General features: G+C 51.6%; 143 protein-coding genes and 1 non-coding gene across 144 annotated transcripts; 74 read left to right on the top strand and 70 right to left on the bottom strand.

Moving 5' to 3' along the window:
- Positions 1-6,091: 6,091 nt before the first annotated feature.
- Positions 6,092-9,227, bottom strand: J4E87_002047 (uncharacterized protein; the record flags this gene model as incomplete). Its single annotated transcript, XM_049373686.1, has 6 exons — positions 6,092-6,237; positions 6,290-7,067; positions 7,114-7,458; positions 7,505-8,696; positions 8,773-9,013; positions 9,224-9,227. 6 exons carry the CDS (start codon positions 9,225-9,227, stop codon positions 6,092-6,094), a joined length of 2,706 nt encoding a protein of 901 aa, XP_049237056.1.
- Positions 9,228-9,680: 453 nt separating this feature from the next.
- TRP3 (anthranilate synthase / indole-3-glycerol phosphate synthase) lies at positions 9,681-12,121 on the bottom strand (the record flags this gene model as incomplete). Its single annotated transcript, XM_049373685.1, has 5 exons — positions 9,681-11,463; positions 11,511-11,743; positions 11,804-11,874; positions 11,936-12,023; positions 12,074-12,121. The coding sequence occupies 5 exons, from the start codon at positions 12,119-12,121 to the stop codon at positions 9,681-9,683; spliced, it is 2,223 nt and encodes a 740-aa protein (XP_049237055.1).
- Positions 12,122-20,192: 8,071 nt separating this feature from the next.
- J4E87_002045 (uncharacterized protein) lies at positions 20,193-21,298 on the top strand (the record flags this gene model as incomplete). The annotated part of the gene is made up of 2 exons (XM_049373684.1): positions 20,193-20,754; positions 20,793-21,298. 2 exons carry the CDS (start codon positions 20,193-20,195, stop codon positions 21,296-21,298), a joined length of 1,068 nt encoding a protein of 355 aa, XP_049237054.1.
- Positions 21,299-21,785: 487 nt separating this feature from the next.
- Positions 21,786-23,950, top strand: J4E87_002044 (uncharacterized protein; the record flags this gene model as incomplete). Its single annotated transcript, XM_049373683.1, has 4 exons — positions 21,786-21,926; positions 21,980-22,087; positions 22,139-22,353; positions 22,411-23,950. 4 exons carry the CDS (start codon positions 21,786-21,788, stop codon positions 23,948-23,950), a joined length of 2,004 nt encoding a protein of 667 aa, XP_049237053.1.
- Positions 23,951-24,101: 151 nt separating this feature from the next.
- J4E87_002043 (uncharacterized protein) lies at positions 24,102-24,774 on the bottom strand (the record flags this gene model as incomplete). Its single annotated transcript, XM_049373682.1, has 2 exons — positions 24,102-24,685; positions 24,750-24,774. The coding sequence occupies 2 exons, from the start codon at positions 24,772-24,774 to the stop codon at positions 24,102-24,104; spliced, it is 609 nt and encodes a 202-aa protein (XP_049237052.1).
- A 737-nt stretch (positions 24,775-25,511) lies between these two features.
- On the bottom strand, positions 25,512-28,065 carry J4E87_002042 (uncharacterized protein; the record flags this gene model as incomplete). The annotated part of the gene is made up of 2 exons (XM_049373681.1): positions 25,512-26,785; positions 26,835-28,065. The coding sequence occupies 2 exons, from the start codon at positions 28,063-28,065 to the stop codon at positions 25,512-25,514; spliced, it is 2,505 nt and encodes an 834-aa protein (XP_049237051.1).
- Positions 28,066-29,099: 1,034 nt separating this feature from the next.
- On the bottom strand, positions 29,100-31,169 carry J4E87_002041 (uncharacterized protein; the record flags this gene model as incomplete). Its single annotated transcript, XM_049373680.1, has 3 exons — positions 29,100-29,848; positions 29,902-30,856; positions 30,948-31,169. The coding sequence occupies 3 exons, from the start codon at positions 31,167-31,169 to the stop codon at positions 29,100-29,102; spliced, it is 1,926 nt and encodes a 641-aa protein (XP_049237050.1).
- A 267-nt stretch (positions 31,170-31,436) lies between these two features.
- Positions 31,437-32,576, top strand: J4E87_002040 (uncharacterized protein; the record flags this gene model as incomplete). Its single annotated transcript, XM_049373679.1, has 3 exons — positions 31,437-31,485; positions 31,547-31,794; positions 31,857-32,576. The coding sequence occupies 3 exons, from the start codon at positions 31,437-31,439 to the stop codon at positions 32,574-32,576; spliced, it is 1,017 nt and encodes a 338-aa protein (XP_049237049.1).
- Positions 32,577-33,006: 430 nt separating this feature from the next.
- J4E87_002039 (uncharacterized protein) lies at positions 33,007-35,337 on the bottom strand (the record flags this gene model as incomplete). The annotated part of the gene is made up of 3 exons (XM_049373678.1): positions 33,007-34,857; positions 35,134-35,140; positions 35,333-35,337. 3 exons carry the CDS (start codon positions 35,335-35,337, stop codon positions 33,007-33,009), a joined length of 1,863 nt encoding a protein of 620 aa, XP_049237048.1.
- Positions 35,338-35,604: 267 nt separating this feature from the next.
- J4E87_002038 (uncharacterized protein) lies at positions 35,605-36,806 on the bottom strand (the record flags this gene model as incomplete). The annotated part of the gene is made up of 4 exons (XM_049373677.1): positions 35,605-35,724; positions 35,790-36,194; positions 36,244-36,652; positions 36,757-36,806. The coding sequence occupies 4 exons, from the start codon at positions 36,804-36,806 to the stop codon at positions 35,605-35,607; spliced, it is 984 nt and encodes a 327-aa protein (XP_049237047.1).
- Positions 36,807-37,901: 1,095 nt separating this feature from the next.
- On the top strand, positions 37,902-39,569 carry J4E87_002037 (uncharacterized protein; the record flags this gene model as incomplete). Its single annotated transcript, XM_049373676.1, has 1 exon — positions 37,902-39,569. One exon carries the CDS (start codon positions 37,902-37,904, stop codon positions 39,567-39,569), a length of 1,668 nt encoding a protein of 555 aa, XP_049237046.1.
- A 225-nt stretch (positions 39,570-39,794) lies between these two features.
- On the bottom strand, positions 39,795-42,345 carry J4E87_002036 (uncharacterized protein; the record flags this gene model as incomplete). Its single annotated transcript, XM_049373675.1, has 3 exons — positions 39,795-40,322; positions 40,373-42,180; positions 42,234-42,345. The coding sequence occupies 3 exons, from the start codon at positions 42,343-42,345 to the stop codon at positions 39,795-39,797; spliced, it is 2,448 nt and encodes an 815-aa protein (XP_049237045.1).
- A 2,292-nt stretch (positions 42,346-44,637) lies between these two features.
- J4E87_002035 (uncharacterized protein) lies at positions 44,638-45,540 on the bottom strand (the record flags this gene model as incomplete). The annotated part of the gene is made up of 3 exons (XM_049373674.1): positions 44,638-44,676; positions 44,765-45,438; positions 45,534-45,540. 3 exons carry the CDS (start codon positions 45,538-45,540, stop codon positions 44,638-44,640), a joined length of 720 nt encoding a protein of 239 aa, XP_049237044.1.
- A 199-nt stretch (positions 45,541-45,739) lies between these two features.
- J4E87_002034 (uncharacterized protein) lies at positions 45,740-47,062 on the bottom strand (the record flags this gene model as incomplete). Its single annotated transcript, XM_049373673.1, has 1 exon — positions 45,740-47,062. One exon carries the CDS (start codon positions 47,060-47,062, stop codon positions 45,740-45,742), a length of 1,323 nt encoding a protein of 440 aa, XP_049237043.1.
- An 8,187-nt stretch (positions 47,063-55,249) lies between these two features.
- J4E87_002033 (uncharacterized protein) lies at positions 55,250-56,706 on the top strand (the record flags this gene model as incomplete). The annotated part of the gene is made up of 2 exons (XM_049373672.1): positions 55,250-55,255; positions 55,318-56,706. 2 exons carry the CDS (start codon positions 55,250-55,252, stop codon positions 56,704-56,706), a joined length of 1,395 nt encoding a protein of 464 aa, XP_049237042.1.
- A 624-nt stretch (positions 56,707-57,330) lies between these two features.
- Positions 57,331-58,908, bottom strand: J4E87_002032 (uncharacterized protein; the record flags this gene model as incomplete). The annotated part of the gene is made up of 3 exons (XM_049373671.1): positions 57,331-57,600; positions 57,655-58,519; positions 58,814-58,908. The coding sequence occupies 3 exons, from the start codon at positions 58,906-58,908 to the stop codon at positions 57,331-57,333; spliced, it is 1,230 nt and encodes a 409-aa protein (XP_049237041.1).
- A 334-nt stretch (positions 58,909-59,242) lies between these two features.
- J4E87_002031 (uncharacterized protein) lies at positions 59,243-60,180 on the bottom strand (the record flags this gene model as incomplete). The annotated part of the gene is made up of 2 exons (XM_049373670.1): positions 59,243-60,100; positions 60,151-60,180. 2 exons carry the CDS (start codon positions 60,178-60,180, stop codon positions 59,243-59,245), a joined length of 888 nt encoding a protein of 295 aa, XP_049237040.1.
- A 4,629-nt stretch (positions 60,181-64,809) lies between these two features.
- On the top strand, positions 64,810-65,597 carry J4E87_002030 (uncharacterized protein; the record flags this gene model as incomplete). The annotated part of the gene is made up of 2 exons (XM_049373669.1): positions 64,810-64,815; positions 65,019-65,597. 2 exons carry the CDS (start codon positions 64,810-64,812, stop codon positions 65,595-65,597), a joined length of 585 nt encoding a protein of 194 aa, XP_049237039.1.
- Positions 65,598-68,137: 2,540 nt separating this feature from the next.
- Positions 68,138-68,835, top strand: J4E87_002029 (uncharacterized protein; the record flags this gene model as incomplete). The annotated part of the gene is made up of 2 exons (XM_049373668.1): positions 68,138-68,142; positions 68,193-68,835. 2 exons carry the CDS (start codon positions 68,138-68,140, stop codon positions 68,833-68,835), a joined length of 648 nt encoding a protein of 215 aa, XP_049237038.1.
- A 1,577-nt stretch (positions 68,836-70,412) lies between these two features.
- Positions 70,413-71,134, bottom strand: J4E87_002028 (uncharacterized protein; the record flags this gene model as incomplete). The annotated part of the gene is made up of 3 exons (XM_049373667.1): positions 70,413-70,910; positions 70,967-71,036; positions 71,088-71,134. The coding sequence occupies 3 exons, from the start codon at positions 71,132-71,134 to the stop codon at positions 70,413-70,415; spliced, it is 615 nt and encodes a 204-aa protein (XP_049237037.1).
- Positions 71,135-71,544: 410 nt separating this feature from the next.
- J4E87_002027 (uncharacterized protein) lies at positions 71,545-72,206 on the top strand (the record flags this gene model as incomplete). Its single annotated transcript, XM_049373666.1, has 2 exons — positions 71,545-71,594; positions 71,669-72,206. The coding sequence occupies 2 exons, from the start codon at positions 71,545-71,547 to the stop codon at positions 72,204-72,206; spliced, it is 588 nt and encodes a 195-aa protein (XP_049237036.1).
- A 278-nt stretch (positions 72,207-72,484) lies between these two features.
- J4E87_002026 (uncharacterized protein) lies at positions 72,485-74,327 on the bottom strand (the record flags this gene model as incomplete). The annotated part of the gene is made up of 4 exons (XM_049373665.1): positions 72,485-73,750; positions 73,815-73,929; positions 73,994-74,180; positions 74,240-74,327. 4 exons carry the CDS (start codon positions 74,325-74,327, stop codon positions 72,485-72,487), a joined length of 1,656 nt encoding a protein of 551 aa, XP_049237035.1.
- Positions 74,328-74,821: 494 nt separating this feature from the next.
- Positions 74,822-76,406, bottom strand: J4E87_002025 (uncharacterized protein; the record flags this gene model as incomplete). The annotated part of the gene is made up of 3 exons (XM_049373664.1): positions 74,822-75,595; positions 75,646-75,902; positions 75,971-76,406. The coding sequence occupies 3 exons, from the start codon at positions 76,404-76,406 to the stop codon at positions 74,822-74,824; spliced, it is 1,467 nt and encodes a 488-aa protein (XP_049237034.1).
- Positions 76,407-77,329: 923 nt separating this feature from the next.
- On the top strand, positions 77,330-78,389 carry J4E87_002024 (uncharacterized protein; the record flags this gene model as incomplete). The annotated part of the gene is made up of 3 exons (XM_049373663.1): positions 77,330-77,376; positions 77,558-78,097; positions 78,149-78,389. The coding sequence occupies 3 exons, from the start codon at positions 77,330-77,332 to the stop codon at positions 78,387-78,389; spliced, it is 828 nt and encodes a 275-aa protein (XP_049237033.1).
- A 504-nt stretch (positions 78,390-78,893) lies between these two features.
- J4E87_002023 (uncharacterized protein) lies at positions 78,894-80,873 on the top strand (the record flags this gene model as incomplete). The annotated part of the gene is made up of 3 exons (XM_049373662.1): positions 78,894-79,166; positions 79,215-79,633; positions 79,685-80,873. 3 exons carry the CDS (start codon positions 78,894-78,896, stop codon positions 80,871-80,873), a joined length of 1,881 nt encoding a protein of 626 aa, XP_049237032.1.
- Positions 80,874-82,419: 1,546 nt separating this feature from the next.
- J4E87_002022 (uncharacterized protein) lies at positions 82,420-83,412 on the bottom strand (the record flags this gene model as incomplete). Its single annotated transcript, XM_049373661.1, has 3 exons — positions 82,420-83,198; positions 83,252-83,304; positions 83,372-83,412. The coding sequence occupies 3 exons, from the start codon at positions 83,410-83,412 to the stop codon at positions 82,420-82,422; spliced, it is 873 nt and encodes a 290-aa protein (XP_049237031.1).
- A 364-nt stretch (positions 83,413-83,776) lies between these two features.
- Positions 83,777-84,710, top strand: J4E87_002021 (uncharacterized protein; the record flags this gene model as incomplete). The annotated part of the gene is made up of 2 exons (XM_049373660.1): positions 83,777-83,855; positions 83,908-84,710. The coding sequence occupies 2 exons, from the start codon at positions 83,777-83,779 to the stop codon at positions 84,708-84,710; spliced, it is 882 nt and encodes a 293-aa protein (XP_049237030.1).
- A 444-nt stretch (positions 84,711-85,154) lies between these two features.
- On the bottom strand, positions 85,155-85,805 carry J4E87_002020 (uncharacterized protein; the record flags this gene model as incomplete). Its single annotated transcript, XM_049373659.1, has 3 exons — positions 85,155-85,290; positions 85,419-85,755; positions 85,799-85,805. The coding sequence occupies 3 exons, from the start codon at positions 85,803-85,805 to the stop codon at positions 85,155-85,157; spliced, it is 480 nt and encodes a 159-aa protein (XP_049237029.1).
- A 1,155-nt stretch (positions 85,806-86,960) lies between these two features.
- On the top strand, positions 86,961-87,450 carry RPL43 (60S ribosomal protein L43; the record flags this gene model as incomplete). Its single annotated transcript, XM_049373658.1, has 4 exons — positions 86,961-87,034; positions 87,093-87,108; positions 87,168-87,292; positions 87,387-87,450. 4 exons carry the CDS (start codon positions 86,961-86,963, stop codon positions 87,448-87,450), a joined length of 279 nt encoding a protein of 92 aa, XP_049237028.1.
- Positions 87,451-89,163: 1,713 nt separating this feature from the next.
- Positions 89,164-91,026, top strand: J4E87_002018 (uncharacterized protein; the record flags this gene model as incomplete). The annotated part of the gene is made up of 1 exon (XM_049373657.1): positions 89,164-91,026. One exon carries the CDS (start codon positions 89,164-89,166, stop codon positions 91,024-91,026), a length of 1,863 nt encoding a protein of 620 aa, XP_049237027.1.
- A 2,781-nt stretch (positions 91,027-93,807) lies between these two features.
- J4E87_002017 (uncharacterized protein) lies at positions 93,808-95,879 on the bottom strand (the record flags this gene model as incomplete). The annotated part of the gene is made up of 4 exons (XM_049373656.1): positions 93,808-93,926; positions 94,134-94,223; positions 94,401-95,204; positions 95,507-95,879. 4 exons carry the CDS (start codon positions 95,877-95,879, stop codon positions 93,808-93,810), a joined length of 1,386 nt encoding a protein of 461 aa, XP_049237026.1.
- A 140-nt stretch (positions 95,880-96,019) lies between these two features.
- On the top strand, positions 96,020-97,960 carry J4E87_002016 (uncharacterized protein; the record flags this gene model as incomplete). Its single annotated transcript, XM_049373655.1, has 3 exons — positions 96,020-96,712; positions 96,765-97,393; positions 97,444-97,960. The coding sequence occupies 3 exons, from the start codon at positions 96,020-96,022 to the stop codon at positions 97,958-97,960; spliced, it is 1,839 nt and encodes a 612-aa protein (XP_049237025.1).
- Positions 97,961-98,270: 310 nt separating this feature from the next.
- On the bottom strand, positions 98,271-98,767 carry J4E87_002015 (uncharacterized protein; the record flags this gene model as incomplete). Its single annotated transcript, XM_049373654.1, has 3 exons — positions 98,271-98,383; positions 98,440-98,601; positions 98,659-98,767. 3 exons carry the CDS (start codon positions 98,765-98,767, stop codon positions 98,271-98,273), a joined length of 384 nt encoding a protein of 127 aa, XP_049237024.1.
- A 255-nt stretch (positions 98,768-99,022) lies between these two features.
- Positions 99,023-100,247, bottom strand: J4E87_002014 (uncharacterized protein; the record flags this gene model as incomplete). Its single annotated transcript, XM_049373653.1, has 4 exons — positions 99,023-99,056; positions 99,107-99,430; positions 99,482-100,104; positions 100,161-100,247. 4 exons carry the CDS (start codon positions 100,245-100,247, stop codon positions 99,023-99,025), a joined length of 1,068 nt encoding a protein of 355 aa, XP_049237023.1.
- A 1,451-nt stretch (positions 100,248-101,698) lies between these two features.
- Positions 101,699-102,424, top strand: J4E87_002013 (uncharacterized protein; the record flags this gene model as incomplete). Its single annotated transcript, XM_049373652.1, has 1 exon — positions 101,699-102,424. One exon carries the CDS (start codon positions 101,699-101,701, stop codon positions 102,422-102,424), a length of 726 nt encoding a protein of 241 aa, XP_049237022.1.
- Positions 102,425-102,621: 197 nt separating this feature from the next.
- Positions 102,622-102,695, bottom strand: J4E87_002012. The gene has a single exon. It is a non-coding gene; the product is annotated as a tRNA-Lys (tRNA).
- Positions 102,696-103,111: 416 nt separating this feature from the next.
- On the bottom strand, positions 103,112-105,101 carry J4E87_002011 (uncharacterized protein; the record flags this gene model as incomplete). The annotated part of the gene is made up of 3 exons (XM_049373651.1): positions 103,112-104,500; positions 104,550-104,629; positions 104,678-105,101. The coding sequence occupies 3 exons, from the start codon at positions 105,099-105,101 to the stop codon at positions 103,112-103,114; spliced, it is 1,893 nt and encodes a 630-aa protein (XP_049237021.1).
- A 1,223-nt stretch (positions 105,102-106,324) lies between these two features.
- On the bottom strand, positions 106,325-109,031 carry J4E87_002010 (uncharacterized protein; the record flags this gene model as incomplete). The annotated part of the gene is made up of 5 exons (XM_049373650.1): positions 106,325-108,092; positions 108,141-108,573; positions 108,624-108,664; positions 108,717-108,837; positions 108,995-109,031. 5 exons carry the CDS (start codon positions 109,029-109,031, stop codon positions 106,325-106,327), a joined length of 2,400 nt encoding a protein of 799 aa, XP_049237020.1.
- Positions 109,032-113,902: 4,871 nt separating this feature from the next.
- SUB2 (Suppressor of the cold-sensitive snRNP biogenesis mutant brr1-1) lies at positions 113,903-115,743 on the bottom strand (the record flags this gene model as incomplete). The annotated part of the gene is made up of 4 exons (XM_049373649.1): positions 113,903-114,209; positions 114,262-114,622; positions 114,671-115,087; positions 115,512-115,743. The coding sequence occupies 4 exons, from the start codon at positions 115,741-115,743 to the stop codon at positions 113,903-113,905; spliced, it is 1,317 nt and encodes a 438-aa protein (XP_049237019.1).
- Positions 115,744-117,006: 1,263 nt separating this feature from the next.
- J4E87_002008 (uncharacterized protein) lies at positions 117,007-118,545 on the top strand (the record flags this gene model as incomplete). Its single annotated transcript, XM_049373648.1, has 2 exons — positions 117,007-118,255; positions 118,307-118,545. The coding sequence occupies 2 exons, from the start codon at positions 117,007-117,009 to the stop codon at positions 118,543-118,545; spliced, it is 1,488 nt and encodes a 495-aa protein (XP_049237018.1).
- A 1,643-nt stretch (positions 118,546-120,188) lies between these two features.
- On the top strand, positions 120,189-121,015 carry J4E87_002007 (uncharacterized protein; the record flags this gene model as incomplete). The annotated part of the gene is made up of 3 exons (XM_049373647.1): positions 120,189-120,294; positions 120,523-120,678; positions 120,816-121,015. The coding sequence occupies 3 exons, from the start codon at positions 120,189-120,191 to the stop codon at positions 121,013-121,015; spliced, it is 462 nt and encodes a 153-aa protein (XP_049237017.1).
- A 1,125-nt stretch (positions 121,016-122,140) lies between these two features.
- J4E87_002006 (uncharacterized protein) lies at positions 122,141-124,036 on the bottom strand (the record flags this gene model as incomplete). Its single annotated transcript, XM_049373646.1, has 7 exons — positions 122,141-122,517; positions 122,568-122,842; positions 122,891-123,012; positions 123,063-123,120; positions 123,177-123,308; positions 123,360-123,448; positions 123,500-124,036. 7 exons carry the CDS (start codon positions 124,034-124,036, stop codon positions 122,141-122,143), a joined length of 1,590 nt encoding a protein of 529 aa, XP_049237016.1.
- An 851-nt stretch (positions 124,037-124,887) lies between these two features.
- On the bottom strand, positions 124,888-126,535 carry PDH1 (ATP-binding cassette transporter CGR1; the record flags this gene model as incomplete). The annotated part of the gene is made up of 4 exons (XM_049373645.1): positions 124,888-125,301; positions 125,350-125,534; positions 125,592-126,369; positions 126,422-126,535. 4 exons carry the CDS (start codon positions 126,533-126,535, stop codon positions 124,888-124,890), a joined length of 1,491 nt encoding a protein of 496 aa, XP_049237015.1.
- A 3,011-nt stretch (positions 126,536-129,546) lies between these two features.
- Positions 129,547-131,583, bottom strand: J4E87_002004 (uncharacterized protein; the record flags this gene model as incomplete). Its single annotated transcript, XM_049373644.1, has 3 exons — positions 129,547-129,575; positions 129,626-131,324; positions 131,374-131,583. 3 exons carry the CDS (start codon positions 131,581-131,583, stop codon positions 129,547-129,549), a joined length of 1,938 nt encoding a protein of 645 aa, XP_049237014.1.
- A 1,004-nt stretch (positions 131,584-132,587) lies between these two features.
- On the top strand, positions 132,588-135,227 carry J4E87_002003 (uncharacterized protein; the record flags this gene model as incomplete). Its single annotated transcript, XM_049373643.1, has 7 exons — positions 132,588-132,730; positions 132,787-132,825; positions 132,885-133,095; positions 133,151-133,317; positions 133,444-134,093; positions 134,762-134,887; positions 134,935-135,227. 7 exons carry the CDS (start codon positions 132,588-132,590, stop codon positions 135,225-135,227), a joined length of 1,629 nt encoding a protein of 542 aa, XP_049237013.1.
- A 157-nt stretch (positions 135,228-135,384) lies between these two features.
- Positions 135,385-136,607, bottom strand: J4E87_002002 (uncharacterized protein; the record flags this gene model as incomplete). Its single annotated transcript, XM_049373642.1, has 3 exons — positions 135,385-135,424; positions 135,550-135,987; positions 136,057-136,607. The coding sequence occupies 3 exons, from the start codon at positions 136,605-136,607 to the stop codon at positions 135,385-135,387; spliced, it is 1,029 nt and encodes a 342-aa protein (XP_049237012.1).
- A 1,377-nt stretch (positions 136,608-137,984) lies between these two features.
- J4E87_002001 (uncharacterized protein) lies at positions 137,985-138,474 on the bottom strand (the record flags this gene model as incomplete). The annotated part of the gene is made up of 2 exons (XM_049373641.1): positions 137,985-138,155; positions 138,259-138,474. 2 exons carry the CDS (start codon positions 138,472-138,474, stop codon positions 137,985-137,987), a joined length of 387 nt encoding a protein of 128 aa, XP_049237011.1.
- Positions 138,475-139,745: 1,271 nt separating this feature from the next.
- J4E87_002000 (uncharacterized protein) lies at positions 139,746-142,321 on the bottom strand (the record flags this gene model as incomplete). Its single annotated transcript, XM_049373640.1, has 2 exons — positions 139,746-141,346; positions 141,394-142,321. 2 exons carry the CDS (start codon positions 142,319-142,321, stop codon positions 139,746-139,748), a joined length of 2,529 nt encoding a protein of 842 aa, XP_049237010.1.
- A 2,882-nt stretch (positions 142,322-145,203) lies between these two features.
- J4E87_001999 (uncharacterized protein) lies at positions 145,204-147,003 on the bottom strand (the record flags this gene model as incomplete). Its single annotated transcript, XM_049373639.1, has 3 exons — positions 145,204-146,365; positions 146,413-146,772; positions 146,837-147,003. The coding sequence occupies 3 exons, from the start codon at positions 147,001-147,003 to the stop codon at positions 145,204-145,206; spliced, it is 1,689 nt and encodes a 562-aa protein (XP_049237009.1).
- A 4,717-nt stretch (positions 147,004-151,720) lies between these two features.
- J4E87_001998 (uncharacterized protein) lies at positions 151,721-153,415 on the top strand (the record flags this gene model as incomplete). The annotated part of the gene is made up of 1 exon (XM_049373638.1): positions 151,721-153,415. One exon carries the CDS (start codon positions 151,721-151,723, stop codon positions 153,413-153,415), a length of 1,695 nt encoding a protein of 564 aa, XP_049237008.1.
- A 186-nt stretch (positions 153,416-153,601) lies between these two features.
- Positions 153,602-154,447, bottom strand: J4E87_001997 (uncharacterized protein; the record flags this gene model as incomplete). The annotated part of the gene is made up of 2 exons (XM_049373637.1): positions 153,602-154,184; positions 154,269-154,447. The coding sequence occupies 2 exons, from the start codon at positions 154,445-154,447 to the stop codon at positions 153,602-153,604; spliced, it is 762 nt and encodes a 253-aa protein (XP_049237007.1).
- A 573-nt stretch (positions 154,448-155,020) lies between these two features.
- J4E87_001996 (uncharacterized protein) lies at positions 155,021-155,770 on the bottom strand (the record flags this gene model as incomplete). The annotated part of the gene is made up of 4 exons (XM_049373636.1): positions 155,021-155,067; positions 155,120-155,303; positions 155,351-155,668; positions 155,717-155,770. The coding sequence occupies 4 exons, from the start codon at positions 155,768-155,770 to the stop codon at positions 155,021-155,023; spliced, it is 603 nt and encodes a 200-aa protein (XP_049237006.1).
- A 967-nt stretch (positions 155,771-156,737) lies between these two features.
- J4E87_001995 (uncharacterized protein) lies at positions 156,738-157,643 on the bottom strand (the record flags this gene model as incomplete). Its single annotated transcript, XM_049373635.1, has 1 exon — positions 156,738-157,643. One exon carries the CDS (start codon positions 157,641-157,643, stop codon positions 156,738-156,740), a length of 906 nt encoding a protein of 301 aa, XP_049237005.1.
- A 329-nt stretch (positions 157,644-157,972) lies between these two features.
- Positions 157,973-158,670, top strand: J4E87_001994 (uncharacterized protein; the record flags this gene model as incomplete). Its single annotated transcript, XM_049373634.1, has 3 exons — positions 157,973-158,028; positions 158,118-158,175; positions 158,224-158,670. The coding sequence occupies 3 exons, from the start codon at positions 157,973-157,975 to the stop codon at positions 158,668-158,670; spliced, it is 561 nt and encodes a 186-aa protein (XP_049237004.1).
- A 795-nt stretch (positions 158,671-159,465) lies between these two features.
- On the top strand, positions 159,466-161,939 carry J4E87_001993 (uncharacterized protein; the record flags this gene model as incomplete). The annotated part of the gene is made up of 4 exons (XM_049373633.1): positions 159,466-159,535; positions 159,590-160,772; positions 160,819-161,076; positions 161,129-161,939. The coding sequence occupies 4 exons, from the start codon at positions 159,466-159,468 to the stop codon at positions 161,937-161,939; spliced, it is 2,322 nt and encodes a 773-aa protein (XP_049237003.1).
- Positions 161,940-165,505: 3,566 nt separating this feature from the next.
- Positions 165,506-166,384, top strand: J4E87_001992 (uncharacterized protein; the record flags this gene model as incomplete). The annotated part of the gene is made up of 1 exon (XM_049373632.1): positions 165,506-166,384. One exon carries the CDS (start codon positions 165,506-165,508, stop codon positions 166,382-166,384), a length of 879 nt encoding a protein of 292 aa, XP_049237002.1.
- A 669-nt stretch (positions 166,385-167,053) lies between these two features.
- J4E87_001991 (uncharacterized protein) lies at positions 167,054-168,631 on the bottom strand (the record flags this gene model as incomplete). Its single annotated transcript, XM_049373631.1, has 6 exons — positions 167,054-167,091; positions 167,138-167,166; positions 167,217-167,265; positions 167,329-167,378; positions 167,463-167,848; positions 168,095-168,631. The coding sequence occupies 6 exons, from the start codon at positions 168,629-168,631 to the stop codon at positions 167,054-167,056; spliced, it is 1,089 nt and encodes a 362-aa protein (XP_049237001.1).
- Positions 168,632-169,827: 1,196 nt separating this feature from the next.
- On the bottom strand, positions 169,828-171,003 carry J4E87_001990 (uncharacterized protein; the record flags this gene model as incomplete). The annotated part of the gene is made up of 2 exons (XM_049373630.1): positions 169,828-170,670; positions 170,719-171,003. The coding sequence occupies 2 exons, from the start codon at positions 171,001-171,003 to the stop codon at positions 169,828-169,830; spliced, it is 1,128 nt and encodes a 375-aa protein (XP_049237000.1).
- Positions 171,004-172,655: 1,652 nt separating this feature from the next.
- Positions 172,656-173,696, top strand: J4E87_001989 (uncharacterized protein; the record flags this gene model as incomplete). The annotated part of the gene is made up of 2 exons (XM_049373629.1): positions 172,656-172,815; positions 172,882-173,696. 2 exons carry the CDS (start codon positions 172,656-172,658, stop codon positions 173,694-173,696), a joined length of 975 nt encoding a protein of 324 aa, XP_049236999.1.
- Positions 173,697-175,927: 2,231 nt separating this feature from the next.
- Positions 175,928-177,010, top strand: J4E87_001988 (uncharacterized protein; the record flags this gene model as incomplete). The annotated part of the gene is made up of 1 exon (XM_049373628.1): positions 175,928-177,010. The coding sequence occupies one exon, from the start codon at positions 175,928-175,930 to the stop codon at positions 177,008-177,010; it is 1,083 nt and encodes a 360-aa protein (XP_049236998.1).
- A 3,216-nt stretch (positions 177,011-180,226) lies between these two features.
- J4E87_001987 (uncharacterized protein) lies at positions 180,227-182,320 on the top strand (the record flags this gene model as incomplete). The annotated part of the gene is made up of 2 exons (XM_049373627.1): positions 180,227-180,677; positions 180,735-182,320. 2 exons carry the CDS (start codon positions 180,227-180,229, stop codon positions 182,318-182,320), a joined length of 2,037 nt encoding a protein of 678 aa, XP_049236997.1.
- A 638-nt stretch (positions 182,321-182,958) lies between these two features.
- On the bottom strand, positions 182,959-183,894 carry J4E87_001986 (uncharacterized protein; the record flags this gene model as incomplete). Its single annotated transcript, XM_049373626.1, has 1 exon — positions 182,959-183,894. The coding sequence occupies one exon, from the start codon at positions 183,892-183,894 to the stop codon at positions 182,959-182,961; it is 936 nt and encodes a 311-aa protein (XP_049236996.1).
- Positions 183,895-184,446: 552 nt separating this feature from the next.
- J4E87_001985 (uncharacterized protein) lies at positions 184,447-185,738 on the bottom strand (the record flags this gene model as incomplete). Its single annotated transcript, XM_049373625.1, has 2 exons — positions 184,447-185,251; positions 185,302-185,738. 2 exons carry the CDS (start codon positions 185,736-185,738, stop codon positions 184,447-184,449), a joined length of 1,242 nt encoding a protein of 413 aa, XP_049236995.1.
- Positions 185,739-187,307: 1,569 nt separating this feature from the next.
- On the top strand, positions 187,308-188,703 carry J4E87_001984 (uncharacterized protein; the record flags this gene model as incomplete). Its single annotated transcript, XM_049373624.1, has 2 exons — positions 187,308-187,517; positions 187,591-188,703. 2 exons carry the CDS (start codon positions 187,308-187,310, stop codon positions 188,701-188,703), a joined length of 1,323 nt encoding a protein of 440 aa, XP_049236994.1.
- A 3,404-nt stretch (positions 188,704-192,107) lies between these two features.
- Positions 192,108-193,899, top strand: J4E87_001983 (uncharacterized protein; the record flags this gene model as incomplete). Its single annotated transcript, XM_049373623.1, has 2 exons — positions 192,108-193,677; positions 193,727-193,899. The coding sequence occupies 2 exons, from the start codon at positions 192,108-192,110 to the stop codon at positions 193,897-193,899; spliced, it is 1,743 nt and encodes a 580-aa protein (XP_049236993.1).
- Positions 193,900-194,974: 1,075 nt separating this feature from the next.
- J4E87_001982 (uncharacterized protein) lies at positions 194,975-197,697 on the top strand (the record flags this gene model as incomplete). Its single annotated transcript, XM_049373622.1, has 3 exons — positions 194,975-195,228; positions 195,400-197,427; positions 197,478-197,697. The coding sequence occupies 3 exons, from the start codon at positions 194,975-194,977 to the stop codon at positions 197,695-197,697; spliced, it is 2,502 nt and encodes an 833-aa protein (XP_049236992.1).
- Positions 197,698-197,976: 279 nt separating this feature from the next.
- Positions 197,977-199,188, top strand: J4E87_001981 (uncharacterized protein; the record flags this gene model as incomplete). Its single annotated transcript, XM_049373621.1, has 2 exons — positions 197,977-197,987; positions 198,036-199,188. 2 exons carry the CDS (start codon positions 197,977-197,979, stop codon positions 199,186-199,188), a joined length of 1,164 nt encoding a protein of 387 aa, XP_049236991.1.
- A 4,411-nt stretch (positions 199,189-203,599) lies between these two features.
- Positions 203,600-206,392, top strand: J4E87_001980 (uncharacterized protein; the record flags this gene model as incomplete). The annotated part of the gene is made up of 4 exons (XM_049373620.1): positions 203,600-203,607; positions 203,816-204,339; positions 204,387-205,448; positions 205,497-206,392. 4 exons carry the CDS (start codon positions 203,600-203,602, stop codon positions 206,390-206,392), a joined length of 2,490 nt encoding a protein of 829 aa, XP_049236990.1.
- A 503-nt stretch (positions 206,393-206,895) lies between these two features.
- J4E87_001979 (uncharacterized protein) lies at positions 206,896-207,682 on the top strand (the record flags this gene model as incomplete). The annotated part of the gene is made up of 2 exons (XM_049373619.1): positions 206,896-207,092; positions 207,157-207,682. 2 exons carry the CDS (start codon positions 206,896-206,898, stop codon positions 207,680-207,682), a joined length of 723 nt encoding a protein of 240 aa, XP_049236989.1.
- A 418-nt stretch (positions 207,683-208,100) lies between these two features.
- Positions 208,101-208,609, bottom strand: J4E87_001978 (uncharacterized protein; the record flags this gene model as incomplete). Its single annotated transcript, XM_049373618.1, has 2 exons — positions 208,101-208,384; positions 208,516-208,609. 2 exons carry the CDS (start codon positions 208,607-208,609, stop codon positions 208,101-208,103), a joined length of 378 nt encoding a protein of 125 aa, XP_049236988.1.
- A 1,007-nt stretch (positions 208,610-209,616) lies between these two features.
- J4E87_001977 (uncharacterized protein) lies at positions 209,617-211,413 on the bottom strand (the record flags this gene model as incomplete). The annotated part of the gene is made up of 1 exon (XM_049373617.1): positions 209,617-211,413. The coding sequence occupies one exon, from the start codon at positions 211,411-211,413 to the stop codon at positions 209,617-209,619; it is 1,797 nt and encodes a 598-aa protein (XP_049236987.1).
- A 2,553-nt stretch (positions 211,414-213,966) lies between these two features.
- On the top strand, positions 213,967-215,397 carry J4E87_001976 (uncharacterized protein; the record flags this gene model as incomplete). The annotated part of the gene is made up of 1 exon (XM_049373616.1): positions 213,967-215,397. The coding sequence occupies one exon, from the start codon at positions 213,967-213,969 to the stop codon at positions 215,395-215,397; it is 1,431 nt and encodes a 476-aa protein (XP_049236986.1).
- Positions 215,398-215,820: 423 nt separating this feature from the next.
- J4E87_001975 (uncharacterized protein) lies at positions 215,821-217,011 on the bottom strand (the record flags this gene model as incomplete). The annotated part of the gene is made up of 1 exon (XM_049373615.1): positions 215,821-217,011. The coding sequence occupies one exon, from the start codon at positions 217,009-217,011 to the stop codon at positions 215,821-215,823; it is 1,191 nt and encodes a 396-aa protein (XP_049236985.1).
- Positions 217,012-217,811: 800 nt separating this feature from the next.
- On the top strand, positions 217,812-218,696 carry ATP5 (ATP synthase F0 subcomplex subunit OSCP atp5; the record flags this gene model as incomplete). Its single annotated transcript, XM_049373614.1, has 3 exons — positions 217,812-217,985; positions 218,086-218,403; positions 218,490-218,696. 3 exons carry the CDS (start codon positions 217,812-217,814, stop codon positions 218,694-218,696), a joined length of 699 nt encoding a protein of 232 aa, XP_049236984.1.
- Positions 218,697-219,233: 537 nt separating this feature from the next.
- On the bottom strand, positions 219,234-219,595 carry J4E87_001973 (uncharacterized protein; the record flags this gene model as incomplete). The annotated part of the gene is made up of 2 exons (XM_049373613.1): positions 219,234-219,494; positions 219,590-219,595. 2 exons carry the CDS (start codon positions 219,593-219,595, stop codon positions 219,234-219,236), a joined length of 267 nt encoding a protein of 88 aa, XP_049236983.1.
- A 1,536-nt stretch (positions 219,596-221,131) lies between these two features.
- On the bottom strand, positions 221,132-223,535 carry BTN1 (battenin CLN3 protein; the record flags this gene model as incomplete). The annotated part of the gene is made up of 5 exons (XM_049373612.1): positions 221,132-221,530; positions 221,590-221,817; positions 222,128-222,578; positions 222,627-223,362; positions 223,433-223,535. 5 exons carry the CDS (start codon positions 223,533-223,535, stop codon positions 221,132-221,134), a joined length of 1,917 nt encoding a protein of 638 aa, XP_049236982.1.
- A 1,540-nt stretch (positions 223,536-225,075) lies between these two features.
- On the top strand, positions 225,076-227,890 carry J4E87_001971 (uncharacterized protein; the record flags this gene model as incomplete). Its single annotated transcript, XM_049373611.1, has 3 exons — positions 225,076-225,235; positions 225,295-226,888; positions 226,933-227,890. The coding sequence occupies 3 exons, from the start codon at positions 225,076-225,078 to the stop codon at positions 227,888-227,890; spliced, it is 2,712 nt and encodes a 903-aa protein (XP_049236981.1).
- A 1,392-nt stretch (positions 227,891-229,282) lies between these two features.
- J4E87_001970 (uncharacterized protein) lies at positions 229,283-230,774 on the top strand (the record flags this gene model as incomplete). The annotated part of the gene is made up of 3 exons (XM_049373610.1): positions 229,283-229,466; positions 229,518-230,104; positions 230,151-230,774. The coding sequence occupies 3 exons, from the start codon at positions 229,283-229,285 to the stop codon at positions 230,772-230,774; spliced, it is 1,395 nt and encodes a 464-aa protein (XP_049236980.1).
- A 618-nt stretch (positions 230,775-231,392) lies between these two features.
- J4E87_001969 (uncharacterized protein) lies at positions 231,393-232,174 on the top strand (the record flags this gene model as incomplete). Its single annotated transcript, XM_049373609.1, has 2 exons — positions 231,393-231,884; positions 231,953-232,174. The coding sequence occupies 2 exons, from the start codon at positions 231,393-231,395 to the stop codon at positions 232,172-232,174; spliced, it is 714 nt and encodes a 237-aa protein (XP_049236979.1).
- A 389-nt stretch (positions 232,175-232,563) lies between these two features.
- On the bottom strand, positions 232,564-234,364 carry J4E87_001968 (uncharacterized protein; the record flags this gene model as incomplete). The annotated part of the gene is made up of 5 exons (XM_049373608.1): positions 232,564-232,807; positions 232,946-233,955; positions 234,004-234,200; positions 234,250-234,274; positions 234,323-234,364. 5 exons carry the CDS (start codon positions 234,362-234,364, stop codon positions 232,564-232,566), a joined length of 1,518 nt encoding a protein of 505 aa, XP_049236978.1.
- Positions 234,365-235,476: 1,112 nt separating this feature from the next.
- On the bottom strand, positions 235,477-236,194 carry J4E87_001967 (uncharacterized protein; the record flags this gene model as incomplete). Its single annotated transcript, XM_049373607.1, has 4 exons — positions 235,477-235,596; positions 235,655-235,813; positions 235,884-235,915; positions 236,179-236,194. The coding sequence occupies 4 exons, from the start codon at positions 236,192-236,194 to the stop codon at positions 235,477-235,479; spliced, it is 327 nt and encodes a 108-aa protein (XP_049236977.1).
- Positions 236,195-237,078: 884 nt separating this feature from the next.
- On the top strand, positions 237,079-238,109 carry J4E87_001966 (uncharacterized protein; the record flags this gene model as incomplete). Its single annotated transcript, XM_049373606.1, has 4 exons — positions 237,079-237,321; positions 237,381-237,464; positions 237,517-237,530; positions 237,647-238,109. The coding sequence occupies 4 exons, from the start codon at positions 237,079-237,081 to the stop codon at positions 238,107-238,109; spliced, it is 804 nt and encodes a 267-aa protein (XP_049236976.1).
- Positions 238,110-238,318: 209 nt separating this feature from the next.
- On the bottom strand, positions 238,319-240,644 carry J4E87_001965 (uncharacterized protein; the record flags this gene model as incomplete). The annotated part of the gene is made up of 3 exons (XM_049373605.1): positions 238,319-238,789; positions 239,176-240,547; positions 240,598-240,644. 3 exons carry the CDS (start codon positions 240,642-240,644, stop codon positions 238,319-238,321), a joined length of 1,890 nt encoding a protein of 629 aa, XP_049236975.1.
- A 2,401-nt stretch (positions 240,645-243,045) lies between these two features.
- Positions 243,046-243,807, top strand: RRG9 (Required for respiratory growth protein 9 mitochondrial; the record flags this gene model as incomplete). The annotated part of the gene is made up of 1 exon (XM_049373604.1): positions 243,046-243,807. The coding sequence occupies one exon, from the start codon at positions 243,046-243,048 to the stop codon at positions 243,805-243,807; it is 762 nt and encodes a 253-aa protein (XP_049236974.1).
- Positions 243,808-247,353: 3,546 nt separating this feature from the next.
- Positions 247,354-249,227, bottom strand: J4E87_001963 (uncharacterized protein; the record flags this gene model as incomplete). Its single annotated transcript, XM_049373603.1, has 3 exons — positions 247,354-248,300; positions 248,349-248,451; positions 248,499-249,227. The coding sequence occupies 3 exons, from the start codon at positions 249,225-249,227 to the stop codon at positions 247,354-247,356; spliced, it is 1,779 nt and encodes a 592-aa protein (XP_049236973.1).
- Positions 249,228-251,266: 2,039 nt separating this feature from the next.
- Positions 251,267-254,238, top strand: J4E87_001962 (uncharacterized protein; the record flags this gene model as incomplete). Its single annotated transcript, XM_049373602.1, has 3 exons — positions 251,267-251,463; positions 251,511-251,584; positions 251,630-254,238. 3 exons carry the CDS (start codon positions 251,267-251,269, stop codon positions 254,236-254,238), a joined length of 2,880 nt encoding a protein of 959 aa, XP_049236972.1.
- Positions 254,239-255,467: 1,229 nt separating this feature from the next.
- On the top strand, positions 255,468-256,605 carry J4E87_001961 (uncharacterized protein; the record flags this gene model as incomplete). Its single annotated transcript, XM_049373601.1, has 2 exons — positions 255,468-255,830; positions 255,892-256,605. The coding sequence occupies 2 exons, from the start codon at positions 255,468-255,470 to the stop codon at positions 256,603-256,605; spliced, it is 1,077 nt and encodes a 358-aa protein (XP_049236971.1).
- Positions 256,606-257,058: 453 nt separating this feature from the next.
- Positions 257,059-258,198, bottom strand: J4E87_001960 (uncharacterized protein; the record flags this gene model as incomplete). Its single annotated transcript, XM_049373600.1, has 4 exons — positions 257,059-257,890; positions 257,941-258,024; positions 258,070-258,102; positions 258,152-258,198. The coding sequence occupies 4 exons, from the start codon at positions 258,196-258,198 to the stop codon at positions 257,059-257,061; spliced, it is 996 nt and encodes a 331-aa protein (XP_049236970.1).
- Positions 258,199-260,790: 2,592 nt separating this feature from the next.
- J4E87_001959 (uncharacterized protein) lies at positions 260,791-263,320 on the top strand (the record flags this gene model as incomplete). Its single annotated transcript, XM_049373599.1, has 2 exons — positions 260,791-262,072; positions 262,119-263,320. The coding sequence occupies 2 exons, from the start codon at positions 260,791-260,793 to the stop codon at positions 263,318-263,320; spliced, it is 2,484 nt and encodes an 827-aa protein (XP_049236969.1).
- A 519-nt stretch (positions 263,321-263,839) lies between these two features.
- On the top strand, positions 263,840-264,981 carry J4E87_001958 (uncharacterized protein; the record flags this gene model as incomplete). Its single annotated transcript, XM_049373598.1, has 3 exons — positions 263,840-264,161; positions 264,542-264,849; positions 264,901-264,981. 3 exons carry the CDS (start codon positions 263,840-263,842, stop codon positions 264,979-264,981), a joined length of 711 nt encoding a protein of 236 aa, XP_049236968.1.
- A 157-nt stretch (positions 264,982-265,138) lies between these two features.
- On the bottom strand, positions 265,139-266,201 carry J4E87_001957 (uncharacterized protein; the record flags this gene model as incomplete). Its single annotated transcript, XM_049373597.1, has 3 exons — positions 265,139-265,356; positions 265,411-266,126; positions 266,197-266,201. 3 exons carry the CDS (start codon positions 266,199-266,201, stop codon positions 265,139-265,141), a joined length of 939 nt encoding a protein of 312 aa, XP_049236967.1.
- Positions 266,202-267,205: 1,004 nt separating this feature from the next.
- Positions 267,206-270,261, top strand: J4E87_001956 (uncharacterized protein; the record flags this gene model as incomplete). Its single annotated transcript, XM_049373596.1, has 2 exons — positions 267,206-267,325; positions 267,412-270,261. 2 exons carry the CDS (start codon positions 267,206-267,208, stop codon positions 270,259-270,261), a joined length of 2,970 nt encoding a protein of 989 aa, XP_049236966.1.
- A 3,251-nt stretch (positions 270,262-273,512) lies between these two features.
- On the bottom strand, positions 273,513-274,148 carry J4E87_001955 (uncharacterized protein; the record flags this gene model as incomplete). The annotated part of the gene is made up of 2 exons (XM_049373595.1): positions 273,513-273,837; positions 273,994-274,148. 2 exons carry the CDS (start codon positions 274,146-274,148, stop codon positions 273,513-273,515), a joined length of 480 nt encoding a protein of 159 aa, XP_049236965.1.
- A 292-nt stretch (positions 274,149-274,440) lies between these two features.
- On the top strand, positions 274,441-274,884 carry J4E87_001954 (uncharacterized protein; the record flags this gene model as incomplete). Its single annotated transcript, XM_049373594.1, has 3 exons — positions 274,441-274,523; positions 274,633-274,739; positions 274,793-274,884. The coding sequence occupies 3 exons, from the start codon at positions 274,441-274,443 to the stop codon at positions 274,882-274,884; spliced, it is 282 nt and encodes a 93-aa protein (XP_049236964.1).
- A 323-nt stretch (positions 274,885-275,207) lies between these two features.
- J4E87_001953 (uncharacterized protein) lies at positions 275,208-275,625 on the top strand (the record flags this gene model as incomplete). Its single annotated transcript, XM_049373593.1, has 2 exons — positions 275,208-275,288; positions 275,350-275,625. The coding sequence occupies 2 exons, from the start codon at positions 275,208-275,210 to the stop codon at positions 275,623-275,625; spliced, it is 357 nt and encodes a 118-aa protein (XP_049236963.1).
- Positions 275,626-276,006: 381 nt separating this feature from the next.
- Positions 276,007-276,702, top strand: J4E87_001952 (uncharacterized protein; the record flags this gene model as incomplete). Its single annotated transcript, XM_049373592.1, has 1 exon — positions 276,007-276,702. One exon carries the CDS (start codon positions 276,007-276,009, stop codon positions 276,700-276,702), a length of 696 nt encoding a protein of 231 aa, XP_049236962.1.
- Positions 276,703-278,756: 2,054 nt separating this feature from the next.
- Positions 278,757-279,830, bottom strand: J4E87_001951 (uncharacterized protein; the record flags this gene model as incomplete). The annotated part of the gene is made up of 1 exon (XM_049373591.1): positions 278,757-279,830. The coding sequence occupies one exon, from the start codon at positions 279,828-279,830 to the stop codon at positions 278,757-278,759; it is 1,074 nt and encodes a 357-aa protein (XP_049236961.1).
- A 2,110-nt stretch (positions 279,831-281,940) lies between these two features.
- Positions 281,941-288,115, bottom strand: J4E87_001950 (uncharacterized protein; the record flags this gene model as incomplete). The annotated part of the gene is made up of 3 exons (XM_049373590.1): positions 281,941-282,209; positions 282,273-282,843; positions 283,301-288,115. 3 exons carry the CDS (start codon positions 288,113-288,115, stop codon positions 281,941-281,943), a joined length of 5,655 nt encoding a protein of 1,884 aa, XP_049236960.1.
- A 354-nt stretch (positions 288,116-288,469) lies between these two features.
- On the top strand, positions 288,470-289,076 carry UBC13 (Ubiquitin-conjugating enzyme 13; the record flags this gene model as incomplete). The annotated part of the gene is made up of 4 exons (XM_049373589.1): positions 288,470-288,522; positions 288,580-288,672; positions 288,712-288,851; positions 288,901-289,076. The coding sequence occupies 4 exons, from the start codon at positions 288,470-288,472 to the stop codon at positions 289,074-289,076; spliced, it is 462 nt and encodes a 153-aa protein (XP_049236959.1).
- A 7,266-nt stretch (positions 289,077-296,342) lies between these two features.
- On the bottom strand, positions 296,343-296,633 carry J4E87_001948 (uncharacterized protein; the record flags this gene model as incomplete). The annotated part of the gene is made up of 2 exons (XM_049373588.1): positions 296,343-296,453; positions 296,514-296,633. The coding sequence occupies 2 exons, from the start codon at positions 296,631-296,633 to the stop codon at positions 296,343-296,345; spliced, it is 231 nt and encodes a 76-aa protein (XP_049236958.1).
- Positions 296,634-297,566: 933 nt separating this feature from the next.
- Positions 297,567-299,287, bottom strand: J4E87_001947 (uncharacterized protein; the record flags this gene model as incomplete). Its single annotated transcript, XM_049373587.1, has 2 exons — positions 297,567-299,021; positions 299,075-299,287. The coding sequence occupies 2 exons, from the start codon at positions 299,285-299,287 to the stop codon at positions 297,567-297,569; spliced, it is 1,668 nt and encodes a 555-aa protein (XP_049236957.1).
- A 492-nt stretch (positions 299,288-299,779) lies between these two features.
- On the bottom strand, positions 299,780-301,468 carry J4E87_001946 (uncharacterized protein; the record flags this gene model as incomplete). The annotated part of the gene is made up of 2 exons (XM_049373586.1): positions 299,780-300,502; positions 300,563-301,468. The coding sequence occupies 2 exons, from the start codon at positions 301,466-301,468 to the stop codon at positions 299,780-299,782; spliced, it is 1,629 nt and encodes a 542-aa protein (XP_049236956.1).
- An 813-nt stretch (positions 301,469-302,281) lies between these two features.
- J4E87_001945 (uncharacterized protein) lies at positions 302,282-304,348 on the bottom strand (the record flags this gene model as incomplete). The annotated part of the gene is made up of 5 exons (XM_049373585.1): positions 302,282-302,602; positions 302,770-303,303; positions 303,560-303,929; positions 303,983-304,177; positions 304,236-304,348. 5 exons carry the CDS (start codon positions 304,346-304,348, stop codon positions 302,282-302,284), a joined length of 1,533 nt encoding a protein of 510 aa, XP_049236955.1.
- Positions 304,349-305,200: 852 nt separating this feature from the next.
- On the bottom strand, positions 305,201-308,647 carry J4E87_001944 (uncharacterized protein; the record flags this gene model as incomplete). Its single annotated transcript, XM_049373584.1, has 3 exons — positions 305,201-305,242; positions 305,298-307,928; positions 307,979-308,647. The coding sequence occupies 3 exons, from the start codon at positions 308,645-308,647 to the stop codon at positions 305,201-305,203; spliced, it is 3,342 nt and encodes a 1,113-aa protein (XP_049236954.1).
- Positions 308,648-311,570: 2,923 nt separating this feature from the next.
- On the top strand, positions 311,571-312,931 carry J4E87_001943 (uncharacterized protein; the record flags this gene model as incomplete). Its single annotated transcript, XM_049373583.1, has 3 exons — positions 311,571-311,953; positions 312,013-312,164; positions 312,330-312,931. 3 exons carry the CDS (start codon positions 311,571-311,573, stop codon positions 312,929-312,931), a joined length of 1,137 nt encoding a protein of 378 aa, XP_049236953.1.
- A 9,000-nt stretch (positions 312,932-321,931) lies between these two features.
- Positions 321,932-323,125, top strand: J4E87_001942 (uncharacterized protein; the record flags this gene model as incomplete). Its single annotated transcript, XM_049373582.1, has 2 exons — positions 321,932-322,271; positions 322,323-323,125. 2 exons carry the CDS (start codon positions 321,932-321,934, stop codon positions 323,123-323,125), a joined length of 1,143 nt encoding a protein of 380 aa, XP_049236952.1.
- Positions 323,126-331,758: 8,633 nt separating this feature from the next.
- Positions 331,759-332,520, bottom strand: J4E87_001941 (uncharacterized protein; the record flags this gene model as incomplete). Its single annotated transcript, XM_049373581.1, has 1 exon — positions 331,759-332,520. One exon carries the CDS (start codon positions 332,518-332,520, stop codon positions 331,759-331,761), a length of 762 nt encoding a protein of 253 aa, XP_049236951.1.
- An 828-nt stretch (positions 332,521-333,348) lies between these two features.
- J4E87_001940 (uncharacterized protein) lies at positions 333,349-333,737 on the top strand (the record flags this gene model as incomplete). Its single annotated transcript, XM_049373580.1, has 3 exons — positions 333,349-333,400; positions 333,453-333,460; positions 333,606-333,737. 3 exons carry the CDS (start codon positions 333,349-333,351, stop codon positions 333,735-333,737), a joined length of 192 nt encoding a protein of 63 aa, XP_049236950.1.
- A 770-nt stretch (positions 333,738-334,507) lies between these two features.
- J4E87_001939 (uncharacterized protein) lies at positions 334,508-335,057 on the top strand (the record flags this gene model as incomplete). The annotated part of the gene is made up of 3 exons (XM_049373579.1): positions 334,508-334,531; positions 334,582-334,939; positions 334,987-335,057. 3 exons carry the CDS (start codon positions 334,508-334,510, stop codon positions 335,055-335,057), a joined length of 453 nt encoding a protein of 150 aa, XP_049236949.1.
- Positions 335,058-335,761: 704 nt separating this feature from the next.
- On the top strand, positions 335,762-340,195 carry J4E87_001938 (uncharacterized protein; the record flags this gene model as incomplete). Its single annotated transcript, XM_049373578.1, has 5 exons — positions 335,762-336,066; positions 336,115-337,746; positions 337,793-338,781; positions 338,832-339,166; positions 339,230-340,195. 5 exons carry the CDS (start codon positions 335,762-335,764, stop codon positions 340,193-340,195), a joined length of 4,227 nt encoding a protein of 1,408 aa, XP_049236948.1.
- Positions 340,196-340,802: 607 nt separating this feature from the next.
- On the bottom strand, positions 340,803-347,567 carry J4E87_001937 (uncharacterized protein; the record flags this gene model as incomplete). Its single annotated transcript, XM_049373577.1, has 1 exon — positions 340,803-347,567. One exon carries the CDS (start codon positions 347,565-347,567, stop codon positions 340,803-340,805), a length of 6,765 nt encoding a protein of 2,254 aa, XP_049236947.1.
- A 209-nt stretch (positions 347,568-347,776) lies between these two features.
- On the top strand, positions 347,777-348,190 carry J4E87_001936 (uncharacterized protein; the record flags this gene model as incomplete). The annotated part of the gene is made up of 2 exons (XM_049373576.1): positions 347,777-347,898; positions 347,950-348,190. The coding sequence occupies 2 exons, from the start codon at positions 347,777-347,779 to the stop codon at positions 348,188-348,190; spliced, it is 363 nt and encodes a 120-aa protein (XP_049236946.1).
- An 18-nt stretch (positions 348,191-348,208) lies between these two features.
- J4E87_001935 (uncharacterized protein) lies at positions 348,209-349,392 on the bottom strand (the record flags this gene model as incomplete). The annotated part of the gene is made up of 3 exons (XM_049373575.1): positions 348,209-349,171; positions 349,225-349,335; positions 349,384-349,392. 3 exons carry the CDS (start codon positions 349,390-349,392, stop codon positions 348,209-348,211), a joined length of 1,083 nt encoding a protein of 360 aa, XP_049236945.1.
- Positions 349,393-350,497: 1,105 nt separating this feature from the next.
- Positions 350,498-352,463, top strand: J4E87_001934 (uncharacterized protein; the record flags this gene model as incomplete). The annotated part of the gene is made up of 2 exons (XM_049373574.1): positions 350,498-350,873; positions 351,103-352,463. 2 exons carry the CDS (start codon positions 350,498-350,500, stop codon positions 352,461-352,463), a joined length of 1,737 nt encoding a protein of 578 aa, XP_049236944.1.
- Positions 352,464-352,651: 188 nt separating this feature from the next.
- Positions 352,652-355,063, bottom strand: J4E87_001933 (uncharacterized protein; the record flags this gene model as incomplete). The annotated part of the gene is made up of 1 exon (XM_049373573.1): positions 352,652-355,063. One exon carries the CDS (start codon positions 355,061-355,063, stop codon positions 352,652-352,654), a length of 2,412 nt encoding a protein of 803 aa, XP_049236943.1.
- A 443-nt stretch (positions 355,064-355,506) lies between these two features.
- J4E87_001932 (uncharacterized protein) lies at positions 355,507-356,251 on the top strand (the record flags this gene model as incomplete). Its single annotated transcript, XM_049373572.1, has 2 exons — positions 355,507-355,761; positions 355,817-356,251. 2 exons carry the CDS (start codon positions 355,507-355,509, stop codon positions 356,249-356,251), a joined length of 690 nt encoding a protein of 229 aa, XP_049236942.1.
- Positions 356,252-356,763: 512 nt separating this feature from the next.
- On the bottom strand, positions 356,764-357,879 carry J4E87_001931 (uncharacterized protein; the record flags this gene model as incomplete). Its single annotated transcript, XM_049373571.1, has 3 exons — positions 356,764-357,148; positions 357,209-357,774; positions 357,832-357,879. The coding sequence occupies 3 exons, from the start codon at positions 357,877-357,879 to the stop codon at positions 356,764-356,766; spliced, it is 999 nt and encodes a 332-aa protein (XP_049236941.1).
- A 1,351-nt stretch (positions 357,880-359,230) lies between these two features.
- On the top strand, positions 359,231-360,068 carry J4E87_001930 (uncharacterized protein; the record flags this gene model as incomplete). Its single annotated transcript, XM_049373570.1, has 2 exons — positions 359,231-359,365; positions 359,415-360,068. The coding sequence occupies 2 exons, from the start codon at positions 359,231-359,233 to the stop codon at positions 360,066-360,068; spliced, it is 789 nt and encodes a 262-aa protein (XP_049236940.1).
- Positions 360,069-360,803: 735 nt separating this feature from the next.
- J4E87_001929 (uncharacterized protein) lies at positions 360,804-361,722 on the top strand (the record flags this gene model as incomplete). The annotated part of the gene is made up of 3 exons (XM_049373569.1): positions 360,804-361,259; positions 361,408-361,575; positions 361,627-361,722. The coding sequence occupies 3 exons, from the start codon at positions 360,804-360,806 to the stop codon at positions 361,720-361,722; spliced, it is 720 nt and encodes a 239-aa protein (XP_049236939.1).
- Positions 361,723-363,453: 1,731 nt separating this feature from the next.
- Positions 363,454-364,546, bottom strand: J4E87_001928 (uncharacterized protein; the record flags this gene model as incomplete). The annotated part of the gene is made up of 3 exons (XM_049373568.1): positions 363,454-364,128; positions 364,181-364,282; positions 364,526-364,546. 3 exons carry the CDS (start codon positions 364,544-364,546, stop codon positions 363,454-363,456), a joined length of 798 nt encoding a protein of 265 aa, XP_049236938.1.
- A 621-nt stretch (positions 364,547-365,167) lies between these two features.
- J4E87_001927 (uncharacterized protein) lies at positions 365,168-366,535 on the top strand (the record flags this gene model as incomplete). Its single annotated transcript, XM_049373567.1, has 1 exon — positions 365,168-366,535. One exon carries the CDS (start codon positions 365,168-365,170, stop codon positions 366,533-366,535), a length of 1,368 nt encoding a protein of 455 aa, XP_049236937.1.
- Positions 366,536-372,198: 5,663 nt separating this feature from the next.
- On the top strand, positions 372,199-373,645 carry J4E87_001926 (uncharacterized protein; the record flags this gene model as incomplete). Its single annotated transcript, XM_049373566.1, has 3 exons — positions 372,199-372,232; positions 372,286-373,133; positions 373,184-373,645. 3 exons carry the CDS (start codon positions 372,199-372,201, stop codon positions 373,643-373,645), a joined length of 1,344 nt encoding a protein of 447 aa, XP_049236936.1.
- Positions 373,646-375,082: 1,437 nt separating this feature from the next.
- Positions 375,083-376,584, top strand: J4E87_001925 (uncharacterized protein; the record flags this gene model as incomplete). Its single annotated transcript, XM_049373565.1, has 5 exons — positions 375,083-375,153; positions 375,393-375,484; positions 375,553-375,925; positions 376,106-376,460; positions 376,510-376,584. The coding sequence occupies 5 exons, from the start codon at positions 375,083-375,085 to the stop codon at positions 376,582-376,584; spliced, it is 966 nt and encodes a 321-aa protein (XP_049236935.1).
- A 2,923-nt stretch (positions 376,585-379,507) lies between these two features.
- On the bottom strand, positions 379,508-380,551 carry J4E87_001924 (uncharacterized protein; the record flags this gene model as incomplete). The annotated part of the gene is made up of 1 exon (XM_049373564.1): positions 379,508-380,551. One exon carries the CDS (start codon positions 380,549-380,551, stop codon positions 379,508-379,510), a length of 1,044 nt encoding a protein of 347 aa, XP_049236934.1.
- Positions 380,552-384,661: 4,110 nt separating this feature from the next.
- On the bottom strand, positions 384,662-385,090 carry J4E87_001923 (uncharacterized protein; the record flags this gene model as incomplete). The annotated part of the gene is made up of 2 exons (XM_049373563.1): positions 384,662-384,803; positions 384,858-385,090. The coding sequence occupies 2 exons, from the start codon at positions 385,088-385,090 to the stop codon at positions 384,662-384,664; spliced, it is 375 nt and encodes a 124-aa protein (XP_049236933.1).
- A 1,140-nt stretch (positions 385,091-386,230) lies between these two features.
- Positions 386,231-387,389, bottom strand: J4E87_001922 (uncharacterized protein; the record flags this gene model as incomplete). The annotated part of the gene is made up of 2 exons (XM_049373562.1): positions 386,231-386,942; positions 386,989-387,389. The coding sequence occupies 2 exons, from the start codon at positions 387,387-387,389 to the stop codon at positions 386,231-386,233; spliced, it is 1,113 nt and encodes a 370-aa protein (XP_049236932.1).
- A 345-nt stretch (positions 387,390-387,734) lies between these two features.
- Positions 387,735-389,648, top strand: J4E87_001921 (uncharacterized protein; the record flags this gene model as incomplete). The annotated part of the gene is made up of 4 exons (XM_049373561.1): positions 387,735-387,774; positions 387,831-388,003; positions 388,050-389,573; positions 389,622-389,648. The coding sequence occupies 4 exons, from the start codon at positions 387,735-387,737 to the stop codon at positions 389,646-389,648; spliced, it is 1,764 nt and encodes a 587-aa protein (XP_049236931.1).
- A 556-nt stretch (positions 389,649-390,204) lies between these two features.
- Positions 390,205-392,159, top strand: J4E87_001920 (uncharacterized protein; the record flags this gene model as incomplete). The annotated part of the gene is made up of 3 exons (XM_049373560.1): positions 390,205-390,461; positions 390,533-390,561; positions 390,610-392,159. The coding sequence occupies 3 exons, from the start codon at positions 390,205-390,207 to the stop codon at positions 392,157-392,159; spliced, it is 1,836 nt and encodes a 611-aa protein (XP_049236930.1).
- A 617-nt stretch (positions 392,160-392,776) lies between these two features.
- On the top strand, positions 392,777-395,986 carry J4E87_001919 (uncharacterized protein; the record flags this gene model as incomplete). Its single annotated transcript, XM_049373559.1, has 2 exons — positions 392,777-393,227; positions 394,887-395,986. The coding sequence occupies 2 exons, from the start codon at positions 392,777-392,779 to the stop codon at positions 395,984-395,986; spliced, it is 1,551 nt and encodes a 516-aa protein (XP_049236929.1).
- A 1,831-nt stretch (positions 395,987-397,817) lies between these two features.
- J4E87_001918 (uncharacterized protein) lies at positions 397,818-400,243 on the top strand (the record flags this gene model as incomplete). Its single annotated transcript, XM_049373558.1, has 6 exons — positions 397,818-397,900; positions 398,082-399,276; positions 399,326-399,586; positions 399,639-399,768; positions 399,818-400,092; positions 400,181-400,243. 6 exons carry the CDS (start codon positions 397,818-397,820, stop codon positions 400,241-400,243), a joined length of 2,007 nt encoding a protein of 668 aa, XP_049236928.1.
- A 653-nt stretch (positions 400,244-400,896) lies between these two features.
- Positions 400,897-403,383, top strand: J4E87_001917 (uncharacterized protein; the record flags this gene model as incomplete). The annotated part of the gene is made up of 2 exons (XM_049373557.1): positions 400,897-402,933; positions 402,988-403,383. The coding sequence occupies 2 exons, from the start codon at positions 400,897-400,899 to the stop codon at positions 403,381-403,383; spliced, it is 2,433 nt and encodes an 810-aa protein (XP_049236927.1).
- Positions 403,384-406,763: 3,380 nt separating this feature from the next.
- J4E87_001916 (uncharacterized protein) lies at positions 406,764-407,772 on the top strand (the record flags this gene model as incomplete). The annotated part of the gene is made up of 2 exons (XM_049373556.1): positions 406,764-406,862; positions 406,933-407,772. 2 exons carry the CDS (start codon positions 406,764-406,766, stop codon positions 407,770-407,772), a joined length of 939 nt encoding a protein of 312 aa, XP_049236926.1.
- A 150-nt stretch (positions 407,773-407,922) lies between these two features.
- Positions 407,923-411,662, bottom strand: J4E87_001915 (uncharacterized protein; the record flags this gene model as incomplete). The annotated part of the gene is made up of 2 exons (XM_049373555.1): positions 407,923-409,693; positions 409,741-411,662. The coding sequence occupies 2 exons, from the start codon at positions 411,660-411,662 to the stop codon at positions 407,923-407,925; spliced, it is 3,693 nt and encodes a 1,230-aa protein (XP_049236925.1).
- Positions 411,663-412,700: 1,038 nt separating this feature from the next.
- On the top strand, positions 412,701-414,212 carry J4E87_001914 (uncharacterized protein; the record flags this gene model as incomplete). Its single annotated transcript, XM_049373554.1, has 4 exons — positions 412,701-412,728; positions 412,879-413,151; positions 413,215-413,228; positions 413,280-414,212. 4 exons carry the CDS (start codon positions 412,701-412,703, stop codon positions 414,210-414,212), a joined length of 1,248 nt encoding a protein of 415 aa, XP_049236924.1.
- A 25,246-nt stretch (positions 414,213-439,458) lies between these two features.
- Positions 439,459-442,736, top strand: J4E87_001913 (uncharacterized protein; the record flags this gene model as incomplete). The annotated part of the gene is made up of 2 exons (XM_049373553.1): positions 439,459-440,004; positions 440,052-442,736. The coding sequence occupies 2 exons, from the start codon at positions 439,459-439,461 to the stop codon at positions 442,734-442,736; spliced, it is 3,231 nt and encodes a 1,076-aa protein (XP_049236923.1).
- Positions 442,737-444,758: 2,022 nt separating this feature from the next.
- Positions 444,759-446,447, top strand: J4E87_001912 (uncharacterized protein; the record flags this gene model as incomplete). Its single annotated transcript, XM_049373552.1, has 2 exons — positions 444,759-445,771; positions 445,967-446,447. 2 exons carry the CDS (start codon positions 444,759-444,761, stop codon positions 446,445-446,447), a joined length of 1,494 nt encoding a protein of 497 aa, XP_049236922.1.
- A 3,111-nt stretch (positions 446,448-449,558) lies between these two features.
- J4E87_001911 (uncharacterized protein) lies at positions 449,559-450,540 on the top strand (the record flags this gene model as incomplete). Its single annotated transcript, XM_049373551.1, has 3 exons — positions 449,559-449,564; positions 449,654-449,665; positions 449,782-450,540. 3 exons carry the CDS (start codon positions 449,559-449,561, stop codon positions 450,538-450,540), a joined length of 777 nt encoding a protein of 258 aa, XP_049236921.1.
- Positions 450,541-455,972: 5,432 nt separating this feature from the next.
- Positions 455,973-457,655, top strand: J4E87_001910 (uncharacterized protein; the record flags this gene model as incomplete). The annotated part of the gene is made up of 4 exons (XM_049373550.1): positions 455,973-455,975; positions 456,025-456,129; positions 456,330-456,706; positions 456,758-457,655. The coding sequence occupies 4 exons, from the start codon at positions 455,973-455,975 to the stop codon at positions 457,653-457,655; spliced, it is 1,383 nt and encodes a 460-aa protein (XP_049236920.1).
- Positions 457,656-458,578: 923 nt separating this feature from the next.
- J4E87_001909 (uncharacterized protein) lies at positions 458,579-459,479 on the bottom strand (the record flags this gene model as incomplete). Its single annotated transcript, XM_049373549.1, has 3 exons — positions 458,579-458,666; positions 458,778-459,190; positions 459,300-459,479. The coding sequence occupies 3 exons, from the start codon at positions 459,477-459,479 to the stop codon at positions 458,579-458,581; spliced, it is 681 nt and encodes a 226-aa protein (XP_049236919.1).
- An 815-nt stretch (positions 459,480-460,294) lies between these two features.
- J4E87_001908 (uncharacterized protein) lies at positions 460,295-461,943 on the top strand (the record flags this gene model as incomplete). Its single annotated transcript, XM_049373548.1, has 2 exons — positions 460,295-461,308; positions 461,359-461,943. 2 exons carry the CDS (start codon positions 460,295-460,297, stop codon positions 461,941-461,943), a joined length of 1,599 nt encoding a protein of 532 aa, XP_049236918.1.
- A 102-nt stretch (positions 461,944-462,045) lies between these two features.
- On the bottom strand, positions 462,046-462,645 carry J4E87_001907 (uncharacterized protein; the record flags this gene model as incomplete). The annotated part of the gene is made up of 1 exon (XM_049373547.1): positions 462,046-462,645. The coding sequence occupies one exon, from the start codon at positions 462,643-462,645 to the stop codon at positions 462,046-462,048; it is 600 nt and encodes a 199-aa protein (XP_049236917.1).
- Positions 462,646-464,590: 1,945 nt separating this feature from the next.
- J4E87_001906 (uncharacterized protein) lies at positions 464,591-465,799 on the top strand (the record flags this gene model as incomplete). The annotated part of the gene is made up of 4 exons (XM_049373546.1): positions 464,591-464,935; positions 464,992-465,233; positions 465,283-465,331; positions 465,380-465,799. The coding sequence occupies 4 exons, from the start codon at positions 464,591-464,593 to the stop codon at positions 465,797-465,799; spliced, it is 1,056 nt and encodes a 351-aa protein (XP_049236916.1).
- Positions 465,800-467,042: 1,243 nt separating this feature from the next.
- J4E87_001905 (uncharacterized protein) lies at positions 467,043-467,837 on the bottom strand (the record flags this gene model as incomplete). Its single annotated transcript, XM_049373545.1, has 1 exon — positions 467,043-467,837. The coding sequence occupies one exon, from the start codon at positions 467,835-467,837 to the stop codon at positions 467,043-467,045; it is 795 nt and encodes a 264-aa protein (XP_049236915.1).
- Positions 467,838-471,429: 3,592 nt separating this feature from the next.
- On the top strand, positions 471,430-472,898 carry J4E87_001904 (uncharacterized protein; the record flags this gene model as incomplete). The annotated part of the gene is made up of 3 exons (XM_049373544.1): positions 471,430-471,615; positions 471,674-472,100; positions 472,165-472,898. The coding sequence occupies 3 exons, from the start codon at positions 471,430-471,432 to the stop codon at positions 472,896-472,898; spliced, it is 1,347 nt and encodes a 448-aa protein (XP_049236914.1).
- Positions 472,899-475,002: the final 2,104 nt, after the last annotated feature.

Genomic DNA, 475,002 nt, shown 5'->3' with positions numbered 1-475,002 from the left:
CACCCTTCGAACACAGCTGAAAGGAAGGGTGCCTTGCTAACATCACCGCTCCTCCGTCTGCATTGACATTCTGTCTCCGAGCTAGTCTTACTAGGGAAGTGCAGTTTACCAACATATACCGGAAATACCGCATAACGCCAGCTGTAACATGTCGACGTGCGGAGTGGGAAGCAAACGTCGGCCCTACTCCTCATCGGCGACACAATTTAGAGGCTTGGCGTAACTACACTCCTTGTCCGATTACTCATCTAGTCAACTTCACATATTGACTACTCGTCGTGTAATACCATCGGTTTCGTGTTGAGGTCGGTCCACCGCTCTTTGCGTCAGGGCGTGGATCAGCCTGAACAATGTATCACATCCTTACGCTCATCGGCGCTTCCAGGTTGAACTCACTTTGCCAACCTTGGAACAGTTGCAATTCGCATTGAAAGTGGTAGCTGCATCAGAAAATGCGCTCAATAGTATCGGTAGCATCTATATGTGAAGCGCGTCGATGAATGTGGTGACTGCGGCAAAGGAGATAACATCATGACGTCACGTCCAGCCTCCCTACGTAGGTACCTGCCTCAACGCAACATCGCTCCTTCCATGCCAGACACATTCTACCAATCTCATAACCCTCCCTAAATGTCGACCCAACTCAAACTACTTGCCAACTACGGCGTGACCGGCTTCCTCCTAAGCACCGGCCTCTTCGCCCTCCTCGCACCCACCACCTTCGCCGCTGGCTTTGGCATGCCCGTTGAGCCCGACACTTTCGCATCTGGTTTCGTCCAATGTATGGGCGGTCGCAACTTAACTTTTGGTATCATCGCGGGCATCTTCTTGCAACGGGGGGATGTAAAGGCCGTCGCGTTGATGGCGACAATGTTGGCGGTGGACGGCTTTGTGGATGGGCTGGTCACGATGAAGTATGCTGGGCTGGGGTTCGCGTTGCCGCATTTTGGTGCGGCGGCGGTTATTCCGTTTGTGAGCCGGTGGATGGCGAGCTAGGCGAACGGGTGGGGATTGGGATAGGGGATGTTAATGGGCTGATAATGGGATAGGCATCATCATCGTACAGTAACATGAATGCGAGACACATGGTCGATGTATTTTGTTGTGCGAACGAGATATCCTGGTACTAGACACTTCTATCTCCTCTTCCTCAACGAGACGGTCTCATCCACTGTCCCAAATCCAAATCGTTCGCCTTTTGTCCCCACGGCGTTCTCATTCACCAATTCTCCGTAGCGAATCTCCAAGCTCTTCAACTCATCAGACATGTCGTTTGTCGCAGCTACTCTCCCTTCCATTACGACTCGGCCCATTCGCGTATCCCCCACAGTAGCCGTCATGATTTGGAGGAAACCGCCATCAGCCGCAGGCACGCGGTTGCGCCAGAGCGACCAGATTGCGATGGCCATAAAGACAGTCGTTGCTGCTAGACATATGCTGTATGGAAGAACGAGATTAAGCGGGCTGCTGAGCTTGTATGTGCTGCGGTATCTCGTACTCGTTACTGGTACCATGTCCCACCAGGTGCCGAGTGAGATGGCAGAAATAGTGACATTCGCCATGAATTCGTTGAGCATGGCCTCAGACAGATTAAGCGATCTTCTTGGGTCGAAGACATTGTTGAAAAGACCGGAGTCCGTTTGGGGGCTTTCGAATCGAGCCGTGTGGAAGATGGTGCCATTGAGTAAGTTCCCTTCGACCTTCATTGCTTTGTGTACTTAGTTGATGCAGCAATCTACTTTGTCTTTTTGTGCTTTACTGACCTCATATCCCAACCAGTATCCGCAATCATAGAATATGTTAGCGCCTGATGAACCCTTTCCCTGTATGCACGCTGGTTGACCGTTTGCTCCTTCCGGGGTTTCCGGAGGCGGATAGCCTGATGAGGGCGGCAAAAGTTCGGGTATTGACAACTGTTGGGTACCCGTTCCTTCGATAAGAGTCCCTAATGTATCTAGAATGGCCCATTCATTGGACATGGGAATAGCCGTGGCCAATCGCTGGTACCAACTTTCGAGTGCTTGTGTCCTTGGTGGAAGTTCGATAAGTATTTCAAGATCCGTACCGAGTAAGTCTGTTTGTTTTAAAACGGACTTTACCTCGCTGAGGGAGTAGTTCACTGTTTGAACGCCGCGTGGAAAGGTGATGCTGACGTTATAAAGGGCAGACTTGGCTTCGCATATCTGTTCTATACGTTTACTGTATGCAGTCCAGAGCAGACTGCCATTCAGGTTATGCTGCAAAGTGTAGTTTCCAATCATGTGCTGTCTCAACGAGTACGTTAGGCGCTCTCGATCCCATGCCGATATGAAAACAGGTACCTTGAGGTATTCCCTGGGACTATAATCAAGGCGGAGAGTGATGTTGTACTGTGAAGTGATACATTCGAAATACGGGCCTCTGAACTGCAGGTCGTACGTTGAGTTCTCTCCTGGATGGCCCGGGAGAGTAAACATCTGGTTGTTGAATTTGATCGCATTTGCAATATACATCAACGGCGGCGAAGGCCCACTGCAAAATTAGATTCGAACACATGGTCGAGGACTTGAGCTTACCCATACGAGAAGTACCGAGTGTCAGGGTTCTGAGGTTCCCCCTCGGCAGACGCCTCTCTTCCGTCGCTCAATGCGGCACCACCCAAGGTGGGGAAATTGACATCGCCAGCAAGATCCAAATTTGGCGGAAGGGGCGGGTTCATAACAGACAAATTATGAAGTTCGGTAATTGTTTGAGCGTCGAAGACTACGGTGAGCGCTCCCGCAGGGTAGATCGTTGCAATTCCAAGGCCCCAAGTCAGAAGTGCCATCAGACACAGTAAAGGCGCGCTGTATATCCCTTGTGGCTTTAGTAGTGCAAATATGTTCGTACGAATAATGAAGAGTATCTCGACTGTCGAAAGCGACATCGCCGGCCCGCGTAGGAGGTACCAGAGGTGTTGCGCAAAGCATGTACCCACGCTGGCTGTCAGTGCAGCTTTGAAGATTGTGCTTAACAATATGGAGACTGCTGAAACCTGAGCCTGTGTAAGAAGACTCGTTTCTACCGCCCTCTCGTTTAGCTGCCTCACGAGCACGTAGTGTCCTAGCGCAGCGAAGAGAGCTCGAAAGATGTCAGTTGGGTTATTCGTATGCGGCAAGCGAGACTGACCTGTAAGAAAGAACCCGAGGATTGTGCCCACAGTCTTCCAGAGTGCCGTCGATTTGTTCTCGCTGTTCCGTAAAGAGGGCTGCACATCGTCCAATTTGTACCAGCCGTGTGCTGAGCTGGAGGGCTTGGCAGGACCTGTATTTTCATTCTGCTGATCTGTTTGTGCCACAAACGTGCTTGCAAGATTTGAAGACGTTTCTTCAAATCTGGTGAACATGCGCAGATCCCGGACTGAAGGTCGCCTGTCGGCAGGACTTGCTGCGTCATCGATGTCGCTATGCTGCGATACAGGGCTATTACCCACTGTTGGTGTGCCGGCACTTTCTTCCATAGCGTCTGGTTTGCATCCACGGAGAGCGAAATAAAACGAAAGAGTAAAGAGTTGGAAGGATGCTCTTCAGCATGGTTATGGGTCTGCATCATGGCAGCACAATTGTGGCTTAGACATTGCGACGGTATTGAGGATTTGCTGACTGCATTGATCCGCGAGGCAGGTACCCAATGCCATAGCGGTTCTCCAGTGTCTTGCTTGTCCGTTATCGTTGGATATATATTGCGCTACGGCAACATGGTGAGTCGAGTGGACGAGAACGTGGGTATTGGCCCCACGCGAGATGTTCGTCGAGGCTTGAGTGGCGCTAATGTGAGTAAGCTGACATCAGTGGATCATGATTGGGTAGCCTACCTGTTACGCAAGGCTGCCCATTTCGCGCTTCAACACCAATGGTCACCACCACACTGCAAAACCGAATGTTCGGAGTAAGTATCAATACTCATAATGGTGTTGGCAGAACTGCACCGCTTGTCGCGACAATGGGAATCGAGATGCTCGGCTGTTGCCCATTCCCACGTATGGAGATTTTCTTCCCGTGCCGGGCTGAGGTTCCTGAGCAAGACAATGCGATGAAGGTAAGTCAAAGGGCCCTTGAAGGACAAGAATGAGTCTGTGAACTGTGAGTGTATCTCCGAGATCGATGCGCATGAACGATGTGTTCGCACTAAGAGGGATTAGCGGCTGTTGACGCAGTGTCCGCAGATCCACATGGGCAGTCACGACACTGGTAAATCTGATCCTCTCCAAGCGCTTCACCACATTTATAATACGTCTAAGGAGGTTACTTAGACCACATTCATCGACGGTGCTGAGTCTTGTCTTTTCACTCAAAGCATGAGCCGCTCACGCGTTACGATAAGTCAGACTTGACCACCCTCATGCCCTCGTACGCCACGAGCTTAATCGTCAACTCATCGATATCTCCCATGAGTCCGTCTCCGACATGAAATCGATGAAGATAAGTCACTCCCTCTCCCTATGTCACCCAGAACAGACCCTCTAGCAGTCCCATACCTTAGGAAGTCATGAACCTACTCACATCTACCAAGTCATATTGCGTGACTGGGTACGAGTATAAAGAGCGCTGGGAACGATGGCAGAGAATAGACATCAAAGTACTCAATACACATCCTCTATCTCAAGCTTTCAAATCGTAATACCGAAGAATTCCAAAGTCTTATCCAACACCTGAACTCGAACTCTACTACAACCGCACACCAACCAATAGTCCACACGAGGAAGCAAATCGTAATCGGACACCATGCCGCAATGCTATTACAGGACCGGAGGAATTTGTGTCCAGGCCCCTGGTGTAACGACAGACGCCGGAAGCGTAGTCTGTGCTTATTGCGCAGCGTCTCTCCCTCAAGGATTGTCGCAAAAGTTGCAAGAGAGAGTCACACGAAATAAGGTTAGCAGCCTGACAGCTCCTCAATTGCAAACCGTCATCGATCGACAATGGTGCTCGGACAATCTCGATGCAAATGGCAGGTACGCCTGTGCATCTCGGCAGCTACGATTCAAGGGCGTGAAAATCACGTATGCGGACAGGGAATTCTGCAACGAAATGGCGACGGCGAGGTTCACCATGAATCGGAATTCGGCGATGCCACACTATTTGCCATGCGACACCGTTGGTAACAAGGATAAAGTGTGCTGGACCTGTAGGGAAGCTGCAGAGTATCATTCAAGCGGCAGAATGGTTCTGTTTGTTAACGACGAGAACCCCGACCCCAACTGGGATGAGAGGAGGACCTTGACCGACGTACTTCTCAACAAAGTAAACGGTATCTAGTCGATGTATGAACGAGCACTGGTTTCATTTGGACAACACGGTGGCTGTTGGGGGTCTAAGCCTTCACCTGTTTCCAAATTGAGCGGGCAATTTGGTTCTCTTATTCTTCCAGGACACATCCGTGCGAGGCATGTCCATTTCATTGAGACAGTCATTTCCAAACAGTCATCGACACAACTGTGGGGGCCAGGGATATTTCCTATGTTGTATGTCAATATTACCCGTGCAAAGCACGGTGCAAGGAACAACAACCATATGTACACAATCAATTGACGGAGGATTTAATGGGGATGTTTTGTATATTATATATTCATAGAAACAATCAACCACTATCATTGAACATCTACTAAATCGAAGTGTCCTGCCAAAGTTATTGGCGAAAGAATGCACGAGATTCACCTTGTCAGGGGCGGATATCGAAAGGGCATGGAGATCAGCGCAGCGCAGGCTCGGTGTAACCACACCACCAACAATCATTGAAAGAACAGTCACACAATGCATGCTTGCCGCATCTTCCAACAAGAATCCTAGACAGCAGATCAGTATATCGACAGTCATATAATGAAGCATTGCCCCATGCTGCAACAAGCAGCCAGGACAGTAGATCACTTCATTCGACAGTCATACAATGCCTGGCCCCCAATGCTCCCAACAAGCACCCCGGCTAACAAATCACCACCAACAGTACATCATCGTCAATAAACGCGATACCTTGAATTCGTTGAACCCGCCTCCCTCGCTAAAGATGCGGAAACAGAACTCATACTCAGCAGCAAATACTCTAAAACAATGCGATGCGATGCACTCAACCCAGCTTAAAAACCCACAGCAAGCATCAACCCATACCCAACCGTAATAATAACACAGAAAGTAATAATACTCGCCGGCACACCTCTCGTCAAGAAATGCTTAACAGCAAGATACCTCTGTCCAGTACGTTGATCTTCCATCATAATAGCAGCTACAGTTGGTCAGCATCATATTACACGCCCAAGAAGGAAGGAGGAACTTACTCATATTAGGAAATCCACTAGTCGGCAGCCCCATCGCCCCACTAGCCATCAACACCGCGCCCATAACCAGCAGATTAGGATGCGGTTCCGGCATCTGCTGCCCGACCTGCTGTACAAGCGGGAGCACAATAAGCGCCGCAACGGTATGACTGATGAACGTAGCAACCACACCGATCAGCGCGCAGAAGACGACGAGAACGCCGTACAGACTCATGCCCTCGACGCCGGCAGTGATGGACTCCGCGATCGTATGCAACAACCCCGATGAATTAACCGCTTTACCGAGGGACAAGCCACCAGCGGCGAGGATGATGATGGTCCAGAGGAAATTGTTGAAGTCCTCTTTAGTCAGGATGCCGGTGCCAAAGAAGAGGACGATGGGGATGATGGCCACGACGCCCATGTCGCCGAAGATGGATTCAAGCTGGTGGCTCACGCACCACAGGACGATAGTGACGAGGGTGACGACGCTAATGAACCATTGCACGCCGGTGAACTTGTCTTTCAAGGGGCGGATGGGCACGATGCTGGTGCCGCGGCCGGGTTGGAAGGTGATGAGGAGGAAGACCCAGATTAGCAGGATGGAGATGATGCAGACGGGGAGTGCGACGAAGAACCATACGCCCCAGGAAGGTTCTGGGTGCATGTTTTGCAGCGCGATTAGGTTCTGGGGCGAGGCGATGGGGGATGCGGCGCCGCCGATGTTGGAGGAGAGGGCGATGCCCATGAGCAGCGCTTTGGTCATGTCGGAATCGGCGGGGAGGTTACGGAGGATGGGCTGTGATGTTAGCTTGGTTAGGAGGGCTTGGAAGGTGTTGACGTACCTGGATGATGGAGAAGCAGAGCACAGGTGCGGCAACATTGCTGATCCACATACTGGCGAACATGGCGACGAACATGTTGACTACAAGGACGGTTCTTGGCTTCGTTCCGGCCTTGCTAAGGACAAAGGTAGCCATCATCTTGGCGATGTTGTACTTTGATAGCGCAGCAGCGATTGTGAAACCACCGAGTAGCAGCATGATGACTGGCGTCCACATAGCAGAAAAGACGTAAGATGCGGCTGCCTTGGATTCCAGTCTCCGGTGGGGTTCCACGTCGCTTCGTACTACGTTCAGTGTTACTGCGAGGAAAGGTACCAAAAGCGAGGTGACGAAGAGAGGTATAGCCTGTCGTGGTTAGCATAGGACTGAAGTTTACGGACGTTTCGCATACCTCGGTGGCCCATAGTAAACTGACAAAGATCACCATGGCCAGACAGTTCTGCTGCTCAGGCGCCTCCATAATGGGCACCACGAGCAGCACGACGAAGACCGCTATGCAAGCAAGCAGAATCCAAAAGGTCCTGCTGACGAGCCATTGCGGGCACCGATATCTTCCAATCGGCGTATCCACCTCCTTCATGTCTGATTCGACCTCGTCTCCCTGCCGCCTGATCTTGCCGCCCGTCGTGTCGCGTCCGAGCAGTGTATGGCTAATACCGATATTGGCCGCTTGCGCTTTCCGTTCGATTCCAATCATCTCTCGCCAGACTGTGTTTCTCTCCCACACGACGTGTTCCCGCAGATGCAGTCTCAGCTCGCGCTTCGCCTCTACAATGTCGCCCTTGGTGCCAATCTGCGCGTACGCTTCTTCCATGCGCTCGAGGTTCCGCGTGAGCGTGTCCATGGTACTTTGCTGGAAGGGATATGCCGGGTAGACGTATTTGTTCAGGTATGTCTTTTTGAGTTTGCGGTCCATGATCTTGTCGTACTTCTTCAGCACCTTTTCGAAACCCGTCTTGTTTAGCTGGATGAAAGATCGCAGCTCGCACAGCAAAACGTAAACACTGACGGCCCGCTTCTTAAGCGACACGCCTTCGTCGTACAGCGCTGAGAAAGCCATGTCGTTGTAGTCCTCGAATGCGACGCTCGTCTTCCGTCTTGAGGACACGTGCGAGGCTGCCATGTCTTCGTCGGTGGTCCGTCTGCGTCGCCGTTGACCGTCTGGGCTCTTCTTACGCAGCTGTGCGGTCTCGTCGACGTCTTCGTCCGAATCGTCCTCGTCTCCATCTGCCTCTGCGCCGTGGTCTGTTGACCGTCCGCTGGCACCGCTCATTGCCCGCGGTCGGTTGAAGCCGATGGCCTTGAAGACGCTTCCACTGCGCATCTTCTTCCCTGGCGGCGCATTCTCGTTCTCCTCATTATACTCTTCCTGGTGGTACTCGAACAGCTCCTCGTCCTTGAGCAGGGCCTCCATCTCCTCGAAGATCTCATTCTCCTTGAGCTTGTAGAAGGACGTGACGCGTTCTAGTTCCGTGTCGAGGGTATTCGTGAAGACCTTGTCTGGATCATCGGCATCCCCGTTGAGGAGTGGTGAGGACTCGGCATCGGTATGCGCCTGCTTCTGGTTGAGCTGCGTCTCAAGGCTGTATATTCTGTATATAGTCTGTCAGCCCTGATCTTACTAATACTTCTTGCTTCCTTCTGAGACGCGCCACGTACTGCTTCTTGAGGTTGCTGTAGGCAATGTAGTGGTTGCTCCAGTCCGGCACTGCATTGAACTGCAGGCTGTGGGAGAACTTCATCTCGTCGGCCTCGCGAAGCTGCTCGAGCTTCTCCCGTCGCTTTTGTTCCCTCTTGGTCTCCCGCCGTGTCTCTTTTGGGGTAGGGTCGAGTGGTTGAAGCTCAAAGGCTTGGATGGGCGCAGCGTCACGGTAAGGGCTCAAGGCGTCCAGGGTGGAGGCTTGCGGGTTGTGGAGGGAGTGTTAGGCAGTCTCCAGCGAGAAGACGCTACGGCAGGCAGGCTAGAGGGCGTAGTCGCAGGCGGTCAGGTGGCGTGCAGCACGTGGAAATGCGGCATTGAGATGTGTGGGATTGGCGCGGAACCTTTCTCGGCGCTGGCCTGAAGATGTGGATGCGCTTTCGTCACCGCACACCAGGGCCGCGCCGGAACACATGGGCCGGTCATTGGCCCTCCGCCGCGCTCCCGCACCCACACCTCCCACGCCCATACGCTGTCTCGGGATACGCGACAGGTAGCGTCTTCGTCCATCGTCACGCGCCTAAACCCCACGTCCATGGGAAGCATCATATGTCTCGTCTTCAGTGGAACCTTTGCATGTCTTCGCGATGGCCCGCTCCTGGCCGCGGCTAGTCATTGCCTGCATCCCACCCATGCCGAAACCACTCGACCTGCATCATCGTTGCGCATAGCTCGCCCGCAATCCTCTGCGCCAATCACGCTTCAAAACGTGTGACGTCTGGTAGATCGTTTGTTGAGCCTCACTTTCACGAAGACCATGTAGAAAAGCGTATAGCGAACATTGCTTGAACTTTTATTCACTTTTGGGCTATATACAATCATTTGCGTGAATAACATCATCGTTTAAACTGTAGAATTTTAGCAATGTTCAGTCATCTTGGATACTGTCAGACTTACACCTCAGGTCCCAGCCAATCTTGGGTCCTAGCTTGGGCAGCTCCTCCGCGACACTCTGCACGTCCTTGTCACCACGTCCAGAGACACAGATGACAATGTCCTGGTCCTTGTTCATTGTCTTGGCCAGCTCAATGGCACCAAAGACGGCATGCGAGGTCTCCAGCGCCGGGATGATACCCTCGAGCTGGGACATCAGACGGAAGCCGATGAAGGCCTCGGCATCGGTGCAGGCAATGAACTTGGCACGGTCGCTGTCCTTCCAGCTGGAAAGCTCTGGGCCAACACCGGGGTAGTCGAGACCAGCGGAGACCGAGTGAGTCTCGCTGATCTGTCCGTGCTGGTTCTGGATAACGTAGGTACGCACGCCGTGAAGCACGCCCTTGGTTCCAGCGGAGAGTGTTGCACTGTGGCGGTCTGTGTCGATACCGTCACCACCAGCCTCAATACCGAGAAGCTTAACAGACATGTCCTTCGAGAAGGGGTAGAACATGCCCGCGGCATTGCTGCCACCACCAACGCAGGCGACTACAGCGTCGGGGAGCTTGCCACGCTTGGCTTGCATCTGCTCCTTGGTCTCGTTTCCAATGATCGACTGGAAAGTACGGACGATCGTAGGGAAGGGGTGAGGACCGATGGCGGATCCGATAATGTAGTGGGTTGTGTCGAGGTGGACGACCCAAGCGCGCATGGCCTCGTTGACGGCGTCACGGAGGGTCTGCGCACCAGCCTCAACAGCAACAACCTGAGCACCGAGCAACTTGATGCGGAAGACGTTCAGGGCTTGACGCCTGACATCCTCGGCACCCATGTAGATGGTGCACTTCATATTGAACTTGGCGCAAACGGTGGCTGTCGCAACACCGTGCTGGCCAGCTCCAGTCTCGGCAATAATCTCAGTCTTTCCCAGTCTCCTGGCAATGAGTACCTGTCCGAGGGCGTTGTTGATCTTGTGACTTCCGGTATGGTTCAAATCCTCTCTCTTCAACCAGATGTTAGCACCTCCAGCGTGCTCAGTAAGGCGCTCGGCAAGATGCAAATGTCCTGGTCTGCCCATCCAGTCGTAGTAGGATCGGTACTCTTCCCAGAACTTGGGGTCTTCGATCGCTGTGTTGAAACCTTCCTCGAGCTCAGAGAGACAATCCATGAGAGATTCAGGCACATATTGCCCGCCAAACTCGCCGAATCGTGCGGGGAACTTGTGCTTCTCGTCAAATCCGTTCTGCTGGTTGGTTCCATTTGCGCCGTCCGTCTCGTCAGTGTTCAGCATCTCCAGTTGGTCGGCGAGACCGGGGCCATCTGGTGTGTCGGCATCTGTGATGACCTTGTCGACATGGACGTTGGTGGGCTCCTTGGCCTCGTTCAATGTCTCGATAATGCCGACCTCACGGGTTGTATCGCGGGTGCTCTTGCCGCAGATCTCGTCGCAGTACTTCTCAACTGCCTTTGCGCCCTCGCCTGCTGGAGCCTTGATCAATGTGTTGATGATCTGGGAGCCAATGACGACACCCTCAGCGATCTTGCCTACGCTCAGGTAGTGGTCGCGTGTGCTGACACCGAAACCGACAGCTGCGGGGACATTGCCAGAGTATTTGTGGACGCGCTCGAGGAGCTGGGGAAGGGCAGCGTTCATTGTTCCGCTGGCGCCGGTGACGCCCATACGCGATACGACATAGATGAAGGAATCGGCGATTTTGCAGAGGACGCGCATGCGGTGCTCGGAGGTAGCGGGTGCGATGAGGGGGACGTAGGAGAGACTGTCCGGTTAGTATTCATCCCAAGCTTGTCCGAATGGAGTGCTTACCCGTAGCTGCGGCAGAAGTTCCTGAAGCGCAGAGCCTCCTCCGGTGGCAGGTCGACCATGATGAAGCCGTTGGCTCCGGCCTCTTTCGCATCCTGCAGCATCTTCTCCTCGCCGTAGCTGAGCAGCGGGTTGTAGTATCCCATGAGGAGGACTGGTGCCTTCAGACCCCGCTTCCTCGCGTCGCGGATCATCTGGAGAACATGGCCAATTGTGACGCCGTTCTTGAGGGCTTGCTATAGACACATGGTGTCAGGGAGGTTTTCCAAGGGATTGTGGCGAATGAGTCAACGTACAGTGTTGGCGGTCTGGATTGCTGGGCCGTCGGCAATGGGGTCGGTGAAGGGCATGCCGAGTTCAATGATGTCTGCGCGTGTCAATTGACTGTCGTCGCTTCGTTCGGGGCAGCAATTGCTCGTCCTACGTACCAGCACCTCCGGCCTCCATGGCCATCATGATGTCTGGCGTCTCCTCTGCCGTGGGGAAACCCGCCGTCACATAGGTGACGAGGGCAGACTACACGAATGTCAGCCTAGTCGTCTCTTCCTGCTCGTGCCAGATCATACCCTGCCTTCCTTCTTGCATTGCGCAAACGTCTTCTTAATGCCGTCCATGTTGCTGAATACCAAGTCGAGAAGTTGGAGTGTGTGACAAAAGCGCAAAGCCAGAAGCTGACTTCCTTATAGATGAAACAACTGTGAGTCACAGTATGGGCAGTCGTAAGGGTGCGCGGAGATATCGGGGTCTGGTATGAGTCTTGTGTTCGCAATTTATTGAGGGCCGAAGGCGGCGTAATGCCCCTCCTCTCCGGCATTAGCGGCTCAATGGGGGAAGGCGCGCGAACATCATTCCTTCTAGAAGCAAGTCTTACCAAACTCCACACTTTTTTCAACTCATACACGTCATTGCGAGACTCTTTTGTACATTAGACTACCCAACCCCGTTTTTGAATTGATGGTAACCCGGTACATTAGCTACATGTGTAGATACAGCATATAGCTCGGTCTTTGGCACCTGTCGCCTTGGCCATGACGGTATCCAGAACCGCCTTCATAGATGGCCAAGAGCGATTCCTAAACAGCCGCGTCCTTCAGAACTTTGTCCTCATTCACCGTGTGGTCCCCATTAAAGTAATCCCCAAGGCCGCGTTGGTCCAGGAACCTCAGACAGTTATCACAGAAGGTGTCTTCCTTTGCCGTTCCCCCGCAGGAGATCAGGCCCGGCTTTTCGGGATAAGTCAGACGATTACAACGTTTCCAGCTTTCGACCACCAGTGCCGCCATCTTGGTGCGCGCGTATCGCTCCCGGCGGGTAACGCATGTGTGGGGGTCCTCGTTCATTGCGTCGATCTCTTTGAAGAGATCATTGAACCCCGGGTTCTTGCTTCTCCATAGGAATGTGGTAGCGGGATGGACGTGTTCACAGTTCGCGCATAGCGTTGTGCTGGGGGCGTTGGCGCGACATTTGTCCCATTTCTTATGAAGCGCGCAGGCTCGGATTTCGTTCGTCATGTTTCTTGGGTGTGGGTGGTCTGGCTAGGCTCTGTGATGATTGCGAGATCGCTGACGTGTTCGGTGTCGACTTGCACGAAGCGGATGGGAGAAGGTATGAGGCACTTTGTAATAGAGGTTTTAGTAGAGAGGCTTGTATTTGCTAAAGTTAAGAGTTATGGCTCGACAGAAAGCAAAACCGGGGCGGATTCTGTCACTACAAACATGATGTATGGTATGACTAGGAATTGTGACTACTCAAAGGTTCAGTCATACATCGCGGTGGCATTGCGCCTCGCACAGACATATACGTGCTCCGCCAACATGACTCCCTCTGGCAGCGACCCTCACCAGTATCTGCTTCGTTCACTTCTCACAAGCTCAATGTAAACTCCAGTCATACGCAGCATAGCTGTCTTTGCCATTGCAGGACTATCTATTTTATTGCGTACAGCAGCTTGCCGACCTCATGCTCCCCCTACATACAAAGTCCACCACTATGGCCCAGCGGGTACGCTTCTTGTTACGCGATCTTCGCCAAAGTATTTATCAATGACCTCTTTACCGCTTGGCTTCTTTCGATAGAACTCGTAGTCGCTAGCGCATATCTGATGTTTCCCAAGCACCCGCTGACAACCTTTGGGACCGCAGTGTTTGAATCGTTCTTCCCATAAACCGGCCAAGGCATTTTCTTCTGGTTTCTTCTGCATCCTGCACTCGTAAGTGACCCTTCCTTCCTGGGTAAACACCTTCTTCTGCTGCTTCGATCCCTCTTTCTCAATAAACTCATTGACCTCGTCGTAGCAGTGCATGACTTCAACACATTCACGGCAAAGCGCTAACGGGTCATCTACTGGTTCGCAGATGATGATGTGGGAGAAGCGCAGGCGGTTCTCCTCCTTCTCCCAGTTGTGATGTGTTCTTGCTAAGAGTAGTCTCTCGAACCATGCGTTATTGACGTCGTAGTCACCTTGCTTGAGGTGATGGAGATAACACAACGACCGCCCAGCAGGAGGCCGCGACGCATCTTCCTTGAGCTTTCTGAACTGGTCATCCAGATTTGAATCATGGACGCGATGTTTTAGACCACGTCTCAGATAACGGCGATCCTTTATATTTTCTTCCAGGAGATATGGGTGCTGTCTGACGCAATAGTAGCAAGGCTCGTCTGCTACTCCATCTGCGTCGGCAGCGCATATACCCCGATCAAATTTGAAGAAAGAGCAGCGCATGTCTTCGTCTGGGCCGGCGGCTGGCGTCCCTTCTTGTATGTACAATGACATGCTGAAGAAATCGTTCGCTTGTCGTCGCTTCAAGGTTGAAGTTTGTGCTGAAGGATAGGTAAAAGTTTGGATTAACGGCCAGCTCTATTTTGTGGCGAAGTGCTCAAAAAAGGCTCGAAGCACTTGTGGTGTTGCTAAATAGCTGGACTGAGTCACATTGGTTCCAGTAACACGGATAGTCATTGCAGGAGTCACTGATGGCACGCACCAACTCCAACACTATGACCCCTTCGCAAGACCATCAAGATCCATCGCGATGCCTCCTCCTTTGCCATCGCGCATAGTTAACTCCCCATTTACTAACCGATAAATGGAATGTTTACCACCCCTTCAAAAGACGGTAGCGCAGACTTAAACACGTTCAACACAGAAAGTTTGAACTTCTGGGTAGTCGACAAGCCGACATCAAAGGTCCAGTAGCAGCCCACCAGACAGCCCACCCACCCGCTCTAAGAATAGTCGAACAAAACGTGATTGCTAAAGACCCAAACTCGAAATAACGACTGCTCATAGGACCCGGTGAGCATGCAGTCCAATCAGGACCGCTCGAGAAAACCGTCCGGAGAAAGTCGACTCGCCTGATGAGTCTACCAACCCTTGTCGCGTCAAACTGCCGCTCTAATTCCCGCCGACGCCGTTTTTTCTTCTCTGCAAGATATCTGTGCAAGAGGTAAGTCAGCATCAAGATAGCTTTTGAGTATCGACTAACCTGCGTTTGACACGCATCCAGTCGCGCCATACCATCCATCCGAAGAGGAGCTTCTTTGTGAATTTGCCAAGAGACAATTCGCTAGAAGCAGCTCGTGTGACTTCAATTCTCCCACAGACTACATCTTCTTCTAGTGCATGCTGCTGTCCATGAATCCTGAGTAGGTTCCAAATCAGCGTCGGGAATAGGTCATCCCAAAACATCATCTCGATCTCGGCAAACTCCAGAGGAAGTCTTGTTAACGCCCGCGCGATTTCACCGAGTTCTCCATCAGCAAGGTTTGTATCCAGGAATAGAGCGGAGAGGGTACAGATGCAGGACATTTCTGCACGAGTCAAGGTTGTGGGCATAGTGTGTGCGATGGTGTATCGGCGAACACCTGCGCGAGAATCTTATTGAGAAGAAGAGATAAGTGATGTGTGGGGAAATACGTAGTATTTTTCCTAGCGAAGAAGATAGCTTCGTAGAGGGTCCATGGGTACCGCGGTTCGGGTTGGATTCATACATCCATACGCGAGCGACTCCCAGCGATCCGGCCAATTCCTATATCATTACACTCTCGAATAAAAGACAGCACAAAACTATCACTGTCACGATAAGTACAGCCAGCCAGAACCATACAGGCGTCCTTTCCCTACATTCCGACGTACTTTGTCCATATCGATTAGCAATAGAGTTGGCCTGCAAGCCCCCAGGCCAGATGTATGCACACCGATAGTCGACCAGTTTCTAGTTCACTCATGCGAAAACGGTGATTACCGAAACTCAAAGGAAAAGGCCGTTCAGAAGGGATGCAAGGTATGCTACCGCAAAGCTCGACTCAGCCGCGAGATTTACTACTATGCGCCTGCTTCTTAGCCCGTCTGCCAGCTGAGATAATGTGCCTTTTGGGGTCCATCTTTGCGTTGGTATTTCCCGCGGAGAATTCAACTTCTTTATCTCGATGTGCTTGTTTTGCGAAGCGATCGTAGCATCCAGTAAGCGAAACGGCTTGCGGCTCCCTTGCAATGTGCCGTTTCCTATGTGTCGGTGTTGCTGTTTGGCTTTCCGATGCGGAGGAATGTGCTATAAGCACTAGTCGTGTCGTCGTATCAACCGCACTGTCAATACGATAAAGCTGTAAGGGGCGGCCTGCCTCTGACTCCGTGCCAAAGGTGAGCACCAGAAGCAGTAGCCGTAGGTGTGGTACTGTCGCATTTCCGGAGACCTCATTGTCGTTCGTCGGTGATAAGCTCGTGCGCCGATCCAGGGCTGTGATTGAACCTCATCTGAGGTGTACAGAAAATGTATCGAGGGCACTCGACGAGATGATTGACTCAGATCGGTTCGTCGATAGCGCTGCGATCACACCCCATAGTTTCGGCGCAGTATGCCCCACTCCGTGTCGAAGTACCGCCCAAACCCTCGAATCTCGCACATACGATTGAAACACTTCTGACAAAGCTGATTCCTAAACCTCGTCCTGTCACAGCGTCCATCTCTCCTTGGATCCTTTTCCCAGCTTGGGTCCGCCTCACCCTGCTGATTCCGCGGTCCAATTTTCCAGTTGCTGTCGACGGGTCGTCTTAGTCGTGGGTCCTCGAAGACACACGGGAACCCCACTCGGTCGCCATCGAATTCCGAGAGCCAATGGCAGGCTTGCTCTCGTGCTTTGCGGTAGCATCGTGCACACAGCTGTCCGCGATGCCGAACTGTGCCACAGAGGCGAGAATCTTGGGGGTTGAAATCGTTGCGCCATGCTGAGAAGCGAAATTCTGGGTCTTTGCAGGCGCAGAGATATGTCCAGCCTTTTCTGATGCGTTCGGAGCTGTCGCGCTCAAGCTGGTGCCTGTAGACATCGATGCGGTACCTCAGCAACGGCTTGTCTGGATGTGCTTCGGCCTGCTTGTACAGTGCGTCGAAGCTCATGTTCTTGCACCATGAACATATATCTGTTCCTTGTTCTTGTCCTCCTGGACGTGAGCCACATGCGGTACCGAATGCACAGTGTGGCTTCGGCGGCGGTGCTAGCATGACAAGCAGGTCGTACAGTGGTACACCTTGTCTGTTAGCGTGGCCGACAACCTAGCAGAGCGACTTACCAGGTCAGGTTCTGGTATGGCTTCAACTCGTTATTGTGTTGTAGCCTTCCACGTCATCGTCCGACTCCTCACTGCCCTCCTCCGAACCTGCCGACCTTGTCACCAGTTTGTCTGCTTCTTCATGGCATAGGCCCGTCGGCGTGAAGAACTGGGCGATTCTGATCTTCCGCAAACGCCTTCTCCAACACCTGGTACACGCAGTACCTTTCTTGCGGACAGAAGCGCAGTCTAGGCGAGTGCCGCGGAGGTTCAGGTCATGTAGTCGCCACCTGCAGTGCTGAAAATCTGGATCCTCAAAGGCGCAGAGATAGCGACCACGAGCTTCGATGTTGCGTTTCAGAACGTGCTTGCGCGCAGTTTCTTCGTTGATGAGTTGCAAGGCAATAGTGTTGGCGTCAGCCCAAACTCGCAATTGTTGTGGATCGTGTCGTTGAAAACAGTCCGCGCAAACCCGATTTGGGACGTAGATTTTCTTGCCGATGCCGAGACAATGAGATCTAGAGACGCACTCGACAATCGGTGGGGGTTTGAAAGTGGATTCAGAAGCTGAAGCCATAGACTGGTACCGAACGTCTAGTAGTCAGGGCTCCCACGCTCACTGGTTTGCGGTTAGCTCAACGTCCTTGCATGTCGGCTTCTGTGATAGGGCGCTCCCGGTATGTGCTCCTATGACGTTGAGATTGACATTCTTGCCGGTCGTTGAACATGATGGAAAGACATCGACTAGTTGATGCTTGCAGGTTCTGCAAGTTGCATTGACAGGTAATGGGGACGGTACTGGACGAAAGCGGGCTGTCGCCATCTCCGGTGACATGAGTTGCGACCAATGCAATCGAGTGCATGCTTTACCACACGGACGCTACGGGCTCAGTCATGGAAGCTTTTTGTGGCGTAGAATGTGTCCGATGTGTCGGTTCAACTGTTACTGGGCGGTGTGATGCGCTGATCATACTCGCTAGGCTACCGGCATGGTAACATGCCATGTGCCTGTGCCGATTGGGTACCACTCGTGTCCATCGTGTCAACAGTGGTGTTGCTGCGCTAACATGCAGCTATGATCACCATGAGGTATGAGACCCGACAAACCGGACAGGCCAAAGCGGAAGCTAAGCCACCGGCTAGCCCGTAGATTTGTGTAGCTGAACCGGATCTTGTCTACCACTCGTCGGGAGACGATGGTACTCTTCTAATTCGTCAGCTGTGAAGAAATCGCAGCAGCGTGGAATATACGTTACGTGTATTTTGGACTTCGAACGCTTGAAACCTGTCGTGATTCGATGATGCTGTGATAAAGTTTCGCTTCGAGCATTCTAAACATGAGGAGATCATCGTGCACGGCCATGAGGTCCTTGCTAATGACCCCGATGAAGCCCAAGACGCTGACTCGTTCCGGTTCATCCGCCTCTTGATGCAACATGCTTTGCATCGTGTTCGAGACGCAGTCACTTCAACATCTGCTTTAGTCTTTGCAAACACTGTGTAACCGCGTACTTGCATCGAATCGACCCATAGTAGAACTCTATCGGATATGCAGTTGTGACGCAATCTGGATCGGCAGTTTAGAAAACGACCTGTATCTTCCGCGATCCATCCTCATCTCTGGAGGGTGATATTTGGCCGGTATGAGGTTTTCTGATCCGATACAACGGGTAAATGCGGTGTTTGGATGCCTTGGGCCTGAGGCGTAGGTGTCAGATGACATGTGGTCCTCCTGCTTGTCTGGATTTTGCCAACGCGATGACGAATCTCTCTCAGGCTGCAACCATACCCGTGAGTAGCCATGCGGTGCCAAAAGAACACTAGTCGTATAAAGCTGCCTGCCCTTGCAATGGTAGTATGCGCTGAAAATGTGTGCAACACCGAGTTGAGCTTTCATATGCATAGACAGTCGTTCGACATGGCATCGGATTTGACCGCAACGTACGTTGGCGATTGCGCATTACGCGTGCAGTGGTCCCAGATCGAGTCATCTAGTGTTAATCTTTTGAGCGAAAGGGTGATGCACATCGATTCTTACAGCCGAGACAGGCCACATCTGGCGCACGACCAGCTTCATATGGAGTCAGTGGCTTGGTCACATGTCGTTCGCTCTGGGCGACCCGGGGCACGGGTAGGATATGATAGGGATCGGGACCCTGGCGTGCTCATCCGTTGATTCGTTACTGAAGGCCGTGGTGACTTTGATCAATAAACACCACTTTGCACCTCGCCAGAATCTGTCGTTGTGTTACGTGTAGCTGCGCGGTGTGGGAGGCAAGCACGCAGACATGCACGCTGCAACCTGCTGCACCCGCTCGGCATTCTGTTGTATCAAAGCTTAGTGGCCACGGATATCGCCGTCCATAGAGCTCTGCTCAAACCGCAATGCTGCCAGATGACTGAAGGGTCGAACGGTCATCGAAGTATAATTATTGTGGATATACTACTCCGGAGATTGGGTCGTGCCGCGAATGATCGTGCCAAAGTCGACGTTCGGCATGATTTCGCGGGTTCCCCATGGTTGGAAGCTATGAGGCGCTGTGCTGTAGCATTGTCGTCACATGTCGGCGAGGCTGGATCGCACGAATACACAGGGTGTACAATCCGTCCATCTGGGATCGTACGGGGCGAGCCCTGTTGTGGAAGCATCAGGCGTCGGCTACGACTCGGCGAGGCTGACCTATCCAAGGTTGGCATTGACCCGCATCGCCTCAATCGAAGTGTGGCGGCTGGCGGCACTGCGCGAAAGTAAAATTGGAAGCTTGCTGGGGTAGCTGTCGAAGGGCTGTTCTGTCTTTGTTTGCGCTGAAAAAACGAACATCTGAAACCTCTTCTCACTAGCGTCATTAGCCTCGCGATCACCGACGCGTCTACGGTGCACCGACCTCGGGACGCGTGCACATCATTGCACGCGTAGCCAGCTTGCCACACACTCACACTCCAACCGGAATTACACAATTGGCGACGTCACCTTGGCCACCGCAGGACATCATCATTCGTCTCAGCAAGCGCGAGGCTGGATCATGTGGTCTAGCTTCCTTTCCCGAGCGCGTCCTACCCCTGAGAGAACAACACCTGCAGTGCAGTGCACGGTCGACACGCCGGAAGATGTAGCTGCATCGGTGGAAGACAGACATGTCGATATGTCGGAGTTGCAGCCGACTATTGTTCTCGACGATAGCGGCGACGCCACCCTATTGGTCGGCACCGATTCAGCTGGTCTTCAGCCGGTCCAGGTATCTTCGACAGCAATGACCTTGGCGAGCCCGGTATGGAAAGCAATGTTCGAGCGACACCGGAAAGAAAACGGCGCCATTGAGGTGCCGCTCCGGGACGACGAAGTAGATGCCTTGTACATTGCACTTCGAATCGCTCATCTGCGCTTCCATGAGATACCACGAAAAGACGGCCTTACAATCGATGCCCTACTCGAGCTCGCTGTCGTGTGCGCCAGATACGACATTGTCAAGCTCGTTCGGCCGTTCCTGGATCTCTACGGATGGGCGCAATGCCACTATCCCGATACGGACTCCGGAGAACGATGCGATCCCGGCTGGTTCTATGTTGCCTGGACTTTTGGCTACAAGGACAGCTTTCAGCGTCTTACTCGGTTTACAGTGAAGAAGATCGGGCTAGATGACGACGGGAATGCTATCATGGACGATGGCCAAAAGCTTCCAAAGTATATGCCTCCAGGGCTTCTGGGTATGAGAATCTACAAACCAATCGAAACAATCGTGCAGATATGCTGACCAACCTTCAAGAGCGCATGTTGCAAATCAGGGAAGCTACACTTTCGGCTATGCTGGCTGTCCTCTACGATATTCTAGACGACATCATACACGTGTATGTCTGTCAAGTCGATGAATCATGGGAGCCCAAGTGTCGAGCCATGGTTTTGGGCTCCTTCATCTCCTTCCTCTTGGAGAATGATCTCTACCCAGCACGACGGAGAGCTTCCGAAACTCCCTTCAGCATCCAAAAGCTGTACGATCTCGCGCACTCTGCCCAGATTTTGACTTTCGAATCACATGACTATACAGGTATGGCAGCACATATCCGACGGTCTAGTTGGGATCCTGCAAACGTTACGGCGGAGACCTTCAAAAACAATGGCGGCCTAACTCTGCACAAGAAGTGTTTTGGGGCCTTCCATCTCCGATCGAAGCTGAAGACTATTTACTCAGACATAGGCTCAGCCGTGCTCCAATCTCACATTGAGCACATGGATAAGCAGGCTCTGAAGTAACTTTCTTAGCTCCGACGGCCCGATGAACGAGTAAACGCGGGAAGCCATACTTCGGGTGATGAAACGCGACGGTTCTCACGCGGAAAATGCCGGAAAATGCACTACAGTGTTGATGACCGAATTTACTATTTACGGCTCGTAGTAGAATTGAACAATGACAGGTCGTTGCGGTATTCCGTTGCTACAGCACGATGACGAGGCTCGGCTCGCACTACCGCGCGCAACAACAACACCCCGCTCACGACGAGACTTGGTACTTGGCAACCACCTCTTCCACCTTCCCGATGTAGTCAACCAAAGTTCAACGCTCCCGCTTTGAATGTACCCAAGCCATCGCCAAGACTGTATAGCACAACAATGCCTGATTGCAAAGCCGATAACACGGCTTGCGAGGATGAACACAAGCTTGGAAGCCATTGGCATCGATGGCCTACATAAACCTTGATGGGCTTCGGATTCCTGGAGCCTCAAGATTGACAGCCTCGCAATGCTTCCTACCATTCGTTCCGCAGCCGTCGCGTTGCTGGTTTCCGCCGCGCCCGGCTTGGCTCAGTTCCCAGCGGAGCCCGTGGGTCTCAAAGTTTTAGAATCGCGCTTTGGAGATGGTGTAAAAATCACCTTCAAAGAGGTTCGTGCGATTCAGCAATCAGCAATGCTTCTTATCTAATATGTACATGTTAGAACTCGCTTTGCGAAACCACACCCGGTGTTAAGTCCTACTCCGGCCACGTCTATCTGCCTCCGGGAACCGCGGACTTGGGTCAAGGACAGGATTACCCGATCAACACCGTGAGTGCAGGTCCAAAGCATACATAGCTCTCACTTACCAATGTAAACTAGTTCTTTTGGTTCTTTGAAGCTCGTGAGGATCCGACGAATGCGCCGCTCACCATCTGGCTCAATGGTGGACCGGGTTCTTCATCCATGTATGGTATTCTCGAAGAGAACGGACCATGTTATGCGAACCCAGATTCCAACTCAACGCGTCCGGCGGAATGGAGTTGGAACAGAGCCTCAAACATGCTCTATCTCGACCAGCCGGTGCAAGTTGGCTTGTAAGCACTACATCTGCTCCCTGGCCCAAGAACCTGTTTGTTGACTCCTGCCCGCAGCTCCTATGATACCCTGCAGAACATCACTCGCAACCTTGTTACCGGCGAGGTCACGCTTCTCAACGAGACCTCCACCGTGCCTGAACAGAACACCACTCTTCTCACTGGAACTTTCCCTAGTCGCGAACCAAACAACACCGCGTTTGGCAGTGTCAATGGAGCCGTAGCAGCATGGGAATTTGCGCAAGCTTGGTTCCAAGAATTTCCCCACTACCTTCCAAACGACACTCGCATCAGTCTTGCAGCTCAATCGTATGGCGGACGCTACGGCCCCGCTATGATGTCCTTTTGGGAAGAGCAAAACCAGCGCATTGAGAATGGTACTCTTGGCGAAGAGGGTTACATCATGCACCTTGATACCCTGCTTCTCATCTCCGGATGTGTTGATCGCTACGTGCAGTACCCTTACTACCCTCAGCAAGCATTCCGTCAAAACGGATACGGTATCGAAGCCGTCAACGAGACGACATACAACGCCATGGTTGAAGCAGTGCCAGAATGCCTCGAGCGCATCCAGAACTGTCGCGATGCCGCTAGACAAGACGACCCCGAGAACCTGGGTATCGATACCGGTGTAAACGAAATTTGCGAAGACGCAGAATCGTTCTGTCGCGCGGAAATCGTCAGCCCGTACAACCAGTATGCAGGCCGAGACTACTACGACATCTCCACCCCGTCACCACCTCCATTCCCACCGCCATTCCATGAAGGATACTTGAACCGCGAATGGGTACAAGCTGAACTCGGCGTACCACTCAACTGGACAGGCAACTCACCTGAAGCCTCCTCCGCATACCGCGACATTGGTGACTACCCACGTGACAACTGGCTCGACGACCTTGGTTTCCTGCTCGACAACGGCATCAAAGTCTCGCTCGTTTACGGAGATCTAGACTTTGCCTGCCCCTGGGCTGGCGGTGATGCCGTCGCCAAGGCAATCAACTGGACTGGTTCAGCTGGGTATGCCTCCGCACAATACGCTGAGATCCAGACCAACGACTCCTACGTCGGTGGCCTCGTTCGTCAATACGGTAACTTGAGTTACATCCGCACGTACCAAGCCGGTCACGCTATCCCAGCATACCAGCCCGAAACCGCTTTCAAGATCTTCACTCGTGCGCTGTTCAATCTCGACATTGCTACTGGTACTGAATCAACATCTGGAACGGATGAGAGCAGCACATACATGAGCACTGGTCGCCCAGACCCTGATGTGCAATTCGACGCTTTCACCAGCGAAAGACTGACGTACTGCTACACTTGGGACCTCAGCTCTTGCACCGAGGAGTACGTCGATGCGATTCTGGATGGCTCGGCGGAGATTTGCCAGTACCTTGTTGTCGATGCGAATACTACTGCGCTGTTCCCGGAGGTTATTGCAAAGTGCCGCGCGGAAAGCGGCGGCAATGGTACTATGCCTGCTGGGCATAGTAACAACACGCTGCCTGAGTTCGAAGGTGCTGCTGCGAGCGTAAGAGGAAATGCGTGGACCGTGTGGTCAGCACTCGTCATCATGGGTGTAGTGAGCTCTATGCTCTAAGAGGGCGAGACAGACTCTAGAAATGGTTGGGTGCTGACACTGTCCGACATTGTCTCCACAATACGACGATACATCACGACCACGTGCAAAGAATGCATATAACATGATTTGGTATCCATTACCTCAACTCGGATCTCCTCAATCTTCCAAACTAATTATCAAGGTTAACACCAAACTTCTTAGCCTGCTCCCTCTGCACCTTATCCCCCAAATGCGCTTCCACACCCTCCGCATCACCCTTACCCCCCTTCCCACCTCCACTTCCACTCTTCTCATCCTGCCCGCCCTTCTTCGCCCCACCGCTCTTCCCATCCATACTCCGATCCCCACCCTCCAAACTCGTCGCGCCATGCAACTCCTCCACATCAGCGTGCCCCCCATTCTTCCTCACAACCTCATCCCCCGCGCCCTTACTCTTCCCCACCGCATCAGCCACACGCTGCGCCCTCGCATCCATCTCCTGTCCCTTGTTCGACGACGTCGAGATATCCACTTCGTCTTTATCTAGCTTTGTGAACTTTTGGTCCAGCTGCGAGCGCTCGGGTGAGGTGGCCCCGTGGTGCGGTTCTGTGCGCTTCTTTGACGAGGATGTGTCTTTCTTGGGTGGGAGCGGGTCTTGGGCGGAAGAGTCTTCTTCGTCGTCGAGAGGGTCCTTTTTGGGCTCGTTGACGCCGAATTCTTCGGCGTTGTCGGCGATGGGGGCTGCGGCGCCGCCGGCACCCATTCCGGGGAGGGCTGGGGTGGGGTGTTAGTTATGGGAGATGGACGGGTTTGGGCATGTTTGGGTTTTTTTTCTTACCGTCTCCTGCTTCGACTTCGGGCATAGGGGCTACGTGCTTGGTGTGTTGGAGGGTTTTCTGTTGGTCACGTGTTAGTCGCTGTTCAGTCTTGTGTCCATTGGAAGACGTACATCACCAGAAGCTCCATGAAGAAGCTCTTGACCCTCAATTGGGCCATTGTCGCTAGATCCGTCTCCGTTGCGAGGCATAATGTTCAATTCGTAGATTCGAAAGAAAGGTTAAGTGGTATGGTGGTTAGAAATACTGCAAAGCTGTGTAGCAAGAATAATTCTATACCCCAGCTTCAACACGACACCTTCATATACCAGCTACTAGGTACTTGGAAGTTGGCAACCCCAAGTTCTAGGTCTCCGGTTCAAAGACGTCATAGCTTTTGTTTATTGTTCGTTGCAATGCACTAGGCGGTCCACTAGGCGGGGACCGGAGAGCGTCCGGCAAAGCTGTAGTGGACTTGCTGCTTTTTATGCACAGCAAGCCTCTCAGGCACCGCACCAGATCGAGTGTAGTCCGAATTCCCCCACATTTTGTGTCATTGTACCTGAGGCCTTTTCTGGCTTTGGCGCTCGAGCCCGGGGCGACTTTCCGCGAGTAATATTGGCGGTGTGGGTTGAGAGCGACTGGAACATTGACTGCGGTATGGTACCAGGACGTAAAGTGTACGAATCGAGTATATTATCATGTCAGCTAAGGGTATAATACAAATTAATGGTGTCGCATAAACATCGTCGTCATCCCTCCTTCGTTACAACAAATGAGACTCCCTAATAAACAACCTTGTGATCCCAAAGAGGCGCCTGCCTCACGCTGTTGTCGTCCCACTCGACCTTGCCCTTCTCATTCATGAGTGCGCCCTCGTCTGTGACCTCGACACCATAGCTTCCCAAACTTTCAGTCAGCTCCGCAACCTCATTCTTGCTAACGCCAGCTTGATCTCTCGCGAGCCAGATGACTTCTTCGCGTTGCGCCAAAGCGGGGTGTAGGTAGGCTTCGAGAACGTCTTGCTGGGTGTAGGCTGGTACAGGATGGCGGAAGCGTGTGATCAAAGAGGAGGATATCTCGCTGACGGAGAGTGTATGCGGGGAGAACGCCTTCTTGAGTAGGGATCGCTGTGGTGGGGCGTTCGATGGAGGAGCCATGCCAGCGCCTTGCTCACCGGCGTACTGGCGGCTTTCCTCTCTGTAGCCAGAGACAAGAGCTTGCTCAGATCGCCTGCTGTCCTCGCGCGAGCGTTTGACGTTGTTGTATCCAGGGTGCATACCATTGCCTTCGGAATGTCTTTCAGCGTCGTTGTGCTGTTGGGGATGGTTCGAGTCGTCGAGCAAGTTCATCTGCTTGATCTTGCGCTTCATCATGACGTGGAAGATGATGGTTGCTACGATCAGCACTATCTGGAGCACCGTTGGACCAGCAGATGTGACACTGTTGCCGATGCCGATACCGAAGAGACCCAAGAGACAGAGCTCTCCAAGGTAGACACCTACCATGAGCTGCTCGAGCGCGCGAGCATAGAAGCCACCCTTGGTGTCAACGTGGGTGTCGTGGACGTAGATCATGTTGTAGCGGTAGGCCAGGTAGATGAACCCGATACCGAGTGTCGCAAAGCCCAGAACGAGTGGCGCAATGCAGGCGTATGAGATCGCGATGACGCCCAAGTTGGTCCATTTCGGGTACTCCGCTCCCCAAGATGGCTCCGTGAATGACACATAGCGCATGTACTTCTTTCTCGGTGTTTTGGCGAACTTGCTCAGGATGAACACGCCCACCAGTCCCATCAAGTTGAAAAGGTACCTTGCAGCGTTGGCAAGACCATACAGAATGAAGTACGAGATGTAGAAGTTGGAAGCTTTGGGAAGATTCTTCGACAGTAGTGAGACAGCCGATGCTGGATTGCTGACGATTTGACTGGCGACGGCGGTGGCACTGGAAGTGAAAGTTGTGATGAGGAAGACCTGAATTACTTGGAATGCAAAGTACCAAGTCTGGGTCTGCTGCTCGACTTCGGACAGCGTTACTGCGCCTGCAAGTTTGGCGACGACTAAATTTGTCAGTATGCATTGGGAATAGGGAGCCTAAGGACAACTTACAGCGGCAGATAATAGGTACCAATGCCATCAGTACAGCGAGAAGAATGGTAGGCAAAAGTCCAGTGATTACACCAAGGATGGGTCCAGGAATGGAGTCAATCCATGCCAAGAACGGCACGTTTTCCGTGAGATAGTTGACGTTGCTGATGATACCAACGATCGCGACAGGAATGGCCCAGAACATAATCAGAAGCGCAATGAATATATTCGCAAGGATATGACGGAGTTTTCTGTTCTTGGAGCCCATGCCGAGGTTCTTCCAGATGATCTCATCGGGTAAGACACCCATCTGGCGGGACTCAAAGCTTGCTGGTCTGCGATGTTGGTGTTCGTTGAAAGCGGCTTCGGCGGCGGCCATGGTATCGAATTCGATGAAGACGGCACTGGCAAGCTTCTCCCTGCCAGCGAGATGGGACTGTTGAGCCGATTGGATCTTGGGGAGGAGCTCCTTGATTTGGTTGCGGTAGTAGCCAATGGAGTCGACCTTGTGTCCAATGAGGGGCTTCAGCTTGTGCGTCGGTCGCAATGCCTTGTCGTAGGTTGCGTTCTTCTCGCTACCCTTCTTCTGCTGTTGCTTGGTGACAGCTGACATGAACTTGATCTCGCTGGCCTCCAGCTTGGGTACATTCTCTTCGAGTTCTTCGACATCATCTTCTAGGTCCTTGACGTCAGGTACCAACCAGATCTGCGCGACTTGTGGGAACGCAGTGTGTAAACTCTCGAGCGATAGATCCTTCTCTGGTACGTCGGTGAAGAGAACTGTTCGTTGCGAGATGCGACTAGCATTCCAGGTGGACAACAGGTAGGCCTTTCGGACCTTGACAAGGTATAGCATCTCCCTTCCGATTAGGAACAAGACCCAGCCGAAGAAGACCCAGGCCATGAGCGCATGGGCAAAGTAGCGAACGTCGTTTTCGACATTAGAAAAGCTGATGATATCTAGGCCGGATTCACCACCTCCGCCAGTGGCATTGACAGGGAATAGCACTGGCCAAGTGATGATAGCACCGACAAAAGCCATGAGTGTGAGCACCTTGAGGAAGCGCATGTAGAGGTAGGCATCGAGGGAGTGGTGGTTGAGGACGTAGTCATCACTGATATGCATGAACTTCTTGATCCAGCCGAATTTGCTTGAACCCGCCGATGGAGTCTTCTCACTGTGTTCTTCGTCAGTCTCGATGGAAGATGTGGAGGCAGATATGTGATGAAACGTACTCTTCGAAAAGCGCATCGTGGAAAGTTCGTGGTGCGTATAAACGCCTCTGTTTTGCTCGCAATAGCAAGAAAGCACCCACGAGGATTCCAGAGACCACTATACATGGTACGAGCGTTGAGTACAAAGCAGACACTGACGAAGAGCTGCTGCGGTGGCTGCCCGATCGCGAAGACGCGCTGGGTGAAGACATGGTGCGCGACGTCGAGGATGTGAATGAGGCCACGAAACGAGGGTGTCGTTTTCAGTGTGTGGTTTTAGCAGGTCGAGCTGCCTTTGATGTATCGGCCCTGGTTACACCTTCCATAACGGCGCTTGCATCATAGCACCCAGACTCTGGCGTTTCCCCATAAACATTCAATGTCATAGTACATGGTCGGCACACGCGTTCCGACTAGTCGCATGCTCTACCAAACAAGATGGACCAGGGGCAAGTCGCGCGAGGCCGGAGGCTGGAACGCAGGTTGGTTAGAGGCTGGAGGATGGTCTAGCCTACCGGTTACGTCGATCCAAGACGATAGCGCGCATGCTGTAAAGCTTGGGAGGCGTGAACGTCGAAGGCGCACGCGGGGACGAGCGTCTGTGTCGTCATTTGCCCAACGCGAAACTCGCACAATCTCTGCAAAACAAGGTCATGCATTCAACAAGAGCTGCTGGGCATTGCTCCGTTACACCTAGCCTGCCGTTTTTGCCGTTCAGCGGCAATTTCCGTGCAGCGCTGGCCAACGACATCGTGGTTGACATCGTGTGAGGCTCTTTTCGAATGGAGGTGTGTCGGCGGGCCTTACAGCCAAAATCTGCCGGAATGGTCATGGCGCAGTCACTTAGCCACAGCTAAGCTTCAACGGGACGAAGATCAGGTTTTCTCCAGGCGCCACAATGGGGTGTGTGGGTCACTAGCTACGCATGAAGCTTGACTGGACATGGGTTTGCGTTGGCATTCAACTTGCGAGCAGTGGGTTCTCATGTTGCGATTCCCTCCTCTGGTCAGAAATACATCATTACTAGAATTGATAGACTATAATACAGGGCTCCGGTAATCCGTAGAAAACTTAGCTCATGAGCAGTCTCGTAATGGCACTAACATTAAGTGTCCTTAGATCACTGTAATGTTGCCCGGTACCCAAGAATACCACTGGAATGCCTGTCGCGTGCACCATCGACACCAGTGTACCCACCATATCGCCGACGGTATCGCATTTTGAGATGATAAATCCATCGAGGTTTCTCCCCACGCCAAAAGAAGCGTTGAAGTTGCGTGCCTGTGCAACAGAGTCTGTGCCGACAAGCGCTTCACCCACCATGAGAATCTTGTCTGGGTTGGCTAGCTTGCCGAATTTCTCAAGGGAAGACATGAGACGTTGGTCGTTGTGTCGGCGACCAGCGGTGTCGATGAGCACTACGTTGAAGCTGTTCTTCGAGGCAAAGGTAACGGCATCCGCTGCAATGTTGGCAGCATCTTTGCCATAGCCCTTTTCGAACAAATCGACCTGACCTCCTTCTCTTTGCGATAGCTCCTTCAGTCTATCTACGTGGACGCGTAGTTGCTCCACAGCACCAGAACGAAATGTATCCGCTGCTGCGATGAGCACGCGGTGGTGGTTTTGCAACAGGAAAAAGGCGATCTTGGATAGGTTTGTCGACTTTCCGACGCCGTTTACACCGACAATGGAGATGACGTAGGGGCGGGATGTGGTGGCGTTGGTGTGTTGAATTTCGCGGAGGAGGTCCAGGGAGGACGTGGGAGTAAGCATCTTGGTGAGAGCCTTTTCCATGGAGGATTTGAGTGTTGTCTCGATCGCTGTTGGAATAGTTAGTAGCTGGGTGTGGTGAGGGATAGGCGTGTCAACTGACTGGTAAAGCTGGGAGTCTTCATGCCCACGAGATCGCGCTCGACGCTCTCACATAGTCGCACCGCAGCTTCGAGAGCCACATTCTTGCGAAGGAGGTGCTGTTCCATTCCCTTAAGTGGTTTTGCCAAATCCTCCTTGGTGAGTGTCTTGCCGCCAACCACGTTCCTGAACAGGCCGCCAATTGCACCCAAACTGGACCCTACTAGCCCACCAGAGGCAGCGGGTGCTTCCTTGTCCTTCTTCGCGTTTTGTGCTGCAATTATCTCGTCCATCTCTTCATCAAGATCTTTCAGCACGAACTCGCCCTTCTTTGTCTTGTGGCCCCATGTCTCTGGTCGGATCTCCTCAAGCGCCTCGTTCCCAGAGGCGTCGCCCTGGATGTCTGATTGCGAGTAGTCGAGCACAGAATCGTCCTGTTCTTCGGCCCCGAACTCGCCCCACACTCTGCCCTTCTTGGCTGAGCCCCTGCCCTTCTTCTTGGCTGATGCTTCGTCACCCGATGACACTGGTGCTGAGCTGAATGCCGAGGCCTTCTTCTTGTCCCGCCGTGACATCTTCCCTCCAAACGGTCTTGCCTTTCCAGTCAAAAGCTGACTTTGCGCAGGTGTAGTAGGTCTCGACGTATCTGGCGTGGGTACTGGTGTTGAATCGGCGCTCGTATCGTACAAGGACTGCTGTGGTTTCTGTAATGCCGTTGGCTTAGGCAAGCTTTCGTCGGCGCTGTCGTTGTCGGTACTCGATTCGGGAGTGGTGAGCTTGATACTTGGTGCGCCAGAGTCGCTGGCACCTTCCAGGTCATGCATCTGTCGGTCGAAGTAGGCGCCGAATTTGTCGCAGTTGACCACACTGCTGTGCTCCGTCTTCAGCTGCTCGCCATAGAGGCCGACGAAGAGTGCGCGCACATTATCGAGGAGCTTGTCGACCCACGTCAGGTGTACTAGACTCTGGTATACGGCCTATGGCACGGTCAGCTCTTGCGCATATCTACGTCGCATTGCGCCGTGGCCCTATCTCGATCGATTGGCGAAACGAGGACTGTGTTCATACCACAAAGATGAGGCCAAGATCCTTCGCTGCGGTCCACTTCAGAGTATATCCCTCCTTCTTGTACGTAGGTTTGGCGCCGGCATCTTCGGCGTGAGGTTGCACGCGCTCCTCGATGAAGACATCCCGGATTAAACTGTTGATGACGTTTGCGCCGACCGGGACATATGTGCGCGACCACAGGACTACGCCGGAAGTAGTCAATATCTCGAAGGTATCCAACATGGCGAGGGTGAAAGGCGGCGGGAAGGTTGCGGAAGGGAGACGTGGTGGTGCGGCGGGCACATGTGGGATATGACGACGGGCCGTGCACGCTCTTGCCAGATGGTCGGAATTCGGAGGTGCCAACGACACCGCAGCTCAAGGCAGAAATTCAACCAACATTGACGTCGACGTGTCCAATTGCGCATCACAAAACTCGGGCTCCTTCGTCTTTTTCCATTCTCTTAGACACCGCACTCGCTACACCGACCATCGCCCCGACGCGCAGCCATGCAGCGCCCCAACTACGGCAACCCACCACCGGCGCATTCACCACCCTGTACGTATTAAGACGCGTCTCATCGTGCCTCCTGTAGACGCTGTGTACTGACTCCATCAAGTACACCACCCCGTCCCACAACACGTTTCCACAGTCCCTCAGCTACGGTCACCACCTCCCCCGCAACCCCCTTCACAACCCCAGAGCGGCTATGGCTACGGGTCACAGGCTGGTGGCATGCCGCCTCAACAAGGCGGATATGGCGTGCACCCGTCGTTCGGAGGCTTCATCAACGACCCCACTGCTCAGTTAGGGTTCCAGATGGGAAAGAGCGCCGTGGACGCTGGGCAGCACTATATGGAACAGAACGTATGTCCACAAGGCATAGCGCAGGCCTCCCGTTCATGAACAGACTACTGACAACATTCCAGCTAGGACGCCTTGTCTCAGTATCCGCACTGAAACATTATTTTAACGTCACAAATTCCTACGTCCTCAACAAACTACGCATCATCCTCTTCCCATGGTGGCACCGTCCCTGGTCGCGCCAACGGCAACACACGGCCGACCCATCAGCCTCCGCCGCACTACTATACCAACCTCCGCGAGAAGATGTCAACTCACCAGACATGTACATACCCACCATGGCCCTGGTGACCTACATTCTGCTGTCAACACTATTCGCCGGTCTACGCGGCGCCTTCAACCCCGAACTCCTGGGCAAAACCGCTACCGTAGCCATCGCAGTCACCTTACTCGAGATCCTCATCATCCGAACCGGCACCTTCCTCCTCGCCATCAGCAGCTCCTCGCAACTCCTCGACCTCGTCGCATACAGCGGCTACAAGTTCGTCCACGTCATCGTATCGCTGCTCATCACCAACTTGGCCAATTGGATCGGTTTCAGTAGTTCATGGGTCGGCTGGGTCATATTCCTTTACTGCTTCAGCGCGAACTCGTTCTTTTTGTTGAGGAGCCTGAAATACGTGCTGTTGCCCGACAACAAACCACAAGACGCCTTTGGCGCTCCTGCTCCCGTGGGATATCCTCAGGATATCAAGACTGGTCAGAAGTCGAGGAGGACGCAGTTTTTGTTTGTGTATAGCTATGTGGTGCAATTTGGGTTCATGATCTGGTTGAGCAAGGTATGAGTGGGGTACAATCAGTGGCGTAGTACATCTACGCTGAGGGCGCAGAGGGCAATGTATGTCCCACTCAGCCCTCGGTTGGACTTGAGAATACGCGTAGCTACGCTGTTACTTATTACCATTTAACGATTTGGGCAAGCGAGGAGTCCGCGCGAGTGTAATGGTCGCGTTTGAGAAGTACCATGTATCATGTATCTATTAGCATCTAGCATCCGCATCCGCATACTCAATGCAGAGAGTCTCATGCGTACTGATTGAAATCTACATGTATCTAAATCATGTCGCACAAAACCAACGAAAAGAACGCCTATGCCCGCTGTAATATCCACCAGCCATGGGCGAGTGAATCCTCCAGTAAGCCATACCATACATGCGCCCATACACCACTTTTGAAGAACCCATTCCCCACATCTCTGCGAGAATCCCCGACCATCTAACCCACAACCGGCACAATACGCCCCATAGCACGCATGTGCCCCATACTCTCCTCATTCTCCCTCTGATAATCCAACACCACCTCACCAAACTGCTCAATCTGGTCCTGTGCCCTCGGCGCTCCGATCAGGACAATACCCCTCGGCACCACCACGTCAGCGACCTGGAAGCAACCAAAAGTAACTACCTTTTTGATAGCGGGACAGGACCGGAAGACACCAGCGACGATCTCAGTGTCGACGACGGGACAGAAGGAGAGGTTGATCTCGCGGAGATGAGGATATTCCTTCTTGCCGTCGAAGATTTCTGTGAAGGTAGCATGGGAGATGTGGCGGCAGGAGGATATATCTAGGAATTCGAGGCGCGAGCCGGAATGGGCCATGAGGGCGCGGAAACCGTTGGATGCGAGGCCAAGGGGCTCGTCTTCAGGTCCGTCGGGGTTCGTGTTGTCTAGGTCGCGGGTTGAGTTGACATCGATGTAGTGGAGAGGTGGGTTGGTCCAGTCGGCGAAGAGCTTCACGTAGCCGGCGTCGGTGCATTCGTTGTTCTCTGTGAAGCGGAACTTGCTGAGATAATGACACTTGTTGTGGATGGCTTCGAGGACGTCATCAGTGGGCTCTGTTGTGTTGTCTAGGAAGTGCTCTAGGCACAGGGTGCGAAGATTATCGCCGACTGAATCGACTAGGTGGACGAGCTTCTCGCGGGTGATGGGGTCGTAGAAGCGGAGTGTGAGGTGTTTCAGGTGCTTCAAGTGAGCAATAGCGTCGATGCTGTCCGGGCCGATCTTCTTGCAGCGCTCAATCTTGAGGCGTTGAAGGTTGGGGCAGAAGGTGGAGAGTGCCTCAACTACTTGGTCGTCGAACGCGGCGTCTAACCACTCAACTTTCAGTGACTTGAGATCTTGGCCCCGGGCAATGAAGAGCTCAATCCATTTATCGTTGGAAACGAGGTTAGCTCCTAACAACTGGATTTCCTCCAGTGCCTTGGCCTTCTCGTTCATGTAGTCGATGTTGCTGTCCTTGAACTGACAGCAGTTGCGCAGCGACAGACGCTTGACATTTGGGCAAACGGCAAAGATCTGGTCGTAGTCCTCCGTCTCGAGATATGCTGCCTCATGAATTGCGATTGACTGCATATCTGACTGGAGGAATAGCTTCATCGTGTTGGAGTTCATCGCTCGCTTCTTAGAAAAGATCTCGCTGATTCGGTTCATGATACCCTCTGGCATATCGCCCAGTTCGTCAATGTCCTCCGAATGTTTTGCGAGCTTCTCGATGCATAATTGTTGCAGTGTCTTGGGTCCGCGCTGTGTCATACCATCGAGGCGGTTGCTCTCAATCTTCCTGCGACCCTTTCGCACCACGGGCTTAGCCAGTTTCTTCTCTGCCTTCGCATCTTTGACCATCTCTTTTCCACACGGTGTACACAGGAGACCACCGTCTGGACCAGCTTTGCTGTATGGTGTGACGGTAAATCGCTTGTCGCAAATCTCGCAGTTCTCCAATTGACCAGGGAGTGGCTTTGCCTTCTTGTACATGTCCATGGCGTCTTCAAAGTCGGACTCATCGTCTGATCCCTTCTTCTTGCTCTTCTTCTTTGATGCCTTCTTCGCCGCCTTGCCCTTCTTGATCTTCGCTATGGCCTCGTCTTGGTTGCGTTTACGTTTGCGGGTGCGCTCGGCTGCCATTGCGGAGGATTCGGCTTGTAGGTCCTCCTCGACATCTTCGTCATCTTCACCGGCATTTGAAGGTCCCTCGCCATTATCTCCTGCTTCTGCTGCGTCTCGCTCGGCTTGTTGACGGCGCTGTTCGTACGAATCGCGGATCTCTGCTGCAGAGATGTTGTTCGCCTGAAAATGAGATATTAGCGAGTGTCTCCCTCAAGCCTCGCCGACTGAGGTTTGCGCAGCCGCTATCGAGCAAGAACCCAGCCGCTTCCGATCTTCATGTCGCAAGTCTCGAATGTTGGGCATGCTTGTCCCCAGAACAGATGTCACTCACGGCCAGAAAGTCTGTCAAGGCAGAGTGCGGCCCCCGAATGCCTGCGCCTCTAGGTCGTCGTCCGCTCCTGTCGCCACTCATTAGTCTTGCGCGCTCATCAAGTCGAATAGCGAAACTTGACTTACATGATGTCTGTATCTATTTCCTACTGTAAGAGCGATTGAAACGAAAGTGATTTGAAAAAAAGTGCTGCGGTACAGTCGCGGTGGTGCGACTGCGCTGGGTGTGAGTGGGGTGGGACATGCGCAGGAAGGCGCGTTGGGGTACGGCGCGCAATCACGTGGTGGCAATTAGTCGCTTTTTCCGGATTAGTCTACCCCTGACGGCATTCCTTTCACTATCACCACAGTCGCGCGATAGGGCTATCCATAACGCTATCGATTCAGGAATTCAACTTTTGTAGTCCTATGTACGTCCCTCCGGTGGGACAGCACGTGGTAGACAATTTGCTGTCATGACCACAGCTAAATCAAATAATCCATGTACACATCAAACGCCAGTCCAATCCAAACTACCGCATCCCCTCGCAGAACAGGACCTTGTCCGTTGTGCAAACTTGTCAATCTCTGTCATCTCGATATACCGGGGTCAAGTAACTAGATGACTGTGTCGTCGTCACTGTCATCATTGTCCTCGTCTTCTTCGTCTTCCTCCTCATCCGAGTCCCAAGCATCGACAGTGGACCCTGTCTGTCGGACAGTATCCCCCATAGGCATCTATGAAATAGTCAGTATTGTTTTTGCCAACACTCAAGATTTGAAGGATTCATCGTTGAACATACCATAGGAGGACCTCGAGGAGCAGCACGAATCTTGGCCCATCCATTGGGGCGGATATCCGAAGTGTCAGATCGCTCAGCCACGCTGGAGGTGAAGGTGTGGGACGAGCCGGTGACGGAGGAAGTCGAGCGACGATAGGCGTTGGGGTTGAAGCCTGAGCTCGCACTAGGAGCCGCATTGGACTGGGTGTGCCAGGACTTGGTGCGGACCTCGCTCCAGCTGTCGGTGTTGGCGTTCCCATGGCCAGCCGGGTAGGAGTATTCGGTGTCGATGAGGCTCTCGTCTGCTGAGCCGTTGATGGACATAGCCTTCTGGAATCCAGCCGACAGCGCAATACCTCCGTCTTCAATATCCTTGCGCTCGGTTCGTCGGTTGATGCCGTTAACAGTCTTCCACTCGTCATCTCCCTATACAGGTCAGTATGACGGCCACAGATAGCCCTTATAGAAAACTCACATAAGTAGAAGATGTTTCACTAGTAGCTGCGGACCAGTACTCGGGAAACTGACCCTGGGAGTGGTCGGGTGGAACAAAGGCCCTATCTGGTTCGATATAGCGGTCTTCATCGACGGCCTCATCAGCGAGCTGAGCCTCAACACACTTGAAGCATTTGGCAGTGTCGGGCTTGGCGCGCTGAGACTTTGCGAACTCCTCCAAGCCCTTCGTCTTGCCACACATGGTGCACTCGATCTCGACCTTCTGCTGCCCAGTGCAACTGTGGCAGTTGATGGGTTTGGTGATCTTGCTTGAGGTCTTGATTTGGTGTCGTGCATCGGTCAGCTGCTTGGTGGAGTACTTGACTTGAGGAAGGTTCTTGTGGCACCGGCCGCATTTGATCTTCATGGGAAGTGGGATACCCTGGAGCCTTGGAAGAATAGTTAGCAACGCGTCAAATTGAACAACGACTGGGTTAGTTCAATGGTAGTCACGCTGTCGTTGGCATTTCCGGTCAATGTTATCTGTACGTACCTGTCGATCTCGTCCTGGTTGTAAGCGTGCACATTGCGGCGGCCTCCCATCGTTGGCGACTGGTGTTGTAGAGTAGTATGTCAAGTATGAGAACGAGAGAGTGTGTGGAATGGGGTTGACGAGAGACCCTGAGACCCTGTATGGCGGTGGGATTAAGAGAGGGATGCCTAAGCGAAGCCTAAGGATACACGTTGTTTGTTTGGGCCGAACTCAAGGTGAAGGCAGGAGCCAGTGAGAGAAGCTGCAGCTGCCCAACACATGCGTAGCATGTGATACTGCGATCTCGGCGCTGAGTAGCAATCATCGTCTGGAGTCCTGTACGGACACCTGAGGTTACACACTGAGCACACAGCCTTGAAGCTGTCTAACACTCTGCTACGTCTTCAGCTTCTCCAGCCTCCTCTATCTTCTTCCAATCTCTCTTTAACTACTGCCATAGGTCGTAAGGGACAATCTGGGAAGCCATCAGAGGCCAGAAAGGCTAAAATGCGTGCCCGCGCTGCTGCGTTCCAGCCTCAACAAGCCCAAGCAGCAGCTGACGCTCAAGCTCAAGCTCAAGCTCAAGCGGCTGCAGATGCTCAAGCGCAACAAGCCGCTCAACCCTTACCTCAACTTCAAATGTCGAACAATGCCGAGGCGATGGACCTTACATCAAGCACCGATAAACAGACCAAGGGTGCATTCGGTTCCAACGCCACCTCTACCTCCAGTACGACCCTTGGAAACCCCGAAAGGAAGGATGTCGGCACACAAACATAACTCTCGTGCGGAGGCCACAAGGTGAATGCCACGCTGAGATGCTACCGCTTGCAAAGCCTAATCAAGACAATCTAGATAGCCCCGGCCTGGGGACTTCAACAGATATCAGTGGAGATGGGGTTGAGTTTCACGTGAAGTCAGCAAAACAGAAGTTTAGCGATGGTGAGAGAGGCATGGAGTTTGGGTTGTGCATCACTAGTGTCGCCAAGATTTCGAAGCGGTGAACGCCGGCAGAAATAATTCTAGGATCGGGGCATTCGCGACCAGGAACCTTTTGCGCATACACTCTCAGCGAATACGTGCAGGGAATTCCCCAGTCGCTAGTTTACGAAGCGGATCGAAGTTGCCCCTGTCGCACAAAGGCTGCCAGCCACCGCAACTGCATTATGGCCACCGAACGCGGCTCCAAGCCCAGCACAGCGCAACCGCGGCGCAAGTCGCAAAACGCAGCGCCCATAGACGACGAAGACACCCGCGCGATCGCCGAATTCACCGAATCAGCCACAAAGCAATATGGGCGCGGCGACCGCATACGGCCCAAAACAGTCAAGGATAAGAAGCTGCGGAGAAACATTACATCGCTTGAGACGAAGAACAAGCAGGCGGCGATAGAAGCGAAGAATGTCGAAGTTTTGCTCGAGAATAACCCAGGATTGTTGGAAACCGAGAATGAGCTGGAAAGGACATACAAGGTACGGCAAGACGAGATCAAGCAGGAAGTTGGTCTGGAGACAGCAAAGAAGGGCTTCGAGTTGAAGTTAGACGGTCTGGGTCCTTACGACGTATGCGAGTACAGTCGCAACGGCCGTGATCTGTTGATCGCAGGCAGGAAAGGACATGTCGCGACCTTTGACTGGCGAGACGGAAAGGTCGGCTGCGAACTCCAACTCAACGAGACGGTGCGAGACGCGCGATGGCTGCACACGAGCAACCAGAAGAACTTTGCGGTCGCGCAGAAGAACTGTGTCTACATCTACTCGGGCGACGGCGTGGAGATGCACAAGCTCAAGAACCACTCTGAAGCCACATACCTCGAATACCTCCCCTACCACTTCCTCCTCGCCTCTGTATCGACCGCAGGTATAATACGATACACCGATGTCTCAACCGGACAGTCACTACCACAACTGTACACAAAGCTCGGTCCCGCGACAGCTTTCGCACAAAATCCACACAACGCCATCCTGCACGTCGGCCACCAAAAAGGTCTCGTAACCCTCTGGTCGCCCAACAGCGCCACGCCCCTCGTCAAACTCCTCCCACACCGCGGCCCCGTCCGAAGCATTGCAGTCGACAGATCAGGAACATACATGGTCAGCACATCGCAAGACCGCCGCATGTCCGTCTGGGACGTCCGCATGTTCAAGGAAATGTACCAAACCCACCTCCGCGTGCCGGGCACCACCCTCTCCATCTCCGACCGCAACCTCACAGCCGTCGGCTACGGCACACAGACCTCCATCTACAAAGACGACATCTTCCGGCGTAACGCCGAAGACGCCGCACCGCCCATCATGCCATACATGGGCTGGGGCGGCGAAGGCCTAAACGTCAGCCGCGTGCGCTTCTGCCCCTTCGAAGACGTCCTCGGCATATCGCACGACAAAGGCTTCTCCTCCATCATCGTGCCCGGCGCCGGAGAAGCCAACCCCGACACCCTCGAGCCCGGCACCAACCCCTACGAAACCTCCAAGCAGCGCCGCGAAACAGAAGTGCACGCCCTGCTTGAGAAGATCCAGCCCGAGATGATTGCGCTCGACCCCAATTTCGTCGGTAACCTCGATCTTGCATCTAATGAAGAGCGGCAACGCGAATACCGCGCTGCGAGGGGCGAGAAGGAGCCGGATAAGGTGGATATGTTGAAGAAGAGAGGGAAGGGCAGGAATTCGGCGCTCAGGAGGTATTTGAGGAAGAGTGGGACGAAGAATGTGGTTGATGAGGAGAAGGAGCGCGCGAGGGAGGCGTTGAAGAATATGCAGAAGAGGCAGATTGAGAGGAAGGAGAGATTGAAGAAGGATTATGGTCCGGCGCTTGAGAGGTTTGCGAGAAAGTGAGTCTGGAAAGAATTGGCTTGATGCTGTTTCAGACTTCATGTTGGCGTTGGCGGTGAAAAGTACGCGTCTTTATCAGCATTTCACGGCGTTTACTTCACAGATCTGCTTCACACATAGTTGACTAAGGGACTGACTTCGTAGAGAACGAACAACAAAACTCCATACCCATTTTAGCCTATCTAAAACCCCATGATATCATAAAAGTCATTGACGCGTCGTAAACCTCTAAGCAGCTTGTTCCATCTCAGTTGCCTGCTCCAGTTCACCCCTCCACGCTCTCGCGCCCCTAGGATAAACCCTCTTGTACAAACTAACAGCAACAGCATCCATAGGGCTGATCTTGCCATCGAAAGTAGCCTTGAAGTATCCGTGCGTACCCAAACTCTCCTTGATGAAACCGCTCCGTCCGCGCTTCGTCCACAGCGGTAAGCTCTTGAACCACTTGACGTCGCCGTCGTTGAAGAACATGTAGCGCACTGTGACGACGCGCTTGTTGATCTTGTACGGGTGGCCTGTCAGGATGATGCGCTTGGCGATGATGCGGTTGGTGGAGGGTGGGAGAGATGTTCCGGTCGCGATTAGGCGAAGGGAAGAGGGGTGGTCGGGAGAAGGGGTTGTGCGGGTGAAGTAGAGGAGAGGGACGTTGCCCCAGGTTAGAGGTCCGATGAAAGATGCAATGGCCGATTGGCCAGGGTGGAGGAAGCGAGAGAATTTGTGCACGTTGTTTGGTGTGTTGCCGGCGTGGGAGAAGAGCTAGATGCTGTTAGTATTGAGGGATGGAATAGAAGCTTAAGGTGACTTACAGGGTTGATTACTATCCTCCTTGGTCCGCACTGCACGATCATCTCAGTCTTCGACTTGATCGGTCCCTCATGCTCAGAGCTGAGGAGTATACTGTAGTTGGCGGCTGTGCGCTTGTGCTCGTGTCTCAGGAGTGAGAACATGGCCATCGGCCGTGACTGCATCTCCTGGAATTGTAGCGGGACACCGCGAATGTGAACGCTGACCCGAGTTCCGGGCTTGACACCGCCAGCCCAGGCTTCGCGCATGAATTTGGTCGCTGTGCGCTTGTAGTCGGAGATGTCGAGCAACCGCTGCCACTCTTCTGGCTCGTATGGTCGATCCTCTTCTGTCTCCCATGTGCTGTTTCTCAGACTCTTCAGTCCTCGGTAGCGAATGAGACGCTCTCGCGCATTCACGTTGGGGTGTAGTTCGATCTCGTCAGGGAACTCGAGATCTTCGTCCTCTTCCGTCTTTCTGGATTTCCGGTACTCCTCAATCTGTGCAGCCTCGTCCTCTGGTGATGGGTCTAAAAACATCTCCGATTGGGGGTATTCTGAAGGAGCGCCCTCGGTCATAGCTTTGCCATCGACGTCCATTCCCTCTACACCATCTGCAGGATGCGCGGGCTGGCTCTGGGCGTCTTCGTCAACTTCCATGTCGTCGAAGTCTTCCAGATCCGAGCCCGAGTCGGACATGTCGTCGAGATACCATGCGGACTGGTATTCACTTGTGCCCTTTGGTAACCGCCTCTTTTTGGCGGGCACGACCTCTTCCTCCTCGTCTGAGAAGTAGTGGTGGTCGTCTAGCAAAACACCTTTGCGCTCAGAGGGCGCAATGGAGGTGGCGTAGTTGGTCACGTCGTCCATGATTGTTTCCTCTGGTGCGAGATCTGCTAGGTCGTCCTGGTCTTCTGTGGGACGCTCCAGGATGCCATCGCCTTCTGTGTCAACAGCCATCTCTTCCTCTTTGTGTTTCTTCCTCGTTTCTAGTGGAGCGGCTACGATCTTGTCGACCTGGAAGTCACCCCAGTCTCCCACCTGCACCAGCCTGTCGGCCTTCAGCCCAAGCCCGCGCACGACACCGGTAATGACAACATCACCAGTGCCGTCCGCGTTGACGGCCGACTTGCCTCCAGGCCATGCGATATCCTCAATGAACATGTAGCTCCTCTGGTCCCTCCACCTGACACCCTTTGTGGTAGTTGTGCATAGCGATCGGACGAGGTTTGCGGCTTCTTGTCGGTTGTCGAGAGAGTAGACGCGCTCGGTCGCGGGTAGCCAGTGGGTGATGTACGACTTGAGCGACGAAACGACTGAAGGCCTGGCTTTGGCGGGCTCGACCTTGTCCAATCCTTGCACCACGGTGAAGGTGTTTGAGATACCCTGGCTTTCAACCGACTTCATAATCAACTCGCCCTCTGCGTCGACCTCTTCGTGCGCCGATAGAATGAAGACGACGAAATCGGCGACACGGCAGGCGTCGAGAGCGGCCAGAAGATCTCTTTTGACTATCAGATATTGCACCTTCTGCTTGAACCGGTCGACGTTTGTGCGTGTCCATCCTGCCTCGGGAACCTCCTCTTCAATGTCCAGGCTGGCGTTCAGGCTGCGCACAGCTTCGGCGGTAGAGACGTCCGAACATAGCGGGATGAGGGCGGTGATCCTCGGCGCACCGTCCTTGCCGGCGAATACGTTGGATGACTTTGCGTGCTCGTGGTCCTTGTTGATGCGCATCTGCTTGGCGCGGTTGCGGCGGTCAAACTTGCTCATGACTTGCTGGTGGGGGGTCTTGCGGCTGCCGAATTCGAACGAGAGTGAGTTGACCTTGCCTAAAGAAACAGTCAGCAGAGTTGGACGCGGTGGCGGGGAAGGAGCGACTGACCCTTGCTCTGCTCCTTCAGCGCGCCTTTGGTGGCATGGCGGGACTTGAAGCCCTTCTTGTCCTTCTTGGTCGTGCTCCGGTGGTGGTGCGCTGTCGCAGCCATGGGCGCCATATTGTTGCCGCTGCCACCTGATTTGAATCGGAAAGGAATCGACGCCACCTTGACTACGCGGTGTCAGAAACTCGGCGCTGCACTGTCTGGTGGGTGGTGGAGAGTGGGACGGCGATAATTTTGTTAATCGATAAGCCAACCCGAGTAATTTTGGCTCCTCGGCTGTGGCGTCATGCAGCACACCCCTGCCACCCTGCATTCACCCCTCGCCTTCTGCTTTCACATGCTCGATGCTATCCCACGCCTTCGCACATCACGCTTCAGCAATTCCTCTCCCAAGCCGATGTGATGTCTCACGATGAAGCTGACTTACGCCGCCCGTGTCTTCGAGCTGATCACATGAAGACTTCAGCCTTCTCTACTAATCGATGCTTTGGTAGGGGCAGTCGTCGCATCGGTCTGCTGTGAAGGACACTTACGGTTGAAGCAAGCCGGATAGTACGATCATCATCGACCCTGGATATGTGATTCAGACTTTCTCAACAAATCATCCGCTGAGATGCCAGGTCTCGCACAATACATCGCCGTGGATGGCCAGTCAGACGACCAACGACTCCGCTTTGGACCCCTACAGGCCACAACTTGACGATGGTTACGTTGTTCGATGTAAGGAAGTTCAAAAGGGTCTCAGCGGCACCCTCGTGATTGTGATTCAGCTTTCTCCATTCCTCTTCGTCAAGCCTGCGAACGATCGCACTCGGTATCAGCGTCGTCTTTCTCGCTATCCTCATCAGCATTCATTTCGTCACAGGGCTTCGTAATGCCGGAACTGTCTCAGGAGGGTGTAGGCAACCTGAGCGCAGGGCAACCAAAACGAACGTACAGCGCAAGCCATCGCCCTCCCATCACACCACGTAATTCGATCGAAACCTCCCACCACCCCTTGGAGTCTTATCCCTTCGGTCCAGAGCAAATCCTGGGCCACGATACAAACTTGGAACTTCCTCAAGACAAGCCTGCGGCAGTCGATCTCCTTGTCCGCCTTCTCGTCGACATCCTGGTATACAGCTACGACGTCGACTTTCACGAGCTCCATTATGCGCTCGCTGCATGTTCTCCCAAACTGTCCACTACGAACCTCTCTGCGCGGAATACCAGCCTTTTGACCTATCAAGGAACCCGCGTAGTTCTCGAATACGCTGATGTCATTCACAAAGCATGTGAGACTGTCGTCGACAACACGCAAAGCCTGCTAAAGGATAGCGACCGCGAGTTTATCAGCACCTTCATTATGGAACCAGCACGAACTATTGGAGTCGATATCGCTTACGTCTTCGAGCAGCTGTACGCTTTCCGGATGCACAGGTGTGAAGGTGGAAATCATCACAAGACATTACTCTACACTAAGCCGTCTTTTTGGACGCGGGGACGCGGTCTCCTGCCGGGGAAACTGGGTATAGATAAGAGTCAAAAGCTACTTGCACGCCGGCTTGTCTCGGATGACATGGTCGTTGCGCAGCTTGGGACAAGATCATGCGAAGCGCTTCGGCTAGTGCTCGGCAAGGCAATCAAAGATCACAACCGCAAGCATTGCAAATACGGCATGGCCAAGATCAATCGAGAGGTCTATGCCGAGCCAAAGTTTGTCGCTTTGAAGAAAGAGCTCAAGTGGAGAGATTTCGTCTTCACAAAATACCTCCACGATGAACAGCAGGCTGCAATGGCAAGTGGTCAGTCAAATTTCAGACCGAGCAACCAGGCGGAAACTAGGACGACTAGCCGATTCCTTGATGTACCACGACGAAACAGCGAGCACCTACGCAGACCAAGCTCTCTTCACGATCTACCCAGCATACGCGAACGGCCTGAGAGGCCCCCGAGGCCACTGTCTACCTCCAACATACGCCTAGGTTCACTTCGATCAAGACCGGCGCGGCCGGGACTGTGGACCAACTATTAGTGATCTGTGCCGACACCGAGGCATGTCTACTTATGCGACGCATACCGGGGAAAGTGATGAGTAGCACACCGATAGCAATATCTACACTGGACAATAAAACGACTACTGTAGATAGCTCGTTGTGAAACAAATTCAAAAAGAATTTTTTAGGAGAAAGCCTTGGAATCCAAGGTACCACAAAGATGACATACCCACTCCCCGCCATCACCCCCTCTCATCCAATCCACCACCCTACTCCCAAAAAGCAACAAGCCTCGCCTCAATACTCTCCCTCGCCTCTTCCCCCTCGCTCCCCTCAACCCTAAACGCCGTATGCGGACACCTCCACCCCCTCTCCTCCCTCTTCGAATCCAAGCCCTTGAACACAACCATCTCCCACGGCTGCATCCCACTCATATACCACCACTCATGCCCTTGTCCTTCACACATATCTGTCCCCTTCTTTCCCTCTAACGCCCCACAACTCAAAACATAATTCTCACTCCTATTCCCTGTGCGACTGAACTCCCTCAACCTAACCTGATAATCGGCATCAGGCACCGTATTCGCGTCGCACACGGCCAGCGGGTCTCGACGCACGGTTTTGAGCGGCCGCCAGCAATTGAGGAAGGCGTAGCGGGTGGATGTCTTGAAGAGATCGTTGATGTGGGGTGGGAACGAGAGTTCAGTCAGTGTACCGGCGAGGGCGGATGCGGAGCCCGCGTAGTCGACGTGCGGGTGACCCGAGGGAATGTCTTGCCATCGGCCGAGGGCGTCTTGGATGCCCTTTGCGGAGGGGGAGGTGTGTGCGCGGATTACGTGGTTGAAGACGTGGACGGTTGAGGCACCGGTTCTGGGGGTGTTAGCTCCTGTTCTTCTGTGCTCCTGTATGCTGATGTCTGTTATGGAGGATGTTGGTAGGTATTTATACAGTTTCTTGACTACTTCTTCCAACTCGGGGTAGTATTCTCGTTTTACGTCTTCTTCGCTGCTGTGCCGGTCGACTCTCCGCTTTTGAGGCAGTGTGACGAATGTGAAGCCGTTGGCGTCTAGGTCGAATATCTTCTTCGCTTTTCGTACGTCGCGGATGAGCATGGGGCGAGTGTATTCATCTTTGTCGTCGAGGTATTTGACTTTCCATTCTGATTTGGGGATGGGGATGCCGGTGGCAGGGAAGTAGTTTATATTGGCGATGACGTCGGTGTTGTGTGGATCTGGTTGCATGGTAACTTAATCTGGACAGATGTTCGATCCTAATGATTGTCCTAGAAAGGAGTTGCGATTTAGTTGCAGTAAATCCATATCTAACAAAGCATAGGGCTCATTGCGATGTGAACGCGGATCCGCTGGCTAGATGAAGTGGGGTAAGCACATGCAAACAGCACACGCATGCAACAGCCTTCATCACCACTCGACATCTAAGTGGTGTAGTAATCATTTCTCATCTCTCATAACCTGTGATCACCATGAATTTTGTCTAAACCCGTTTTAGACGTCGCTTTGCAAACCTCTATTCTAGAGTATCGTCTTCAAGATGTCGATCTGCTCCATAACAGCGCTCTTGCTCGTACCACCAGTGGCGTTTTTAAGCTCTACCGCGCGCTCGTAGTCTAAGCACTCAACTACGTCGTCGCCTAACCTGGAGTCGATACCCTTCAGCTGTTCCAGGCTCAGCTTGTCCATGGGCACGTTCTGGTCCTCTGCCAAGGCAACTACGCGACCAGAGATGTGATGACCCTCACGGAAAGGCACGCCCTTTCGGACAAGGTAGTCTGCGAACTCTGTGGCCAGCATCTCCGGGGCCAATGCAGCGTGCATCTTGTCGGCATTGATCTTCAGGGTCGACAGAACACCGGTGGCGATCTGGATGGAGTCGCTGACCGTCTTGATGTGGTCGATGAGAGGCTCAACAGACTCCTGCAGATCCTTGTTGTAGGTTGTAGGAAGACCCTTGATGGTGACATACAAACCCGCCATGTGCCCGAACGCACGACCGCTCTTTCCTCGGATGAGTTCCAGCGAGTCTGCGTTCTTCTTCTGAGGCATGAGGGAGCTTCCAGTAGAGTAGGCGTCGGCCAACCGCACGAAGCCAAACTCCAGACTCGAGTATATGATCAGATCCTCCGCCCAGCGCGACATCTTGAGCATGAAGCTCGACCCCCATTGTAGTGTCTCGAAGACGAAATCGCGGTCTCCGACAGCGTTGAGGGAGTTTGTGAGTAAGCCCTCAAAACCAAGCTCCTTGGCCATGGCGTCGCGGTCGATGTTGAAGGGGTTGCCTGCCAACGCGCCGCAGCCGAGTGGAGAACGGTTAACGCGCTTGATGACTTCGCGGAGGCGCTCGAGCTCGGATGCGAAAGCGGTGGCATGCGATAGGATCCAGTGCGACCACCGGACGGGCTGTGCCTTCTGGAGATGTGTGTAGCCCGGCATGAGCACGTCGATCTCAGCCTCGGCTCGCTGTACCGATGTCTTGATCAGGAGCTTCAGGTAGCCCTCTAGTGTCCTGAGCTGCTCCCTCAGCCATAACCGCATATCGGTCGCGACTTGCTCGTTCCTGCTTCGCCCTGTGTGGAGCTTGCCTCCAATGTCCTTGCCGATGATCTCGCTTAGCCGTCGCTCGTTGGCGGTGTGGATGTCTTCATCGTTCGCCTTGACCTCGAAGGAATTCGTCGCCCACTCCTCCTTGATCTGGGCCATGCCCTTCTCGATGGCTGCGAACTCGTCGGCGGTGAGGATGCCATTGTTCTTGTTTGCGCGAGCGAACGCGATAGAGCCGGCGATATCTTCAGCGTAGAAGAGACGGTCGTAGGGGAGGGATGCATTGTATTGCTCCATGACTGGGTCAAGGCCCTCTGCAACGCGTCTTAGCACCAGTCATCCATCTCAAGTGTTGGTGAACTCAAGAAAGCCAATGGCTGCACAAACCTGTGAAACGACCTCCCCAGAGCATGTTTTCTGCTACTTTCTTTTCGGATGCCATCTTGAGATATATGAGAGAATAATGTGTGAAATTGGGTTGTGACTGTTTGCGCGTTCGAGAAAAAGATATGACGCTCCGCATCGGCGGCAGGGGTGCGATAGCGCTAAAACGTCGCGGGGAACTTTCCCTCGTCTCCACATCGGCTGCCCCTCAGCCACAGGCCCGTCATCATCAGGTACACATCAAGCTTGCAGTGTCAACTCAGAAAAGATTGGATGTGAAGATATTTCATTTATTCATAAGTAGCGTACGTGCTCTCGACACAATTCAAACAGAAGTCCTCCGGGATGCTAAACACGGGCTATCCCATTCACTCCCAAAAGGAATCAAGAACTCTAGAGAACCATCTGGTGGAAAACTTAGCAATACTTCTCATCAGAACTTCTCACGATCGGGGGCTTACAAAAGAAGCGACGCCAGGTGGAATTTCTGCGGGAAGTCTCCTGATTGAACCCAGCTTCTAATAAGCCCGAGTTGGAGAAATGCTCCGGCACATGCTTAGGCGAGTGTGAGGTAGCAAGCAGCTCGTTTGCAGAAGCTTGCTCGTATTGTTCCGAGATGGGCGAATCGCAAGATAATGAAGGTGCCGCGCTGTCTTTCCGCTTTCGTTGGGGTATTTGGTCTGGTTTCGTTTGTGGTTGTGGCCGTTGCTCTTGCTGCGCCTGTGTTTGTTGCTGCGATGCGAAGGCTAGGTCTGGAGAAGCTTGTTTCTCAGCGTTGGCTGCTATTCTTTCTATTTCGATAATGGGCACCGGATGCCGAGGTTGTGGGTGAATCAATTCTTGGTCACAGTATTTGACCATGTGTGTTTGCTCCGGCATTGCTGACATGGTCTCCGGTTGACAGGCTTAGACGGTAGTTGTAAGAAGAAACACCAGAGCTGTTAATAATTTATCGCAGCCACCACACCCCTACTTAGTGCAAGCATGATGGATCTGCGCTCGTGTTCTTAGCACACAATGTTGTTGAGGCGCTTTGTGAGTGTGGGGAATTCTTCCTTTGCTCACTCACCGCCTTTGTAGGTGTCGAAGACGATTTGAGGCTGGGGAAATCTTGCTTTTTACTTTTGGGACTGGACGGATATCTCTGCGGTTCGGATGCGCAACCAAGTCGTTCAATTCATCGTATCGTAGATCTCATCAGTGTTGTCGTTCCACACCGCTACTATAGTCGAGGATTGAAATATGTCATTATTCATTACGTCCAGCGTCAGCGCTAGGAGATGCTAGATAATAGCCTTGGTATAAAACTCGATCAAGCAATTTGCATCTTTCTACGGTCTTGCCGTGTACCGATCTCTTCAATGGAGCTCAGATGCCTCCCACAACTGCACCGATAACACTCAAACCCAGCAGTGTTGAGACCACCCAACTCGCACCTCCACTGATCCTCACACCCGCACTGGCATATCCTCGCTCCTCATCGGCCTTTCTCGCACCGACCGCCTTGTCCGTGTTGAAGCAGCCGAACGTGCCCGTGCCGCTTGCGCCTTCTTTCTCGTATTCCTCCATCTTCTGTGCCAAGCAACTCTGAACGATGTCTGGTGAATCGGTAATGCAGTATTGGAAGCAGCCGTCGTTGTCTTCTGAGTTGACAATGACTGGAGTTGAGGACGCGGATGGTGATGATGTGGTTGAGTCGGGAGCGGAATAAGTCGCGATCGCGTTGATGTGCCCGTTGCAGCATGCATCTAGTATTGAAGAGTTCGAGCCACCGACAGGTACGGCGCACGATGGGAGGTTGGTGGGTGGTTGAGGGACCGAAGTGAATGGTTGGCACGACATCTCTGTGATATTGCTGAGACTTTATCGTGTTGATGTGAATGTTCGGAATTCTTGAAGAGGCTGTCGAGGAGTCTTGCGAGCGTTTCGTAGATGAGTTGCGGTGTAGTCGTAATTCGAGATGACGTTGTAGGCACTAGACACGACTTGCGCGCCGGTCGAAATTTCTCTCGCAACAAGAAAACGGGAAATGACGAAAGACGATGGATAAGAGAACAACTCCGTCGCTATGCTGAGACTTGACTGAAGGGAACAAGCAAGTTATGTCGCGAATGAAACACAGAGTTGTTCACAGAACAGACTCAAAAGGAAAGAACCGAATGAAAACCGACTGAAGGAAAGAAAGATGGTTGAAGTTGGAGAATACTGCACTATCATCGCAAGAGCAGAGCCTCATATGTAAACTTCGTACAGTCTAAGAATATCTCAGGTGGATACGCGGGTGGGTAGTCGGCAGCGCGAGATCTAGCGTTACGCGCCGACCCTCTCGGCTGCGCGACGCGTTGGTTGGCCCGCGACGTTCAATGGGATTACGCGCTAGAACCACGGGCAGATCCGAAACAACACGTTCTGTTGTGGTTGAAACGTTGTTATGCTGATTTTGGGTAACCGTCATGCTCTGTTCTGTCCAATGGGTGTGTCGGGTTTGCTGTGTAGTGAATGTCACGTGCGCGGGATCGAACCATCTGGGTCGCTAAGTTGCCGCTGCCTAGACGGCCGAAGGGCTGAGTAATGAGGAATGCATATTAGTGGCTGATGGAAAGATTGAACGCAAGTAGACCAGGGCTCTCCGATTCGATTGTAATGTGGAGTTCGTCGGGTACAGAAATCCGTTCCACGTTCTTGCCCAGGTATAGAGTTGCGAAGACATTTCTGCTTGACCAGGCACATTGCGGCCATCACCAGCGTACGAGTTGTTGTACAGGCGGTCCATAGTCGAAGCGTATGACAGCCAAATCCTTTGAACTTGGAGCATGAATCTGACGCGCCACCAACGCCTTCCTATAACAGAACAGACTGAGCCCCATACAAGGCGAGACAGCTGTCACAAGCGGTATTGGGTTCAGCTGTTCTCGTTCTCATCTTCATGCGCGGCCGCCCATGGGCTTCTCTTGCGCAATGATACGCCTCTGCTCTCAAGCACGAATGGTATTGGCGCTAGGCAAATGGCGATCGCCATCAGTACTAGACTCGCGTTTCTGGTGCCTACATTCAAGAACAGATGTCTTCCGACGAGTGGGAATCCAGCACCAGCAAGATTTCGAATTAGTCCAATCCCGGCAAGGGCTGATGCTGAGTAAGTCTTGTAGGCGTCTTCGGTGTAAGTAAGGGTCATTAGAACTGCATAGAGTGTCAGTGCGGTACGCTTGGAGTTGTTCGTTTCTGTGACATACTAAGAGTGTAGAATGACCATCCCCAGAAGGCGCTGGCGAGAACGGCAAAGAAAGGGTGTATGTTTGGCGTTGCGGTAAGTGCAAAAGCCAGAAGAGACACTGGTAGAACGATAGCTGCCAGCTTCGCATGATGCACTCGTGCCTCGGGGACGTCGCAATGGCCGGCCTGAGAAACCCGCCTTTGATAGTATCTTTCCTGTAAGACGTTGGTGGCTAGGCCAAATGTGATGCCGACGACAATCCCGAGGAAGCAGATACCGACGCCGATAGTATCAAAACCGTATCCGTTCGGGCCAAAGATCATGTGAAAGGCTCCGTTAAAGAGGAAGCTCAAACCGTATAGAAACCCGTTGTAGAGTGCACCAAACTGCACGATAGCTTCAGAGCCCAAGAATCTGAATGGGCGTGCGAGTGCTCTAGTGAACAGCTGCTTCGGTCCTCGTTGCTTCATTTCGTCCGGCACCTCAATCTCATCGTCGCCTGTTTGCTGTCGTAGGGTCCGTGCTCTCCGCAAGAGGATCACACTATGTCTTGTTTCTCCAAGGCTATAGAGCGCGACGACCATGACCACCCAGAAGGCCAAGCAGATGAAGAACATGATGCGGAACACAGTATGCCACGATCGACCATGCGCGATGAAAGAGAAGAGCACAAAACCAGTCGGGCTACCACCTGTTGCTGCCCAGAGAAACCAAGACATTGCTGGCCCGGTATCATGGTGATGAAAAAGATCCGCGATGGTGCCCCCAAAGTTCGAGATTGTCGTGGATGAGAAATAACCCGAGAACAGACGCAAGACAAGGAATGGTCCAAGGCTTTCTACATACGTCGTCCCCAGGAGCAGCAAGAGAAAGATACCATAAGACACAATATAGACAGGTCTTCTTCCAAAGTATTCCGAAAGAGGAGCCAAAGTCATAGGACCAAAAGCCAACCCAAGGACATACATGCTCAGTCCCAGGACCGCGACGCTCGGCGACACGCCCATGTCTTTCGCAAAGTCGCTCGCGACAGGACTAAAGCCACTCGCACCCCAAGAGACGCTTAGGTCTATCGGGACAATGGCAGCAACCATTAGCCATTTGCGCGCTTTCGACCAGTTCCGGGGGTCGTCTGGATCGTGGGACTCGAAGGCTATGACTTTGGTTGGAGAGCTGTGTAGCAGAGGCTGGCTCTCGGGTTGAGAAGAGCTCATCACTGCGGAAAAAGGCCGCGAAAGCTGAGATGATCCCGGGGTTTCCGATGTTTGGTGTTGATGCTTCGGAAGGCAGGTACACAACGCGGATTCGGTTCCCCCCCAGATGATGACGTCACCGGTCATTCGTCCCGGATTAGCACCGAAACGCCGGAACAGGATATTTTGGATGAGTATAACACTTTTAATTCTTGCGGTGATGCATCTTTAGCATTACTTTTGTGTGAGTTAGTTACAACTTCGACTGACGAAATCTTAACGCGATGATCTAACATAGGTAAACTACCCCGGAAGCTGCTCGATGTGTCCATCCAAAGCTCCACGCCGCCCGGGCCTGCTCATCGAACATGTTCCATAGTTCTTTTGATCGTAAAAGGCCAATGCCTTCCCCCTTCTACTTCTTTGCCGAGTTCCCAACTGACAAGTACATCAAACTGTTGCAAGCCTTTAACTTCCTTCAACGGGGTGAACAAGGCATCCTCGTAGATATGATACGGTTTAGGACGCGTCCTCCATGTCACCAGGTCGACCCTTATGTATCTTAGGGCCTCCATCTTGGATATCGCCTTCCAGGTACGAGTCTAGCATGACAGGTCGTATGGCGGTACACCTTTCGCCATCTCCCACAGCATGCTTAAGTCATGACTTCTCCACTTCAGGTGTAGCGATTGAATTGCTTGAAAGTGATGCGTGGGTACAAGACGATGGAGGCAGAAGAATGCTGTGCTGGTAGGGATATAGAAAGTGTTGAATGCATAGAGATACTGTATGGATTCCGAATACCTAGCGTTAACAAGTTAGTCATATTTTGTACACCAGTGAGACCTCAGGTAGGAGAAGAGACATACGCGATCTTACACGACCGTGGAAAGGCCATAAGCTGCTGAAATTTCGCGCATTTCAAATCGAAGGACGATACCGTCTGGTCGTGATATATCCACAACTCTTTCTCTTCGGGGATGAGCTCCACTTCAAGTTCTTCATTTCCGAGGGCGTATGGATAGATCATTGTCCGCAGCTCTGGAGGCAACTTCGTGAAAAATGAGCATTGTGGCTGAGTGGAGAACCCATCCGTTGCTGCGCTCAATGCCGAGACTTCCATCGTGTCAGAGCGGATAGGTGGTAAAGATGCGTTCCAGTCCGCCCGACGCGTGTTCCGCCATTCCATACTTACTCGTCTTCGCTCTTGAAACCTCTTGGCACTGGTCCTGTGAAGTCTAGGCTCGATCACTGCCTCGCAGAACTTGCTGAGCACACTCCAGGCCATCTCTTTGATCGATCGCATGACCACTGCCACAGAGTCGATGAAGATGTGGTAAAGGGAGAAAAGGGCGATAACGATACTATGGAATCGACGTCCTGACCGTTCAATACTTATCATCAATACAAAGAGGTTCACTCCGAAGTCGAGTGTGGCCCATAAGTGATACGGTAGACTGGCGCCTAATCACCCTGATATGGCAAAGCCATTGCGGCACAGCATCATCCAAGTCGGGGCGTGGCTTATGCAAGGTGCCCCTTGGCTGAGACCGTGACACGCCTAGCTCCTTGCGGGCCCAATAGAGCCCATGGCTGGATAGGCTCTGTTTGGTCGAGTGAAGTTTGACTTCATAGAGTAATTTGTTCAATGAAAAAGACATCATTGCATGGGCAACCAGTCACTCACGCCTATTCCTCGCGTGATTTCGAAGGGCCATGTCTTTCCTCCACTCTCTCGTCGAAGGTTTCCATCTTCGCCCCAACTAGTGTATACCGCAAATCTTTTCAAATCCCTCAGAGTTTCCAGCGGAGTAAAGAGGACATGTTCATATGCAGCGTCCACATATGGCGCCCAGATCACCATGTCGACCTCCATATGCTCTAGTGCTCCCATTTTTGATATTTCCAACCACATTGAAGACCAACATGAAGCATTATACGGTGGATCGCCTTCAAGAAACTTTCGCATCTCGTGGGTCGAAAGATACGCCCATCTCAATTTCATGCAACGAATGCTTTGGAACCAACGCGGAGGAAGAATGCGGTGCAGAGCGAAGAATGCGGTAAGGCTGGGAATTCGAAAGGTGTTGTCGCTATAGACATATTGCGCGGCTTCGACGTAGCTTTGGCATATTCAGTTAGATATTGGATCATGAAGCAGTAACGTTGTTCATCTGACAGGTGTACTTTACTCACGCAGTTTTGCACGACGCTGGGAAACCGAGCAGCCTTTGTGCTTGTACACAACTCAGCTTGAATGGAATCTCGTCGTCGTTGTCCTCACACATCTGGCGCTGAAGCTGTTTATCGTCCTGGCCATGGAGCTCAAGCTGAAGGTCTTCCCCTCCCATGGCGTATGTGTAAATAAGCCTTCGAAGCTCGAGAGGCAGCTTCGCGAAGAACGGCGACTGTTGTTGGGTAGATACGTCTGCGGTTGAGCAAAGGTGAAGGGCGTCCTCAGATTCCTGTCTTACTCGAGGAAGTCGTCTATTCCAAGCAGCACAAGCTTCTGCTCGCAATCTAGCAATGTACTCCTTTCTCTTACGTGCACTTTTCTCTATTCCGCGGTCGTAAGGCGCAACAATCAGTGTTTCGATAAGTTTGTCCTTCAGTGAGCGCATCAATGTTGAAAGAGAGCGCATGATGGTAAAGCCGGAATTACTGGTTTGAGGCTTCCTTTGGAAGAGCTTGCGAAGTCGTCTTCAGCGATGCGTACCCAGCTGCGGCGTCAAAGCTAACATCAACCGTAGAATCCAGAAGAGAACGAGGTCGCAGTACGAAAGTGTATGCACAGGGTGGCGCTGTCTGATGCTCTGCAATCGCCCATGCAAGGAGAGAATACCTGTGCTGAAAGTGGCACGGCATGGGGCGCGGCTTTGGCTAGCGAGGAAAAGACCAGGCAGCAGTTGCGAGGCGCGTACCCCAATTCGCGCAGCCATCAAAACACCTGTATCATCAAAAGAAGGGGAAAAGCGGATAGCAAGACTATCAAGCTACCGTACTTGCTAATCGAGGCATCAGATGCACACGGTGGCACGTGCTCGAGAGTCCATCGCCCACCCAGGCGCACATTGGGGCAGCTTTGAGGAAGGTATCGTCCCAGGTATGCTCTATATTATATCGGTCAATGAGAGTCTGCATGATTTGAGGGTGCGGAGTTGCAAGAACACGCGTGTGTATGATGACGGGTACGCGATGACAAGAAAGCGCGTTCCGTCATAGCTCGCCAGAAGCAGAGCTAGTTGCCAGCCCGGCACCACAGCGACGTCAACGACCTCTGCACACCCTCAGTGCCAATATGGATTTCAACCTGCACCAACAAGTGTGGCCTGTTTACTCATCGCATCTTCGACAGCAACATGTAGGCCGTCCCGCCTTCCAATAGACCCTGTCCTCGGTCGCTTTCACGCCGAAGGGCCGAGTAGCGCGTCTTCCCCGTAGCAGTCACTCCTCTTTTACCCCGGATTACGGCCAGGATCATCGAGCTTAGCTTCAATTAATTTTCCCGTGTACCTGGATACGACTCGTATAAGAATGGGGAGCGAAGTACTTCCTAGGGCATGTAGTGCTCGTTGGCGCCTTCCGTTCACAATATGCGCTTTACCACAGCGACCGCAGCGGCGCTTCTGCTGTCTTCGAAAGCATGGGCTTTTCTAAACGCGAGTCAGAACAACCAAAGTCTGACCATTGCCAATGACCGTCTTGTTGCGTCGGTGAGCAAGACAAGAGGGTATATCAATGTTCTTACTCTTGACGGCCAGAACCTCCTCGGGACGGAAGATGGCAACACTGGAGTCGGTCCATATCTCGACTGTTACTGCACTCCATCTGGCTTCTGGACACCTGGTCGAGGAAGCAATGTTCAGTACCAGCTGTTCAACGGCAAAGATTCTACTAATACTTCGTATGGGGGTATCAGCATGGGCGAGACCTACGCTCCGACCGGTCAGAGGCTAGAGCAGTACTGGTTTCTAAGAGAAGGGGAAACAGGACTGCATACCTTCAGCCGTGTGGTGTACAACAACAAGACCACTCCATTCTTGCGCAACCTGCAAGAGTTCCGCACACTGTTCAGGCCAAACCATGAACCCGCGCTCTTCACGCACTTCATTACCAACGAGAAGTTTGCTGCACCCCGCCCAGATACCGAGGGACAAGTCACTGTTCAAGACGCTACATGGTGGCTGGCCAATAAGGAAGATCCGTACGTGACGGGCGTAGGAGACTACTTCACGAAGTACACCTTCCAAGACACATGGCGCGATCACAAGGCCCATGGTATGTACGCCGACGGTACTGGTAGCGCCAATGGCTCAACCTACGGCGCCTGGCTTGTACACAACACTGTCGAGACTTACTTCAACGGTCCCGTGCATTCTGACCTCGTCGTCGACGGCATCGTGTACAACTACATGGTCTCCAACCACCATGGCGATCAGACACCCAACATCACCGATGGCTTCGACCGTACCTTTGGGCCACAGTACTTCCACTTCAACTCAGGCGGCTCGCTCGAAGAGCTCCGGGAAGATGCAGAACAGTATGGTCTCCGTCCGGAATGGAACGCCGACTTCTACGATTCCATCGCAAAACACGTACCGAACCTCGTCCCCACCTCCGGTCGTGGTACCTTGAACGCAAAGATCAACCTGCCCACCGGAGCCAAGAACCCCATCGCCATTCTCACAGAGAGCGGCCACGACTTCCAAGACAATGTCTTCGACACCAAAGCATACCAATACTGGGAAGACATCTCTCCCGCAGGCGAAGTCACCATCCCACGTGTAAAAGCAGGGAATTACCGTCTCACAATCTACGCCGACGGCATCTTTGGCGACTACATCCAAGACGACGTTCTCGTCTCCGCTGGAGAAGAAACTTCCATAACTACGACATGGACCCCCGAGTCCGCCGGCACAGAACTCTTCCGCATCGGCACCCCCGACAAATCCTCAGGCGAATACCGTCACGGCTACGCCCAGTCCTCCACGCATCCCCTCCTCACAGAAGAATACCGCCTCTACTGGGGTGCCTACGATTTCATCGACGAGTTCCCCGAGGGCGTGACGTACAAAGTCGGTCAGGACGACGCGTCTCAAGCGCTCAACTACGTCCACTGGGCTGTCTATGGCGGGAAAGCGAACTACTAGCGCCCGGAACCTGTACCTGATCATCCGTACAACTGGACTATCCTGTTCGATGCCAAGGCGAATGAACTCAAGAACAGGACTACAGCGACGTTTACGGTGCAGCTTGCGGGTGCGAAGACGGCGGCGGGGAATACGGATAGTTTTAATGCGAGTGAGCCGTATTCGAATCTGCCGTATACGGTTAATGTGAATGGGGTGGATCTTGAGCCTTGGGTTATTCCGTGAGTTTCTCATTCTTTCTCCGTCTTCAAGCATGAAAGTGTACTAACAATCATATCAGGTACAACCAATCCTCATCCTGCGCCGTCCGCTCAGCAGTCATATGCTACAACCTCGCGCACAAATTCCTTTTCCCTTCGTCCATGCTGAAGGAAGGGGAGAACAGCCTGATCCTCAGCTTACCGTATAACGGCACCAACTACGAGAGCGCGCTGTTGCCTGAAGCGGTATATGTTCAGTATGATGCGATGAGATTGGAGGTGAAGTAGATGGAAACGAGAAATAGGATATTTGATCTATCGAAGCTCGATATATGAGAAAAGAACAATCAACGCCGTGATTATGCACCGCTAAATGTACATTTGCTCTTCCCTTTGTCATCAATGAGTGTATCCAATGATAAGGCTAAGCAACTTCCTCAACCATACGTCCACTGAAAGGTTTCTGGGTCCCTTTCTGTGTCTCCCCAGAGAAAACTCTGCCAACAGGGGCTTGGAGCCACTCGTCTGGCACAGCAAGTTGTGTCCCCTTGGCGTTCTGGATGTATCGTACGTAGAGTGGGTTCGCTCGCTCAGGCTCCTGTTCGATCTCCTCGCCGTCTTCGTTGAGCTCGATCATGGACTTACGGCCGCGTTTCGGGGGTTGTTTCTTGAGTAGACGGTTGATGGTGTCGAGCTAGAGTGGAAGGTCAGTAACTGTAAATACAAGAAGATGCTGCGTTGAACAAACCTTCTCCTCTTCATTCCTCTTCTCACTGAGGTTCTTCCTCCGCCTTGCCATTTCTGCCCTTCGCATAGCGTGCTCTTCGGCTGTGAGGTGTTTCTTCTTCTGCGCCTCGTTCGAGAGGGCTAGGAGTGCGCCGTCTTCTTCTTCGTTGATCAGGGCGCGTTGACGCTTCGTCATCTTGCTGACATCGGGGGTCTGGTCGCGGCTGAGGTCTTCGTCGCTGTCCATTTCGTCCATGTCTCCACCTGGTGTGACGCCCATATCGTCGTCTTCCTCGCCCTCAGCATCTTCGTCTTCGCCCTCTGCGTCTTCCTCCTCAAGATCCGAGTCGGGGTCGCTGAGGTCGTCGTCATCGTCGTCGTCCATGGCCATTTCCTTGGCCTCGACTTTGTCTTGGGCCTTTGTGAGCTTTATGGCTGGCGCTGGCTGGACGGGGATTCCTCTGCTCGCGTTTACGGTGATGCGTGGTGCTGGCGTGTCCTCCATGTCGTCGTCTTCATCTCCCTCGGCGTCCATGTCCTCATCCTCGTCTCCTTCAGCGTCTGGCTCGTCGGAGTCGTCATCCACGTCCATGGCATCGACCTCCTCAGCGTCGTCGTCATCTTCGTCTTCTTCGTCCTCGCTGTCGATCTCCCGCACTACGCGACTACTCCTGGATGCGCGTTTGCCCGCGACTATGTTCTGCCTGCTGACGCCTGCCTTTGGTACGACTCCACCGGTGGCCTGTCTGAGCTTATTGGGTGATGACTTGACGGTGAGGTGGATCGACTGGCGCGTCTCTTCGGGCGAGGAGCGCTGTATGACAGCCGCAGCGGGCGACTGGTTGGCAGTGCCGCGGCGAGGGCGGGTCGAGGAGGCGGTCGGGGCACTGGAGGGTGTTAGAGGAGCTGGAGGTGCGCGCGCGCGGAGGCGAGGCATGATTGCAGAGGAGCGAAGAGCGAGGCCGGCAAAAGCGGGAGAAGGCAGTCAGGAAGGATTGCGACGGCGTCAGATAGGCCGTCGGGTCCGTTGGCCTGGCGCAGGGGTGTGCAGGCGGGTGGCACAACGGTGGTGGTGAGAGGGGCGCCTCTGGGGGCAGTGACGGCGTCTTGGGGATGTTGTACTCGCTGCGCTTCCCTTGGCGATGGGTGCAAGCTATTCGCTCGCCTTGTCAGCCACATACCTGGTGCTGTTTCCTCGCTGGTCCCATCCCTCGCCCTCGGATTCGTCATGCTCGGTGCTTATCCGTCGCATGCGTTTCGCCGCGCGATCTGCCATCTTTGCGATTGGTAAGATGATATCCTCTAGATTAAAAGTGGTTCCAATGGCGTGTTGCGACAATTCTACGCGTGTTGGTCATCGGCCATTCCATCAACCTTCAGATGGAGATTCGCCGGGATCTTCCCCAGGTCCTGATTAGGCCGAAAGCGGCTAGCGCATCTTTCCCTTGGATAGAACGATGGCCTTTCTCGCATCACAACATTGAGAAGGGATTACCCTTCTTAGTAACATCCCGACTCGTTCGCATCTGATCTGAGTTTCGATTGTAAAATATGTGGTATATCAGGTTTACATTGGAAGACTACCTAGATCAACCCCGCCTGTCCACTTCTCAGGTAAACACAGCCTTGACAGTCTCTTCAAGATCTTCCTTAGGCACACCCAGCTTGTCGTTCCAAAGCCCCATAGATGAGAAGTCCCCCAATTGCTGCTCCTTGCCAAACGTCGCACCCTGGATCAAGTACATGATGCCGCTGTGATCTCCCGACTGGAGCTTGGCACGTCCTTGCTCGATGTGCTCCTTCACATTGACCTTGTTGACAGTCCACTTCGTGCCAGTGACCTTCTCTGCTGCGGCCAACATCTCCTTTTGCGTTGTCTGAAATCCACTGATGTAGACATATTGGTTCTTAGTCAAATCGGGGTTCTTGAGTGCGTTGACGGTCGCGATACCGATTTGGTTGAGGTTGGTGCTTGAGAAAACAGCTTCACCATCATCAAAGAGGGTTGTGGTCCTTGACTTGCCGTCAAAGCCCAAGAACGCTACCCTGAGGCCCCAGTCGAAGAAGGGGCCAGTGGCAATTCCAGTCCAGCCAATCTCCTTTTCCTTGGTCTTGAGGTATTTGATCGTCTCGAACTTGGGCTCAAATACGGGCACGATCTCGCGAGCGCGCTCGTCATAGACGTTGCTTCCATACTCTGAAGGAAGGAAGCGCTTCACACCCGCTGCGATCGCGGCATCGATCAACTTGTTTTGATCGCCCAGCGCCATGCCGCCGACGAGCGACAAGACAGCATCTTGGCCCTGGAAGGCTTCCTTCAAGCTGTCGTGGGACTCGTAGTTCGCGCGGATGACTTTGACGCCTTCGGGAAAGGTCGAGCTTGAGCCTTGGCGCGAGAGGACAGTTGTGTTGAATGAGGAATCCTTGAGGAAGGCGTTCAAAATGGAGGGACCAAGGTTGCCGCTCGCCTGGTATCGTTAGTCATCGTATCCAGGAGAAGTCCGGCAAGTATACATACACCGACGATGATGACGTTCTTGATAGACATGTTCGAGAAGTGTTGATTGTTGAGTCTGAATAGGTTTGATATCTGTGATGGGTTGTAGAGTGTGTGGTGATTTTGATGCTGTGAGTGTCCTTGATTGTATGGTCTATTTCACCGATGAAGACGCTCTCTTATGTACACCACGACGAAGACGTGATTATGCATAGCTATGATGCAGGTACAGGGCCCCACATCCCCAAATCCGCGCTGCTTGTAAATCTGCGTCGTACAACCATGTTACCTTAGTAATAAAGGCTGAACCAAAGCCGCACATGGCATGCAGTTCAATCATGATGTGGCGCCATTGCTTACGGTACTAGTCTTGGTCGATACCTAGGTGCCTGGGCAGGTGCAAGGTCGGTGTACTTAATCTCTCCGACAACCACTTTCCAGAAGCTTCGCTGCGGAAGTAGTGCATGGCGAGGGCTCTATCGCCGAAGGTTCATCTCGTAATTACGCCGAAATGATCATGCCAATAGATCAGGTTCAAGTCGGTAGAAGGCTGATGTTGGGGTTGCTTAGCACATCTCGCGGAAATGCACCGCCACGCCAAGGCGCTAGCCTGATCCAGATCATGACTGTGGAAGTCGCGCGCACGCGCGGTCGTCACCCGTCTCCTAGAGTTGTTACTTTGCGCTTTCCCACCGTCTTCGTCACATCACCAATGCAAACCGCGCATCTACCTCAGTGCAGTGTTACTCATGTTGCAGCAAGATGAATCTTTACATTCGCACCTCAACCCAGAGCGAACGCGCGTTCAATCTTCATCGCCAAGACTCATTCTGTTCTCGATAATCCCCCATCTCTCAAGCTGCATGAGCAGCTCGAGTGGATCTCCTGCGTTCCAAGCGCTGATTTCCCACTCTGTACGATTTCTCCCGCCTCCTTTGTCGTACACCCAGGGTATCTTCTCAATGGTCCACACAAGTTCTCGTTGTGACGCGTTCAATCGTCGGATGTACTCCCTCGCTTTCATAACCGCGTCTTTAGTCCCCTTCCGCCGAACCTTCATCACCGACGCTACCACATACATTCCTGGACATCTCGTGTTGAGGCGCAGCTTCGTGTGCATTCGGTCGATATCCGTCAAGATCGCGTGGTACGCATGCTTGTTGAGGCCGAGGGCGTCCATTTCAGGTGTATGAGGCGGATAGATGGGATGTCTGAACCCGAAGCGTAGTACTCGGAGTCTGGTTCCTCGCTCTACCGTCTGACGGCATTCCAATCTTCTGTTATGCTCGTAGCTGGTTCTGTTCACGGCACTAGGAAACTGCTCCTTCCACGCCCGATCATCGCTCACCAGCGCGGCAATGATATCTTGCTTCAGTGTGGTATCGGCATACTGCTTCCTCCTATTCACTAGAGGGTTGTCTTCCATCTCAGCCAGATACTTTGCATATGTACTGCGCCGCGTGCTGGCATTGATGCTTGCTCTCATCCAGGCTCGAAAGTAAGGATCGACACCGTACCGATCGATATTGGCACTCAGAACCTCCCGCTTACGAAGCGGGACAGCATTGGGACAAAGAGGATATGGCTTCGAACGATCTCGAATTTGTGCGTGGTGGGGGATGAGGTCATCTGCACACCTGATCGTCTCCGTCGCAGACATTGCTTGACGCCCAAGTGTTGGTCTTGGTCCAGACTCAGCGCATGGAAATACATCGATGAAGGACAGACGCTGACCCATACGCTGACTTGGCTTGGCTGGAGGCGCAGACATCAGTGCCGCTTGCAAGGTTTGGTCGCGGTCGACATGGAGAATCTGGATGTGTGACTCTGAGACACGAGACGGCGCGAAAAGCGAAAACGAATGCACGCAAACCATCACCGAAACGCCCCTGGCTTGAAGGTTCCATGTTATCTCTTCGAGGAGCTGATTGAGCGCGACAGCCTCTTGCTGGTTCTTCTTCAGCTGTTCGGTTGTGTCCCAAAACCTGCCGCATTTGCCTGGCCCGTGCTTCTTTCCGGAAGTCTTGCGTTCACCGGCTTCAGCAGGGGATGCCGCGACCGGTCCTGCACATTTCTTTCTCCTTACTCCCGTCCAGATCTTGTTCAAGAAATCCCTCAGCGCAGTTGTCAAGCGACAATAATCTTCATACGTGAGGCCATGGTCTGCTAGCGCAGTTGTGTACTCTGTAGGTTCGCAGAGCCGAAATGATGTCACAAAATGCGCTTCGGATCGAGTACATTGTTGACGGTCGGCGACCCCAGGGAACAGCATTCCGATGTCGTCAACGAAGCGTTTCTCCGGCTGTTGAGGGGGTAGGCGGAAGTCGCTTGCCTGCACGACGGATTTGCGAATATTCTCCAATGTCGAGTGCCTCATACTAATCGTCGATTTCAAAAGGCTTCTTGCTCTAGCTCCAATGCGCTCGCTAAGGACGCGGTGATCGCCTGAGACGCAGGCATCAGGCCGTGTGGCCGACGAGATTAGGCTGCTCTTTGGGTACGAAGACTCTGACTGCAGTGGCGGATCTGCGATCGTACTCTCCGAGCATCGTTTCCCAGACGACTGCGCATAAAGTGCGCGGTGATGACCCAGCGAGTTCGCCTTTTCAACAAGGTGAGAGTCGCTATTGGATTTGTTGTTTGTTGCGACATCCAGATCTGGCTTCGCGGTTCGAAAAGGTATGGGATCAGTGTGCCTGCGAGATAGCACAGGCCTGGCATGTTCGTGCTCTCCTTCTCTTTCCGCGCATCCCATGTCTCCCCTCTCGCTCCCCAACGTCGTTATACAATCCACCGACAGCCGCTGAGCCATTTTGAAGATCTGAACGTCATGGGTCTCTTTCTCGCGTGTCTTTCCAATTGCCATACAGTAATGACGGTGTCTTCACTCGTCGCGAGTGGATAAACTGGATTCGCAGTTCTCTTGAGGTGTTTGTAACTTGTTGAGGGCGCTGGTAAACATCATCGTGGGCAACAACCCACTAGATATGGACAGAAGCGACTGCCGGCTGCTAAATTTACAATTGTGGAAGCTCGGCAATGTTTCTCTTCCTGCAGCGCGATTGACTTTGGACCAATCCGCACTCAGAAATCTCGGCCGAAACTGAGGGCAGGGGCGTATGCGAAGACAAAGGGCTGCAGCAAGGGGCTGCCCTTTGCGCATGTCTTGGACCACTACTTCAACAAGTTTCGACGCACGATGACATTCGAACACCACAAGCATTAAGTCTTCACCCAAAACGGTCGCGTCCCAGGATCTACTGATTACACGGTCCATGGTGAGTTGCTCCGCGGATCTAACATGCGCTGCGCCCTCCCGTTTAGGTGAAGCTTTCAAGCGCAAAATACGTGGCATTTCAAGTCGGGCTTTGGTCACCGCTGCAATCGATTTAAACTCTGGAGTCCAAGCTCAATGCGATTGTTGTTGGCCCCAAAGGTGAGGGCATCTGGCGGTGGCGCAAAGGATCTCACAGTTCATGCGCCCAAAAACGCCGCAATCTCATGAGCCAGGATTTGCACGCATCTTCGCAGGGTCTCTTCCTCTACCCGATTCAGCCTTCTCAGCCGATATCTGATGAGAAGTAGAACATCGGAGTCATACTGTCGGCGCATTGTCATACACTGGTATGCGTCATACAAGCAATCGTAATGTGTTATAGTATGACAACCCCTTCCCGACAAGCTCTCTCTATCCCGCCACAAGAGCACCTTTCAGTCGTAATCTTGTGCATACCCAAGTACTCACCTGTCTTTTGGACGACTTCAATAGCTGATAGAACAGGCCAACATGCCTTCATATCCGTCGCGCCATTCAGGTCCAACACTACAGAAATTCCAACGACGAGTGCAGCACGATATGACAGTGCTGTTCAAGTCAGTATGTACATGGGAGGCTTTGAGTCTCAAAGCTACTGACTGCGTAGTATCTTGCATTCACTGACGCAGTGTGACTTCTTCGATATGACAGACAAAAGACCCACAGGGTTCGACACTCGAATCATGCAGCGTTTCTTATAAATTCTACATTCCAGTCGGTCACTTGAACTACATTCTCATAGAGTTGCACGAATACACCGACATAATCTCTCGGCTATAGACCATGAGCGACCAGGAATTCAAGACAAATCTAACTAGCTACTTTTACAACGAGTTACGTTACGCAAAATGTTCTCCAAAAAAAGCTTCGATATATGCAGATCACGCCATGAAGATCTATAGCTATTATTGGGGTCTTGGAGACACTCACGAAACGGCCTTAGGTCATGCCCAACACAGTATCGAGAAACATTTCCATCCAGCCGAAGAGTTGGACCTTCCGGGAGGTAGTCTTTACTCAGAAGAAGTGGCGAAACAGCAGAGAACCCAAGAAGCCTTGGTAGATGTCCGCATTCCTACTCGTGGCACATCCTCACACCCTTCGACCTTCCGCTATGCCGCTGCCACTGCTGATGAAGACATTCAAGGTTTGTAACTGCATAAGACAAATCCTGTTCAGCTTCACTAATTTGAGTAAAGATCATGTCAGATGTTCAGCATCCTCGAAAGCAGCTCCCACTAGCGCTTCAAAGCACCGATCCAACGATAGGACTAATCAGGAACACTCAAGTCAAAAGCCTTCCCAAGTTAGACAAAAGGTCATTTATCACGGTGGTGAGAGTCTGCACGCAGACGCTCGACAGAATGTCGGTGCGCGCACACCGATCCATGATCGATCGACACACCAGGTCCATGATCCACCACTGGCGCACCCTCTACATACCGGGGGATCAAGTCGGCATACACAGTCTCGCAAAAGTCGCGGTAAAGACGTCTCAGTACGCGACCAATCCCCAGTACGAGGAGCCGCCAAATACCAATCCAGCGCCTTACATAATACGAGCAAAGAGCAGGACGCGTACTACGTTTCAAAAGACTCCGACATACGAATCAATTACAAGAAACCTCCACCCGTTGGCTCAAGTCGCAGACCACGTAAACAGTCACAAACTGAAGGAACTCATCAAGCGGATTCTCCTTTTGCGTCCGCTGGTGATCATAAGCCAAGCGACCGTTCTCATACTCCAACAAAGTCTACAAAGAACAGTGGTGGGCCAAAGGTCAGCGAGACTGTGTCGGAGCAATCCTCAGACGAGGAATTCGATAGAGCCCCATCTCCAGGACCTCAGCAGTTCAGACCGCCGAGCATATCGAGCGAATCCCCAGACGAAGGTATGGCCCCCGGTCAAAAGCCGCCGGTAGATCTCTACAAGTTTCTAGACATCGCACGGTCGGATGATACAGCGTCGGTCAAGGACGCCTATTTCAAGATGATCAAGAAGTGTCATCCAGACAAATGGAACTCTTTGCCGGACGGTGATGAGGTCAAAGAGGAGAACAAAAGAAAGGCAGCGTACCTTAATGCTACAAAGGATGTACTGCTTGATGCAGATAAGAGGGCCTTTTATGATGAGACTGGGCTTATGTCCTGATCTTGCTTGAACTAGTGTAAGAGCTCTTTTGGTGGCAAGGCAGCAGCACTAGATAGAGCTATAGAATATATCTCAGTGAGCAAGCATTGTTTTGAAAATTTGTCCTAAAAATGAATAGCAGCGTGTTTGATGCGCCACTGCAATTTTGCTCATGGGTCAACGTCGGTTGCCAGCCTCACACCGGAGCGCTTCACCGAATTGCCGACCACCTGCGATTTGCACTCGCTAAGCTTTTCGCATCGCCAGGCACCTCGAAAGGGTCTCTGTCTCGTTTCATGTAGTCTCAGCGGTTGGTCCTTTCCTCACTGTCTGATGACAAGCACATGATCAGAGTGATGCGATTCGTCTACAGTCATAAACCAACATGCGTCAAACGAAGACTCAACATGTGCACATCTTTGGTGCAGCCTCTGTCCACGTCTCTCACAGGCGCCGTCAACGACCATGAGTTTCCTACTCGGACCAGTGACTCGACCACTGTTGAGGACTCATTTGTACGTGGTATAAAATTCCTTGGATTTGGAGAACCTTTACTGAACATCTCCACTCTCATAACTATGTTCACAATCTAAGGGCCATGAACCGCAAAGCATATGAGGCCCATCTACGAGAATGGGAAGAATACCGTAATCCGGGGTCCACGCATGCGGAGGCACCAAGACGGCGCCAACCTGTTGAGCCTCGAACAGGGTCATCGAGAAGGTCTCTTGTTGGCGATGCGCTGCTAGATGATCCAGAACGCGACCGGGTACGTGAGCAGCTCAAAAAACATGATCGTTTGCGAAAAGAGGCACACAAACGAACCTCATCCGAAGAACGGTACCCTGAGACACTCCGTGGTTGTTTTTGGGATGAAGAAGAGGTCGAGAGATACCCTGGCACAAAGCAGGAGAGCATTGGGTCGAAGCGGACATCGATACCCAAACAAGAAAGCCGAGTCTTGAATTCAAGCAATCCTACTACTGACGAAGAGGCGATGAAATGTCATGGAAAAGCTCGAGCTCCTCTCTCAACAGATGGGCATGTTGTTGACAGCGAGCGTCGCCGCAGTAAGCTGCCTGTTCCCTTAGTTTTTATACATATCGCTGACTACGACGGAGTTATTGGCAAGACTATATTTAGACTTTCTCAGAATCAAGGCTACTTATTCCTGACTAGCAGCCGTCATAGCAGAGTAAAAGAGGGATGGGAGAAAGCAAAGATCAAGGCTATCAAGGAAAACCACAAATTTGTACAAAAATGCCGCAAGGAAAAGGCTGCTCGTGATGCAGCTACTCTCGCCTCAGTACAGACACTGGACCCGAGACCAGGCAGTGCACACGACATGAGTAGTGCGCGGAGTGCCGTACGTCATCCTAAAGATCGCAAGCCGAGCGCATCGTCCCGTACGCGTCCTCAAGTCTTGCCAACCAAATCCACCCCAGACGCGCCGAGTGTTCGACCCGCTGGGCCTAAGCACACCAAGAGAGAGCGCAAAACTCCAGACCAACGCCCAATCTTGGTTCAACATACCTGGCTTTCCAACTACATGTCCGAAAACAAGATCACCCCGAGCGTACCTCAACCATCATCGCATAGTGGAAGCAAAAGCCGTCATGAACGCCCATACGCTAGCGTGGCCGACGAGAAGGACTCTTTGCTGTTGGAAGTTGGTCCTGAAACCGAACCACTGTCTTTAAGGAGAGAAGATGCGACGTAGGAGTGCGACTTCTGGATCTAGTTGAAGAGAGATGTCATTCTGTCCGTTGGGAGCTATGTCGCGATGTTTGGCTGCTTCGGTAGCAGTCCAGTATCGATGGACTTCAACTGGCTTCTCTGCCCATGCTGGCGGCTCTTGTTCGAAGAGGCTAGTGATATCTTGAGGTTGTTAGTTCTTTGATGATAATAACAAAGTTGACATCAAGTCGAAAGCGTTTACTTACCCGACTGTGCCGACGGCTGAAGTTTGTGATTTCAAAATATGAGCAAAGCGGTGGCAACGATGCGAGCTGAGGGAAGCAGTTGCGTGGCACCTGTAGCACTAGCTCTATCTCGTCTTCTTTCGTTCCCACCTCCTTCGACCAAATCCTGCGTAGCGTACGTACCCGTTCAGCCCATTGTTCACTACCTTCGGCGTCTCCAAATTCCGGGTAGAAGTCGAAGAGTCCAGCTTCTTTCAAGAGTTTCAGGGAAGTGACGCATGATCGATCAGTAATGCTCACCGCCCCTTGGGAAAGGTACTCGCCGTTGTAATAGTCTTCAAAGTTCAGACGAAAGTCGTCTCATTAAACGGGATCTTGTGTGTCTCAAAGCAGCTCACACATGCTGTCACCTTCCAGTCCATTCACTTGGAACACTTCGATTGCCCAAACCGGAACAGGCAGTCACCGCCAATTTCCGCAGCCCACGTGCAGCCCCACATAAAACACTTTCCATTGTCGGCGTCGCTACCTTCACATTCGTCGTCTTTGCCATATCATAGCGCCAGCTCCTTCCGTTACGACACATCGCGCATGCGCGTCCACAGATCCTCAGATCCACGACCTCACCTAGCGGCCAACATGAAGTAAATATACTGCACTCTGACTGTCTGCTCAGTTCCACTAACCGACGCAGTCCGACGGACGCGATCATCGAGTTGGTGGTACCGGGTTATGTTGGAGAGACGACTCTTCTCAAAGTTCACCGCGGTGTTCTCTGCAAGAGCTCGAAATTCTTCCAAAACGCCGTAAAGCCAGAATGGACCCACCAAGAAGAGAGAGTCATCAACCTCCCGGAAGATTTGGCGGACACAGTGATCAGCTACGTCAAATGGCTTTACTGTGACAAGCTTGCGATCAGTCAAGTCCTACCGCCAGACGCCCTCACGCCCGAGAAGAAGACTGAAGAAAAGGACAAAATCTACGTGTTGCTTGCGCAAGCATACGTCTTCGGAGAGAAGATGATGGATGTGAAGTACAAGAACGCAGTACTGAAGGCCATATACGGGCTCACGAACGCCTTTTCGAAGTCTATGGGATCGAAGAGCGTCTGTATTCTATACGATGGCACTCCTTCCGGATCTCCACTACGACGTTTCATTGCCGAAAACACTGCACACAAGGCCTGGCATGACTCAGAGAAGGGAGTTGGCTGGGGGAACTACTTCGACAAATGTCCAAAAGAAGCTTTGGCAGACGCACTCAGGGCGATGGTCAAGATACGCCCGGCGAAAGTCGACTCACTTCCTGGGCTTCACTCGTACCTAGAGGAACACTAGTAGAATCACTAACGATTTCCCTTTCGGTCATCAAACTGAGTGGCTGGGGTTGCACTAGTCGATGACGTGAGTGCCGGCTTTCTACTGACAAAGCAAGATACTATCGTCATTAGTCACAAGCGTAGCATAATATCAAACTCATCTGATTCTTCTACACCTCACTAGGCAACACCCCCCATCTATCGTAAAACTTCTTCTTAACCTCATCACACAACACATCATTCGCCTGATTAATCTCTGCCATCTTCTCAGTAGCTTTCTTCTTGTCAGGTCCACGACAGCGATCAGGATGCCACTTCAAACTCATAGAACGGTGTGCTTTCTTGATATCAGCAGCTGTGGCGCTTCGGTTAAGACCAAGTACAATGTAAAGATCTATTGCGGGTTTGATGCCTTGCGGAGGTGGCGTGACTGGGCGTTGAGATGATGATGGTGGTACATAAGAGGTCCTAGGTGGAGCGCCGGGGCGAAAAGAGTAAGAAGAGTTGGTCGGGTACGAATCGGACGACGAGTAGAATGTATAGCTGGGTGGTGATGAAGAGTACGAGGGGTGACTCGACTCTGCAGTCCAACGCCGATAGCCTGAAGGTGGCTTCCGGTCTCCATTACTGGGAAACCAGCTGTATGAATTACTACGAGGGCCATAAGAGAATGAACGTTGTGGGCCATGATCTCTAACAGTATATCCATCGGAGTTTTCTCGCGATGGCTGAGCATGGCGCTGATAGTCGTAGACAGAAGGGATGTAATCCGGACGGCGATAGCTCGGCGTACTCCGATCCTCCGCGTGTTGCCATTGCGGCTCCTGAACATTGCCCTGGTAGTGGTAATGGGAGGGCATGTACTGAGGAGCACGATATTCAGGCACACTTGGTATGCTCCAATCTTCTTCAGCTTGCGTTCGCATCTCTGCAAATATGCTGTCATTGTCGTCCAAAAGACTCCACATCATACCGGAGAACCCACTAAAAGCATCGTGTCCACCGCCATCTCTGGCTCTCCGTGAGCTATGCATCGGCGGGTCATCATCATACGAGAGTGGAGACGATGAGTACCTATGGTGCGCTATACTCGCTTGATATAGCTCTTCTAGGTATCTTTTCGAGATGATTGAATCTGCGTTGAGAACACGCTCGACGTATTTGAGGCTGCGCTCAGAGGCTTCGTCGATGGTGTAGCCCCTGTTGCGGCAGTGGATGTAATAGCTTCCCCGAAGCTCTTCTTCTTCTGCATGTCTATCCATGAGGGATGTGTAAGCGAGGAGCTCCTAGATAAGGGTTTACTGTGCAGTCTGAAGTTGAGGGTGGAGAGGCCTGCTCTGTGTAAAATTGATTGACCGTCCAAACTGGCCAGGTACTTATGAAGTTGGTGGCGCACTGTATAGATCGATGCTACTTCACAACGGTAGTGTAGTGAACGGCACAAGTTTTCATTGTAATCGAACCAAAATCGGCTTGAAAATGACTTAGGTAAAGGGTTGTGGTGCTAGGTGAATAGCATTCCTACATCAGCCTTACATTGTAGTCTCGCGTTTCGCACGTATTGTGTACACATATCGTACATAGCCCAATCCCTCCTCACATAGGGACAGGCGTTAGATGGCCATCCTTGTCATACTTCGCCTTGAAGAACGTGTAGCTCAGTGTGACGGTCTCAATACCCTTCATGTTAATATCCTTTGTGAATTCAGGATCGATGTAGAAGAAGACGGGCATGTCCACCGTTTCCCCAGCATTTAGTCTCTGCTCTTCGAAGCAAAAGCATTGGATCTTGCTGAAGTATGGGGCGACCTGTCCTGGTGTGACAGAATATGTAGCTACGCCAATGATATCTTCTGACGATTTGTTGGTTGCAGTGTAGAAAGCGAGGGCGGTCTCGCCGGGGAGGACTCGGACTTCGCGCTGTTGAGGAACAAACTTCCACGGTAGGACGTCGGATACGGAGCCGTTGAATGTGATTCGGATACGTGGGTGGTGTTCGACGGGCTTTAGGCGCTCGGAGGGATCGACGGAAGTATCGCCGCCGTGGGCCGCTGACTTTATAGGCTGGCCTCCCCAACCGGTCTCCTGGCAGATCTGAAGAATACGTCAGATTGGGTTTCTGCCGACAATGTGATGATCTATGACCATACCATCTTGTAAAACGGTACTGAGCCATAACTGAGCGCTGTGAAGCCTATTATCACACTGAAGACATAGTTCCTACGCGATGATCAGCGATTGCACTTTCTGCCAACAGAATCTTGTACATACATGACTGTGCGGTTCTTCATCTTATATTGCGCATGCATCTGGTCCATTCTTGGCACGGTGCCATGCTGCCGCGCGGGATTTGTGCTGTTCATCCATCTTCGTGCGGTCAAGGCGGGATTTCGGGCGCGCGGTATCCTAGTGAGCGAGCGAGAGCATGACAGGCAGGTCCAGGATCCCAGCGACCGTGAGGGAAGTTGTCGTAATGGCAATGCGGCAGACATATCGTATTGTTGTGTTGTAAGAGTCAACGAGCCAATGGAGGAAACCTCGGCGGAGTGATGAGCAATGGAAGTTCGCCGCGGGATTTAGCCCGATTGGGAACGCGTCTTGGAGCGCAAAAGTCGCGAGTGATTTGCGGACGTCATCTTCGATACTACCAGCACAACCATTCTCACGACACACATTTGTCTTCTCCTTCCAAAATTCGAAGTTGCGATCCCTGCCGACAAACAGCACAATGTCAGAAGTCCTCTGCGGCGTCTGCAACGCAGAGCCCAAGAAATACAAGTGCCCGACTTGCGCGCTTCCATAGTTCGTTGCCATTTGTGATCTCTTAAATCTACAATACTGATCGCATACAGCTGTTCATTATCATGCTTCAAATCGCACAAACCAACACATCCCGACACCACGTCAGACGCGCCAAAGCCAGCAGAGCCAGCCCTCCCACAACCACCTCCTCCCGCCCCAGTACCGCGCTACCTAAAGGCGCGCATCGACTTCTCCGTATTAGCAACAAACCCGAAATTCCAAGAGCTACTCAAAACACACCCAACGCTACTTCCGTCACTCCAACGCGTATACGCCAAGACCATCAAACCAGATCCCGAAGCTGAGAGTCGGCGGCGCATGCTCGAACGAAACGCCTCACGGGGAAGAGGCATGAGGGGAAGGGGCCGAGGAGCATGGAGGGGTGGACGCGGAGGTTTCAATGGAGGGCAGGAAAAGAAGGAAGAGTACTGGACCCAGAAGAAGGGAGACAAGGACGCGATGGAGGAGTTGAAGGGTATAAGAGAAGGAGAGGGGAAGGAGGGAGAGAAAGACGCCATGGCCGAGTTCGTTGGGTTGGTCGAAGAGCTCTTTGGGCAGCATGAGAAGGATGCGATGGAAGAAGTTTGATTGGTAGCCTACAACACCATCATTTCACGATGAGATTACGGACGAATCGCGATACCACAGCGACGAAAGCAAATACCTGCTAGAGAACGACAGAAGCCCAGATACCGAGCGTACTAGGAAACCAGGCCTATGGTCCAAGGCCTGAAGTACCCATGATACCGTCTTTGGGAACTATGTCTGGAGTATCGATACGAGCGCCAGGCTGATGAGAAAGTATCATTGTGTGAGGAATCACCGGCGCCGACAGATACTAATAGCCTATCGCTACTATAAGCTAGCTAGCACGTATACTTGATATCCAACTCTACCCTCGGCACTCCCTCGAAATCCTCCGGAACCACATACGAAATGTTGTAAAACAGATGGTTCCTCAGCGCCGTTCCATACGTCACATTCTGCTTCACCAAGCCCTCCGCCTCAACCTCAATCTCCACACACGGCAAATCCTCGAATCCCGTTATGCGTCGCCCAGTACCCAGCGTCCAACTCGGCGGCACATTCGACAGCGCAAATGTAAAGATATCGCTCCCTTCCTGCGTCCGGTTGGGATAGCTAATAGAGAGATGATTTGGCGAGGCGACAGCGTGGATCGACGATGCAGACGGGTAGAGGGCGAAGAAGGTGTTAAGCGGATAAGGCTTATGCTCCTTATCACCCGCCCAATGAACAATAGCAGGAACAAACTGATCCCCTCTGTTCACATCCTCATCCACCTGTTGTCCGCCAATCATCAACTCTTTGCTCAACCAACTCGACGCGATCCTCGGCTCACCTCCCTCGAGCTCATCCCAAACCGTTCGGTTCAGCCACCTTGGCTCTCCAATGAAGTCTCTTGTCGTAAACGCCTTTTCCACATGCGCTGGTAAAAGCGTCTCCACATCTCCAAGGACAAGCGTCATAGCCGCTCCCTGAGCAACATCAAATAGTAAATCCCCCTCCATCTTCTTCGGCTGGCTCGTCCGCTCCCTGCCCCAAAGACCCCACAGTACCAAGGAGAGAACAGACGAATGCTGTGTGATATCTCTCGTATACGCCCTATCATACGGCCCCACCACATTCCCCAAATACCCATTATAATGATCCGCTAAATCACCCATCATCCGCGGCAGGATATACTTCGCCGCCTTCGTCATGCTGGAGTTACCAACACCGTACTTGATCTGCGCACCCATGGCCCAGACATCAATCCCGTAATACGTAGGCGCGTTGTACTCGCTAACCGTCTCCGCACCTTCTCTTTGGAACAACTGTAATATCTTCTTCCCTTGGTCTTCCGCGAAAGACGTGAAAGTGGAGTTGGATCGACGGGTGCCGATGTATTCGCAGAGGAGAGCGCGCATCATGGCTGGGTTCGTGTAGCCGATTGTTAGGTTGTCGTCGATTGTGGGGTAGGTGCCGTTGCGGCGCATACTGCCCACGGCGGCGACTTCGAGCGAATCTTCGATGGAGGTTATGAGCGAAGGGGGGAGGAGAAAGGAGAATTCGGAGAGGATCTGGATTAGTTGGGTGCCGATGAAGTCGCGCCAGTTGGGGTCGTAGGTTGTCTTCGGGGGGGAGTGTATTAGCTTGGGGATTGGAGGGAGTGACGGTAGATGCTGGTCAACGTACGTATATCTTTGGTACGTATAAACCTGAATCAGGCGTTGGATCTGGTTCATCAGGGGATAGCTTGTATGTTCCGTACCATGGAGCGTCGAAATCATCTGTCATCTGACATGCTAGTCTAATGCCGCATTGTCAGTCATTTTCTTCTTAGACTTCACCTGCCCATTCTATACCATACGTACATGTTCCTGATAGAAGCTTCTGCATGCTTCACATCATCTCCCTGGTTCCTGTGCAACAATCCGGCTACATACCACGCTGTGAAGCGAACAGACCATGGTCCTTTGTCGGAGTACTGGATGAAGTTGTAGGATGCATCGTAGCGGTTGTCCTGGATGTGCATGGACCAGTCGAAGAGATCTTGGGCATCTGATTGGGACTGTTAGTGAGAAGACATAGACGTTAATTAGAAAGCTTGATTGACGTACTTGAAGAAAGTACTGTGCTGCTACGTTTCGTTACTGCAGCACTTACACGCGTGGCAAGATACGCTACGACGAAGCTGAATGCCCTCATCTTAGACTATAGACGAACCCAATGCATTCAATAGCTTCATTGTCCTCATCACATTGTCGACTTAAATACCTTCCCAGATTCCTGCACGCCTGAGCCGGATAATTGCACCCGCAATCAAAAACCTCCGCATCGTGAGCGGCGATCTACCCCAGACTTCAAGTATTCGGCGCAGTGCCCGCCGAAGAGTAGCCTTGTGTGTTCTAGTGAAGCTTGGAGTGCTTGGTAGGATCAGGTAGTTGCATGTGTAGTGTCACTTCTCGTTGCCGCTAATGACGCACCGGGAAATTCTCCCGGATATATTCCTCTGGGCGTCAATACTTCCGGTGCTACTAGAAATGAAGTCTTGGAACTGGTATTTGACTCTTGGAAAAGGTATATTGAGGCAGAACAACGCGTATCGCGGATGGGAATGTGGTATCGTAGAATCAACAGTAGGTTACGTTGTGAAATATTCCATCTCTTTCCTCAATCTTACTTTTCTTACGAACAAGAACTTATACCGTCTCGATATACCTTCTGACTTCCCAATCAGTCACGGCTTCATCCCACAGCCTAATCTCATGTTGCCTGGTGCCGCCAAAGTGGTCCACAAACTGATCGCCAAATACCTCTCTCGCGACACTTTCTTTCCTCATAAACCGCTCTGTGGCCTCCTTCAGGCTCTTGGCTAGGCGCTCGCCCTTATCCGCCTCTCCACCAACATCTTCGCCCTTGCCTAGAGGCGGTATGCTAATCTCCATCTTCTTCTCGATACCTCGCCAGCCAAGAGCTAGAATGGCAGCAAGGACGAAGTGTGGGTTTGTGTCTGCGCCTGGCACACGCACTTCGAAGCGTGTTGCCTTACCAGAAGAGGTGGGAGGAGAAATAAGACGGATGGACGCGGCGCGATGTTCAAGACCCCATGATACAGTAACAGGTGCCCAGAAATTCTCTACTAGCCGTTTGTAGCTGTTGACATTGGGTGCGAGAATAGGCATGATGTCGGGGAGACCGTCGATCAAACCCGCGAGGAAATGCCGACCAAGGTCCGAAAGGTACGCGATGTCTGAGTATGGCGCATTCTTGTCCTCTTCGCCTCGGTAGAAGAGGTTCTTGTTTTCTTTGTCCACGATTGAGACGTGCATGTGGCCGCTGTTTCCTGGGAGACCCTCGCGCGGCTTTGCCATGAAGCACGGTGTTATGCCGTACTTGGATCCGAGTGACTTGACGACAAGTTTGAAGAGCGACGCTTTGTCAGCCATTTGCTGGATCTCGCCGAATTCGAGAGCCTATGCTGTGTCAGTCTGCTTTGCCCGTGCCCACGAGTTGATATACCCACCGCTTCAAAGACACCCGGACCGGACTCAGTATGCCATCCTTCGATGCCACAGCCAAACTGGGCGCATGTGTTGAAGATGCCGTAGTAGTACTCCTGGTTGTGGACGGGTCGCGTGATGCTGTATCCAAACATGCCTTCGGTAAGACTGGGGAGCGAGTTGACGGGGTTGTCGCGCAAGAAGGCGGCGGTGCTCGACGTGTTCCTCTCTGAGCCATCGTGGCTCTGGGGCGCGCGGAATTGGTAGAACTCGTACTCGGCTACACGGTAACACATCAGCTTCATTGACGACGCGCAGCACCCGCTCTTCAACTGGCGTTGGACTCACCACCAGCCATAGCGCCATATCCATTCTCCTTCAGCTTGTCGACGGCGCGCTTCAACAGACTCCTTGGGCATGCGCTGAGGGTGCCCTTAGTGTCCGGGTCGTGGAAGCTGATGAGGAAGAAGGGCACGTTGTCCTCCCACGGTATCCTCCGGAAGGACGTCAGGTCGGGTATGGCGAGCAAGTCGCGGTATCCGTTCTCCTTGTTGGAGATGGCCAACTCCTTGAAGTATGTCTGGTCGTGCATGTCCCATCCGAAGATGACAGAGCAGAAACCGAAGCCCTCGTTGGCTATGCTGAGGAACTTTTTCTTGGCCATGAGCTTTCCGCGCAGGACGCCGTCGACATCGATGCCCGCGACCTTGACTGCGAGGTCATTTTTGAGGAGTTCGGGCAGTTGCTCGGCCGTCAGCTTGGAGGCATCGAATTCGGCGGCCATGGTGAGGATGGAGGGGGCTGGAGCGATGTAGCTGTTGAAGCTTATGAGTGAAAGGAGCGTCGTGTCGTTGGAAAGAGATATCGCGTCGCAATCAGGTTTGCGCGGATAGAGAGCTTAAGGGCCCAAGGCGTTTGGGATGCGATAGGCGGGACAGCTGGGGTGGGCCAATGAGGGGTTATCGGGATGCGGGCTGCGATGCATCCAACGACATCATAGCCTGGCCTTGCATGCGCGTACAGGCTATATCTTGCATAGTCACGCGTATGTGTGCTATCTCTCTCCTACGCGACACCTCGACACCCTCCCGAAGCGACAACATGAATCCCTATGCGACAACGTGATGATGCGCCGGCATACAAGAGACGGGCAAGCACGCACGTCATCCATCATGGCGGGGTAGTGGCCATACTTCATCAGCCCTGACGTGTAACGGCGTTTGGCGCATCCATGCCGTAGGACAGTTGTTAATTCGAGGCTGCTATCGTGCCTTCGCCCACCGCTCCTTCGTCGTGTGCCCAAAGATGACAGCCGCCAACGCGATAGCCCGCCCTTATCGTAGTCTATCAATGCAATGGGCCGATTTCGGGACCCTTGATGTTTGAATGACTTGTGAGCTGTCCGAGACTACCCGTTCGTCATCTCCATCTCCTCGCACTCTCCATTCCGACGACGCTCCTCATACGCCAGCCCGCACTGCAAAGTCCGATTCATAGGTGAGTGTGGAGACTGGTACTGTTTGCGCCTTTGGCAAACCTTCCCCATTCACAGGTCCGCGCGCTGTTCTCATGACGCTTCCTCTAGCAAAATATTAGTCATATCTCACAGCTTCCACAAAACTTTGCCTCACCCTTCATATCCATTGACCGCATTGCAGCACCTTCACTACACTTCTATCAGCACAATAACCAGACCAAACATTCAACATGGGTCGTCTTGAAGGCAAGAACTGCATCATCACTGGAGGCGCTGGGTAAGCACCGATCCCGCACGTACCACGACACATTTCCTACCAGCATTTCTTTTGCAATCATCTACCCTTTTGACCATGTTTCATTACTGGCTTCAACGCCGAATTGTTCATTTTTCAACGCGGGGAGCAGCACACACAGGATTTTGTCGCGTACCCGCAACTACCTACTGACAACCGCCAGCGGTATCGGTCTCGAGACTGCCATTCTCTTTGCTCGGGAAGGCGCCAATGTCCTCCTCTCTGATATTTCCGGCCCAGCCCTGGAGAAGGCTTCGGCCAAGCTGAAAGAGATAGTCCCAGAGGCCAAGAAGGTCGAGACTAAGATTACCGATGTTTCCAAGGAGACCGATGTGCAAGCTATGGTTGAGCACGTCGACTCATGGGGTGGTCTGGATGTACTGTTCAACAACGCAGGCATTATGCACTCAGACGACGATGACGCTGTCAACACACCCGAGAAGATCTGGGACCTGACACAAGCCATCAACGTCAAGGGTGTATGGTTCGGCTGCAAGCACGCAGTCAACAGCTTCAGGAAGAACGGCAAGAAGAAGACCAGTGTCATCAACACCGCCAGCGTTGTCGCATTGGTCGGTAGCGCAACGCCCCAGCTCGCATACACCGCCAGCAAGGGTGCCGTACTGGCCATGACACGTGAGTTGGCTATGGTTCACGCACGTGAGGGCTTCAGGTTCAATGCGCTATGCCCAGCACCGCTCAAGTAGGTTTACTCCCAACCAATACGCTACTTGTGAGATACTAACAGTAACAGCACACCACTTCTGCAAGATTGGCTTGGTGACGACCAGGCTAAGCGTCACCGTCGCGAAGTCCACTTCCCCACTGGTCGCTTCGGTGAGGCCATCGAGCAGGCGCAGGGTGTTCTCTTCCTTGCCAGCGATGAGAGCAGCTTCGTCAACGGCACCGATTTCGTCATCGATGGTGGCATGACCAGGTGTTACACCACGCCTGACGGTCCACCTACGGAGGCGCCCAAGAACAACGCAAAGTAAGTGCGGGTTCGAAGGGTTAAGTTGTTGGAGGATCAGAAGAGCACCAAGGCCCACGGACAGGGAACCGTGGCTATGAAGGATGTATGATATATGAGATCAAATCTTATGACGAGCAATACCATCAGTGAACATCTACCTTTGTTGCTGACCGTGGTCTACCTTAGCGCGAGTTGTCCATGATTGCGGATGTCACCACAACAGAAGAGCCTTAGACCTGATGAAGTCAAGAACGTGACTTACGCAGCTGTCACATAGGCTTATGGATGGCAGTTCACAGAAAAGCGCCCTGAGTGGCTACGGGACGTCTTCCACTGCAATCAACACTTCTTCCAAATTGCCTGACAGCGTAAGTAGGAAGCTCTACGCAATTCGCTCGGGAATGTCTGACCGAGCATGAGTATGGGAATTGGAAATGGGGTTGAGGAGTGATTCGTCCGGTGAAGTATGCCCTCGACGCCTGCAGTAGTTTCAGATGACCACGCGTCTTAGCGCATCCGTGTGGGGATGGCGTTTCAGGGTCCAGGCGGCCAGGATCGGACTTTCTTGGACCACGCGCCATCTGGTCAGACCGTCATCGGCAACATGGACCGCATTACCGCACGCGCTGACAACGACTTCAATGTCGCCTTGTATGGCGCACTCTGGATAGCCGCACTCTCTTTCATCTGGATTACTTGTCGTGCTGATCCCGAGGAGCCTGTCAAGTATGAAGTCGACACACCTGAGCAGGCTCGCAAAGGATGGAAGGGCCAGGTGCTTGAGAAGCCGCAGTTGAAGGTGCACATGTACTCCCCAGGTTTCGGTTTCGGTGACTGACTTCAGCAGGTACCGGGCTCTTCCCTGATCCAATGCTACGCTCCCGCGACTGGTGAAGCCCTCGGGCGCATCAACCCCTCCACAGCCGACGGCATCGACCGCGCAATCGCCAAAGCCAAGGCAGCCCAGGTACAATGGGCTCAGACAAGCTTCCTCAGGCGGCGAAAGGTGCTGCGCACTATGCTCAAGTTCATCCTGGAGAACCAAGAAGAAATTGCGCGGGTCGCATGTCTGGACTCAGGCAAGACTATGGTAGACGCGAGTCTGGGCGAGATTCTGGTGACGGTGGAGAAGCTGAGGTGGACGATCAAACACGGCGAAAAGAGTCTCAAGGCTGAGAAGAGGGACACCAACTTCCTCATGATGTACAAGTGGAATGAGGTTGTTTATGAGCCGCTGGGCGTCGTTGCGGCTTGCGTGAGCTGGAAGTAAGTATCAAACGTCACTCGATTAAATTATTGCGGCTAACAATACTACAGCTACCCCTTCCACAATCTCATAAGCCCCGTAATAGCCTCCATCTTCGCCGGTAATGCCATCATCGTCAAAGGCTCGGAAGCGACTGCCTGGTCTTCGTCATACTTCGCTTCAATTGCTACTCGCGCCCTTGAAGCATGCGGTCATTCGCCCGACATCGTTCAGTCTGTCGTCTGCTGGCCTGACGTCGCCGATCATCTTACTTCGCATCCGTCGATATCACACATAACCTTTATTGGATCGCGACCGGTAGCACACCATGTTTGCGCATCGGCGGCGAAGGCACTGACACCAGTGTGCGTAGAATTGGGCGGCAAAGACCCGGCGATAGTACTGGATGACCTATCCAACAGCGACTTCAAGCGCGTTGCCAGTATCCTCATGAGGGGCACGTTCCAGTCTGCAGGCCAGAACTGTATCGGCATCGAGCGCGTAATCGCCCTACCCAAAGTCTACGACCGCTTCATCGAGTACCTCACACCCAAGATCCAGGCACTCCGTCCAGGCTCCATTCTCAACAACACCTCAGACGCACCCATCGACATCGGCGCATCGATATCCGACGCGAGCTACACGAAGCTCGAAGAGCTCATCCAAGATGCCGTCAACAACGGCGCCCGCCTCCTAGCAGGTGGAAAACGCTACACCAACCCCGATCACCCGCAAGGCCACTACTTCACACCCACCTTCATCGCCGACGTAACCCCAACCATGAAGATCGCACAAACCGAACTCTTCGCCCCCGTCTTCCTCCTCATGCGTGCCGAATCCGTCACAGACGCCATCACAATCGCCAACAGCACCACCTACGCCCTCGGCTCCTCTGTCTTCGGCACCTCGACCCGCGACCTCGAACTCGTCGTCCGCTCCCTACAAGCCGGTATGGTTGCCGTCAACGACTTTGCAGTCTACTACATGGTTCAGATGCCATTTGGCGGTACAAAGGGTAGTGGCTATGGGCGCTTTGCGGGTAAAGAGGGACTGAGGAGTTTGTGTAATCAGAAGAGTATTACGAGGGATCGGTGGGCTTGGGCGGGGATTAAGACGGCGATTCCGCCGCCTATGGATATTCCGTTGAGAGGGGAGGGCGCGGGGGAGAAGGCGTGGAAGATGGCGGAGGGGATTGTTTGGTTGGGGTATGGGGATTTGAGGGGGAAGGTTAGGGGGTTGAGGGGTGTGTTGGGGGTGTAGACGTTGAACTAGTGAGATAGGCATGAGCGATGATAGAATATAGGTCATATACCAGTATTGCGTCATATGCACAGTCAAGCATATGCATTGCAGCATGGATTCAAAGCGGTATTGGCATCTACCGGTGATCTGATGTTACGATCCATTTCATCGGACAGGTGCATCGTCATTTTGAAGAGGATGTATCTAGCCCAACATCATAACTGGAAGTCAACCAAGAATCTAACCTGTCCACCTCCTCTCCAGCTCCACTCAGTTGACATCTTCATCTTATCGCTTCCCCGATACCCTCTGATCAGAACCTTGAGCAAACACCATGTACATCGCAGGCAAATCCTCTAGCATGTCTAGCTGCAGCGTCTCCAGCGAACTTGCCTGCAGCCACGAGTGCTGATGCGGAACCAGTCTGACACATGGTTTGCAACTGGCCCAAAGCGGTAAAGCAAAAAGGTGGCCTACAAGAGGGGTAATGACATTCTGCATGTCTATGTCGACAATCTGGAGGTTGCCATAGACTGGATCGTGTGTGACGTTGACTAAGTTGCTGTGCGCACCCTGGATGATAGGATAAAGCTATATGGGGAGATCGTCGGGCGCTATTTCTATGTGCAGAGCGCCTATAATGAACTCTCGCAGGTTGGGTGATCTCGCGACAAGTAATGCGAGCTGAACTTGAGCGGGATCTTTCTTAAGTATTTCCTATACATTCTCTGGCTAATCTTCTTGGGTCGCTAAAGCTGCCTTGAGCTCTTCTTCTGCTAGTCCGTCGTAAAATGACCTTCTATCCTACCTAGCATTGCTTAACACCTCTATTTGCCTGCAATCTGGATATCTACCATGATAACGCTCGGTCTGTGCTCGTTGTGCGAAAGGTCCGATCGGGTGCCGGAATTCCCATACGCATTTCTGACGGAGAATGTCCCTTGCGACTTGAGACAGACCGCGACAGGTGCGCGCTAAGGCGTAGAGTGTTAAGTAGGTGGTTGGAAGGTCGTATTCGCGAACATCATTATCCAGCTCAGCTTGCTGGCGCTGATCGTCGAACAAGTGATCGAAGATAAGAGTGAGGATTTCATTAGGAAGGGCGTGGAGCATAGAATGACTTGCAATGATCTCGGCGCACATGCTGTGGGTTTACGCCCATTGATGGTATGCGTATGGAATATGCGCGTGTAAAGGTTGGAGCGTCGTTTTCAGCAAAAAAATGGGAGATTCATACGTGGATGAGACTCTCGGCGGATGCAGGCATGTTGCCGGGCAACGATGTTCAGTCGTTCAAACCGTGCCTCTCAAAAACGACAGGTACACTCGCTTGCACCGGGCACATATGACGTATGTTATCCTGTTCAATATGGCCCCATCGGCGCATAAGTCTTCATCTTCGGAAGGTGAAATTTGCTATGTTCTGATCATATTCAGACCACATAGCGACCAGTTCCAGAAAGAGATTCAATCACACGGCAAGTGGGCCTATTTGGCACCGTCTCAGTTCTGTCAGACGGCCAGTGTTGACTGTATTGCAGCCGCTCATGGCCATCGCATTTCCCTATTGCGTCTTTTTATCCGGTCCAGCTGTCCCTCTCAGCTTGTTCAGCTTGAACGTCCTGGTGAAGTAAAGATCAAGCGCCGCAGTCGGTAGGTACGTCCACGCGAACCACACGACCCAGCTCATCTTGCCCTCCCATATCCATCTCGTCTTGGAGAGTATGCCGTCTCCAGCTAGCACCTGCCTCACGCAACTGCTTGCGTATTGCTTGGTATCCATGCCCAACTCTTGACTGTGCTTCAACCTTCGCTCGTATTCGGCAGCAAGCGGTTGCATATAGGAGCCCGGTGGCAGAGTTCGGTGTGTTCGCGCAATATTCGATGTGACGCCGCCAGTCACGACGTTGATGACGCGTACGCCTAGCGGAGCGAGTTCGACGCGTAGGGTGTCGGAATAGGCGTGTAGTGCGGCCTTGGAGGCATTGTATGGTGCACCCCACACATAAGGCATGATGCCAGCTAACGACCCTGTCTGTACAATTGTACCCTTCGCTTCGACCACAAGAGGGGTAAAGGTCTTGCACATCTCCATGACGGAGAAGACGTTGACTTGGAAAAGTTCCTGCAGCTCATCCTCGTCGTAGTCCAGCGCTGGTACGACATAGTTGCGTCCGGCATTGTTGTATAGTATGTCGAGTTTTCCGCCCGTGATCTCGGTGACGCGCTGGTGGAGTGCGCGTATGGATTCCTTGTGGGGGAGTTCGAGGGGTAGATATGTGATGTTGGGGTGCGGCGAGGTGTATTTGGACGGATCGCGAACGGTACCCAGGACTTGGAAGCCTATATACGCCGATTAGCAACCAAGAATCGTGAAGACATGGTGTTATGCGGACCTCGTTCGGCGAATTCCAGTGCAAGAAAGTGCCCAATGCCGCCGGGCGTACAGCTGCTCGCGTCAGTTGGAGCTGGAAGGAGCTAAGCCTACGACTGTGGCGACTTGTAGAAGTACTTACCCCGTGACTAAAGCGAATTGCGTTCTCTTTCCTTCGGCCATTGTGTGTTGACAGCTGCCAATGCGTTGATGGTAGCAGACGTCACAGCTCGCGATGCGCGCCTCGGTTGTCCCTGCCACTAGCGCGTCGACGTCACACACGCCCTGTCCGTATCTTGAACCCCCCAACTGACCTATCATGTCATCAGCTACCACAATGCCTGACTAGCATTTGTTCCCGAGCGTTCCATTGGGATATGGAGCCTAGCTGATGATGTTCCTTTTTGGATTCTGGATTCTGCTTCCTTTCCTCCACTTTTGCACTTGTATCTTCATCGATTAATTGCCGTTGCGACCGCGGATCCACTTCCGAAGTACACTATATCGAAAACTTGAGATATACAGGACCTCGGGATTCAAAGATATCATGACAGCATCACAATGGCTGGGCGAGCACATTCCGACGCTTCTTCGTCCGTCCATATTGCTTTTCATAGCAGCATATCGTAAGTAGCATTGCAACTATCGTTCAGGGCACCTAAACTGACTTGTACATAGACTTCGTAATGACCATGTTTGAAGTCGTGTTCTATGACTGGCGCCCTTTTTCGCTCTTCAACATTACCAAACTCCGTTTCAAGGCCTTCGCCCGCCTCTGGAAGAACAACGGCGAAGCAATGTCTGCTGAAATGCCCGGCCCTACATTCTCGCTTTTGTCCCAGTGCAAAGGCGTAGTCCTCGACATCGGCCCTGGATCCGGAGAGATGCTTTCACGTTTCAACCCGGATATCATTTCTGCTGTGTACGGGGCTGAGCCTGCCGAAGACTTGCATCCAGGGTTGCTGAAGAACGCGGAGAAGAGAGGGTTTGGTAGCAAGTTCCATGCCATGGTCTGTGGTGCAGAGCCAGAGAGTCTAATTCCAGCATTGCACAAGAGCGGGATTCTGGATGTCAGTGGAAAAGGCGGGTTGGCATCTGATGGTGTGTTCGATGAGATCTGTTGCACTCGCGTGCTTTGTGGCGTTCCCCACCCAGAGCAGACTATCAAGGGACTCTACAACCTTCTCAAGCCTGGCGGCCGGATGGTGATCTGCGAGCACGTAGTGAATCCCTGGAGGACCGAAGGCAGAGTCGCTGCGCGCTTCATGCAACTGGTGTATACGATTCTTGGGTGGCCATTCTTCATGGGTGGGTGTGAGCTTCAGAGGCATACGCCAGACTTCTTGAAAGATGCAGGTGAATGGGATAAGTTTGATCTAAAGTACTACGGTCCCCAGGATTGTTTACCGTTTATCGTTGGAGAGCTGATCAAGAAGAACGCCTCATTGGACAAGAGTTACGCCGAGGCTGTCAAAGAGTAAACGGAGGATCAAGATGTAACGTGGTAGTTGTATCATGATTGTAGATAGAAGGCGGCCAGACTAAGTACAGAACGGGCCTGCGTGGAAGTTGCAATTATGGCTTCGCTTGGAGGCGATTAGATACTTAAGTTTGTACTGTTGTACATGTGAAATAAAGCAACGCTCAAAAAACGTCGGTGTTCATTTCTTCATGGTATTACCGTCTACACCCTGACTTATGACATGATCATGCTACCAGAGACTAACAACATCGAAGCAATAGCCCATCGAGGCCAATACATCTTTCCCGGGGCAGCATTCGCAGTCTGCTCTGGCGCAGTAGCAGCTGCCGTTGGAGAACCTGTTCCCTCCGCACTAGACAAAACAATTGTTGATACAGTAGCGGGCGGCTCTGCGGCTGACGATGGAGAAACGCCGCTCGATGGGACGACCGAGTTCACTGGCCTACCCGATGCTGCTGAGGTAGGGGTAGGGGTCGCAGCTGAAGAAGCCGAGTCCGCGTCTCCAGGCGCGTTCGCATCGTCCGTGGGTGTAGCGCTCGCAGCCGTATCTGACCCACCAGTAGCAGTAGACACCCTGACTGTCGTGCTACTCGCTGGTCTCGGTGTTGGCAGGCTACTAGGCAACGCTTCTGCACTACCACCTGCACAATCTGCCTGACCACCAAGCTTCACAACCATCCCTACTCCAGCCATCGCGTCCCCTAACCCATTATCATCTTGGAATTTTGTGATATCAAAGGCCTCGTCGTCTCCTGGCAATTGCAGATCCGTGATCTCTTTCCGTCCCGGGTTCGTGTACATCAGGAAACTGTACTGTCGGTCGTCTCCTTTCTCGCCGACGGAGCCAGGAGCAACGTAATCCAGAACAGCAGGTGAATCAGTTTCTATGTTGGTGATGTCGAAGTTGTTTTTGAAGTTCGCCCGAGCGTAGTGGAGTTTTCGAGCATTTGGACATGTGCTATCGACCATGATGATCGTGTACAGGGTGCCGGGGGAGATGCCACTGCTATCGCCAAGAGCGAATGTGGGCTCTTTTGCTACAGCTACACGATGTTAGATTTTATAGCCTAGCTTGAGCTAAAAGACTAACCATCTTTCTCGAACACGGTCCCATCCTTGAAGCCATTAATTGCTTCGCCTGTAAAAGAAACCTGTACTTCGTCTCCGCCTGAACGAAAGCCTGATCTTAAGTCTTCGGGTATGATGGTGTCGTCTTGCGCTGCGACAAATGCTGCGAAAGCAGCAATAAAAGTTGCATGTTTGAGGAAACGAATAGCCATACTGTGTAGATTTGAGAGAATGCTAGGTGGAAGTAATTAGGGTTGAGCGCGCTTAATCGATGGTGTTATACTCCCTCTCAAAGTACAATGCAGCCCCAGGATATATATCCCCTCCACCATGTTTGCATACTCTGTACTCCAACGGCGATGTTCACGCCGCGTAGTCCTCCCCACACAGTCCACTGCGCCCCAAACCCCGGAAGACCGTTGTGTCCGGCAGACGCCGGTGGAAATAGACCTTGGCATCTGAACACTGCTTGATCTCCAGACGATAAGCGCACGATCGCACCATTTTGGGTGGTTTGTTGGCGCCCGGCTGTGCTTGTCAGCTGTTTTGGTTTCATCTCGTTTCGGCAATCAGGCAGCCGGGCGCTTCTGACAAACGATCGGCTTTACTGAGATTCGCGCATCGGCGGTACACCCTTGGTTGCCTCTGGGTTGCGACAAGTAGGCGAGACGGTACTGTGCCTGAGATGTTGTTGCGAAACTCAGGTGTCACTGCCGAGCCTTTCGTTTCCTTGAACCGCGCGTTCCAACTTAGAGACTCCGCGAGAATTACTCTCAGACTGACAGATCTTCATACAATCGCAGCTTTCAGTATAAGAGGATTCAATGCTCATTCTTATTAGAGTAATAATTTGAAAGTGTGCTAGCATCAGCGAGAGGACTCGGCTGTACACGGCGCGACAACGAGACTTGGGTGTAGGTTACATTTGTCGCATCTGTGTGATACAAACCCTCTCAACTGCTTGATCAGAAGCCGGCTACAATTATGCAGTACTTCGAGAATCCAATGGAATGCTGTGTCTCGGTGTCTCAGGCCTCTCGCACCGGAGGCAGGGTTGTTCCGGTGCCGCACCACGCCAAGACCCCGGTTTAGCGATTTTTGGCGCCCCACACCACTTTGAAGGTCATCGAATTCAACACCCAGACGCTTCCACACTCGTCAACTCATCACAACCGCCAAAATGACGAAGCGCACAAAGAAGGTCGGCATCACCGGAAAGTACGGTACCCGTTACGGTGCCTCGCTCCGTAAGCAGTAAGTATTCCCTCGCCGCAATCGCAGAGCCAGGGACAGCTATACTGACAATATCTAGGGTCAAGAAGATGGAGGTGCGCAATCCCACACGACCCGTACAGCCTCAGTAGAACGAGTCACTCACCTGCGATAGATCACACAACACGCCCGCTACGTCTGCCAATTCTGCGGAAAGAACTCTGTCAAGCGTGAGGCCGTCGGTATCTGGAACTGCAGGTCTTGCCGCAAGACCACCGCTGGAGGAGCCTACACCGTCTCGTAAGACTCCCCGCACACCATCGCGCCCTTACGCCGCTGCGCAGAGGCTGGCCGTATCGATGTAGAACAGGACAGTGCTAACCGCTACCCACAGTACTCCCGCTGCCGCCGCCACCAGGTCAACGATCCGTCGTCTCCGAGAGATTGCTGAGGTTTAAGGGAACATTGAGCATTGGGTGGAGTTCTTCGAGGGTTTTCTCTGCATCGGCAGCCATGGTCCGATGAAAGGCTCACTGCAGCATTCGGATGCTGGTCTCATAACGACCAGGGGTTCATCAGGGAATCATACAAAACAATGGCACGATCATGACAAAACAAACACCTCGTTCCTCGCGCTGCGTACAAACTGTGATGATCGCATCGATGATGTGGGGACGCCATCGGATTTGTCCTCTACGAATAGTTCTGTCTAATCACGCCGCGTTCCGTCATCTTAGTGAAGTCGCTAACCTTGGTGGTTCGCCGCATTCCTGGGGTATGCAGCGATACCGTTGCAGTAAGCATGGACACTGCGCCGACTATACAGATCTACATTGGTGTCATCATATTGACAACTGCCACGGACGGTGATCGTCATCGACGAGGAACACGGTTCTGCACCCAGAGTATTGTAGTCACGATACCTTGTTTCGTCGCTCGCAGCACATTTCACCAATGAATGATATACACACCTCAGAGACCGATGTGAGCGACTTTATCTCGATGTATACAATGCCTTGTGAAAGCTTCAATTCTCGGGTTTTCACTGCAGTAGACCGCCAGCGCACTGGTTCAGTCTCCTCTATTGATAAGTGCTTGTGCTGAACAAGTCTTGGGCCGGACTGGAATAGACGCAGCAGCAATAACAAGTCGTGGGTATTCTTCGGCTCGTGGACGTCTAGTCCGTGCAGATGCGAACCCGCCACTCTCCCACGTGCCACCTGGGATCCGAGAAGCAACGCTTCTACCGTCGCTTCGACTTACATGCATCTCGCATTCATCTGTTCAACGCTGCAATCGTCAGATGGCGCTATAGTCGCCAGTGCACATACTCGAGGTCGAAAAGATCTCACACGAGATAGCTCGCGCTGTCATCGGAGAGGTCAGTATTGCCTCAAGGTGGAACAGGCATATTTGAAGTAAGCATGCATTATGCGACAGCCCCGTAAATCTGACAGATTATGCAGGAGTGACTGAGCTAACCGAGCTTTGCTATCGTGTAAAATCGTGAGGCACACGGTGGAGGTCACCCAACGATCATCGATGTGACTGAAGTCATACGCGAGGAACGTCTGGATCAGACCACTTGAACGCCCGTTACACGCGTGCTCGGACATGCACGGCTGCCGAAGATAGGCTACAATCTAGGCCTCTCCGATACCTATGCAAATTTTGGCATAGGCTATCCACGCGCGACGTCATGCCGTGATCCTGCCGACCGGACCGCCCACTAAGTGGAGTCCCGCAGAGCCTCAACACCAAACTCTTCTCACAGTCCTGGAACGCTAGAGCACATAGTGTCCGTACACGTTAGAGATAGCAGATTTTTCTCGTCCGTCCACGCTTCGTAATGGCACTAAGTAAATCTATTGGGCATTTGTGCACCGATACTATGACGTCGAAGACGATGAACCTGGGATACCCCTTTGTAGTGGTCCTTCGTCCTCGAGCCAGCCTGTCGGGTGTTTACGGTCAGGCCATGGACGGGATGAATGTCATCCCACACACCGCCCCTAGTGGCGACGATGCCGTCCCTCGCCGGTATTGACAAGCAGGATATACATATCTACTTTCCGTCTCCCAAATCCCATTCCTCTCTTTGATTACGGTCATCACTCCGCGCCCATTCCTTTGTTTTCCAATAGGAACCTCCACTTTAATCGTCGATCAACATGTCTGGGTACTACGGTCCCTCCTTCAACCACAAGTCATCGCGACCTCCATCTCTTGCAGCGTCAAGAGCAAATTCCTCATACAGAGTTGCTCGCAGTGCACCCGTCACACCTCGCAATGGTTCGATCACCACCCCTCGCAATGGTTCCATTGCCGCCACAATCGCCGGTACGACTGCACAACAAACAGCTGCCAACACAGCTGCCAATACTGGTGCAACGACACCCGCATTGCTCTCGAGAGTGAACAGCAAACTAGAGAATGAAGCCAACGGCAAAGAAGAGGCTCCTTCCATGAACTCCGAAGTATTGCGCAACGAGAAGGGCGAGCTCATTGTTGGAAGAATCGCAGGCGGCAAGCATCTTACCGATGACATCGAGGACATCGATCCCGGTTGTGGCGAGATCAAGAAGGTCGACTGCGACATGCCTCTTACATTGACCGAGATGGTCCACCATGAGGGCAAGGACTACATCGTACTCAGCTTCGCGACTGGTGACAAGGAGAACCCGTTCAACTGGAACCCCTGGTACAAGCGCAGTATCACCACGATGCTGAACTTGATGACACTGTTCATCGGTCTCGCAACAACGGCATACAGTTCGGGCATCAACAGGATGTGCGAGGAGTTCGGTGTCGACACAATCTACGGTCAGCTTGGACTGTTCACCTTCAACATCTCTTGTGCCATCGCACCCATGGTACTGGCTCCTTTCTGTGAGCTTGTCGGACGCAAGATCGTATACGCCAGTGCCTTCCTCTGCTTCTCGCTCATCTTCATCGGTCTCGCACTCGCACAGAACATCTCCACCATCATCGGCCTCCGTCTGTTACTCGGTCTCTTCGGCTGCGTCGGTACCATTCTCGTCGGCGGTACTTTCGACGACATGTACGAACCCCACAAGCGTGGCCGACCGATGGCCATGTTCGCTTTCGTCGCCATCTTCGGTACTGTCGCTGCACCCATCTACGCCGGCTTCATCGATCAAGCGCTCGGATGGCGATGGGTTGAGGGTATTCAGGGCCTCGCCAATATTCCCCTCTTGATCCTCATCTTCGTCGCCTTCCCCGAGACACGCGGTGGTGCCAGACTACACAAGCGAGCCAAGCAACTGCAAAAGGCAACTGGAGATGAGCGATACGTCGCGGAAGACGATATCTACACCCCCGATGTCAAGTCCATGCTGAAGGCTTCGTCCGTCAAGGCTATCCGCATGCTTGTCACAGAACCTGTCGTTTTCGCCTTCGGTCTGTGGATTGCCTTCTGCTGGGCCGTCGTCTTCCTGTTCCTTTCCGTCATTCCCATTACCTTCACCGAGAAGCGTGGCTGGTCTGAAGGTGTCAGCGGTCTGCCTTACATCTCTCTAGCCGTTGGTACTTTCCTCGGCTGGGCTGCCCACCACCTCCAGATGCGCAAGTACAACCAACTCCAAGAAGACCCCAATGTTCGCATCGTTCCTGAGCACCGTCTCTATGGCGCCATGTTCGGCGCTGTCTGGCTGCCCATCGGTCTCTTCATCTACTCCTTCACGCAATACGGATACCTGAGCTGGGTTGGCCCCGTCATCGGTCTGGCGCCTATCGCATTCGGTATCTTCTTCGTCTTCGAGAGCACATATTCCTACACTGCCGATTGTTACGGTGAGACGTCTTCCTCGGCTATCGCTGGTCAGGGATTAATGAGGAACACGCTCGGTGCTGTTACCCCACTTTTCGCGAGCGCTTTCTTCCACAACGTAGGAAGTCAGTATGCGGGTTTGATCCTTGCGATGTTCGGAACTGTGCTGAGTTTGATCCCGTTCGTTATGTTCAAGTATGGACATCTGCTCCGCGCGAGGAGTAAGTTGGCGAAGGAGTACTAGTGGAGGAGAGAGTTGTTCAGTCGTTCATAGCGCATTAGCGTCGCATATTAATCAATTACATTATTGCAATGCCACGTAGGTGGCATCCTGCAGGTGTGATCTTCAGCCGTAAGCGAAACAACAGGCAACAGTGATGCCGCCTTCTACTCCACGGAAGATTCCACACAAACCTACAGTTCTGCAACATGCACTCATCATGATCGCATTTTCCTGATCGTTTTTCTCTTAGCTACAGAAGCGGCTTCCTCTCAGAGAAGAGCGAGATTGTCGCAGATAGCGCTCGGTCCATACTCTACAAACGCTGGCAGGTCGCAACCCATGCTTTTCCGAGAACACATCATATCTTACCTTCAAAATACACCACAAAGACGAAGTCTTCCAGTTACGACAATGATGCTCGTCAATCCGAGTTCGTTTTGCAAGAACTGCCGAAAACTTGATATTGAGCGTCTGTTTGGCGTTGCCGACGCAAAGAATACTAGAATTCCTGATCACAACGGAAGATACTATGCTTACATAAAACCGGGAGGATGTGGGCTATGCGATTTCTTCATGGAACGTTTACCGGAACGATGCAAAGTACGCGGCGCGGATGGCACATGGTCCATCGATATGAACTCTGCATCTTCCCCTGACGCGAGAAATCCTGCACATTTATATGTCGAATGCTACTCGCCTAAGCAAGAAGAGGGAAGCTTAGGAGGTCTACGGATGACCGTCTTTTGTGACAAGCTCGAATCGGGGACCGAACGTGTTGAAGTCTCACCATTTGTGTGTGTGTCTATTGGAGAGTCACAAACTCACAAGCTCCAAGTACCGACCCCAAGCCTGGATCTAGCACCGATATCTCATTGGTTAGACAAAGAAAGATGCACGCAACAAGCTCGGTGGTACAGCAGAAAGGATGACGCGAGCTTAGCTCTCACCGTTATCGACTGTGCTACGCGCACGCTTGTGCCCTTACCCAAAGAAGAGCTTTATGCAACCTTGAGCTACGTCTGGGGACGTGCTGTTCAGCCTACATTAGATGACACCAACGGTGACCCGTTGCCCCTGCATCTTCCAGATACGATCCAAGACAGCATCGATGTTTGCAACGCGCTGAGTATCCGTTATCTATGGGTTGACAGATATTGTATATCAACTGAAAGTAGCCATCTTCGAAGTCTGCAGATCAGTAGGATGGACGAAGTATACCAAAACTCGTTCCTCACGATTGTGGCATGTGCAGGGAACGATGCCAACTATGGTTTGCCGGGCATTTCGAGACGACGAAATCCGAATCCTTCTATCGAACTTGCTGGACTTGGCTGTATAGGAGCGCTATCACAGTCTATCGAGATTCATTCTAGCATCTGGGCGACACGTGCGTGGACGTATCAAGAAGCCCTCCTCTCGCAACGACAAATCTACTTCACGGATAAGGAGACATTCTTCGGGTCAGCTGAAGGCGTTCAAGGGGAGATAGGGGTAATTGCCAAAGCGAGTCTGGAGCAGTTTCTGCCCGAGTCTTTGCGTACTGGATATCCAGTTCCGGAAACTGTGCGGACTGCGCGGGACAAGAATCTCAGGAAATACTCACTCGGAAAACTGCATGAATGGGAGTGCATCTCCAACTACTCCACACGGACCCTGACGTATCAGGGCGATATTCTCAACGCTTTACTGGGTATCTTGGCATACTATCAGCGGGAACATCGTATCTCTCATCTGTGGGGCGTTCCGTTCTCTACCTCCTTCCCAGCGTCAGCGCCTTCCACCTTTTTCAGGTTCGATTTTAATCTGCGCTGGATCATTACTGGTCCCAGTTCTCGCCGGGAAGGATTCCCAAGCTGGTCCTGGACTGGTTGCAACGCTTATGTACAACATTTTAACATGCACCGGGAGACTGTGTATCGTGTACCTATGACTAAAGAGGAGGCCATTCATATCGAGGTAGAACTTGCATCTGGTCGGCTCTTGAAGTGGTCCCATTATCAGGCCGACTATGCAAACCTGCAAGACTACACTCAAGTTCGATCATCGAATGAAAACGCTGATCGGCTGAGTCGGTTCATCCACCTCGATGCGTTGACATCTCGGATCGTTGGAAAGCAGCGGGACGACGCGGGTGTTCATTACTTCCGTATCGACGCATCAACGGTATTTCACGATGAGCATAAGTACTTCGGTGCAGTGGAAATCTCAAGCTACACAGAGTCTAATGTAGAAACCGAGGAGAGTATCCCCGTCGGCTCACTTCTGGCATTACATTTCCCCGAACTCGATGACTCGAGCGTGAGAGGAGGTGTCAAAATGGCGTCGTTCTATTCGTTCCCCGGTGATGGATGCGCATTGCTCATCCGAAATGTTGGAGACCATTGGGAGCGAGTCTGCCTGTTGGCGAGTTGTCACGACTTGAAACGAGAGGAGGTTCATAAAGTCCGCAGGAAGATCCGGTTGGGATAAGCACGTGACTAGGGGTAGCTACAATAGGGTTCGCATTTTCTAAAGAATGTATCAGGGCAGGAGTCTATATCACCTCATGGTCTGTGAATTTATTGAGTTACAGTAGCATGTATACTGTAAGCTGTGGCCCGAATTTCACAGAGACGAATTTTTATTTTAGCTAAAACCGAGTAATTCTAAACTGCCATAGTGAAGATTGGGAATAGAGAGCATGTAGCTTTTTGGAAAGACTCGATGTAAGATGAAAAGAAATGTTCAACCCGGAGATAGTCAGGGAGGGCAAAAGAATAGAAACGAATGGCATCAGGTCAGATGTATTGCTTCTACCCATCATTAGTTGGAGATCTTAGTCAAAGTATAACGCATACATACGGCCTTCCATCCGGCCCAGAGATCCTGGTGGGCGTAGCGCTTGATGATCTCGCGAGCTTCCTTCAGGATACCGTAGTCTCCTACGCAATTGAGTTTTGCGGCCCGGCAGCGGGGTGGTAGGAGACCATCATAGTCGGTTCCGGTGTTATTCAAAAAGGCCCAGTATGCCAAGACACTGAAATCCATCGACGAATCGTTTTCAGGAAGTGGATAAAGTTTTGCAGCATCCAATGCTTTAGTTGCCAAGCCAAATTGGGTCAATGGACAAAGTTTTAATCCACATTTACCGACGTCCTTGGTGAAAGTATTATGCAAGGCGGTTTTGCACGTCTGCAGGAGCTCTTGAAGTACGGCAGTACGAATTTGACCAGCTTGAGCTATATCCAGGGTTAGCATCTATGAGATGGCAAAAGTAGGGCATCGTGCAAAGGAGAAAACTGAACAGGCCTGTAGCCTACATCAAGATGAAAACATGCAAAGTAGATGATCCAACGTCAACGTAGGCTCCAGGGTGTTCAATGTTTTTCGTGACTGATCTCGGCCTGTGTGCTCACCTTGGATACGGGCCGGGAAGTCAGGTCGGACATGCACCAACTTATCATCGTGTATCACGCAGTAACGCTTGTCTTTGTCGACGCAGATCTCCATGGCCAGCTTATTGACCAGGTATTCGTAGTCAGCCATGAGCCCGAACGCGGCCGTAATCATCGTAAAGTCTTGAAGATCGATGTCGGAAGGCCAAGACACGCCGCCGTCTTTGTGTTGTTGGATCCAGTTCTTCAACTCGGCTGCAGCATGTAGGAGACGCTCGAGGTCGTACTTGTCGGACAAGACTGCAATCTGTACCAGCTCCTGCTGCGACAGCGTTTCAGGTAGCTCTTGAAGTTGCCAGTGAGCAATTCGGAGGACGATGTGGAAGGCGTAGGCTGAATCCTCAGGAAAGGCGATTTCGGACATGTCGCTCTCAGCCCGATTGCCGCTCATCATGGCGTCCCAGGCTTTGCTAGCATGTCGAAAGACGCCTTTGTTGACTTGATAGGCCTTTTGACCATCAGCATGCTCCGGTGACCCTACTATAAGAGTAAGGTCGTACTGGCTGTCGATCGTGATAACTTCGAGGTTAAGATCGGTAATTTTTCTCTTGTTCTGGAGGTCAACTGCCTCATCATGAAACTCAAGTGACTCTCCATTGCAATACCCACTACCGAAGATGGAGTCGTCATTCGTAGCTGCAAGGGTGAATTGAACATCTGATGTATCCTGTAGGCTATCGCCAGGGCTGCCAGCACTTGATGGTGTGGTCATGATGTAGATGGCCTGGATACTCGTGATGGTTTTTGAGGGATGCTTCGTCGACGCTGTATACTCGAAAGTATAGGGTAGAGTTGATGGTAGAGTCCTGAAACAGATCACGTAGGCGGTAGGTATGTATATTACCGGTCGGACGATCAGCTAGCAGTGGCCGAAGCTGTCAGACAGGTGAGAGAAGCTTGAACGATACCATCTTCCCCGGAGTCGTCTGTTCGCCACCGGATCTGAGGTAATAACTTCATGTATAGTGGAAGTACCTTTACCGACTCCTTCGGGGATTGCAAGGCCACGTATGCCTATTGACCTGGTATTGCGGTACATTTCAAGACCTAGAAGCTTGAGTCGTCACCCACGTATCCCATGCCCTTCCTCCACCAATTCCAAACACCCATCTTCTGCATACTAACTCCGAAGTCTTTCACGCTCTCCACTTCTTCTAATTTCCCATATGCGGCATTTTCTCCCGCCTCTTTCCCTTCGACCTCCTTTCCGGCAGGCTTCCTGACAAGCTGGAAATCCTTGTAACGCAGTCTCTGAACACTTGCTACCCATTCTTTTACACCTACTTCGGAGCCTTGGCAATACATGATGCCTGGACAGCCACCATAGCGTAGTAGAGCGTAGATGTGACAGTTGGATGCAGCAGCTTTCAACTTGGCCACTTTCTTGCGGGAAGTTATGTGATGGGTCCGTATCAGCGCGTTATAGATCGGATGAGACATGCCATCGATAGGGGTAGACCCAAAGCAGAAAATGGACGTTGTGTTCGCAATGTCATGGTTTGCGAAAGATGCACGGGGATGAACGCGGCCGCACGTGACGTCACTAGCGCAAAATGATTTTCCAAGATCGCCGAACGCCAATGACGTGCGGGCGAGACGTGAGCGGTATTCTCGAACGACTTCAACAACGACCGTATGGATCGCTGCCGTATACGGAACTCTACGTATGGAAAGTTATGAAGCCTACTTTGCTTCATAGAGTCGCCGCCCCATCACCGTCGGTTCTGAGCTTCCTGAGGGCCCAAGTCACCAATGCATTCGAGCGACCGCTGGCGCAATGCGCACAAGTAACCCAGCAACGACGTGGATATGGGACGAATCCTGGGACGAGCTGGGCTTCTGGAGATGCGACATGCAGGATAAAGACATCAAGTTGCAAGAGGAGAGAGGGCAGTAGGGCATTCGCAACTTCGCAATGTCTCCCGGCCAGGAGGGTTTCGCAACCAGTCCTCGAGACTTCGCTCGCTATTCCACAGGCTACGGCTCTTTCAGTTAGAGACATCGACCCTCAGGGTCACCGCAGTTTCTCTACAACGCCTTCGAACAATGGGTGGAATATCTTCAACTCAGCAAAGATGCGAAAACTGGCCCAACTGCAAGCACCGCAGCCGCCACCGGATGAACCGTCGTCAGGTTCAACGGGGTTCGGAAGCAGTCTGGGACGTATAATGCGACCTACGAACGAGCTCAAGATGCGGTGTACCGAACTTGACGAACACGGCAATGTCACACTTGTTAGCGGAGAGTTCAAGAAGAGCGAGCTGATCGCCAAGGTACGCATGGCAACGAATCTATCCAGATCATACAACTGATACTTGAGAATAGTACGGTCTGCTTCCTCGCGATCTCCGCAAAATCGATTCCTCGCTCCTCCCACATATTCTCGTCCGGCCGTCTGCGATCCTGATAAACCTCCTCAACCTTCGTGTCCTCCTCAAGCACAACCGCGTACTTGTCTTTGATGCATACGGTACCACCGACTCGAAATCGCAGTCTGTCTTCATGTACGATCTTGATCTCAAACTCCGCCAGAAAGAATCCACCGTCAACGGCACCCTCGCGTACGAATTTCGAGCACTTGAAGCTGTCCTCATAAGCGTAACACTGAGTCTGGAGAAGGAGTTCGAAGGTGTCAGTGAGCCAGTGGTGAGAGTTCTGAGGGAGCTCGAGGAAGACATCGATAGGGACAAGCTACGGTACCTGCTCATCTACAGTAAGAAGCTGGGTAGTTTCGAACAAAAGGCACGACTAGTCAGGAATGCGCTCGAAGAATTGCTGGAAGCGGACGATGATCTCAGCGCCATGTACTTGACTGAGAAGGCTGAGGGCAAGACGCGCGAAGACGACGATCACACGGAAGTCGAGATGCTCCTGGAATCTTATCACAAGGTCGCCGACGAAATCGTTCAAGCAGCTGAGAACTTGGTGTCGAGCATCAGGAACACCGAGGAGATGTATGTGTTCTATTCTTCTTGTACAATCTCCTGTCACTAACTCTCCACAGTGTCAAAGCCATCCTCGATGCCAACCGCAACTCCCTCATGCTTCTCGACCTCAAGTTCTCGATCCTTACTCTCGCGATCACAGCCGGAACCTTCGTCGCCGCTCTATACGGTATGAACTTAAAGAACTTCATTGAAGAATCCGATCTTGGTTTCTTCGGTATAAGCGCCTGGTGTTCAGTCTTTGGCTTCTTTGTCGCTGTATACGGTCTGTCAAGGCTTCGAAAGGTACAACGGGTCAGCATGTATGGCCACGGACCTGGTGCGCTCGTTAGCAGGGAGCCAACCAGGCCGACTGTAGCTCCAGGCGGAGGATGGGGCCTTGGTGCGTGGGGTGGTGGCAGTAGAAACGGTGTCAGTCGAGGAGACATGGGCAGTACGATGCCGACCGGAGCACCGGATCTGGGTGGAATAACGAAGAGAGGTGACACACTAGCCAGTGTCATGGAAAGAGAAAGAGCGTTGGCGAGGAAGTTGGCCAAGGTCGAGCAGAGGGCTGACGATGCTACGAGACGTTGAGGTTGGCTTCATTTGCCTTTGTGGAAGGTTCTTGCATTTCTTCGCTCTGGTTTTGATCTCTGCTCAGATATCCCACCTCTTTCTTAGACGCTTTTTGTATGAATAACGCACGGGTTTGGCTGCATAGCGATGGCGTTTGGGACTAATGATAAGATGGGCACTCTTAGACGGGGTACTCATTTTGTATCATCAATGTATAGTAGTGTATAAGTTCATAACCTGCTCAGACCTGTCCGATTTTCCAAGCAATCATAGTTGGGTTGCATCCATCCCTCATGTTCTTCATTCCGTGAAGCCTAGCCTGTTGCCACTATGCGCCGATAGTCCTGTCCATGTCCTTGTCTCCACCATATCCTTGTTCTCTCCTCTGCTTCGCCGCATTCTCGTCATCGTCCTTCAACGCCTCAGTACCACCGAATCCACCTGCTCATGATTAGCCTACCATCCTTGATTACAACACTTGTTTGCCGTTGACGTACCTTCCGCGTTCGCTTGGCCCGTTGAACTTGTTGTCTTGCCACCCATACCGCCTTCTTGGATACTTTGTCCGTATCGAATCTTGTCTGCGGGGGTAATGCCTTGGGTGTTGGGCGCGCCGGGGTCGGAGGTCTTCTTGTTGACTGAGGTGCCTGTTGAGGGATCTGCGGAAGCCATTGGTTAGCACTTGCACCTTGACAGGGAGAGAGAGGAAGTCATACCGCCTAGTTGACCGGCTTCCTTCGCGTGAGGCTCAACAAATGTGTGAACGCCTTCGTACTGGTTCTGGCGCTCGCCGCCGGGCTCGGTGTCCATGAGCTTGTCTGACATGTTTGCACGTACGGAGATTGTTTATTGTGGGTGTGAGAAGGTATGTGCGAGGAGAACGTGTAGAAGTAATTGGATTGTGTGAGATGGTAGTGGTATTGAAGCTCAGAAACTCGAGGTATGGGGAAAGCTCCATGCTATGACGTAACCACCAAACGCCGAACGCGAGACGCGCTTTGCAGCGCCAGAACACCCTGGTATGATGACACATTAACTACCTTTCCTCCACGGCTCAACGGTATGCGTGTAAATGTGCGGCTATGACGAATCGAAATCGATGCCCATGGCGTAGCTGCGACAGTTGTTAGTATAGGCATGACTTTCTGGAAGTCCATTACACACCTTTCGTACAATCTCATGTACTTTGCGACGAAAGCCTCCAGATGGAAGATCTGTTTGGCGCCCATCTTGCACCTGTGCTCGTAAAACGCCGCCCACTTGATAACCTCTGGCTTCAGCGCATCTTCGGTCATTGGTATGAGTTTCCAGGTGAGTGTTTTTATGATGGTTGTAGAGTCGATGCAATGCGATAGCAGATCGTAGAGTGACGCGCGGACTTGCAGGAGGCGTTGAGGAGATCGCTCTTCGACGATTTGGCGGGCGATTTGCTGGATGAGTGCCTCCCAGTCAGGCGGTGGGATGTGCGTCTGGTCGGTGATTTTCTCGCTGTTGATATATTAGCTGAGGTTGAGGGTCTAAAAAGAGACGAAGCCATACTTCTGAGCGTGCACTGCTTCGAACATCAACAGCGCTTTCCTCAGGTTTCGCCCGCTGTCCTTCGCTATCCTCTGGTTCAGACTCTCGACATCCTTCCATCCTTCCTTCTTGCCCACTTTGCTCAACACGCTGCAGATCTCGGTCTCTGTAGGCGCTGAAACCCTCACAAGAAGCGTTCGACTCCTGATGGGCGCGATGATGTTGCTCGTGGAGTTGGCGAGCAAGATCAATCGCAAGTTGGGACTGTACTTCTCCATGGTACGTCTCAGCGCCGCCTGCGCATCTCTTGTCAGATGATCTGCCTCATTGATCACTACGACCTTGAAGCGCTGCTTTGCGCCCAAGTCGACCTGTTGTGTCTGTGCAACTTCCTTGAGCAGGTCTTGGACGACCACTCTGTCGTAGTTTCCGACATCTGAAGGTGTGATTTCGAGGTGGTATACGGAAGCGACGATGTTGAATTCGAGTTTGCGGTTCGTGGTAGTCTGGAAGACGCGCGCGTCGATCTTGATCTTTTCGACACCGGGGCCGTAAAGCTCTTTGAGTGTGGCGACTATGCGCGTCTTCTTTCCTGCGCCGGAAGGACCGTATACGAGCAGATGTGGGAAGTCGCCGCTTTGTGCCTACACATTGTTGCGTTAGTTGCCGCAATCGATGGAGGATGTCAATGTTTCCTTACAAGAGCTCGGAGACGATCTGAAAGCTCGGGATGGTAACTGAGCGCCTCAAGATTGCGTGGTCTATGCTTGTCTACTAAGAGCGCCATCGTTTGGGTAAGTCGTGGTGTTGTTCGTGAATTTGCGGCTATCGGTGGATGGTGAGTTGGACGCGTCCGGGCGACGCGTAAAGTGGTGGGCTAGCTTGGCAGCCCACACGTCGACGCCTGATCGCGCTCTTCATCACGCTGCATCCTAAAGCAAAGATTTGAGCATCTCCAGCACAGCGACTGGGCTTATTCAAACGAACGAGTCATTTCGCATTCTACCAACTGAATCAAGCCCGTTCACTGGTTGAGCCTCAAATCCATCACCGAGACATCTGTTTCCCAGGAACCGAAGTGAACTATCTGGCCGGCAACGCCTTTGACAGGACACACTTCAACTGACGAGATTTCTGCCACCATCACCCTCTGTTCCTTAGTCCATGTCCTTATTCTCTCTGATTCGACCAACAATGGTCGACGAGACGACCACCACACGCCCATTCGGTGACCGCCCAACCTCCTTGTCGACGTACTCGAGACATCCAGAGCGTACCGGTGTACAAATTCTGACTGAAGGAGTCGCAAGTTCTCTATCCGTGGGATCAGGATTGTTGTGCAAGCCGATATAAGTGTCGCCGATCCGCATTATACCGATATTGCGGCTGTTATCCAATGTCACCTGTCCTAGATCTGTGGGTGGAACAGAAACTTCAGCGACTAAAAATGTTCATCTTTTTCTGGGATTGCTTACCCCGAAGGCCGTATTCTTTGGATATGCGCGTTTGCGATGAACGACCCTTGTGGATGACTCTGGTTATTGAGGCGTCGAGGTGCAAGTATAGGATGTACAGAGCGAGTGCTGCGATTAAGAGGAGAAGCCAAAACTCGGTTCGAGGCATGTTAGACGCTTTGGTGTTGGTATAGATGGCTGACATGTCGTGCAAGTGGAAGAAAGTGGAGTAGGTGTCGATGTTCAGAAAAGTACGATCCGGGTTAACCTAGTCTGGAAGTGAAGGTGAAAGAGCAAGGCCGATCACGTAAGGGGGCAAACCAACATGGCACGCAAACGCGGACATCACCAGTAAGGATGTGCAGGATCATAACCTGCAGACTTGCCTGCATCCATGGATCAACTCAACGACCTCATACCGCTAGACCTCTAGCCATGAGCGCCGAACTCTTGCGTTAAGTGAGATGTCTCAGAAGCTAGATACCTACATTGTAGAACCAGGCGAGAGAAATGGCAAAGCCACGTTCAGTTGATATGGGTGGTGAAACAGTCGGGGCACAAGTACCTGTCGCTATCACAGAGTTCTATCACGCCGCGGAATCACCTGGATCATACAGTGCTTATCATCATGTTCTTCCTCCTTCATAATGAATCAGAAACACGTTCCAGTCACTTCATCGCAACTGCACACTTTCAACTGCCAGGTCTCAGGTGCGACTCAGAAGGACATCTACCAAACGGCAGCAAACATCCCGTTAGCTTCACTTCCAACTTCCAAAACGATATGGCGGTCTTCCATGGACCATCCACCACGCCTTCAAGCGAGCTGAACTCCTCAGAATCTGGTAAACTGAAGCGGAGAGTATCGAACGAATCAAACAACTGGGATGGTGAGTCCTCCGGCACAGAGCAATCGTTTCGTACAGCATACGCCGATATGCCTCCAAAGCCTAGGCAGACACGCTTCATCGAGCGATTTGAGAGCGTGAAGCAGCTGACGGAGAGTAACCTCGCTGTGTTACAGGCTGGGTATACGGGCGCACCACCACAGCCTAGATCGCCTTTCGACGGCGAGTTGCACCTCAGACCGTCTCCACGCGCAACAGCATTTCTCGTAAAACGCAAGCCGCTCCCAGATACAGCGCAAAAGGCACTCATAGAAATGAACGACGAGGCAGATATACAGTCACATGCAAAGAGCGCAGACGAAGCTTCCTATCAAAACCACACACTTGGACATGCAAGTCACGGCCGCAGACCATCTTTCCACCGCACAAATACCGTGTTCACGGATTTCTTGCCGTACGATCAAGTGCGAACTTGGCAGCAGGTTGATAATGAGGAGTATCAGGACCGACGTAGGCATTCTCTCTCAGCTATTGCGCTGGAGGGGATGAAAAAGCTCAATCTAGACCGCGATGCACTATCGGCTCATAGCAAGAAGACTGCGAATCAATTGAAGAAAGTGATCAAACAGCACATACTTGACAAGGAGAAGTCAACTTCGTAGATTTTGGACGTACAACAAGTTGTCGCGCGACGCATGTTAGATTGGGAGTCGTAAAAGTTGTGCTTGGTAGTAAAGATGTTCCTACGACTGCGTCTGCAAACTTGACATTATATGCAAACCTTATCCGCAAAAAAAGTGTTTCGTTCTCAGATTTCGTCCTCTGCGTACCAGCGACATCGCATGAGCAAAAAGAACGTCGCCCGACCAGGGACTCGAACCCTGAGCCTTGAGATTAAAAGTCTCACGCGCTAACCAATTGTGCCAGCCGGGCTATGATTTGTTGATGAGCAAATTCCACGCAACATAATACTAGTACTTATTATATCTACGGCGCATCTGCAAAGTCGAAGTTTGCCAAAGGAAGTTTGACACAAAGTATGCTAACCGGTTCCATGGGGCCACGCTGCGAACGATTTACCTAATGGTTGGTAGCAGTGGTGGGGTGGGTCCACGCATTATGCGTCATCGATTTCCTCCATCAAAGGGACCATACAGGCAGCATAAACAAAGAATGTAGTCATGTGCATACCTCACAGCTAAAGCGTCAAGCGAAACACAGAGAACAAGTTAATCTGTTGCTAGATGTAATTACACATCTCCCAGATCCATTTACAGAAGAAGGCACTTTTGTGCTATATATCCAACATGCTTAAGTCGTCATATCATAGATGCCCCAGGCAACAACACTTACTGTGGCGCGTTGACCTTTCCAGCAACAAGCGCAATGAGCGCGGCACCAACACCGGATCCATCCTTCGCGATACCGATCCTGACTCTCTTCTCGCCCTTTGCACCGATTTCGGGCACCGCACGTAGCGCCTCACGGATGTACTTCTCAAAGTTGGGGTAAAATTCAACGAGCGAGCCATCGACACCGACATCGATCTCGTCACCTTCGGTGGCTTCGACATCCCCACGTGCAGGCTCAATGCCTGACTTTTGCTCTGTGGTAGCTGATCCCGAGGACTTGTCCAGACGACCTGTGTTGATGACAATACCGGCGATGGCGACGGCAGCAAGACGCGCCGCGCGGCGACCGATCGCTCCAGCGATTTCGCGGACTGCTTCTGCGTCCTCACGGCTGACGGCGGAGATTTTATACTTATCAAGTTCCTGTCGGAGCATCTGGTTGCCAGGCTTGTCATCGCCAGCGCACACGCTGAGCAAGCTAGTGTCGAGACCCCACTGCTTCCATATCGGGCTATCGTCGTGAATTTGAGTGGTGCTGTGGACATCGTTTGAAGACGAGTTGTCGTCAGTGAAAAGCGGAACATTGGGGTCCTTGATGAGCTTGAGCAGGGCAAGACGTAGAAGCTCTCCCAAGAACATGCCCGACACGCGCTTTTCGAACATTTGGATTCCAGGGTTCACAGAGTCCTTGTCAAGCTGAACGTCGTAGGGGCTGTTGGGCAGAGTGCGGAGAGAATTGTCAAACGAGCCCCACTCAGTGTTGACGATCATCTCCCCGGTTGACTTGTCGTATGCGCCATCGCTGGTGTCCTTTGACATCTTCTTGACCTTGTCCAGCTTCTCAACGTAGGCTCCGTTGGTACCAGTTCCAAAGATGGCACCCAGTAATGTGCCAGTCTTGCCGGGCGAAGTGTATGAGCGCGCCATGAGGGTTCCGACAGTGTCGTTTACCAACGCAGCCACCTTGACAGGGAGGTGGAGCTCGTCAATCTCTTGCTGAAGCAGAGCGCATACATCCTTGCCAACCGCATCTTGAATGTCGAAGCCCTTTGTCCAGCGCATCAGCATACCCTTGTTGATTCCGATCTGGTGTACAGGGAATGAGAAGGTAAAGCCCAGGTTGAATATCTCCTCATCCTCTGGCTCACCTGGCTTCCCCTCTCTGCGCCTGAGTGTCCCAGCGTAGTGTTCTTCGTGGTGCAGTTTGAGGAAGGCTTCGATCTGTTTCGCGAGGAAGGAGAAGAGCTCTTTTGATGTCTTCGCGACCATCAGCTCGCGCGGGATGGCTACCTTGCTTTGGGTGAGGGAGAAGGTAGTGTTGCCGTGGAGCTCGATAGAGCAGACGCGGAAGTTCGTACCGCCGAGATCGACGGCCATGTAGAGGCCCTGTACAGCATTAGATGACGGTGAAGACCGGCGCATATAGGACCCATACCTTTTCCGTGCCATTGGGGACGGCAGTGACGTATGTCGGGATCTGGCTCATCTCAGTGCCTTCCTTCTCTAGACCCTCGTCTGCGCGTCGTCAGTGACCAATTGCCCACTCCATATTCTCGTGCGTACCCATCTCCCGAATAAACTCCTTGACGGCCTTGTTGACGGCATTGTCGTCGAAGTCGAACTCCGCGGCGACGCGCTTCGCCTGGTCTTTGAGTGTCATGCTGCGCTTGTGTGGGGTGTTGAAGGTACCGACGAACTCGACCTGCTGCTCAGGCTTCGGGCAAATACTCGGTTCCTGGAGGACGATTGGATTCCGGATTGTGAAGGAGGGAACTTGTTTGTTGATAACAGTGCGTAAGACGGCGTTGGAGAAGTGGGGTGCGAAGAAACCGGTACCCAGCGCTAGCAGCAGAACAAGGACGGTGACTACCGTGTGGGTCGCGAAGGGACTTCTTGTAGGTCTTGGGCGATCGGGTCGCGCGCTCTGTGTCGGGCTCTGAAGCGGGCGCGTGGCTTTATTGGGGCGTGACAGCGAGCTGATGCTCATTCTGCCCCGCGTTGTCCAGCTATGACGGAGAACGAGGGGTAGGCAAGCTTGGGCGTGCAATTACCATGCATGAACACCATCACTTGCATGCCAACGCCTTGGGATACGAGTCAAATTCACTCCCGGGGCGTGCAATTGGTTTAAAGGCGGGACGAGAGCATTGCCTCTCTGTCGGAACTCTTTGCACGGCACGCTGCGCTAGCGAAAGTAACCAGCGACCTAGCCGTCGGCATCGTGAAAGTGAGGAGCTTGAGCACGTGCACAATTTCCCGTGATCTACGTAGGCGGCTGATTCCGGAACAACGGCACTACGCAAAACCACAGAGCCCAGAACTTGGCAACAGCTTGATATCCTCTGTTAATCTCCTGCCTCCCCCGACAAGAAATCAGCTCGGGCAGACATCTCGCTAGTTAAGAACAGAACATGGGGGAAAATAGTCTGGAGAAAGGAACGTCTTGCTTGCTTTTGTGCTCGTCGGCCTACATATGCTCAACTACGAAAATGCTTCTCCATCCAGCCTTCAAAATGGTACGCGCTACGGTTGGTGTAGCTATGGTAGATATACACAGCACTTGGGAATAGGATAAGCCCATGGGGGCAAACAAAGGAAAAAATGAATGACAAGGTACAAGCAAGCAAAATCCATATGCATGTATCAAACTCCGTAGTATAGCAAACAAGTGGTAAAGGGAAATAACCCAACCTCCTCTGAGCATAAAACCCATGCAGACAAGGAAAACATGATTAGCGGGCTGCCACAGTCTGTGTGTGAAGGAGAAAAAGGGAGGCTGTTGCCGCCGCCGTAAGAGCGTTCTACAAGTATGTACGATATAGACAAAAGAGAAAACCCGAAAGCAAAGGCTTCAGTCGTGCGAGGCCGGTTTGTGTACGTCAAATGTGTCCCTTGCCGGCCCAATTCTATTCGTCATTAGGACATCCACCATCTGGACGAGCCTCTGGCTGTCCATGAAGCCTCCCGGACCGCCATGGAGAGTCTTGTCGGCCGGATGGTGATGCTTCGGTGCGTATACGTGTTTGTGGAAAAAGGTGTCGAAAGAGACGTCTAGACTGCTTCGCTAGCTGTCTTAGACGAGAAAGGATGTGTGTCGAGTGCGGACCAGTAGATGATTTCGCCAATGTCGTCGAGGTTGAAACAGTGTCCATGCCAGATGCCAACATTCAAAACGGATGGCCGCCAAATCTAAGTCGAACATTATCCCAATTACCGAACGCCAACCGGGGGACGGGGTCCAAGGCTGCTTTGGCTGCTGTGCGCAGAGTTTTCTGTGGAATCTACTGCTTTTGCGCTAGCGGAACTATTTGATGCGCTTCCAGTCAGACTGCGAACTTGGGGACGAGACTTGGGCGGGTAGAGATTGCTCACCCCAGCGTGTTGTTCAACTTGTTGTGGTGCCACCTCGTTTCCAGGGTTTCGTGGCATGGGCTGCCTCATGCCAGGAGGCGATGGCCGCCCGTTAGGAATCATTCCATTTGGGGGCATGCCGTTAGGAGCCATGCCATTGGGAGCCATGCCGTTTGGTGGCATGCCGTTGAAGCCGTTTGGCGGCGATGGTCGGCCCATGGGACGCGGGCCCGGACTGAGCGGGTTGCCAGGTGACTGGCTCATGCGACGGGCGTTTGGTGCAGGGTAAGCACCGTAGCCTGCGCCCCCTGAAAGCTCATCTAGACGAGCCGATGTCAGTGAGTTGGTTCTGGATTGCGCGCCCATAGCACCGCGATCGACGTGTCCGTAGCGGTCGGAGGAGTAGCCCATGAGGGGGTTGTTCATGATAGAGTCGTGGAGACCAGGAACATCTGCCATCAACCGAGCACTACTCCGATTCTTGTTCATCCCCGGACGTCCAAATGGGCCCCTGCCGCCCCTGTTTGGTCCAGGCGCGAAGCCTGCGCCCTCAGGGTTTTGACGAATCTGCTTGGCGCTGGGTGCTGAGCGGTTGCGACGCGACGTGACGCTCATCATGTCGAAGTTGTCGGGGTCGATGATTGGGCCTCCACGACCGCCCATGGGATCGAAGAAGTCATCGCCATCGTCATCATCGTCATCAAATCCGCCCATTGATGGGGGTGGCGGAGGACGTCCCCGACCACGACCCATCGGACCCATGGGAGGCCCCATGGGAGGTCCCATAGGACCGGGACCCATTGGACCACCACGTCCGCCTCGCATGTTCATCTCCTGCTCTCTGATCTGGAGTTCTCTCTGCCTAAGCATCAGTTCTCTCTCGCGAAGTGCCAGGTTGTTGGAAGAGCCTCCGGCGCTCTCATAGGGACCGCCATTGACAGCACCGTCTGGAACCATGTCGTCGTAGAGCATGAGGTGGGAAAACTCCTCAAGGTTGCCGGGGTCCTCGAAGGAGGGACGCCTGTTGGGACCTCCGTTCATCCTAGGAGGGTAACCGTTGGGGCCCGGGGGCGGACCACGACGCATCATTGGAGGACCTCCGTTGATTGAAGGAGCACGGCTTCCCGGGCGAGGGCCGCCCTTCATACCGTTACCGTTCATCATGGGCCCTTGGGGAGGGGGCCCACGAGGCATCGGCGCCGAAGACTGTCTGGGAGGAGGTTGCATGCCATTTTGAGGAGATTGTGTGGCGGGAGCTGGAGCAGCTGGGCGTGTTCGGTTGACGATGTTGAGGTGATGGAGTGTGGCATACAACGTCTCGATCCGAGGCACGGCGACACCAGTTTCTTGTGCAATCTTGAGAGGGGACCCGAGATACGTCTCGATTTCCATCGGGCGCTTGGCCTCAAAGTCCATCCACATGGTGCTGTTGTTGTCCTGTGGACGGGTCATCTCTTGAAGCGTTGTCTCGCGGAAATCGTCGGGGAATGTGCAGTTGGAAGCATTTGCAAGCGCGATCATCTCGTCGAGCACTCCGGTGATGAGAGCACGCACGCCGACCTTGTCCATGAGTTCAGCGTGGTTGGGTGTCTCGAATACTACACTGGCAGGGTGGAAAGCGATTGGACTGTGGAACGTTAGTTGATGATGTGCGACCATGGCACAAATGACATACCCTATCATTCGCTCGAACTGCTGCTGTCGTATGTTGGACGAGACCTTGCAGTCGACCTGTCCGGAGCTCAATGTCATGGCCAGGGCCTCGGCCATGTCTGACTGGATCTGCGCAGGAATGTTGGCATTTTTGTTGGCAGGACCAACCCAGATGTCGGTCGCGCCTTTGTGCTCGAATTCGCTAGCTCCGAGCTGCGAAATTTCTGCTCCCGATACCAATGAAAGCACGACGTTTGTGGGAAAACGCTGCTCGAGATAGGATTCAACGCCAAGGCTGTGTGTAGTGTTCATAAGGATGCACGTATGCTGAGGGGAGACGACCGACTCGATGATGTTGGCGATATCGTATACATCGGGCAGGGCTTTTACGCAAAGGAGAACGTAATCAAAAGGCTGCTTGGAAGAATGGGCGGCATCTTCGGGTGTGCGGACGACTGAGGATGTTAGCTGTACGTCAAGGATAACCGTGAGCTCGTTGCCTTACCAGCATGGGGCTTGAATCGCTCGTTGCCGTACAGGGCGGATCTGTGGGCGGTTAGTGAGTGGCCAGAGCAGGTGCGGTGGCGGGAGGGCGTACTTGAATGATATGCCGTACTGGGCAACGCTCTCGTATCCCGACTTCCATACGAGGGTGACGTCGCAGGCATTGGTTGCTTGCAGTCGCCATGATAAGAAGGCCGAGACGGCATTACCGCCCACTGGAGAGAGTCAGCAGTTGTTCGGGCGCTGTGATGACGCGGCCCAACGCCCACGATGCAAGAGCAGGCGTGGGCGGCGTATCTGGTACAAGCAGAGCGTGTGCGAGGGCAGCGGAGCCGTCGGCTGCCGTGCGACGCTCGCGGGGAGATGACGCACCTGACAGAATGCGTAATCGGGGGACTGCTGGAGCCATGTTGGGAGCGCCTTAGGGTGGGCCGCGAGGTGACAGGCGACAGCGGCGGCGTGGTGAGGGTGAGGAGAGCCAAAAAGTTGGCGTTGGGAGCGCGCTTCGATGTAGCGCAATTGGCGGGCAACAACGGACAGCGGCAGGTGAATTATCGATTAAGATAGTAGCGGAAACGAGTGTGCGGCGGCCTGGGAGATGAATCACTGGGGCGACTCGTAGCAGAACATTAAGAGAGAGGCGCGGGTGAGGAGGCAGGACGGGACAAGACCAGACGGACTGGGTCGTGACGGGCGCAGACGGCGGAGGGTCAGGAAGCTACCACGACTGCTGGCGTCGGGTCAGCGTGAGAAGGAGCGCACGGCGGGACGCGGGTTCCACGGCAGAGTCTCTACAAAGCGAGCGGACGCAGGCAGCAAAGATGCAGTGCAGGGCAGAGGACAGAGGATGGGTGAGGATGCTGGGTGTCGAGGCAGCGGTAGCGGTAGCGGTAGCAGACAAGCAAGCAAGTGCAAGCAAGGTTGATGCGCTGCCACGCAGACTGGCTTGATATCCCGCTGACTGCCTGCTGGTGCCCACTAGAATGCTTTGGGCACAGGCCCTGCACTTATCGCTGTCGACGCCAAATCCATCGCTGATTTATTATGGGCGGGGCCGTGCCCGTCGTCATTGTTTTTTTGCTTCATAAAAAGGCATATGCGCGGCGTGGCGTGCACATTGCGCTGACGGTGCTCATGATTGCGACAGCGCGAACGCAGATCACGCATAGGCTGCCATTGCCTCTGCGACGCGCTGCAAACTGAGCGTTTTGTTAAGCGTCTTGCTGAGCAGACGTGGAAACACGCTGGAAACAAATCCACCTCGCAAGCCCTGGCTGCTGGATGCGTGCGCGGCATCATCCCGGCGAGCCATGGAGATCCGCTTCGCCCACATGCACTCGACGATCTGAAGCCCTCGCCTATCACGAAAACCTGCTGCACCTCGCGCTTGGTGTCGAGCGCGCCGGCCATGGCTAGCTTTATGTCGCCCTTCCTACACGGCGCTGGCACGCTGCCTCAACCACCTGCGCGCGTCTGGTTCACAACTCACCACCGTCAGCGCCAGCCCGCAACCGTGCTAGGCCCAATCAAACTCGCGTGCTAGTCGTCACTGCAGCTCCGCGCGTCTGACGTCGACGTTCGCTACGTCTGGGCCAAGACCAGACCGTCCCAACGCCTATTCCACCGTCGAACTGGGGGCCGTGCGACCGCTGTCAAGTCCCATCCTTGGTCCATCTCTCAACGGGCAGCCTGAAAATCCTCTAAAAGGGGCTGCCACTGTCCGAGATACAGCCCCGCCCAGATAGGGCTATGGCTAATTTCCACCTGGGCCGTTTGCACTGCTCGGAGCTTCATTACGCCCGCTGCTGCTCCGTCGAGTTTAGTCCTCGCGCAGCCTTGCTCAGTAGAATAACCAGTGGGCCTAGCTGTACCTTGGACTCGGTCTTTTCACCACCTCGCCGCGAGCGGCAGTGCCGCCCGGAGCCACTACCGTACCATTTCCTGCGACTAAACCCACCGACTGGAAATGCACGGCTCGACTTGCTTCCCGCACCCGAGCCGCGTGCGAGCTTACAAAATCAGACCAGAACTGGAGCGCCCAACATAGCCCGGGTACATGTGCCAGCAGCCAACACGACAGCAGCAATACACAGCGCTCGCTGTGTCTGAGGTTGAGCAACCCATCAATCTGCACTCCAATAATTAGCTGTCGCTCTTGCCACATTCTAATACGCCACCGGCTGCGTCGACCACTGCCAGCAGCCTGTGATATCGCCGCATGCAGCAGATCCGCGACTTGCTCCTGGATAGGACATCTCGCCAAGACATGCGCGAATCAATGTCCATGATCACTGCTTCCTTCGCCTACTCCGCGTACTCCTACCCGCACAACTGAGCTTCAACAGCTTCACATAATCAAACTGTGCGAGTTTATCTGGAACCGAAGCCATCGCTCTCGCGCTGTCGACTCCCGACCCACTGCGATCGAGATCTCGCTTCAGACGCGACCGCTCCTTCCTCGCCCATCTCATCTCTGCCTTGGCCGCAGGCGACTCTAACACAGCTAGTTGCACTCGCTCGGTGGTCGCTCCTTCTACTTCCGTTACGTAGCACATCAACGCTAGCCTTCACTCACTTAGCCCATTATTTGGACTCGCCCACGGTCTCCTTTCACACCGTGGTACGTCTTACATACAGAAGTTGCCGCGCGATGCCGGTGACTCTGACAGCGGGCGCCAGAAGGCGGGAATTACAACCACTCCATTTCGTCCGTCAACGTTGAAAAGCTTAACGCCTTAACCTAGCTAAGCAATCGCGCCTTTGATGTTCCTTGCGCGCGGGGCAGGGGATCCCGTATTCGTATCCTCCCGCTGCGTTGGAAGCAGTCGAACTACTAGCAGACGGCGGACGTGGAAAACGCGTTCAGCTAGGATGCACGCGTTCCGGCCAACGGTCGCTCAGCATGTTCCATAACATGCGTCGTATACACGGGGAGCGGGACAGCCTAGATGTTTCAACCGCTAACACAGCAATCATACGCGCTAACACTACAGTTGAGACGCCACATGAATGCGATCGAATATGTATGGGAAATGACGATTGCGATTTGCAAGCCTGCCTATAATGCAAAACCCTATCATATGTGGTGAGGCAACCGCTTTCGGAACGTCATCTCAAAATAGATCCCTTCCCCTCTGCCCATCACTTTACACGCTCCCTGAAGCTCATCTGCAAAGGGGCGACACGGCTCGCCGCATTATCAGCAAATCGATTTGACAGACGTCTCGCGATAGTCACTGCATTATTGAAACACGACTCTGCATCTCGTTACCTCTTATCGAATCACAAACTATGTGGCTTTAGCCTTCTGACATTTCGCTACCCATGTCTCATTTCAACCTCACTAACCGCTTCCGAGATCCTCGCTCTTGCTCCTGAGCGCCGCCCCGCCACCCGAGTCACTCTGCTCTTGTTCCTGACATGTGGCGCCACTGCGGCCCGGCAATGTGCGCGGCTGCCGAACAAGGGACTGGGTCGCCGCTGTCGATCTTCACACCACGAATTTCCGCAATAGAAATATCGAAATAGCAACGCGGTGATCATCGCCTTATGCTGAGCCCGACCTTATGGATGGTGGTCGCGATACGCGGCAGGCCCCTCCAAACCTTTGTCTCCCGCACACACCGCCTACCAACTTTACCAACTTCTGTCTGTCGGCTAAAGAGAGACCAATAGTCCCTGATGTTGACAAAATACCGATGATCTTCAACTCACCAATCGTCTCGTTTAGGGGCACCCGCGGCTCTGATCGCTTGCTCGGAACCTGTCGCAGCCGTGCTCTATGCTCCGCAACCATATTTTGACGTCTATCAAATCTTATTGATATGATATGCAAGTACGGACACGCCGTTGATGCTCGAACGGGAGTTGCAGAAGCGAGATGAGCTTTGGTAGCAGCCCTTGCCCGTGAGAGCGTTCAGCATATGGAACCCGCAGGCATCCCGCCAACTTTTCTCCGCTGACCTGCCGCACCAACAACTGTGCTCATATCGGATATGAGTAATCTATGCGATACCCATAGTATAGCCAGACGTAGTATATACCAAGTGGAGAGCGGATCTTATGTCATGTTCTGGTAATGTATCGGCTCGTAGATCGGTACATGTTCCCCGTGAACATATAGACTGGGGGCTTGCTTATAGCTGATATGCGGCTCGGGGCCCGCGATCTAGAGAAGAGAAGCTGTTTCCTGGTCTACATTCGTAAAGCACAGTCTCTGTTGCAGCGACTCTGTCATCCTCGCTACAAGATTGGTCGACTGTCCTACAAGTTCTTCAAGAGAATTACATGAGTCTAGTAGGCACAACACGAAATACCGAAGCCTTCAAGCTCATGGTAGGATCATGTCGTTTCCGAAACCAAGCCATTGCTAGAATTTGTAGTCGCGTTTGCTGTATGGTGTTCTGGCTGGTCGGTTCCAGATGGAATATTGACACGCAACTTCATAGCTTTTCGACACTGCTCAGAGGAGGCTGAACGTCTGTCGCATAGTGAAACCGCTTATAAATTCCCCGCCAGACCGGGAGAGCAAACAAATGTGTATCCAGCAGCCCTTCCCTACACAAGCACGTCTCAGCCTCGGTAACACCAGGGAAGAACACCTCAAGCACACCCGACTCCCATCCCACGCGTTCGGTAACCCATCCACAAGCCATCTGTACTTTTCTCTACCAAAATGCACATATACCCTTTCCAGACAACTGATCTACAGACCCTGAAGCGACGATGGTCGCTTACTGCGGCAGTGGCCGTGGTTGAGGAAGAAGCAAATGGGAAAAGCCCTCTTCTAGCCTCCACGCTCGAGCACTAAGGAGCCTATAATTAGGAATACGCTGAGAGAGACAGAGCTTCGGACTCCGATGTCCTTTCCATTTCTTCTTTGGCACGCGGCACTCTTCGGAAGCAGGGCGTGTTGGGCCTGCTTTTGCGATTGCCCGAGCCGAGAAGATGTCGTGCTCAGCCAAAGCAATGCGGGTAAGCGGAAAAAGAAACAAGGCACAGTGTCATGCTCGTGCTTGATGTCTAGAGCGTCGGAACGTTGAGATCACATTTGCGCAAAAGAAGTCATTGTGGACAGAAGATTCGCATATCAATTTCTTTGGTTCCTCTCATAGTGAGATAATAACTCTTGAAGACTGGAATTCAGAACAGCCTTCACCAACTTAAGAACCACCTTGCGCCGTTGCTTACGTGTTCATTGCACCGAAGGTCAATCGTGACTTTTGTCCAAAAGAAAGAACCCTCTCCTGCACCTTTTCCGTCACTCCGTCCGGGCGGATTTTAGTTGTCCATGTAGGTGGACGAGTTGATACCATCCTCGGGGAACTCAGGGAGCTCGACCTGGAAGCGCTCCTCGATCGACTTGAGGACAGCCTCGTCGTCTGGGCTGCTCACAAACGAGATACTGAGACCCTTGGTTCCGAAACGACCGGCACGACCGACGCGGTGGAGGTAGGCATCGGCCTTGTCGGGCATGTCGTAGTTGATGGCCACGTTGATGCGCTCGACGTCGATACCACGACCGAAGATGTCAGTGGAGACACAGATACGGGTCTGGAACTCCTTGAACTCCTTGTAGCGCTTGATACTAGAAAAATATTAGTTTTGAGCTAGCAAGTGGGGTACATTTGAGTACATACCGCTCTTCTTGGCTGATGCCAGAGTGGACAGCAGTGCTGGGGAAGTTGCACTCGCGGAGAAGCTTGTCGAGCTCAGAGCAGCGCAGAGTCGAGCGAACGAAGATGATGACCTGGTTGAACTCCAAGCTGTCGAGAAGGTCGTTAAGCTTCCGGTTCTTCTCCTTCTCGTCAAGCTTCATGTAGTACTGCTGGAGACCGTGAAGCGTCAACTTCTTCTCGTCATCGACGTAGATCTCGAGCGGGTTCTGCATGAACTTCTTGCAGACAACGCGCACCTCCTTGTTGAGGGTGGCGGAGAACATCATCACCTGCTTGTGCTGGGGTGTAGCGCGAAAGATGGCTTGAACGTCGTTGCGCATGTCTGTCAACTGTTAGCGGAAGTCGGTCAAGACAGACGGTTTGTACTAACCGGGCTGGTCCAACATCTTGTCACACTCATCGAGGACGAAGTGCTTCAGGTTGGCAAGGCGGAGATGCCTATCGCGGACGAGGGCGTTGATACGACCGGGAGTACCGACGATGATGTGAGGGTGGGTATCCTTGTTGCTAAGGAGCTCGATGTCCTTCTGAACGGGAGTTCCTCCGTAGAAGACACCAACCTTGACGTCAGGCAAGAACTTGGCGAAGCGGTTGTACTCGTTGCGAATCTGGTAGGCCAACTCGCGAGTGTGGCACATGACCAGGATAGTGGCGGTACCGGGTTCGGGCTTCTCGTCCATCTGCTGGAGGGTTGCGAGAACGAAGACGGCAGTCTTTCCGAGACCGGACTTGGCCTGGCAGAGGACATCGTTTCCTAGGATGGCCTGTGGAATGGTAACTTGCTGGACTGTAGGGCACACGTTATGTCAGAATGGTCTTTAAAACGGTCGAAAAGAAGCGTGGGAAGCGAAGCGTCCGTCCATCTTGTGTAGCCGAGGTTTTCCATCTAGCGCGCGTGCCAGTCTGTCTATCCTCCCCATACGCTCAATGGTGTACCTCCTCCTATACACCCGCAACATGCACTCCTCCTCTGAAACCAGTCCTTCGGGACCACGGTAGTGAGCCAATAGGCACCACTGGCTTCTCGATGCATATACCGGTGCGCCTGCGAAATGCAGTGCGCGTCGACGCTCGTGGGTAGCGGAAGGCACTCGGTCCCTCGCCACTTTGCTCGAATATAGACAGACCAGGCCGCATTACAGATAGTGCTCGTTTCGTAGATGGACAGACGCTTGTAGGTGGATAAGGCTGAGGGGAATTATTAGACTAACCCTCGGAAGGATGTTCGAAGCCACAGTCCGTGATTGCTCGTACGAGCTCGTCCTTGAGCAAGAAGTCGCGGAAACCGGTCGAGTGGATGCCGACGTAGCTGCCCTTCTTGTCGCCTGCAGCATCACCGGCGGTGACGCCGCCCTTGGTTGCAGCTGCGCTGCCGTTGGCGGGCGCATCAGTCGTCTGGATCTCCTCGTCGGAGTAGTCGATGAGATCTTCCTCGTGAGACATGATGGATTATGTGTCCGTGTAAGAGTGTGTGTGGTGTGTAGAGTCGGTGATTGCGCGTGTCGCAAGCAAGGCTGCCAAACAAAGTGGAGTCGCGACGGTACCGAGGCGAGGTATTATACTAAGAGCTACGAGTAGAAGAGATCAGCAGTTGTTTCGCGATTTCACGTAACGCGAATTCGACGAGGTTGCTGTGGCTTGAGAGGTTCGTGGTGGGCGGTGGACAAGAGCGGTCGCCGCGCTGATGTCGAGGTAAAAAGCTCGGGGCGCCTTGCTGGGCGCGCGCTAGGCCGCAAGCGGACTGCTCTGAATCACGACCCACCACTGCAAATCCTCTGACCTTCTATCATCTATCTGTGAAACCGTAATTTACGTAGCAGGCCAGACGACAATACAGCGGCGCATCATGAGCAAGGTCAAAGCACCAAAGACGAAGGGCATTCCGAACAAGCATCTGCACGCCCGCTCGACTTTTCTCTACCAAGCAGCCACATATCTGACGCTGCAAACGGCTACGCAAGAGGACGTCGCAGCTTGTGTCGCACGAGACAAAGATGATCGATCGATCGAGACCCAGCGACCTTCGCCGTTGGCACTCGAACTCGGATCCGATCTTCAACAGGTATCACGGAAAGGCCAGCTACGGCTGGCTGTCGACTTGAAGCGCTCCATGTGCAAAAGTTGTAACACAGTCCTTGTTCCTGGACGCACTCTTACTCAAAATATTGAAAATCCCAGCAAAGGCGGTAAGAAGCCTTGGGCAGATGTACTCGTCATCACTTGTCTCATTTGTGGCGGAAAGAAGCGGTTTCCAGTGGGCGCAACGAAACAACTCAAGAAGGCCAAGAGGATCACAACGCATACAAGTTTGTTGTCAAAAACTGCTTCGGAAGATGGCCAATGCTCAGAAACTACCTTTGCGACGGGTATTGACTGACTTGACGTCACGTTGTGGTTTATTCCACTCATTTGCTACGTGCCACGCCGGAATCGCTCAATCGAGGAACCCATGAAGGCCTCCGGAACTCTCGAATCGATTCACCAGGGGAAATCCGAAAGCTGCTATGGCTCAGACTGCTCAGATCAAAGTGAAATACACAGGAGCATTTGCCGCCTCTCAACTATGCTCGCTCCACGCACGTCCATTTACGCCACGAGAGGATCTAAAGTTTCGCCTGGACAACTTCTCCAGTCAAAAAGCCGAGCGAAAACATCGCATGAGAACAACTTGATCTTCACCAACCGTTCTCCTCAACGTAAACGGTCATGGATAGTCAAGCTCCCAAGGAAAGCATCTCGCCTCTCCAGTCTCTGCCACAAGAGATCCTGTCAAGCGTCTGCAGTTACCTACCGCAAGGGGCTCTCTACCAACTAACCCTCGTCAACAAAAATATCGGTCAGCGCGTAGTACCAGCCCTGTACAGTTCCTTCAGCCAAAATGGAGGCGACAGCATGCAAGTTCGACAGTACTTCAGAACCGCGGTGCGGGAGCCTGAGTTGGCTGAGCATCTTCGCGAGGTTACTATTCAGGGCTCTATCGAGATAACCCACAAGCAAATGCGGAAATGCCTCCAGAAATTGGACAAAGATACCTGGGCTCGTCGGCTTCACGAACAACACCCCCGTCTCGCTTACGATTACTTTTCGTATGGACCGGACTTGGCCATTGCTCTGTTACTGAGCTTGGAACCCAAGATACACTCTATTCGTGCTCTGCATCCTCCGAACCCCATAAAGAAAGGGAACTCATTTAAACTCCCCATCTATCTCGAACCCATTCGAGGCATTCTAGCAGCAGGCTCTCCACTGCCGCAATGGACCAATTATTTATCCACGTTAGAGATCACCCTTCGGACCACATCATGGCAGTGTATTGCCCCGCTGTTCCAGCTACCGGTACTCAAGACGCTGATTCTAAGTGGTGGAGGTGGATTCCACATGGCTACTGAGAATATGGAAGCTGCGATTCATTCATCACCGATCGAAGTACTTGACTTTGAAAAGTGCGCGGTCCCATTGACGACCATTGCACAAGCTGTATCTGCTTGCAAGTCACTGCGTGTCCTACGACATAGCGACTGCGACCATTGGGCAGCACCTCATCATTTGCATTTACTCCAGCAGTTACATGAGCATGCGAGCACTCTGCGCACCCTCAAGACGTGCTGCTGGCATGCCCCCAAGAGCACTTCGACTGACAATGGGATCTTGGCCAGCTTCATTGCTCTGATCGAGCTCGAAGTGCACTACTCTCATGCCGCGGATGATCTCCTGCCACCAAACCTCTGTCGGCTCGTCATATGCGCAACTACCCGCGACCGAGTATGCATCATGGAAGACATGGAAACACTAGCGCAAAAGCTCAGCAAGCGATCAAACATCGACGTAACACTGAAGTATCGGCACTACAGGAAGCCAAACTACGAGCTTCCAAAACTACGCGAACTGCCATCCGTGTTCGCCAAGTCTGATCTTAACCTGTCGCTTTACGTGTATCCTGTTGTCGGCTCATCATGTAAGTTGCCCGCAGTAACGTTCCTTTAGAACGAGCTAACAGTCAGAATAGGGTACTTGATCGCCAAGTTCGATCACCGCGCTGCATGGTTGTCGCAGAGACCTAGCGAAACAGGCGCAAAAGAGTTGAGAGCTTGGTCGAAGCGATTAGATTCGACGTACGATTACCGGGAGATTGTGCTCGCGGAGATCAAAAATATGGTCGGAAAGCACGAGAACCATTGGAAGAGCAAGGACTACGATCTCGACTTCATGCTACCGTATCTGTTTAGAAATCTGTACAAGGTCTGAGGAGAGTAGTCAGTTGACACGAAGATGCGAGAGGAAGGATGTATCTGTCACGAATGGGAAGGTGGATTGGAAGAGTAACGAACGGTAGCTCTTTCTCCAAAATGGACCTCGCTTCAAACACATCACCGGCGCTATCTCTACGGTCATCCTCCTGGTTACCTCCACCACCTGCTACTCACCAATTATTCCCAACTGCTCGTGAAAATTCTAATACCGACTCACAAAACCCGCATCGCCTTGACCTACCAACCTTCCACCCCCAAACCCAGGTTTTATACATCTCGACCACAGCACTCTCTCATACCGAAGACCATGGCATCGAACAACTCCTGTAACGGCGACGACGTCAACCCCCCAGCTTACTCCAGACTTCACGAGGACCATCACACCGACGGAAGCGCCCGCAAGAACAGCAAAATGAAGAGTGCGATCGAGCTCTGCATCCTCATTCCCGTCTTAGCCATCGTAGTTCCACCCGCGATAGTGCTCAACGTGGGACGATTAGTCGTAGGTGAGTAAACGACCATATTGCACCTTTTGTTACGACCCTGTTGCTGACTTAGTACCTAGAATCGCTTGTAGAAGTTAAGTGGTCAGTCAAAGACCGGAACTATACGCAAAGGGAGCAAATGGCTCGAAGGACGCTAAGGATGGATGCTCGGCAAGCGACAAGATGAAGCTGGTACTTGAGTGAGCAGAGGAGAGGAGGTGAACGGGTTGTGCTCTTGATTCAGCTTCCTCTGGTAATGCTGTGTCAGATTAGTCTTCCTCGATACGGCGATACATTTCTTTGACGGAACGAGCCCTGAGACCCGTATGAAGATAAACATCGGTATTGCTTTGTACCTAGACTGCAATCAAGACGCTTAATTGTGCAAGTAAAGTCTATTCTACAATTATCGCAAGAGCATTGTGCTGTATTCTCCATTCGGTTCCCCTTCACCACTCACCACTCATATCTCACTGATCGCAAGTACTCCAGCACTGTATCACAAATCGCCCATCGTCTTACCCTACCAACTTCCCGTCACAAACGCAAAGACTTCGCAGTCCATCTAAAACACCTTCCCAAAACACCAACTTTGGTCTTCGACAAATCCTGGCATGACCACAACTTCTCATCCTCAACTGACTTCCACTCCCACGAGAAACAGTACACCAACAAGAACTTCCGCAGAGCTATCAGCACGATGGTTGCGTTCAATATGTGCACACTCCTTCTGTGCCCGGTGGGATTCTGTGTGGAAGGCGTGACTAAAGGTGAGTTAGATACCGTCGGGCCTATTAACTCGCCCTCTCCTGCTGACATTCCATCCAGGTTCCCTTGCAGCAGCATGGCAGTCGACGATAGGAAACGTGCTTGTAGGAAATGTTTTCTCTTTCCTCCAGAGCGCTGGAGCCGGTGGACAGCAAGTCTTCAAATAGTTCGTCTGAACGCCATGACGGATCCATACAAGCTGGCCGAAGAAAATATAAAATGGCCAGTTCAGAAGCGGTCTTCGTCGGTCTCGACGCTCATACTCTATGATGTCGACATCCCATCTACTTGGATGAAGCTCATGATCACTTCCTGCAAACAGCTATCAAGATTTGAGTATGCTGGTCCGAAGTATCACGGGTCGGCATATATTTTACCGAACATCATGTCTGATCTTGAGCAGCAGCAAGATTCGCTGCGGGTTCTACACCTTGCTCCAAAAGACGATGACTGTCGGGATGAGCCTGATCTGACCCACGCTCGCATCGATGGTTTCCACCGATTACATGCCCTGGAAAACCTCTCTACATCATTTCGAGTATTGCTTGGTACACCACCAATGAACTATACCGGCGAAGGAGATTGGAAATACCCTCGGATGCGGGATATACTTCCCCATAGGCTACAAGAGTTATCTCTGTCTACAACGGCTACGATGGTATCCCACAACTACCATGATGGATATTACGATCTCTTCAAAAGCGCTCTTCCCATACAAGCAAATGGTCTATACTTGAAGAAGATCCGCATAGCATACTCAGACATGATCCAAGGCGATCATTCGTTGCCCTTCAATCTCTGGGACATCAAGAACTTATACGTTGCACACGGAGTGGAGTTTGACTACTCTATATCCATCAGCGCAGATCGAGACGGTACGTGAGCCTTCAACCCAGCCCTTTCCATTCATCCATTTACCGCAAATGCTAATAGCAAGCGTTCGGGTCTCGGCATTACCTTGTGTCAACGTTTGTCACTTCCTTGACTACATATCACTAACGCTTTTACATAGAGCCGGGACTATCTCTTACAGATGCGCACATTAACGATATGGTTTCCATGCTCAAGAGTTACGGGCCGAAGGCAGTCGAAATGGCTCATCACTTCACTTGTTTCGGAAGCCAAATAGTGCAGAAAGTACTGTCTGAACTAGGCTATTCCGAAGACTGGATAAGCAGCGAGGAAGGCCGGAAGTATATGTTCGTATCGTGAGCTATTTATAAGCTTAGCATCACTAGCAAGACCCTGGTTCTTCGATTTCCTTCATCCTGCTGAGTAAGACCGATGCTTGTTGGGGTAGACAAAAAGCTTAAGTTTTGCTTACTGAACGGGACCATCGCACCGAGCCGGTGTCATCCATTCTGTAACGTAGCATCGTATGCCTGAAGATCTCCCGTGTCAGACGTATTCTTGGGTGAAGCAACGCCCTATATCCCCGTTCCTACCTTCCAATACACCAGCACTCAAACTATGACGTCGCAACTACTACATCCACACTTCGTCTCACTAACGGAATCCCGCTCCGAAAAACACAATCCCATCTGCAAGCGAAAACCCTCATCGCAGCCCAACCCCACGCAGCGCCACAATGCCCTCAGGTACATGACACCTGTACCTCCCTCCACCACCAGAACCCACAATCTCGTTCTTTTTTCGCATCGACGATGAAAGGGCGCATCGCATGTGATGTATATACAATGTTCTAGTGTGTTTCCACGCACAGCCCACCCCAATTAAATACATATTGCGAGCATACACCAATAGCGCCGTTTTCGCGGATCAGGTACCTATATCAGCCGGTTGTTATTACCACGTGAGGGAATGCGCACCTTGGCGATCGGACGGTATGGACTATGTGGGGCCAAGACTACCGTGCGCCGTGTATGTGGTAGTGTGTGTGGGATGTAGTGGGTAGGTAGTACTTGCGAGGATGGTGGGTGCGATGGTGGGATCTGGACCTTGGGGGGCGGCTGGTGAGCCGGCTGTGTGGTAGGTGGTCGGTATCGTTATCTGAGACTTGTATTACCACCGAGATATGGGATTTCGTTTTGCTGACTGTGTTATTGGATTACGTTGATGTCACATGCAAAATTGGTCCAAGGTTGAGGTTGATGTGATGATGCTGTTTTATTTTTTACTATTTTGCTTCCATTGCAACTAACTTGAAATTGAATCAAGAAATGCCCTTCGTCTACCCAATGCACATCTAAGAGAAAGCCCAAAACTCCATCCGCAAGATGCGCAATGCCGCTATATTCCCTAACATCCTGTAGCACATATTTCTGTACTGTGTTGAGCCGACCCGTCTCCGTCTAAGATTGAGTTCACGCCGAAACTCTAAAAGTCCCAAAGTGTACCGAAAGCGTGCATACCTTCCTTGGCACACCCCTGCATCATCTCATCGTTGCCCTGGCTGTTGCTCGTAATGAAGATGACCTCAGCGCCGAATCTCTTCCACGTATCTCTCAACAACTCCATTGTGTCCGGGCGGCCACCCCGCTTCTTGCTGTCCCAGAGGATCATGCGCTCGGGCTCGATGTGCTTGTGGATGAGACCTGTGACGGTGGGGCCGAATGTGCGCTCTTGGTCGGAGCCGATCCAGATGAGGAACCAGTTGGGAGATTGGATGCAGGTTGAAAGGGCGGCGCCGATGCCAGTACCGGTGCAGATACGGATGCCGCGTTTGAACATTGCAGAGGCGTGGCCGACGCCGGCTGTCACTGTGTTAGCAATGGAGATGCAAGTGGAGTCATGCAAGACATACCGAACTTGAGCTGTCTTGTCCATACAGTCTTCGGTGGGTTGGCGACGAGGTTCTTGGTGAAGTCTCCTTGAACACCACAGATCATATAGTGATTGGTAGCATTGCGGCCCTCGCTGATGATACCAAAAGCGTGGTACTCCATGATGGACGTGCGACTGATTCGTCCTAGAAGACCTTGCTGCATGCCGCGCTCGAACTTGAGGACCGCGACTTTTGGTGAGGGGATCTCGACTTCGACTGGCACCTCTCTGAGGGTGACCCATGGGATGAGGATGCTACGACTAGTCAGTAGGAGAAGTTGATAGAAGTATGGGCGCTCTTACAATACTGTCATGAAGACAGCGAACCATAGCTCTTGTGCACTGAGTAAGCTGTGGGCGTCGGTCCTCCACTCGCCACGCTTGATGTCGTAGGTGTTGCCCAGGACCACGAAAACCCATGTCATCTAGCGAGCGTTAGTATGAGTCTTCGGAAGAACGCAATCGGGATGCATACTGCGAGGCCTAGCCATCCAACAAATCGGTGATGCTTCTCGAAAACGTTGTGATAGGTGCTGACCAGGGCGTAAGCATTGTGTCACAGAGTTACACGTCCGTTGGAACTACTCACTTGCGAACCCAAGGGAAGGCGCTCAGGACCGAGATGATGATGAAGACGTTGGTGATGATACCGCTAGCGATCACAGCAGGGTGCTGTACGGCACGATATTTGATGATGTCGACGCACTTGTAGATGAGCCAACTGGGCTTTCTGTTAGTACTATTTGCAATGGATGTATGCAGGTCTACTTACGCAGCCCCAGACAATGCGCATCCAGAATGTATTCCCCCGACGTGCTGCAAGACAGATGTTGCAGCTAGCTTTACGCATACTGGTGCCCACTACAATGACTCGTCAGAAAGACTCGTGATAGAGACAGGGGAAGTACATACCCCTAGTCCGTATATGGCGACCATGTATAAGAAGCGCATCCATAACTCGTTTCTGAACAAGATGGCGGAGAGTAGGTTTCCCAGTACCAAAGCACCGAGGTGGTCCTCGCCATATTTGAAGCGACCACATGCTGTCAAGACGATCCCCGTGAGGTTGAGTGAGACGACGAATACGAAAAACTTCCTGTATGTATTGAACCAGAGGTCAAAAAGGATCCACCGGCTGATCTTTGGCTTTTGAGGTTTGGCTCCTGCCGGTTTCTTCACGGTAGTGTCCAGTGCAGCAGCATCGGTAGGTCTCCGTCCCTTTGGCAGTGAGAGTGAGAGCTCCGGTACGCTTGTGCATGGTGTTATGCCTTGGTGAACAGGGGAAGCGGGAAGCAATGACGAAACAGTATATGTCGACCTCTTCGGCTCCATATACACAAAGCCAGGTGCGGTCAACTCCAGTGTACTATCGTACATGCCCTTTTCTGCATCATCGAGCGAATCATCGCTACGATGGCTAGTAAGAGGGCTCTTCGGTGTGAGTGACATATTGCTGGTACGCGGGAACGAGACCAGGGTCCGAGGAGATAGGCGGGAGGACGGTAACCTTGGAAGGCAAGGGCAACTGACAGGTGACGTTGGCCAAATTGGTAACAACGCAGGAGCGTTCGAGTGAACAAAGATTGGTAATGAGCACAGGCTAGACTGGGTGCTCTCAAGAAGTACTTATTGGGGAAGCAGCCATGAGGCGCACTGTCGTGTCATCTGGATCATCAAACCTTGCGGCGACACCATCCACAATTCATCTCTGGAGTATACGGTACCAATGTCCGTAAGCATCACAGTCAGACGAGCCCGATGATGGCACATTGTCCCAGACCAGCTTCCGTCGATCCCGGATAGATAGCTACCCAGCTGAACCAGTTGGCGGTCGGCGCCTCCACTCCGTGCTCAGCTCGTGAGGGATTCCCCGTGGGGAGGGCAAGGAAACCCGGGACGGCCTATGTCGGTAGTTTCTGCTCAACGTTGGGTTAGGAAGACAACCCCACAGCCTCGATATCGATCCGGAGACTTCTCTCGGCCGTGACGACGTCGTCATAACGCATCCGATATTACAGTCGTACAGATATGTCGGCAGGCTAGGATCACGCGACGAAGGTGGAATATTGCAAGAATATACTAGGGGGTCAATGCGGTGGCTTCGGTGTGACGGCTGGAAGTAACTTTTGGTGAAAAAGACAGGGATATAGAAAGCAGTAATAAGGCGGAAGCGCACGTTCCCGATTTCGGGAGGTCGTTCAACCGCGTCTAGTTGCATTAGCGACGACGCGATAACGCGATAGTCAGCCATGCCGAGGCGCGCCCATCGCGAAGTCACTCAATCTAGCTAATCTTGATTTCTAGTTCTTCACGTACAGATCGACGTACTCGTCGATGTCCATGCTATCGAGCGACTTGGGATCCTGCGCTAACGCGACGAGCTTGTCAACGTGTTGCGACGGGTAGTGCGGGCCGAGATGCCTCTTGAACTTGGCAAGAATCTCGGGCTTTGCTTCCTCACGACGCAACCGATGGCCAAGCGGAGCCTCGACAACCTCTTCCTCCAGCACGGTTCCGTCCTTGAGCGTTACGGTCAAGGCGTTGGAGATGGTGCGCTTCGCAGGGTCGTGGTAATCCTTGGTGAATTGCGGGTCCTCTACACAGCTAATGCGCTGGCGGAGAGACTCGACGAGTTCCGATGTAGCAGCTTCGCTGTCATCTGGGTAGTCAGTGGCTTCAAGGCGGTTGAAGACAAACATGGTGGAGACCATGTACTACCATGATGTCAGCATAGGCGGCGAACCACGAAGGGTGAGACTTACTTGAACGCAGTGATCACGGTCAGCAAAGTTCTCCATAGGCTTGAACTGCTTATCGATGATACGAATGCAGGCCTCATGAGTCCGGTTCACTACACCCTCAATGTCTTTGGCGCTCTTACCCATCGCTGCAAGCTTCTTGTTCAGGCGCTGCGCCGCTTCGACCGCAGTCTGTGAGTGGAACTCAGCTGGATAAAATTAGTAAATGGCTCAAGAGTAGCATTGACCTGAAGGAGTCGTCTTACCCGGATAAGAGACCTTGAAGAGAACGTTCTCCATGACGTAGCTGCCATAGCCTCTCTGGAACTGGAAGGGCTTGCCGCCAAAGTTGACGTCGTAGAAGCCCCAGGTAGGAGCTGAGAGAACAGTAGGCAGACCCTGCTCGCCCTTCATGACCTTCAGCACGAGGTTGACGGCGGTCTGGCAAGCATCACCAGCGGCCCAGGATTTGCGCGACATGGTGTTGGGCGAGTGCCTGTAAGTACGCATAGACTGGCCATCGACAAACGCTTGCGAGATGGCATCCCGAGTCTGAGCCTCGCTGAGACCCATCATCTTGGAGACGACAGCTGTGGAGGCCAACTTGACCAGAATGACGTGGTCCAGGCCGACCTTGTTGAAGGAGTTCTCCAGGGCCATGCAGCCCTGGATTTCGTGTGCCCTGATCATGGCCTCGAGGACATCTCTGACCTTGAAGATCTTGCCATTGCCGAGATTGCCTCCAGCCTTGTTTGTTCGTGTAATCCAGTCGGCAGTTGCGAGGATCGCTCCCAGGTTGTCGGAGGGGTGGCCCCACTCGGCAGCTAGCCAGCAGTCGTTGAAGTCGAGCCATCGGATCATGGCACCAATGTTGAAGGCGCCGTTTATGGGGTCGAGCTGGTAGTTGGTACCGGGCACCTTGCAGCCGTTGGGGACAGTCGTGCCTTCCACAGTGGGACCCAGGATCTTCCTGCACTGCTCGAACTGCAGCCCCTCAAGACCGCAACCGAGCGTGTCAACGAAGACCCAGCGCGCGGTGTCGAACTATATGAAGCTTGATTAGCCGCGATACTCGCTGAGAGCGCAATTAGCTTACCGCAAGCTCGGAGTCGATGGGGGTGTTGTGGATGTAGTTTGCCATGTCCTTGATCTCAGGATCATACTCGCGCTTGCTCAGCGTCTGAGGCATGGAGCTCTTGAGGGCCGTCATGGTGGAGAAGGATGATGCGGTTGCTGTGCGCGAAGTGATTGGGGTGGAAGGAGCAGTTCGCAGGGCAATTGGCCTTATGGCTCTCGATACGACGCTGGACCGTGATCGGAGGTTTCGTGAAGCGGTGCTGCACAGGTTGCGACTGAAGGCCGACATGTTGATTAGCGTCTGTCGTGCCGGACGACGTCAATGCAGCTTTGAAGAAAAGGGACAGTCGTACTTCGCGCTTTTGAGGGAACTGTAGGTCTTTGAGGAAGTTCAGGACATGACATCGCTCGGCTCGCAGAATTCGGGAGGATGGATAGACCGCCGTCAACCGAGGCAGTACATATCCGCCATCCGCACGGAAATGTCTTGCAGCGCCAGCGTGACAGGCTTCACGATGATATTCTCTCACTGCAGATGTCTTTGATGATAACACTACGCTTACATGGCTGCCGTCGCGACTTCATTTTGTGTGCGACTGTCTGCCCGCAATCTACTTGACTTGCTACCCCGCATCATCCCGCACATGTGCGCGGCAGGTACGCTTCGGCTACGGTGGCTGGGTCCCGCTTCCACATGCCTGCAAAGCCGCAGAGCCTCCGAAAACTAGACATTGAATCGTCTTTCTAGATCCTCGAACTCATCATCGACTTCCCGGTCAAGCGCTTCTCCCGCCGCTCTTATACTTTCCAATTCCTCTTCTGTCCTGGCAAAATCTTCAACTTGCAGCACCTGCTCCCCGACAGGAAAGCGGCATACATCAATCGCACCAACAAGCGCTCTATCAGGACGCTTTACAGCATGTTCTCTATAGCCAACCAGCATGCCCAATCTGCCCAGCCTCAGCATCCATCGCCTGACTTCTGCGAGTTGATATCCAATAGCCAATAACAAGGAGACTTCGAAAAGAATATCCTTCTCCCTTGGGAATGCACCATCCTCATCGACACCATTGATGAACGCATGGCTTCCAACGTACCAGAGAGTGAAGATGTAGTTCCAGCAACAACGCGACGCGGAAGCAACGGCGCAAAGCCTTCCGTACAGCAACTGCTCGTTCTGCGTGCTGTAGTCGGCCGAGAAATGCTGGGCGACAAGGACGCAGTTCTTCAGACGGTATGCCATGAGATGTGCTGTGCCGTCTGTAGAGTAAAGCTGCGTTTCGCGATACAACGCCGATGCGAGAATAGCATCGCGCAGGGAACTATCCAATCTTGATTGCTTCTGTATGTCATATATAATGAATGAACGGTACGGCAGCTGAGATAGAGTCAGGCGCTGGTGCAACACTCGCTGTATTTCCTTATCAAAGGCATCTAGCCTGAAAGTCAGTTCATGGCCGTTGCAGTCAATGTATTCTTGTACTCACGACACACGAGCCGAAGTTCTAGCACTTTCCGCATGTCATAACATTGCCGCTCTTTGTGCTGCAAGTATGGGTCCACGAGATAATGAATGATCTCACTCCACAGCTCCACCGGCAAAGCTTCTATACCATTGAGACATGATGGCGGAATCTGTCTCAACCTCTCTTTCGCCTCTTGCGCAAGTCTCGCTTTTTCTCGCGCTCTCTCAATCATGCGAATGGTGTATACGGCAGGAGAGCCGATGGCGCAAAGACTACCCATGAACCCATTGAAGATTAAGATCGGGATCTCGGGGGTGATATAATACCGTTCTTGCAGAAAGATATACAAGGTCCTAGAACCCAAAGTTTTGCCATCAGGATACATTGCGGTAAGAGAGCATGCTGGGCCCACCAACTCGTGGGTGCGATGTACAGAGTTAACGAATCCTGGTGCCTATTTCCCAGCCATCGAACACGCGTCCGTGCTTGGCTGCCCGTCGCTCCTTCCACAACTTCAGAATAAGTAGACGGCGGCTCTTCGGTTAACTTGCGAAAATATTTTCAAGAATATCTATCATGAACACTATGCTCATCTTGAAATCGCTCGTTCGAAAGCCACTAAATATCTTGAAGCATGAAACCCCATCTACCCCAATACCTACATCACAACTCGCAGACATTGTCGCCCTCCCTACGGAACTATGGAGTATCATCATCGATTACACAGTTCTCCAACTCATAAACGACGACACACCTCCACTTGACGACCTCACAAAAGCCCTTTATCTACGACTTGTATGCCGTGAGTCTCTACTCTGCACGCAGACACTAACGCAGTCGGGCCAACTAATTCCTATTCCAGGGATATTCAACAAAGAAGTCCTACACGCCTTAAACACAAACATAACACTCGCACACTTCCCTCGTACATCAACCGCCTACTTACTCCTTTGGTGGTCTCATAACCAACGCAAATCTGGCCTGCATACCACCCTCTTTACCTCTGCGATCCTGAACACAGCTCATACAATGAACCTCCCTATCGTCTCTCATAAGCTAGCTGCGCGTCTCCTGAATTGTCTCACAGTAGCCGAGAGTCTAGCCAGGTTACATCACGCGCCGTTTCATGAATACATCGGAAGCCTGGAAGAACCTCCGTTCTGGGATTTCTATGCGGTGGATAAGCTGCACCGATTATGTCGCGCAGCAGCACTATCGACCTGCTGTCAAGAGTACATGTACCGACCTGAACAGTTTTACGCTAGATATGGGGAAGAGGGGAGGCTAAAGGCAGATGTGTGTCTAGAGGTTGCGCTGTTGGCGGCTTGTGGATATGAAGTCAAGAGAATTAAGAATGTGATGATTCGGCTTGCGAAGGCAGGGGCGCTAATAGGGCACGAGACCGTAGTCAAGAGGTGAAGACGATGGTTTTGAAGACGAAGAATATACTTTATCATTCTTGGTATCAACTAACACTCTCACACCGTTCAGCCAAGTGGCTCTTCTCTTGATATTGATTTTGGCGCTCCTGCCACTATGGATCACCCAGATACACGTTCTCATAACTCTTTCCACATCCTCATATCGTCTGACTGGGTGTCGCAGGTGCCTCGGCGTTGGGATGAGGTCGTGGTTGACTTGGCTTGTCGATTTGTCGCTACTTCTGAATTCTGCACGTTTACCAATCATCTTTGTCGGACTCATCGTCTGTAAACACGTCAAAATACTGCTAATCCAGCAAGAATGATTGTACTTACCACTGTGACTAACTTTTGACTTCCTTGCCGCAAGAGCACTAGCCAGTGCTCCAGCCAAGCCAGCATCTCCAGGTTGAGCTGCGCCACTGGCTCCTCCAGAAGCTCCGCCAGCAGGTTCTGCACCAGGAACTGCCGCTGCACTGCGGTCCTTTTTCTCTGTATCTGAAACCTTCTTCAATCTCGCTCCTCCTCGAATATCCGCTAACAAGCCGTCTCGCCCTGGCGCTGGTTTGGGCAGAGGCGCGCCACCGCTCGGTGGGGGCGGTGGGCCAGGTGGAGGTGGTGCCACAGCGCTTCGTGAAGGCATTGGCGGCGGCGGCGGAGGCACAGAGCCAGGAGGCATTGGCGGTGGGGGCGGTGCGCCTGTGCTTGGCATAGGGGGTGGAGGTGGTGCTGAGCTGTTGGGCATCGGTGGAGGAGGAGGAATCGATCGTCCGGGCATGGGCGGCGGCGGAGGTGGTGGTGTCGGTGCTACATTGCTTGTTGGGGGTAGAGGTGGTGGAACTGGTGCCGCGCTCGAAGGAGGTGCTGGTGTAGGTCGAGATGAAGATGGCGGTAGCGGAGGAGGCGGTGGTATGTTGTGGACAAGCGGTGGTGTCGGGGCTGCCGATGACTTGGGTGGGAGTGGAGGAGGCGCGGATGGCGTGTCTCTCGCAGGAGGCGGTGGAGGAACTGGCCCTCGGCTTGGGGGTGGTGGAGGTGGGCCGGAGGGTACGCGGTTGCCTGTGAAGGGCGGAGGTACACCGAACTTGCCTCCCACTGGCCTCTCTTCGTCGGGTACGGGTGTCTTGGGCGGGCGCGGCGGCGGTGGAGGACCTGGGTTGGCTGCGTTGGATGAGGCTCGCGACCTGCCTGGTGGTGCAGGAGGTAGATTGGCGAACTTTCCTGCTTCCGCAAGTGGTGGAGGCGCCCTGAAGACTGGTTTGGGCGGTCCTGGAGACGGCGAAGCTTCGCGCGGTGGTGATGGCGGCGCAGGACTTCCTGAAGAGTTGCGATTAAGGGCTGCGTCTGTCCTCGTTCTTCGCGCTGGCGGAGGTGCGGGCGGAGGCCCTCGCTTGGAGCCGCCTGTGTTCTGAGGGCTGAGAGATGCGGCCATGGGAGGCGCACTCGGTGGTGGAGGCGGGGGCGCTCTGGACTTGCGCTGGTTGTTCTCGTCCTTGAGCTTCTCCTCTTGCTTCCGCTGCTCAATGTATAGCTTGATGAAATCGGCGTTTTCTTCGATCTGGTCCTCGGTGATGCCCATGGCCAGCAGTTCCTTCAACAGCGGCTGCCATGATGGGTCGGTAGTGTCGATGGCGGAGTTGCGAGCGCTTGTGGCGTTGGAGTGGGTGCTTTGCACAGGCGATGTGACGCTGACGGGTGGAATAATGGACGCTGGCGGCGGGCCAGGTGAGGAAGAATGGCGGTCACGTCCGGTGAGCCTTCCCAGCAGGCCGTGGCCATGGCCTCCGCTCTTTCCGTTGGCTGAGGGCGCGCTGGTGCCGGCGGATGCGCTGAAGGGTTTGTTCTTGGTGTTCTTGTGGGCGTTCTTTTCGCGGTCGTCGAGCTTCTTCTTGAAGGTCTTGGCCTCCTTCTCGTCGGCAAAGGACAGGCCGGCGAGGCAGTCCTCGAGCTCGAAGGTGTGGAAGAAGACGCGGTCCTGGTTGTACGAGAAGGTGTCGTAGATCTCCTGGTCCCAGATGACACCGCGACTTTGGGGCTGCATCCGTCAGTCGTGCATTCTGTGCTGCGGCGTCCCTCGCACCTACCGATATGTCCACCATCTTGAGCCAGAAGGTGTTGCCGACCAGGTCGTTGGCCAGCACGACGGCGCCCTGCAGGCCCGTGTAGGTCCATCGGTGCCGGTCCGGGTAGGCGATGTACAACTTGGCGACGGCGACGGTGTGGATCTTGTTGGCCGACTTGGGCACGGTGCGCTTGACCGTCTGCTTGTCCTCGTCGGAGAGAATCGAAGGCATTGCGGCGTGCTTCGCGACCTCGAGCGCGGAATTGGAGGAGGTTTGGGCGTGCTCGAGTGCTCAGCCGTTGGTTGGGCTTGGGCGTGGCTGGTGGGGCGTGCTCCTCACTCCACTATTAGGCAGCACATGGGAAGAGTCGCAGTCGCTTGGTAAGCCAGTCGAGGCTGCGTGCGGATGGCGAGGTGAATGCTGAGGCGCCGCGTGGAGATTGCCACGGTGTTGGTAAGAAGAATGGCGGTGCTGGTGAAGGGGAGACGTCACTTGCGGCTAACCACCCGACTGGGCGGACAAGGGAGAAACCCATCCAACGCTTTCTGCCCCGTCACGTTTGCCGACCCACAGCAACCTCATCCGTAGTCTATGGATCCATACAGCGACTTCAAATCATCACGAGATTCCACTTTCACTCTGCTCTTGGAAAATGCAACATTGACCCAAGATTCCCGCCATTGCACTCGCTGAAGGCATTGCGACTCTCTCACGCGACATTGCGTCCTCGAAGCAAATGCGGGACCAGTACCCTGTCAAGATGACGACGTCTCAAGCTCCTTTATGCCTCCGCTTCATGCATACATTTGTATGAGAAGACATGCACGCACCCAGAGTTCATGGCCTCTAGCGTCAATTGTCTTTGTAATGCTCGGATCCAGCGCCGCTGACGCCGACGTTCCGACTACAAGGCCTCCAGCGAACGATGACACCTTGACGGCTTGGCATCATCCCAGTCGATTCAGGCAACACCACCGGTGACATGGAATAATGTAGATTGCAGCATCACATCTATTTCTTTACTCGGCACACTTGCAGTCATGGACGATTTGTTTGATGGCTACATTGTGTTGGACGGCATAGGCGACTTCCTTGGGAGCAGCGTTCCTGCCAACGATCCCAAAGCACCTGACGATGTTCCGCAAACGATACACCATGCAGGAGTATCGAAGCAACCCATACGACCAAAAGAAAACAATGTGAATGGATCTGACCAATCGTACGCTTCTCACGCGATGCACAAAACTATACCTAACTCACATCTAGCAGCACCACCGCCTCTAGCGGCGACACACCCGCACCGGCAGGGTTACGACAGCGACGCGGGCACACTAAAAGTCGTCTGGGCTGCATCCCGTGCAAGCGACGTAAGATCAAGGTACCGCATCCACTTGCCAGTGCCTCATCATATCACTAAACTGTGTTAGTGTCCAGAGACATGGCCTTCATGCGCGAACTGCGACAAGCGCGGACGTAAGTGTGGTGTTGCGAACTAAGATCAATATCTCACCAACTATTCTAGTGGTTTGCAGATACCCCGATGTATTCAAGCACGCACGGCGTGACTACATCGAGTCGGCAGTGTCAAGTCCTCGTCAAGTTGTTAAGCTTTCCGACACACCTACTATCTACAGCTCAGAAGATATGCAGCTGTTTCATCACTATCTCGTCTCAGCACATCCTTGGATCCCGCACGACTGGGAAGAGCTTTGGGTCACCGATGTTCCGGCAGCGTGCCATAAAGTGAGTGCAACCTCTGGCTCACCGTGCAAGAGACCTAACATCACTGACTACGCAGTACCCATATCTCATGGATGCTATGCTAGCTCTTGCTGGATCTCATCTTGCCGTTCAAGTTGAAAATCCACAGACTGCTCTGGCGGTCCAACATCGACAAAAAGCCATCGTTGGCCTCGAGGACGCCTTCGCTAATTGGCCCCCGACGGCTGAGGAATCGTATATCATGTTAGCAACTTCTTACCTACTGTGCTTCCAGTCAAGCTACATAGGTGACGGTTTTCTCGAACACTTCTTATCTTTGCGGGGATGCTCATTCCTCTCTCAGCTTATCATAGGCGAAGGCTTTCGCAGCCCTTTCTCTACACAGAAAGGCCTGGACACTATAGCTATGGACACCGCATTTACCAAGTTCCCTGAAGTCGACCAGGAACTTTTGCACGAGGCTCTACTGTCTTTGAAACTCCTTTCCAGCATAATGGATGGAACTGGTATACATTCCATCGAGAAGGCCATTGTTGGCCAGCTCACCGAAACACTTCGACTCCTGCTGCACTCAGACCTGGAAATCGAAACTGACGAACTCCCAATACCTCGTGACTCGCCGTTGGGTCTCTTTCCGTTCGCTAACCCGATCTTACCACAAGACTTCGGGCTCGCGTTTGACAACATCGACTGGGAGAATGTTACGGATCCACTTCCTGGCGCTCCATACCCCATCCGGTCTTTTGCAGCTATGATGGTCATCCTCACGATCTTCTCAACCTGGCCACACGAAGCACTCATGCGCATGTTTGACCGCACAAATCAGCTCGGCAACGTCATCATGGCCCACTTTTGCGCGGTACGATTCATTCTATCGTCGATAGCTGCTCCAAAAATGGCTTTGAAAACTCCTACAAGGGCGACTGTTCAATGGAACGCTCTGATCATGGCAGCTATAGATGATGATGAAAGTGGAGAATGGACGAAATATGTGGAATGGCCAAGAAAGATATTACGATGTATGGAGGCTTGTTGTGAGAGACACAAAGGCTTTACCATGGATGACGTGCGCAGTATGCTGCTGAATGATCCTGGGGCGTTCAAAGAAGGAAGAGCACGGAGATACTGATCGTCTAAAACAACACGGCTTGACACATCTGGTCGTCTAATCGCTCTCCACTCTGGCTGTATACACTAGGAAGGATTTACCCACTTCTTGTTTCTAGATACGTATTCACCCAAGTTCATCAGTGAAACTTTCGATCCGTGCAGTACCGCGCATGTGCCCGTACAATACGCCAGCTTTACACCTGCGTACTAGCAATATGGTTATTACGAAAGAATCGCACCAGAACGTTTGCTCAAGTGAATAAAAAAACCATACAGTCGGAGCTCGTTGGCTAGTCCCCGCTATCGCTCTCACCTTCTTCGACCGCGACCAAGAAGTACTCCAACTCTCATTCTCCCGCGCAAAACGAAAGAACCCAACGGCTACCGGAAATAACAACAACCACCATCTTCGCCATGCTAGAAGCTCTTGTGATGGCCATCCTGAGGTTTCTGGCTCGCATCCTACTGCTATGCATCAACTTCTGGACTTTCATCACCAATCTACCTGCGAGATGTACACGCCTTGTGTTAGCCCTCCTTAATTTCGAACCAATCGCCTGGCTCGGTTCGGCTATAGCGCTTGCCCTATTCATGATGGTTCGCACAGGTTACCGGACGATTCTGGAAACCGCGAAGCTACTCGCCCTCAGAGAGGAGCTTGAGGCTGAGCTCGAGCGTCATGTCGCGCTCAGAACAATCAGATGTGCGTATCTTTTCACTTATATTGGACAAGTAACTGACGTTACACAGTCAATCGGGTGCGCGCGGGTACTTACGACGAGGGAACTGTCGTGCAGGGTATCCACATCATTGCAGCGGACAAGTGGGACATGGTTATCTGCGGAATGGAGATTGCGGGTGGACGGCGAGATGGGCATTATTGGGCTCGCATACGTGGAGCTGATGAGTGGATCAAGTTCGGAAGTCAGCTCGTCATCAACGGCAATGATGTTACCGAGGAGGTGGTGAAGTCAGGCGGGCACGTGGATCTCCAATGGGCAGAGACAGAGACACCACCAGAGTACAGACATCCCATAGAGTAGAAACGGGACGTAACGTGGTAGCCAAGTACACAGGACACTTGACGACTACCCAGTCGTCAGCCCAATTCTATTCAAGCATACCGGTTCTACAATCCTAGCCTTATCATCGCATTTACATCTGCACCCCAGCTCTTTCCTCCCATCCCCATCACTATCCTCATACCTCGGTATCTTGATCCCCTTCGCCTTCTCCTGTTCTGTACTCGCAAAAGTACAAACCTGCAAATCATCATGTATATACCCCCAATCACTAAAATGATGCAATTCCTGCGGCTGCAACAACATAGCTGCAGCCAGCGAATGTACAGGTGCATCACCCCACCTCTCGTAGTAGAACCCGCCGTCACGGTCTAGATAATCGAACACGGCTCGATACGCATCCCCACGGAAAAAATCCATATCCGCAATCTCGAAATTCGACCAAAAGTGACACATATTCCACAAATCACCCCGCTCATCCCTATTGCGCAGCGCAGCCAGCATGCGACGAAAGGGCCACGGCATCCAGCTTGCGTCGATCATGGCAGTCCAGAGCGTGGAGGTGGGGAGGCGGTATTCGTTCTTGTAGAGGGAGAGTTTGCGGAAGAGGGAGGGGACGGTCTGGCCGCGCTCCCAGAGGGCGGTTGTGTAGCCGTAGCGTTTCTTGTGGCGGGCCATTTCGACAAAGGGGTCGTAGGTTATGGCGCAGGTGAAGGAGATGCTGGGCTCGACGCGCCAGTAGTATTTGTAGGGGAGGAGGGCGGGGTGGTCGTAGAAGAAGCTGTGGGGTTGTTGTCAGTGTTGTGCGCTGGGTATGGGGCAGAGGCTTGAGGTAGACGTTGCGACGTACCCAGATTGGAAGCGACACATGTGGTGGTAGCTCTCTAGTCCTCCGTATTGTATACCCCGGTTCTTCATATCCTGCATGCTCTTCTTTGCGCGGGCTTGGTCGATCCATTCGGGATACCCCCACATCTCCTTGGGAATGACTTCGAACTTGACGTCTGCGCCTTCTCCGACTGCCTTGCCCACCTTCCGCTTGAAGTCCTCAGTCCACTCCTCGTCATTTAGGAAAACCCAGGGATACCCAAAGTTGTCGTTGAACTGCTCCTGCACGCTTCGCACGCTCGAGACTGCACCCTTGACCTCCGAGTTGCGTGCGAGCATCATGAACACGGCAGATTCGCGTGCGGTCGTATTCAGGACGGGGTCCTGACATCCTGTGTAGAAGGGCGCATCGAGGGGCGGCGACGGGCGAGGGACATCGTATTTGTGTACGTGGACGTACGCTTCAACGAGCAACAAAGAAGCGATAGCCAAGATCAACTTCCAGTGTGACTGCGCTGTGCGCGATAGTGAGCGTAGCGGATGGCTCCCTGGTCGCGTAAGAAGTTTGGGCATAGCGACGAACCCATAATGTTTGACAGGAAGTCGAGAGAGGACACCGTGCGAAAACGCGATGGGACTGCCCAGCCCATTCCTTCTTCACGGGTGGCTGCAGGATAGCCATCATAGTTGCTGCGCCCGTCCCCTAAGGCCAGATACGGCTTAATTGTCCGCCTGAACAGGGCCGTTCTAGCCGTTTGATTGATGCATCCCCGGACCCCATGGGCGTTAGCAATTGACGGTCAGAGGAACAAACACACGCTTGGATCTGCCCTTTTACTAGGGCGGGACGAGCATGATAGGGGCATATGGATATCAATGAATGATGTAAATTAGATGTCTGGCACAAAGTCCAGGTGCTGCTCAGTGTGGTACGGTGATGGCAGTACCAACTTAACAGCCAAGGGACCTCGGAAGTAGATGCATGGCTGCCTAGCCATGTCAGGTTAGCCCAGGGCTGTCAGGGAGCCTAAACTCGAAAGAGACATGCATGTGTTTATGTGCAAACGGCGATTGAGACAGCTTTCTTGAATATGTGTGATTGATTACGATGCTCTAGAATGGTATGGGGATAGTGCGGCCTTCTGGGCTTGCGAAGTGCTGTAGCTGCTTGCGACTATGCTTTGCCTTGTGCGACCACATCTATAGGAACATGTCGGAGATCAATGTCTACGGCAACACGGACATTGAGCTGTAGAATGGATGCATTGAAGGTTCGTTTGGTCACTGCATTCGTAAAGCAACATCTTTGTGCCCTCTGAAAGAACGTAAACTACCTAGGTACCTAGGTAGTAGGCAATTCGACACGCAATGGAAACGGGCAACGCGAGTTCAAGAGCGGAGGCTCATCAACATCACCCAGCAAGAAGAGCTTGATAGTTCACCGATCGGTGCGATATTCGTTTTAATCACCAAGAAAAGAAGAATACGAAGCAGGTGTTGCAAATTACTCAAAGGGGCAAAGCATACATACGGAAGCTGAACAGGGTATCGGGTCGTGCAACAGCGATCCACAATGACGTACAACAGGCGGTGGTTCGCAGCAATACGCAACAATCCAAAAGAAGCAATCCAGAGTATCACAAACGACACGAGAAGGGTACGGCATCCGAAGCAAACTGAGACATGCGCAAAACGAGACGTGGGTATTCCCAAAAGCAAAGGGTCCTGCAAAACGCAACCAAAACGCCATGAGCCGTGGGGCTTTTCAATCTCTCAGGTATCCCCCAGTGTTTTCCATGCCGCGAGGCTTTCCAGTCTTAGTAGGTATAGTGTGGGTATCCGTGGGGACGAGGTATGTCTGTTCGTAGCGGTAAAGGAGTGTAGGTAGGTTGGTGGGTGTAAGGTAGCTTGTGGTACTGGGAGGTGCCGGTCCAGCGTACTGGAATGCGTTCATATCCGGCGGTCTAGACGGTCGACGCGCGACTTGAAGCCCTTGACAATCTCTCCAATGCGACGGACTTTGTCGAATTCTACTTGGAGCTCGTCGATTTCGCGGAGGATGGCGCGGAAGCGGGCGATTTCAGCGTCGGCCATTTGCATGGCGTTGCCGGCGCGGTCGTACTGTATTTGGGTTGCTGTTTGTGTCTGCTGGGTGAGCTGGCCATTGTCAGTACTACACCACTAACAATCGACACCGTGTGAAGCTATGAACATGACAACTCACATACTGCCAGCGCTGCTGGATGGAGTACATCAGACGGTCAAAGTGGGCGCTGAGCGCCTGCAAACTAGAAGGATCCAGGAGGAGACGGCCTTGGCTGGAGGCGTGAGAGGCAGCGCGCGAGGAATTGGAGCCTTGCTGCGAGGCGGCAATTTGCTGCTGGAGATATCTGCTCTCGCTCGAGTTGAGGCCCAGGTCAGACACTGGGATGGCGGACATGTGCACATAATTATCTTAAGAACATGGTCGATCGGGAAGTCTGCGCCCTGGCTTCCGCGTGTGTGACGGCTGGAGAGGATGCGGGCGGAGCAATTGTTACTAGTGGGCTACGACTGCTGGGAAACGTTACAGCAGGCCTGCGTGGAGGAGGAAGGGGAAATATGCACGCTGATGTGGTTTGGGATCAAAGGGCGAGTGAGATGCGCCAAGCGGCCAGTCCGGCTCTCAAACCCTCTCACCAAAAAGCAAAGGCCTGCGAACGCCCATCTATCCCACACCCTCATCTCCTCTTAGCCGGCTGCAGCCCTATGTACTGCCGTCCCCATGCGCCCGTACGCAGCCGCCCTGAGCTGTCGCCCAAGCTGCACATGCTAACATCCGCGACGCAGCGCGTATCGCACCGGGCGAGCAGGCGGTCAGCGATTTCACCCACTGCGACATGCTGCTGAACCACGACTGCTTGCTTTTGCGCCCGTACGACCATAGCGCTGTGCCGCACTCGAGCTTGTCACGCCCATTAAAGCGCGGGATAGTGTCTCCGCACCCACACCCTCTCCACAATCAGCGACAAGGATGCATTGATTGTGCCGCGAGGTTCATGGGTGAATGTTGACCCCACCAGCTCGCATCAGGAGGGGTAGGGTACTCCTGGCAGGCAGTGGGCGAACCAGATGCAGAAGGTGACAATGGTATGAGAGCGTGACGACCATGTGCCGCTGGAGGAGCACTCCAAGTATCAAGCCTCCATGTTCCTACTGCCCGTGGTATGGCACGCGGTGCTTCGCCATGGCGTTGGTGGATGTTGTCTTGCCGAGGCTGAATGCATGCCAGGCAATGCTAGCACAATGTCTCCTGAACGCGTACATTCTGTGTCAGCTTTTATGCAAACTCTATGGAGTCAACGAAGCAAAGTTAATTCTTCGTTGAGACAGAGTAAGCTGAACCTTGAATAATTCTAGACTCAATCTTAACATATGCACTGTAAAAGAACTCTTTGTATCATCTGATACAGATAGTTGTAGCAGTCGAAGAAACTACGTAACATACAACACAGCCCTTTCGTGGCTGCATTGCCTGTTAGGAGGATTCTTCGACTGCTACAACCACTAATCAAGATGTTATTCGATAGTCTCTAGCTGCGACAGATACTAACGTTGTCGATCATCGTACAGATACAGAGGTATAAAAAGAAAAGAAAAGAAAGGGGGTATATACATCAAGCCATCCAAACGCTATGCACAAATGAAGGTAAAGAAAAGTACACCCACGCCTTACAAGGCGTAGTTCTCGGCGTGGAGGAAAATCTCATCGCGCCCACTGTCACTCCAGACACTCCTCTGCAGTTGCGCAATCGTCTCACTCACACTAACGCGCATGGTGGGGGGTCCGCAAACGAACACACACGTTCTGCGCCCAAAGTTCTTGCTCAGTCCCTTGAGCAGATATGGTATATCCGGGCGTCCGTACTCGGTGCTCCAGCCATCCTTCTTCTTGACGGCTGCAGGTAGAAATGCGAAGCGCATGAGGTTCTTTTGGAACTCAGTAGGTGTGGACGGGAAACCGAAGTCGAAACCCTGCCCGCCTTCGGTAGGGTTGTGGGAGATGTCCGGATTAATCGCGCCGGAACCCGAAGAGACGGCTTGACTGATGTCGAGGGACAGGTTGCGTTCTTGACGTCGGGCAGCAAGTCCGCGTGGCGCAGGCGCTATAAGATCGGGGTTCGAGCTATGTGCTGATTCGGCAGAGTTTCGCCCGCTATTGTAACTTGGACGTGGTGGTGCGAGGTGGCCCCGATTGATGGGGACCATGTGCGCTTGTGGAAGCGCTGTGATGCTGTCTTCGTTCTCGCGACGCAGTTCAGACTCCTTCTCTGGGTCTCCCTGTGCTTCGTCGCGGATAAGCGCCGAGTGTCGTTTTGAGGAAATACCGGAAACACCGGAAAGGCGGTGGTCGGCGATGTTCTGGAAAGCATCGTTGACCTTGTCGTGAAAGAACATCGACACAGGACGGGTAGGCGTCTTTGCGCTGACAAGTCCGCCGTGTGGGTTGCGCTTCGCAGCGGTAATGTAGAATTGGCACTCGACCGTCTCGGGAGGCGCATACTCGCGGCAGATGCGCAGTTCTTCTTTGAACCACTCCATGGTTTCGGGACGCTTGAGGGCCCAGATCACATGGATCTTTCTGGTAACAGCCTTGCCATCGCGCATGTTCTTGATAAGAGACAGCAACTGCGAGACGATGGCAGTGATACCGCTGCCTCCAGCAATGAGTACGACGTCATCAAATGCCTCAATACGCCTCTGCATGCCTCCATACGGGCCATCGACAAAGGCACGGTATGTGTGCCATGGGCCGTGATCGAGAGCGTTGTTGAGGACCTTCCTCGTGAAGCCGCCGAATGGGCGGAAGACGAGGACCATGTCTCGGTAGCCCTCACCGTACTCTGAAGGGAAGTCCTCGCTGCATAGCGAAGCGATCGTGAAAGGGTGGTTTTCGAAGACCGAGATTCCAGGCATGCGGAGATAGACATACTGTCCGGGTCTCCACCGCATCTTGGTCGGGATAGTGATCTTGATGGCGTTCTCCGGCATGAGCGTGACGGCGGCCTCATCGCCAATGAGCCAGGATAGCTGGCCTGGGCGAGTCCAGTTCAGATAGAATAGGCGCATGAAGTAGGAGAGGAGCCAGATTCCCAGAGTAGACAGTAAGTAGTGCCATGACGTTAGGTAATTGTTGCAATGCCAGAACATCATTCCGAGGAAGACAATGGCAACGGGTACGTGCAGAGCCACGAAAAGTTCGTACATTCGGTGGCGGAGAGGCGCAATAGAATGCGTACATAGGAAGCACAGTGGCACGAGTGCTGCAATACCTGAAAACTGTCAGTACTTGATCCGTCATTGGGGAGGGTAGTCGTACCAGTTCCGTAAATGTACATCCCGCTCTGTTGCTGAAGTAGCTGCTGGAACGCTTGCTGCGCGCCCTTCTCCCAGACGGGTGTAACGTAGAAGGGGACAGTGTGCAAGATGCTCAGCAACAGGCAGATGTACGCCGCCCATCTGTGCAACACATTCAATCGCTCATGGCTAATGCCGGTGATCATCGAGATGAGATTTGCCTTGGTTGCGAGCGCAACGATCCATGGCATCAGTGCCACGGCCATCATGCCTGAGCGAACTGCCAATGGAGGCGAACCATAAGCGATACTATCCCAGAACAGCGGCTGCGGAAGGGTGCAGTACAGAACTCCAAGGATCAGAGCTAAGAACACTATCACGACGATAGCCAAAGATGGGAACACGATTGGCCTCCATCCCTTCTTGACCCTGATCTGTGGGATTGGCCGGTAGAAGATGAACCGGAAGAACGCCACCAGGTTGTTGATCGGCCCGACAGAAGAAACGCTGGATTGTTGTTTTGGCGCGCTGGGTAGCGGGCCTTCGCGAGGAAAGAACTTCATGGTGGACTTGTCAGTATCAAGTACCGACATTTCGTAATCTGTGTCGGGAGAGGATGTCGTCGAGGACTGTAATACCTCTTCTTGATGTAGAGCTGTCCGGATCTTGTCCGTGAATAGATGATAGTATCGCATCAAGGCTGCGATGACAAGCAGAGGTATGCAAAAGTAGACATATGCGAGCGCATATTTACCACTTTTGTTCCATGGGTCCACGGTGTTGGCTTCTATGAGACCAGCTGGGCTTGTGCTGTTGAAAGGTATGTTCACACGTCGAAGCAATGCCGAGACGGACTCGACAATCTCTCTTTCTGTGTGCGACACTGCCACGCCCAGCTGCTCCATGGCCACACCCGTCCGCTCCACGAGAGCTTCCCGAAGGACCGGCATATTCGCGTCGTTGGGTTTGTTTTCGCAACAATTGGCGTGGTGGTCGTGAAACACTTCTGCCAGCAGAAGCCGGAATACTGCGGGAATGCGTCCTAGGCCAACGGATATTGATTTGGGGTAGCAGAGGCTTAATGAACATCCGGGGGTCCGTTCCTACATGGGTACCGAGATGTAGGATTTGCTGTGACAATGCGTGCAAGGTGCAGCGGAACCTGGATCCGGGGGTGTGTCCTACGGTGGCGCAGAGGTTCCCGTGTAGCAACGACTTATCCACCGCTTAATCCGACATACAATGCGATAAAGGCGATTAAAGATGTTCGGTATAGTCGCAAACGGGTACGAACAAACAAAAAAAGACGTAACAGCGAAATGCTTATGTTCAGATACCGTGCGCGAGCAGCAGTCCGGTTCCTTAAGTTCCATGCGCAAGTGGAGTGCGGGTGACTCGCAAGGGTAAGAACCGTCGTATCGTGGCAGCAAATGGTAAATGATATTCAACCGCTCACCAGAACCCGCGCTATTGGGCCAAGGTGTGATAGCAAGTCAAACAGGGGTCCCTAAAAGAGAAATGACGGATCCAAAGCGCCGTCACATTCGCGGGCTGCAGCAATACACATTAAATTATCGGAGGGCTGCTATCGCCTCGCTGCGCACTGCGCATCATGCAGGATCAGCGCTGTGACTGGCGAGTGGCGGTCCGTCATGGAAGCGGACCGGCCTTGGTCATCCTTTTCGGGCGGGAGGCGCTCTCGGTTGCAGCGGACATCGCCATTCGATCTGTGCCCGTTTCTTACATGCTGTTCATCTCCAGAACGTCCTGGAGGTGTTGCACTGCATCAACGTCCCAACCCCCTCTTTACCGAGTTTCCATCTGATGTGAGACAACTCGTCATCGTAGGGCCATAGCATAACCCGCTCAACAACCTAGTGTCATAGCGTGATAGTATAGGTGCCAAGACGCACCTCGCAACCGTATCACAGACTTCAGGGTTCCCGCCCCTCGGTAGCTCAGTTCCATCTGGTGGACCTGAATGGGCTGGCCTTTCGTTCGCATGACCACAGATTGGGCGAATTGGGCGACTGAAGCCCCGAGGCCAGCAGCCCTGCTGGAGAGACTTGCAGCGAATGCATGGGAAAAAGCAGGCCGGTGGAGCGGGGTGCATTGGTGATGCGAAGCTTTGACTGGGTATCGATCGAGGTTTTAAGCGCTGACGATCCGAATCTAGATTAGCGTGAAGTTAAGCTTTTGATAGGGAAGCCGCGCTCGGTCCTCGTTGGTTGGAACAATTCATCCGACACTACACACCACGAAGGACACTACAGCACGAGCGTTGAAGCTCGGTAGATCGCTGGAAAAGCTCATGAAAAGAGTCGGTCAAGTCGGTCAAGGGTCTGATCGCACGGCGTGGGTCGGTCCACCCTTCTTCCCGTTCCTTGCTGGGCAGGAGTGGGTCCTCTCTATCGCGAAGTTCTGCCACGACTCGGTTCTGATCTCAGATTCGCCAAACGACAAGATGCGGTCACAGCCCGGCATGAGTAAGGTCCACCCTTCCTTGAAAAGAGATTGTCACCGTGATACAGTCATACCCTCATACTCAGACTCTTTCCCCTGCATGACCTTCACAGCGCTCAAGCGGACCAGAGCAGACCAGTCGCATATCTCTGCTTGGAAACATACAAACACAGACTCCAGCATCTTGCAGCCTTTAGGCGCCCAAAGACCACCTTGCCGGCCGCCCCGCATGTTGACGTACATGGACGATGCGTAGCCGCCAGCCCTACAACCCTCAGCTTACCCAATGCGATCAGATTAGTGTGAGAACCGATAATCCAAATTGCCGGATCTTCAGGTACCGCTATGCTTCCAGATTGTCTACGCGCTCAACTACGTGCGGTAGGGTTGGTGGCTGCAACTCTAATCGAACGTGTCAAGTTGCCACGATGTAGCAAGCCCGACGTCTTGGGTGGCGTGCAGTCTGAGCGCTTGGTTGATGTCGTGGGCGTCTCGATGGGCCTGTTGGCGCTTCAAGCGTCTTCGAGAAGTGTGGCGATGTAGATCTTGCTCGGTATATGTTAACGTGCAGCAGACAATGTGGGCTCAACCGAACCGAGCGCGCGTATCTTCAGTTGAGTACAGTGTTATCTTGTCGAAGCGCCCCAGTAAGATGATGTCAGTTAAACTCATGGAAAGGTATTGAACTGCCAACATCCGGTAATGTCGGACGCTGTCGCACTGAGTGTCCCGTAAGACTACACTGGAACGTGCTGCAGGTTTCAACTTTGCCTCCCTTACGCAACTCTAGCGCTTCCCGAGCTGAGCATCATTGACTGTTCTGATTTAGAACTTGCGCCCCGCGTGCACATCGGTGTCGCTTGAGCGCGGCAATTTATCCTATCTTACATGCAGGACATGTTTCGAAACATCCGCCCAATCGCAAAGCTGCATCGGAGCGAGCGAACGTGGTCTAACGGCGCTGTGCATGCATACTCATATATTTCCACTCGCCTGGGTTCCTATCACGTATCACCATCTTCAGACGCTGCTCGTGGATTCTCGACGGGTTTTTTTCGCCTGTTCAGGCCACGTCGTGCTGTGTCACGACCATCATAGCGATCTAATTATGGCCAACGTCTTTTCTCAATGTTATCCCTGGAACAGGAGCATATGATTAGGGTACTTCAAGGAGCCGAGTATGCTCCTCAGCTTTGGAGCAAGGGTTGGTGATGTGTCCTGTTCTGCATGTCTGGATGCGGCTGGGATTTTCAATACGGCACAGCGAAGCCGACATTTGGGATGAATATGGAACGCAGTATGATCATTGTCGATAAGCTGACACTGACATGAACTCTGAACTTATCTTGAGCTCTACAACTCGCTACAGTTACATCTCCGCATGTGTCGCAATGCCCCACTTCTCCAGCAGATTGTGCCTATGCCAGTAGCTGCGGTACTGCTTGCCCCAGAAGAAGAATACAGGTGTCGTGATAATCATGGCTCCAGCCAGACCTGCAAAGGTATAAAACACAACCGCTGGCCCGTCGCTGGCCGCCCAGTCATTGACAAAGTATGAGAAGGCGTAGAACAAAAAGTTCTTGAACACCATGTTCATGATGAAGACTTCTGAGCTAATGTCGCGGAAGGAGTCCAAGACGTATGAAGACGCCGCGATGGCGGCTATGACGATGCCGAAAAGGTCCATACCGTGGAAGAAGGCTGTAAGATAGTATGATTTGCCTTCCTCTGCGAAAAATCCAAAGAGGCATAAGCCGATCACGATTGTTACGGACGGAATCATACCGAGTAGGCGATATTCCGGCTCGTACACACCCTTATTCTTCTTCGCGCACCACTTGATAAGTGGGTCGAGCGTCGCACCAAGGAGAAGGGATCCCAGAAGACCACCAAGGAATGGACCCAACGAAAGGTAACCCACGCCAGCTGCGCTGAGCAAGTATGGAGGAGCCATGAAGATCTGGGCCATGACGTACGATTGCGCGACAAAGAAAGCAGTGAGCCCTCCAGTCACTATGACCATCCAAAGCACAGCCAAGTTTGTACAGACAGCAAAGGGGGCGATGACAAGTTGTAGAAGGTTATCGTTCGAGTAGGTTCCAGTGAAGATGGCCAGTTCCTGTACGAAGGTCTTCTTCGGGCGCATGGCAGGCGGTGAGCTAGTTGCTGTCTCGATCTGTACCATGTCGTCGCTTCCGGCTTTCTCATCGTTCCCAGCATGTCTTTTCTCGACTGCAGCGAGATCGGCAAGGTTGTCGTTGGATAGCTCGTCGATATCGTATCGATGGTCGCGGTTGTAGTTGGTCTCCGGAACGAAAAAGAAGAGCAAGACAACTTCAAGGGCCGTGAACGGAATGAGCATGTGGAATAGATACCGCCAACCGAGATTTGTTGCGATAGGCCCGACGATAATGGCAGAGAAGTTCGATGCGGCGCCCAAGATGAACTGGATGAGTGTCATGAATCCACCGCGTTGGTGGACAAAGAAGAGGTCACCGATCATAGCGACAACAAGAGACTCGAAAGCCGAACTATTAAGTCAGCATGTGGTAATCGATGAGAACTGTCATGTACATACATGGAACCTCCTTGAATGATACGTCCAGCCAAGAGGCCCTCGTAGCTATATGCAGCACTGCCTATGACAGTTCCAAGCAGACCAAAGAGCGACGCTACCAGGAGCTGAGGGCGCTTTCCGTACTTCCTGGACAAAGCACTGACGATGGGCCCAACACCTCCTGTCACTAGTAGCATGTATCCTGAGATTACTGTGATGTCGCCGACGCTTTTTCCGAAGTCTGCCGCGATGACTACGAGTGCGGGCGACAGAAGAGGAGCCAGAACAGCAGCGTATAGCACAGAGCCATATGCGACGATGACCATGATGGTCATCTTCTTCGTGTACGACCAGTTCAAGGGATCATTGGGGTCTTCGGAGCTACGTGGTGTCAACTATGTTACGGCTGGAATGCGCCGAACAATTCTCCTGTGGGCACACATACGGTTGAGGTATCAAGATGACGTCTGCATCTCTACCAGTGCCACGCTTCAACGTCGCAGCTGCCACTGTTCCTTCGGCCACAGGGAGAGTGTTTTGTTCCTCGCTGAGGACGACAGTCGCCGGCACATGGGCAAGGTGCTTGTCCTCGACGATACCGAGGAAACCCATCGCGACGGCTGTACCCGCACTGGGCTATTGAAAATTTCCGAAAAAGTAAAAGAAGGATGAAGCGAAAAGCAATGGAAGGATTCCGAGGAACAATTCCAGGATGCAGCTGTCAACAACGTGGGACGGCGCGCGTTATGAACGATCGGCATCCCCAAGTTTCGTCGACCTCCACGACCAGGGGTAGCGTGCGCCTTCTGGGGTTCAGTGTTCAAGATGTGGTCTCTGCGACCCCCGCACAACTCTCTCTCATCTGAAGCCCCACAGGGGCCGGCATTTCATAGGCTTTTGCTTGCCAATATTGGGGAATGCCTTGTCGACGAACGCACGTCTAGGCTGGCCTTGCATCTTATCTGGTCTATAGGACGCAGGGCCGAAAACGGTGCATGCACATGCATCTCAGATGCGTTTAGCCTGATTGTGTCGTCATACAGAAGTATTGGATATCATCAAAAGTGGGCGTCGGAGGGTAATGAAGACGCGAAACTGCACAAGAGGTGCGCATTCTACAGGAAACTTTGGCCGTCGCGTCCTGCGAGGACGGGACGCAGCTGCCAATTTTGCGGAGAGCACGCTAGCTACCCCGCAGAGCCCCACAGCTGAGACTTAGCGCGTGAATTGCCTAGCCGTGCGTGTCCGAGCAGCGCCTCGCGAGTTTCGCAGTCTTGGTGGCGTCTTCTCCAACTCCTTTCTTCACTTATCGATATATCGCAGTCGTCACGCTAATCTCGAGTTCCGCCGTTCCCACGGGGCGAATGTGGTCGACTGTACTTGGTGTTACGGCCGACACCCGCTGCGATGTTGTCCCGGCAGACTTTACACGTTTGGACGCCGAACCACGTCAGCGAGGTCCACCAAACCCACATGGGCATGTTGGTTTGTCCTCGACATCTGTTGCCTGGCTCGGTTGCTTTCCCGCGAACAAGAACACAGTAACAAGCGTTCGCAAAGAACAGTCGATCCCCAACAAAGGTCCGTATCATGTCGCAAATCGGGCCATCATCTTCTTCCTTGAACGCTCTACTTGACTGCATGGCCATTGGGGCAGGATTCTTGAGACACATGTCCAACACGTGGTATGCGAGGCGACATGGAGGGTACAGATCGGAGCCGTGGTGCTAACAACACAGACGTACTGCAAGTGCTTTGCTACTCGTCCGCGTCGCGAAGAATGGTATATCCAATCGCGTGCGCGACAAATCTCATAGTAGCCGAATAGTATGCCAGCAACAACACTTTCGCTGACTCAGAGTGGCATGTACCATGGATCACTCTCGGCAAGGTCAAAATACAGGTACAAATGCTGAGCGTTTGAGTATTTCTGCAAGACATTGTTCTTACCTCCTTGTCTCTCTCTCATACTCATATCCTGCCCAACTCACTCGGACACTATGGACTCACTACTCCACACTCCCGGCTCCGCAGCAGAGGCTGCACCAGACAATATATGGAAAGCCCAACGCCTATACCAGTTCCTCCTCGAGAACATAGCTTTTGCGTATGGAGTAAGCCAGGAAGCACTTCTCGAGGCACTTGCTTCAGAACATCGGCTGTATCTACCACTCAACGGGAAAGTGAGGCCTGTCATAATATCTCCGACAACGGAACAAGAGCGCAAGGAGTACCTGCCTCTCTGCAAACTCATACGGGCCTCCCGAAGACACGTTCGACTCGGCCAGTACAGCTTAAATACAGACTCGGACTATCACATCCTATACCAACAACTCGTCCTTCCCTGCCAGGCATTGGAACTGTGTCCATCGTACGTCGGCTCATGGATTGCAGACTACAACGACCATCAATTCAACCCTACGAAACGTCTCGCAACTTACCTTTACGATGACTGCGCGCGTATACGAGTATTCGGCCATACATTGCCATTTCCGGTCGTGTGGTACTCTGCAATTTTGCAGACGAAGCTCACTGCTGACGACGTCTTCGTCGAAGACTTCCCGCCGAATGAAAGGACTCAGTTGCTTCTGGGTTCCGCCATAGCACGCTTTGGAGGCAAGCACTTTCGCTTTCGAAGACTTCGACCTCAGAGGAGGATATTACATTCTAAGCTGGGAATGGAAGAACTTCTCAGACTTGTCCTGAGGTACGACGATGCGAGGCATGAGGTGGGTTGGTTGAGATAACATCACGAGCGACGTGGTGGCTCAGCCAGAGAGTCAGACAATGTGCTTGTACCCAATGTTGCGCAATTAACAAGGATGGTCTGCGCAATCATGCGGAACAAACCAGAAGAATAGCGATGGTATAAGCAGCCTTTCGTCTACCCGAGGGGAGGCACTGGCTTAGCTCGATTCTGACCCAATGTCTCGAATGTGGCGGACCCCTACTCCTAGCCCCGTAAGGTCTTCTACGCCACCAAACACTACGACTCCAACACCAGTCTCGATACTACCTCCAATACAACATACATATGTCCTTCTCCGCCTCTCAACACAAGAATACGCCGGCTGTCACGGCAGTCAAAACATCATAGCCTCAGAACCGGAAGCACTCCACGTAACACCATCCTATCACGTAGCTTGTCAACTTCTCCAGCTACATAAAAGGAATACGACGGATTTTCGCAATGACTATGCATATTGTCGAATTTCCTACATGTACTCTCCCCCACCCTCTTCCGAAGTCGAAGGTTGCGACATCACCCTTGTGAGCCGGTTCACGGATGCGCCAAAAACGATTGTACGCTTTCGAATCCAAAGGGTAGAAGTAGTGCGTGAAGTGGACGCCTTTGGGCGCAGAGTATAGCGAAGACACTCGGAATCCCACACGAAAGAAGCGCACGAGCTTCGTATAGGCTCTTTCGGGCGAGCGATGTTGCCAAGGAAGTTAGTAGATGGTCTGCTGACGGTGGTGCGTGAGGGAAGTGGCTGTGCGTAGATAGTGCAAGCATGTATGTGTCAATATCAGTTGTATGATTGCGTTAGAGTTGCCAGACGCCTACAAAGACGCTGTTCAGTGCGTTTCAACATCCAAACCGACGTGTGTATTCCAGGGCTGACTTTGCGCGTGGAATCCTGAACATGATTTGACTATCTAGATCACAAATGGATGTGGTAGCAACTCCTCTCGGACGATGTGCTCATTGACCTCATAGCCCCGAATAAGGCTACCCGAGACATCATCGGTAAGGCGTTGACGGAGGTGCGCGTCAGAACAGAGTTCAGACAGCTGGGGCGAGTTACAAGCGTCAAGCATTTTTCCACGTCGTACATATCAGTGCATCCAAGGGTACTTTTCGCTGCGCCGTCGTCGACTATACTTTCATGGAAAGTGCAAGAGATGTCACATACGCGCCAAGAGAACACGGCCAAGATCTCTAGCAAAAAGGACCTGGCAATATGAACCTGGAAGAATTGTGATTTGGACTTCTGTGATGGTCAGTTTGAAAGGAAGCATTTGCAGAAGAGATGGGCGTACCTTGGGTACAAGATGGACTATGCTACCACATATCAAGGTACCGGGCTATAGGCTCGCGTTTCTCGTTGCTTCTAGATCTCTGAACCGCTATCGAGTCACTCTACGAGGAAGCTCGTGTTTCGTTAGGAGGGCGCCTGACATAGGATGCCCTAGAGGTACTCGGTGTGTTGTATGTTAGCAGATGTTAATATTGGCTACATCGAATACCTTCCGGGTGAGTCGTGTCGCTACATAACACTAGTACGCAAATTCAGAATTCTGGTAATCATCGCTCATAAAGGCAGTAATACGCTGCCAAATTCTGTGCGTCCCAAGCACGGAGAGTTCTTCAGCTGATGCGGCTCATCTATCGCGTTGACTGCGTTCGTGCGAGGGTATGGCTGAGAGTGGCATCTTCTCCCAAGAAGGCATCACAAGAATATGGTAGCATACTCACGAAGGCTGATGCTGGGCTTTACGGCCTTCTGTACTAGCTCGATCATCAAGCTCGCCAAGTATTCCGAAGACATCCAGGCTCACTTTATACCTAGGTAGCTCAATCTTTCCGAGTGCACTCACGAGATCAAGTCGGGCCGTTGGATAGGTAGAGTAGCGTTTTCATTGTTCCTGATGCTAGTTTGTCATCATGTCAATGGTCTATACTCTAATCAGTGTCGCGAAGGACGACAGGCTCATGTATCAATTCAGTATCCTCATTCGCGATGACCCTGTAGTCGGCAAGCCCACCTGTAATCTGATATTTTCTTGTGTGCTTTCGGAAATATCTCACTGCTAACTATGAAGATGAAGGATGAGCAGTGAATGGCAGAAGCTTCCGGCGATGCACGTGATATCGCGCCCGCCCACAGTCCGTGCCCGTCGCGCCTTCCTCGCAATATTGACCCCACAAACAAAGCCTGATCTGCCAAATTACCTCACAGAACGAAGACGGTGACTGCCAGTCGCTATCTCACCAGTGATGGCGCGCGGAAGACGCGCTAAGGCCGCCGCCTATCACTGTGCGATATGTGAGCAGTCCTTCTCCAGCAAAGCTGAGCTCAACCACCACACTGCCAATCACGACGACACCAGCACTGCGAAGCTGGTGTGCGCCACCTGCGGCTGGTATTTCGACGATTCGCACGCCCTCGAGCTCCATCAGATACAGAGCAGTCACGTACCTCCCCAACCAGCATCTACGAACTTGACAACGGCGCTTACCCCGTCGATCGACGAAATGGCGGTTCACTGCGATCGTTGCCAGAAGCAGTTCGTTACTCAGAAGCAATTCAGTAATCATCGCAGCAACATGGCGAGTGCGTGCGCCGACTGGAAGCACCCCACAACAAGGCCGCAGCCACCGACACCCGCTGTAGTTGCCCCGGGGTACGTTGACCTCGACAGACCCAACGACGAGCCATCTGTAGTCCCCAACTACGATGATGGCGCATCATCATCATCTGACTCCGTCGATAGCGATGTCGGCATCAAGTGCAACGACTGCAAGCGCACCTTCCGCTCCCTGGGCCACTACAACAACCACATGCTAGGTTGCACTCCTGTATCGACGACCACACAAGTCCGCGAGGTGCTCCCGGTTACCGGGTTGGGTAGCTCTCCAGTCACCATAAACCAGATGAGGGCTGCAAACGCACCTGTACTGGCACCCCGAGCCCCGATTTCGTCTAATGTATCCTCCACGCATACCAGCAATCCGGCCGCTTTTGCATGCGATACCCGTGGTTGTGATCGTTCCTTCAGGTCCGAAGCCGGCCTCAAACAGCACAAGCAGGACGCTCACGGTGTCGGAGGTCAGGCATTGAACTTGGCCGGCCGCGACTCATGGATGCTCAGCAATCGCGAGCGAGAACGAATGCGGCAAGAAGGTTTGCTTCAACAAACTCCTTCCTCTCGAGGTCGTGGCGGCCAAGCAGGTCGTCCAGCCCCTCGTGGAGCACCTCCCCGTACTTGGGGGGCTCTCTCTTCAACCAGACCATCCGTGCAGCAACAGCAATCTGCCTTCGCTCGTCCAATGCCGCAGCAACCTCGCTTGCCAGTCCAACAACCTCCTCCTGCCCCCAACAGCATCAACATGGGCGGCATTGCGGAGCTTGACCAGGCCAAATCTATTCAGGCGAAGACACAACGCTTGCTCATCCAATCAGATGTCTTCATTCTACACGATGGAAAGGTCAACGCCTGCGATATTATGTGGACTCGGATCGGTGCCGCTAAACAGTACGACGTGGTTACGATGCTCGACGGCCTGTGCCATCTCCCAAAAATGCTACAAGGCGAATACATACCTCCTCCAAAGGCATTGAAAGAAGATTACAAGGCCACGTATCTGTCAAGCGACTTCAAAGCCTCCCCCGAACGCAACATGGCCAAACCAGGCCTTGGCGCAGTCGCCATCTCATGCAGCAAAATCCTGCTAGCAAACGGCTGCCCCGAGGTTGTCAAGATAGCAGCTGTTGATCTGATCACCTGCCGAATCCTTATGAACCACCTTGTCTGTACTGATCCGCACGCAAAAGTCAAAGATTGGTACTCCCCGGTCACCGGATTGTTTAGTTGGGACGACATGGAGGGAGCTCGAAAAGCCGGGTACAAGATCTTCAAGGGCTGGGCGGCAGCACGGGACGCGCTACACAGGTTCGTCGACAAGGAGACCATCATCGTTGGCTGCAACCTGCGTTCGGATCTAGACGCTCTCCGTATGATCCATGGACGCGCCGTCGATATCGCCAAGGTCGTTGAGAAGGCTGCTCAGGGTCCGCTCAGCAAGGCGCAGCTAGCACTGGATGGCTTGTGTCGCGATTTTCCTGAGATCAAGCTCAAGAGCGACCCCGAGTATGGCCGGGACAGTCTGATGAACGCTTTTGCGGTACGTGAGTTCGGCTTGTGGGCGCTTAAGAACGCCGATAAGCTCGGCATGTTGGCGAAAAAGAGGAGTCGAGAGTATCAGAACGCTATGCCAAAAGTTGCTGTTGCAGGAGCTTGATGAGATACGCAGAGTTTGAGACAGACAGAACAGATGGGACTACGACAACGAATGCAAAGAACTGAACCCACTTACTGGTGATTGCTGTGATGTAACATGTGCACTGCAGACAACATCAGTACAAACAATGACATCTAATAAGACCCCAAGGCGATGTAGACTCTTGGGTGATTTGCACGAAGATACCTACGACTTCTCGTTCTTCTCCTCCTGTTCCTTCTCCACAACATCCACCACAAACGCACCACCCAGCAAAATCGCCGGCTCATCAATACTATGATGCTCATAGCTCAACGTCCCCACACCACCCGCCTCCAGAATCAAGCTAGGATTCTCCTCCAACCTCTTCCCCACCCACCTCGCCGCAAAGCTCCTCAAGATATGCCCATGCGCCACAATAAGCACATCATTCGGCTTCCCGTCCTTCCCAAACTTGCCCTGGTGATACTTCTCCCTCAGCTCCTTGATCAGCTTATCCAGTCTCTCCGTCACATCCTCTGGACTCTCGCCGCCTTCGCACCCATCTTTCCATATGTCCCAGTCAGACCCCAATCCGCGTTTCTCGCGGTCGGCTTTTATTTCAGAGGTCACGCGGCCTTCGTAGTCGCCGTAGTCCCATTCTCGGACGGCTTCTGTTACTTCGATTGTGGCGTGTGTGCGGATGTCTGGCGTGTGCGGTTTTGAGGTGGAGTGCCAGGGGTAGCGTTCTTTGCAGCCGAGGTTTAGGAGTTCGAGGGTGCGTTGGGAGCGCGTGCGGGGGGAGACGTAGCTGTGTGGGTGGGGTTAGTGGCTGAGAGTTTTGGGGTTGATTGGGTTGTTGTCTGGGAGTTTCAGAAGGGGGGTTTGGACGTACATGTGTGCTAGGTTGCTTGGTACGATTAATCTGTCGTCGCCGACGAGCGCTTTGCCAGTGGCCTTTACACGCTTCTCGCCGTTTTCGGTAAGCGGAATGTCTGAGACTCCTGTATGGCGGCCGTTGAGCGACCATTCTGTTTCGCCATGGCGGATTATGAAGACTCGTGGGTCGGGCATTGCGTCTATGCGTAGACCTGCTGTTGTGGCTGCTGGAAGACGAAGATCGTAGTGACGAGACGCGACGCGCAGGGAATGGGTCAATTGGAAAGTTCAGCGTTGAAAGCGCGTGCAGAAGATAAGGTCGTAAGGAACGGTACGAAGCTAAAGTCTAAGGAAAGCGTGAAATGAAGTATGCAACCATCACGGCAGCTGCCGGAGCTCAGTCCGTAGGTATGACGTTGGTATGGGGAATTATTTGGCATGGTGGGGCGTGCCAGGGACGTGTTGGAGCTACCCCACCATATCCGCTACACGCGCCTTGTCATGCTTCGACGCGCGTAGTAAGCCTTGGTCATCGCCTTGTTGAGAAATATGAATTTAAGATGGCTTCGGGTATATGCTGAGCTCATTCACTTCTGCAAAAGGAAAGAGCAAGTGGCGCGAAGGTGAAAGACAAGCGTGAGGTATCTTAGCTGATATTTGGTACAGAGACGGAACTGATCTCCTTTCTGAAGATGCCTGGGCAGATATAGACGCGAAGGCACCTGCTTTACCATCTATCTAGACGCGTGTGAAAGCCGACCCATCTCATCACTCCGCTACAATGGCATCATTTGGCACGCACTGGAAATACCATTCTAACAAAAATTAGTTTCGTAGCAGAAGAACGACGCATTAGTCTCCACATACCATTCTGTTCCACGCATGTTGAGCCCTTTTCGCAAACCGTGCAGCCGTCCCAAGGCTTAGTGTAATCCCAGCCTCCGCACTTGTAGTAAGCAGGTACAGGGCATCTCGTGCTGCTTGGGCCAGTCTCCTCAGTGGTGGTCTTTGTGGGCTTCTCGGTAGTCTTTGTAGTCGTCTTGATAGTAGTCTAAGGAGGTTAGTATGTATTCACGATGAGAGACTACAATGACTCACCTTTGTCGGGGTAGGCTCTGGCTTCTTGCTAGTCGTGGGCGGTTCAGGCTTCTTGGTCGTGGTGGTCGACGTTGGTGCTGGCTTCGTACTTGATTTGGGGGGTTCCGGCTTCTTCGAAGTGGTTGTAGGTGTTGGCTCGGGCTTCTTGCTTGATGTGGTCGGCTCTGGCTTCTTGGTCGTTGTCGTTGTAACTTTGCTTGTCGTCGGCTGCGGGACACCCGATGTAGGCCGGCTGATGTTGTCGGTGCAACGGCCTCCAATGCATGTAATTATGTACGTCTGGCGAGGCACGATGTCAACATGATTGTTTGCTGGCGCCTATTTCGAGTCAGTATGAGCCACCATTGCGAGTATCGAGCTACTTACCGCAAAGCATACTGCCGAAAGGCTTGTCAAAAGCGCAAGCGTGGTGAGCTGCATGGTGATTTGATAGTCGGATAGGAATGTATTCGTGAAAAAGATGCTGATCCAGCTGAGGGGTCTGAATTGATGGGACAGCGACAGCATCTTATACCCACGATCTCATGCTACTAGTCGGCTCAAGTCTAGGAAGTCAATGACAGGCTCAATGATGGCTTTGTGGCTCCTGTTCTGAACACCCGCGGCTCCATTGTAGACATGCAGTCTGGCCAGGGCCAAGCTCAGATACGAGGCCATCCCAATCTGCTCTTGCATTCGCCTATATTGTGGCTAGCGAGTTTGTGTGCCATTGTGACGGTACAGGCAATGTCAAGCATGGCGAAATCTCGTGCAGTCAGCTAAATACGACAAAGCACTCAAAAAACGCATTTGGAAGCCTTGAACAGATAGAATGCGCTGCGATCTATGGAGATATCCGCGTTTGTTGCTGTGTATTGCAGAGCGTTTCTTAGACGAGTTACCCACGACACAAAGCTACAAGCCTTGCACGAAAGGTCCTTGCCTAAAGGCAAATCGAAGCTCGCCTGCGTTCCGAAATGCTTCGCGACTGTCCTTGATGCTATTCTTATCCATGGCCACGCTTATAGACTGGGGTACGTTTTAGCCGCAAATTGATACCCAGTTGACCCATGTCCCAACACCAGACTCGCACTCACCCCAGAGCGATCGTGATTCGTTTCCCTTCTCCATATGTCGAGAGGATAAATTGTTCGATACAAGCAGTGAGACTGGTAGTCGGAACACTTGACGGAAAACCCGCGCGACGCTTGAGACGATCGCAGGATTGTACCGTAATCCGGGGGCGGATAATTGAGATGCAGAAGAGTGGGCTTATTGCATGCTGAGCCAGATTTTGGGGTTGACACTGCTCGAGAAGGCTCCAGGCGAGTAGTGGCAATAGTGCGTTGAGAGGCACATGGATAAAATGAACGGTAGTTACTGTCCGTGACCGGATGGCAGTCCCTGTTCATTCACCGCCTGCTCCATTCTCTTGCTGAGTACCATTCCCGAGAAGGTCTCCAACACCAATCCACTTCCTCACAAGGAAGGCGCCCTGTGGCCTCAGCTTCCTGTAGTATCCCTCTTCTCTCTCGAGTATCTCAAAGTTCCGCTTCTTGTACCATTCCATGCCTTCCTCGTTGGCCTCCCACACATGTGCTGTGACACAGCGTACACCATGAAGCTCGACGGCCTTCTTGACTATCGTCTGTAGAAGATGCATAGCGATGCCGTGGGAGCGGTAGGGAGCCAGGACGCCAATGGTGGAGATGTATAGGTTCGAGGAAGGCAGTATGCGACATCGGACGGCACCGACGAGATGTGGTTTCTCTGTGGATGATGCTGAGTTGGCATTCGTAGGCGACGAGTGCCACACGGCTACGAGGGTAATGCCGTGGTGTGGCTCGGTCATTGTTTCCTTGTAGAAGGTCTCTGGGTAGGATATGGGGAGAGTGAGGGTATTCAGGCGCTTGAATGCTGGCAACAAGTCTTCGGTGAGGGGCACGAGTTGGACGTTCGGCGGTAGAGGGCGTAGGTCGAAGAGCTTCGGGATGGCTGGCTGTTGGGTAGAGAGGGAGATGGGTGAAGGTATGCGCGAGATAGCAGGCGTGACTGTTCGAGAGGGACGAGGGCTCTTCTTTGATCGCGGTTTTGAGGGTGCTTGGAGGAAGTCGTCGGGTATGTCGTTCCAGTTCTCCATGTTGGAAGGCATAGGGGTCGGGTTAGAGGGAACGCGCGTCGGCGCAGAGACAGACTTTGGGGGAGGCGGTGGCCGGTTTGTCTTTGATGATGCCATTGGAGGAGCGTTTGAGGGCGGTGCGGGTTGTTTATCGAGGCTTGGCTTCTTGAGCCAGTTGTTTAAGGAGGACTGCATCGCGGGCAGAGAGGGGCTGGGTTGGCTGTGATGATGTCGTCGAAGGTCGTGGTTTGGGTACCTAGGTAATGATAGCCAATGGATGGTCACGTGGACAACAGCGAGTTGCTAAAGTTGTATTCTCGCGATGGGTTGTGAATTGTCAAGTAATGGAAGCGCAACCCACAAACACAAACATGAGGGGAGACTTCTGGTGTTTCCCTGACGCGCCTTCGGATCGTTTGCAGGGATGTTTCCTAGCGTGCTTTCGTCGGCCAAGCCGTCAGCTCCGACTTCTTGCAGGAACAGCATCATCGCCCTAGAAATCCCCAGGAGCCACCACCGCAACCATGGGCGCCGAGAACTCGAAACCCTCGTCAGAGGTCAAGCAGCATGTCTTCTCCTCGTACGTCGCATCTCCCACATCCAATGGCTCCAGCCCCTCATAAGAGATGAATCAGCCAGTGACGTCGTGTGCTGATAATTTGCGCGCAGAGATCACCCCTACAGCTTCTCCAATGAACTCGTCGGATCGCTGCAGAAGAACACTTTCGTACGTCCAATGGCTGGAATGGGCGAGTTGGGGCTAATTCACGTGCAGACAGACTCGGCGCGATCAAGACAGCAGGAACTCCAGTATCAGGAACGCCTAACCGCCGAGCTCGAGAAGCTGCGCGAGCAAGAAACCCAGAACTTCTCCAAGTTCAGCGAAACCCTCTCCACCGAGACCCCACAGTCCGATGAACCCTCCCTAGTCGAGAAGATCCAGGATGCGACATCCAGCAGCTCCACCCTCGCCGAGAAGCAAAGACAAAAGGACATGAGCAGGGACAGTGTCACCAAGGAGATCGAGCAGCTCAAGGCGAAGCTCGAGCAGAGGAAGAAGTTGGAGCAGGCCGATGCCGATGTCACCAAGGCCAAGGAGGCTGTCGTCTCATGTCTGCGGACACACGACCGCCGGCCGCTGGATTGCTGGAAAGAAGTCGAGACCTTCAAGCAGGAGGTCGGACGCCTGGAGAAGGAGTTTGTACAAAAGACCATCCGATGAGCCATGACGCGAGATCGTGACAATGAGGTTTGGTATAGGCGCCTTTGTATAGTTGGGTTAGGTGGGATAGCATCCTCGAGGGCATTTCTTATCTCCAAATACCTACACTACTTGTTACTTGCCTCTTGCTCAACACACCGCTACTGCACTACATATGTGGAATTACGCGGGGTACCCTCACTGCAATATTGTTATGACTATGGGTTTCATCTCTTTCCACTGTCGGTTCCTTCAGTCACCACAACTATCTTCTATTTCTTGCACATTTTGAGAGATTGATCTCATATTTTACGTGTGTTTGTCCATGACTTCGGCTACCAGTGGACCAGGATCACCTTTGCTCGTAATCTCTGTCATCACAACTCGCCTTCAACGCGCGTCAGAACGCGTGAGCTCTGTAGGTTGCCTACGCCATCTGCAACAAAACTGGCCTGCAGCTCACCTTCCTTCCCTTTCGGGCGTCTACCAGACTCACCTTCACCGTCGATGCCTTAGCGCTTTGGCCTCTTTGTTAGAATAACAGCACAGTGTCTCTCGCAGTTTCGACTGCTAACTACCACGCAAGCAGCTTTAATCAACGGCGACAGCAACACTGTGCCTTCGTTTTCGGTGCCTTCCGCAACTCGAAAGTCGCGATAAATCTCCAGCCATCGTTGCTAGCGCGCGCATTGCAGCAATCGCCTAGTCACTACTCCGTACAAAAGGCAACTGCCAGGTATGTCGCGTGAATCATCGCGCCTTCCACTCTAAATTTCATAGTCGTGTCGCTAACATCAAGCAGCAGCAGCGGACAACATGTCGTCAACACGACCCTACATGGTACTCGACGAAGATGATGAGAGCGATATCGAGTTGCTTGACTATGGTGAGCCGCTACTTCCAAGTTGGACAAAGCTCATCAATTGACATTCGTCTTTAGACTCCGAGTCCGATCTTGACATCATCGCGACTAATTCTCGTGAGGCGTCTGCTACACCAACCACTCCGAGCTCGAACGAGGGAAAGACCCGCACGCGCAAACCTCCGCCAAGCAACGACATATCTCTACCGGATGTTGCAATCCAGACATACAAAGTCGGCACAGGTTTCGTCATCAAACCGGGCGACACAGTGGAATTGAAAGATCACTCAAACCAAAATGAGGGCGCTATGCATTCGGGAGACTTTCTACGCATCAAGAACATACTCATGAACATGGAGACGGATGAAGTGCGACTCCGAGGTTGGCGCATGAGGCGTACAAAGTACCTCGGTCAGGTCTTCGACTGTGAGTACGACCGAAAGACAGACTTGAGGACATGTACTGACTTCTCTCAAGGGAAGATGAACGAGTTGGGCATGGTCCTACGTCTTGATGAAGATGACCCTACATCACCTTTTGTCGCTGGAATGGAAGACGTCGAAATCGAAGATGTCCTACGAGCACGCGACTGTACGCTGACCAACAAACCCTACCCGTTCCTCAGCTTCCGATCCGACGGTTGTGCTGCATGGCCGAATGGTATGACTAAGGACGCTGTCAAGCGACAGATCTTCCACGGAGGTAGGCTCATTTGCCGTGTCGTCAACATTCTCTACATAAGTGGCACAAGGACAAAGCCATACGGAGGCATCGTTCGTCATCTATATACCCACGAGGCGGATGCGACTGCGACACCAGCTCAAACTTCAGATCCCGGTGATTCTCGCCAGACTTCAATATCGGTAGAGGAAACTGAAGAGGACGGAGACGTTGTCGTGAACCAGGCGCCTTCTGCAAAAAAGCGGCGTGCACGCGACGACTCTCCTGACTTCGAGATCTTGGAACAAGAACCACCAAAGCGAAAGACTCAGCATCCATTGAAGCAGGGCCGTCTAGTGTTCGGAGACGTGTTCTGTGGAGCTGGGGGTGCTAGTCAAGGCGCTGCCCAAGCTGGCTACTATGTGCAATGGGGTCTCGACAATGACGAACGTGCGCTTGATGCATACCGGCTCAACCATCCTGGTGCATACGCATGGAAAATGAATGCGCATGATTTCCCGCCAAAGGGTATCAGCAAAGAGAGCTGGAAAGTCGACGTACTACACCTCTCGCCCCCTTGTTGTTACTGGAGTCCCGCACAGTAAGAGAACACTTTCATTATGAGATCATTCACTAACATCTGTCAGTACTCACGATGGACCCAAAGACCAAGAGAACTATGAAGCCATCTACACCGTTGGTCCGATTCTCAAGGAGGTCAAACCGCGTGTCGCAACACTTGAGCAAACCTTTGGCCTCGCGACTCACGAGCAACACAAGAGGAACTTCCTTATGCTCTTGAACGATATTGGCCAAGCCGGTTACGATGTGCGCTACAAGATTCAGGACTTAAGCCAATTCGGTCTCGTACAGAAGCGCAAGCGTTTGCTGATCATCGCTGCAAGGTTCGTGGTTTGCGATCCACATGCCAATGATATACATACTGACATGTTTCAGACGGGGTACACCTCTACCTCCCTTCCCAAAGCCCACGCATGGCGCTTCAGGAAGTGGTCTAAAGCCCTTCGTGTACATCGACGATGCCCTCACGCACATTACCCGCCAAGGCAGGCGAGCTATGAACGACCCCTACCATCAACCCAAGTGGTTTCCCATCCCCAGACCAGCCTATAGTCCGCGAACATTCCTCCGAGGCTGCATCACCACCGGCGGCACAACAGCTTGCCATCCCTCCGGCAAACGACATTTCACACCTCGCGAACTCTCTTTGTGCCAGAGCTTCCCATACGTGTATCAATTCACCGGTGCCCAGGGCGAGGCCAAGAAGCAAATTGGAAATGCATTCCCACCAGTTATGGCACAGGCAATGTACCAGGTAATTGCACAGACTCTAGAAGCCTTTGAAAAGGGCCTTATCGGAGCTGAAGATGATCTCTCTGACCTGGATGCCATTCTGAGACCTAGCGGTGAGAGCGTTCCTCAACAGCGACGTCTCGATAGCTTCACCGGAAGCGCCAACATACCTTTCAGGCCTTCTCGAACCGTCAGCCCTAGGATGGCGAGAGCTACCGAGTCACGCACTGCATCGCCCTCTACGCGCAAACACGGGTCCGATTCGATGCAATCGCGCCGCAGGAATGAGAAGAGCTTCGCGTCTATGAATCTCCTTGATGGTGGGCTGAGTGGCATCAACAACTTTGCCAACAGAAGCACCGCTTCAGTCGGCAGGACAACCGAGCGACGTCGCAAGCCTAGTATTCCAGGCGACGATGACGAAGTCATCCATATCCCCAGCGACAGCGAATGAGCTTCTGAGATTCTATCTGAAGAGGAGGGAATCGTTACTGCGCGAATTGATCTCATGTATCTTCGGAAGCTGCGCCGCCTCAATTTACTTGGGCAGGAGCAACCTCTGAAACATTGAGTCATGTGCATTGAAGCAGTCGATTATCGTGACAAGCTACACGCCATCTGTGTGAATACAGTTCGTTTCACATCTAGGTTGCAAGGATAGTCTGTGAGAAACTTGTACAGCGAAGTACGTGCATACTACGTTTTCCTAGCTCCTAGTTACAGTCAACTTGTATATAGAATACACAGGATGTTTCCACTTCTTGACCTAGGTGTATGCGTGACAAGATGTGTTACACGCGATGTTGGCTGCTTTCCTTGCTATCCATCGATCTCGAGAGGGTGCGACAATGCTCGATCTTGATAACGCGCCTCACTAGCTCCATCGCGTCATAGCACACCATGTATCCGTAGAATGTCTAGGAGAACACTCCGTACACTCCAAACTGAGGCCTTAATGCGCAAAGCCTCCTACTGGTGGACATAATCGGAATATTCTGCGGGATACTAATCGGGCCTGACCACAAGATAGACAAGAGTAGAGCACAAGGCTACCGAAAGAGGTAATTTGAGAGACGTACGCTATTGTCCGACCCCCAAGCCAAGCGCTCCCCAGACTGCATGTGTGAAGCACAAGGCCGTCATACCGTGTGCGATACCGACTCCCAGAGCCCAGGAACAACATCCGGACCGGCCAATTCCAGGTGCACGCCGCTTACCCAAAAGCTTAATTGCGACCCAAGCCCGAGCAAATCCAGGTTTGACGTGCTGTCACCCCCATCTACAGGATCATCTTGCGAACCTGGGCTACAGTAACGAAACCGCGTAATGAGTATACGCCGTACGCCCATCCCCCAAGCACCGACGTCCGCCCGTCTTATGGTAAACATCTTACGATTCTGACCTCATTGCGTCCAGGGTGCCAAACTTTGCAACACCGACGCTCTGTCCTCCCTCTCCCGCACCAATGGTCTCACCGGCAACTTGCAGAAACACGACACAACCAGCATGACCCATGTTGAGAATTTCACCTTCCTTCCAAAATCTTACATGGACGTGGTAGATGCGTTTACCCTGCGTCCGCCAAAGTACACGTGCTTACCTACATTGGCATTTCTGACGACCGCCCATGCTCATGTTGTGATGGTGATGGACATGTGCTAGCCTCGCTTCTTCTCGTGATAAGGGAAGCGAAAAAAAGAAAACAAAGAGGAGAAATTAAAAAGAGGGCAGCGAATCACGTCTTTTCGGTACGCCTTCCGGATGTAGCGCGAGAGGGCAGGAAAAAATCCAAGATAGATTGCTTGCTCCTGTCGAGGCTCTCGGCCAAGTTGATGGATTTAGATTGCGAAGTTACATGCACGACAAATGCATCCAAAGGCGGTTTTTCTCGCTTTTCCTTTCTGCTTGGAGAGCGGGACCTGCGATCGGACCGTTTGTGATGGTAAGCGCCCCTCCCCGCCTCGTCACGAGAGATGATGTGGGCTATGCAGGTTGATTGAGGAGGTGCCTGCGGAGTTGGATCCGGTTACACACCGCTATCTATTGCTTGGTTCAAAGCGTCTTTTTTTGTTGCCCTTCCCATTGGGCTTTTGGTGCGGTTTGCTGGCAGGAAGTGTCGACGTTGCTGCCCGGGCGGTCTTGGTACGTCGTCATATGAGGGAGGGTCGGGGGTGCAATGGGAGCGGAGCGGAGACAGAAGCCGGACGGAGGGGTATATCGACGATGCGCATGCAAGTTAGGTGGGATGATGGACGTTCAGGGTCCGATTGTCGTTCGGAGAGACCCAACGATACGCCCATGCCAATGCCAATGCCATGACACGGGGAAGTCTCTTCGGTGGCTTGCCGCATGTCAGATTTGTTTCCATGGTTCGCTCGTATACTGGATGGTTTGTTTCGACACGGCTCGTAGCTTGGGATCGTCTTTGTTCGACAAGCGCGCCAGGTGTGCGATGAGTAGCGGTAAAGAGGAGACCACATTCAGGCCCAAAGTCAGGTCAGGCGATGGCTCGTCGGTGCATGACATTGCATGAGTGAGGCACAACGCCCTTTCCGGTTCAATGGAACTAGAGACGAGTGTGGAGCCGACTTGAGCGTCTCCCTCGTTTATCATTCGCGTGGAACTGTTCTTCCCGACCCTCTAGTGCTGATCTTGCTAGCGTGCCATGTGCGTTCCCGCTTCTGTTTCTTGTATCTTACCTGCTGTGGCTTTGTTGTGATGCCGAGCGTTTGAGCCTTGCGCGGCATGGTAGATGCACGCCGCGCCGTCGAATCGCATGTGAATATCTAGTGCTGCAGCTAGAGTATCTACTACAGCGGAATTTCGCTAGTTAGTCGATACAGCGGGCTGTGCTTCAGGTCTTGAGGCTGTTTGGAAGGTCAACGAGGGTGGACCTCGGGCGTGCGTCGAACAAAGGACAGCAAAACGGCGCTGTTTTACGGGGTGTGTGCCGGAGTCTTCGGCCGACAGGTACTGAGTTGTTCGGAACAGCAGGAAACGAGTGCAAGTCTGCCCGACTGGAGTTAAGATAGCCCGGCTTGGTTACCCAGGACAAAGGAACATGCCGATTCGGCAATCAAGCGGGAAAAAAAACAAGGGATCAACTTTGACATCAACTCTCCACTTGCACACGATGCCGCATATTCGCCGTGTGGGCCGTTTGGGGCATCACCAACGCTCTTCTTGAGACTTGTATCAGACAGGCGCGGACTAACTCTTCCGCGCTCGCCCGTGGAAACACTCTAGAACAAGACTTGGAACCTAGCGCATCCGACATGCGAGACTACGCTTCTTGGACGTCTGTTCTCAATCGAATAAACCTTCTTTTCAATGTTTCTAGAAACACACCATGGCCGCGCTACCGGACTTTCTCCCTGACATATCGGGGCGTCTGCTTCGTGCCTGCTAGCCAGCCGCTCGACATGCCCTCCGGAGCCTTGCCGAACCGCCTTGAGCACCTACCATAGTTTCATCACCTTCTACACCGGTACATTGGGCGCAAGGATGTCTGCAGCCGAACGCCTCAGTCCTTCCACATGATCCTTGCGAACATCGATGATCTGCACGTCAATCGCGTCTTTGGACGGCAGAGCTAGGAGTATTTGGAAGTCTGCATCGTGAGCGCATGGACGTTTTTCTTGCTAAGGGTCTCCTAAGGCCGTTGCCAGTGAAGGGGTTCCTGGCTACACGGCTTCCTAGATAGCTAGGTGGAGCGAGTCAAGTGTAATGAATTCATGGGCTTGCAACAGGATGACGATTACGGAATGGGTCACTTGATGCCGTCTTCGAGAATAAAGACCGGGGGTGTGCGCTGCTGTGGCTGATGTTGATGTTGTGGAAAGCTGCTCACTCTACTATTCCGACTCTCTCTTGATCCATAGGGCTGGCCTTGCTAAGGATCTGAGCCTCATTTCTCGATACGACATATCGGCCCATATCCTTCCTGTCGCCAACTAATCAGTCGAGTCGAGGTACTATAAGTTGACGGATAAAGTCAATTCCTTGAAGACGTCAACCATCATGGCGAAAACAACACGCTCACCGTTCCTGGATATCCTTCCTCCAGAGCTCCGTCTACACATCTACACACACCTTCTCGTCGCCCCATCATCCATCAAAGGTTCCGTCGCCCGTCAAGACACAAAATACGACCTCCACACAGCCATCCTCCGAACAAACAAACAAATACACCACGAAGCCCGCTCCGTATTCTTCGGCAAAAACACCTTCTACATCACATCCATACCACCCACTCCCTCCAGCAAAGATGCCATCGACGACCAACAACAAGAAGAAGAAGGATCCGGCGCCTTTGAACCCCCTCTTCAACTCACCGATCTCCCCTTAGTCCGCCATCTCGAAGTCGACCTCCTCTACTACCCCACCTCCATGACCACATCTCTAGACTCGCGCGACGGAATCTGGAAACCCGTTTGCACTGGCGCAGACCGCTACACCACCAGCTTATCCTACCTCCTCAGCACCGTCTCGCCCAGTCTGCTCAGTCTGAAGATATGCGCAGACACGCGCCGCTACGTAGGAAGTACCACGGGCCAGGATGCTCATGCTCTCAGCGACAAGTTCAAAGCCGATACCGAGAGATTGCAGGTTCAGAAACTGCTTACGGGGTTTTACATGGCGGATAGTAACACGCTGTTTAAGAAGGCGATGAAAGATTTGCTCGTCAGGGACATTACTTTGCACTTTGATTTTCCGGAGAGCTACTTTGATTTCGTGGTGGGGAGGGAGAGGCTGTGCGGACAGAGCTTGGTCGAATTGGCGGGACAGGTACTGGCGGCTAGGACGGAGATTAGGTTCAAAGCTGCGTTGCAGGAGGTGGGTGTGGGGAGTGAGGTTGCCGAGGCGGGAGTCGTGAATTTGATTCCGTTTCCGTGCTGAGTGACGGCTGTGTTTACGAAGGTTGGGTGAATTGGAGGGATCGTTTGGGACAAGCATTTTGGCATGATACCATGATTTGAGAGCACATTGAGCATTTGAGGGCGTTTTTGGTTTACAACATTTAGATCGGTGGTTGGCTTTAGGGGGTACAGGCAGCATTTCAAAGCATCACATTCACATCTCTCTACATCTGTCCATCGAAGTAACGACTGGTTGATGTAAACAAACAAGCTACCAAGGTTGACGCGTATGACTCGCGATGTAAACAAACGAAAGCTCATCGTCCCTGACCATCCCTGATCTTTGTCGTATCCTTCGTCAGTGTCGTAAATCGTAAGTGTCGTCTCGTTTCCATACATGATCCAAAATCGCAGTCATAACCAAACACAGATGGAACGCAAGAAGCTCGGAAAGTAGAAGAAATATAATAATACACTCGTAGGGATGTCTACGCTTACCAACGGTCCTCGTCTAGACTCTAATAGTCCCTCCTGCGATGGCGCCTCGTTTTCACGGGGCTGCCATCACCCTCAGAATCGCTGCTGAAGTAGTCGTAATCATCGCGACCATAGTCGTATCCATGATCTGGACGGCGATCGCGGTCGCGTCTGTCATCCTTTCGTGCGTCGCGGTCATCGTGTCCGCGCGACTTGGAACGGAGGCGGTCTATTACGCTGCGGCTTCTAGCACGTAGGCTGGGACCTTTGCTGCGTTCGCGGTCATGCGCACGCGTTCGTGATCGGGAGCGCGAACGGGATTTGGAGTGGCGATCGCTTCCGCTTCTGTGATGGAATTAGAACGAAGACCAGTCAAGTGTGTGCGCGGTACTCACCTCGAGCGTGTGGCCATCTGCCTGGCACCCAACGCACCCGCAGCTGCTCCTGCCAGTGTGGTCAGCCTACTTTTACCCAAGGACCTGCCCGCGAGTCCTCCCGCCAACGCACCTCCCACCGAAGCCGCCAAACTCTTTTCGCGCAGATCCATGCCGTCAAATCTATCACGCATTTTAGTCATGCGTGAATCATCGCGACGGGAATCTTTGCTAGAGCGGGACTGATGGGAGTGAGAGTCAACGGACCTAGCCCTGTGGCGATGTTCGCGACGAGGCTTGGTACTCTCACGGCGGGAGGAACGAGTGTCGGTGTATGCGGCCATCGACTGTTCAGCAGATGGGGGCACGTAGGTCGGGTAGACTGCGCTGGGCACAGGCGCGAAAGTAGGCTGAGAGTTGGAGCGCTGACGGTTGAAGGGCGGGGGAGATGGCTGGTAGCCAGCGCCGCTCGCAGGGAACTCGGTGTGGTGGTAAGGGTTCATAGGGGAGTTTGATCCCACTGGCGGAGGAGGGATAGGCGCATCTACGGCGGGCGAGGGAGCGTAGCCGGGGCCGGGAGCGTATCTAGAGCTTCGGGGCGCATCGTACTGGCCATAATCCAACGATACATTGCGCGGCTCTGTAGGTGGTGGCTTCGGAGTGTTAGTGAGTGGGCGCTGGAGCAAGGCCGCGAGAGGCGGCTCGTATGACGGAGTGAAAGCAGCAGAAACGGGAGAACCACGAGAAAGCGTGCGAAGTAAATGAGGCTGAAAGGAAAAAGGGCTGGAAGTCGCTGACGTGGTCCGGCTTCGCAACATGGGCGGACAAGAGTTCGCCGGTGTTGGATGCTCGGGCATGGTCGCAAGTGTCGCGCGTCGAAAAGTGGAAAAATTATTTACCTGAGGAGAGTATCCGTAGGCTGGAGTGACAGAAGGGCGGCGGTCCTGCACGGGGCTCGGTGCATATTCCTGCGGATTATAGGGCTTGTATTCGGAAGTGGGCGGAGGAGGGAAGTAAGGCTGTCCCTGCTGAGGTGAGGCCATGTCTCGTGAATCGCTGTGCTGCCCGTCCAGGTCGCTGCTGTGTCGTCCGTGGCGTCCGCGACTCAGACTTCTACTAGCAGTGGTTCCCGTGCTCTTTGCGCGTCGTCGCTCCCTCTTTCGGCGCTCGCGCTCGCGCTCGTAGTCGGTGTCGTCGGTGTAGTCAGAGTACTCGGTCGGCGGGCTGCGCTCTTGCCGGGAGCTGCGCTTACTGGATCGGTCTTCGCTCCGGTGCCGTTGTCTTGCGTCTCGTTCGTTGCGGTTCAAGTGCTTGCCTCTCTTCTTGCCCTCTTTCGAGTCTGGGGGTGCAAAGTAGCCGCCGGGTAGCTTGTGGAAGAAGCTGTCGGGAATCTGCTCTGCGCCGTAGCTGATGGCCTTGAAGGCTAGGGCCGCCATGCTTCAGATGGGGGCCGCGAAAGCCGGATGTCGTGATGTGACGTAGGACTGTCTTGCGAGCAGCGCTGTGATTGGAGCGCAGTCGACCGGTCCCAGCGATTCGACGAGGGGGCCTAGTTCCAAAGGTTGGGAGGATAGTCTGCAGCAAGGCCGGATAGCGATAGGCCGGACTACTCAGCGCGCGTTCTGGTGTGTATATCTGTAAGCGATGTAGATGGTACCTGGAGAGGGTGAGGTGGGTTGGCAGAGAATTTGTCTTGAAGAAAGTGCGCGGGGGTGTAGGCGAGGTAAAGGATTATAGGATGCGCCGCGGCAAGTGACCTCGACGGATGGCGGCAAGAAGCAATTACATATGGCAATTGAGTAGCTGCGCTTAAAGACGATGATATAGCTGATTCGGCGCATACGTGCGACGCCGTGGCAGCCGCCTCCTACAGACTGCCAAAATGACGTCGTACGTCATCCGCCTGGCTCGTGCGCCGCTGTCATTGGAGCCGCAACCTGGAGATCGTCGCTCCCTCAGCCTCTCTGGTAGATGAATCCTACGATGCAAAAAGCACCTCGATCAACGGTGATCTTGCAGTCATTCATGCACATGTCCATGTCATCAATGCGCCTTTTTCTGCTCTTCACTCTTCCCATCGACGCAGCAGCAACAGCACGAAGAACATCTACTGTGGCCTTCGGAGATCATGTTCAATGCAAGGGACGCACGGCCGGCATTACACCTACTCTCCGCGTGTAATCCTACACAGGGTCTGGCCTCCTATGGGGCGGTGGGCCAAGAGCACTCGGAATACACATTCCAATCCCCTTGCCCAAAACCGGGTTGCAATTCCTTACAACGCAGGGTATCTACTAGGAATGACCAGGGTGCAGCCTATCGTGACATTGCTGTGCGTTGGCAAGGCTCGTCGGCTTCGTGACATCGACCACTCGGAGGGTTGGGGCTATGTGCGATGACGCCACGTTTGGACTTTTGTGCTTCACCGCCATCATGACATGGGTTACACAACCATGGCTTTCTACGCGCACTCGTACGGATTTCATCGAGGAATGTGATTAGAATTTGAGCGTCCAACTGCATGTGCATGGACCGGGTATCTTATGCATCCTACTACTCCGGAGTAACCCAACGCCAGACCGACAACGAAGAGAATGAGATGAAGATCATTCAGTCATCATGAGCCGCTCGACTACACTTGGTCAGCAGCTACCGATGCAAGGCTGCGTATCTCCCCTGCTGGTCTGCCAGCGCTGTCTGGTACCTCGACCATGTCCTCCACCATTCCCAGGAATCTTTGTCTATATTCATCGCTCGTCGTCGTAATGCTCATCGGGCCATGGTCTTTTCCAAACTTTAACGTGTTGAAGAGTTTGACAAGTCCCGTCATCGTCTGGGCCTGGAGTGCGTCTTTCGCCCAGAAGAAGTCGAGTACGATGGCCCGGTAAACCCACTTGCCGTCGCGCGATACGACACCTGTGCGCCATGTAGATCCTCGACCAGGGGGCGGCGGCACATCACCAGAGTTCAGGTCGGCGGGATAGCGGACGAGGAATAGCGAGTAGTCAACCGCATTATTGCCTTGTAAGATCTTAGAATCCCTGGATAGCTGCGCAACAAGCTCCTCTTTCTGATCGATAGTCACTCGGATCTTGTCTTCGAATTCATCAATGAGGCGCTCCTTGACGCTCTCGGGGGCCAGGCGCCCGTTAGCCACGTCACGTTCTGGGTAGAAGTAGTCATTGGGCTTGAGGTCATATGTCTCCCATCGCTTCTGTTGGGCCTTGCTGCAGCTCGACTTCCCGTACAGAATGTTCTCCATTATTATATGATGGCTCGGCGCGGTGCCTACAGCGGCTCCGACGGTAGCTGTAGGACAGTAGAGGAGGTCGGTTATGCGGACGAGGAGGGAGTCCTCATTCAGCTCCATATGTTCGACATAGGGCTCGAGGAGGCGATCACGGAAGAAGGATTGCTCAAACTTGCGCGGCAGGGACTTGATCAGGTACTTAGAATTAGGTGTCGTGAAGAATGTCTGATGCGCATTAGCCTGTCGTCCTCATATGCGAGGTTCCGCGCGTACCGAGCCTGAGTAACCCAGGTCCCCAATGGCGATCAGATCGGTCCGTTTGCTCTTGCTTGGGCGGAAGCTCTCGATGTACCCTTCCTCTTCAATCTCCCACGTGTCATTCCTCAGTTTCTTGAACAGAGATGCGCGATAACGAGCGAGAGTCAGACTGAAGACAGCGAAGAAGGCATAGATGCGCGCAAATAGACCCAAGCGCGCGCTTTCATCCTTACGAGGCGAATCTGATCTGAAGATGGCGCGTAATATAGACGCGCTGATGAGACGGTCTCGACGTCCCATGTTGAACTTCAATCTTGTCGCGGTTGTTGTTGGTAGAGTACACAGAAGGCAGCGTTGCGGAAGCGTGAAACGCTACAGTCTCGAGGCCCGTGAATGTCAGGATGATGTCATTGCGCTAACCACGAGCCTCCTCAAGGCCTGTATTGTCTGCGCCTCGTATCTTCACCAGCGCGCCAAACTTCCATCAACGTAAATGTTGAGCAGCTTGCACGAAGAATCGGAGTTCCCCCCATGTGGATGAGCAATCTCGAGGATCGGCTAGATCTGATGAGACGGCTCGCGGGCTTCTCTCTCGCTGCAGCTAACGTTTAGCACCCAGCATAACCGCCACAAAAGCGCCACAGTTCGATTTCATCCGCCGCGTTCGAGGGCGTCCAGGATGGCTTCTGCCGATACGCTCTCAACCATCTTGTCTGACACGAGAGAAACTCGGTGTACCTCGTGCTCGTGTTACAGGTAGTTATGCCCGGTATCTGGTACCTTCAACGACACCTTAATCGGTGTCTTGGAGCCGTCACCAGCAACCTTGCAAGAGGCACTACAATAAGAAGATCGGCTCTGTACCAAAGTTTGCAATCATCCTGAGACGCAACAAGCCGTACGGAGCACTACTAGCCTGACCTCGGGATCTCCGCGTGTTCGGCCTACTCAACTGTCAGGGACTTTGCTGGTTGTACATGGCTAGTGGATGGAGCCCGAATAACGCTGCGAAATTTACTCATGGCATTTACCCAAGTCTAGATTTGATGCTCCTTCACGACAACACGGTTGCTTCAACCTCTCCACCTTGGCCGCCTTTCCTGCTTGGCAATATTTCTGCATCTCGGAACCAGAGTCTCGAACGTGGATCTGGAGAACTTCAAACAAGCGAGCTATATATTGCCTCCTCGGAGTTGCGCCCCAAGCGATCTCCCGCTCGGCACGTCTTCCGCTGTTTCACCCTGGGCCCTTATGTGATCGCGCTAAGCGTGCCGCTACAGCGCTGCAACGGCGAGGAGCAGCGCGATGGCAAATGCGATATTGCGACCTCAAAGAGAAGCAAATACAGCGTACAGGAATGCAGTCAGAGCCTCGAGATGGAGCCTCCGCTATGTAACAGTCTCACAAAGCTAACAGCTTGTGCAACCTGAGTTCTGATGAATATAACGGGAATTCCGACATGGTACAACCTGACCATGTATGCATCTAGGCGTACTCGTCTAACGGACTAGACCCTTAGGTCCAGGCAATTCTTGCCCCGTCTCGTCCCGGCTATCAGTTTGACGGCTGGCACCCCACATCACTTTGCCTCTCCAGTCTGCTTCACGGTGGGAAAGTTCGCCCAGGCGCTTCAGCATCCCCTTGCGGAGGTTTCTACCCTTCCCGCCCGCAAACTACTGGATAGAGGCTGTGTATCACAGCTGCAGGGTCATCAAGCCATTGTTGACTGGCGTCGACTGGTGTGGGTATTACCCTGCTTACTGACTACACCCAACATATAAAGCATGAGTGTCTTTCCTCGGTTTGACAGCATATTTGTACCACTTCAAAACTCATAACACTTTGCCACATCAGGTTGATACCAGGCATAGTCGCTCGTCCTCAGTACTAGTCTTCCCAAATCTGTACATTCTTTTCATCCAAGTTACTCCATCACATATTCACCGTCCACAATGGCGAGCGCAGACGTTCAGCAACCACCTGCGCAGGAAGCTGCACCCGCACTACCTGACTACCTCACAAACCCTGATGCTGTTCTGGGGGACAATGATGCCAAGTGGCGATACGGCAGAGCGCCTGATTACTCAAAAACCAGAAAGGTGTTCGCTGAGAGTAAGTTACCAGATGCGGCAATGAGCCTGCATGTCAGACACAATACAGTTTACTAATCATGCACAGCAAAGCAAATGACACACGAAGCCGGTTCTCTTCCTGAGCTCGTACAGAATCTCGTCAAGAACTGGGAAGTCGAAGCCTCCTTCAAGCCCAACATCGACGACTGGCGTACGATCGATCGGGAAAACTACTCATTCGCCATCAATGGCGGCAAGGCTGAAGGAGCAGAGGCTATGCTCAAGGTCGGCACATACAATGCTATCATTGCGCCGAACGAGTACTACTCGCCCGACTACTCCGACTTTGCCTCGTCACACAAGACGTTCAAGCGCATGATGCCTACCTTCGCATGGGAGGTACTAGAAGTCTACAGCGGCCCACCAACAGTCAGCTTCCGATGGCGCCACTGGGGCCAAATGAAGAACGACTACGTTGGCTTCAACAACAAGGGCGAGAAGGTCACAGCCAAAGCACACGGAGGCTCAATCGACATCCAAGGTGTCACGGTCGCGACGGTCAACGACAAGGTGCAGCTACAGTCCGTTCGCACCTGGTTCGACCCGATGGACATGTTCAGGCAGATCGCGCCTGACGGCGTCGTGAAGAAGGAGGAGAAGCCCAAGAACATGTCACCAGCAGACGCCCTCGATGAAGCTCAGGCCGGCATCAAGGCGCCCGAGGAGCAGGAGCTACCGGATGAGTTCATCCAGAGCAAAGAGGAGGTCAAGGAGACGATCGAACGTCTTGATAATATGACGACCGAAGAGAAGATGTCGACCACTCAGGGCTTGCCTGCTGACCACCCTGCTGTGTCATCGTCTTCTAACACTGAGGCTGAGGGCGGAAGGTGTCCTTTCATGCCCGGAGGCTTCAACTGAGGCGTATGTATGTGTGTGAAATTAGGGATATAGCACATTCGAATTCGATTGAATCACAGGGAGTTATGAGCGGGTACTTAATAAGCATGGAAGCAGATCAGATAATTCGCGTTTAAATTTTATTACTATATACCATATTGTTACAATCAAACATCTTCGCCAAGTCGCGCTTTCCAATCATCTCTGAGCACCACTTTCGATTGAAGTAACATTCCCTTTTGCCATGCACAGTGTGTTTTCGTGGAATACCACCGATTCAAGCACACGCACTAACACCAGCCATCTATGCAGATACGATGATCGTACCCCTGCACTTCACAACAACTCAAATAACATGTCGGCGAAGACAATGCTGCGTATCGGGATGATCTTCCGAGCAAGTTAAAGCCGTTTGGTACGATGCTCGCTAGTCAAGTCTGACGCCATAGCGGCTGCTAGTGAACCGAGATACTGTCAACCTCCTCAGCCGCGACTACACTCACAGCTAACTAACACCGACACCGACAACCGACACTGCCCTGACACGCTGACGATCTCCAGCCCTTGCTTTCGGGACGCGAATTCTCCGCATAGCGCTCGTTGTATACGTCCAGGTGCCTGATTATTCATCACCCGCCGTCCGCGCCTCCTTCGTAGCTTCCCCGCTGCTTCTTGCCCAGTATCTAGTGAGGCTCGTGCGAACGCAGATTCGACACGCGATGGGGGAGTTGACCGAATTTACCTAGCGTGATTAGATACCCGCTATCCGCCCATTGCAATCGTAACATTTGGCTCGCGCTTTACTTGACGGATATATACAGCCTTCAATGACCGTGGGCAGTCACGGAGAGCTGTAGGCTCCAGTCTGCGGCAGAGAAGTGTATCCTTGCACTGTCGACAAGTGATGTGAGGTTTCGTCGGTTTTCCAGCTATCGTCTGAGCCTGGTGGGGCTGTCTCTCTATTCAAAATGTACTGGAACCGGTGACTGAGTGCCTTTCTAGCTTCCGCCAAAACATGAAGACCGGCAGGTTTGGGGATCCAGGGCGGCAGAGCAGTCGCAAACCATACAGCGTGGTTACCGGCATACATGAGATTACACTTGTGATATGTTACCAGATATCGCACCAAGGCATGGCACGCTGGACAAAAACGCTTGGATACTGGCAACACATCCATTGCTTTCCGCATGGTATCAGTTGTACTCTTGGGAGGTAAGCGTAGGTAATGGTGAAGGTTCTCGGGTAAATCAGCATCGGCATCCTTGTCCACGAAGTAGTCGCGTTTGCGACCGAGCAAGTAGAGGCAAATCAGCATTGTCTCGCAATGGTATGTGCCTGAGAACTTCTTCATCTCGAGCGTTGGAGTCTCGAGTTTGGAAGTGGCACCAGAACCAAAGCCATAGCCGTCGGTTAGCAACCACTGTCGGATGGTCTGGACTTCAGCATTTGTGAGAAGTTCGCCCGGAGCTTTCTCGAACTCTTTCATATATTTGGTGAAGAACAGCCGTTTGTTCATTTGGCTCGTGGATGCTTCGAGATATCGGAAGTCGGCAGCGAACAGGTATGATTCATACTTCTTGTTGCGTTGCGGTCCGAAGCTGTTACCGCAACAACCTCGAGGTGACGGACGAGTAAATCTGCTAGATTGGCGGTGAACCTGTACAGTGGTGCGTGTCGCGAGGCTCGATTATTGACTTTGGTGTGGCCAGTGGAAGTTTCAATGTTGTTTGTCCAGGATAAGACTGTGGTGAGAAAGCGGAACTCATAAAGTTGATGCTCCGACAAGAATTTGTCTTCGCGTCCGATGTCTGATCGCGGTGATGCCATCCTGACTCAGATGGGACGAAGAAAGTGTGTGGTGCGAGGACTTAAGTGGAAGAATGTACCCCTTTATGCATCCCAAGCATTAAGATGAATATATAAGCAAGTGGGTATCATCAAAAAGGTGTCCAAGTCTGGTATAGCCCTCTAACAGTATCAAAAACGTCGTAAAATAAGAGTATTTGACATCCCAAGCATTGATTGCAAATATGGACCCTCTTGAATGGAAGCCGTGTTGGATGTGGTAAATTCTATCATGATCCGCGGTTCGATTTCATCGACCATATAGATGCAGAGGAAAAGCTGACTGGGTATGAAAGTCTGGTACCACCCAAACTCGCGAGCCTTCCCAGGATCGAACCTTGACATCAGAGCATCTGTTCATCCCTCGTCGAAGTCAAACAACCCGGCAAACTCTAACCCCTCATATTATGCAACTCGCGATCAACACAGTCAACCCGCTCAAACTCGTAGCGAAGATGCATGAGCACGAATCCTGTGAAGTCGCGGCTGCCGAGGAGAAGACGGCGCATACATTCCCCGGAGCGGTTCATATTCAAGATGCCGCCGTGGCCAAAGACTTCGCGCTCAATACCTACATCCAGCCTAGCTATCCTCGCACACTAGTCGTATGGGCCGATGGCAATGGAGGTGAACGCCTCGACGACGGCCCATGCACAGCAGCCATAGGCTACCACGACCCCTTATCTGGAGAATGGGAAGTACACATCACGGTGAGCCATCACCCTTCTTGGACTGAAGCTAGCCTCATCGCTATTCAGGAAGCTTTCCGTGCCGCTGCGGCGATGGCTGACCACATCGACCACTTGATCGTGTTTTCAAATGCAAAAGAAGTGCTTGCGAACCTTGGAAAGAGCAGCGATATCTCGTGGGGACGAGGTGAAGCTCTCGTAGAAAGGGTACAGCAGGCTGCAAAGAAGCTCATGGGAAAAGATGTGCAGGTAGATCTGCGTTTTGTACCAAACCGCACGAAAATTGAAGGTCATAGGCGGGTGCAGAAACTCTCCCGAAAGTACAAGAAGAAGGTCTTAACGGTGGCGCCGAAAGCACTCCTGGAGTACGACATTGATCTTCCTCCGATCAGACTGAAGCATCAGCAGCACAAGGATGCAAAAGAAGAGCTGGAGGTGTTGCTGCGCAGCTGCTTAGAAGATGCGAAGGCGGCAGGCAAAGTCGGACCTCGCAGCTCGTTGAAGCACGAGTGGAGATTCGAGGCACGTCGTCTACGAAGGGAAGCAAAGAGGGAGTATAGGAAGATGAGAGAGCGAGAAGGAAAGCCGCTGAAGCCGACAGATTCGGAAATTGCGATATTGCGGGCGCAAAAAGGACGTCCTAGGAAAGCGTCTGGAGAGCTGAAGGAGGAAGAAGATATTACCATCGACGCAGAGGAGAAGATTCTGGAATGGAAGGATATATACCAAGAACTCGCAGGTAGCTCGTGGGAAGATAGACGGCCACTAAAGAAGCGAAGCAATAGTTTCGTTGGAGTTTAGCAGAGTATGAGCGACTGTACATTCTTCGATTTCGATCTTCTTCGCAAGTACGTTTGGCTGCGTGAACCATGGGGGCTACATGCACGGCGAAAACGACTGTGGGTACAACTTGAACCGATGTCTTCTCCAGCCGGCTAGCAAGATTCGATAGTTCGTACGCGTACAGTGGGTAACACTAATCATCAAGCTCAACATGTATCTGGGTATACTCCGGTTGTACTATACACCCGTGCTTTCCAGCATGTCATTATTCACCGAAATTGGATATTGTAGACCCCGAGCGTACCCTTCCTGAACTACTGCTATCTTATCGGGAGATATGTGTCTTCATGTTTGAAGATCCGGAAGTCGATATCGGAGTGGCATAACGGTCCCGCCACAGCCTTCCTGCCGCCCACGGTTGCCTGCCCAACCCTCTTGGGCTGGCCTCTGTTTAGGATGATTTCCGCAGGCAGCAGTGAGTCATACTTCCCTTTATCATCATCAATAAGACGTGTGATCATGCTTTCATGCTAGTCGGTGGCTACGCGCCAGGCTACTCGACGCGACTGGTGAAGACACGGTGTCAGGTGCCTTGTACCTCGTACAAGAAACTTGGAAGTTGGTCACACAGGATGGCGCAAATCTGCGCCGTTGGGTGAGGCTATGGATCTAGTCTGTGGCACGCTAGGACGAGTGTCTCTTCTGCCTGCGCGGAGATGGTGAGAGGGCTCTCGTTGGTGTGTCGAGGTGACTCAGCCCTGGACCAAGGCGGATCATCTCGGCAGCCGAGGTGCGCTAATGGGGGGCGGGCAACACCGATGAGTCGTCAGCTCGTCGGGCGCTTGGCGCTTCTGGAAGGGGCGACGATGAACATGCAGCTGCAAACTCTGCTGTGAGCGTGGGAGGCGCGAACCATGGTCATCGCGCGCCCGCGAGACACCGTCGAATGGTCGCGGATGTAGAGAGCCGAGGCCAGAGGCGGATGCACGCGTTTGGCATCGCTTTGGGACAGAGGCCCGGCGTCATCAGCCACTGCGGTGAAGGGAGTGGAGCTGGGCCGTCGCAGCGCAAGGCGGCGATGTGTTGGCAGCAGTTCATTGCTGCTTGCGCCGTTTGCGTCATCGCGACGGGTTTGTGTGCCATGGCGATTGCGCTGAGGCATTTCCTGCCGTGTTTGCATCGCTGCTGCATCACGGCACCGCGACGACCGGCTAGGCTGCAAATGAGGGCGTCGCGTGCTGAGCAGCTGAGATTACGAGCGTCGCAGCAGCCGTCGAGGGGGTCGGCCGCAAATATAGCCACGAAAAGCACGGTGAAGGCACAAAATAACCCTTCCTGGCATGGCGTCGCCTCCACGTCCAATGGCGCGGCAGGCAATGGGAAGACGCGTCCTTGGCTCCCAGTCGGCCGGTCCCTTCATCTCAACATAGCTGGGAGGCAGAATGAGGGGGTGTAGCAGGCAGTCTGCGACTCTGGCGCTACCAGCGTACCATGGCACGGAGCGTTCGAGAGCAAACGCGCCTAGTGTGAAAGAAAAGGAGACGCCGTGTGTCGCAGCAGCTGGTCGCGTCGCAATCAGCGTGAACAGCCTCAGCGCGCGCAGGGAGTGGGCGGGTTACAGAGGGCCATTTACCGCTGCGCCAGGCATGGCGGCAGGCCGTGTTGGCATGCCTGTAGCCTTGGAGCCATGCGTGATGATGGAGCGTCTCACGCCTCACGAGGTGAGGGTAGAGCACCCGCAACTGCTTCACACAACTGCAGTGTGGTGGGGGCAAGAAAGCGACGTCGCTGCCCAAGCAACGCAGCTGCAAATCACGCACTGCCATGTCTGGCTGATGGCAAATAAAAAAAAGCCAGCGCGATGAGTCTTCCAAGGTTGGGTTGTGTGGCAAAGAGGCAAGCTGGCCAGTGCGCCCGGGTGCGATGACTGGACTGGGGGCGCTGTAGGTACGGGGTTCCTATTAGTATCGCCAGCGCCGCCCAGCCCGTCACCCTCATCAAGACAGCAGCAATGGACTTCACGAACATCTACAGCGCCCCCTGCGGCCTAATCTAGGACGCCAACCGCGAATAGTGTCGTCTGTTCTCTGTCGCCTACCCGTCTACCTACCCAAACCGACCCATTCCATCTTTGTCCAGGTAGCAGTCTCCGCATCGACCTTTGTCGCCGCCACACTGCCGCCTACCGCATAGACTCATCTCGCGCTTCCAGTCATCGTCGAGACGAGAGAGCCTGTCCTTTTATACCTCCTCGTCCCGTACCTGCGTCGCGATCCGACGCCCTCTAGTCGCGCCTTCCCACCTTTACCGACTTCCCGACCGCCACTTCCTCACACGTCAGACCTACACCTCCCAACTCCACCACCAACAGCTCTTATGTACACCAACCCCCAATAATAATAAAACAAACACCTGCAACAAACAAACACTCAAACACCCCATCGCACTCCCCGCGAACACGCGAAGTCGCTCAGCTTGGTGATCCCGTCAAGGTAGTCACCATCCTCGAACGCTTCCCACGTCGCACTTCATCACCACAATGTGCCATTCGGCCTACACTACTTCAGTCACTCGTCGCTCAGAATTCACCACCATTTCCGAAACCAAAGCCTTCGCCCAAGGCTTCGCTTGCTAGACCCCCGCATCCCCTCAGACATCCAGCTCTTGCGACAGCGCCCGCTGTTCAGTAGCTGTATCATCAGAGTGCTTCGCGGACGGTCTTCTACCACGGTCTTGTTTCGGTGATTCTGCAGTTGACAGTGACTGGAGCCCGCTCTAGTCTGCACCTGGCAGCTTTTCGACCACTTGACACTGCTCGAATCCTACTTCCACTTGCGACTCGTCAAACCCTACCAACCTCCTACGTATACGTTCCGCCTTCGAAACCTACCCTCTCCCAGCTCTTCAGACCGTTAGACCGCTTCCGTCACACCACGATCACACACGATCAGGCCACTTGACGGACGAGATTTCGCGATCGAGGAAAAGATCCCAACAAGGGAACAGCGTCTCGAATTATACGTCAGAGGTCACAGGGTTGTCCTCTACGGTTTGTCCCATCGGTTAAGTTCTCGGTCACCCCACGACCACCCGATCACGCTCTGCGCCACCCCTCCAGGTCTACCTAACGGTCAGCACTTCGAGACGTAACGACAAAGCCTAGTCCCATCTCCGCTCACTCCTTATTGTCTACCTTTCCTTACCAGGCCCCGTCCTGTATACCCCTCCTTCACCATGAGTCTTGCCATTCCTCTCCCTAGCCACGGCTACATGGCTGAGACCCACCCTTATGCCGCTCCTCTTTCTTCTTCCGCTTCCTCTTCCACCTCCTCAGTATTCTCAGACGCTGCGTCACAAGCGTCAAGCGCAAGCTCCACATCGTCTCACTCAAACTGGGACTCAGAAGAATGGAGTCGCAACCAAGTGGCACCGCCGACAATTGTCGACCCTGTGAGCTTGTCAGCTTTCCAGCCCATCAGCCGAGTTAGCACATATCCTCAGTACCAGTCTACGGTGTGCCGAGAGCCTGTACAGGAGAGATTACCTTCCCTGCGCACTGAGCTGTTGGCACCTCTGGAGCAGCGACAGAATCCTCGCCGATCGTCGACCACTGTCAACCAGAAGCCCCCACCTCAATTGGTACGGCAATCCGACCGAAAGGTCAACTTCGTCGATTGCCTCGTCGGTTAGTACACGTTTTATCCCTGGACCATGGTTCCCCCGCTGATTATTCCTCCTTAAGATTCCGCTACTCAGATGGTCGAGGTCATCTGGCAACTTTCAGAGCCCAAGAGCCGTTGTGAGAATGCTTCTGGACGTGGAGTGCTTCCTCTCCGCATGTTCATCCAGGAGACCCTCCGTCGCTCTCGCACCAGCTACTCTACTCTCCAAGTTGCCTTGTACTACTTGATCTTGATCAAGCCTCACCTGCCCAAGCACGACTTCACCATGTCCCAGCCTGAAGACGCATCTCTTCGTGCGCTGCAATGTGGTCGTCGCATGTTCCTTGCTGCGCTTATCCTCGCATCCAAGTACTTACAGGACCGCAACTACTCGGCTCGCGCATGGAGCAAGATCTCTGGTCTCAAGGTTTGCGAAATCAACACCAACGAGATGGCTTTCCTCGAAGCTGTCAACTGGAAACTGCACATCGTTGATTCGGTATGGGAGAAGTGGCAAGAAGTCGTCCTGCGACACACGCCTACCCTTCCTCCGCCATCACCTGGCGCTAGCATCCCCAACACTTGGAAAGATGTCATTCCTATTTTGACACCTGAGTTGGATATCGTCCAGTTGGCTCCCAAGAAGTCAGCAAACGCTCCCGTACGTCCTCCTCTCAGGCCTCAGTTGAACGCGTCGCCCTACCGCTGCCCATCGATGGATGGCTACGGATCGCAAGAGAGCACACCAACTCCATCTCGCTATCAAGTGCCTCGCTTCCTGGAGCCGAAGCCTGATCTTCCCCACACTCCGTCACTGCCATCCCTGGCTCGCTTGGGTCCACTACCAACCCCATCCTTGACCCCGCAATCCATCACCAGCAACACTCCTGCAGCGAGTGCCATGGCTTTCGGATCGCGCCGCCCATCGATGTGCACGGCAATGCAACAGGCACAGTGCTCCTCACTGGCACGCACCTGTGTAGACCAGTTCAACCCAAGCATCAGGAACGGACTGGAAGCTTACCACTTCCCAAGCCGACGACCTTCCCTGGCTCCTTCCAACTCATCTCTATCGTCCTCTCCAGAGTCAATGATCTCGGACAACTCGCGCACTTCTCGTGCTTCATCAATCTCGTCGGTCTCGTCTGCCGGCTGGGCGCCAAACCAAAGCCAGGCCAGCTTGGCTCGGTTGGCGACCTGCCGCAGCGCGAAGCTCCCGTACCCGGTTTTGTCGAAGTGCAAGGAGCAGTACGAGTATGCTCCAAGTGAGCCCATGTCCTCACCCGATCTGGACAGCTTCCATATTGATGATTCGGATTCGTCGCCAGGCAAGGTCGACAGCCCTGCGTGCGTAACTCCCGCAAGCCGCAAGCGTGGAAGGTCTTCAGTTGATCTCCAGCAGAATGTGCGACACTTGCTTCACAGCACTCGCTCCGCATTCGACCTTCGTGGTCAGAAGCCTGTGCTTCCTGATAGATCGGTGTCGCAATCATTCGCCCTCTCGCGCAGTGAACCAAAGGGGCTGCAGTCCCCTAAGAACACTGTTCCTTATTGCTCGCGTCTTCCTATCCAGAAGGACTTTGGCAAGAAAAGGTCGTGCTGCAGCACCGAGGTCGCGCAAGCCTACCGCCCACAAGGCCCAGGCATGTGGGCTGGCATCCTCTAAACATGACAACATCGCCATCACAGTATTGAAAGCCCAAAGAAGGCTAAAGAACAAAGAAAGAGAAGGAAGTATCAACGCAACTATTCACTGTTCTTATTTCACACACACACACAGTCACACTCTACATTACCGTGTATATTTTCCTTCACCACCTCCGAACCTACCACGTGTGTATTCTCCTTTGGGCGTCACAACAGATCTCATTTACTACTTAGCTCCGGTATACCTATTTGGGTTACTTTTGGCGTTTTCAACCTTACTACCAACTGGCGTTTATATCTTTTCAAGGACAGCTCGGTTTGAGCGAAAGGTTGGGGAAATACCTTGATCACAGGCAGGTGCATTAGCATGGGTTCAACAGGATCAGGCGTAGTTTGTGTTCGCACGCACATGCGCCCCTTTAGTCGGGATGGATGTACGTTTACGCTACGGCGACGGTTGACGTGCTGTGGTATGGTTTATATCCAGTGAGTAGGTAGTGAGTAGTAAGCAGATGTTGATGATTCTAAACCTTGTCTCGCTGTTTGTGTGTATGTGATGTGGCGGTGTGGTTTGCTTTCTCACGCTTTGAGTGTCTATGCTGACTGTACTGTAGGCCTTTGTATCATATGTCTCAACTCGAAATCGGATGACCCTCACTAGATCTTCCTAGTATCATTAACGTGCACCTCCTCCCCACCCTTCTCCCCAGCTTTCCCCATAGCCCTAGCAACCGTAACGCTTTCCCTCAACGCCTTCCCCAACACACCCCTCACTCCACCTTCCTCCAGCACCATAACCCCCGCAATCGTACACCCCTCCGGACTCGTTCCCATATCCCTCAACTCGCCCGGCTGTATCCCACTCTGAAGCATCTCTGCACTGCCCCTCATACTCTGGTAAATCTGTTCCTGCGCCACCTTGCGGGGTAACCCAACTGCGACGGCAGCATCGATGAGGCTGTCGACGATGATGGCCCAGAATGCGGGTGTGGAGCCTGAGACGGCTGTTGTGGCGGGCATGAGCGCGGGTGGTATGGACATGGGTTTGCCGATTTGCGTGAAGATGGCTGTTGCTATATCTTTGAAATGAGGTGGGAAGGTGGGTGAAGGATGATCTTCAATAGCAGTCAAAGACTGCGAGACAAGCGCCGCCACATTCGGTAGTGTACGTAGAACCCAAGCTCCTCTCGTATCTTGATCCCGAATACCCTCCCAAACCTCCCACTCCGCATCAATGAGTCTTTCAATCGCATCGCGCGTCCAGCCTGCTACTATGCTGATGAGCAGTTTCCCCCGTAATGCCTCTATAATCGCGATATCGCTTAATGTGGCTTCTATTTGGGACGGATCGACGCCCAGGATGATCACATGCGAGCTCTTGATGGCGGAAACGTTGTCGTCTCGCGTGATTTGCACGTTTTCGTACCGCGAGAAGACGAATTTGAGGCGTCTTTCGGAGGATTCGCTTGACACGCAGGCGATGAATTGGGTGATGCCGCAGAAGGAGTCCGGAGGCGCGTTTAGGAGGCTTTGGAGGATCGAGGTGCCGAGATTGCCTAATCGATGGTGGTTCAGAGGTCTTGTTCGAGACATGTCATTGTTCTTCGTGGGGGGGCACTTACCGCATCCCAGCATGCATAGTGTTTTGTCTAACATTGTCGCTTGCGAAAGTGTTGTTGCCTGCGGCTTGGGAAACGTCGTTTGTCGTAACTCTGATGTACGACTCCGGATTTTAATACCCTGGCCTTTTCAAAAGAGCTTCAAACTCTCCAGCGTACTTGACTAGTGATATCTCTACTCTGCGCATTGGATCTGATGGCTTCGTTTGATGGTTTCGGGAAGGAAGCCGGCCCCCACTCTTTTCCGCGCAGTTGTCAGCGGGGAAAGCCACTACGGAGACCCACATGCGTGCCTACATCTCTTCTGCATCCCAATGAACCCTTGACAAAAATAATAAGCAGACACCGACAGTAGTCACTTATTTACAACAAAGCAGTCGTCATATTTGACTATGACTATGACTACGACACCTAAAACATGACGGATAATTCATGCGCATCCTACGATCATGCATCGTACAAGCCCCGCTACTCTCATACAACTTGACCACTCTTAACTTCCTACGCGTAGTTTCGCAACCCTCTATCACGCCCAGAAGAACCTCCTCCTAACTTCTTTCTTCAATGCGGTAAACTCATCCTTAGTCCTCAACACGGCATCGCGATTCTCCACAGCCCTCCGAAGTAGATACCCCACACATTCGCCCATACTACCCCAAGTGGTGCATTTCAACACCTCAGGCTTCTTGCCACCTGCCCCCTTCTCCGCTAACAAGGAAAAGCTGACTTCATCTGACATGCCGTGAAGCTGTCCGTAAGCGACGGGAACAGTAGGTAGACCGGCTTCCGAGCGCTGTCGGTGGAGCTTGTGGGCCGAGAGCACGCTTTCGCGGTTGTGAGAAGCGAGGAAGAGGTTTACAGAAGGAAACCGGCGGGCAGATGATCCAGATGCCCCGAAGCTGCCTATTTGCTGACGAAGCGCACCCTGTGCTATCGTATTGTAGGCGTTATCTGTGTCTTCTTTGGTGTCATGAATCAAGGAGCGGTTGTCGGAGAGGATGTATGCACCACGCACGAGCTTGAGACCAAGTGTAAACCCGTCTCTTTCCGCCTCAGCCATATGATGTGCGAGGACTGTGGGAGTGTCTTTGAGGTAGGCTTGGTATGTGTTGTAGATGACAGCTTTACCATTGCGGTTGAACTTGCGCATTAGTTCGAGTGTCGTGCGAGCGATGCCTGCTTGCCAGTGCTGAGACTCAGCGTCAATGATGATCTGGACATTGCGTGCTTTACATTGTGTCGCTATCTCATCTAGGGCGTCGAGCATTTGCTGGGGTGGAAGCTCGCCTTTGCTGAATGCTGATGAGACGGTTGGACCACCGCCTGTCGTTCTAGAACATGTCAGTGATACGTTAATCTAAGTCATCGTCATTGTACCTACTTCAGAGCTAAGATGTCTCCCTCGGAGATGAGATCAAGCGTTCCTAGTGTGCCTACCCTCCAGGCTTCGATGTCTGTATCGTGCGCCGCAACAGTCTTTTCATCAACGAAGTTATCCGAGGTATGATGGTTTGCAGACTTGGTCTTGTGATCGAACACCATCTCCTTCGCATATGTCAAGATGACCCCCTTGAACCCCAGATCTTTCAGTTGCTTTACACAAGCTCGTGTCTCTTGTTGTGTTACTCCGGCGCAGAATTGATTATATAGCGTTCTCTTCAAAATAACCTTCAATACAGGGTTTCGATCTATATTGAACAGCAGGCTTCGATTCGGTTTCGAGAAGAAAGAGAGCAGGTTGAGTGATGGTATCAGAAGGAACTTGTTAGACGATATTGTGGCGACGAAGAGCGAACGGAGCAACATGTGCGTCGGCATTGCTAATAGCGGGTATTGTGTGGGTGACGGGTTTGATATTTGTGTAGCCGAAGCCTTCGTCCGTGGCAGTGCAGTTGTAGAGCTGAGACGTGTCTCGAACGTGTTGAAGCCATTGATGAGACATTTCCTGCTCGCTACTGCTCGCAGTGTTGATCTAGTAAGCCGTTGATGAAGCATCATGAATCCAATGTGAGGTGGCGAGACTAAGGAAGCCAGCCAAAGATAGAAGAGTGTTTCAAGATAGATGATTGAAGCTGATATGTAGAGTGCTCCTACAACTCTACCTCTTCATCGCCTTCCTTATCTCAAACCGTATCTCTACCATATGATGCACGACCCCGCTCCACGTCTCGAACGTGGGGCATCGCCATGCTCGTGACTATCGCGTCCAGGTCCATAGCTCGGACGTGCAGCCGAATCGCGTGGAAAGTCCGGATGTGGTCGGCACTACCAATAGTATAATGCAAGAGGCGAATTGATAAGCAGAACGAGACCAATGGTGATTATGACCGAACGCGACATCCCTCTGGAAGTAGGCCAATGCGGGGTTGATTGTCGATGCGGCTTGGATCGGGTTATGCATGACGATGTCGGCGTAATATAAGAGCGAAGCTACCTTTTGAGTATTACGTTTGTGAACACTCGTATACTCCGCCCGTATAGCGCAAGGAGGTATGAAATGTCTCGATACATGATCTCGTTGCAGCGTTGAGAAAACATGTCGGAACAAAGCGAATGTCTTCCACCTAGTTGGGAAAGTACGTTGGCGAAGCGTCTTGACAGAAGAGGAACGAGGCTGGCAAGTGCTCGATCATACTATGCATCCATGTAGCAACTTTCTTATCAAGCTTATCGTTGGCCGTATATGGTGTGCATAGAGCTTCCATATGTAGGACACAGCTTCGTTGCGATGAACAGCGGTCGCTCTCGAAATGAGTTCAAGAACTATGTCCCAGACGTATATAGCAAGAAAATCCTGTCTAAGAGTGCTCTTTTGACTACATTCCTGGCATGCGGTTAGAAGATAATATCCAATGTACGAAGAAGGACTTGCTGGAGGCTGTCAATCTGGGATCTGTCGCTGATCTCGCGACTTCGGTCACAGGAATCACGGCTGTGCTCGGTCATCGTAATGCCAGCAATTCGACATACCATCCATGCCAGAAGAGGGCATGAAATACGGTTGGGCGATACAAGTCTCGCTTTCGAAGTGTCGGGAGGCCATCCGACCTTGCAGGAAGGGGGAAGACACGGACCAAACAGCGTCAGACATTCTGTGGAGACGACCTTATCGATAACACTAGCGTGCACTGGGCAAGTCAGGAGCAAGCATCACAACACGACGATAACGCTTGCAACATCTGCGGGGGCTGACAATACATGCGACAGCGGATATGATCCCGTATCGACAGTCTGGCGAGACTCTGGTCGATGGCTTCGTGTCATGTATGGACTGGACACTCACGTCGCACGACTGCACCTGTCCTTCCAGGGTCTCGTGACATACTGTGACGCTGCAAGGTGTTTATCGTTGCACTCGTACTTCGCATCTTTCCTGGCTTTATCACCATGAGCGTTTCTAAAAGCGACGCTATAGCTATCATCGGGGGAGGCGCTTTCGGTCTCTCCACGGCTCTTGAGCTCTCAAGGAAAGGCTACACCAACATCACGGTCTTCGAGAAAGATGAAGAGATTCCATCCCGATGGTCTGCTGGCAACGACCTGAACAAGATCATGCGGGCGGAATATGAAGACGATTTCTATACAGATCTGGCCGTGGTATGTAGCTGTCTGCACGCCGACAAATGCTAGGAGGAACTGATCCTTCGAGCAATGACTGACATACCAAAAGGAAGCCACCCATGCCTGGCAAACGCCCCTCTACGCGCCTTACTTCCACCGGGTCGGCTATCTTAATGTTGTTTCTGGTGCTGCATCCCAAAAAGTAGTGGGAACGCTGCACCGGTTCCAGGCGGCTGCCGAGAAGCACCCGGAGATGAAGCCTTTCTTTCACCACATCTCGGGCCCTCAAGACGTACGTGATATAGCTGGAGCTTGGCAGTTTACTGGTGACATGCCCGGCTGGAAGGGCTACTTGTCCAAGTATGACGGCTATGTGCACTCAGCTAATGCGCTGAGAGGTATTTATCGCGAGGCCAGGAAGAATGGCATTAGATTCTTCTTGGGTGAGAAAGTCGGTGCGATAGAGAAGATCGTATATGAGGGATCGGGCAAGAGCAGAAAGAGCATCGGTGTTCGAACGAAGGCCGCGCAATTCCATGCTGCTAAGTTAGTCATCGTCGCTGTTGGTGCCGCAGCCCACGAGATTGTTCCTGAGATCGGTGCCGAAGTGTCCGCGAAATCCTGGTCAGTTGCACACGTCCGCCTTACCGACGACGAGACGGCAGCACTTCGCGGCATCCCAGTAACATACGCCCGCGACCTCGGTTTCTTTTTCGAGCCAGACCCAACGACGAATCTCCTCAAGATTTGCCCGATGGGAGGTGGTTACATCAACACTAACCCAGGCACCGGGATTTCTGAAGCACCGCAAGAGCTCATGCGCTTCGTACCGAAAGACGACGAAGAACAGATGCGCGAACTTCTCCGCCAAACACTGCCCTACCTCGCCGATCGACCCCTAGTCGAGAAGTTCATATGCTGGTTCGCAGACACAGCAGACTCGGACTTCATCGTCGACTACGTGCCGAACACTTCCTCTTCTGTCATAATACTGTCGGGTGACTCCGGTCATGGTTTCAAGATGTTCCCGATCGTCGGAAGGTGGGTGGATAACTTGCTGAACGCACCCGACGGAAAGCAGAGTATTCTGAGGTGGCGTTGGAGAGTGCCCAAGCAGCAGGCTAAGGGAGAGACCTTCGACCATGATGTGAGCTGGCGGACAGGAACTGTAAGAGAGATTCGCGACGTGCAAGAACAGGAAGCGATGAAGCCGAAGATGTGAAGATTTCGGCTTATGTGCGCCTTCCGTGAAGCTCGTCCTAGTCATTGCGCGTGGTCCGTATGGTGGTGATAGTAGTCATTAGATGCTCGGATCAATGATCTGGTAGTCGTCAAACGTTGCAAAAGAAAGCCAATCGGTCCCTTCCATGTCCATAGACTCTGCTACAGCCAGTATCTGCTCGGCGGTCAAATCATCACCAAAACCACTCCCTTCATCACTGATTCCTGTATAAGATGAAGGGCGCACCGTGTCTTGCGAATTCGGCAAACTGGCCACAGATTGATAGCCTGGAGGGAATGACAGTGGACGTTGCATGTTTGGTTCGAGGCTGATAGTGTCAGGTGACGTTAATGGTCGCCCCCTGTTCTCGGAGTACTCCGCCAACATCTCATCAAGTTTGCGGAGCTCCACGTGGCGAAACCCTGCGATGCGATTGCCGCTAGACACAATGGTCTTGAAGAAGCTGTAAGCTTTGTCCAGATATGGTTCTTGGCCGTCCATTAGACTATGATCGATAAAACGCGTCAAAATCAAGACCACAGTTGATACGAAGAGCGCATCAAGATCCCAGGGGAGGAAAGTCTCTGTGTCATAGTCAATCCACGGCATGGCGGAATGGCTGAGCACTATACCTAGTAGTCCTTGATCGTGTAGAATCTCTAGAATATCGATGATCTTCTGAGAAGATTCAAGTGACATGCACAGTAGATGGCGTATCTTGCGTGAGGAGATCAGCGGTTGCACCTCTCTTGGTGACTCAAAGACCTTCTTCATACAACAGAAGAGCAACGGTCTCGTCACAACAACGATTGTCTAGTAGTCCGTCAGAATTGTTAGGTATCGCGAGAGATGTGGATCATACTTGATAGTAGAGTAGATGTAGATAAGCCGGCATCCTCGAGATTCCGCCAAAGCGCTCGTCCGCATGCAGCGGGAATGAACGTCGGAGTTCTTCCGCCAAGGATGTAAGATCGTCTAAGACGGCCTTGATGCATAAGACAAACTTCTTGCGTAGCCGACCTTTAGAACCATAAACAGCTACATGGTTGGTCAGCAACGGCGTATATGAGATGGGAGTCGACGGACATACTCCTAGCTATTTCCGCATATATACGTGCAAGCTTAATCTGCATGTCGATGGCTGTCACTCTTTGAGCTGAGCCCCCGAAATCTGGAAGCTGACAAGTTATATCCTCATCTCGGATCGATTGAGGTAGTCCCATCAAAGATGTCATTTGCCGGTCGAGGATATATACCGTCCACCAGATCATACGGCATCGCTGAACAAGAGGCTGGCCTAGTTTTTCCACCGGCATATCGGTATGCATTCCTTCAATCATTGATATGCGCATGGCTTGACCAATCTAGCAATGTTAGTCAATATTGACAAGATATAATTGACGCCGTACTGTTACATGTGCTGCATTTCTTGAGTCCAAGGCTTGCAGAAATAGGGCTATGCAGCAAAGTATTTCGACTGCCATTAAAGGTTCGCGACAAAGACGACTGGTATCAGGCAAAAGTTGAACAGCGTGGGTAAAGAAGTCGGCGCCTGGCGGCCGTGGCGTCTGACTCTTCCCTTGGATGAAGGTTTTTCCAAAAGCTAGAATGAGAAGAAAGTGTATGTACCACAAGCTGTCTTCCCATGTATCTCTCTCATTGTTCGAGTAGAAGGCATGCAAGTTTGCCATAAACTCGTCTTCGTCAAAGAGATGGACAAGCTGGGCGCAGTGAAACTTCACAGCGTTGAACAGAAAGATGGCGTAGTCGATACTGGGTATAATCGGAGAGTTGGAGTTTGCACGGCTACGTGTGCCATCCCAAAGATGTTCGTATGCCGAGCCATCAAATAGCAGTTCGCCGCTAGGTAACGGTGATTTTCGGATGTGCTCATGCACCAAATTGAGGATTTGTCCGTGGAAAGACCAGTTCGAAGACGTGCCTAGATAAACTACGAAAGCTCTTAGTTGTGATTCATTAAGCGTATACCAAGAGCTTACATGGCCGTCCAGAGGATGAAGACATGAACTTGGAGGACTCAATAAGCGGGTTCATCAGATTTGCTTCATCTGGGTCGGGTCTAGGTATGGGTGAATTGTCCCTCGTCCCCTCAAAGCTCGATGGGTTCGTCGGTGGTCGATTGTCATCCACTGCTGGTGAGCTTCTATCCCTGGCCTGAGCCGTCCTATTGTTAGCCGTCATTCGTGCTTGTGATGCACCCGACTCGTATGTTGGATTCTGCTCCAACCGGGCTATCTTTGCCTGGAGATCGGAGAGATATCTGAGCACCATTAGAGTTTGCTCATCCAGATAGTAGTGCTCGTAAGCTACCCTTGAGTCACTAGGATCTTGTTCTCTCTATCATCGAAGATGCAAGTAAGGCTTCGTCTGCCACAATTGGAGCACGGCTGCTGACCCGAGCATTTGATCTTCTGCCTCCTGCATCGCGAACAACTGCCCGTAGTTGTCAATAGTGCACCACATCGGCACCACGCAAGCTGCGTACGCGTTTGATGATCGTTTAGTCACTCTTCGGTGGTCGTTGGAGGATGCCATCGTGCTTGCCGAGGCTATTCACAAATCGGATGGACACCTGGGCAGTTTAACGAGGTTGTCGGTAACGACGCGGAAGTAACGCTTGTAAGCTCGCATGCAGAAGCTCTGCAGTCATGAGCCAGAGACATCGACGGCCGATTCCGGCTAGATACCACCTGGGCACTAATGCGGGGACTGATAGGGAGCTGATGTCATCGCTTGGCACCTGCCATCGTGTGTGTGAGTGGGCATCTCTGGTCCTCACCAAAGTTGAGTTTTCTCACGCATACCTTCCGCAATCGCAACGTAGTCTGTGATGTGGCCGCGACTCTGAAATGACGCGTCGACGTAACGACGCCCTACGCGTTCCCCTGGATGATCAATCTAAGCGGCTGGGTTAGCGCCTCGCACACTGAGCCGTGCGTCGGGTGCGCTTCCGTCCCTCACACACAAGCGTTCATCATCGAGCGTCCCAACCACCGCTTTACAGATTGACCCATCGGAGCTCTTAGCACCGTTGGGAAAGGATTTATGGTTGAGAATGGAGAGGCGATGTTATCTGGGTATGAAGGTCTTGTCCGGTTCAGTGCCCTGGCCGTAATGCCACTTACGCGACCATATGTCGGGAGGCCTCCCGATCAATTTGCGCAGCGATGGCATGGCATTGTGAGCTTATCAGCCAACCACAAGTCGCCGTGCTGTTTGTCGCAAACGGGTATTCGCGGGCATGAGAGTCACAGCGATATCGCTAGGCATAGTGTGTGTCGTCGGAATGCATTGCCGTTGCGAACTATCGTGGAGAGGCAACCTTGGAAATATAGAAGGTAGATCCACGACAGAGTGCTCATCATACCTCTCTCTGCCCCACCATGTTGACCACCCGAAGCCTCGCACGACTCTCTGAGAACACAAGGCGGCCTCTGACAAATGTATCGGGATTCTGCCTCCCCCAATGCCAGCTACGTACAAAAGCCACAGTACCATTCCGGCTACCTGATGCACGCAACGAGCCAAATCCGACTTACGAGAGAGGCTCTCCGGAGCGCACCCAGCTGGAGGTGACCCTAAAGCGCATGAAGTCGCAGATTCCCCTTCAAAGCGAGATTCACTTCAATGGCAAATCGCAACAAGTTTCTAGATCTTGGGATCAGCCATTGCCCGCGGACCACCAGACTACCTTCACCAATTACCCACTCGCAAGCAAAGAGCAGGTCTCAATAGCCATCGAGTCGGCCCTCAAAGCTAAGAAGTCATGGGAGAATACGGCTTTTGTTGATCGAGCGGCAATCTTTCTCAAAGCCGCGGAGCTAGTAGCGACCAAGTACCGGTATGAGCTCATTGCGGCAACCATGCTTGGCCAAGGGAAGAACATTTGGCAAGGCGAAGTAGATGCCGCTGCTGAGCTGGCGGACTTCTTCCGGCTGAACTGTAACTACGCGGCGGAGATCCTGGGAAAACAACCTGAGCGAGGTACAGACGGGATGTGGTCCCGCATGGACTATCGCCCAGTGGAAGGGTTCGTCTACGCTGTCTCGCCGTTCAACTTCACAGCTATCGGCGGTAACCTGATCTCGGGCCCTGCCATCATGGGAAATGTGGTACTCTGGAAGCCGTCGCCTTCAAATATCTACGCGAGTACCCTCGTGTACAAAATTTTGCTTGAGGCTGGTCTGCCACCTGATGTCATTCAGTTCGTGCCCGGAGAGCCCGAAGAGATCAACGATGTCGTGCTTAACCACCGAGACTTCGCTGGGCTTAACTTTGTAGGTTCCTCAGACGTCTTTAGGTCTCTCTGTGCTCGTATTGGTCAGGGTATTGGGAACGACACGTATCGCGAATTTCCACGAATGGTAGGAGAGACAAGTGGCAAGAACTTCACTCTCCTTCATCCAACGGCGGATGTCCAATCTGCGGTGAAGCATGTCGTTCGCGCTTCGTTCGAGTACCAGGGTCAAAAATGTTCGGCAACGTCTCGCCTGTACCTTCCAGAGTCTCGATCGAAGGAGTTCATCGACACGTTGGTCGATGATGTGAAGGGTATTACTCAGGGCAATCCGCACGAAGATCTCGCCGCCTTCATGGGCCCAGTCATCCACCGTCGTTCATTCGAAAAGATCAAGGCTGTCATCGACGAAAGTAATCAGGATTCTTCACTCAAACTCCTAGCCGGTGGTATCTACGATGACTCTGAAGGCTTCTACATCAAGCCAACCGTGTACCTCGCAGACTCGCCAGACCACAAGCTTTTCAACTATGAGATCTTCGGTCCTGTACTCGCAATATACGTCTACCCTGATGCTGAGTGGACCCAGATCCTAGAGAAGATCGATCAGGCTGGTGGTAATTTCGCGCTCACAGGCGCTGTTTTCGCCAACTCCCGTATCGCCATACGTGAGGCGGAAGACGCGCTACGCTACTCTGCTGGCAACTTCTACATCAGTGAGTCTCACCGGAATGGCGCCCAGCGCGAAAGCTAACGAGCCATCAGACTGCAAGACCACCGCCGCGCTCATCGGCCAGCAGAGCTTCGGCGGAAGTCGCGCAAGTGGTACCAACGATAAGGCAGGCTCTTCGAACCCCATGTTCCGCTTCGTTTCTCCACGGCAGATCAAGGAGGAGTTTTTCCCGGTCGTTGACTACCGTTATCCTTCAAACAATTGAATTGCATGCCGCTGGTGTCAGGAACTGTGATAGGCGTTTGCAGGCGGAGACCTTCCATTGCCGGAAAGCATGCTTCAATTAGGGATTTTAGCAGTTCAGGCGTGCGATTTTGAATGCGCTTTCTCCCATCGCGGGGTGATCTTTTTATAGCAAGAACATCCGTACCTTCCTTTAGTGTCTTACAGTGCGGTGATGCTTCGACGCTGCGACGCGTGCGCCTGCCCAGGTCGCGGCTGCGGGCTGAAGGCGCGTGATGACTAAGTAGACCCACTTTGTGCCCTCGCGTCGGGCGCGTCCCAGTCACAGCCGCGCTGTGGCCAGGCTAGCTCACTCAAACCTCAGCTTCAAGACAGTTCAGCGACCGCCCATCTAATGCCGTTAAACAACAAACATACCACTACGCGTCAAGCATCAATGAGAGTTGGTCAGAGGAGGTCATGGCGAGACCGCGCGATTCGATCGTCGTCTCTAGAAGACGTTGCTTCTCATACACCTCCAGCATTCGCGACGCAATACGTCCTTTCTCAATCATCTCTCCACTCTGGGGATTAGGTTCCTCATTTTGGCTTGCATCACCGAGGAGTCGGGTTACTTTGGTACAATACAGTATGTGTGAAGGAGGGATATGCACGTCCACTTACAATTGTTACCGCGGAGATATTCTTAGCGTTTCTAGTGGGTACCATCTTCCCTGAATCAGGTTCTACTAATACCTGAGCTACTGACATAGATCTCACATGTGGCGAGATCTGAGAGAGCTATGGTATTGCCCATGAGGTCTTGATCAAAGCCTCAATTGTCTTGGCTCGTGATATGGGCTTGTCTCAGGTGGCTTGTCCACGAGAGATATGTCTCTCAGAAGCAAGCCTTGATAAAAAGAGTGCACTATTCAATGTACGACCTCTTACAGGGCAGAGGTTTGACTTTACCAATCTAGAAAGATCCAGCTTTGTCTACCGAAGATAAATAGCGCTTTGACGCTCGCCCCTACAACTCCCAACCTTATCACCGATACCACTTGAACCCCTGGGCTACTCCACTCGCATACAGCAGGTCTACTCATTCAGACGCGAAAATGCTTCCTGATCACCTTAACGGATCCTTCAGGCGATACAAGAAGGATACAGACTACTTCGTTACATGGCTGGCTGTGACTGCGGGAAGCTCTGGTTTTCATCTTCAAGAGAACCCCGATACGTCCGACTCTCCTCAACGAGCCGCTCGTCAAGGCCCACGGCTGAAGGGAAAGGCTAGAAAAGAAGCCCGTGAACGGGAGAAATCGGAACCCCACAGATCTTCACAGAAGCTCACCACGCACCAGCTCATGGAGTGCGCGAAGCATATTGCATCTACGAAGTCATCGCCATCCCATGTACCCCGTTCTGTGTATGACGCGTTATCGAATGCCCTGGTTGCTCGCGTGGAGTGCTCTACCTGGTTCAAACTGCAAGAAAAGTGTTCGGGTAATGCAGACCTCCAAAGAAGCAACGATACGCATAGCCACTTCAACACGACGTTAGAAACTGTACGTAAGCTGCTTCAGCCGTTTGTACAGCGTCCACCCAAGTCACAAAGCGCCACAAAGTCTGTATCAGCTGCTGCGCCGGTGTCTACGAATACCTTTGGGGTGCTCGAACGGACGGGTGTGTCGGACAAGGACGAGGACGATCAAGAAGAGGTCCCAGCAGCACCCAAACCAACGTCAAATTCCAAGAACCTTCCCGAGGAGACTTTGTATCAACTCGACTCAAAGGGTGATACCTTGATGGCCATCCATTGCTTGCTGGAAGACTTCTTTGAGCTCCGTCTCACTGTTCGACATCACTGGAAAATCTTCATGGACAGGAAAGGAGCCTTCGCCGACCTGATGTCCACTGCCGCGATGACACAATGTGCAAACGAAATTGCTTGTACACTTGCACGTGATTTCACGGAGAAATTTCTAGACATCAAATCCATGGATGAGATTTTGATGTTGCTAGTTGAGCCAGAAGTGAAAGTAGGCCTGCAAATCCCTACTGAGCCTACGACAAGACCGGAGGATGAACACGCAAGCTCAACAGCCGACACATCAGCGCCACAACAGACTGAGCATCACAAGTTGGCCGCGGACATACTCCAGCACACCTACCTCAAGACGTTCCAGTTTGCGGGGGATTCAAGCGCGCTTGAGGGAATAGAGAACTGTCCGCGTATCAACCTTGCCGAGGCCTCAGACGAGTTTAAAGAGTATAAGCGTCGGGGTGATGAGGCCACAACTCCTCTCGACAGGCTTGAAGGATGTTTGCGCACTCTCAAGAGCATACAATCAAAGGCACATGTCAGTCGACAGACGCTACTCCCTGACGCTGATAGCTTTACCCGCATGTGGTATGACGCTCTCACCCCAGCATCTGGTGCTATGAAGCCTGGTGTTGAGCAAGTCATGGTAACACAGATGTTCCTGGACGTTCTGATAGCAACGCATCTTCAGGATGGTGGCTCATGGTTGGGTAGCCGACTTGATGAAGTGTTCGAATTGATCTTCGATACGGACATGGCTCTTCTCGACTTACACAAAGAGCCTCGTCCTAAGGATGCGACAGCGGATGCCCTTACTCTTAGCGCGTGGCCACACATCCCAGGTAAAGTTGCTGCAAATCTTGGAGACGCCACTGATTTCATGAACGTATATCTCGGGCTCAACCCCGTCTGGGCTGGTCTTCGACTACTCTACCGCTTTATTGGGGTCAAGCTGCAAGAGACTGACCAAGTAATTGTGCAGGGGCCAATCTCTTCAGCTGCACATCTCCAAAATGCGCTCTTGCAGCTCCGCCATTCCAATGATCCGGCTAAAGCAATCCTTGAGAAAGGATGGGAGATGCTCGATACAGCGATGGCACATTTTGGAAAGAAGAAGATCTTTTGTGCATCAGACGTACCAAAGACTGTGAAAGACTGCTCCGCACGAGCTCGGCTAGCAATGGGTGCCAAGGCTCATGACTTTGCGAGGAACAGGCGCCGTCTGGACAGAGATACACGACCCTTGAAGCCGCGTTCCATTGATCTTTCAATCTCCATGCTACGCGCCATCATGTACAATTACCAGCACCAGGAAACCATGGGCGGGTCGATAATCAATGCCTACGGAAGTCGCATCATACAAGCAATGGATGGTACATTATCCACAATCGAGCACATGCAAGTTGACTTCAGAAGATCGAATCCAGAGAACTACCTGGGAATATTCCGCATGCTTCTGTCGCTCGATCTAGCTAACTGTTTGTTCAATTACGCCAAGTCAGCGAGATTGTGCTCGCAGATGCTTGGGGAAGCATCGAATGTACTACAAGGAGAGCGCAGCAATCGGCATCCGTGCCTTCTCCCGGTCGACTTACTGGAAGCAGAAAAGGCTGCACTACACGCCGCCAATAAAGATATCGACACTAGCCTGGCAGTTTCGAAACACATGGAGCGTATAGCAGAGGTCTTCGTCAAGTACAAGGATCAGTATGGGGGCTTCGCAGAGGAGCTGGAAGAACGGCGTCGGTAAGTAATTCGTTTCTCTGCTAAACGCAGTTTGGTTAACGTGAGTACAGCAAACTCCATCTCCCACATCCCAGCGCTATCTCGCCGCCCGAAATCAGTCGCTCTATACACCGTGACGAGATTCATCGGCAGATGAGGACCGACCGCATGTCTACCTCTCACCTCCTCTCTTTACGGGAGAGTGGTGAGCCGGAGAATGGCCCTCCGGAGCTTGAGGAGTGGATGCTGAAGAAGAATGAGACACAAGGAGAGGACAAAGATAACACGTGAAGGTATTGTAGTGGAAGTAGAAGGGAATGGACATGTACATGATGGGGCCAATCGATATCAGCCGCTTCAGTGAATGGACTGAGTTGTACTTACAATGCGCTGAGTGCATTGAGCCACTCGTGACACAGTCGTTTGCTTTGCACAGCCTCGTTTTGCCCATAGCCCAGAAGCACCTCTTTCCAGTCTCCCTCCTTCCATAAAGCTCCAGAAACTCACTGCGGTTTCCATTCTCCATCTCACTCACACTCGTATTTGCTCAACCCGCTGGAGCAAACAAAAATGGATACACTGTACGTATAAATCCCTCTGGCGCTCGAAATATATACTCACTACTGCAGTACCGCATCTACCGTCGCCCTCTTTACCGCCGCCGTCCCACTTCTCATCTCGCGTCTCATCATGAGGTCACCAGTCAACATCAAGAACTGGAGTCCCTTCAAGATCGATGCGCTCGGTATCGTAACGCTTCTGGGCGCCGACGCGGTCCGCAAGTCCCTTGGCCGCCTCGTCTACTCACCTTTCGAATATCTTCCTCTCCTCGCTGGTCACATCTTCGCCGATAACTCAGTCATGGAACCGATTCCAGGCTTTGAACTATACAACATCACCGAAGGCATTAAGGCAACCGATCTAAGCGCTTGGTTTACACGCTGGCTATCGTGTCAGAAGCTGTCGTACAACTCTACGCGGCTTGAGATTCAATCTGATCATCGTGTTCCTAGACCTCAGACTGCGCAGTTGTTTGGATTTTGGTTAGCTTTCTTAGTGAACGCTTTCTTGGTCATCTGGCCGATGCTGATACAAGACTGGTATGGTCTCGCTGCTTCACTCAGTCTTGTCGCTCTGGTTTATGTTCGAGCCTGCATTCTCGTCGACTTCCGCGATAGCATCGACGAGGCTGTCAAGCAGTTGGACAATCAGGCGACAAAAAAGAAAGAAGTCAAGCTCTTCATCACCGTGCCAAACGGTAAGCGTCTGACTGTCATTACCACGACTGGCATCGCGCAAGATGTTCTGCTCACCGAAGCTCGCCCAGCCTCCGAGAAACTCCACCTGGTCAGCCGTGCTATCTGCTGGCTAGCTTTCGGTGTCCACGCTGTCACGCTAGGCATGGCCTGCCTTGCCGTCCAACTCCTGATCATCACAATCACACTGGTCTCGTCTGTCGCGATGATACAGGGCTGGTTCTCAGACGGATCGAACAGTGATGAAACCTGCATTGGTAACCGTCTGTCCATTACCCAGAGCCACGACGGGAGCGCTGGTAGCAACGCTAGCCAGTATGTATGTCTTGAGATGACCGAAGCGGAGGAGCAGAACATGGTCGCGTGGTCTTTCTTCCCGACGCAGCACAACAAGCTTTGGCTACCGACGTATGAGAAGTTCAAGGAGGACTTCAAGGCGACACGTGATCCCGAGATATTGGGATCATGGAAGAAGCGTATGCAACTAGCGCATGCGAACGCCAATGCTGAGCAGCAAACACAGTAAGAGGCACGTTTACCGCTTTCTCTGAGCTGTACGGTACGAGATGCGAAGGTGCATCCGATTTCGTGGTTGTTGTAGATAGAAGCGTTAAGCATGACAGGCGCGACTGGCTTCGTGCGTCCCGTTGCACCTGCCTCATGAGACGATCTACCCTAATGTTTCTAGAACTACAATACCAACACCAATGCTCATATACATGTTTTGATATGTGATTGAAATGTGATTGATATGTGATAGCGTCTTTGTGCCTTTGCGCACAGTTAGAAACGAGCCGCAGCGGCTAACAAGGTCGACGACTGCTTGCATGTTGCCGAACTGATCTCTAGGAAGGCCTGCAACTGCGGCGAGCTCTTTCAGCTGCAGTGGCAGGAAGGCAAGCGTGATCGACCGAAGAATCTTTTCGCAGTACCCCGTAGTCTCGGTATCTTGAGCCGCTATCTGCAGCATCATTCGCTCGTAAAGCGGGTTGAGTTCTGACAGCAGTGTCCGCAGCACCTTCTTATCTTCTCTATATTGCGGCGTAGTTCAGCACTGCGCATTCCTGAGATTGTTGTACTGCAGTTGGGTTAAGCTTGACCTATTTGAGCTTCTGGATCCTGAACTCATGAAGTCAATTAAAACTCTTGTGGGCATCTCTGGTGACGACCAACACAGCTACCCTACCTGTGTGACGGAAATCCTAGTAGGCCGGAAAGACCTGATATAAGATACAGCATCTCGCGGGAATGCTTGCTGACCTTGCTCTCTCATTGGCTAGTTCCGGCCAACCGGGTTTTCCGCTACACGGGGAGGGGTGTTAGCTTCTATCCAAGGGAGCAAATGGTCGGTGTTTTGTGCCGCAACATCTCTGCTTGAGAAGCATGCTTCAAACATAAAAGGAGCCTGTTGGTCCTCTCGTTAGTGTAGCCTTCATTCCGTGCTTGTGGTCTGCAGCTCCTCATTCGTCCGGCCATAGTGTAGGCAACAGCATGCTCCTCCCCAACCTAACTGCCTTAGCAACTCTTCTCACAATCATCACTGCCACGCCTACCCTTCCAGAGAAGAAGAGTGCGGATAACGGAACCTTTGAAGCGCTTGTCAAATACGAAGTCACTTGCCGCAGCGGAGGTAACACCCTACCACGCTGCTACGAAGGAGGCTCGGCTGGCTGTCACTGCACTAGCAAAAGAGTGTACGACTGCCAGAATGCAGAGTGTAGAGAATACTGCAGGTGCACCGAGTATGCGCTCCCAATCCTCCACACGTCCACTGCTACTACCCATCAGAGCCACTCGTTGTCTTATCTTTTCGACCTCTGTAAAGATAACTCTAACAGTGATTACAGAGTCTACTACCCCTAATGCCCCCACTGTCCCTAGGTTAGAATCGCCTCCGCCAGATACCACTCCGCATGAGGACTTCGACGTCGATATCATCTGGGAGAACATGGATATTCGTAGCGATTTTAGATCGATGCGTAAGAGTTCGCGGGGACCGATTGGGCGCATTCTGGTCGACTTTGGAAAAGTGCTGGAGAGTGGGATGTTTGAGGTGATTAGTGTGAATGCGAGTAAGCATATGTTCTGTGCGGTGGTGGCCTGTCAGAAGAATAGAGATGAGGGAGTCGATGATCTATTGTGGACTGTGCTCTAGGGGCTGTTTGCGTGTTCGGTTGTTGTGGCTCACTCGCTCGTAGTCACAAATATGATCTGTTTACATGACATATCTCTGATGTATACGTGCTCGTCCTGACAACCACTACTTACGATATTCCTAGCGCACGCCCGAAGGCGCCTACTATCAAGCGCAATATGCGCCAACTACGCATCAGTCTTGCGTACCGCTGCATCTTTTCGCAGCGCAAGCTTTGTGTATTTCCTTTGTTCGTTGTGATGGTGTCGCTATCAGGTGTCTGTGCGCATCTCGTGCAGGTGCTATCAAGCTGCTTGCTCAATGTCAGCCAAACAAGGTAGCAGTGTATATCATGCTGCACGTTCAATTCCGTCTGAAGGGCAACCGCAACGGCGAGTTACCAACGACATTATGCAGCACATACCCTTACCCCAGAACCCGACGATTGGCTACATCGAAGTGCCCTGCCTGACCGATCAAGAGTACGATGGAGGGGATTTCGAAACGTTTCCCGCGCGAAAAGGGTACGGTGATAGGACTGCTCTGGAATGGAAGAAGCTTTTCGACAATCCTTCTCCGGAGTTTGTTGCTTTCTTGCAGCTCTGGCAATACTTTGGATCACTATCTTCGGTCTTCGGGTTCGCGGCTGTGAAAATGTTTACCAAAGTTCGTGACGACGGAAGTAGGGTGGTTGACACTTCCAATCTAATCGCGATGATCGACGACTACGTAGAAGGTACCCCCGTAGGCTACAAGCTCCAGGAGGAAGATTTCCGTCATCGCATCATTCGATCTGTCAGGCTGCTGGGCTATCTCACAGTGGCAAGAATACCAGTAACAACCACGATAAACGCAAACGGACGCCTGGGCTCGGACGTAATATCACTGTACCAGTTTATGACCACATTTGAATATCGCGATCCCTTTCCAGCTGAGATTTCGGAGTCGATCAGGTTACTCCAAGACCTCTTGGAAGTCGTTAGTGTTAACTTTCCGTCTCCCTTCACACTTCAGCAATGGCGACAGCCAGATATCGACGCTTCCTGGGACCAAGGTCTGTTCGTGGCTGCCAGTCGTCAGGTCGGAGTCTACAAGCGACGGATGCTAGACCAAGGTTGGTGTCCATCCCGTATACGAGAATGTTTGATGAAGTTCAGGTTCACTGATCTGGTTCATGTCACAAACCTCCCCAACCATGAGCCTCTCAGTCATGAAGCTTGCACTGATGTAGCCTGCTGTCAAGCCTGTGTCGATGAATCTAACTATCACACCCGGCATGTTATTGGTTGCGGCGGTTGCTCTTCTGTTGCTGCAGACATCGAGAAAATGAGCATCGTGTTGGGGGAAGGCTCTTATCCTGTTGTTGACTTATTTGGTCCAATCACGGCTGAAGCGAAGCTTTGCTTGAGTTCTGTCAAAAATCCAACGCGGGCCGCCCGTTCTTCTCATTCGCCCATTCCATACGTGGCCATATCACACGTTTGGTCGGATGGACTAGGCAACCCTCGCGAAAACTCCATTCCGTTTTGCCAGCTGAGTGACTTGCGGCGACTCGTCCGCAACGTTCCTCACCCACCAGAGTTGGGGGCATATTCATCTTTCTGGCTGGACACGATCTGCTGTCCGGTCGAAGATGGATCAGACATACAAACCATGGCAATAGCTAAAATGAAGACTACATATGAGAATGCCTCAGCTGTCCTAGTGTTGGATCACTCGCTGAGGACACACTCAGCACTTAACCTCAGTGACGTGGAGATATTCTGGCGGATTGTATGCAGCAAGTGGACGAGCCGGTTGTGGACTCTTCAAGAAGGCGCCCTAGCCCGGAGGATTTTCTTCCAATTCGCGGATGGTCCGTATGACTTCCAGTCAGGGCTTTCCAGGATTGTGGCAAGTGCCGACCCAAGTATACGATTGGTCGCGCGACAGTCGATTCTATACCATATCGAGCAGCTTCGAATTCCACTAAAGTACTCCGATCAGGCGAGTGCCTTGCAAACCTTAGCCAACGCCGTACGCTTTCGATCGACAAGTGTACGTTCGGATGAACCTCTGTGTTTGGCAAATTTACTTCGCATTGACAATTCCACCATTGCCCAGGTTCCAGCATCAGATCCAATAAGTAGAATGGCGGCTTTTTGGAAACTAGTATTGTGCATACCTTTGTCGCTCATCTTCGACAAGCGTGAGAGGTTATCCCAGCCAGGCTTTCAGTGGGCCCCCGCATCTTTACTTCAAGATGAAGGCGCAACTCTTGGAGACATCAGAAGTTTCGAGTCGATGTTAAGCATAACCGCAAACAGGACAGAAAGTGGTCTGTTGTTTCAAGCACCAGGTATCGTTGTGAGTTCCACTAGTACGAGTGAGCTACCTGCGATGTGCTTCCTCGGAACCGCAAATGGCGGCTTGATTTCTGTTGAAACCTATGACGAGCTCCCTGTTCGCTGCAATACTTCGGGACCGTTAATGATTATCTGCCTGATTGGCTTTATCAAGGGCTACGTGGATCAAACCCCTGGACTGGTGGTCGAAGAGCTCGGTGGTAGTTCCCACAACCAATTTCATGTACGTGTTATCGAACGTGTGAGGGTGCGGATGTTGTGGGAGGGACAGGAGGATATATTGATGGAGAGTGGGGCCGACGCGACCGTGGTGAGCGAGGAGGTGGTAACACTCTCTGAATGGACGGAGTGGTATATCAACTAGTGACAATGGCGTCCAAATCATGTATGATTTTCGTCCGTGTGTGACATGTGGGTAGTAAGGGATGCTGTGTCGTAGTTGGCTGAACAAAGACGCGATGGACAGGTACAAGCAAGAAGCACAGGCCGCCTAGACCGTGGACATCCCTGTCATGACGGCGCAGCTGTCAGTCGAGGTCCGCCATCGTCACCAACCCTCAACTGGAGTTTGCTGCTATTTCAGCTGTCTTGGGGGCCAATTACTAGCAGTCGCCATGCCGATTGACCGCCGTACCCGATGAGCTGCCTACGAACCCGCAGCCCGCGCCGCCCAGCCTCCCTACCATGTCCGCGTCGAACATCCGGGTATTCGTACAATGGAAGGACTCTACCGTGTTCGCCGGCGAAGACATAGAATGCACCATTACCTTCAAGAATGTCGCCCCGCCTGAGGGACGCGACCGCTCCCCGGTCCGAAGGCAGAACGGCTTCGCGACGGGCGGGGAGAGACAGCGCAAACTACCGCCCGTCCACTCGTCGACGCGCCCCTCGGTATCCCGCAATTCGTCCTTTGCCTCGCAGCTGCCGCCGTCACAGCTTCGCGGACATCGCCCTGCCTTATCGCTGCATACGCCATCGACAGCTGGAGACCGCCGATCGTCTGTTGCGCCGAGCATCATCCATGCCAACAACACGGGGACACACAAGCATGGAAGATCCGTGTCAATTGTGTCTCTAGGGGCAGATGCGGGAACTGAAGCCAGTCACGAGAGAGGCATACCCATCAGACGCCCGGCAAGAGGGCACGGAAGATCAGCCAGTCTGCAGGTCGTGCCCGGCAGGCCAAACTCATATCCAAGTACGGACGACATATACAATATACGTCATTGGCTGACATGATAGCAGTTGCTTCACCAGGCCACAGATCAGCTACTCATCCATCTCCACTATCTGGTGAAGCGTCATCCCCACTCGCCCGCGACACCAACGACTTTGCCTTTCCCGCGCGTCAGAACAGGAGACGGCCTGGTGTCACGACCACCCCGAGTACCCCAGCTCTTCCGACTACAGGGCGAAAACCGTCCAATTCCTTCTCCCAGAACTTCAAGTTCCCTGCCGCACCTCCGCCCGACGATGCCACCCATCCGCAGCCTGGTAGCAGTCCTACAAAGCAACCCATACACGTCCGGCGCAACTCCCCACAACCGCCACATGACTACCTACGGTCATCTGGAAGCCACAATCTCGAGGTGCTTTCACCTGTTGCGCGGATAATATCTGGGTCGAGCATGAATGACACCCCGCGTAGTAGTGGAGAATTCTACTCGATGAGCAACAACTCCAACGAGACACTGGCTTCGGAATATGCGGCTCATCCCTCAGCGCGTCTACTACAGCGACCGATGCATCATCGGCGACCGTCACATTTGGCACCACCCAATAGACAAGCTCTGCCAGAGTCGATAATGATGGGCTATGCGCAAATCATGGGGTCCTTCACGCTGGACGGATCCTTGATCAACCAAGCACCTTTCGAGGAGGTAAAGAGGAAGGGAGTAGTGGGCGGCCAGGGTGGAGGTGGTGTAGTGGGTGTAGAGAAGACGAAGCGCGAAAGTGGGCTCTTTGGCGCGCTCGGTTGGGGTAACATAGGAGAGTCACTGGGTGGGCTACTGGGCGCTTCCGAGCCCTCTAGTATCCGAGAGATGCGAGGCGTTGCCAGCTCCAAGACTGTCCCGCTCATCACTACACCCCAGTCCATTCTGTTCGTCGATTTACGGCTTGCGCCTGGCGAAAGCCGCAGCTACACGTACAGCTTTACAATACCCCGAGGTCTGCCACCTTCGCATAAGGGGCGGTCGATGAAGGTAGCATACAATCTCATCATTGGCACACAACGCGCGGGATCGACCAAAGAACAACAAGTGAAGCATGTGGACGTTCCGTTTCGGGTGTTTGGCAGTGTGAACAGTATGTCAAGTCTGAGGATACAGGTGTCGATATGCTAATCCCTTACAGGCCGTGGCGAGATTCTCGGACATGATCTCATGTCTCCGTACATCATATTGCGCGATCAAGCTCGAACAGCCAGCATAGACCCTTCTTCAAGCGCGAAACTTTCCCCAACAAAGAAGGGCGTTTCTTCGGGCAAGTCGGAAGAGAACACTTTCAGCGACTTCCTAGAGTATGTCGACAATCTTCTCGATCGACCTAGGCACAATTCTAGCATGGGCTTGCTTTCACCTACGGGCACCATGCCCGGGCGCTCAACGATTGCCGAGGGGCCTCAGACCATGAAGGAGGCTATTGATACAGCCATCTTGCGCAGCAACTTGACGGGTGCCGCCAATCAGAGCGCCAATCGCTTTGAGATTGCTCGCAGCGGCCGCCGTGTCGCGGTCATCATGTTGGCGCGGCCTTCTTACCGGTTAGGCGAAACAATGTCTGCCGTAATCGACTTTACTGATTCACGCATTCCCTGTTACTCAATACAGATCTCACTGGAGACTTCAGAGAAGGTCGATCCGGCGATAGCGCTTCGTTCGAATGCGTCGATATACCGCGTCACAAAGAAAGTGCATGCATCATTTTCAGAGAATGCGCTGTTTGCGCAAAAGCTCGCCTTCTCACCTACAATACCACCCAATGCGACACCAGAGTTCATTACGAGCGGCGTCAGTCTGGAGTGGAAGCTCAGAATCGAGTTCATCACGCCGCGACTAACGCATGAGGAAGGTGAGGAGACATCGTGGGATGATCTCTTGGAGGAGATATCCAGCGACGACCGAGGTGTCATATTAGCAGCGGCGCAACGATTACCCGCCGAGAGCTTTGAAGTTCAGGTGCCAATACGGGTATACGGGGCTGTGAGCGGGGCGCCCGAAGCACCTGATGAACAGGGTCTTCCTGTGTGAAGTTGGCCATACAAATGGCATCCATTACCACCAGCTCCACGCTGAACCACAACGCAACAACTGGGACAGAGCACTGGTCCTCCGCATCTCGCTACCCAGCTTCTCGTCAGCCGCTTACCCTTATGGGCCATTAGAACCTTTTGTACATGACTAGGGATATATGGCATACATATTGGATATTGGGAAGGAAAAAGGGAGCGTGTTGGAAAGCACTTGTAGTATACCAGCTCGTCACTTGAGCAAGTCAGGGTTCTAGGACACAGAGTCCATGGTCGGCAGTAATTTCATCTATCCATGTTCATTTACGTCCCTTTGTTGTGCTATTCGGTTCAGGTGACACCCTGTAGGTGAAACCAAATACCCTCGCCCACGGCAGAACCATGTTTGACGCAACGAAAAATACCTTCTGCTTCCCCTTCCATCACTTTAAATATTTAAACTGTCCTCGCTTTTGTTTATTTGTTACAAACTTCGAAGAAACACCAATACTTGCCTTACTCAAAATGACTTCCCTTTACAATACGGTCGGTTGGAAGACATCTTCCATGCAAGATCTAAAAGACCAAACCAAGAAACTACAGCGTGAAAGCGATTTGAGGAAACTGCAAAACACAATAAGAGATAGCATAAGCGAAGGCATTAGGGCTCAAACTCTCAAAGAGGGCGTCAGTCTCAAGATCGAGAACGAAGACGGTCAAGTGTACGTTCCCCTTGCTCCCTCACCTACCAATTAGAACATCACTAACACATATATGCTATGCTAGTTTCTTCCGCCCAAACGGCACTTTAAAGTGCAATTCAGCACTGAACATCGAGCTGAAGAACAAAGGATTCAATGGCAAGATCTACGTGGAACCGGGCGCCTCACGCTGGTTCACAGGTGGATGGGCCAAAGCGCTCGTTCTGGCAGGAACGGTATACCTGTACCGCAACGAACTCCGCATCATCGGCCGAGGCGTGCTAGCTGGAGCCAATCTAGCTATCGAGCGATGGGAACAACATCAGCGTCAGCAAGATGGTGATGTGAAAGGGAAAGAAGTCAAAGAGGAGAAAGAGCAAGGAAAGGAGGAGGAGAAGACGTCTGTCACGCCGAGTGAAGAGAAAGGCATCAACCAAAATGCCTCCATATACCCTCCTCACCCACCACCCGTACAGCCACCCCAAGCCGTGTACGTATTTTCATGTGTGCGGTGTTCTAACCCAGAATCACCTTCACACCCAGCCCCATACGACAGCAGTGGATTCGACGCAGACATGGACACGCCAACCTCACCCCAGAGCCGACGTTGACGTTGGGTCACTTGCTTTGCAGGTTTTTGCTTTGATGTGGTCTGCAGACCTGTTCAATCTTTTTGCTTGTATGAGGTGGGAATCAGTGGTCTGTGTTGGAACGCGCGTAAGTGGCCATTGGCCATCATAGACGACTTTAGAGACTTATGGAGGAAGCAAGACTGAATATATATCACACAGCGTAATTCACCACTCAACCCTTAAAACACAACTCAGCTCATAACCATATCATTGAAGTCATCATGTCTCGAAAAGTGTATGTAGATGTAATCGCAGTCCATCGCCAAGAAAGCCTTCTTCACAATCGAATCGAATCAGGCAGAAAGTGTGTCCACGAAGCCGATCATACTCGCCCGGGACCTTTATGCTGGTCGCTCACAATCCACCAATCATGCTCCCTTTGTTTCCTTCGTGTCGCTTACAATCCACCGGGTCCGGCAGCTGAGTGCGCGCTGGCTCCAGCACCGGGGCCCAGGGACGCATGTGTTGCTTCGCGGTGGGCTGCTTCGCGGGCCTCGCGCTCCTTGGTCTCGGAGGCGATTTGGTCTTCGGTCTTCTTGTTGCCTCGGGCGATGAGCTTCTCGAGGAGCCCGCCCTTCTTGGGCGTGTCGTGCTTGTCTGAGTCTTCGAATTCTTTTAGATAGGCGACGCGCTCTGAGGGGGGCATCGAGGCGAGTTCAGAGTCGATTGAGTCGCGGTTCTCTGGTGGGGTGGGTTAGTTGTGGGTTGGGGTAAGGCTGAGGTTGAGAAGTCGAGGAAGGCGCGATGTTGGATTGGTGATTCGCGAGGGATAGGTGTGGATTAGATTATCGAGAACTCGAAGTTTGACTTACCCTCGATGGTGCCGACATTGCCAGCGCGGACATCGTCCTCAGCCGTCTTGTTCTTGCTGCTGCCAAGGTGGAGCTTCTCCTTGATCTTGTCCATTTTCAATTGCTTGTTTTAGGTTGTGGGTTGGGGTATCGGGGTACGTGTGTACTGTTGACGTGGAGGAATAGCAGAGGCAGGAGTTAGGTGTTTGGTGTGTTGTCTAGGTCGGAGGAGGCGCGCGGGGATGAGGGGTGATGGTAGCTTCAGCCATGCGTGTCACCTACGTCATAGCTTCAACATAGTCCAGCTGCCAGCTGCCCTGTTGGAGGTGGATCACGTCAAGCGCGATCCATGCACTTCATTTCCAGGTTATGCAGCGAACGCCTTGTAGTGGCTTGGGATTTGGTCGTTCTTCTCCTTGTGCTTGGGCTGCATCTGCCTGCGTGGTGTCTGACATCAGCCTCACGAGCGGAACGCGTTGCGGGCACCCTGGGAAGCTGCAGGTGGTAATTATGGCTCTAGCATTGTTGTCCCTGCGTCTCGTATTCTACTTTCGAGAATTAGCTCTTAGAATGGCCAGGAGCCATCTACAAGATCATGATTGCGATACTCCAGTGGTACACACTTCCACAGAAGTCCTTGCATGAAAAACGAAGCAGGTACGCAGCTGGGACCACATACATCAAATTCATCATGGTCGACGTCTCCACTTCCCGGATGGAGCTCGTCAGTAGCCCACAGTTCCAACTTTGTGTTACTACCCTTGTCATGACAATGCATGTCCTTCAGCCCTACGAGCCGATCACCCGGTAATTCTTGGCAAGTGATTTCAGTCTGTAGAAACCAGCATCAATCTGCTTGTGCACTCTCAGACCCCTTGCAAGCTTCTCCGAGTATCAAACGGCAACGGCATCGTTTGTTGAAGAAATTCAGATGTCGTAGTTGGCGCGTGCAATGTTATCGGTGGCTGAATCGTATGCCTTTGAGAAAGATTATTATTATATTCGGTTTCGTGTGCTCGTAACCAAAGTCCCGCCCATTCCCAGTCCACGAGTGGTATCTCTAGATGTACGCCAAATCCAAACGCCTTGGTACGACTGCCGCCCAGTATTCAATGCTGACCATTAATATTTATGTTGTGGGAATTGGGGTGTCATTGGTGATACGCCAGAGCGTACTCCAAACTCGCCTGTCGCGTATCCGTCGTCGCTAGCTATGCCGCTCACACTGCGCCCTGTGCTACTCTCGGCATCCGCTTCGCGTGGGCCAGGGTATTGCGGCAGCTGTACCTCTCGCCATCTAGGTGTGACTGGCATCATCGACTCGCCGTGCAGCTCTTGTGGTTCATCTGCCATGCTGATGACTGTCTTCTGATCCTGCGGATATGCATGGCCGACGAACTGGTCGTTGACAGGGGAGGCGAGCTCAGTCAACGGTGTCCCGTGGAGTTCCTGCGGGCCCACAGCTTTGTGTGGCTGGCTGCCAGCGAGAATGTCGGTGCCTGAACCAACTTCCGATATGTGCTTGCTTGCGAGTTCGTATCGTTGCTCTTTTTGCTGCTTGCCGCGACGCTTCCGGAAGAAAAATATACCAATTGCGATCAGGGCGAGAGCAGCGATTGCACCGATTACTATGCCGACGATGGCACCTACGCCAAGACCTGAGGATGAAGACGAAGCTGGCGTGGCAGTAGTATCGCTCGGAGATTTGATGGTCATGACGTCTGACGCGGGCAGAGGGTCAGGAAAGACTGCTTGCGCAACCGTAAAGTTTGCGCGCTCATAGTCTACTATGAGGTATGCCTCCTGTAAAAGTGTCCTGCCCAGTGCATATTGTGTATCGTTCGCGGCGCGGCGAATCGGGAAGTAGTTCGTTGCGTTTGTGTAGTACGGGTACGAGGCTTGGAGGTCGAATGCCGCATACGGCAGCTCTATATTGGTGTAGTTCGTAGTCGTGTCTTCGAGCGAGTCGACGAGCTTGAACGTGAGGGTCGGATTCTTGGATAGGAGTTCTTCGTGGATCGTGTCGTTGACAAGGTACAAATCTGTTTGAGAATCATAAGTCAGGCCAAAGGCTGTCTCGAACTCAGCACACACGTCCGCGGGTAGCCACAGATGCGGGACGGTAGAATCAATGACAGAGAAGTGTGCTCCAGAAGTCAGGGAATAGGTGCCCTGCAGCGTGTTTGTAGCCATGATCGAGTCCACCCCAACAGTTAGGAGCCGGGAGGGGTCTTGTGAAAAGGTGAACGAGAAATCGTTCGCGCCAGTCTCGAACCGCGTCGCATCGTAGCCGCCCAATATCAGACTACCGAAAACAGACTTCAGCCTGTACTTCGCGCCTGCCGTATACGCATATGCAAAACTGGGAATCTTCTTGCTTTCGCGTAGCAGGTAGAGGAACGAGTCGACCGGCTGGCTGCCACTGTTAAAGCTGGACTTTGCTTGACCTAGGCCCAGAACTCCCAGATAATAGTCCGGGTCAGCAACGGCAGCGACGACCTGGCGCGTTAGCGACACAGAAGAGCTACTGTCCGCGGCTGCTCCTAGAGTGACAGTATCCAGGCCAAACAATCCTCTCCCTGTGTAATTGAGCGCATCCTCCAAATCAACGTCGTATTGCCCAATCGCCGACCATGTTGTCGACGCGTCGACCTGGAAGCCGGTGCTTTGCGTGCTCTGGAAGACCTCTATTCCTCGTAGTTGTGGGCAATCTGTAGGGTCGACTCCCTCCAAACAACCTTCTGGCGCAATGACGTACGTGACACCTCCCTTTGTGCTGGGCAGTACACGAAAGTCTTGTCCTGGCGTTCCAACGCTTATCTTGAAGGTGCTCCAGCTCCCATCGGCACCGTCGAACTTATTCGAAGGTGGCACAACATACGGCTCCGGGGCCTCGGTAGCGCGCGGTGTGAGGCGCATGGTGTAGCGAGCGAATGGTAGTGAGGGTTGTGAGACGTCCCTACATGGACCTGGCAGCGATCGGTCGACGACTTAGAGGGTGTGAAGCGTGCAACACATAGCGGAGTTGTCTTTCGGAGGACTTGGTATGCCGGTTTGAGTCAGCTCAGCTACCGGGAATGCGGTTCCAGGGCCATCGGAAGCTTTCAAGGCCAGAGCGGTTCATGGGCGTTTTGCTCCAAGAACCCACTCCAACAACTGCGGGCGCCGCGTGACGATCGCCCACCCTAATTATTAGATTGGCATGGCAGTGCAGCCTGATTCGGTGACAGCAGCAGGGAAGTCCGGCTAGCCTCCAAGGTCAATCGAGCTGGATACGAGGGTATCATGGGAGAGGCGTATCCGTTGACATACTAAGGGGTAGCGCGACGTTAGTCATCATCCTGCCCAATGACGGAGCCCTGGAACGACTTCCCGCTGATCCTCTCAGCCTCCTTTCGACACCATCTCGGCCCAAGCGGCCACGCCTTGAGCACCTTCGTCATGCGGTTCCAAGTTCCCTTTGAATGGCGCTCGACAAATGCATGCCAAAATTCAACGGTGACCTCTCAGCCGGTGTTGTCGCATGTATCATCGGCTAAGGCACGCTGACATGTCACGTATCTCGCACTATCTCGCCTGACATGGTCGTGTTGTTCTTGCCGAGAACCTGAGACGTAGCCCAGCAATCTCTTCACTTGGCCCTAAAGGGCAAACCCAGTAGTTCGTCGCTCCAACCTCCAGGAGATCGGTTCAAGGCTGGATCGTTCTTGCGGGGCAGATCTCCTAGATGATATAGGGTATGCCGATTGACACCAGGAAATCGAGACAAGCGTTGCATATGGCGCTACTGATAGCTAAGTTGTAGACCTGCCACGGTCGCTGTTGAAGACAATTAATTGCAAGTCATGTCAGCATTAAGCTTGGTTCTAGGCGGACCTACGAGAGCATGCAAATCCAACTGATCAGCACGGCAGACGAGGGTCCACCGTCCAACGATGCCCTGGCGGTCATACGCGTCAACGGTATGTGCCTCGTGTTTCCGCTAAGCATGGCTATCGCTAGGGCCGTGCATGGATCGCAACCTGATCATGCGTCCGAATAGCCTTCATCGAATGGTTCGAATTCGCACTGTTTAGGGCAGAAACTGGCTGTTTTCGCTCTTGCGGTACTCTCTTACGTCCGCAACGTCTTGCTTGACCTTCACACTATCACTCGCTTGGTGTAGAAGGCTCACAGCAAGATGCGGAGATTTATCAGTCTTGTCGGGCCTGCACTGGTTGCGGCTGGCTCAGACGCCAATGGGTACAACAGGAGAGGTACGTCATTTTCCCCATCGAGATCATCTAGCTAACATACCCCAGATGGTATGTAGCGAGATTCGAATTGAAGGCATCGTACTAAACGTTTCTAGGCGAGGAGTTTGCAGTCACGACACTTTCGACCAACACTCAATCACATGATTCGACTGCGCCGCAAGCTTCATCTCTTTCTCCCGTCACCAGTCTAGATTGGGTTCATGAGGTGCACCCCTGGGACACACCCACACCATTTTCCCTCGTTCCTCCAGAGATACTTACCTCTCCTCCGGCTCCGGGTTCTACGAATAGCAGCAGTACCTTGGTTTCACCAATGACACCGGCAGTCGTCACATCTATTGCCTATGGACAATCGCCGCCATTCCCGAACATCACGTCAGTCGATAGCAACTCTCCGATACCTACTGGTGTGTGTACCGGATGTATCATTGCAGCATATGGTCCCATTACCACGTCTTACAATCCTGGGGAGTTCTACAACCCATGGACCAGTATAGTGGTAACCGAGACAATTGTTACGGAGTATTCTACTTACTTGCACAACAATACTGTCGATACTGTCGTCACCGAGGAGCGCACTGTCAACCAGACGAAAACTCTTACCCTCGATCAGGGTCAAATAATTACACGTTCGACACCGACATTCACCATACAGCCAACGCCAGGTGTATTCTTCCACCTTGATGCAGGCCCAACTTACGTCATCTACAACCGGCTGTCTGGTGGAGTAGATGAATATCACGAGGTATTCTTGCCACAGTATAATATGACAGCAGCAGAATGCTCGTCAAACGTCGCACCTTTAACGAGTTGGGCCCCTGCAAGAACGGCATCCGCAGACTGGAGTTACTTCATCGCAACCCACACTGGAAAACTTCCTCCAAGTCCAGGAAGGGATGAGCCCGTGCCTTTACCATCCAAACTAATTCAGTATCTAAAAAATGACACAGATATCCAGAGACAATTTCACGGCGCGGACATCGCTACGTGTAGTTACAGTAGACCGCCTCAATCGAATTTACGTCCATTGCCCTCGGGAATCGCCGCACCGGCCGCACCACCTCTATCATCGCTTCCTATCTTCCTGTCGCCCTTGACAGGCACGTATCTTGCGACCAGTTTTGAGTCCACCTCAGTTCACGTCACGGTCCGGGGATGTTTAAGATGTGAAGATACATCGATAAAGGATGCTGTGGACCCTACGGTGTCAGCCAAAATGGCAGATCCTACTCCCACAAACCACGGCGACGACGATAGGCATGATGACAACTCTCCATCACCCAGCCATCCCGATACACCAGCCGATAATACTGCCAAGCCGACCCAGGGTGGTGGGAAGACTTCACCGAGCATTCCGGTCGCGACCGCGACTAAGGATGTAACGATTGGAGGAGTGATCCTCCCCATCAACACTCCCAAACCGACTCAGGCAAGGCCCGATAGCCCGAACGACGATAATCACGATCAGATTCCTCCAGCGATCATCATTGGAACCGTGACAATTACACGAGGGCAAACGAAGACCATCAATGGCGTGCCCGTGGTCGTACCTACAAATGGCGGAGGAACACAGATCGTTGTAGATGGCAGCACGGTTGCTCTCAATCCAGCTCCGACTCAAGCTCTCAATCCGGCTCCGACGCAAGGATTACCTGTGCTCATTGTTGGTGGGGGGATCGTCACGCCAGATTCGAATGGAAATTATATTCTGGGATCCGAGACGTTGAAGCCGGGCGGCCCTCCGATCACTATTAACGGGAACACCGTCAGCATGGCACCGGAGGGCGTGGCTATCGTCAATGGTGCCACACAGACTATCGCAAACCTTCCGGCGCTTACCGGAGCCCCCGCTTTGACGGTCGGCAGTCAAGCCGTCTCAGCAACCGTAGTGGGAGGCTCAACAGTCTTTGTTGTCGCGCCTGGTCAGACGCTTAGTGCAGGAAGCACACTTGTCGTCGATGGCACGACCTACAGCATGCCGGCAGAGGGTCATGGGTCAACCCTTGTCGTCAACGGCCAGACTTCGATGTTGAATGCTGGACAATCAGCCATTACTCTCGACAGTGGGAGATCCGTCACTGCGCAAGTCATCAGCGGCACGACAGCCTATGTTCTTGCTCCTGACCAAACTCTCACACCTGGTGGCGTCCTCACGATCTCCGGGACCACATACTCCATGCCCACGAGTGCGTCTGGTTCTGTCATCGTCGTCAACGGCGTTACATCCACTTTGGCTGCCGGTGCCGAGATCACCGCTGCACCAGCCTTGACCATCAATGGCGTGACCTATGCACGAACTGTCCGAGACGGAACAACTGAGTATGTTCTGAACGACGGGACAACCCTCGCACTCGGATCTTCTATAGAAATCGACGGAACTACCTACTCTCTAGACGAACAAGGTACAGCCCTAATCATCAACGGGCAAACCAGCACCATTCCGAAACTTCCAAAGAGCAACAGCGCGAGTACAACACATTCAGACTCCGCTTCTACAACGAGAAGTCGCGACGCTGGAGATTTGATAGCGAGCGGCATAGGCGAGACAAGTAAGGGAGTCGGACCATCTACACACGCCGGCGGTTTGGACAAGTGGATTGAGAGTCTGGTTATTGGCGCGGCGGGATGGCTTACGCTGCTACTGTGAGGAGCTCGACCGCTGCAGGACTTGGGGAAAATTGGGTGGTAACGATTTGATGCATTATCATATAGCGCGGCGCTTGGTATTTTGGATGGGAAATAGGGATACATAACGACTCGGGCATATACTGGAGGACTATAGTCGGCATTTGGGTGGAGCTGGGACTTTTTCTTGGTAGATATTGGTATAATGCGTAATGCTATTAATCTATATACTTGGGAAATCAACTAGAAGATGTATGTGGCGGCACAGGCGCGATGGTACGCTAATCCACGCCGTGATGATTAGGATATCCTTCAAACTCGTCCGAGACCTCCGCAAGTCCAAGAAGGATCTCCAAGATGGCGTACTAGTACACAAGATCCGTTTGTGATACTAGACGATGGTAAAGACGCAAGTCTGGTCAACTCAGCCGTGACTGCCTCAAACCTACTTCCCACCCTTCTTGAATAACTCCCATGCCTCGACCAAGCCTTGCCTAGTCTCATCCTGCTTCGCTCGCTGCCCATCACCAGGATCGCCAACAGCAGCCACACTGCCGTCGTATGCCTCGCCCGAGAACAGAACGCGCAAGTTCATCCAGACCGGAACGACCTTCGTATCCGGACCCTTGACCTTCATCTTCTTGAACAGCTCTTTCGCCATCTCACCTCGCAGGCGCTGGACATAGTTGGCCCACTCCTCTTCAGCACCATTCCTAGTCCACGTCTTCCCGAAGCCCTTGCTAGTCGAGTCCATTTCCAGAACAAGGGTGAGGGAAACGAGACCGCGGTAGTAGTTCTTCATGACGTTGTACCCGCCGCTCAGCAACCAGTGCAGATCGTAGAAAGAACGGATCTTGATGTTGAGCTTGGTGACAAGACGCTGACATCCAGTGGGAAACAGTCTCACGCTGTAGTCCGGTGGAGGGCATAGTTCGTTGGTTGGTCTAACGACCTCGAACATGTTCTTTCCGTAAAGCACAGCCTTGGCCTCGGCGAAGATTTCTTTGTTCGCACGGAGGATGTTGATGTTGGTGCGGCCAACGAGCGAGAAGCGGGTTTTGTGGCCGTCGACATGGAGGTGGACGAGTGCGTATGCGATACCTGGGAGGAACTCGCGGCGCTCGGCGTGGAGGAACGCTTTCTTCTCGTCGTGGAATACGGTGTGCTTTTGGCGGACGCAGATCAGGCCGGGAACCACTAGGAGGTGCGAGTAGATGATGTCGCGGACGGAAATGGGGAGGTTCATGAATGGAAATGGTTCCTTGTTGGCGATGGGGCTATCGATGGCGAGAGCAAGGGAGGCGAATGGGTCATGTTTTTCCAGAGCTGTAGGTTTGGCAGTGTACGAGTCTGCTGGAACTGGAGAAGGGAGGTCCAAGTTGCTTGCGGTTGAGGTACTGCCCTCGTCGTCGCTCTTCTCGCGGATCTCGGAGTCGAAGGTCTCCTCTGGCTCGTGGAAGAAGACGTCGGGTGACTCTCCCTCGTTGAAGTTGATTTCGCGTCCTGTCTTGTTGGAGTTGGCATCAAGGTACTCGACGTTGCTGAAACGAACGCGTTTGGCCATACCGCCGGTCGAAGGTGGTGTCATGAGGTACGATAGCGGAGGCGTCTGTGGTCGCTCGACTGACGGCTCCATATTGAATGCGGATCGCGATGAGTACCTGGGTATGAGAAGGATATATGGTGGTTGATAGAAGAGTGAGGTAGGCAAGACGTTAATAGATGGGCGAAGGGAGGATATGTGAAGGTGAGAGAGAGCCATAGCGGACTCCAGGCGGGGCGTCTCCACAATATGAAAGCTATGATGAGGTGAAGGTGAACGGTGATGGACGGCCGCCGCTATCTTCGTGAGAGACGACGATCATGTCGGAACAGGAACACATGAGGGATTGTGTGATCGGTTTCGTGAGATTACAGATTTTGTGGCAATGAGTTGAGCTGATCGCTGGACTACACTATCAAGATAGCGAGCAGTGTGGAGGGGTAGGGATGACTTGAAAGAGAGCCTCGCCCGCGGCGCATCCAATTGACTTGGAAACCCCGCATCTCAACGGGCCGCCATATAGTCGCCGTCACATAATTACAGTACGGATCTAGGTACTTGCGGCTCTATCAAGCTCCAAGATGTTGTTGAAGGTGGGATGATGACCTCCACACACCAGCTCTCAGAATTGTGCGGCGTAACTCGGCAGCAGAAGCAGCAATCAGCTATTCAGATAGAGAGGAGAAAGGAAAAGTAGGTACCAAAGAGCCGATGAAGATGAAGATGTTGATGGGGTTGCGCCGTGGTTGGGTGACATTCCAGGTCCCGCGACCCAATCGGTGCTAGTCGCAGCCAGTGCCGAGCCGGGCTCAGAAACCTCATCGCAGCATCCTCAACTGCACCCGCGCCCCGAACGCAGCCCCATCCCGCAATCCATCTCCCCTCTACCCACCATGTCTGCCGCTCGTGCCTTCAGCACCGCTTTCCGGGCGGGTGCGCCCCGCGCCCCAATGGCCGCCCGCTACGCTGCCACCCGAAGCTACGCTGCCGCCGCCGCCCCGACTGGCTCTGCCAACAAGCCCCCGGTTGCCCTCTTTGGCGTCGACGGAACCTACGCGAGCGCTCTGGTACGCTTTCCACGACTCCAATTGGCACTCTGGCGATGATACGAGGATGGAAAACGGGCCAATGGCTGGGGAACAAGAGCTTGGCTAACAATTGTGGCAGTACACCGCGGCCTCCAAGACCAACGCCCTCGACCCCACCGCAAAGTCTCTCCAGGCTCTCCAGGGCGTTTTCCAGAAGGACGCCAAGCTTACCCAGATCCTCCACGCCCCCTCGCTCTCCGTCTCGGACAAGCAGCAGATTGTCCAGGAGCTCCAGAAGCACATTGGCGGCGCCGACAAGGACGGCATTGTCAAGAACTTCCTCGCCACACTCGCTGAGAACAACCGATTGGGCGTACTACAGGGTGTCGTAGAGAAGTTTGGTGTGCTCATGGGTGCGCACCGTGGTGAGGTCGAGCTGACCGTCACCAGCGCTGCGGTACGTTGATTCCGAGATGAGATGGAAGGACAGACCCCAAGAATAGAGGAGGAAGTTGCAGGGACCTAAGAACTGACAAAATGTAGCCCCTCGACAACAAGACCATCAGCCGCCTCGAGAACGCCATCAAGAACTCGCAATACGTCGCCAACGGCCAGACCCTCAAGGTCGTCCCCAAGGTCAACCCTGAGATCCGCGGTGGACTCATCGTCGAGATCGCCGACCGCACCATCGACAAGTCCGTCGCCGCAAAGATGGCCAAGATGAACAAGCTCCTCAAGGATACTTTGTAAATATAGAGCGAGAGCGCATGGCGATGGATGTGAGGGGTAGGCATGTGTATTCTAGATGAGTCTTGGAAAAGAGCAATTTACTACCGTCTACCACCTGGCGACGCGCCATGACCGACTGATGACTTGAGCTTGGATTTATGAAGAAATACATTGGGGCAGCTGATGTTTTACAGAAGACAGTCAATTATCGCGCTCGTGGCCCTCTAACATGTGTAGGGATGAGCGTGCTCTACCAGCTCACCGGATACCGTCTCAACATTCCTAGAACCGACGAATGCCAGCTACCTACCGCGCTACAATACGCTATCGCATTGGCACAGCCCCCATGTCAACCTAGAGAAAGGGTGAACAGCCTGGGGTCTACGTCGATGTTAACACACCCACTTTGCGTGTACTCATCTTAATGTAGTCTGCAGACCCATCCAGTCTTTCCCTTGTATGAGATGGCCCCCACCTACCACGCGAATCCCCAAGTCATTTACAGACGTATCATCCTATTCATGCCTTGTTTTCCGGGTTGAAGTAACCAACTTTCTTCTAGTCGTCGAAGAATCCTGGAAAACGCACGCGTATGCTCGGTAGCACACACGGCTCATCTCCATTGGCCGCAGCCCACGCAGCAGCATCGTATGGCTTCGGAACCAGCCATTTGTCCCATCCACGCTTCTCATACAAAGCTTTGGCCTCCAAAGTTTTGACTAGGAAGGCATAATACTTTTCTAATAGCTCTTTGAGGCGTTCTAGGGTATGTACCTCTTCGGTGGTTTCCTTTCCGGGACCTTCGTACTCGGGTTCGATCTGCGGGGAAGTTAGTATGCTTCAAAAGTTGTTGCAACCTCAAATACTGTTTTTGAAGAGGTTGGATGAGATACGCAAGGTCATGGTGTACTTACAATCATCAGAGGGAATTTCATAAGGGAAATAGGTGTCTGTTCGATCTCGCGGATGTAGAGGGTTCGTTGGTAAGGAAACCCCTCAAGTGTGGACGCTGACGTTGCAGTCGTATTTGGCGACATTGTAGTGTGCTTGGTTAATCGTGAATGCGTGCGGTAAATCTTATTGTTCTGGGAATGAAGAGAAAGTATGCAGGATTCGTCATGGCTCATATACGATGTTCGCGGTGAATATTTGTCTCGATTCTGGCCATACGTGGTTAAGGATATCTGAACTATGGTTCACCAGCACAGCGCCGTGTAGCCACTTGGGAAGACAGCAGCAAAGCACTTCTAACCAAGGACCTCAATAGGTACACCATTCCATTTTCGACGAAAAAGACTAATTTGTTTGGGTATAATATCGCACTGCTCAAAAACAACGAATAGCAAGAAAAAGATATCAAACTGTACCAAAAAACAGCAACCTCCTCCTCAGCCTGGACACAGCCTTCTTCACCCGACTGTTCCTCCTCCACCTCCTCGCACCCAGTTTCACTGTGAAAGACCGCCCATCGCCTCCATACACTACTTCAGTCTCTTCCCTTTCTAGCCATTTCGCGTAGTCTTCGGAATCCGAAGAGTCTGAAGAGTGTGCATGGTCGACAGCGAGACCGCCTGTGCATACTAGTTCTCCGTCGACGAAATGGGAGGATAAGGGTGTGAGGTAGTCGTCTGTGAATGGACTTGATGGGGATTTGTCGGTTGGAGTGGATAGGTCTACTACACTGTCGTTTCGTGGTGGTGATGAAGAGGTTGTGGTGGGTGTGTTGGATGCAGCACCCCCGTAATGTAATTTGAGCAGGATGTCTAGCTCGCTTTCTGAGGAGATAAGAGTCTTGCTGCTGGTGTCGTTGGTGGCCTGGTTTTGCTTGTCAGATAAGCCCTCTTCCATGTTGCAATTTCTCACGGTACAAAGGAGTATACTTACAACGAGAACGGGGAAGCGCAGACGAGTGTCATCGAAACCTGGTGCCAAAGTGGCGATATGCCAGGTTTTTGGGTTGCGCAATCGTTGCGCGGGCATATTGATGGCAGTGCTTTCGGAGGAATACCGATTTGAAGGCATCATTCGTCCGTCGTACTATGCCCAGGTGTCTACGGGTATGAGGTTGAGTTGGTATGCAAGATGGAGACCGAAAAGATTATTCGAGGGACGGAAAGAAACGCATGCCACATATTTACTATACGTGTCTCTAGCATGACTCCCTACTGTCGTGTTGCTAACTGTAGTTCACTCATAGGCTCACGTGTAGGCAGACGAATGGAGGGACCATGGTTTTGGGGAGGAAAAGTGGATCAGCTCGTGACGTGTATCACGAAGTCGCTAAGGAGTGGGAAATCAGGCGAACGGCGTCATGGGATTGCGCATGGGATCGCCATAGTCAGGATGGCGAAAATATGGACATAAGCGATGAAACACTTTGGATGTAACAATTTGAATTCGATCGTGCGTGTGTGAAGACAGACGCCTAACCACCCTCAAATGCCCGACCGACCGAGTTAAGCCTGCCAAACATACTCCATGCCAACGCAAGGCTCGACGGCCACCTTCTCGTCGACATCCATGACGGAGTCGCCATCTTCGTCATCTTCATCGCAGACAGTGCTCCTGGCAAAGCTGTCTGCACCTTCCATGATGATTTCCGAACCCACCTTCTCATCCTTGTCCTCGTGATCAATACGCGAACAGTCCTCACTCCCCTCACACCCACACATATCGTCCCACTCCTTCTCCCACGGCCCCAACCCGTCAAAAATACTAACAGGGTTAACCAGCGACTTCTCCCGGGCTCCTTTGCCCGACCTGCCCTTCACTTCGAGGCGCAAGTTCGCTACATCAACCGAGCTGTTGACGATTGGGTTGACCTCGACACCCTCATCCATGACCGTGGTTCCGATCTAGTGAGTAGATGTTAGAAATATTGAACCGTAGTTTGACGATTGGGAGGGCGACTTACGATTTGTGCGGGATAGGAAGTGATGAAGTCTTTATCGGGTTGCCACCCTACTAGTATGCTGGTGATGTGGTATTGTGGTAGGACGTTGTCTTGTTGCCCTAGCTTGCGGTCGTCGGAGTCGTCGTCAGAGTCGAAAAGCGTCTCGGAGTCCGTACCGCACTCCGTGTCGGACGTAGCGCAAGAGAGGGCTGAGAAGACTCCCTCGTTCTCAGCCGGTTTTGTCGTGAACTGCATGGTCACGGTGTAGTAGTTTAGGACTGTTGTGTGATTTATAGAAACTCGCGGTGAGGATGTGTAGGCTTTTAAGAGGAAAAGTTTGAGATGAATGCATACTATAGATAGCTGGAGTTACCGTGGTTGCGTTTGCGACAATATGTCATTATTGCTCACGTATCGTAACGCGCCAACGAGATGGAAAATGTTTCCAAGAGTGGGGCGCGAAAGATGGAGTCGTAGGATGCAAAGTCGAGATAGTTGGATTTCACTGCAGCTTGCAGTAATTTCTGCCATGGTTTACCTGCCAACGACACAGACTCACCTCAACAGCCATGCCTAAGAAACCAGCGATACAGATCCCTCCAGAATCACTCACACTAGTCGCGCCCAGGCTGAATTCCCTATCCTCTTTCGGCACGTTATCCGTAATCTCGGCAAAGGTGCTGACATATACCAGCCCACCTAATAGACCTTCCCAAAAAATGATTACGCAAACGATGTAATAGCTTGGGATGAAATTGAACATGGCGTGCAGCGCGAGGACAATGAGATTGGCGACTTGAAGGAATGACGGGACGTAGAGGTGGTGTATGCGTATGAAGGGTGTGGAGGATCGCGAGATGAAGACACCAACCTGGTAGATGGCGCCATAGGTGCTATAAAAGGAGCGGTATTCGTCGAAAGGAGAGGATTCGAGAGGGAAGAGCAGAGTGGGTGCGACGCCCTGGTTGATAGTGTACTCGGCGATGTAGACAAGAAGGAGGGGCAGCATACTGTGATACATTAGTCTGGAGTGGATGAGATTTAAGGATCGGGCTTACTATGGGAAGAACAGGCCTCGCGCGCGGTTGAGGTTTGCGCGAAAGCTACTCAGCGCACTGTTAGCACCGGTGTTAGTGACAGAGGGGAAACTGCGCCCTGAAGCCGAGTGCATGGAGGAAGACAACAGGTCGTCTTGTTCCTGCGCCGGGCCTACTTCCTCTTCCTCATCGTCCCCATGGTCATCGATGGCTTCATAGTCGCCTTGTTTCTGGACGCCAGCGCGCAGCGGGCCAAGTGGAAGGATAATGAAGAAGCTCAGCACCATGACTAGCGGCAAGAAGGAGAAGACGAGTAGACTTGTACGGGGGTTGATGCCGAGCGTGTTGGTCGCAATGGCATAGGCGCCGGCACCGATCAAGCCGGCGCCTCCCGTGCCTGAGCCCCAGGAAGCCAGGGCAAAGTGGCCGTAGTAATGTGTTAGGCCAAGGAAGCTCAGTTCACCAGCTCCACTGCTCAGACTGGCAAGCATCACTCCGCACAGCTTGATGGCGATGGTGCCCGAGTCCTGCAGTGGAGGCGTGAGGGCGATGATGAGCATGCCGCATACGGAGAGAGCGACGAATATGACGATGCGCACATTGTAGGGGATCTTGTGGATGAAGTACGGAGCGCACAGTTTGGCGAGGAACGAGGGAATGACATCGGCGAGGAGCACGACGCCTTTGGGGACATTTGGGCCGACGAGATCGAGGGCGGCGGAGAGGATGATTACGTAGAGCACGTTGTTGATGAGGCCTGGGCGTGTTAGTCACGGTGGAGCGGACAGTGTTGGTGCCCCTCTTTGGGGGTTCAGGTGCATGCATACCGAATAACCAGAAGGCGGCGCACACGCGTGGGTCGGCGCCATGGAAGACAGCCTTGAGGCGCGCACGGTAGACGGCCCAGGAAGACGCGGGAGAGCCAGGCATGGGGAGGAGCGGCATAGGATGCAGAGGCTGGTGTTACTTCACATATCGCAGGTTGGGGGGGGGTGAAAGCTACGGGCACGTGTCACGCGCCTCAGATGACGAGGGGCAGCTGCTGGCTGTGCCGGTGTTGATGGCTGGGCTGGACTCGGACATGGATGGGTGCACCTGCCGATCGGGCTTGGCGCGAGGCGGTCAACTGGAAGGAACGATTCAGGAACGGGCTGCATGGGAACGGGCGTCGCATGTTCCGACGAGCATGGGTGTTTCTTTTTGTGCGCAGCGCGGGCAGTCTGGGCGGGGCTACGACGAACTATGGCCAGGGGCCCTCTGATATACGCATCATCATGCGCCTGAGGGCTTTGAGTCGAGCAAACGTCCTGTGGCCGTGTGGGCGTGGTGTAGGCGCTTTGTGGGAAGCAGCCCTATCACATCGTCAGTGCCTGCCCTCTAGTCGGGCTCTCGCTTTCGTCGCTGCATGCGGGGCTGCGCTAGAGTCCTACAGGGATCGTGGCGCTTGGTCCCATTGCGCCTTCTCGTTTCCTCGCATGCTCGAGGCTTCTTTTCTTCTGCAATACTGCTGCTCGCTCTGAGCCGCACCCCTCCACACGACGACGACCATTGTACTCTCCATAATACGCTAGCGAGCGGGAGCGTGTACTGCTATCCCGTACTTGCGACACTTTCATCCTCACCACCTCTCCGATGAGCCCAAGCCGACTATGGACCGCCCGCCGCCCTACCAACGACCACCAGATCGCCCTATGAACTACCACCCGCAGACGACGCAAGCCTACCCAGGCCACCCGCCAGCCTCACAACCACAACCGCAACAGCCACTCCACGCTCCGTATGCCGTCGACCCGTACTCGATGCCCCGGCGCGACCCATTCTTTCCTTCGGGACCACAACACGTTCGACGCAGTAGTCAAGGACTACCGGCTGGTAACAATGCGCCGCAAGGCCAGCATGAGGGACAAGGGCAGGGTGGCTGGGCAAATACAGGTACGGGCTACCATTTCCACAAATGTCTTGGAAAACACATCTGCGCAGTATGCACTGGGGACGGAGGGTCTGTGTAGCCTGGACATGCATGTGTACAATTTTTGTAGCTCTCACCAGTTCACAAAAGGTGCCCAAGTCATCCAGGCTGCATTTCGACCTGTATGTCTCAAGTCTGTGGCACCGCTCGCGTGGCTGTCTGGCGTTCGAGGAACAGGCAAGAGACGGTAGTGGGAAGGCATTGCCTGCATGGATTGCTGCATGACACGTCAATTGCGAAAAAGCACTTCACCGCCTGTCGACCTCATATCGACGCAGGCAAATGCAGGCAGTCTTTCCCTACTAGTGTCGCCATGCCACCCCAAGCCACACCAACATCTGCGTTGCTCAACGGTGCGCGCCATTTGTCGGTGGAGATGGCATGGGTCTGGCGAATTCTATGGCGCACTCCGCAGATGTGGCTCCTAGCTAATGCACGATCCGCGGGCCTCTAAACCTCTTTCGAAAAGTCGCGACTCGCCGTCCGAGCTTGTGCTGATCCATGTCTTTAGCGCGACCGATACACTACGAGACTCATCACTCCCAGTCGCACCCTCCACCGCAAATGTCCACTTCCAACAACCCTCCAGCCCCGGCGCCCTATAGCTTCGATGCTGCGCGCGCCTCGTCGCTGAACGCTGCCAGCTCCCCGAACCCCTATGGTACAGCCCCGCTCCCAAAAGCAATGGTCAAGCTTTGTCCCAAACTAACTCTCCCCCAGGCCCGTCTCACGAACCTCCACCTCCACCATCCTTCGCGCGGCCCCAAATGCCTCCTCCATCGTCCCCCACACAGCAGCATCTCCATGCATCCCAGTCGCAGCGTCCACAATACACGTCCAACTTTGGCGCCAACAGAGAGCTTCCTGGCCTAGGTCAGGCGTTGCGACCGGGAAGCAGCATGTCCATCTCATCTCTTATCGGCGGCGGCGGTGACACAGGTGCGCTCAACCAAACAGCGCAATCACAGCCCTCGCCTCCCACCAACGCCCCAGTACCCAACGGCCACAGCATGCAGCCACCTTCGCCTCGACGTAGTCTGCCCGCTGGTTCACGGTCGGATTTCCCTCTATTTCGCCGTCAACCCACCCCAGAACGCAACATGTACGGCAGCAATACCTCGCGGCCATCTGAAGGTCATGCCTTCTCGGCCGGCTCACCCAGACAGTCCTACAGCAACCATGGCTCGCCTGATCCAGGCCGCCAGTCGCTGCCACCAACGACACAACCCTACAAGCCCATGAACTTCGCCAGCCACCGTCCCTATGCGCAGGACACAGGTCGACAGCCCGCCGCGAATGTCCCACCCCGACCGAATAGCCAACCGATGGGCCCTCTGGCAAACACCGAACAAGAGGGCAGATCTTCGTACGACGGGTTTCCAGGCCGGCGCAGCGCCTACGGGCCAAACGAGGAGCGGCGGCGCACACTGGGAGAGTCGCATCACGCAAGGCCCAATGCTGCAGAACTCTTAGCAGGCACAAACCACAATGCTTCTGAGAGGGATCGGCCCGTGACTGTTCACCCTGTGTCGCAGTCTGGCTTCAGTCCACCGCAGGCGCAGCGCAACCTCTCTGGCTCATCCGAACCTCCACGCAGTCTGTGGCGGCAATCAGCGCCCACCGGTGCTGTCCATGAACCTCCTCATGACAGTCGCGCAGAGGAACCTCCGCCGATGCATCGTACCTATGGCCCGTACCCCCCATCCATGCTGGGCGCTCCCCGATACGGCGCCCAAAGTTCAGAGGATATGCTGCGACGCAGTGTAGACCAGTTGGGCCATCGCGTAGTCGAGCAGTACCACGCTCCTCCTACTTCCGACCCCAACTCCTTAGAGCGACAGAGGACCGAGCCACTCGCACGCTCTCTATCCTCCAGCGGTAGATCTCTCTACGATCAGCCTTCCAGGATGGGTGAGGCTATGCAACACTCGAAATCGCACATCGGCTTTGGTTTGGAGGCGAGCAGACGAACGGGCAGAGCGTCTCCGCTTCCACAGGCTGTTCAAGGTGCCTCGGCGCAGCCCTTGTCCGTTGGCAAAGATCCTGGAATCAAGAGCGAATTCGGGCGCATGTTCTCCGGTCTCGGCAGCGGGCTGGGATCGACGACCCCATCGCGGGGAAGTCCCATGCCACAGAACGGCCAGGGCTCATTCGAATCGGACAACGGCGAAATGATGAGAAGAATCGGCTCCCAGCAAGGAAGGAAGCCGAAGCGAGTCAAGGATGAGGAGGGAATCTTCGACATCGAGAATGCTGATGGTAGAGGAACACCCGGTGCGCGTGGGACCAAACGGAACAAGCACCATCATCATCAGTGAGTTTTCTCATCGCCATACAAGATGCGTACTAACAGTATAGTCACCACCATCACCATCACCACCAACACAAGCCTGACGAAGACATGCCGATCCAGCCAACCTCAACTACCATTAACGGGCGACACCCCAGTCTACCACAAGCCGGCCCAGGCCAATCAGTTCATCACCACCATCACATTGGAGGAAACCCTCATCACCATCATCACCACCACCACACCCCTCGACCTAACCATCAGCCGTTGCAGCAAGTAACAAAGATTCTGACTAAGGTCCACGACGTACAGCCTGTTCTTGACGATGCTGCGAAACGCCCTCGCAAACATCTTGGATCACAGCTGTACGATGCAAAGACAGAGCTGCCCAAGCCCAACTCATCGCTAGATGACCAGTTCGGATACGCCTCGAAACCTCAACGGCTACCTCGTTTCGACGTCAATCCCATCAATTGCACCTTTACTATCAGAGTGCCGCGTTACTACCTGAAACCACGACAACGCCAGCACGTCGTGTTAGAGAGGCATCTTTGGGGTGCGCGCGTGTATCGCGACGATTCAGATCCTATCGCGGCTGCGATCCACTCTGGATGGATCCGTGGTGAATGGGATGATACTGTCGACGTCACTATGCTCGACCCACGCATCACTGCGCCCAACGACCCAGCCGATGCCGCTGACGTTCTAACGAAGGTGCCAGCGGCCCCTGTGACACCACCCGCCGATATGGACTTGCAGATTGAGATACTTATCTTGCCGCAACTTCAGGAGTACACCGGTTCCGTCGAATATGGCATCTCGAGCAGGAAGAGCAAGGCTCATGAGGGTCTCAGCTTCATGATCAACAAGATTCGATGGGTTGAGGAAGGCATCGGCAGCCGAGGACAGGAACGAACAGCGGCGGCATTGAAGCGACGATTGGATGCCAGCGCGACTCTGCTTGCTTTGCAAAGGGGAATCGACAACACGCACAGGGTCAACGGCATGACCAAACTGCATGCTTGAGATTTAGTTGGATGGAACAAGGTCCATGACATATAACGGCCGTCTGGAGAGTGATTTAGCATGGCATTTGTAGCGCAGGATGATTTTAGCATTGCTAGATACCCGCATCTTTAGCTTGACTCTGGCGTAGGATTGCACATAGCGTTGGCGAATTCTGGGAAACGATGTAATGAGGAGTTGCACACGACATGAAAAAAACTCTTACTTTTCGCATTATCTATCTGTGTTGATGAGTGCTTTTCCAACGGTACGCCTATGGCTGCAATGCGTTGTTATCAGGTCAGCCACACGTGGGGAGTGGTAACCAATCCCGCGGCGATCACACACCGCAGTACCAGAGCGATAGCGGCCTGGACGTACCCCGGGCTTGCGTGTACGCACCTTAAGCAAGAGCAGTCTATCCCATTTGCGTGGTGTGCATTTGATCCTTCAACCTTCAACGCCCAGGCGACAGATCGCGAGGTACACGATACTCTGGCAGCCCACTGCCCCGCCACGACGAAAGCTTACGTGACGCCCCTCATCACAACGCATGTCAACGATGCATCACCGGACTTACTCCATATCGACTGTAAGTAGTCTTTTTTCCTTGCTAGGATCTCCAGGATGCACCGTTGTTTTTTTGCCGATTTACGACGACTGGCGCGCGACTACGACAATGTAAAGAAATTTCGCTCCCATCCATCACGTCTTTCCGGCAATCGGCGGCTTTAGGCAGGCATGTTTCTGGACCCCCTAGCTATGCTGCTGGAGCCATTGTCGTCATACCGCAGAAGCAGGCGCCATCATGGCACACGACCCGGAGAGCTCGTAGCAGCATGGCAACGGCTGAGAGTCTTGGAGCTGTCCTGCTGGTGCCCATTGCTGTAGGCAAGCACCAAGGAATGCGCATGGGCAGGCGCAAACGGCGCCCGTTGTTTGCGCTGTCACGACTGCCGGACATGTGGACACATCGGACTGCAGCCACACGTGCTATCGAATGAGAATCACCCGTTACATCTGCTCCACCGCGCCCGCTAGCCTGGAGCCGCAATCCGAACGCTTATTGCTCTGGCTTGTGAAAAGAAGGACGCCGTACCGAATGCGGGGGAATCATCGTCAATCAATCCATCTCCTCTCGCTTCTTGACTGCCGGGCCGACCTGACGACCCTGCAACACGACACTCGACGTCCATACACTTATTGCTTCACCTAACAGACGACTTCAGCCGTGCTACTCCACAGCCTTCTGTTGACCGCCTAGCATCTGCCCTTGCTGCATCGTTGATTAAAAGCCGCATTCTCGCTGCATCTCGGAATACCTTCGGCTAGATTTCCGATCCATATAACTTTTACTTCGCTTCGCCAGTCGCATCGTCACTGGACTTCAGGGAGCTGTACTTGCCGCATACAATGACCGACTCCAATGCCGACTCCAATGGATTCTATGCGCCCAATATGCGCGCAGTGCCTGCTGGCGACTTCGTAAGACCAAGCAGAAAGACTAACGGTGCCGGTGTACAGGCCGAAGACACGCGGATATGCGTCGTCATGGTAGGCTTGCCCGCGCGGGGCAAGAGTTTGATTGCACAGAAAGGTACGTTTCTCCTGTACGGTCTTGTATAAACACTAACGAGTTGCAACGCAGTGGTTCGCTACCTCCATTGGTTATCGATCAAATCCAAGACGTTCAACGTTGGCCAGTATCGTCGTACTGCGACCCCAAACCCCTCCGCCGAGTTCTTCGATACCTCCAACCCAGAAGGAGAGCGTCTCCGGAAAGCAGCCGCCGAAGCAGCTGTTAACGACATGTGCAAATGGTTTTCTGAGGGCAGGGGCTTGATCGCGATACTAGACGCCACAAACTCAACCAAGAGCCGGCGCAGGTGGATACAGGAGCGATGCGCTGCCGAGAACATCGAGACACTGTTCGTGGAGTCAAAGTGTGACGACGAAGATCTCATCATGAGCAACATATTGGAAGTAAAGACAACATCTCCAGACTATGTCGGTCAAGACCCCGAGGAAGCTGCAGCGGATTTCCGCAACCGTATCCGGAACTACGAGAAGGTGTACCAGACCATAGACGAGGACGAGCGCGATCTTACATACGTCAAGCTCATCGATGTGGGCAAGCAAGTCATCATCAACCAGATCCAGGACTACCTCCAGAGTAGGGTTGTCTACTACTTGATGAATCTCCACATCAAGCCGCGCTCGATCTGGTTATCGCGAGTAAGTATATGTCGCAAACTCATGCTTTGAAAACTAATCGTGGCAGCACGGTGAATCCGAGTACAACCTCACGGGTCAAATTGGAGGCGACGCAAACCTATCAGAGCGAGGAGATGCCTACGCGCATGCGCTACCCGGTCTAGTTGCGAAATCGGTCGGCGACGGTCGTAAACTCACTGTCTGGACCTCAACCTTGAAGCGAACGATCCAAACCGCACGATTCCTCACATTCGAGAAGTTGGAATGGAAAGCGCTCGACGAACTCGACTCCGGTGTCTGCGACGGTCTCACATACGCTCAAATCGAACAGAAGTTCCCCGAAGACTTCAAGCAACGCGACGAGGACAAATACAACTACCGTTACTTGGGTGGAGAGTCATATCGCGATGTTGTCATTCGTTTGGAGCCCATTATCATGGAGCTAGAGCGGAGCGAGAACATCTTGATCGTTACACACCAGGCCATCCTGAGGTGTATCTACGCATACTTCATGAACGTACCACAAGAGCAGAGCCCGTGGATGGAAGTCCCGCTACACACGTTGATAAAATTGACGCCCAAGGCGTACTCAACACAGGAAGAGAGACTGAAAGCCGACATACCGGCGGTCAGCACCTGGCGAGGTAAGGGCAGCAAGGCTGAGCATCAGCAGGCAAATGGCGGCACATAGCCTAACTCCTATCCAGCTCCCGGGGAAATCTGCGGCGCGCCTGCTCCCCTGGGAGCGGATGTTGGAAGAATCGTAACGAACTAGGCCAGTGCAAGTCTGGCTCGGCACTATAGACGGACAAAGAAGGGTACCAGGGATTCGCGCTTCGATCAAGTCGGACTTGATATCTCGGCGCGTGTGTTAAGCATTGGGCATAGATTGGCATTTCAGCGTTTTGGTCACATCACTAGACGGCAATATCCAAGGTCGACGGTCAAGATGGGAAGGAGTCGACGTCTCTAAGCATAGCAGTAGCTACTAGATATCAATGTCAAAAACCATTCGATATGAGAAGGGTTCTCTGTCTACCAATATGCTCTGATTAACGAAAGCTGCGACGCAGCAGCACACAAAGCACTAACAAACAAGCACGTACTACCAGTCTTGGGAAGCATGATGGTAGTGCCTCGTCGCTGCCACCTTCCCATCTCAGCCTCCCCCGCGGACATTGACCATCATCGCAACCCCACCCAAACCCCAAGCTCCGACCGCATCGCACATACACAGCATCCTAACAGCACACCGGTTCTGTAAACACCTTGAACCCCGTCGCTCTCGCCTAGCCCCAGCAATGCGATCATGACATGGCCACCCCCCAACCCCGGCGGCGTAAACCTCCAGTTCATCGCCGAAGCGCAACAAATCATAAACAGCCACAACCAGCACCACGCGCACCAGCCCTCGTTCACCCACGCTACCGGCGGCCACGCACCCATTACCAACGATGAAATCGAATCAGAAGCCGCCTTCAACGCCCAGTTCACTGGACCCCCTACCACGTTAGACTACGATACACTCACCGGTGCTGGTTCCAGCAGCGGTGGATACGGCGCGCACCGTTTACATGGACAATCGCCACAAACAGGAGGAAGTAGTGCAGGTAAGGCGGAGGCACCCAGTAAATCCACGCTAGAAACACGGAAGAGTATACAGGCACGGGGCAAGAATTGGAATTCTTTCTCTGGCGAAGCGCAGGGGAGGGCGTGGGAGGAGAGGCAGAAGAGGGATGAGGCGGTTAGTATATTGGAGAGCGAGGAGATGCTCATGTGGATTGCGGGTGTGAGGAATGAGGTATGTCCCCCCGTGTATGATCAAACAAGTTGGAGAGGAGATCGGTTGCTAATTCGTGGTGGATGCAGAGTGTACCGCAAACGCGCGCGTTTTACCGTAACATCGTCCTCGGCCTCACACAACCGCCTGCGGATTGGAATGATGAGTGGGAGGTACAAGGGACTGGAAGTGGCGCCGCAGAAGGGCAGGGTATGATTGGGAGTGGCAGCCCGGCAAGAAGTGGGAAAGGCAAGGAGAGGGACATTGCGAAGATGAGGAAGAGGGTTAGTTCAGGACAAGGAACTGCTTGAACGGAAGGTTATGTGTTGATGAGAATATTTGGCGTTACTTTGGATTCAAGGCGGATCGCGTTATACCCCAGCATTTTGGTTTGGTTCATATGAGGAAAGCTTGTAATGGCAAGACGTACAACATTACTATTTTGCGTTGCGTAACCATTGCTTCCTTCCGTCTTATTCTCATTTGTGTTCCAAGATCATACATGGCCTTCGCCAAACGCCGTGTCTTTCTTAGGTGCTGAAGTCCAAGCCTTTGCCAGCCCCGGCCAGACCGAACCCGAACAACGATTGATACCTTTTCACCAAAGGTCTCGGAAAATGCCAATCTCAAGGCCCATCTGTTCTCCCCAGCTTTCAACCGTATCTTTGGACGATATCTGCCAAACCGAAAATCGTACATCTCACATACCCTCCTCCATACCAACATTCCTCCACCAAGGCTTACCATCCTCGCCACTAGCCTTATCAGCAAACATATCTGCCGCATCGCCCACCTGTCTCCTCTCACTGATCTCCCTGCTGACCTGACCTGACAGCTTGAGCTTCATTGCCTTGCTCGCCAGGAAAGGGTTGTACTTTCGCGAACCGTTACCTTGCGCCATTCCTCGGGATGACCGGATGAGTTCGCTCGACGTCCATCCGCCCCTCATGACGGGTAATTGCTATTGCAGAGGTTCTGAGGAGGAGGAGAGGCGGTTGAGGTGGAGATAGACATCTGTGCCGTATCTACAACCGATGTTGTTAGTGACGAGATAATCTTGGGGTACGAGTTGGGAGGCTTACCCTTCCATGGAAATCAACTTCAAATCTCCTCCAAAGTAGCGTGCGTATAGCCTTGATATGGGTAACCCGTAACCGAATCCAGCCATGGGTGCTTTGAAATCGCTTTTGTTGAAGTCGGGGTCCAGGCTCGGTGTTTGGTCGACGGTCGTGTACATGTATGTCCATACCAGCGGGATCGATGATCGCGGGATACCGCCTCCTTCGTCCGAAATCTTAATCGTGATGTCCTCCTTGCCCTCTGCAACAATGACCTTGGTCACAGGAAAATCTTGTTTGTCCTGTCCATGTCTTTCCACCACAGCACGCAGCGAGTTCTTGAGAGTCTCGAAGAGCATATGTGACAAATGTCCTGGCACGTACATGAAGCTGATATCCGGGTTGCACACGAGCTGGACCTTCGGTGCATCGAAGAGTCCGTAGTGATCCTCGCAGACGAAGCGCGCATTCTCAATAGCCTCCTGAGCCAGTTCTTGGACATTGGTCTTTGTGCAGATTATGCCGACGTAGTTGGGATCGTTTCGCGAGCGTTGGTCTGTGAGGGCGATGTGCTGGCCGATGAGCATACGGATACCGATACGCGACATGTAGAAACGGTCGAGGAAGGCTTGGATGTTGTGGTCGATCTGCATCCTTTGCCTCTTGCGCTTCCACTCGAGAATGCCCTGTGCGACCGTCGTGACGACGCTGTCGTGCCGCCTCTTGATCTTCTCCAATGTGTCTGCGAACTTTGTGTTGTATGCGCCCAGCTCCGGCGGCCATTCCTGTCCGTCGTCTGCGGCGGCATAGTATCTCCGGCTCGCGCCTTTCACTTCTTTTGTGATCGTGCCGCCATTTCCGTTGCCATTGCCGTTACCGTTCGTCGTCGGCGCGGAACGGTATTGTCCTGTTTTGATGCTGGGGTTCTGCGTCGGCTTGCTCATCAGGTTCTTGTCGCCGGCTTTCTTCGCTGGTTTGAGGAGTCGCTCCTTGACCTCGCTCGAGAGGGTCGGCCGGGGCAGTTCGACGAGTTCCTGTCAGATGAGTCAACGCGCTCCAGCGAGAACCTTAGCAATACACACTTCGAATGACTGCGCATACCAGTCGCGCACTCTTTGAATCGACGGCATCTCATTGAGGCCATCTGGAAGTTCGTTGAGCTCCTCCACTCGGTGGGCTAACCGTATGGGCAGTTCTTCAGAAAGGAATTGTGACGCGCGGAAGAGGGTTCCCGTAGATGGCTTTTCTCCAAATTGTACCATTTGCCGTAATGAGACACCTGGTGGGATGTCAGACGAATACTGTAAGTGACCATGCGTGCTGCATACCGGTTGCTGGAAAGTTGCTGTAGTGCTATCCAAATGTTAGCTACAACCGCGACTGTGCGACAGGCTCGCCTACCTTGATGGTATCCATCAGCCTCTCGCTCCGTTTCCACGACATGATGCCAATTGTACAGGCCGAAACGGCCTTTGTCGCTGCGTATTCGCCAAAGTGGTGCGGGTGATGGTGGTGTTCACTGTCGAGCTACCCGAAGCACAGTTCCCGCCCCACTATGACGCTAATTGGTCTCGCTGCTACAGGCCGAGGTAACGGCGCGTCTGGATGCTGGGGAGCGATTTGAGAAAGAGAAGAGTGAAGTGGAAGAGAGACGCATGTGCTCGTGTGCCCTATGACACAGACTAGATTGCTGATGTACACGGAGTCTTCCGGCGATGACACCACTGCGACGAGCACCTGCGCTTCCCCCACACTTGACCTGCTTTCACGTGGAGATGATGTGGAAAAGGCGCCACGAAGCCTCACGCTTTAACTACTGACATCCCGCAGCTGACGAGACACAATGTGTCTACTTTCTTGAGTCCCCATTGCTTTTACTACCCACGCTGTCTAGCGAAACGAGTTGTTGCCATTGCTTCCGCAAGCATCCACGAGCTCCAGCCACACTATCCTCGGTTAGCTGTCGGAGAAAGCACCGGTAGAGCGCATGTTCCTGGCTGCATGTTCCTCAGGTCCGAGGATGCAAGGTGCTCGCTGCTCGCGTGAGTCGCTCCCTGGAGGCTAGCACTAGACTATTCTTCTAGTCTGTACAATTTGTGGAAATGCCGCTCAACGTGTCAGAAAATTTGCGATGTATGCAATTGGCTCATCATCAGCTGGATGTCTGTGGTCTGATATACGAAACTGATGCTTTGACCAATTCTGCCGTGTCTGAAAGTAGATTAAAATGAATCACTGGGGGCTGCACGATGTCTGCGACTTGTTCACGGAAGATGATGAGCGCGTTGAATGATCGGTAGAGGAGATTTGGTATTCCGAAAGTGCAACTAAGTCCAAACAGGCTCTATGCCGCACCAAAGTCGAAAAGCGCCTTGAAATGATACACCTAACATAATCTACATGAAGGGGTATTGCGGTCTAACTGCGCTCACCGCCTCCGTCGTTCGTCTATCATCGATGATGGTACAATCCAAACAGTTTTTGGGTCGAAAAGGTATTATAGAAAGGTCATGGCGTGTCGATAGGATGGTATAAACGTTCGAGAGGTGATACGCTTATTTGGTCTCGTTCTGGAGGAAGGTGATCAAGTCGTTGCGGTCCTTGGGCTTCTTGAGACCACCGAAAGCCATCTTGGTTCCGGGAATGTACTTCTTGGGGTTCTCGAGGTACTCGAACTGTGCTTCGTCAGCATGCCTTGCCACCGCGTAAGTGTCTTTTTGGGGTATAACGTACGAGAGTCTCGTTGCCCCACTCAACACCCTTCTGCTTGTTGGCGTCGGTGTATGAGAAACCCTCAACCTGGCCGGACTTGCGGCCGAAGAGACCGTGTAGGTTGGGGCCGATCTTGTTGCCCTCGCCCTCCTTCAGGGTGTGGCACTGAGCGCAGCGGGTCTGGAGGTTCGTTAGACTACGTTCGGGAGGCGTGGACGATGGCGCTGAGGCCGGTTCGGTGTGTTCGTACCTTGAAGAGGTTGGCACCCTTCTTAGCATCGCCTGAGAAAAGTGTTAGCTATATGTATGGTGACAAAATTTCTGTGCCCAGCCAAACAATCCGCCACCGTCCGCCCTTTGTCGCAAAGCTGCCACCTTGCGCTCACCGCTTCTTGAGTTGTCAATTATTCGGTCGGTACACCGGGAATAATTGATTCCTCATAGGAGTCGGATATCGATATGCGCGCAGGCTCAATGGATAGCAGACGATGGTCGACAAAGTGACAGACGGCCGATGACGTCTAACCGGTGTCAAGAAAACGTACCCTGCTCGAAACCCATTTTGAAGATGTGGTGGTGGTTGGGGTAAGATTGAGTGTTGGTGGAGGTGGAGTGGTGAAAGTTAGGTTAACTTTAGGCGTGACTGAGAGGTTGTGAGAGAGAAAAGATGGCCAAGTAGGAGTTGAGAGGCTTGAGAGAGTTTTAAGAATCTTGCCGTTAGCCGCGACGAAATGACGGGCCCAGGGCCCTGACGCGAGCACGGGTCACGGGACTAGCCAATCAGGCGACAGGTATAACTCAGTAGCAAAAAGTGCTCGGGTGGAACCGGTCCGGGATGGCAAACAGGAATCGCGATCAAATGGCGGTGCACTCGCCGCATCAGGTCTTGTTCCTCAGCCAACTTGCCGTCGCTATTCGGAGTACTTTCACGCCACGCCGTCAATTGCGATTCAGACTATCTCGCAACTTACTCGGCAATCTCGCATGAAGCTTGTGGGATGATGCCGTCACCAAGTGCTGCGTTGGCTGCTGCGAGTCTTTCTAGTATTTTTGCTGCCGTCAATCATCGTGAGGAATTTCGCTCTTCTTTCCTCCGGTGGTAGAATAAGCAGCGTCTGGCCTATTTCGTTGCCCTGCAGGACGCTTCTTCCCTGCTTTCTCTGGCCCGAATTCGATATGTGAAGCCTGTACAAGGGTCCGCAAATCGATGTGACATGCCCACTAACCCGCGCACCTCCACGCACCTGGTTCCCTAACATGACGGGCCAGGGTCATGAATAACGTTCTCTGTTATCTGCACAGCAGCACATTACTATTTCAAGCGCCGGCCAGGATCGACACTATTCTGCCCTCTTTGCAAACAGCCTTCTAGTGTTGGTCAGTCGCACTTCAGCCCCAGCTTGACGGTTGACATCATCGTGCCCCGCCACACCTCGACCGACCGGATGGACCAGATTCCGGGCATTCTATACGCCGATGAGGACTTTACCACATGGCTGATACTCGGCGCCAGCAGAGGCATAGGGCTAGAGTTTGTCAGACAGCTGTTAACTAAGAATGAGCGCATCATCGCTACTGTGCGGGAGCCTTGGGCCGGTCATGCCAGCGGTCTGTGGGGACAAGCGGGGAGCGATCATGGCCGATGCCAAATGTACACATGCGACATATTGTCAGAGCAAAGCATAGAGGTGTGTGCTGTTGACGATGGCCTTGTCATTCCAGAGGAAAACTAACTGGCCATCCGCAGAAATTCGTTGCGCAACTGGCCATGATACCGAACCTGAAGATAGACTACGTCGTACTAAACGCAGGAGTGCTAAGATACCCAAACGTAAGTCCGACATTGTCCACAGCATGCAAGGGAGCCGCACTAACCGATGTAGAGGGCCACTGAGCTGTGAGTCTTCCTTTACCGTTGCCGTTACGCCTTGCTGGTTATGGCTAAAGCGTGCATTTCCAATAAACGACAATCAATCTGCAGTGGCTGAAGTACTAGAAATTAACATTTTCTAGGTCTTTCGACGAGTTTGCCTTCCATTTGCATACCAACACCATTGGGCCCATCATCACAGCGCAGAAGTTGCTGAAAACAAACATACCAATTGGCACCATTGTCTTCATGTCCAGCGACTCGGGCTCGCAAGGTAACTTCCGGGAGATGGAAGACGGGTTCGCTGCATATGCTGCGTCAAAAGCTGCACTCAATATGGCAGTAAGGCACATGGCCGCCGAGTTGAAGAGAAAAGATGATGATACCATCATCTTGTGCATGCACCCGGGAGAAGTCGCAACAGACATGGCCAACGTTCAGCTACCGTGGGAAGTTCAGGGTATAATCACACCGGAGGAGTCAGTGATGAAGATGATCGAAGTGATCAAGAGCAAAGGCATACAGCACAGTGGCACTTTCTGGACTTATGAGAATAAGGTCAGTATTTTCCCCTCACTCACGAGTCAGTCACTGATATTGACCTAGCCGTACATCTGGTGACATCTGAAGATATTCGTAACGTTTACGACTCTCATATCCTTGCATGTTCTTCGCAAAATCTCCGCTAGGCAGTACCTATACCCACATACTAGAATGTATATGCATTGTTGTTTCATGACCTTTGCTACCACTTCCTTTCCGATGAATCTTCCATGCCCGTCGCCGTAGTCCAACCCCATCCACCACAGCCATCATCAAGCAATCTCCCCGACCATCCGACGAACTTCATCTGTGTCCCAATCCAGCCTCTCAGAACCAGCAGGTAAATCATAGTCGACCAAAGTCCGCACCGGCCTGATTGGTTTCGCTTTGTCCTTCTCCATCTTCCGACTCTTCTGCGCGCGCCGCGCCGCCTCCATGACATGTTGTATCTTCCTATCGGACTCTCCGACAACATATTTGCTGGCCATGTACGCCTGAGACTCTGATGCTGAGAGACCAATCACACCAGTCTGTGTGATTACACTGTCTTCGCGCTTCTGTCGCTTCCGGTGGTGCAAGTCTTGGTCTTCGTCACGCTCACTCTCAATGATGACAAGAGTCGGGGACGAAGACTTGGTAGGCGGGGAAGACATGGTCTTGTTGTTGGGCGCGGCACTGGCTTTCAAATACCTCCAGAACGAAGGGCAGCCGCATACACCGTCTTGTTCTGGGTTTCGGGGACACTTGCGTTTTGCCATTTTGGTGTCGGTATGTGTCAGATTGTGCCAAGCGTGAGCTCACACGGAAGCCAGGTTGTTATTGAGATCGAGGTTGGTAAGGACAAAAAATAGAGGCGAGGACGCGAACTTATATTTGATGAGGCTATGGTCAGTGGAGGCTGTCTGTGTGTGTACAACGGCGGTGACTCTACGCAACAACGTAAGGGTGAGCGAATTTCTTACTGTAGTAAAGCTGAACGAGGGGGTGAGGCAGGGCAGAAGTAACCGGTGCCTTCACCTGGGTATATTCGTCGAACCTCGAGTCTAATAACAGAGCCTTTAACCCATCATATCAATATCATACAAACCCTCTACAAGACCATCTACCACAATCTCCCAACAATTCTTACCGCAATCTTTACCGCAACCAACGTCCCCACTGCCAAAACTCCCACTCCAATCCCCAACGCCTTCAAATTCCTCATCTCATTGCTCAACGCCACTTTCTTCCTCTCCCCAATATTCCCCAAATGCGTCAACGTATCATACTGCGGCACATACTTGAAGTCAAACGACGTCTCCGTCCCCGCCAACCCCCACTTCGCCTTCACTATCAGCGTCCAGAAGATCTCTTTCGCGCGGTCGATTCTCCTGCGATCTGCATTGGGAAACAGGCGATAGGTGTAGCAGTAGAAAATGAAAAAGAGGCATTGGCCTGCCATCAGGGACCAGTAGTACGCGGAAACGCGTTTTAAACCGAGGCGGTCGCAGAGGGCGTTGCCATTTAGCCAGCGGGCGCTGGCGGTCAGCATGTCTGCGGAGGAGAAAGTTGGTGGCTCTTCTTTGAGCGCATAAATGATGTTGTTGGCCATTGTTTTGGACATTTCGGACGGGTCGACCTCGTGATAGAGGAGCGATTCCATGATGGCTTTGGCTTTTGTTGGGGTGGATAGCCATTCGTCGGGTGTGCCCATCAAGTAGCCGATGTAGCGCCATAGGGCTAGGTAGTCATCGATTTCTTGTTTGCGGAGGAAGATGCCTTGGCGGGGGAAGCTGAGATAGATCAAAGTTGATGAGAAAGTTCCGATTGTGGCTATTTGATCCAGGTCATTGATTGGTATTCCCCATTCTTCTACGTTGAAGTAGCTTGGGCGTTCTTTTGCGAGTTTCATAATGCGCTGCCGGACCGCGGCGTGTAGGAAGCGGACGCGTATCGATGAGGCGAATCCTTCTCCACCTGGTTTGAGTCCGTCCAGTGTCCGTGTGCATTGGAGGATGTGCTGTGTAGTTTCAAAGAGTCTGCCTCTTGCTACCTTTGTGCTGAAGCCTCCAGTTCTCGCTAATGTCTCCACCACTCGCGCAGCGCCCATGCCACCTAGGAGTGACTGGAAAGTGAGACCAGTCAAGGCGGGTCCGCCATAGCGATAGAACACATCCTGTCCTCTGGCGATCTGGTCCCAATCCACCCAATCCGGTACGGTGTGTACCTCGCGCCACAGTTCGGCAAGCTTAGGATCGGAGTTGTGATTTTCTTCAAGCAAGGCGTAAAGATCCCTCTTGGGTACCGGCAAAGGCTCTTTTTTCTCTTCTTCGGTGCCCGGAACTGATGATAGCGCGGCGCGGTTGCTATCGTTCCTTGGCAGAGCACCCTTGTGCGGTGGCGAGATGGCGTTCAAACGATCAAGACATTCCTCTGCTAGTACATCGTACGAAAACTTCATAGGCTTCATTTGCTCCGGTGTAAGATGTTCAGGCGTCCATTCGAATCGGTATCCCCAGCAGCTGATAGCGGTTAGTATGCGCCATCCATTGTCTTCCGCTTCTGGACGTACTCTTTAGTGTTGGCTGTTCGCCTCTGGAACACATTTGGCATAGCCATATTCAAGTAAATGAGAGAGAAATGCAGATGAACGACGTCGATACCGTCAAACACTCAGATATTCGACAAGAGATAATCATTACACGATGTACGGCGAAGGTGGTCCGTCATATGATACCGAGGCCCTAGCGCGCATGGGTATGAGGGGATCCACTTCCATTTTTGCCGCGATCGCCCCGCGATCGATCTTGCCAGGAAACTGCCACGGGAGAGTTGACTGTCGAGATAGCGTGAAGATTGCAGGAGGCACTGACGCATGTTCGTTGATGTCACCACTCCGTCGCGTACTAGTGCGGAGCAGATTTCGAAGCCGCAAGAGCGAGCCGGTTCCGACGTAGCGTCACACCTAGTGCTAGGTTAAACAGAACGCACCCTTCATACCAACGAATGCTACAAGTACATTATTTGTGATAGCCACCGTGCCGCCGACATGCATCTTAGAACGTGAAGAGCGGGAGCCTCTCCACAACCCAATACGTATAATACAGTGCCGCGACTTGCTTTGACGGCGTCCCCAGCGTACTCCTGCTCACGATGGCCATGCCGAAATCACCGAACCAGAAGAGCCCGCAGCTGAGCAGGACCGCCGCAACACCAGATGTCGCACAATTCTTGAACTTGAACATAATGCATATCAAGATGCCGACCAAGGTTTTCAATCCAGTCAAGCCAATCCACACAATCAGAACAATAAAGATAGCAGTACCGAAAAGGCTTCCGACATCGCCATCGCCTTCTTCGACTGTGGAGTGAGTGTCAGCCTACATTGCACACGGATGAAATCAGCGCAACTTACAGGGAAACTCGTAAAAGGCATATATGGAGAAGCACGACACCACCACGAGAGGGATCCCCCAAAAGGATGTCGAATTACTCCAACCAGGATGTCCAACGCACATGCGATGTATGTGGATGATATCTATCAGAGCATGGAGGACAATTTGCATCCCCGCAAGTATGAGCAGGGGACGGGAACCCCTTGTGCGTGCCATCGTAACGCCAGAAAGGATGATCGAGATGAGCGATGAGATTGTGACCACCGCGATATTCCAGCGTTCTTTCTCCAAAGCCATCCATGGGAGCAAAGGTCTTCTGCCGAAGAAGTGACAGAGGATCACGTAGAAGGTTAGGCCATGGGACACTGCGCCGAGGACTCCATACGGTATGCCGTAAACTTCGATGTGCTCTCTAAGGTTCTTCGCATCTGTGGTCACGAGGTCGCGTGGCTCGGGGCTCGAAATGTGAGGGTCGGTCGGGAATGCGTCTGCTGCGGATGTAAGATAGGCCCCGATGAGTGCCATAGTGGAGAGTTGGCTGTGTCGTATAGTCATCTTGGGAAAGCTCAACTGTTTGTGGCCGAAGAAGAACGGTAAAAGCTTAGGATAGGACAATTTGGAGATGACTGCTAGACAATGGGAGGAAGTAAGCACATATTTGAACTGCCGTGGTGCTCTCTATAATATGCTGTATGAGGTGGTCGCCGAATTGCCATCCCTCAATAGCACGACTTCCACCGAAGGCGCACCGCGACCTGCACAACGTTCTACATTTGGGGATGAAGTCAAGGACGTTGTAGCACACCGTTCACATTAGCGAAAGCCTTCCGTTGCTTGGGAGTAATTCCCGGCCAATGAAAAAAGCCATTCGAGTCAGCCGCAGTTTGCAGCCTTGTGACAGCTACCGTCACTTGTTCAGCAGCCGCTCGGTATGTCTGCGGAGACTTTTTCAATCTTGTGTGTACATGGGGTGAAGCTGAAAACGGTTCAAATTGACGAGAGCTGGTCGCAGGAAGCGAGGTGTTGTCTTGGCTTTGGGGGCCGAAGCAGTACACCGACGAGGCTGTTGTTCGCTTCATGGGATGCAGGAGAGGCTGTAATTCGCTTGAAGAAGTAGGGGCTCGAGGGATGTAAAGATTGACAGAGTATAGTAGAACGGTAGAGCTCTATGAGTAAGAGGAATGAAAGACAGGCTCAAGCTGCTCGTGTAATGCACCAGGCAAGGAAGGACCGAAGATACGAAGGGTAGAGATCATCGAGGTTGTCGCATGAGCTCTTGCAGGTACTGCTATCATTGCCAAGCAGCAATGTTCGTATCCCTTTCCGACTTCCCAAAGATATTGGGTATGAGCCCTGAGGGTGTTGTCATGCGATAAAATGAGGCTCCTGCTCCGGTAGTAGCGTCGACGTGAGCGAATCTTTGTTCCAAGAAAAGACATGGAAAACTTTCTTTCATTAGTGTCGTGGCCTTGACGCATTGGAACATTCCATTATCAAGTCTATGACTGTGATGTAAGTGTTAGAGTGCATGTTAGTCGCCCGCCTGTGGCAAGAGGTGAAGGTCCGTGCGATAACCTAAGGAACTTCGGAAGGAAAGCACTATCGATACTCAAACACCAACAACCATGAGTTGCCACAATTGCGCCAGAACGACGCTGACCCTGTTCATCCGCTCCTTCGTAAACACCGAGCAAATCCTCGCTGCTCGACGACCGCTACTCCGTCCGCAACAATCGCGGTTCTCGACCGATGCGCGCCGTCTACGCAAAGTAGGGCCAATCATACCCACCGCGGAACCACAAACAGCAGAACCGAAAGAAGCCGAGATAGAAGATGCTCTCACGGGACAGTTCGAACGAGAACGAAGGCGCGAGCGCCCAGCATGGGCTGTACAAAAAGAAGCGCTAAAAGAGAAGCTGGGAGGCGAGGCATGGAGCCCGCGCAAGAAGTTGTCGCCCGACACCATGGAAGGCATACGGCATCTACACAGCACACAACCCGATAAATTTACCACACCCGTCCTCGCGCAACACTTTAAAGTCTCGCCCGAAGCCATTCGCCGCATACTGAAGAGCAAGTGGCAACCCTCCGATGCAGAATACGAAGCGAGGATGGAAAGGTGGAATAAGCGCGGCGAGAGGATATGGTCGAACTTGGTAGAGATGGGTGTCAAGCCGCCGAAGAAGTGGAGAGAGATGGGCGTAGGTCGGGCTGAGAACGGGGAGGCGCCCAGGTGGAAGTCAAGAGATCGGAACCAGGTGGATGTTAGGGACAGCGTCCACGACGACTTTAAGGACTATGTTCCGGACGAAGAGCTTATACCGACTGTGGGAAAGTCTGGGAGGTCAAAACCGACCAGCCGTGTGCCGCTGTTTGAGAGACTATGAAGGGAGAACTTCGGCATGCGCAGTTTTCAATCGTAGAAGTGTATCTCACAAACGAAAACATCGTCTGAACGGATCCAATCGTTTTGGACTCACGGCTTTAACATGGACATCCGGCTACACAACCTTATGCAGCCTAGGTCTTCACGAGCAAACATGTGATAAAGTATCCTGACGACTGCAAGCCCCGGTTCACTTGCTTGAGCGATCAGAATCGCCCCAAATGTGCTCTCCACATAGCTAGCCTGTGTGCTTAGGGACCTGATACTTTTGGTCGTCTCGCAGCCTTTCGATGTTGAACACTCTCAGCTTTATCAGCAAGCGATGAGTGTGTCGGGTATAGTCAATACATACACGACTTTCAAGGCCCACCACCACGCTCTTGTCATTGATCTTCTTCTTGTCTTACCCATAAACCTGAGCAGAATTTGTCGACGTTTCACCCGGATGCTGGACAGCGAGGTCGCATCTCGACATAACGTGATGTTTGGACGTGTTATAGTGGGTGTCGCATGTCCTTGACTCCCTAGCGTGGTTAATCCAATACCCGTCAAGCCACAAACCTGCCGTCCATAATGAGTGGCCAGAGCGCCGAGCATCCGGCATAACGCTGGGTGGCATCAATGTGATATGGCTAGCTGCATGTCTCCTTCTCTAGAGACCCGGCTTAGCTTACCTTGGCTGAGGCAATCCAATGCTTCGCGGCTCTTGTACACCAAACCAACAGGTGGCACGGGTGGATCTTGATCAGTGTTCTTTGCTTTCTGGAGACTACTATCTTCCAACCTCACTTAAGGACCAATCACGTCTCAAGGACACTGGACTTCATAACCTTTTGCAAAGCATTGAGTGCTATCAGCAATACATGTTAGACTCTGGGCAGCAAGGGAAGAGGCACAGCATCACCACGTCACCCTTCGGTAACAGCTCCGACTGAGGAGGCTACTTGAGCTCTCCAAGCCTCCGATTTCTGGATCGGCTACGGGGCGCGTGCAGGCCACAGCAGAAACGTTCACTGAACAGAGAGCCTGGCAGGGATTGTGTAGTGGGTGGTGGACCGGGCGCAAGGCCCGTGAGCTTCGACATGACACCTGGGCAGCGATCATACGAAGCCTGCGATCTTCGAAACCACTACAGAGCGGTGGATGCAGACCACAGCAGACGCGCTCACCCAAAGGAGGGTCTGGCGAGGATGGTGTAGTGGGTGGTGGACCGGGCGCAAGGCGCCGCACAAGCTCCAGGGCTGGGTTCGGGAGCTCGAAGGAGGTCGATCGTGGTCGATCTTTAACATTGAACCCTGTGCCGTTTACATGCGGGCAATGATGCGCTAAGGGTAATGCGACCATTTTTCTCAAGTTCCACGTTGTACTGCCGCAACGACCAGCCAATCACCCATCATACAAGCCGTTGGAGGATGCAACGACGGTATTTACATGATTGACGTAGCCCTGATCCCGTTGAACCGAGCGCGCGCCTTCTCGTTTAAGCTCGTCTTGGACCGGTCAGGACGAGAGACCGTCTCGTGGATATAACCCAGAAAATGTACGTGCTCGAAGCCTGCGTCGCAATAAAAGGGATTGTCTCCCCAGCAGGTCAAACAATGTCCACCCAAGCTCTGAATATCTCTACTCGAACCATCGTCAGCCATTCCTTCATATTACCACTACCATCACCCTGTCGTTACAATCAACATGGCATGCCCATACCCATACCTACTCTTCTTGCTCGCGTTCCCAGCAAATGGCATCGCATTCCCAACGCTGCACACAATATTACATCGACAAGCGACCGTTTCCACCGAGCATCCATCGACCGTCTGGTCCAATGAAGCCATCTTCACGTTGATTGGCGTCTGTGTAGCTGTGGTCAGCATCTTGCTTGGACTGATCTCCTCGCCCAAGCTACGGCAGTGGTTATGCAAGCCATTCAGATGTAAGCGATCAACTCATCCAGCAGTACCAACCTACTTCCTTGCTATGTAATACCAGAGTCTGACATCTTGCTCGGTTAGACTTCTCGAAGACAAGACGAATGGAAAGATCGCGACGGCGAATGGACAACCCACGGCAGTTTCAGGAGGAGTACAGCGAATACCTTGAATTCAGGAACTTTCTCGAACTACGGGAAGGTATAGCCAGCCCCAGTCAGCCTTGGTAGCATTCGATCATGTTTCAACTTGACAATGGGGCATTGTAGTCGGAGGAGTCGCGTTTTCTTCCATGTCAGAACATCTATTTCCGTCTTGTAGTCACCAGCCAAGCATCATAGTACCACCAAAAGGAGCGAAGTGTGACCGAAGACACGCAGTTTCCTATACCTCGTACAACGTCTTTCGTACCAAAAAGCTTAAACAAGTGAACTTTCTCGCGCACCGCCACACAATCTATTGGGATAGATGCTTCAGCCACAGAGGAGGCCCTTTTCACTTTCACAACAAATATAGCCGTGTGTGTACGCGTACAAGTAATACATACATTCACACAGCTGATATAACAAGAAAGTCGTTCACCCACCTCCCTTTCCCCAAGACAAATTTCCTTGTCCCCCGTTCATCTACTAAACATTGTTTGCTGTAGTCACGACAATCAAAGCAACCACAAAGAGAAGGACTCCAACTGCTCATTGCTAGTTAGTACAACTCTTCAACCACTACTCATCATGTCGTCTAACACCTCCACCGCACCTGCAGCACATTCTCACATCCAGTTTGGCGCTACTCCTCACCGAGCAACTATACCGCGATACCCTTCTTCCTATCAGCATAGCACTCGTTCCACTCGCTCAACTCACTCCGCCCACTCAACTCGATCCGCAACTTCTCCAGCTGGAAACATGTCGCAGTCTTCAACATCAGCAAAACCTGCCCAAGACTTCATAGACATCCTGCCACAGCAGCAGCTGAAATCCATGTCTGATCTGGATAAAGAGGAAGAAGCCAGACTGGCGAAGACACATCGCGCCAAGGCCTTGAAGATGGGTGTGGGTATCTGTCGGTGGGTTGGAAAGTTGGCTAGTACTAAAGTGAAGAATGAGGCTAGGGGAAAGAAGGACGAGGAGGCTAAGTAGAAGAGGAGGGGTCAGAACAGCAGAATGGTGTATAGATGAGACGAAAGTGCTGGAATACACATGTCCTCCATACGAACTTCGAATTTTCAAGTCATATGTATATGTGAGAATGACTTTTATATTTCATGAATTGAGTGACTTTGCATCGCGAAATAGTAACGGCAAGAGCAAGGGTCAGGTTCTTTTCAAGAAGCCTGTGTGGTATATTGTACAGCGACCGTCCTTTTCGACAAGATAACCAGACAAGGAGATCGTAACAACAGAAAAGGGTATGTGACAAAACCAGTGCAGACAACAAACGATATGACTTCCTACTAAACCAGATATACACCGAAATCAGAAAGGAAATAACTGCAGCGACCGGGAAACTCGGGGTATATGTCGTAAAGTCATAAATTTGGTGGGCGCAATGCGAGCCCGTCATCTAGCGGCATGACTGACTAGTAGCGACCAGTGTAGTCGTAGCATGTTTTCTCATCTTTCCTAGTTCCACCTCGATCGCGGGTAATCATCGTCGTCGTACACCGATCGGGCCTGAGAGTCGAACGATGCACCCATGCCATTGGTACCACTTCGTTGGCGGGTGTGCCTCTTGTTGTCAGACTCTCGGCGGCGATGGGGGTCGTCTGCGGCATTGTGCATGTTGGAAGCGTAGTAGTTGCTGGGGATGTCGCGCACCGTGGGATCAGACTGGGTGCCGAAGTTGGAGAAGCTTGGGCTTCGCGGCCGGACGTTCGGGCCACGAGGGGGAGGTGGCTGCTGGTGATAGTGAGCGTCTGTAGGAGGAGCTCCCCACGGTCCCTGACCGGCATTCGATTGCGCGCGTCGACGCTTTTCGTTGGCGGAAGTATCAGAGTAGGTGCTGGAGCTCATGTCTTCGGTATAGGATTTCCCACCACCAGGAGCTGCTGAGTAAGGCTTGCGCTCCCGCTCGATAGGTACGGACGTAGACATGGGCTCATCTTCAAAGTCCATTGGCCTCACTTCGGGCCTCGAGGAATATGGACTACGTTCGCGTTCAAGACTGGGCCCTGTGGGAGGGCCTTGGGTCTTGGGCGGCGGTGGTGGTGGAAAGGTAGGTGCCCTACGAAGCGGCCCAACACCCTCAGCGGACAAGGCTGCGGCGCATCTTTGCTGCGCGTGTAGGTTCTCGATGGTCGGGAACATCCTACGAGGAAGTTCTTTCGGGAACCGTTCCTTCCGATCGTCTGCGTTGCTGATCGGCATGTCCAAGATGGCCTTTACTAATCGTTCGTACTCGGTGTCGGGGTATGCCTGGATCATGGTCGTCATCCATTCCTGGAAACCTTCGGGAGTAAGCGCAGGGATGTAAGGCGCTTCTGCGGGATGCTCTTGGATGAGATGGTGCTGGCATCGCATGTCGCGGTATACTTTGGAAAGAGCGGAATACGAGAGGTCTCCAAAGATGGCTGCATATATTAGCATGTGAATAAGAGATTGGACTTATGCGTGCTTACTCTGCCATGGATAAATTTCATCTTTGAGCTTGACTTCCTCATAGAACTTGAGCATCTTGGCCGGGGAGATGACCAGACTGTGCTTGGGTTCGTAGTCTTCGATCTATATTATCGTTAGCGCATGATCTCTCTGTCATCCTGAATACCCACCAGGTGTAGAGCCAGTCCACGCAAGAGCTGGCCAAGACGAGGCAGAGGCTGGCCGTCTGGCTCGAACAGTCGCTGCCACATCTTCTCGATCGGGGTATAGTCTTCTGTCATCATCCTGGGCGCGGGGCCTGGTCGCGCAGATGGCCGTTCTCGCTCTACTGGTGCGCTTCGCTCAGGGCGGGGGGTAGGTAGGTCGCTATTGCCATCCAGCAGTGGGTCGCGATACAAGGGGTCGCGCTCGGGAGACTGCTGGCTTGAAAAGTCGGTGCGCTTTGGAGATGGCGGGGTGTACACGTCTCGAGGCGGAATCGAGTTGGATGTCGACACTGGCGAGGGCGGGACCCATTGCTGCGGGGAGACGGGAATGTTTTGTGCTTGTGTAGCACCAGCCATGCCGCTTGATTTGATCTCGTCCAAGACGGATCTCTTCACTTGCTCCGTAATCTGAGCAATGAGATCTGGGTCGACAACCCGCGCAGCATCAGACTTGTCGAAGGCATGTCCGATGGCATTCTTCAGTGGCTGCTGGATGGGCTGCGAGCCACTGTCGAAACTGCGGCGGTCCCAGGCGGGACTGGAGTCGCGAGGCTGAGAGTCGGAGGCATTGGTGCCAGTGCGAGACTTGGGTCTCGTGCCATAGTCGGGGCTTCTCCCGCGGTCGTAGTATTGTTTGTCAAAGGGCGATACGTAGGAAGCGTGGTGAGGGTCGGGTTGGTCGCGGTAGGCCATGCTGGAGCCCAATGGCAGGCGCTCGGGAGCACCTGCAGTATGACGTTGCGAGTGAGAGTTGTCGAGTAGGCGACCGTTTGTGGAGCGCAGCGAATAGGTGCTGCTGCTATTGCAGAAATCCCATGCACGCGCGACAGAGACAGGTTGCTGGAAAGGACTAGCAAAATGGAAATGTGGGCACGGAAGAAAGAAGATGTTGGCAGAAAGGCTGTGGTGACAAACACGGCTCAGCCCGGTGGATTGCGGGCTTTTCGTTTTCTAAGGCAGCGATACCCTGGGCAGAGGGAGTGTGAGGAGGGCAACAAGCAGCAGGTCGGACAAGCGTGTCTTGAAGGGGGTTTGACTGGCTGTGAAAGGCCATGTTCTACGTGCAGTGCCGTCGACGTGCCGCACCGCAGGCTGGGTGCAGGGCGAGTGCTGCGTCATACGCAGGCCTGGGAATAGCAGGACGTCATCACGTCTATTTGCAGTCGACCCCAGCCGAGGGGCAGAGACGGGCAGGATCTTCAGGACAGGCAGAGGATCTTCAGGAGCAGAGGATTGGGGCATAGGATTGGGGGCACGATGAGCGCGGACTGGCGGTAATTATGTTTGTTTGGTTTAGTAGTCGTCATTTCTAGCGCACGTTGAGCGCGGTAGCGACAGCTGTCAGTGACGGCCATGTTCCGCTCGTTTGCATGCCTTTTGTTTCAACCACACGGCGCTGCCAGCTGCTGGCCACTGCGCGCAGGTCACGGCATGACAGTCAACCCATTCATCCCCGTCTACCTTATGAGAAACAGCGCAAAAGGGGTGCCGAGCCGGTGGCATGAGGACGCCTTATCAGACGGCCGGCTTATGCGCATCGGGGCGGTTACGGGCTCATACAAGAGGAGCCGAACACGACCTGTACTACAAATAAAGCAAGTTCAGACATAGCATTGATATTCGCACTGCACGTGTCTATATCCTAGACTAGCATGAATAATAAATTCTTGTTGCTCTCTATTGTGTATTGTAGTAGGTGATCTGTTCAAGTTCCCACAGTACGGTGCCGGTGGGGCGCGAGTGACGAGCAGTGAGGCGGCTGAAGTGAGACAGTGTGCGTGAGAACAGGCGCAGAACCAGTGAAGCAGCACAGCATGCGTAGGCGCCAGTTATCTTCATCTTGCCTGTCCACGCGTTGCAGCGGTCTGTAACGCGCCAGGCAGAGTCAGCAAACAGAAACACGAGGTCGAGCAGAATGGCAGATAGATGACAAGTGACAGGTACCGGGATGGATACAGGGCCTGCAACTATTTCCAGCTGGCGAGGCAGTCCCTGAACATCTTTGCGAGGCGGCCAAGATTATATTAAGTCGGTCTGCGGTGAGGCAGATGCGGGCTAGTCGCTAACGGCGCCGGAGCCCCATGCATACAAGCGCCCGCTGGCCCAACACGCGACGATCCACGGCTGCGTGCAAAGCAACGGGTGCATGAAGCTCAACACGCGTCTTTGATGAGGGCGCGGGAGGCTACTTGAGTGCCTGTGGTGTGTCGCTGGGTGCGCTGATAGCGACAATGCCGTGTGGGCGCGCCGTCAGTGGCAGCGCCGAGTTGGGGCGCGTGCGATTGGCGGAGTGCCGTGACCCCAAACCCGCTAGCGTTTCAGGCTTGGAGCCATGGCAAAAGGTGTCTCCGCGCTCGCGCTGGCCCTCAGCAGACGACGGGATCATCCTCTGTTTCGAGCCCGCGTCTTGTTTCTGCCCTCGTCGACCTCTCCGAGCCAGCATCCCGGGCGCCCGTGTACGCCGCAATAAAGAAGCCCGAAACCCCCATTCCACAAAGACAAGGCCGTCCGCCCGCAACCCACACCAACTCCACGCCGCCGGAGACCTGCATCTAACACCGCATCCTACATTCCGCAGCGCCCTCTGTTTACGACCTCTTCTATCCTGGCACGCGTAGCAACCATAATGCATATATGAGATAGCGTGAACAGACCGACCGACCGACGTACGACAACCGCCCTACCTCCTACCTAATTAGTCCACCACTGTTGAACATCAAACACCCGCACACATGGCCATGCTCGCCGCAAAGTCTCCGTATCCCGCGCCCTCCATGAGTGGGAGTGCCTCGCAGTCGTCCGCCCAATACAACGGCGGCCTCTCCGGCTACCGCAGCCATGCCTCAAATACACGGGCCGAGCAGTCCATGTTTGCTTCTCCCACCGAGTCAGAGTTCTCGGAGATATACGACGCTCCCGACGCCATCAGGTGAGGCTCACAGCTGCCAGCCACGTGTATACCACTAACATGGACAGACATTGGGACGAGGACAAAGTTGGTGACTGGCTGAAGCGCATCAACTGCGCCCAGTATGTCGACCTCTTCAAGCGTATGTCACCAAGCCCATCATGCTAGCGACCACTGACATCCCCAGACAACCACATCAACGGCGAGAACCTCATGGAGATGGACCAGACTCACCTCAAGGACATGGGCATCAAGAAGGTCGGCGACCGCGTCCGCATCGGCTCGCAAGCCAAGCAGCTGCGCAACAAGGAGTACAAGAAAGCCTCAAGACGCACATCAAATAGGCAATCGCTAGCCACGCTCGACAACGCCGCCTACACTCCGCCATCCTCTGGCTCTCCCCGCCCGCTCTACTCTGCACGATCGAACCCTCCCGTTCCCAACTCGAATCCCGTCAGCTCGCGTACCGAGAAGCGCATGTCGAGACAGATCATGAACTCCGACCTGAGCAGCTTCGCATACGGTGCCAAACCTCCCTCGCGTCCCGCGTCTCCTCTCGTCGACCAAGAAACCCGGAACCTTCGGTCACAACGGCAGGGAGGAATGAACAGCCCCAAGGAGCTTGGCAACAAGACATACGGCGCGCATCCCCTCAGTGCTTCCAGCAGCTCCGTCAACATCGCTTCCCAATTCTCGCGCAACCAACGCACTACACCCACCGAAACACCACAGACAGCCCGCTTCGCCCACCACGTTCGTGCGAGTCCTAGCGTGGACAGTGCCACCAACAGCGCCATCTTACCACACGACAAGGCGCTAGTCCGTGTTATCTACGATGGCGGACGCACCTCAGTCGTGAACATCGAAGGCTGCAAGACGGCCGAGGAGGTCATGCTGAAGACCCTGACCAAGGGCCACCTCAACACCGCCCATGTCAAGAACTACTGCTTCTACATTCTCAACAGCCCAGAGCCAGACCCATCGCTATCTGAACGCTTGAGTGACATCGAGCTCTTCAGACTCGTCAAGGATGCCAACAGACACGAAAGAGGACGGTTGATACTTCGCAAGGTCCACGCTGGCGAGCCCGATGAGGACCAACTGAAGGCCGCCGCTGGCATCTACGCGCAACAGAACTTCCAGCAGAGTTCCACTGTCTACGTACCGTCAAGCAACCGTAGCCAGATCAAGATTGAGAAGCTCACGGGCGAGTCACTTGCTGCTGTCAGCTACCCTCTGTCGCCAACATCCGCGAGAGAACGAGAACGCCACATCAACTCAACAGCCCAGAACCTGGAAGGACCCTCTGATCCAAACAGGTCACCAGTCTTCCAAGCTCGTGCCCGGAAACTCAAGCAGTTCTACGGTGCTCGACCTCCCAGCGAACTCATTACATCCGACCTGACCTCCTACTTCCCTGACGTCGGAAAAGATGAGATTGACAAGACCGTCCGCATGTCAATACGTCGTTCTCACCGCCTCAGCCGCGCGGCCTCGCGTCTGTCGATGGCATCCAACTTCAGCGTTGCTTCCAGCTTGAAGGATGCGCCGCCACTACCATCCATCGCCGACACTTGGCTCCAAGGTGGTGCTCAAGCCCGCCCACTTCGCCCACTTTCGGTCATGCGACTTGGCCTGCCCAACCAATCCGGGTACCGCGACTCAATGGCGTCTTCCGTTCTGGAACCTCTCGACGAGGAGTCACCTCTCGAACCCAATCGAAAGTCGTATGTGTCGTTTGGTGGTGAATCGGATACCCTTGCCATCACAGATCCGGAGGGCAACACCACTCTACAATCCTACTTCGACGACGGCGGTAGCAGTCTTACGGGAAGCAGTAGCAGCAACACCGAGAACGGCGACTCACTCAACAAACGCCTTTCTGAGGCCATTGCTGAGGATGGCGAAGAGTCAGACGATGAACTGGCCGAGTATCTCGAACAGGACTCCTGGGACAACGTCAAGTACATGAAGGGAGCTCTCATCGGACAAGGTTCTTTCGGCAGCGTTTACCTTGCCCTACATGCCGTCACCGGTGAGCTCATGGCCGTCAAGCAGGTCGAGCTTCCTTCTGTAGCTGGCGCCTCCCAGATGGACAGCAGGAAGACGAACATGGTCGAAGCCCTGAAACACGAGATCGGCCTGCTACGAGAACTCAAGCACAAGAACATCGTGCAGTACCTTGGCTCCAACTCAGATGAGAGCCATCTCAACATTTTCCTCGAGTACGTCCCAGGTGGTTCCGTGGCAACCATGCTGGTGAACTACGGCCCGCTCGGCGAATCCCTCATCCAGAACTTCGTACGCCAGATTCTGACCGGTCTTTCGTACCTTCACTCCCGGGATATCATCCATCGCGACATCAAGGGTGCAAACATCCTCGTCGACAACAAGGGCTCAGTCAAGATTTCCGACTTCGGTATCTCCAAGCGCATTGAAGCCTCTACACTGGGTGGCGGCAAGAAGGGAGCTCAGCGCGTCTCCCTTCAAGGTTCAGTCTTCTGGATGGCACCAGAAGTCGTTCGACAGACAGCCTACACCCGCAAAGCCGATATCTGGTCGCTCGGCTGCCTGGTTGTCGAGATGTTTACGGGAAGCCACCCGCATCCCAACTGCACTCAACTGCAAGCCATCTTTAAGATCGGTGGTAGTGGTGATGCCAGCCCTACCATTCCAGACAACGCTGGCGACGATGCTCGAACCTTCCTGGCCCAGACCTTCCTCATCGATCACGAGAAGCGTCCCAGTGCTGACGAGCTTCTCGCCAGCCATTTCATAACTAATCAGGGTGCATAAATTTTCACATACGGCGCACAACATATTTCTAGCATGGAACGGAGAAGCATCATTGGGAATTTCGTGGTATATCCTGATCATCTAGTGGTCCCCAAGGTGTTCTGTTCTTTGGGAGTTTTTCCCTTTCTAACGCCCTTAACGCTTACATGCGCGAATGATTCTGTACTATACCACTTTTCGATACGCTTTTCTAGTAGAAGGAAAGGGAGGTGCTACGCAGCATGTGCATACGCTGCTGAACTTTTAATGGGTGCTTTGGATGGGGCGCAGACAGTTTGTACTATAGCTGTCTATTAGATCTATCTCGACCCCTTCACAACCACTATCTTCGTATACATATCAAACATTGCTCTAATCCAACGAGTTTGTCTCGACCCCACGTGCTGGCCACGATGACGCGCCTTCCACAATAAAGTTCAGTGGCTGAAGCTGCCACAGTCGCATCACCACAAGCTCTACCCCACTGTCCCAGACTCCATACACACAGGAACGCAAAATCCAAACCACCGACTGTATCACCAGGGAAAAAAACTTGTAGATCGACTGCACGCCTTGCTACATCCCAATCTCCGACCTAATCCACTTCTTATACGCCTAGCTTACTCATATGTGCAGCAACGGAACTTCGGACGTCTTGGCTCAACCCCACATCCGCGCTCACATGCATCCCGCCTGACGTAGTCTAGTCTGGTCCCTCGTTCCCAATCCACTTACAGCTTTGCCCCCCAATCGCGGGTGCGGGGTAAACTTCAGCTACGTGTGGTCACGCGTTTTAGCTGTTTGCCTCGGCTTCGGTTCTTTAGGTAGTTACCTTGGGTTTGTGGATACTTCGTGCTGACGCGTGTGTTTATCGTGAGGTACAGCTGGGCATGGATGGCGGTCCGAATGTGACAAGAGTGTTATTGGTCCGGTAGATGGGTGAGGTAGTTTGTGGGTGAGGGTTGTGCACTTTTTCCGTGTGCGTAACTTCGTATCTATTGTGTTGGAAGGCCGTAGACGGGGCTGGTGTGGGGTAGAGATAGGGTCGTTAGCTAAGGGAGAGTCAGGGTAGCTCGACGCGTTATGGAGCTTGGGTGTTGGTGCGGGGAAAGGTATATGTACTGGAGGTGTCTCTCGGGTTGCTTCAATCCGTCTTCAATTAACCCATCCTGACTGCTCCTTCCCCCTCCCCGAAGCGTCTCGTCCGAACTGTCTCTACATCGAGTGGTACACTACATCAACCGTCCAACATGTCCCTTCCCTCCAAATATAAAGCCGCCATCTACGATGCGCCCGGCTCTATCTCCACCAAAATCGTCGATCTCGACATGCCCGAGCCCGGCGCCGGCGAAGTCTTGATCAATCTCACACACTCTGGTGTCTGCCATTCCGATCTAGGCGTTATGATGAACTCGTGGAAAACATTACCTTTCCCCACACAAGCCGGACAAGTCGGTGGTCACGAGGGCGTAGGCAAGATCGTAAAGATGGGACCTGGAACCGAGAACTCGGCAGTCAAGATGGGAGATCGTGTGGGTATCAAATGGATGGCGGGTATTTGTGAGACATGCGAGGCTTGTAGGGCGGGTATGGACGCTTCGTGTTTCTCAGGAGTAAGTTTTACCTATACCTATGACCAACTTCTGGACTGCGATCACTAATTCGGGTAAACAGAAAGTATCAGGATACTACACACCAGGAACCTTCCAACAATACGTCCTCTCCCCCGCAAACTACGTCACGCCCATCCCCGCCGACCTCGACTCCGCAGCCGCGGCACCGCTTCTCTGCGCAGGTGTGACCGTCTACTCCGCGCTCCGCAAGACAAACGCCGAGTCAGGTGCTTGGGTCGTGATATCGGGTGCCGGAGGCGGACTAGGTCACTTGGCCGTGCAATTCAGTGCCAGGGGAATTGGCCACCGCGTTATCGGCATCGACCACTCTTCCAAGAAAGACATCGTCATGGAAAGCGGCGCTGAGCACTTCATCCCCGTAGACGGAACAGAGAACATGGTCGAAGCCGTTCAAGCACTGACAAACGGTCTCGGCGCTCACTCCGTCGTCGTCTGCACAGCGAACAACATGGCCTACGCTCAATCCGTAGACCTACTTCGTTTCGGCGGCCGCGTGGTATGTGTCGGTATCCCTGAGGGCGACGTCGTACCCATCAAGAGCGCGAACCCTGGTGTCATGGTCGCCAAGGCGCTACAGATCGTTGGTTCTGCGGTAGGATCAAGGAAGGAGGCGATCGAGACGATGGAGTTTGCCGCGAGGGGTATTGTTAAGACGCATTTCAGGACGGAGAAGATGGATAAACTTTCGGATATCTTCAATGAGATGCATGCGGGCAAGCTGCAGGGTAGGGTTGTGTTGGATATGACGGCATAGGGTGGACGATTGGATTGGTGTTAAGAGAGTCAGAAGTATACGGCTGTATTATTGAATGTCATCAGCTTCACGACCTGCTCAGTTGCTCGTGTTCGGTATTAGCCTTTGTAACACCTGTATCTAGCGTATAGCGTCTAACAGTTGAACTTAGTAGCCTCGAGTTATGGCTATCTATTCATCTTCCTATCATAGTGGGAACTGAGAAGCAGCAGTGTACTACGCGCGTAGAGATCCTCGGTCTATCCTGCGTGCACGGTCTGCAGCCACATTCGTTGAAATATTTGAATATAAAGCCGTGCTGCCAGCTTATGTTCCCTTCAGAGACCAGAATCGGTGCGTTGAACAGATCGTGGAGCGAGGAGGCTGATGTTGGGCCGTCGCAGAACGCGTGTTGTTGTTGTTTGGACTAGCTGAAGTCAGCGTCCTGTCAAAAGGCATGGCCAGAGCAGTACGTCATACCTGCACCGCGTCTCGTCTGTCCCTCTCAAGATATCCCGTCCAGTCTTCTCCACCTCCGGTGCCAAACCTTTCAAACCGTACCTTGACGTCCGCACCAACGTCCCTCGCACGACGGTATAACGATCCTACCATCTCATACAGATTACGTTTGATACTCGGTTCATGCAGTATCACTCCAGGACCTGCTGTGGGACCGAGGAAGCAAAGCTCCAGCACAACAGTATGATTTGTGTAATTGATTGTCTCCAACCCTTCTAGGCGATCAACATACATTGCGCATGTTGACGGTACGTCGAGTGTGACATGTTCTGAATAGCATGCTATTTGAGCTCTGCTCACACCCGTTGCAACGTCTTCGGCGTCGTGAAAGGCGGCGTTGCTGCGAAGGTACACACGTAGATGGCGGACAAGATCGCGGAAGTATACCCCCGGCCGGATCTCGGTATTCAGTAGCTGTCTAACGTTTAGACTGGTTCTGGAGCCGCGGAAGTAGAAGGGCGTTTTGCGAAGCACTAGGTTTTGGAATTCAGTACTGACTGATGAACCCATCACAGCGACGGAGAAACAGTAGTCATGCATGAACGGATTGAGCTCTTCGCGCATGGCTTTCGCATGCTCGCTCGCTCCAGCGCTGCCAGATTGCAATCTTCCGTTCACGATCTCGACCTTGGGATGTTCCAGTCTTGGGATGACTATCGGCTTGCTGATGTCGAAGACATGCTCGTAGATATTCTCACGGACCTCCAACGGAAGCGAAGCGTGAATCTCGCTGAGGAGCGGCGCGAGAAGCTGACCGGAGCATTGTTCAAGGTCGGCCTTGATTTGACTTGGCGGTATCAGCGACCACTTCTACGACCATAGACAAACCAGACTCACTTCGTGAAGACGCCTTTCCAATCTTGCAGCACGTTGAGCTTTTCCGATCTGGTGATGCGGGGGACCTTGATTTCATCGGCGATCCTGAGAGGTCAGTGGTAAGCCTTTGAGACAGGCTAAGGCCCATACCGCTCTTGAATTTGCTTGAGCAATCTGCTCTTCCTGAGTCTAGTCAGTAGCGTGTCTAGAAATTGCAATACGGTTGATATACTTCAGGATCGTGCGCTGCCATTGCTCTGTGCACTGGTTGGCATCCATATCTCGCTAAATGTCAATCTCCCGCCGTTGGATCTAGAGCGATCGCTAGCGTTAGTAGCGCTGGGTTGCGAAAGAAGAGATGAAGATTCAAACTTTTTCGACATCACGATGATTCTGGATCAGATACGCGGTCTCCGTTACTAGCGCAGAATACAAAGAGGGGTTCCAGCTCTGTGCGCAACGTTACACAGCGTGTAGCGTGTTGTCTTCCTCCAATAGACTATGTGTTGACTACCCGAAATGTGGGAGCGGAATACAAGACTCTCTATGCCAACCTTTGAATGTTAGCAGCACACTATCAAAGCCAGCAAGTACGACCTCCAAGCAACGGGTCGCTACGACATATAAGCGGTTGGATTGATGCCCTCTTATCTCCTTACGCGTTACAAGGCCAAGCTGACAGAAGATCTGAGAAAGGTTCCGATGATACGAGCCGAAACCACCGTCACGGATGTGACCGGCAATCAAACGATACGCAACAGGGTCGCAATCACGGACCCTCGATCATGTGCGGACTAAGAGTTGATCGGGGCACTAGATGTGCGATGTCGAAGTCCGTGTGGGCCGTAGTGTGTATCACCGCGCCGGACGCCCACTCCTATTCGCATGCGCACGCCTTACACGAAGGGTCTGGAGGGGCCAGGTTTCTCCAGAGGTCTCTGATCATTCCGCTTCGGTTGAAGATATTCTGTGTAGCCAACAGCCTCACCCTGGTAAGGCCAGCACAGCTCCTTGCAGTGCGACGTCAGCGACGTCATGGTCACAGCTAGAGCGAACCTTGGATCACCGCTAGTCGTCCAAGGACCAGGCAGATGCAAATGATCAGTGATGTTGGGGTCGAGAAGCTGAAACGAGATGGAGTTCGATGCACGGTGCCGTGGGGTTTCGACATACATGAGGTGTGCCTGGTGCATCAATAAGGCGCAGTGCTTATAGAGTAGTTCGAGGCGGACGTCGTGTCCGGCACAATGGCCCCAAATTAGTGCGGCACCAGGGCTGAGCAAGCAGTCGCGCCGCAAATAGCACGGCCCCAGCGCCAAAACACAACAACCTTGGATGTCTCTGATTGCTCCCCACTGCTATGCCTCACTACAACGCATCCTTGTGATAACGTTTATTGCGCAATGAGGAGCCGTACATGTCCCGGGGGCGTGCGTCATTGGGTTTTCGCCCGCCTGCCCACCCATGCTGTCCTGTCCGCCCACTCGGAGTTGGCCTCCATCTCATCTCACTCAGCTCAGCTTTCGCCGGGCGCTGCATGCATCTTCTGTGCGGAACGCCACGGCCGGGCTATTCATGGAGCTCGGTGGTGTCTAGCAGTGCCTTAGGTTATGATTATCTTGGCTTCGGACGATATACAGTCCATGCCCTGCCACCATGCCCGAGTCACGGCTTCGATGGGAGATCCCTTATCCAACTACTCACCCTCAGCAACTCCAGACTGCTACTCGTACATTTTCTGCAGCCTAATACGTCACTAATCGACCCGCTCAAGCCCACCTGCCCATGTTGACACATTGCTCTGAGTGATCAGCCTCACCTGGCGCACTGAAGAGAAGGATGTCAGCTTTACTTAAGCTAAAGCCGAAAAAGTCAGCTACCATCTTACGCGCAGTTCCAGAAAGTACTAAAGACGATGCGGCTCTCCCCTCTCACAATCACAACACAGCGACCGAGGGTCGCAGGGACGGCAATGACGGCAACCGACCGTCGTCAGCAGGTTTGACCGTACCGTTGCCTTCAAGATCAACATCTATCTGGGGTAGGAGACGGAAGAGCATTGCTTCGGCAGTGGTCGCAACGGGAGCCAGTAATACTGCAGGTGGACTGTCGGCATCAAGCCACGCATCGCTTGTAGGCACCATCGGCACATATAAGCACGGCAAAATCCAATGGCGAAAGAAGAATCGCAAAACGGTCACTAAGCACAAGAAGAACATTCCGAGCGGGGCCAGACATCCGGCTGCGAAGCCTAAGATACAAGTGGTAATCCCTTGTGGAAAGCCACTGCCCGCTCTTCCATTCCTCGAAACGGGCCCTACCGATCTCGAAAGCCACCACGAGGTCTCGCCTCCGTCAGCAAGCCACCATCGCATACGAGATTCCATTGTATCTCCACTTGCGCATCCGCAAACACAGCACACAATCCGCCAAACCGCTCCAGTGAATACGCGATACACACCGAACCAATTCAAGAATAGCTTCGAGTCTAACAGTTCGTGTAACGAGTTGCAAGATAGCGATGCTTCATCACTGCACAGCAACCACTCTTCAGAGACTAGCGTGGAGGTCGATAAATCTCCGACACAAGGAAGCACCTGCCAACCTTCAGCGCATCTTCCGAGTGGCCAGACCCTGGCGCCTAGAGGTACTCTACATGCTCGCTCTGAGCTCACCCTATCTTTCAACGGGAGCCAATCCCATGCACCGCCGTCGATAGCGCCCCGAGAATACATCCACCCGTCCTCTAGCGATGAGAATCTCCCCTTCCAACCAACTTGTGCTCTCCATGTAGCTCAGAGCAAGCCACGATTGAACCGAAGGTCCTCAAAGCGGAGCGGTCCGCGGCAGAACTTAGCCGCGGATGCAAGTATGGGCATGATCAACGAGGCGAAACCCTCAGGAACTGAAGCGTTTCCAATCCCTCCACGTGCGTCCAGCCCTACGTTGAGCGAGGCTGAGTTCGACCTGCACGCTCAACTGGCTTCTTCGTTTGGCAGCAACAGCGATCCTCGCATGCTTGCCCAGGATGGGACGCCCCTTGCAGAACGCAACCCTTCCTGGAGGGGCATGCGTCAGGCGTCAGCTGGAGACGGGAAGCTTATTGATACTACAGGCCAGCCCCGAAGAGATTTCGCTAATGCTGTACTGCCTGATAATCCTCCTCCGGCTGTCCCGCGTAAATCCAGCAGGCGGCGATTGGCAGCCAGGACGACTGTTGAAGTCAACCGTCTACCGCGAGACCATATCGCTTCACAGCTGAAGCGAAAGTCCTTTCGCACGAGCAGAACATTGACACTTATGATTCCGCAATACAAGCGTTCCAGTGTGGACCTGGTGTTTTCTCCGCGAGCTGTTTCTACCAAAACCACCAAACCACCCATTACGTCTGACGGAGCTGAGAAAGTCATACTCAACATCTTCCAACATCTAGATCACTTCAACGATCTTTTCGCCGCAGCCTCCATCAACCGAGGCTTCTATCGTGTGTTCAAACGTCATGAACTCGATCTCATCAAATCTACCTTGCAAAAGATGTCACCACCAGCCTGGGAGTTTAGAGAGATCGCCTTTCCTGGACACGAACTTCTACTTGCAGCAGACCTTGAGACGACACGACCTGCAGAGGAGTACACCCCAACTTCATATCTCAAGCTCCAGAAGCGAGACATCCAAGTCATCCGCACAATCAAGTTGGAGATTATGGAGAAATGCCAGTCCTTCGTACGACCAGAGATATCAGCTGCGCTCATGAGCGCCTGCCCAGCCGAGTCTGCTAGGGTTGACGATGCGTTATGGCGCATATGGACATTCTGTAAGCTATTTGGCTCGGGAAAAGGACGTGAGGAGGACATTGTTGCGCAGATGGACTGGCTCAATGGTGGTATGCTTGTCCATCAGGCGACCTGCACCTTCAGCATGATGAGCACAGACCTCATGAGCGACACATTGGTCGGTGCACCTGAGTGCTTCGGGCAAGGGAACGAAGGCGGCCTTACCGCCGAGCAACTCTTCGACATGATGGAACTATGGACCTGTCTTTCCGTCCTGCTACAAAACTTCGAAGGGCGCACAGTTCAAGCCCGACAAGCCGGTATTTACGACAACACCGACATTCGTGGTGGCGATATTGATGGCGAGGAGATGATGCTTGGTTCGTCTATCCGCTGCATAATCATGGATCTTGCTAACCAGACCAGACGAATGGATCTACCACCTCCTCACCTTTGGCCTTGATACTGTTCTCAAGCTCACTGGCCCGTTCCACCCCTCGGATCCCAAAGCCTTTGTTATTGCGGCGGAGAACGGATGGGTCAACTGGAAGCCTCCTGTGCTTGACGGTACACGACAATACTTCCTCAAAGAAGCAGCCCGACGCGTCTACGAAGACAAGATTGCGCATACCTATGCTAAGATCTCAATCCGCGACGTGCAGCGCCAACAGTCCAAGATACGTATTCAGAAACACATTGACGAACTCAAGGATCGCAAAAGGAATGGTGAGCAACGACCAATGGTTCTCAGGGAAAGACCCATGTCAGACTGGGATACTGTGATTCGAAACTTGACACGCCCTCCTCTACCACCACAAGGCCCGGGAAAGGACATCATCACTCATGTTCCGGCACTGAGATCATCTTCTGTGGAAGACATACCGACATCTGTGCCTCTTCCTAGATCGAGGTCGACATCCAGCAGAACAGCTTCACCACCTCGGCGAACTGTGGCTCAGCCTTTGCTCCCATCACCGCCCCCCTCCACAGTTCCTAGTAACCATGATCGACATAGCATTTCGTCAATCCTAGCACCTATCAGGGAACGGACACCCTCACCGCCACGTCGAACGGTTGCTCAGCCCCTTCTACCATCTCCCTCGGTCACAACAGTCCAGAGCAACCGCGATCTATACACCATGGGCAGTGTATCAAGCGCAAGCTCTCCACCCCGCCGCATGTTTGCTCAGCCGCTTCTGCCGACACCCTCCGCTTCCACGGCGACAAACAGTCGTGATTGGCATCGCTACAGCACAGGCACATCTATGCCTTCTATCCTCGAGGATCCATTACATCATCCTCTGTCCGAACCACCCGGACCGCCTCACCCCGCATTCCGCCCTCATCCCATGTCAATGCCTTACCGTGGCCGCCACATGCGTCAGAGTAGTAGTCAGTCATCTGCCGGAAGCTCCACTCCCAGAGGTGGAGCCCTCCAACAGCACGAACAACAACACCACATCTATGGATCTCGGAGTCATGAGAACACGGCCGATAAGGCCATATGGCGGATTGTCGAGATGGGTTTCACAGCCGAGCAGGCCCGAGAGGCGCTAAGGTTAACCGATCTGGGAGACGGACTGAGGGTCGACCGAGCGGTGGAATTGCTGCTTAGTCGGCAGACATGAATGAGCTGGTGTTTGCAGAGTCGGAAGGATTCCGCTCGAGACAGATAATTTCCTTTTGTGGTAGGCGTTGCGATTTTGTCCTTCATTACAGCGCGTGCAAGATACCCCATCCTTTCGTTTGTGCATCTTATCATCAACAGTCTACAGTCGTTCAATGTATATTTTTACCTTTGCAGAACGGTCGGCGACCACAACCCACTTTGACATTATCATCTAACGGAATTCAACGGTTGAAGCCGCTGATGAGTCGTGGAAATTACCCGAAAGGGGACGGGACGGTATCCAATTTTAATTTCGCGGCCCCTCGACCCCAACGCTAATTCGGGATGACCCTAGCTCGATGGTTTGCCTTATTCGCATCACGATCAGGCAGTGCAAGGAAAGAAGTGGGAGCTTCGTTCGTGTATTTCCGCTCAGATCGCTCCTCAGACTCTTCTCTTCCCGCTTCTCTCCACTCGACTTTCCATCTGTCGACAGCGACAAAAAACAAACCTTTGCGGAGTACAGTCCGCATACTCGATGCCCGGCATGTTGTCGCAAGCGTCGATATCTGCAACATTTCTCCTCCTCCTAGCGTCGCTCCCGTCCAGCACGCCCACCTGCTTCCTCCCCAACGGCACCGCGCACCAGGACGAAGGAACTTCGCGCTGTTCCTCCATATCTGGCTCCCCACTCTACAACACATGCTGCCAGACGCAATGGCCGAATCCACCGGGCGGCGATGTTATAAACGGCCCTACGGCGGATGAATGCATGCCGAACGGGCTGTGTCAGAACAGAGGCTTCAGCAGCGCACCTGGCCAAGAGGCAGAGCCGTGGACGCACTTCTACCGGGTTTACTGTGCGAATGCGAACTGGGAGGGTTGCTTGGATGTCTGCAGAGACGGGGTATGTTGCTTTTCCCCGTTTGTGGCTATGCATGTGGCTGGGGGCCTGGTTTCAGAGAGCTAACAAGCAACTAGAATCTAGCAGACTCCGTCTCACAATTGACGCCTTGCGACGGAACAGCCAAATCAGAGTACTGGTGTTGTGGAGACAGCAACGCGTGCTGTTCGGCCTCCGCTGATGCGCTGGTCTCGAAGAGAATCAGGATTCCAAAGGAACTTGGAGGCGAGCAAGTAGCTTCTGCGAGCGCGGGGCTGGCATCGCCAAGTGCTGGACCGGCTTCCTCACGTGTGGGCACAGCTTCTTCGATCGGGAGCACGATAACTAGGAGTGCAGCACCGGTAGCGACGGGGACGGGAACGGGCGAGGAACCCACGCCATCATCCGACGCAGCGAACCTACCTGGCCAGAACGAAGAGCAGAAGGATGAGGGCAAATTGAACTCGGGACGCAACATCGGTATCGGCGTAGGTGTCGGCGCTGGAGTTGGAGCTTTGCTGGGTATTGCAGTGACCATTCTACTGCGAAGACGGAAGTCGAAGCAGAAGACTCGGGAGATTGAAAACGAGATTGCAGAAGAGAGGCAGAAGCAGGATCTAGCCAAAGGGTACCACCACGTGGCTGAGATGCCGCATCAGGAACCGGTACGTCGAAATGCTAACGCGGCAAGGGATGCTGAGCTAACGTTGAGATAGGTGTACGAGCTTCACGATGGGAACAGAGCTGATCTGGAGTTGGATGGGGCGAACAAGGCGCAGTCGTCCATGTATCGTTAATCCGCTGTTGGGCTCTTTCGAGTGGATGCTCTAGCTGATTACGATATGGCCGTCGGGCCAGGTACATACCATTGGGGAAGTAATGAATGCTCATACAGACCACATCATCTTCCCGTTGTACCTCTCTTGGTGCTCTCTCTCTTCTCCAACGTTGCTTTTACTCCGTCTTCGATTTCCTAGACTGTTGGTCTTCCTTGACAGCTTCCATGAATGCGCTGGCTGCGATACCGCAAGTTCCTGTCACGCTTGAGCCTACAGCAATCGCCTGGACGATTGCAAGCCCATACCGTCCCATTGCGGCACTCGTAAGGATAGCGAAAGCGCTACCCGCAGCGATGGGAGCGACGCCTGCTTGGAATGCAGAAGCCATGGAGCCTAGCTCATGTGTTAAAAGTCGGTCCGGAGATATGATCAGTGATCGATACGTACCAGCAGCGATGCCGATGGGTGTGAAGCCCACAAGGCCTAGCATGGCCGGTGTGACAGCAAGAGCGATGGGGCCCGAAGCGATACATGCCAGCAACGTGGTGAACAATTTGGGATTGGCGAGAATCCAAGCTTTGAGCCTCTCGCTGAACCCCGTGAGATCTTCTTTGGTGAACTCAATGTTCGGGATAGCCGCCTGACCAATGTCATGGAGGATGTCGCCGCTGCTTAGCTTCTCCCAGACGTCGCCGGCTGTAGTACCAAGATGGTTCGCCATGTCTTCCCCGAACTTTGTGATGAACTTCCAGTCATACTCTTCGTTCATGTATCCATCTGGGACCTGCGGCAGGGCGTGTAGACCTTGTTTGCCGCTGTGGTAGGCTGCCCGGGCAAGTATCATAGCATTCTTCGAAGCACTGCTGATAACGGGAGCGGCATGTTCGCCCGCTTCCTTACTGAGCCTGCCCAGATGAGTTCTCGCGTCTGCGGCGGCTGGACCAGCACGTTTTGCTACTTCTTGACCGAAAGCGCTACCGTGTGTCCATGCCTTGTCTGCAGCAGATGCTACATGTCGCGCCGCCTCTGGTCCGTAGGTGTCGGCGAGTCTTCGCGCGTCTTCAAGCAATCTCATCTTGTCGGAGATTGTGATTTGGCTTGTGTGTGTAGTGTCGCGCACAGTGTTCTCGGTGTCGCTACGTGATAGCAAACCATTATCTACACTAGCGCGGGATAGGTGAATGCGGAGGTGCTGCTGTGTAACACCACGACATGCGGGGTCCACGTATGAACGCCATTGCTGATGATGTTGCAGTCTCAATAGCTTGTACCAGCCGCAGAGGCCAGAGGTTGCAGTGACTCAATACTGTTTATCGAGGATTGTTTGCACAACATTAATGAACCTTGGAAGTAGTCACAGAACGACAATGCACTACTGGCATAAAAGAAGAACCAAGAACGATACCTTGCACCCTACGTATCCACAAGGCTAAGTCGTACGACAATTCTTGTGAGTATATGGTCCATTCAATCTCCCATTGGCCAAGTTGGACATCGATCATTATGAAACATTGGGGTGAATCGTGCCCGATGAGGCATGAACGATGTCTAGTAAATGTTGTTGGAGGTTCGCGACTGTGGCTCTGTCTTGTTGGTGCAACGACGAAAGCCAACTCAAGGCCAGAGAGCTCTTTCGGACCACTGCTGCCGTAGATATAGAGCACCGTCGTATACAACATGGAATGCAGTTGCTCGTGGAGGCGATAAGATTGGAGACGCGGAAATGACCGACCCGGGTCCACGTTCTAGAAGCTTGGCACGGGCCCGTTGAACAGGACTTGGAACCTGGAGGCGAGCGGACCGATATAGCGTCATAGACAACGGCCTTTAGACGACGGCGTGGACAGTACAAACGGGTTGCGAGTGTTTGATTGATGTAGGCGCGTCGTGTAGGCGCAGTGGCGCGCTGCTAACAGGAATGTGAGTGCCTGGCGTGAGAGGTGCAGGTGATGCAGGGCCACTTAAGCGGGGCGATAGGTTGGACGTCATCCGCGGATTCGTCTGATCGACCAGGCTGATGTGCGGGACAGGGACCGGCAGCGACCTCGCACCAACCATCGAGACGTGCGCGCCTGTCAGTGCAGGGATGGCTGCCATGTTTGACGTGCATGTGTGCAGCCTGTGTCGCGCCCAGCCTGCTGAGCTTTGTTGACGTCCCCTTATCCCCTTATAATGTCCGCCCAAGGTATGCCTCGCCTGCCTGCTGCAGGCCGCCACGATGCTGCGACGACTGCACCACGACATGGTTGACGATAATGCCGGAAAGCTGCTGCGGAAGGACAGCAAGAGGCAGCGCGTCCTCAAGTTCTTCAGGGCTTTCAAGCAGAAGCAAACACAGCGCCAGGGTGAAGTCGCTGTACCTGTATGTCACCTGCTCCTTCTCTGTGGTGTTATCGCCACGATACTCGCATCATGATCAAGAAGCTGATAGCAAACTTCGCGACAAAGGCACCGCCCAAGCACGATAACACTGCCCCGCAATCAGCCCCTCCACAAACACTCGATGTGATACCCCAAGAGGAACCGAGTGCCGCAGTCGATCATGAGAGCATGTCGCCCGCAGAAGAACTAGAGCCAGATCGCGTACCTACACCACCGCAAGAAACCAAGGAGGACAAGTTGGAGACTCTTGGTGAGGGCCAGCTTCGTACGCTCTTCTCTGGGGCCCCACAGTTTGGCATCGCCAGGACAGGCAGTCGCTACACACCAACCGTCACTCATCCTTGGAACGCCGATGCTGTGCTCAAGGAAGCAGCCGACACAGTTCCACTTGCCGAACCCGCCTTCTCAGCCGCGACCCTACACGAACATCCATCCAAGACCTCACAGCTACCCGAGACTTCGAAACAGTACAATGGTTATCAGGTGGACGTGGTGGAGATGCCAAGCATGGTCGGTGCCCAGGGTATCGAGCCAGGGACTGTTGGCTTCTCGCATTTCCTCGAGCTACCAAGGTCTGACACACTGGCCAGTGAGCTGGACCAGTCTCAGTCAAGTCAAGACTCCGCTGAGTCGGCCAGGAACAAGGAAGTCATGCAGGCAACTCCTGAGCGACTGGGTATCCGGCCGGTGGACTTGAACTTGATATACGACCGCTTGGCTGAGTTCCAGGACATGTACGAGGCATTTCAAGACAGCCCCGAGCCCATGACAATCCTCAACAACCAAAGCTCTGGAGATCTATACGCGAATTTATTCACCAAGTTCCTTACCCCTCCGGGCTACGACGACTCTACCGCCGACCCTACAGGCTTGCAGACACAAATCGTGGCCCTACTCAGGGTATTGGGACTGAAGGGTGTCTGGTACGACTTCAGCCTTGTCGAATGGAGGATAAGGCTGGGCCAGATACTGTGGAGTGAACCCGAGCCAGCCTCCGAGCACGAGCACCAAACTCTATGGACAGAGCGGGAGATGCTATTACTACAGATCACCTTGGCCTGTGAGTTGCTGCTTCGATTGGATGCCTTCACGAATGCAGATGCGACCGACGCTGAGATCCGACTTCGGATTGACGCAAAGGATATCGAAGGATTTCTCAAGATCAAATCGAGAAAGGTTGACTGGGATTTGGTGCTCGCACGGAGATTTCTTGACAACGTCGTCATTATGCGAGGCAACGATGCGCCAGTCTCACCCAAACCCAAACTACGTGGACTACTGTCATTGCTAAGCCAAGGCGCTCACGCCCAGATACCGCAGTCGGACCTCATCATACTTCCACAGCATCAATCCAGACAGCTCTCTGGGCTTCTTCACTTTGCGAAGACGCTGCAATGGCCTAGCCTGGACGTGGTCTCGGCGGATTTAGCTCGGAAGCTTGGAGAGCAACACAAGATCGAGGAACCCACACCAGCGTCACCCAGCGGAAGGTTGCTCGACATGGCCACCCCTTCCGGCATCAGTGTTTACGGCACGCCTCTGCAAACACCCCTCGCTTCCGGACAACAGCTGGACAGCTACTTCGGTCATATCGGGAAGCCCGCTCTGAATCGCAACAACTCTCGTGCCTTACGCATGCCACTTTCCCCCGTGTCGACCATCTCGGAAAACGATGCCACGTCCAGCTACAATATCGGAGGGTGGCTGAGTCGGTCTTATCTGACTGGTCTTGTGCTCCCCGGAGAAGCCATCTCACACTTCCTCGTGTCGACCTTGCTTGAGAACGACAGTAACGCTATTGCCAACCTGGGAGAATCAGCGAACTTGTACGGCGGATTCACCTTTGGCGACAGAACCTTTTGGAGCAAATCTTCCGTTGTTGGGCGTATTCTGGCGTGTGTCAAAGGCTCTACAGAGTGTATGGGCTGGATCTCATGTCCAAAGCTGCCCGACAGCCCTGCCGACCGTTGGTACTCGATTCACAGCGAACTGCTTCCGTACGAGAACCGGTTACGACCAAGAGACGGTTCTGACACAGTCGCCGAAGAGTCAGCTATCGCGCCAGTCGATTCTCTAGCTTCGTTGAGGTCCGAGGACTTTGTTCTTCCTCAGGATCCTGATTCGTACCTGGCTCCCTCCTTGGTCTTCTCGCAGTGGGAACTGGTTCCAATTAACACAGACCTCATTGACGGGGACAGCTTGACAGGACCGCCAACCGAAAGTGACATTCATGCGCCATCAATGACGTTTGTTACTAGAGGAGATGCAGTGAGCCACGCCATCACGTTGACATACGATGTTCAATTTGTCACTTCTTTCCCTTGCACCACAGCTGCGTCTGCACCTCCCTCGTTCACGCATCGCCCTAAGGTCCTGAGGCGCTCTGGCACCGGAACAATTTCGAGATCCTCTTCAAAACACAGCGTAACTCTTTCACGCCGCAACAGCCACGGGTTTGAGCCGCTCTTATCGCATCCCCCGGATGCTGCAGACATCGCGCCAAAGCGGATGTACGAAGCATCTACCGGACCAGAAGTCGAGACACTTGCGACTAGCAGCAAACCCATGAACGCGCATCCTCTACACCAGTCGTACTCGTACAAGATCGTACCAGTCACCGATGTTCTCGATTCTAACTTCTTACTGCCGTTCGAGCTCCACACGTCCAAATCTACGGAGCGCCTACTTGATCTATCGCGGAGCAACGACAGCGACAAAGCGGAGACAATCAAGAATAACAAGAAGGCTGTGTTGGTACTAGATGCCAGGGCGTCATCTGATCTTCAGTTGCTCGCACGAGCCTGGTGTGCAGAAAAGGGCCTTCATGCGATCGTGAGCCGTGTGGGAAGGACTTGTTTGGGTTGCTCCATTCGCGAGGCCAGAGGTTTAGGCATCCACATTGTGATCAGAGTATAGGCTGCCGCGTGACTACTTGGTCACTTATGCCAGCACTGGAGTTTTTGCCACATTTCTCAAATTGTTACATTGTCCTCCGGGCAGGGAGTTGGGGGTTTAGTTTTGCTACAGGCCATTATTGCGGGCGCGCATACAAGATACCCACATTGTGAATGAATACTACTGTTACTCTCCATTGCCCATAACGATCCGTTGCCACGTCCTTTACTTGTTTGAGAATCGCGTATGACAAAAATAACGTGTACCCACTCTCTACGCGCGTTCGCAATCAGCCACCGCATTCACTCCTAGAGCGCATGTATCGTATTTCGATGACAACGGTGCGATTGCAGAGGCTGTGTTTGCCTACCCTGAGTTCACTTAGCAAGATCGGCGGCGCTCACAGCCACGTGCTGCTAGCCGAGGGGGGCGGGCTGTGTGTCTGTGGGTGGCCTGGCGTGCCTGATCTCACGCGAAGCGCGTTTGAACTTTCGCGGATCGAAAATCAAAAACTTCGAACACCGCTCACCAAGGCTCTTATCACTTTGGAATCTATATCTACGACGTGTCAATTATCACGATCTTACTTTGTTTCTGCTGTCGACAAAATACATCATCATCGACCCTGACTTACAAGCTCACCTGGTCTCTCTTCTTACATCATCCTTCCTTCCTCCTTCGTTCAGCACCGACCCTCTACCACCAAAACTCCTCCAGCAGTCGCCACTCTCTCCCCGCATCCAAGATGAATTACGCCCCTATGAACCCAGAGACAGAGGAGTTCACACCTGCGCACGACGAGCCGAAAGACTGCTGCACACGATGCATCCAGCGGATAGATTGCACGCTGGCAGGCCCCTGGTGCATCGAATCAATTATTGCGTGTTTTGCGAGTATGGGAAGTTGTTTGGGCGATTCTTGTAGTAGTTGTGGAGACTGCTGTGGTGAATGCTGTGCTGGGTGTTGCAAGGCGTTCACCTGACGCGGTAACATGGAAAGAGAGGAGAAAGAGGAAGACCCTGAAGACGTTTGCGGTATTTATTGTTCAACAGGCCCGCTCTTGTTGGGGTATCGACCTGAACTACTGGTGTCGTGAGTGGTTCGTTAGGAGTCTATGGGTCATCGCAGAACCAGAATATGGCGAACCGAAGTCTGGCATCAAGCACATGTAAAAGAGGTGGATAACTGAGCAAAAAGTGGGAGCGTGCCTGGAGAGCTTCGCACGCTGCTTGAACGCGATTACCTTGGATGCATGCCAACACGCCGACACGACAGAAAGCACTCGCCATTGCGACTCCCATAGCGCGAAGCACGTGCGAAATGCCATGCTGATGGTCTTTGACCTTCAAAGTGGCATCTGCTATACCCTTCCACAACAACTTTCCGCTTATCAGCCATCGCCTCTATTGCTACAGCACTATCGCTATCATCTGTTGGCATCGGGTTCAACGGCAACATCATTAAAGGTATGCAAAGCATGACCTAATTCGGGACTGTTCTAATGTGATGCAGCAGTCATATCGTCTCATCCTTACCACCGGCATCCAGTTATTAGAGGCAGCACTTGAAGTCTTCGCGCTTTGCTTTTTCTCCGCAAAAACATCCACAGCAGGTGCACCCACCTTTCCAGACACAGCATACAGACTACGGGTCAATCGACATCCCAATCATGCCTGGGAACGCAGGTCGGCGAGCTCGCCATATGCGCGGCTGCGGTAGATTCTACCTGGACCGTAGGATATGTCCTAATTGTGGAGCGACGGTATACCAGTTCTCCAGACACGCAGTTCAGACTTGTAGGACTTGTAAATACAACTTTATCTGGAACCGTGAGCCAGAAGTCGCACCAGCGAAACCTCCTGCTCCACGTCCTCTCGGTCAGTTTGACTCAACTTTGACGTGCCATATCTGGACTGATTGAGACTAGGCCGCGGACTCGTACGCGTGTTGAGCGATATAGAGGATGGCGATGAATCCGATAATTCAGATGACGAAAGCCTGAGACCGAGAAACAGTATCACGACTGATGAGGGTTCTTTCAAACGTCGCTCGAGTCCGAAGACCGAATCCAGAGACGACAGCGTCGTCAGTCTACTCAAAAACTGGGCACCATACACCTCCAAATCAGGCCGGGCAGACGATACACAACTGCCAGCAACTCCTCCAGTCAGCCTTGACTCGCTCAGCACAGTCCGCAATTCTCTTCTCTCTCCCTTCATCCCACCTCCACGATCCCGCATACACGTTCCAAGCAGATTCCGAAGGTACACCAACCGCGTCCGAAGGGAACCCGTGGCACCTAGTCCGTCCGTGGTGACCGCCGATGCTATCAAGAGAGTACCTCGTATGGTCATGGTCAGACAAGCCTTTTGTCTCAATTTCATGCTCGAGGCACTGGGACGCGATCCACCAAGACATGGAGGATCTCTCAGACACCCGTCTCCTGTGATCGAGCCGCGTGATCCTGACGGTGTGGTTTTGCAACACTGCGCTGATCTTCACCATGCTCTTTTACCGCTCGAGGGGTGGGAGAGAGATGGAGTGGTCGGGGAGATTAGAGCTGCTGAAGAGGGAGATGTTGAACGAGACCTAGAGATGGAACTACTCGGCATCTTCAGCCCCGACGCGCTGTTCGATTTCAGCGATGCCGATGAAGTTGCTCTCCTACAGCCCGAACAGTCCGGTGTCGATGGCAGCAATGAGGATGGGGAGGTTACGCGTTGCGGGGAGGAGAAATCTCTCCGCGATCGCATGCAGGAATTTTCTTGCTACACGTTCATGCGCAATCTGGGTGCTGGGCTGAAGAACAAGGTACGCAAGTGGAAGAGATAAGACAGGATGCAACAGCAGCTCTAGGCTGGACATGTGCGTTTGCGCGCTGGTGTCATTCAGTCTGTGGGAAACACTGTACTCTAGCATGGCGTTAGAAACCGCGGATGTCGACTCTGAGAAAGAGCATGCTCCTGACCCGACATGTCTATCGCTCAGTGGAGAGTCATGGTTAGCATGCAAGACAGACCATAGAACTATAAAAAAAATCTGAACACGCGAACCTCTCGAGTGCTGAAGGATTCTGATCGTTCTTTGTTTGCTATTTAAAGCAAAGGAATCATTGTCATAATAACACGCTGGTGCATATGCTCCAACATGATTCCGCAGTAGATATACATCCAGCTCGTTCAGTCCTCCCATCTGCCCGCACGCAACGCCTAGCTTTCCAGCCGGGGAATCCACTTTCCAACCTCTCAACCCTATCTTCACCCAGTCGTAGTTTACTTCAGAGCCTTCTCAGCTTTCTTCTCCGCCTTCTCAGCAGTGTGCTTAACATCCAGCATTTCGCCCTTAGCCTGACCCTCGGTGTTCTCCAGACTCTTGTTGTACATGTAAATGCGACCGACTTGTGTGGCACCGACGCAGAAAACGAGGAAGTTGACACCAGCCAGTGCGACGTTCTTGGGGCGGATGACGAAGCACCAGCGCGTCCAGATGGCGCCTGTGCACATGAGAGCGAAGTTCTGGGTGAAGGAGAGGGATTCGGCGGGGCGGGAGAAGTCGGAGGCGCCGGCGAGGACCATGCCCCATTTCATTACTGGGGCCCTGCTGGAGTGTTAGCATTTGTGCGATGGCTTGGGTGGGGTGTGCTGGGTTTTGGAGGTGGGTGTTTGCTGCTGCGGATGCGGATGCGCTTCGGAGAGTGCGGGGAGCTGGCAGCGCATTGCGGGTGGGCATGGAGATGGTGTCGAGGCAGCGTACCAGAAGTGGACTGTCTTGGGGCCGATGGGGCTGTTCCAGAACTTCTGGAAGCCAGCGGGCTCAGCGCCCGCCGTGGACGCATGTCGGCGGGCATTTGCGCGTTGGAAGAAGGGTCGGAAGGAGCTGAAAATGCGGGAGCCGGGGCGGAACGACATGATGGCGAGCTGTGTCCTGGACGCTCGAGGTCGGCGATTCGAGTGGGAGCAGGAATTGGGGCGTCGAGAGCGAGGTCGAGGCCTTGGCGAGTGTCGTGTGCGAGAGCCGTCGCGATGTCGGGCTCAAGCATAAGATGATAAATCCGGGACTATCGATGGGGGTGCTCCGACTGCCTTAGGCCCGTTTGGGTAAGGCGTGCGCCTGGCAGCTTGACGAACATTGAATGTCGCTGCCGGCCCAGTGACGACAGTCACCGATTGATACCCCCGCACACCAGTACCGGTCCTTACTATGGCGTCAAAAGCATTCGCAAACGGCCTCAAGGAGCTGAGGTTCCTGTTCTGCCAGACCAGCGAGCACAGCGCCGCGACAAGGTATGCGACAACCGAGTGAAGGAGCGCAACCCAACGCGCACGCCATTGCACCAGAGCGGGATAGGCAGGACAGGCAGGATAGAGCGAACCGCGCTGACCGACTGGATAGGAATTTCCTCATGCGAAGCTACCCCGCCATGAAGAAGGCCAACCCATCCATCCCCATTATGATCCGCGAAGCCAGCAACACCCAGCCCACCGTATATGCCCGATTCGGTGCGTCACACTCACCACGGACATACGAGAGCGATGCTAATAATCTGGGATAGACTTCGGAAAGGAGCGGAAGCTGTCGCTGAAGGGCCTGGACGACAAGGCCATCGAACAACAAGTCACAGAGCTGGTACAGAAGGGCGCATGAATACATACTGGGAAGGAGGACGAGTGAACAAGACAAGAGTCGTAGGTGAAGACGAATAGGCATACGTACAGCTCAAGAGAGCACAGCATAATAGCTCTGTATAGCCCGAATTGACCGTCTTCGAGAGTCCATTTCTCTTTCACCTCGACTTCTAATTCCCCATTCACCCTCATCGTCCCATCTTTTGCGTAGCATATAAACTGTCCAACCGCCTCCCATCTTCCTATTTCCTCAGCCGCCAGAACCTCTTTTGCCGAATACATCCTCTTCACACCTCACAAACATTCTGCAAAACATCACCGAGACTACTACATACACTAACGATGTCTCACCAGACCAACCTCCCAGGCCACCATGACGCCGAAATCGCCGCCGCCGAGGTGGATATCCTCGTCGTGAGCGACGTGAGTACCTCCCGGCCCCTCTATCATTTTCAGATCATTACTGACAAAGTTACTTGTATAGCACCCCGCCCTCGCAACCGGCCGCGCGGCCGAAGAACTCAAGCGCATCGAAGCGCAGTATCGGCACGTTGTCGAGCTGCTCGTCCAAGAAAAGTCGGCTGCGGCCGCCCGGATCGAAGATCTGGAGACCACCAACGCCGCCCTGCTGAAAATCCTCGGCAAGAAAATGGCGGACGAGGTGAACGGCATCTTTGTGCAGACGCACATTGTGCCCGCCAAGAGGGTCGTGCTTCGGCCTGGAGAGGAACTCTGGTCTGGCATCTTCAAACATGTCTGAAGATGGGTTGGGTGGTTTGGTACTATTCTGATTCCCCGTCTTGTTTCCTCTTCCCCTTTCCCGATTTTGTTTTTTAGTGTTTTTTTAGATAGATATTTCCCTTCTGGCATCAAATTCCATCGCGTGGTGTGCCGCATATCATGTCTTCTTGGTGCGTGTACAGTGGTGTCTTCGTGATTTTGTGATTTTGACATTGTGAATGCAACATGTTCTACATGCTTCTATATAAAACTATACCTCAAAGTACCGCATACATCCTCCAGAGTAGCAGCAACCGGCTCAATCCCAGAGCCATTGTAGTCCTCCCAGTACCACTTGTTCGGCGTCTTGAACTGCAGAAATCCCTCGACTCACATCACGCCCACCTGAGAACCTAGCATCATGTCCGCCTCAATGACATGTAAGCCCCAACAAGCCGGCTTCTTCAGCCGGTTTCGTCGCAACGACTCCGTCATGGGCTCACCGACAGGCTCTGCTACGCCTTCCCTCGCGCCCTCTCTCGCATCCTTGAGTCAGGACAACGACAACCTGGCTGCGACCAACACTCGCCTACAGAACCGCAACCAAGAGTTGATGCAGCAGTCTGAACTCAACCAACTGCTTTTCCAGCAAACCTCCGAAGAGCTCACAGCGAAGGAGAGAGAACTTGTGACGCTGAAAGAGAGGTTGAGCTCTAATGCTGAAGCTACGAATGAGACTATTCAGGCTCTTGGAGAGCAGCTCCAGACTCTGACTGAGCAACTGGCGGAATTGCAGGACACCAATACTTCGCATGAGGCTCAACTAGCTGATTCCGAAGAGCAGCAACACCAGCTCTCCTTAGAAGCTGCCCATGTGCAGTCCCCGACCCAAGAAGACGTCGACGACTTGATCTGGGCTAAGCTCCAAGACAAGAACAAGACCATCCACTTCCTGCGTTGTCGCCAGGCCAAGTCTGATAAGCGTATCCAGAAGCTGCAGGAGCGTCTGGAGGTTGAGCAGAGTGTGGGGAGGGATTGGGTTGAGACGATTATGATGGTTAATATGAAGGTTAGGGCGAGGGCGAAGGCGGAGGATGATGCTGATGCTAAGGTGTAGATGTGTAGATGTAGGTGATACGGCGTAACGGTATGGTGTGGTGATTGGCATATAGTAGTCGGACTAGGCGATATTCACACAATGCACTGTACATTTCTCGCAGTGTTTCAGATCTACTCTTCGTCCAAATCTTCACCTGCTAGTTCTTCGTTATTCGTGCTCTTCTCTCTACCTCCCCTCAACGCTAGCAGCTTCGATCAAAGCCCCGCTTGTCCATGCTGCAATGCCCGTAGCACACTTCACAGTAACACCCTCGACGTCAGTCCGCTGCGCCTCCTGTTCACTTCCCAACAAGATGACTCCGAGGTGTCACGTAAGGCGAAAGACGCCACCAATGTATCGCGTAGTCACATGATCCGTCATGTACTGCTGTTGGGTCAATCCTTGTTCCGTGCTGGACGCCACCAATAATGCTTCTCAGGCACATCACATACAAATGCCTGTGTCGCTGTTGAGTCGCTCGAAAACTACGATAGCGTGGTCGACTAGGTTGATGCCTGTTGGTGTCGGTGTTTCGTGGCACACGTAGTGGGCTGTCAGGCGCCTGTCTTTGTTGTGTCATCGCCCGCCTTTGGTCTCCGAGACTCCGAAACAGAATGTACCTGCATATATGGCTAATGCCAAGATGTATGTTGCCGCCGTCTTTGTGCTCATTCGGCTCTTTTGCCGAGTAGGTGCGCAGATGATCTGCATGCTGCAGGGTATTCCGAACGAAGTAAGAATTGACGACGGGTACTGTATCCATAGAAGATTATTTGCCTCGTTTGCCTTGTATGAATGGTCTCAATAACCTGGCCATGACGCGTGTGCCTTAGGTGGCAATGTAACTGGATCGGTTGAGCTGGCTTGCTTGGTTGGGGTGCTAAGACCCTTGTTTGATGTGGGAATGTTTTGTGGCGAGATACAATCGGAGGCCACTGATCTGTGTGTTCAGGGAAAGTGTCTCGAATTGCGATAGCGTCATGCGGTATCTTCAGTCCGCTCTTCCGTCATACCTACTGTCTGGCGCTTGGTCGTCGCGGCAGTCAAGCGAGAATACCGAAAGCATCCAACGTTACATCGGCCGAGCTGTACCTTGTTTGCGCAACGACCCAATACTCGACCCTGGCGGCGCATGCCTGGTCAGCATAATCACGGGATCATGGTAGCTCTGTTGCTCATGTAGACGCCCGCTGAGCATCGGACGGCTGCAGCTTACTAGCTTCCTTGGGTGGAGGACTGACATGGATGACGACGACTTGGAATGCAAGCCACAGACGGGACCTTGCGGTAGGATGTGATAAGTCGCATAATCGACGTACTGAACCAACTCTAGTTGCATTAGATGTGTCTGCAAATTCTATCATCGGTCTTCCAAGCATGGATCATGCGTTCTGTAGCACCTCTGCGCTGTAAGGCGGTTGGCTGCTCTGACAGCAGGCACTACAGTCTGTGGCTGCTATCTGACAGCCCGTGTATTCATGACTATAGTACTGTAGCCTATAACGACGTGCCTTAATTTCGAAAAGTTTATCAACATGCAAGCCACCTCGAGGGGAATACGAGTGTATGTCGTGCGCGCACGTTGATACTGGCCGCCCGGGTGACGCATGTGCGATGGTTTGAGCGCACAAGACCGGTGAACTCGATTGGGCCGTTTTGAAACGAAGTACAGTCGTTGATATCTGAGAGTTGGTGGACTGACTTCTTATCGCCAAAAGGTCGGCTCAGTGTGATGCGAATGAAGGTCCATTGGAGTAGGATCGATATGTATTACGGCAATAAGCTGGAAGCATTGAGTGTCTTAATGCCGTGCTGGAGCGTCAGATATGAGTCCTCCGATTGGGCTTTTTGGTCCGAGATTGAATGCCGCTTGAGCCTGATTTTGGACATTGTTGAGCGATATGGCTAGTTTCGCACCTTGTACCTCGCAACGCCAACTCCAAAAACAGGCATTACGAAGCAAACCCAACCTTGAAATGCGAACATTAAGTTTCCGAAGAGAGAACAACATATCTAAGATCTGTTGGAATGGCTGGTGAATTCAGAAACATGATTGGAGGCCTGGTTGTGGTTCAACCGAGGAGGACCTCCCATTCCCACTCTTTCATGACACTCAACCAATGCAAGCGGCTCTTGACTGTTACTCCCGAATTCTGGGAGTCTGTGGTACCAGACGGTATCGGCATCCCGTACGGTATTTCCCGTGAACCGAAGTCGCGATCGGCGTCGTAATCATCGGGATAGGCGTCGTTCTCGCAAATAATGGATGCGTCTGATGAGAAGCTGTCGCTGCGCAAGTGCTCCATATTCATGGTTGTGCGCTCAAGCGCATGATTGTCGCGTCGATTCCAGACTTCTTTCGTGACTTCCAAACATCGCTCTATGATCCCCAATTTCATTCTGGTAGACATCAGAGACCAGCGATCTTTGACCCATTCCCGATTATCCGGCTCAGTCATCTCACAGCCAGCAGCCATCAGAGGGTAGATGTGCACGATGATCGAGCGTGAGCGTGGATGAACGGTGGCCAAGGCGCACAGTACTTTGTTTGCGAGCACGCCGGGTGGCTGGGAAGGAACCTCAGGTACGGCTTGGTGAAGATAGAGCAGTGTTGCGTATTGATAAGCGATCGCAGTCTTGATAGCATCTTGCGGGCTTGTTGTCTCATCTTCTGGTTCTTCAATGTGAGAAGGCGGGGTCCATTCCTCGAGTTGAGATTTCAATTGCACTGCTTGCGATATGATGATGGGTCCGTTGCTATCGGATCTCCGCACTTTCCTCACCAGATTGGCGACCCGACCAATGATGGGGAAGAGCGTGTGCGCGCAGCCCATCAACGGGTCAAGAGTAGAGTCGGTGTCTCCAGCAGCATATATGCTTTCTCTCACATTGTCGACATCGTATGCGTCGTCTTCATCAGCAGAAGTAAGGCGAGCAAGAACGTCCATGTAAATCCAAGTGTTGCAAAGAAACTTCAGCCGAGCCCATTCTTCGCCTTGCTTTGGCATGAGACGATGGTTCATGAGTGCTTGATTGATCAAGATCTTAGCTCCTTTGATGTGGTTGATGCCGGTACTGATATGCTGGTCCCAAGATTCGGCAAAGGCCAGAACAAGTGTAGTCGATATAGCTGCGTCGACACGCATGTTTTGAAGTCCAGCAGCCAATGCATGTACGGCGCTCCGCATATGATCTATACCCTGTATGCGCAAAGTAGGCATATCTCTTGCCTGATGGAAGGAGGTCATCGATGCGATGGCATGATAGAGTGCGGGACAATCCCTCGTTAGAGGCCAGATGAGAGTCCGCCATGGGTTCTCTGTAGGCCCGTCCTTCAATGACAGTACACCGCACGTGTCCCTATGATAACGCCGTGTGAGTGACTCCGCCGATGTCATAGACAACTGCAACTGGGCCGGGATCTTGAAGTCAGGAGAATTTGAGGAAGAGCCTGATGAGCTTGGTGTCGCGGGCGATGGTAGCCACATCACGCAAGCTGCAGACTCATCGATTCTATCGCGTACAACTTCTTCATCGACATCGTCATCCAATGGCGCTAGCGGCGTCATACCAGAGGGCTGATAGAAAGCCTCATGCTGAGACACAAAGGAAGAGTACTCCTCCGGTGGCACATTTAGATCTGTTCCTGGGAGTAGGAGGTCTACTATTCGGGGAGATTGGCCTGACGAAAGGCTTGAGTCTGTATTCGTATTGTTCCGTGCAGTAGTCGTACTTTCGGCTCCAATAATGCCAAATGGCTCGAAAAGACCTGGCGCATATGACTCCACTGGTGATATTGACTGAGAGATGATGAATGGCGATGTCGTTGGGACAGTGAACAAGTTTCCCATAGGTGCCAAGGGAGGATGTGGAAAGGCTGCTTGTATGGGCGGACCATGCGTGAGAGGGTATGAGTGTTGGTGCGGCGAATAGTATACCCCAGGGTGGGGTGGGTTCCCGAAGGTGCATTGGTACTCTTGGAGACCGTACTGTCCCTGGAATTGCGAAGGCACAGCTGTTGATATTTGGGGGGTCGGATCTAAGCCTGTCAGATGCGGAGCAGTATGGCTGTGCAAAGACTGACCTTGATGTGAATTGACGGGCGCTTTGCTCGCAGTGTTCAACTCGTCATAGTGCTTCCATTTGTAATCTTTGGCGTACCCGCCGCATGTTATTGCACGTCTTTCGCATTGCTTGCACGTAGGCTTGCTTTCGTCACATTTCAAGCGCTTTGCCTTGCAGGAAACGCATCCTATGCAGAGGTCAGTATAGTCCCAGGTAGAAATAAGTCGAGTTACGCTTATCATGTGAGCGATAAGAGTTGACGCAGGGGAAGCATACCATTACGGCTCTTGGACTGCTTCCTCTTGGTGACGCCAGAGGTATCAGAAGCTTTGGTTGCCTTCTTCTTCGCGGAACATGATGCAGATGACACCTGCTTAGCGGGCTTGACGTCGATCGGAGCAGTCTCGGATGATCTCAGCACGGATGAGGATGACGAAACAGTGATAGCCTCAGCCATCTGCCGCGGAAGGTGCGAGCGTTCGGTCGCTGGGCGAACTTGTCGGCGGCCCGAGATATCATATGCAAAACAACAATTGACTAGCTACGCAGAAGCGAGAAGAATCACCGGAGGTTTGGTAGATAAGCAGGAAGGCAGCGGTATCTAAAGTGGAGAAGAAGCTGGGGAGATGCACGGCTAGTCATTAGCGCCTTACCTATCGGGTTCGCGAATCACGCGTGGGGTCCGGTTGCAGCATCTTTCTTCACTCTGCGCAATCGCGTATTTTCTTCTTCAAGGTCTTGTGCTCAGTGATATGCGGCGGTAGCTACTCGAGTCCAGTGTACTGTGCGACGGCTGACAGTTCGTATTAGCCGTTGACTGGGATCGTGGTGCAGGCCCCCTCATCGACGCTATCCGCATCCGGAACCCTTGCAGCCGGCCGTGAACCGCTCCACGAACGGCTCAGCCCTGTTTCGGGAGCGACGCAAAGCCGTGGGAGATCCCGTGGAGCATGTATCAGGAACATACTCGCTTTGGGAACTCTACGTCAGTGAGTCTAGACCAGGCCTACTTGGAGCTGACCTCTTTTGGTTGCACTGCGCACAGAAGACACAAGCAGTAAGAGGCTAAGCTTTTTCGTATCTCTATGTCGTCCTTCACAAGACGGGGATATGTCGTGTAGTTCTCAAGCGACATGTAGTGCCCCGGCGTCTTCACACTCTTCCGTCACCATCTGAGCCCACAGCCAGACTCTATTGATCTGGTAGCGAGGATTCTACCTCTCCTTTGTCCTCGATCTTGTAAGTGACATCGTCGATGGTGACCTCCTTCTTGCCATCTTTCATGGCTTTGATAAGACCAGGAGCTGTAGCAGCAACAGCAATCCCGGTAGCCGTGCCCGCAGCGATGCCATTGACAAGTATAGCGCCAGCGCCTCCCACTGCTGCGCTTTGGAGAACAGCAAAGGTACTCCCAGCTGCGACACTGCCAATGCCGGCCTGTGCACCGGCTGCGGCAGATCCTATGAGACATGTCAGTCAATCACACAGCATATGGTTCCTGGTCGACATTTGAGGGAATTTACCAGCTGCAACACCCGCGGCCGTGAAGCCCACCATATGCAGAGCACCATGTGCGGCCGCGATACCGAGAGGAGCAGCGACAACACAAGCGATAATGCCTGCAGTCTCTCCTGGATGCTCTTCAACCCACTGCTTGGTGTGCTCTGCGGCTATACCGATCTGCTTTCCAGCCTCTTGACCAAAGGCGTCCACATGTTTCCATGCTTCTTCTAGAGCAGGCCCGATCTGTTCCGCTGCGTCGTGTCCAAATGCTTCGACATGCCCGTACGTCTCTTTAGCAGCATCGCCAATCCGCTTTCCAGCTTCTTGTCCAAACTCATCGAGACCCTTGCAAGCTTCTTCCGCAGCACCACCGAGGTGCTTGCCAGCTTCCTGACCAAAAGCGTCGAGATTTTCACCAGCGTCATTCGCGGCTCCGCCGATTTGCTTCCCTGCTTCCTGGCCAAATTGATCAAGGTTCTTGCCAGCCTCATCCGCAGCGCCACTGATCTGCTTCCCGGCTTCTTGACCAAAGCCGTCCATTGCCTTCCAGGCGTCGTTGAAGAAAGACATGATAACCGATTGACCGAAGAACTGAAAGTGTATGTATTTTGCTACGATCAGTATCGAGAGGAAGCTCCTGCGAAAGCGTGAGATGAGTGAGGTCAATACGGAACAAGGTGCACGCGTGAAAGAGGAAGAAGCCGACGCGGGGCGGTATGGTGGTGAGGCAAGTCTTTTGTTGTTTGTGCGACGCAAAGGGTCGGCTTGACAAGCGCAAGGATGAGGAGACGCATGCATGCAGTCGTGCGATTGGATGAACCGGACAGGTGGGTGCATATTAACTCCCTGCCATATGTGAAACTACAAATAGCAAAGTACAGCTACGATTACATCGACAGAATGTACATGTGACGTCATAAAAGAGCCGCGCAACATGCAAACGCCAAAACAGTAAAGACGCCTAGAAAACCAAACACTACAAAAGCCGAAAAGGGTATCTCCTCTCGTAGTCCTACAGTCAATAGTAGCTCAACCCCGAAGCCCTCACCTTCTTCTTCCCTTTCTTCTTCTTAGCCGGCGTAGGACTAACCACATTACTGCGCCCACCCAACCTCTCCTTCCTCTTCTCCTCCCCACCATTCATACCCGCCATCTTACTCGCACCGCCCGTCATGAAATCACCATAGGCGCTTTCAGCATACAGAGCAGGCGTCGTAGTGCCGCTGGGTAACCACTCGCTGCCTTCTTCCCATGCGATACCAGCAGCGTTCGCCGCGCGTACGCCTTCAATGTAGGCTTCCATCCTGCTGCGCTCATCGTCGTTTTCGAGGCCACAGCCGCATCCACAGCCGACAACGCATTCACCGTCTTCCATACCAATCTCGTCGTCCATGCACTCCATGTGTGCGACGTGTCCGCATGAAGGGCAGAGATGGAAAAGACCGGAGACGCGGATCCAGCAGATACTGCAACTGTACACGGGGTCTGTTTTGGTGGGCTTGGAGGATGTAGTGGTGATATTGGTGCGCGAGCGTCCGTCACGCCATGATGAACCGGCTGAGACGGTTGATGTGCCTCGTGAGAGGCTGGGTCGGCTCGCTCTGCTGGGTGGGGGTTGTAGTCGATTCTGTCCAGGCGACGTGTCTAGGCCGGCAACGCTCTCGTCTAGCTCCTTCGTTGGGGTTGGAACGGGTATTGAAAGTTGGAGATACTGCTCTGTTGGAATGAGTGTGTTGAAAGACGGTAGACCCTCTTCTGATATACCGCCAGATATCGTTCCAGGTTGGAACTCCATTGCTTCGGGGTTAAATGAGAAGTGGTGAGGTGATGCGCCCGGTGTGCGCTTCATCTGCGATGTGGTAGGTGTTGGAGGAACCAGCGTTGATGAAGCTCGAGATAGATGTCTCGAGGTCTTTTCATCGCCGCTTTCGTCGGCGGATGTCTTTAGTGCGAGCGATACTGAGCCATGTTTGAGGCCGGTACGAGGAGCTTCAGCTGGGAAGTATGACACAAGGCCATTGAACTTCAGCACTTCGGCCCGTATGCTGATCAAACCCCAGCGGCTCAGCATCTCAGCATACTGCTCGCGCCAAGCCCGATGTAACCAGTCTTTACTTGTGTCTAGCAGTGGTCTACTGAAACATGCCTCATCATCGAACTGATCTTGATTCTTGAGCGTGACCTTGATGCCTCCTCTGTTACTGACACCATCTTTAGGTTTGTCAGACGGGCCACTTTCTTTTGAGTTCGCTAGTCTGTCGCCACCGTCATCCTCGACTCTCTCGTAGTCTGAATCTGAATCCTCTATGTAGTTGACATTGACTTGCTCTGACTGTCCGAAGCTTGCTCGCTTGCCGTGCTTTGAGCGTGAGGTTGAGAGATTGTTTTGATCATGGGAGTCGCTTCCATAGAATGTGGTTGTGCCCCAAGTAACACCACTGGTGGGTGCTGAAGTTGAGAGATCGTCCATGCGTGACCTCACTGGAGGTGAAGAGGACATTGCGTTTGCAAAAGGACGCGACAATGCGGCAACAGCACTTGCGAAATTCGCAGCGGAGCTTTTTTTATGCGCCGTGTGACTTTGCTCTGGCGATGTTCCGTATGGTGTGTGATTAGCCGTCTGCGCACTCCTCATTGTAGACGCCCTGGACAAGGCGGGAGGCGTGTTACCAGTAGAGTATGGCGTAACAGATTCGGAGCTGACATGGTCGCTACCCCACGGGCCATTTGAGCTTCCATGACTGCCGTACGTATCGAAATTCTTGGCCAGTCTTTGCCAAGCAAACTCGTTGGCCGGCGTTGCAAAACGCGATTGCGATGGCGTAGATGGAACAGAAATTGTAGGCTGGAACAAACTCCACGCAGCATCCACTGAAGGGAAGTAGTCCAATGAAAACGCTGGTGCTTCCATGGACATAGGCAGCTGGGATTGTCGCATCTTGGCCATGGCTGAAGTGACACCTTCGCGAGCAGCCGGTTCTGCAAAGATACACGACAGCATAGCAAGCATCTGGGTATCTGCTAGGCGTTCGAAGTGGTCGAACAGTGATGGTATCAACCACGTGACGACAATGTGATGTCCCCATTTCACGCGAGCTTTGAGCTTAGGATTGGCCACGGGATCTGCCTCGTCGAATTGTAGGTCCAGCCCACTATCCTTGCGTTTGATTCTCCTAAGAGCTCTTCGGGCGAGTACAAGAACTTGGTCCCTCCGGTACTTTTGAGGTAATATTTCCAAGGGCACCTCATTACTCAATATCAGTTTGCAAAGGATCCAGATATCCGCGAGATCATCATAGCCGTACTTCTGAGCTACTTCAGAATTGTGCTCGCAAATCACTGGTCCAGGTCCAAAAATCTTATATTCCTCAGCGAGTTCACGTTTACTGGGTACCAGATCATCTGTGGCAGAAAATAGTATTGACACCGTCGACTTGGGCTTAGCCGCCTGCTTTCCTCCGCCAGTCGAAGAGGGTATTGAGTTTCGCGACTGGAAGCGGGATGCCGATTTTTGCCAAGCCAGCGGTGGCTGGAAGTTGCCTATATGTGAATTTCCTGCATGGTGGGAGTCGGACGAGGAAGATAGGGTGGAGGATGTTTCCCATGATCCAACGGAGGAGGATGGCGACGACGCGCCATCGGAGGCTCCCGGATGACGATTCGTAAAGCGGCCGAACGAATCGAAGATGTCATTCTTCGAAACACCCTGTCGGAGGTTCCTGGTAATTTGGAATCTGAAGGTATCTGCGCCAGGCATAGATTTTGCTACGGGTATCCTTGCGACTACAAGGGACCCATCTACCGAGAACCGTGCAGTACACTGAACCGGCAGCGGTATGTTGGCATTAGTATGGGATGACTGCATGACGTCATCAGTGAACTCGCCCTCTTGGTCTTCATCCTCACTAGAGCTTTCGCCAGGCAGTGGTCCAAGGTCTGCGAGAGCGTCATCATCTCCGGCTAGGTCTAGGCTGTCGTCCAAAGCCCGTTCACCCAACGCATACGAAAGGACTGCTTCCAGGCCCTCTCGCTGCTGGTCTGCGCAGGTTTCCGCAATACGGTGCATGTTGTTCGTCAATTCGTCTTGGGTTTCTTTGCTAATCGCCGCTGTCGTTCTCTCAAACTCAATGTGCAAAGGAGTCGATATCCTGCTAAGAACGGAGCCCGATTCTTCCCTTTTGATTGCCCTCGGGTAGGAAACTGGGAAGTTGATTGTGAAGCGAAGAAACACTAATCTGGGTTCGTTTGTGACTGCATCCCAATCACCCCATGGACCGCTGAAGGAGACCTTGATGCGTCGTCGGGGAATATCGATTTCTTCAAAAGCAAGCTTCTTGTACTTTTGGCCTACCAAAGCAATCTCTGCACCAAGGTCGTTCTGCTCCTGAAATGGCTGCTTCTTATTACGGTCATGATGGTTGGTGGGACCATGGTGGTCATTGATATCGTTGTGGCGGTCACTCCCGAATTTGATGCCATTAATCCACTTCATGTGATTGACTACACGTGGATCATGTCGCCGAATCGGGCGAGCCGTCATGGTTTCTCGTGGAATTGTCTCATGTTGAATCCGAGGATGTGTTCGGTCATGGTGGCGCGGAGCGTAAGCGTCTTCTTTCAGTGAGTAGTTCTGGAGGAGAGTGGAAAGGTTGCCTTTGCGTTGTCGGCGAGGTGGGCCGAACTCGTCCTGAGTGGTTGTGCTTGTGGTAGTAGGAATAGGCCCATCGCGATATGAAACATACGTTGCACCTTTTCGCGTCCTGCTGGGCTGTTCGACAAGTGGTTCGCCTTTACGGTGGCCGACCCACGCTTCCAAATCTTCCGAAGAAAGACGGTGAAGTATGAGTTGCCTGTCAGTGCCATAAGAAACCAACTGAAAGTCCCGGTTGTCGAACCCGTCCTCGGTAGAGCCACGCGTGCGCCAGAGGAACTCGCGAACTTGGGAATCAGGGGCGTGCTTGGGAAAGTTCGTAGCAGATGTATTGGTGAAGGTTGAAGGATCGCTACCATCAACGTGTTTGTACAGCCAAAGAGAGGAGTTGCCACGTTGCGGCATGGCGAGGATACCGTGTGGAAAGGGCGTGTGTCGCGCTCGCCACACAGGATAATCAGTGCGAATAACGCGGCGAGGAACAGTAATGTTGTCTTTTAAGCCTACGTTGTTCCAGAGTTTAATCGTCGCGTCGAGTGAGCAGGTCATGATCTTGTTCGCGTCGTTGCGATTCCAGTCAATGCCGTAAATCTTGGTCGTGTGCGCGGTGATGGTAGAAAGAGGATTGGCTCCATGACGAGTGTCCCAGATGTGAAGGTATTTGTCGTGAGCACTTGCGATAATCTTGTCGTTTTGGCGGTTCCACTTGACTTGGGTCGCTCCTGCGGTATAGTCGGCAAGCTTCAGCGGCGCCTTTTGGCTGCGAAGATCATGGACGAAGACGAAGCTGTCGACACCACACGTTGCCAAGAGGTCTGGATGATGTGCAGAGAAGTTGATGTCTGTTATAGCTCGGTCATGCGCGCGTAGTGTATACTCGATAGGCGCTTTGTTGTTGTTGTAAGGCATAGAGAGATTGTACACAAGCGCAAGCTGGTTTCGGGTCGACGCGATCCACTCGGCGCGTGCCGCGAAGGGAGACCATTGCACATCTGCGACATCCCATGAAGACTGGTTTGGTATGATGAGGGGTTGAGACCACAAGTTATCCAGATCTATGATGCGAAGGCCATTCTTGCTGGCGAGTACCACGTCGCGTCCTGCTGGGCTTATGCTCGCGGCGCCGATGTCCTCGTCTACATCTATCAAGACATCGTCGTCGAATGTTGGCGATTTGAATGCCGACGATGGCCCACCCCCTGTGGCCGCCATCTTGGGCGTTGGCAAACTTGGCCGCGATGGATGAGGGTGAGAGTGTTGGTGTTGGTGATAGCCCTGGCCCCTTGGCGCGCCTCCCCAGCGATGGAGATGCCGGCGGTTGGGCTAGGCCTCGTTTGGCAACGTCGGTGGCATGCCCGACCGATTACGCAAGGTCAAACATCCAGCCCGGGAGGTTTAGCGCAGTGGCTCTTACTGCGAAGGCGCGGCATCTTCTTCTCTTACCTGGAGGAATAAACTTACTTCCTCCAACTAGGCTTCAACGACTGTCGCACTCCGTACTCGTGAAGCATATCTTTCGCGATCGCCCCTCCTCTACCTGACGAGTCCTGCCCCGCCTTCTCAATCATGTCGCTGCCCAAGCGAATCATCAAGGAAACCGAGCGCCTGGTCAACGAGCCGTGAGCATGTCCGCTATAAGAGTCTCCGTAGATTTACTAATACAGTCACCTGTGCAGTGTGCAAGGCATCAGCGCGACACCTCACGACGACAATCTCCGGTACTTTGATGTCACCATCGACGGCCCCAGCCAATCTCCTTATGAGGGTATGTTTGCACATGCAGCAATCTTCGAGTCGTGGCTTACAAGTCTCGTAGGAGGCGTATTCAAGCTCGAACTGTTCCTCCCTGATGACTACCCCATGACGCCGCCCAAGGTTCGCTTCCTCACCAAGATCTACCACCCCAACATCGACCGTCTAGGGCGCATCTGCCTCGACGTCCTCAAGAGTAGATGGAACCCGACCTTGCAAAGGGACGACCTGGCTGACATATTTAGGCAACTGGTCGCCCGCGCTCCAGATCCGCACCATCCTCCTCTCGATCCAGGCTCTCTTGGGCGCGCCCAACCCTGACGACCCTCTCGCGAACGACGTTGCGCAGGCATGGAAGGAGAACCAGGCACAAGCCATCCAGACCGCCCAGGAATGGACCCAGCAGTATGCGAAGCCATGAGCGTCGAAATAGCCAAGACCACGTGTACTATGCGGTTAGCACAGGCAAGATCATGGTGTTGCCTCCAGAGGACACAATCTGAGATAGCAGAGGAGGGTTCTCCTGTGGCTGTTCCCCGGCGATTGTGGATCGAGTTAGCCTAGTCTTTATAGCGGACTGGCTTTCCGATACTGCCCATTTCCTTTGTACGATACTGGCCATTGATTGCCTTGCAAGCCTGGCGTTGGATGGACGATTGGAGGCACATGACCCTATTGGCAGAGTAGAAATTCTGGTAGCTCTGTTTGCCGAACCCTGACCAGGACGAATAACATGAAAATGAATAACGACTCCAATACCCAAATCCTGTTCGCTTCCATTGTTGACTGAATGTGTCTGATGCTGATCATGTCTCTCTTATCAAGCTAACAGCACGCATCTACTGCGTTCGTTGTAGTGTGCCCTATGTTGAAGATATCTTCTTCCTTTCCAGACTTGCATAATATGAACTCCGCATGTTTGCACGTGTGGTTCTGTGTGTCTCGGGGCTGTCGTACACGCTTGCGTGGGAAGGCTTCCAAGTTCGAAGTGGATGGCGGGGGTGCTCGCCAACGCTACTCCCTCCTTGTGGCGGCCCAGCTTGAGGCGCCGGACCCTCTGCCACCACACCCAAAAATACTCGGAAATCATTTGTCCTGCTGTCGACGATACCCACCTTCTTAGCAGTTTCGCCTTAGGCATACGCAGCTTTTCGACTGCGCAGTGTGCGTCTTGCTGCCACGACCCTTTCTCAGGCAGATATTACCTTGTCGACTGATAGGCTCCGCTCGTCTTCGACTCCTTCTCGACACTCCTGCGCGATGGAGAGTAGAACAGGGCGATGTCGTCCAGCTTCGCGAAGGCATTTGGGGGTGTCTTGGCTGCCATGAAGTGGCCGTCCTGGTCGCGGCAGACCGCACAAATTCATCCCCACCCTCCTTACCGCCACCATCCCCCGTCAACGAAACGTACAACGACCGCATAACTCGCAAGCCTCTCCGAAAGAGCCGCCCTTCTCGTGATAGATACATCCGGTCGTACATGGTGCAGCATATACCGCAGTCGCTGCCAGGGAGCTCCGCGATGCTCTCCGAAGGGGCACGGAGGAGCTTCTAATGCAGAACGACTCACACCGCAGACGATGCGATGGGCTTCACAAACACCAAGCCGACGGTTCGGGCGGCTGTACAGGATGGGCCGGCTTATCAAGTACCTGCAGCACTTGGGCGCCTCTGATACTTTCGCGGGTCAGCCTCTAGCATCGAGAGCTCAGGCGGAGCTCCGCGACAGTCAACCGCAGCCTCAGATCGCGACCACTTTGCACCCCCTCTGCCATGCCGACACTTATATGGATACGCGCTTACGGCTGAAAGTTACTGCAAGCTCACACAGCATGCATCCTTCATTCGGGAGAAGCAGAGCCTGCACTACTTCGCCGGGCACCTCCGAAGCCACGGACAAGATCGCGACGTGCATACCACGCAACGCCTAAAGAATCTTCGATACGCCCCGGGGGCTTGATACTGCATTGCGACTGCCGATAAGCTGACCGGCAGCAACCTCACAACTGACATGCGACGCCGACTGCCCCTCTTCTACTTTGGTCGCTGATGAACGGCAACGCCTCTGTTCACACCGACCGTTGTGAAGACCTTCGATTCTACGACACGATACGGACGCTGCGCCCATCCGCAAGCGCCTGACCCCGCCGCCACCCTACGCCGCTCGATCCCATTCACTCACGATGCCTGAACACCAAGTCGTACTGATCGAACAAAGGTAGAGGCTAGCGTTCTGCCTCTCTCTCACAAACGTGGATCTCGCGTCGGCGAGTTTGCCGTCGAAACGGCGAGAAAAACGTCAACAAGAGCAGTGCGCCATGCATCAATGGCAAGATGGGAAACGCGAGGATGTCGTGAGGAACGATGCATTCTCTGGCTCCAGAGTGGTCAAAGAGCAGATGATGCTCTATCCGACCGGTCTCTACTGGGTTTCGCCATCGCTCAAGCTGGTGTCATGATTGCTACCTTCTTCAGGCTGACGACAATAAGCGACGAAACTCGGCGGTTGCTGCGGCGCAATACGACGACGATCGGAGGCTCGAACGAAGCGATTGCCGGCGACTAGCATATACCATGTAGTCGATGTCGAAAATGGACAACACGGCTGAACAAAGAAACCTGGAGATGGAGTTCTGGCATGATGCGCGCCTGAAGGGCCACAACTTTCGCGGACCCTATCAGAGAGCGCATGCGTTCGATCAGTCAAGCGGAAGGACGCGTCAAGGCCCTCGTGCTTGGGGCATTTGTGCATTCCGACAGCGACAGGAAGTTCGGCAGCTGGACACACCGCTGGCATGTCTCGACCCGGCCTAAACCTTCACAACTTGGCAAACTTTCGGCTCCTTTGTATATGGATATACACCGCCATCTTCTTCTTGTGGCAAGGCTACGGTGGCGGCCGTGGTACCATGGTCAGCGCTGACCGCGTGGCAAACATCGACAGCTCATTTCGCCGACGTGTCCTACGGACGACCTTGTCATCATTCGAAGGTGTCATCAAGCTTGCTGTCGACAAAACGACTAACTGAAGACCCGGATGTGCATCTCCGCATCGTAGTCAAGAAAAGAATCAAGAATCAATGACTCGCAGCATTCCTAGACAGGATTGAGTGTTGGAGCTGATCGACCACATGGTAGCGAGTCTCAGAGATGTTCCTCGTTTTTCGATTGATCAGACCGGTTCAGGTTGACCTCCAACTTGGTCGCGCGAGTCCTATATCAATCCCGGTCTGACCGGCGTTCGTCGTGGCCAGGAGAGTCTGCGATGCCGGAATACCGTTGCAACACAGACCAAGACTACAACGGCATGAATTCAACTCCGATGCGACATAGGACCACAAACATGTTATGACCAACTCTTTGGCGCAAAAAGAAGTATGGACCGGAGTCGTAGCCGGCCGCAACCTAGACTTTCAGTTAAGGATTGAGTACCCTCATTCGACAGCGAGGATGGTCAAGAAGCGGAGCGCTCGTGTGCGCAATGTTTTGACTTGGCTACTTCACTGCAGAGCCTCGACAATGGCGTCTACTGTCTGGAATGTCCGTTACCGAGCGTCAGACTGTCATCATTACCCTTAAGTCGCCGGTTGCGGGGAAGGACTAGCTAAGACCTCACATCAACTCTTTGCGCCAGACGGCTTGACAAAGATATGTCGGCAGTGATGTGCTGTGGCCCTCGTCCCACGCTTCGCCGTAGCAGATTTGGGGTGCACTGTGGCCCGACACCTACAGCATGGACTAGAGCAGCTCGAGACACTGCCATAGTGAACGTGAGGGTTCTACGCATGCGGTTCATGAACCTGTCTTGACGCTCTCGCGTGTTTAGCAGGTGTATCGAAAGACATGTTCGTCTCCTTCAATCTGTTGATCCGTTGCTGCGATGCAGTTGGCATACCATCAGACAACTAAGACGGCTCGGACCAAGCGTCGAGGGAAGACACTCAGTACTCGAGCCAGTCATCATGCCAGACTTCGCGGATTCGAAAGGCCGAGGTAAGGTAATAGTACCTCGTGTAGGTTGCCAGTACTTTGCCCTTGTCGCCAGGACATTTCATCCTTCATACTGAAGAGTTTCGGTTCGCTTGCGTTTGCGTCAAGCGCCGTTGTTCAAGTAAGAGAAGGTTGCTACGCGAAGTGGGTAAGAGGCGCGACAAGAGGTTCCCTACCCATGGTAAGCGGTCAGGAGACTCGAAGCCTCCGCTCATACCTCTTACCACTCATTTGTACCGTTGCCCTTCTGGTCTTGAAGTCTTCGTTCCTCGACGCCTGGAGATGTCCTTCGATCGTTTCTCTTTCTGGCCTAAGAATGTTGCCAGTACATCAGCCTCCCAGCTCCAGCGCTCGCAGCGCCTTTATACCCCCGGTCGTACGATGAGCATGCTCGATGGTTGTATGTTCCCCGGTCCTTGGCGTCTCGGTCTTGCCCTCAGCCAGCGTGTGAGCGATGCAGACTCCTACTGTGTCGCTGCGATAGCCCCATAGCCATCTGCTACAACGGCCGTTGGCGCATCGCCGCAGATGTCTCGGGAGGTGGTTTCCGAGATCGGTCGTACGGTGTCCTGCTTCGTGGCTTCTCAATCCGTTCGAGGTGTGGTAGCGTACGGCTGGAGCGCGCATTGTGCGGAAGGAGCGCCTGACTTTTCTCAAGTCTTCGAGGAAGGGCCAGGGGTCAGGCCGTGCATGTCGAGCATCTGCTGTCACAACACTGTCAGTCTTCGTAAGCCTACGTCTTCATCAAAGTCCTCAACCCTGGGAATACGAGTTGAGTGCAGGCCCTTCCGAAGGCGCTCCGAGGCCCAAAGGTAACAGTCTCTCCTGCCTTACCTGGAGTGGGTGTGAATGTCCCTTGTCTTCCTCAGTCTCTGCCCTTGTCTGCCCCCAATCACCGCTAGAACGGCGTTGTACGCCCCTTGCTCCACTTGGAGACTCCCGCGGAGTGCGTTGTGGCGAATGCGGCCTTCCGGTAGCCTTGAGAAAGGAGCTCTTCGCACGGATGGTCATGTGCATTTGCTCCGTCTTTTGGCAATACTGTCCCACACCCCTGGTTGGAGCATGTGTATTGCAGTCGTCGTGTCTGAGAGGTGCGAACGAGGCCGCCAGGTGACGAGAGATACATATGATCGCGGGGATCTCGTTCGAGGGGTCATCGCCGCCGTCGCGAGCAGGGAGCATTGCAGGCTATCCAATAGTTCCCTGAAGGCTTGCGAGAGTCAGCGAAGGCTCGCGAGCTGAGCGCTTGACCATCGTGTGCCGTACCGAGTGGTGTTGAAAACTTGCCGCTGCGCCGGATGTCTACGATGGGCGCAGGCTGTATGAGCGATACCTCTGCTGCGACGAGGGTGTTGAGTACCGTTTACGCTTGCCTGCTCTACGTCACGAGGCTGCTCGAGGTGGTTGCCGGCTTGGTGGGTGTCTTGCTGGATGCTGCCCGGCGCTGCCGCCGCCCCGGAGGTCCGCAAGAGAGGCAGATTGAACATCTGCAATGCCGCTTCTATTTGCAGGCGCTGGATGCTAGATCTCCCCCGAGCAATAGTATGTCGCTCGAGTGCGCAAAGGTGGCGTGGTGGTGGTGTTGCTGCCGTCGAGGGGAGGCAGTATCAAGCCAAACTTGCGCCAAGGCTCACCACCGAGCCATATGAGACGCAGCACCACAACAAGCTGCACTGAGGGCGATTGGGATAGAACTCTCGTGGAATCGAGGTCCAATTCAGCTCAACGTTGGCGCAGGGTGATCTGGTCAAGGAGATGGGAGGGAGTCAAGCTTGTGGTCACGGAGAGGAGTCTCAAGCGGCAGAGCAGCCACCCCAACAAAGTCGAACATCAGACGAAGCATTACAATGCAGACCTGGTGCTCCCCGTCGCCTAGAGGTCCCCTGCAACCCTGTCGTCGCCCCGCCTTAGCGAATCGCCCACGTCGCCGCCCCAGAATCCAAAATGCCATTGGACCCACCCAATCTGAGGTTCTTGGGGTATATATATCAATTAAAACCTCTATCTTCCATCAAATCACACCGGGCGACCGTTCTCGGTATACAAAACGAACTGGCCCAGCGGTCTAGGATCTGGTTAAGGTACGTCCTGTGTTTCCTTGATCACATTGAGGTTCGGCAATTCGACAACGTGCGGTGGGTCGATCCCCCATGGGATCGGCTGGGTATTGGAGTTGGGCATCAGGTACGTCCTTGTTATTTCTTTTTGCCATTTGTTTTTTTTTTGTTCCCCCGCATAGTATATTATCCTATGTGCTCCAACCTCTTTTTGCCAGTTCTTCTGACTTAGAAATGTATGGTGGGTCGAGAGTTCACGCTGATTATAGGTATATTTGTTGCTGATTTGTCTCTTTTTGCCCTTTTTTGCGAGCTCTGTCACAACGCTCTCGCTTTAGTACACCGCTACAACCTTGACACGGCTATCCCTGGCAGCTAGAAGAGCTTTCTCGGGCTTCAGACGCACATCTTCTTGCTCATACTTTGCTCATAAGCATAGCGAGCTTCCTTGCTATCTACGAAAGAGTTTGCGCTGTTGTGGTGGGCTTTTACAGCTCATTTTACGGTATCGCGCACTCCCAACAACGCGTCCGCTACTCCCACTATTATGCGGCAAGCTGGCACAGCTGCTGTAATATCGTGAGAAGCAGAGGAGACTTGTCTGCGATGCACTGCGCGTAGGGATGCGACAGCATAGTGCGTTGACTGCAAAAGCCGCTCATTGAGTTCATGGGACACTCCCGCGGCGCGCGAGAGCTCCTGTTATCCCGATTGCCATCATCAACATCCGACAAAGCCTCCACTAGAGGGCGGAGAGAAGCGATATAGTATTCGCGAGCTTTGGTGCAAGAGGCAAGGATTTCAGGATTAAGATGAGCTTCGATATGGCTCGAAAAAACCTCTGTACATCTGGTGTTGTAGTCTATGGAAACAATATCAAGTCTGGGGGCTGGATGCGCGGCGTAAAACAAATGCACCTCCCTCTAGAAAAGCGGCTTGTTCGATGACACGATACATGCGAGCACCATAGATGAGCTGCCGTCTCCAAAGGCAAATCATATCTGGGTAAGTAGTTGTAGAAAAGCGCAGCAACGTACTTAGTATTCTTAGACAATCGCAAAGATCACATGCAATACAACAAAGTCATGCTAGACTAAGCTTCAAGACAAACTAATTACGTGAAGAAAGAAGGGGTATATTGCATAGCGCGTCCAACAAACCAAAATACTACTACTCAACAAATCCCAAGTCTTGAATCACCCCTTGCTACCTCCACCGCGCATCATACGACTCCAGCGCTTGAAGCGCATGCGCGGAAAAAACCCTGTGTCCCTCATCTCCTCGCCTTCCCCACGCGACGTCAGCTCCTCTCTCCCGCGGCCAATGATCACTCCCGCAGTCGGACCGATTCACACACCCATCATGCACATGCAAGCCCCATGCGCGCCGGGACGCGCAAACCAAGTCCACTACATTGCGAAGCGCCATGTGCGGACTGAAAGCGATGATGCGCTCCTCGTCATTGAGGTCGAAATGAGGGAGCTGATGTGGTACCGTGGTGATTAAGGTTTTCGGGGAAAACATTCTTGCGTTCTGGCGGTCTGATAGCGTGGTGGTAGTGCTGGTGGCGTCTTCTCCGTCATCACATGTCGAATTGTCTTCTAATCAGGACAACAATACAGTAGGAGAGGGGGGGCGGTTCAAGCCCGACGGCTTTTGCGACAGTACTTTTCTGTGAAGTCGGTTTCGAGGATGGCGTGTTCTGGGCTGGAGGGCGTGGGTGGTGAGAGATGGGCACATGTTTCTGGCATCTGTGTGTTGTTAGTCTTCGCCATTCTGCGTCCCTCCTCCACGGACTTGAGGAGACCTACCGAGCAAGCTGAATCCGAGCGCGGTCGAGCTTGCATGTGTGCTTGTGCTTCGAGGGCGCGCATTTCGTATGTATATGTTATGCGGAGGAGGTCGTGGATTGTGAGGTGTGTGGTCGACATATTGAGGTTCGTTTGTTGATGGGATGGTGTCGCTCTTTGTCTCTTTCTTGCAAGCTGTGATTTCGACGTCGATGTTGATACTCAAAGTTGAAGTCGGTCCGGCGCTTTGTTTATATAACCCCCGTTCGTCCTGTTACGCCTCTTTTCGCTGCTTGCTCACAAACACGAATGCTGTGATTGGTCCGCAGAGATATGCTTAGTTACACAAAGTTCTAGATGTTGCTCGGACGAAGACCTGTACGCCTCCAAAGTTGACGAAGACCGTGGCAAGACTGAGACTTTGATGGTTGTGGAATGAGGTGATTGAATGAGAACAGAAAGAAGCGACAACGTCTAGGGAAGCTTTATATCAAGAACCGCCCCCTCACACCAACACCTCATGCACATGTTGTGCACACATCAGCTGGTGGCGCTAATGGTCAAACTGGACTAGTTTCACCTGATCCAGCGAACGAGATCCTCGGAGCCGACATGATGCAGCGGGCGGGGGTCTGTGCGCGTTCACTCTCGTTGGTGGGCATGAATAGCCGGGACATACGCTCATGTGTCCGACAGCGAAATCGCGGGTCGCGCTCTTTTGAAAGACCGATGTTGGCTGTTATGCTGTTGCCTGGGAGTGTGAGACGAAGATGAGGCGGGTTGGAGATGCGGCTTTGATGGTTTCACCCGGGATGGCGCTGTTAACGCCGAGAGACCCGTGGACATGTCCGAGATCACCGAGTAAGCCCTAGAGAAGAGCCAAGGCAGCAATTTTGGAGACGGTACAAGAGTTCTGTATTTGAGGTGACGGGGCATTTGCATACACCAGAAGGACACGTTGAGGCGCTTCGAAGATGGACACGCTACCTTTGTGGATGCAGCCCGCTCCTCTTCCTTTCTCTTTCACTCCATCTACTGCTACCACTACTACTGCACCTACGCCTAAGCCCACGGTTACGTCGCCGTCTTCCTCCCCAACGCAATCAAGCGTCCCTGACCGTCAACAACAAAAACCTTCCCATCGCCAAACACAGGTCTTCCAAACTTCACCGCACCCTCCACCTTCGGGAGCGGCAGCTCAACCAACGTCCCATTAACCGGCACTGCCTTAAACGCTCTCAGTCCAGCCTGCACATCCGTGGCCCACACGATACCTGTGCCAGGCTGACCTTTGTTGCTGATGACAGTCGGGAGGCCAGCACCACCCCAGTGTCCGTTCAAGTCGGAGGATTTGCCAGCGAAGCTGAAGAGCGAGGACGATGCGTTCGGAGTAAATGCATACGCGGATAGAGCGGTATTGCCTGGGTTGACGTAGACATAACCGCCTTCTAGCGGATAAGATCCAATCGCACCAAAGACCTCGCCTTCCAAAGGAATGGTTTGTAGGATTCCATCTGTGCCATTCGTGCCTTGCAGATATCCACCCAAGCTGTCAACTTCCGTCACATACATCTTCGGATTCGTAGAGGTCGCTATACCGATCCTCTTCCCACTCTTAGTCTTGAAAACATCGCCATCAAGGACAGCAAAACCCCCACTCCCAATATCCTGTCCAGAGTCCGTCTGCCAGTCCGACGGGCGGAAGAAATCCACAAGTTGAATCCCAGCACCACCCGCCTCATCAAGCGTGATACGCGCCACCGTTTCCGAAAGAACACCCAAAGGCTCGTGACCCTTCCTTGGCGTAACATCGAGCGTCGTAGCAGTCGACCCGCCGCCATTATCAATCGTGAAGAACACGTCTTTGCCGTCCGACGAGAGACCCGCGCCAGCCTGCCAGATGCCACCCGCGCCACCACCATGCCAGGCCGTCCAGTCGTCGTTATACAGACTCGCATTTCCTGCTTGCGTAGTCCAAGTATACACATTCTGCGTCGCGAGATTAACAGCGACAACACTTCCGGTGTAGTTGAACGCGTCGCACAGCCCGCCGAATCCCGCATACAGCACATCGCCCAGCAACAGCAGCGCAGGCCGCTGCAAGATCAGACCGCCGAGAAACGTCTTGCGCATGTCGTTATCGGAGGCCTGGCCATCGATGATCATGGGGTATTTGTATAGATCCTGTAGCGTGTCCAGATACACGCCGTAGAGATAGTAAACGGAATTCAAAGGCGGGTAAGCGCCACCTGGTTGTCTATAGTCCTCGATGTAGCTTTTGACATAGAAGAAAGCGATTTCGTTGCCGTCTTCGCGGTAGATGACGGGCGTGCCCATTATGCCGAGTGTTTTGCTGACGTGCGTCGTGCAGTATGCTTGGTCCATTGGCCATGGTGAAGCGACTTGACGTTCGTTCAGTAGCTCGCCGGTCTCTGCGTCAAATGTTCTGATACGATTCTCGGTAGATGCGGTGAAGATGATTTGGCGGCCGGTGGAAGAGAGAGTGTGGACAAGAGGGCGCGCCCAGTGCTGTGGTTGTGTTAATGACGGGTCAGAGGTGAGATGCAGTGATGGCAATTTACTTTCTCGTCCGTGTTGAAGGTTGCGTTCCAGAGCCGTGTAAAATTGGGGAGGTCGGAGGGATCGATGTTGTGCTCGCCGCCAAGATAGGAGGACTGGTAGATGTCCGAGTCTTGGGGCGAGTCGGACGGTGAGCCTGTTCTTTGCGCCGTCGAAAACGTTGCAGCGCTAGCTAGAGAGACGCAGAGCGCAATTGTGCACGTTAGTGAGCGCATCTTTGCCGTCGATACAGAGGACAGCGAAATGTCGCGCGCATAATGCGGACGCTGCAAGACTTATGAACAGGATGTATGAAGATCGCTTGGCCTTGCGGAAAACAAATTACATGCAGAGCCATGACGATAGTATCTGGGGAATTTGATCGCTTTCAATCTAATGGTCGTGGCTCGTGGTCGGTACTTGGATCACGTAGATGCCGGGTATTCTCCGCAACCGGGTTGGCTATATCGTCTATATTAGTTTGTGGGGCAGAACGTCGAGCATAAACTGTGAAAATCATGTAGATTAACGTGTTGATCTTTTTGGAAGTTCTGTTGAAGAAAAATTGGATGTTCATTCTGATGCTAGTTGATATGATAACTGTTGATGGTGACGTCAGCGCAGCCCTGAAAGATATTGACCTGCATAACTTACCTTTTGCGCCGCTTTTACTATGCCGCGGGGGTCCCTCAAAACCCCCGCGTCATAGAAGGCTGGGCTTCCTTTCTCTATTGTTCCCGTTGCTGGCTGGGCTCTCTAGACTGTTCCACGCTAGGGACCTGGTCTTCCACTCTCTGCAACAGCGGTACGCGTTCGGCCTCGACGGCATCTCCTCCTTCAGCATCAGGGTAGTACATCTTCTTCCACTCGCCCTTGCCGACTTTACCAACCCTCCATGTTCCCTGCTCGCCCGCCTCTTTGAAGAAGTCCATGTTCTCATCGAAAGTCCTGCCACCAGTTTCTGGGAGGTAGAAGTACGTCCATAGCCCAGCGAAAGCATTCGTTGCAGCGAACACGACGAAAATCCAGTAATCGAGGTTGTTGAACAAGACGGGTGTAAGGAAGGTGATGGCGAAGTTGGCAAGGCCCCAGATGATGACGGAGATAGCGGTGCCTTGGGCGCGAGCGGTGGTCGGGAAGACCTCAGTGGGGAACAACCACACGGTTGATAGCCAGCCAATTCCGAAAGCGCCGGTGGCCACGAACAAGATGACGGTTCCAATGATTCCGGGGACGATAATGGGAATGTTCATCGGCTCGGAGTTTGCTGCTAAGCCACCGAAAACACCGAGAAGTGCGAACGAGGTGGCGAGGATGACAGAACTGTGAATCATGATCTTGCGTCGGCCCATAGCATCGATCAAGAGCCAAGCGAGCGTCATGAGGAAGAAGTAGGACACGTAGTTACCAAGGGTGAGGTATTCAGAGTTGCGGACTGAGAACCCAAGGAGCTGTTTTCACATGTTAGTATTGAGTCAAACTGCACCACTCTGATCATAGACACAACTTACCTCAAAGATCTGCGGCCCGTACACACTAACTGCACCGTAACCCGTAAGCGCCTGGTTGACCTGGCACATCACTGTGACCATAGTAGGATGGAACTGCTCGTGGCCGGGGGTGAGCATATCCATGTACCCAACCTTGATATCCTTCTCCTTCTCGTGCTGTTCAAGTAGCTCATCAAGCTTCTCCTTGCCCTCATCTCCATAGATGTCGTCCAATGCCTTCTTCGCATCATCTTGGCGGTCATGGAAGATGAACCAACGCGGTGATTCCGGAAGGCGTTCGACAAATGCCATCAACAGGACGGGGTAGACTTGCATGACAATGATAGGGACGCGCCATGCCCACTGGTTTTGCTTTCCAAGGAGGATGGTGACGAGCAAGTTGATACCAAACGCCATTACGAGACCGAAGATGTTGGACTGGAATTCCTGGGCCAGAGCTTTACCACGAGAGTCGTCGGCGCTCAACTCGGAGGAGTAGGTGGGAATGACTGCGTCGATGCCTCCAACGCCCAATCCCATCACCACGCGTCCAGCAAGCATAACGCCCAATGCGATCTCCGTGCTCTTTCCCAACATGCCCATTCCGGCTACGAACATGATCAGATTTCCCAAACTAGCTGTTGCCAGACTGGCAAAGATGCTCTTCTTCCTTCCCAACTTATCAGCGAGCATGGAGAAGAGCACAGCGCCGACAGCGCAGCCGAGGTAGTAAACCGCTACGATCACACCCACAACTGGTGACTCCTCCTCGAGGCCCATGGTGGATAGGTAGTCATAATTCGTGTTGATGAGGGACATCATTCCCTGATCATACCCGTAGAGGGCAATGGCCGTGGCCGAGAAAATGACGACATTAGTTTGTTTGTCGGTGACGGCCTGTTTCGCATGTTCGACGATGAACGACATCGTGGCTGTTGCCTGGATGCGAAGACGAAGCTCCGCGGAAGGTCAATCTGCGAAAGTAAAGGCTCGTAGAAGGTGCACAGCAGCAAGAAGAAGCTGAGGAGGGGAGGAAAGTCTAGATCTTCAACATCCTACAAGCCACAAACCGCGGTAGACGTTTGGCGCTACTGTGCATGTTTCTTGGTCAGCTGGGAGAGGGTTGTTTTTTAACGTATGACGAGTGTATGCAGGGACGCGATGTCGATCTGAGACTAGGTGCTGGGTGAGCCCCGCCAGTTTTCTAAGGGGTCTTTTGCTCGCGACGGGCTCCTGTCGGCTCTTTGCTCTTAATCTTCATTTCTTGATTAGACTTGATAGACGCGTCTTCGCGTGCATTTCTTGTAAATACCACAAGAACATGTAGCGCACCATGCAGCTTGCAGCCAAACCGTTGTTGTGCAGCTGCTAAGCTTCAGATCCGCGGCATAAGATCCTTAGCGCCACCAACCGTTAGCGACGTCGCATTCGATCGATCGCATCCTTCTGCCTCACGACATCATCCTCAACTATTCGCTCACCGGGTTGCGAAAAGATCAGTCGCCGCTTGTCAAAAATCACATGCAACACAAGAGAAGGGCCAAGGTATCGCAGGTGTCTCATTCATTGTTACTTTCAGAAACGACGTCATGAAGAGTGGTTAAAGCCCTACTAGCGACTGCCATCTGCGCCTTGCATGCTTTTGGAGGAGTTGGCGTACCCATAAGGCGTATCTGTAAGGCCGTGCGCACCGATCGCTCTCATCCTTACATCCTGCTACTCTGTTATATGAGACTCCGCTTAAGCCTTTGCTGAAGCCTCAACCTCGAGAGTCGATGTGGAGGTCTGGGTGGCCTCCCAAGCTTCCCAGGCTTCGAATAAAGCTTGTTTTGGGACGCAGTGTGCAACACGACCGTCCGAAACGCACTTCCAATCCTTACCGCAGTCGGCAGACCACTGCCAGTAGGATCCAGACTGCTCGCAAGTGACAGTCCATTCCGTCTGGGTCGCGTTATTATAAGCGCAGTTGAACGATCCAGGTGAGCAAGACATAGAAGGAGCCAGCTCTGATGGGACTTGGAGAAGCTCGTCGCGGGCTCCAATGGTAGGCTTCGCATCCGGCTTACAGTGGGCAGATTTCCCGTCAGCTGCTAGATCACAAGTCTGTCCATGACCACAGTCGGATGACCACAGCCTGCAGAGGTAGAGGTACCAAGTCAGTATATGCATCAAATACACGTCGTAGAACAAAGAACTTACCAGATTCCTTCTGAAGAACAAGTAATTACCCAGCTGGTTCCTGTGGCAGAGTTGAAGCCGCAACCGAATACTCCAGGCTCACAGGACAGAGATGGAGCAGCACGCGATGAAACTTGGGATGGTTCATCGCGAGCTCCATTTGTCGTATCCCACTCTGGTCCTGGGTTCCAGCAATGCGCGGCACCATTGGATAGCGCGAGGCACTTCAAATCTCCACAGTTGGCAGATTGCACCCACTTGCCCCGGTAGTCGCAGGTCATGATCCAGGTACCCGTTGATTCATCCTCGTGGCAGGAATAGGTCCCAGGCATGCAGGAAGCCTCACGCTTGGCGGCTGCTGGATCCGTGTTCCACTCCGGTCCCGGGTTCCAGCAATGGGCTGCTCCATCGGATCGCTCGAGGCACTTCAAATCTCCGCAGTTCGACGAGTACTGCCACGCACCCTTGTAGTCGCAGGTCATGACCCAGGCACCCGTTGTCGCGGATTCCAGGCAGGTATAGGTTCCAGGCGCACAGGTAGGATCACGCTTGGCCAAAGTGTCCGACTCGATGACGGTGGGGGCCTGAAGACTTTTGTTAGCAATGTGCTATTGCGGGAGAGTGATGTAGTGGTCAGGGGTGGAAAGAATTTGTATCGCAGTTTGCAGTATGCATGCAACTCAATCTTAACAAGTACACACTTGCTAAGATGATGTACACTTCAACCTGGAAAGATCTGCGACACAAATTGTAGCCATCAGAGGTGAGATGGGAGCGAGCGAACCCGAGCCTGGAACTCAGATCTCTTCGAGCTCAATGAGAATGCAGGAGAGTGCTTACATTGCTAGATGCGTCCTTGGACCGTGGAGGTGCCTCAGTAATGTCGGCGTCGTCGACGTCTCGGTCGAACATGCTGGGCTTCTTGCAGCAGTTGCAGTTGTCGCGACACTTCCATCCCTTCTTGCAGTAGTGGTCGGTTTGGCAGAAGCCATACTGGCAGACCAAGACACCAGTGCGATCCTTGGCGCACTCGTAGGTCTTCTTGTCCTCGATATGAATATCCGAATCGACGTCACGCTTCTCGGACGTACCGGGCGAGCACTCAGCACCTCGCTCATTCGCGATGCATTTGACCAGGCAATACTCAATGGTAGCGCAAGCGGCGTTGACGGGACAGGCGAGGATCCACTCATCTTTAGTGCAGGAATACCTGTAGCGACAAGATTAATGATCATTCCTTGGTGAACGATGGAGTTTACTTACTTGACTTCGTCGTTGCTCAAGTGCATAGCTGAAGGGCCACCAACGTCTCGATCCTCAACACTGGTAGCAGTCGCCGAACCGGTACACCAAGCGCCTTTGGTGTTCTTGGCGCACTTGAAGGAACACTCCTCGATGAAAGAGCAGGTGCCCGAGCGGAGGCAAGAGAGGACGTATTTGTCGCTGTCGCACTTGTACCTGTTGACAGTCAGTATACTACCCTCTCACAACATGAACGAAAGGCGAGGCGACTTACGTGTGAACATCATCGTTCTCGTACACAGAAGCCGCAGCAGCGGTGGTAGTCTCGACCGGCGAGGCAGCGACGAGCGCCACCAGCCCAGTGAGGGCGACAGTGATGAGCTTCATGGAAGCGTACTTGCAGCTACTGTCGTCGTGGTTGTGTGTGATATAGAGAGTGTGGAGGGGTTGATGGTGGAGTGGGGGAAGGTGATGGAAAGGGGAAGAGAAGAAAGGTAGGCTTATATGGAGCAAGGCGGGAGAGCAGCTGCAGGCGTTTGCTATCCCGCTAGGCAAAAGCTGTTGGGAGGCGATACTCACCTGCGCTTCTCAGGGTCCGACTTGCGGAGCGTGAGTGTTCGTTGGGTGCCCAGGTGGGGCAGTGGACTGGTGAGATTGGTGAGATAGTGAAGGTGGAAGGAGCGAAGTGCACGCAATCTGTGCTCTGCACCCACCGATCGAACCACCGCACTGATGAACGAGTGAAGAAGCCAAATGACAGTATGACCGGGCGGCATGTAGGAGTTCAAGCATCAGGGATTCTAAACAGCAAAAACAATACACGCGACGACATCTCAAGCAGCTCTGCAGTATACGTCTACACTATTGAACGCAGAAGCACAATTAAAACGCATCACTTTTCCACCGAGTAATTACCTTACTGCGGCAGTATAATTTATCGACTCTAGGTACCTTCTCACATTGCTGAACCCTACCGGGTAGCGTTGGTGCTCGCACGTCATAAGAGGCGAAGGTAGCTCATGTAGAGAAGCATGCCTCACGCAAATCAGGAACAAGACTGTAGCTTGAAGAAAAGGAAATGCTTTTGATTCATCATAAGGATGCAGCTAGACGTTCAAAATCTATCGGTGACGCAAATGCAGTCAATCATCCAGGCCTCTATTAAACGCCAAGCAATGCAAATCTGCATAGTCTAAGATATCATAATGCGATCGTAATCCGAAACAGTTGCAACAACATCTACTCGGCCTCGTCATCAGTGTTGGGTGGCTGAGGAGTACCCTAGTGAGATTGTTAGTAATCTGCATCGATGGGGGTGGAATGGAAAAAAACATACCTTGGGGCTGTTCAACCAGTCAATGTATCTCAATCTACGCCTGACCTCACGGTCCTTGAGCTCCTTCTTGGTCATCTTCTTCTTCTTCCTCGACCTGAACTTCATATCGTCCTTGTTGCCCTCGGCGTCACTCATGACCGGAGTACCGGTGGTGGACGGTGCGGCGGAGCTCACGTTGCTGCTAACATTGCTGGATCCAGGGCGCGAGTCCTCGAAACGGTCCATGTTGACGGCAAGGTGGCCCTTGTGTGTGACGCGACCGTCGGCGACGTGCCACTGCTCGGGGCAGAGAGCGCCGACGAATTCTTCGTTATGCGAGATCATGATCACACCACCCTTGTAGTCGCGGATGGCAACAGCAAGACCACCGAGAGAGTCGCGGTCCAAGAAGTTGGTGGGTTCGTCCAAGACGAGAAGATGAGGGTTGTTCCACATGGCACCGGCAAGCACGACCTTGACCTTCTGTCCTCCGGAAAGGCCAGAGATCTCGTTGTGGTTCGCAATCTCAGGGTCCATACCGAGATCCTCGAAATGCTTGGAAATGACCTTGGGCTCCAGGACACGGTAACCGAGACCCTCACGCGACGACTCGTGATCGTCGAACTCTTGGACAAGCTTGGAGAAGCCCTTCTCAAGAAGCGTCTCACGCGAGATCTGGGTGTTGTATTTGGGCAGCATGTGCAACCACTTGACCTCGTACTGGAAGGTCTTCTTGTACTTCGCACGACCAATGAGTGCCTCGATCCTACGGGGGCCTGAGCCGTCGCCTAGATCGATGGGAGTTTCCATCTGCTTCTTGTCTTCCTCGCTGAGCACACGTGTCTGCTTCATGAGCACCTCACGATCGTCACCGTTGGCGTAACGCCATTGGAGGTACTGGTTGGGAGTCTTCTCCATGTGCATCTCGACGTGCTCAAGAGCGTGCTGCTTGATGTAACCGATACGCAAGTTCGGGTGCTTCTCGACGGTACCTTCTTGAGGGACGGTCTCGCCAGTAAGCATCTTGATGAGCGTAGACTTACCAGCACCGTTGGCACCGATAATGGCGACTCGGGATGACAGTGACAAGTTGCAAGAAGCATCGGTGAGCGATGGCTTGGAAGCGCCAGGGTAGGTGTAGGAGCAGTTTGTCATGCGCAGGATGGAGCGAGTGTTCGACTTGACACCAGTGAGGATACCAGGGGGAGGGAACTTGAATTTGACCTGAGTATCCGAGAGCGTGTAGTAGCTCTTCGCTTCAGGCTTCTGTCGAACGAAATCAGCCAGGTTGCCCTTGTAGCAGACCAGCTTCTTTTGCTCGTAGTGGTAAATGTCGGTGCAGACTTCGTCGAGGAAACCAGAGTCGTGAGAAACGATCAAGCTAGTAATCTCAGTGTGGGACTTGAGGTACTTTCCGAGCCAAGCGACATTGGCAACATCCAGATGGTTAGTGGGCTCGTCAAGGAGGAGCACATCGGCGCGCATAAGCATAGCACGGGCCAAAGCGAGCTTCATCTTCCATCCTCCGGACAGAGAGCCGACCTTGGCGGATTGTCTGCCTTCGGGGCCAGCGGTGAAGCCGACCTCCTCGAGAACCTCGGAGATACGCTCGCGGCTCTCGTCCGCGAAGCGCGGGTCGCGAACGATGTACTCAAGAATGGAGAGATCAGCGTCTTCTCCCTGGTTGTGCTCGACGAAGCATGTCTTGACTTCGTCTTGAGAAGGGAAACCTTCCAGCTTGCCGCTTGCGATACTGCGCATGAGGGTAGACTTTCCAGCACCGTTGCGACCGCAAAGACCGTAGCGGTGACCCTTGAGCAGGCGAAGGTTGGTGTGCGAGAGGAGCAACATGCCACCGTATCCTAGGGAGAAGACAGCGTTGACGATCTCCGTCTCTCCGTCATCCTCCTTGACGGGCTGGCCGAACTTGCGGTGGTCCTCGTCCACGTAGAACTGGTGCACGGCCTCTGCGACCTTGTCGGCGTCCCCGGCGTTGAGCAAAGGCTCCAAGTAGGGGCCAACGAGCTTTGGCAGGCGCTGAAGCTCGCGCTGATCAACAACCTCAGCAATCATCTCGGAGATGTACCTCTTGGTGATAGCCAAGACCTCTGCGTCTCCGGGGAAGTCAAGGAGGTTGGCAGAAGCGGTGATCTGCTTCTCGATGACCTTCTGAACATCCGATGGTTGTGTCCTCGCGATGGCGCCGCTGTCGATGTTGTGGTCTGGGTCGGCCATGGCCTTCTCGATAACGTCGAGCGCACGCTGGCCGATCTCTCGGACTTCAGGAAGTGAAGCGCGGTCCCTGACGGACTGCACACCTGGGCGAAGCTTGGGCAAAAAGGCGCGGGCCTCGATAGGGTCGTGAACGAGCTTGGTCAAGTTCTCGACTACGACGACAGTCTGACGGGTGACCTCCTGAGATGTGGAAGGCATGTTCAGAGAGCGCTCAAGCAGAGGTGTGACCATAGCAAGGACGGGTGATGTGACAATAGCGACGAAGGTGGTCTGGGAGAGAGCGTGGATGGCCTTCTGCAGACTTGTTGTGGAGGGGTCTTCGATGGCCTTGACGAGGAGGGGTATCCGGGGCGCGATATCGTCGTTCTGGAGGAGGGTGGTAAGGCTGTTCATCGTCTTGACAGACTGCTTTGCGACCTGCTCGTGGTTAGTACGGTGGCTGTAGAATAGCGGATGGGGGACCTTACCTCGCTCTTGAGATCGTGCATGCCGGCCTCGACGATAGGGATGAGACCCTCGAGCTTCTTGCCCATGGACTCGCGGAGAACATCCTTCTCCTTCTCGACCTCGAGGCTCTCCATGCCCATCTTGGCCTTGTCGGCCATGCGGCCGATGAGTTCGTAGGCGAAAGCAGCACCCTGCCACTTTCCGGACTTCTTGCCCAGGTACTTGGTCAGCACAGGCAAGAGGCCGAAGACCTTGGCCTCAGCGCTGAGGTTCTCGAACAGCGAGTCGAGAGCGTACTTGGCCGACTCCTTGACGGAGCCAGTCTTGTCTGCCAGCAGGTCAAGGACCATGGGTACCAGCCCTTCGTTCTGAACGAGGAAGATGGCCTCTGTCAGGCGTTGTGTGCGCGGAAGGCGCTCGAAGAAGGCACCGAGGGCGTTCATGGCGCCCTCTCTCCGCACGGCATCCTTCTTGTTGGCCGCCGATTTCTTGATCTCCTCGAGTATGCCATAGCCAGTAAGGCCGCGGAAGCCTACTGAGTTCTGGAGGAGGGTGGTGAGGGCGTAGGCGGCGTCGACCGAGGCGTGCGACGTCTTTGCGGTGACGATGCTGCTGATGAAGGCGTTGACATCCTCCTGCGAGGGCGCAGGGGCTGCGCTGGCCTTGTCGACGACAATAGCGGGAGCCATAGGCGGCGACTCAGAGTGCGGCATCTGCGAGAGAAGCCGGTAGGGGTGAGTGGTGCTGCGCTGTGAATCTGCGACGAGCGATTTCTTTTTGGTGGAGGGGCTTATCGATACGGTCTGGAATTATTCGCGGCGGCTCAAGCGTAAGCGGTGCCCAACAGCGCGAGAGGGTGAAAACCCCGGGTATCAAGCGTGGATGTAGAGACGCCCCAACGGAAGAGTGGAGAGTCTATACAATACAGGAAAACTGAAAAAGCGAGGGCAGATAGACGGAAGGGAGCGTGGAGGGGCGGCTTGTATATACGCGCGCTGGCTGCACTAAAATTGTTCAGATTCTGATTATTCCACCCACGGGTCTGCATGGTTTTCGCCCGCCCTAGTCCCCTTCGGCTCCCTGCATTCCTGATGTTCGCCGGATATACCTTCCTGCGCCCACACCGTATCTCTGCTTACCAGAGCACATGCCTAATTGGCTCACGCTGAAACATGGTAAAGGAAACTTGTCGACGCGACTCTGATGCGACAAACTCAAAAGCCCGAGAGGCTTCGAAACCTGGCTTGCGGTGTCGCACGCGTCTCGCCCAGTTACAACTAGACCCTGAATCCCGAGCATCATATGCGTGTTCGTACTTCCAGGCTCCTTGCTCCTCGTCGCATCCATCACTTGTACCACAGTGTCGTTTTTTAATACCCCAGAACACTGTCTGCAGAACTACTGCCGGAGCAGCGTAAGGCACGCAAACACTAACGGCGTTAGCGCGCGAAAGTCTCAACAAAAGGATTGAGCGACTTACTAACAAAGTACCTGTAGCCGATGCTAGCAACGATAACTGCCGCAGGTACACAAGACCCTATCCACGAAACGAGGCATTGTATATGCTATCTCGACATTAGAAACTGCATCTTGGTAAGCAGAGGCTCAGCGCTACACAGGACTGTAGGCTGGAATAAATCCATATGTGGTCAGCTGAACGTACACATGCGGCAGAGGATTGTCGCAGCTTATGTGCCAGTCCATAGGTGTCTTGCGCTCCAAACATCACAACGATTTAGACGTGCTAGGACAGAATATGGCCAAAGTACTAATCTACTTCAAATGTTCGGCCTGCTTTTCCCCACTGTAGATAGCGATGCTGCGCTACCTACTGTCATTTACGCATTGGATACCTTGTCAAGGCCATATTGGGGTACACCGTGGTTGAGTATCAGAGGACATAAATTCCGCTCGTAGCATCCGCAACGGCCAGAGAAAGCACGAAATTGACATTTGTTGTTACAACGTATTGCTTTGGGGCCTAGAAAATTATCAAGATTGATGCATCACATACAAAGCAATTAAGTATCGGTAAATCACAACTATACAAGGGCCGCTTTGGGACTACGTATACTGAGGTCTGCGCTTGGAGTTTACGATGCTTCCATGCTACAAAGAAGGGAAAAGGCTTATACAATGTTCCTTGGGAGTGCTGAATGCTCAAATCATGTATTTCATGTTGTAGCGGGCGCGTTACGAGTTTGATACAACGACCACGGTACTGCGGTGAAGCATCCAACAGCACTCCAGCGAACCGCCTCAAAGCTATCACAATCATCTCGCAGACCAAGGTACAAATTTCATAACCCGCCCAAACCAAGCCAAGAGTCTAGCGAAAGTCAAAGGCGCATCCTCTTCTTCGTTGATACTAGGCGCTACACGGGTGGCGACACACGCCCAGGCCGAGGTGAAAATCGAGACCGTCCAAGCTATGGCCGATTGCACAGATACTAACAGGTAACATGTGTCTGGAGGAGTCTACTCGATCACTTCGACAGTTAATGAGTGCCTGGATGAGGCTTGCGACCATATGACGATGCAGAACCCGAAGGTGCCCTGGCACCCATCCAAGGGAAGAAGTGGACAGCTACCTCCACGAAGTAAATCTAGAAGAAAAAAAGCTAACAAGACTAAATTGCCTTAGCATCTGTTAAAGCTCGTGTCTTTGTTCTAATAGAGACTTTGGCGCACCTGTTCAGCTTTTCCTTTGTCTGAGGTGCTGGAGGGTACCTAGGTAAGAGACGCGTCACGTGGAGACGACGCGACAGAAAAGGACGCTAGTGGTCAATTTCCGCGCTATCGCGTCATCGTTCTTGCGCGCGTACTCTGCAACACAGCAGCCACCTCAAGAGCGGTTGCACCTCCCAACTTAGCTCAACGCGCTTTCGCTCAAGATCACATAATCTATCCAGGCTACCTACGATGAGCCTGGATCCAAGGGTCACGCCTCGCGACGGTCACAGAAGCATCGCATTGATGTAATGCGCGTGTCTTACGCGTTGCGCTCGCTCATTGTCTCCCAGAGAAGATGCCCTCATCTCATTCGCAGCTTCTATTCAATGTAGGAGGTTGCATACGATATCTCGATCGGCTGCGCGGAAGCCACACTTCTGATGAATGATATGCAAGAGCAGTTCAAGGATCGGAAAGTACCTGAAAGACACTCCGGATAGCTACCAAAGTATTTCCGGTGGCCTTTGGAACATTCACCGCATGCGCTTCGGTGGCTTAAGTTTTTCCATCGCGAGTCGAGGCGGCTACACTGCGAATTCCAGGGATTTACATCACCCTATCATCAGTTGTGACAGCTACAGGGCCGCCCATGGACACAGGTTTGTTCTTTCCTAACATCACCGTCAGCAGCAGTGGCAGTGGCATACGTACACGAGGCATCTGCTCACAAGCTCGGGTCATGTTTACTTCCATCCCCAGCTGGCTCTTACACTGTGCATCCCCATCATCCATTGTCAACATCGTTACTCCTGCACAACATCGTCCCACACTTCCACCATTGCTAGCAGATCGCCCGTTACAGTTTTCAACTACCCATTTCGATCGTTCTCGACGTCTCACTTGATACCAAGTTTTCTAGCACTACGATACTCAACAACAATGGAGAACACATGGGGCGTGCAGCCTGCACTATCGGGAATGAACTTCTCAGCCGCTCCAGCAGCTGCCATGTGGTGGGATACGTGCCCCATCGGCGCGCAACAATTCTGGGGGTCATCCAACGAGACACTCCCCACCCAGACTCACGAGCCCCTCGCCGATGTGCTTGAGGAAATCGGAATTGGATCCACAAACGGTTCCCATACAGTTCTAGACATCAAAGCCTTCAGAGATTCCCTTGGAGGCCGCCCGATCTACAGTCGTTGCATGCTTCGCAACGCCGCAGATCAACTGACTCGAGCTCGCTGCGGCCAGGACGTTACACTGTTGGATTGCTATGGCAAGCCTTTCTTCTTCCCAGGGGAAAAGTTTTCTTCTTTCGAGTATGTTCTACTTGTGATCATGCAAGGTGACACTGATTCTAACGCTAACATGCCGACAGTGAAGCTCCTGTCTTGTTCTACTCCGGAATCCATGAACTCGCCGAAATCTTCCAAGCTGATGACGTCCGCCCGGCGCTCCCACTCTTTCTAGGATCTGGAGAACGTCAAGGAGTACGCCCCGATCGCGTCGACACTAGGCATCTAAAACCTGGTGAGCCTTTACCAGATAGTCATTATCTCTACAGCCCTTTTCCTCGATGGTTCTTATTGGACATGTACGGGTGGTACTGGCGCCGCAGCGGCGCGCCCGACATCTTGCACCATAGCCTTCGAAAGCTCGTACATACGGCCCGAATCTCCAACATCGTCTGTATAGGTCTGGGGACTCTGGACGCTCCAGACATTGCGCAAACTCGCTCGTTGGTGCAGCATTTTACTGCTTCTTTTATCGCTTACGATCTCGAACAACTGTATGAAGCAGAAGGCATACCGCTCGAAAATCCCATCAAAATTGTTGCGCAAGACCCTGCTTACACCTCCCTCGACCGCATGACGCTTCATTCGCTAGCAAAACCGATTGAGGTAGTGAGCGATCCTCAAGGCTTCTTGGCCATTAACGAAGGCTCCCTTGTGTTTTCGAGCTGGCCTTCAGTTCCAGTCAAACAACTCATAGCCGATCTTGCGACCGAGCTACCGGATGGCAAAGGCCCTGCTGCCCTATTCTTGAACAACGACCGTAAGGACAAAGATTTTGGCGACGTGGATGTGGCCAGGTACGATCTTCGTCATTATGGCCCTGTGCGTTACATCAATGCGGAAACAAAGGCGTACGTGGAAATGCTTGAGTCCTATACACGGGTCCTCGATGGTGAACAACAGTTTGGCATTGGTTTCGTGGGTAAGTTACCGGGTTTCGAGAGTTATTTACCAGGTTTCGAGTGGTTCCCGGATATGGACATGTGGGGTCGTGAAGAGTAGTCTGATGATGGAAACACTCCTTCACGTAAGGTCGCTACGCACAGCAGGCGGGTATGAGCGGTTATTATAACCTTGATCAAGGTTCGCACATTGGCTTCCAATCAATTCATATTGTTGTACTTCTGTGCTCAGTCTCCACATATGTGCATGATGACATACACTCCACACCTGCCTTCTCTTCTGATCCCAGCGAGACGGCTCGCCAGTACCAGGTACGCATACAATTGGAGGTTGCCATTGACACCTTTGATTTTCCTTTCGGGACGAGCGTGCTACTTCTTCGTATTCAGAGTAGTTAAGTTGTAGTGTCTCGATACGTTTCTATGTATATTTATCAACTGTCTGCAAACAGCCTAGGCATAGAGCTGTCTATATCTTAGGTTAGAGAATTAGATAGTAGAGTATAATTGTTGTAATCGTTTAATGCGTGTAACAATCGAAATCGAAGACTTAGTAATGTACTTAACAAGACTGCGACGGCAGCTTCGCTAAAAAGAAAGCTTTCCTGCGTACTAAGAAAAGACTACAGATATTATTCCTCGTTTTCCTAATGTATCTATCTTAGTAATGTATTATCTCGTTACAGTGATAGACTCTACTAGCGCTATTCCCGCTAGGCACAGTACGCCAACTGGGCTATTCGCTCTATTATCTGTTCCCTGCTTAGCTATACTCTCTACTCTCTGCGAGGTGTATGAACCCAAAAACTATGTTGAGTAGCAGCGAAGACGTGATTATCTCACCTATCTCGCTACCGCTGATGCGCCCGCTTTTGCCGTCCTCGTCATACGTTATTCATAACAATAGTCAAGAAATCTCAGCTTGGAGTGTAAGACGCCGGCAGGAAAGAATGTATTATGTCGTGTACTCATGACTCAATACTTACTGAGATGAGGTACATGGCACAGGTGACGCTGTTACAAATGTTGTGTGCAATTGCAGGTGGCCAGGGAAAGTCAGATATGAATGTGGTAACATGTACATGACACTGGGAAGCTTGATAGCATATGGCAACAGCGCTGTCCCCGTGGTTTCTGTTGATAACGCAAGAGGTATGGCTATCGCACTTCGTCCTCTGACATGATGTTCCTTGATATTGTGGTCTTTCTATGAAGACGGGAAAGGTTGTATCATCGATCATGGATTCGTCTCATAAAATGCCCAAACACGCACACTTCGCAGAATGTATCGAGAGACATACGATCGGCTGTGAACTTGACCTAAGCGACTTCGCATTGGCGTATCGACTGCGGAGTATTCCCCGTAAGCAACACCTCACACAGTCATGACCCGCCATTCGTATACGGCATAACACACCGCACTGGAATCGACACAGCCATACACCAGCCCTTCACCCGAGCCACACACTGCCTTCCCAGCCGTCGCAACCACGTCACCACCCTCCATCACGACCAACCCTCTGCAAACGCCAGCCCCATCTTTGTACCCACGCGCGATCACCTCAGATCATAGATCCGCGCTAAGCTCGCATGGCATCATCTTGCGACTATCAAGAATCCTTCGCTTACCCTTGACACTTGAATCCGAGAACACACCGTCGCTTTCACTTATAAAATGCAGGAAGACTCATTGGCCGGTGGCAGAAATGAACGCACGGAAAATCGACGATGGAGAGACGAATAGCGAGCAGACTAGACAGAGAAAGCAGTCCTCGCTTGCGGCTTTAGTGTATGAATAGCTTGCATTCGCGTGTGCATAAAGGCGCGCGTGAGCGACTGAGCGAGATGAGTATATGGTACGGTGTACACCTAAGCGATTCGCCAGACAAACGAAGAGGTTGAGGTCAAGCGAATGTACAGCGTACATATAAGGCGCGGCATTATTCCACGGAGACCCTTCCATCCGGCGTCACTGTACCGTGGAGCTTGGTGCACAGAATGGCACACGTCATACGAGCGTGGAGAGAGCAGCAGTGCAGAAGGGGCGGATCAACGGCGCATATGCGGAGAGAAAAGAAGAACCGCTGCCGGAACCAAGTTAGTAGTTAGTAGACTGGGGGCCTGCCATTATGACCCAAGCCTTTTGGCGAATTGGCGGGATATACGAGGTAAGAGATGCAGATGATAAGATTACCCTGGTATAGAGCGAGGGTGCGTGATGTGATGGGGGAAGGGAAGGGAGGGATGGGATTGCGGCGGCTCCGAGCTCGGGTAAGCTGGGGTGGCTGGCTGGGCTGCAGGATGTGTGCGGGAGTGCAATGAGTTATGCGTGCGTGCTCTTACTTCTACCAGGGGTGTGGTTTTCCCACGAATGACGTAGAAGGATTGCAGTGGCAGGTATATTGCTTGCCTTGCATTTCTGGTACAGTAACCAAGACCCCTTCCTCGTGTTCCGACCAAGTTGTTGTTCCAGTATGATGTCGGTCACGTATCGGAAAGTGGGGGCTTCGGAGTGTCTTGATCTGGGACCTTGGTGATAGACGTTGTGGGCCCGTTCATGTCGTCATACTTGCCTCCGTTGCGGCATATCAAGTTTGGAGCACGCAGGCTGGCAGATCCCGCACTGGGTTCGGGTATCGACATGATCCAAGAAAGAAGCTAAACAGATATTGCGATGTACGTTACATCTCGTTCAACTTAGGCCCGCATACCACCCCCTTCCTTCGGCTGCAGGTAAACGTCGTCGGCGAAGTACCAATGTATCTGCGACGGTTTTCACGCACGGCACAGCAACTTACTGCATTGCTTGCGGAGCAGATCGTATCGCATGCATGCAGTCTGGCAGAGAAAAATAAAACCCATATTCCTGAGCGATCGAGATTGCACGGAGCTTACCAACATGGGGTAGGTCAAAGGAAGCAAGGACAAAGACCCATGCTATGATCCTCAGGCTGCATAAGCCCGACCGGTATTACATGGCCACCACACGTAAAAGCCCTTACCCGGAGTTGATGGAGATTAGGTTTAGATAGAGTGATGTCCACGTACACATTTGACTTGGGCGGTGCGGCTCCCGACAGCCAGGTCGATAAACGTGGATCTGCTGACAGTTTCACGTTGTTAAAGGACCGACAGACCGTGACAGTGATCTTGTGCCCCACCCTTGCTCACGGCAGTGTCGTTTGCTGCGCGCTGTTCGGCGATATGCAATGCAACACACCCAATATTCAGTTGCAGCAGTAGCTTCGGAGTATACTGTTGCAGCTGCATACACTGAAGCGCCTCGCAGTAATAACAGGGTCACTGGGTCATCAAACTGCGAAGCCTTTCGCGACCTTTTCGTCTTTGTCGCGGGGCCCGACATCCAAAACCCCGGCGCGGTTATGCCCTTACATGTGATGACCTTTGCAGATTGGGATGTAGCGGGTGGGCTTCCGAATGCGAGATATGCGCGGGTGCCGACACACGAACTCGATCTCAGACGGACAGGCTGATCCGTAATCATTGGAAAGCACTTGGGATCTGCCCGCGGGACCGGGTCTCACGTGTGCTAGTCATTAGAAGCCGAAGTTCAAACGGAGATCGTGGGTTCGTGATTGACGTGTCGTGGGCCCCTCGGGCTAATCTTGCGGTGCATCCTTCGACTCCTTCACATCGTCGATGGGCTGCGCATTCGTGTCCCGCAGAGAGCTTCCTTCGGATAGACGTTGCGGAAAAAACAACATCAACGGTCACTAACGGCTTAGGCCACTGCTTCAGCATAATACCAGGTCTAGAGTCCAGCGCATTGACAGCGGCAAACTGGTGAGCTTGGTCCTGCGTTCATTATGCACCTGTGAATCGACCGCCGTGTGAACAAAACTCTCCTTGAGTACCCCCTGGCGCTATAATTGCGGATCATGTTGAGCATAGATCGGCGCCGATCGCGACTATGTGATCCTTCTGGAGCACTGCGAAGGGAGGAAGATTCCCAGTGGTGGAAATCATGTGGCGGGATACAGGCCGTATGCGGATGTCGGACCACTTTTCAGAAGCAAGCCTTGTGCTGCCGCGGGAGACTCTCAGCAGGTCACGTATTGACTCCTCACCCCGTCGCATTGCTGGCTTGAATAAGGAAGAAACGGGGTAACACTAGATGCGACTCCTCGAGATCTGACACTTGGAGTAGACCGGATACGGTGAGCAAGGCCGTGAGCGTGTAGCAGTAGCAGCGATCTCATGGTATCGCCGGTAGCGTTGTGATGGCGCCGACCAAACGATACTAACGTCCTGTCACGCAACGTTCACGAATAAACTCGCTGAGCGTCAGCCACGCGGAGGAGGGTGCGCTAACGATTTCTGCAATGACAGGGGAGTGAGGCAGGCCGACGCGGACGTTGGTGGGTCAGGCCGAGTCACTTGAACAGGGGCCTAGAAAAAGAAGCCTCAGGTATCCAGTCATGTCTGGAAGATATCGCTTTTCCACAATTTGAATCCACTATCGAGTATCGGCGGCCGCTGATACGCAACTGGTCCGGCTCGAAGGTTACATGAGCTTCACATTGCGAGCTCCACATGCCTTGTTTGATGTGGTCGTGCTTTTGCAGAGCCAGAGATGGTTAGCTGGTGAATGGCTTGAATGTCTTGCAGAAGTGGATCTCGAAGTTGAACGGCTGAAACAGCGGCACTGGACATATGGTTCTCCATACTGAATCAGCTTCTCCGTCTTCTGACGAGGGTCATTCTGACGAGGCAGGCATATCCGCGGCAGGTACCGCCGCAGCCATGAATGGAAGTCGTACCGAACACCTTGCTTATGGGGATTCATCGGCGGCGATGTGCATAGCATACGAATGGACGGTTAGATCGAAGGCGAAATAGAATTCACCCGTGATCCGGCAAAGACGGCATTGGTTGGCAGCCCCTCTGATCCGGCTGATCTGACACTTGGCCGCACGATATCCTGGTGAATCTCACTGTCAGCCGAGCCCACCTCGACGCGGTGATCAGGAATGATCTACGCGGTCCCTTGTCGTGGCGCAATGGATCCGGAAAACATGCTCAAAACGGTGGGAAGGGAACAGGGTGCGAGACACACAACTGGGCCGCTCATTTTCGCCGTCGACTCTTTGGGTTCCCTACTGCCCCATTCGGCCCGCTTGGTGGCTGCTGTTGTTGCTTCACCCGAACCCCTGTGTGCGGATTCAAAACAGCAACGAGGTTGGGGAGATTGAAGACAAAGTATGCTCGATTCCCGGGGACGCCTCAAAACACACCGCAGTGCTGTTTGACCACAGACACGACGTATTAGCCGTATTGCCAACATCGTCCAACTCCGCAAGGGGTTCTTGCAGCGCAAATTGCGCCCCGGTAACAGTGGCGCAAAGGATCGGACGTGATCTTCTGGTAGGTAGGCACCAGTTTGACCCATTGCATTGATGGCACCGCGATTGAAGGGTCGCGGATGGTGAATCTTATCATGTTAGAGGGTATCGAGAGATAATCTCCGTGTCTCCAGGAACTCTGAATCTGGACTGGACCCGAATTTGCTCGGAAGAAGAGTAGATGGTCATAATTTGCAGCGCAGTGCAAGAACAAGGCTCGATAGATGTGTCCGATGCAGCTCAGAGCAGACCATGTGTTCTTAACAATCCTGCGTACCGGGTACTGCTGGCCATCTCGCGATATCTCCAATCTGTCGGTTCCGCCTCATTCTGGTTGGGCTCATTTCTTTGCCTAATTTACACGAGTAAGCGCTGAGAGGAGTCGACCTGCCAGGGTATACCCTTACGAGTTCGAACCAAACCCACCGATGTATGCAACGAAGACGATTGCGGAGCCAGTTGTCCGGGTAGTTGCTCAAAGCTCGTGCATGACGTTCTGCCTTCATCTTCTGGTGAGGCATTCCGAAAACATACCCACCTAAGAGTTTCTGCTGCAGACTAACTATAGCTGCTCGCTTTACAATAAACGGTGAGTTGTTCCGTGATGTCTGGAATGATGAACATGGTTGTTGCTCGTAGCGAGAGCGCGTGGCTGCGTCATGGCTTAAAGTGCAAGTTCGCATAGCCCTCGTCTGAGCATCACACGATGTGGACGCTGGACGAATCCCGGCAGTTCGATGTAATATTTTTGTCGGTCAGGGCCAATGAGACGCCTGACGATGAGAACAGCCTTGCAATCTTCGGGCTTATCCAGCTTGGGCGCTTTAGCCGGAGAAACCCTGGAGAGCGTCATGCATGGAGCAGACGGGGGTGCGACGTACAGGGGCCAGGCCAAAGCTGCTTCCACTGACCCATGGAACGCAGCGGGTATCTGATACAACCACGTTCGCACTGCGATATGCTGTGAAATTGAGGACGGTGTCGGGTTTTGGGAAGAGGTGTTGGAAGACACGGGGAAGCTTCGGGTAAGAAGGTGGGTGACATGCCGCTGGGTTGCCGATTCGTGAAAATGAAACGCCGAGACGATCGCTCGGAAAGCACTAGGGAGGCTCCTTGCAGTAAGCGTGTTCCCGCTGATGATGGATCATGATGCGGTCCAAGTATCGGTATCCCTGCCAGTCCCGCGCTCCCTGAGACCGGACGCAGCGTCCCTGGGTGGTGGTCTTCCGGGAGATCATGCACCCTGTTCAGCGTTCGCATTCTGCCATGCAGATACGCAGTTTTTGTTGCTGGAGACTGGCCATCGATCAAAATTATGTTCTGCATGGTGGTGCAGCTGTTCAGATTTGACAGATTGTGAAGTGCGCACCATGACATCTGATGTAGACTGCGAATGAGGTATCCAGGACGGTGGTAATGTGATGTGCAAGACGCCCGGCACTCGCGCAGGCCTAAGCGATGAAATTCCCAAATTCCATCAACGGAAGCCCTGAGGTCACGTCTGTGCCCATTTCTCTAGACCGGCAGCACCAATAGAGTGGGATGCCACGGTCGCTCACGTCTGCGTCGGTGGTGGTACACACGATAGCCCTGCAAGTCTTGTGCTTCGATTGTTCTAGCGAAGAGAAGAGCCACGAGGTCGTGTTGCACCGAACTGGGAAGATGCTGTGCGACGCCGGAACGCATCATGCTCCTGACGACGACGCAGTAAAGAAATTGCACGGTAACCGCAGTCTTCCTTTTGAGCACTAGACACTAGACACTCGGCTTGGGTTGCTAGATCTGCGGCGCCTCGTGGTGGACGATACATAAGCACGCGGTGGCAGGCTGCGGTGGCATCTCACTCGCGCGCAGCTTGTTTCTCGAAGGCGCTCCTAAGCATGGCAGAGGGCAGCGTGGTTGGATGGCGGGAGGTCGGCTAGAGTAGTGAGCAGATGGTGACAGCCAACGTGGCCCCCGGGATTAGCTGCATGCGCTTGTCGCTGATCGACCCGCCTCTTTCGACGAGATCCTCCACAGACGAACGAGGCCAAGACATGGGATAACGCCGCCATCCCGCCCTGGCGGCGCCGCAGAGACGTCGCGTGCTGGGGTCGGAGACTGTCGCTGCAAAGAGGCAACAGCCGTCGAGCCGTCGTTCTGACGTCCCGCGCTTGCCTTTTTGCTGAAACCAATCTGTCGCTGGCACACGGCCTAACCTGCTAGCTGGAGCAAGCAAACATGCGGTGAGCGTTCTCGATGCAGCGTGCTGGGACATGTACTGGAGAAGGTAATGAGTGAGGTTGGGACGAGTCAGTCCCGTGACTGCCCGTCGAGTTCGCCCGTCATGGCGGTGACGGTGGTTAGACAGCTGTGTACGACCGCGCACCACCAGACGTGCCAGAAAGTCGACCGCCTCCAATAATTGCCAGCAAATCATCCCGCGCGCGATGCTTCGCTTCACCCAGCGCGGCTGCAGCCATGTGCATCACTGCAGGCGGACCCTCTCTAATGCGGGATCAGATTTTTAGGAAATGCAGTCGTAACAATGGTCAAGGCATCGCCTGGTGGGTAGGACTAGACAGCTTCTGCTGCGCGAGGCGCTTGGCTCGCTTCCGCAGTGACTTGCCTCGAGCCAAACGCCCCCGGGACGATACGGTGCTATCGTCTAGTTGACTGCCATGGCTTGCGACGGTGCCCTTTCACGAGGGCGGCATGAGGTGGGTGGACAGTGGTGGCTTCTTTAAAGTGTGCCAAAGGCGCAGCACCGAGACTCGCACGTCTCATCGTTGTCTCTTTCCGAAGGCCAGCATCGCAGCCGTTCCCAAGCCTCACCCCCTGCGTAATCCTTCGTCAGCGCGATCCGTATTGTCTCGCCGCCGCTCCCAGAGATACAGGCCGCGGTGGATCTCTCGACTGCTGGACAGCACGCCGGCAGTGCGCTCTGGAGTCTGGCAAGAGTACCGATCGGTGCAGCCCCGGCGCCCGTGCAGCCAGGACCCTTTGCATCGTCAACCCAAGCGCCGTTGGAGGCCAGCTGGCAGGACGCAGCAGTCGGCGACGTGCGGCCTGAGTCGTCATCTGGCGGCAGCAGCGTGAGAGGAATCGGCGAGGGTTGTTCCGCCCCGTTGGGAACGTCGCGGGCATTCACTCGATCCCAGCGGCTCTGCAGCTTACTTGCTTCCGACAAGCCCACGAGGATTCTCCTCAGGTATCTCCTGGAACGGTCGATCTGCAGTGCAGAGTGGCCTGTCCTAGCACCGCGGCCAGGGCCCCTGCCGTGGCTGTCCCAAAAGCGCTGTTGCGCCGGTGCAGCGTCGATTGGCACGTCTGGGATGCGTGGGCGGATCGCTCGGCCAAGGCATTACTACGGGGCGTGCACATCTTCACTCTAAACCTCGTCCGTCTGTCATCTGCATTGCCGTTGCAAGGGACTGAGCGTCTCGGGCTAACTCGAGTGGGACGTGGGCTTTTTGACAACGGTCCGCCGCCTCATCGCCCGCTCAAACGCAATTTGGACAGGGAACGACAGGCCCACTGACGACGCTACGGTGCGAACGGGCTTCGTGCTGAATCTCGCCAATCCCCTCGACACCGTACTTGAATGCTGCAGGCCCGAATTCCTGGCTCTACATCTGCTTGTACCCGTCGCCTTGACTACTCTCCATCTCGTCATCATCCAACTCCCTTCACCCACTCCTCTCTCTCTTGTTACGCAGCCACTGCTGTGACCCGTGACAACCACCTCCTCCATGGCAATGCATCTCGCCAGTATGGTACACGGCAGCGTTAGGGAGCGCGAGTCGTTCCAGCACCCGGCCTACTTCCAGCAGTCGCAACCTCGCGCCTTCCCCATGTCGGGTGTTGCCGCCTCCTCATATCCCGTGCATACTCCATCTCAACCTCAGGTCGAGCAGCAGTACCGCCAGCAACAACAGCAGCAACATCAACACCAACAATACACACATCAACCACAACAGCAGCAGCAACGGCCGCAATCGCCGCCCTCACCACCAGCAGAGGAGAAGAAGCCTTCACTGCCTTCTATCTCAAGTCTCCTCGAGTTTGCTGGGAACGACAAGGCTGCTTCCGAGACTGGTAGGCGCCAACCACTGCACCTTCTCTCACTTCCATACTGACTCATCGCAGCTTCCCAAAGTCCTCAGTCACAGCACCGCCAGTCGTCATCGCCGCAACTAAGGCAAGCACAGCAGGGAGGGGCAGGAGCCATGCAGCAACCGTCACAAACCGTCTACGCTCAAGTGCCTGCGCCGAGCAACCCCAGGATGACACTGCCTCCGACACCGCCAATGCACCCAGACGTGGCACACGACGGTACCCAGTCTCCCTCCGCTGCATCAAACCACTCTGCTGCATCCGCGCCCTACTTCGTCGGCGGCTCGCTCAACAACATGGAGCCGCACCAGCAGCGCCAGTCCTTCTCATCGATGCCTCCAATGAAGCGCGATTCGCTGCAGTCGCACTCCATGTCTCCCTACAGTACCTCCATCTATGGCCAGTCGCCGTATCAGTCATCACCAGGCGCTGCCTCTACAACTTCATTCTACTCGCCTGAGCAGCACTCTTACAACAGCACTGCCATGTATGCGCAGCGCCCGCTTCCTTCCAACTTCCAGCCACACTCGATACCCCTGCCGGCTCCTGTGCCCAGCCCGGCTTCGAACGGCTCCAACCCATGGCAACACCACCACTACATTAGCACCTCTAGCCAGTCTCAGTTTCCCCAGTCTCAGGATCGGTACATCTGCTCGACTTGCAACAAGGCCTTCTCGCGGCCAAGCAGCCTGCGCATCCACAGTCACAGTCACACAGGCGAGAAGCCCTACAAGTGCCCGCAGCCTGGATGTGGCAAAGCGTTCAGCGTGCGCAGCAACATGAAGCGACACGAGCGAGGTTGCCACGCGGCTTCCAGTACCACCCTGACGACATAACGAGCTAAGAGCCCTCACCAACTGTCTCACGCAATCGGCCTGACAAGCCTCGACCTACCATGTAGTGGTCCCACCCACGAAATGCTTTGTTCAGCCGCATCTTGCCAACGATACCACTTTCACGCATCGGCGTTTCGGGCGCTTCCCATCTTGTCATGCATTTCACCGGAGTTTCTTTCTCGTGTCACCAACGATATCCTATATCGCTACTACTGCGATAATGTACGCTACCTTCAGTCAACTTTAGTTTCTAGTCCGGTCAGCTGTTTGCTATCGCATCAAGGCGCATGGCATTAGTCCAACAAGCCGCCCTTATTTTCTTGTATTATAGTAGGGATCCTGCATGAGCGAATTCAATGCTCCACCATGCGCCAAAACCGATCAAATCAATACTGTCTACGAAATCCAGTTACTTTCATGCTATTGCCTGTGTTGTTGTGGATTCATTGAGCGAAACGATGTTTCGCATTGCATGTCAGTCGCCTTCTAAACCTAGTGGAAACCGGACACGTCAGAGCCACACTTGACACTTACGACACGTCGAGCGCGCATAGATCGTTCCTGACGGGTTATCCATGTCGTTGTCTTCGCGTAACAATTAATCCGTATGCGAGAGGCAGTCGCCATCGGTCGCCATCACTTCCAAGCTGCTTGCCCACGCTTCCAACCCGGCAAGACCCACGGTAGTTGATACATCTCCGGGATTACCGCATGTTCCTGGACTATATTCGAGCAGTCATAACGATTTTCTGGATTCCTGCAGATCGTTGGAGTCACTGGGGCATCTCCCGTGTCAATCTTACGTTGGATGCTTATTGCACTGCATTATGATCAGGGCTCAAGTTCAAGGAGACATTTACCCGTCCACTCTTTCCCGGATAGGTCATATCGTTCTGTAAACGACATCTGTGGACCCCAAAACGGTTGTCCATGAAGCCAAGTCCGGACTATCGAACCATTCCGCCTCGCCACGGTCTATATGGATAAAAATATGCATTCGCTCAGAGGCACGTCTTCCCGAGTCCATTACCGTGTCGATCAGTGAATCCCACTCTGGAACGAAGTGAGTGCGCTGAAGGTGTACACGGAGTCAACTGTCATGCGCCGTCAGTTAGGAGACGTGGAGGCGATACTGTGCCACTGACTCTGAGCCAGGCCATGTCCTCTCCGATTATCGACTGATTTTTAGGGAACAAATTTCTCCGTAATGCAAAAGTCCGCATTCTACTCTAAACGTGGTTGCCAAACGTCGCTTATGCTTGCATGCTGCTGCTTCTTCTATACTGAGCCGTTTGTTCAGAGCTCAATGGCATGACCTCAACAACGCCCAGCGCAGGTCCGATGTTCGGCTGCAGCATACAGCGGTTATTCGGGATCGCATGTGGCTTGCCAACATAGTCTGGCCCCATCCTCCCGCAGGCGTTCCAGCACATGAACGCATGAGCTTTGAGTGACGATCGTCACTTAACTATTCTCCGAACCCCGGGTCTCTCATCAAACCATGTGGGATATCACGGAATAACAAAGTCGTGCTTTCAATAATACTGAAACCAGCATTGCGGCGCCAATCGTAACGGTAACGGCTCGTTCACCAAACTCGTCATGCGGGCTCTCCACCCAGGGGCCGACGTCAACATTGAGTGAGGTCGGTTGCGTGTGGCTCACTGGCTGCCGTCAAAAGGAAAACAAATGGTCTGATTCCAGACCCCTGTCCACTCGTCTATCCGTTTGGCGGAGGAGGAATCCTTTGAATCCTTTGCAACGGACACGACACCGCACAGAGCGCCGCCACGCATTGTCTCCCCACAGAACGGCGAAAAGCAATCCCCTCGGTCGAGGCCCTGAAACTCAACAAGCAATTCCAAGCTCTCGTGCGCATTGATGACGGAGAGTGTACTACTTGCCGGAGGTGTGATAAAGTTTAGCGAAGACGGCCGCTGAACAAGACTACAAAAAGCAATCGCGGGATGGAGATGAAGGAGCGTCGCCTCGTCAGCAGTTCCCTTGATTCGAGCTGGCACACGGTTCCTGCCAATCGGGTTGTTGGTGCAGGTGGATCGGAGCGCCCCTTCAAGCCCTTGGATCGTGCTCGCGAAAGATCTGCGCATCATCTTGGTTTTGCGCAAGTGTCTCAGGTTCTAGTTCCATCTCGCTTGCAATCATGGCGCATCCAGAACGAGAAGATTGATGAGCCTGGCAATACGGGCCATACGGCGACGGCAGGGGAGACTCCAAGCAGCCTTCTAGCACAAAGCCTATGCCTACGCCTACGATTCCCCCAGCCACACAAGAATCCTGTTGCTGCGCGCATCCGCTTACAGAAAACAGTGCGCCAACATATGTTGTCACCATGCGTCTATCAATTCCGACAACCAAGAACCGATGCGCACGCCCAGCGGCGATCAAGGGAACGTATCGTACCATTTTGCCGTCACGACTGGTGCAGTCAAGTATTGAAGGTACCGAGGGAGGGGTACCTTCGTAATGACAGCCACTCAGCGTTGCCTCTAATCAGCACCATCACCAATCAACGAACCTTTGCGTCGGAACCAAACGCGCGACGGTCCATGGTGCCCAGGTGGGATGACGACGTTTTCGAAATAACACCACCACGCAGAACCTCCAACACCTACTTCTGCAGCTGTGCAGGTCAGAGCGCTCTATCATCGGATGCACGCAATCTTGCTCCAGGCAATCTTTCCCTAGATTATCATGGCTGGGCGATTTGCCTGCGAAATTGTTGCGAGATTGTTGCTACTGCCGCCCTACGCGGCCTTGCGAATAGCACTCTAAACTATCAGCCATGATCCCTGCGCGCCAGACCTTCGAGAAGGAGGTTTGCACGGAATTATCCATAACACCGACCGTTGCCCCTCCTCCTCTCCGCTACTCATGACAAGGCAGTCAAGCAGGGACCTTGGACTCGCATCCTGCCGTCGACCAGGACCCCCTCTCATCACCGCGAGCTTCGTCCGAAATTTCCGACAGAGAGAGCAGGTGATGCCACTGTCATGGTAAGACGCGAAGATTTGCCTAAAGAACCGCGATCGACAGCCGTCTGCGCCGTCTTTGTGAGAATCCCAAGTGCCGACAGCTATGGCAGCTATGCCAACAACGGCGGTGCTATTGTGGGTATCTGTGTCGCATTCGTGCTGGCAGCACGTGGCGGTGAGTATCAGCAAGCACCGTATCCCGCAACGAGCCCCAAGCCGATAGCAGTTATCTCGGACATTAATACCAGTCTTTGCGCAGGCCAAACCGTCGGAGCATCCACAGTGTACCAGCATGCTGCCAGAGTCATAGCTGCACCCAGGACACCCAGCCTGACAGCTGTGATCGCCCAATTTCCGCGTCGCGCGAACGCCCACGCCCACCCTTTGCCCGTTCGCATCCCAAAGCACACGAACCGCATTCTAGCGCCAGGCGGGCTAATGCTCCGGGACTAAGGCTTCTTGGGGTGTGATATGACCGTGCGGACGATCAGAGATGGGATGATCCCAGCTTCTAGCCAACATCAAGGCTCGTCCCTGCGCGCCCGCATCGTCCAACTCAGCACACTCACTCTCTCTTCCCGGAACAACGTTTGAGTCAGAAAACAGTGATCACACTCAAGGGCCGACTCGTGGAAAGTACCATTGCGCCATGCCGCCATCGCCGGATCACCTTCGTATTCTCCTTGCGACTCGTTCCGGAACCTGATGCTAGGGACAGCGTTGGGCATCCACCGTTCGGGATCGCCTCACTACCACTCTCGCTACCAAATAACGATATCGCCGAAAAGAGAGTTTCGCCATTGAGCGACGACCAGCGATTGAGTTTGGCTGGCTTGCGGGAACTAGAATCGCGCATATCGCGCAAGACTGTTTCGTGTTGTCCCATGGTTCACGTACATCTCGCGTAGAGAACTTTTACCGGCATGATGCTTGTTTGCAACGTGATTGATGATCAGACCGAAGGATTCCCAGGCTCTACCCTTTCATCTTCGTGCCGTGCTTGTGCGGCGTTCATGCGACTGGGATGCACCACGTCACCGCCTTTCTAAGGATCATATTATGGTTGTTATAGGCACGTGTGTAGTAGGTCCTTTTCAGGCAGGAATGGCCGGGCCACGTGATTCTGTCGCTGCTGGGAACCTCCTTGCCAACATCAGGCACACAACGTGCATGAGCAACGACCGAGGATTCTGGAAAAGCTGGGGTTGACCTGGTTGCGTGCGCGCTCAGGTACAGACGCTGCCCAAGGGGCGCAGATGAATCATGCGGTTGTTCGGGCGACAATGAAGCTGTTGTCTACATGGAGGATGCCTGGTAAGCTTGCAATGGTAATGGTGAGTAGTTCATCGAGACAACACGATCTCCATCGTCGATGTAGGGCTGTCTTCTCCTTTGTCATTTTTCCATCATCATCCTTGCGCGCACGACTCCTTCGCGCCAGCGCCAGCGCCCTTGTTGCCTACGCGATGCGACGACCATGCGGTGTGCGAATGTGAGGCTGTCAGCTATCGCCAAATGCGTGCGCTCGCCGAGAAAGAGAAGGAGCGGGTGGCCTCGTGAATCCATCGACTAGGTCACTCCAGGTTACACAAAGTACGCAGCGCAACATGTGGATCGCGAGGAAGTTCCTGCGAAGCTGCCCCGTAAGGGGTATCGCTTGACCTTGCCGAAGTGTTGCGAAGAGTTCTTGCGAAGGAAGTTTATCGGTTCAATATGCCGAAGAGTCGCGAAGAGATTCCGCGAAGCTACTCTATATCTGTACCGGCTGAAGCCGAAAGGGTGCGAAGCTGTTCTGCAAGTGTATCGGTTGACCTTGCCGATGGGGCGCACAGAGTCCCTACGAAGCTGCCCCGTAAGTATACCGGCTGAACTTGCCGACCGAAGAGCCGCAAAGAGCACAGATCTGAGCGGCGTTGAGGTCGAGTGACCTGACTGCGCTGACTTGCAGCCGATCGTCATTACTAATACGCCGCGAAGGGGCGAATGTGTTGTTGTGAAGCCGAGCGCACTGGAGAAGATCTGAGCACGTCTCCATATGTGTCCTATTTGGCCGCATGTAAAGAACGTACGATCTATCGAGCTGTACACGCAAGCACGGCGCAAGAGACACGTGGTGTTGACGCAAGCTTGATGCGATGGGGCGTTATGCGGTTTGTGTCTGGGGAAAGAGCCGATAGCTTTGGAGCGGTGCTCGGGTCAGAAACGTTGTAGTGCAGCGGGGCGGTGCAGGAAGAAGGCGGTGTGGGCGCTATCTAGCAGTAAAATCATGTATAGCGTGGACAAGGTAGAAGATATGTCTCAAGCGACCAGCGTAGTGGAGATGGTGCAGATAGCTCTCTGCAGTGCACTAGACGAAAAGAGCCATCTCCAGTATCTGATTTCGAAGGGAGTCTTCGGTCATCGATCAGTGTGAGTATCACGCAGTCCTTCGACTCGTATGGTCTGATGATGCGTCGGAACACTGTCGTATCAGTTTCTTCGATCTACCATATATTGCAATTACATAGTCATCCAACCCCTCTTGGAGAACTATTCAGAACGCCGTTTTCTCGGCAACGGTCGTTGCGCATAAGTTTCAGTGAATATACCATGACTTCGTTCTAATATATGCGATGCCTTTTGCGGCTACATCCGGGAAGATACATGTGTATCAAGTGACTAAGGCGCAGTGAAAGATGTGGCAGTACCTGCATGGGTAGGACACAGTTGTTCGTAGGCTATGTTCAAGCCATTCACCTTGTCCGTGTATGCAATAACTTGGTAAGAAAAAGCCAGACATCTCTCATCACTCACTGCATTGAACTATATATGCAGCCCACCGTTCTGCATCCAGTGCCGATTTCAACATCCTTATTATCCCGCTTGCAATGTCTTTCCCCATGACGTGATTTTTACTCCAGCTCATATAGCTCCTGTGGGCCTTCCGATTGATCCAAGAGATCGAGGTGAAGCACCAGATTACCATCGTCCCTGCTATCGAGTTCATCGTATGGCGCGAACTTTGCCAAGATCCTACGGCTTAGTGATAAGTCAACGAAGCTAGTCCGATTGTTTGGTGGACCGGAGCCGCTGTGATTTAGACTCCAGCTGGGCTCTTCTTTGATCTCGCTAGCCAACGTGTTTCCTATCCATGGTCCACCATTGAGGGCCCATGAGACTTGTTTCTGTGAATCGATATCTCGCACTATATACGCCATGTCATGGATTCTCTCTTGCTCGACAGTAAGGTTATCTTTATCGTCTCCTGCATAAATGATTTTGCACGCGTATCGCCCGACATGCTGCAGCTCGATGTTGAACAGTATCAGTAGATTAGAGTAGTAGTCCTTGTTCAGTAGCACCGCCCCTCGCCGACACCTGACAGGGAATTGGTACGCTGATACAACGGCCGTACTTGGTTCATGACCGCAGTAGTCACTACAGTAGGCTCCATTGAATAACAATCGAATGCCTTCACCAATGACTACCCGGAGAGGCCGTCGCTTTTCTACTTTGGTGCTAGGCTCTTGAACCATGAAAACAACTGTGGGTGTGCGGCCCTCCCCTTCTCTAGCCATCTCAGGTCCAATGGAGCAAGATTTGCGGGCATAACGATTCGTTCCTGGTGGCCCAAGGCGTGAAACGGGTAGAACACACCGTGTGTTGTAGGTTCCGCAATGTAAAATAGCTAATGCATCGGGGCCTTCATCCTGATGAACGATCGGAAGCTCGATCCTTAAGCCTTTGTTCGTCATTGAGTACGGACTCTGGAGATCGTCGTCAAAAATAGGCATCAAATTGCTGGCCCCTCGAAACTTGCACGGGTGTGTAGCTAAAGGCCCACAGAGATGGTCCCCAGTATTTTGTAAGCCCAATCCCCACGCAAAGAGAGTTTGGTCATCTGAATTTTTCATGATCTCTTCCTGTGAGAAGTGAGCGGGAGACGATGAAGAGCCAAAGGTATGGCCATCCTACCTGGAGGCGGAGAAACGCCTTGCTACCTTCTCCATATAGCAGCGGCATGTTGACACCGAAAAGTCCTAGCAGGCAGTACGCTAAGTCCTCTATCCTGGTTGTCTCCCGTTCAGAAGCCCAAGACATGCGCTGTGCAACACTACACTGCATGACGTTCCCACCGAGTAGTATGCGATGTTCGATGCCTGTTCTTTTCGCTACCAAATCAAGCAAAGTATGTCTGTCGCCAATCTTACTCCAACCGGTAGAATTATTGGCATAGAAAACGATCTCAGATGGGGCTATCAGCTCTTGCAGCGTCCATCCTCGTGTCCACCAGTTGCTGTTCACGACACGTGCAATGGGGTCTAATCGCTGCAGAGCAACATCTTCCCCTGGGGTTTTCCAGGGACCCCTTAGTGCACCTCCATTCCCACCCAGGTAGTCCCAGACATCAACTGTTCCGGCCCAGGCCCCATTGGCATCTTCTCTTTTGTATGTAGGCCAGGTATGTACGTCGGCTAAGTAGGCGTAACAAACTACAGACCGTTGATACCAAGCATACATTGAGTTGATGGCCTCGGACAATTCTGCGCTCGAGGATTTGTCGATACAGCATGTGTCCACCCACACGTACGCTATCATATCTTCCAACGCCTGTTCGCAACACTTCTGTATCTTTTGGAACCCACTCTTTCTTTCTGTGGCGGCGATCCGGATCTTGATCTCCTGCTCATTGGCAAATCGGAACCTTGTTCCTGTGGTAGGCGCCCGATCGCTCATCTCTTGATAGGTGATCTCTTCACCCTCCCAACGATGCGAGAGGATAGCATATGGTGGTATGGAAGAGCCCTCGAACTGGTGAAAGGTCATATCAATCGCACGGAGTAAGCGCATGTTGTCGTTGGATCCCGTGCGAAGTCTTTGGCTGACGATGGTGTGTTATGTGCGAGAACAGTCATTGAAGCGACCGTAAGTATTGCTAGTAATGTAAAATTTGCCTGAGGAAGATTGTAGCGCAGCATCGTAAGAGCGGCTGAGAGGTGGCAAGGCTAGGCAACAAGCCGTGGGGGCTGAAAGCTGCAGGAGCCGTTCCACCATCGCGAGGCAGCTGGCCGTCACGACCTCGCTCTCGCGACAATTTTACGACGAGTTACATGGACCGAGATAGAGATACAGAATAGAAGTTAGCCTTCACTAGAGGTGGGATATTTCACTCATCATCATAGCGTGTGCATCGTATGGAGGAAGGAGCGTTGTGCCGCAGACTCAGCTTGGTAGGATCTTGAGGCTCCGCCACTAGGCGGCATCACACATCAACTTTTTGTCGACCCTGCCGAGATACTGCAGACCCGGCAAAACAGGATGCACATGCATGTACATCAGAGGAAGGGAAATTTGTCAGCTTCAGGAATTAGATTCACGTGAGAGCTATACAGAGCTTCGAATATCGGGTGGTTCGAACAGTCACCTGAAGGCAATCGGGTTTCGTATCTTGATATTGACGTGCTGCACACACAAACAGCTAGTCAGCTGAAGGTAGCGCATCAATACCCGCCGCGGTGGTCCGAATTGATACCATATAAAAGAGCACCAGAAGTCATAGTCTGCACACTACAGGGTAAATTGAAGTCCAGCTCAATCACCCTACACGACCCACATGTGAAGGTGCCAAGCAGCGTCATGCGCCGTTTCTCTTGAACCAATCTAGAGCTCAAACGCTCCATCCTCTTGCTGGCCTATTCCGAACCAGCTTCCGAGGGTGTTCCAGGCACTCTGCTTCTCTCCAGGCAGCTGAACGCCATCAATCTCCTCCTGAGTAACGCTGTACCATTCATCCTTGGGAATCCATCCAATGTATGCACGGTCTCCGAAGCCTCCAATCCAGTATATCTCCTCGACAACGAGACGCACCCACTTGCTCTCGTGAATGCCACTGCCTGGCAGCCACCATGCAGCATCCGGGTGCTTCTTGACATAGCAAGCCGTCACACCCAGCTTCTTGACAGCATCCATATCGATGTCCTCGAGTCGTCCGACGAGTGAGAAGCGAGGGAGAGATGCGGGACTACGCCACTTGTTGTCCTGGGGATGCCATCGCATGCTCAGGGTGATGTTGGAGCCGGCATCTACGTTCTTGAAGGAGGTCGCGATGGTGATGGCGAGGATGGTCGGGTTGCCTGAGTCGGACTCGCAGTCGCCGAAGTAGTCCATCAAGCCTATGGGCGCGCCGCCGACATCCGAGGGTCGTTGCTCAGTGGTGTGAGAGTCTGGGAAGACGGTAGATAAGGTGCCGATGTTTTCTAGGCGCATGATCCTGCGAGCTTGGACGGCGGACTCGTGGACCGTTGGGATCTTGAAGCCGGATCCATCGCTGGAGGACGGGTTCGCGAAGAAGTGCTGTGGTGATGGCAGGTTGGACGCCGTGGTGACGGAGATAAGGCCTATGAGGGCAGCTTGGAGACGCATCTTGCTACTGCTTGTATCCGAGTGATGCAGAGATGTAACAGGGTGTTTCGAGAGCAAGATCGCTACAGTGAAGCGTCAGTGAAGGTGGTGGCTGATGGCAAACAGCGACGCGTCCGAGCGAAGCTACGGGACGCATCATGCGACACCCAACCGCGGCGGGGATCTCCGACTAGGGTAAAGGTAAAGTCTATTGCGGAAGGCATGACCGTGTCGGGCACAGAGATGGCTCATCCATAAGCATCTAAATACAGCATGACCGCGCTGCTTGATAGTGGCTTGAGGGTCATTGAGAAAGTCGGCGTGTCTAATCTGTTGTCCGTTGTACTTGTTGATGGGCCGCATTATCTTATCTGATCATCTCTGGTAGATGTGGAGGCGAGATTCCCACTCAACAAACATCTAGACGCAACAGCCTAACAGACGATGATTTTTGCATCGGCATAGCCAGCTGAATGCACTCTGATGATTCATTATGTATTGGAAGTGCCTATAGTGAATGCATAGTGGCCGTTGCGCTGAGCTCGATGCTCACACCTCGATGCACTAGCGCTACACGTGATCTCGGCTAATCCGGTGAGCCGCCGTCCACAGCCCTGGAGTCATTTTGACCCTCTCGTCGCCGCCCAGTCATCGAACACCCAACGACCGCAACCTGTACGTATTTCGCCCGCTCCTACGACTGCACCTGCATCAAACGCGAAGCCTTGCGAAACCAAGACTTTCAACTCGCACCCAACACCCGAAACCCCAGAGGTACACCGCTAATCGGACTTTGCCACCACACAGACAACTTCGAACGACTCATCACACCCATCAACAACCGCCAATATGGGAAAGGTTCACGGATCCCTCGCTCGTGCCGGAAAGGTCAAGTCTCAAAGTAAGTCTTAGCTCATGTGGAACGATTGCGAATGTCTGCTAACAATTAATAGCCCCCAAGGTAAGCTTCACCCATCGATACACCCACGCCTCCAGCCGATAGCGACACGTCGAATCACGACCACGATCACGCGACGCCTGAGGAGAAGGACAGATTGATTATGGATGCTATGTGGATGTGGACAGCCGGCTGACACGCTACACAGGTTGAGCCCCAGGAGAAGAAGAAGACCCCCAAGGGCCGCGCCAAGAAGAGGCTCACATACACCCGCCGTTTCGTGAACGTCACCATGACCGGTGGCAAGCGCAAGGTCAGTAGACATCGCGCATTTGTATGATGGGCAAGAACTGACACGTCCCAGATGAACCCTAACCCAACCTCATAAGCCAAACACTAGAGGAAGGGCGAACGAAACGAGCACTATGAGCTAGAGAATACGGTCATGAATTCGGTTTCTTCAGGATGGCTATGACTCTGGATCAGAGGGAAGTGGGAATCACGGACGTCGCCACGGCACGTTCCTCAGTAGCAGCATGATCCCACACTTTGGGATGATGGGGGCATATTCATGGCGTACATGTACATTCTGCTTTTTGCACAGCTGCATCACGAATTCTAGCTGCTTGTGTTCCCAACTCTGGTGTTCTTGGATTGTGTGCCGTGTGTTGTTTCCTGTCGCGTTGGCCGACCCTCCATGCTTCACTTGACCCGATGCTGTATCCATCCTAACAATCGCGTTTCAGCCCCCAATGTGATTACATTATTTTACGTCTTCGAATTGGCGCCATCATAGCACCTTGGTCGCATTCAAAAGCGGACAAGCCCGTCCAGCTTGTAAGAAATCCGTCATCAACAGCGAAGCACCCTCGGTAGGCTTGCCTTCATCCAGATTTATAAGCTAAGAGCTTTCTAAGCTCTGCATTATCTGTCTTTAGTCCAATCCTCGAGTGCTGCATCGTAGATCTCTCAAGATCATACTGCGGTGGGAACGGCAGGTCCAAGCGGCGATCTACGTCACACCCGAACCTCACTCCACTTGAGCTGTCAGAGCACCAACACCTCCATTTGCAGAGCATCAACAGTACAACACCAACACCAACAGCAAACATGTTCAAGCGATTCTTCGGAGAGGTAAGCCATTCCAGAATTGGTTCTCAGCATCACCTGCTAATACCATCCAGCACGGCGCAAAGAACGTCGTGACACTCTTCCACGCGCCTTCGAACCAAGCTTCCACTCGCGTCCTCACCCTCCTCAAACAAGCCAACGCACAATCCGTTGCGCATGCGACTGAAGACCAAGCCAGCTCCCACAAAGCGCAGGACAAGGCCGAGCGCACAGAGTTCGAGCTTGATGTCACAGAAGCCCCACCCACAACCGACCAGCTCAAGAACATATTGGACTACTTGGGCGGATCAGGCGCGGCAGGCAAGGTTATCAGCGGAGCGGAAAATGAGACTGATGCCATGAGGAGGTTGAAGGCGGACGGAGGCGCGTTCCAGAGACCGCTTGTCGTGGACTGGAATCAGGGAAAAGCTGGTATGTCCGCAAAGGAGAAGAGAGGCTACTCGTGCTAACCCTGACAGTCGCTGGAGAGAATGAGAGCGAGATCATGAAGCTGATACGGTCGGTACCGAAGGAGACGGAGAAGGTGTAGAGCGTGGAGAGATGCGATCTGTACTATACCCACTCCACTCAGCCTGTGATTCCGGATACTACATACTGGAAGTAACTATTGGCCTTCGAGATTGCTGGACCCGGTATGTCTCAAGGCTTCACCGCTCAGTAGCTCGGGAAGAGACCCATTGCCAGGCGGCCGGTAGCTGCGCCGCCGGTAAGACACTGATGCAAATCAATGCACATGCAAAAGAAATCCCAAGAAAAGCTTCTTCCAACACTTCGTAAGGTGTAAGTGTCGTATTCTCTTACTGTTCGTCGCGTCCTTTTGCTTCACCATGTCGAAATTCTCTGTGACTACGTCTTTCTGTTTCTGTTCTTTTCCAGTCACTCAGCATCTTTACAAGTCACGCCAAAGCTATATAGTTGGGCCAATAGCATGAGCGGAAGAGCGGCGCGCGGAGATTTCGAGCGTTGGTTACTCACGCTCACCTCCTCTTTCTGGCGGCGCCAAGACTTGTTGCTCCTTCCACCTCAAGCAGCGACGAACTCTTGTTTATCGTGCACCCTCGCGCTTGCCACAAATCTCTCAAGTATTCTCAAACTCGCGTTCTCCATCGCCGTTGCTAGTTTCCAACGGCATTCGGCGCCGCTCAAGACCTTCCCCTGCTGCAAACACCACCTCCAGTTGTCCCACGCCTACTCACTTGCACCTCCCTCGTCAAGCGAGTAGTGAGTTCAGCTATGTCGGACACCGCCCAACCGCCGGGAACTCCACCCGCTGCAGACACGCAAACCGCACCAACTGCAGGCGAGCAGCCTGCGTCCCCCACCGATATGAACAACACTGTCGTCGACCCAGTCAACCATGCAACTAGAGACCCCAAGTTCAGCCCGGGAGCCGGCCAGGCCTTCTTTTCTACCGAACTTGGTACCCGCGCTCCCCGCTCACTAGGTCCAATTCGTGCGCCCGTCATCGCACGTAGCGTCCAAGGTCCTGCGGCTGTGGTGCAAGCAGCGACCCATTGGCAGGTAAAGTACAAGGATCAGTGAGTAACCTTTCGTGTTCCACTCGAAGCCCACGCTGACTCAAATAGGTGTCTCTGCATTCTACCCTCACAGGGGTGGACCGTGGAAGACCTATGGGATGCCGAAGATGTCCACATCGAGGGCAGGAAATTCTGCGAAGAGATGTTGACCTTCATATCCCGAAACACCTACTACGCAGCGGACCGATTCGCTAAGGATTGGGCGCTCGCGCATCCAGATCGAGTCGACTTTATCGGGCTTCAGATGGGCAACGTCTACGACATGAACGATCCGCTTGCCATCGTCGACCAGATCTTCGTGTTCGGCGAGCCTCTCGGGTTCCCTCGTGTGTTCCTCTGGCACGTCGCTCATATTCTGATTACTACATGGATCGAGATGAACAAGGCGACTAATGAGACACTGCGCGAGAGCCTGACGCCACAAGCCCGCACTTGGGGTCAACAGTCCACCAATGAAGCAACTCAGCCTTCGTCCACCATTGTCGAGATGTCTACAGACAAGAAAGGCAGTAAGAAAAACCGCAAGATCACACGATCTCGACCCAGCAAACTGACCACACCGGCAGAACCTTCGTCCGCCGTCGATAAGCCAGACCATGTCGCGAATGAGTCTTCCGGAGTACCAGATCAGCCCAACATGCGCTATGCTCCTCCACGCATCCCATCGCAGGGTCTTGTTCAGCGTGGGGGTCATTCTGCTCCGTTGAGGAGCGGCGATATGAGTGTTCCGGCGGGGCCCTCGAGGCCGTCGCCCAACATGCATGCGCTATCCTTGAACATTCCAAAATCCAATCGTAACATGAACTCCGGATCCTACGTTCAGCAACACGGCTGGGTCGAGAACAACAACCGCACTGCATATGGTCCATACCCACGACAGCCTTCTGGCGCTATGCCTGCCATGCAGTCGCCTCACTTCCTACCTCCGCAAATGGCACCGGGCCAACATATCGCTCAACCAATGATGTCGGGTGTAGTTCCGTATGTTCAGGTGGTCCATCATGGCTTTGCTCTCCAGCACCCCGACCCTGGCCTGATGTCTCGAGCACAACTCAACTACCAGCAGAACATGATGCAAGCTCAGCCAATAAACCCTATATTCACGCAGCAGCCACACAGCCAGCACGTCTCGATGGGCGACATGACTAACAACATGATGCTTCAACACCAGGATCCTCGTGCGCCGGTGCCCCGTCGTTCCAATCCACCGCGCAACCCCCAAGAGCTCTACGATCCTTACGGTGGCAACAACCCTAAGTTCAACGGTGCCCCAGGTCATAACAACACAGGCCGGAAGGGTGGTAACAGCGGCTTCGCCGCTCAGTCTGGTCGTGGCCGCAAAGTATCCAACCCAGGCGGGCGGGAGTCATATAACAGGTCCAACGCTGATTACAACGGCAACGTCCCATCCAGCGGACCTCGATATGCCGACTACAACAATCGCCGTCGCCCATCGGAAGATGACCCGGCTATCACTGGCGACTCCGTCTCTGGTTGCGGTCATACATGGATTGGACCCAAGAACCAGACCGTCACCGAGCTTTGGATCGGAGATTTGTTACCCGATACCGGCGAGTCTGAAATTGCACAGATGTTCAAGCAGACGATCGGCATTAGCCCTATCGCGGTCTCCTTGAGGGGCAACAAGATCGGCGCAAGTTCTATTCATGCCTTTGCTACGTAAGTCAACTCGCTGTTGTCTCTGTGGATCCGCTGACACATCTAGATTCGTATCAACTGCAGACGCCAGCGTAGCCTTGGGTATTAATAAGTTTAATCCTCACGTACGTGGAGTCCGCCCCGTTGTGACGGTACCAAGGCGATTCTACCAGAGGGATATACCATCGAGTTCAAGCTATTTCGATCAGTCACATACTGGGCGTGATGTTTCACGCATGTCGATTCAGAAAGACGATAAGCCTGTCACTGATGTAGAGTCAAATGCACCTACAGAGAGCGCCAAGGCATCGTACTCTCCCCAGGATGCTAGAAGCGGCCTGTTGAAGAAGCCATCCCCGCAGTCGGACGTTCCTAGCTATCCAGAGATAGGAGACGTCAAGCTCGAGATACCCAAACATCAGCAGAAATCTCCTACAAAGAAGAACAAGGGCAAAGGTAGGCGCGAATCAACAGTCAAGAACATCGATGCAGCCGATGAGAAGACGAAAGCTGCTGGGAAGCTGAACTCTGACGGCCCAGCTGTCACGAAAGAGGAAGAGACCGGCACAGAGTCTACCAAAATCATCACTGAACCTACGAAGCCAGCGACTGTCGATGGGCCGACTTCTTCGGCTGAAGAACATAAATTCTCTCCCTTCGAATCAACACCAGCGCTAGACCAGCCGGAAAATGTAGCCGACGCCTCTACCGTACTGCCACCCAAGGATCCGGAGACGCTAGAGGCAGGACAAGACGCCAAGACAACACAGAAAGAGCGTGACACCGACGTCCCTCTCAACTTCGCGGGCGCCCTTGCTAAGAATCTAGAGACTAGATCTGACGCTACTTCCATCGCTAAGGATAGTGAGAACACAGGTGGTGGGCCTTCGAGTACAGCTCCGATAGAATCGCCTGCGCATTTAGCAGAAAACGACGTCTCGGACGATGAGGCCAAGAACGACACTAGCTTCCATTCTGCGCCAGAAATCCAGCCTGAGTCTGTGCAAGCGCAGCCGCAACCACAGCTCCAGGACAAGGCGATGACCACGAACCATGGTACTGCGACCCCAACCCAATTCTCATATAAAACGTCTGACAGTACATAGAAACCACAAAGTCGCCGTCTATACCTACCGAGACCAGCCTGAATAAATCCCCAACACTGATCACCCCGCGCAATATTACTCAGTCTGATTCACCTGTAGCTGCGCCGCCAAAAGAAGATACCGCGCCTCAGCTTCCAGCGTCGGAGAGTACACAAGATCCTACAACAACCGCTACTGCTCAAGGAAACGAAGAAATGTCAACAGCTGCAGAGACCTCACCCGTCACTGCAACTAAGAAAGCTGGTGCTCAGCAGATGCAGTCGCTCCACCCGTTCGCGAAGAGCAACAAGTCTCAGGCCAAACGAGAAAAGGAGGCCAGAAAGAAGCAGCAGAGGGTGAGTCTTGCATGTACGAAAGAACATGAAACATATACTGACTTTGGCTCTTCACCTCTACAGAAAGAAGACGCTGATCGGGTCGCTAAGGCGAAGGCTGATAAGGCCATGTCCTCGCAAAAGCCCAACGACGGTCCCTCCGCTCAGCGTGAGACTGGATCTCTAGGAGACTCTGTGAACTCACCTGGAGCTACAGATACAGTTGCTCAACCAGAAGCGGCCAACTCAAAGACTGGCGGTGATAGCACCACAGGAAACAAGAAGTCCAAAGGCAAGGCAAAGATGCAGCCAGCTGGTACCAGCTCTGCCGATGGCGAAGACAAGGCTGTTGCCGAATCGGAGAATGGTAAACTCAATGGTAATATCAACGATTCCAAGGATGTCTCTTCAGTAACTCACCAGGCGGAAAAGATGGAGGCCTACCTCGCGGCGCCAGCCAACCAGGGATCTTCGGGAGACTCTGGGGTAACCCCAGCTGCTGAACCGACCCCATCAACTCCACCATCTGTCCCTTCAATTACCCCAAAAACACAAGGCTCCTCCCAGAAGATGCCCGCCCAGGAAGTAAATGATCCCCATAACCTCACTTCCAATCAACAAACTCACGTTCCAGGTCACTCTCGCCGCTCTTCCGCTTCCACGCTAGTCGGAGAAGAGCGAGTGTTACCGTCTGCTTTTACCCCTCCTGCCCCTACCCACCCGGACTCCTCGCGAACCGTCTCTCCTGATGAAGCACCCCAGCTCGACGCCACCCCGACTGTAGCACCCAAGAAGAAAAAGAAGAAACCAAAAAAGAAGAAGACCGCACCCGTCCTCCCTTCAGTTGACCCCGACCCCCCCAGGGACGGGGACTATCATAACTATGATCCTTTTTCGTCCCAAATGAGCCACATAGATGCTATTCGTCGGGCTAACAAGTACGATACTACCTCTTACTATGCGGTTACAAACGCGCGAATGGAGAGGGATGCTGAAGAGAGCAGAAGGGCTGCTCGAGCCCTTGCGGATCTGGATGAACACGCTAGCTGAGGAACGAAAAGACGCTGGTCTGTCGTCCAAAACGTGTACGTTTCACTCAATCTTCAGGCGCGATGTAGCTAATTGTGTTCACAGCTTGAAATGACCGCTCAGGTCGAGGCTTGATGGGTAGATGTGCCTGACGATGGACTTAAGAGGCTGGAGCTTGGGAGAGGGATGATTTTGGCTTTGTTCTTGTTCTTATTATTCGCTCATGGTGTATAGTTGATGAGGCCGATAGCCACATCCCACACTGCGAAGGCTGATATGGTTTGCCGATCACCTGCTGGAGACTGAATGAGAACATGTAAACTTCTACTTGTCTGCATGATATCGCGTGATATGTGCTTTGATTTGTTGCGCACATCTCATTCGGGGGGAAAGCTAATACTCTAGAGCCTACGTTAACGTTGCGCTACCTACTTTGCATATTGCCATCTTGATGTAGGCTGCAGACCTGTTCAGGGTTTTCGTTGTGTGAGGTGCTCTCATGGTGTTTAGTTGATGAATCCGCGCATACTTGTGGAGCGTAATTGTTTCAGTGTGATCCTTATTATACTCATGTAATCTGAAAAATGCCAGTGTACGCCGTTTTCATGCCGCTAAATTCAAGACGTTACTAAACTACCATGTCATACCCACCATTCCCTTCCCCCTCCCCATCATATCCGTCGTCGCCAAACCCATAAACATCATGAAGCGCATCCTGGAACGCTTCTATCCCTCCTTCCAGTCTCCCTCGTTCTTCCTCTACACGCCCGATATCAAACAACACTTCCCTGCGAGCATGGCCCTGACCAAACCATATAGACCCAGCGCTCTCACTCCAATTCGTCTTTAAGCTGTCTTCCAGTCCGCGGCGACAGAAAGCTAGTAGATCAGCGTGCTGTTTTTCCAGAGGCGGCGCGTGTGCATCACCGGCGTGAGAGGGGATGGTATCTGGTGTTGCGCCGCGGAGAAGTTCGGCGATGAAGATGCTGAGCTCGTTGATGTAGGTGATGAGTGGCGGTGGATTGAGATGTGCGGACGGCATGGTGCGACTGCATATGTATTCGAGCGGAGACAAAACGGACTTGAGAGCTTGCAGCATATGCGTGAAGGCGGCGAGGACGTAAGGTAGCTGGAGCAGATGATGGTTGTCTTTTAGTTGTTCTGTGCCCCGGATGAAGGCGTGTGATACCGATACGATGCAGCCGACGGTCGAAGCCAGACTTTCTGGCTGGGTGACGCGCAAATCAAAGATCATCGTGTCCAGGATCGCGGGCAGAGCTTGCAATATGGGCTTAGCAATGGCGAAGGCTGTGCTGGATGAGAAGGCTTCTTCCAGGTACGCTGGAAGAATTCCTTGAAGCAATACCGATCGAAGTGCTACCCTATCGCCAGTTGGCGCTTCATCGGTGCAAAGAGCAGTTGTGAGCTGGTTGACAAGATAGGCCTGTTGATTGTCGGCAGCGGCCTGTTGCGCGACAGTCTGGATGAAGAAAGACAGCTGTTTCGCAGTCCCTGCATCAGAAAGCTTAGGCGCATATCCGCAGAGGCGAGCGACGACGTAGGTGGGGTCTCCAGCTGGGAGTGGGAAAGCGACCGAGTCTGTGAAGAAAGGCAGCACAGGGCAGATGTCGTTCGTGTATTGCTTCAGGAACCGTACGATCTTTTGCACGAATTCGACATATGCGCCGGTCACCGTTGTGCCTTGGCGGAGCTGTTGGTAGTTGTACTTCATCGATGTCATGAAGTCCTTCAGCATTGACGCGTACAGTCGTTTCATTTCGCCGAGACGTGATGGTTCGGCTCGAGTGATGGCGTGAATATCGTCGCGCATGTTGGAGAGAATGCTGGAGATGAGGGCAAGGCGTCGCGTACGCAGAGTGTCGACAGTGATGTCCCATTTCCCAGTCTCTAGATCGCGGAAGAAAGGTAGGTTTTGCATGAGCGGGTGGTGCTCGTCCGTCTGCGCGATGGCGTGCAGCAGTCTGTGCTGAAACCTCAGCATCGACTCTCGCTCGACCAAGCTTACCATCAGTGCCTGGAAAAATTCATGTCGATGCTCTTCGTACGCGGCTGAGTCACAGTCGGCGAGAGCAGCCATGAAGTATGGGCCGAATTTGCGCGTCTGTTCAGTCTGGCGTAACTGCTTCCACGATACTTGGCTGAACGAATCGAGATAGTAAGACCATGATCTTTCACCCGATAGGACCTGGCCTTCTGCAATTCGAACCCATGTATCGATGCAGTCCATGAGCAGGTTATCATCTGGCGAGTTCTCCGCGCCAAACGCGTTCGACAGCAAGTGCCAAAGTGGAGTCTGGATGAAATCCAATCCCGATTGTTGAACGGTCTTTGCGGGGACATCGACATCCATATCTTCCAGGTCATCCATATCGGGAAAGTCACCGTAGTCCTGGCTTTCTTCGCTTGTCTGTTGGCTTACGTCCTTCTTCAAGTTGGCTTTCTGAATCTTCGCATAATCCTGAAGGACCTTCATGACGTCGCGAATAACGTTCACGAGTCGAAGATCTTCCAGATGAGGGAGCTCCAAAAGATGCATGATATCGGAGTCCACCAAAAATGCCCTTAAAGTTGATTGATCTTTTGCATGTTGAATGGCCCTGCTCATCCCTGCAATGCAGTCTCTTAGCGTCGCAATGACCTGCCCTTGGTTCTTTTCCATCGTTTGACGAACCATGACGGCAGAGACATCAGTAGTGCCGTCCAGAACACCAGACTTGAGATAGTCGTCAGCTTCTGTCTTTGCCAACTTGTACTGAATGAGCGTTTGGTGCATGATGTCTTTGTGCCAGGATGCAAATGGCCGTGCGGAGGTATATGGCTCTTCGGTTGATAGCTGAAACGTAGCGAGGTTGGCCCAGGCTCGAACGCTAACTCTACATGCTTCGCGATGAGAGCTCTCGTGATTGACTAGGTCACGAATGTGATCAAGCTTTGGCCGACAAGCGGGTGGCGCAGCCCAGTATAGCGTTGAGAGTAGGTCATGGTGATTGCGTAGCGCTGCGAGATTTTCCTCGTCCAGGGGCTGATCCTTAGGGTAAGCACGCCCATGATTAGGTAAAGAGCGGAAGACAAAGCTACGAATCTTCTTCTCGGGATAGGCATTACTCATACCCTGGAGACCTAGAGCGAGACACTTCAGTGCGATGTGAAAGGAGTTCTCGTTCGGCTCTACGTTGAGTGACGGGGCTGTGGCAAGGTCGTTGAGAAAGGGTACCGACCCAGCACCTGCTTCACGTCGTAGACTTTTGAGTCCATTCTTGCCAAAGAAATCCAAAACGGCGTTGAGCATCAACTCCGGACGTCTCCAGTGCCAATGAGCAATTAACCGGTGGCATCGTGCAAGGTTGGCGCGGACGTATCCATTCAGCGACGTGCTGTGCTTTCTGTACGTACTCGGGTATAACTCGAATAGTCTGCGCAGTAGATCTCGGATGCAAGCCCAATTGTCGCTCTGGAAAGTCTCCCTCCGGCTTCTAAGCGGTATGCCGGTCGAATCGATCTCGTTGTAGGGGAGCAAGGTGAACATCGTGGCCCAGGTGGCCTCAAAGGCAGGCAAAGTAGTAGCGCTGCCCAACTTGGAACTAAGCTCTTGACTGGCCAGATCCCAGAAACCCCATGCTGGTATGTCCATCTTTTCCAAAACATGCATGCATATGACCGTGCTCTCAACAATCACGTCGGTATCTTGTATACCCTTCTCGCGTACGGAGTGTCGCTGGTTTTGTTCGAGAAAACTACCAAGACTGGGAATGCCGTGCCGCATCAAGTGAGCGACGATAGTCTTGGACAAGCTTTTGGCAAGACCGACAACTCCGACTTGGTTGCCTGGAGCAATGGTAGAATGTTGAGCGATGTAGTGGACTTGAATGCTGATGACAAGAAGGTATGCCATAGCACGGACCACACTATGAGTATGACTAGGATCTTGGCCGTTCACAGTACCTTGAGCAACCAGCAAGTTGTCAAAGATTGTTTGGCATAGCCGCAACAACTTGGCCACACAGTCACCTCGATCGATGGGATCCAAAAAGCTGAGATGGTGGGTGATATAGCTGATGAGTGAACGTGCCAATCGAGCTGAGTTCAGCGGACTTTCGTGGACTGATGATGACGTATCAGGGTCGGGTCCATGGACTTCGACAGGTTCTGATACCGCTTTCACAATCTCTTGTAGCCTAGAAAATGTCTCATCATTCCATGGGCCACATCTGACTGACAGAGCGCCATGGCTGATGGTGCAATGGCCGGCCAGTTCATCGAGGTCACGGCTACCGGGCTTGCTGACAAGTAGAGCTTGGCGAAACTCGTCAGCCCCGATGAACGTGGAAGAATGGAAGTACGTGTCGGTGGCTAGAGAGTATACATCGAACGTGATCGGGTAACGGGTGCCATAAGGACCCAACCCGTGGAGTACGGGCAAGCCGTCTTCCGTGTCGACCTCTTGTGGTTGAGGAGCGTCGGTGTTCTTGAGGATCTCGTCAACTGCTGGCTCGCTTGGCTGGCGGTATTCTCGCGCATCGACATCAATTCGTTGCGCTTGTACCTTTCGCTTCAAGCGTCTGCGAACCGGAGGTTGTTGTTTGCTTGGACCTTCAGTTTGGCCTTCTCCGACGTCTCTCGCGGAGGGAAGGGGCGGCAGTTCGGTATTGTCATCTGCGAGATACCTCGCCAGCTGTGGGTTTACGAAAGGCTGTTCGCTAGGCAGCTGAAGACCAAACTGCTGATCGACACGCAAGAGGCCCTTCTCGAATGCGATTTTCCTGTGGCCACGGCCAAAGTCGTTCTCATCGCCTTCAAGTTGCGCGGTTCTGAACGGAAGAGGCACCTGACGCCCAGCTCGTCCTGGATCCTTGCTTGATTGGACATGTTTCTTTCCTCGTTGCGTAGATTTCCTGACCTGGGTCGTAGAGCGCTGGAAGATATGGAGGCCTGCGGGGATGCTTTTACGTGGGCGTGTACGGGACACGTCCGTCCCGGCTTCAGATTGTACCTCAGTGCCCTTCGCAGATGCGGTGTCAGCTACTGGAACCTGCTCGGCATGCTGCTGGTTATCGATCCGATCAGCCAAAGGATGCCGGGATCTCCTTTTTTGCGATACGACATTTGCTCTCGGTTTCAGTGTTCCCCGTTGCCACTGTCGTAAAGTGGTATTGGCCTCTTCTGTGTCTTCAGTGTTATGCAGTCGTATCTGCTTGTCATGTGGACTTTGACGGGCTAAATCTGGTCTTTGAAGCGCTTGCCGTCTGGCGATCCTAAGGAACTGCGGCATCTTACTACTCGGTCGAGAAGGCGAAAGATCAATGTCAATGACACTCATGGCAGGTGGTGGGGTTCTGCGTGATTTCTTGGAGTGGCCATGCTTCCTGTTCGAGGATTGACCACCAGACGATCGTTTCCCAGAGCCAACGTTCTTTGCCAACCCGTCTGATAGTCTGACCTTCTTGGATTTCGCGAAAGCGTCTGTAAGTTTGGTCTGCTTTCTCCGCTTTGATCCAGTCCCACCGAGCGTAGGGAGTGGTAGACGGTCGTGTTCCATGTCGGACAGGTTGTCATCGGCATAACGATCGTCAAACATTGCAGCTAACGCAGAGGCGTCGGCCACAGAGTCTTGCACCCTTTGCAAAGGCCGGGGCTCAGAAGCCATGGGCCCGTCATCTGAATCATCAGATATGACAACAGGAGCTTGCGAAGGCGTGTTGGAAGCTGAACTTTGTCGAGGTCGGCCAGCAGGTCTCATGATTCTCTGAGCGACTCCACGAACAGGCACTGTTGGCTCGGGGGAAGCAGCTGCATTGATACGCGCGCGTTCCCGCTCGCGCTGTTGAGCCTTCCGTCGCTCTTGTGCCTGGCGATCGAATCGCAGCCAAGAAGCAGGCAAAACTCCCTTGATCTTTCGGCCCACATGACGCATGTCATCGTCACTCTTCTCTGCCTCACTAGCAGAGCCTGCAGCCGAAGATGAGCTGTCCGTTATCACTACCCTTGTTGGCCGACGCAGTTCTCCACCGGATCTTTGTATGCTGCGCGGGGCAGGCTCGGAGTCTGAGCCCTGGAGCATCTGAGGGTCTTCTTGCATGACAGACGACGTAGACGGCGTCGGCAAGTTTGGAGCAGGAGTTGATACACGCAGCATAGCTGGACGGCGAGCTGACGTGGTTCCATGTAATGGCGGACTACTTGAATACGGCGGCGAGTTCGGAGGTATGGACCAAATATCGCGTCGCATATCACTGTCTTCAAAAATGCTTGTCGGTGCCGCCGCTACTTGTGTGGATGAGAAATTAGGCTTCCTACGCTTGGCTGCATGAGGGTGACGGAGCTGTGTAGAAGGAGGACGTCTGGCGGGACCAGAAGTAGGCCGATGAACGAGATCATTTCTTGGACGTGGCAGCACAGGTGTAGAGACGGGTATCTCGACCTCGGGAGGGCTGCTTGTGGGGCTTTGATCGGGATTGAACTCCTGTTCTTGCGACTCATCGTTTGGCTGTCTGTGATGACCCTGAGGGGAACGTGAACGTTCTCTTCGCACCGGCTTGAGGCCTCTACTCTGTACTTCTCTCCGATACATCTCACCCTCCAACGCATATGGGTGCATTTGGATGGGCTTCCGTTGTCGAAACTCGCGTCTTGCCCTATCATCGGCGATTTGTCTTTGTAGAGCCGTTGCGGATGGTATGACAACTTGAACTGCCGTACGACGATGGGGCTCAGCGAAAGCAGGAGGGGGCGATTCCAGGTCCGAGGGCGGATCTGAGAGATCATCGTCGGAATCATCGGACAACGGCGCGATGCCGAACTCTCTGAGTATGCTTGAAGCATGTGTAGAGGTTTGAGGTTCCCCGGGGACAGTTGATTGTATCGGGGTAATCGAGGCATCGGAGAGGGGCACAACATGGCCGTCGTCGAGTTGAGGTATGGACACGGCAGAGCTTGGCTGGAGAATCGGGGATGCCAGGCGCTGTGACGACGGAGGTGGTACAGCCTGTCGGTTTCTAGGCGTAGGTGAGCCTAGCAGCGGATCAGGGCTCTCGGTGGGCTCTCTTCTTGTACTGCGCGTTGATTTGGGCGTGAAGGGAGATGGCGTAGGGCGTCTCGGCGAGCTGTGTTTGGTAGGCGTGGCGATGCCCGTCTCTTGCTTCTCTATCCCATTGATGCCTTCGTCGGCATACTTCTCTTCTCCCTCCTCTTGGTTGACTCCGTGCACCTCTTCCGTGGGTGCCTCATGCCGTCGGACCGGCGCGATGCCATCTTCGACGCGTTCGACGCGTCCACTCAGGCCAACACTCTGCCTGGAACTCTGACTCTCAAGCTGAGACTCGTCTTCTTCCTCATCCGAGTCCTGGACAAAACCTTTCTGTCGCCATTTGGACATTTGGACGCGCCTGCATGTCGTTCCGCGGTTGGATGCTGGCGGGGTGAGGTTTTGGGTGATGGCTGAAGGCATGGCGCGTCGTCCCGTGCTCCGCTTAGCGCGTGCTGGCGACGGCGGCGGGCTCAACTTTTTGCCCGCGGGAGTGCTTTCGTCATACACGCCAGTCTCATCCACACCTGGGCAGTCACTTCACGCAACGAACACACGAAATGGCGGGACGTATTCTTCCAGTCGCGTTGGCAACTATCGTTGGTGTGTCAATTGGTGTGGCTACGTTTGATGGAGAGTTCAAGAAACAGCGAATCGCACGGATGGAGGAGGAGTACAAACGGTACGCTGACTCCACAGGTACTTTCGTCGCTTTCACTAACATTCGTGTCAGGGAACTCGCCGCTGCAAATGCTTCCAGCACCCCGAATCCCATCCCCGTAGCATCGAGTGCTGTAGCACCCCCACCTTCCGCACAAGTACAGGCTCAGAAAGAGGAAGCTGTGGCCTCCGCTCCTGCCGACAACTCGTGGTCAAACGTGCTTGGGCTCTGGGCATGGAAGAAGGACAACAAGACGGAAGCCGCGCCTGCGACTGCAACGAGTAGTGTGGAGAATCCCAAAAGCAAGCCTTGAATGCTACCATAATGGATTTCATAGGTTCAGCCTACGCTCGAGATCGTTCCATCGTCCCCGCCGCAGCGGGTCCAGACGCTTCAGCTCGTCTAGCCACGACCTCATATCCTTCGTTGTAAACGACCCGGTCCCAGCATCTACCTCCAAATAAGCCTCTGCAAGCCCGAGCAGCGCTTCGTATATCCACTTGCAATCCGCCTCGTCCTCCAATATGTCCCTGATGTACTCCATCTCGTGCTCGTAGTACTTTTGCCGCTCGCCGTTGCTCAGGTCCTGGACGACAAGCGCATCCGGCGGACACGACGGTGACAATATGGAGAGGAGGTATTGGTGATAGAACCATATGGACTGGTCGAAGGGGTCGGTGTTTATGGCTTCGCAAATCAGGGCTAGTTCTGAGTCGAGAAATACACGGCGCGCCTCAGCGTCTGCGTTGCGCTCGCGGAGGATCTTGGGGATAAGCTGGCTACGGTTGTGCCAAGCGGAGAAGTTGGAGAGATTGGTCTTGATCATCTTGGTCGTGTACTCGAATTCAGATTCGGAGAGGCTCTTCTGTGCTGGTCCTGATGCGGGAACATCCTCGGATGTGGTCAGACGCTCAATCTGCGACACCACAAATCGTCTGTAGCCCCAAGCATGGAAGTTGCGACTGTCTGCGTGCAGCATCTTGTTTATGAGTTGTAATTCTCCTGACCAGAGCTTACGTGCTGCATCCGCGCCCATCAGCGCTTCGCCTTCGCGCAACAGCCAGTTTCTGTGATTCCATATCCAATAGCATTTGGGGAACTTTCGTAATAGCGCAAATGTGAGCTGCAGGTCGCCCTGCAAGAGTTCGTCTGGTGATTGTTCGGGGGTGTCTGCGGTCACCAGAGCCATCAAGACGCGTCTTCGGTGATTCCATATCGTGTAGTATTCAGGATTCTCGTTCAAGAGTTTCGTGACTAGGCCCAGAACTTCGATCGTATATTGCTTCTCGGCAACCTGAGAAGCGACTGTCAGCTGAATCCAATGAATGCTTCTCCTGGCTGCAATACCTTTGTGTTCACCAGATCCGCCAAATCTTTGTAGTTTGTGATCTGTCGCAGCTCCTTCTGCCGTGCTTCTTCTGAGCGGACGACCGGGCCAGACCCGCGCGATATACCGTGCTACATTTGTCAGCAAGGATCTTCCGAGCGATTGTAAAGTCAACTTACGCTTGCCATATGTTTCTGCGCTGTCTCGGAGGCTTCAGCGTTGCTTCCTCGAGTTGCAGCCTCGGCGGAATGTTGCCCCACTACACGCGTGGAGCCCCTGCCCCTCCGTCATCCCTCGCGGAAGGTTGCCGTCACCACTAGCCGCATCCGCCAACCCTATAGATGCTCCAAACATCCTAAGCAACCTTCAGCAGCCATTGCTATTACTAACCCAGCAGCAATAACACCGGGACATCAGGCAGCACCCGGTCTCCGGCCTCCTAGCTCCTCTCCTTCAGACAGCTTCACATGCGCTGAAGTTCACAGCTCAGTCCCCCAGTCCACTCATCTTGACACAAGCTGTTCCAACATGAGCGACACTGGTGACGAAGCATCTCTGTCTCGGTCCGGCTACCTCACACCGCCGCTGTCTCCTACGAAGACTGTCAGTACCGAGGGCTGGGCATCACCTCGGACGCCTCAGTCTCCGCGCAAAAGTCGCAGCTGCCTCTTCTTCAGGGATATCGACAGCGGCTTTACCAGTCATTGCTCAACTCCATTGTCTTCTCCTAGGAAGTCCAAGTCCAAATTTCTCTCTCGTCTTGAAGCGCTGTCAACTCCAGACCTGAGTCCGACTAATCACGTATCTGTGCCGGTACCTTGCGACCTCAACCCGCTTCGAGATGAATCCTCTTCCAGCAAGCGACGACGCAGCAATCGCAGTTCCTCGGACAGCATAGTTGAAAATGCAAGCCGCGCAGTATCTCCTTCACTCATTCCAACAGATACAGTCACTACGTTCGAAAGACCAAATCTACCGCACTTAGGCTGCGTTGACATCTCTGCTGACGACAGTTCTCCGCCCACCAAGCTTCGCCGTCTTCCCTTGCGCTATGCCAGCTCTCCCCTCAGATCCAGTCAATGGCAAGCACGAGGTGGCTTGCTAGCATCACCTCGTCAACCCCAAACAAGTACACCAGATCGTTTTATCGCTTGCCGCCGACCACCCACTATCACACGAGAAAGCTTCGAGCTCAACAGCCCTGCGGAGCGTCGGAACAAGGAACAGAACACGAATCGTGGCATACGTACAGGAACAGATGCTTTCAGTCGCCGACTGCGCAGAAGTGGCCGTATGAACGAAGAACTACGCGGCCTCAGGGAGGCACACTCTGTAGTTTCAGGCCGGGCAAATGCAAACAGAAGAAACGTCAACTTCAGACAAACCCCTCTACCTCTGGGTACTCGCCAGATCAGCGCTGGCGCTGTCTGGAATGTTGGTGGGCCTTCTGCTGTGAGTGACACAGTAGTAGCAGTCTCCACTGGTAGAGGTGGAATGCTTGGGAGTGGAACAAACGCGCCATTGTACAAATCGGCTTTCCTGAACCGAGCAGATCCCGATGCCGAACTTGAAGCCTACGAAAGACGTCTCGCACTGGCGCTCGACATTGACCCGACTGATCGCATCCTCCAACACTCATCTTCTCCAGTGTCGTCGAGCTCACCACATAGTGGTCCTGCATCGCAGGCAAAACATGTCTGGCGAGACGGAGCTTGGACTAGGGACGGAGTCGTTTCGAGTTTGTTCTCATTTGCTATGGACTCCAAATGTAGTTTCGCTGCTAATCTGAGATGAAAGGTCCCCGCCAGACACCACCAAAGCGAAGACCGGTGCCGATCTTGCCTTTTCGATATGTTCTTCTGATTACCGATACTTCTCAATACTGACTCCGCTCACAGTTCTCGATGCCCCTAACCTCCGCGACGACTACTACTGTACCCTACTCGCATATTCCTACACCTCCAAGTGTCTGGCTGTCGGCCTAGGAAATTTTGTTCATCTCTGGTCTGAGAGAAACGGTGTCAACACGCCAGACTCGCTGAACGCTGTGCCGCCAAACGGTCCCGCAGATGTTCAGCACGTCACATCCTTAGACTTTTCCTCTACAGCAGGCGGTCAAGCGATCCTTGCTGTGGGACGAGCCGATGGCCGCATCTTGCTATGGAGCCCACTGGATGCTGAGCCACGATTCGATGCAACTCAACCCAAGCCTGTATCGTGTGTATCCTGGAGACCGACTGTTGTGCAACGCCCTTCTCTCCGAGATAGAGCAATGACTGTATCGACTGAGGAGTTGCTCATCGGGGACGAAGTCGGTCACATCTACTTTTACAGTGTAGAATGGCCGTCAGAGACACACAGTGAACTCTTCGGTTGGACTGGCGCCATGACCCTGCTGGCTCGACTTTCAATCCACAGCCAACAGATCTGTGGTCTAGCATGGTCGTCCGACGGTGAGCTTTTCGCGAGTGGGGGGAACGACAACAACTGCAATCTTTTCGAAACGAAGAAGGTGCTCCGATCGAACCCCGCAAGCGAAAACACATCAGCAATCCTAGACGTCCGCGAAGGTCCCCGTGGCGAATCCATCTACACCGTAACCAACCGTAGCAACAACGCCGTCCTACATCTCGCGCAATCAGCCGCAAAACACACATGGACGCTCAACGCCGCCGTAAAAGCCATGGCCTTTTGCCCCTGGCAACGCGGACTCCTAGCCGTCGGGGGCGGCTCAAACGACCGCTGCATCCACTTCTACCACACCCGCTCCGGCACCTGTCTTGCGACCATCGACTGCGCAGCTCAAATTACCAGTCTCATCTGGTCCCAGACGCGCCGCGAGATCGCAGCAACTTTCGGCTTCGCGCAACCCGAACACCCCTACCGTGTCGCCGTCTTCGCCTGGCCCAGCTGCGAACAAGTCGTTGCCGTCCCGTGGTACGACGAGAATCGCGCGTTGTGCGCAGTCGCTTACCCAGGCGGTCCAACGAGCGGTCCGCAAACAGATGACGATCGTGATGGTGGGAGGGCGAGGGGTGAAGACGGGGTGTGGTCGCGGAGAGGTGTTGAGGAAGGTTGCATTGTTGTCGCCGCGAGTGATATGGCGATTCGGTTCCACGAGATATGGAGTGATCGACGGGGCAGTATGGGCGCGGGGGGCTTGCTGGGTGGTGGCTCGATGGGCTTGCTAGGTGGAAGTGACATCCTTGAGGGTCCTTATGCTGGCGGTATTGAAAGGCAGGGCACGATTATCAGGTAGGTAAGGTAAGGTAAGGTAAGTCTTCAGGGAGTTGATAGGGATATAGGTTGAGATGAGCAGACTTATTCCTAGTCTGGGAATCAAAAGTTTTGGTTCTGAATTACAATCGAGGTCTGCTCCAGTCTGTTACTATTCACCAGTCTTTGCAAATGGCACAAGCTGCAACCTTTACTCTTCTTTTCATTTCGTCATCTCGAATTCCACGACCTCGGCTTACGGTATAGAGCTTTCATCCGCTTTGCCTTCATTTTCGCCGTCTTAACGGGGTAAACGCTAATCTTCGGTCCTACATCTCTAGGAGTCCTCTTCCCCGGCTCTCGCTCAGCCAAAGCATCAAAGTCCGGGTCCTTACTAAACATCGAAGTGTCACCCTTTTCGCGGTTGCTCAGGATTTCGTCCAAGGCTTCTCTCCTTATCCTTCTCTCTTTCTCCTCCTCTTCTTCTTGGCTCCTCTCCCATCCCTCTATGTCATCTCTCATCATCTCTCTCTCCCTCTTCTCTATCCTCTCCTTCTTTTCTTGGGCGTTCCTCTTCCATATCTCCATGTCTTCTCTAAACGCCCTTTTCTGCTCCTCGTCTTGCTTTTTCCTCATCCATTCCTCCATGTCTTCTTTCACTGATCTCTCCGTCTTCTGCTGCTCACCGCCATCGCCTCTCTCTTCCTCTTCTTGGCTCCTCATCCATTCCTCCATGTCATCTCTCACCGATCTCTTCGCATTATGTTGTTCACCGCCATCACCTTGGAGCGTCATCTCCCTTTCCACTCTCTTCCCCATATGTTCATCCATATCATTGGTATCCGTCCTCTCCGTCCTCCCCCAACTCTCCACCCTCTTTCTTGCCTGCTCCGTAACGCGGGCGGAGATTGCCCTTTCCACATGCTCCCATCTCAACTTCCCGCCCGCTGTAACTTTCTGTGCACGAGTTCTACTTTTCTGAACCATAGATTTCTTCGCCTTCTCGCTAGCCTTCTCGGCTGAACGCCTTTGGATCAGGGAGTTGATTTGTATGTCACGGTGTGCCCTGAGGACAGCTTCGAGAAGGTTGGAGTTCTGTTCCGTGGTGTCCATGATCTTTTCATCGTGCAGCAGTCCGGTGAGTTCGGAGTGTAGGCCTTGGATGGCGAGTGTGAGAGCATCTTCTTCTTTGGGTATTTCCCGTAGGTCGCGTCGCTTCCTGTGCGGGTCGGGGAGGGGTCTGTAAACTAGGATCGGGACCTCGGGCTCCTCTTTCTGCTCGTTTTCTTCAATTTGCTCTAGAGTCGGTTGTTGGCTTATGATTTGGTCCATGTCCGATTCTTGTTGCTTTGCACGTGCGACGTCTTCTTCGAAGAGGTGGGATGAATCTTTACCGCGGTTCTCCAGAACGAAAGCTAACCCGAGAGAGTGTCGGCCGTTACTACCATAGGTGGTATTGGTTTCAGTAGTGTCTTCCCTCAGTTCCGTCTCCCCAAATTTGTCGGCCCAGAATACATTTCCTTCGAGCAGCCTCTTCGCGGTTCTGTATACCGTACCACTGGCGGGGATGAGTTTGTTCCTTGCATCCATCGTGGCGTTGACCTGCAGTCGACCACTTGCGTGACCTATGGTGATGGCACCCTCCATTAAAGGCTCCGGAGCAAGCATCTGTTCGACAACTGTTCCGGGAATGCGCGCCGCGACGGCTGTCGTCAGTGCAGCAGTCAAAGGAATGGCTCGATGAGGCTGTGTGTCTGAGAGAAAACGTACGACAATGTCCATCTGTGATGCCTTGAGAGTCTTCCCTGACAGGACGGGGTGCGCAGATGACTGTGATACGATGCCGATCTTGGGAACGGTACGAGGGACCTCATCCTCTGTAGGTGCAATACCCATGACAACGGCAGCGGCTTTGCGAATGCTTTCGAGCAAAGCAAGCTTTTCCTGAAGATTGTTGAAGTCGTCGGGTAGGATGGTACCATCCACTCCGACATCGTCTGCTCGGACGAAGATCGCTGGGTTCGCGCCGTCTATGCACGATACTCTGTAGCCCCCAATGTTGTCCACTCTCCTGCCAGTAGGTAGCACTCTGCCAGTTTTGCTGCCGTATGGACGTTTGAAATCCAATCTGATCTTTGAGCCTTTTCCGGTAACGCCGTCAATGCTGTAGTCACCCGCGACGGCAGCTTGTCCTCCAATGACTTCGAAGGTAGAGTCGAGCAGCTTTCCAGTGTTGGTGTTCCGTATCTTGACTGTGACCTCTCCGTCTCCCTGGGCGTATACCCTTGATGGGAGAAGACCGGCGTTATAAGCATAAGGGCCAATTGCACTGCTCATGTTTCCACAGTTGCCTGCGACGTCAACTTCATCGTCTTCAATGCCCAAGCCAACGAATGTGTAATCAATGTCTAGCTTTGGCTCATCCCCGGCCAATCCCGCCTCTTCCAGAGCCTCTGCAGCCTGTATAGCCTGCGCACTTTTACGAACTGCATCAATACCACCAAAGCCTGTTCGAAATCGAGTGGCTCTCTCGGGCAAAGCCACTCTCCTCCCGTAGGGTTCTACGAGACATATCTTACTCAGACTCGATATGCCCGCACCCATGCCGTCAAGTTGCCGCCCATAGGGATCACCACTCCCCATGATCTGGCGGAATATGGTCGGCCATCTTGCGCGCTCTTTAGGCAAGGCTTGCGGCTGTAGGATTACGCCTCGTGATGTACCCCCGCGGTAATAGGCCGCCTCAATGGGTTTCTGGACTGTCGCAGATGGCGGGACGACGTCATGTCGCGAGACAAACGAGCGTATACGCAAGGAGAAAACTGGCGAAGGACGCATCACGCATCATGGCATTGACTTGTCGAGATGCATGTCAAAGGCGTATGCGATGGCCGAAGGCAAATTGTTCGGAAAGGGTCCGCCTCGGAACGGAAAGAATTGGACCCTGATGGAAGCACAGGCATTCGTCACTCACAGCTCCGAATTTTTCTCGAACGTCTTCATCATCATCGCATCCACCTGAGCTACACTATCGCCTTCGCAGAAACATCGCATCCTCTGCTTCATTCCACATTTCATACCACACAATGTTGCAAAGAACCATCCTCCGCGCCTCAAGACAGCAGGCTGCCCGCTCAATACGGCCTTTTGCGCCACTACGTCAACAATCACCCATCACACGAGCAGTCGCGACGCCCGCTATCCGGTGGTACTCAGATGCTGCACCAGCAAAGGAGGGCGAGGCTGCCGAGAAGAAGGAGGATGCGCCCGCAGAGAACAATGAGGCAACACAATTGAAGGAACAGCTAGAGAAGAAGGACAAGGAAATTGTCGACTTGAAGGTAGGCTTCGATGCTACCTAAATCATGACACCAGCAGACTGACATGCCTCCGCAGGACAAGTACCTCCGCTCAGTCGCCGACTTCCGCAACCTCCAAGAGCGCACCCAGCGCGAAATCAAGGCCGCTAAAGACTTCGCCATCCAGCGCTTCGCCCGCGACCTCGTAGAGTCCGTCGACAACCTCGACCGCGCCCTTGGCACCGTGCCAGAAGAGAAGCTCAAGGGGGATAACACCGACCTCATTGCCCTGCACGACGGCATCAAGATGACCGACACCATCCTCATCAACACGCTGAAGAAGCACGGTCTGGAGCGATTCGACCCCAGCGAGGCGGCCGAGAAGTTCGACCCCAACATCCACGAGGCGGTCTTCCAAGCGCCGCAGCCGGACAAGGAGGACGGAACTTGCTTCCACACACAGCAGAAGGGCTTCAAGCTCAACGGCCGGACACTGCGACCGGCCAAGGTTGGCGTTGTAAAGAACGCTTAAACCCGACATCATTAGAAGCAATATGAGCTTCATTCTACGCGAACCAGGACCTCTGTCGCTGTCGCCACGATCTTCTTCGCATGTGTATGACTACTTCGGTTCGGCTCCATTGTAAGGTTGGCTGCTTTGATCTGGCACGGTACATTGGGGGCATGGCGTTTTCGTGTCAATTCACGAGGTACATTTGTGTACACATATTCCCCTCTCAGACGCATCTTGGAAAAGTTGAAGCAAGCATGATGACGAAATGGCTTTGCGTATATTGTAATATTAGATATGACGAACCATGAGCAAAAGAAGGCAGCCTAAAGGGCTAGCAGAGATATCAATGCCATTCGCATCAACTCATTCTCGATAGCGATTCGCAAAATGTCCTTGTTTTCGTGATAGATGCCAATATGTGAAGAAGGACTGCGTATCTTTTGAGCAGTCTTGCAGTCTGTTGACGAGCACACCTTTTAGAACGCCAGGCCCATGCAATGTTGTACACCCAAACACGCCACTCTCTTCGTCTACCAATTGGACTGCCCGTAAGGCGTTGCTCCATATGGCGTAGTTCCTCCTTGTGCTGCACCGCCCCATGAGCTCGCTCCTCCGTATCCGCCTCCTCCGACGGGGGTATAGCCACCCGCATCACCGTATCCAGCACCGTTCAGTGTTGGGCTCTGCGCGCCGCCAAAGTCCTCCGGGCCTCCAACGCCGCCAGACAATTCTTTGATGATCTCGGCGAGTTTGCGTTGTAGGATGGCGATGCCTTGTGTAACGATTTCATCTGGTTCGAGACCGCCGACTGTTTCGACGTCGTAGAAGAAGCGTGATGGGGCAGCGTCGAAGTTGAAGGGTTCGTCGGGGTTGGGAGGTCCGCCGTCGAGGTTTATGCGGGCTTCGTCTTTGGGCCTGGATATCTGTTAGAGACGTGCTATTACACAATGTTCGGATGGTTTAGACAAAACATACCACTCCTTGTCGGCGTCCTCCTCGTGCCAGTAGTCCAAGTGATGTAGCTTATTCGCCGGATCGTACTCGAAGCCGATGGCTGCACTAGGCGCCCATTTCGCGTGTTCCTTTGCAATGCCCTTCTTCGCAATGCACTTCATGTTGATTGCCTGGCCTCTCCTCAACTTGACAATGCAACTACCCGTCTCTTCTGAATCAGTGATGACCGGCTTCCCCAACTCTTCGTTTGGTGCCCGAGATTCAATCACCAGATCCCGCGCGTACACCTTCATAATCTCGCTTCCTGTGCATTTCGCGTTGAGGGTGAGAACGACGGCGCAATTGTCGCAGTAGCCTTCGCAGTCGCAGTCGCGCGAGTACAGCAGCTCTTCTACGCCTTTGGAGCACAAAGGAATGAGGCCGAGACGGTGGCAGACGAACTCGTCGGCGAGGACGGATGTGTTGTCGAACACTTCTACGACGTCGATGGCTAGGGTGGGAATCTCGGCGAGCATCACACGGCGGAGCGAGTTTGCGGTTTCGAGATTGAAGTTCTGGACGATGAAGTTGGCGCGCTGGCTGTCGGCCTACGCATAGCTGGGTTAGCTCGACGTGTCCTGGGGCAGACGGAGCGGGCGGTGTACCTGGAGGAAGCGCACGTTGATTGCGCCGCCATCTGGGTCGTAGTCCATCGCGTCGTCGTTTCAGGGAGGAGAGGGCTGTGTGCTTGCGAGGCTTGTGATGGAGCCGAGGTACTAGGGCGACTGGATTCGGAGGCGGAGAGAGACGTGTTGGCGTGTGTGGGGTGTGCTGGCTAGGGTCGTCGTCCTGATGGAGATTCTTTGAGGTGAGTCTGGGAGCGAAGCAGCCTAGCGTCAAGGTGTGGCGCATGCATCTACGCCACACCTAGAACCAGCCACACCATTGACAGTGGCATCGTCATACGGGTCAGCAGCTGGCGAGATTGCGCCGAGTGTAGAATTGCATGCAGGGTCACATAGACCAAGATTGATGGTTGGATGACGTCTGAGTTCTATGCTTAAGAGTTACTAGGGAAACCGTAGATTTCGCAAAGGCGGAGTCGTCATAGCATCACCTGCAGCTACCGTCTCGTGCGTTGATTGTACACACCAAACAGGAGACATGTACAACGGTTGTGCGCATCAAGACTTGTGGATGCGCCCGGCGTACGCGGAGCTCGAGACAGTCACGAGACAAGCATGGCCTTTGATCAGCCTTGCAGTTGAACACATGAGACATTTTCCATGGGCCAAGCCTGACTTGAGCATCACAACAAAATCCAAACATGAAGGGTACTATTGGCCGACAAAGAACCTCAAGCGCAAAGCGCCTATGGCTGTGTTGCGAAATGAGCCGACCGAGTTGAACAGTTGTCCTTGCCGTATCGCATGCCTATGGCAGACGGACAATAAACGAGTCTGCCGCCGAGTGATGACCTATTACATGCCCAGTCGGACGAGATAAGGCCTTGATGGTATTGCATGCATGCTGTGTAGTCCTAACATGGATAAGCCGGACACTAACAGTGGACTCGGTGCTTGAATAGTCAGTAAAGGATGTTCTGTGGAACCAGCGAGACACTGGTAGATGTTTCTTTCGTGGACATGAGGCTGAGTGGCAGGCGACTATGCATCAGCGAGGCTGAGGCCCTCTCCTTTCTCTGCGTCTCGTGCTATCGTCAGTTGAATCCATTATTGACGCGTCCGCCGAGGTCCGGAGACCTCCAGCAGCACAGTGCGTTGGGGAGCAATAGGGCGGGGCAGTGCAATGGTGCCCAGGAAATGGCGCGAAAGAAGCAGAGACATGGGACATGGACGCGGGAAATGGCATGGCCGGAGTCTGGCCTTGGCGGATTGAGGCGGAGCAACCGTCGCTGCTTGCGTGCGGGCGCTGCAACGACCAACCGCTGAAGGCGAACTTTGATATAAGACACACGCTGTCGGTCTCTTGCCCTCCAACTCACCACAGCAACTCAACCAACAGACCACAGTATATCTTTGCGCAACATAAATGATCGCAAACATGCAGACTACTCTACCTCCATCACCAATGCGCTCCCGCGCGTCATCGGGGAGCAAGTCGCCACTTTCTCTCGACCTTTCAGACCTCCCACCGCTCGTCGAGCCATCACCTCCTTCAAACACTCTCATCATAACCGTGAGTATTCCTCACCTTAAAACTAAGAGCATAAACTAACAATGTTTAGAATCTTCTCGCACCCGAGATCTTCTCACTATCCACCCTCACCGAGATCCGCGAAACCGTAGACAAATATGCGAAAGTACACACATGGGCGCCGCTCAAGTCTTTCCGTCGCATCGTAGTATCCTTCTTCGACGTCGACTCTGCGATCCAGGTCCGACAAGCCCTTGATGGCGAACAGCTCATGGGCTACCGCATCCGCGTATACTTCGGCGTAAACACACCCATGAACCCCTCAGACCAGCACCTCGCCCTCCCAAAGTCCGACCGACTATTCTTCATCTCGCCGCCGCCCTCTCCACCCATGGGTTGGGAAATGAAGGAAGAGGATGCGCCGAACAAGATTGTACACCCGGAAGACCTTGCGGCAGCGCTGGCCCGGTTACATGCAAACCACGATGCGACTTCGCCTACGACCGACCACGGCGGCCCATCCATCACAAGAAGGCGAACTGGCAGCACCACTGTTGTCTACCACCCCGAAGACCACGGTGACTCGCCGAACCTTCCAGCCATATCCGTCGAAGACACAACAGAGACACCCGAGCCGTTGACACCCATCGATGCGATGGAGGGTGTCGAGGGCCCGATCGCATCGCAGAAGGCGCAGGGCATAGCCGTGAGCACATCAAGGCCGCCGGTCGAGCTCATGCACTAGACGGTCGTGCAGATATCACCTCGTTTCTTTTCTTTTGTTTTCAAAAAGCATCATCTGCTCAAATGACATCGCGAGTGCATGGTTCCGGCGTTGGTGGTTTACCTCTTGGGATGACTCGATTTCGAGTTAGGAATGATAGCATGTGTATTAAGGACAGTGGGGATACCTTTGGTAGGACTCTGGTTGCAATGAGTCTAATGGGTATGGCATAGTATGATATCCCGTTCGAATAGCGCAAATACGTTAAAGCACAACTTTACTTCGCCTGTTCCAGTCTGTTTCGTGAACATGAGTATGCAGTGTCAATCTGGATTGCGAAGCCAGAGCCCACCCAGCATTGCGACGCCAGAATACTGGCAATGCAATGCAAGTGTTGATCAAGTACTCCATGTCTCTGCCTCTTCGCTATGAACTGCTCGTGTGCCCGCGCAGAGCTCAGCATAAGACATTGTACTGCAAGTTCCAACCTCGCATAACGAGAGTTCCTGATTGTAAAAGCACGAGCATGTGAAAACGTCCACATCCGGTGGGGCGCATCATGTTGTTGGTCGCAGTTGCCCGCGGGCTGTACCTGAAAGTCGCGCTAGCACGTGATGATCTCCATTCCGATTAGCGCGCACTACGAAGCGAAGGCCCATTTCGATAATTCTAATTTCGCAGGCCACGACCCCGACAACACCACGACAATCTACTAACGTTGCAGCTTCCACACGCCGTCGAGACGCCGCAGTCAAGATGAAGCTCAACATCTCATACCCCAACAATGGCACCCAGAAGCTGATCGAGGTCGACGATGAGCGCAAGCTCCGCGTCTTCATGGAGCGCCGCATGGGTCAGGAAGTCCCCGCCGACAGCATCGGCGACGAGTTCAAGGGATACATCGTCAAGATCACCGGCGGTAACGACAAGCAAGGTTTCCCGATGAAGCAGGGTGTCATGCACCCAACCCGTGTCCGCCTCCTGCTCTCCGACGGCCACTCCTGCTACCGCCCTCGCCGCACTGGTGAGCGCAAGAGGAAGTCCGTCCGTGGATGCATCGTCGGCATGGACCTCTCCGTCCTTGCCCTCAGCATCGTCAAGAAGGGCGACGAGGACATTCCCGGCCTGACCGACATTGTCCACCCCAAGCGCCTCGGTCCCAAGCGCGCCACCAAGATCCGCCGCTTCTTCGGTCTCAGCAAGGAAGATGATGTGAGTTCTCTCATAGCTTCTTCGCCAATCCTGCTTCGCATAGCGGATTGAGTCTCGCTCATCCTGCTACAAGCAGCGCATTGAGTCTGAGCAACAAGAAGTGAGCTAGAAAGTTTGAAGGTTTGAGTACTAATCGTTGCGTGTCTAGGTCCGCAAGTTCGTCATTCGCCGTGAAGTCGTCCCCAAGAAGGAGGGCGCAAAGCCCTACACCAAGGCCCCCAAGATCCAGCGTCTTGTTACTCCTCAGCGTCTCCAGCACAAGCGCCACAGGCTCGCACTCAAGCGCCGTCGCGCGGAGGCTTCCAAGGATGCTGCCGTACGTTCACACCATTCACCACAAGACGCACAGAGGCTAATGATACTGCAGAACGAGTACGCTCAGATCCTTTCCAAGCGCATCAACGACGCCAAGGCCGCACACGAGGAGGCCCGCAAGAGGAGGGCGTCTTCCATGAAGCACTAGAGCGTTATCATGAGTTCATGATTGGGTCGTGGAATGATTACATTGGCGTCGGCACGAAAATAACGGTGTGGGCTCCTGTATCTGAATGAAAACTTCGGGCATTCTAGGGAATAGGCGCTTCTCATACCACTGACTGCTTAAGGCAGTTGTCTCAATAAACAATTGCATCACTTCACGACCGCTCCACAACCTTCGTATCCGACATGTCTCCTGCTGGTACACTTTCATACACTGCGCATCTGTTGACTGATACACTCTCGTCGACCTACCTGACCTTGCTGATCATGGCAGCTCCATTCTCAACGTTGCCTCATCGCACGTACCTCTTGCAACCCTTCCAGCTCATGGTTTGCCAAGCCCTTGCTCATACATCCTCGATATACGAAGCGCTTGACTATGGAGAAGTTTATCCATCCAAGACGTTCTAGTTCTGAACAAACAATGAGTCCTAATTGTGCTAGCAATCCCGACCCAACGCATATATTCAGACTCCTACCAACACTCAGCCCTTCGCCAAGATAACGTTCTTGAATTCATCCAAGATGATCATGGCCTCCCAGTCTATACATCACGGCGTCGAGCATAGACGCGCTTTCATCCACATCCTCGGTCCGCGACACTCAGGCCTTGAAGAGATATGCGACGGCCTGCTTGATTCAGACAAAATCGAGCATCTGACACGCACGTACATCAGGGATACCTGCCAGCATTTCCAAACATCAAACAGCAAAGAAAGTTTTGATGACATCTCTTCTGGCAGTCCGGTGTACAGTAAGTACCTAGACGACGAAAGGCTTCGAATTCCTGACCAAGGACTTGTCGTCCTGGTAAAGAGAGACCTAATTAGCGCTATGGAGAGATGGGCGACTAAACATGGGGAGCTCAAGACGGATGATCAGAGGAATAACACTGGTGAGAAACAAACCATTGGATCTTTTCTCAAAAGCGTTACATCGAAGATACACAGCGTCGTGAAGAAGCTGCTGCAGTCAGAACAAGCTCGGATACAAAAGGCGAGAGGAAAAGCTTGGGTGACATATCTTGAAGAGCGGGGGACGGCTGAGAGGACTTTTGAGGAGATGAGGAGGCCGCTGGATACGCTTTCGTTGGAAGTTGATGGAAGTGATCCCATCGCGGCTGTTGAGAAGATCTGTGAAAAATGGAAGTCGATGCAGAATGAGTATGGGGACGCTTAATTGTACTTTGGCCGGGAAGTGATGGTGGATAGAGAATGAGGTACTGAAGCAGATGGACTTCATCATCGTAATCTGCTTACTGGTAATAGCAGTCTTACTATGTCTACAACGCTGTGTTGTTTCCTGAGAAGCAGGCAGAGTGTTGCATATTCTGCACCGGATGGACTCTTCAAATCCCCCGATGTCTATGCTACACAGTTCTGGTTGATCTAGGTGAATACAAATCCCGTAGTGGCTAGCCGATAGATGGAGCTGACGTACGGTCAAGACGGGTTTGGCGTGTCTAGATTGCTAGAAGGTATAACAGCGTATCATCAAGCATTGGTACTGAGATGTGTACTTTTTGATATTTTCTAAGGTATATGCACATCGGTCGTATGTATATACAAGCCGACCGATGCATCCAAGCCTAGTCTATAATGTCGCGCCGCGCAATGCTGTCAGCGCCAAACGCCCGCCCATGTGGTATCATTCGCCTCATCGCATACCCAATATTGCACAAAGCACATGCGCGTCTTTCCAATTCCCCTCTTTTCTATTCCAGCTTCTTCAATTGCCTGTAGACCTTCTTATGTTGCTCCAAAAACAAGAACGTGAGCACAGTGTGCGGGCCGACGCGAATGAAGCTCGGTACCCAGCCCTTGAACATCCAGCGGAATCCTTCTGCTCTCATAGTATCCGTGACAGTCTTCACTAGTCCTACACTCTCACTGGAGCTCATGACTTTGGTTTTGATGACATCTACCGGCGAGCATATCGTTGTAGCTACAAATCCAGCCAAAAATGATGCTGAGAAATGTGTTGCGAGGTTGTCTTGCAGCGGCGTGTAGTTCAGCAACACGCGCTTGAATCCGTCGTATGTTGCCAACTGTCCAACTGTCATGAGCACAGCTCTTGACGAGTTGGGCCAAACGCCTTTCCATAGACTTGCTACTCCTTCTTCCCGCGACATTCGTATTATTCCATCAATCGCGTTCTTGTATCCTCTCCGCTTTTCTTTCGGTAGTGCGGCATCGTGCTGCATCCGTACGTTCAAGATGTCTCCTGGGTTACCGGCGAATCCTCCGAGGAATCCTGATATGGAAGCCATGCCTACGAGCGTGAGGAACGAGGGTTTCGTGTCGGCGGTCGTCATGCGGTCTTTGAGGGCTTCGTAGACACCGAAGCGTGTCATGCTGTATGTCCCTTGGCGGAGCTGGGCTGCGGAAATCTATCGTCGCATTAGACGGGTCCATTGGGATTGGATAGATAACACGACTTACGCCCTTGTACAGTCCCAATGCGCCATCAGTCTTTATAACATGCTTGAACATTTGCATCATGTTCAACTTTACGCCAGATATCGTTTGTGTTTGTAACCGGACCTGAATTTATGAGTATACACAAATTGGCGCACGCGACAGTCGAGAAAGCTACCTTGACTACTCAAACTATCAGCCACTGTCCAATGCTGCGCACAAAGCGGTACAAAGCTTACCAAGATCCAAAGGATGTGTAAAGAAAGTCGCAAAACAACTTGCGCTTCCACCAAACCAGAACGGATAACGTATAGGCGTCTTCTTGATAGGCTTCACATCTTCGCTCTTCCGTAGCTCAGGCACGCTCACGGGCTTCTTGACGTCCGCCATGTTGAAGGTGAAAGGCCGCGCAGCAACAGCATGTGTAGCTGGCAGGGACAGGGAAGCTGTAGCCTTAAAAGTAAGGAAGCCTGCAAAGCTTCGGTGGTAGTTGAGGGACCGAGAATTCGGCACGCGCGGACGTCATCGGCAAAACGTGCTGCTTCCGGATTTAAGCTCGGAGCTGGTGGGCTGGGCTTGGCGGCGCGCGTGATTTTGAGGTCGCGAAGGTAACGTCGAATCTCATCATCAAAGATGCGAATACCACTTTCTTCTACGGCGGTATGCCGTCAATTAGGTCGAAATGCCCTATTGCGAGTACCACGGAGCGCAGTGTCACCCTGGTCGTGGCGGCAAGCGGTGAGATATAATTCTTCTGGTGAGTTTGCTGTCATGTGACGCGGCTCACGGCTTCCCATATCGATGCGTTTGTACTACTCCGGCGTTGAGCGAGACTCGGAAGATGCAGATGAGGGCTGTTTCTGCATTCTAATGTCGTGTTTTTGGTGTTCAGCTGCAACTTCGTGTACTGCGGAAGATGAAGAAGTTCCAGAGTATGGTATCTAAGTTCTCATAGGAGCATTCCCGAAAGAAGTCAAAATAGAGGGACGAACGTATCAAACCGATGAATGGATGAACACACCCTCAACTATCCTCGACGCTATACCAAGACGCCTTCATCTGCAACCAGATCACCCTCTGACCATTACACAAAAACTTATCGAATCACGCTTTCCAGGTTACAAGACCCATAATGATCTTTTCCCTATCGTCACCACCGGCCAAAATTTCGATTCTCTCGGCTTTCCATTAGATCACATAGGTCGAAGCAGGACGGACACGTACTACATAAACAAGGAGACCGTACTACGGACACACACTTCAGCTCACCAAGCCGACACCTTCCGCAACAATGAAAGCGAGGGCTACCTCATCAGTGCTGACGTATACCGACGAGATGCCATCGACAGAAGCCATTATCCTGTTTTCCATCAGATGGAGGGAGCAAGAACTTGGGATCGTCAAATGGCAGAGAAAGAGGGCAAGACACTTGCGCAGGTCATATGGGACGATGTGGAGAAGATTCCCAAGCACAATGTTGCAGTCGAAGACCCAAACCCTCCATTTCATGCCGAGCGTAACCCACTTCAAACAGGACACTCAGCAGAAGAAGCAGAAGCCATGGCTGCACACCTGAAACGAAGTCTTGAGGATATGGTGGTCACGATCTTTAATGCTGCAAAGGGTGCTGCAGACACTGCCACGTCAGACGAGCCACTAAAGGTACGCTGGGTGGAGGCCTACTTCCCCTTCACATCACCCTCGTGGGAACTGGAAGTCTTCTGGCAAGGCGACTGGCTCGAAGTGCTCGGCTGCGGCATCGTGTCACAGCCGATCCTGAACAATGCCTCGGTTCCCAATCGTGTAGGGTGGGCTTTTGGCATAGGTCTCGAACGCATAGCCATGTTGCTCTACTCCATCCCGGACATACGTCTGTTTTGGTCAAAGGACTCTCGCTTCTTATCGCAGTTCAGCGAGCAGAAAGCCATTCGTCGATTCGAGCCTTTTAGCAAACACCCTGCATGTTTCAAGGACGTGAGTTTCTGGTTGAAGAGTAGCTCGAATGCCGCTGGTGGCGCCGCTGCTATTCATCCGCCTGCAGGAGGCGCGACTAACAGTTCATCCACGACATCCCCCACCCCATCCTCTGCTCCTACAACTCCAGCTGGCACGCCAATCCCACCAGCAGCCCCGGCGCCATCATCCTCCAGCTTCCACGAGAACGATGTGATGGAAATCGCGCGAGAGGTCTGCGGTGATCTTGTTGAGGATGTGCGCCTAACGGATGAATTCGTGCATCCAAAGACTGGGCGCAAGAGCATGTGCTACCGCCTCAACTACCGCAGCTTGGAACGCACACTCACGAACAAGGAGACTAATGAGCTGCATGAGCGGATGAAAGGCATGCTTGTGGAGAGGCTGGGCGTTGAACTAAGGTAGCGTTAGCTGGCCATGTGGTAAGATAGGACGGCGAACTCGAACGGATTTCGCCATGTCCTATCCAGAAAAGGAGGAAAGGAGTATAGTCTGGTGGCGGTGGTGGCGGTAAAACGGTACGGGAGTCAAGCCGCCACGCAAAAAGAACACATAGGAGAAGTCATGAAAATAGTATAGCCACGTAAAGAGACAGGATTCTGTGATCTCGATCGGAATGTGGGGAAAACCGTCAGAGTGACATTGAGGGTGTGATAAAGAACGGAACGGAGCGAACGGACGATTGCCGAATGTAGGTGTGGGTGTTTGTGTGTGTAAGAGAGGAAACTAATGTCGGCTATCGATTCCTTCAATCCTAACGGCGATGTCCACTGCATGATGTGGTTTCTGGGTGGCCAGACTGCCTGAGCATGCAGGACATCACACCCTCGAAACTCTAAACACGACGATATCTGCCGTACGGATTGCCTGACATGCAAAGTGGAGGAGTGGGCGGCGCTTGCATGCTTGCGTATCTCCTGAACGCCTCTTCAGAGCCGGCAACTCACGATGTACAATATGCTGTAACGATAGTCGTAGTTCTAAATCAAACGCAACTCTACCATACCACAGTCTCTATTATTACACACTCAAATCACTGGTACTCGGTACTTCTAGGTCCCAGATTCGGCACCTCCCTGCTGCACCTCCGTTTCTTGTCGACGGCAAGCCTCATGCACGGCACCCCGCAAAAATTCCGATTGAGGAAGGAGTAAAAAACAAGTTACACAAGGTACCGTGCAGAAAAATCCTGTTTCCACACGCGAGCAGTCTGAACGTCTTTGAGAACAGCACTAACGCCTGATGTTGACAATGCAGCAAGAAAAAAGTTGGCATCACGTCAGCAAAATGCGCGTCTCAGGTTCTGTAATTGTTGGTCGCCCTATATGCGGCTGTGTTATAGTTTGCAGTTGGTGGTGGCCAAGTTCACCGGCGTGTCCTGCAGGTCGCAAGCTGGTGGGGCAAATGACCCTGTTTTCCCTCAAACCAACACCAAATTTCGACGCGGGTATGCGCCGTTCAAACTTACACGCTCGAGACGCATGCGATAAGACGTGACTTGCAGTTCGCAGCGGCATCCCAAGTAGGCAAACCCAAAATCGTCACGGACCCTGCGCCTTGCTTGCTTACCTGGGAACGCGCTTGTTGTTAGGTTGGCTAAACTAGCCCATAGATCAAAGCACGACATTGCCTTTGGCGTCTAAGTTTGGCGCAGGTTTGGTGTAGGTTTAGCCTGGCTGGCGAGCGGCGGACCTCCTAAACTCCGACGAGGCTAGAAGAGACGTCGAAGGAGGCTTCTAGCTGCCGTTCTTCCAAGGGCTACCTGGAGGCACTTCCGTCGCAAAGAAAGATGGGTGTTGCGAATGTTGGCTAAAGCTTTGGAAGCTTTTTCGGGGTTTTGCGCAGGGGCTGATGTGGCGTGGGCGTGCGATTCTGCTGTTACTTTTGCGCCTCAGGCTTCCATGCGTCTTCGAGAAGCTCTCGTTTTGGAAGCCTTGGATGGGTGAGCTCTGTTTGCTTGCTTTGTGGAACGCAAGCCTTCTGATGCTTTCTTTCTTTACATACTGTTGTCCCCTCCTACACGTCTAATTCGTCGTATTGATGTCAAATTCGAGGAATGTTGAAGTCTGTGTTGAGGCGGCTGGTTGGTGTTGTCGATTTCAATGTTCTGTGCCACATGTATACATCGCCGCTATATCATAGCAGGGACATCCTATGCCATCGTCGTACGAATTAATAGCCGGTACGAACAAGCAACTGCCGACCTCGCAGGTAGCGAAGGATCGCATCTGCTGTGCGATGTAGCATTTCTCAACGGCTGTTGCAGCATTTTGACGATCATCTCATATGCATGGCAACTCGTCCCCGGGTACTCGTCCCGTAACAATCCCCCACAAACATCAAAATAGCCACACGCTATGGGTCGAGCACGATGGGAAGAAGTTGTTCTTAGGGAAGATCGAGATCGAATTCTGATCGACGATTGTTGAGTGACGGCGAGTGGGTGATTTTTGCTTTTCGGTGTCAGGAGTTTGATGTCTGGGCAACGGCCAGCTGCAAGGATGTAAACTCTCGTAACGTTTGAGTATCAAAGTAAGAGCTGGGGAATTGTTCTCGCCGTACACGAAAGCTGTACTACCTTGATGCCTGCTGTGCTACCATATGACAGTACAATATGTTGCAACAAAGATAACGTTAATGAAGCGGATGAGGTTTGAAACGAGGTGACGGTGAGTCGTATTTAGCCAGCTTGTGTGTGATAGAGGTCCCATTTGAGCCGCATCAATTCGGCACGTTGTGGCGGTGGTTAAGTGTATGATTCGAGTGGGGCCATGAGAGCATTGAAGTCATTTCCTTATCGAAGCGGCATTGGAACACGGACGTGTTGTGCTTGACGTTGCGCCATATCCGCAATGCTCAATAGAGGCATCGGAGATGATGTTGGTAGTGATACGCAATAGCAGTGCGCTACTAAGAACAGATCATAACGGTTCGTGGTATGCTCTGAATCTGCACCTAATAGCTTAGTACGGTACATAACCCGGCGGGATTGATCATCATATAACTGCGAAAACGATACCTGCGTTCGGCGCAAGATAACAAGGCTATGGCGAGCAGTTCCCTTGAATTGTTTGAACGGAAGAAGGCCCTGTGCGTTTCCCTTCTTGGTGATCAAGCGAAGTGTGCCGACTCCCGCGCCTTGGATATGGAGTGGCGCTTTTTTTCTCTCTCGAACCGATCGGAACCGGCACATAGCAATCAGAACGAACGCACGCATTTTCGACGTGATGTCATGATATATGGGGAACGGCCTATTTCTCACATGTGCAGCGGGTTGATTCCTTCAACGCCCGATCGACTGGTGCTGTAGCAGCTGTACGCGAGATGATCTACTCGTAGGTAACGGACCATTATTGACTGCACGATGAGCACCGTTCGCTGCCTGCGAACCAACCGAACGTGATGATATGCAGCCTGCGCTCAGAACAGTCAGTCAAGAGCCAGGGTGCGATGGAGCCAAGACGTCCCCTTTCGGGGAAGATGGGCCAGGCGAAAGTATGAACAGCAAGACGAACCGCACACCAAAGTGCTTTTGATAAGGAACAGGCAAGACGGTAACCGCATGTGGTGCAAATCGGACGATATTGACTCTGCGAAAAAAGTTGGTGGCTCTCGTGCAGCAATCCCTTGCTGAGACTGGCCCGTTCACTGCGTCGCTTGGCGTGAAGTCGGAAAGCACTTGCATGCAGTCGGTGCGCGAAGGCCGAAATTCAGTAGCGCAACGTACCTAGCTATAGTTATATGCATATTGACGTGACGAGGCATCACCTTTGGAGAGAGCACCGTCACTATCATTCCTATAGGCAGATAGGGAAGAAGATGAGCGCACATGTCTTTCGCATAATGTTTCGTGGGGGTCGACGCTCGGCTGTGGTGTGTGATAACTAGCCACCGCACGGATATCAGAGTGAAACGGCGTAGTAGGCTCGGGAGAAAGAGGCAGATGCGGCACTGCACGTGTTGTGTTGAAGCTTTTGTGGTCCGCAGCGGACGGGAATCGCAGACAAAGTGCAAAGCGGGTCTTTCAGATTCGCTTTCGTGCTCGCATCAATGTCGGCGTGAAAGGACGCAAGTCACGGTGCTGCTCGCGTAGGCGTATGAAGAAGGAAGAACTAGGCATGGGCACTAGTATGGCGCAAAGTTAAAAGATGGAGAGACAGTGTCAGGGACCCACGGCAGCTTGGACCAGGAATCTACCTGATCCCACGCAACCGTCGAGCGGAACCGGCAAGTGACAAACCACAGACCGAATTAGTACCAGGCGTACGCTAGACGTGACTCTCTTCCATGAATCCTTCACCGAACGATGTTTTTGGACGTTCTCCGTGGGCAATTAAGCGACGGATTGCGGCCCCCGCCTATAGCTGCTGTGTGGGAGATTGGGACTGAGATGACAGTACAAGTGATGTGAGGGGTCACTGACTGGAGATCATCGTCGTCGTCTCGAGTGTTGGCTAAGAGGGTGCCCAAACATGGGCTTCGGTGGAATATGCCGTCTCGCTCACGGTATTTGGCCGTCGTGGAGTGGAGCGGAAGCCCTTGCCAGGGCAGTGTTGAAGGGTCGCACCAACGCGTGCAATAAGCTTTGAGCGTCATCGTCTAGAAAAGCTCGTAGTTTTGACGAGTCGAGCGGGTGCAGCTGTGCCGTGATGACCCTGTTTCCGGCCCAGGGATGCCACGAGGCCGCTTCCGCAGCCAATGGCGGCCCCCTGCTAGTTCTAAACGTTCGCTTGCATCTGCCTTGTTCCTGAGGCGCTCCTGCCTCCCTCGCCCCGAACTCACTGACACCAACGTCTTCGCCGCGTGCCGGCCAGAGGCGCGCCGCTGCACAACCTCATCTGAACTGCGACCGAGTCAAATGCACTACGCCAGCACGGGGCACATGTTTTCTTCTCAACAACATGCACATCACTGGTGCTCCGTACTTCGCCACCAGGGCCATTATTCAGTCGCCAGCGACCGTTTAGCTGCGTCGCCCTGTTCGCAGCTGGTGGGCCGGCTTTCCTACCGCTTTGGTGCAGACCACCGGCATTGATAAACCGCCTGGCATATGAGCAGCCGGTCCGCAAGGCGACGATAGATGATGATAGTCGATTAACTGCATCAGGTCCGTTTTCGCTGGCGCTAGACATGTTCACCTGATGCTTCAGTCGCGCGCTGCTACTCGCCTCCACACTATGCTGCAGATCAACATGTTGCAGCCAAAAGGCACCGTCCGTCGCAACCATGCGCTGTGCTCGATGCTAAGGGTGGTGCCGCGCTGTCCATCGTGCAGATCACCCTAGGCATTAATTGCGTGATGATATAGCCTACCCCACGAATCGCCAGACATGCGAGGTTAGGCTCGCGTTTCACCCAACTCCCGCCAATCCCACCTGGGACGCGCCGCCGACAGCCTAGACACTTTTGCTGTTATTGGTACTTCGCGTCTTGCAGGGGCCCTCCTCGTTGCTGCAGGTATCAACACTAGTGCTTGTGAGCCACACTTAACCCGCTGCAGTGTCTTTTTTACCACATACATGCAGGGAAAGCCTTCATGTTTGACGTGCCCGCCTCCCGAGTCTCACCAACCTTGTACTTCAGACAGTGAGCCACGGCAACCTCAAACGCCCGTCATGGCACACATTGCCAATTGCATGCGCTCGGATTCCGAAAAGTCTCCCGTTTATATAACTCTAGAAACGTCCTCCAGGATGGTAAGCCACTCTGCTCCACTCCACATTGCAATGAACTACCATCTGCCCCGACGTTCACGCTCACTCAGAGACATTCAGGCTACTCGAGACTCCCAATCGCCCACCATCTCTTCTCACTCCAAGAGCCCCTCGCTGGCAACCCTCCAACAGCCAAGCACCTCCAGATACCAACTTTGGCCATCTGCCAAAAGCCCTGTCGGACTACCAAAGCACCCAGAATCTTCTGACAAGCTGGCTGCCCTTTCAGCTGGTCGTTCTGCCACTTCTCTCAGTGACACTGCCGTATTGCCTGAGAGCAGTCTACCCTTCTGGCAGCGTACTGGATCCTTGTCAAGAAGGAGGAAAGTCAGTGTACCTGAGCTTGGAAACACCATGACTACCGTTCAGGAGATGTCTATCGACTCTCGTAAGTGTGAACTGACATCTCTTCATCCGAGCCATGGCTGATAATCTGTCCAGCAACTATCCCAGGGAGACCACCTCTTCGCAAGCTTTCTTACGAGGCTTTCGGTCACGAGCGATCGTGCAGTGCTCCCGGCTCTAACTGGAGGACGGGACCCTTCGGCGATGCAATGATGGCCTGTGTAACTGGTCCTTCCCCTGGCCCATCTCAACACACCAACGGCCCTATGTCCTCTGATCTGCCCAATGCTTCTGGAAGACCATTGTCACCAATCCTCAGTCCCGGTGCCACACCTAGACCTTATCTCAAGGTTCAGACCGCCAACATCGACGAAGAATCCGACCTGCGCCCACAAGTACCGCCTAAATCGCCAGCCGTTGAACGCAAAACGTCTCCAGCCCCACTCATCCTGAACTCTAAAGCAAGCCGGCCACAGCTGACTACGCCTGCATCAATGAACTCAGGCGGTAACACACCACTGAGTGCGATGGACCTCCGACGATCGCCCAATGGCAGCATTCCTCTACCTACCCCACCCTCAACCTTTACCAATCCCTTCTATGCATCATCACCCGCCTCGAACCGAGGCTCACCGCGTACTGAGAGGAGAGATCCTATTTCCTCGCAAAGTTCTACCCATAACCGAAACATGTCTGAATCGTCCATCATGGAAAGAGGTCGACCTAAGCGACGCAACAGCAAGAGAGATCGCAGCCGCACCATGTCAGAGGCCAACGGCTCTGAGCCTACTCCTGACGCATGGAAATTGCCTGAAGGCATGCGTGTGCCAGAAGCTGCCAGACGTATGAGCGACGCCGACAAGAAGCTACTCCACAAGCAGGCTTATGACCAGGCTGGCAACTTCGAGGTGCTGAACAAACGTGACGTAGCATCACTATCAAGGGTAAGCTATCCACGCCACCTTCCACATAACCAATGCTGACGTCGCTATAGGAACTCAGAGCACTCGACGAGCGCTGCGACTACCTTCGAAAGACCTACAAATCACTACGTGCCGGCCGCCAAAAGCTGCATGGCCGTATGATTGCTTATCTGAGGCGCGGAGAAACTGTCATCTTCTCACGCGAATCACTTCTCAAACAGGAAGAGGCACTGGCGGAACTGGACATCTCGATCGACGAGTTCATTCTGAAACTAGAGCAAGCCGAAAATCGGCGCTTGCGACTTCGGCAAAAGCTACTCGAGCACGTCGCGGCTGCTATTGTGCTCAACCCTAGCGCGCGGGATCAGGTAGCCGAAACTACTCCACCTCGAAGCCCTGTAAAGATCGACAGCCCATCTCGACATGAACGAAAAGAGACCGAGTCTATCAAGATATACGCCGACGGACACGTTTTAAATCTCTTCTCCGACATTGAGAAGGCCATCGGCAAGATGTGCGAGCAATCTTGCTGAGCGCCTCACGACATTCATTTCTTCTATCTTTCCATCATCGATACCCTCTTCCTTGCCTTGACGGCGTACCATTAATTTCGACCCCCGGACTTCTCACGACTTCCTTATCTGTACCATAACGGCCCAAGCATACTTTGCTCTTACCATTACTCGTTCTTTCATCCCAGGGTGGCCCCTTGACATTTGTCTATACAAAAGAACGCTCATACCATCGACATTCTGCTTTATTGTATACGTTGGCATATATACCCGAGCTTTTGCCCATCCTTTCTGTTCTTCGAAGTAGTCTTTTGCGCATCAATACTTTCTCTTACATCACGATGTCAGGAATGGCGATGACCATGTTGGGGGCGTTTCATGTTTGAGCTTTGACAAGGGCAGGACGCTATTGTGGCGCACCATGTATCTAGGTACTACCTGCAGGGGTAGATGAATCAAGAATGACATTTTAAAGCCAAGTGTTTCGGTCTCTTCCCAATAATCCTGGTGGCGCTGATCGTGCTCAGGGACCATGTCGAGACATCGTCATTTTTCCAACATCTTGTTCGGGCCTTGCGTGAGATTTCGCACTGACGGGCCTGGTCCGTACGGCGTCCAGTTTTCGTCTTCTAGGCCCGGGCTGTGACGTTTGCTGTCACGACGATAGTAGGTAATCTGCCTGCGAGCGCAGTGGAGCAAGTGCAGCTTCGGAGGAGTGCGCATTCTAGAGCTCGAATTGTTTCACTGAGCTACGTACCGCACGTGGCTAGACTGGCGTCCTTGCTATATGATGCCCATTATAGGCTGTTTCGACGACGACATCGCAGCGTCTTGAGAGGTGTCCGGTGAAACGGGCATACGGTGGGGCTGGGAACATGAGAGGGGACTGCCCAGAGTATTGTTTCTATAGGTTGCCGGGGTGTCTATAGTGTTACGCGGGGATGCACAGTTGCGCACCCGCGCAGCTGTCACATCAATTTCCTTGCTCTCACCCTTGTTGAGCTGGGGACGAGTTTTGCAGAGTTTTCAACGTACATTGCGTCGATATCCATTGACCAGTGCAAAGATGTAGGACGCGCCCAGAACACACAGCGGGCCAGATACGGATCTCGGCCGCCGTCAAGTTTCAGAAGCCGATTAGAAGACTGCAAGGCCTATCCCAACACACGGCACGCATCGTGCATCGACTTCCCGCCATCATCGAGGCTTAAGGCATATTTGCCGTTTATCAGAAATGAAACTTCTTCAGCAGGTGCAAAGGTCGGCATATTGGTCGAGATAGAGCAAGTAGTCGGGTGAGAGGGTCCGCTTCCACCTGCCGCGACCGGACGCTCCAGTCTCTTTGGGTCGGCGCCACCTTTCTCCGCATGGTCCGTGCCCAGCGAAAAACCTCACTTCTTTGGGCGACGACGTGACTACCTGTAGAGAGCCATAATTTCCACCGTCACACTCACCACCATGGCTACCAACAGCATCAAGTTATTGACCGGCAACAGCTATCCCGAACTCGCTGCTCTCGTTGCCGACCGGTACGTTCAAGTTCTTCACTCTTGACGCTCTTTCGAGGCTGCGACTTGGCATGCAGCTGCCCAACGACTGCAACATATTTACCCCCACCATCATGCAATAGCAATGAGTATCGCACAAACCGCAAAGTCACTCGGCTTTTGTTTGATGCGTTCTTCTTTTTTTCTATTGAAACCGACACGGAAACAGAGCCTCGGGGTGTTAAGCACGTGCCCCAACTGCATCGCTAATTGAGTCACAGACTCGGAATCGAGCTTACCAAGATTCTGGTGCTCCAGTACTCGAACCAGGAGACTTCCGTGACTATTGGAGAGTCCGTTCGAGACGAAGATGGTATGCTTCATCATATCTATACGGGATCGAGTATCGCTGCGTCTAGTGCTCGGCTTACCACAACGTAGTCTTCATCCTGCAATCCACACCACCAGGCGACATCAATGATGCTCTCATGGAGCTGCTGATTATGATCAATGCATGCAAGACCGCTTCCGCGCGCCGCATCACCGCTGTGATTCCAAACTTCCCGTATGCCCGCCAGGACAAGAAGGACAAGTCCCGTGCGCCAATCACCGCAAAACTCATGGCAAACATGCTTCAAACCGCCGGTTGTAACCACGTCATCACAATGGATCTTCACGCCAGTCAGATTCAGGGGTTCTTCAATGTCCCCGTCGATAACCTCTATGCTGAACCCAGCACGCTCAGGTGGATTCGCGAAAACCTGGACGTCAAGGACTGTGTCATCGTCAGTCCAGATGCGGGGGGTGCCAAGAGGTAAGACCACACGTCCTATCTGCTAACAACTCCCCCAAGTCTTGGTGCCGAGTACGGCAGTGAGCAGTGGTACAACGGCGCGAACTCAAGACCCGAAGTCTTACTCTGTGCCATACTGAACTCTCGGACTGTCATCCGTAGAACGACTTCTAGAATGTGCTAGTACTAACGCATTTTCAGGGCAACCTCGATAGCGGATGGCTTGAACCTTGGCTTTGCCCTCATCCACAAGGAGCGCACGCGCCCCAACGAGGTTTCGCGTATGGTGCTAGTCGGAGACGTACGAGGAAAGACGGCTATCCTGGTCGATGACATGGCCGACACATGCGGTACACTTGTCAAAGCAGCGGACGTTCTCATCTCCGAGGGTGCAAAGGATGCGCTCGCGATCGTCACCCACGGCATACTGAGTGGCAATGCCATTGAAGCTCTAAACGGCAGCAAGCTCAAGAAGATCGTCGTCACCAACACCGTACCCCATGAAGACAAGAAGGAGCTGTGCGACCGCATCGAGACAATCGATATTAGTCCGACCGTAAGTAACTCCCTATACTTTGGAAAGGTGCCGCTCTAACGGCACACAGCTTGCCGAGGCCTGCAGGCGTACCCACAACGGCGAGAGTGTTAGTTTCCTCTTCAAGCACGCGCCCGTCGACTAAGGGAGGCATCATCATTCGGTCAACGGCAGTCATCTAGCATATGAATTAACGGCGTCACTGGCGGTATAGGCGTTAGGATCAGCATCAGGACTTGGACTATTATTCAGGCGACAGACATCATGAGTCTATGAAGATCTGCAGATCGCCTTCAGATCCCGCATCTATTGGCGAAGCCACTGCTGCAGCATGAGGCGTCGCACTAAGTGCATTAATGAAATTGCACGTTTCTATAACAGCTTCTTTCCGCTAAACTCGTGGCAGGTGCTTCTAAACTAAATCCGCTGTCAGCCGGGTTGACATGCATGCGCAAGAGGACGCCATGGTGAGGCACTTGTCTAGTCCGTCACGTTGCGCGATACGAACTAGCGAGTTAGCTTCTTTTAGCATGGAGCAGATCGAACTTTATATCATCGTCAAACTACACTCTCCCCACGCACAAATAAGGTTTCAAGACCTGCGAGATCTCGCTGATCTTTACTGCGCATGCTCAAGGTGCGGGATCAATCACCGCTAGACATCGCTTACAGGCATGTACTGTACTATCACGATGCATGTGCGTCGTACTGGCTTGCGCGGTGACAGGCTTAACATGCAGCCACAACCAGCACCTTTAGACTGACATCAAACGACGATCGACAAACACGCGGAGTATTGTACTCTCCCGGTTAGTGTTACTTCGACAAGTTCGTACACCTCAGCCACCTCCAGATACGCTCCACATATCGCAGCCAGCATACCCCAAGGAGGATTGTGTGACCAAATGCGGTAGACTCCGAGAGCTCCACCTGCCACTACTCAGCGACCTCCTCCACCCTCAGGATTCAATCGTTGTTATCAGTAATCACCTCAGATCCTGCCGAGTCAAGTCGCCTTTATTCCCCAATTAATTCCTACGGCTGCCGAATCTCCTCGGAGGTTTCAAACCATGATGAAGATCACGATGCTCACTTGACCCTCCGATCTTCCGCTCCGATCCGAGGGTGAAAGTGGTCCAAACGCGTTACTATGTTTAACCTGTGGGTTGAGCGGAGGTGGAATCTGGAGATATCCGTGAAATGCGGATTTTAACTTTGGGGTTTGACTATGATCGGACTTGTGGTTTTTGCATCCACCGATGCCGAAGTTCTGCCACCGCGTCGGCATGGCTAGTGCGTGGCTGAAGAACATGTTCAAACAAGCGTTCGCTGCTAAGCGGCTGCCCGTCCAGAACGGTTCCACGCGATGCAACGGAACTCATGGCCGCTTGTGTCTCGCCGCTCGTACGAGCGCGCCATTCGAGTGGCCGGGCTGCGCATTGCACTAGGAATGTGAGAGTTGTGATTTGGCTGTCTCAATGCGAATGCGAAATCGTATCAATTTGGCTGAGTTCGATGAGCACGTCAATTTTTAACAAGATGCCGCTGTTTTACTACGGTGGAAGATGCGGTCAAGTAGCTTAAACGTTCTCGCGATGCTTGGCAGCCATCGCGCAGGACGGTTCACCCCACAGCAGCACTGACCATCAGATGACCATCATCCCCATACCTTGAGACCCTTTATCAACGCTATCGCACGGCTGAAAGCGAATGCGAGGTCTTTCAATCAGCGTAGGTACGAACTACAGTTCTCTCTCAACCCTTTCGAATACGGTTTCAATAGCCTACACGGCTACCGAGCTGCCTCAAGAATTCACGCAGTCTACCCCTTACGACAAGGATATACCGCGTAGACACATGCGCGAGAGCACGCAAGTAGATCCCAAGGGTCCTCCGACATGCAAGCAAACACAAGGATCCAGCATCACGCACCATCAGCACCCCAGCTACCCATAAACTCAAAGAGCCGGAAGAAGCCAAACGAACGCACGAGACAATCCCACACTCCCCAAAGACCCCCCATGCTGCCTCGCATCGAAGACACAAGTTTCCCAGGTTCCAGATTCCCCAAAAACCCGCGTTGGAAAATTAAAGTTGTCCACACCCCAGAACGGACCGAGGGTGAGAACTTTATATGGCGCAATCGCGTGCGTCGTAACGCAACACATCCCTTCCCTTATCACAAGCTTTCCGCTTTCCACCTCACCGGATTGAGACTGCAGCCAGCCTCGTTACGGGTGCCATTGTGTCTCGAAAAGTAGCGGAACCCCCGCGCCAGGGTCCAGGTGCTAACTTTCCTTCGACGGTCCGAAATGGTGAACTTTGATGTATTATCATACGATTTTTGGATTCTGGACCTTGACCTGAGGGGATAGTCTGGGTCTTCCATTGTGAGTGAAGGGCCGATTCGGGGGGCGAATATTGTGGGCGGAAGGGGCAAGGTGAGACGGTCTTTTGGGGTGGCGTGAGGTGGGGGTGGACCGGTGGAGGTGGCTTGTAGATGTATGAAGATGTTTCGGTGTAAAGGGTCATGTGGAGAAAGGTGGTATCGTGGAAGTAAGGATTTGTACAGATGTAGCATGTAGAAGGGTGATGCCTGTGCCTAATGCCTTATCACTGGGATGCGGGCTGTGGATGTGGAAGAGTTACTCTCGGGGTATATGGTGTGAAAGACCAAAAGCTTCCCTTCTCGATAGTTTATGTGAGCTATTATGAGAGTTGTGGCAGAAGGGCTGGACAAAAGGCCAGTGTTGTTCAGATGTGATGGTTTGGAACAAACGCGCTTGCTTGAGAGATGTTGTGATGCTACACTTTGTACCACGTGGGCTTTTGAGTTGAACATCTGCATGTCACCTCTTGCATAGATACTGATTGCGAGCGATGCGATTGATCTCGCCTACGTAAACTGCGTCGAACAGAGTATACGTCTACACAATACGCTTGATAATCTACTTTCACAACTTGTTCATCGTGTACCCACGTTTTTCAGAATCAACAATAATCTTAGATACATCTACAGTTTCAAAGTATATACATATTCAAACCCTCTTCACAACAACTCTTCTTCCTCACCAACCCAGCTCACCAGAAAGAGCCTTGGTCAGAATGTCCGCCATCTCCGCATGTGTCGCAGCATTAGGATGGTAATCACAAGCAACGTCTGAGCCCTGCGATGGCATATCCACCAGACTGATCTTCGTGCTGTTCTTAAGTTGCGCAATCGCAGCGTTCAATGCATTCGTCTGCGTAGTCTTCTGTGCCTGACCTGCAGGATACCCGTCGCCAAGCATAGGCGATGTCAGAAGGAAGAAAGCAGCCTCTGGGTAGTGTGTCTTGATCGTCTTGACGAAGTTGACCATGGCAGCGGTGTATTCTGCCGGAACGATCGGGTCGCGGACGCCGGCTTGATAGCCAAAGTCGTTGGTACCAAGATTGATGACTACAGCATCTGGTGTGGCGTTTGCGGGAAACGTGTAGCTGTTCAGCGGATCGAGAGCGCCGTATCTGGTCCAGCGTTGAGGCATGATGTCGCTTGGATCGGGGGTGGGAGAGACGTAGTTTCTCGTTAGACCGATGCCGCTCCAGGCTATGATGTCGTAGTCGGCATCTAATGCGTCGGCAGCCAGGGCGGCGTAGGTCTTGGGGTTGTTCTCCACAGCGGCGCTGTTCACGCATGGGTTGACGCCGTCGAGACCGTAGCCCACGGTGATGGAATCCCCAATGACTTGGATCTTGCGCGAGGCGTAGATGTCTGGACCGAAGGTGCCGTCCGTTGTTACGTTGCCAATGGTTATGGTGCCATATGAAGCTTCTGATCGTTTCCGCAGTTCCACCGTGTGTTTGCCGTTACGGAGGTCAGCGGGTGTTTTGATGGAAGTGCCATTAACATCAGGAATGACAGTCGCTACGCCATCGATGGTCAATTGAGCACTGTTGGTGCCGCTTGTGCCTTCGATGCCGATGCTAGCGGAGGAACCTGTAAAGGTAAAGGATACGCCGGTTCCGGGCCATGTCAACTCTTGCGTGTCTGGATTCACACGTCCGAGAAATCGAACAGCCTTGACATTGTCGATGGCTGCTAGTAGTACGAGAGGGGATACGGAAAGCTTCATGATGAGATATGATGGTTTGAAAGATGCGCAGCGCGTCGTGGCACTGAGACTTCGCACACATTTATACTGTGCAACATTGTAATTAGTATCGAGGCTAACACGGAAGACCGTTACTAATCTCGTAGAATAGTAAACAAGTTCCGGAGTGACCTGAATCGTGGCCTCCGATTATATTGATTGCAGGACAAGAAAACCGGGTAGCCTTTGGAGAATTCCGCGATCTTTCTACGGCCACGTTACTACTGCATGCTTTGTAGACATCATTGGCCAAGTCTTTACTTTGCGATATTGCGCATGACACTAGAAGATCGTAGTAGTTGTAAATTTAGAGAAGATGCGGGGGTAGAGCGGTGGGTTTGTGGCAAGATGACCGTTGCGATGACGATCGCGGACCTGGAAATTGATGTGCTAAACCTGACTAGGAATAGCGCGGAAGACATAAATTCCACGAACGAAGGCTGTTCCGTCCTTTAGTCCGAGGATACAGCTAATTAACGATGAACAACGCCTTCTAGCACATAATGTAAAGGAATCCGTTGTAAGATATGAGAATGAAGCTCGGAATCTCGATCGCACGCTGGAGTATGCCTTCTTTGTGCATCGGCTTCAGACGGAGCATCGGCATCACTGTGACATGGGAAGCAAGATTGACAAGAGAGCATAGTATTCTCTAAGATAAGAGCTACACCAACGAATTCCGCTCCCAACGTTCTCAAGGTGACGTTTCCATCCAGGATGCCATCGACCTGGAATCGCGACGATCAGCATCCAGCCTATGAACCCCACGGATCGTTTACTCCTCGCGCAGTCGCCCCTGCCACTAACGGTATGTACGCATCGGACAAGACGATGCGCGGGCGTTGACACGGTCTTTCAGTTCCTGAATCTCGGTGTGTTGTAGATTCCAAGGACATGAGACAGGTAACCGAGCTTGACCTGTGCGACGCCGTAGGCATAACGATAGGATATGGATGAATGCGAAATGATAGGGAGTAGACCCCACAGATCTGAAACTGAATGGAGTAGAGGCATGGCTAGAACGAGGATATCGATAACAGTCGCTGAATGCCGATAAAGAATGGAGTTGTTGAGAATGAAGGTAAAGATGCGAACCTACTCGGTAGTGAAGAATTTGGAGAGCACAGTGTGCGGCCCGAGGTATAAAGATGGAATATCGATATACGAAAGGCGATAAGAATGATGTGGTAGCTGGAATTGGCACGCGTAGCTGACGCCCTCCGTGATGAGAAGCTGCTCCAGATGAAAGCGATGGCTTTAGCGCGCCTTTTGTCTCCATGGCGAATGCGCATGTGTTTAGAGGTTGCGTGTTATTGCGAGCAGGCTCTAAGTGTCACTACGGTGACAAATCGGCTCGTTGGTCCTGGGACTGTGGAAAGGCAATAGTCTCGCGTCTGTGTTGTGCTCCCTATCAACTGTTAGCATGATAGTTAAGCATGGATCTTCGCGCACTTACCTCGCCTTCCTGGCCAACGCCAAGTTCCTTGGTTACGAAAGCGACGTCGGTGAATGGGGGAAGGCGACGAAAATGATAGTCGAGAACTGCGTTTTGGCGATCTGCTGTAGCCAGGATGCGTTGAATGATGACAAGAATAACGATAATAGAAACGAAATCGTCGAAAGAATGTGAAAGGATAGCGGAATAATGCTGAAGCCAGATTAGTCAAGCACGGAGAGATGCTAGGTACAACGCGTACTCTCTCTAGATGAGGAAGCGCGGCTGGAAGGGAAACTTACAATGAAAACTTGTCATCCGAGGTTCGATGAGGAGTGTCCACTGGCTGCAGTATTGGTGATGGTGTTGAGTTGGTGCGAGATGGTATTGGAGTCGAGCGCTTCAAACGACGGAGATGTTTGTATTTATGAAGATGGCGATGATAGGAATATGATAGCGATGAAGGCAAAGCGCCAGTCGTAGACCGATGGTCGGAGCCAGAGGATAGGATGAAGGTGACGGCTTCGAGTGCATGCACATCGTTTTCTTCGTCCCTGTTGGAGTTCTGACGGGTAATCTTGAACTCTTGTTAGCATGACATCGGGTGGCTTAGCAAGAAAGACCAACAATGTAAGCGTTTGCGAGGTTGTAGTAATGGAGGTATCGATATGTCGTAAGAATGTTGTTGAATGACGGCGATGATGATAGGAAGGAATAGTTGATGATGAGAACGAGGATCGTCCTGGGAGAAGGATGTCAAGAATATGGCAATACGGTGGCACGACGCTAGAATAACGAAGTTAGTTCTGGATAATGAGATACCTAGCTATCGAATGAGACGTACCTCGAGTGTCGCGGATGGGACAAGGCGTATCAGCGCAGCGACAGCGCCTGTTGCTTTGCCTGTTGCGCTGCCTGTCGTTGCGCCATCTGCTGCTCGCGCACCTTCTGCATCTCCAGCTGTTTACGTTGCACGAGCGCGTTCCTAACGATCTCGGTCTGCTGACATCGACACTGTAACGTCTGAGGTGAAACGGTTGATGAGAAAGATGTCGATGGCAGTTGAGGATACATGTGTCGAAGAATGAGGATGAATAAGGTAGAGATGCCGTCGGGTGAATGTTGTGGTGGTTGTTGGATAATTCAATGTATGTGTAACGGTGCCGTAATAATACTAAGAAACAGTCAGTAAGACGTAGCGAGTCTCTAGAGTAAGAGACATACAGTGGTAACGATGTTGCCGAAAATGCACTGGAAGAATCCGACATCCTCGATAGTGGTGTCGTGATGATCGATGCCATGTCGGTCCTCAAGTATCTGACTTCCTCTAGGGCAGTGTTGCCAATGGAGGGATGAACAAGGTAGAGATGTCGTAAGAATACTAAGAAACAGTTAGCATAGCACAGAGAAGTTGTAGCGTCGGATGCATACCGTTGTAGCGATATATCCGATAAGAGCGATGTTGCATTGTGGATACATGACCCCCTCGAGGGTAGTGTTACCGATCATGGATTGGTCTCTCAGTTGCGTCAAACCGTGGTGTTCTTGTAGAAGCCTTCGATCGTGGCAGAACAAGAGCCGGCGGGAGAACGATGGCGATGTGGATAGACTGGATAAGAATGTGCGAGATATGGCGGTATGAATGTTGTAATGATACCAAGGAACAGTCCACTAACGTTTCGGCAAAACCACGAATCGGCTCGTTTGTCCTCGGATTGTGGAGTGATCGCAGAATCATGTGTCGGTTGGCTTGAGCACTATAGGCTGTCGCGCGGGTTAGTATGACATGGAGAAGTTCTGGCATCAGATACATACTGTCATATCGATGTTGCCAAGGAAGGACTGGTACGAGACCAATGCGCTTGTCCGACTGGGAAGAGGCACAATGATTGCACTTGACCTTGGCGTAGCAGCGCTTGCCTTGGTAGTTCTTCTTGGTATGGCTATATTTGCCGCAACGAAGACAGAAGAGGTCGCTGCTCCAGCCCCAGTCTTGCGCCTGGCTAAGCAGCTCGAGGCAGAGCCCGCTTTGTACTTGCTGTACTTTTCCTGGGCATGGCTGTACTTCTGGGGCTTGTTGAATACGCTGAGGCTGTGCTGTGCGTGTTCTCGTCCGTAGCGATGAAGTGATGACGACGTGATGAAGATGTGGTGACGATATCGATAGACTGTTGAGATAACGATGGTGGTATGAATGAGAGTTGGAAGCAATATATGATGATAGAAGTGAAGATGATTGAGAACGAAGAAGAATGGCTCCTATCCCAGAAGAGTGGTGTGGAAGAGATGTGATGGATGAAGGATGGAGGAAGAATGGGAGCCGGTAGATAAACAAACAAAGAACATATCGGGGTATGTGAGGAGCGAACTTGTAGCGTGCCTGACATGTGCTACAAAGAAACATGTATGCACAAGAAGTAGCATATGGTCCTCGATCGTCAGTAACGACTGTATATGCTGCTTCGATGCGCAGGAACCACGGGGCACTAAGCATCCACCAGCATACGCACGAAAGGGTTCAGCATGCCAAAAGTCTAGATGTGAGTCGTAACATCATCAATTGAACCTGAACGAAAGCACCAGTCTCTCTCTCAATCCTTTCCAAGCCCCTCCTAAACGTCCGGAACTCTCAATCCCCATCTCCCCAGTGCACATTCCTACAACACCTTGAAGCAAACATAGCTCAAGAACTTATCATTCAAATCGCCCTTATCCGTACTCCTCAGATCTGCATTACCGGGCCAGCTCAAGCTGAGGAAATCCGATTCAACGCCAGGAGTCTTGTGGCAGGAGTTATTGCTGTTGACAAACATGTTAGCTAGAGTTGCGAAGAGATAAGGTATCGGAACATACGTGAAGAACTCGCACAAGAACCCTGGATCAGGTCCAATCGATGATTCCCTACCAGACAGTTGCGCGCAGTCGATATCTGAACCGCCTGGTTTGGTGAAGTGGTGCGAACATGCGCCGTTCCAGTTGATGTCGTCGCAGACGTAGACGCCGGCCAGATCTTCAGGTACGGGAGACACGGAAGCTGATGGCGCTTCTGGCAACGGCGTGGACAAGGTCGCTGTTACGGTGACCATGGTGGTCGTCATGACGATGTCTGATGCTCTAGGAGCAGGAGTCGGAGCCGGGGCGGGCGCAGCGGAAGAGCTCTCGGCGTCGCCTCCAGCGCCTAATAAGTCTCCTAGGCCGCCCAGAGGACCGCCTCCGCCCAGAACATCGCCTCCACCTAGAACATCGCCGAGGGGGAGGCCTTGCCGCTTTGCAGCTGGATGTGCAGACTCTGGGACGTATTCTGAGGGGATGAAAGGATGACCTGGGCTCGGGGGAAGACTTGCAGCAAGAGTGGTGCTGGTTATGAAAAGGGTGGTGAGGATGGATGTATACATGATGATCGATTTGCTACTGTCGAAGTAGAAAGATTTGATAGGACTGGAATGTGAATAGGCCGCACGTTGTCTACAGAAACTATAGAGATTTCCGGTCTACTTGTACTTCTCGTGAGTTGTACGTCTCGTGGAGGTGAGAGCATCTTTCTTCCCAAAGCAATATGAGACGGCAATTTCTTTTTCTGTGTATCAACTGTCACGACACTTGCTCTCTACCGGCTCCGTGAGACTCGGCGGGTAGAGTTGTGTAACAAAATGCCCGGTTGCACTGATCACCTGCAGTACGCGACCAGGCTGCACGTAGGCTGCGTGCAACCCTTCGAGGACTTCTGCGGAAACGTAGTCTTCAAAAGTGCGGGTGGTGACTGGGAGGCGGTCGATTATGTGCGCATGAGAGATGCATGTCGACTGAAACGCAACGGCAGTGCTGAATCAAGTCGAGTACAGTTGAGCACTTGAGTGCGCATTGTTGATGGGATGCCGTTTCTGGCACTGGCCCGCTGCGTCGCGGCAACGTCTTTCGCAAGGTGCAACAGCCGGCGGATGGAACGGTGGACTCGTAAACAGTCGACTTACTCTATTCTGATAGTAGACAATAATTGGGTACAAGAATACTGACAAGTCCCTCCCGAGTGGTGGTATCATATGCGCTCCATTAACGCGACCAAACAAAGTGCTGTAACGCTATCAAGACGCCGCCGCAATGTCCCATGCCCAAAACGCCGAGAACTTGTAGGTACTCGGTGGAGTAGGAGAGGCACCTGCTGCCACGGGTATATGAACGACGACGGGTAATCAAAGCGATCTCAGATATCCCTGAGAGCGAGAGTACTACGCCCCTGACCTCTCGGGTGCTTCTGGTCGGTCCGGCTCGTAGTTTGTCTCGCCCAGTGACTCGGTAGGTCCAGAGACAGAAGGCGCTGACGGAGCAGCGGCACTTGGACCCCGAGACGCTGCTGCGTTCAGGCGCTGGTTCAGAGCCTCTAGAGCGAGAGCACGTCTCCTCTCCGCCTCAGCACGTGTGGCTCCTCCTCGACCGCCCTTGCTGTTGGGGTTCATGATGCTGGGTAAACCCCCTTCAGCCCGGGCGCTTGCCTGTTCGTTGCCCGCATCGATGTCCTGATCCGAGAAGGGTATGCACACTTTGAGCGATACGAGTGTGTTGTAGATGCCGTCGGAGAGGGCGCCAACGGGGGTTTGTATGGGCTCCGGGAAGAAGTGGGCAAACGAGAAGGTATCTGAGGCGTCGCCGCGAATGACAGAGCCGTCGCCAGTTGCGGTAGACGATAGTGATGGGCTTATGCGGTAGAAGCGGAGGTAGATCCAGGCAGTGAAGAAGCCGAAATACGCCAGGAACATGGCCGTCTCGGTACCCAGTATTATGCCGGAAATGGTGTTGGTGAGGAGGAAGATGGCAGGGAAGTGCTTGACGCGCATGCGGATGAGGCCCTTTGCGATGGCAACGGTGTGTTCGGGGACGAGCTGCTTGAAGGAGACGAGAAAGCCGGCTTGGATGGCGATGCCGCCAGAGATGGTCGTGCGCCTATGCTTGGTCAGTACAGTGCATGGAACGAAGGCCGAGTACGCACATCAGAGAGGTCTTGCCCATGACCAGGTAGCCGACGATGTAGAGCAGATAGGCGAGCATGTTGGGGATCATGGCCACGAAGAGCATGAACTTGGTGAACTCGTGAGACCCCCACGCTCTTTCCAGGTAGCGTCCGCCATAGAAGACGGTGAGTCCGGTGGTGATGAGGCCGAGGAGGTTCTGCTCCACCACCGTCGCCAGCGCGAAGACCCAAGGATACCACGGCACCGAGTAGCGGGGGACGATGGTAAGCCACGGGACGCCGTTTCCCACGCCGATGATTGGCTTCTCGATCTTTTCTACCAGGTTGGCGTTGGGTCGCAGTGCGAAATTTACCAGCGTAAAGAATACGACGGCCGCCAGCACGCCGCGAGTGAGCGGGGGCAGGTTGATGCGCGCCATGGTGGGGAGAATGCGGCGTCTGGAGGCGGGAGGTGAGGCAGTCGGGCGTCCTTCACGTATCGACCCGGGCAGGTCCAGACGGGCGGTGGAGGTGTCTTTGGTGAATTGAGCATGCAGGCGTGGGAGCGTCTGCATGTGTCGACGGCAGGGATCATGAACGACGCTCGGACGGAGATCCTGTGGGGACTAGCGGCCGCCAGAGTGCTGAGTAGTTGCAGGTAGCCTTCGATCCTCCTACCAGCTCGACGACGACCACCACCACGAATCGCGCACCCAGCACGCCCCGCCTATCCCCGACCCTACGCACTCTGCTCCCCGGCGCATGCAGCGCGTACAGGATGCGCCATGGCGGAGACTCTCAGCAGCAACGCGATGAACTATCTCGGTACACGTCCCCAGCCCACGCCTCTGTTGGCCTGCATGACTGACGTCTAGGTGCAGTATGGCGATATCTTCAGGAGGCCGGATTCGGTAATGCCGCCCTGCAACTCTCGCGATGCTGGATCCGCGACCCCGACACGCTGCCCTTTGCGAAGAACATCGAGCAGCACGCTCTCATCAGGCTCGTGCAGGACGGGCTGTGCTTCGACCAGCTGCAGGCCGAGGCTTGCAATGTACGTCGCATACACGCGCGCGGGAAGCTGGTACTGACGAGCGCAGACGGAGCCGCGCTACAAGTTCGGCAGCGACCACGGACGACCCTATTCGGCGCGCAATGGCAACCTCTTGACCCTCGACAAGGGCATTCCCGCACACGAACTCGCCGCCGAGGCCAACGGCGCTGTCCAAGAACCCCCGCCCAAGAAGACGCTCAAGCGCAAGAAGACGAAGCCCACGAATGGCGTCGAGCCGCGCCCCGAGCCCCAGGTCAACGGCGATGCCATGGACATCGAGCACAACGGCACCACCCATGTGACCAACAGCGTGCGAGCCGAGTCGGAGCCCATGGTCTCGGAAGCCGAGTCGCCCTCGCTTGCTGATATCCCCATATCCACGCTCAGCATCGGCCAGGACGCTGAGATCCAGACCGAGGCCATCGCTGTGGCTGATCTCACTCCCGGCATCGTCTCCATCCCTCCCCCTTCAGACCCTGCCTGTCTTATCGAGCACACACTATGGGGGCCCATAGACTCCCCTGTACTGCTCGCAGCCGGCAAATCCCTCCTCCAAGTTCACGTTGTGAGCAAAGACCCTGGCCATGAACCCCCCACCCAGCATTTCGACATACCCTTACCCGTCGACAACTTCGACGTCACCGCGCTATGCTGGCATTCCGACAACGAACTCACCGTCTCTGTGCGCGAACAGCGATCCAACGAAGTCGGCGAGAAGATGATGATGGACAAGCTCATCAAGCTGACCGAAGGCGGCCAGGCCTCGCAGGTCATCTCCTCCACTGCCGGCCTCATCAACACGCTTCGCTGGAACCCCGAACGAAACCTGCTGCTCTCGATATCAACAGACGGCGAAAAGGGCTCCATCAAGGTGTGGAAGAACGATAGCGACTCTATACCCGCATGGACCGAATTCACCGACACGGCCATATTCGACGCCCACTGGATAAGCGACTCTGCTTTTGTCGTTTGTGGTATTAAGCTCTTCAAGATCTACCAAGTCAACGATTCCCTGACTACCCAGCAAACCCTCGACACTTCAGTAACATGGGAAACAGTCAAGTATGACGCTGCGTCTAGGATCATCGCCGTGCTGGGTATCGAAGACAGGAAGTACTATCTTGGCATCCTCCACCCCAACGACTCGATACAACTACAGGTCCACGAATATCCTGATGAGTACCCCACCGATCTCAGCTTCCGCGTAAAATCAAAGACCAGCCACCTTACGAACGGTTCTTCGCTGCCCTCTGTTCTGCTTGCAACGAGCTCCATGGCTGGTGCAACGCGCATCTGGGACGCAAACGAACCTTTCAAATGCGTCAAATATCTACCTACCACGGATGGTACGCAGGCCTTTAAGATTGCTTTCTCTCCAGACGGGTCGCTCTTAGCTGCTGCAGGCCCCGATGCCGTCACTGTTTGGGATGTAGAAAAGAGAGATGTACCAATTGCCTCGTGGCGCGCCAGTGAAACTCCCAGCGACAAATGGAACCCGGCCATAGACGGAGAGTACAGTCTTGGTTGGGAGCCAGATAGTTCTAGGTTATCTATCGCTCTTGGAAATCAGGTATGCAAAATGCGAAGAGAAGATTTCCAATTGCTTACACTACTACAGATTGCTATCGTCACGGTTCCGAGGTAGTACCGGGGATCGTCTATGGAACAAACTCAATTGCAGCTCTGCGGTACAACTATCGCGCCGCTCATCGCAGGGGTTTCTCAGCTGTATTGCACAGGACGGATAGAAAACTATCCAGAGCCGAACGCGCAAGTCTTCACGGGGACATTCCGCGAAGTCACTAAGAGCGCGTTGCGGGATGCAGCGGGACGCATGTGGAGGTCCGGGGTGGCGCCTCGGCCGACACAGATGCGGAGGCTGTCGCGCTCTGATAGGCTAAGCCTAGCGGTGGAACCCCAGGCCGTCTGCTGAATCCGACTGGTAACTCGACGTCTCGCTAACGCTCCGCCTACTGCTTCGGCACTTGTATCATACGGCCAACCCTGACGATGGTGAGGGGTGTAGGTGGCCGTACTTATAACGGTTCTCTGTCGCCATTTTGCGGCCAACATCATCTGGATCGTTTCTGTCATACTCTATACTACCACCTACGCTGGCCAGTCTAGCCTCTGAATAAACCATTTAATTTGGATACACGTCGCGCAATTACTCCTATTGTGTAACTCGTTCTTTCTTGACGATGTCGGCAGTACCTAACCTTCCTATCGACGCGCCTGGCATTTCCATTAACGAGGATGCCAATGGGCTTTCAGCGAAGCCGCCTTTCAAGCTCAACGATGCGCCTGTGGAAAACTTGCGACGTCTGAGAGTTGTTGTTATCGGTGCTGGATACTCGGGCATCTATTGCGGCATTCGCATTCCAGAGAGATTGAGAAATGTCGATCTTGTCATCTATGAGAAGAATGGCGGCGTTGGAGGGACTTGGTACGAGAACAGGTAAGCATTTCTTCTGTGACTAACCAAGGTCTTCTTACTGTTTCGCAGTGCATTCACTGACTTGATCGCAGATATCCCGGTTGCGCATGCGACATACCATGTAAGCAAGCTTGAACTTACGAGTACAACCACGGCTAATAATCTACAGCTCACTCATACCAGTATACGTTCCAACCGAACCCGAACTGGTCGTCGCTCTATGCCCCGTCTGCGGAGATTCAATCTTACCTCCAAGACGTAGCGCACAAGTACTCCGCGGATCGCTTCATCAAGCTACGCCATGAGATTCAGGCATGCCACTGGGATGGCAAGACTGCGAAGTGGAACATCACAGTGAAGAATCTCGACACAGGAGATGTGCTACAGGACAAGGCCGACGTACTTGTTTCAGGGAGGGGTGGTTTGAACACACCATCTTGGCCTGAGATAAAGGGCTTTGAGACGTTCAAAGGCGAGGTCATGCATTCGGCAGTCTGGAATCAAGCCTACGACTTCAACAACAAGCGAGTAGGCGTCATCGGTTCTGGTTCCTCCTCCATCCAGATTGTCCCGTCGCTGCAGCGTCTACCAGGTACTCATATTAGTACCTTTGTGCGTAGTAAGACGTGGATCTCGCCTCCCTTCGGCCAACAGCTATGGGACAAGTACGGTTTCAATGGTTCGACGATTCCCCCAGAGCTTCGCGATCGTTTCGCGAACGATCCAGAATATTACCACAAGTTCAGGCTTTCAGTCGAGGAAGATGGAAACAGCATCCATGCTGTTACCATGAAAGGGACTGAGTTACAAAAGGGCGCAAAGGATATGTTCCATCAGCACATGAAAGAGAGGCTGAAGAGCAAGCCTGAGATCTTCGAAGCACTCTTACCCTCCTTCTCCCCAGGGTGCCGTCGGTTGACGCCTGGTCCAGGCTATCTCGAAGCCTTGACGCAACCCAATGTCGACTTCGTCACATCGCCCATAACACACATCTCCGAATCCGCAATCCACACAGCCGACGGAAAAACGCACGAAATCGACGTTCTCGTGTGTGCCACAGGCTTCAAAGCCTCAGCCCCACCTCCGTTCCCCCTAACCGGCAGCAACGGCCTGCCACTTGCTAAAAGGTGGGAGGACCGCGCCGTAAACTACCTCTCACACTCCGTATCTGGCTTCCCCAATCTCTTCACCATGCTCGGTCCCAACGCCGCAATCGGCTCCGGCAGCCTGACGTGCATGATCGAGACCCTAGGCGACTACATCATCAAAGCAATCCGCAAGATCCAAAAAGAAAACATCGCAGCCATGGTTGTCAAGGAAGCGCGCGAGAAGGACTTCATCGAATACGTCGACGCCTACTTCCAGGGCACTGTCTTCGCCGACGAATGCCGAAGTTGGTACAAGAACAAGGGGACGGGCGAGGTCGTTGGGCTCTGGCCAGGAAGTACGTTGCATTGTGTTGAGACGATGAGGAGTCCGAGGTGGGAAGACTTCGACTATATTTATTTGGATGAGCTCGAGGGACAGAGTGACGGTACAGAGCTACATGGTGTGGGGAAGACGAGCAACAGGTTGGCTTGGTTGGGCAATGGGTGGACTAGTGCGCAGACGGAGGGCAAACACTTGGCGTGGTATTTGTACCCCGAATTTATGGAGAAGCCTGTTTCGCCACTGCCGGAGGAGAAGGAGACGTATGCTATTAGGCCGTTTTCTTATTGAGGGAAGGTGGAGAGCAATGGCGGTTACTTGACAACGTCAAGCCAGTCGACACTTGCAAATTTGATCAACATTGAAGCTGATCTTTTCTATGAACAACGATTACGGCAGGCCGTCCCGCAATGCACATGAACCGCCATATTCTTGGCATACATATCGCTCACTCTGACGGACGAGGCTAGCTACTCACTAAGTTCAATCTTTTGCGCAGCATTCCTGTTCAAGGGCGCAGTAAAATACAAGATCGTCTTCTCTCCCGTTCATTCAGACTATTTATACACTCCACCCTTACAACGGACCCAGTTTCTCAGCATAGCTCTTGAGGTTCGCACAAGGCTGAGAACGCCTCGTGCTTTGCCAAGAACATGTGGCTGGAGGAGAAGATGCACGGTGCGAGTATCATTGGGTAAAGTACAGATCTTGACGTCGAGAGGATCGTCTGCGGCATGTCCGCTGCATCTGTTGAGGGGGCCGATGCTCGTTACCAGGCTGTGGGAGAAGACGGAGAAGATGTATTTTAGCTACCGAAGGTGCTCAGTAAATCCGGCCTTTCTTGTATCTTCCCGATCTCTATTTACCGTCTGCTAAGTAGGGGACGACTCATTATCGTGCTGCCCATAATGCCTTCATACGTCTGGCTCGCATGCCTTCTCACAATCATCACACACACCACCGCACAATCAGACAGCGACAGATGCGAAGGCAACACCACCACCTACCACGACTTCAACCTCACCGTGCCCTTCCAAAACCTCTGCGGGAAAGACATTGGCGCCAAAGTCGACTTCCTCGATCCCACCTTCGAAGAAACTTGGTCCGATTGCATGGGTCGCTGCGTCAAGAAAGAGCCGCTGTGCTACGGCTTCGATTTTCGACCTCTCGGCGCGACAGAATTCGAAAATTGTTGGCTCATGAACGCTACGTTTGATGCGGCGACGGCTGTGTATCCCGGGTTTGCGATTGATGCGGCGATGTTGGCACCGGATTTGGTAGAGGGGTTGGATAAAGATTGTGAGACACTGGGCCTTCGAGGGTGCTTCCTGAAGAACGGGAGATTGGAGAAGGTGACGGGTATGTTTCCATAATCCCCATGAGCAACAAAGCAATCGCTAACAATCGACATGGATAGCTTCCTCGACTTCCCCAACCTCGACGCCGTCAAATACCTCAACCAACACAGACGCAGCTTCCACCAACTCAAAGAGTCTTTCCAACGGCGCAAAGGGAGGAATCGCAGCCGGCATCGTGGCTTTGGCGGTGTTAGTAGCCCTGATCATCGCCTTTGTATGTATCAGGCGACGCAAACAAAGAGCGCGGGGTTATAGCTCCGATGAAAGCGCAGCTGAAGTCTCAGCTCACCATCAGATTGTGGAGATGCTGGCCCACAAAGGATCGTACAGCACAGCAGAACTTCCATGCCAAGAAACCGCACAAGAACTTGAAGGTACCGAAGGTGCCAAAGTATCCATACCGACAAGCGAACTCGAGGGAAGTTCACCAAAGAAACCAGAAACAAGGTTTGAAGAAGTGGTGGTGGTGGACGCTAGAACACATAGACCCTGCCCATGCCCGCCGGCAACCTGGATTTGAGAAATGGCATGTGCAAACCTCCCGAGGTCCCTCTTTCCCGATTTAACCACCACGTGCGTGACCTCTTCCCATACTCAAACACCACCAACAAGTGAGACACCCGCAATCTAAAACCCAACTTACCCTGCACAACGCGGACAACCCTTACCTAGGCTGTGCAAACAAGAACAAGGCTGCGCACAGCCGCCCTTATCCACACATGCATCCCCAGGCCCCCAAACAACAAAACAGCCGCCGCCCTAGCGCAACAAATGGATCGCCGTATCCGCGCACTCATACTGGGACTGGTTTGCTTACTCGTACCCTTGCGCCCCACGTTACGCCGTCCCAATAGTGGGAAGCTGCACAATCATGACAAGGCGTCTGGCTTGATTGCCCGTACGACGGTAAGCAACAAAGCGTGTGTCTGGGAGTTGGAAGGATTTTCGGGGTTTGGGCCGCTGCAGTGCGTGAGGCGGAGTGCGGCGTGCCTTGTAGGATGCTGCGGCTGAGCTGGAAGCCTGATCGGCTTATACGATGGGGTTGTCTTTGTTCATAGGTGGCCCTTGAGGCTGGAGAGATTTGTTTCGATTTCCTGATCTTTTTCTCTCTTTTTCGCCTTTTGCCCGTTGGATTCGTGGTTGAAGTGCAGCTTTGGGTTTGGCTCGATATACCTGGTTACTGTAAAGATGCTACCTTTTATCCGGAGTTTCACGACCACCGCATTTGACGACGATTTACCGCGATGTATTCCCTGGCGTCAAGGATGTGAGGAATCCGGCGCAAGTACCTCGGAGACGGACGGGACAAGTACCGCACAAACGGATGGAAGTGGTTTCGCTCTGACAAGGACGCCGGGTGGATGGGGGATTTCTCCATCCGATGGCATTTCGGACATACAGCCATCACCTACCTTTGATGGCTTTGGCTCTAGCATCACACAACTTGCCGAACCTAGCACCCAGCCCACCTTCACGAGCTTAGGATTGCAAACGCCCTCAATCATAAGAACGTCAATATCAACGTCGCAAAGCCAGACTGTCTCACCCAGCCAACTAACATCTGTAACAACGGAAGATCCAAGTCAGGCAACGGTCGCAACCCTGGCAGGAGTAACAGACGGCGATGAGACGAAAGGACTGAGCGCTGGTGCAGTAACAGGTATTGCCATCGGAACATTCATCATTGGCGCAGCAATCGCATTCGCCGCCGCATTCTTCCTCTTTAGGCAGCGGAATAAACACAAGAATGCAAACGTCAGTAGCAAGGATTACCCAAGCTATGGCGACTCCGCGCCCGATCTGGGAATGATGCAACATAAAGGTGTCGGCAGTCTAGGAGGGCGGCATAGCCCATATGTACAGGTATCGCAAACACCTACACCAGCGACGCCCACTACTGCATTATCTCCTCCGATGATAACGCCCGCTGTCGTGGCAAACGAATCGTCAAAGGATGTTACCTCGTTCTTACCACCTGCAGTAGACGACGATGAAGTGTGGAACGGCGTGTCGCACTTGTTTAGCATGATGCATGAGCATATCGAGAAGTTCTACCGCGACGTACATGCCTGTATCACTCCGAGTATGGAACCTTCAATCGCCAAGTTCGGCATCAAAGACGTGGATATGGCGGAACTCCTGCAAGAATGCTCAAGTCCAACTGCGGCACTCAAGCATGCGCTCGTAGCATACGTACTGGGTATAACAGGGCCAAAGCAAAAAGGGGACAAGGAAAGGACCTTGTTCCCAGAAGAGCTGGCGCATGTCGCGAACGGCGCCGACGTTGGATCAGGTAAACCTCCATCCCTACCCCTCGATCCACGGAAGGCATTAAGCTCACACCCCATCCTAGATCCCGACTTCATAGCCGCCACCTCCCTCCACCGCCGCGTCTCCGTCTACCTCTACAGCACCATAACCGGGTACCCGAACCGGCGCAAATCCTGGATGGCACAGTCTGAAACACGCGAAGCAGCCGAACACTTCTCGCTTACCTTCTTCCCTTGGGCGAATCCTACGTCTAGCGATCAGGATCGAGATGAGGATCTTGCACGCATTATTACGGATACGCTGACGGTGAGGATATGGTTGTTTGGACAATTGGATACGTATGAGTTTGAGTGGGAAGGGGTGGGGGAGAGGGGTATTGTGATTAATCCCGAGTTGGTGAAGAGGAAATGGAGGAGTGATAGTAGAGATGGGGGTGGGGATGGAGATGTGGTGGTACATGTAGTGGATGGGACTGTTGTTGCTATGTAGACTGGATGAAGACATCCCGGTCTTTTCGCCATTGAGCTGCGAAGATTGTTTGACGCGAGACATGGCTACTACGGCTTCTGTTCTGGCCAGAGTTGTAACCAATCTCCGGGCTTGCAGGCCGTTTCTCAATCCCAAAGCGAACTTATTGTGTTGGCTCATTTGAGGCGGCACAGTGATCGGGCCCTGGAGATATGGATTTAGCTATTGCTCTCCTGCGGGGCCCCGCAATGATAATGCTCCAACTAATACTTCTCTGTAAGTCGTTATTGGTCAGCGTCTGCTTCAGCGTGCCCAGACCTGCCAACATCAGCCAATACGGCATGCCGGTAGCTATGACGACGGCTGTTTGAATGCCAAGATGTGTATGGATGGTCGCATCGCGATCACTGTGTTGATCGCATATTGGGCGCTACCGTGGACTGTAATACACATCCGAGCATGTGCACGAAGACACGCGCGCAAAGGCGCTCTCTCACAGGGCGTTCGCATGGGCTGTCAACCGAGACGGAACATATTACCCTCTCGCACGGTGAAAGCTTAGCGCGAACTGCACACAAAACACACCCACAACAGCTAGCTATTGTAAGTAATTCAGCACGCCATGCAAAAGTGTCCACTGTAAAGAACAGCTAGCACAGACAAGCGGGAACAGATATGGCGACCAGCCCAACGGTAACAATTGCCGGTGCCTCGGATGGGTCCTGCGTCCCTCTTCCCCACGCCCGAAAGCTGACGCTTGCAGGCATCGCGTGGTCAGGCCCATTGCAAGGTTCTTTGCAAAGGAACATGCGATCAGCTCCACAACCTGCCAGATGTGTAGAACTTGTGCTCTTGACAGTCTGGTCACAACGGGGTGCTTGGGGCTTGTGTGGTGTCATACCAAGAGCTTTGTAGGAGGGTTCGGCACCTTTGTAGCCGACCTCGGGAGCTTGTAGCTTACGGGAGAGCTCCTGCTCTTCGACACTGCCCAGGTGATGACAGTTTTGCAAGTCATTATAGGCCGACTGCGCCGCCTGAATTCGGGCTATTGCGTACGGCCGGGAGATATTGTGCGGTCGCGAAGTTGCGGGCCGGCTGCCTGCCGAAGCTGTTTTCCTCAGGGTCGAGCATGGATATCTAGGTACATGGTGATGGTGAATAAGTGCCCGCCCTGATGAGCCAACATGTCGCTGCGCGCATTTACGGCATGTGAAGCAGGGCAAATTGAATGTCGCCAATTATTGGCAGTCAAGCAGATTGACGGCGGATCGGCACAGCAGTACAGTCTGACTGGCGTGGTGTGCTAGTGATCCGGAGAAACGGAGGGCATCACAGGATGCTATCCGTATTGGATCATGGTGCCGCCCACGGAATACGTGTGGGCCCAGACAGAAGCCAGCAATAAGCTGTTCGTCATATTCCAGTCCCCGCAGCGAAGGCACGCGAGGGGTAAGGCTACATCACCAACGCCGTGCTAGAGTCGCAGCTCATAAGAGTGCCGTTCGCCCATCTCGTGCTCTGCATTACAAACCTCCCCCTTCCAACCGCGTCGCCTCAATCTCGAACCTTGAACAGCCACGCGAAGCTCCACTTAAGCAGCTGTTTCCCGAACATTCACCAACTTCACTCCGGCCCCTGCGGCAATCAAGCGTACCGCCGACCCCTTTACCCGGAATTGAGACATATAACTGTTCTGGACAATCCGTCCGTATCTGACCTGCGATCCTGCCAGACTACGCTTCCACGCTGGTGAAGCTGCTGAACTGTCCCCGTCGCGAAATTGCAGCGCGCCGAAGCCGAGCTCCTTTGCCCCGCCAGCCAGGCTAAATAATCCACATCGACCAGCCCAGACATGTCTGAAGGAGACGTCAAGCCGCCCGTCGTGGCCGAAGCCCACCAGGTGGACACATTCCACGTTCCCAAGGCGTTTTACGAGTGAGTCTCTCTGTTTGTTTGGTCATTGCATCATGCACCAAGACAATGACAGCTGCGGCGTCATCCAAGCTCCAGAGCTCGCGGGTGGGCGGGGTGACCCCGCGCCGCCGAGCGTTTGGCCGACCACCAGATCGCGATCGCACCCAGACGAGCGCCCGGCACGCAGCTAACGCGCGCACAGCAAGCACCCGCACTCGAAACCGCATCTTGAGAACCTCGAAGAGTACCAGAAGCTGTACAAGGAGTCCATCACAGACCCGAAAGCTTTCTGGGGCCGACTCGCGCGCGAACTGCTCACGTGGGAGCGCGATTTCCAGACCGTGTCCTCGGGTAGCTTCGAACACGGCGATGTCGCGTGGTTCGCGGAAGGCAGACTGAATGCCAGCTACAACTGCGTCGACCGCCATGCCTTCAAGGACCCCAACAAGCCGGCCATCATCTACGAGGCCGACGACGCGGGCGATGGCCGCATCATCACATATGGAGAACTCCTCCGCCAGGTCTCGAAGCTGGCCTACACACTGAAGGAGATGGGCGTGAGGAAGGGTGACACCGTTGCTCTGTACCTGCCTATGATTCCAGAGGCCGTCATTTCCTTCTTGGCCTGCACACGTATCGGTGCCGTCCACTCGGTTGTCTTCGCGGGCTTTTCGTCTGACTCGCTACGCGACCGTATCATCGATGCCGAGTGCAAGGTCGTCATCACCACCGACGAGGGCAAGCGTGGCGGCAAGACCATCAGCACAAAGAAGATCGTCGACGATGCTCTCAAGCAATGTCCCGGCATCAGCCACTGCCTGGTCTACAAGCGCACCGGTGCCGAGGTTCCCTGGACCAAGGGTCGCGACTGGTGGTGGCACGAGGAGGTGGAGAAGTACCCCAACTACATTGCGCCAGAGTCGATGAACTCGGAAGACCCTCTGTTCTTGCTCTACACCTCAGGGTCCACCGGCAAGCCCAAGGGTGTCATGCACACAACCGCAGGCTACCTCCTCGGCGCAGCAGCAACCGGAAAGTACGTCTTCGACATCCACGACAACGACGTCTTCTTCTGCGGTGGTGATGTGGGCTGGATCACAGGTCACACCTACGTCGTATACGCCCCTCTACTGCTTGGTGTAGCTACCGTCGTCTTTGAAGGCACACCCGCCTACCCCAACTTCTCGCGCTACTGGGACATCGTCGACAAGTACAACGTCAGCCAGTTCTACGTCGCCCCCACTGCGCTACGGCTGCTCAAGCGTGCGGGTGACGAGCACGTCAAGCACAAGATGAAGAACCTCAGGATTCTAGGATCTGTTGGTGAGCCAATTGCTGCTGAGGTTTGGAAGTGGTACTTTGAGATTGTCGGAAAGGAGGAGGCACACGTTGTTGATGTGAGTTGCGGCTGAGTACGTTCATAGACATTATTGCTGACTGAGACAGACTTACTGGCAAACGGAGACTGGCTCGCACGTCATCTCGCCCATGGGTGGCATCACACCCACGAAGCCCGGATCCGCATCTTTGCCATTCTTCGGTATCGAGCCTGCGATCATCGACCCCGTGTCTGGCGAGGAGATTCACGGCAACGATGTCGAGGGTGTACTGGCCTTCAAGCAGCCGTGGCCCAGCATGGCCCGCACAGTTTGGGGAGCACACAAGCGATACATGGATACATACCTGAACGTATACAAGGGCTACTACGTAAGTTTGGGCAAGCTGATTACTTACATGAAAACTCTAATAATATCTGCAGTTCACTGGAGATGGTGCCGGACGTGACCACGAGGGCTATTACTGGATCCGCGGACGTGTTGATGATGTTGTCAACGTCTCGGGTCACAGGCTGTCTACCGCTGAGATTGAAGCTGCGCTTATTGAGCACCGTACGTTATGTCCGAAAGTCCGATATGCAAGTTGCTGACGGTTGCGCAGACCAAGTGGCTGAGGCCGCCGTGGTGGGTATCAATGACGAACTGACAGGCCAAGCCGTCAACGCTTTTGTAGCGCTGAAAGACGGCACAGAGTCAAGTGACCAGGTGAAGAAGGACTTGGTGATGCAAGTGCGCAAGTCGATTGGACCGTTTGCGGCACCGAAGGCCATTTTTGTGGTGCCAGATCTGCCAAAGACGCGATCCGGCAAGATCATGCGCCGTATCATGCGCAAGATCTTGGCGGGAGAAGAGGACCAGTTGGGCGACATTACAACAGTAAGTCTGAGTTTTGCCAATATTTTTCTCTTGTTGACGGCGATGACGCGTACTTGGTGGGATGATGTTTACTAACGCCCCCCGACAGCTTTCGGATCCGTCGGTAGTCGACAAGATCATCGATATTGTGCACCAGTCTAAGAAGAAATAAACGGCTCGACTTGGCTCGGGTGGGCGTGGTTGCCATGGGAGGGAAGCATACGAAGCTCTGCTAGTGTGGTGGGGAGGAACTCAGTCGCGCTTGGAGGGAACAAGCGCCGAGCAATGGCAGTCCTATAGTGAGACGCAGGCAGTATGCGCGCTGAGGCATGACCATGCTGTGTTTGTTTGGGCGGCCGCTGTGCGCGCCTCTATGTTTAGTACGGATATAGCACGAATATGCAGCCGCTAGGTTCACGTTGACTGGAATTTTTGTGCATCCGGCTGTTCCTGCGTGGAGCAACGCGACAACAAACGCGCGAATAGCGGCGCAACGGCGTATACAGATACGAAGCAGAGCAGTCTACCACGTAGAGGTGCAGGCAGGGTGGATAGTTTCATTCGTGTCGCGCCCAGACCCCCTCGCTGTCCGCTTGCCGGCCGCCAAGACGGTGGCTGGCCCTTCTGCACAGCCCCCCTGTAGACGATTACGACTCTCCATTATCGCTCGCCATCGTTCACCCAGCGTATAGCCTTTCGCCTCTACTAGCGTTTCTTCTGTATACACGTACTTTGCCTACCCATGTCTCTCGTTGCGTTGTCGTAGCTTTCGCTTTTCACCACCTCCCCCATCTTCTCCTGAGCGGAGAAGCACCGCCACACGAGATGCGCATCTTTGGGAGTCTCCGGGCCGCCATCACCATCGGCCTCGCCACCATAACAGCCGCCTCATCACACGCCCGCCCACCATTGCAGAGCATTGCGCTCGCTAAGAATGCCGACATCCTCACACAAACACACCGCGTGACTGCCGTCTCGTCGTTCGACCTCGCTTTCGATGTCTCCGGCAAGCGCATCCGCCTGCGCCTCGAGCCCAACCACGACCTCTTCGTAGACGGCGGCCGCATCACACACCTCAACACCGACGGGTCAATAGCGCGGGAAGAGCCGATTGAGCGATTGCGACACAAAGTCTACAAGGGCACAGCATGGTTGAAGAGGGGGAACCGCTGGGATCAGGTCGGCTGGGCCCGCATAGGGATACGCAAGGACGGGCTGGAACCGCTATTCGAGGGCACCTTCACCGTAGACCACGACCACCACCATGTCAAGACGGCGACGAACTACAAGGCGGTGCGGACAGCCGACGACCCAGACGTTGACCTGCGCGACAAGGAATACATGGTCGTTTACCGCGATTCGGACATGAAGAACTCTGCCGACAACGACGAGGAGCGCATGGAACTGAAGAAGCGGGCAGACAGCGTCAAATGCCCGTCAGATGAGCTGCTCTTCAACACGCAGGCAGACCACCCGGTCTTTGCTAGCATGCGCGCCCGCGACGTCTCACCCGCGACGTCCCCGTCACTCATAGGTGCCATGTTCAAGCGACAGGACGACTACCAGCCCGGAGGCAACGGTGCAGGTGTCGACCTTTCTTCCACCATTGGCAGTACCGCCGGATGCCCCGGCACGCGCAAGGTCGCGCTCGTCGGTGTGGCCGCCGACTGCACCTATGTCCGCTCCTTCAACGGTGACAAGAACGCGACGCAGACCAACATCATTGACGCCATGAACTCGGCTTCTGAGCTGTTTGAGAGTACCTTCAACATCTCCCTCGGCTTGGCCAATCTGCTCATCACGGAACCTGAATGCCCGACACAGCAACAGCAGGCGACACCATGGAACCAAGACTGCAGCGGCAGCATTACTATCCAAGACCGTCTGAACCAGTTTTCCACATGGAGGGGCCAGCAGAACGATCAATATTCACACTGGACATTGCTATCTACCTGTAACACCGGATCCGCCGTTGGACTGGCTTGGCTTGGACAAGCCTGCACTACAGGCTCTCAGGACAACAGCGGAAACGCTGGCGAGCAAGTCGCTGGTGCCAACGTTGTTATCAAAACTCAATCCGAGTGGCAGGTCATTGCTCACGAGACGGGACACACCTACGGTGCTGTGCACGACTGCACGTCGCAATCATGCGCAAACAGCGACCTGGTCAGCGCACAACAATGCTGCCCCCTCAGCCAAGGCAAATGCGACGCCGGAGGCGGCTTCATCATGAACCCTTCGACTTCCGAGGGCATTTCCCGCTTTTCCGCTTGCTCTATTGGAAACATCTGCTCTGCGCTCGGACGTAACAGTGTCAAGTCTCAGTGTCTTACCAACAACCGCGATGTCGCTCTTCTTACTGGTCCAAACTGCGGCAACGGTATCGTTGAAGACGGCGAGCAGTGCGACTGCGGTGGCGCCTCAGGCTGTGAGGGCAACAAATGTTGTAACCCCGACACCTGCCAGTTCATCAATAACGCCGTGTGCGACGATTCCAACGAAGACTGCTGCCGCGACTGCGGTTTCGCCCCTGCCACCACCGTCTGCCGCGCTTCCGTTGGCGAGTGCGATCCACAGGAGACGTGCACCGGAAGTTCGCCATACTGCCCCGAGGACAAGACCAAGCAGGATGGCTCAGACTGTGGTGATGGCCTCAGCTGTGCCTCCGGACAGTGCACGAGCAGAGACATGCAGTGCAAGACCATCATGGGTAGCTACACAAAGGGCAACGACACGTATGCCTGTGACAACAGCAACTGCATGATCAGCTGCGCAAGCCCAGAATTCGGAGCTAGATGCTACGGAATCCAGCAAAACTTCCTCGACGGAACAAGTTGTACCGGTGGAGGTCAATGCAGTAACGTAAGTTTTCCTCGACTACTCTCCTACCTCAGTCCAAACACTAACACATCACAGGGTGTCTGCGAAGGCGGCTCCGTCGGCAAAGAAATCACCACCTGGATTCAACGCCACCTCCCCCTCGTCATCGGTCTCGCAGCCGGAATCGGCGGCGCCCTCCTCCTCTGCATCTTCTGCTGCTGCCTGCGCTCCTACCGCCGTCGCTCCAAACTCAAGAAATACGCTCAGGCTCCCCCGCCCATGCCTTACCAATCCGGTGGCAGCTCGAGGAGGAATCGAAGCGGACCTATGGGCCCTCCTCCCATGGGCCAGTATAACAACGGCTATCCTCCTCCGCAGGGACCGCCACCACCAAACGGTGCAGCGGCGCCGTGGCAACCAAATCCGCATGCGCCAGAGGGCAATGTGCCCATGCCGCCGCCCGTGCATAGGAGTAGTGTGCGGTATGCGTAAGCTATTCGTTTTTTTTCTTGTTTTGTTTGAAAGGACTATATCACGGTCATTTACACCCCCCGGACTTGGAAGCTGAGGGGATTTGGGCGAATTCTTGCATCGTTAGCGGCGTTTATTCATACTTTTGTTTCGTTTGTGTGATTCTTAGTGGTAGGGTGGTGGGAAGCCTGCCGTTTTTTGCATTAGGGATTGGGATGGATAGGGTGGTAGGAGATGGTGTTGGTGTAGATGGAGTGGAAAGAAAGAATATATCCCTCTTTGTGTGCATATCTGTGTTTCAATTGTCGCGCAGCAGTGTGTTTGTGAATTGCGCGACTGGAGTTGAGCTTTTTTGCTCTTGCCTGAGGCAGCGGATGGGTCCAAGCGCTTGTCGTCCTGCACTGCGCCTTCCAGCCCCCATGCGACCTGCCACACCACCCTTTCGCCAACCCCGCACCAAAGCCCGCTTCTCTTACCAGCCTTGTGGCATGTTGCCTTTCTATCATATGGATCTTCGCTTTAATCGGTGTGTCCTGCACGCAATACAACTGTATGAGCAGATTGGATCGTGAGACACGCGAGGGCACTGGCTCACCACATGAATGCCAATCGCGCATGTCCAAGATGTTACAGTGCGTAAGAGGCTGAGATGCACATCCGCCACCACGGCAGGCTGCGCCTTTGGACAAGGGTGCTGAGTTCGCTTTCGCCATCGCCCATTTTTCGACTGTTTCTCCGCCCGTCGGCGTGCCTTCTGTCTGCCAACCATGAACGACGACGATAAACACCGGGACGTTCACCTGGACCACCCTCCCATTGAACCTCACAGCTGCAAACATTGCCAGCGTATCGCACTCGGTCGGGAACATTTCACGGAGCCAACAAATCGCCTCATGCTCCCGCACACCATTTCTGAGATTCGACACGCTATAAAAGAGAAATGCGAATTCTTCATGCTCTTCGTTTCGCATTCAGGGCCTCACCATCTTATTTTCTGTTGTGGATGTTCTGGATGTTCAGATTCTCAGGAGTGGCGCATGAGCAGGGTGGACATGCTCAAGCGCGTACTCGGTTTTACGAAGACTAGAGAGCATTCGTATAACTGGACCAAACAAACGTACCGTTTCAAGTTGAAGTCACTTTGGAAGCGTGGCCGGGTCTCACTGACTTTGAAGCATCCACCTCAGCATTGGTGTACTGCCCTGGAACTGAATTACCACGGCTGGTTCGGGCCGCTGGAGATATGTTCCTCATCAATATTGATAGGCGTCCAAGGTTCGTCCAAAGATAATGCGAATAGAGGCGTTTTGTCTGATTTCCTGTAGGAAGAGCTGTTAGTGAAGTGGGAACGCAGATTGTTGCAAGCTACAGTGCAGATGTAGCATCTGAACATACCCTGAGACAAGTGTATCGATGGATTGCTGAATGCCACTCTTGCCATCCTCTGTGTCGACAGGATTATAGTAGCTTCATACCGCGAAGGTTGTTACACATCGATCTTGGCACGAAAACACCGATTGTCCGTCTTGTGGAAACCCGAGAGGACCTACAATGCAGATGGGCTGCTTTAAGCTACGTTTGGGGTGGGGATCAGAAGCTCAAAACCACGCTTAGCTCAATCGCCGATATGAAAGCAGGAATCAAGTTAGAGAGACTCCCACAAACTCTCCAAGACGCTGTCACCGTCTGTCGAGCTCTTCGTCTGGAGTTACTTTGGGTAGACGCACTCTGTATCATACAAGACGACCAGGAAGATCTTGACCGAGAGTTAGCGTCCATGCCACAAATCTATCAGAAAGCGTGGGTTACCATTTCAGCGTCCGCGGCGGCTACCGTTTCGGATGGGTTTCTGCAGCAAAGATGTTATTCTCATGAGAAGACTCCGATAGCACTGCCGTACCTTGCCGACGAAGGTTTAGACAGTTGTGGGATTATATGCCTCCCTGATGCGGGTAGCAGATGCTTCTCATCCCTGGATAATATCGAACCCATCAATCAACGCGCTTGGACATACCAAGAGCGACGACTTTCCCAGAGAGTTCTCGACTTCAATCACAGTCAAGTCGTTCTATACTGCTACACAAACAAGCGGTGTCAGGGTAGTGGCTCCTTGGAAGATTGGTCTGAAGATTCCGAAGGTTCGCGACTCTACAAGCCGGTTTCAGACCATCAGGCCTTGCCTGAATGGCGCGACATCGTGGACGTATATGTGACTCGGAAAGTCAGTTTTGCGTCCGATAGGCTCAAAGCAATTTCAGCGCTGGCCGATATATACAGACAGCGTACAGGTTATACTTACCTCGCAGGCCTTTGGGAAGAGTCACTCGTGTATGACCTTTGTTGGAAAACTGGTGAGAACGAGGTCTTACCTCGGCCGAGAGAATACCGCGCACCGTCTTGGTCTTGGGCTGCTGTTGATGTAGTAGCATCCTACAGAAACGGTGGACGTAAGCCTCAAAGAATCTACTCCGATGAGCCGTACCACACCACCATCGCACAAGCTAACGTCACGGATGTCAGCGTAAGGCAGGAGCCCCCCAACACAACCTTCGGCAGGATATATGCGGGGTGCCTCACTTTAGAGGCGCCCATGCTGTGGACGAAGTGGGACTATCTTGTAACAAATCTGGAGCTGGGCCAAAAATCCGCGTTCGTCACGCGAGATGCAAAGGGAGACTGTTGGATCGAAGAAGATGGGAATATCAACAGCTCGGTTCTAGCAGTTTTGTTGACGCGTACAGCATCTACGAAAGTAAAAGGAGTCACTATATATTGTGGCTTAGTCCTTGTTCCAGCTTCTGAAGGCATGTATCGCCGGGTAGGGCTGTTCGAGTTCTTCGACCCGAATGTGGATGTCGATGACGACGAAGGGTTTCGTTCTCTTTTCAACATCCACATCATCGTAATCATTTAAGCTGTTGAGTCTTGCATGTGCTCATACCAGATACTCCCAGCACTTGCAGTAGCCTGCGATACATATGTTAGTGAGAATTTCTATGCTCGAAGAAGCCCGTTTGTCTGTGGTAGATGCAAGGGCATCCTAACCTTGGAAGTACATCATGCAAACGAGGCTAGTCTTCTAGCGCGCCAAACACCTACACATCGCGCGAGTAGCCTTGGAAGCTTCGTGACATGCAACGCGACAGCCGCTCACATCGGAAGGAATCTTGACGTTCATACAGCGAGGGCTCTCAGATTAGACAATCACACGAAGGCATACGCCACAATGCCGAACCCAAGGAGATCCGACAATGTGCCCCACCATCAACTGCCGTGGACCCTGACTAGCGATGAAGTCATCGACGCGACATTTTTAACCACGACGCGTCTTTGGAGGTCGACCACAATTTTCTTCTTTGATCTAGAAGTCTGACAGAAATCACACGTATCCAAAAATCAAGATGTTAGCCCTCACCAGCGCAACAGGCAAGCTCGGCGGCGCCGTGCTAAACGCCATCCTCGACAACAAGCTCATCGACCCAAAAGAGCTTGTAGTATGCGTACGTCCCTCTTCCCATCTATCCCCTCCAATTCCCAATTCCCAATTCTCATAACTAACAACCCCCACAGACATCCAGCGACCCTTCCTCCGAGCGCTTCGCCCCCCTCCGCGCCCAATCCATCACCCTCCGCCAGGCCAACTTCGACGACCCCTCCTCCCTCACCACCGCCTACGCAGGCTGTACATCCCTCTTCCTCGTCTCGACCCCCCGGATCGAAATGGACTACAACAACGCGCCCCTCTGGCACGGCCGCGAAGCGCACCACCGCGCCGCCATCGACGCCGCGCTCAAAGCAGGCGTGCAGCACATCTACTACACGTCGCTCGGTTTTGCGAACCCGTCTAAAGCCGGTGTGATGCGCGCTCATATTCGCACGGAAAAGTATCTCGCGGACCTGGCGAAGGAAGCGAAGTGCACGTACACGGTGATTAGGGAGGGCTTGTATAACGAGAGTTGGCCCTTGTATTTCGGATATTACTTTGGGCTTAAAGAGGAGACGAGGAAAGAAGTCATTGTTGCCGGGGATGGCAAAGTGAGTTGGACGAGTATACCAGATATGGCGTTTTGCACGGCGAAAGTACTTGCTGCGCCGCGCGAGCAATGGGCCGGAAAGGCGTTCTATCTATCGCAAAAGGAAACTCATTCGCTGAGTGACATCGCGCGGATTGTGAGTAAGGTGCGGGGCGAGGAGGTCAAGCTCAAGGTTGTGAGTAGGAAGGAGTATGAGGATTACTATGTGAATGAGAAGGGCATGGAAAGGCCGAGTGTGGAGTGGTGGAGCAGCACGTATGATGCGCTCAAAGAAGGGGAATGCGAGATCGATGATGGGACGTTAGAGGCGTTGCTCAGGGAGGCGGGGAGGACGCCGAAGCCGTTGGAAGAGACGGTTGAGGAGATGCTGAAGTAGGGTAGCAGATAGTAGGATAATATATACTCATTCTTCATCTTCATGACCAGTGTCTACTCGTACAGCATATACATGCACCATTCTTCTCCACTCGCTCATCCACTTCCCTAACACACAGCTATCCTGCCCACTCACTCCTCACTACTTCCTCTATATCCTCACCCTCGCCGCACTCTCATTCCTCTCAGCAATCATCCCGAACCCAAAGTCCTTTCTCCGCTTATTCCCCTTGCGATCACCGTACTGCTCGTCAAACTTCTTGATCGCGCTCAGACTACTCATGTCTTCGCTAATACTGGCGCTGATCTCCTGCAGCGCTTTGTCAAAGTGGCGTGAGTGTAGGATGCGTTTCTCGGGGAATGTGTAGTTTTGGCCGCGGACGAGGTGTAGGGCTTTTGGTGGTGTTGATGGCGAGGAGGGTTGTTGTTGGGAGGATTCAGAGGCTGTGGATGTGGCTGCGGTCGTAGATTCCGATGTTTCCGAATCAGGAGTGGATGTGGCTTCAGACTCAGACTCTGTACTGGCCTTCGCAGCGGCAATGGCGGCTTGTTCGTTTTCCTCCTTGACGCATGCGAGGGCGGCAGAGACGGCAATGTTCTTGAGATCGCTTCCGCTGTAGAACGGCGTACGCTTGGCGATGTCTGCTAGATCGACAGAGTCATCGAGTTGTTCGCCCTTCAAATGTATGCGTAGGATTTCTTTCCGGTCAGCCTGTGTGGGTAGATCTACCAACAGCCGTCTGGGTAGTCGGCGAATGACAGCGTCGTCCAAATCGAAAGGTCGATTTGTAGCTACCATGACGAACACAGAAAGATCATTGAGGCCATCCCACTCTTTCAAGAATTGGTTGAGTATGTCGCGGTGCGACGTTCGTTCGCGCATCGCGTCTCGGGATGCAAAGACAGCATCTGCTTCGTCGAGGAAGACGATGCATGGTGACAACTTCCGTGCTAGGGAGAAGATGGCTGCCACATTCTTCTCGCCCTCGCCCACATACTTGTCCATGATTTGGCTGCCGGAAACTTCGAGTACCGTACTGCCACTCTCCTTCGCTACGGCCTTGGCTAAAAGCGTTTTTCCTGTGCCGGGAGGTCCGTATAATAAGGCGCCGGATATCTTCTCCGTCGCTAGAATACCATAGCTGAACGCCTCAGGACGTAACAGTGATAATGAGGTAATGGTTCGTATCGAGTCTACCGTCTCGGTGGGCACATGTACTTGGTCAAAGGTCGTTTTGATCTGATCCGGGTCTGCGATACCGGGCATGAGCCGCTTTTCGTGCTTGTTGGCTGTGGATGCTATGCGTTGCAGATTTCGTTGACGCTGCATGCTCTTCTCGTCTGGGCGTTTCCTGCCCAGGTCTGCCTCAAAACCTCCTTCCTGATTACCAAAAGCGTTTTTGGAGCGTTTCGGGATTGCTGCCGCAGCCTTCTCGAAAGAGGTGTATTTAGTTGTGTCACTAGACTTTAGCAGTCCCATAGCAAGCGCAACATGTGCCCAGCTTACTTGCGCCGGTGCATCCTCAGAGGTTGCTGCCTCGCTTGCCGGGCGTGTGATAAGCAAGCCGAGAGCTGTCAATGCCACCCTGTGTACCTCATCGTAACTCAACACACGGCTGAACTGTGATGAATGGAAAATAGGCGCCCACTCAGCGAAGCGGAAAGGACTTTGCTCCAAATTCGAAATAGTCGCAGCCGCCGCTGGATCTAATGAGCGAAGCATGTCTTGTATATGCCATAGATTGATGCGTCGGAATTTGTCTTTTTCTGCTGTTGAAAGGTCAATCGACGACGCGGAGTTGCTACCCAACGATGCGAGAGCTTCGTCGAAGTTTGGTGTGCTACTGCTGCCAGACTCTGATGCGACCACAATGGTCCTGAAGAAGCCACTTTCGCCTTCGCTTTGGAGAGCACGAACTCCGCTGGTGTGTGTTAGCTTGGCCGTTTCTACGTTGCGGGTACTCCTTACCTGGCGGATAGTTCAGGCGTGAGGTCGCGTGAACAAGTGCTTCCCACAATCATGACGCTTTCTCCAGCACTACGGCGCTTGCGAACAAGCTCTTCCAGCTTCTGAACGATGCGGCCACCATAGTGTGTAGCATTTAGTTGTTTGAAGTCCGGGATGTAGACAACTTTAGATTTTGTTGGGGCGTTAAGGGTTCTCGCAGCTGATCCAACTTTAACAGTCATGCTGATGTCTGCCTTTGCAGGAGACGGCAAGGCAGAGTTGAGTTCAAGCTCGGCACCTTCTTGCTTCAGAGAGTAGTCGAAAAAGGCAGGAGCTTTTGACGATGTTTGAGACTCTTCAGACGAGTGGGAAGGGTGTGTATTGTCGACGAGACCACGGCTTTGCTTCAGGTCACCCGCATCAATCAGTGCGTCTAAGAGAGCGGCTAACTTCAGATCCTCAAGCTGTACGTCCCCAGGGTTCTGACTGCGCCCTGACTCATCGACTGTCGCATCAGACGTTCCGAATTCGCCTGCTGATAGGCCCATGCCCTTCAAGCTTTGTGTCATAGCCCGCAAGGCAGGTGAAAGAGAGCCTTTTAGAGAAATTATGGAGAGAGGTATAGCACGGGGGCGCATTGAATTGGGATCAGGCTGATCCGTCGACGAAGACTGATTCCACTCGGAGTCGTCCTGCGCGATAGAGTCTTCTATGTCCCTCATGAGATCGCCGAGATCTGTGTTCATGCGGTATGCTTCGTAGCCCAGCGAGCGTATCGAACGTGGTGATGGCTCTGCTCCTTCGCCAAGGTAATCTCCAGCAAGATGAGCAAGGTCTTGAGCTTTTAGGACAACAACGTCAGCGCCCATTTCGAGAGCAGTAGATGTTACGCATTCATCTATCAATGGCTCGTGCTCAGCCATGGGTGAGTGAAGGCTAAGGTTTGTCTTTGTAACAGGGAAGGAGTCGCCAGCTGGGTGCAAGGAGGAAAGAGACGCAGCCATAGTAGCTCGAATCTCAGCAACGACCAGGGACGATAGGCGTCTGGAGTTGCCCGCCTGCCGAGTCTTTGCGATTTCTCGTTTCCTCGCAACCATGCCCAATTTGGCACTCTGTTTCTTCATGGCCTCAATCTTCTGGCGCGGATCCATGTCTTTGTCATTCTGAATCTTGCTCAGCTTAGACCAAGCGTCCATGAAAGCAGTGTCTTCGGTGATTGTGGATATGGGTACTTCGTCCGGGCGCCCTGCTTCGGTGCTAGCGACTGCTTCGTCATTCCGGATTTGCGACTGGTGTGTTTCCGCCTGATCGATCGGTGCCATCTGCTCTTCAAGATACCTCTCCACCTTGAGCTTCTCGTGATCGTCCAGGCGCCTGTTCCACAGGCCACGCACTAGTCGCGACAGGATCTGGGTAGCGTCCGAGTCGCGTGGAGCCGGTATGGTGCACGCGGCATGCTCTCCGGACTCAGCATGGGCGACTTGAACAGAGAGAACCGTGGGCGCATTGGCTACTTGTGGGTCTGCGAGATATTGTTGGCGGCGTAGTACCCTCTTCTTCAGAAACCAGTCTGGTATGTGGACAGGCGGCAGCCCTTGCGTCTTCTTCCCCCGCTGCTGGCGTCGCAAGGCAGCCGAGTACCTGCGTGAGGTTTCCCGCGATCGCTGCAGCTTCTGTGCCAGAACCTCTGGGTCTTCTGATGCTACCGCACTGTCGGCGGGCTCCTCCACTGCTGCTGCTGCCTTCTCTCGGTCCGTCTTGTTGACGTCATCTTGGTCGGCGGGGGTGCTATTGGGCGCGGGCGGCGGGTTCGAGGCTTGGGCGAGGGTGCGTGTGGTGTGGAATGCTCGTAGTCGTGGTGTCGAAGGGTAGCGGCGGCCGCGAATAAAGCGCGCTGGAGGTCGTTTCGTAGACACTCGCAGTGCGGACCGAATCACGTACATACGGACGTCGAAGGCGCTCCCAGAATTGGGGAGGAAGGGAGCCTACAGGAGTTGGCGTAGGCTGCGGAGGGGTGGAGGCAATGCGCGGCGCTGCGTCTGATGGCGATAACCATCGTCAACTTTCTTTGATATTCCCCCAGCCAGGGTCCACCCAAGACGCGCCGGCTATTCCCGCCCTGTGCCCATCTGCCTACCACAACACATCGCGATATATCTGGCTGCGACTGCGATGCTGATTCTACTCCCTTTATCCTTGTTAGTGATCGAGAAAATCCTTAATGCAAAGGTAGTGCATGTCAACGCAAATAGATTGGCAACCTATGACGTAGGCGACGCAGCGGGCATGCGCGCATCAAGAGACATCGAGACGAAGGAGTTCGCATGTGCAAACAACGCAGCATGCTGCGTCGTCCCACACAAATTACCATGGGAGCGGCCAGCTTCTGGCCAAGCTAGGAAGATGTGCGCGAAAATTGAACGTTCTTATTGACCACAAAGTTTGGTAGACCACTCAGTGCCCTCCATGTCGACATCAGGCCTAGAAGAGTACAATGACTCCAACTTCGATTATATGCAGCATTCTGAAACGGCTTGGCCACACAATTCAACATTTCATACAACTTGGATACGGTGATGGAGCAAGTGGGTCAGGACTGCGTGCCCGTTTGATGCGGAACCTATAGTCTGTCCATGCACTTGGATGGGACCTGACTCCACTGGATCTCACCAACCGGAAGTCTCAAAACCTGAGCGTGCCAACGCAGTTTGCAACTGGCATGTGTTGGATGGCCTAAAGATGCCCGGGATGGGGCGAATGCCTCATATGATATGACACTGGATGGTACCACGGATCGGTAGCGACTCGAAAATTCAACAATGAGCGGAACCATAGTTCGCGCATGGTGTTGCCTACATAACTTCCGCGACGGATAGGAGAATGGAAAACAGACTTCTCACGTATAGCTCTTAAATAGTAGGACGGTATTCGCACTCCTGTGTACTCTTGATACACAGATACCTTTTGTTGCGATAGAAAAGATGAACGTCTCCGATGCTGAACAAGCTGGTAAGTTTTGCACCTTTGATCCTTTGTGTAGATGTGAGCTTACTTCGACATCAGTCGACAGCGCCCGGCCTTCGCTCCGCGAGAAGTCGCGCTCCAGACATTCAAGTATATCCAGCATATCCAGCATATCCAGCATATCCACCCATCCAGATGCCGAAAATCCCGGTGACCGTATAACACGGACGCAACAATGCCGCATCCTGGGCTCGACCTGTCTGATGGCATTTACGTTAGTAGGCCTCAACCAAGCCTTTGGGGTGTTCCAAGCACACTACGGACGAGAAGCGGCTGTCACGGAAGGCGTCCTCCTTCAGACCGAGCTATCCAAACGCCCGTTGATCTCGGCGATAGGGTCGTTAGGGAATGGAGGGCTCTTCGCCGCCTTTGGAGTGTTCTACTACCCGCATCTTCCCCAATTAGGAGGTCACGTTAGATCTTTGTGCGGATTAGGCACGGCGTTTGTTGTGATCGGATTCGCAACTGCAGTAGCCAGCCACAAGGTGAGTAAAGCTTCCCAACTGCTCTCGCATCAGTCACTTACTAGGACGCAGTTGGCAACACTTGTTGCGTGTCAGGGACTCCTGGTCGGCCTTGGAACCGGCATTCACATCTATCTTCTTGGGCCCATATTACCAGAGTACTTCCCACAGCGGAGCGGCCTCGCACAAGGTATCATGTTTGGATTCGCGGCTCTAGGGAGCACGGTATGGGTCTTCGCACTGACAAAGTTGCTCGAGACGCTCGGTATCCGGTGGACGTTAGGAATTCTCGCCATATTCAGCTTCGTAGTCCTGTCCACTTCTAGTGCGCTCGCCCTCCCACCCCGAAAGTTCGAAAGGCGGTCTACCGATATAGTCGGTTGGAATGTCTTCAAAGATCCGCTTTTCGCTTCACTCGCAGTCGCAAACCTGGTACACCCGTTGACGATGGCAATACCCATGGTGTTCGGGCCTGAGTTTGCTCAGTCCATAGGAACAGGCATCATCCACGGGTCATACCTTTTGGCCATCAACACAGGAGTAGGGATCCCAGGTAGGCTATGCACCGGATGGCTGTCAGACAAGATTGGACATCTGAACATGCTCATTGTTGCCACTGCTGTGTACGCCATGGCAACGTGGGCATTCTGGCTATCTGCTGCAATGACGAGCAACGTGGGACTCTACATCTGTATGAGTGTCTGCCACGGGCTGAGCAACGGCGTCTTCAACGTCGTTATCAACTCGGCACAGAAGATGCTGTTTGGCTCGGAGATGTACTATCCCAAGAGTGGTATGATGACCAGTATACGCGGAGTCGGTTTTGTCGTCAGCGCACCGATAGCAGGCGCGTTGGTGTCGAGAGTCGCCGGTGTAGACTTGCAAGGCAGAGACTTTGTGAGGGTGATTGTTTATACCGGATCCTTGTTGACGATCTCGCTATTCTGTCTCTTGAACGTTCGATGGTTGGATGCGAAGAAGAACGGGTGGAAGCTGGTGCGTTAGTCTGAAAGTTGGGTATCGGTCAGCCTAGGGGGGACAAATTGCTGGTGTGTCGGCGTATTCGTGAAGGATTTTAGTGTAGTTGCATGGCGCGCGAAGCTCCTACTTGGTGTTCGGTCCTGCTCTTGCCATGATAGCGTAATTGAGATTGTCTTGTGGTACACCGATGAGACTTGTACATGTGTGTGCCCCACTTTTCGAATGCTGCACTTGTTCCTTTCCAACACGATACTCCACTGCGCCGCCCGCGGTGGACACTAGAGCATGTGGATATCCTCAACCTCGCGCGTTGCTATGCGAAGTTGTTATTGCACGGCGTGTACACACGTATACTCTGCCACGTCGCAGCACTCGGTGCAGGTACTGGTCCGACGTGCCAGGGCTACCCGGGAGATGCATGACTGGGTCGCACAACAGCCGGACACCTGCGTCGATGAGCCCTGCATATCGGAGCCTCTCACGATGTCATCAGATTGTGCAAGTCGCGAAGTCGACGGGAGTGCCGTAGAGTTCTATGTACAAAGTGTATGTTCAGACGATAGGTAGCTAGACACCTTTAGAAATAAAAAATAAATTATTTAGATAATATAGTAGAGTTTTAGGAATAAGAATGTTATAGAGATTAGATAATAATACCTAGCTAAGTAAAATAAACACAGTAATTATAGTATAAAGACTTTTAGAAGTATAGCTAATACATTACTAACCTCTAATAATTTATATTTATAGATATACATTCTTTCTATACTTCTAAGGTCTACTTAGTTAAGCTTCTTTGTCTAAAGTCTGTTTTAATTATAACTAACTATACTAAATATTAAGAATATACGCTCTACACTAAGAAAAGTAATATAAGTATTTAGTTACTATATATTCTATATAAGATAGCTATAGTTCTAAAGAAATAACGTATCTATAGAATCTATATAAATAAACTAATTAGTAAATATATATCTATAATACTTAGTAATAGTAATATTAGCTATATCTAAAGTATTAGTAGATATTATAATACTATTAATATATGTAATAGTCTATAGAGGTAAGAGCTGCTTAAGAATCTATTTATATCTATTAGTAATATAGTAATATTAATCTATAGTATTATTATAGTATGCCTTAATAGTAACACTAAAGCTAGTATTAAGCTAAGATCTTAAGATGTAGTTACCTAAGGTTGTAGTAAGTTAGCTAATACCTAAAGTATCTATATTATTAATAATAATAAACTTATATATATTTTATTATCTACTATAATAGTATATATAATTAAGAGCTTTTATAAGTACTTAGCTTAGAATATAAAAGTATACACGTAATATTAGATAGAACTATACACGTACTAAGAAGCTATAAATAAATATAATAGAAAAGTTAGAATAATAGAGCGCTATAATAATGTAACTAATACTATTAATATAATAGAGTAGTGTATTTATAAGTACTAGAGAATAGTTAATATTATATAGAACTATAACTACTTTATAGTGTAGAGCCTAAGTTAGTTATAGAAGAGTATTAAGTTTAGTAGAGATAATAGTCTTATAGTTCTTAAGATTTAATATTAAAGTATATAGAGAAGTAGAATAAGTAAGTAAAAGAAAAAGTAAAGGTAATAGAATATAAATATAGTATAAGCCTAAATAGAGTAATAGTAGAAAGCCTTAATCTAGCTATATCTAGTAACTATATTTATAGTGTTAAAAGAACTTATATAGTTTAACTAGAACTAAAGAAAGATAATATAGAACTTATCTAAACTAAGACCTAGATAAGAAGGTAATCTAAAGCTTATAAGTTCTTATTCTTCTATTACTAATAACTAATTCTCTATAGACACTATAACATAGCTTTAAGAAGTAGAAATTAGAGTAGATATAGAAGATAATAACTACTAGAGATAATAATAGACTACTAGACTATAGTAATAGACGCTTAGTATATTACTAGACTATTACTTTAATAGAGAAAGTAGAACTATATTAGGTATATTAAGCTTAATTCTTATTAGATAGTAGTTAGATAACCTATAGATTATAGACTAAGATAGATAACTTATATACGTTACTACTTATCTAATAAAGATATTACAGCCTCTTAGCTAATACTAAGACTAGTAGTTTTAAAAGCTTTATTCTATTACTATATCTACTTTATAAGCTTCTTAAGTAATAAAGCTACGCTATTAGATATACTATCTAAAGTAGATACCTTCTTAGTATATTAGCGTATATATTATAAACACTTTATAGAGATAGAGTAAAGAGTATCTATATCTTCTTAAAGTTTATCTCTCTCTTACTAAAGAGCTATAAGTTTTTAGTTTACTTACTTTAGGTTATTTACTAGCTATAGCTTTAGTAAGTTATAATTTATTAGTAGTAGGCTAAATAGTAGCTAGATTCTTAGATTAGTTAATATATTTTATTTCTTATTAGAGAAAAGTAGTGTATAATCTAATAAAGAACTATTAAGTAATTCTTTAAGAGAAGATAGCTACTCTAGATATAAGTATCTATTTTATTATAATCTTACTATCTCTCTACTCTACTTCTTTACTAAAACCTATTATACTACTAACTATAGAAGAGCTAGAGGTAGAATTTAGATCTATATAACTATTATAGAATAATACTAGAGCCTCTAATATTAAGACTAAAAAGCGCTCTAAGAGTTTAATAACACTTTATAGTAATAGAAAGAGTATAATATAATTACTTCTAGCGCTAGTAGCCTATTCTAATTTACTAGAGAATAATATAAAGTCTAGAAATATAAAAGTTAGTGTAGGCGTATTAATCTATATCTATATAAGTAGTAGTCTAGGTCTTTATAGTAGCGTAATTAATAGCTAATTAAGGCACTACTAGAGCTATCTACTTCTAACTTTACATTAATTATAAAAACTAGCTTATTTAAACTATATATAACTAGCTTCTACTAGTAATAGATTAAGTTAATACTTTTAGAGAGTAACGCGCTATTTTAAGAAGAGTCTCTAGACTCTCTAATATAACTCTACTCTAATAGTAGATAGTCTATCTAGAGCTTATATAATATAAGTAGCTAATTATAAATATAGCTTAAGAGAATCTAATACGCGCCTATTATCTATATTATAATAGTCTTAGTAATCTCTATAGTTATTACCTTAGTAATTAGTACTACCTATAATTACTATCTACGTATATCTACTAGGTTATTAGTTAGCTATAAGTAGATTAAAGAAAAGTAAAACTTATACTATAACTCTTCTATAGTTAAGCTTAATAGCTTATATCTAAATATCTTAACTATAATAGAAAAGATTTATACTATTCTTAGTAACGCTTTAGACTATAAAATATATAGTCTATACTATTTTTAGTAACGCTTTAGACTATAAAATATATATTATAAAGTATATATATTTAGAATTATATAAGTAGATTTAAAGTATAGAAACCTCTACTACTATATACAACTATATAGTAGATCTTCTAAGCACTTATAATAAGATAAAAAAGTATATCTTTAAATATTTAGAGAAACTTAAGCGTACTTCTAATAAGTTAGCTAAAGTAATAGATACTCTCTCTAATATTAGTATAAGTATTATTTTCTTATCTATATTATATTACGTAAGCGCTAAAAATCTAAGAGTTTAATAAGTAGCTATAACTAACTATATCTTTTAGTACGCACGCTATAATAATAGGCTTAGTAAAGTATCTACTATTAAAGCTTTATTTAGTATAATAAAAGACTTAGCTAATATATAGTATATAATATAGAAGAGCTTCTATAAAAGAATAAACTATATAAGCTTAATAGTAGAGAGCTAGATAGAGATAAAGTAAGAGACTTGCTTATATAATGTCTTATAATAGATCTTTACTTCTTTTAAGAATAGCTTCTACTTTAAAGTATAGTAAGCTATTAGACTATTTAGCTATAATCTCTTTTACTAATTAATATCTATATAATATATAATAGTATTTCTATTTTAGGTAGAAATTTCTCTATATAGTTTAACTTACTATTTTAATTCTATCTCTGCCTCTACTTCTTTATACGCTATCTCTACTATCTACTTAATTAAGACTAAGCTACCTATTAGAATAATATTATATAAAGAGGCTAAATAACTAGTCTTTACGCTAGATACTAATTATTACTACTAATCTAGCTACTTTATCTAGCTAATTATATAATCTAGTATACCTATTACCTTCTATATAGCTAAGTCTAGAGAAAAGTCTATAATAAGCTAACACTATCTATTTTTACTATATTAAGTTATTATTACCTATACTAAAGAGGTAAGTATTAATAGAATAAAGTTAGAAACTTTATAGATATAATAATCTTCTATAGCGTAAGGCTGTATTCTACTAGGTAATATCTTTTAGTAATCTCTCTAGCTTAAGAATAAGAGTACTACTAGGCTATAATATTTACTTCTATTCTAATATCTAGAATAGTCTTTTAAGAACGTCTACTAGATCTATAAAATTAATATAAATAATTTTTATAACTAGTGTACTAAACCTTACTTTAATATCTTAGGCTAAAGAATGCTTTCTACTTAGACAAATCTATTACTAGATATAGCCTAGTAGTATTAGTGTAGTATCTATATAATTCTAAACTACATATATAGTATTATCTCTATTACTATTACTAACTATAATAATAGTATCTTTACTAGCAGCGCTAATACTAGTAATAAGATTAACTTTAGATAGTGTAAGTAGGTAATTAAGTAAAGAGCTAGTTAGAAATACGTCTCTACTCTAAAGCGTAGTTATAATATTATTTATATCTAGATTTAAAAAAGATAGATATAAGTTTACTTTAGTATTAGCTTCTAGAATAACTTTTTTATTAACTCTCTAAATAATTATAGAAGACTAACTTATATATATAGCTTAGTATTAGATAATCTTTTATTAGAGTTATAGAGCTGTGTTAAAGATTTAATTCTTTAGTATACTAGACTTATACTCTATAATAGTAAGTAGTCTCTCTTTTATAGAGAATAAGAGTAAACTACTATTATATATAGTAACGTTCTTACGTATAAGAGTATAACTATATTTATTATCTAAGAAAAGTATATAAGCTAACTATTAGCGCTAAATAAAAGCTACGTATTAAGAGTATATAGTAAGAGTAGTAGAATAGAATAATTCTATTTTAGTATATAGGTAAGTTAAGATAGATAGCTACTTTATAGACTAGTAGTAAATATAAGAAAGTATTAAATTTACTCTTTTAATTTTACTAGAATTATAATAATAAAGAAATAGGCTATATATACTTATTAGAAGTATATTTATAACTATTACTCTAATTATTATTTAATTCTTTATTAACTAGTAATAGTAATAACTTACTCTTTATAGTAGTATATAAGTCTATAAGACTCTAATATAAAGCTTATACTATTATCTAATATATAGTAGGTATACGTATAATTCTATAAGAATATATAAATTTATTTCTACTAATTAACGTATTATATAGATCTTACACTTTACTCTATAATAAACTACTATTATTATCTTTAAAGATTAATAGACTAGATATTAAAAGTATATAGTTAGTAATAATATAGCTAGTATAGAGTTAGTATAAAAGTAGAGAAGCTCTATTATAGAAGTACTTCTTAGTATTCTTACCTAGGTTCTTAAGGTAGAGTATACGTTTCTTAATAGAAAAGCTAATATTATTTAAAAGTATAGTAACTAAAGGTTTATAAATATTAATACCTTCTACTCTAAATATATTAAAGATAAGAAGGCTAGCTATAGTATACTAGTTAAGATAGTTAAACTTATATAAAGAAAAGCTAGAATCTTAGAAGATTATAGTCTTAGCTTTTATATATATATTAACTAGAATAATAGGTATTATATATAGAAGAGTACTAATAGTATATAGAGAATACTTTAGCGTGCTAAAAGCTTTCTACTTCTTCTATATCTATATATATTAGTAATAGGTAAAATCTACTATAGAATATTAATAGGCTAGAATAATAAGTAAGCTAGAGCTCTAGTAGGTATAATACTCTATAATTACTATAAAGAACTTTTCTAGAAACGTAAAGCTCTTTACTTACGCGTTTAGTCTTAGCTTTAGCTTCTAGTACTTTAATTAGCGTATCTACTTCTTTAGTTATATTTATTTAGAGTAGTGTAGCTAAGATATTATACGTAGATAAGGTATTACTATAACTATCTTATATACTTACTTAATCTACTTACTTTTTATATCTATATAGATATAAAACTTCTCTAAACTTAGAAAGTTAAACTATATATAGATTTCTAATAATATATAGTACTTATTATAGTAAAGTATTAATATAGAGTAGAGTAATAATACGTAGTTAGTAACTCTATATAGTAATCTTATTATAGGTATATTTTCTAAATACTTTATACTTACTATATATAACTATAGAAATTAAAAAAACTTTTTCTTTAATATTTACTATAGATATAGATAGTAATAATATGCTTATAGAGAGTAATAGTAATAAAAGCATCTCTAGTAGACTTAAAAGTAGACTTAGAAGTAGTAATAAGTATATAGAGCTATAGAAATATTAAAATATTCTTAAAAGTTAATGTAGAAGCTTTCTAAGAGAAAGCTTTTAGTAAAAAGAGTAGAAGTTAGAGTAGCGCCTTTCTCTTAGCTATAGAAATATATAGTACTTATTAGATAGATAGATTTTAGAAATAAAGTAGAAATCTTAACTAGAAATACTAGAATCGCGATTATAGTATTAGAACTTATACTAAAGAAAGTTAAATCTTCTTCTAGTTAGTAACTACGCGTATAGATTACGTTTCTACGTACCTTTCTAGATTAGTAAAATACTAATTTACTTCTATACTATAATACTATCTAATTATAATCTTCTTATTACTATAGAATTAGTTAACTAAATTAATTTTATATTATATAAATACTTAGTAAGATAGGTTTCTTAGTAGCTAGAATAGAACTAGAAGTTTAAAGTCTATAAGGCGCAGCTAGATACTAATAAAGTAGAATTATATAGTAGTCTACTCTTTAGCTTACGTAACCTATATCTCTCTCTAGATTTCTATAATACTAGTATAGCTAGTGCTATACTAACTATTATCTATAGGTAATAGGCTCTTAGTACTATATATAGAGTGTAGACGCTACTTTATAAATATAGCGCTACTCTAAGAATTAACGTAAGGCTAAGATATTTTACTATAATTATAGGCTTATACGTAATTACGTACCTAGAAGAAAGCTTCTAGTAGTATAGAAGCTAGTATATAGTATAGAGCGTTATATAGGCTAAGAAAGTTATAAGCCTTTAGAGAGATAGCTAATTTATAAGATAGATTAATAGCTATATATTAAGAAGAATTATTACCTTACTATATAAAGATTTAAGTAAAGTAGTTTAGAAAGAGTTTAATATAAGATAGGTTTAACGCGTAGACTCTAACGTAAAAGAACACTACCTAGCGCTACTAGAGTATAGTTAAGTAGATCTAACCTTCTATATTCTTAGATAAGTTACTTTTACTATTAAATAGTGCGAGGTATATAGCTATTTAATTAGACCTAGTATTATAATAAGCCTATTAGTTATAGAAAGTTTTATTATAGACTTCTTTAATCTTCTATAGATAATTACTATATAGACTTTATAAAAGAGTAGTATTTATAAAGTAGTTAATTACGCTATCTATAGTAGTAAATTTAAAGAAGTAGAGTAAATAAAGGTACTCTAAAAGCTAATTAAATAGATTAGCTTTAAAGCGCGCGCTATAATTCTATATAATTATAGGCTATAGCTATATAAGTATTAGTAAGAAAGTTATAGTTTTTTATAAATAGAAATATATAAGAAAGTAAAAGTAGATTAAAAGAGAATAGAGATAAAGATAATTAGTAAATATAGTAGAATTTAAGGCAAACTATATTATATTACACTATATCTAGTAGTTATATAATAGATAACCTTATCTTAATATAGTAAACTAGCTCTATAAGTCTTCTCTAACTATTCTTATAGTCTAAGTCTTATTAGATATCTAAATAAAGTTACTTATTATACTCTATACTATTAGACCTAGAGTTAGGTATAGGCGTAGATTACTTAAGAACGTAGCGTAATCTCTCTATTAACATAGAAGGTAATAGCTTATACCTAATTAACTAGAAGTAGATTTTAATCTACTTATTAATTCTATTAGAATTAGAAGGCTAGTTTAGTATAAGTAAAAACTAAAAGCGCCTATTACGTCTAAAGTAAAGATAAGTAAAGTTATAAACTTAAATAAACATTTTATCTAGATATAATATAATAGATTATATAACGTTTAGCTTAATCTAGACTTTATATAATAATACGTTTTAAATATATAGTAATCTATATAAGTAATTAAAGAAAAGTGTAAAATATAGAGAACTTATATTCTTAGTCTTTAGTAAGTAGTAGTTCTTATATTAAGAGAATCTAGTAGTAAAATAGCGCTAGCTCTTTAGCGTAGTAAAGAATAATTTAATAAAGTATTAAGACTAAGAAATAGCTCTTAATAGATATATTATAGAAAAGAATAGATCTATCTAGTTTATTAATTAAGTATTATACTAAAGTGCTAGAGTTTTATAAGTAGCTATAGAAATAGGTAGTAGAATAGTAAATACGTTAATGTAAGCTTTGCTAAAGTCTATACTTTTCTAGAGATATTTAGCTATAGTATACTTAGTATTTACTATCTAGTTTTTAAACTACTATAAATAAATTTCTACTATAATAATATACTAATATCTTAATATATATAAAAGAGAAAGATACTATATAAACTCTAAGATAAAAACCTAACTAATATCTCTATAGTGTATTTAAAGAAGAAAACTTACTTATTAGCTAGTACTAAGTAAGAATAATACTTATCTCTATATTATAGTTTAATCTATAATTACTAACTTCTTATGCCTTAGAGGCTTCTAGAAGTTTATTAGTTACTAGTTAATTATATAACTCTATATAATATTATAGTAATTCTAATAGTGCTATAGATAAGAATCTAAAGTTTAGATATAGTGTATAATTCTTAGCTTAGGTACGCGCTTTCTTTCTCTTACTCTAGTAGAATTTTACGCAGTTAGCTAATACCTAGTAGACTAAAATAGTAGAAGAAGTTATAGAGTTAGTAGTAGCTTTATTAGAAATAGTATTAAATATATAATGCAGCTATAGGTTTACTAGGCGTAGTAGTATTCTATAGATATAGCGTAATAATACTATATATAGAAGATAAGATTAATATATTATATAATATATATCTATTAAGTTTACGTACTAGTAGAGCGTAAAATTAATCTATTTTATTATAGAAGAATTATCTATCTATAAGTTTAGAAATATATTAATTTAAAAGGTATAGTTTATAAAGCTAGAATTTAGTTTTTATAATAGCTAATTACTAATAACTACTTATAGTTACGTAGTTATTAAAAGATATAGATATTTTTCTATTTTAATAATAATATACAATTTGTACGCTATCTAATATATAGAGTATTTCTTATAAGAGGTAATCTAAAAATAACTAATTAGTATATAGTAAGATAGATAATTTCTAAAGTAGTTAGATACTATATATTATATATATTATAAAGCTTTTTTATAGCTAGTATATCTACGCTTACTTTAGGTAAAGTTTATAAAAATAAAGATAGAAAATTTAGAGCTATAGGTATTAGTGTTAGTAGGTATAGATAGTCTAGAGCTAGAGGTTTACTCTTAAATTATATAATTACAACCTTCTTAGACTTTATTAGCACTATTATATACTAGAAGATACTAGAAGAAGCTACTAAATAACTTTATAGGCCTATTAACTTTAGCTACTACTAGTTTATTTAAAGTAAAAGTAAGTAGTTTATTAAAGAGTAAGTCTCTCTCTTTAGTTACGTTAGAAGTCTTATTAGTAACTATAAGTTAGAGAAAATTGTTAAAGAGAAAAGTAGAGAAGCTTTTACTAGTAGCTAGATTATATAATTTCTACTTAATAGAGTAATTATTATCTATAGTGCTTATACTATAATTTAGTTATTAGATAGAGAAAAGTTAGATAGAGAAGAGAGAAGAAGAGTAGAAAGATAGTAAGTATACACGTTACGCTAAGAATAATCTACTAGATAAGAGGTAATAGTTACTAATTAAATTCTACCTATTTAGTAGTTCTTACTAGATTTTAACAAAATATACCTTCTACTAAATAATTATACACTATAACTAAAGTTTATTTACACTATTTATAGAATAGCTAGCCTCTAGCTAACTTTTATAGAGCGCTTTTAGAAACTTTATTAGTCTACTTACACTAGCTATAGCGCAAAAGTCTAAGTTATTTATAAAGTTATATAGTAAACTCTTAAATATAAACTAACTATAGCGTCTATCTATATTAATAAATTTATTAGCTTACTTAAATATAGTAATAACTTACTTCTTACTAAACTTATTATTCTAGAGCTTTATTACTAACTATCTATAAGTACTACTAATCTAAAAGAATACGTGTTAAAGTAGCTTTAATATCTATCTAAACACTACTAATCTCTACTAAGCTATAGTATTATTTAGAAAGTCTATAACCTATATTAATAAGAAATAGTAACGTTAGATAAAGTAGACTAGTATTAAGCTAGAATACTTTTATATAACTAAGAAAACTTAAGTAATATAAAGAAGTTAGTAGTAGATAAATAGCTCTATAACGCACTAGATAGACATATATTAGTAAGTAAATAAATTTAGAAATATTACCTATCTTAACTAATCTTATAGAGAACCTATTAGTAGTTTAGATACTTTTAATACGCTTTTAATTTCTAATATTATAATATATAGAAGCTACTTCTATCTTCTCTTTCTATTATAGCCTATTTTAATCTATTACTTTTCTCTTTAGTAAGTCTTACTAACTAATTAACTTTTTCTTTTTCTTCTAATAGCTTTTTTTATTATCTTAGATTTCTAGAATTAGTTTAAACGCTATAATAAACGCCTCTATTATAGAATACTAATATACGCGTAAACTCTAAGTAAAGAAAGTAAAGTACTACTTAAAATCTTTTTGTAATATAAGATACTTACTCTAGAAAGTCTACTAATCTACTACTTTATTATATATATAGAGTGTAAAGAGAAATAGAGCCTAATTACTCTATTAATTATATACGCACTAAGCTAAGTAAACTAAATTCTCTATCTAGCTTTTATTAAGCCTAGCCTATAAACTTTTACTAAGTATAGTAATTAAGATATCTTTATTAAATAGCTACTATTACTTATATTCTAGAACTACTATAATATATAAGATCTTATATATTTCTAGATTCTAGTTCTAGATACTTTTAAAGAAATAGATATATCTTCTCTTATAAATAGTACTCTTTTTCTACTAATTTTTCTCTTTCTATAACTATTTTTTTATTATTATATAGAGAGCGTCTAATAAATAAAGTAGATATAATCTTAACTATTAACACTAAACTATATAATAAGTTAGTCTTTAATAAGCGTTTCTACTAATATTACATTCTCTTCTTTACTTATAATTAATATCTTACTTTTAGGCTTTATAGTTAATTTTAATTATAAGTACCTACACTAGTAGTAGAGTAGAAAGAATTATATTATTAGTATTTAGAAAGTAGTTACTACGTAAGAGTATTAGAAGTAGTTTCTTAATCTTAGAGAATATAGCTATTTTATTTTTCTATACGTTTTCTTCTAGGTTAACTATAGTAAATATTACTATCTACTTATAGTTAGTAGACGTAGATTCTTCTTCTTAGAGTAAAGAAGTTAGAGAAGTTATTATAATGCGTTAGAGACTCTTATAGAAACTACGTAGCATATTATAAGTTATATATAGAGTTTATCTTATATTTACGTATATATACTTATTTTAAGTCTTAAGCTATAAGTAGATATTACGTACGTATAGCTAAATAAGAATAAAGTAAAATTTAAGTAAAATCTTACACTAATTACTATAAGCATACTAAGTAATAGAATTTAAGTACTAATTATTAAGCTATAAGTAAGTTAAGTTTAGACGTCTTTAGAGCTTATTAACTATTAAAACTATAATAGTTCTACGTCTATTAGACTAACTCTAGCTAATACCTCTACTATATATATTACCTCTAATAGCTACGTAGTAAGCTTAAATTATTTCTACTATAACGTGCTATAATCTAATATAGCCTATAATACCTTTCTTACTATTACTATATACTTACTTAGAAGAAAATTATTAAAAGAATAGATAGAGGTATAATTAGCGTAATAGATACTTATATATTTCTTTAGTTTTATAAGTATTTTATATAAGTAAGCTATAATATTATTAGATAGTAGCTAGTATTAAGTTAGCTCTATATTATTTTTTAAAAATATACTACTACGCTTTAATACTATAGAAGTAACTAATACTATATTATTCTAGGTAGCTACTTAAGTTTTAGCTTAGTTATTTCTCTTATTCTAAACTTCTTTTATTTTCTAAGATACATACGTTGCTATTACTAATAGTAGTAGTATTAGTGCTAGTTTAAGATTATAGCTTAATAAAACTAAGTTAAAGCTAATATATATATAGAGCTTACGTATATAAAAACTAGAAACTAGTTAAGAGTATAAGCTAAGTCTCTAGACATCTAAAAATCTAGATAGAATATTCTTATAGTATCTTAAAGTAGAGAGCTATATTAAGATATATAAAGATTTATTAGTGTTCTATACATTCTATATAGAGAAACGCCTAAGTTCTAAAGTAGCGCCTAGAGTAATAGAGTATAACCTCTATAGTTTTTATTAGTTATATAACTTTTACTTTTACTCTAGTATTAGTATACTATACTAAACTTATAGTCTTATAATAATATAAGGTATTTTAGAGTTCTTCTTTATAAGCTATAAGAGGTTATATTTATTATATACTTTTCTATATCTTAGAAGAATAATACTAGAGCTCTATAAATATTAATTATACTAGGTAAAAAGTAGCTAATAGTATTACACTCTTTTATTCTTAGAGCTAAGTAGTATATTATATTAGCTATTAATTAGAATTCTCTTTAGAGTAGTGCTAAGAGAATTATAATTATTAGTAGAGTATAATTTACTATATTTAGTAACTAGTGCAGATTACACGTATATAGATTTATCTTAGACTTAGCCTAGTAGAAGTAAGATAAAGAATTAGCTTATCTCTCTATATAGTTCTTAGCACTACTTTTAGTAATTCTTCTTTAAAAAAATAATAAATTATAAAGCTATTATTTTACTAAGACTTATATTAAAAACTTTTTCTTTTATACTATTTTAATTCTATATAGTTAGAGATAAGTCTTGTTAAGTAAGAAGAATATAGAAGTAAAAAGCTTTAGAGTTAAACTACTTTAGTTTTAAGTACTTAGAACTTATTAGTTTTACTTTATACTTAACTATAAGCTCTATAGCGCTAATAATAAGTATAAAGTTACTATCTATAGGCTATAATTTAACTTATTAAAAGTTTAACTTCTTATTTAGTAAGTTTATACTACTAAACTAGCTATAGAGTTATAATATAGTAGTTATAGAAAGCTTCTTACTACTATTATTCTTTCTAATACTTATATTCTTAAGGTTCTTATAGTAACTCTATATTTTAATAGTGTATCTAGATATTAGATTTATAATTTTTTTTACGTTTCTGCTTAGTAAAACTATTTATTAAAAAAAATTAGTAATATTATCTTTATAGATAGTGTATAGTAGTAGTTCTTTATAATATATACTTATTCTATCTTAAGTAAATAGAAAGTTAGTTATATAATTCTAAGGTAACGTAAATATCTAATAAGAATAGACTAGTAATAATATAATAAAAATATTCTCTATAGCTCTTTTAGTCTATTTAAGCGTATATATAGTAAGTAATAACTTTACTTTAATTTATATTATCTAGATATCTTTATAGTTCTCTAGGTACTAGTATAACTATATATAGAATAATAGTAGCTTATCTATTAGTATTAGCGTATATATATTAGATAGTATTATAGTAAAGTATTAATATAGAGTAGAGTAACAAAACGTAGTTAGTAACTCTATATAGTAATCTTATTATAGGTATATTTTCTAAATACTATGTACTTACTATATATAACTATAGAATTTAATAAAACTCTTTCTCTCTAACGTTTACTATAGATATAGTACTTTAATAATAATAATAATGTACTTATAGAGAGTAATAGTAATAAAAGCTTCTCTAGTATACTTAAGAGTAGACTTAGAGGTAGTAATAGGTAAGCTATAAAACTATAAAAATATTAAAATATTCTTAAAAGTTAATATAGAAGCTTTCTAAGAGAAAGCTTTTAGTAGAGACTTTAGTAGAAAGAGTAGAAGTTAGAGTAGAAGTAGAGGCGTAGTATAATATAGCCTTTCTCTTAGCTATAGAGCTAAGTAAGTAAAAGCGCTATATAGATAAACTTTAGGTCTAAAAAGTAATATTAAATTATAGTACTATACTACTATAAAATATAAAAAGATATTTACGTAGGTAAACTATAGTATAGAGAATAATAGTCTAAAAAGAAGTATAAAAAGCTTTATATATAAAAAATACTTCTCTTTTTTTTTTTTTTTCTATTTTAAAGAACTTCTTATATCTCTAAAAGCTTCTTATATCTCTAAGAAATCTAAATCTTTAGCTAAATACCTAGCTAAATACCTAAGTACAACTTCTAAACTTAATACTAATACTAATATTACCTTAAAGATATTAAACGCCTTTCTCTTTATACCTACTATCTAGGTAGATACTTCTAACTCTTTAGTGCCTAGCCTAGATAATAGTTACCTAGTACTACTAATAAGCTTAGTCTTCTATAAGGTTAGCATTACTAATACTAATATAACTTTTAATACTTTATACCTCTAAGCGTAGATATATAAAGATAATCTTAAGAATATTATAGTAATATTTATAGACGTTATTCTACTAAGAGAATTTAACCTAGAAAATAAAGTACTATATACTTATCTTTATATAGACGTACTCTTTATTATTAAGCTATTCTAGATAAATACGCTATTTATATACTATACTATAAAAAAGAAGAAAGATAATATTAGATAGTATAATAAGAGTAAGATTATAGCTAAAGCCTTTTATAGCTAATTTTATTAGTAGTATAAATATATTTATATAATATACTTATATCTTACTAGATATACGCTTTTTAGTATTACGTATCTTAATATAAAGTTAACTTATTCTTTAATTAAATTTCTAATAATACTAGTAAACTCTAAAAAGGTATATAAAGTAGAGAAGGCTAAGATTAATATCTTACTTAGAGTAACTAACTAAAGATTATAGTAATTATTATAATATTTCTAGAGAAAAAAGAGAAAAGAGTATATTAATTTATACTATATACTTAGGTACTAGTATTTACTAGTAGTACGTAGAAGAGTAGTACACTTTCTTACTACTCTACTTATAGAATAGTTAGTAAATAAAGAAAAGGTAAGACTACCTAGAGATTACTAAAGAAATTAGAACTTTATTACTAGCCTCTCTACCTTAATTAATCTTCTTAACTTTTAACTATTAATATACCTAGATAATTATTATAATCTTATTAAATTTCTTAGAATAGTAACTTTTACTCTTACTAAAGAAAATATAACTAAGTAGTAACTATTTTATAGCTAGATAGAGTAGGTAGCTATATTAGTTCTACTCTACTTTTTAAAGTATTCTACTAAGCTAGATAAGGCTTAGATTAGTGTAAGTTTACTCTTTATAGAAGTAACTAGTAGACGCTATAACTAAGTTAGTAATATAATATATATTACTTTACTCTAGAGTACTATATCTCTATCTAAGACTTATAGTCTTCTCTAGTATATTATTAGCTATGCCTTTATAGCGTTACTATTAGAGACTTAACTAATAGATTAGAAAACTAGACTAATAGAATTAGAGTTTAAGCGCTTATATCTAGAACTAAATAAGCTACTTAGACGCTTATAGAGTAAGATTTTAAGAACTAGAATAATATTCTATACTAATATAAAGTAGCTAACCTTAGAAAAAAACTACTATAGCTAGTTTCTACGCTACTTAAATAGAGCTTAATAAATACCTTATACCTAGAATAAAATATAGACTTTTAGTAGAATAAGCTTTTAGAAGTTTAAACTTAGATTATAGAGCTTATAAATAAGTATAGATACGTAAGTATAGTAGAGCTATAGGTTCTAGCTTATTTAGTAGATATTTTAACCTCTCTACTAAATAGCCTTAATCTATAACTACTTTTTAGAGACTATATAAAGAAAAACTATATAGATAGAGAAGTAGTGCGTAAGATAATAGATAGCTTAAGAATAGATATATATAAATTAGGTCTTAAAGAGTTAATCTAGCTAGTACTTTATAATATCTTAGTAAAAGCTACTACTAAGTTTAATAAGCTAAAGTTAATTAAGCTTAAAAAAAAGCTACTACGTAATAATATAGTCTAGAGACAAAGTATTAAGAAGAGAGTATCTTAAGATAAAGAAATATTCTATAAAGTAATATAAGAGACTTATAAAAACTATAATAGAAAAGAATCTTCTAAAAAAATAGCTAATAGTTCTTATTAGCGTAAAACTATAAGTAAAGATAAGTATTATTTTAAGAAAAATTATCTATAAAAGTCTACTCTAAGCCTTAAGTAGCTATAAGCTTAGCGTATTATTAAGAATTCTAATAGTAAAGCTAGAAAGAGCTAAGAGATAGAATAGGCGTAGAAAGTAAAGATAAAGAATATAGAAGAAGGCTTTCTCTCTATAAAGTAGTATAAGAATAGCGCAGCGTCTAATAAGAAAAACTTAGTTAGAGTTATAAAAGACTACTATAAGATTCTAGAGAGTATTAACTAGGCTAGTTAATCTAGCTTTAACTACGTAGATCTTATATCTATACTTTTACTAGCTAATAAGAATATTAACTCTTAAGAGTTAGTAGATACCTTTCTAACGTTTTCTAAGCCTATTATAACTATATTAATATATAGTATAGAAGTAGAGTTAAAGAAGTTTATTATTAATTATAAAGTTACTAGAGACTAGCTATCTAATAATTATAAATATTTTATAAACTTTATTTCTCTCTAATAGACTAATAGAAGCTCTAAATAGTTTTTTTAGTATACTAAAGCTAAAGGTAAAGTGCTACTCTTCTTTATATAGAGTAATAGTTACTAGTTAGTAGTTAAGATTAACCTCTAAGCTAATATAACAAGAGAGACTAGCTAATATAGTAGTATTATAATATATAATATATATTCTAATAGTATAGATAATATAGTTAAAAATAGTATATAAATCTTACTATAGCTTATAAGTAATTACTTAACTTTAGTAATATTATTAGAGTATCTTTAGCTACTTTAATAGATTATAGAGAAACCTTACTACTTAGCACTATTTATTAATAACTTAGATTCTCTAGCTATATCTATTATAGTATATTATATAAATAATAAAATACTACTAAGTATAATTAAAGAGAATAAGAGACTGCGTAGCTTTACTTAGTTATATAAGTAGGCGTATACTAGTAACTTACTAGCTTAACTAAAGAATTTAGTAAAGATACTTATAAAGAAGAGAAGAGTTAAAAATATCTCTAAAAAACCTACTACTCTACTACCTAGTAACTACCTAATAGTTTTAAAAGTTAGATACTTTAAAAGCTAAGAGGCTGCTATTAAGTTATCTTATCTTATACTACTTATAGTATCTACTAGACTAAGCTCTTATATAGTACTATCTATCTATAATAGAGTTAGTATAGTAATATTAAAAAGTCTCTAGGTAACGTAGATCTTTTAGCACTTAAAAGCTAAGTAAAGTAGTTTTTATAATAGTAGTATAGAAGTTATATTAATACTATTCTACGCGCGTAATATAGTAGTGCTAAATTAGACGTAAAAGATCTTCTATAGTATAGGTATATCTAGATAAGCTATAACGTATTACACTATATATATAGAGTAGCTAGAGGTATTTAAGCTTATTATATAATAGTAATATAACTTCTAATCTTAGAAAATTAATCTATAAAGATTATATTACTACTATTTTAACTAATAAGTGCGTAGCTTTACGTAGCTAATTAGCTTCTCTACTTCTCTATCTCTAGCTAGTATATATACACTACACTATTTATATCTACTTTTTATTAATTCTAGAACTATCTTACTTTATCTTAAAGTAAGGTAAATAAGTCTATTCTTTACGCGTAAGATAATCTTACTAAAGTATATTTATTATAATACTCTACTATTTCTTAAGAGAAAATAATAAAAGTACTTAGATATATAAAAGTAGTTATATACTAGTTTAATAATAATACTTATAGCTAACTTTTAAATATAAACTAATTATCTTCTATAACTATAAATTCTACTAATATTTCTGTAGCTTAGATACTCTAGTACTTTACCTAGAAGCTAACTATGTCTATAATAACTCTATATATAGTTATTCTAGTAGTTAGTACTAGCCTTATATAGATTCTAAAATTAAACGCTAGAACCTAAAATATAATTATATATCTAGAGAATAGGTAGATATTATAGAAAGTAGTACTTAATATAATCTAGCAAATAGCTAGAGATTTAGTAGCTTCTAGGCTAGACTAATATATTATTACTAATATACTATAAGTAGCTATAGAAGCTAGTACTAAGATACTAGAGTTTATAGAAGATGTATAGATAAAAGTAGATATTTACTAGACTTACCTTATACTTAGATTAGGCTATCTTTATATAGTTTTCTTTAGTAATAGTTATAATAAGCTTATTACTAATAAATAGTTATAGATAAGAAAAATAATATAAAAGACTTATAATAAAAACTCTACTACTTACGTTAATAAGCTATAGCCTAGATTAATATCTATAATATAAACGCTAGTAGAGAGGTATAATAATAAAGTTACTAATAAAACCTAGACTATAATTCTAATACTAGAAGATAATAAAGTACTATAACTAGAGCTATAACTAGAGCTACTATTCTAAAATTACTAATTAGACTAAAAGGTAGAAACACTAAATAAAGACGCTGTATCTACTTCTAGATAGAATATATTATAATTAATCTAAGAAATAAGTAAAGCTAAAGTGTTACCTACGTATATAGTAGGTGTAATTTCTAGTAACTATACTATACTATAGATACTTCTAGCTTAGAAAAAGAAGCGTAAAAGAGAAGTAAATAATAAATTATATCTATTAGAGGTAGTAATAAAATTATCTACTCTAGACGCTTATTCTTCTATATCTAAGAAATAAGTAACTTACGCTAAGGTAGTAAATATAGTAAAAGAGAATAGAGAAGAAGTAGTAAGACTACTTACTTTTATTTATAGTAGTAGATAGTACTATTTAGAAATTATAGTAAAGAATCTTTTATATAAGATATTTTAACGTACTCTAGATAAGTAGTCTTTACTAAGATAGTTTTATAGTAAAAGTTATAGAAAGTAATAGTTAGAATAGTATAAAGTTCTTCTAGAAAATAAGAAATAATAGATCTAGTTAGAAGTAAGATTACTAAGAGAAGAGGTATTAGAAACGTAGTAGTAGTGTTTATATTCTTAGTGTATCTACTTTCTTTTCTTTTAGAAGAAGTAAATAGATCTAACTTATTACTTTACTAGTTAGCTTAAATCTTACTATATATCTATATATTCTATTCTATTCTTACCTATAGGTCTCTCTTTTATTATTTTCTTATATTCTTTTTCTAAACTTCTTCTTACGTAGAAAGATACTATAGCTATAATTTTACTTTAGTATAAAGTATAAAACTACTTCTTAAGACTATAGTCTTAAAGTCTTTAATAATATATAGCGTATATACTTAACTTATCTAGATTATATTAGATCTTATAAGCTACTATCTATAAAACTTAGACCTAGTACTACTAGATCTTATAGGCTATTATCTATAAAACTTAGACCTAGTACTACTAAATCTTATAAGTTACTATTTATAAAGCTTAGATCTAGTACTACTAGATCTTATAGGCTATTATCTATAAAACTTAGACCTAGTACTACTAGATCTTATAGGTTACTATTTATAAAGCTTAGACCTAGTACTATAGAATATTATAAGCTAGAGTTTATAAAAGTATAAATCTAGTACTACTTAGTTCTATAAACTATTGTATATAAGCGCTAAATCTAGTACTACTAGGTATTACGTATTTACACTAGCTACTAATATAAACCTTTAGAATTTAGGTCTACTAGAACGCGTTACTAAGGTAATTTTCTTCTTTTCTTTAAGTATTTCTACTTATTCTAAAGTACGTAGAAAGTACTTTCTAATACTTTATAATCTATTTACATAGATAAAGTAAATAAATACTAAATAACTTATTAGTAGAGATTTAGAGAAATAGCTCTTTAGTGCTATAGCTAATACACTATCTTAGAAAGTTACTATACTTAGATATACTTAAAGCTAAGTAAAGAAGCTAGAGTGTTTCTTACTAAGCTTAGTACTAATTAAATCTTTAGTGTTCTTTAGCTTAGCCTTTATAAAATTAACTAAAGTTAATTACCTATTAACGCTATTACTTTAGCTTTCTATTAGAATAAAGATAGTATAGATTAGATAACTACGTAAGAACGTATAGTTATATAGTATCTTTATAACTACTTAACCTTCTCTTATCTATTCTAAAAGTGTAAGTAGTTATTCTATAGTAGTAGCTAAATATATAGCTACTTTATTAATTAGTTTAGAAGTACTATTAATAGAGGTAAGCTTCTAGTAGAAAAACTTAATAGTTTTAATATATATTTTTAGTTAGACGTCTTAGTACTTAATCTAACTTATAGTAAACTATACTATCTTAGTATTTATTATCTAAAAGAAGAATTATACTATAAATAGTGTAATTAATTTAGAGTTTTTATAAAAGATAAATAACTTTCTAGTATATATATATCTATTAGCTTCTATAGTAATATACTCTCTATAGGCTGCTTTCTTATATAAAAAGTAGAGAAACTTATTAACTTTAATATTACTAGCTACTACGTTAAAGACGTAGGTATAATAGAAAGTTTTTAATACTCTTTTAGTTACACTATTAAAGACCTCTATAGTTATAGAGTTAGTAATTCTAATAGCTAATATTTCTTTACTAATACTAGTAGCTTTTTTAATTAGAAAGAGCTATATATTAATAACGTAAAGTAAAGAAAGTATATATACTAGATTATTAGTATAATATTATATTACGTTAATAGTAGTTAGTAGAGTAATAACTTAAGGTATACATAATATTACAATTAGTATTCTAGACCTCTAGTCTAACTATAGAGTATTATTTCTAGCGTAATATACTAGTAGATATACTATACTATTATACTAGTGTATAAGGTGTCTTTATATAAATTAGATCTTTAATAACTTAAGAATTATCTAAAAAGAAAATATCTTTTAATAAAAGCTCTTTAGAATTATATTATTATCTACTATCTTATTTTTTACTTATACTTTTTAGTATTAAACTCTTATATAATACTTTAGATAAGAGAATCTCTCTATAATAGAACTCTTTTCTACTAAACTAACATTTATATACTTTCTTACCTATACTAATTACTTTACGTCTTTATAGTAATATATCTTTATACTTTCTAATACCTATACACTATAGATAGAGATATAATAGAAAAGTAGTAATACTATAGAGTTACTAAGACGCAGCTTTATTATAGGTTCTAATTCTAATATTAACTTAGCTTTAGAGCTTAAGTATAAGTATAAGTAGTTAAACGCTTTACGTAGAAGTTATAAAGATAGAGAAACTAGTTACTTAGTAGAAAGAATAGAGATCTCTTTCTTAATATTAGACTAGTTAATTATCTCTAATATATAAAGTAAAACCTTAGAAGATATAATAGAAACTTTATAATATAAGAATTAGTAAGTAATATAAATAGTATACTATAGAAATATATAGTTATTTAAGCTATATATAAATAAGAAGAAGTTTTAATTACTTTCTAAAGAATCTATAATATATAAAGAAGTATATAGTAGTAGTAGTAGTAGTAAAAGAATATTTATATCTTCTCTACTTAAATAGCTCTATTACAAAACTTAATATTATTCTACGCGTATATAGTGCCTTACTAACTACTAGAATTAGCTAGTTAAGAATCTATAGTATAACCCTCTAGAAGAAGATAAAGTAGGTAGCTTTCTATAATATAAAGGCTATAGTTTACTTTTCTAAGTAAAGGCGTAGGTTTTAAAAGCGCTTATAAGTAATTAAATAGTAATATAAGTAGAGAATATAGCGCTTAGATAGTAATTTCTCTTTAGAAACGTTTACTAAGACTTAGAGTAGTTTAGTAATATTTTAATAAGTAAGCTCTTAGCTTAGCTTTTCTAGGCCCTCTATATTATACTAAGATTCTAGACTTTTAGAAGATATTTAGTGTATAGTTAAATAGTCTATAAATATATAGAAAGGTAAGAAGTAATAAGTAGATTAAATAGTAGCTATATAAGTAGTAGGTAAATTAAATTATATATATAAGTAGTAGAAGTAGTAGAGAATAGCTAGAGTACTTATAATACGTAATAAAAGGTAGCTACGCTTTTTATTAAAGATAAGTATAAACTATCTAGTTAAATATAAGATACGCTAAGCTTTTCTTAGATAAGATATTATTATATCTTACTATATATTACTTATCTTATATAAGATATTATAAAGTTTTACTATATTCTAGTCTATCTACGTAACGTAAACGTGTTTAGGTTTCTATTATATATCTCTTTAACCTTAACTAAATATTTAGTATAAGAACTACTTACTATTTTTTAAAAGCACCTCTTTTTCTTTTCTACTAGTAGATATAGTCTACTAGCGTTACTTATATAGTAATAGAACTCTTTAAGTATAATAAGCTAGATCTAATCTAACTACCTAACTATCTACTATACCTAATACTTAAAAATTACAGAAAGAAAGTAACTCTTCTAATAATAAACTACTTTAAATATAAGTTTATTATTATCTATTAGTTATTAGCTCTAGCTCTACTATAACTAAAATAACTAAAAAAGCTTAGCTAACTATAAATATAAAAGTTAAGAGTAATAATACTAAAGTAGAAGAGCTTAGACGCAAGACTAAGACTAAAAGTACTAGTAAAAATAATATTCTAGAGCTATATTATCTCTAGTCTTAAGAAAACGCTAATACTAACGTAGTTCTAGAAAGAGATAATAAGAGTAAGAGTAATAAGCTTAGATAATAGAAGTCTTAACTTTAAGAAGACGCTAACACTAATATAGTTATATAATCTAATAATAGTACTACTAGTTCTTAAAATAATAGTAGAGTTAGTTTAGTTAGTAATAATATTAACTTCTTATATAAAACTAACTTAGCTTTATTTAATAGTTTATAGGCTAATAACACGTAGTATAATAATAGAGTTCTATCTAATAAAGTAGATATAAACTTTAGTGTACCTACTAGAGACGTTTATATACAATTAGCGCTTAAAGCTCTTTACTATATTATAAACTACTACTAGATAGTAACTTACTTACTATAATATAATACTAATTAGATACTAAATAATATATAAAAGAATAACTTTAAAACTCTATATTTCTACTTAGAAAGCGTAGAAATAGAAATTAATAGTAAAGAGCCTCTAAAGAAGAAGTAAAAAACTAGCTAAATAAATAAGTCTCTAACTAAAAGAGAGAAAAGCTTTTTTTTTTTATTCTTTAGCTAATAAAGTTATTACTATTAGAAGATCTCTTAAGATACGTTAAAAAGCACAGCACTAATATATAAGTATTTCTTACTTTCTCTACTAAAGATTATAATATCTCTACTTATATTAATTTTGCCTCTAGTAGATATAGTAATACTTTTATCTACTACTACTAATATACTAAAACTATATAATAGTAAACTATTATAAATAATCTATATATACTATTCTAGTATTAGCTATAGTATAATATTATTTAAGTTTATTATCTAGACTATTCTAGCTATTATATTAGTAAGCTAATACATAATAATATTCTAAACTTTATCTATCTAGTATAAGGTACTTATTAGTCTATAGATATACTAATTAAATCTATAGTTATAGATATTTATACCTAGAGTATATATAGAGTAAAACTTAACGTTCTAGTTATAAAGTTTAGCGTTAGCTACTTATTCTTTCTTAACTAAGTATTAACTTAAAACTTTATTTATAATAAGCTATAATCTTTAGAGCTTTACTATAATAAAGCTATAGTATATATCTTAAGTACACTTAAGCTCTCTAATCTAGTCTAAGATAATTTTAAGATCTTAAAGTTAGGTAAGAACTTATATATATATCTTATTATACTAATTAAGCTTATAAAGAAGTATAAGAAAATAGATAGATAGTAGATAGAGATAGCTAAAGAAGAGATTAGAAGAATATTATAAATACTTAAGTATATAACCTTACATAAATTAACTTATCTACTTAATCTTACTCTTAAGAGCTCTCTCTATTTACCTTTACTATAGTATTAATATAGAGATAAAGAATTACGCAATATTATATAGCGCGGCGATAGACTAGCCTCTTGCGAAACTACTTTTATTATAGTATTTATTTACTTTGTACATCTACCTAATAGCTCTGGGGAAATTAGTGTGGCTAGACGAGATTGTGATGATGCATAGTGATAGGGTTTAGCGAGCTGCACTCCGCCTGTTCCTCGCGCCGTAGATCGTCGCTTCCTTGCGTGTCGTGACCGCCCAAACAAAGGCCCCGTCGAGCCAATTCACCCTCAGATGCGCGTCGCCGTCTGATGCACGACCGCCCGAGCTGCAGCTTCTTTGCCCCTTCACCGTCACCACTCTAGACCGCACTCACCCCGCTCAATTGCGCGCCCACGTCCCTTTTTTTGATAGCGGCCGGATCCCCGTTCCGCAGGCGCAGCAGAGAATCCCTACCAACCACGCGATATTCACCTCACCTCGCCCTCCCCCAGCAAGCAGGCGCGCCTAGTGCCATGACGTCTTTCTGAGATGTCTGCTAGCCATCGCAAACCTCCTCCACCACTGACCTGGAGGCCGCGATGTCGCTTACGCCCTCCAATCCCCGGATGATGAGCCCAGCCATCGGGTCCGGCATCAAGCTCAATCCCTCTCCCTCCCCATTCTTCAAGACGACCCCGCGCTCGCCCGTCAAGGCTGGACGCGCCGAAGCCAGCCTTGCCTTGCGCCAGGTCATCGGCACCACGACCAATTCGGCCAATGCCTTTGACAGCCTGCCGTCGGCGAGCACCTTTGGCTACACGGCGGGTGCTGCCGCTGTCATTGCGTGCATAGACGACCAAGGCCGTGTCACCCAGCGCTTCTACCGCGCACGCCCGACCACCAACCCCATCAATCCCTCGGCTTCCATCTATGGCGGGCCCTCCACCCCGACCCAGAATGAGAGTCGCAACCGCACCGCCGTCTCGTTGCGCGACGCCGGCTTCGGGGGCTCACCACTCCCGTCGCCCAGTGCGCCCGACTGGGCAGACTCGCCGAGCAACAGAGCTTGGAACATGAAAGAGAAGATCAAGGCGGCAACCTGTGTCAGTTTCAGTCCTGACGGGAAATTCTTCGCCGTCGGAGAGGTGAGACATGTGTCGACTTCATGCTGCATCATCCTAACTTTTCCCAGACGGGCTACAAACCGCGTGTACTCATCTTCTCTGCCTCATCAGACGCCCCGTCGGACACGCCCCTCACGTCTCTCTCGGATCACACCTTCGGCGTCAACTGCGTAGCCTTCAGCCCCGACTCGCGCTTCCTTGCTAGCTTAGGCTCAGCCAACGATGGCTTCTTATACATCTGGCACATCAACTCCCGCACCGGAGCTGCCACGCTGCATGCTAGCAACAAGTGCGTCAGCCACATCAATCGGATGGCATGGATGGGAAACAAGCTCGTCACCGTCGGTGTCCGCCATGTCAAGGTCTGGAAGATCGATGACCTCAACGCCACAATGCGCATCAGCAAGGCGCGCCAGAGCGATGTTTCGTTCCTCTCAGGCTCGACACACAAGACATTACCAGGGAGAAACTGCATCCTGGAGAATTTGAAGGAGTCTACATTCACAAGCGTCGTCGCTATAGCCCGGAACAAGGCCATCGTGGCTTCCGACAAGGGAGACATATGTCTCATCGACGATACCGAATCCGACCATCGCTTCTCGAGACTAGTTGATGCCGGCTTTCCTGTCAGTTCCCTAGCAGTCGATGTGAAGGGACGACTTCACATCGCCGGTAGCCAAGGCGCGCTCAAAACCTTCAACATAAAGGAGATGATCGGAAGACTGACTCCGCCGCCCTCGCCTCCACCGCGCATAGAGTCTCCATCCATCTCGGTCACGGACAGCAGCCAGATCGGTGTGATTGCTTGTCTCAAAGACTACCTTATTACGGTCGATGCACACCGAGCAATTCGACTGTCGCAACTGTGCTCCGAAGACGACGAAGGCGTCGTCGGCAACGTCGTTCACACATTGCCTGCGCACGGGCATGCTGTGTTAGGAGTACACGCTGGTCTCACACAACCGAACGTTTTCGAGGCTTCATACTACACATGGGCAGCTGATGGGACTGTCATCTTCTGGAGTCAAGGATCCTGTAAAGGTTCGCTTCAAGTACAGCTTGAGCAGCTGGAGGATCCCGAGGCCGTTCCGAACGAGCTACGGACAGTTCGTGTCTCTGCCGATGGCGCTTTCCTCGTCGCTGGAGACAAGTATGGCGTTCTGCGGTTCATCAATTGCAACACCAAAACCTGCACATTAGAGTTCAAGGCTCACGCCAGTGAAATCACTAGCATCGCCATACACGAAGAGCCGGATATCACTTTTGTCGCATCCGCCAGTCGAGATCGCACCGTTCAAGTGTTCACCCGATTAGAGCAGACCTGGGATCTACTGCAAACATTGGACGAGCATGTGGGAGCAGTAAACGGGGTTTCCTTCTCACGAAATGGCACTCGTCTAGTCTCGTCTTCCAGCGATCGAAGCCTCGTCGTCCGCGAACTGTTGTCTCTCGAGGAGGCTCGTGGAACGACCCGCGCTTTTGTCATGTCACGCGCTATCATGTTGAAGGCAACTCCAGTGTCGTCAGCCTGGGACGTTGATCAGGATGATGTCTTGCTTGTGTCGACCATCGACCGTCAGGTCCACAAATTCGACATTCGAACAGGTCAAAGTCTCAGCAACTTCCGTGCATGCGACACTGATGGTGGGGATGCCGTCGTTCTATCTTCCCTAGTCCACATACCACGTAATTGGGGCGCTCCACTAATAGCTGGTGTGTCGAGCACCGATAAGTCGATACGCGTTTACGATGAAAGCGGCTCTTTGGTCGCTCGTGACTGGGGCCATACTGAAGGTGTCTCTGATATTGCGCTTGTGGAAACACCTGGGCAAGTGAGTGAAGAGTTGGGCGAGAAGTCACTGGTTACAGTGGCAGTAGACGGGACTATATTTGCATGGGCTTTGGCTTTACAAGCTCCCAATCGTCAAGACATATCAAAGTCGATGGATTTGCTCGCCCCAAATACGCCTTCCAACCAGGATCTGCTATCCAACAAGCCACCTCTACGACGCGTATTCTCACAATCCGAATTAGCACGTTTTCAACGCTCACCCGTGGAAGAGACTCCTCCGAACACTGGGAGCAAGTCACCAAAGCTGCGTAAAAAAGTATCAAAATTCTCCTTGGCTCCAACGCCGAAACTTGATCCATCTCCTATGCCTACAAGTTCACGCGAAGGCCGAATAACAGCATGGAATGGCGGGGGTCCAATACGCAAGAACAAGAACCGCTCCCCATCGCCACCTAGCCCTAAAAACCCTCAACTCGGCAAACGTCGCGCCTCCATTGACGCCAGAAGTCGCGCGAAAGCACCTGTCAGCGACTCTAGCAAGATCGGAGCGTCAACCGAGAGTTTATGCAGGACGTTGCGAGCCTACAGGAAACGTCTTGCAAACACTAGTGATACTATTAGCCCAGAGATAGCGAAAGAGGTCGAAAGAGAGCTTGCGGCTACCGCGAGGGCAATTGGTGAAAGGATAAAATCCAAGGCCTTTGAGGAGACGGTCATGGTCAAACTACTGGATCAGTATTCCGAACGGTTGGTGACCATGCTGGATGAGAAAATCGCAGCTAGCGTCGCACAACGGGTACGCGAAAGTAGCGTTGGCAACTTCTCAGACAGTGCAGATTCGCCCGTTCTTGCACAGCATCCATCAAGAAGTAGAGCGGGCAGTGAAGAAATCGGAGCGGGTCGTGTAGATGATTTGGAATCGGGGACCGAGGCCCTGGTCTTAGAGACCACGGAAAGGTGACGATGGAATGAAGGTGTTTAAACACCAACGTGGGTACAGGGGCGCAACCCGTCAGGACTTCGGCGCCCGGATCAGTTTTCATGAGTCATATGGCCAGGTCGGCGTTCAATGGATTATATATCCAGCAAGTAAGCGGCGTTTAGGATAACAGAGCTCAAAGCTCAGCATGACATGGCGTTTGATGGAGGTTGGCCAATTGGTCGACGAGCAATGCTCCGCTAGTACTACAGCATAGGAGATAATCGTAGTCCTTAGTAAGATTTCCTCTCTTTCCAAGAGCCTTCCGTGCGCGTTAGTTCTGCTGTCCTCGCATGCGTCATGATGTTGTGCCTCCTCTCCGTCACAGGAACAGAGCGAAGGCCCAATCGGCTAGCGCACTTGGGCCTAGTCCGGACCCTTACAGTGCCCCCCTTCCTCGTTGGAGCAAAGCAGCTTTCAGACAAATCGTCCTCGGAGCAGAACGATCGAAGAAGCCGTTGATGTTTACAGTCTCGCAGCCCAGTATCACTTGATTGGTGTAGTTCTGAAGTGACATCATATCTAACTAAGCATGAGGCAAGAGATGGCAAGTGGCGACCACTACATTGCAGCTGTGTAGCAAGGTAATTCTGTTCAGAATACCAATACCCCCTACTCTATCCCTCATGAAACGCTTCCTCGCCCACATCGACACTTTAACACGCACAATGTCCCCTCCCGCTACCTCACTATCCGCCACTTCACGTACACCTACATCCCCACGGCCAGCCCGTCTCGACGACTACCTAGGCCTCTCGCACTCACCCCTCGCCCAGAAATCCTGCATCGTAAAACCCCTCTCCATAGCAGTTGAAGACGGACCCGACGGCTCCGTACCAGGCTTCCTCCATTTACCGCCTACAGCATCCGCCACGCCGTCTACAAAACAGCAGCATTCCTGCTTTCAGGCGCGGGTGGTGGAGTCGTGGGACCATCGTCTATGTACCTTTCCCTAGCCGATAAACTGGCTTCGTTGAAGCAGCCCGTACCTGCGTTACGACTTGACTATAGATATCCTGCGCGCAATAAATACTGCGTTAGAGACGTACTAGCCGCCATGAAAGAACTGAAAGACTCGTATCAAATCGAGAAGTTTGTGTTAGTAGGCTGGTCATTCGGTGGCGCACCCGTCTTTACTATTGGTGGGCAAGACAAGAGAGTCGTGGGGTGCGCAACGGTTGCTAGTCAGACTGCAGAAACGGAAGGTATACGGTCTCTTGCGCCATGACCGGTATTGCTTCTTCATGGGACGGGGGATCGCACGCTGAGTCCGCGGTGCTCGGACAGACTGTACGAGATGTATGGGGATGGGGACGAGAAGGAACTGAAACTTTTCGAGGGGGATGATCACGCGTTGACGCAGAACTCGCTCGAGGCGGAGCAGTGGATTGTTGGGTTCGTGCTCAGGTGTGCTGGATTGGATCCTGAGGGTGGGAAGGAAGGGATGGCGGAGAGGTTAGTGGGTGAGGAGGAGAAGGTTGGGTTGATGGAGAGGGGTGGTGATTTGAGGGGAGGGGAGAGTGTGGTGTAGTGGTGGGATGCGTGATAAGAGGCAATCTGCTATGTTTTCAGCCTCCTGAAATCGCGTTCCAGTAGTGGGTATGTTTTGATTCCATGGCTGAGCTGAGTGATGCACCTGCAGGAAAAATAAGCCCGGATGACAATGTCGACTTCAGAATGCTGCCTATTACGCCCGGCGCCCAGGCTGGTCAAAACCAGGGCGATAGCTACGCCTTCGCTTGGATATATTCAACGTTTAATTATATAACGGAGATGTTTCTACGCGGTTAAGGAACCTGCGTGATAGACCGCGGCTGTGGAAGACGAACCAATCGGGGACAATGTTGTGTGAGGCTCAAAATATCTCATGCGCCACATGACTGCAGGTGTGCAAGACAAAGAAATCGCTAAAAAGAAGCAGAGATATCGAATGCCCAATATTGTTGAAGTATTTCCCGGTGTTGTCTTTTTTCCCTTCCTTTTTCTTGCACCTGCATCGCAACCATGAGTTTCAACGGCGCGAACTGTATCCTCTTACCAACTCTTGAAGCAGTCGTCGCACGCTATGTGCTCGCAGAATGTCTTCCAGACACCTCTCTCGCGATGTACTGGCTAGCTTTTACCATTCTCAACAACACAGTCCTCATCTTTCACAACATGGTCCTCTATCCTTTCTTCCTTAGCCCACTGCGCGATCTGCCGCAACCCAAAGGCTTCATCCCGCTCTTCGGCCACGGACGGTTGCTATTGAAGAAGCGTCAGGCAGGCGGAGACTGGCATCTGCAAACCATGAAGACAGTGCCCAACGACGGCATCATCCTCCGACGAGGGTTTCTTCATACTACTAGACTTATCCTGACTACGCCGGCAGCACTGGCAGATGTACTGGTGCACAAGAGCTATGATTTCGAGAAACCGTCCCGAGCAAGAAGGTTCCTGATGAGGTTCCTGGGAGAGGGCTTGTTGCTAAGTGAAGGAGAAGAGCACAGGCTACAGCGGAAGAGGTTAGCGCCTGCGTTCCACTTCAGGAACGTTAAAGAATTGTATCCGGTGTTTTGCGCAAAGTCGATGGAGTTCTGCAGCGCGATTAGGCAGGAACTTTGTGGGCGACCAGATGGCGTACTGGATATCTGCCAGTATACATCGCGGGTGACGTTGGACCTCATCTGTCTCGCTGGTATGGGTCGAGATACCGGGTCTCTGTTGAACGCCGATGACGAGTTGATCAAGAACTACGAGGAGATTCTGGAGCCCTCCGCGGAGAAGATGTGGTACTATGTGGCTAACATTGTCCTACCGCCTTGGCTGGTCAGCATCCTACCCTGGAAGCTGCATGAGCGGGCCAGGGTTACGACGAGGAATTTGCGCAGGATTTGTTCCGAGTTTGTAGCGGAGCGGAGGGCGAAGATGCAGCATAAGGATGCCGAGAGCCGTGACATCTTGTCGATCATGATACGCGACAGCCAGCTGTCGGATAAGAACCTGGTTGATCAACTCCTCACCTTGTTAGCCGCAGGGTTAGTACCCTTAACTTCAAGTCCACTCGTGCACAAAGCTGACCGGTACAGTCATGAAAGCACGTCTTCTGCCTTGATATGGACGTCCCACCTACTGGCCCAGCACCCAGCCGTTCAAACGCGCCTTCGCTCCGAGATCCAGCAATGTATCCCTGATCCAAAAGTCCTCTCGGACTCCAGCTTCAATTCCGCCAGCCTTTTGGAGAATATGCCCTACCTTAACTGCGTCCTTAACGAAGTCCTGCGCCTCTTCCCTCCAGTTCCCATCACGGCGCGCGTCGCCATCAGAGACACGGTAGTCTGTGGCCAAATCATACCCAGCGGCACCATGGTATGGATCGCTCCATGGGCAATAAACCGCAATCCGCAGCTGTGGGGCCCGGACTCTGAAAAGTGCGTACCCGAGCGTTGGATCGACAGCAAGACGGGGCGCGCGACGATGAACGGTGGGGCGGACAGCAACTACAGTTTTCTCACGTTTTTGCATGGGCCGAGGAGCTGTATAGGAGAGAGATTTGCGAGAGCCGAGCTAAGGGCGCTTGTTGCGGCGTTTGTGGGGAGCTTCGAGTTGGAAATGGAAAACCCTAAAGAGAAGGTTGTCGTAGGTGGTGCGATCGCTAGTAAGCCGAGGAATGGGATGAAGCTTAAGCTGAAGAACGTGCAGTGGGGTCCTTGAGAGTTCTGGTGGTTCTGCACGTGGGTAGCGATCGCGGCTGCTACCGTATCATGCTAGGTCCTTTGACTGGCGGAAGTGAATCGCCATGCGCGATGCCGGATTTAGTGAATACTTCCTGTTTTCGTCAAGATCGTAGCATGAGAATCCTGCTGCGGAGGCTTTGCTTTTCTGCATCTACCGTGATGAGCGTAGAAGAGCTGCGTACTAGTGTCGGTGGCAGCCTGGATACAGACTAATACAATGCGGTGGCTGCATCTCAACCAGGATTCGCTATCGCTTCTATAAGCACCAGACGCGAATGCGATGAGTCCACCGAATGAGAGCAGTTGGCCCCATAAACGTTGCCAGGTACGGCTAAAAACGGTGGTAAATACTGAGTCGCAAGTGCTCTGTTGAGGAATGTGCGGGGATGGTGGCCTCGATTGTCTTCCAGCTACTTCGAAATGGGGAGGATCCGAGGACTATGGTGTCCACAGCTTATCTTGACTCGTCTCTAGGCTCGTATGTTGATTTCTTGACTTGTCTTTATAGTTTCCGTTTCCACCATGCTCTCGACGGCAGAATAATTGAGAGTTGCAAAATCCGGCAGATGCGAGATGGTTGCGTGTAGGAAGCAGCGGATCGTGTATTGCGCAGTGATCGAATTGGAAGCACACGGTCTTGGACGTAAACGGTCGCATGAGGAAGTGTCAGAAAGACATGTATGTGTTAGTTACCGCGCGGGAGGAACGGCGGATGTGCGTCCGGACAAGTGTGAGCGCGCAGATGTTGTCATCCGAAACCTTACAAAGCCGGTTGCCGAAAGGCTAGCCACAACTGGACCGCAACATCAAGTTCTGCATCTCGGGATCTGATCGAGGTCGACTAGAGCGAGATCCTGAACAAGATCCTGTGATGCAGGATTGTGGTCTTATCGTACTTCTGTGGGACGGCGCGAATCTGCTAACTGAGTTAAACCGTATCTACCGTACAGAATTAAGCGATATGCACAAGTCGTAAGATTGGGCGTCTACTAATTGGGGGGCGTCTGTTTAGATCGGCGCGGAGTACTAAAAACTACGTGCCATGCCTGTCCGCGGAGCGTGAAACACATTGACATGTCGGAAATTTTTTGGCTGACGTAGCGACACAGCGTACGAGACTATCGCGTTGATGCGATCCTTTGACAAATTTTCCAGATCAAAGCATGAATTCTTTTTTACTCGTTGCGACGTGCCTGCAGCGGGCGCGTACGCACGTAGAGACGGACCCCACGTGCAGGGCTGATCGTGGCGAATTTACTATTGGTTGGCGGTTCTGCGGACGCCACCGAAATGTAGCCTGCCTAACGTCATGCATCAACTTGCCATTTCATAAGGTTTCATACTCAAGATGCAGGTCTTGAGTCAATTGAATAACGTTCTTGTTTCGCCGCGCAGGTGACACGACACCAATTCTGTACAAGATCCATGCTCGACAAGGCTCAGCGATCGAAAGCCCCACGTCGATAAATTCGTCCTAGTGTTAGCATGCGCGGGTGTTTCCTCGTTACGAGTTCCTCAGATATGACAACGGGGCAGAGGGTGTGCTTCTTTAGATTGACTCTCGTTGCGCTAGCTAGGGTAACTAGTCAATTCGAGTAAAGAGCGACATACCTGAACTTGACGATCAACGGTCGGCATATGTAAGTGACAAGTACATACTTTCTCGTTATCCGGTATTACTGTGCCGCAAAGCCGACTCGTCCTTCAACTTCAAGCTGGCGTACGTTCCAGGCTCAAAGTAAGAATAGTAGTGCCATTCGACTCTGTCGAACGAGTCAGCTGCCCCGCAACACCACTGACACGTCTGGTTGTGTTGCAGGGTTGGAGGCTGGCAGCTAGGACCCACGAGAGTATGATTTGCATGCTCCCACAATTGCTGAGCAAGCATTACGTGGTCCAGCTACTACTCTTATCCTATGAGGGATATCGGAATTGTATTTTCCGCCTGGATCGTATACGCAATGCCAAATAGTCCACATGTAAGATTTGGCATTAAGTTCTGCATGTCGATCGACTTTCCCGTAAACACATAGAATCCTAGTCTATGGCAAAAGCGGTACTGTAGAAGTTGGTGGCCGCATGCGAAGTGGTCCGACCACAACGCCCTGGGAAGCCAAAGTCCTGAATGGGTATCCTGGTTGACACGCAGCCGCGCAGCTTGTCGCTGGGAAATCGGTTGGCGACTGGAATTTGTGGGTGGCAAAGCTTTCATGAAGTTGAAATAGAGGAAATCACCGTTGGATGATGTTCTATAGGACACCAATAACAGGGAAAGAGTGACATCAACCCACAATAATTCTGATGATTGGGATCGGAGGGCCAGGGCTGGGGAGAAGCCAGGCGCTTATTGGCCACGGTGAAGCATCCCGACGGGATTTCCGAGGGACTGAGAAGAACCGCAAACCTTAGCTCAACAGACATCCAGCTGTAAGCGTGTATGCGTACAATTCAGGGTACATGTGAGATCAAGTGGGTAAGGCTGCATGTCCATATCCGGATTGGCAGTAGACGCTCACCTGAAGCCTCAATGCGGTCGAAGGTGATCTCGGGTAGCCGCCGTAGTCTGGGGTTCTCACATTACTCGCTCCCTTGCCGCGTCGTCTTCTTCTGTTTTGGAATTACGTTCGGTCTTTCGAACAACATCCCACGTCGATCCATGGTAAACTGCCCTGGATCATGGCATCGAACATCCCGGAGCATCATTACCAAGGAAACTATGGCTCCCCTTTGTTCGGGCAACAGAAAGTTGCGATTCCACGGCTGCAGAGAGTCGAGCAAAGACAAAGTGGACTGAAGGACAGGCGTCGAGTCCCACGGGCCTGTACTGGTGTAAGTCTGAATCGCGTACGAGATTTTTGTGCCGATGACGGGTGCTCGATTTTACACAACTCCTGGTTTAACCAGGAGTCTCAGCCGATGGGCTTTCCGATAGGCCAGTGTTTTTTGAATTTGGTACGGCTTCTGACAGCGGCATTTTTAGTGTCGCTCCCACAAGATCAAATGCACGGGCGAGAAGCCAAGGTGCAAGCATTGTGCGACCACGAATCGCGAATGCGTCTACATTTTGCCCCGGAAAGATCGATTGAAAATGTCTGTCCAGTCTCCCCTGGAAATTATGTTTGCATTGCTGACATTCCCAGCGTCACTGAACAATGCCACCAATTAACCGACTTCCTAACGCAGTTAAGGGACCGGGTAAGCACCGAGGATGGGGAAAGGATTGCCGACATTCTGGAAGATGTGAGTTGGGTCCTGATAGATCTTATGCACAAGACGCGAAAGGGAAAGACTAGAAAGCTGACATGGGCTAGATGGATGAAGACCTGTCAGAACAGAGGCGTACTCCGACCCCAATCCCCTCGCAACCAGACGTCGACAGTCATGGTTCACAAGGCAGCGGAGAGGCGAGCGGTTTCGAGCACTTCGAGCATCTTGACACTGAGGCATTGGATCTGCTGGACGAAGACTTACACAGTAGCGACGGAGCCCGGTCAACAGGATTCGTTGGCAAGAGCTCAGAAGTACAGTGGTTGCGTACAGTAGCTCTTGCTCAACAAGAAAGACCAGACGGAGAATGGTCCGGATCCAGGTCCCAACGCCGTCCTTCGAACGTTCTCAGCAACGAGCAAGTAAGCTCATTCAGCTTCTGGGCCGACTGCGATGACGTGAGTGTCAACTTTTACGTGGATCCGTATGAGCTGCCGCGACCCGATTTCGCCGAGCATCTGGTGCAATGCTACATGCTCAGAGTGCACGACTCTTTCCCGATTCTACCACGCAACTTCGTCAAACAAACTCGCGTATACTTTGCGGCGCTACGTGAGGGAAAGGCACCGCGTCTGAATCCCAAGTGGCAGGCGATCCTGAATCTTGTTTTCGCTATCGGCGCCAACTATTCGTATCTTTACAACAAGGACTGGCCGGAGGGCGATGCGAACCTGTTCCACGCAAGAGCGAGGGCTTTTGGGTTGAATGAAGCCTCCCTGACCACACATTCCGATGTACCGCAAATCCAAGGCTTGGGGCTTCTTGCGTTTTATTGGCTAAGTGTTGGACAAGTCAGTCGGTAAGTCGCAATCCGGATGGAGAGTTAGTGCCGTCTTGCTAATCAGTCCAGGGCGTGGACGCTTGTCGGTGTGGCTTTGCGATCAGCCTACTCTCTCGGTCTCCATGTACGGAACGAGGACCCCTCTGCAAACGCATCAAAACGTGAGACGTTGGTGCAAACTTGGTGGAGTTTGTACTCACTTGAGAGAATTCTCAGTATCATTACTGGCCGGCCCAGCATCATTGTGGACTCGTGCTGTTCGGTGCCATTGCCTATGACGAATCCAGGAGAGGAACCCCTAGGAGAAGCGGAGACAACACATGGCATGCGTACGGTGATTGCATCACTATCAGACTCGCCCACATTTTCCGCCTCTTCAAATATCGCCGCGAACCCTCCTCACATGGCGATAGGGTCTCGGGCAACGGATGTCAACTCAGGCTCTTACTTCAGAGCTGTCGTTCAGCTGTCCATTATATCCCAAAACATTCTCACGTCTCTTTATTCCGCGGGTACGATGATCCGGTCGCCAAGTGAGATCCAACAGGATACCCATCTTCTGAGCCAGCGTCTCGATCAGTGGAGTTCCTCATTACCACCAGAGTTTAGATCGCATGAAGGATTGCGTGAACCGCATGACGTGTTCGCCCGGGAACGCGTGCTTCTCCGATTCCAGCTTTGCACCGCGCGGATCTTGCTCACACGGCCGTGCTTGACTGCACGGCGACAGCCATGGAAGGATGCGGGCGACGCAAATTTCTCGAGGCGCATGGCGGACAGCTGTATCGAAGCTGCCAGAACAATCGTCGCTTCTCTTCCAGAGGAATACAACCCTCAGATGTATGAGCAGTGTCCCTGGTGGTGTCTCGTGCATCACATGATGCAAGCCATCTCTGTCTGTCTTCTCGGTCTCTCATACCCAGCATCGACGTCTTGTGAGCCTAAAATGATGATCCATTGTACAAGAAAGGCGATCCGCTGGCTGCAGATGATGAAGGGACCCGTGGCAGAGCGCGCGCACCGTGTGGCTATCGGCTGCTTTGAGGATCTGGCGAGACGATACGACGTCGATATATCGGATTTATGGAAGCGGAAGGAGCCTTCGGTGGTGCGATCGTCGACCTCCAACAGTCGTGCAGGCCCGTCGCCGAATTCATCGGCGCAATCCGACACTATGGGTCAAGCATCAGGGTCGATACCTGGACCTTATGTTCAGGCTGGGTACGGTAGTTCAGGTGCTCAGGGTACCTCTTTCCATCCTGAGGCTTCCATGTTCGACGATAGTCACCTCATGATGAGGTGAGATGATGTCTCCTGCGGTCTAGCCATACCTTGAAGCAGCAAGGAGTGCTGGCGGATGCGGAGAAGATGAAGCCGTGTACAGACGAGGATTGATCATGAGATCCGTCGATGAGCTGGTGCATCGTTTGCAGCGATAGCGGATCCGGCGTGATGCGAAGTAAACATGGACGCAGGAGGCAGGCGCAGACAGGACGAGATAGATAATAAGTAAGCACATACAGGTATTGAATCCTACATTGAAATACTCATGTATCTCCCTAAGCGAAGCTTCGATTCGAACATGGGCGGCATTTGGCTCCGAAGCGAAGAGGGAGAAAGGGTCCGCCCTCACCCTGGCGTTGGCGAGTGTTGGTCACCGCGGAGGGTACAACAAAGCCTCGCAACGTACGAGCTTGTCCTACATTGGTTGATACTGCAGCCGGCAGTTACGCGGAGAGCATTTCCGATGCAATCACGAATCCTTTGGTGATACTCTGACTCGGACGCGCATGACCACACAAGGGCGGAACTCCTCTTGGAGCCTCATTCAGTCCTTAATTGCTTGCTAGTGACGTATTTGCTACCAGATACATAGTATCGCCATGGATGCGAGTAATTCGAAAGACAGCTAAAGACGCAGGGGCGGCGCATTCGCCCGTGGAAGCATAGTGGTGATAGGGAGGAAGCGCGTCGCACAAGTCCTGGACAGCTGTTCCAGCTCGAACTCCGTTCTTCGGAGTATCTTCAATTGCAATGCGAAAAGCCAGCATATGATGTGCGCGACGATTATTCTGGTAGAAGAATTAGACAGGTGAATGTTGGTGCCTCAGTCTCGCATTGCCGATCGCGGCACTGTCTTTGCACAGCGCCTCGTACGCACAGAAGCTGTTCCAATTGTGCCGACGCAGTGATTGCTGCCCAAAACAGAGCGCACGTATCGCCGTGTTCGTGACGCTACTCTTGCACTCCTAATGCCCAAGTTTGGCAGGACAAAAAGTCTTGCAAGCGTGGTGGGTATGGTGCGTCGGCCCACCCAGAGGATCGCACGGCATGCGGCATGCGGCAGCTACGGCAGTGAGTAATTGTGGACTTGCAAGCGGAGTGACGCAGATGCAGGTAGGGTCATCAGAGCTCGACCGTGAACCTGTTGCTGTTGGTCTCGTCCGCAAGAGACCATGAGGCAGACACAGCGCAGAGTGAAAATCGTGACCTGCTGCCTAGTCCCGCCTGCTCGTGCCATTGGGTGAGAGACCCTCTGCCGGAGTTCGCCCGCCATTCCACGGACGTGCGCGGTCACATGACCTTAGCGCGCCAAGGTGCTAGCGCACAGCTTGCCAGTATATAATCTCGCGGCCCCTCGTCCTCCTTTCTCTTCTGCATCCAAGTGCTCGGGCTTTACGCTTACCAGTGAGGATTCGTCCGAGGTAGCGTTTTTGCTAGTTGAAAACTACAACTATGACCGCTCCAGTTGGTCTTCGGATCGGCTGGGAATTTTTGACACCCATTGCTAGCTTTGCGCTGCTTTTCGTTGATCTTTGCGGCTTGCCGCTTAATCGAAGAAGAGTTTGTCAGCGCCTTAACTATGACTGTCGCGACTTCCTTTTCTACATGACCACCTGCCTGCTCTGCCACCGCATGTCGCCTTCATCTACCTGTTAGCACTACGACCGAGTCGTGCGCCTTCTCTGCAACCTCACCAGTAGCGCACTCTTACCCATCGCAAATGCAGCGCCATCTTCAACACCACAAGTCCTCGAGTCCAACGCTCTTTCCGCCCCGCCATAGTTCGCCGCTTTCCGCACGTCGCAAGCGCTCGCAGCTCGTCGCCTATGAAGAGGTTGGCCGCTTCCCATTCACGAGCGAGCTTCCTGCTGCCTACTATCACAATTGTGCGACACGCTTCACACCTCACGGAGTGTTTTCTCGTACCCAGACGGTCTATACGATGAAGGCGATGAAGAGCGTAGATCAGCGTTGTCTAGGACGATGCAGTCCACGGGTGCCTACTGTCGGTATGTGATCGGCTTTGCTTTCGCTTCGCGCTTGGTGCCGAAAAGTATAAATCACGCGTCGCGTCCACCGATGCTACCACATGACGATCTCCCAGACGGCTCTCCACCATGTCCCCTGGACCCCCGCGTAAAGCACCGAGCTCCCCTTGGATCTACTTGGTAGATCCATGCCGTGCGCGTTGGATCGCCGACAACATTGTCCCCATTCAAGTCACTATGCTTTCCACCAAGTCGCATGAGGCGCGTCAACGTTGCTTTCGTTCTCAGGCAAAAATTCTTCTTGGCTCCTGCGACAGCTCCCTTTCGGTCATGCATGAAATCTATGCAGACGATTTCGACATGGATGAATTTGTCGCTGATTCCAAAGACAGCGTTTGACAGGACTAAGGGAAAAGGCGACTCCGGCAGATCAAACCAATAACGGTCATCCTCGAAACAACAAGACCAGCGGCGCTTTTCAATGTGACAACTGTCGATAATTGCATGACTGGTCTAAACCCTCGGCAACGCTGTCCTAAGGAAACTTCATTGGCACCATTCCAGCCGTCCGACCGCCTGCAGAGAGATAGCGCACAAACTTTAAGGCCGACCGTGGCTATAGACGAGGCTGGAGCTTCGTAGGTTGCTTCATCACAAGGAGATCTGGCTCTGCATTCGCTTACAAGTCTGGTCACATCAATATTGGCATTCTTCTCGCTCAACGTATTCTGAGTCATAAGCGTCAGAACCGACACGCTATTGTCACAAGATGCAGAGAAGGTTGTAAACGAACAGAGTGCGCAATCCGACCCAACCTGCGTCTGAGGCCGGCATGTACCGAACCCTACACCACGTGTGACTCGGACGTGAAATCGAGCAACCGGGGATCAGCCGCGGTCGCTCCCTAGTCGAAGAGCAGGACGAGATCTCGACTTCGGCCGTTAGCGGCATGGTGCGGGCCTCATCGGTGTGCCAAAATAAGGTTAGCCTCCTATCGATCAACTCTGTTGTCATCAAATCTACCAAGATTGTGTGAGAAAGCCGCCAATTGCCTGGAGAAAATGTTATATGGTGGAGAGCACGCCGCTGGTCTTAGGTCCGTTTCAGACCCGTAAGATAGTCCCCAAGGTTTCGGTGCACGGTCTGCGTTCGGCTAGATCTGCAGCAGGGTCATTAGTCTTGCGCCATACCATCCGAGCTGCTACACTTCGAGCACACAACATGCAGGTACGCGGGCTTGGTGGGCCAACCACAGCCCCTCACGCAATGTTCGCGCGCGACAGACTCATCCACCACACGCCACATGACATTGTCACAGCGGTTCGACAGTGTACAGACAGCCTTTCCAAACAAAACAGAACTGTCAAAGCGGCATCTAGTTATTGACATGCGACATCAACAGTTCCGCTGCGCCATGGCCTCAGCCATGCAACCTTAAAGCTAACCTAACACGTCGACTTGTTAACCGTGGCTGCCACGAGTTGGCCCTAAGGGTATAGTTGCGACATTATACCCCCTTCCTCGACTATTTCTGCCTTTTTGCTACCAAACCTGGAGCCTCGCCAGTCGCCACAAGGCAGCATTAGGTCAGTGCACCAAGCGATCTGCGGACCGTGACTATCGTACGTATGAGACGGTCGTTTTTGCAGGAACGTGCCCATGGTGTGGAGAGTCTTGTCGATATTGGTCCCCTTCGCGCTTCCAAATGCAGCATGAACGTCGCGAACCTGCGTCTCACTCAAGTCCCGGGGGTCATTGTCGTCCGACTTTCCTTACCAATGAGCGCTTTTCCTTCTTGAAATACACCGAGCCATCTTTCTAGCATTGGCTGTTGTTCGACTTCGTGCTGCGGTACCGACCTCGCACCGCATCTCCTATCCCGATCCGCTTTTGAACATCCCAATCACCACCTTCTCCGGATCAGCCATTATGAGTGCTTGAACCATGCGCATTTTCGCAGGTCTACTACTCCGAGTCCCTCAGATTTCCTGTTCTACGTACTCGTCTTTCTAATAACACTGTCAATATGGATACGAGTAGCATCACGCCCGCTGGCACCCGGGTTAATATCATTGTACTTGCTTTCACACTTGTTTCTGGCTTGGTGGTGTTTCTACGACTTTTTACGCGACTGGTAATATCCAGGGGAGCTGGACCTGAAGATGCATGCATCGTTTTTGCTATGGTAAGTGAAGCTGGTTGCGCAGCGTGCATCTTTTGCTGACGACTCATAGGTTCTTTCCATCGCACTTGCTGTGCTGACGGCGGAGCAAGTGATGAATGGCCTTGGAGAGCACGGTGCGCGAATTGAAGACGACAAGCTAGATAGACTGGAAATTGTAAGTGCAGAAAAATCATCATTCTCCGACGGTATACTTGGATATCCCGGCTCATGTGTTATGAGGTGCCTGATGAGGTGCCTGACTGCAGCACGTCTTACGGTCGTCACGACATTGAGTGATGCAGATGCGTCACCTATATGCACCGAGGGGCTTCTACCTTTCATCGCTTATCTGTATTGCGACTAACAATCACACAGTCATTCTGGGCGAGCGTCTGGGTCTACAACCTCACACTCACTGTGACAAAGATATCCATTCTTGTACAGTATCTCCGTATCTTTCCTGTGCGAAACTTCCGCATAGCGTGCTTCGCTGTCTTGGGTGTTGTCGTAGCCTACGGCGGCTGGTCGACTTTCTCGAGCGTCTTTATCTGCAGCCCCGTCGCTTTTGCATGGGACAAATCCATCGGGAACGGACGCTGCATGAACCAACTTGTCATATGGGTTACGAATGCTGGTGTCAACATTGCGCAAGACGTAGTCATCTTCCTCATGCCATTGTCTATCGTCCGGGCCCTTCAAATACCCAAATCACAAAAGGAAGGCTTAGTGGGCATGTTCGTGCTGGGCGCAAGGTAGGGCAACTCAGGCAGTTTCGGGTATCACCAATGCTAACGGATCAACAGCGGTACCATGGTCTCTATCATCCGACTGTATACCTTGGACGACATCGCCAACTCGACCGACGTCTCGTTCGACAACAAAGATCACGCGACACTATCTGCGGTGGAGGTGAATGTTGGAATCATTTGTGCATGTCTACCAGCTATGCGACCGCTCTTCGCTCTGATAGCACCGCATTACTTCTCGACAGCGGCACAATACACGGACCAGCGAGCCTTCGATATCGAGCGCCAAAAGCCTGGAGCTGGCCCACGGGCGAGCGTCCGGCCTGGTACCGCAGCTACGAGGACCAGACCCAACACAGCACGAACGACCATGACTCGTCCGCCCACCGCCACTGCGAGAACGGCACCAGACACGTCTAGGAATACTATCATCCGGCCCAGTACTGCCACCACATTGACGAGACCCAGCACGCGGTCATCGTCGCGGCCAAACACCTCACAGGCCATGAAGCTTGAGACATACACTCCGCCGCGGGCAGATTCGGTCCAAAGCGACATGATGCCCCTTCAGCCACTCCCAGCAACGCTCTCTCGGACCGCAAGCGGCCGTTTCTCCATTACAAACAGCCGCCCGACCACAATCCGCATGCACAGCTACAACAACCATTCTCGCAACGCAAGCAGTAGTTCTGGACGAAGCACACAGAGCACACCACGAGGACGGTCTGCTACCCGTTTCCAAGGAAGCATTGATCCTCTCCGCATGTCGCCTGTCACACCTTTTAGCCCACCCTTCCCCGCCCCTCTACGAACCGTTTCACCGTTGGCACTGGGTCCTAGTGCCCGGCAATCAAGCAGTCAGCGGACGCCATCGCCACTACCACCACGGACGCCTGTGCCGGGACAAGATAAACAGTTACCTCTTACGCCTTTTCCCGTTGGATCCGCAGACTGAACGGGACTCTAGATGATCCTTCCGCCTGTCAGAACAACCTACGATTCATCACACCTAAACAACACGCTCGTTATCCAAACATGACGCCACAGAACATGTCCTTATATTATCTAATGCTACGATGAAGATACGACTCATGTCGCTCTTACGACCCGAAGCAGGCTTACTTCAGCCCCGCCAATGCAGCGGCTCCAACATCGGCAACATCCGAGTCGCTTTTGACTACGACATGTCATCGCCACACTCGTTACACCACCACATCACCGATGACAACCACGATGGCCGCACACGTGCTGAGGCCATGTCATTGGAGAGACACAACGTCCGCCTCGGGCGCGGGTAATAGCCCCGTCAACACCGCGCCGACAAAGGATCCGGGCCCCTTACTTAATGTACCCCTGCTACACACCACGCTGGACGACATCTTGAAACGACACTTTGTCCTGTTTCCACGCGTGCATCCTAAGCATCGCATCTTTTACTACAAGTTCGCTTTAGACTTGTTATCTTGCATTTTCACATCAGCCATTCCTTCTCTAGAGCATTTCTGTCATACATTCTCTCTTTTACGCCCAAAATATGTAATATGTAATCACTGGTGTCTGGATTTACCTACATTCTATTCTGCATACAATCACGACTGGTGTGAGGGAGCACGGAAGCGAACAAGGTTAGATGATAATGTAATACCCTGGTAGTAGTAGACACGACATGGATTTTCAGATCCATCAATACGCGAACACAATAATGCATGGGCTTCAATAATCAGAATATGCGGCTTGTAGATGTAGCAGAACGCTGCTCCCTGAAACGACAGTTGTGGATGCCATTCGATATCTAAACCTCAAACCAACAATACCCATCTGTACAATATACTGTGCTCCAAAACGCCAAACAGAAACGCGTCGCGCACGTGGAAGCAATCATCTGAACTTGCTGTAAATGACCGCAATGATAAGCAGCACCAAGACGGTGATGATAGCAATCGTAATGATGCGGTTCGTCGCCATCCTACACAAAGTCTCGTTAGCACTCTCTCTCGCAAGAATCAAAAGGGCATCCATCTAGACTCCACATCAACCGGAGCTTGCGTGATGAACAGAAAGAAGCGGGAAAACATACCGTCTCGCCATGCCCCTCAACGTCTTGATACTCCGATCAGTATAACTCTCACTCTCCAGCAGCCTCTCCCTCGTATTCGTAATCTGCTCCCTCTGCCTATGAAGATCGCTCAGTGTGCCAGCACCAATCTGCTCCGTCTCGAGCGCGATGCGCTGGCTCTCCCTCAGCCGGCCGCTCGACCTGTTCAGGCGATCGGTTCCTGAGAGGAGCTGCTGGCGCTGCTCGAGCTGCGCATCGCCGCCTTCGGGGTTGTCGGTGTAGCGGTCGCCGAAGAGCTTGGCCTTGTCTGTCGTGTAGGTTTCTAGCTTGCGCTTGTGCGTGTCGAGGTCGTGTTCGAAGTTGCGGAAGCGCGCGTTGTATTTCGACTTGAGGTTGGCGGGGATGTTGGACTTTTCGAGGCGCATTTGGCCGATCTGGGAGGTGAGCGGGTTAGCAGCGCGGTCTTGTACATTGTGTTGGTGTTGTGGTGGTGGTGGTGGTGCCCGTCGCATGTGCAACAGGTGTGTTTAGGCGGCGACTCACCAGCTCTTCGGCTTCTTCCAGCGCGCGCTCTGCTCTGCTGATGGCGGCTTTCCGGGGCTCCCCGCTGGTCTCTTTGATCTGCTCTATTTGCTGGCTGAGGTCGGCCTGCACCAGCTTCAACTCGGCTTCGTAGCCGCTGAAGCGCTCGGTGCCTGCATCGGCGTCGATAAGGTTGGACATGGCGGCGGTCAAGTCTGGATTGCGCAGTGTAGGCTTCGGTGTTTATGGGGGGCTGTCGTCTTTGGAGTGTGAATGGCGGCCTGGGTTGGATGTGTCTGTGAATGCAGCGTCGAGCCTGGAGTCCGGAGCTCATGAGGCGCATTACGCACTTGCCAAGGTCATCCCTGCCGTGTCACGTGTGCCACTACGCTTCTGCATCTGGGGAACCTTCAAGCGGCAAGGCCACCTAACGTCCTTTACTGCGTTCATACCATCACTCCTGCTTGCTACGATGAGAAAAACCTCCTGTCGCAGCTTGCCAGCACAACGCATTACCCAGCGCGAGCGTCGCCGATGCCGAAGTTGTGATTACGTAGGTGTTGCTTTGGCCCCTTGAGAGCCACCTGCATATCAGCCGTGTCGTATAGTTCCTGACTGTCTCATGTATTCGACATGGTAGCAATGCGAAGATGCAAAGTCAGCTCCACAATAATGCTGATAATGCCATGGGTCCTAGTCTGCGGTGTCCACAAGTGAGCGGGTCTCGAACCCATGACCAAGTGACTGTATAATGCCGCGGACCTCTTCCTGCGTTCAGAACACGCAACTGAGAGTTCACGATACCTACAATGCCTACATCTCGAGCGTGCGTACTTTCCATCGACACTAGTCATGCGCCGACTGAAACGGCATTCGCTTCAAATCGATGACATCATGACTCGCATCTTTGCAGCAGCAGCTTTCCTTTGCTCAATTTCTTTCGTCACTCTGGTGCGTCAACTCCAACCGTGTACCTGGCTGTTAGTATCCTCGCCATAATTACGCGCTAGTTGATCATGTCCGGGAAGATGGAGAAGAAGCGCATAGCTATCGTCGGCAGTGGCATATCTGGCCTGAGCGCCCTCTACGCACTTCGCAATACCCAGCATGAAGTGCATCTGTTCGAGAAAGAGGAACGTCTTGGTGGTCATACAAACACTGTGCCGTGGACACACGATGGCAAGAGCACGCCTGTTGATACGGGCTTCATCGTCCTCAACACCGCTACATATCGTTCGTCTCCTACCAAAATCACATGTCTGCATAGGTTTATGTCTAACGAAGGCCCAGCAAACTTCATCAAATTCCTCTCAGCATTGCGTGTCAAGACCGTCGCCTCGGAGATGACCTTTGGCATATCTCGCGATGCTGGCGCTTTTGAATGGTCGGGCACGTCGGGCAGCTCACTCTTCGCGCAACCTTCCAATGCGCTCAAGCTCTCCTTCTGGCGCATGATATTCGACATTATCCGCTTCAATCAATTTGCTCTGGATCTTCTAGCTATCCCACCAGGTTCACCCGCAGCTGTCGCCGCTACGGAAATGAGCATCGGCGAGTATCTCGAAAGAGAGGGGTATTCAGATGCGTTCAGAGATGACTACCTCATCCCAATGACAGCGTGCGTATGGAGTACGGGCGCGGATAAATGCGCTTTGGAGTTTCCGGCATTGACTTTGGTACGATTCATGTGGAACCACCACCTACTTAGTACCATAGCAGAGAGACCACCTTGGTTGACTGTTGAAGGAGGATCTAGCAAGTACATAGATGCAGTCCTGGATCTGGCTGGCAACTGTGAGGGCCACCTTGGGACGCCGGTTCTGGCGGCAACAAGAAAAGGTGGTAAAGTCGAATTAAGGCTGGGTGGAAGGGGAGAAGGTCAGACAGAGGCTTTTGACGAAGTAGTACTTGCTTGTCATGGAGACCAGGCGAGGTGGATGTTAGGCGACGAGGCGACAGCGACAGAAAAGGAAATCCTGGACGCATTCGAAACCACACCAAACACAGCATACCTGCATTCTGATCTTTCAGTGAGTCTTGAATGCTTTGAATATACTCGACTATTACTAACAATACCCAGCTCATGCCTCAACGACGCACAGCATGGTCCGCCTGGAACTACCTCACCACCTCCAAGCAGAGAACACCATCATCGGCAAACCTGACTACTTCTTCTGGCGCCCTCCAGACCGTCTGCCTAACCTACGACATGAACACTTTGCAGCACATCCCGCGTGACGTTTACAAGAATGTCCTCGTCACTCTCAACCCACCACATCCTCCCTCTCCTGCCCTCACACAGGCAACATACCAATACCGACATCCACTTTACAACTCGCGCATGGTATTTGCGCAAGACCGTCTCCACGAGATCCAAGGAAAGCAAGGCATTTGGTACGCAGGCGCATGGACAGGGTACGGTTTCCATGAAGACGGATGCCGGAGTGGATTGCAGGTAGGAGAAGCTTTGGGTGGTGATGCCGGATGGGAAGTAATAGATGCCAAATTCATGAGGGGAAGGAAACCAGTCCTGGAGTGGAAAGATCAGGTCGTAAGAATCGTCATCATGTTGGTGCAGATGTGGGTCAGAATATTGGAAGGATTCGCGGGTGTGAAGAGACAAAAGGGTATGGCATTGAAGGCAAATGGGAAGAAGCAGCTGTAGCCCTGGTACCAACCAAACCCCTTAACGTAGTAATCTCTCCTCTTCTCGGTCTACTGCTCAACCTTATCTATCATCACCCACCTAACTCCCATGTCCTACCCACTAGCGACGGCGTAGCACAAGCTTCCTCGGCTCAGGCGTCAGCAAACCATCAGGCGCATCTGACAGATCCTCCGACAGCGGACTGGTGAAGCGAGCTTGGTACTCAGCGGTAGTATCTCGCTTGCGCTTCTTCTGGGGACTGAGGTCAAAAGTGACAGTCTTCTTGCGCTTTTGGCTGGTACCCATGCTCCTCGCCGGCCGCAACGGAGTGGTGAAAGCGATATCCTGCTCAGGAGTGACTTCGCGCAGCATCGGCTCGGGCGAACTCGGTGGGATCCAGACATAGCCGATTGGGAGGCCACCCCTGAGCTCCGCGTAGTGCACAAGCGGAGGGTTGAACTCGAGTTTGACCTCTTCAGGTGTGGATGTAGGCGCCTCGCTCAGGTCAAAGTAGGCGGGAACGTGGTAGGGATCGTCCTCCGTAGGCTCCAGGGGGGTGTCGTCCTGGGCCGAAGGACAGATCTCGAAGGTCTTGTAGTCGCCAACTGGTAGGTTGACGTAGCCGGCGTACGCCGTGAACTTGGTGACGACCTCCCCGGGGGTGGGATGGTAGTTGATCTTGTCGTTATTTGGGCGCTTGTAGCTGCCCTGGTTGGTCATGTTGAAGGAATTCGCGAGCGATTCCTGGATATAGTTGTTAGTATGGTGTGCTGGACAATATCCGCAGAGATTGTGTGAGGATGAGGTTGAGCAAGAGAATCTTTCCATGCGAAAAGTTTTCTCATGGCTTCAGGTCTCATGAGTGGTGATGGTGATAGTTGAAGCATGCTGCTTGTGTCTTCGAATCCGTGAAGTGAAGGTGAAAGACATACCTATCAACCCAGACCCGTCATCGTAGCCTTACATTGAACGCTCACTGCCTGCTGAGTTCCTCCTGACATGGCCTGGTCGCCACATAATCTGCTCTTGCCATTCTGTCGAGGCACTGTGACCACTTCGAGTGATGGATGATGTTCGTGCCCGAGTCTTCGCATCGATATGTCTTTTGATATCGTTATCCCATCTGAGATACTGCTGAAAAGCAGTGATGACGTGAGGCGACATGATAGGCATTGGTGCTGTGTTCGACAGATAACTATACGTGGTGTATACGGCGAGGAAAGGGAATGGTATACGGCACTCTCAAAGAGGGAACTACGGACTATATGCTACAAAGACGCGGCTCCGGGTCCACGATCCACTCCAGACAGCACACCGCTATGGGGTAGACAACACCAAGCGGTCTAGCAAAGGGAATTACATCCAAGTCTAGCCTTGTCAACAGCCTCAACGATCGCGCACGCATGATAAGAGTCATTCCACGGAACCAGCTCTGCGCGTGGAGCACACGCTGCAGACCAAATGTGAGACATAAGCGTTTGCATCCTACGTGCAGCATCTTGGACAATACAGAACAATGATTGGTGCGTTCCTGCACCTAGATCTCCATTACTGCGGGTTTGCACGTGAAGCGAACGATCGTGATGGGAAATGAGGCTCAAGCGGTGAGTTTGATGGTTGAGCTGACACGTGTCGGCGAAGTGACTATACCGCTTTGGGACGCGCGCGACAGGCATTGTGGCGCGAGGCTTGCTATCGCGCACCTGTCACCTACCATCCCGCAACAAACTTGGTTCAGGGGCGTCGTCGTTGTACTTGTCACCCACGCTGTCTGTGGGGGTATCCGCGGCCGTATACCTTCCGCGTAATGCGCGACACGCCCTCTGCACTGCGCCCACGGACGCCTCACGCGCCGATCGAGTTCTAAAACTCTGCGCCAGGTCCCCATAGCTAACCTTTCAGTCACACAACGCGTGTATTTGGTGGTGCTCTTGCTCAACAGCAGCAGCCTCTATCAGAAAAACGAAGGTCTACACATTGCATGGCCATTTGGCTGGTGCCCCGCATACCAATATACCTGATGGCACGGCCTGTGGGGTCAATCCGGCTATGCGGAGCTCGCTCTCATCACAAGCCACAGATGGCTACATTCAAGACCTTCGGATGCTTTCGAGATGCGAGCCGAATTGAGCTTCGACCTTTTCATCACCCAGGATGTGCCATTATCCTCTTCCACTTTGTATGTCGCTCCGTACGTCAGAGCGGGTGGACTTCTCACGTATGGATGATCACCGAACAAGTCCATACTTAAAACCGTCGAATAGCAACAAGCTGAACAATCAGTGAGCTTCGTGCATCATGATCGACTTCCAGCAGAAGGGGCCTAGAGATTGGCTGTAATGTGTTTGACAGAACCCATATGAACAATAACCCACCCAACCCGGCACTTGTTCTGCTCAACAGACACGTTCAGCAGTCACTCACATGTCAGGTGGGGTAATGTATCTTCCAGGCCAGACATTGACGGATTCCTACTGCCTTATCGACCTAGAGCCTACTGCGATTGCTGCGATGGGTTGCGATGGGGGCTGTGAGCTGCGTCATTCGGCACATGCATGTCTGTCTCGAAGAGTTCCCATCCAGCGATATATAAGTGGGAGTACTTCAGTCCGTAACAAGCCCATCGTTCCATCGTCGCGCTGTATTCACATCAAGTCAGCTCAAGATGTTCTGGAACTTCCTCGCCGGCCTGGTGCTCGTTGCTCCGACCCAGGCTCTTATTCGATTCGGATGCTCGCAGCTCGTCGTAGATCGCCTTGACCCCTTGGTCGAACCAGGCAATGCTCCATCATCGCATCTCCACCAGATCATCGGAGGAAACTCATTTGTCCCTGATATGAGCCCTGATGTTCACGATCCACCTGCGATGTCCACATGCACAACCTGCCAGCCTGCAGATGACTTCTCCAACTACTGGACGGCTTCTCTTTACTTTCGCGCAAGAAATGGTACCTATAAGCGTGTCAGTCAGAAAGGCAATGCGGGGTTTGAGGGACAAAACGGCGGTATGGTAAGTAGTGAAGGACAAGTTGCCTAGAGAAATACACTGACCATCCACCTCTGAAGACTGTTTACTACATGCAAAACCAGCTTGCAGACTACCAGCAGAAGGCGAAGGTCAAGGCATTCCAGCCGGGCTTTCGTATGCTCATCGGCTCACCAATCGCGTCTACAAAAGCAGAGGCGGATAGGTATCCGCAACTCACATATACATGTCTACAAGACCCCAGCACACGCTTTCCAGAGACCAAAGCGTTCCCCACAAAACCCTGCCCGGCAGGCATCATGGTCAATTTGAGGTTCCCGACGTGAGTAGTGACGCCGAGTTCGATGTCGGACAGATATTGATCAAAACAGATGTTGGAACGGTGAAGATCTAGACTCGCCAGACCACATGGCTCATATGGTATGATTCCTACGCTCGTCGAAGACCATACCCTCTGACGCATCATAGGCCTACCCTATATCAGGTACTTTCGAGAGCCAAGGTCCCTGCCCAGCCTCCCATCCCGTGCGCATGCCGCAACTCATGTACGAAGTAATTTACGAAACCGCACCCTTCAACGACCCTTCTCTCTGGCCCACAGACGGCAGCCAGCCCTTCGTATACTCGTTCGACGACCACACCGGGTACGGTAACCACGGCGACTACATCTTCGGCTGGAAAGACGACTCGCTTCAAAAGATCATGGACGAGGAATGCTACGTCAGCTGCTCATCGATGAAAACACAGAGCATGGACATGATGAACAGTTGCAGCGTGCCGCGAAAGGTCATTGAGGACATCGGTGATCAAAGCTGGATCCCCGCGCTTCCGGGGCATTCGAACGCTACGTGGACGGTTGCTTCCACGGGTAAAGCGTTCCGTGCGTAGATCGCATATTTCTCTTTGCCTCTGCTCTGCTTTTGGCAACAACGCAGAGAAGGATGGATGGCTGGGAGCTTTGACGCTTGTTCACATGATCACGCGTCAGTGTTGTTCTTTTTTGGGACCTTGTTGCTTCGGCCTCGTAGATCTTGTAGATCTGATGTACGGGGTAGCTTACCGCTATATGCATCTCCGGTGCTTTTCTTCGCGTGTTCGTACCTGATGCGCCTCTCCCGCAGAGCCCCACTCACACCTGCTTTGATCGGTGAGACCCCACACACCCACTTTCTAACGTGCAGTAGTCACCGATGTTTACCGATTAATTTATCTGATCTAGTAGATCACGTCACGTTTTTGTGACTGCAATATAGACGGTTGCAAGATCTTCAGGAGTTGCAAGTATGGGAGGAAGCCATAGTGCAGTTCATTACCTCGACGTGCTACTCTACCCGCTAGATCGCCCATCCAATTCAAGTCCTTGATATCCATCAAAAGCAGCATAACGCAGTTCTTCCCTACTAGATGGAATTCTTGGAACTCGCTACTTCACATTCAGCCACCACACTACCACATCATGACTTGCAATACACATACACTGTCTTCTAGCAGTTGTGGGGGTAAGGTAAGTCAGTCATAATGTTCACAAAGCGTGTGCTCCCTTTCCAGCGTCAGGTGTCAAGGTCATTAGCCATGGCGGTGGCACTGAAGACGACGACAAGGATAAGGACTTGTATGAAAGGTCTTGTGAGCTGCGGTACGGCTAGAATGGTGAGTACAGAGGGTGAAGGTGGAGATGGTTACTGACTGGCTGTTTGTCGTATCTGCTAGTGCGTCTTAGCGCAAGAGGATGGAAGAAGGGAAGATTTGCAGGAAGATGGTCAGAAAAGGTAATGCATGCATCACGTTGTGATCACAGTATGATCCCCATCGCTTGGACAATCCAATGAAAGGTTTGTCAAAGCATTTATTCGCAATGTAGAGGACTGAACAATGCCACCCTTCCATCGACTGTGATTTTAGAAGTCAGCTTCTTGACTGTACAGGTATGTAAACCGCTTGTACCAAGGTCGCGTACCGAATAATTCCAAGTCTAACCATAATAGCTCTTCTCAGTCAATGACCCCTCTGCTTCGAGCTTTCGGCACACACGTACTAACTCAGGAACGCCCTCTCTTGCTGCATTGCGGAGGATATCTGAATGAACTTGTGTTTCTCTGTGTCCCTAATCAACATTTGTTTCACTGTCTCCCTAGACAGCAGCTCTTGTTGCCTCCGACCAGATACCTCCGGAGTCTTGTGCGCCAAAAAGTCCGGGTAAAGTGGGTGGAGGCGGCGAGAAGACCATGGTTTGAGCGTATGGTCTGTGGCCGGGCCCGCGGAAGGGTGGGTCGGCTCGACGGTCGAACAACGGTGTACGAGTCCGCGTCCAGTCTGGCTGAGTTTCTTGATCGTACTGTGGACCTAGCGGAGGAAACTGCGAAGAGGGTTGAGCGAGCTCAGGCAGGGTAATATGCTCTTCTTGCATGGTATCGTGGCTCGGGGTTACTGGATTATCGCGCTGATCCGGCTTGCGGGGAAGCCTCACAGTGGGCATCTTCGATTCAGGTACTGGCGTATTGTCCATGAAGCCACCGTGCGGATTTACCAACGTGAATTTCTCTCTTATAAGACGCGCTTCCACCTCCCAGAAGTTGTCCGACATGTTGACTAGCACCACCCGAAACTCGCTGACTACTAATTCGCGAGTGGCCATGTATCCATTACTCGGACGCTGTTGATATATCATAATCGATCCCGACTGCTCGAGGTCGATCCGGTTGAAGTATCGACCGCTTTGTCCCCTGCGATAGAAGTCGTTCAGTGCGAGCTGGAAAAGTCTGAGGGCCGTGGCCTGAGCGTTGGCGAAGGTATGATAAGTGCCGATATGATGTACGCTAGCGGGAGTATTGGGAGAGATGGGAGTAATAGAGCTCCTGTTGAAACGAACGACTATGAAGCCCAACTTTGGATCTTGCCGGAGCAAGTGGCCATCGTCGGGTCCCATGGCAGCGATCTGTATGAGGAAGTAATGCTGAACCTCGCACCGAGAAATGGCGGGATGGATATGCGCGGAAAGATTGAGATGCAAGTGAAGTGTTGGGCGTCAACATGCTGTCTTGGTAGTTCAGGAAGGTCTTGCGCCAAACATCACGAAAGACCGGATGACTCTGGAAGTCGCAGTCGCCATGGATTCGCGGTTGCTCATGCAACTGCGTGGCACGACGACGACAGAACGTGGAAGTGGTGGGACGGCGTTCAATGACATGGGAAAGATCGAGGACAGTGGTGAAGGGGGAAATTGAGAGAAGCGGAGGTAAGATGAATGGCCAGCAGACCACATGCCCGTTAGTATGAAGATGAGGTGATGCCATGTTGCGTGTTGTCGTATACGTACGACGGCGCAATGTGGCAGGTGTCACCAACTCGTCCTTCCATATAAGCTGACTGGGACGCTCATCGCGACTGCCTCGAGCACTCACCGCCAACACCACCTGCGCCAAGCCAAGGGATGGGATATTCACTTTGACAGCATGACCGCAAGAACTCAAATCGCAGCCGATAGTTATGCCACCACCTAGTCAGACGCGACCCGACTACCCACGTATCCAATGTATTGATCCCGCCCACCAGCAACGCCACCTGGACAGACGGATGACATCCCACACATGTTGGTCAGCTCTACAGCACATGAGTTGCCTCGCTCAACCCACATTCACGGCAGGCTCTGCAGCACCGGCCACGTAGCGACCAGGCCTTGTAGTTGCCTAGGTGCTCGGCTGTGGTCGAAAAAAAAAGTTAAAGATCACAATTGCGCACGGGACGGAGATGAGGGCATGGTATTTTGCAAAGACGGGAGAGCATTATGCGCATTTCTCATGAGCCGCGCAGCGCACCAATGAGGTCACCCAGACTCATAATTTGAAGGCGTCGCGCTACATCCCAGGCCACGCGAGCATGCGAGTTTTCCCCTGAGCCTCCCGCTGTCGTCGCGTCCACATGCCCACCCTTTTCGGTTGTTGGTGACCTGAAACGCTCGGTCCTGCGAAGTAGAACACCCTTCCAGGAAGATGCTGTTGGGTGACGTCTACGGGAAACCGGAGAGCGGGAGATGGACAGTTGCACGTGGTGCTTCCTGGCGAAGAATCGAATAGTTCAGGTACACGGAATCGTGGCTTGGATGCATCTTATCGGTACGACCAGGCGCACTCCAGATCCAGGGCTTCGGAAGCAATCGCAACAACGTTACACGGGAAGAAGAAAAGAAGAACTCCCAGCAACACATCCCGTTTGCAAATCGACTGCGCAGGGTCCAATGCGACGAGACGGACGCCACACGTATCCCCAATGACGCCAAATTTCCCAGTCTGAGGGTTGAGTCCAATCGGCGGGGCCAAAGCGCATGCCACTAGAAGAAGTCTCGATGTTAGCATCAAAGTCCCACTGATCGGGGAGCTGCTAGGCTGGGCGGCTTGGTAACATGCGCTGGCCAAACGCAGAGGATGTTGCGCGCATTCTCATAAGATTTGGTCGAGCACTGCGAAAGTTTGCGGTGGCAACTATCGTATGCTGCGCACAGAAATGTGATGAGCGATCACGTCTCACAACGCCCGTTGGGGAAACATAAGAGTGCGCGAACCCGCTTTTGGCAATGCCGGGTTGCGACTCAGTCAGTCAGCCTCAGACTTGTCAAGTTTGTCGACTACCAGAGTTTCGGCGACTCTAGCTTCTAGCGCTACATCTGTACCGTTGTACGGCGCGTATAAAGCGTTTGAGCTAGCAGCCCAGCTCCAGCGCACATTCGTCCCAAGAACGAGGTATTCTGCAGAAGGTTTCGGTGTTTGCACGCTTGCTGGTAGGCACATGATCGATCATCCATCAGCGGGGACAAGATTTGACTTTCGGTCGTGCTGAGACTCTGGTGTTGATATGGCAAGTACACCGTGTAAGAACTCACGCAGCATATCGTGTCCGCGACTCATCTTTGGCCTCGACGGATGTCGTCGGAATAGGCCCTTCCTATTTGTTCATCCGCGGAAACTCCGCAGTCTATACATAGGGGTTGAGTTCAACTGTGAAGACCCTGCACACGACCTATTCGGCCGAGTAATAGCCATTCGTCGTTATCAGGCTGGCTGACACGGAATGAGTCCGATGAGTCCGGACTTCCAAATTCCAGGGACCTGGCAATGGTGGCGCTTTCCCCATCTTGGCTCGCACTCGAAGATGTCGTAGGCGGCATATCTGCTTTTGCCGTTGCTGCATACTAGATGGGCCGTAGCCTGGGCGCCATCAGCTCTTCTTTTGCCTTACCCACCAGTTCGACGTTATCATACTGACTCGCAAGCCACAAGACTACTCCCAGTGGTGAGGGCATGGAGCAAAGCTTTTGGGGAGGAGATGTTTGAGAAGGTCCAGGCTTAAGCGATGGTTGCAAAGTTTGGTACGCATGGTGACGACGGAGGCCGGGCGCGCGCATCCTGACCGCCCATCAGGACGCTGACGGCCGCTGATTGGACTATTGGCGTTCATCTGCTCGCTGGCATTATGCATGCAGCGTCGATCGCGTACAATTATGAAATTTGTGGCTGTCTAAAACAACAATGTGGCTGTCTGAGAGGACGTCACTCTTGCAGCTTCTCGAAGCAGCTTCTTGACCGTCGCTCGCTTCGGTTCTCCGCCCGCACTTGCGAGCGTTAAGCTTGAGATGCCTCGCATCGCTGAAACACCAAGGCAATCTGACAACGCAGGCGTGTCGAGTCCTCATTTCCCAACGGCTGCACCGCAATGTGACATTTGACCGTCGGCGCCACGCTGTCTCGTAGAAAGCCAAAAAGCCGGCAAACAGGGCAGAGATTTGCAATTGTGAAGGGAGCTTAGCCGGGTCCAGACGATCGACACGGGTTCTGCCCAGATTGCCGACTCCTCATGGCGCGTGGGCCTAGTGCACATCTTGATGTCCCGGCATGCTAGCGTCTACCGTCCGTCACGATGCCGTCTACTGTACGGCCGCGGTGGGGCGCACCTACTTGTCGGCGACCTCGAGGATCCCATGTGCGACCAGGCGTTGACGTCCCCACGCTACAGCTGGCTCATTTGGGAAAATGCCCGCAGACGGCAGGAAGCTGTGAAGGTGGAGAGCCATGTGCCTGCCACGAATAGGGACCGCTTTCTGGAAGACCTGGTGGGAATACGGCCATGCCGAGCAGGCGGGTATAAACACCGCTGCTCGACCGTGACTTTGCTTTCTTTACTTTACCTCGCCAGAGGCCACGCGCAAACTTCCTCTACCTCCATCCCAAGCTTTGCTCGCCCTCACTAGTCAGATCCACGCTACCACCCTGCCCTGCGGCAATCGGTCTCAGCGCTCGACTACTGGACGACTACGCAAGTAGCTTTCTTCCAGATCTTCTGCTAGCTCAGTCTCACTACTCCACTCGCCCCATCGGCCGAGTAGGTATATAGCATTCCATCTCCACGCGCGGCACGGTGCGTGTGAACGGTTGCTCCTGCCATCTCACCAATTGACCACGTGCTGTCGCCACCCCGCAACACCACGTTCCTTCCGCGATCAGATTCGACCCCGGATCCTGCCCAATATGGTCTACTCACTATCTTATCGCCGTCCAGAGCGAGCTCCTCGTCCCAGCACTGCCTCTTCCACCAACACCGAAGACAAGCGAAAGTCGATCAATGCATCCATCAAGTCTGGCAGCAGCGGCATGTCCCACGGTATTCCCGAGGCCTTGTCCTTTGACACCATCATCGCTGGCGGCGCTTGCCCTGTACGTTGCCACTTCCATGAGCATCACCTTTCCAAGTACCTTTGCTGACACTTCCCAGCCCTGCACTGTCCGCGACTTCATGAACTTCCTCAAGTACATCGAACTGTCGGCTGAGAACTTGCAATTCTTCCTCTGGTACCGTGACTACGTCAAGCGCTTCAATGCGTTGCCGGAAAGCGAGAGGGTTCTGTCTCCCGAGTGGACTGGCGAAAAGAACCCCGAAGCCAGGCCCGGCACCGTCAGCTACAATGCCGACGCTGCAGCCATGCTCAAGGGCACCGACTTCGCCAACGAGGGCAAGGTCGCTGATTCGGAGAAGGGTAGCAACAACCCCTTCTTCACGCCTCCTCGCACGCCAACCAGCGTCGAACCCAGGCGCGACTACTCCCTTGACTCGTACGATGATAGCATGACTACCGGCAAAGTTGACCACACTCAACGTGCTGCTGGTGCGTTTGATAACGCAGGACTAAAGTGGAAACCACGTGAGTATTACCTTTGCTAATTTTCTTTCTTCGCCTCTAGGGTCCAATCGCTCATCCACCACAGTATCCGTCCAGCCTTACCGGGAAGAGATCAACCGCATCATCTCCATCTACATTGCCGACAATGGTTCGCGACAGCTCAACCTCTCGTCGAAAGAGCGCACAGCACTGCTGCACGCTCTGCAAAATACGACCCATCCGTCGGCATTTACCGACATCATCACCACCGTCGAGTGGTCGCTCCGTTGCCAAGCGCACCCCAACTTTGTTCGGTGGACCATATGCAATGGCAACCGTCCGCGTGTGATCTTCGCCCGCGGCCTCGGTATCTTCGGCATAGTTGCTGGTTTGATCGTCGCGATCATCCTCACCCTCAGCAGCGCCGGTCGTGCATGGCGCGTCATCTCCCTCATTGGCTTCTTCATTGGTATCTCAACGTTGATCGCAGCCTGGAAGGGCATGTGTGTCGTTCTTCACGGCATGCACCACCGTCATCTGCGACCATGGGAGCTCTTCGCTTCCGATGACGAGCCGCAAAGCTACGACTTCAAGTCTGACTCCTTCCAGAGCGTTGACTCGCACGCGTCGAGCAACTCTTGGGAAGACGAGCCATGGGTCGCCCGCTACGAGAAGCGCAATGTCGTGAGGAAGGTGTTTGACCGTGAGGTCTGGATCCAAGAGCCTGCTCTCCGCCAGATCCAGGACACCATCTTCATCCAAGCCATCCTCGGCGCTCTTCTCATCTCCGCCGTCGCTGTCGGCATCTTCTGCGCCATCCCCAAGGGCAACTACTTCTAAGTGCGGCGACGAACCATCCAGCCACACTCCTATCTTCTTAACCCGAATTCCCATCCGAGCGATTTCTTCTCAATTCCCCCTTTGGCTCTATGCAAGCTGCTTCTGATACCCATGTACATGTGTTTACGACACACAAGTGCGCGCGACATTTTGGTCCGTCTGTGCGAGAATAGCGATTAATGGGACATGTTGGTTCGGCGCCGGCGTCTGGATTAGCGATATGATCTACTATGTAACCGATATTTCCTTACGATATAAAACCTTAACGGAAAGAAGAAGATACCTGGAAGAATGAGAGGAAAGAAAAGTTTCCTTCTATATAGTCGATATATGCAGATTATGTCTTTATGGATGCAAGACTTTGATATCTCCCGTTGTCCACAACATCCGTGCGTTCCATGTCGTGATCTTCCACAATCCTCCGTCGTCCTCGTCTTTGAGCAGCTGCATGTCGTACAGCGAACTCGCCGTATAACTCGTATCAGCCGCCACAAACGCCTCTTCCTCTCTCACATGGTACGAAATGACATGCGCCGTCATGCGCGCGAAGGTCGCATTCTCGCTCTCCGCTTCTATTCTCACATTGCTCACGGTATGTGTGGTGATGAGGTTGAAGACGCGATCTAACAATGGATTGATTGCGTCGAAGCCTGTGACAGTTTGTTGGGCGCCCAGCGGCCCGTAGGTAAATGTCATCTGGGGGGTTTTGTGACAGGCGGACTCTACGAGGGAGCGGTCGTTGCTGTCTAGGCCGAGGGTCAGGCGATGGAGGGTGTCGGTTATGGATTGGTGGGTTGTGAGGTTGGGTAGGTTGACGGTGGGAGTGGGGGCGGACATGTTTGGGATTGAGTCAATGAGGTTTGTTGGTTGACTGCTGTTGCTTCTTCTGGTATTTGAGTCGTATGCAGTCTTACCTTCTCTCTACAGCTTATATACGTAGTTGTTGCTACAGCATACCATACCTAGGTAGGACGGGGCGTATCCATGCCGCGGACACAACGTGTCAGTATGGAGTTATCGGGCTTACGACGCTGGTTCACACCAGTTCAAGCAGAAAATGTGGAATCCATCGGATTTAACAGAGATAGCTGTATCTTTTGGCATAGTAGGATTGCAGAGTTCCGAGTCTCTCCTGCGACTGGTATATATATCGGTGGTTCAGTGCTCCGTCTTCGGCGGCTTCCGGGAACGCCTTGCACAGCCACTTTCTGCCTGCAGCTCCATGCGTCACGCGCCTGGCTTGATTACAACGACTCAGTTCTGTGATTACGAGAAGGTATGGTTCTTTGAGTACGAGCAGAGCCGCATATCCGGTGAATGCTTCACTTGGTTGTGAGCTTGTGATTTTGCATACCGGTCGGTTCAGTCGTGTAGGCAGTAGAAACCTTGGAATGGAGGCGCGAGGCAGACTGTGACCGGATGGAGGCTGAAGACGACGGTCAGTTTCTTGCGCCTTGGAAGTTATTCTGCAACTGCGTGATGTGTGGAATCATGTTCTCTATTATGATATAGGGTTGAAAGGTTGGTGAGGCACGTGGTGAGGTGGCTGCAGCCTGTGTGGCTGTGCTAAGTGCCGTTTACCGCTGTTCCGGAGGCTGCCGGTCGTGCGAAGAGGGGAGGTTTTGAAGTAGACATGGGCGCGAGGTAGTTGTATGTATTACGATTATATGAGGATAGGTGTATGATGTTATTGAAGGGTCGTGTTCTATATTTGCATGTGGGCAGGTAGCGGCTTCCCAAATCTGCAGATCTACAGTCGATGCACCACAAACCATGGCCATAATATGGCATATAACTATTGGATCTATACAAGAAAAGAATCGGCCAGGTACCATGAAGTCATAGTGCAACTGTGCAGTAGCATCATGGCGAATGCTGCTATTTTTCGCTCAGACAAGGGTTTAGAAGATGCTAGAGGGAACTATGATGCTTGATACGACACTTCGATAATACAGGTACAACACTCGCATGTTCACACGAGCAAATGCGATGAAGATGACTGTGTCGTGACGATACTTCCAAGGAATAACCCAGATATCTCAGCAAGGCGAAGATGTGCGAACAGGCGGTGGGCGTTGAACAGAGGACGGGAAGCGAGCAAATA

The sequence above is a fragment of the Alternaria ethzedia genome (genome assembly GCF_023757985.1).
Source record: "Alternaria ethzedia strain BMP 0044 chromosome Unknown scaffold_3, whole genome shotgun sequence".
In the NCBI taxonomy this organism is placed as follows: Eukaryota; Fungi; Ascomycota; class Dothideomycetes; order Pleosporales; family Pleosporaceae; genus Alternaria; species Alternaria ethzedia.
The sequence above is the reverse complement of the archived record's forward strand: the minus strand, read 5'-3'. Positions and strand labels throughout refer to the sequence as shown.